The sequence below is a fragment of the Haemaphysalis longicornis genome, unplaced genomic scaffold, assembly GCF_048455015.1.
Source record: "Haemaphysalis longicornis isolate Haplotype H1 unplaced genomic scaffold, Haemaphysalis longicornis Haplotype H1 scaffold_2, whole genome shotgun sequence".
NCBI lineage: Eukaryota > Metazoa > Arthropoda > Arachnida > Ixodida > Ixodidae > Haemaphysalis > Haemaphysalis longicornis.
Window position 1 is genome coordinate 285,148,869 of NW_027526295.1, and position 506,017 is coordinate 285,654,885.

Below are 506,017 nucleotides of genomic sequence, written 5' to 3' on the forward strand. Positions count from 1 at the left end.
TAGGGCGTTATTAGCGAAACCGTTTCTCGTTAAGGGGCTTTAAAGGATGCCCTTTCATTTGGAATAGAGAACATATACTCGACAAAAATCGGTTGTCTGTCCCTTTAAGTGTAATCGCTCCGTTTGTTCGTTCTGCTTCTTCGATTTGCCTATTTTTCGCCATTATAGCAACAAAGATGGAGTAAAGGTCGTTGCGGCAGCGAATAAGAAGCAAATCGGTCGCAATCGTGGACTTAAACCGTCGTGATGGTCGTGAAGGTTGCGTACAGCTCCGCTACCTTCAAGTCTTACGCGTCAGTGCGAGCTCCCTTCATTTTCTTAGCGGGTGCCGGTTTGAGGTGTTAAACCCCAAGATTTGACGTTATGCTGAGCGTCATAAACTTCAAAATGGGAAGTTGTTCCTAACGTATTAAGGCTAACAGTCTTACGGCACGCAGAGCAACGCCATTCTTCCCGAAACGAAATCTTTGGTTGTCGTCATGGAGCAATTGGGATAGACGCCGGCTTCATTACGCAAAGGACCCAGGTTCGATTCTGGCCATTGGAAGCGTTTTTTACTTTCACTTCACCCACGATCCTTCGTCGCCATCGTCAGAGAAAGTTCGCTTTCCTTCAGGGCGTATTTGCATACAACGGCATACAAAGGACACTTAAGCTTCGCTTTAAAAAGTCAACTTTAAAATTTGTGCAATTAGGAGAAGTTATTTCACCATGCTTTGTGGCAAAGCCACTTTTTTGAGTTGGCGACAAGGTTTGGAACTTGGGAGTGTAACGGAGGGATCCACGGACACTGCGAAGTGCCCTCACGCATCCCTTTCGGCTTACAAAAGACAAAAGGTTGAGATTGGGAGAGAACATTTCACTGCGAGAACTGCTCTTTGTGTTAAAACGTTACATTTAGCACTAAGCCCTCCTTCAGGTCGAGGGAACAATTGCAGTCACAGTTAAATTACGTGCCATAATTTCGAAGGTCCCGCTTCGCGTCCTTCGTTGGTGTATTTAATTTTTTAAAAGCAGGACGATTTAATTTTCTTAAAGCAGGAATTTATGCCGCAATACTCGGTTGTAAAATTCTTCTCACTTGTACAGAAAGTTCAGCCACACTACTAGTATCGTACGAAATATTGACAGCAGGTTGATGTCCACTTCAAGTTCACAATGTAAAAAAACACAGGCCAGTTTCGCGACCCAAGAAATCTCGGCACAGCGTACACCCCCTATTGGCATATCTTTAAAGACTTGCACCAATCTCTCAGAGACTGAAATACGTGAAGATTTCCTGTCTTCTAGTTTCTTTTCAGTGACGCATGTTGTTGGGCTAGTTGGTTCATCATGCTACGTAAAACTGCGACAAGGAAAAGAGGAGGTGGGACGTGTTCAGTGGTTTGCTTGAGAATGGTCAACCGGTGAAATAAAGCCTCTTTAAAGTCGTCTTCAGCAAGAAACTTCAAAGCGTTCTTCTGTAAGAATAGATCTAAATTTTACTCTTGGGTAAATATTTTAAAGTACTTGAGGTCGCTTTTGTAATGTATACCTGTAGCGACTCAGCACACTTTTTATTTGATCAACTTGCTTGGCGCCAGTTTTGAAATTATGCAATGTCGCGAAAACGGGACATGATTGTTTATTGAGACCAAAAGAGGGGACGGCAGAAGCGGACCTAAAAAATTAGCAGTGGCTTAGCTCGGCTACGCCAGGATATACGTTGCGTGAGTTATAAGGTTCAGCTGGTTATTCTTAGCTTTCCTGGTTGTCTAGGATTAGCTTGATTATCATGCTTACTGCTGCTTCAGTGACACACACACGGTATACGCATTATGTGACACGTATATTTATCAAGCGGCTCCGGCGCAGCGTCACCAATCGCTCCAGAGCTAAGCTGGTTCCACAGGCGCACGCTGGTGTTGCTGCGACGCACGAGTCATCGGTCCCACACGCGGCCACCCTTTGCATGATCATCAAGTGGACCGAGCCGCCAAGTGCGGGACGGAGGTCGGCAAAGACGCTGGGCGCGTGGGGTGTGTGAGAGACCCCGGGCAGTGAGCAACGTTCTGTGAGCCGTGGGACGTCACTGCTCTTCGCGCATGCGCAGCACGGTTCTCCAGGAGCCACGCGAAACTGCTCAACCTCGGCCAGTGTAGCTCACGCTACAAAAACGGTGCTGTTCCGGTCCAAAAGGGACGTTTGGTCACCCTGAGCTGTGCAGATGTTTTGTCAGCGTGAGCGAAAACCCTCAAGCGTAATTCCCACTGCACCCCCAGCAGAGAGCGGGTCGAGGCGCCACTTTCCCTCAAGAGGCAAAGACACCTGCGCCTTGGGTTTGCACGAAGAAGAGGCGCGACGATCGCGCTCTCAGCCAGGCGAGGAGCGGAGCGTGGAGTTCCCGTGCAGGAACTTTGGCTGAGTGTTTCTTATGGCGCCCGCTCCCCGAACAAACGGAAGAACGTCACCTTCATCCAACTCTCCATCTCAGGCCTCCAGTCAGTGGAAAGTGGGAAGTATGCCACTGCCTCTGGTGTAAGAGGTCATCTCTTTCAGGTTGAACACTCACATAAGTCTGTCTGTCTGTCTGTCTGCCCCTCGATTCAGCCACCGAGCCAGAAGTCAGAAAAAAATTACCCCATCTTCCCGAGGGGAACCCTGAGTAGGATGCGGAGCATCGCGGGGTTCAGCTACATTTCCCCCAAACCCAACTACTAACACAACGGAACGCAACGGAACCCCCAATGGGAATGTAGACGTTGTTGAGGTTTACAAACGGCTTCCCGTTCTCGAAGGTTCGGTTCCGCCGCTCGCTTCGTACGTTTCCGTTCCACTTCACGTTGTCGAAGTTCCGGCACCGCCGCTCGACGTTCTCGAACCGACGCTGCTTGACGTTGCCGAAGCTCAGGATCCGCTGCTCGACGTTGACGCTTCGAAGCTGCTTCGCGCTGACGAAGTTCAGGGTCCGCCGCTCGCTTCAAGCGTTTGCGTTCAGCGTCGCGTGCCCTTCGCTTCGCAGCTTTGTCTTGAGTGGACGTAACGTTGCTCTTAGTGTTTCGGCTGATGCTGACGCGTGCTTGCGTCAGACCACTTACTGAAGGGACTGTTGCTTCCATCACACTTCATCGGAAGCATCAACGGAGTCAACCGAAGCAAGCGCTGCACTGAACGCGCGCAGCGCTCTACCCGCTTTATATTCACACTTGAAGGAGAGGAGACTAGAGGAGGAGAGTAGCGCAAGCGCCGCGAGAGCAGAAGCGAGAACGCAGGAGAAGCGCAAGCAGGTGGTAGGAGAGAGGTGGAGAGAGTAACGTGCAGCTGTTGGAGAGCGGGAAGGAGGAGAGTTGTGCATGCATTGTGAGTGCGGACGCCGACGCCGCGGGACATACCCCCGAGCAAGAGATTCTCCGCATCTAAAAAATCTTGAACGAGACGTTTATGTGGGCAAAACATTGCCGTACTACTAAATCTGGTAAAATTCTTGATACTTGACAGCATCGTTCAGCAAGAAGAAAATATTAGGCCCATTTGGGGCAAAACTTCAAAACATGACGGTACTACGCAGGGTTCTTTTTATTGAGTATAGACGTGAGCGTCAATTTTACGATTGCACACATAAAAAGGCACATTAAAAACAATATTTTAAGAATAAAAATATAAACAAAAAGTTCTTGCGCAGGAGCCTTGAGCTCGTGGCTCGAGGGTTAGGCCCAAAAGTAACAAGATGTATTTACAGAAGGCCACCAGCAGTGCGAACGCGGGGAAATTAAATTGAATTCAGCAGTCCTCCATTGTGTTTATCATGGCAAAGCCGAAACAGGAGGATAACAGCGCGAGAGGTGGGCGGAGGAGAGAGGAGAGGCAGTCACGTGGCAGCGGTGACATTTGCAGCAAAGCGAGCAGACACGCGACCGATGTTTTTGTCCGCCCATTCCTTTTAAAGCTAATTCGTATTCAGGGTTTTATTTCCCCCTTGCGAGGTTTCATTCGTGTCAGCAGTCAGTATAAAAAGCTTCGCGGCAAAACCAACTTTACAGTTTGAGCTCTGCAAGTCTTGTTTTGCTGCACACGTCCCAGAAAAATATTACCGCTAAGAGGAGCCTGTAACTGGGCCGAGTGTCGCTTCTCGTAGTTATTCGGTTCACAGCTGATCTGTAAATAACGTTCGGGAATCCGTATCCGCCGTCCATACGTCGCCTTTTAAGGGAAGAGTGTATTTCCGAAAACGGCTGTAACTGGTATTCTGCAACGGGCGCTCTGAGTCGATCTAGACCAAGCTAACTGCTAAGAGGAATTCATAACTGTCGGAAGCGTTATTTCAGGCTGAACTACAGACAACATCTGCGGTTTTAATACGACCACGCGACGCTGCTTCAGAAGCCCTTCCAGTGGCTTTGTCGGGCTCGGCGAACTGAAGCTGGTTGTAACAGCCTCATGTTTGTGCTCCAACATAAAACTATAATTCTGCCGAGTTCGCTAAACTGTTTCACTGAGATAAGTCCGCTAAATCATCGTAATTTAGTTTCCTGCGCTCTCTTGGTCGGATGATGACGGGCCAGCGCCCCAGGCATTTTGCCCGTAAACTATTTGTTTGGAAAACATTAAAGACCAATAATTTCGCTCGACGCGCCGTGATAAAATAAACATAGACGCGAGCTATTCAGGTTCGATGCTCACTGATAGCTTCGTGACAATAGTATCTCTGCAAATTTTGCGGCTACACGCAATATGAGGTGGAGTCACCACGAGTACGCTGGTTGATTCGGGTTCGCCAGAATTTCACCGAAAGCTCTGACGGCTGCTTACTACGGAGGAAGCCATAAAAACTGTTTATGCTTTAAAACAATGCTACGAGCACGAGACAGCCTGATCGGATAAGGTAAAGCGCCCGCATACCGGGAGTGCGACCGATGGCAAAAACATTTCGCTGGCAAGTGTTCCACCAAAAATGAGTACAGAAAGATTCGACTAAGAATAAGAACAGGACTGAGTCGCGTAGCTGATAATTCAAAAAACACCCTAAAAGTTGGAAATACGAAACACTAGCGACAGAAACCAGTGCAAGATTACTTTGTCACTGAGCACGCAATTGCTGCCGTGGTGCCGACCTCACGGTGCTAGTATTTTGCAGTGTGTATAAGGTGACATGAAGGACTTGAAAAATTACAGGCCGATCAGCTTACTGCCAGTCGTCTACATGGTACTTACCAAGGTAATCACTAGCAGAATTTCTGTCACCTTAGATTTCAGTCAACCTAAAGAACAAGCAGGGTTTCGTAAAGGTTCAACAAGGTCGAGAACTGGGCCAGTTGGTATACATTCATTCTGAGGGAGCAGCGCAAACAAGACAGGACAAAGCGTAGGACACAACACGAGCGCTTACTAACAAGTGAAGTTTTTATTAGAAAATGGAAGAACATATAAAGAAGCCTGCGTACTAACACACCGTGACATAGGCCATGCGCACAACACTCTTGCTCACACTGAAAGTTGTAGCTCATGCGCGGTCAAGGTAATCAACTTCACAATCCGGCAAGCACACCGAGGGGGAACTAATGCAGTCATCACCACTCTTTTTGATAAAGAAGGCTTCGGATATCTCCCTTGTGCGCGCGTCTTTGTGTGGAAACAAAATACTTGTCCCGTTAAATTTCGGATAACATCCATGCTTAGAACAATGTGACGAGAGCTGGGAAGAAGGCTTGCACTTTACATCGGAAGGCTTGCCCTTTACTTCGGAAGGCTTGCCCTTTACAGCGTTGCGATGTTCCCGCAGACGTTCATTCATGCATCTCCCCGTCTGTCCAATGTATATCTTATCGCACGTCAAGGGAATGCAGTACGCAACGTTACTTCTGCACTCAACAAACTGTGATCGGTGATTTACGCCGACCCCTTCTGCACAGCCTTACTTTTTCTTTCCGCCTTCTTGTCAATTGCGGGACAAAGATTTTCTAGCTTATTTTTGGCGGAGAAAACAACGTCAACATTAAATCTCCCGGCTATCTTTTTAACCCTGTGCGAAAGAGCGTGAATGTACGGAATAACCGCAAACCGCTGGGGCTTTTCCTTTGCCTGAGTGCACCTTCCAGAATTCTTCAGTTTTGAAAGCACCTTCCTAGCAGCACAATCAATAAAATGATCCGGGAAACCAGCCTGCCTTAGTCTATTAACCTGGGACGCAAAACTGGCACCCATACTGTGCACACATGACTTCGTTATGGACGAGTTCAAGCTGTTTACAGCTATTCCCAATTTTACCACCTTGGAGTGGCAAGAAGAAAAACATAATAGAGGTTTTTTTGACCTAGGCAGGTAAGTCCAACCCACGTGCTTATCCTGGAACAAGAGTGACAAGTCTAAAAACTGAATAACGCCTTCTTTGGAACACTCAGTGGTGAAGGCCAACAAATGACCGTTATCCTCAAACGCACACATGATACGAGACATTTTTTGCTTAAAGTTACTGTCCCGGACAACCAAAAGGTAATCACCAACATACCGAAAGGCCTTCACAATCAAGGTCTCCAATTCTTTCTCAAGAACGACATTCATGGCACTTAGAAAAATGTTACTCAACACAGGAGCCACGCAAGAACCAATGCACACCCCCGATTTCTGAATAAAAACACTATTGCCCCAGGCGACGAGGGTAGACTTCAAGTAAAAGTTTAAAAGCTCCAGGAAACTCGAGAGGGGAATGCCACACCTGTTAACAAACTGCAACTCGTCGTTTTGTTCTGTAATGCAATTATAGACACAGGACATAAGTTTTTCATGGGGAATAGAGTAGAACAAATCGGTAACATCGATACTAAACGCTGAACAATGTGTAGGTTTCTCTGTAGACAAATATTCTATCACCTTGTCAGAGCCAGAGACAAGAAATGGGTCTACACATATTAGCGTGCACAACTGGTTCTGGAGGTACGTAGAAACCCTTCCCTGCCATGACTCCCTTTCTGTGATGATAACCCGAAACGGGATGCTCGTTTTATGTGTCTTCGCAGAGAAGAAAGGCTCCAACGTGTCCTTTTTCGACTTACTGACAAGAGTGGCTAGCCGGTCCAACTTCATATCATTAAGCAGCGCTACGGCTTGCTCCTTTACCTCGCGTGGTTTTAACAGGGTTTTTTTCTGAAATTTTTATTAACAGCAGCAAGGGCCTTATCACCAAACTGGTCTCCGGGAAGGACAACAAAAAACCCTTCTTTATCTGCCGTTAATAACCTAAGGTCATTTGCCACAAAGTGGTTAACCAGCGAGCTAGTAGAAACCCCGTTTTCAGGTTTTGCATTTTGTCTAGACAACGCCGCCACACACTCCTTCAAACACACTGTACTCTCCTCCTGTGAAACCCTGTGTGCTACAGACCGTGACATGGCGAGCTTCTCAACAGGCTTTAGGCCAGGATCCAAGCAGTACTTTGGCCCCAAGCGTAGAAGACGTAGACTGGACTCCGGAACCTCACAGTTGCCAAGAACCAACACTTCACGGTCATGGTAGCTGCGTTTCTTTCTTGTAGGCAAAGTTGGTCTCAAACATTTCCACAGCCACTCGGTTGTCGTGTCCGCAGTTCTGCTCCAGAACATGAAGTTCTCGCCACATTCGCCCCTCAACCCACACTGTACCTTGAGGTAGAATCTGAACACGCTTGCCTGGTGATACCACTCGGAACGAAGAAGGCGACAGAACCGTCGCGAGTGGCCTGCCGAAGGTTGTAGCCATCCACACAGCAGCTGAAGTTCCTTGGGGCACACCGACTGCCTGGCATGCCACGACGCCGACCGTGCACGGCAGATGCACACAGCGATGAGGGACGTTGTTGAGTGCAGAAGTAACGTTGTCTACTGCATTCCCTTGTCGTGCGATAAGATATACATTGCACAGACGGGGAGATGCATAAATGAACGTCTGCGGGAACATCGCAACGCTGTAAAGGGCAAGCCTTCCGAAGTAAAGGGCAAGCCTTCCGATGTAAAGTGCAAGCCTTCTTCCCAGCTCTCGTCACATTGTTCTAAGCATGGATGTTATCCGAAATTTAACGGGACAAGTATTTTGTTTCCACACAAAGACGCGCGCACAAGGGAGATATCCGAAGCCTTCTTTATCAAAAAGAGTGGTGATGACTGCATTAGTTCCCCCTCGGTGTGCTTGCCGGATTGTGAAGTTGATTACCTTGACCGCGCATGAGCTACAACTTTCAGTGTGAGCAAGAGTGTTGTGCGCATGGCCTATGTCACGGTGTGTTAGTACGCAGGCTTCTTTATATGTTCTTCCATTTTCTAATAAAAACTTCACTTGTTAGTAAGCGCTCGTGTTGTGTCCTACGCTTTGTCCTGTCTTGTTTGCGCTGCTCCCTCAGAATGTTCGTAAAGGTTATTCAGTATGTATGTATGTATGTATGTATGTATGTATGTATGTATGTATGTATGTATGTTGTATGTTGTATGTATGTATGTATGTATGTATGTTGTATGTATGTATGTATGTATGTATGTATGTATGTATGTATGTATGCATGTATGTATGTATGTATGCATGTATGCATGTATGCATGTATGTATGTATGTATGTATGTATGTATGTATGTATGTATGCATGTATGTATGTATGTATGTATGTATGCATGCATGCATGCATGCATGCATGCATGTATGTATGTATGTATGCATGCATGCATGTATGTATGTATGTATGTATGTGTGTATGCATGTATGTATGTATGTATGTATGTATGTATGTATGTATGTATGTATGTATGTATGTATGTATGCATGTATGCATGTATGCATGCATGCATGTATGTATGTATGTATGTATGTATGTATGTATGTATGTATGTATGTATGTATGTATGCATGCATGCATGCATGCATGTATGTATGTATGTATGTATGTATGCATGCATGCATGCATGCATGTATGTATGTATGTATGTATGTATGTATGTATGTATGTATGTATGTATGTATGTATGTTTGAACTATAGACGGAAACGAAGATCCGCCAACAGGCGTAAATTGTCTCGCCTAGGGGCGGACACCGGAACGCCTGCTGGTGTAGGGGAGGTGGGATAGGGAGGAAAGAGTACATAGGAACAGGGGGATAGGGTAGAGGGCTTACATAAATCGTATATAACACATGGGCAAGATTAATAAGGAACATATATGCAACGAATAGGTGAAACAAAAGAAAGAGGAGTTAAACAAGCGAAAAAAAACGAGGAGTCACACAAGAGCAAATGACAAATACATATAAACACTAGACATATAAATAAACATCAAGGTATAGGACACAATGTTGTAGCAGAAAAGACACCTGCACACATACACACGCATACACACATATATACACACACAGGAAAGCTACGCCTGCAGTAGCACTCCACTACAACCTGGGCGGTTACATGATGTTGCAGCGGAGTGCGCTGTAGACCCCCGAGGCACCCAGGTATGCAACCAGGGCCTGGAGCACTTTGTCCCGCTCCCTGGTACTGCCATCGGAGCCAAAGCAGTTCGTCGAGCGGCCGCACTCCTCGTAGCACGGCCAGAAACTCCACCCGCCCTGCCGCAAACTTGGGACACTCGTACAGTACATGCGGCAGGGACTGCACGGGCGCTCGGCAGTGAATGCAGGCGGGGCTGACCACCCGCCCAAGTCGGTGTTTCCCCTCTGCCGCCCACGCGTACCCCACGCGGAGGCACAGGACGGCCGAGTGCAGTCGACGAGGCAGGCGTGATGCCCGCACAGGTCGCAGGCCCCCTCCGATTCACAGTCGCGGGTCTGGATGCTTGGTCCGGAGGTGTCGTTGGATGAGTAGGCGGGCGTCGTCCGCTGCCTCCTGGGCCACCGTGTCCGAGGGAGGCAGCGCGTGTGCCCTGGAGGCCAGCTCGTCCGCCCGCTCGTTGCCATCCAGTCCGATGTGGGCAGGAACCCACTGCAGGCACAGTTGAGTGCCCCGGTCCGCCAGCTGCGCTGCTTTCTCCCTGATGCCCCACACCAACAGTGAGTGAGAGTCGCCATCCCGGAAACGCGCCAGGGCCACCCGGGAGTCGCACAGCAGGGCACAGCGCTCGGGCAAGAGCTCCATCTCCAGCAGCAGGTCCAGGCCCAGTCCGACACCCACCAGCTCAGCTGTGGTCGAAAATGAGGCATAGGGCAGCCGCGCCTGCCGGGTGGCCTCCCCCAGGACGGCGGCCGCTGCGGCCGACACCTGCTGCTGCCGCATCGAGCCGTCCGTGTAAACAAGGGCGTGGCTGTCTAGGTCGCCCCAGACGATGCCCCGTACCAGCTGCAGTTGTCCGCAGTGGGGTGTCCGCCTCTTGCTGCGCAGACCTGGGATGTCCATCCTCACGTCAGCTGCCAGAGAAGGAGCCGGGCCACCCGGTCCCGCATCCACGGGAGCCACCACCTCTTCGTAGAGCGCGAGCATGCGCCCCATGCGTGAGCGGTGGTGGCACCTCAGACGCTGCAGCACCGGGCCGCCCCCCTCGGCGCGCCGCAGCCGGTCAATTTGGCCAAGCTCCCGAGGGTCCACGCTCGCGCTTCGGACAGTGTCTTCTCGCACGGCGAGATCTGGGCAGGCCGAGGCAAGCGCGGACCCCCTTGCGGTGATCTCTTTCCAGCTGCCGCCAGGCTGGTTTCCGCAGGCTCACCAGCAGCAGCGCATACATGAGGAGACCCACAGAGCAGGCACTGTACAGCCGGAGAGCCGTTCGCTGTGAGCAGCCACTGTCCCGGGCCACCATCTTGTGCCCTGCCGTGTTGGTCAGCTGCGCCCTGGCTCGCAGCTCCTTGGCTGCCTGCCGGAAGTTCAGCCGGTGGTCCAGGAAGAGACGGAGGAGTACTACAACTTTTATTGCTTCGAAAAGCCTTGTGGGTGGAGCCCTCAGTCCAGGGCACCATTGGAGCAACCCGCCGTCTTCGCCCGTTCGATCAGCTGCAGCTGTCTGCTGGGGCAAGAGCTAGCGAGTTCTCTCCCCCACTGCTCTCAGGAGGGGTTTGGGATTGGGTCAATGTGAGGGTTAACTTGGCATTCCCATACCATGTGATAAAGCGTGGCAGGGACGCCGCGGTGTCTGCACAGGGGATCATAGAGGGTGGGGTGTATAGCGTGCGGCCTCGTATAGTGTGGGTACGTGTTCGTCTGGAGTTGACGAAGAGCAGTCTGTTGGGGCCTGGCAGTGGCGGTCCCAAGGGGGGGGGGGCGAAGGGGGCGATCGCCCCCCCCAAAGAGGTCCTCAGCTTCTTTTTTTTTGTTGTTTTTTTCGAAGCTTCCACTTTCGCGAGGTTAAATCCCACTTGTGCGAGGTCGCAAACGTGTTGCGACCGTCAGAAATACGGGCTCGAGTCAGCCGTTGCACCGCCTACGGGGAGTCAAAAACCACTGTGTCGCTAAGTGATTTGTGCGCAAGCGGGTTACACCACATACGCGCACACGCCGGCATTGTTGTCACCTCCTCCGCAGAACTGGCGCAAGGAGAAAAGCGGTTCTTATTCGCCCCCCCCCACAAAAAAAAAAAATTCGCCCCCCCCCTAAAACCAATCTCTGGGACCGCTACTGGGGCCTGGTTAGTTGCTCAGAAACTGGAGGGTATCGCATTCGGCCAAGCCGGTAATGCTGTGTGATGTCCTTGTACGTGAGAAGGGGGTATATTGTCCTTTCCTCTTCTTCTAACGGTGCTCGGCTGACCAAATCTCGAGCGAAGACGTGCGCCGCCTGGTTTCCGCAGAGAGAAGAGTGGGCTGGGGTCCAGATTATTCTAAAGTTTTTCCGAGGTGGGTGTTGAAGGATGATGCCGAGAGCGATTGTGGAAATTCTTCCTGCCGCATAATTTCTGTATGCGGCTTGGCAGTCCGTGATGATGGTGGATGCTCGGGTTTGGGCGATTGCGAGGGCGATTGCCGTCTCTTCTGCTTGCAGCGTTGTTGCCTTCCGTAATGTTAAGCTACTGAGGAAGGAGTGGGGTGTGGCGGTTACCGCAGCTTTTACTTTATACCGGGCATAGTCCGCGGCATCAGTGTATACCACCTCCTCGGATTTTCCGTATTAGCGTTGAAGAGCTTTTGCCGTAGCCGCTCTTCGTGCTTGATGGTGTTCGGATATTCCTCGGCAACGGGGTGAAGTTTCAGTCTTGTCCTAATTTCTAGAGGGACTATGTCCGCATCTTCCGTCTCGGTGAGGGCGTTAAGCTTTAAAGAAGTCAGAACTGATCGACCGGTGCTCGTGAGGCCGAGCCGGACTTGCTGCGCCGTGAGATGGGCTTCCACGATTTCTTCTGTGGTATTGTGTATCCCTAGTGCTGCAAGACGTTCGGTGGACGTTGTCGGTGGGAGGGCCAAGACTTGCTTGTAAGCTTTCCTAATAAGGGTGTTGAGCTTTTGTTTGTCTGCTGCTTGGATGATCGTGTAGGGAGTTACGTATGCGAGGCGTGAAATTATAAATGCTTGAACGAGCTTTATCGTATCTTGTTCAGGGTGAGCCCCAGGTAGCGCACTCTGGTCCTCCACTGGAGCTCCTCGCCATCGATGATCAAGTGCCGAGTCTATCCACGGGCGGCGTCCTCCGGATGGACCAGCATGGTGTCTGTCTTTGTCGCCGACAGCTGTAGGCCGACGCCCGCTAGCTTGGCCAGGACTGCATCCATGACCGCCTGCAGTTGCCGCACAATGGCTCGGCCCTGACCCTTGGGCCCCAGCACCCACAGGGCGATGTCGACAGAGTACACCGAAATGTACGCTCGGTGGCCGCCTCCTCTGGGTAGGCAGCCTGGCAGGGCTGCCATCACCAGGTTGAAGAGGAAGGGGCTGATAATGGAGCCCTCTGGGGTGCCCACGTCCACCGGCCGGAGGTCGAACGGCGTCCCCCACCTGCACCTGCACCGTGCGGCCCGTCAGGAACGCCTCAACGAAGCCCCGCAGCTTGCCGCAATGCCAGCCTCCTTCATGGCCAGAGAGATGGCATGACGCTGAAGGTTGTCGGAGGCGCCCTTCACGTCCAGCAGCACCAGGGCCACCACCTGCTTGGAGGCCCTGGCGTGTTCAAGGGCCGCCACGACGTCGGCGATGGGATCGGTGGCTGCTCGGTGCCTCGGGAAGCCCGTTAGCTGCTCGGGGATAGCCTCTTCCTCCGCTGCGATGGTCTCCATCCTCCGCAGCGCCACCCGTTCGAGCAGCTTGCAGCCGCAGGATATGAGAGCCACGGGCTGGTACGCCGTGACTGCCACAAGGCCCTTGCCTGGCTAGCAGCCACTCAGATGGCTAGCAGCCACTCAGGTGGCAGCCGGCCCGTGTCCCATATGACGTTATAGGCGGCCAGAAGCCGGCCGAACCCCACCTCGTCCAGATTGCGCATCATCTGGTAGGTGAGGCCGTCCGCTACTGGCGCCGACTTACGCTTGCAGCTGCGGAGGGCACTGCAGAACTCAGCCTCCATGATGGGGGCGTTGTTGAGGGGGTGATGCACCTCCCCCGTCGTAGCAACAGCAGCAGCGGGCCCTGGTTCCGCCCGGTGTGGCGGCAGGAAGTGCGCAGCGAAGAGGTCGGCCAACTCCGCAAAGCTGGCCTGCTTGCGGATGGCCATGGCAGCCAGAGGGTTGCGGTTTCTCTGGGGCTCCAGGATGGCGTTGGAAACGTGGGTCGGCCTTCGAGCTGACGCATAGCTCAGCCCAGCGTTGCCGGCTCAGGCAGTTGGCGTGACGGCGGCAAGCCGCGTCCACTCGCCGGTACGCCGACCAGTCCTCCCGCTCCCCCGAGCGCTGGGCCTTCCTCTCCGCACGGTTGCGCACCGCCCGCCGCTGCAGCAGCTTCAGGTCCGGCGTGGTGGCCCCATCGGCTACTGTGCAGCTCTGCGTGGCTTGCCTGGCGCAGCGATCCAGGCCCCGGAACAGTTTGGTTCCTTCCCCCAGGTCCTGCTCAGCAATGCAGTGCCGGAACCGGTCCCAGTGGGTGACGTGGTGCAGTGCGATGTGCAGCGGGTAGTGGTCGGAACCCCACGTGCTGGACTCCCTCCTCCAGGTGGCCTCAACCCCGGCTGACACTAGGGTGAGATCAGTGGCTGCGGCTGTGCAATTGCCACGCCCGAAGGTGCTCTCGCCAGTGTTCAGCGCAGACAGTTTGAGGCGCAGCATCGCGTCCCACAGATGCTCTCCGCGAGCGTCCATCCAGCCAGCTCCCCACGCAGTGTGGTGTGCGTTGAAGACACCACAGAGGAGATGGCAGGCTGCGCACAGGGACACCAGCCGATCCAGGAGGCACGCGTCCCAGGCAGTGGCGGTCCCAAGTGGGGGGGAAGGAGGGCGAAGAAGGCGACCGCCCCCCCCCCCACCCCCCAAAGAGGTCCTCAGCTTCTTATTTGTTTTTTTTAAGGCTTCCAGTTGCGCGAGGTTAAATTCCACTTGTGCGAGGCCGCAAGCGTGTTTGAACGTCAGAAATGCGGGCTTGAGCCAGCCGTTGCACCGCCAAAGGGGCGCCAAAAACCACTGTGTCGCTAACACAAATCACGGTGATTTGTGCGCAAGCGGGTTACACCACATTAGGCGCACACGCCTGCATGGTTATCACCTCCTCCGCAGAATTGGCGCAAGGAGAGGAGCGGTTTTTATTCGCCCCCCCCCCCCCCCAAAAAAAAAAAAAACAATCTCTGGGACCAGTAGCTGTCCAGGGCGCACGTAATGTCTGCACCACCCGCACTGAGCCGCAACGTCACTGCCGCGCACTCAAGCACCACTTTCGTCACCGCACTGGTAACGGTGGATCATAGCCACACGATCAATCAGGTGATAGAGAAGTGCGGGAAGTATACTGAACCCCTACATACAGCCTTCATAGATTATGAGAATGCATTTGACTCGGTCGAAACCTCAGCAGTCATTCAGGCATTACGGAACCAGGCTGTAGACGAGCATTATGTAAGAATACTAGAGGATATTTACAATGGCCCCACAGCTACCATCATCCTCCATAAGGAGAGCAGTAAAATACCTATAAGGAAGGGCGTCAGACAAGGAGACACAACCTCTCCAATGTTACTCCCAGCATGTTTACAAGAAGTATTCAGAACGTTGGATTGGGAACGGGTGGGAGTAAGGGTTAATGGAGAATACCTCAGTAACCCCAGATTTGCTGATGACGTTGCATTGTTAAGTAACTCGGGGGACGAATTGCAAAGCATACCTACCGCACTGGACAAACAGAGTAGAACCATGGGCCTGAAAATTAATATGCAGAAAACTAAAGTAATGATAAATAACCTCGGGAGAGCACACCGGTTTGAGATAGGTGGCGAGGCAGGGGAAGTGGTAAACGAATATATCTACTTAAGCCAAGTTAATTGTGACCCCGGATCCGCACCACGAGGCAGAGATAATTAGAAGGATAAGAATGGGGTGGAGTGCATTCGGCAGGTATTCTCAGATAATGAATGGCAGCCTACCATTGTTTCTGAAGAAGAAAGTGTATGACAGCTGCATCTTACCGGTATACCCACCTACGGGGAAGAAACTTGGAGGCTCACTAAAAGTGATCAACTTAAATTGAGGACGACTTAGCGAGCAATGCAACGGAAGACGACAGGTGTAACGTTAAGGGACAAGAAGAGAGCAGAGTGGGTCAGGGAAAAAACGCGTGTTAAGGACATATTAGTAGACATTAAGAAGAAGAAATGGACCTGGGCAGGGCATGTAATGCGAAGGCAAGATAACCGTTGGTCATTAAGGGTAACACAGTGGATCCCTAGAGAAGGCAAGCGTGGCACGGGGCGGCGTAAAGTTAGATGGGCAGATGAGATGAAGAAGTTTGCAGGTACAAATTGTTCGCAGGTAGCACAGGACCTAGATAATTGGAGATTAATGGGACAGGCCTTTGCCCTGCAGTGAACGTAGATAGGCTGGTGATGATGATGATGATAATTATGATGTTAAGGGATCCAACTTTGCTACCATTTAGGCCAATTCTTAGGAGGAAGTCCTCTTTAAAATTACCAATAATGCATAAACAAAATCACGGCAGTCTCTATCATCAACGCACCATGAGCTTGAAGCATGACGTGAAATTTGCCGTTTGAGAGCCTTATCCAGGAACTCATTGTAAACTAGTTAGAGGTTTGCCTCAATGCAAGGCGAGCTGACTATCGATACGGCAGTTTCTTTCTAACGGAAAGGGGGATGACGGCTCAGGGTGAAGAGCCCGACCACGTACGGGCTGGCATCAGCTCGTATTATAAATGCTCTCTCTCTCTCTCTCTCTCTCTCTCTCTCTCTCTCTCTCTCTCTCTCTGTCTAAGTCTCCGGACAGGGTAAAGGCCCAAGTTCTCTTCATGTTGTTCTCTGGCCTGCTGTCTGAAAATTCCAAGTTATCGTTTTGCGCGCCACTCTGACGGCTTTTAACCGTGCAAGGAAATGTTCATAAGTTCTGCTCATAATTGCACTAACTTGAGTGTTGTTTACTATAGCCGTCTTTCACCACAGTTAACAGTACGCGCGATGTAGGTCAGGTGGCCTGCAGATAAAATTAGTCAGTCAGTCATGACTTGTTAGCCGCAAAGTTGCTCTCCTCCGAAGCATGGGACAATAGACGAGCTCTGATTGGAGTTAAGAGCTGGGTCAACCAGCAGGCATTAGTGCCGCCTTCACACGTCCTAATCGCTCTGTTAGAGCTAATTAACGATAACAAAACAAATACTTCAATTCCACACGCAAAGGCCAGTAGACAGAGTATATCCTTTGGGGCAAATGCTAGGCCCAACTCCCAATAGGTAGATATAAAGCGATGGAAGACAAAATACACCTCCAAACACCGAACAGTGGAACAGAAGGAAGAAGTCAGCGGAAAGTTAAGGAGCGACTAAAAACCGCGCACAGAAATCGATTACTGCAGGAAAACAAGAAGCGCACCAGCGTCACCAAAGCGCGCGCGGTGCAGCGCGCGTCGCAGATGGTCTCGCGGCGCAAATTCTCGGCTTAAGCCGGCCGGCTCAGTCGGTGGCCCGACTCATCTCGAGAGAAGTTAACGCCGTCGCTGGACCCCGCATCCCGGGCGCTTTAACCGCGCTGAGCCAGCGGCGACACCGCGCCGTTCCCTGGCCCAGAGGAGCTCCTCCGACTCGCGCGCGGTGGTCGCCCAGCACTCTCGCCGATGAAGCCGCTCGGAGCCGCGGCCCGAGGCTCGTCCCGGACGCATAATCCCCGGCGCGCCCCGAACCCCCCTGCCTAATCCGCACTATTTGCATCCCATTCAAAAACCCGGAGAGGTCGCCACCAACCTAACCCCGCTCCCTCGTTCAGTCCCGCTCCGATTCCAGGCTCGGGTGGTGGAGGGCTTGTCGCGTGACCCAAGCTGGCGGGTGCAACCACGCTAATTGATTGACCCCTCGGCCGCCGCCACCACCGCTCCTCCCGTCCGCTCGTCGCCAGGCGCGCTGGAGCACAGCGAGGGCTGCGTGTGCTCGGCGCAGTCGGAGGGGACGCGTTGGCGCAGTTACGTAACACCGGCGTTAAAGGATACGTTGCTGACGGAGTCACCATGTTCAGCGCAAAATATTTGCTGTGCGAAAGCATCACTACGCTGCAAACCCCATACCATCCCAATTTCGACTGCGTCGTGCGGTAAGGATAAAAAAAAGCTTAAGAAAAATCTTAACATGGGCGATGTAGCTTGGTGGTCATTATATCAAATAAAGTGCCCAACAACCATACAACCGAAACAAACATTGCTTGTTTTATTTTTTAATTAGGTGTTTCACGGCACGAACTTATGCTAAGAAAGGAGGAAGGTATTAAATAAAGCTAGTGCATTTTTCTGGAGTCCCTAATAATGCTGTAATTGGAGATGTGCGTTTTTATATAGTTTCAACTCAAATGCATCATCTTTGCAGCTTATAACATGCGCCTGGCAGCCTAGAGCATAGAGCATGTCTACGTATTTGTCACGAGTCATGACGAAGACGTGACCCATGACCCTTAATCCGTAGTATATTCCGGCTTCCCCCTATGAGAATCATGTAGACCATCTTGTGGCACACGATGCATGGTGAATCTGCAGTAAGATAGCCTTAATGACCACATTTATCCGCCGTCGATACGACCCCCATATTTTCCGCCTTCCGTTGCCCTAACTGCTTCAGAATTAACGACACCGCTCACGCGCTGAATCCCCGTTTCTGCAAAATGAAATTGCAGTTTGATTTTCACCTAGGATAACACCTGTCCGCGGTAACACACGCATCGCATATACTTGACTGTCTCTCCGCAGACACAGTCCCCCCCTCTCGAATAACGCCTTATTGTTGTAGTAAGAGCCCATTCAAGCATATCCTAAAAGAGCACTGGAGCGGATTTTCAGGACAGGAGACATGCGTCTCCCTCCGCTACGAAATCGGGCTCGAGCAGCGGTCGTAGCCCGCGGCTTTCTGAAATGAAAACATGCCATTCATGTTTCCTTTTTTATTATTTGTACCGGGCCCAATAAACGTCTTCCTATGACAAGCTCTTGGATTCGAGTTCCGTGTCGCATTATGTTGACTTTTTTATTATGTCGCAACCGTGACGACTACTCTGCGTATGCATTCTTATATTTTTTTCAGTGAATTTTTGCCCATTTGCATTTACTCTTTTGACCAGTACTGTAATCCGCCCACTTGTGATATGTGGGGGCACCGCCAAGTGGCTGCTGCATGTACGTGTAACTGCAGGGGCGCCCTAGTTACCCTTAGCGAAAAGATGCCATATTTTTAATGAATTTGGAATGCATTTAATACATATATTAACTTTGTATTTATTCTGCATTATTTTGTCCGCATTCCAACTGCATTTCGAATACATTTACAATGTATTTAAAATGTACCTCAAAAATACTTAAGCAGTGCATGAAAAATATATATTTAATGCATTTTAAATGCATTAAAAATGCTCAGAAAATGTAATTTTAAATACGTGCAAAATGTATTAGAAATGCATTTTAAGTGCACAGAAAATACTGCTTTAAATATACTCAAATTGTGTTACTAGTGTATACTAAATAAAACCTAAATACATTGAGAGATACCGTGGCAATGTGTCTTAGGTGGAATTGTTAACGTTCAACTAGAAACTATCATATTGTGGTTTCAAAAAGTTTAATAGGCACTAGGCTAAAAATATGCTCCATTGTGAAAATGTAAACCCACCATGCTCGGAATGCGGGCCAGCAAATGACTGAAAAGAACAGCATGTATGCGCTCAAATTGGCAGTTTGAAAGTTGTTTATTGTACACCTCAGCAAAGTGGCCAATTTCACCATTACTAAGTAGCAGGAAAGAATGCCTTTCAGCCACCTCGGTACCCAGCGCAGATGAAGCGTTGTGCATCAGAGTCTTCGTACTTCGGATTCTCCACGCGGAAAATTTCACCAGCACCTGCAGTGAAAAGAAAATAGGAAAATATTAGTGAAACACTTTTTTTAGAGGCAAATAAATGTCAAATCAATCAGACCTTTTCTCTAGCCGTGCCAACGTCCCTCGCGAGCAAGGATTTTTTAGTTTCCCCTTCACGGAAAAAAAAAAAAAAACCCGCCGTGAAAACAATGCCCCTTTGTAGGACGTGAGACAATTTATGTAATGGTAAGCATAGTTTATATTGTCATGCGGCATCGGATCTTCAATACCATTTTTAAGAAAGCATGGTGGCGGAAGGGGGGGGGGGGGGTGAGGGGCGGGAGAATTATGTTTGGAAATTGTCTAGGGATATAGATTAGCGAAAATTAGGAAAAAAAAGACAGAGCTAAGATAACAACGTTACCAAACATGCAACAGAGTTCTTAGAGTTATGCTACTTCTCTTTCTTAGGCGCTTTAGTTAACTTGAAATGGTGGCAATTCTAGTTTTCCAACTACTTGGACAAAACTGGTCTGTGACCTCACAGGACGCTAATAAAATAAGATAGGCAGTAATCTTAATAACTAGAATTATTGTTATGTGTTCCATATTTCGGCGTCACCTTCTTCGGAGATTACGTTCTAAAAAAATAGTGTGCAGCGAAACAATTTAAAAATGCATGGGCAGGATTGCAGTAGAAAGCTTACATAAATGTCATTAGATTGGCGTGTGCACTCAACAATGCTTTCAAAGGAACGGCAAAGTAAGGTTATTTCGAAAAACAAGAAAAATTTCACGCTGTCCTTAAAATAACAAGCTCTTATATCGTAGGCACCTAACCGAAGCAATTAAAACAAGCAACGCCAGAAAAAGTGTATTTGTGCTTGCACACACATGTAATTTTTTTGCTCTCCGCCGCACATCAACGGCAGGTAATTTTATACTTTTTGCTGTACACAGACAACGTCATCATTTAATTAGGGAGCAACACGGAAAATAATTGTAAATGCTCGCGTCTTTAACATACAAAAGAAGATAAACACCTGTTAGCTTCAGGGACCATCAAGTAAAAATAGTTGCTTCATAAATACTCGTGACACCTACAAGAAACTCGTTTAAGTACACCCTTTAGACGCAAATGGGAAATTGCGGCTTCTAAACACACACAACCGCCAAGCTGCCCATGCTGTTTTCGGTGCCTTTGGCCACATTTCTGAAATTCTCGGGTGGCGTGGTCCAGCGTTAGCGCGTCGGGTTCCGCGTGTCTGTCACTCGACCACGAGCGGCCGAAGGGCCTCTCGGAACGCGCACAAAAAGTTGCAAGGAAACACAAAAGAGGAAGGGGCCAACGTCCTGAAGTTTCGCGAAGTTTTGGGGGAGCAATCCAAGGAACAAAAAGAGACGTACCCGCCCGGGGGACCCGTTCCGGGAACCGAGGGGTCTCGCGGGGGGAACTGGTTGCCTCCCTTGAAGTCACCCTCCCCACCCGCATTCCTTCTCCTTCCTTCCTTTGCTGGTTCTTGGTTCTGGGTGGGGATAGGAACAGAAACTGATTGTAACTTAGCGGCTACTCTCATACAGTTTGTCTTAGATGGACAAATAATTTGTAGTCCCTGGGCATGAAGCACCTTCGCTACTGCCACATGCACCAAAGATTACGTGGGTCGCTTTTAACACTTTTGGTCACTTCGAAACAGACGGCATAAACTCTTTCATGGCTTTAGTTGACAGAATGACGACATGCGACCGACAAAAATCGCGAAGGCTGCTCGGATTCCCGCCGTATGGCCCGGCCACGCGCATTAGTCGGATGAATGTATGCCACAAACTCGGTTCCTTCCCCGTACGGCGGCTGCTGTGAACATGCGCAGCTGTGAGCGACTGCTGCGAACAGAAAACAAAAGAAAGCTGCGTCCCTGGATACACTTCGCAAATTTCTCAAGCGCGTAAACATGGACGGCGGACTTTCTGTGAACAGGATGTGCTAAAAACATTCCTGGCTGTTATGTGTTTAATGCAAGTGTTAGTCCTCAATGAGTACTCGATCTACAAGGAAACTCGTAGCAACAGTCCCCCGTCCACTCAGCAGGGCCCGAGCTAAAAATTAGGCGCAAAAAGGAAAGCACTAAAATCCTTTTTTTCTTACGTCTTCTTGCTGTCGTTGATTTGTGAGTACATTCCCTTGCACGGCGTAGTTACGGCAGGAAATCTTGCTCGCAGGTGGAGGTAAGCTTAACAACCACGTGCGGATTTTATAAAGGGCATTAGCACTCTTCGATTGCAAGGACACCGTACGCGCAAATAGCCGGTATATCGTGCTTACCTTGGCTAGACGGCCAACGCCGCTGCAACGCGCCGTCCAAACAGAGCCTGCGTCCACCCGACGACCGCGCGTTGAGGAGTCTGAAACAGGACAGGCAAAAGAAACGCAGCGAAGACAGACAAAACGTAAAGTAGGGGTGCGCCGCTCAACTCGCGCCGCAGGTGCCGGGCACAGAGGAGGAGGTCGTGAGCGGCAGTGAGAGGCGCCGAGCTGCTCGCCCTCGCAAGCATAGCCACGGTTGTCCATCTAAGGCCAATATTTTTCAGAAAAAGAAAATTTTCCAAGCCTCCACAGCGATACCGCCGGAACAACCCTGGCAAAGTGCAAGTGTTTTCGTGCATATATATACTCGTTGAATTCGATGTTTTTTCTGTGCCGATTGCGTTGGAACACCGCCGCTTACATATTTGTACGCCGAGTTTCTCTCTAATACGCAGAGATATGTCTGCTTTAGACAGCGCAGTAAGTGAAAGTATCTCCCTCAGTTTCTGTTATTATAAGTAAACATCGAGGAGAAATTCTCAGTACGTTTATTCATTTGAGATGTATTTTATCCGGCACTTCAGATATGCTTTACGTGAATCTTACAATTCAGCAACTGAAGCAGCGCCTGTATTGTACACGAAATGTATTTCGGCAAAGCTTTACGAATACATTTAAAATGTATTTTCTATAAGTATTTTTCATGCATTGAGAGTGTATTTCTACCGTGTTCGTTCGACAAACGTAAAAGGCATTTGAAATGTATTTCGAATATATTCGGAGTATATTTCCATGCTTCAGCACACTTTTAAAGTATACTCAGAGTGCTGCTCTAAATGTAGTAAGGTAAGTGTATTTTTATAATATTTACAGTGCATTTACACCATGATCGTTTGGCGGGAAGAAATACATTTCAATATATTCTGAATACCTTAAGCACACATTCGTGAGGTTCAGTGCATTTTTAATCTATTTGGAGGGTACTTAAAAGCACTGTATTTTTACCGTATTTTTAATAATGTATTTTCAATATTTAGTAAAAATTGAGAAAATGCAATTTTTAATGCACTTAAAATACATTTACAAATACAAAGCATATTTCAAGTGCACTTCAAGCGTACTCGTACGTATTTCAAACGTATTACTTTTCGCTAAGGGTATTAGGGCGTGAAAATGCGAGGGCAATACATCTCTCTGAGAGCTGAGTGAAATGTCGCAGCGCGGTGGATGGGCGTTGTTCCGGTGCAGAGGAGGCGGTCGCTTCGCACGTTTTGCTGCATTGCGATGAAGGCAAATGCGGTCTCACGTGATTGGCTGCGTGAACAAAAACGTCACGAAAAACGGGCCGGGCAGCCAATCCCGCGAGACCGCATTAAAAATCAACCCCACCGGAAGTTTTCTGCAACAAAACTTGCCCCATGGTCTCGTACTTCATTGGATGTGAACTGGCGCAGCGGAACAGCTTCCGCTGCCACTGCCGCCCCCTCCGCTGTACCACGTGGCTCCTCTGCGCTTGCCCAGAACTCTTAACAAAAATGCTAGCAAAAAGGTAGTAACGGGTTGTATTTACTAACTCCCTGCGAACTTTACTAGCCCCAGAACGCTAGGTAGGCCCTGCCACTAAGTATGGAACTTAAATGCTGTACTGTAGATCGTGCACTTAGTAACCGCTGTTTGTTTGATACTAACATTCACTGATACATAGTGACAAAATTCTATGAATTATTGAACATAATAACTACAGCACTTTTCCCACCCCAAATCACGATCAAAAGGTTTTTGCAAATCCACGTGCTCACTTGTATATGCTGACGCTAGAATGAATAAGTCTAAAATTACCGCTAAAACATTTTATTCTTGCGACAAGCCCACTGACTCTATCAGAGGACTTTTCGCTGCTGGCTATAAAAGCAAGAAGAGCGGAAGTATTTCTGAGGTAACTAAGTTATACTCGCGCTCCTCGTGGATCCTGCTAGTTTTCTTGCTCAATTTATGTGTTGTCTAAGTGTGATGTGCGTGTTGAATGTGTCTACGTCGAACTGCACGCTCAACCGATCCACATTGTCACGCGTAGATTACGCATGGCCAGTTAGTAAAATTAATAAGTACCGAGTGGATACTATGACAAGAAACTCGTTGGTGTTCTGTATGCCACGACCTCCTTTTTTTTTTTTTTAGAGTGAGGCGTCGCCTGGCAGCGGGTGCTTCTTTTCTGTTTCTTGTTTCTGAGGTACGCGCTCTGGAACGCGTGCCAGCCAGTGAGAATGTGGTGTGCTATACTCTTGGGTGCGAATTCGCCTTCTCTGATCGCAGGAAGAAATGCCTTTACTATAGCAACGCGGCCGCTTCCATCTTTGAGAAAGGTCGGTCCCGGGCAAAGTGCCAGAATTAATATTGTGCTTTTTTTTCATGTGAATTTATAATCGCATATATAAATTTACTGCACAAGTAGTCGAAAGTCCGCCCACAGCCCTCTTCCCCTCTCGCTCGCTAACAAAATTTCTGTCTACGCTTCTGCTACATGCATACGTGCGCGCACACGTACTCGGTACGGGGTCTTTTACGTATCACCTCAAGGCGCATGCATTAAAATTGCTATCCCATTAAAAGCGCACAACTGCCGCGCGTTTAAACCGCAACGTGCCGCTGGTGCAAGCGACACGATCTGCGTGTGTGAAATCACCGGCCCGTCAAAAGATATCCCCTATTATAATCGGCCGTTGTGTTTTCTGTCAGTAGTGACTTACACGTCGAGCTGAAAAGGGGGATTAATTTGGCCGTCCAAGTAAACAACCACGTCGGCAACACTGCCTCTACAAACTATGACCTCACCATTCCACTAAAAAACCAAAAATCAAATTGTTCTTTTCAGGGAGTCGGTTGTAACAGAATGTCGTTAAACATTGCAGGCATGTGCATTTCGACACACCAGGATGCGTGGATGAGAAAAGGCCTGGTGAACCGCTCCGGTAGCGAAACAAAATAGGCACCACAAATCCTCCACAGCCCCTCCCCGCAACCCCGAGGGACGTACTCACCGATGGCTTTCCGCTTCAGCATCGAGCACGCCTCGTAGCATTCACTCTCACGGCGAGGTATACAGCCCACACACGCAGCAGCACTGCACTTCTATTCGTGCCGCTCACGCGGGGGAGGCGAATGCACAGGGGCGGAAGGCAGGGGCGCGTCGGTGGGGATTTCTAACTCGATCGGGATTACTGGGTTGCACAGTTTGGCCTTTTAATCGGCCCCGCGTGGCCGGAATCAATTGGTAGGCGCGTTTTTGACGCGAGTTCGCCGGTCTGCGACCCTGCTTCATTTCGCAACTAAGCTCACCGCTTCCCCGCGCGGTCTTTCGGCGGGGTGGACTGGCACACCGCTTAAAGAGGACAGCCTTGTTCGGCAACTGTGGCACACGCACGCACACGGCTACAAAAGCATACACGAGATTGAGATGGGCAGCAAAGTTGTCCGGGTGGATTGCAGACTTAATTTCATTGTTTGTCCCTCCAAGGCCCGAAGGCGTTACAGAAAGGAGTGGAATCAAATACAGAACATGTGCACGAACGGGTATTAAAATAGGAAAAAAAAATGGCGAAGCTTGCTCTAAGCCGCGCACGGCTTGAACCATAGCGAAGATGGAGGGTTCCTTTCTATGTAAGCACTGAAGGACACACCACCACGGATCGCATTAGGCTTGAAATTGTTAATTTGCATGTTCCGTCGTCTCTTTTAATTGTGGTAGTAGTAGCAATCGCCATATCATCTATATCGTTGTCTTCCTCATGCATGACTGGCGGGCCCGGATCGTTTTCACCGCAGGCTGTCACATTTATCCCAAAGTGGAACACGTCAGCACGCGCTAGAACTGGCGACAACCGGCTCGCGAACTAAGCGTCTGTAGCGAGCACTGTCTTGTGCCCCACCCCCACCCCCCCCCCCCCACACCCCCTTGAGGCGCGGACGCATTTTTTTGGTATTTTTTGCGAGCGCCACACGCAAGCCTGGACGACGCCGGGCGCTCTTCGTAAGGCGCGTACTCACGTGTGCGGTAAGCGGTGGGAGTAACTATTAGCCGGGGTTTTTTGATGACTCCACACACATTACGGCCAGCAACAACAGCTTAGATGTTAAAAGATGCGGATTAACAAAAGTATTTCTAAAGCAGTTCTAAAAGTAGACGGATCGGTTGTTAGCAACTGACATGAAAAAATCCCATTAAGTTCCATTACGGCAATTTATTTGCCACCCTTAAAGTGCTTTCTTTTAGCGCTGGAAGTATTACTCTGTTATGCGTCGCATATTTGTTATTTGGGTTCCTGCACATATCACGTTCCCCAGCCCCAGTTGCTGCCAACATCACATTATGTGTGTTTAGAGCTGGTGGCCTCTTCACCAGAGAGATTGCGACGTTGAGTTGACGTTGAGACCATTCTGAAGAAAAAAAAAATGAGTGCCCTTCCACTCTGTGAACAAGGATGACCAGTGAAGCTGTGGGGCGTAATGTTAGAGTCGTCCTAGCGGCTATTTGTCATATAATTTTTTCCGGGTAGTTAAGGTTAAACAACAGTGACAGCCGTGTTCAGTAAAAATAATCCCTCTATAGATGATAATGTATTGGCAGCAGACAGTAATTCTGTAACGTTTACAACTTCACAGTGAACTAACTAATTGTGAAGATTAAATGAAACTCAGCGTAATGGCAGACTCGTCTTTAGCGGCTGACTGTCACATAATTTGTTTCAGGATACTTTGAAAAACACTGGAGTCAGAGCCGTTTCCTGCAATCATGCTCCCTCCACTGATGGCTATGCTTCACTGTGCAACACACAATATGTAAAAGCCAGCTTACAAAAACCAAGCTTACACGGATCCCCTCAAGTCGGCTTCACCTATAAACACAAATGAATTGCTGGGAGACATTCTTGGGAGCCAGTATAAGCCGCCTAGCATCAAAATATGAAGGCTCTCGGACATTCACCTATTTTTATTATTTTTTAACACGAAAGTGTGTTATTTCTGGATACACAAAGATATCGATTGATTGATTGATTGTGGGGTTTAACGCGCCGACGCAACGCAGGCGATGAGGCGCGCCGTAGTGGAGGGCTCCGGATTAATTTTGACCACCTGGGGATCTTTATCGTGCGCCGAAATCTCGTACACACGGGCGTTTTTGCTTTTCGCCTCCATCAGAAAAGCGGCCGCCGCGGCCGGGAATCGAACCCGCGACCTCGTGCTCAGCTGCGCAACGCCTTAGCCACTGAGCCACCGCGGCGGGTATACACAAAGATATCGCTGACGTCATATCCGTCACGGAAGTGACGCCAGTACAACGAAGCAAGCGGCCTGTAAAGGGTTCACCCCTGCACACAATGTCTTCTTCCGGGGAAGCAACCTTTAGTGCTAAAGAGTACGTTATACTTAGGGTTATTCGTGTTCGGGTTTTATATTTTAACACGAAAGTGTTTTTTGCCGGGATACAACAATATTTCACTGACGTCATATCCGTCCCGGAAATGACGCCAGTACACCTTTGCCGAAGCGACCCGCCAGCAGGACGTCGCTCGCCAAGCACACCCTCAAGACAGCCGCCTACCCGCAAATAATGCTCACCTGCAGATTTCGCTGCCGATTTCACTTTCGTGTTTTACTGATTCCTACGAGAGAGCAATCAACCACAGTCTTTTTATCATACGCTGAAAGTGTGGTGTACAGTTTTACGATCCCAGGGATTTGAGTCGGCGCCGCAAGGTGATGCTAAGCTCGCTTGCGAGCTATATGAGGGCTTGGCTATAATGGGCTTGGCAACACCACAGCTATGGCCACGGCCTCTTACCTGCAACGCCTTTTTGTCCTGCAGACTTTGGTGTCGCTCTGCCGCTCGCGGTCCGACGGCGCGGGCTCCGGCGGCTTTGGTGACTATAGGTCTTAATCTGACCAGAAATAAAGTTTTTTCTCTCTCTCTCTCCCGGAGGCGTCATGGACCCCGGCATGGCTGAACCTCGAACGTAACCCGGACCCACCCCTTCGGCATGTGCACCTACGTCTGCAACAATCCACTTCTCCGCCCCCGCGCCGAAAGTGCGTACCAGTGCATCGACCACCGCTACCGGACCACGTGATTCCAAGGATTGCTAATCTTCGGATAACATCCTCCTTGCCCCTGGACTACATAAGCTCGAACTCGCTCAACGCAGCCTTCAATGGGCCTGGCAACACCACACCTATGGCCACGGCCTCTTACCTGCAACGCCTTTTTGTCCTGCAGGTAAATAATCGATACTCACTGTATGCACGCCGTACTCGTTACGCGGCCCTTCTGCTGTTGCCAAGCGCACAGTGTTGTTTCAATGTTGCGCTTGATTGCGCGCATGTCATTAAGCAATTGCTAGCTTTGTCAGGCGACATTGAATTAAACCCCGGTCCTACCACTCGCTCTAGCGTACACGACTATAGCGAATCGCTAGAGTCGAGTGACTTAATGACAGTACTTAAAGACATCCAGTCTGGTCAAGCTTCCATGCTAAAAGGCCTTAAGGCAATCCAGCAGAAAATGTCGCAAAACGACGACGCTATCAAGGAGATGAACAATAGACTAACTAAAATAGAAAAAGACTGCGAATAAGTAGGGTGTATAAAAATGCAATTAGACAATATCAGTAAGCTTTCTGACCAAAACGCGCAAGATGTCACTGCAATCATGACCAAACTGGATGACTTTGAAGACCGAGCACGTCGATCGAACCTTGTTCTTTTTGGTTCACAAGATCGCGAGCGTGAGACTTGGGCCGAATCGGAAGCCTCAGTGCTACAGTTTTGTAGCAAAGAATTAAACATCACAATTGATGCAATGGATATCGAAAGGGCTCATCGCTTAGGTAAATATAAAGCTAACAAAAACTGATCCGTCATCATTAAATTTGCACACTTTAAAATTAAAGAGAACGTTCTTTCGTGTGGGCGCAAGCTAAGAGGTTCGGACTACTGTATATCGGAGGACTACTCACCTAGCACTCATAAAGTGAGAAAACTTCTCGGTGAATTTGGAAGGGCACAGCAACAACAATATAAACTCCGGCATGACAAGCTTATCATTGTCAACAAAACTTTCGTTTACGATCATAAGACTAATAAAGTCGTTCTGCGCCCTTTAAACACATAGGCCCCAGCAGTATTAATCCAATCAGGAAATCATTCTCCTTTCTTTATAAACTAACACCAGAAGCATTATTCCGAAGGTTGATGACTTACAAAACCTAATTAGCTCATCAAAGTCAGATTTATTCATAATAACCGAAACTTGGCTTAACCCTTCAATAGCAGACTCGGAGTTGCTACTTCAACATTTTTCGGCGAGACCGTACTAACAAACGTGGAGGTGGAGTGCTGATGGGCAGTCATAAAAGCCTTCAATGTACAGAAATTAGTGTATTCTCGTGCTTCGAAATTGCGTTCATTCTCTGCAATGCTTCCTATCCCCCCCCCGATAATCAGAGTTTGTTAGCGCCCTCCCGGTCTTGACCCTCTTTTTGTACCCCATTTCCACGAGGCTATTCACTCCGTAACTGAACCTTTCCGTCATTATCCGATACTTCTCTTCGGTGACTCTAATTTTCTAGCAATATCGTGGAACAATCTGGCAAGCACAGCCGCCAAACATGGTCCTGAAAGCGATTTCGTCAACTCATGCTCAACATTTGGATTAACGCAACTCGTCACTGAACCCACACGTCAAAACACTACCTCCTCCAATACTCTTGATCTTATCCCCACTTCAGTGCCTGACAAGGTTCCCAAGATGACGTTCTTGCCTAGTTTAAGTGACCATTCAGTGATCCATGGTACCTCTGTCAACTAACACCCTCGTCAAAAATAACAAAAACGATGACATTGTATAACAAAGGAAACTATTCTGCCCTAAACAATGAATTCGCAAAATTCGCTAGTTGCCTACTAGCCGATTTTTCGCAGCGCTCTGTCGAGACTAATTGGTTGCTCTTCAAAAATAGAATCTATGACCTGTTCATAAAATACGCGCCCACCATTACCGTGACAGAAAAAGACATCCCCATGGTTCACGGCCACGTTAAAACGACTCAACAATAAAAAAAAACTTTTTTGATCAGCAAAAAGATCTAATAACACTTGTGCATGGAACAACTGCTACGCTGCGGAAAAAGCATTTAGTGCGCAAGCTATGAAAGAAAAACGTTCTTTTTATTCACAGACTTTGCCGGCTATGCTGACAAATAACCCGAAAAAAATTTGGAGCGTTATCAACCCTCACAATTCACAACCACTAGCATTGTTTGATAATCATAACCGCCCGAGCCACGACAATGAAGTCGCCGAACAACTTAATCATTTTTTTCTCTTCAATGTTCACTATTGAACCTAACAGCAACTTACCTTCATTACATCATCGCGATTACGAAAGATGACGGACATCCCGTTTTCTCAACAGGGCATTGCTAAATTAATCGACTCATTAAAGCTTACATCTTCTTGTTGCGCCGATGGAATCAACGCTAAAATGTTAAAAACACAAAACCCATTCTTAGTGTGATATTATGCCATATTTTTCAGCAATCACTATTATCAGGAGTGGTGCCGGAAGACTGGAAACTGGGTAAGATTGTTCCAATCCCTAAAAAGGGCCCTCCGTCCCAGCCTAGCAGCTATCGTCCCGTCTCGCTCACTAGCATTTGCTCTAAACTAATGGAACATGGGATTTACTCTGGCGTCGTCATGTTCTTAAACCGCCACAACTTCTCTCATCATAGTCAGCATGGCTTTCGCTCAGGATTATCCTGAGACACGTGACTTGCTTCATTCTACAATGATATCAGTTCCAGCGTTGACCTAAATATACTCACCGATGCCCTCTTTTTAGACTTCGAAAAAGCATTTGACAAAGTTCCGCATCAACGGCTCCTCAAATTTTCTTGCTTACACAGTAATACATCGACTTTCAATTGGATTCGTAGTTTTATAACCAATCGGCAGCAATTTGTGTACGCTAACAACCATTCATCTAACCACCCTCCCGTAATCTCTGGTGTCCCACAGGGCACAGTGCTCGGACCCCTACTTTTCCTCATTTATATAAATGACCTTCCAGCTAACATTTAATCAACTATTCACCTGTATGCAGATGACTCCGTCGTGCACCGTCCAATAAAAAAACCCCACTGATATCGTTATACGTACTTCAAAACGACCTTAAAGGAGCACTGACACCAATTTTCGGCGTTAATATTATAGCGTGCGCTTCCTTCACTCAACAGAATACCCTGGCTGAAATTTGAGCGGCCTGCGACGCGAAGAACATAGTTCAATTGCATCTCATTTATCGCGCCGACGGAGCAGCGCGCGGAGCGGCACTCAGCAAATGGACATCAGCGTGACATCACCTCGTGAAGCCAAAAGAAGTGATGCGACAGCGCTCGTCAAAAACTCGTGACGTCACTTCACGCGCGCGGCCCCACGAGCGGCGAGCGGGCGCAACACCCTCTCAAGCGGGCGCCGGTGACGTCCGCACAAAGCGGTGAGGTCAGGCAGGGAGTATGTCATATGCGCCGTTCGGGATGAAAGCGCGGGAATTTGAAACAAACAACTTTCAGGCCGTTCAATGTAATTAACTATCGCGCGCTGAAGTATTTGAAGTGCTGTTTCAGGTTGGCCAGACCATTAAGCATGATAAAAGCAATAAAAGTGTAACATAAAATTTTCGTGTCAGTGCTCCTTTAACCTCATTTAATACTGGTGTATAACGATTGGCTAATGTCTTTAAACGTAAATAAACATCGCTAATATCATTCCACCGTAGGAAACATTATCAGCAAGCGACTTACACCATTTCCGGCTCCATAATTTTAACAGAAGAATCCTATAAATACGTCGGCGTAACATTCTCAAGCAACCTCACCTGGTCCACTCACGTTAACAACGTAGCATCCCCCGCCAATCGTGAGCTGGGTTTACTTCGTAGAAATTTAAAACTTGCTCCCTCATCAGTGAAGTCGTTAGCTTACACCACATTTGTTCGCCCTAAATTAGAGTACGCATGCTCGGTTTGGGAACCTCACCAACCTAATCTATCTAACTTACCCGAATCTGTACAAAATCGCGCAGCCCGGTTTATCTGCTCTGAGTACTCTTACCATTCCAGCGTTTGCAGCTCGTCGCCACCTAAACAACCTAGAATCACGTCATCATATATCTAGACTCTGTATTTTTCACAAACTTTATCACGTTCTTTTTAACATTCCAGCTATCTTGCCTGCTCATCGATTGTCCAGCCGTACAAACCATCACCGAGCGTTTTATTCACCGCCAGCACAAACTACTGCTCATCTTCGCCCCTTTTTGTTGCAACCGCCCGGGACTGGAACAACTTGCCTGCATTCGCCGTTTAGCACTCCGACCCACATCTATTCAAGACTGTTGTTGAATCGCTAATCTGTTGCTAGTTATGCCCATCCTTCATGTACCCATCCCCGACTGGGGCCTTCGAGGTACAATTAAAAAGTAATAATAATAATAAATATATATATATATATATATTCGGCTTCCCGAAGCCCTAGGATTTAAGGGTAGCACAGAGGGAGTAAACAAGATTACAATGCTGGGGGCAGAAGAGCAGAGAGGGGAATATTGCCGAGGACAGCTGCCACCTGCAACGGGCAAAATTTATTTTGAGGCTGCCCTAGGAGCAGTGCTAGAATTAAACCAGCAGTACAACATTAGATTCTTTGGTGAGATGACACGTCATCATGCCGCTACAGAGGAGATACCATGAACAGGCATGGTCATCGTCATCATCATCATCATCATTCTTGCCTACATCGCTCCGCTGTCGGAGGTAATCTGCTGGATCCCAGCCATGGACAGCTTCGCCAGGCGCAATACTCCAAGCACAATGACGTTTAAAAATGACACACGTCAGTTCATTTCATCAATTGAAGCTTCGCGTTACGTCGACTCCCACCTGCGTGAGATCCGCCTTTTTTTCCTCAGCCTTACACGTGGACTCCTCCTAAACAAGTGGTACTTTCTGCTAATGGCTGATGGGGGCACGTCACTTCAGATAAAGGGACAGAGACACAAGTCTCGTCATAGCCCAAAGGTCAAACAGCAACCCTCCCTTTGGCGGTGGTACAAGAGCGCAGACGCCACTGCTAAGTTGCAGCTGGCTCGAGCAGATTAATATTGACTGGCAAACAGTATTCAGCATGCAGACTACAGGCGATAAAGTGAAGGCCCCGATTTCAAGGTCGTTTTGTTTGTTCTTGAAGCGATGGCGGCAGTTTAAAGTACGCCATTAACCATTTTATCGTCGAATTCGCTCCGTTGCACATTGGGCCTGGCCCAGCCGAGCCAGTCTTCCCAAAGTAACATATACATAACGCGTACTTTCGCTCAATGCGGCTATGGGTGTATGCAGAAGACAGGAATAACACTGACTTCGCCCCAAGGAAAAAATCGCCAACCGTGTATTTGGCTATACCCTCGACCAGCAAACGAATTACGGCCGCCGAAGCCCAACGGTGTCGCCGTGCGACCAAGTGCCGCAGCACAGACTCGTCAAATGCGTTACGGAATCAAACGCAAACTTGCCCCGTTGAGATTCGAAAACACCAACACCTTCCAAATCCTACAAAGCACAGGACCATCCCTAGCAGGCAATGTTCCAATCAGGCTTTTACCGCAGCGTAAAAATACGACCGGGGAAGGCGTTGCGTGCCTTATGTTGACCGACCGCGGCACAAAACGTAAGGACTCGGGCTTGCGTCACACAACGCGTCAAAAACGCGTTGCGCTCAACCCCGGCCGTTGCACAAGAGTGCCATAATAGACGCGCAGAGTGACGGTGGAGTCTAGAAACCTTGCGAACTCGCGCTACTGCCGTCGTTATGGCACACACCGCTGCTTGCTCCTCGTTGCGCGCAACTGCACAACGTTACACAACGGCTAACTGGAAAGGGCGGAAGTACAAAAGAAATAGCCACGAAAAGCCGTTATCTCGCTCTCCGATCCCTCTTGATGACGTCACTCTTATTGTATGGCTGCCTTGGGTAACGTCAGAAAGCTCTAGGCTTCGGCTAAATAGTCAAATAACGTATTACATGAGAAACAGTGCAGAATACCGCCACAAATCAGACCTCAAAAAATTCCCTTCACCATCTTCTAATGTTAAAAAAATGGGAGAGAAACAGAAGCCAGAAAAGCCAGCTTTGTTTATTTCGAGCGTATAATTTGCGGCAATGTAAATCAAAGGTGCTATGAAATGCCTTAATCTTGGGAGTGGCCGAATCATGAAGTATTAATCTTTAAGCTCAGAGCTATAGTACTTGCAATATTTTATAGTTTAAAGACACTTCAGAGTGCCATGTGACGGTAGTTAGATTGATTAACTTCGACCAACCTCTATGGCATCGCAAGCCTAGTTCAATTATTTTGTTCGCATGCCCTAAGGAGCGTAGTACTATAGCGAGGGGACAGATATGACTACTGTACTGCCGCTTGCATCACTCCCACATTCGTTACGAGGAGTTCCGCGCGAACAGTGACTTCAAGATTCAGAATCAGTCAGTCGCGGTTCAGTGTCAGAGCAGACGGAAGAACGGATAGGCAGGATTTGGGGACTACATTTACAATGAACGTTCTTGCATTGCCAGTTGTTTCAGTTTGTCATTGATATATGCACCTTTGCTCAGGATTGCTCTCCATGTGAAGCCAGCAAACTGCAGCGGCAAGTGTTGAAAACAAATAACGTTTCGCCAAAAAGCGTGAGCCGAATTTCTGATGCCACTTGTTTGGCGAGTTGGTGTATCCAAAAAGTGAAAACTGCGCGAAAAAGGCTGACACCCCCAGAGAGCATGCAGGACGCGACGACAGCACCTGTCCTCGTATCCTGCTCTAATGCGCGCGGTTTTACACTTTTTGTTCTGGTACTAGCATTCATGCCGCAGCAGCTACCCCTCGAAACAACTCAGCAAGCGATACTAAACACTACCCTGAAATTCGTAACGTATCGTTTTCAGACTTGAAGGCCCCTAGAATGCGAGTTTAATGAAGTAGTGATGTGGCGTAGAAGTACGAAGAAGGCAGGTAACTCCCCAGCCCCTGTTTTTTTCTCTCTTTTTGAGCCAGCTTGAAGGGAATCTAGCGTGTCAGGGCCAGAACACGCTGGTCACCTCCGAAACGGAGCCGAGCGTTGAGCAATTTGCAGTTCCCCGGCGGCCGTGTCGTTTAAGTTTGGCGACAGCTGCGGGTGATGAGCCGTCAACCAGGGCTGCACAACGTTCCGGGCCGACTGCGGTGGGGAAACCGTTATGTCACGCGCGCACGAGGGACCATCTCGCTTCGATGAAAGGGACAGAAAGGAAGGCGGCAAGAAAGGATGCGTAATGCGCATCACCTTTGCCTCGGCCGATGAATTACGTCAATTCTTGCTGCGTTTGCAACGCATCCGATATCGCTGTCCTTACCACCTTTTCGTTGCGCGTGCGCGCCAGATGTGTGCTGGCCTGCGCCGCACGCTTCTGCAGATTGTTCAATGGGCTCACAACAGTTTTACACTACATCAGCGTGCCGAGCATTTCGCCGGCGAAACCCAAGCAGCTTAGGTTGCCTCGGCGGCCTGTATACGTGCAGCTCCTCACGCCGGCTATTACACCACCTCGGCGGAACCATCCCCGCGAACGGAGCAGTGTTAACGGTTAGGCCGTGGCATCAGATCACACTTGCATCCTTTCTTTTCTGTTCTGATCCTATTTTTTTCTGTAACAGAAAACATGTTACGCGATGTCGTCTCTTGCACAATGACGTGTTCGAATCACAAAGCCTGTGACATGCGCGCACAACGGGTCGTCTCTATGGCCACCAGTCGCTGCTCATGCGGGGGAGAAAAGGTCAAAGAGGGAATGATGTCACTGGATACGGATCCCGAGGCCAGGTCACGTGTGCCAGGCCTCCTACCTTCTTCGTACGCAGGATCCTAGATTTCTATTTGTGATCGGCGCACCCGGTTCGCAGCTTTCGTGCATACCAGCCACCAAGCCGGACACTTACGCATACTGACGTCACTGTCAGCGGGTCGTATACGTGGAGGGGCAAAAAGCAACGTAACTTCCGCCACGCTTTACCTAACGCGCAGGTGACTCGCGGACCTTTTCTAACCTTTGTCTCCCTTCACGTGGCTGTTTGTTGCAGGCAGTTATGTGGCGACCCCACTGTGTAACAAAGACTCGCTGCTGGACAGTGGCATGACGTAGAACGCCCATGGCATGACGTAGAACGGCGTCGTTTTAATCCGCGCGTACGTAATCACGTGCTCCGCCGGCAGACAGGTTTACCAGTCTGACCGGCTATGTAATGTATACGTAATTAGCTAGGCTTCTGTGTTTTCAAAGAAACCTGGAAAACAACCAAAATCGCTCATGGACGCGGATCTACACAAAAGGGCCCATCTCCCCGCGAGGGGGACTCGAGTAAATGCGTCGCATAGGGGGTGGGTGTATTGCGTTAACGTTTAGTGTTTGGGGAGTTGGTGGTAGTGAATGCGTTGTATCAGCAGCTTCTTGACGTAGTTTGAATGAGCCAAGGATATAAGGCGCGTTCGTAGCCTTTCATTCTGTGTCGGTTTTGTGGCGCAGTGGGAAGAGCACCATGTACCTCGCGTTCCGCCCACAGGTAGTGAATGCGTTGTATCAGCAGCTTCTTGACGTAGTTTGAATGAGTCAAGGATATAAGGCGCGTTCGTAGCCTTTCATTCTGTGTCGGCTTTGTGGCGCAGTGGGTAGAGCACCATGTACCTTGCGTTCCGCCTGCAGGGTCGTGGGATCGAAACCAGGCGCCGGTAAGTATTATTTTTTTTATATAGTGTAGGGGGAGGGGTACGGACCTGTTGTTGAGAGCGAGGAGGGTAGAGTGATGCGGGAGAGGAGGAGTGGGGGAGAGGGCGCACCTGAAACGGCTGTTGCGGACGCCGAGGCACGCCGACAACGCCGGGTGACATCGTGAGTTAAAGAAATGCTCTGCATTAAAAAAAAAAAAAAAAAAAACTCGTCTTCAGTGCTTTTACAGAAATCAGAAATAAGATTCTATCGCATTTTTTTTTTATTTTATAGCTTTAAATTTTTGTCCCAGCAGTACCATGCGAAGCTCCTGTCAACGAGCCTGGCACCAAAGCGGCAAAAATTGCGATTACACCTAAGCACCCTTTATGAGGCAGTGAATGCAAAAATATTGATGTCCAGTTTCCGAACGTTTCTTATCCGAACATCATCATCACTTGCCCTTACAGAGTTACTGGATATATTGAAGAACTCTGCTGCCATTCGTATCGTTTTCTTCACTATGTATACCACGACTGAGAGTCTAGGCCAATCGCCCTTGTTAGGCCTGTGTGCAGGCTTAACGTTAGGTAGCCGTAACGCCGAGACTTACGACGTGACAAAGAGCGTTTTGTGACTACGTTTCTTTATTTTTTTATTATTCTTAAAATTTATGAATACGTTCTAATCGATGTTGCAGTATGTATCGTGTACGAGACGCGAAACTCGATGTTTCTCAGGGGCAACTGCTGCCCACTATGGAGAGAAATAAAAGTTGCTCATACCCTTCGCCTGAACTCTGTGTCACCACTACTTCGTGTGCCAAATAGCTTTGCTGGTTATCCACCTTCATGGAGTAGAATGGCGCTTGATTTTTTGGACTGGTCGTCGTCTCTTTTAGAGGCAAAGCCCCCTAGGGGCTCAGGCTGTCATCGTATCATGTCGTCGTCGTCTCATGTTGTCGCAGTATCATGTAGTCATGGAACTAAAACACCGGGACAGTCGTTTCCCAACGCCTCGTGCTAGAACGTTTCATCTCACGCGTGGGAAAAACGCGTACTAAGGGAACACAGCGGGACACTCGTTTTCCAACATCTCGCTTAAGAACGCTTCGTGCGTCAAAGGCACGAGAATTACAGCGAAACTTTTATACGTCTACCCCCCCCCCCCCAACGGTTTTATCTCCGTGGGTAAAAACGCCACGGCGCCAAGAACTCACTCTTTACACTGCATGCTTCACCTCTCCTCAGCGGCACAAGCCCGCAGCAGCTGAGGAGAGGTCTGCTTCGACTCCAACTCCCGCTCCCGCGACACCTGCCCTGCGGAGCTCTTTGCCACAAGCCAGGTACAAAGTTGCCATCAAGCCTCGGCAGCATTTCAACATCCTGAGTCTACCGACCAAGACTTTGCAAAAATTGCTTGATGACTGCTTCGGGACAACTGGATTTACTGGATACGCTTATCACCGAGCTACGAACACTGTGTCAGTGTGGGTGACATCTCTAAATGCAGTGGCTAAGTTGTGCTCTCTAACGCACATAGCTCTTTCTGCTGACACCATTCTCAAAGTGCAAGCGTACCTGGTATCTGGAACTGACATCCGCCGTTATGTTGTCACGGGTGTCGATCCCGGGGAGGATCCGGACTACCTTCGCGACAACATCAGATGTGACACGCACGAAGTGCTTCTCGTGCGGTATATGGGATCCGGCCGCACATGCCTCGTGACGCTAAGGGGCCCGTTGGAGCCCCCAAACCGGCTTTTTTTCAACGGTTGTGTCCTCAGGCCCCGTCCCTTCCAGGCAGGGGTAGTGCACTGCTACCGTTGCTTTCGCCGTGGCCACATGAGCTCTTCATGCCCGTGCCCAACACCGGATCCCAATCAGGTCGAAACTACTCCACCTCAACAGCCAAAGTTTAAGTGTGGTCTTTGTCGCTCTGACGACCATGAGATCACAGATAAAAGCTGCCCCACCAAGAGCAAGGCCACGCGTGCGAAGCGCCGTGCATGGCGTGCTCGTTCCCAGCCAGACCCAACCTCAACGTTCAACCGTTTCGACTGTTTGGCGGAAGAGGATGAGGATGCAGTGGAGGAGGAGGAAGCTACGGAGCCTCCCTCGCAGCCAACATATCGAGACGCTGTTCGTGGTTTGCGCCGTCGCCTGAAAGCTGTTTCTGAGACGCCCTTGTCTCCTGCGGAGGATGAGCTTGTGGCCGTAGACCAACAGCTGGCTTTGCTGCAAGTTGAAATGAAGAAACTCAACACGCGAAGGTCTCAATTAGCACGCCGGCGGCCGAACTTGCATCAATCCGCTGGAGATCCACCACGTCCACCTCGTGCATTCTCCAAGGCTCATCAGCACGCCCCGTCTACGACTGACCTTCCCTCACAGCCTGCCCCCTCTACTCTGACCCACAAGGAGCTCCTCCAGTTTGTGGTGCACCAGCTACAGACACTGGTTTCCGTGCTCGCCGCCCAACTTCGCTAACCAGTCCGCTACCATGCCTGAATCACATCAATATGTCGTTCAGTGGAACTGTCGGGGTCTCTCTACAAAAATTGGAGAAATCCGTGAAAGGCTACGTCTGGGGAAACTTCATGCCTGGGCTTTCTTGCTTCAGGAGACGAACTCCCTCCCCCGCTTGCCTCAATTTACGGCGTATGCTGAGCCGTCCATTCCTGATCGGCGGTGCAGCTCAAGTTCTACTCCTCCGGGCAAGGCGGCCGTTTATGTCCTATCTCGGTTTCCTCAAAACCCCATCCCTCTAAACTCGTGGTGTACAGACTGGCAGGAAGTGGTGGCGGTAAAAGTGCAGCTCCCGCGTTGTGCGGTAATACTGGTGTCGTGCTACGTGCGCCCTTATAGTGGTCGTGCTCCCCGCTTGCGGCTAGGTTGGCTTACCCAACTACGGCGAGCTAACCCTGGGTGTCCCATTCTTGTGGCGGGGGACTTCAATGCTCCGCACTGCGACTGGGGTTATCCGTCTTCAAGTGAGCGTGGTCGAGTGGTTTTGGAGCACTTCACCGATGCCAGCTTTACACTTTTGAATGACATTACTAGCCCAACACGCAGGTGTACCCACGTACGGATGCCCCCCTATTCACCTGACTTGTCGTGGTGGCTGGGTGCACAAACGGTATCCTGGCAACGTGAAGCTGACTGCTGGGGCAGCGACCATCACCCCATTCGCCTGGGCCTTATTCCAGAGTCGACGGGTCGCCTTCGTCGCCGTTGCACAGTGGTGAACTGGGACACCTTCCGTTCCACACTGAATGCATCCTTCTCGGAGCCCATCCCGGATCCCACCGCTCTTTTTCGGCGTGTCCTCATGGACTCCTCTCAACATACGTGGGTGGAGGAGTCCCGCCCAAAGCCTGATCTTCGGCTCCTGCAGCTTTGGGCTCAGCGCAAGCAAGCTGAATTAATTTCCGCACGGGATCCTTCGTCCCTACCAGCCAGGCTTCAGTATCAGCGCCTTACCGCTGCTGCCAGGCGGCACGAAAAAAGACTGTCGAGGCAGCGCTGGCTTGAGTGGTGCGCCTCTCTAGGCCCATCTTCCTCAACGGCGTCTGTCTGGCGCACGTTTCGCGCATTGGAATCGGGCAGTCGGCCTCCAGATGCAGTTGCCAGCGCTTGTATTGCGTCAAACAAGGACCCGGCACAATTCGCCCCCGACGTTGCTCGGGCCTTGTTTCCTGCATTTGACGTTGTGCCAGTTGCCATGCCGTCTCCGTTCCCCCTGCCTAACGGTGTTGGATTACGGCCTACTCATGAAGCCGTTTTGGGAATCCAGGCACCGTTCACAGTTGCTGAATTCCTGGCAGCGATCGATCACGCTAAACAGCGGACTGCTCCGGGTCCCGACGGCATAACTTACGAGGTGTACAAGAACATCGACGACCCAGCCCTCGTGCCGCTTTTGGACTCGGTTAATCAGGTGTGGCTCTCCGGTCAACTACCTGACTCTTGGCTTCGGGCGGATATTGTTCCCATTCCAAAGCCCGGGAAACCACCACATGTACTTCGGAACTTGCGCCCCATCGCCCTGACATCGACGCTGTGCAAGTTGTTAGAGCGAATGCTTGCAACACGGCTTCAGTGGTGGCTTGATACCTTTCAATGGTATCACCCGGCGCAAATTGGATTCAGGCCCTATCTCGGTACTGAGGATGGGTTGGAATACCTCTCATCTATGGTTTTAGTTGGAGGCCGATCCCGCCGTGTGAGATCTGTGCTCGCCATGGACATATGCAAGGCGTATGACAATGTTAGTCACGCTGCCATCCTACAAGTTCTACATGGCCTTCACCTTCCAGACAAAGTCTGCGATTTCGTCCGATACTTCCTTCAACACCGTTCTTTTTCCATCCGCATCAACGGAGCAAGTTTCGGTCTCTTTACACCAGTCCGAGGCGTACCACAAGGGTCTGTTTTGTCTCCGCTTCTTTTCAACATCGTCATGTTGCTGCTAGCTTGGCACCTTGCTTCAATCCGAGATCTATATTTCCTCATGTACGCGGATGACATTACGGTGTGGTCAGTGCATCCAGACCTGTCACGACAAGCTGAGTGTCTCCAGCAAGCACTAACAGACTGCCAGAGATGGTGCGAGTATGCGGGCCTCTCTCTCTCGCAAGAGAAAACTGCTTTACTTCCCGTGGCCAACGCTTGGGGCCGCCGCCTCCTTGCAGTGTCTCCCGTTTCACTGCAACTGAATGGGAACGACATACCCGTGGTTGACCGTCTTCGGGTCCTAGGACTAGAAATATCGGCATCAGGGTCAGCAGCTCAGTGGCTCCGATCTGCTCGGCAGAAAGCCGGACAGATGCTCCACCTCGTTCGCCGCATCGCTCAGAAGTCTGGCGGGGCCTGCTGGACTGTTGCCCGTCTCCTAGTGCGCGCCGTACTACAGCCACGGCTTGTGTATCAGGCCCAGTTCCAGCACATGACGCAAGCGGACTGGGCTCGGCTTGAGGCCATCAACAGGGCCGCCATGCGCACCATTACTGGCCTCCCTCGCATAACACCAATCCCGCCGCTACAAGCCGAAGCCCAGCTAAACACCCTAGATGAGATCATCCATCAGCGTCGTTCCGCTCGCCTGCTAAAGCGTGGATATGTACCGGAGGCAGCGGCTCTCGCTGCGTATATGGGCCACGTTCCTGATACGATGCCAGCCTTTTCTGCGGCTAGACCGCCCTGGCTCTACCATCAGGTGACGGACAACAAGCCTCTGGCAAGGCTACATGTCCGAACCTCTGGCCTTCATCAACCTCCGGATGCAGCCCTCCTTCATGTCCGTCACTGGGCGCCTGCGACGCGGACACGAGTCATACAGGCTTTCGTGGACGCCGGGGCACATGACTGCCTCGTAACCACAGCCTTGGCTTGTCCCTCTCACCCAACCTTAAACCAGTGCTGCGCCTACGAGACCCTCCGACCTCTCCCAAGCCTGTTGGCAGAACTTACTGCAATTCGGGATGGTCTCCAAGCGCTCTCATCGACTGTAACTACCGGTGTGAAACTGGAAATTTACACGGACTCAACGACGGCGATACGTGATCTACGTCGCGTTGCGCGTAGCACCAGCATGTCGGCACGTATTCACGCGATCCTGGACACATACCCATGCCCTGTGCGTGTATTGTGGGTTCGCCGGGACATGCTTCCTGCCTACATAGCGGCGGATCGCGCCTGTCGCCGTATAGACATACAAAGGCCGCTGCCACTTCTTCCGGTGTCCACCCGAGAAGAACTGCTGGTGGAAAAGGAGAACCTCCGCCGCGCCACGCGTGCTTTACTTCCACCGCGTGGAACCGACCTCCCCAGTGGGCTCGCTCGCTGGGAGGAGGTCCTGCTGCGGAGGCTTCGAGTTGGGGTGGCATTATCCCCAGCAGTGACCCACGCTTGGCCTGCCCGCTATCACGCACCGTTTGCGGACACCTGTCCCTTTTGTACGGTCCCTGCGTCTGAAGCCGACACGAGCCACCTTCTATGGACCTGCCCTGCCCTTCAAACCTCTCGCCTGCAACACCTCCGGGGCACAGGGCTCCATCCTGGGAGACCCCCTGATCTACAGCGGTGGATATGGGGGCCTCAGTACCGGTCTCTGTTGACGTTTCTGCGTGAAACCAATGTAATGTTGTATATATGACTGTTATGCCGTAAGGCAAACTCTCGCAAAAAAAAAAAAAAAAAAAAAAACCTCTCCTCAGGTTTCACGTTAGTGGAGATGACCCGGGATGTTTTTCACTTCGAATGGGCATTTTGTCGTATGCAAGCGGTATCTGGTCATCACCATCACCAGCCTATCTACGCCCACTGCAGGGCAAAGGCCTCTCCCATTATTCTCCAATTACCTCGGTCCTGTGCCAACTGTGACCAATTTATCCCCGCAAACTTCTTGATCTCATCTGCCCATCTAACTTTCTGCCGTCCCCTGCAACGCTTGCCTTCTCTAGGGATCCACTCTGTTACCCTTAATGACCAGCGGTTATCTTGCCTTCGCATTACATGCCCTGCCCACGTCCATTTCTTTTTCTTAATCTCTACTAATATGTCTTTAACACCAGTTTGCTCCCTGACCCACTCCGCTCTCTTCTTGTCCCTTAATGTTACACCTATCATTTTCCGTTCCATTGCCCGCTGAGTCGTTCTCAATTTAAGTTGAACCCCCTTAGTGAGCCTCCAAGTTTCTGCCCCGTAGGTGAGTACCGGTAAGATGCAGCTGTCATACACTTTCTTCTTCAGCGACAATGGTAGGCTGCTAGTCATTATCTGAGAATGTCTGCCATATGCACCCCACCCCATTCTGATCCTTCTAATTATCTCTGCCTCATGGTTTCAGATCTGGGGTCACAACTTGGCCTAAGTAGATATATTCGCTTACCACTTCCACTGCCTCGCCACCTATCTCAAACTGCTGTGCTGTCCCGAGGTTATTCATCATTACTTTAGTTTTCTGCATATTAATTTTCAGGCCCACGGTTCTACTCTGTTCGCCCAGTGCGGAAAGCATGCTTTGCAATTCGTCCCCCGAGTTACTTAGCAAGGCAACGTCATCAGCAAATCTGAGGTTACTGAGGTATTCTCCATTAACCCTTACTCCCACCTGTTCCCAGTCCAACGTTCTGAATACTTCTTGTAAGCATGCTGTGAATAACATTGGAGAGATTGTGTCTCCTTGTCTGACACCCTTCCTTATAGGTATTTTACTGCTCTCCCTATGGAGGATGATGGTAGCTGTAGACTCATTGTAGATATCCTCTAGTATTTTTACGTAATGCTCATCTACCCCCTGGTTCCGTAATGCCTGAATGACTGCTAGGGTATCCACCGAGTCAAATGCTTTCTCATAATCTATGAAGGCTATATATAGGGGTTCAGTATACTCAGCGCACTTCTCTATCACCTGATTGATCGTGTGAATATGGTCCATTGTTGAATAACCTTTACGGAACCCTGCTTGTTCTTTAGGTTGACTGAAATCTAAGGTTGCAGAGACTCGGTTAGCGATTACCTTGGTAAATACCTTGTAGACGACTGACAGTAAGCTGATCGGCCTGTAATTTTTCAAGTCCTTCATGTCGCCTTTCTTATGGATTAGGATTAGGACAATGCTGGTAGACAATGCTAACTTTACATCTCCCTTATTTTGTTTTTATTTATTGATACTGTAACCCTCACTTTAGGGTCATTGCAGGGAGCAATGACCCTAAAGTGAGCAATACACAATGACAAGACAGACATTAGGTTTCGTGTTGCCGGTAGTACAACGCGAGCGAACACTTAAACGCTTTGACATTTGAACTATAGTAACAGCATACTCTGGTAGTCTATTCCACACTTCTATGCTATATAGAAAAAAAGAATTCTTAAACCCATCTAGACGCGCCCAAAAAGGCCTTATTTGGTGACTATGGTTCAACCGAGCTCCTCGTTTGAGTGCAGGTTGTATGTATGTGTCTTTATTTATTTTCATTTCGCCTCTTATAATTTGAAACAGGAGTTTTAACCTTTGCTTTTCGCGGCGCACTTGCAGGTGTTCTAGGTTACATGGTTTTAACAAATTTGTGACGGATTCTGTCCTCCGGTACCGCGAGCAATTGAAGCGCACTGCTAGCCTTTGAATTTTATCTAGTTTATCACTCAGTGACTGCTGATGAGGACTCCATACAGAAGACGCATACTAGGGCGAACAAATGTCTTATATGAAAGTATGAACACCCCTTCCTGCATAATAGCAAAGAGCTCCATTGCGCAGGCGCGTGGGCGAGCCTGGTCAGCATCCACCTGATAGGCTTCATAAGACCGATTGAAAGAACTGGTTGAAAGAATTTGCTTTCTGCAGTTTTTGCCTCACTGTTTCGGGTTCAATTTTTATTTGTTCAATTTCTTCGTTTTTATTCCTCAAGTGAAGCCAAAATTTTTGCGGGGAACACTTAATGAAGTCAGCAAGGGTTTCGGTATAAAACTTTTGTTTGGATTCTTTTACTGCTGTCTTTAACTGACCACGCAAATGTACTATTGCTATTGAGTTGGTTTTGTTTTTCCGATTGCGTTTTATTTTTCGTTTGATATGGATGATGTCCCGGGTTATGCACGGACTACACCATTTCGTTTTCTTTTTACGAGTTGGAAAAAATTTATCCGTGCAAATTTTATGGCGTGCGGCTCCTGGAATAGATTAGGTTCATGTTTCCTGCTGATGCGGTTGTACAGACCACGTAACTACAGACCAGCTAACTTGCACGGCGGCGGAATAAAACCTTGATCGGCCTTCTATATTTTGCAGGATATTTTTTTAGATTAGGAACCACTCTAGGCAAGTATGGTATGCCACTTCACACATCGTTTTCCTTTCGGTTGTCCCCTCACATGGGCCGTCCTCTAACCGCCTTACCAGCCCACCCTGTAACTAGGCCGCCCTGGCTGTACCATCAAACGACCGACAACCGGCCGCTAACTAGACTGCATAGTCGGTCGACCGGAAACGCAGACGCGCAGTCCGCGGGCGCACCATTACTAGCGGCAGTGAACCGGCCCCAGGTTGTAGAGGCATTTGTGGACGCTGGGGCCCAAGACGGAGTTTTAACTACGGCGATCGAATGTCCCTCTCATTCAGAAGCGAACCAAAACTGCGCTTATGAAACTCCGCACCTGGCCTTCTATGCTCGCGGAGCTTAGAGCCATCCGGAACGGACTGCTAGCGCTACTGCCGGTACTTCAAGCCCCTGGAAGTTTTACTGTACAAATGTACACAAACTCAACGGCGGCCGTAAGGGATTTGCGCCGTGTAGCCTCCAACTCGTCTGTCTCAAGAGACATTCATAAGCTACTGGATACGTACCCCTGCCCTCTCCGACTGTCGTGGATCCGGCGTAATACTATCACCGCTAATATTTCGGCGGACAGTTCCTCTCACCTTCCGTCGGTTCCACGACCACTGCCCTTGCTCTCAACTGACCAACAGGAACAATTAGTCCAACTCAAGGAATATCTGCGTCGCGCCACACGCGCTCTCATCCCACCGTGTGGAACAGACCTTCCCAGTGGGCTCGCTCGCTGGGAGGAGGTCCTGCTCCGTAGACTTCGAGTTGGGGTGGCCCTCTCTCCTGCGGTAACCCGGGCGTGGCCCCCGCGATACTATGCCCCGTTTACCACGACCTGCCCCTTCAGTACGGCTCCTGCCGAAGGCGCCGACACCAACCACCTGCTATGGACGTGCCCTTCCCTGAGTGATGCGAAGATCCCGACACCTTCGCGTCACAGGCCTGCATCCTGGGAGACCCTCCGATCTCCAACGATGGCTGTGGGGGCCCCACCACCGCTGTCTTCTGGACTTCCTCCGGGAAACGGGTGTCAACTTGTACCTGTAGGACCTTATGCCAAAGGGCATACTATCGCAATTAAAAAAAAAAGAGATTGTCCCGCTTGCGCCTCAGCTTCCGATAGGAGGAAACTGTGCACACTGCGCTTCCAACAGTCGTGATACCTGGGCATCGATTGTAGCTCTCATGGGATGACGACATGAGTTTGAAATGGCAGACCCTGGGCACATCTAGGCAATCGCACGTTGTACTCTCTTGAATGGCAGATTCGAATGGAAGGAGCAATTTTGTCACGCGAGGACGGAAGGTACAATGCACGCGGAAGCAGCCATGCACCAACCAGCCCAACAGCACATTCTATCATCTCCTTTTAGCCACCTCATAACTAGGGGTTCGATTCAGGCCGAGACCGTCCGCCAGTGCCCCTCCTTTATTCCCTTTAGGATTCGGTGTGAAGGCGCCAAACCGCGTCCAGCACTTTCCCTTCCGCGGCCGGCCAGTGCAGCGGACGCGTGCCGGGGCTTCGCTGCGGCGGCGGCGGCGGCGGCCCATCCATCAGGGTGGCCGACGGCTCGATTAATTTCCCGGCTCCGACGTCTGGGAACCCTTGACGTGCGCGGCTCAGATGGGAGCAGGCGTCTCCTTCTCTGCGGCGCCTTCTCGAGATGTAATCACTGGCCGCGCACCCGCCCTTCCAGCGCTCATCTGTCATGGCGCGCCCCGAGGAGATGTCGCAGGAGAGCGTCACGCTCTCGGGCCGCCTGAGTAGGCCTGGTTTTCTTGTCTTGCGATTGGTGCCTGTTGTACGGCTAGCCATATAGAATCGGCATCTGCAGCATAGCGGCAATTTTTCTCTGTTCCCGCTCGCACTTCTCGTCCTTTGAGAGGGCGGTTTCGGGACAATGGTGACACTTGTTCACAGAACTTCCCAACGGCGTGCAGAGAAGGACTTACGAACCTGAAAAACGGTTCGAGGGGTGGCCTGTGTCCATCCTCTTTTGCGTGCTCAATCGCCATTCCTCCAAGCTGCCATGTAAACATATTTTCCAGCTGTATAGCGCCTATAATACGCGGCACGTCACGGAATTTACTCAGTGAATACCTGTATTGTCGGGAGCAGCTATTTCAAGGTGTTTGGGTCTTCGTCCGTCTTTCCAAACGAGAACTCTCGTTTCACTGCTCCCTCTATCACACCCGCTCCCGTGAGTGCCGGCTACACGGCCACCCCCAGCCCAGGCCCGCAACGGCATCCACAACTGCCTTCCCTCTCCCGCAACTTATACTCCCGCTCCACAGCACCCGCAACCACTGACTCCCTCCTCTCTCTTCCCCTTACTGATTAAAAAGGCGTTCGCGCTTCTTTAAATGGGCAAGGGACGTCTTCTCCGTGCGCTGTGCGGCTCATAAGCCGAATTCATCTGGCATAGGAGCAAAGTACTGCTGCAGTGTTAGCAGTGAACGTGAACTCCCTTTATGAGCGCGTCTCGCATGAAACGCACACATTGTAGTTCACACTCCTGCTTTCTGCGTTTGCCCGTGCAATGGTCTAAGCTTGTAAAAAAGAACAAGGTTCTGTACAGTGATTTTGAGAGGCCTTCACTATACTTTTTTACCCGGAAACCCACCGCTTTCGTACAGTTATCCGCGTCGGTGTTTTTACCTCGCCTTTGATCCAGCTGCCCCTCACATCTCTTCTTCACCGACCATGCATGTTGTCCTCTTCGACGCGGTCTCGTTCTCTGTTCGAAAAATTTTCTAGCATGTGATCAAGCTTTCTTTATCCTCCTATAATGTCAAGCAGAAAGGCGGGGCAATTATAGCTGAGTGCCGTCAATGTATCCCTTTTAGTGCGCATCAGCACTGATGCCACTCCGGAAGGCTCCCGCTGCTTATGATGGTGCTCGGAATTTTTAGCCGTGTAAACATTTCGCCCACATCTCCGATTCTGCGTCCCAAGAGATTTCCCCACAGTTGTGAGTCCAACAGTCTAGAGCTAGCTTCCTGCACTACAGCACCATTGATATGTGACACCGATGAGGCGTGGAATTAGTGTATGGAATAGAGAATATCGAGAGAGAGAGAGAGAGAGAGAGTAATTTTGCTGAAGTCGGCCTGACGTTATAACCTCTGGCCAGCGTCTCTGAGTGCGGAAAGGGGAAAATCCCGAGCCATTCCACTCTGAAGGTGGATTACAAGCTGAGATGAGGTGGCAGAACTTTGGGCAAAAGTATACGAGCTTTGACGGAAGTCGTGCTACACCTAGCCACTCCCCTACGTCATTGAACCTCGATAGGTGGCCGGTAATCGGTGGTTAGTATTCGCTTGTGGTGGATAATCGGGCCACGACACCTCTAAGCACAGAACCTTTACAAGCCTCGCACACCTGGAAATTTTTGACGTCTCCACGGTGTCCGGAAAGGAGTCCGAATACCCTTGCAGTGCACGAGTCCGCTTTGCCCTGTCTAGCTCATTGCAGATCTTGATCAAGCCGCTGTCCAACTACAGCGGATCACACACCGTACAAGTACGCCCAAACTGTCTGCCCATAAAGTCCCTTTTGAACTTTGTGTATGCTCCATCAACCTTTTCTAGTTCAGCAGCCTGTCTCTTTGTGATGCGTTCTCCACCACACGACGTCAAGGTCGTCTGCCGGACTTGCCGCATGCGTTTGGCGTTTTTGTGCACGGGCTTAATTTGGTGCTTGCTGTCCGCCGGCGAGGAGTTCATTCTCGTTTCTATTCCTGCCATCTGCGCGCGCTACTCATCGGCAGTGCGAACTACAGGCGGATCGATGGCAGAAGAGAAGTGAAATTCGGAATGAACAAAGGCAATTAGTCAAAGTAAAGCAAGTTCGGAGACAAATAAAAGCAAACGAACAAGCAAGCGAACAAAAAGACGCATACACAGGAACACCTTGCGCTTAAAAGACACGTATAGCATCGAGTTATTGCTAGCGCACGTAAAAAAAATGCACGCAACCCCAGCCATGAAGAGCTTCGCTGTAAAAAAGCCTTATTAAAAGATGACGGCAATGGCGAAGAATAGTCAAAGATAATCGTATGACTGGATGAATTTGGCAAGCATCACTCCTCAGTAGTGGTCAGCATACGCCACGTCTGGCACTAATCTGGCCAATGCATTCCCCCTGTAATGAAATACGGAGCAGATAGCTTGGAACTTATTAAGCATCTTGAAAGTTGGTTAAGTTAAATCCTTTCCCTCCGCACTCGCATGCGGAGAGAAGAGACAGCCACTGCATTGAAAGATTTGCATTTCAAATATTGTTATCCGGCGATCAAATAATGCAGAAGGATCAACATTTGGGCGAGTTGGTACTGGTTATGTATCATCTTGACGAAACAGCGTAAAAAACGGGGACACTAAGAGAGAAAGACGACAGGACGACGCTGTAACAGCACGTGCAACAGGACGTGCACAGCGTCGTCCTGTCGTCTTTCTCTCTTAGTGTCCCCGTTTTTTACGCTGTTTCGTCAAGATGATACATGATCAAATGATGCTTGGCGCCTTTTGATCATTATCCATGTGGTATCAGACATCGATGGGCACCGTACTTTGTACACACTCTGTGTCTACATCGGCGACAACGGACTCCAAAGGTTCCGGCGGAGGCGTCAACAACTTCGCTGTACAAACGAAAAACACAAAAGGAAACTGTCCGAGGTTGTAACAACAACTCGGCGCTGCGTAGCTGTGAAATGGCGCTGGACGTTACACAGTAGAACCCGTCTGGAGCTGCCGAAAGCCTCTCACGTGGATAACCCGTGCTCGGGCGGTACGCGTTGAACGGAGGCAAGGAGGGAGAAGACCAAAATGTGATACAGTGACCTCGCTTGGAGCACTCATCTGTTTTTGAACCTTATGGTGAGTCGCGATGCGCACAGAACCAGAACTGTCTCCCCGATGGCTCTTCTTTCCGGCCGTCTCGCCACTATAGATGGGAATTGGCGTCTGGAAAAGACGGCACCTCGAACCGTCTAGTCGGACTTCGAACGTTTGAGATTCTTTTTTGCCCGGAACGCTTCGCGGGCGTTGTTTCACAAAACGGTCAGCAGTTCATAGCACCACATCGTACGCGGTCGTCGCAGAGGAAGAGAACGAACCTGAAGAGTATTGCATGTTTCGGGTGGTATCGCGTTAGAAGGGGAAGGGGGGCATGGAATTGTAATTGGATAAAGTTGGATTGGCTTTGCCGCAAGACGTCTCGGCGTACGCTACCACCGACCGTGCAAGACAGCCAGTACAAACTTCACTTGAATAACCTGTCACTACGTATACATATACAATAGACTCACGATAATTCAAACTCGTATAATTCAAACTTTCGGTAAACTCAAGCAAAATTAATATTTTGGTTGGGCCGCTATGTTTTCAATCTGTTTTAAAGCCGCTTAATTCAAACTGCTCCATTTGGTAAATTCGGCTAGTTCGTACTTTTTGCTTGTCTTTGGTGGAAAATATCAGTTGCATTTACCGCTGCTATGGCTGCACATTTGCATCCTTGTAGCACTAATAGCCACAAATAAAGCCTATTACGTGCACACGCGTGTCAAAGTGAAACTGCGCGCGCCAAAAACCGCGCTAGGATTGAGGAAGAAAGAAAAAAAAACTTTGTTTTGGACTCTCATGAAAAGACAAAGCAGTCATCCATTCGTGATTCTTTTTTTTTTTTCAAAGTGTGAATAGCACTTGACTATTGAGTGTTAATGTTGTATTACTAAATATATGCCAATATTTTTTTGCAAAACAAGTTGGTATGTTGCCCCGACTCATTTTTATGAAAACTTCCGATAATCGTAACAAAATCCTGCAGGGCCCCTTCGAGTTTGAACTATCGCCAGTGTATACTGTACACAGTTAAACCTGGGTGCAACGAGCTTTTATGCAGCGATTTCTGGATTTAACGTAGTTTTTCAATTCCCCATTGCCAACCTCATTGAAGCCCACGTGTTTGCTACCTCTTTGTAACGAAGCCGTTGCGACGGTTAACCTTGATGTAACGAATTCGATAGGTTTTTTGGTACTTTTTTGAAGAAATCGTCTGGATAAATGCACTCATGTAGCGAATTTCGCTAGCACAGCAAACTACCGAGCATTTCCACGTGCGAGTGTGGTGTCGGTTAGGTGCTATATACCTGCCTTTCAGCGTGTAGTCGCGCGCACTGCTATCTCTGGTGTCGGTTCGTTGGTGATGAGTTCTGTTGCATTCCAGAAAACAAAAAGTTCTGTTTTTTTTTTTTTTTTTCAAGACAAGCTCGCAATTTTAAATGCGATTCAGGAAAAGGCGACCTTTCAGCTTAAGTTTGGTCCTTAAAACACGTTAAGGCTCCGAAAAGTGTCAAAAGGCAAAAGCAATGCTTAAGTTACCTTTGCGAACACGGGGGTAAGTGTCCTTGCTTCGTTGTAGTGCCGTGTAGCGGCTAAGGTCGTGGAAAAGCAGCTGGCGCAAAACACGCAGTTATCACTGCGAAATAAATCCTTGGAGGGTGACACTGATGTCTAGCACCTTGGTTTCGTTTCTGCTTAACTCACGCGAGGCTCAACTCGAAACCTGCATGTAACGAAAACCTGCATGTTACAAAAAATTGGGAATTTTCGTCAAATTCGCTATATCCAGGTTTAACTGTATTGTATAATGAACGCGGCACTCTACGAAGTGGTGTGTTGGAGGTGACCGGATTAACTTTCAGCAAGGCCTGTACCATTTGGCAATGGACAGAAATAACCCACGTATGAACACGTAGGACAGCGTATGGCCGCTCATAAGCCTATAGGTGGTATTCGTTGAAAAGTTTAACTGTCAATTTCTTCATTTGGCAACACTGGAAGCGGCCACAGACGTGGCCGATGCACCACGGACATGGCGCGGCTTCGGCCACTGCGCCCGCACGCCGAAGAAAAAAACGCCGCTCTGCGTCATCTGCTCCGTTTCAACCCGATTCTCAACGGTGGTGTGAACAGAGGTGTTATTAATCGCACTCACATTGGGCTCGAGGCAATATCTTGCGTTCGATGAGGTAGAGTTTGTTAACGTGCAACATAGCCGTGTGCTTAGCACGGACAAGTACCGCCATCCCGCGGAGCCCGACGTAACGAGTGACGACGCGCTCACACGGTTGCCTGCATGCACGCCTCGCCAGTGAATACAAGCAATAGTTTCGACCGTAGATCATGCTGTCACGGTTTCATTTTGTTACATATCTGGTGTACGACTTCGTTCTCCTCGAGACACTTCCTCACAATAAAGCTTCTCTCTCTCTCTCTCTCTCTCTCTCTCTCTCTCTCTCTCTCTCTCTCTCTCTCTCTCTCTCTCCGTCAACGCAACGAGCATCAGTGTCGTGGCCTGCTGCTCAAACCGGGGAGCACGTCAGCGAACTCTGGGGTGTTTCCGAGGCCAACAACTATGGCCTGCATGTTCTGCTTCAAGCTCTTCGCTTCAGCATGCGACGCGCTCGTTCCGTGCATGGTCTGTCTTTCCTTCATGGTTTGTTACCTGTATGATTAGGAAATTAAAGAAGCAAACAGAACCAAAGTTCAATTGTAACTTTCTCAACGTATCATTGAAGCATGAAAAGACCAAGAAAAGGAAGATTAGTCCTGTCAATCGTTCAACTGTAAGCCCGCAAGAGAAATCATGTGAACAAAGGTGAGTCGGCGCATTCCCCGCCGAAACCATAAATTACGCGTAATCTTTTCCTACTCTGGAAAGCGCGGAACCGTAAGGATGTCGCAATCTCCGTAGGAGACTTGCCCGTTTTCTTAGATGGCGCCTCGTTTATTTGTGCGAGCTTGTTGCTCCTGCTTGGGCCAGAAAATCTGGCTTGCAGTATTCGCAATAAATAAATAAATAAATAAATAAATAAATAAATAAATAAATAAATCATGTGTTGGTTATGTATACTGCACAAACCCGTTCCGAAAAGCTGAAGCCAGAGTCCGTCAATGCTTTTCATTGACGGACTCTGCTGAAGCTGTCGGGGATCCTTATGCCGAAGCATGCAAGCGCAATACAGGTTTGCCTCACGCAAAGCTGCTTCACATCGGCGAGCGCTATAGGCCAGAATACGCGGTAGCCAGTATGGCCAAACCATCCGGCGAGCGCCGCCGTGCGATGCCGGCTCCATAAAACCTGCCACCGCCGCCGACTCCATCGGCCGCGCGTGCGACCCCGGGTCGACGGGCAGGCAGTGCCTCTGGGACTCCGGGGGCCCCAATCTGGCCGGCCCCGCTTTTTTACGACCGCGCATGGCTCCTCTTCTTCCCCCCGCGCCGTCCCAAACGGAGCGTGGGCAGCCATTGTTTCAGCCTTTATCCAAATCCCCTTGCGCCGTTCCAGGAGGACCATTGTACCTAATTGAAGCGAAACGCGTCGCCTGCCTGGCCTCTTCTCCTGCCTCCTCTGTAGATCCCGCAGAAGAAGCAGCGTGCACATCGCACAGCGCGGCCGAAAGCCCGCAGCGCCCGCGAGGCCCTCGAGGAGGCAGCGGAATCCGTTCGACGGTATAAAACGTCGGGAATGGCGCGCTCTCATCCTGCAGCCGGCTTCACGTGGCAGTTACCGTCGTGCGTGCTGAGCCTGCAAGCTGCATCCCCGTATACGCACGTATGAGCTCCCGAAAGGCAGGGTGCACTGCACTGGGCGGCACTCTGGGAAGGATCGAGGGAACTGCGGGAGAGCGAGGCGAGTTGCCGCTGCCCCAAACGATGACTGGGGGATTTCTCGAACGGAGGCCCGGGCCGGGGCACTTGGGGAGCGGACAGCTTTCGTAACCGGTAACCAAAGAGGAGGCGCGTGACTCGCCGCTGCGGGCAATGCGAGCCGTACTACTCGCATACGCCGGCCGATTTTGAGGGCATGCACCTTTCCCCGGGCTTCCGGAGGATGCCGGCCGCGTGTACGAGGGGTGCGCCTCCGTCGCTTGCCACCCCACCGACAGAAAAAATCCTGCCCGCAGCCGCAGCTTTTGGTTTACGCATACGGTAACAACACAATGACAATTATAGTTCGCTAGCCATTGTGGTTTATCGAACGGCTAGCTAACATTAGGTCAAACTGGAGCAGAAAACTTCCACTTCTTCTGATTCAAAGAAGTCGCAGCAGGTCATATCCGTTCTATCGTATATATTTATGAAAAAGAAAGGGGACACACGTCGAAAAAGGAATGGTTTTTAACGTTTCGGCCGGGGGACCGGCCCTCGTCAGAATAACAGCGGTGGCTGTCGTCAAATAGCATATAAGGGTGTTCAATGAAGGACCACATTAGGGCGGAAATGATAACATCCAAGTAACACAATGCAAATACAATGTATAAAGGCCCTGTGCGACAATCTGTTGGCTTAAGCACACATCATTATAAGTGCGACGCGTGCAGTATTGGGAGTCAGCTATAGCCCGCGTGCGCACGTGCAAGAGAAAGGGGGAGGGTAAACAGCAGTAATATTGAATATGGCCACTGATGCAAGCAACTCAGTTTTCCAGCGCTTTCATTCAAACCACGTGCGACTGTATTGAATTCAAATATAAGAAAAGATTCTCCGACTTCCCTGTCATGATGCGTTCGGAAACCGGATTCAAGAATCGTGGCTTTGATATGGTCGAATGAGTGGCCCGTGACGTTCGCATGTTTTGATATTGGAACGTGAGGAAGTACGAAGATATGAGCTCTATGATTGTTGAACCGTTGCCCGAAGGGTATTTTTGTCTCGCCAATGTACTGCAGTTTACAAATGTCACACTCAAGGAGATAAACCACGTTGCGCGTGTCGCAGGTATAGTTTCCATTTATGTTGAAATTAGATGCGGTGCTGCTTGCGCTTAGTGAAGTGATCATATGATTGCAGACTTTGCAACGCGGTTTGTTGCAAGGGCGACAGCCAGTTGTCATTTTAGGTTTGTTTTTGGACGATGTGAGCAGGTCACGTAAATTTCGGTATCTTCTGTAGGTTACACGCGGTGGTTCCCGGAAAATTGATTTTAATCGTTCGCTCTGTAGGAGTATGTTGTGATGCTTTTTTAATCTGGCATTTACATTTTGCGCAGGCGCGGAGAAGGTAAGAATCAGGTTCGTATTGGAGTACCCCGGCTGCTTTGTTTAGTTGCCTAAAAGTGTTTGGCGGTCATGGCTGTCAGCACGTTTAATGGCGTCGTCAATTATCTGAGGTGGATACTTCTGCTTAACTAAAGCACTTCGAAGCTGAGCACAATTGGTATTAAAATCAGCTTGCTCGGAACATATTCTTTTAAATCGAAGCGCCTGACTATAAGGAATGCTAGTCTTACAATGTTGTACATGATATCTATTGAAATGGAGGTTTTGCTGCTTGTCAGTTGGCTTCCTATAAACTTTTGTAGTGAGTTGGCCATCACACATCGTCAAAGCTAAGTCCAAAAAATTGATGGTTTGCTCCGAGTATGTGTGAGAAAAACAAATGGACGGATGAGCGTTATTAAAATCATGAATAAATGATAAAAGCTGAGCCTCGAAATATGAAATGTTTTTTTAACACGAAAGTGTTTTATTCCCCGATACTCCAAGATTCCCCTGACGTCATATCCGTCACGAAAGTGACGCCAGCACAACGAAGCAAGCGGCCTGTAAAAGGTGCACCCCTGCACACAGGGTCTTCTTGCGGGGAAGCAACCTTTAGTACTAAAGAGTACGTTATACCAGAGTCCTTCAATGGACTCTGGTTATACTTAGGGGTTGTTCGTTTTCTGGTTTTATATTTTAACACAAAAGTGTTTTATGCCGCGATACCCCAAGATTTCACTGACGTCATATTCGTCACGGAAATGACGCCAGTACACCTTCGCCGAAGCGACCCGCCAGCAGGACGTCGCTCGCCAAGCACTAGACAGCCGCCGACCCGCAAATCATGCTCAGATGCAGAGTTCGCTGCAAATTTGACTTTCGTGTTTTACTGATTCCTATGACAGATGAATCAACCACAGTTTTATACGTGTCTTGTGTTTTTTCGGTTACAAAAGAACGCATCTCGAGGCTATAGCTGAGCGAGTTACCAAAGGCTGGTTCTTTCGAACTGAAGAAGTTTTTATCTTCATGGCCCTTCTAAACGTATTACTAGAGTCCTTCAGAGGATTGAAGGACTATGGTATTCTGTGGGTTCATCTGAGGTGCGTGAATTCGGGGGCATGCGGAATGACGAAGCGACTTCACTGAGGTTCGCGTTCCGTTGGCGGTTTGGTTCGGTTTGTGCTGCCATGCTGAGCTGTGAGATTGCCCATTCCTTCTTCAAACGGCTATAAAGATGACATACCACGGCAAGCAAAAAAATCCGTCGAAGTGACGTGCAGGAGGGCTTCGCGCTTATAACCTATGCATACAAAGTCGGCAAGGTATCCGAATGCCACCCTGCGAGCCGCGAGTTCGCCTTGGTTTACTCACTCAAGATGTTATAAAATTATTTATTTGGATCGGAGATGAACACGCAGAAGTGCTTGGTGTACAGCCGACTGAAGCAAAGAATCAAATTTCCGTAGCAACAGAACGAAACAGCAGAAGATCGTGTGAGCTTCAGCCGCTGCTTTGGCAACCTTCGTATCGTACATCACAGGGCCGCAGATGTGAATATGCTATGCGCGGTAGCAGCAGTGGTTTGCTAACGAAACAAAGATGTTGGGGAAGCTTCGCACTACTGGCGCAAAGACTGGACAAACAGCGAAGCTGGCGGCCTCATCTAGCTTGTTCTTAGTTCGGCTAAGTTTACGCGTGCACATGGTTATGCTTGGAGACTCGGTCAATCCTTCTGCGTGGTTTCGTCGTTAGCCCCCCACCACCACAGAGCATGAATTACCTCCCGGTCATTAAAGTATGTACAATGTACGCGAGCTCGTTACTCCGGATCTTCTGCAACTCGCGGACGTTTCGCCGTCGCTTCCAGCGCGATATTCGGGTTCTTGAAAAGCAGCGCTGCGGCTTTCGCGCCGGGCTTCGCCTTTTTCGGGAGTGACGCTCTTCTTCTGTAGCCCCCTCTCCCCCTTCGTCGGAGACCCGCCTATTGCACCTCGCACGAATTTAGGAACTTGCCGCTGAACGTTTTCCATAACTGCCAGGCCTGGTTCTATCGCTTCGTCCGCAGCCTTTCACATCTCTCCCAAAGTGAACCGCGTTAGCACGCGCTAGAGCCGGCGGCAACCGGCTTCACGAACTCAGTGTCTGTTGCGCGCGCTTTTCTGTGCTTTCCACTTCAAACGCACGTGAACTGACGAGAAGAAGAGCACGCGAGAGATCACGCCACGAACGCTGCAGCATGGGCAGAGTGTTCTCGAAGGTCGCGTGGTGTCGGCTTGCACGACTACGTCATCGCTCTGCGAGATTTTCCTGGGCACGTTCGCCGGCCCAACACCATCGCTGTTAAAAATTCCGAAGGTGTGAAAGCCGGTAATGGAATCCTTGTCCCGTTGTCTTTATTACAGCAATCGGCATAGTGTAATTTATTAAAGCAAAGCTTTCTTCCTCTATCAGTGAACGGTTTCGTCGCGTGCGCCACAAGAAACTCTCAACCAGGCTAAATAAAACTACGGACACCGCCAGGGATCGAGCCTGAGCCCGAAGAGAAGCGGAGCGAGTGCCGGTCATCTCAGCGACTCAGCTACACCCATGGCACGCCTGGAGACGGGGACTCAGACGATGTTTTGGATTCAGCGGCTGGGCTGGGAGAGGGCGCTTTGGAGGCGACACATGAAAAAAGAGTGATGGGGAGGCAGTGAGAGATATGGAGCAGTAGCCGCGCGTGCTGCCAATCTCCTCGCCCTTCGAAAGACGCTCCTCTCCGTCATCTTTCCGCCGTCGACGCACGGCCGGGATACAGCGGCGGCGTCCGCCGCTCTAGCCCAGCCGCGGATGACGCTGCTGCGTTCGGGACGCCGCCCCCGTAAATCCCAAGTAACGGATAAAGCGGAACTCCTCTAGCGACGGCTTCAGTCCATCGCGGGCTGCCATGGGGAGACCACGAAAAGTGAAAACTGCAGAAGAAGAACGGGAATACAAAGCTTGACAAAAAGGACAGTACCGTCTCTCGAGAGAGCGCCGTACGCAGGGTCCGACACATGCTGCTCGAGCCACGTGTGTGAATTCAAGTGACGTTGCATGGGCAATTGTTGTGGGTGTCGTGTACAGCTTTGCTTTTCAACCACCTTCACAGCGTGGATTGGAGCCAATTTTTCTTTTTTTAATATCTGCGCTTAAAATCTTCACAAACGGGCGTCCACAAAAATTATCGAAAAACGGTTTTTGTGCTGCAAGAAGCACTTCATGCCTAAAGAACAGGACATGCAGAGTCGCCAAGGGGCGCCGTTACAAACGTTGCGATACGCGAGCGACGATGACAGCTCTGTCAAACTCGGTGCACATGCAGCAATTATGGCGTACGCCCTCCCGCAGTGCACGCGTACGTACCCGCACGTAAACGCGTTGTTTCTCCTCAAGCAGCCTGGCTCACGTAAACGCAGGAAAGCGGCGAAGCGCTTGCGTGCGACAAAAGAGAGCACAGACGTCGGCACGTGCACACGTGGGGTTTCGTCCGATGGACGCCTCCAAACGCCACCGACGGCCAAGAAGGCCAGCGCTGAGCGCCAGCATCGGTGACCTCAACGCGCACAACTGCAGGGCTGCTCAGTACCCTCCACCACAGAACTCCATAAATACGCAGCTGAGAGATAATGAGCGGCGGAAGAAAGCAAGGGCGCGAACAGGCCGTCGGGAAATGTTATTCTGCGAGTTGTCGCTTGCACTGCACGCCTTTTGCGCGCCTCCCTATCCTCCGCACACAGAGCCAACAGCAGGAGGCCGCGGCAAAAGCAGCGGCCGTCGGACTGCTGCCGATACGTGACACATTCAATAAAAGAGCGCCGCCACGCACACCGGGACCCGCCTAATGCGCTAATGGCCACCGCCGCCGAATTCGGCTGCTGCCGTGCCCACGGCTTTGACCCGCGCACAAACGAAAACTGCGCTGCGCCGTTTGCGGGAGACGACGTCGGCGGCGCGAACACGGCCCAACTTCGTTAGGAGTAATTGCCGCCGTTTCCAGTTGGTTAGGTCCCGGGGGCGAGCGCCGCTGCCGTCTTCTGCCCGGTAGCTGTCAGAGATTCGGTCGTGGCCCCGCGATTGCTAATGAAGCTGCTGCGCTTTTCATTCGATTGTGTTCCCCCGCCAACGGCGCCGAAGAATCGCATTGTCGCCCACATCTCTCGCCCTCGGCCTCCTGTTTCGGAGTAGTGCCAGTAGTGCCGTTATAGCGGAGGCAACGGCGGCCCCACCGTGGGGAACGGTAGAGGAGCAGAGTCCCGTCGCGTGTGCGCGGGCCCGAACTCCTGTCTTCTAGAGAGCACTGCGCGCGGGGGACCGCCGCAGTTGCCCCGGCAACCACGCTGCGCCGTCAAAGCACTCGGCCGCCGCTTCCTTCTTCCTCCCTCCTTGCCTTCTTGACGAATCGCTCCTCGGAACGTCATTACACGGCGTGCACTTGTACCTTGCCACATGTGTAGTATACGCGCCGCGGCAATTGGCTTACCAGGCGGCCGGGCTATTCGTAAAGAAGTGCTGTAGAGCAAGCTCGTTGTTCCCAGTTCGCTTTTCTTTAGGAAAAAACCTGCGCAAGGAACATCGTTATACAGCGAGCATAGGAATTATCCTGATTTCGAATAAGCTCCGCTGATTGCACACACACGCACGATTTCCTTTTCTATCGCTGCGAGCCCTGGCATTAACTTTGCTCTCTCTCTCTCTCTCTATTATATATATATATATATATATATATATATATATATATATATATATATATATATATATATATATATATATATATATATATATATGTGTGTGTGTGTGTGTGTGTGTGTGTGTGTGTGTGTGTGTGTGTGTGTGTGTGTAACGGTTGGCAGTCAAGAAAACCTCGGAAAGCAAAGGGGAGGTTGTGGTGGGTCATAGAAACAGATGAAGAATTTTTTGAGTCAGAAAGAAATTGGTGAAAAAACGCCCGCCGGGTTGGATCCGAACCCACGACCTCCAGAAACCGGTCTGGTGTGATAACCACTACGCTACCGGCGGGGCTGTTTCCCCACCAGTTTCTCGGGTATTTATGTTAAGGTATTTTTTGTTTCCTGTACTTGGGGGTGGTAGCCAGCGCCACTCGGACTAGACGGGGTGAAGGGGACCTTCTCTTATACCCCCGGGCCGTGACTCGAGTGCCTACGACATGTCGAGAGTGGTCAAAAAGCGTTGAACCCTCTTAAGCTCCCCTTGGCACCAAGACTGCCAGAACAGAGGCCCTCGCTAAGCATGTAGCGAATCAGAAATGGGAAATGAGGAGCTCAGTGAATTAAGACAGAATAAGGGTTGGCAGTCAACAAAACATATATATATATATATATATATATATATATATATATATATATATATATATATATATATATATATATATATATACCTATCTCTCTCTCTCTCACTCACTACATCACTACATAGCAGAAAAAAAGCCAAATCCCGAATAGCAACTGATGGACGGTTCGGATGCTCCAAGCATGGAATATCGTGCGAAAGCAGCATAGTGAGAGTGAGAGTAAATGTTAGTAAATAGGCGGACTAAGCCTTTTAGGGAGTGCCGGCGATTGTTCCGCTCTAGCGGCACCTTTTTCAAACTTTCTGCGGGGAATCACCACAAGTCGCAGAGGTCTGCGTCCTTCAAAAACTGGAAGATCAGGCACAAGGGGCCTTGCCTAGTGATCCATTGTCCGTTTGGTAAAAAAACATCTTCTTAACAGGCATGCAGGGCGACCTCCCCTCGAAGTTGTTTAAACAAGACTGGCCGCCTCGTCACATGTTCCAGTCAGTCCATGTAAAAAATTGTGGTCGATCCCTCTTTCATAGGAATAGGTAAAACACGAAAGTGAACGGTGCCTTCGTAGGAGCATGAACCTCCTTCATGTGTGAAGGGTTCGTGAGCCTGACCCCGCCAGACGAAGTGACGCCGACACGCAAGAAACAAAAAATAACCGGTTTATTCCGGGACAACGAAACCAAAAATGACATGCATGAAACACACAATGGTCATGGGAACAACGCGACAGCAGAGGGTGCCTCAACTCACGCGCGTCCCCTGTACACGAAGGTGCTGGCTTCGAGATGCCAACTGTCGGCGCTCATTAGCTTCATGATGCGCTACTTGCTTCGCCTCTCCTAGACGGCAGCGCCATCTGAATGAGTCATAGGGGAGGACATAAGGCGCGTCACGGCGCGCCACCGGTAGCCGATCGCGGAGGCCACGGGCGCGTTCGTAGAGCTTCTCTCGTCTGTGTTCATAGTGCAGTAGGCAGAGCAGAGCACCACATACCTCCCATTGTGGCGCAAAGCTCGTGGGCTCAAATCCTGGCGCCGCCGCGTCAATTGCACTTTTCTGGCGACGTCACTTCCGTGAAGGATATGACGTCAGTGAGATCTTTGTGTACCCGGGCATAAAACACTTTCGTGTTAAAATGTCTGGTGACACATGGTACGCCACACGTTGGACGCAGGGGTGGTGAGTGAGCGTTCCTGTGTAGATCTTCGACATCCGTAACATCAACTATAAATAGGACCTCAGTATGAATGTAAGAAGAAAATTTCGGGTGCTTCCTCCTTCTAGAAAGATGGACCCTAACCTCCAAAAGGAGGACTGTCAATGGGGCTAGTTGGTACTTGTTCATGATGGAAAAAACAGAGCCAAGGCAACGAACTAGGAAAAGAAGGGAGTCAGGACACGCGCTGACTAGCAACTGAATTTTTTAATCCACAGGAAAAGTCATATATACATTTACGAAGATATACATATAGCGCATTCATTTGCGCATACTGATAGCAAAAAAAAAAAAAAGAAAGAAACACAAGCCGAACGTGTGCGTGCACAATCCCACTGCCCTGGCTAGAAAGTCAACTTCCCTATCAGAAAGTCCGATAGAGGGTTTGATAATGCATCTGCTGTTTTTCATAATATGAAACGCCTCCACAACCTCGCGGGTGAGCCGATCTTTGTGTTGATACCACACCTCAGTATCTTCAAAGCATGGGTTGCATTTGCACTTGCCACAGTGAGCGGATAGACGTGCACCTTTATCCGTCTTTAGTTTTTTCCTGTGCTCGCGCAGGCGCGTGTTGAGGCATCTGCCAGTCTGGCCCACATGCATCGAACCACACGATAAGGGTAGGCAATAGACAACCCCCAGTCGGCACTGTACAAGCGACACGTCGTGGTTCACCTGGCACCCGCCCCGCCTACGGTTCTGCGCCTTAGCTTAGACACGAGAAAGTTTATTCGGGGCTCTCGTAGCTCAATTCGGGGCTCTCGTAGCTTGTCAACCGGTTTTTGTTTTTACGAGACTCGCAAGATCCCTTTCTACGAACTTTCATGCAATCATCACTAGCCAGTTCATTGCCCACGTTTATTGTTTGCTCTGCGACTGAAAGATGTGGAACAATCAAAGGCTAAGTGGACTCTTTCAAGTTTCTTACTGTGCGGTTTTCCCTCGAGTACCTAAAAACCGTATCGAGGAGGACCCTCACCAAGAATTTGAAGGAAATGCTATTCCCGGTACCCCTGTATTGATTTTTATACAGCTCTGTTCTTGATCAGGATGTTTTATCTCGTGTAAAGAAAATGGCAGTCCCAGCGCCCGTGAAAACATTTTTCTTTAAGTTATACACCAACACCTTCCCTGTTAAAACTTGGATGGAAGAAAAAGGTTTGTTTGTTGCCTGGTCAACAAATTGCATATTATGTGGAAAGCCAGAAACAGTTGAGCATGCTCTCACGGAGTGCTGGGGCGCCATTTTTTTTTATGGGATGTCTTTCAAGGGACTTTAAAAGACCTGCCCGTTTCAGCAGATGATATGCGGTTTCTGTCTGTACAAAGTGATAGCAGTGTGCCGTACGATCTTATCATGGCCCTAGGCCTGCATGCCATTTGGAGGTCGAGGATGGCCGTACGCCATGCTGATCCTGAAGCGCTCACTGTGAGCAAATACATTGCACAAAGTATAACCATGCTGTACCAAATCCACAAGCTACAAGACCCTGACCACGAATGGCTGCCAGTTTTGGAAGCGCTGTGTACTTTTGATGTTTATTTTAAGTTTTTCCGTCAGCCAAAGCATGGCAGACGGTTTTTAATCTATCCTTGACTTGACGTGTGTTTCGAAAAACGGTAATAAAAAAAAAAAGCTCTGGTAGCTCAATCGGTAAGACAACGGGCTCTCGCTCCGTTTCTCTATTCAGTCCGGGTTCGATTCCTGGTAGTTTCAGTAATTTTTTTTTGTTTTGTTCGGGGGAGTTTTCTGCTGACACCGACGGTCGCGACAGAACCCGTGGTTGGCAGAGGTACAAAGCTTTGCTTTAAATGGAACTTGTTTCCCACATGGGCGATTGTCCATGTTCAGCCATCCCATCACAGAGGTAAAAGGACTGGTATGGAACCTGATGTACCAAAGAAAACGTTGGATAGCTACCCGGAGAAAAAAAATTATGGTTCATTCACCTGTCATAGGAATCGGTAAAACACGAAAGTGAAATGTGTAGCGAAATCTGCAGCTGAGCGTGATTTGCGGGTCGGCGGCTGTCTTGTGGGTGTGCTTGGCGAGCGACGTCCTGCTGGCGGGTCGCTTCGGCAAAGGTGTACTGGCGTCATTTTTGTGACGGATATGACGTCAGTGAAATATTGGTGTAACCCGGCATAAAACACTTTGGTGTTAAAATATAAAACCCGAAAACGAACAACCCTAAGTATAACGTACTCTTTGGTTCTAAAGGTTGCTTCCCCGTACGAAGACCCTGTGTGCAGGGGTGCACCCTTTACAGGCCGCTTGCTTCGTTGTACTGGCGACATTTCTGACGTCACTCAAATGTTTGCGTATCCCGAAATAAAACACTGTAGTGTTAAAATTGGAAGTTCAGAAAATGGTGAAAGCAAAGATCATGCAAAAAACCGACCAATGGATGGCAGAAATGCGGAAGAAGGACAAAAGCGCACCAGGAAGTTTTGGAACCATGTAAAAGCACTAGGCTCAAAAAACGATAGCCATAAAAAAAATTTGATCGATGGTGAGGGGAAACATTTGAAGGAGAGCAGGCATTGGAGCATATTCATCGAGTGATTAGTGCGAAGTTTAGGGAAACAGAGGAAGTGAAGCCTACAGCGATGGCAACAGCGCCGCAGAAGACTCCGGAATGGGAAATACGTTTGAGAAACCTTGACTGGAAAAAAGCAGAGCAAAAGGTTTCCCCTCAAACAGCAGCTGACTCGGAGGGAATACCAATGCAGCTGAAAAACCTACTTATACCAAAAAATAAGGACTTATTAATCAGGCCACTGGATAAGGTGATACAAACCAAGCAAATACTGGAGGATTGGCTACAGAGTAGGACGAGTTTTATATATAAATGCAGTAGGTACGTTTTCGCAATAACATATTTACAACCCCAACAAAACTGATCAAGTGAGCCGATTGGAAACCAAGTGCTGAAGTGCGCGCTCATGTGCACGCGCTCACGTTCCCGCGCTCAGCAAATTCTTGGTATTTTAACTGCGGACACGAAAAATTACGATTTGTTAAACAGCTTCGCTGTTAACTAAGAAAATTGAACCAATTATTAAACCAATGTTTTTTTAGTTCTCTGACGGGTATAAATGTGGTTTCTTAAAAAGAAATAAACGTTTTTTCTCGGATGAGAATGTTTGTCGTACTGCTATTCTTTTTTGTTGGTTCGTAAATCTGATGGACTATCTGTTAGGGTCACAGAAACTTTCATTTATCTTCTTCTAGTCCTGATATGCCAATTTTTTAAAGCTTTAAGCCTTCATTTATCTTCTTCTAGCCCTGATATGCCAATTTTTTAAAGCGTTAGCCTTCATTTATCTTCTTGTAGCCCAGATATGCCGATTTTTTAAAGCGTTTAGCCTGGTAGTTTTTCCGCTGAGCCATCGCTTATGCTGACTTCTGCGTTGATTTTTCCTGCTCGTTTCTTTTTGCAATCTACAGATAGGCAACACTTCTCAGTTTTGACTAGTCAGATTGATTTATAAGAGGTTTAACGCGCCGACGCTTCACAGGCGATGAGGCGTGCCGTAGTGGAGGGCTCCGGATTAATTTTGACCACGTAGGGGATCTTTGACATATGCTGAAATCTCGAACACACGGGTGTTTTCGCTTTCCGCCTCTATCAGAATAGCGGCCGCCGTGGCCGGGAATCGAACCCGAGTCCTTGCGCCCAGCAGCACGGCGCCTTGGCCACCGCGCCGGGTATGGATCTGATCTGACAGCACCGGGAATATGTTGTGCCACACACGTACACTTCATGCCCTTTCAGGGCAGTTGTTGCGGATGAAACGTCTGGAAACAGGTAACATTTGTTCCAAGGGGTGAGCTTTAAAGGGACCCTGCAACACTTGCCATCGACTACTAGTAATGCGTTCTGGGATAAAGTCTATTGTCCCAGAAATCTCCTCCCGCAAGAATTATGAAAATCCGTTCACAATTAACGAAACTACGCGCGATGAGAAATCGCGCATAATCGTTCCCTCTCAACTCGACCGCGGAACGCGACGAAAGCTGCGCGCTCTCTCCCGGAGAGGGGGGCGGCTCGCGGCGTTCTCTCGGCGGCCTTCGACATATCACATGCCGGGTAGTTTTCTCTTTTTCTCCGCAACGCGGAGGGGCCTATTTCCGGTCTGGTGCCACAAAAAAGCAGGCATGGGTGCCTGCTCGCAAGTGCGCGCTCGGGCTGGTAGGGCGTTTTTGAAGCAATAAACGTTTGTAGTCGAGTGGTCCCGTTGAAAAGGAAGTATTGAGCTCATCACTCAAACTCCGCGCGCACTCAAAACACAAAAGAAACAGCAAAACTGTGCCTACAGGTTCAGGCATAGAAGAGGTTCGTACACAGCGATGACGACGACGGAAATGGGAGAATCTAGCCGCGAAGTTGACCAGTGACAGCCGTTCGGGCAGCCATGGCCTATGTGACGTCCCTTAGGCCATGCATAATGAGGACAACTGAAGAGAGAGCGGTTGGTTTTTCCGCGTCTTTCACATCGATTTGCGCGCTCACCGCTTCACGTGCACGTGCAATTGGCTCAGGTATTCCTGGTAGTCTAATCTAAACGTCGCGCAAATTTACTTGCACTGCTCAAAGAGTGTTGCAGGGTCCCTTTAAGGCAACAATGTAGCGAATAAATGTTGCTACATTCTTCTGCCTTGTAAGTTGAGGGTGAATATTCCCATTTTTATCGCTGTAGCTACACGGCGGGACAAGCAAACCTCTTGAATTAACTTCAACCGACAAGTTTTGCCCCACTACTGTGCCCTTCTCAATCAGCACAATTGCACCCAGAATCTTCGAGCTTGCAGAAGATAACCTAGGCGAAGCCTTCACATTCCACGATTGAAATGTCGGACATTTCCTGAATGCCTGCATAACTGCGAACCACAGCTCAGTTCCCAACGTACGTGCTGACATCGGCGCTTTCTACACCACTCGCGCCATTTACGCCAGTTTCCTCGCGCAAAGGCCCATCATTTTGGCAGGACGCAACATAGGTGGGAACCACTGTCACCCATTTGTGTGGTTTTCGGCATGGCTTTGACGTCTTTGGTGGCGACAGATGCTCAGGTATGTCAGGGAAAATACGGGGCGCCGCGCCGTCCCTCAGAGTCCGCCTGCCTTACGGTATCCTTACAGTCTGACCGTTCACGGCGTGTTCGTAACAGTTGACGATGTCTGAAGACTCACAATGAATGTCACAAACGTATGTTTATGGCGTAACCTTGAAGTTTTTCCGCGGAATCGCGCTTTCCCACTCCTTCAATCCGTCAGGACCCTTCGGCGCTTTGAAGAAATGCCGCTGCACGGACTTGGCCGCTTCCGAAGCATACCCCGAACGGCAGCCCGGCGCGCAGCACGTCAACAAACCGCACCGACACTTCAGAGATCCACTAAAAAAATTGGGCCCATCTCCCCGCGAGGGGGACTCCAGTAAATGCGTCGCATAGGGGGTGGGTGTATTGCGTTAACGTTTAGTGTTTGGGGAGTTGGTGGTAGTGAATGCGTTGCATCAGCAGCTTCTTGACGTAGTTTGAATGAGTCAAGGATATAAGGCGCGTTCGTAGCCTCCCATTCTGTGTCGGATTTGTGGCGCAGTGGGTAGAGCACCATGTACATTGCGTTCCGCCCGCAGGGTCGAGGGATCGAATCCAGGCGCCGGATAGTATTTTTTTTATATAGTGTAGGGGGAGGGGTGCGGACTACGACTACGGACGTCAACGCGGGTGACATCGTGAGTTACTGAAATGCTCTGCATTTAATATGTATGCACGATGACAACACAGAGCTAATACGTTAATACAAACGTGACGAACAGGCGAGCGTCAACAGCACAGCGAAAACACATGGCCGGGGTGAGCTTCCGGGGTGAGCTTCGTTCCCCAAACTAGATCTCAACGCAACGCCAGCGCCACCTCTCGGAATGGCGACAAAATGGTGCCGCCTCTCGAGGCGCAGTTTGCATAGAGTTAATACTACGCAGTTTGCAAACTGACCTAATCTAAAAACGTTGGCTTTCATGTCGTCTTCGTGCTGGTGGCAGCACCTTCTCTGAGTAAACTAGACTTAAGCTTCTAGCGCACTGCATCTCTAGTATGAAAAAAGCATAGCGCCATTATAGTGGAAGTTATCATGCCATGACGTTTTGCGTTTTGCGTAACCACGCACATTCTGTTTAAAGGTGGTGGTAAAAAAAAAGGAGGTGCATTTATAGCATTTATTATGGTTGATCCCAATGCGACAGCATTCGCGAGTTGGTGGGGTAGTTGCAGTTCTGGTCCATTTTGCTCATTTCCAGGCAGAGTGCGAGCCATTGAAGAAAGAAAGGTTGGGAGTGGCCCCGCCGGCCATCCGCGGCTCGTTGCGAAAGTGTGGTGGAAGTCAACGTGTTTTTCCGCGCCTAAGAAGCTAGAAACGAAGGCAGAAGAGAAGGTACAGTGAGCTAGAAGCTTTTGTTCACAGTAGAGAAGGCGCTGCCGTCTGCGGGAACATTACGCGAAAGCTGCCGGCAAAATGCATGATTAGCGGGGCAGACGAGCAATCTGGGGCAGTTAAAAAGAAAACAAGGAAACGCTTTTAAACACAAAGTAACAGCCAGCTCGAAGTTGGGAAAGTCCGCCTACATTTGAGGCACTGGGTCCGGACTGGGTATCGTAAAGAGCCTCCATCTCGCAAGCCGATGAAGGAACTTTAGGTTATACGCCTCGAGATTCGCGATCGCTGCGCCGCCTGCCGCCGCTTGTCCGCGGCGTTTGCGGGATTAGCGCTGCGTGGCTGATAGGTGGTCATGCAGTGTTTTGGTTCTCTTTCGCTTCTCTTTGCCTTTCCGCGCACTAAACAACTTGTTATGGGGACGTATGTAAGCTAACTGCACGTTTAGGGCACTTAAAAAAAACAGCTGCGTCTTGGTATCGCTCTAACGCCACCAAAAGCTGCCCGGGGAGGCGGTTCTGCGCGCTTCTTGGCTGCTCTTGCGGGCGTCGGCGACGGCAGCAGCATATCACCGCGGTCACCTTCGAACACGTCAGCACAAGTGAATTCTATTTATTGTCGCCTCGTTTAGACCTGATATTGGCACTGTAAGAGCTTGGTTCGTTTTGCAGCGCAGATAGCGGCTTTGCTTCGAATATGCACGTCGTAGAAAAATATGTTTCGGGGATGTGATAACCCAATAGCTGACAAAAACTTGGGCCTTTTATGGGAGTATAAGCCACGCGAAAATGTTAAGTACACTCAAAGGCTGTGCATTGTCAGATATGTGCCCACTCATGCCTTATAGTAAGAACCAAGGTATATGTTAATGAAACACGGGAAAATGAATGGTCTGCAAGTCAGGAATGAATAGAATAGTCGTACGGGAATGAAAAAAAAAAAAAAAAAACAAGTGCAGCCTCTGAAATCCTAAAGACGTTTGTTTGAGCAAGGTAGTATTCACCAGACCAACTACATGCGAAATGCACTATTTCGCTAGAAATGGGGGGGGGGGGGGGGGGGTGAGGAGGAGGACGCTCAACTATCGTTGTTTACAAATGCGGAGCGAAATCAACGAATTAACGTTTTACTAATCACACGAACACACTACAGGGTAGGCAGTTCACAAGCGATACGAGGTGTCGTTGGAAGAGTTGATTGATTGATTTCAGGGTTCAACGCGCGACGAAACGGAGACGATGAGGCACGCCGTAGTAGAGGGCTCCGGATTAATTTTGACCACCTGGAGATCCTTAACGTGCGCCGAAATCTCGTACACACGGCCTCGTTGGAAGAGTGTCGTATCTGATAAGAGTCTCTGATTTCGGTTTATGCTAGATGCTGCAGTCTCCCTGTGTCATATGACGATGTTTCGAAGAAGAGTTTGGACACGGACGCGGATTACTCTATAAGCCCATCTTCGCGCTTCTGTGGAGGATAAATGTAACAGATGAATCTTTGCGAGCCCTCACCTCGGGACAAGACGACACAGCATTAAATTTGTCGTCGTGTGCTGACTCCGGAGTGTAATGTTGCATTATCCATCGTACTTCTTTGGTACAATGTTTGTGAAATTTATGCCGCATTGGCTTGTTCATTGTACTGATCAATATCTGATATGTGATATTGGCAGGCGTAACTTGCGTGCTGTCAGCTGCAGGTATGAGTGCTCCGCTGGATTTTGTAAGTGCACAAAGTCGATTTACATCATAGTGTGTATGGCCGCTACATGACCATCGGAGGAAACACTGCTTACGGAGACACTGCCACTAAATTTCAGGGCAGCGGAATTGAAATCAGCTGCATGCAAACGCTGGCTTCGGGACGCCGGCCTGTGACACACGCCCGGCGCTCATATACGTCTCACTAAGATCGCGTCATAAACGTTTATACTGTCGTGAACACACCACGCTTGCAAACAGAGTGCCTGCTCCACGTTATTCGGTATTTCGAACGCGGACAAACGGTAAATCGCTGTCTTGAAGGAGCCCCAAAAGCAACGGCGACAGAGGGGAGCGGGCCGGGGACTCCCGCGCTCGCTTTCGAAACGGGCCGCTAGGGGGATTTCAGTGGCGCCCCTACAGGCCGCGCTCGAGGCGTATAGCTTTAGGAAATAACAGGAAAGAAGATTATCAAGGGTCATTACAATAATAGGTAGCAATAATAGGTAGCGACGTTGCTAAAACAAAAACAAGAGATATAAACTTCAAAGTTAAAAGAGATATAAGATTCAAAGGTGGGAACCTTTAGTCATCATCATCAGTAACTAAGATTTCTAGTTGCACAACGTAAACAGCTGCTGCAAATGCCGCGGCGCAGTGCCGCAGAATTGTATGTTGTGCCATCTGAGACTAGCAATAATCCGGCGGATATATTTCATGAAATTGCCGATGCACGAACTCTTCGCGCTGACATGAAACAGTGTGACGACAGCTGGCCCAAAGTTCAACGACACCGTTGCTATGCCTGCCCGCAACAGTGTGTTTCGAGGTTGTGCGATGAGCGCGTGCCAAATGTTTAGCACCGGAGCACCTCGCTTCTCGGGACTTCTGCTAACAACACGGCTGCAATGACACTGACTTGAACTTATCCTTGGTCAGTGTCGAAAAAAAGAAAACAACTACGGTAAGTGAATAACGCGCCCATGGCGCCACGTAATGCATGGGTGCTTTTCAAGCTAACCATAGAGATCGGGCCTGGTGACCTTACAGCTAATGACTGTTTAGACAAGTCTCTATCGGCATTAGGTAGCCGTCTTGCGTGAGACCAATTATTTTATGCCGCTGTCGCATCGCATGTTAGTTTGCAATGCATCGCTTGGCGAGAGGCAGTGATTAGATTCTGGAAAACGTGTGTTTTGTGCCGTGCGCTTCGCCAGCGTTTTTCCCAATTACATCCGGCGTTGCGTGTGCATAAACTTCCCATGTTGGTCACGCGCCCGAGTCGCTCGAAGCAGCCGCTGTCCAGCGCAGGTGGAGGAACCGCCGCCGAGGTGAAGCTCACGCCGCGTTCGGGTCTCGGCGCTTGGCCATGGAGCTTCTACCGCTCAAATACCTCCTGGTGTTCGTGTTCTTCGCGTTTTCGGCGGTGATGGTGTTTCTGCCTCTGGTGCTGTACGGCCACATTCGGAACATGCGGGATCCACGGCGCAGGTGAGTAAGCGACGAGTGGCGCACGTCACGTTTCACGTGAGACCCCTCAGCTGCGCGAGGTAGCTGTAGCGGAGAGTGCGTTTCCGGAGTCGCGTTCCACTTTCACCGGTTGTGTAAGCACTTTGGAGATTTTTTTTTTTTTTTGTTGCTGCGGGTGGCGCAGTATCGCTGCTCAAACAGCACGCACAGGTGCAGTTGCGTTGTTGAGTGTTTCCTTGCCGCGATTTCTCACAAACCTGTACACCTCCACAACGCCCCCCTCCCCCGAAAACAAGCAGCTAGGTTAGTTCAAGTTTTCTTTTTCTTTCAGTAGAATGGTATAATGCCAACCTGAAGTTGAAACAGTCACGTGCAAGCCATCTGCATGTATGTCCAGGCACTTTTTTATTCCTCCGGCGGGGCTGCATGCAAAGCGTATCCATGCAGCAAGGCAACTTGGAGGCAGCCAAATATGTATTGTCAAAAAATGAGTAACTATTTCAACAAATAAGCAAACGCACAGGACAGACTACTTGAAAATAATGTCCTCGTTGATGTTCAAGGGGGGCGGGGTGAGCCCAATATTCTGTGGCATGAAAGCACGTAGCAGATTAAGGGCTCTGGCTTTGTAGTTGAACGTTTGACCTGAGCCAGCCATTCCCCACCAGGCATGCGTACCAGACGGCCATCTCCTTGGTGAGCTGCTTTGGTGGGGGCGTCTTCCTGGCCACGTGCCTGCTGCACCTGCTGCCCGAGGCCCGCAGCCAGCTCTCCAAGGGGGTCCTCGTGCAGTGGGGCAGTGTGCTGAGCTTCCCGCTCACCGAGTTCCTCTGCATCCTCGGGCTGCTGCTTGTCCTCGTCATCGAACAGGTGAGCCCCCTCTTCACGGAATCAGGGCAGTGGCGGATCCAGAGGGGGGGCGGTAGGGGCGATCGCCCCCCCCCCCCAAAGCCTGTGTCAACATCGCCCCCTCTCCCCCCTCCCTTCAGTGCCTGTGGCCACCTCCTTGGTCAGGTTGCCCCGACACGACTGCCCTAACCGCAGAGGAAGCCGAATGGCTAGAACGGCTGTTATGGTCGGCCTTCACGGCTTGAGAGGTAGCTACACGGCAGGCATAACCGAAGTTAGTCTCCTAACCGTGGTTATCGCAAACCGAGCTAGGCAAGCACGGTTTACCCTCACAAACCGAGGAGCTGCAGGTGCACCAGCCGTGAACCGGCGCAAGTTAATCGACAGCTTCGCGGAGCGGCGGGGGGAGCAGCCGTGCTTGGGCTTTCTCTCTGCCCCCACTTTCTTCGCGCATGCTGTCGTTCAGGAGATTGAAACAAAAAGAGCAGCGGCCGCCGCTGCGTAGCCGGGATTGCTACAGCCGCTCTGACCGCTGTGTTTTTTTCCATCAAAATAAACAGAAGTGTAGTGGACGCGCACTTCACGGCTCACTGAAGGTGCCTTTCTCACGGTTGCTCAGGCGGTTCGCGTTACCTGACCCGCCGGATGTATGACACGTGAGATATTGTGTTCCACGCCTGCGCTGCCGCGGCATCGCGGACCAGGGAAGGGGGGGGGGTCACCATTCCTCTTCGCTTAATAAAGACACTTGAGTTCCAGCAACCGATCGGTGTGTACGCTTTTATCGTCATTCTTTAGCCGACGAGGCAAGAAGGTTCGGTGGTTCAGTTGGTTCAGTACTGCGGCACAAGTTGAAGGAGATGTGACATGTAGTCGAAGGTGACGAAACACTCACGTGCTCACTACATGACCAGCACGTGATTTCGTCGGCCGAGTCGCATGAATCTGACGACTGGTACTGTAGTAGCCACTTGACCCATCCTGACGACTCGAGGTAAGCGTTGGCCACGCGCAAATATATAGCTTGCGTTTAGAACTTTAGATTTGATACCCGCACCTCTTAATTGTTTCGTTTTTGAGTACAAGAAGACTTGAAACGTGCCTATCATTGCTAGCTGCAGTATTCAAGATGCCAGTCATGCCAGTATTCAGCCAAGCATACCCTGGATGTTGTAGTTACTATACTGACCCTTCTAACGCAGTTACGAGGAATGTACCAAAATCCTATAGAACCCGCTACGACGATATGCATCAGTGATTGAATTAAGTACTTTTTGCAGCAGTATAGGTTATTCATATGATAAAACTTCAAGGTACGTTTTTCTAAGCATGCGTTTACAAAGAATACGAGCATGTGTTGTTTCATATTGATGAAATGAACACTGCCCACGATTTTATGCTGGGGAGTTTCAAAGGCAGTGAAGCAACGTCACATAGACTGAAATAATTTTGCTAAAGTACAAGCGATTTGATTATCGCAAGCCGATACAGCATCTCTTGCTCAAGCTTAGCACGACATCATGTCGCTACGCGCTTTGTGATTCATTCTTTCGATTACATGATGAACAGTTCTTTTTAAAGTATTCCGCTGAAAGTCCCCTGTAAGGTTTACGTAAATATACCTAAGCACTGCGCCGTTTGCTAATTTTCGTCGTCTGTGATGCTTCTGCACGTTGAAGTTGCTCTCGCTCTGTTTTACTTGTTAAAACGATGCCACGCCCAATTGAAGATGAGTAAGTGGAGCAGTGCTTGCGCAATCTCCTGTGTGTATCCATTTATTGTTCGAAGAATTTTCTTTTCATGGGTAAGCTCCCCTGTTAGTAATTTAAATGCTCATATACTCTTGTACAGATTCTAGGATGTGGCTTTAAGTCATGAGTTCTTGTTCTATCGTCAGGTCAGCAAATATTACTTTTTGTATTCTGCATATTGATACATGAAGCATCTTAAAACATGAAGCTCGCAATTGCGGCTTCTCATGTACACCGACAGCATTGGACTATCACATTTTCTTTCATCTGTTTTCAACCCCAAAGCTCTCTCTGAAGAATGAAGAGGGCAAGTTCGCAGAAGATCGACAAGTTCTTCCTTCCTGCTGCTAAGAAACCCCTACATGTTGCAGTCGAAGGCACGGAACAGGCCACCTCATCAGCAGTTGTACCAACGCTACGACTGGACGAGAAATACGCTAACACCTGTATTCTTCCCCGGTCGGCAGCATGTAGCGCATCGCTACCTCTGCAAGGCGAATGTTCACCCCTTTCTTCTCCATGCGACCAGACTACCGAATTTGAAAGCGAAAGATTGGACGTGGTATCTACGAGCATCTCCGCGGAATTCTCGAGTGACATAGGAAAGTTCATCGGTAGGAAAGTCGATGACTACACTAAACGGCGTTTGTTGGAAACGCATTGGTGCCCTCCGGATAACTACAGTTTTCCATTCTCACTTCACCGGAAAAACGGCAAAAATGAGATGCGATACGTAAGTCGGTCGCATTTAAACAAGTTCAAGTGGCTTGTCCTGCCCGATTATAGCAGGGGCCTGCACTGCAAGTACTGCGTTTTGTTCGTAACAGGTGCGATGGGAGGCTACCAGAAAAATGTCCCCCTCCAAAAACTGGTCACCAAGCCACTCACATCCTTTGCGAAACTTCTGGGAAAGGACGGCGATCTTTCTGTACATGAAGCAAGCAAGTACCACAATGAAGCAATCCAGGCTGGGGAGAAATTTCTCGCACGTCTGAAGGCACCCGAAAAAGACGTAGCCAACCAAATCAGCAATCAGTGTCTACATCAAGTGAACGAGAACCGAAACAGCCTGGTCCCAATTATAACGTCTATCATCTTTCTAGGGCGCCAAAACATACCATTTCGTGGGCATCGAGACGACGGAAGACTACTTGAGCGGTCAAATGAGGCCTCAATGACTTTGAATGAGGGCAATTTCCGCGAGCTTCTGCGCTTTCGAGTATCAAGCGGGGACACTGAACTTCAGAAGCACCTTGCCAGCACATCATCTCGAGCCACGTACAAGACGACTCAGAACGAATTGATCAAGTGCTGTGGAGAAGAGGTTCTTGCTACCCTTATTCAGTGGGTGCACGAGTCGGGCGTCTACAGCATTATGTTCGACGAAACAACCGATGTATCTCACACGTCGCAGCTAAGTCTTGCTCTGCGCTATGTACACGAGAACGCTGCACGAGAGGACTTTTTCCAATTTGTTGACCCTCGCAATGACAGCCATGCTGTCGACGCCAACATAACTGAGCCTATCCTGACAGGAAGAGTACTTGGTGAGCGGGTTCTGAAGATGCTGAAGGACCTACAATTCGACTTCGGCAGGTGCGTCGGCATAGCTACAGATGGATGCAGCCTCATGGTGTCAGAGCTGCGTGGCGCCGTGTCAGAAATTAAGCGGTGTGTCACAAAAGCAGGTCACTCTCCGTGTTTTAACCACGCACTCAACTTGTCGATCTCGAAGTCATCGCGCGTTCAAGCCGTTAGGGATGCGGTGGGGGTTATGAAGGAGGTAATTTCCTTCTTCACCGCCTCACCAAAACGAAACAGTGTATTAAAGAACACACTTGGCTACCAGCTGAAAAGCCTTTGCAAGACGAGATGGGTGGAGCGACATTCGTGGCGAAAGCTCTTGACGCCGTCGCCAACTGGAAGGAGCTTCAAAGCGCTGCAAATGGAAGGACGCTCCGCGTCGCCGTTGGCGATGGTGAGTTCATAATGGCGATAGTTTGCCTCTCGGACCTTTTGGCTCACACGCTTCTGTTGAGTTGTCTCTACCAGAAGGAGTGCGTTGATGTGCATACAGCAAGGAATACGCTGACAGACACTGTAGCTGCCCTCACTGCTCAAAGGCGTGACAGTGAAGAGGCGTTCACACCTCTCTACGAGAAAGCCGTCGCGCTAGCGGACGAACTTGAAACAGAGCTGCGGCTCCCTCGCATCACGAAAAGACAGTCATACAGGTCTAACACTCCAGCGTTTGATCCAGAGAGCTTCTTCAGGACATCAGTGTATATTCCTCTACTGGATAATGTGTTGGCAGACCTGAAATGGAGATTCAATGATGATACTTTTGGAGTTTGTGAGCTCTTCCTATTTTTGCCGTCCCAGCTGCTGAGTACCATAGCATCAGAATACGAAGCAAAAGTAGTCAAGCAGATTGCCCAGCGGTAAGGATCGCTCATAAGGCACGGCCCAGTAAGTGCTAGTGTTATTGCAGCAGAACTGCGGCTATGGCGGGAAAAGTGGAAGCGTGAAAGAGAACAAGGAGCCGACATCTCTGCAACTGCTGTTGACGCATTCTGCATGTGTGACGTCGACATCTTTCCTTCGATCAAAGCACTACTACAAATACTGGCCACTCTCCCTGTCAGCGTCGCCAGCGTCGAAAGATCCTTCTCTACGCTCTGCTGCTTAAAGACATGGCTGCGATCATAGATGAGTGAGACACGCCTGACCGGCCTCGCCTTGCTACATACGCACAGAGACATCCCTGTTGACTGTGAAAAAGTTATTGATCGCTTCGCTAACGGAAATCGTGGACGACGGAGGTTGGAATTTGTGTTGTAGCATTGGATTGCTCACATTAGAACTTTCAGTAGAAGTTCCCAAATCTACCAACCAGACGTCGTGGTGCTCTAGCTGCACATATTTCTGTGGCATTGTTTCTGCAGTCTCGTACATGAACTCCCACTGTATCTGCAGTAATGCTTGGTTATAAATGGGACATTCACTTTTGAAGTGCAGGTATGTGCTCATCATTATGACCCCGGAAATATCCAAGAATTAGTGGAATTCTGGTGACCACGTGGAAAGAGGGAAAATGATTGGACGTCAACCGGCTCATTTAATATGGTGCCGGTGCACCGGAAAGCGCCTTGCCTGTTCACTGTGATCGGGATAATGTAAATACTTGTATAAAGACAGCGTTCTTTCTCACATCAACTTGTCCTGATGACTGCCCGGCACGACACCAACCCGTGTTCGCACCGGCCACGCAACCCAATTCCTAACAAAGGCTTAGCACAGCAAAATGTGCCTACATCTGAAGTATGGTAGCCGGATATTTGTAGTATTTCTTGAAATTCATTAAGATTAGAAAACTGATTACAACAAATGAGTAGAACCACTGTGAGCAAAAATTAACAGTATTTATGCTCTGACGAGGTTCCTTTGATAATAGTAACTACTAAAAACAAGTCACCCTCCCCCTCTTCATTTGTACTTCAAGTGACCGCACCCCCTAAAATGAGTGGCTGGATCCGCCCCTGAATCAGGGCCGTTGGTTCGGCCCATGCCACAAGTGCATCGCTAGCCACAGGCTATAACCAAAGGCCACACCCCGTATGTGGCACTGTGTGTTCCAGCAGATTAACAAAAATAGCTGTTTCAAGGCATGCCAAGTGTGATAAACACAGTGGCTAGGCATCCAATATAATTCTCAAGGAAAAAATTAACGGATAATACGGAAAGTTTACTGCAACCAGCGTTGATGAAAACTTTTTTTGTTACCCTCAACCATCAAAAGCACAGCAGCTCATTTGTTTTCCACATGGGCTGTAATTTTATTGAGTGGTCCCTCTGCTTGGTCCCATCCCTTTTTTATGTTATGTAAACAATTTTGTTAAAATATACTCCATTGTTACTGTTCAGCTATTTGCAGATGAGTGCTGTTCAAAAGTGATATATGTCAGAATACCCGCCACGGTGGCTCAGTGGCTAGGATGTTGTGCGGCTCAGCCCCAAGATATGGGTTGGATTTTCGGCCGCTTTTCTGATGGAGGTGAAAAGCGAAAATGCTCGTGTGATCAAGATATCGGCGCACGCTAAAGATCCCCAGGTGGTCAAAATTAATCTGGAGCCCTCCACTACAGCACGCCTCATCGCCTATGTAGCGTCGGCACGTTAAACCCCATAATCAAATCAATCATAATCAGTCAAGCAATGTCATAATGATCAAGTAATCTTAATTTCAGTTTTGAGATCTGAGTGACTGGTGTGAGACATGAAAATTTTTTGTGATAGAACAGTGTTTGGTAGAATAACTTAAAGAGCCAGAAATGTGCCTTCTTTGGACTACAAGTTAGTTGAGAAGCCTATACAATGCAGTGCAATACAATATAAGAACATTTTAAACACTTAGGTATTGCCGTGTCCTAAGGTGGATAAAAGCACATAAATAACTGGTTTATGTACCGAACATAAGTTGTGTCTGCAAAAAAAAAAAAACTCTTACCTTTCTTACCCTTACCTAAAACCCTTACCTCTCAGTGGTAATACTGCAGCCTATTATTGTTAGCATATCTTTAGTACAGTGGAACCCCAGTTATATGTCCCCGCATTTTACGACAACCCATTACGCTGGACCAGTTGAGTCCCGGTGAAATTAGTGCATTAAAAACCTCGGTTATCCAACGCGATTTCATGCCTGACCTGCGTTATCCGACGACCAATGCTAAGTGTGCGACCGACCGGCGGACAAAACGAAATTGTCGCGAGCCTGTTCCGCGTTCCTTGAGCCCGCTCAGTGGGTTCTCTCCGGAATAGCTTCCCTCTCCGTCTCGCCTCTCGCTTCCCTCCCCTCGAGCAGGCGCCCGCTCCCCTGCACAGTTGTTCCTTTCCCCTCTCCTCGCTGGCATCTCCTCTTGTCTTGTTGCGCAGCGGTCGCAGGGGCGGTGTGCAGGTGTTCACTTCTCCCACTGAGAAGTGAATTGCCACCGAGGTTACACTGGCAGGCTTAGGCTTCCACGTGTGTTTGTCGTAAGCGCATGCTGGCGGGAATCGCAGTGGCGGACTGCGGTACAAGGTTCACTTTAATATAATGGATTGGTACCTGCACTCCATTATTCTTTTTGCGTTTACTTTTTTAGTGATTCGGCTCCCCGAGCCCTGCAAAGCATTAGTTGGTAGTTTATGTTGAAGTTTCTTGCAAATATGTCGCGCGAAACTGTATTTATAGGCATAACTAATGTTGTCCGGATTGTACAACGCCTGCGTTTTATGACGCTTTTTCGTGTTGAGAAAGTCGTGTAATTGGGGTTCTACTGTATATGCATATGCTGTGTGTGACCCTTTCAAGAAGTACTAGACGGATGAATTCGGAAACATTCAACACTGGATGGCTACATTTGTTTTCACCAGATATAAATTCAGATTGTGTAACTCATCTTTTAAATCAACCACACCTACCAAACCATTCAGAGCAATGCGAACTAGCCAGACTAGAATGCATTTACCTGCTGAAGAATCATTTGCAAGGAGTCAACCCCCAGTGATACCTGTAGCAACAATATTCCCGTAAACTGAGAAGCAGCAATCCAGACAGACCAATTTGTGTGACCCTCAAGTATTGCTTTCTTCCGAGGACCACTGAGGAATAGAATTCCCTGCCTCACGAGATAATACAGGTCGAATCTCCTGATCAGTTTAAAAAAAAAGGTTAAATATTTAAAATATTTTTTAAAATCATGCCCTGGGTAAGAACAACTAATCAACAACTACCTAACCCTAGAATGTTCCCTGACGTCACCACTGGTTGCGCTGCCCACCGACGATATCACATGGTTAATTGAGGTGTGCCTAAACAATCACTTCAGAGAGATCTCAAAAATTCCAGAAGCTATGAGTTGCAAAAGCATTTTGGATGTATGTTTTTAAGAGGTTGTTCAAGCAGATAAAACAGGGCGAAAGCAGATACATTCTCCCTTCACGAGATCTTTAATAGAAGGGAAGGTTGCCATGGCTAGACGCAAGTGTAATGCACAGAGTGAGAACAATACAGGAGCGGAAACTGCAGTGGCGAGGTAACATCACAAGTACTTGGTGCAGGTTAAGCGAGTAGCATCTGTTGTGGGAGAAGAAATTCCGCACCAATCGAGATTGGCATTTCGCTGTGCAGCCACGGAATGAATTGTGGCCACTATCATTTTTTCCCTCAAGTGCTGCTGTCATCTCTTTGCTGTCGCAGTGGCAGAGCTTCATAATCCGTGTCGGTTTTCATTGTGGCATTGTGTGTCTGTCGCAACGGGTGTTTCGCCTCCTGTATTGATTGTTACATGGTGGCGGGCGGCAGGGCAGATGACACAAAGAATGGAAGATATGAGCAACGTATTTACACTATCTACAAGTCGGCCATGGGAGAGCCCTACACAGCTTCTTCCTCTTCACTGGAGGTTGGGGCCACAGCTTACTTCTTGTTCTTCCCTCAGTGCAAGGGCAGAGCATGGGCATCATCAGCTTCTTCGCCATGGCAGTGCATGTCAATGCAGGGCAGGACACCGCACCCTCACTAGTGCGTGTGATAAGACTCCGAGGGAGACTGGAGGGCAGACACCTCCGTGGGTGGGTCACGGTGCCACGAAGGAGCAGCTGGTTGTTCACGCAGTCCCCCAATGTCCCCGTGTGCGAAATAAATGCGCTGGAGGTACCAGTCCTTCTTTGTGTAACAGTGCACCTCCAACTCAAAGGCAGTGCACGAAGTGAGCTAAACTTCTCCCAAATAAGAAAATGGAAAAGAAGTTGTAGGGTTAACCATACACGAGTGAATGTAGGCGATACAATAATACAGAACCTGATGGTCACGTGACGTTCACGTGACAGAACCTGATGGTCACGTGAACCAGAGCATATTATCAGTGTAGTGCTGTTGCCCTAACGCTGCCTTTATTCGTGATAAGCTAGCACTTGTTTGCATAATGGGCACGTGGAAGTGTTGGAAGCGGATCCTATAGCGTACTTTTTGGTGGCCGTTAAGACTTAACAAGGGTGAGAAGGCCCACGAAATATGTGTGGAATCTTTGTGCAGCCAGGCTTTACTCTTAAGGCGCTCCCACGAACCCCACAGGTGGCCCTTTCCTGGAAGGAAACCCACGGGAGGTCTAGCACGCCCGTGTCCGTGGCGTCGTCCTCGCTGGGTGCGAGCGTGCCCCGACCCAACTACGGCAGTGTCCAGCAGGCGGCCTCGCGCGTGGACGGCCACGTGCACCATGGGCTGCACGACGGCAGCGGCACGGAGGACGAGGACGACGAGGGGGAGGGGCACGTGGCACAGTCGGTGCACGGGGACCCTAACTCGCACTCGAGCCTGCGCTCAGTGGTGCTTGTGGTGTCCCTGTCCATGCACTCGGTGTTCGAGGGCATCGCCCTGGGCCTGCAGCCCTCGGTGACGCTGCTGCTGCAGCTGCTGGCAGCCGTGAGCATCCACAAGGGCATCCTGGCCTTCACCCTGGGCCTGAACCTGGTGCACAGCCGGCTGGGCCGCGTGGGCGTGGCCGTCAGCGGCCTGGCCTTCTCGCTGATGGCGCCCCTGGGCATGGTGCTGGCCCTGCTGCTGGTGCAGGAGGAGGCCTCCCACATGGCCTTCCTCGACGGCTGCCTGCAGAGCCTGGCCTGCGGCACCTTCCTCTACGTCACCTTCTTCGAGGTGCTGCCCCACGAGATGAGCCACGGACGCAACCGCCTGCCCAAGCTGCTCTCCATCATCCTCGGCGTGGGCGCCATCACCGGCCTGCTCTTCACCCCCCACTGACGGGACTCGGGGCCACATGGTGCTCGCTCCTCGCAGCGGACGAGCCCGCCAGTTTTCGGCAGAACAAGTGTCAGTCATTGCTCCCACCTGGTGCAGGACGGCTCGCCTATTATGTCAGCAGAATAATTTAATGTTAGTTAAGCTATTGCTGCAATGGTGTAATTGGCTGCAGCTTAATGGTTTTTTTGATAAACTTAATTGTTTGAATATTGCTCATAGGCATACTATCTCAGTATAATGTATTTACAAGTTAGGCTGCGAATGCATATTTGGCGTGCAGTGTCACGACTGCTCAGTTTTGTCTAGATTTCGTTTGCTTTCCAACTGGAAACCACCAGTAGCAATTTTGATGAGATAAATGAAAAGAGAACAACCAACCATGCAGACAACAATTGCACCTTTGTCCACGCAGTGTGTTTACGGTGATGACTGATGCAGGCCTTATGTTTTACTCACAACGTTCATCGTGAATTTCCCTATCACTGTATATAGTCCCCCCCCCCCCCTTTTGTGTATCCTCTGCAGCAGTAATGCGGAACAGGGTGCTTATTTATTGCTGCAATGATCAATTTGGCATATGGGTGGAGCTGTGCTGATGCCAAACCAGTTCAGTGGCAGTCCTGCCCTCCTGGCTGCCTCTGCAGCTGCCCAGTGAGCCCAGCAGGTGGTCCCACCAAGGTCGATGCGGAGTGGAAACATGCAGTCTGCACGTGCCTCGTGTAAATAGGGATTGAAGCATCTGTTGCCTGCTGTACTGTGATAACAATGCGGTCTTGTGTCAGCTGTGCCCAGTGCTGCAGCATTGCACCAGGAGTCATTGTAGCCAGTCCACGAGTGTGGATTGTTTGTACATTTACCTATACCAGCTGTGGCTGGTGCACAGTCAGATCATGAATTCAGCTTTTGATTCTTCGCTAGAAAAAAAAAAAAAAAAGGCCTCTGTGCGTTGGTTGCAGCTGGGGAATTGGGTTTACGCAACTCACTACAGATGCCGGTGGCTGGAAGTTGTCGTGAAGATGGTGTGGTGCTGAGAAAGCCGAAGTCTGTGCAGGCTGCAAATAGAGGAGCTGTAAGCGGGTGACTGCCTGCCATGTGGAGGTCGATGTGTATGGACACTCGAAAGCACGGCTCCTATAACATGGCTTTTAATTTTAAGAGTCAGCCTGTTCAAGTTTGCTTGCAACTTTGCCTTTGTTATAATTTATTTCGTTTGTGGTGGGTAGCCAAATGCTCATGCCGCAATGTTTTGTGAACTTCTGAGGTCGGTAGCACAGCAAGGAGCAACCTATTATGCGTAGCATTTGTTTTAGTTTTGGTTTACACACATTTGGGCTTCTATAAGTGTTAAGAGAACCATTCTGAACCACTTTTTATAGATATTTTTTTTCTGCCATAAGTGGGCGTGAGCGTGTTTTGAAAGGCAAATCGTCAAAGTAGGTAGAATAAGTGAACCAGCCGGCCATTTGCCCTTGTCACCCAAGACAGTCAATTCTGATCCAGCACAAGTGATGTTCCGCTGTGCACCCGTTGCTTTGCCGGTCATTCAGAGCCCAAATTATGCTTGCTTGCTGCAATGTGCGAGATCTCGACACTGGCTCACGCTGACACCTAGCACACATGAGACATTCAAATAATGCCTCCACAATGGCTTCTGCAAAAGCCAAGGCTTGTTGCATATAGTGATTACACTGTTGATATGGCGCAGTGTCTACACTTTAAGTTGCACTCGTGACATTATTTTTACATGCTTGGCATTGCCTTTTCTTTGCCAGGTAGAGGTGTTTATGACATTTAGCGTATATTTTCATTGTGTCAATGTATATTTACTGTGCACACATCACCCTTTCACCATTGTGCAGGGTAACCGGGAATAAAGCGTTATATTTTTGCTGCCTTGAAATTTGCCTGCTCATGCTGAGTGATATCACCGAACTGCACGTCTGGCAACAACCATGCTGCATGCAGGCAACGTGCTCAGTTGGTGGAAGCACGGCCCGAGGCATACTGAAACAGCAGTTGCATCAACAGCAAAAGGCAGCCATTCGGACAAAGTGTTAAAGTGGAACACATCCTCTGCACCTAGTCGTCAAGCTGCATTTGTGATTGCAGCCAGCTGAATCTTTGGCAATGCCTGCCGAATGGCACTACACCCTTATCACACCATCTCCCAGAGCAATAACCAAACTAGATTAGCACCAGCATTGGCCATTTAGTTACGTTCAATGCAGTACAAAGGCCATTCCCTAACACTTCCATCCACCTTAGCCCAGCGCATCAGCTAAACGCGTCACTCTATACGTACAGTTGTGACTGCTACAACAAAATTGACTGGACGTGTGGAAAATTTCGTTGAAGTGGAAATTCCTTGATGCGAAATCTACCCCAACATACCACGGAAAGGCAAGAAAAATAGCCCCGTACATTATCCGCTTCATTGACCACATAATGCAATGTTTAGAAAAAAAGAGACTTGAATTTATGCCATGTTTATTTGATTACAAATGTACCAACGGTTGTTTTTTTTTACCTGCTAGCAAAAATCGTGTTACGGAAGAAGGGTTGGGGGGGGGGGGGGGGATAGAAATGCAGTCGCAAAACATATTGCTGTCCAACAAGGCATATCTATTACTTGCAGATAGCTGCTAGGTTGTTGGAAGCCTCCCTCCGAGAGCGCTTGTGGCGGGAGCTGCATCCATCATCTTATTTCCTGTCGGGGCACGACGGCAACTGAACTTGGCAGGCGAACCGTGTGCACTGAAATTTATCATGACCGCATGCTCGCAATTATGATAGGATGATGCGGGCTCAAGACTAAATACAAAAATATTTTTGCTTTTGAGTTTAACAATGGTAGAAGAAAAACTGCAATGACAGCTGCTCACAACACGTACATGACGGCACCACGCCATCAGGGCACATTCGCGTGGCACTAGATACGGATTGGCTGTAGGTCCGGCATAGCAAACCGGGCCTGCACCTCACGTAAAGATGGCCAGGTGCGTCGTTATCACAAGCAAACAATGGCGAACATTTGCAAGTTTGTTTTTGTTTATGGGTAGTGCTGTGGGCGCACGGCACCCTTTTTCAGTGAAACTAATCTCCCGGAACATATAAAAAGCTACAGATGGCTGTCGTTATGCTTATTTTATCGTAAAATGAACGTTCTAACCCAGCCCCACAGAGCGAAAATTTCGTTGAACCGAACACAAGCCAGACAAATGTGTGGCGTTGTGTGTTCATTGTGGCGAGGATTTTGTTGCATTTAATTCTGTGACTAACTGACGGGGAATTGGAAATATTTCGTTAAAGCGGAAGCTTCATACAAGTGGAGTTCGTTGAAGTGGGCTTCAACTGTATTAAATATGGGAATGATAAACCCACAAAATGTGAGGATTTTCTGCGAGGCGGTTTCGCAAGTAATTATACAGCCATAAGCGTCTTGCAGTTCTTGCACAGTGAAGATAAACCTGGGTCACGAAGTGTGTGCCGTGGTGCCACCTAGTGATTCTTTCTTTCTTTTGTTGTCGGGGTCATGCATCAAAACTTGCACCTCTTGCTCAGTAGCACTGCCTTAGCCGCTGGTGCGCTCTAATGCTTGCAGAGGTAAGGGAAGCACCAGCACATCCAGGGGGATAAATTTGATGGTGCGCACAGGCTGCAGAAACAAGGCGGTGCTTTCCTTACTTTGCCACTTGGCTCTGCGATGAGGCACCGCGTCGTCCTGTGTATTTCTTTTTTTTGGTCAACGTCCTTTCCGCGCCTGTTTTCAAAATGAGGCACCGACATACCCTAAGCTTTTGCAATGCCATTAAAGGGACCATGAAGACAACATAAAAGTTTGTTTTATACAAAAGATTAGGTGTTTTATTGTGCCCGCACCACTTGTCCAGCAGCAAATGATGCTTTATTAACTGAGGAAATGTCTATTCACTGAGAAATTACACAATTGAAGCCAAAATTTCGATGCTCCCGCTAAATCGTGTTTTGTGACAACAGCAATGATGTATCCAGGGCAGGTATTTGAAACAAATGTTACGTATGTTGACTAGGGCTGCAGCGGACAACAAAAAGTCTTTCGTTGCTTCAATTACCGTCCGTCCTCTAGATGGCGCCGCAATACCGCTCACGCCCACTGTTCTTGCTTTGTTTTTGACCGGATTTACACCTGGCTTATTTTTGTTACTACTGATAGTAATCGTTTCGTGAAGCGTTGGGTATGCTCGACAAACAGGGTCACATGAGACCAGTGTCGTGTGAGACAACCCCAAAGTGCCGGACTCGCTAACAAGTGATTCTGTTGGAGGGTCGGTGAGCTGTGCAGCAGTGCAGTCAAGCCAAACCATCTTGTTTGGGCATCATACGAAACTTCATAAGAAATTGGCAAGGAGGATGCAGAGAGGAGTACAGGACTTTCGAATTGATTTTTCTATTGAATAAAGTCGCACAAACGCAGCGAGTGGACGAAACATGGCCTAGAGAATCCAGACTACAATTTGTGCAGGTAATTCCGCAGTGTTGTTCTAATGAGGCAACCTTCTGAATGAACCAAACTCGCATTTTGTCGTCATGGCCCCTATAAACATTTGGTCGACTGCACGAGTAAGCAGTGCAGAGGTGGAAGTGCTGCGCCATTTGCGCCACGTTGTGCCAATCCGCTTTTACTGCTCCATTCTGCTCTAAAAGGTAGTATTGCACTGAAACTGCTCCTAAGGGGTGCTGCAAAATGTGAGGCAGCTGTGACATGGCATTCCATGCCAGTCGCATTGCGCAGGAAGCAGAAGGAACTCATTTGTTAGCTGCCATTCACGTGGCGCACTCCGGTGGACTCCCTAAAGGACTAGTGCTCCGAGTCACTCGTCACAATTTCCGGATCTCCAAGTGGTGGCGCAATTTCACAAACCCCGATTTTAATGTGGGCACCGTATGACTAAAATAAGCTCAAAAGAACACTACAGCATGTTGCAAAAGGTTTATTCTAGTTTATGTTTTGCCACCACAATTTACGAAATAGTTCTGAATATTTGTCTGCTTCATGACTGTATTTATGCTGTTTTTTACATCTTCTTCTACAAGCTTTCTCTTCACTGTTTGCAGAAGATGAATCGTAGATGTCGAGTTCACAAGCCTGATGAATAGCCAGAGTGCACAGCTTCTTCCACTGTGTGCTCTGGCTATTTATGACGCTTGCAGGGGACTCAACATGAGCGATGCTTCTTTATTAGGAGCTGCAAGATTGGGAGAGCCAACTGCACACTCCTGATATTCCTGGCTTGCGCAGAAGCCAGCTTGCGTGGTCGCGCTCGTACGCAATGCAAATAAGCTTTAACCACTTGTGTGCATTGCATATCCATTGGCAGTGTTTCTCATCATTGTTTTATTTCATAGCTGACATTACATTTGAACCACTGTGTATTTGCTGAAGTAATAATAAATAGAGACTGCGGGCTTCTTTGATTCCACAACGGACGAAACTGCAGTTAGTGACTGGTGGAACCACATCTAGAGTTAAAATGCCTGCTACAAGCGAGATTGTAGACCAAAATTCAAGGGTAACTTGTTCTTTATAACCAACTATCTTCTACATCTGATGTCTGCTATAAAAGAGGTCAATCAAATAAAAGAGGAAAGATAAGGCGGCCATCCGTGTACCCGACCACTGCCTCTCGGATCCATGCCTCTTATAATGGGGTTCAACTGTACTTTGGGACTACCTAAAGCAACTGATCAGTGACCATGCTAGGAACAGCCAACCGAGAACAACCAAGTGGCGCTCCTCTTGCTAGAGCATTACTGCTTGTATTCACCTTTGCAAAACGCCTTTCAGTTTTTTTTCTCACGACCAAGTTTTGCCCCAGACAATACCTTTTCATGTTTATAGATGCATCAGAACTTCTCCCACAGATGAACATGAGGGAAATTTATTTGTGCAGCTGGCGTGTAGGGTTCAGAAACTGACCACCTTTGCCTTCTTCCCTTGCGAAAGCGGCTGCAAGGCTGGAACGTTCTCAGCATCGGCACTCTGATCGATGCTTGCAATGTCACCCGCGAACTCTTCCCCCTCCGCGGCGTTCTTCTTCTTGTTTTTCTCCATTTCGGGGCACTCCCTCTTGAAGTGGTCAATGCCCCCACAGAAGCTGCAGTGGCCTCCTGTGTGTGAGAAGATTGGCTTTTGTGACGGGCAGCCAAGGGCTGGACAATTCGTTCCACTACACGAGCAGAAAGTTTTTAATGCACTATAATTTCGTTACAACAGACCATGATAGTGGTCATCCAAATGGTCTGTTGTAACGAAATTATAGTGGCCATCCAAATAGTGGCCATCCAAATGGTCTGTTGTAACGAAAGAAGTGTGAACAATCCAAATACTGTTACTACAGACTTTTATGAAATCATGAAGTCTGTTATAACAAGAGTTCGGACTTTTCAACTGTTAAAAACAAATCAAACAATAAAAGTATGCCAGTCATTTCTCAAGATTCAGTTACATGTGAAACAGGTTGGTATTCAAGGCCAACAATCCTTTAGGATGACTTGGGTTTTTCAGCGGTTTCATTCTCTTGCAACACCATGAAGCACGTCACAAAATCACATGCGTGACTGTTCTTACATTTGCTGAGCTATGGCACCCCTCAATCTTTTGATTCACTCATACTAGTATTACTCTCGTTCACTTCCTCAACCTATACCTTATTTTCCATTGTCTCCACATGAATACTATAAATGAAGTGCAAGGAAAGGTTTTATTGCTAAGCTTGGAGATTTGCATGGGAGAATACATTTCTTGTTTCAATGATGTTAACCTTCATATTATAAGCGTCCGTATATTGAACTATAACATCGTTAAATTTTAAATCCTATCACTTGACTGCCAGGACATTGAACTTACGCATACTGCAAGTGGATCCAAAAAGTTTCACTTGTACTAATTCACAATTATTTTTAGTTGTTTCAAATTGTTTTTGTTTGATCACTACTGTAAAGTAGAAACACAAACACTGCAAAGATATGAAATGAAAGGTTGCCAAAGATGTGCAAAGATGGACTTGCTAACCTTTTATATCAAATGTATGTTGTAACAGAATCTCCAGCAAAGGAAGCTTAATCAATGGCACAGATAGGAAGACCAATTGAGCATCGCAAATCGGTATGTTGTATCCAAATATCTGTTGTAAGCAGATCTGTTGGGTGCTTCAAATCGTGTACTTGTAGCCCCTGGTGTGCGAGCCCATGTTGAAGGTAATGCGTGCCTGTGCTAAAAGTAATCGCAGCAAGACTCAAAACTGTGCAGGAAACTTGGTGCAGCTTTCGCAGCTGTGCCTGTATATCCTTGCCCACAGGGAATACCCCTGAGAACAGTGGAAGCCACCCAGACAGAGAGAAAAAAAAAGGGGGGATCTTTGTAAAGTGTACCTTTGGGGTAGACGCCCTTGTCGTTGCGGGGGCACTTGCGGCTGATGTGCCCCTGCTGCTTGCAGATGAAGCACTTGGCGTACGGGAACTCTGTTGGAGAAACGGAACCACCACACTACAGCGGCAGGCAACACCGTACAATGCTTGCACAACGCTAACCGTGCAGGGCTGTACTGCAGAGCCAGCAGCAGGCACTTCCAGCAAACGTTTACGGCTCACAAAAGTAGCTACTCAGGACACTTCTCTACGTGGCAGTCTGGCACGCACTTTGCATGCCTTTGCATGCATCTTTACTTTCTGAATAACCCTGGGGCATATTGCTAAACATGATGCATCCAGGCTTACCATTGGAAATCACGTGTTCTGAATTACTTACTCAAACTGTATCCAATCGGGGCATTATTTACTATAAAAGACTGGATTAGCCTCGAAGAACAGCACTATCTAGTAAATGTTTCTCAAAGGGCATTCTTGACTAGAGCTACATACAAGAGCAAATGCATTTTAAATTTTCGCATTATTTTTTTTCATCTACTTTATGTGGCCTCTATGCACCGCACTACATTAGGTTAAAAGTTTCCTGTCATCAATAGGGAAGCATTTGTTACCTGAAACGGATGACAAGAGACCACACAGCTACGTAGTTGATGGTGTCACGTTGGAATGTCAACACTGTTTTAAACCGTTCAAATGAACTAAAACATTTTCGCCACCTATAGCAAGCCTCAAGTGTCATCACTGAAGAAAGTAAAGGCTACCATCCACCAACTAAATTCACCTTCACACCTACAAAGCAAATGCACAAAAAAGCAAAAAGACAGACCAACAGAAACAGCAACCATTCTGTCCTAGTGTTAGCTCAATGTGCATGAGAATGTTAAAGCTGCTTATGTGCCTACAGTTGGCATTCTGAAGGTGTTCTGAAGCGCCCTTCACTAATGCAAGGAACCCACAATCTCCCACATGGCACAGTATCAGTAACTGAGTCATGCGAGTATATTGCAAATACGATCAGTACTGACGGTTACTGCACATCAAAACAGCGAATATCTGCATGCTCTGCTGTCCTTCGCTCCCTAGTTGCTAAAAAAGAAGATGCGGTCAGTGACCGCATCTTCTTCCTCATCATGATACCTGACCAGACAAACTTTCATCGAACTCTCGACTCCCTAGTTGCCAGTAGCACAGTGCTGGCAAGGTTGGTGACAACATTGGTTGTGTAGTGGTCTTTGGGTTCACTCACCCTCCATTGAGTACAGTGCCTCCATGCATGCACCCCTCCTGAAGCCCCCGACTAAGTGGTCGTCAGTAAGGCAGCAACGCAGGCAACAAAGTTCTCAGCTGGGTGCTCGCAGCAGCTAAAGCAAGCCACTGCATTGTGTGGATCGCCGTTATCGCACTGGCCTTCAGCGACAGGCTGCACTACATCCACATTTCTTCTGTAGGCGTCCGCAGCAATGCATGCACACTTTCACTTGTACAAAGCTGGGAGCCCGAGGTGCAGTAACCATGCTGCCACAGCTCACTGCAGCTGTACATGATGGTCAATTGCTGTGCAGACGTTGACAATGCCGCGATGTTTTTGTGCACATATCGGAAGGAAAAGTTGAAAAGCAGGGGACAATGTGTGCGCACAAAACAAATCACTTTGACTGTCCTTTCAGCATCGACAGGGGTCCTCCACAAGGTGGCACAGAGCCAATAATTGTCGTATTCAGTCCACGCAGGGTGCGTGTGTATTCTGACAAGTGCGGTACATGTGTATTTTGTTTTGCAAAGTGGAGTTGGACAAGGCAGTTAAAAAAAAACAGGATACATTGATTTGATTGATTGATTGATTCTGGGGTTTAACGCGCCGACGCAACGCAGGCGATGAGGCGCGCCGTAGTGGAGGGCTCCGGATTAATTTTGACCACCTGGGGATCTTTATCGTGCGCCGAAATCTCGTACACACGGGCGTTTTTGTTTTCGCCTCCATCAGAAAAGCGGCCGCCAAACAGGATAAACCTAATGATTACAGTAACCCCATTAATTTGGATTTTACGGGACTGGGAAGAATGTGCAAATTAACTGAGGGTTGGAATTATCGCGAGTACGATCAAAACATTTGAAAAACGCTTGAAATCACTTCTTTTTGAGATGCTCCTGCTTGCAACGCCTTCAGTACTCGCGTCTTTGCAACCAAATCCTTTGCTCTGTACTTCGCCCTCTTTACTGCTGGGGCGGCAGCAGGAGACGCAGGAAAAGCCATTCCGGCGTCGCTTGCACTGTGGTTACGCGCAGATAAGCAACAGTACACTACAGGAGAACAATCCGACTCAATTGTGTTGGACCCACAAGAAAAACGAAATGGCAAATCCGTTGGTTGCCCATTGCTGGTGACAGTAGCGATGCACTCTCTTCAGCACCATGTATGTGTGTGTGTGCTTGTGTTTTTGTGCCTCCGAGATGCAAAGCTCACTCGTACCTCGTTTTAATCTCAGAGGCCACGACTCGATCGACACGAGTTGTAGAGGCACGCCGTCGATTTTGGCTGCGAATCTGAATTTATATCCAAAGCTTGGCCGTGGCGGAATCTGCTGCTGCTCCCTTGTCGCGACTCGACTTAGGGTGGGAGTTCAAATTAACCGAAGCGCAGGAAGTGCAGGCAAATCTATCTAAATTAATGAGAGTTGTCAGTCATAGAACAATGCACATTTTGTACGGGACCAGACGCCGTGTATGAATTAAACGATTAACGGGGGTCAAATTAACAAGATATTGCTGTACGATAGTGCGGAAGTGTGCTGCATGCAATGCAAATTAAATAAACGTGCCAGTGTCAACAGAACCTACCAAAGGTGCTTCCCTTCACTGTCCAATAGCAGGAATCTCAACTGTGTTATGTGTAGGTGTGCAGAATGATGGCAGAAACTTGAGAGCAAAGGAAAGTGGCTACAAACTTCGCATACAAACTGTGAGCTTTTCGCTGAACATAAAAACTGGCAGCGTACTTGCATGCCAATGTTGTCGAAAGACACAGTTCTCTCCCCTCCCTGTCCCGCAACTCCTTCTTCGCTCCCACAAGTCACGCTTTCCCCGCCCCTCTTGGTCCTCTCGTGATGAGCTGGATGGGGCTTTGTTCACTGCACTCAAATTTCCCCACTTTCGCACTGCTCGCACACCGTCTTCTTGGGACAGTGCACGTTTTTTTCTGTATCATTTGTTACTTGTACTGCCAGGCTTGTGTACTTAACTACCTAAAATAATGTGGGTATTCCCAGTTATGTACTTACATTTTCTCAAATGTGCCTCACGTTTCCTTTGTGCTAAATAATGGTGACATATATGTCTCCATTATTATCTTCACATAACAGTGGTTCTGTCTACGTCTTTTGACAAATTGTTTTATCTTTTGACCGGAAAGCTGAATCGAGGGAAAGAAAGACAGGTATAGACCAAAACTGTTGCATTTAGTAGTCCAAAAAAGACTATCGTCCTCAAAAATTATGCTTAGCACATACAGCGTTGATCACGTAGCTTGATGGCAGAGGCTATTTTTTTGCTCGTGTTCAAGGCATGTCTCGGGGTCAGGGGGGTACAGACCGTTGCCCTTGCTTGTCTGCACGCTGCACGCAGAGGAGAAGTGCTCGGTGGATCCACATTTGAAGCAGATGCCCATGGCCTCATCGGGGTCCTGGAGCACCTGGGGGCAGTCGGACACCTTGTGGCCGGGCTGCCGGCACTTGAAGCACAGCTGCAGCCAGGGGGATGTCGCAACATAGTCGCACAGCACCCAGGCACAGCCACATAGCTGCTTGCCTTTCACGCAAGAACAGCTAAAAGTGAGCAGCACCAGTGAACAATCAAGGACAAATCAGAGGACACAAGCAGCACTGTGCATATGTGTCTTTAGGTTTGTCTTCTGTACTTTTTCTCACGCCAGCTTGTATTCGCAAAAGCTTAAATGCTCATTCCACATTCCTGTTGCTGCTTCCTGTAGCATGTTAGGTAGTGGCATCTCACCACACTAACAAGCTAACCAATGGGCGAGAAACTGGCCATTACGGCGTTGAAGTACCTAGAAGCAAACACAGCACACTTCTTTACCACTGTGACAGGACAAGACTCAGCAACAAAGCAAAAAAATGCAGCATTACTAATTTAATCAATATTGCTAGATTACTGATATGATGACTGTACCACCACGCTGATCGTACCATCACAATTATAGGCTACACTTAAAATACCTAGCGATATAACGAGCTGTTAGCTGCTTTTTTCCCAGCTTTAGTTCAGTTGAAGCACGTTTCAAAGGTAATTAGTTTGAGGTCAGGCTCAGTTCTGGTAAAACTTGCAACCTTGTGTGTGGTGTGACAATTCAGCCCGCCGGTACCTTGTGCATGCGTGCTACAAGGCAGCTTCGTGTGCTGCAGGAAAGTCCGCCCTCCTCAAACAAGTTAAGACAAGCGGGGCGTGTTGAGACTGGACTCTACGAACACACTCCGCTCGTCGAGATCTCCTCTCCCCCTCTTTCAGAGTCAACATGCAGCGGCTATCACGAGACCGGGAAAGAGTGTTCTTGTGTTGTGTCTGTACTTTGTTCGGGCCGTGTGCAAAGTGCTGGAAGGTGGCAGAACCGCTGCTGCTTCTGTGTATAAATTCCACCCTGTCATTGGCTCGAGTCAGCATACATTGGGGGCTGAACTAAGAGTGCCGCTCTGCCCGTCAACTCCATGCTGTTCCTGTGTCGTCGCTGTTCATCTTGCCATGCAGTAAACCTTTGAAGTTTTGCTCTCGGCTCTTAGACATCAACACTGAGGCCGCCCTTCTGCTCGCTGCTCGTCCACACGCTCACAGTACTTGACGGAGCTCGGAACGAGGCCTTCGCCAATGTAACAGTGGCTTCAGCTTTGGCTCAGCACACTGATTTATGTCAAGATCCATGTATGCGACACGTTCTTTGAGAGCAAGCTTGAGGGCACTTCACTCAGCTCGTTACCTACTTCTCGCACTCTAGTATAACAAAGTACACGTTGACTGCCGTGCGCAGAAATGTGTAGGGTTTCTATAGCTGTCCATTGTCACCAGAAGCAGACAGCACCATGTAAACATTACTTAGGGTTTTCAATTTCAATTTGGCTTTTGTCATTACAGTGGAGCCCCGCTGATACGTCCCCCGGATTTACGACAACCCGCTTATTCCGACGGATCACCGCGGTCCCGGCAAACTCCCCATAGAAACAATACATTAAAAACCCTGATGATAGACGCTCGGGTGCATGCAGTCCGCTTCATATGACAGACCCTCGCACGAATAAACTGGCGTTTTTCTCGTGTTTTACACCGCTTTGCCTCCTCGACCCGACCTTTTTTATTCGTAACCCCCGTTTGAAGCTGCTTGGTGTGCAAAGGTCCGCAGGCGGGCTAGACCACTTGCTGAAGAGACGCAAGGAAGCAGGCGGGTACTCATTACCGGGAGTTAACGGCCCACGCAGCAGCAGTACGCCAACGCAACTGCGAGAAGTCAAAGTTCAGGTGGCAGGTAAACCGTGAATTTGAAGCCCCCGTTGAGCCGCCAACGAACGCGAAAACACATACGACCAAACCCCACGGCAGTGACCGGAGAGCCGCTTTCCCCGCCCACTCGATCCGTTTCTTACTTTCACGACGCTTTCTCTCCCTATATCTCTGCTCTCTGTTATCAGTGTCTTTCAAAGCCGCGTTGTCACTTCGCTCCTTTCTTTGCTACAATACTTCAATTCACACGCGTCCACCCAAGGGTGGAGACACGTATATGTTGGCACCGCCATTTTGGGTCACTCGCTGGCCGCCGCAGCAAGTCACAGTAGCAAGACTGCGCTATAATTTTCAGCGCAACACGGTTTACTTGTGCACTTTGAATCATCTCATCTATTTTGCGTGGCTGGGCCTTGTGGGAAACGAAAGAAGCTGTGTTGAGCACTTTGACAAATAGTGACAGTACGGGACCGTTGAAAGGGTATCTCTATCATGTACGGCAATTTTTTTTTTTTCATCTCCACCTTGTACTATCGTTCGTTTTGCTTGGCCTTGGCCCTTTCACACTCCCCTTTCCCTCTCTCAATTTGATCGACCACGTCAGCCTTATCTAGTGCACACAAGGCGCTGGGCTGATGGGCTATAAATAGTGCCGACAGCACGGGGTTCGCACTGCGCTTATCTGGCAGGCTAGCTCAGATGCCATGGAGGGGAGGTGTTTTTTGTTTTTAACTTGGGATTTTAGCGCGCAAATCACACGAGAACACGCTAAATGTAGTGGTTTAAATAAGTTAGCCCACCTGTCGCGTGAGACCATCTACTAGGCCGGCATTTACCCGCACCCCGGTCGTACGACGCTTTCTTGCGGTCCCTTGAAAGTCGTATTATCGGGGTTCCACTGTACTCGCCTAAAACCAACACCATGCAACGCTAGCACGGCTACAGCTGATGTAGCTAATATGGCAAGCGTGTGTGCCAACACACCATGTCCCTACAGTGCGCTGGCGTCGTGTGCAGTGTTCCTTCTGTTCCTTTCTTCTGCTTACTGCTAACGCCTCCGTATGCTCTGCATTTTTAACAGCGCTTTGTAGAACTAAATAAACAGGGCGTAGAAAATGCACTTGTCTTCTTTCTCTCAAAAGAAGAGGCACACTCACCTTGGCTAGCTGCCGGCGGAAGAGCAGCTCCTCTTTGCGGCGCATCTTGCGCACAACCTGCTTGATCTCCTCGCCGGGCACACCCTTCTTGCGCATGGCCTTCTTGACCTGGTAGATGCGCCGCTCGACCTTCTCAGGCAGCAGCAGCAGCCCCTTGGACTCGCGCTCCTGTCGCAGACGCTGCAGCCGCTCACCTGCCTTGCTCCCACCGCCACCAACAGGACCGGCCCTCGGTCGCTTGTGGGCAGGTGTTCCATCCTCCTTGCCTTCCGCGGAGGGCTCCTCTCCGCACACTGCCTCGGCCACTCTCTTCGTTGCTGTCTTCGCTCCTGCTAAAGCCGGTCGCTCTCCGTCAACCTTTGTTTCGCATGTCTCTCCAGACACGGAAAGACCCTGTTTCTTGGTTGTTTGGCCAGTCTTGATGCTTGCCGCAGGCCCCTTAACCTTCCTTGCAGGCTGGATGCCTCTTGTGTGGCTGGCGACAGCTTTGTTACTGCCAAGACCAGAGGCAACATCAGCAGTGGCAGGCGTAACATGTTTGACAGAGAAACTGTCTTTCCTGCTGCCAGGATCTAATATCTGCTCCGGCGCACTTGGAGGTCCTTTCTTGGCACTGTTTTGGGGAAATGGGCTAGACTTGACATGTGTCCCATTGGCGAGACTCGGCCTGGATGTCTCAACAGGCTTCGTTGGTGTGGCCACAGTGCCCTTCCCAGCTGCTCCCTTTGTATCCAGCATGCCCATGAGCCAGTCTACGTCCTCTTTAATCGAAATGCTGCCTGTGGCCTGCATGAAAGGTTTTTCAAAAAAAAAAAAAAAAAGGGGGATTTAGCATGCTCCATTCTACATGCCCCCACAAGCGTTGCTCATATCATCAATCTTGCTGATATATAATCTCTTTTTTTTGTTTTGCTTTCATTGCTCTCATTCAAAAGTGACCCTTCTTTTCTTATTAAGGGAACCATGAATACAAAGCCCAAAATTGTTTTATTTGAAAGAACTAGCCTTTGGTGATCCACTAAAAACCATCCTTGCCCTGAAGAACATTCTTTTCACAGGAGAAAGACAGGACACATTTAGTTTCAAATTTAAAGGCACACCTTAGCAGTGACATAATTGAAGTAATGCCAAAAACAGCATATTTGGCGTGTTAACTACATGTTAGCATTCAAGTCATGCAATTGAATAAAACCAGAGGCACCTTTACAATGACAGTCACATCTTTTGATTGTGGCTGAGCAAGTGGCTGATGAGTCGCCATTACTACATCTGTTTTCCTTATTATCCCGCTAAATTATTTGAAGTTTGTGTTGAAATGGTGTCCTTGTTATTAGGACAAAGCAGCCTTATGAAAAAAACCAAACTTGCATTTTCCCTTCATGGTTCCTTCGAAAACTACACAGCAATTGATATTTACATTGAACGCCAAAAAAGCATGCTGACTCACAATTGGTAGCGTTAATACTTACACCCCCTAATGCTGACAAGCCACTAAGTAAACACCATGAATAACACATTCGCACGATGACTGCTTAAAGACATGCACCATTTCCCAGCTACCCTGTACCCGTCTGTCTGCCCTGCTTCGTTTAGCGTTGATTATACGCAAAAGTAGCAGTGCCAGTAGTAGTGGTAACACACTTGTTGACGCTAAACGAACCGCCATCACCTGAGCGCCTCCCTTTGTCCCTCGTGTGGCGTCTGCATGTGCTCCTCCTTTGGAGGAAGCCCCGTCGTGAAAAGGCACACCCTTCCGACCCCCCGGCTTCTTCTTGGCCCCTGCGAGGCCTTGGCGCTCCCGGGCAGCATTCGCCAGCTGCACGCCGTCCTTTGCCGCCTGCTGCTGCCGCTGCGCCACAAACTCGGACCACGTGGTGGCCTCGCCCGGCTGCCGTTCGTGCTGGAGCACGCTCTTGCTCCGCGCCCAGCGTGTCATCTCACTGAGGCACTCGCACCAAGCTGGGGAGGGCCGACCTGCACGCATTGTGCAGCAAAGCATCAGCTGCTGCCCAAGGAACAAAATTTTCTATCTCTTTGCCCTTCCCTGCAAGCGGTGATGAATCGGCTCGAGACAGCAAGTGACCCGCAGGAAAATTTCGGCTTTGCAACCAGCCAGGCAAGCTGAAAACATAGCTGTAGTCAGGTCTACAGAGCTTTTACAATTGTCAGCGGAAAAATTTTGAATTCTGCTTTGATGTAGCACAGTCCATCACAAACTTGTAAGAGCGCAACTATTTGTAGAATTATTTTACTCCAGGCTTGCAGTAAAGTTAGTATGGGCCGCATCTGCATTCCTCCAAGTTTCAGCAGGCCCTTTCAGTCTCTATTATTCGTTTGAACAGCTCACCTGAGCATTTTTTACATACGTCCTCCTGAAATGGGTTTAGCTGCTATAGGTAAGTGAGTGGACGACTGTACATTTAATGTAAGCTTGGGATTTCACAGGGATCTATATAAAGCAAGCCTGACTAGGCATCCTTTACAGGATGACGAACCGAACCACACAAACTTTTCACAAGCAAGCTTCATAATTGAGTGCCTGTGCTGAGCAGAATGTTCAGAAACACCATCGGTATTCACAACTTTGTGTAAGAATGCACTCTGACATCAGTGAGCCCTCCAGAATCCAGGACCACATTCTTAAAGTATACCATCTCAACGCCAAACCTCCCTAACAAGAGATTGTCAGTATAGCAAAAAAACCTTCAGCACTACTGCCTGCTAATCAAATTCCATATGATGATTGACTTGGCCTAAAATACTACCATTTCTCAGTCCAGGGGCGACCTGCGCACTAAAGCACACACCTCATTTTTGCACATACACTTGCTCGTCAAAATCCCAAAGGTACTGCTGAGGCAGAAACTCAGCGACTCCGAAAGGCGTTCAGCCATTCTGCAACCGTCCAAAGTCAAACCGCCATTCTAATCCGAAATGTAGTTCTTGACATTACACAACAGTACGTCATGTGGTAGAAAGTAGATGAGGTCTTCTATGTCTACGCTGATCACAATGCTGATCAAGAGGTCACCTAAGGAACTGTTTGCAGAAACACAGGGGGTCTAAAAATGGGTAAGTGGGGTTCAGCATTTCTGTTTTTGCTTTCTTTAACATCGGGGAACTTCTATCGATTTTTCCGTCAAAAGCACATTTTTGGTTTTTATCGGTAATATGCATACAACAAAACATTTTTTTTTTAAAGGTGGAAATGAACTTTTGTCTTACCATTGCAGTCAATGTACAATGACGTACTAGAGCAAAAAAGAAAATGATGCATTTACTCTACAAACTGGAATGGGAACAAGAACAAAGAAACACGCACACACAAGTACAAGTGAGTTAGGTATTCTGTCAACATAGCAACTATGCATTTTACTGATAACGAAGTAATGGTTACTTTATCTGACTAAACACATGCATACATGAGAGTGAGGTGGTCATCTTTGCCACTGTTGTTGGAGGGCCGTCACACACTGAAATTTCGGAAATCACATCCGCAATTCTCTCAGCGCGCTTCTTTTGGCCCACCTTGACAATCAACAGAGTGGTGGTTAAAAAAAGCAGCAAAGCTCAATGCAGTCTTCAAACAGGAGGAAGATCAAGAGAGGGCTCTAAACAAAGGAGTAAGTACTTTTCTGGGTGCTTTCTGCAGCACACAGTGTGGCATGGAGCCAGTGCGTACTGTGCATTGTGTGGTGCTGGCATACGATCCCCTCCCCTTGTGCATACAGCTGGTGATAGGAGTCACCTTTTTTGGGTCATACCGAATCAGGCCAAATGAATTTCGCAGACTTCTGTCGGTATTTCTTTTTGTTGCTGTTAATTAAAAACACAGCCCCACCTACACATAAGTAAGTAACTTCTGTGTAAAAAATAATGTGATAGTTGCGTTCCCATCATTCAAATTTGGTTTAAACAAACAAACAAACAAACAAACAAAAACTAGTGCTGGTTTACACATCTTGCCGCCAAACGCAAGCAAAGCACATTACTAATGAGACCCACCCCCAGAGCAGGACAATGGCAGCAGAAAAATGTAAGAAGGCAAGGAGCTGGCATACATAAAATGGAGCACTCAGAAAAACATGTGGGAAGAGTGGGGATATAAGCAGGTGGCGAACAAAATTGCCATTACAAGTTGGAATGCCCTTATCACAGCTGGTACTTGCAGCAGTTATCTTCAGCTATCCTCACCCCAGCAAGTTATCTTCACCCCGCTTGTCTTCTTTGCACTCATACTCTATGAAAAGAAGGTTTCTTCCCGTTTTTCACTTGTGCAAGCGATGTTTCGAGTCCACCCAGGGTCTGCCGCAACAATGTTATGTGAAAAGCAGGTAAACATACATGCAGCATTTGTGATTCAGCAAGCCTTGAAGTTAACCAGTTGGTATATGAAAAGGGACTGGCTTTGCAATTTCTGTGTAATGAGGTCAGACAAGGATAGCAGGGCCACTGCTGTCGAGAGTCCACCCTTCCCGCTCTTTGACCACAGCTCTTCTTTTTTCCAAGCCGAGAACAGCACTCTGCAAAAGGCTGCTTGTAGCACAAACTGGGGCAGTAGCAGCCTGGCAGTGCAGTTCTGCCTATACCGGGTGCCCAAGGTACTTGAGGAGGACGCTATTCCTTATCGCCATAGGCACCAGCAGGCTCATCATATATATTTAGGCGTACGGCTTCTTATTCGTCAACCCCTTATGCTTCATACTGCGCAGTTCCTTCAGAGATGGAAGTGTACAAGTTGAAGCAGGAAATAAAACACCATGCAGTCCACGTCGCCCTGGCCGCGCACCACAGCAACTTGGAAATTGCTACCTTTCTGAAAGGAGCGGAGTCTTTCGTTTACAAAGTGCAGACGGAGGTGGCGTGTTGTGGCGGTGATGTGGCATGTGTAGCGAAAAGGAAAAAGCACAGACAGCAGTCAGACATCGTCAGAACCCTTTAATTTCTCCGGCGGTGGTGTTATCCGTTGTCCGCAATGAGGGTGACGGCATGCTGGCACACTTTTTTGCAGGACTCTGCGTTAATGCTGCCGATTACGTGGATGTGCTTGCTACTGTTGTAAAGCTATGGATAGAGAGTGTTTCGAAAGAAAGATCATATGTCTTTCAGCAAGACTTGGCTTCTGCCCACACCACCAGCATCACCCAATAGTGCCCGGCTGACAATGTCTGCGACCTTGCACTCCCAGCTTGTGGCCTCCTAGCTCTCCAGATTTAAATCCTCTTCCCTACTATGGCTGGGGCGTCGTTGAGAGAGAGGCCAACAAAAGACCACATAATACAAAATACTCGCTGAGGGCCGCCATTTCTAACTCAATGGCCAACATCTCTAAGGAGCACCAGATCCGTGCATGCAGCTGTTTGCGAAGCCAAATTGAATCACTTATTGCTGCCAATGGTGGATTCATTCAGTAGTTACGGAATTAAACCATAACAGAAGTACTTCACAAAGTTTGGTGAAAATATGTCTGATTTTGCTGGAGATATTCTGTTGTGCCTGGCGCCAACGTTCTGTTCTCAAATACCTCGCGCACCCGGTAGTATAGCTGCTCTACACAGCAGGAGGGGTCAGTGAGCAATGAATGGATATTTTCACATTTCTCATTTCTCTCATGTACAAAATGCCGCCAGTGGAGAACTGCATAACAAAGCTCCCCCCACTGGTAATCAGCTACAAATGAGTGCCGTGGAACAAGGCAAAAAATGAAAAATTCTAACGAGGCCTTGTGGCTACTATTGAAAATAGCAGTTCATGAATTAATTTACGGGACACCAAAAGATTTGAGTTCAGCAGCTCAGTCAGGCTAAATTCAGTAACTCTAAAATCCAGTTACATCATAAAAGTTCCAAGCATTTCTATCATGCCAAATTATGTCTGCAGCCAGTAAAGATCGCCTCGATTTGTTTGATCCACTAAAGACAAGACAGAGTGCCATTTCAAGGCAAAAAGACAAGATACCCAAAAAAAGGTGGTCCAGGTTTGCGAGGACACTGCAGCATACTCTGAAGTAGGTAGTGTGTGTGTCGTCAAGGGCTTGTACAGTGACCTTGCTCAGCCGCCAAACAACATTGATGTCATGTTTGATGGCACGTGGATGACCAGGGAATCGTCGTCAAACATTGGAGTGGTACAGCAAGCCTTCTGCAACTTGTGAGAACCCCTCCCACTTAAAACTTCAGAGTTGCAAAATCAAAGCTCAGTGTTTTGTCACAGGATCGCCCGAACGTTTCCTGCCATACTGCCATAGGCCAACAAAGCTTGCCTTTCGGCTACTTTTTTTTTTTTTTTCGCCAAAAGGCTCTTTTCAGGGCCAACGACGTGATGCATTTGCAGAGAACGCACTGCGCAGTGTCCCACCCCTGTATCCTCTCAAACTTCCTGCGCAAAAACCACGACTAAAATAGCCTCACCAAAGAACAAAAAAAAAAATTACACCATCTTCCCGTGGGGAACCCTGATGAGGATGCGAAGCATCATGGGGGTTCCGTGTGGTTCATTGTGTTGCCGTTATGTTGAGTGATCTGGTGTTTAGTAGCGCCAGAGTGAATTCCGCATCCGGGTCCACACCGGTGGCAAAGGCACGCAAGTACTGTTGTGTGACAGTGAGTAGGCGGTGGTTCTCGAGGCGCGGAAACTCGTCCATCATGTTTTTGTCGATGTTGTCATCTCTGTGGTAGAATCGGTAGTCTCCATCAGCGTTGATGAGGTAAAGGTTGTTGACATTGGTGCACCGGCTGAGAGCAATGTACACGCCCTCCTCTTCGCAGCTTTGTCTTCTTCTTCTTCGTCTTCGGCGGTTCCCCTACGGGAAGATGACGACGATGGTTGAACGTGATCCTATCTCGTGATGGATTCTTTGGTTGGCCAATCCCTAGGGGCATCCTGCCACAATCATCATCAGCGGTGCCTGGTTGTTGACGTTGGTGCACTGGCTGAGAGCAACGTACACGCCCTCCTCTTTGCAGCTTTGTCTTCTCCTCCTCCTTCTTCAGCGGTTCCCCTACGGGAAGATGACGACGGTGGTTGAATGCGAAGCTATCTCGTGATGGATTCTTTGGTTGGCCAATCCCTAGGGGCATCCTGCCAATATCATCATCAGCGGTGCCTGGCCAGGCATGCGCAGTGGGGGTGCGGATGGCGGACAACAACGACAAGGGAGGGAGGGACACAGCCGCGAGCATGAGATGCTCCGCATTTAAAAGGGGGCATCTGAAGCAAGTTTCACCCCTCCCTTCTCCACCGTACCCAATATTCTGGGTACCAAAGTGCACTGTAATGAATGATGCCAGTTTGCAAAGCACTGTTGCAGTTTTCACAACGCCAGCGAGACAACACCAGCAAGACGCCAACCGATTTGAAGTCGATAAATTTTGCTGAATTCCTGATGGTGTACGTTACTTGGCCTCTGGTATCTACAGTTGTAGTAGACCTTTTTGGAATCCAAAGACAGATTTGGGAATGGGAAGGCCATGTCTTTGTTACAGGGAAATACTGCAGTTACACTACTGACCGTTCATTTCATAACACAAGGCGAAACTTCAAATGCAGTTTTCTGTTTCATATTTTTGGTAGTTTACCTCAGCCTTACGCAGCTTTTTGGGAACTTCTTTTTGCTTCATAAGGTCAATCTTGGTACCGTTTTTTTCAGTACAACCTGAGGTACCCAATGGCATTCTTAGTTTTCCTATTTAGGCCATGCATAAATAATGACTTCCAGTTATTTTGATGAGCCAAAATATCGAACACTGCCATCTTTTATACTTGACATATTTTTTTGGGATGCCATTACTTTAGAGAAAAACGAAGAATGTCATCGGGTATGGGAACTCTCTGGCTATCAATTCGTGTAATAAAAAGCTACAAAATGCAATGCGAAAGTTCATTAAAGCTGCGTAAGAAATTACCTAATTACGGTTTAGACTTTGCATGATAACTTTCAATCCAACAGCAGCAGCTCAAATATAATTGCATATTTGAAATCTACAGACAAAAATACATTTGTGTGCAAATTTTCATAAGTTTCTACTTATAAATAACAAAGTTAGTTTCAGACCCTTGTACCCCATGACCAACTTGTACAAGGAAACACCAGTGTAAGGCACGTTCTGCCTGCTTTTTTTTTTTTTTTAAATTCAATGCTTATACCCAAAATGTGACTGTTTAATGAAATTGCATGAGGTGTTCCATTACACTAGAAGAAGGGGAAGGCCGTTAACTCGATGAAGGGATGAAATTAGGGAATTCGGAGGCAAAGAATGGACTCACAGCTTGTGGAGGTCGATGGGAGAGGCCTTCGTTCTGCAGTGGGCCCAAATAGGCTGCTGATGATCTCTCTTGGGCTTCAAGGCCCACTGGCTCCGCTCCAATAATATCATGGGTCACTGCATAACCAGGAACAAAATTACCCCTAGTAACAATACGAATCCTGTCTACTACATCTGCCTCTTCGGCCACGACGAACACATCTTGAGCCAGAGACCTTGAAGAATCCCTGCAGTGCCCACATCTATGCATCCACATGGGGTCGTGCAATGAACAGCATCATGTCGGCTACAGGGGGCACACGTGGGTTACTTTTCTTGAATCAGCAGGCACCCCTCGGATGGCTTTATTAAAACCAGCTTTCACTGCCAAGCTGGGCAGGCCAGAAAGCACTTCTTATGCGCTCCTACGGCAAATATTTTTGTGTGTTCGTATTAGTAATGCTGCCGTCCTTCCCCCTCCAGCATAGATAATAATAACAATTAAGACAGTGCACGTTTCAGGCCCAACCATTTTTGTCACACACCACATACAGGCCTATCTTGCATTGAAGACAACTATTTGACGACTGAACCGAGAATAAATTCCTTCAATTTGCTGTGAAACCAGTGCAGCAGAGCATGCCTGACAAAAAAAGGGGACTGCCATGGGGAGTGGTTTAAAAGGGCCTTGAGGACAACATAAAACTTTGTTTTATTCGAAAGATTTGGTGTCCTACAATACCTTCAGTGCCTGTCTGGCAGCAAATGATGCTTCATTCACCGAGAAATTTGACTACAGAAATTCTTCTGCCACACTGCATGTTTCATGACATCAGCAGTGATGCAATTGGGAGGTACCGAAAATGATATGTTGATCCCATACACCACCTAAAGCGGGATTCATACGACGGAGGAGGAGGCGCGCGGAGGCGCACGGATATGTGAAGTCAACAGCACGTGACCGGATTATCCAGCCTGGCGGCGCATCCACACGCGCGGAGCTACGCGGAGTGACTAGCAGATGACAGCGCCAAGGAACAGGTTCCATTCCCCGCCGAGGGCCACCGCCGTCGAGCGAAAACATGCGGAGGCATTTTCTTCCCCGGAGCCTCCGCGGGCCAGAAAGAGAAGGTTTCTCTGTCATGTGAATCCTGCTTAACCGCTGCCACCCCCAAAACATGCTCGTTGGTTACCACCAGCTTTCCCACATGGTGCAGTGATGCCGCTCTGCCACTGCTCTTGCTTACTCCACTTCTGATCGGCCCTATACATGCCGTATTTTGTTACTGTTCATAGTAATTGTTCCTTGAAAGTGGGTGTGACTTGACAGAGAGGGTCACATGGCAGTGTAACCTATGCCAGTAGGCCGGTATACTGCTGGAAAACCATCTGCACAATTGGAAGTTTTCGTTTCCCGGCCGTGGTTCCCTACACAGTGCACATATGTTTGTGTTCATTTAGAAACTATTGTTTACCCCACCACTCTTGCTGCTATAAAAGAGCATTAATTGAATTTTAAGCGCACAGTCCATTTTGAAAGCTTATAATACCTGTTCAATTTTCTTTTCATTTTGTCGGCCTCCGCCAATCGCACGACTGCCACATTGTGTCATAATTCATGTGAAAAAGTATCTGATGAGTCACATGCTTATTCTGTTTCCCTCATACATAAGCTCACTTGAGTAGTTTTTGTTAACTGTTGTAGGAGTGTTATTTCAACTAGGCAATCTTTCAAGTGAACCAAACTTGTATTTTTGTCTTTATGACCCTTTTGATAGACTTGAAACTCGCAGTAGGGGTGACTCACAGAAAAAAAAATGCATCCACACAGATTGCTTTAGATAAAGGCCAAGGTCAGCCAATTTATTTGCTGCCAGGGGCCACCGCAACTGCACTGTGGGTGTTCTCCCATTTTAATGACTGGCTCTTACTGCCTTCAACCGGTAGAAACTGCTGGCTACCATCAACAACAAGCTACACATGACAGCATGAAAACTTATTTCAAAGGGCAAGAAACGAATGCACTTAACAATGACCAAAGCCCTTTACAGATGAAAAAGCAAACTTTCAATAGTTCGCCACTCGAAGAGTGTGGCACTCCCAGAAACAAATGTCATGTTTGCATTTTCAAGTAACATTGTGAGCCAGAAACGTACAAAGCAAGCAGTGCATCTAAACAACAGAAAACAGGAGAAAAAAAATCTTTTATACATATGAACAGCCACAACATTGTGCCACTTACACATAAACGTGCACTTAAACAATTTGTACAATAAGTTACCGGTACATTTTTATTTTTTCCTTCTAGGGCCAACAATCTTGTATGCCAAGCACAGGTTCAGAATGTCTGGCTCCACTAGAAACTATACTTGAAGAAAAAAAAATAATGCTGGACATACCACATGGCATCACAGATATAGGCTGCTTAGGAAAGCGCAACAGAAACGAAAATCCCTGCCTGATACACAACGCACCATAACTCCACTGCTTAAAAGTTGGGCTGTAGAACTGTCCACTGGCACTGCTAGTGGAATGCAAAACACGAGAATTGTAAAATCCATCGTAGCGTGAAATCAAGGCTTCGATGGATGCCCGTCCATCACGACGTATAAGAATTTTATAGTTGTACGAACGAATACCTGTACTACACAACGCCAAGCGCCTCGCGCTTCTATGATATCCTTTGAGTATAAACTTCTACTCGTAACCAGGAAAGCAATGCAGCATAACAAGGGATGAAGCCTCCCACATTCTGCAGTGGCCCATCAACTTAAAAACGCCTTCTACGAATTTTTCTTAAAATCGCTACTGATCAGTCATCCAAATCTCCATAATCATCGTCTGGAAGCGGTGCTATCGAAGGTACGTGGCAACTTCCCCAGTCTACAGGGCCAGGCGGTGCAAACGGGAACGAAGAAGTCACTAGGTGCTGACTGTCTATGGCTGCCCCAGTGCCGACACGAGCGGAACTGCGTTGGATGGCAAAGAAGTACTCGTCCGAGGGCAGCCGCCGATGCCTCAGCTGCACGACCTCTCCGCAGTCCCGCTGCTCTTTGAGCGTGCGAATCTGCGCTGCCAGGAAGTGGATGTCCCTGGCCACACGGACGTTGTGCAGGAAGAGCGTTGCAGGGTCCCCGTTGACCACCTCTGCCTTGGGGATCCAGCGGAAGTAGCACTGGGTCCACACCGACAGCGCTTTAACGGTGGGGTCGAGCAGCAGGAGGAGGTCCTCGCTGAACGAGGGGATGCCCCGGTCGCCAGAACCTTCCTGCGAGCCCACGCTGAGCAGCTCCTTGGAGCGCTGCAGCAGCTGCAGGGGGTTCTTGAACAGCTCGAGGTCTTGTGGCGAGAGGCGGGACTGCGGGCCCGTCCAGTCCCACACGTTACGGTAGGGCTGCTGCTTCAGCGCCTCCCACCGCTGGCGGTTGTTGGCGAAGAGAAACGCGTCGTAGATGCCCACGTGAGCACAGTCCCACAGATTGGTCAGGTACGTCTCGGAAAACTCGAACGCCAGCGGGAACTGCGCCTGTAGCTGCCACACGCAGTCGAGGAAGAAGAGAAACACCGGTGCTGCTTCTGGCGAGGCGCGCCCCTGCCCGAGGATGTCCAGCCGCTCGGGGAACGGGTGGCCCGCAGCCAGCCACTCCTTGTCGACCAGCGTCTGGAAGCCCGCCTGCGTCCGGTAGTGGGGGTCCAGCAGGATCTGCACCAGGCTGACCACCACGCAGGTCATGTCGGCGCCCGTCTGTTCCCGCACCAGCACGTGCTTCCGTCGCTCCGCAATGACCTTGGCCGCGGCCAGCGTCACCTTGAGGCACCCGGACACGCACTCCAGCCAGCGGGTGGACTCGAGCGCGGCGTAGAAGCGCGCCTCCTGCTCGAGGAACTCTGCTTCGTCGGCAGGCATGCAGAGCCCCTGCAGCTTGTGGTAGCTGGAGCCCACCTCGCGGACAATGGGGCACTCGAGGTCCAGGTTGGTCACGTGCACGTCGGAGCCCAGGCACTGGGCCAGCAGCTGCAGCCGCTCGTTCTCGGCCGACTCGGAGCCCGTGTCCGAGGCGGCGCCGCGCACCAGCGCCGCGCCACTCGGGTGGCTCCAGCACCAGGCGACGGCGCGCTTGTCGCAGAAGTGCTGCGCCAGGTGCTCCAGCTTGCAGTCGACCAGGCGGCGCGGCACGGCGAAGCGGCCGGGCAGCGCGCCCGAGAAGCGGTGCCGATCGTTCAGCTCCGTCACCCGCCACAGCTTGGAGGCTCCGCAGCGTCGCAGCTCGGCGTCCCACTCGCGGGCGCACTCGAAGGGCGGCTCGCGCGGGCCCGCCAGCGACGAGCGCGGGCAGAAGAGCTTGTCCACGCTGGAGACGAACGCGTGGCGCGACAGGAACTGCAGCACCCGGGCGCTGCACTGGTCGCTCTGGCAGAACTTGAAGGAGAAGGTGAAGATGCGCATGTCCTTGCAGTGAACCTGCAGCACCTCGACGGACTGCGCAGCGGCCGCCTGGGGCGACAGCCGCTTGCGGCGGCCCCCCGAGAGCTGGAACAGGGCCTCAACGTTGACGAGACCGATGTCGTTCTCGCCGAACACTCGGTTCGCGCAGAGCGCCCGCGGCTTGCGCTCGCCGCTCGCGTCCATCGTGACGAAGCTGAGCTTGAAGTTCGTGCAGAACAGCGCGCCCGACACCCCGTTGCGCAGGTCGCTGAACGTGTTGAACTTGAGCACGTTGTCCACCTCGGTTATCACCACCTCGCCGTCGCAGAGCACGGGCTTGAGCGAAACCAGCGGGATCAGGTCTGGCGGAGGCGTTGCCGCCGCGGGAGGGCGTGCGGACGTGCGCTCGCCGACGCCGAGGTCCACGTACGAGACGAACGAGCTGCCGGCGCGCTTCAGCCGAAACTCGGAACCCATGGCCTCGGCCTCCGGCGGGTCATCGCTCACTTGGAGCACGTTTCGCCGGGCACCCAGCTTGAATGGGAACGAGTCCGTGGATATCTGCATCCCGCTCTTGTCAACGTTGCCGGAGGCGTGCTGGTGCTGTTCAACACACTACGCCGGGGCCTCATCTAGGCCTATTCGTCCGCGCACTTTTAACGCCGTTTTCCGATGCGACGAGGGACTACTCGGGCCTACAGAGCGCTCGGACCCATGATCCGGCCTGAAAGCCGCGGCACCCGTGGTCGCAACAACGCACCTGGCCGGGACCGCCAAACTTGCGCCACCATAAAAAAAGGCTCGCAAACGCGCGTGACCCACCAGCCAAGGCGCGGCTGGAGCACCGCAGCCAGAGACACCTATTTCTTGAATAGTTCGCATCCCTTCCGCATGGTGGAAACGTCGAAACGTACCGCTATCATCAGCGGCGGCGTTGCTGCACGCTTGTTTACGTTTTACAAAGGTGTCTTCGATTTTACTGCACTCGCTGCACTCATTCAGGTAGTGCAGCACTCGTCTCTTCGATTTTCGAGTGCAGCGCGCGGCGCCTGCACTTTTCTCTTCGATTTACCGACGGTGCAGAGAGTGCAGGATGAGTTCACGCTTTCCCTGCACCTCCCAGGGAGGAGGTGCAGAAGCAGACGACAAAAGTGCAGGACCGGTTCTGCAGAGGCGGCGCCTGCGCTGAACTGGCTGAACTCATCCTGAACTCATGCAGAAAGTGCAGGCCAAATCGAAGAGACCTAAAATGCTACTGCGCGCTGACAGCTGATGAAACGATGTGGCGATGCCCGCACTACTACAGCGTGAAGCTTGTTAAACCAGCAGAATTGGGTCATGAGGATTTCGCAAAAAATGTGTGAAGCGGTTAGAAATGAATACGGCAGCGTTTTGTAGCCAAGTGGCTGTCCATTGCTCGCTGTGCGCTTATGCAACTTATCGCACGTGACAGCCTAGTCCCAACTAATCGATCACGACAGAACTCATTTGCCTCTTTTCATTAACGCTACGTTGTGTACTGAAGTACTTAAGTAACGATTTCTTTTTTTTTTTCAGCGTCTTAATCGAATGACAATTGTGCATGACACGCTTGGTAGGATACACTAAGGTACCAGTGCTACACCGCTAACTAAGGACTCAGCGCAAAAAATACAGGCGAGAAACGTTACCTGAACGGCTTTTCAGTTGCGCCGCTGACACCGCAAGGTTTTATGCAGGAAGAACTCACGGCAAATGTTCGAATTTCTATGTACCCGTCATACCCGCCACGGCACACCGTACACCTCTGTGTTGCCGGCTCGTTTATCCTTGAAACGTGCTATTGGTGCTATGCAGCATCGTGGCATCGTCATTGTCACCATCTAATTTATTTTTAAAATTTGAATAAAATCTGCTTAAACTATCTGTTGCGTATATTAGTACAGTAAATATTAATAATATTGTACGGCATAACTGGATACAACGAACATTTCTGGTTTTGTGTTTTATGTTTCGCCCAATAAAAGCTTTAAATTGGATAGTTTGAAAATTATGTTAAACACCGTAGTGTCTTTGATGTGCATGTCGATTTGTGATTGCGCAGGCAGTCGAAAAATGCAGCAGAGTATTGAAATGCTGAAGTGAGAACTGTTCCTATATATTATAGCGGATGTAATGGAGCTTTTGCAACCGCTTTCGTTCGCAAATAAAAAGCACAAGCCAGGAAAGTAGTCCGCGAGCTGCTCTTTTCTGCTGGAGTGTGTCATTCCGCGAATATGGCGCTGCCCTTATAGAGGGTAGGGTTTTGCAGTCGGCTGGATGACTCCAGTCCAAGGATACCGCGCATAGGATGGACTCAAATAAAGGGGCGCCATCGAGGATATTCGCACTTTCTCCGATAGAAGCAAAAGAAGAGATAGACGAGGTAACGGGGCTGGACTAGGCTCGATTTAATAAAGCATGCCTCCCACTTCCCCTGCATACGTGCACAAAGGCGCCAATTTTCGGTTCCATTCGCACGGGGTCGCCACTATCGTATTTGGGTTTCACTTTTTTTACGTTGTACGCTAGCCAGCGATTTATTTAAGCAAACTTTTCTCCCGATTGTTTTTAACGCTAGTTGCACGCATGCTTCGGAAGCGGGCCCGAGTCCGAGCGAGTTTGCATGATCGCTGGTCTCGGCACGCTCACGCTTGTCCCGCTCGCCAACTTTCACTCGCGCGCAGTGTGCACGCGCGTGCGTTGCTTTCTGCGCGACTTCCTCGCGCGACACCTTTCTCTCTGAGATTTGTTTCACGCTCCACCATCGACAGGTCGACACCTTTGCAATAAAGCTGCTGGGAGCTGTCGCTGTTTAAATGGCTCGAGCAATCAATGCGTCGCTACGGATGTGCCGGCGGTTGCATGGCTGTAGTGTGTAGAGACATGCTCATTTCGGGCGTTTGCTTGAAGGCTTTCTTAAGGACGAGATGTTGTGGCTCTTAACTTTGGGGTTCGGCTTATTGTTCTTGCCTCAAGCTTGCCGCGGATGCTCATCGCAGAAGCTCGGGCCCACCTAAAGCCACATACTAATCTACCATGCCGCAGTGAACGTTCTCCAATCTTTGACCGTTGGTCACTCACGTATAAACTGAATGTGCGGCCAGCGCCTGTTTGCGGAGCCTTAAGACGCACCGATCTCTCTCCCCCGCAGAAACTGGAGCGGAGCTACACGTTCTTACAATCACTCATCAATGGCGTGTCCGAGAAGGAAGCACACGACGCCCTCAACGCCGCTGTAAGCCGTGCTACTACACTTCCAGCGCTCTTGTCATCGTTGCGTGTTGTCCCTAAATGAGCCCCTCCTCTGTTGAAGGTATGCAAGGGAGCGCAGGCCCATGAAGACATCAGCTGCGGATTCCTGTATGGCATTTTCATTGACACAACTAATGCAGCAAGAGTGAGTGAAATCTCCAAGTCGGCGGATTTTGGCCGGGAAATGTCGCAGGGGCGGTTGTGCCCTCGGTGCTTCACACTCCTGTGATGACATATTTAAACTTTGTATTTGAAAACATACTTTTTCTCGTCTGGTTTCCCAATTCGTACAACAGATCTGAACAAAAGTCAAGTAAAAAATAGGTTCAGGGTGATCCTATGATTTTCTGTAGACATCAGCTTGATTACCCCTCTGTTAAAGAATACATAGTAGTGCATGACTTTAGCTGGCATGTAGCCACACAGAAAGGAGGAGCCTGTGCCTCAAAAATTCACTCTTCATCATGGCCATCATAGGCACCAACACAACACCTTCACTTCTTAGTGCCATAGGAAATATTCCGAGATTGTAGGGTGCAGCTGTGTGCCCTTGTGAACAGTGGATAGCTCGGCACACAAGCTGGTGCGGCTTTTCATATTAGCAGGATTTGTCATGTTTGTAAGTTTACTGAATTTGTGTTCTTGCGGAAAATTTTAATTGCAGCAAATTTTTTAAGCATTTGTTTTTTATCCACCAGCTTTCATGCTTTTCTTGAGAGCTAATTAGGTAGTTTCATAGGCCCCTCCGTTCATATCCTTTCACAGCAAGCCAGTTATCATCGCTGTTAAAACAAGTTTGATTCTGTAATTTTACGTAAATTGCAGAAATAATCTTTAGGTCTGCGTCTTAGCTTAAAAAGTTGAGGGAAAGTTTGCCTTGTAGTTGATTATAAATGCTTGGGGCACAAAATGTTCAAATGGCTACGTTTTGGCAGATTTCTCGTGCTTCTACTTTGTTCTGTTTTATTAATTTCTATATGTAATTTTGTTTTTGACCATCATTATTTACCAGAGGCAGATTTTTCTTTTTATGTGCTGATTGAGCTCTGCTCCATCTACTTCATGTCGGCCGTCTGTTTCTGTTACAGTAAATACCGGCGCAACTCATTTTGGTGCCTAAAGTTGACCTGCCCTGTCTAAATTTTCTGCAGCAGTGCTACTTTCAGGGTTTGGTTGTGGTCTCTTTTAGTGAAGCACTGTCAGCTTGGAGCTTTGAGAAAGCACCAGTGGTGTTGTCCGGGCTGTTCTCTGTTGCAGTACTATCGCGACGTGACCTTCACTGCCCGTGACGGCCTCCAGCATTTCATTAGCACCTTGAGCCTCCTCATCCTGGAGAAGTACCCCAAGCTTCTGGACTCCTGCCGATCTCAGGTGAGCCCCATGTGCTTGTGAGGACCGAGTGGCCCGCATCTGTGCCACTTTGTTGCTGGACCAAAGCGCAACCAAATATGCTGCACTTTTTTATCCCCGTTCAACCTAAACAGCAGAAACAGAAAGGGCTGGTCAGTGCAAGCCAAAGGCTGAATCCGAAGTTCCTTTGACAGGCTTAAATAAATATCCATCTGTCATTGCTTGAAGGAAAATTTTTTTTTGGTGCACCCAATGGCTTTTGATTGCATTGGCAGTGGCTCATCCTGATTAGAATGAGTGGCCAAAAGTTTTACTTACAATGCTGCTAACAAGGCAAAATTCCAGGATGCTTTCAATCTTTTCTCAGGGCTGCTGTAAGTCGTGTAACTTATAAACATACCTGACCGCAGCCCAGCTTTTTAGAAACCTTTTACGTGTATATTTGTTTGTAAGGCTAAGGCTATTCCGCCTGCATGTCCCTCAACTCAGACGCAATCTTTTCTCCATCCTTCCGCATTCCCTCTCTCTCTCTCACCAGTTAATATGGCTAATAAAGGAGCTCATCAAAAATTCAGTGCCTGGCGTCGACAGTCTCTGCCAAGGTCTCCTCAGGCAGATTGCAGGTATGAATAATTCCCTGTTTCCTTTACGCATTTTGATCACCTCAATCTCCTTTGCACAAGTACCTAGATGCATACCAGATTTAGAGAAAATTCCCAAGGTGGAGTAAGTTTCTGCGGAGAATTTTTCTTCATCTGCGAAGTTTCTGATGAAGCTGTATAGCTTTCCTTTGTAGCCGTATGGCTGCATTCAGGTGGATGTCAAACTTTCCTTCGCATGTACTTTTTTTGTAGCAGCTTTTCATTACCACTGAATAGGCCTTATAATTTTACTGTTCAGGTGATGGTAATGTTGCCAAGCGCCAGCTTTTAATTGAACTACTGGTAACGTGTTCATGTCCCTTGCTTATTTTATTCAATTTTTTTGAACCAGGAAACAGTGAAGAAAACCTATTTTTTTAATGTTTGTCCTACGAAACTGGAAAACACTTGTGCTTTGTGCTTAAATTGAGTACAGATGAATAGCATTCAGTGTCAGTAGCAGGTGATTGTAGCTATGAGTGCGCACACACACACAAGCATTCACGTTGCAAAAAAATTTTGTGTCCAGTCTGGTAAAGTACGCAGAACCTTCCATTTTCTACTCTGTTATTCAGCTAATCGGTGGGAGTTGATCGGTCAGTGCTGCCAGTCATGCAGCACAGTTCCCCACAAGAAGCATGGGGGCTAGCAAGGCTGTTGCATTCATAACAAGTTGACAAAATCTTGCACTAGCCAGTAGTTACGTCACATAACACTTGCTGCTATTGTTTGTTGCTTTAACCGCTTCCGGGCAACGTAGGGCCAGATCAAAGTGGCACGACGAAAGTCAGTAAAAGAGGGCCTCGGTGATAGGCCGATCTTGTCGCTGTCGCCCATTGTGCCCTTCTTGAAAATCGCTTCATGCGATTTTACTTTAAATCAACAAGCATAATACACCAGTAAGAAACTGTGTGAAATACCATTTTATTTCTTTCTTCTTTGGCATCATTTTGCACTCCAAATGGTGATGACACATATCTTTTGGGAATGCTCTTAAAGCGTGTCACATTTACAGTGGTACCTCTCTTGCAACTCTTTCTGTAGGTGGCGATGTCTCACCGAAAAACATTTGGCTGGCAGAGGCAATGCTGGACATTTTTGTCGAAAGCAGGTAGGCCCACAAACCTCTTGTTCATTTTGGCAAGGACTGTTGGGCAGGAGAGGTCGAAGGTGTGCTCGCCTCCTGCACTATCATATTCACCTGGGAGGAGCAGGTTTAAAAGCAGCCCTAACTTGTGAACTCTAAACATTCACTGTTGTTCTGAGCCTTGTGTGGTGGTATTTTATGCAACTGCCTTTTACAGCGCCCTCACTTAATGCAAACATTCATTTAAGTAGCACCGCTGATTGGGATGCTTGTCCAAAGAAAGCATTTGTGGGACTGAATTTTTGTCTGTTGCAGTGGGTGTTCCAGTAAAGTGTTGAGGGTGTGGTAGATTTTCTTTGGCTGCGAATGCTTGCGGTTTTGTTGGAACACTGCAGTACTTCTAAGAAAAGCGAAGCTGCTGGAAAATGCAGGTTGGCCGGCCGGTGTGATGTCTTTTTATGAAGCCACAGGTCTTAGAAACGTTTTCTTTTTGCTTTCCAACCATTTTTAGTGAAATTTAATGAGTTTGTACAGTTATTTTAACTGATTTCAAATATCCGATTAGTTTTGATTTAAGGTAATTAGTTTCCAAGGTAATTAAAAAATCTTGTTTGACTGTTTTTGCGAACAATAAAAACAAAGCTGTTAAAAAAAAAATTACCAGCAAGGCATGAATAGATACTAGGAGTTGTGGAGAATGCAATGTTGGAAGCAGTTTTCCTGTCTGCCAATCACATGCAAGTTTATAACAATTCTAAATTCTAGGTTTAAAGTACTCCTGCTAATCAATTATAAATAATGCTCATTAAACAGTGTTTGAAACATGAAATGCAAGATCGGTTGCCCTTATTGCAAGGTATAAATATTTATCTTCATGTTGCATAACGAATGATCTTTCTAGCTGCACTACATGCTGGGATGTACTTCTCAAGGATTTCCTATCGCTGCGATACTGCTCATGGAATTATAGTAATATTGTTATCTTGGCCTGTACAGCTTTTACAAATACCTGGCTCTGTTCAAGTGACGACTTTTCAGAGTGAACACTGCAAACCAAGAGAAAAATGATACCTGAAAAACTGCTTTTTTGTAGAATTTTTGGGTCCCAGAGATTCATATTGGCCACTTAAGGGGAAAGGGGACACTGAAGGGATTTGTAACCATTGCGGGATTACTAGTGCAAATGGTAGTCTGGAGTCTCTAGGCCATGCTTCGACCACTCGCTGCGTTTATGCGACTTTGTTTAGTAGAGAAATCAATTCGAAAATGCTGTCCTCCTTTCTGCATCCTCCTTGCCAATTTCTGTGACATTTCGTATGACGTCAAAACAAGATGGCTTAGCCTGATTGCGCTACTGCACAGCTCGCCGACCGTCCGACAGAATTAGTTGGCCGGCAGGTCGTCGCAATTCGTTCGGCAAGTTGAAACTAAGCCACGGCACGTTTGTGCCAGGAAGAATGTGCCTTTAGTTTGTTAGTTTGTAGTCTGTATCTAGCTCTAAGTCCAAGTAGCTCCACACAAACGCACATGCGACACTTCGCTGACTGGCCGGCTAGTAGAAAAATCTAAGGCCAACTGAAGGTATAAGAAGAGTCATCAGTGAAGGTAATTAAGATCAACCGAAACTTTTATTGTGCAGCGTAAAACCAGGGTGTGGGAAGCACTTTTTTGCGCTGGGTGAACTACAACAGCAGTCAGCAGCACAACCACACATCTGCAAACGCTTTTTTGTCCAAGGCATGCAGTCGCCAGGCGAGGTATCGTGAGAATTTTGGGTACTTTTACTGCACAAGCACTACACAAGAAATAGTCATCTAAGCTGCTTGAAATGCTGTAACTAAATAAAAATGTAAACTGGCTGTATATTTCCGGCCCTGGCATCGCTGGGTTATGGCCGGGTGGTCTGGAGCCCTAGGTATTTTCTTTTGCAAGTCGCAAGTTCGAATCCCCAATAGTGCATTCTTTTTAAAGTTGATTTATTTGTTTTAAACGCGGAGCGTTTCTTAGTCGCACGATGTCCCTCGACCGTCAGCGGCGGCGTCCACACGCTCACTGCGCATGCGCGTCGCGGCGAGGCGCAGGTGCGCGTCTCTCCCCCGCACCCTCCTCGCTCTCAACAACAGGTGCAGCGTTGTTGTCCGTCCGCACCCCTCCCCCTACACTATAAAAAAAAATAATAGTTATCGGCGCCTGGTTTCGATCCCACGACCCTGTGGGCGGAACGCGATGTACATGGTGCTGTTCCCACTGCGCCACAAAAGCGACACAGAATCAAAGGCTACGAACGCGCCTTATATCCTTGACTCATTCAAACTACGTCAAGAAGCTGCTGATACAATGCATTCACTACCACCAACTCCCCAAACACTAAACATTAACGCAATACTAAACGTTAACGCAATAATAATTAATAGTAATAAGCAATAATAGTTAACACATTCACTACCACCCCACCACCACCCCCCAAACACTAACGTTAACGCAATACACCCACCCCCTACGCGACGCATTTACTCGAGTCCCCCCTCGTGGGGAGATGGGCCCAATTTTTTGGGGTAATGTTTCCCATACTGAATTCAAAATTTTTGTGCTGTAACGTTCATTGCTCCGTGAGAGAGTTCGCAGAACGCGTGTAGACTGACACTGATGTGCTGGCGAGTTCTCGTCAGCTTGGTGTTGCAACACCAACTGGTTGCGGGCACAGTGCCGAATAAGCTGACCCTTTGGCCCGGTGTGAACACGCCTCTTATGATACAGGCACGAACCAGGCAAGCTCTAAAGGGGGGGGGGAAAGTGCATCGCATTTGAGCATCTCCGGTGATGCAGAGGGCATTCATCCACTGCGTACGCCTCGGCTAGTGATTGTTACGATTACAAGCCGTGCTGGTAGGTTTATCTGGCGCATTTTACAGCTGACAACATGGCAGAAGCACGGTATGCTGATTACTGAGATATTGAGGATGCCCATCCAATAATAACGTTGGATGCCAAGCACGTTGTTTCACAGAACCGAAACCGAAACTGGTTTCATTTCTAATCTTGGACATCGTCCATTCACGTTGCACCTTGTATTGACATCACTGCAGTTACATGTGGATGGTGCAGCCACCGCAAACTGCGCATGGTAGTCTTTCTTCTTTCAGACTTTATAAAATAAATACCGCCTTGTCGTCCGGATAAACGATGAAGAGCGTGTTCATTTGAGCCAGTCTACGCAGTGCCGGCAAAAACAGCAGCTTGACCCATTCACTTGAGTGTCCCCGTAAACGTGCTGCGCTTCTGCCCGTTCCAGTGCGTGGTTGTCCGCCCTGCCCGTGCTGATTGCCACGGCTGTGTACACTTACCTGCGGCTCATTGTGGACCACGGAAGTGCCCCCTTCCTGACGCTTCGGCAACGAGAGGTGGATTTTTGCATCTCCATGCTGCGAGATAAGGTGAGCTAAGGCCATCGATACCCTGATATCACGCACAGACATCATGCTTTCATGCTGCCACAATGCTGCTTTCTCGTACAGTCTGGCAGCAGATGCCCCTCGCATCATATCTGTTTGTTTTCATTATAAGATAGCTCGTGGAATCTCAGTGGGTCCAGCGTATTCATTTTAGTTTGCTCATTTGTTCATTCAAAGTTCTGGTTCAGTTGCGGAATCAAGTTTTGTGCCTGCAGGTGTTCACAGTAGGCACACAGCTCTGCACTGGTCTCTGCACAAAGGGAAGAAACCGTCTGCAGTTGAAGCAACTACATTAAAGTCAGGATACCTGTGAGTCATTAGTTGTAAAAAAATTGAAAACTGTGCATAATGAGGCAGGGTGTGGTTACTAATCAGCAATGCAGTTGTGCTGCATTTACATCACGTTTAGTGGGTTCTGATGTGACAACAGTTTTAGTGGTTTTTGATGGGAGTTGTGCAGATTTGTGCAAGCGCTGCTCTGTCATATTTTACTTGGTGGCAGGGTACCAGCAAAACCTGTTTGTGGTTCGAAATATTATTGTAGAAACTTTGTAGATCATCATCATCGGTGCCCATCATCAAGATGGCAGCTCTTGTTCCAGTTGCTTTGTCTTCCTCGCGTCACCATCTTGTTAATAGAATCACCACCGGATCACTGGGATTTCGTGGCCTTTGGGCTCTCTGCTTATTTTGCAATTATTGTTGGTTTTTTCTGGATATGTTCAGTAAAGTTCATGTAGATGATACCAGTGACAATGATTGTGAAAAGAAGACAAGTTTGACATGGCATGTACTTATGATTGCGTTCCAGGAAATGAAGAAATCAGTTTCGCTTCAGTTGTATGAGGAAAAGAATTCATATTCAGGGTTGCTATGTTTGTGTCAAAAGTGCAAACATCCCTCCTCCCTCCCTTTTGCAGGGGTAGAGTAAAAAAGGGAGGGGGGTGGGAGGAGATACCGCAAAGCTGCTTCTGCTGCTGCAGCGGTTTTTGCCTTCTTGTGCATCGGAATGTTGTTCTCAGTGCATGAGGCCTCCGTTGTGGGTGTGTCTGTGGTGGTGCAGTTCACAGAGTGCGCCATGATCGGGCGGGACCTGATCCGGCTGCTCCAGAACGTGGCTCGGATTCCGGAGTTTGAGAAGCTGTGGCGGGACCTCCTCTTCAACCCGACCTCCCTCGCACCTGCATTCACAGGTGGGCACTCTTTGTCTCTGCGCCCTGCGGCATCCAACATCAGGGTAGGGGAGCGTGAGAAGGGGATGCCAGAGTGAGCTGGTCTGTCGAAACCTTATACCCGTGCTACACGAGCGTTTGGAAGGACATTTGAGTCAAAGGGCCTTTGAAATTTCAAATGTCCTTCGAACTTGAAGGAGTTCCGCCGATCTACACGACGATTTTCAAAGGCAGTTGAAAGTTTCCGCGTTCGCCCGCCATGTTTTGGTGTCGCCACTGCTGCCATGTTTCGTTCTTGACGAAAATGTAATTTTAGAGTTAAAATGGGCAAAAAATCAATTATTAGAGATCAAATTGATAACTATCTACAAGCGCGCACAAAAGATGCACAAGGCAGCCAGTTTCTTTTTGTCTTTTTTGGCACCGCCGGTGTTGAGAGTACCAAGTTACCTCGTAATCGTAGAGCGAGCGACAGAGAACGAAAACAAGTGAACAAGTAAAAAATTATGAAGATCTTGCACTTGAAACACAGTTTTACTTGTAAATAATTGTTTTTGTTATTACGGCTTGCAGAAACTGAGCACGAGGGTACAACCGTCGTGTTTCAAAGGCCTTTGAGACTCTCAAAGGTCAGTTGTCGTGCTCCTTTGACTCAAATGTCATTTCAGTCAAAGGCCTTTGAAAAACATCGTGTAGCAGCTCAAAGGTGTCATTTGAGTCAAAGGACATTCGACTCAAAGGCCTTCGAAACGCTCGTGTAGCACGGGTATTAGTCAGTGCTTTGTGCAGTTAGAAGGGCCGTGAAGACGAAATGTAACTTTGCGCACTTTGAAAGAACTAGCCTACGGTAACTCTTCTAGCTCCATTCCAGTCACGGAAGACATTTCTTAACTGAAAAAACTTGGGAAATATTGCGAGAATTTTAAATTTACATCAGACTACCTCGCTCCAACACGTTTCACACTCCTCCCAAAGGAACACCACAAGGCTCAGTTATCTCACCCCTCCAGCTCCCACCTACTTCAAACCGTACCTGGTCTCTACCATGCCCTATACGTTGAAGATTTAGCTCTTTGGACCACCACCGGCTCTCCTGGCACACGACAAGATACAGTTAAACCTCGTTATGATTAAATTGAAGGGGTGCCGCGATTTGCTCGTTATAATCAATAGTTCATTATAGCCGTAGCGGGCATTTACGCAAACACGGGGTGCTGTACTTGCCCAAAACAAATAGTGGGCGAAATTTCATTGCGCCGCATGGTGGTGCACAACAAAGTAACCTCATTCCAGAGATAAGGAGGAACACTAGCGCACCTACTTTATTGCAGTTCAAAATATGGAACTCGTATGTCAAACAGGCTTAGCTGCAAAGAAGTTCGTAATTATACGTCGATGCATCTTTCTGATGCGAATGACGACTCGCTTAGCTTCGTGCTTGATGTGGCGGCTTTTATCATAGCCGCCTTCACGTCTAGCGTCTTTCACTTTCGCTTCCCGCCTGGCACATTCATGCTGATCGAATCACGCGCACAGCCATGATAAAAGATAAGGCTGAAACAATTAAAAAAAAACAAGAGGCACAAAACTTCAACAATGTGGCTCCCATGGCTTGCGTTGGCAAATGACTACAGTTGCAGGCGAACGCACTGCGCCTGTGCGTGCCGTGCATTGGCTGCATGCCGTGCACAGTGAGAAGAATGTGGGAATGGCTTTGTGGGCGCAGCAGGCGCATGGCGTGCCGTCTGTCTTTTTGCGCGTTGCGGGAGGGTGCATGGTGGGAGTTTCAAACTGCGAAAAATACAGGGCATCCTCGATTTACCAGTCCTGGACGGTCCGCGGCAGTCCGAGGACTGCGTTCGGACCGGGAGCCCCATAGGAATACATGGGAAAATCGAGCGCCGGATCGCGTCTCGGGCAGTCCGCGGACGATCCGGGACTGATAATCGAGGAGGCCCACAGTTGTCTTCTTGCGCACCGCACCGCCTCAAATCCACGTTGTGCACTGCCGTAAAATTGTCTCAAAGTTTTATTTTCGAACGAAATTTATTCTTTATATCCCGCAATGGGCAACTTTTCTTGTTAAAACGAGGCTTTAACGACTTTGGTTTCTATGGGAACTTTCAAGGGGAACTATGATTTGCTCGTTATAGCATCGTTAATTCATTATAGTCATGTTTGCGGCAGTCTCTGAGGTCGGCGTCCGCCAGTCATACATACAAAATTCTGTGACGTCATAGAGGAATTACCACGGTTTTATCTATTTTTCCTAATGTATTGTTTATTTGTTTGAAGTGTGTGATGAAATTGGTATTGTTACCGGGATAAGGCAGTCCTTTTAATGAATTCAACTTCTATTCTATTTTGTCTTCAAGGCCCCTCTAAATGCATGTAATCCATAAATATGACTGTTTAGTGGAACCTTGAGGCTTAGTTCATCATTAATCATGCTCCATTCGTGGCCACCCCACTAACTATGGCAGTGATGTCGCACTAGTTTGCAACACTGGAATGTGGCACAAAAGGTCAACCAGTGTGTCGGTTTTCGAGTTGGTGTACACTGAGAAAAACATGATGCGAAAGCTCAAACAGTGCCCGAGTTAAAGTTTGAGGCCTAAGCTTTGTGCATGTGTCTGTCAAAGGGAATGACTGACTGTTTTGGCACCGTGTACCTATGTGTCACTGCTGCTGAAGCAGCTGAAGTGCCGTGCTCAGTGATGGAGTAGCGTGCAGGGGATTGGAAGGGTCTGCCACTGCAGTCGGTGCTAATAACATCTGCAGATGGCAGGGCAGTGGGGCCTGAAGAAGTGGCCATCCTTCGTTTTCAGGCGTCCAGCAGCTGCTCACACAGCGGACATCGCGGCGGTTTCTCCAGTGCCGGCTAACACCGGACATGGAGCGCAAAATTACGTTCCTGACGTCTCAGGTCAAGTTTGGCAACCAGAAGCGGTACCAGGAGTGGTTTCAGAAGCAGGTGAGCTGTTCTTCGCGGGAGCGGGCCTCACATCCACCGCGGGGGCCAAGCGGGGGGCACCTGGTGCAGCGGGGTGTGCTTGTGTTGATGTGCGCAGTACCTGAGCACGCCGGAGAGCCAGTCGCTGCGGTGCGACCTGATCCGCTTCATCTGCGGCGTGATCCACCCGTCCAACGAGCTGCTCTGCTCAGACATCATCCCCCGGTGGGCCGTCATTGGCTGGCTGCTGACCACGTGCACCTCCAACGTGGCCGCCTCCAATGCCAAGCTGGCCCTGTTCTACGACTGGCTCTTCTTCGCCCCCGACCGGGACAACATCATGAACATCGGTACTGCCGCAGTGCCCTGGTGGCGCAGCAGGGCCCTTTCTTTGACCGTTGCCGTGTCTGTTACTCGCAGAGCCTGCCATTCTGGTCATGTACCACTCCATGCGCCCCCACCCGGCCATCACGGCCACACTGCTCGATTTCCTCTGCAGGGTGAGTTCTTCGTGCAGCCTTTTGTGGGGATGTTGGGTGCACGGGGCTTCGCAGCAATTTTCTGAACCAGCGTATTGATCGCACCACCAGTTTTGATGTCGTGCGCACTGTGTCTCACTAGCTTGAAGCTGGGCGTTGCATTGGAGTTATGTGCCCTTGTCACATATCTTACATTTGTCTTCTTTGCCAGATAATGTCAAACTTCTGCAAAAGTTTAGCTGCCCAAGTGAAGCAGGGAATTTACACGTCACTGCGGCAAATCCTGGAGAAGCGAGTGCTTGCGTAAGTTGTCGGCCTTTTGAACGTTGATGTTGTTGTGCACGTAGCCCAGATTGGTGGCTGACGTAATGCGGGCTCGTGCATTGTTGCTTTGCAGGTCTCTGTCTCCCCTGTTCGACAACCCAAAGCTTGACAGGGAACTTCGCACCATGATCAGGGAACAATTCACGGAATTCTGCTCCCCCGTAGAAGGTGAGGGCTCGGGCGGCTGGGCCGGGGTGTTCGGGTGCCTGACGCACGGCCTCCTGTGTGCAGGAAAAGTGGAGGAAGCGGTGCCCATGCCTCCTGGATCGATGATACTGGACGGCAACCACAACTCGGTGATGAACTGCGAGAATGAAGCCCAGTTCAGCGAAGACGAAGACGACATTCCGCTTGGTGAGGAACACCCACTTTCCTCCGTTCCTTTGTGCTGTTCCTGACATGGAGGAACATCGTATTAAAAAATGCTTATTCTCTTTCACAAGCAACCCTGCAGCCTTGCATGTTCTAGAAGGCTAAACAGTGGTATGAAATTCCGGGCCCATTTTTCATTGCATGGTCATCAGTGCAGGCTTTGACTCCTGCGTCCATGTCTCATTACTGCACTAGGTCGCGAAGGGCTGGGGTGACCAACTTTGTATTTGGAGCCAGCCGCTTGCTGCAGCGGTCACCTATTGTTAGTCTGATGTCACACTTTTAAAGACAGTTGTTTTTCTCTTTGTCCAGAAAACTTTGGTCTGTCCGTCTGTCTCTTCGTTGATTCAGCCACCCGGCCAACACTTAAAAGAATTTTGAAATGAAAAGTTTACATTGGCAAAGCCTTCCAAATGACTAGACCTGGTATCATACTTCATGCTTCTTAACATTGTTGAGCAAAAAGGAAACATTACGCATATTTGAGGCAGAATATCCTACAACCTGGTACTAGGCAGTTTACTTTTAATTGCAAATAGATGTGTGCTTGATATTGGCGGGAGAAAATAAAAAAAAAAGCATCGAAAACAACGTTTCGACCCAACAATACAGAAAGTGCTCGCGCCCAACCCTAGCCCTCGTGGCAGCATTCCAAGAAGTCCAACAGTAATGAAAGGCTCCAATAGATGGCATGCGACCAGTAGAATGCAGGAAAATTGAATTGACTTGAGCAAACCTGCACAGTGCTTATTGTGGGAGGAGCGTGACAAGAGGGGTGGGCGGGGGTGGGAGAGACGACGTCGTCTTTCAAAGACATTTGCGATGGAGGCGAAAAGCAAAAACGCCCGTATGTACGAGATTTCGGCGCACGTTAAAGCCCAAGTGGTCAAAATTAATCCGGAGCCCTCCACTACGGCGCGCCTCATCGCCTGCGTTGCGTCGGCGCGTTAAACTCTACAATCAATCAAAATCAAATCAAAGACATTTGCAGCAAAACAAACAGATGAGTAGCCATTTTTTTGCACAGCAAAGGAGAAATTGGGATCTTGGCTTGCTGTCGTGGTGCAGGTATGATTGGTTCTAATGTTACACAATTTTTAAAGCTGCTTTCAACTGCAGCCAAGAAAAAGATGGTTGGAATGCTAGAACATTTTTTTTTCTTTTCTTTTTTCTACTCCATTTCCGTATCTAAAAGAGTAGATGTTTTTGCTTATGGAATGACGTCACTGAAGGTATTTGCTGCTTGTGCAGGCAAGTTGCGCTCCAAGGACATCAAGTTCCAGCCTGTTCGGGAGCCTAGCAAAGCGGAGCAGATGGACATCTCGGAGCACCTCAACCAGCTCAGCGGAGAGATCCGCAAGAAAATCCTGGACCTGCAAAAGGAGAAGTGAGCCTCGTTCCTTAGCACTGTCTCATGGGCCGTCTATCTTTCTCGAGATCTGGGCCCTGAAGATAAGGACACACGATCAAGAAGAGAGGAAAGAGGGGAAGGGAAAGAGGGGACTTGTGACACAGAAGCATGATTGCACACTTTTTGGGTTCTGGAACTCGGGTATTCAAACGTTTTCCATGAACCACCCAGTTACTGGTCAAACTCGTTTGGACCCGATTACTGGGGACAGCCCCCTTCCCCCCCTCCCCTTTCTTCTTGAGAATTTACTTTCTTGTTACCTCGCATAAAAAATGCAGCGGGAATAGAAAAGATACTGCTCAATATGTTTTTATCTTGCATGGTTGCTGATGCCGTCAACCATCACCGTAACTTTATATCACATCGCAGTTTGTGCATAAATGCTAAAAAGGCATTCCAACAAAAACAAAAAACTTTTAAGAGTTGCCGGACATGTGAGTGCGATTGCCATGGCTCACAATTTTAAAATTGCGTGCTTGCAGAACGCCACCTGCTGAACATGTAACAAACCTTGCGTATGCGCCATGAAAGTGCTACGGCGTGCAAACAAAGCACGGAACGTACTCTGCACTCCTTCCATGCTTTGTGCTGTTCTGCGACGGCGCCCTTATTCTATGGTTTTCTTGTTCAGCTGTGTTCGGGCCTTTTTTGTGCTCCTCATGCGCAGTGTACAATGGGCCAATATACAAGCTACACAGCTGGTTTTAAACTGCAGGTGGTGGAGCATCCATTGAAGCTTGTGGAAGCCGTGCAGCTGTGCGGCACTTCACTGTTGACCCAGTGTGTGTATGCTACTGTTGAAAACAAGAGGTTTGGGCAATGAGCAGGGATCACCGTGTGTTTTGTGGGCCCAGATAAGGAAAGTTTCCTGGTGTGGAAAAAGAAGTTTTGCAGTGCCTTGATGGCACGGTAGACGATGCGCTTTGGGCCGACGATGAACATGAAGACTTCAGTGAGGAGGACTGCTCCATGGCAATTAAGGGGATGTTGGCGAATAGGAGGCCGCTAGCCCATTGCAAATAAAGAAGAAATTTGACATATTTTGAGATTTTGACAGCGTTAAGATTTTGATAAGATAAGATTTTGACAGCGCTTCTCTTAGCATCTTCATTGTATGAAATTTCAACTTCTAAAAATCTGTTGCCGAATTTTCTGAAAAGAAAAGTGGGTTCATTACGGGAGTAAATACGGTATGCCCTGCATACGCCTTTATTCAAAGGAGAAAACCAAAGAAATAAAGAGAGAAAACTGTAATGCGTATGCAACTTCTGAGCCAGACAGCATAGGTGAACACACACACCTTCGAGGCGTGCATACAACACACTTCTTTCAAAGCGTGCGCAGCAATCGCCATGCTAACTTCCTTCCTTTGGGATGTTTTTTTCTACAGGAACAGCGAGGTGCAGTGCGAAATAGTGGAAGGCCTTCTCCAGGACATCCTTCGGGAGGTGAGCCCTTTTAACAGCGCAGCTGTTTCTTGGTCGAGGCTTTCATGGGACGAGGCGTGGTAACGCAGTCGCAGTGATGTGGAGGAGAGGGTGTGGCCTAGCGAGGTGGAGAGCAAGCGCCAAGCACACGTGCTGCAAGTTCATGCTTGAACGAGACGCTTGCATGCATAAAGCTTTTCTAAACTACTAGATCTGGTGGCAGTGTTCATGCTTGTCGACATTGCTGAGCAAAAAGAAGACGCATAGAATAGAAAAACCATATTTGAAGCAATACAGCAATACTTAAGTGATATTTGCATTTTTTTTATAAATTAAAAATACATGACTGCTTGATTTTTGCTATAGCAAATAAATATGCTATGAAAAAACAAAAAGTGCTCGTGGCGCCCCCTGGTGGCAGTGTTCCAAGTTCAAAAGTTACAAAAGGCTCCAGTAGATGGCGCGGGCAGCGGAACACAGCAAAAATGAACTGGCATGATCAGGAATCAATCTGCTGGCTTCGAGAAGTTCTATGGAGCTTATACACCTGCCAAATGAGCCTATTGAAAGGAGCCATGAAGAGAAAATAAAACTTCACTTAATTTGAAAAAAAACTAGGATTCAGTATGTCACTCAGCTCCATTACAGCCACAAAAGATGTTTTTTTAACGAAAAAAAAAGCAAGAAGTATTTAAAAACTTTCAAATTTTGCGCCACAGTGACATGTTATGAGCAAGAATGACGTCATACGGGCCAACAATAAAACACAATTTTCAGTGCGTTAACTGCACGTTAGCATTCAAGTGATGCGGTCAAATGGAACTAAAGGCCCCATTACAGACGTCCAGTCATGTGTCGTCGCGACAGGTCAGTTAGCCGGCCGCCAATCGCACAAACAAGGTCCCGTGACGTCATAGAAAAGTTGCGGGAAATTGGCTAGGGGGTCGCGACTGCTTCACACGTTTCTTTCATATCTCCGTTATTTGTTCGAAGATTGCGATAATATTGGTATCATTGTTATCGGGACTAAGCAGTCTTTCTAATAAACTCAACTTGTACTTTGTCTTCATGGCTCTGCTGCTGAGCTTGCGCTGCTGAGCACGAGGTCGCGGGTTCGATTCCCGGCCGCAGCGGCCGCTTTTCTGATGGAGGCGAAAAGCAAAAACGCCCGTGTGTACGAGATTTCGGCGCACGTTAAAGATCCCCAGGTGGTCAAAATTACCGTATTTATTCGAAAATAGGTCGAGCACGAATATAGGTCGACCCCCTAAAAATTGAAGTCGCCGAAAAAAAAAATAATATATTCGATTATAGGTCGACCCATACTTTTAAGAAAAAAAACTTGAGGAAACTTTTTAAAACTCCCATTTATTTACAACGCGGTCACCTCACTGGTCGGAGCCACATACTGCGTCGTCGTCGGAACTTGCGCCGCATGCGCCGCAGTTCATTACCCACCCCCCGCCCCCGACTGGCTTTGAAGGCTGAACGGCCAATCCCGCCTCGCAGCGCAAACTGATGAGGTTTGGTCTGAATATCTTCGCAGGACACTCGGTGTCCTTTCGCACGTTCCTCTTCCACGTGCAGCCGGAGTTTTTTCTCGAGAGCATCGTGCCTCCCACCACGAAACGCACGACGCAGTCCCCTACAAGCAAAAAGTTCGTCCCGCTGTTTCCGCCATCCCCTGATCACCTTTCCATTAACGACTAACTCTCGCTGAGCGGCGCAGTTGTTCAAGTTCTCAGCAAACAGGATCACCCGGCGCTTAAAGTCCGACGTGACATCGCGAAATGCGCACGAGAAAAACGTTGTGTGCGGAAATCACAACGAAGCAAACACAAAGAAAGCACATGAAATGGAGAACGGGAGATAGTAGAGACAGCGAGCGAAGCAGGCAACGCCGTTCCGTTCACGAGGTGGCTACGCTAGGTGGCGAAAGTCACCTTTACCCCCACCTCGCGCTAGCCGCTACCGCGGCTCCGAAGTCACCAAGCCAAGCCAATCTGGCTCTCTAGCCAGTACCCCAGTACGTAAGCTCGCTCGTGCGGTTCGGCCGCAGGTAATGCGCGATAGCCGGCAGTGACTGTGGGTGGTTTTCTTACGCTGATTGTTTTGTTATTTTTTCCTTTATTTTCTTGCCTGTCTTTGTTCTAGATGCTCCGCGCTGCCGCCTCAAATTGAGGAGCGCCGGGCGCGACTGAGAAACGGATCGCTCGGTGCGCTCGCCATTTTTGATCACGACTATAGGTCGAGGTTCTTCGGTCACGATTATAGGTCGACCCTCAATTTTTAAGCACATTTTCGGAAAAAAAAGGTCGACCTATATTCGAATAAATACGGTAATCCGGAGCCCTCCACTACAGCGCACCTCATCGCCTGCGTTGCGTCGGCGCGTTAAAACGCTACGATCAATCAATCTTCATGGCTCCTTTAAGTGCCCTTACGGTGAGTGCACTTGGCTCCCCGAATGACATTCCGCCTGTGCACTGCGAAATGACCAATTAACGTGCTCTTGGCCGTGATGTCAGTTGTGATAACTGTCATAAATATTCTGGAAATTTACTTGAAATTACCCCTTTTTGTCACGCAAGAAACAATGTCAACACTTCGTTGTGTTTGCATTGTTCAATATGGCAGTCGCGTCTCTCATAAGTTCACAAAAAACATTACCATGTCATCGGTGACTGAATGTTGGTGGTCATATCTTCACGGTTATTTGCTGCGCAGTGAATCCCAGCAGCATTATCATCGAGAGGAAATTATCAGAGAGTGTAGATTATAACATAAAATGCTGAAACGGGAACACAAGCACCTACACGAATGACGCAGAGAACAGCCACCATGGAACAAGACCCCACCACGCATTGCTGGCACGTCATTGGGCGCTTTGCTTGTTTTTCGTCGCTGCTTCTCTTTCTGTAAAAATAGGTAAACAATGTATCTATAAATAACTTTTAACATAAGTTATAGTCATCAAAACGCTCATTGTTTTATGTTATTTTTATCAATTTTCGGACCCCTGCTGACGAGATCACTGACTCTGCGAGCTAACCCGGGTAAAGTGTGTTTCGGGAACACGCTCAGCTTAAATTAAATTGTATTCTTGGAAAATGTCACTCATGTTTGCCATTAGGTGCTCCCAAATGACCTTTTAGCCGTGTACACTCCATTTAAGTGCACGTTGGACAGGGGTATTAGCCTTGCGATTAGGGAATGTCAGGCAGCTGCGCTGTTAACATCAGCATTTGCGATGTTAAATCAGTAAAGCTGGGCTGATGTTTTGATCTTTCTAGAACCTGGTCTGGAAGTGCATGTTGCTTGTGGGGCTGATCTGTATCAATACGCTATTTCTACCTCAGTGCATAGAACTGTCATTTGAGCACAGTGTTGTCAGCTGGGGGGTGCCAACACGCTGTACATTTCTACCATAACAGTTTCGTGCAATAGCATTGAGCTTTAACCGAACCCTGCCTGCTTCCTTTCTCTGCCACCTTGTTGAGCCTGCCGTAAAACTGAGCGCACTGCCTTGTAGAGTGCTGCAGCGTCTCTTTCTTTCCCAGGAGGACTTTGACCAGGACGCTGCCACCTCCCTTGGGACCTGCCTTGCACAGATCTTGGACAGCGAATTCACCAGGAAGCTCTTCCCACAGGAACTGGACGACGAGTGAGTTGTGCTACTGTGATCGGGCGTGTGCTCGTTCTGTGGCCTTTTGGGGCATGTTGAAGCGCATCTTGGGCTGAAATGTACTTGTGTTCACAGTAATGGTACATGTGAAGTGGTTACGTAATCAGTGGCTTTTCTTTTTTTTTTTGTCATAACACTGTGTTTAGCAGCTGGAAAAACTGAAATACCGTGCTCGCCCAGGTACTTGGCAAAGGTCACCAAGCTGTGAGCAATGGTCTTGAAGTGCATTAAAGGAGTACTGACGTGAAATTTCAAAGCTGGGATAATCATGTAAAAAGCGTCCTTTGTATATGGAGATATCTTCCAGGGTGTTTCGACAGTAACCGTTAAGTGTAACGCATTTTAAGTCAGTTGTAATCTTTGCACACCCGAGGAAGCTCATATTGGATACCTTTTTGACATCGGCATCAGTATGCCGTGTTGAGCACCTCGCCCCAAACTGCGGTCATCAGGGCTCCTGTCATATATCCAAGGTGCTGGATGGTGTTGGCACTCGCTGCTTTGCCTCGTGTTTGTTTTGCTTTTAACCACAGCATCCCTACCGCATTATACACATGCACCGGCATTACACTCCACCACAAACTGAATTGTCAGGTTCTCCCGCCCCCTTGCCACATCCTGTCACCAGAGGAGGCACATCATCCAAGCGCATACCTTGCCCCCGCGCACAATCCTACAGCAGCCCCACCTGTTTCCCCCTCCCCACTTCCCGCACTGCGGTGCACAGAACATGCACTTCCGTGCCCTCAGCGAGTGCCCCGAGGATCCCCTCCCAAAACCCCAGGCCTCAGGCCTGGGAGCAGGCCATGCGGAGCTCCGTGGTCTCAGACCAGGTGCTGGTCACCATAGAGTTTCTTACAATATAACTAGAGGGGAAACTGGCGCTGCGATCGTACGCCTCAATGGGCATGATGGGTAGTTGTGGATTCGGATTGGCGCTTGATGGCTCAGGGAACTTACTATGGATTACAGGCAGTTTCGTTTTCCTTTTGGATTTGCATGAACGCATTTGCCTAGGCGGGGTGTTGGGAGGAGTGATCAAAAATACGTTTCTCCTTGAATTGCATGCCTCGCGTGCACTGACGCCGCCCTGAGCGGAATGGTTTGCAACCAGAGTTGCGAATTGGGTGGGTTATCAATGCATTGCCGCACAGCGAGCATGAAAACATAAATGACGGCGCTCTGTGCGGCGAAGTTGTCTGCTAATTAGGAGTTGCGGCGCTGCTCATTCGGCAGAGCAATGTATTGTCAAAGCTGGCGACGGTTGCGAATCGCTTGGAACAGCCACACCTTTCGTGCGAACGCCGGCTCCTACGGTGTAGAACAGCAGCACCGGCGGCTGATAGGAACGCAGCTTGATGGATGTCACTAATTCACGCAAGAATAACTTCTCCAAAGGTAATCGGTTTCTTTTTTCTTATGAGCACAAAATTTCTCTTACTATTACAAACCACCAGCGCCGAAACTTTTACAAGTAGTTTTTAAAGAAGTCCGCGTCCTGCTGTAGTTGGCGGAAAATGGCAAACCTGCTCCACAAACCTCCTCGACTCCGCGTCTGCTTTTTATTTAAACGCGCCGTTTTATTTTGTACAAAACCGGTTTTTCGTCACTAACTTTTTTGTTTGCCATGTAATTTGTAAACGGAGAACCGGGCAATGAGAGCTTTTTTGTCAAAAAGCACAATTTGCGCAGCCATAAGCCCGTTTTGATCCTACGCAATCCGGTTCCAAAACTACCCATCATTCCCATTGAAGCGTAAGCGCCGCTGCCATGTTCGCGTTGACACTAGCGCCAGTTTCCCCGCTAGTTATTTGTATGAAACTCTATGCTGGTCACCTCCCGAGGCTTCCAGGTCGCGGAGGCCCGGTGGGCAGCCACCGCCGTCCCATAAGGGGGAGCTTTTCGTGTAAACGTTATCTCTCTCTCTCTCTCTCTCTGGACACCTTGTGTGACAGGTTACAGTTTTGGACCTGACGCGCGCGTCCAGACTGGCCATTGGGCAACAAGAACAGTGACGTCAAGAGCGCTGGCCTGCCATAGCGGCCGCCTCAATGTTCCTTTCATCTGAACCAAAACTGACACAAATAATTGAGGCTGTGAATAACTATCTATGCTGCAGTCGACCATCTAATGTGCCATTCCACGATTGCTGGGCTGGTAGGCACCCATAGCAGCGAAAAAACATAACGTGAAAATTTCTCCTAATAACTTCTTTAAATAACAGGAACACCACTGGAGCGGACAATAACAGCACTGGAGCGGAGAGCTGGCGGCAGCTCACATTTTGGGCGCACACTGGAACCGGATTCAATCGTTATATCCGCTATCGCAGCACTGGAGCATAGTAATAAAAGGTTTATTTTGCCATAGAAAGCATAGAAAAGTGGACGGTGCCATAGTTGTTTTTCGTTATATCCAATATATTGTTATACATGGTAACGTTGACTGTACATGCACACCGTCTGCCCTTGACACATGGCACAAGCTTGTGTGTTGGCTTTTCTGCATAACATCGAAGCTATGCGAAAAAGCCTTGAGTGTTTGTGGCAAAATTGAAAAATTTTTTGCACTGATGCAGTGGACATAAAAATCGATTGATTGTGGGGTTTAACGCGCTGACGCAATGCAGGTGATGAGGCGCGCCGTAGTGGAGGGCTCCGAATTAATTTTGACCACCTGGAGATCTTTAACGTGCACATAAATCTCGTACACATGGGCGTTTTTGCTTTTCGCCTGGACATAAAAATCAATAAGCCCCGTAAACTTGACTTGAGTATAAAGTGATTTTATTTTTTGCACCCACTAGTGCCAATGTGAAAGAAAAGATAACATACAAAACATTGGTGTCTCCCCGAGCTTCAGTAGTTCAAGTTGCTTTTCCCATCAGTATTTTACTCAGTTTCGATAACCTGCCATATTTGAACGATTCTAATGCACCCCCAAATGTAACGCGCAGGTAAGTTTACCCAGGAAAGTTCAAAAAATAACTTGAAGCTGATGCTACTGTGCAGATGTAAAAGCTGTGACACCGCGTACTTGGCGGAAGATAATTTATTTGGTGCACGCAGCTGTGGCGGCAGAACCTCTTGTGCTTCAGAAACTTGCTTATCCACCTCTTTCTGCCATTAAAGATGGAGCGGGGAACATTTAAAGCGTTTGCAATTTTAAGCACTTGACCCATTCGAGGAATGGGCAGAATGGGTATGCTAAAATTTACTCGTGATGTTGACAGATTGTTTTCAGTTGGATTGAGTTGGATTTCTGGAGGAATTAGTGTCCATTTGGAAGCTGCTGGGCACTTTGAGGCTGGTTTCAGTTTTGAGCCCGATTGTAATGTGCACAAAAATTTGAAGGCTAGTCTTAGCGAAAAAAGTTGTGTGTTAGAATTGTGCAAATACAGTAATTTGTCATGAGCAGTATTCACAAGAAATCTGCTCCAGGTTTCAAGGAAAGAGGTTTCGATGCATGATATTCCGAATACAGGCATACGTATGTGCACACATACACCATGTTTAGTTAAAGGACACTGGCAAAGGTGTTTTAGACAAACTTTGCAGCTTAGCCATTCTTGTCTATTTTTTGCAGATCCATCGAGGAGTCTTTAGGGACACCACTGTTTGTCATCTTCAGGTGAGACTCCCTTTTATGTTCACCTGTATTGCAAAAGAAGGCTGAATTAGAATCCAGCAATTGTGCTGCAGTCAGTTTAGTTTAAAACAGGCGATGAAGAATGCGTCGGCCTGGGGTGTCGAAGGACAGCAGGAATAAAGCGCCATCTGGCAGCACACCACAAGTGGGGCACCTCGTGACTGTTTAAACATTGCTGCTACCTCCTTGCTGTTCATCGTTTTGCTGGCTGGCAAGTGGCCCTGTGCTGCAAACATTGGGGGAAGGGTAGATAGCGGTGGCTTTGCCTTCTGGGGGCAGATTGAGCCAAGTCTCGTTGCAGCTAAAACAAAAGGGAGCTAAATGAACACATTTCATGTAGAAGCCTCTTCCAGGATACAAGAATGTTGCTGCTGCTGGTCACAAAAATGTTTTGTTACGTTGTTTTGTTTTGACGTCGTTTGATTTTGTCTGTGCAGTGTCCTGTGTTGACGTCGTTTGTTGTTGTCTTGACTCCTCATGCAAGGTTGGAAAAGATTCTTTTCTCCAACAGGCATCAGAGGTGGTACTTCAGTGTGCGCGAGTTTGTCACGTTGAAATCAAGCTTTATGTGCACAATGCCATTGCGTGTATTGACGCAAGCCTGGGGCCACTGTTCTGAAGCACAGCCATCCACGTGTTTTACTGCACTAGGGGTAATAGTGCCATCTCTCAAAAACCTGTCAATTGTTAGCAGTTTGAAGCTTCAGCAAAAGTGGACAGGATAAAGGAGGGGAGAGGAGGGTGAGGTGATTTCACTTCAAAGCAAAAATGTCACACAACTGGAATCACACTGTTAAGGCCGACCTCTATGCAGCAAAATGTCGGCAAAAAAGCGGCAAACGACGCGCAGCGGCAGCCGCTCCACCGGCGGCGTCGTAAATACGGCTGTTCGCTCGCGACCTACGCGAGCTAGATGTCGAACGCGTGGCGGCAAACGCGTGGCGGCTAATGCACGGCGGCAAACGCGCGGCAGCAAACGCGCGGCAGCAAACTCGCGGCAGCAAATGTGTGGCAGCAAACGCGCAGCGGCGAACGCGACCGGAAGCGGCAAACTGTATTTTGAAGCCGCAGCTAATCGCAGCTTTGTACTTCCTGTCTGCACAGAGCGCCTGCGCACTCGGCAGCCAAAGAGCAGGCGCTCCTTTCGCGCCTTTTCCAGGTAGTTGTATCTCTTGCACAGTAAGCATGGAGACGAGACTCCATAAGAGAAGAACACAGCGGCGGCGGGTAGTTGCCATTTATAGTATACTACGGTGTGCAAAAGTGTAGTCGAAATGGAGAAGTTGAGCGCGTGAAACTGCAAGTATCTGCAAAGCAAAACAAGAGCAAAGCAAAACCACTGAGCAGCTTCACCCATTGTTGCCATTTGGAAATGTTTGTGCGCTGACTATGAAGCCACTCTCGAAAAAAAGCTTGTAGAATAAACAAATAGGTAAATAAACATTATTTCAGGTGTTTATATCAAGTCTGATTACATCCTAGTTAGGTTTTGTTGAAGACAAATTGTGAGCAAAGTTATATTTACGCACATGTTGTTTTGGATTTTACATCTGGCAACCTTGATGCAAGCAGCTCGCTCGGCGGCGACGTTCGCCACATCATGTTGCATGGAGGTTGGGGTGGGTGAAAACTGAGCGGCGCGTCAAACTGTGGCAGCCGCCGCGCGAACTTCGCCGAGAAATTTCGCTGCAGGGAGGTCGGCCTTTATGTAGATCCCACCACACCAATCTGAATATTGTCTTTCTCTTTCTTTCTTTCTTTTGTTAGGGCAGATAAAAACAGAAATGCCTTGTGCCCCACCCTGGATGCACTTATGAAAGGACACCAGGCAGTGCAGTAATCCACGGCTGCCATGGAGTGTGCTTTATGTCCCGGGCATGTGCTGTGTGTAACTCTGGATTTTCCTCACTCGTTTCTTTCTTCTTTCTCTTGGGCCCCGCAGAAACCTGTGCCAGACGCCCGAGGAGGACCCCAGCCGGCAAGCGCAGCTTATGCTGCTCTGGGAGCTGGGGCAGCACCAGCCTCGGCTCGGCTACCGGCTACTGTACTTTTTGCGGGCCTCGGGCAGCGCCAACGTCGGCAGTGTGCCTGGCTACACGTCGTACCGGGACTACGCCCGAAGTCATCACGCCCTCTCGTCGTGCCTCCTTCAGGACCTCAAGGTTTGGCTCACCTCGTGCGGGGAGCATTTTCTCGTGCTTTTTCGTGGGAATGCCACAATGTCTGGCTTCCAAGCCTGGCTTCAATGTGTGGGTGCCTATAACGTGAAGGTGATATTTAGGAGGGCTGTGCACCAAGAAATCTGCTTCCAAATAGGCTAGCTGGCCAGCCAGCGTGTACGGTGCCAGCACCACAGGTTGTGAAGAACAGCTTACTTCATCCATTTACTTTCTGGATGCTGCCATAAGCGGTGCAGGGAAATGGAGTTCAGGCAACTACGTGTCATGGTAATGCGCCTGTGCATCCTGCAAAAAGGAGCAGAGTGTTGCAGCTTCGCATCTGTCCCAAGTGGCAGGTCTTGAATAATTTCTTATAATGCAGACAGCCAGAAGTGTGCCGTCTTTAGGTGAAGTGAAGACCCTTGTGTGCTTTCTCTTTCCCTCTTTAAATTGCTCTCGCTACTTTTTTTTTTTTTCTAATTGTCGTTTTCATTGCAATGGATTACCCAGTATCTGTACTTTCCCTTGGCTTGACTCTTTGCAGCTCTGCCAAGACGACGACGTTCGGCTCTTTTGCTACTTGATTCCCGAAATCTACACCCAGGTATGCTGCACCCCATCACAGTGATTGTTACGGCGGTAACAGCAGCAAACAAATTCCTTGTAGTTTTTGCACTCGTGCATGCAAGGTTTGGTCAGGAGGAACAGTATCCAGAACTTTTCACCCATTGGAAGCCTTGGTCCAAGCTTGAATGCTGGCCTAACCTCCTTCTGCCTTCTTTTTTCTCTTTTTCAGTTCCCAAACGTAGCCATTGGCAATGCCGACATCCTCAACCTTATTGTGTCTTGCATCGACGCATTACAGGTGAACTGCTTTCTTTTTTGAGTTGACAAGAGCACAAGTTTTCAGCGTGTCTGTCACTCACACTAGGTTTTTTTTTTTTTTGCTTTTGTCAAAAATTAAAAGCAACAATGAACGTAGCATGGCATCTGCCATTGTTTCGACAGAGTTCTCGACAGCTTGGCAGTGGGCCCAGCTTTGACGGCATCAGCCCAAATTTTAATCGTAGTGAAGGTTCTTTGTGTGTCTCTGCTAAATGTGACACCTGTCTGTCCAGATCTTGGTGTGAATCACAGAGATCTGCTTGTGGGGAAGTACATATGCTGCAGCTGTATCACAGGCATCTGTTTCTGAAATTGGTGTGGTCTCTGTCGTGCTAGCTGGGATCAGTATGGCATTTCAGTTCTTTCACGGCACATGATGTGCAGTGATTTTCCCACACAAGGATGGAAAGAGGCTCGGGGGAAGATGCGTGATGATTAGGACAATGCTAATCATGGTGTATGTTGTGCGTGGATGCAGCTCCAGGACCTCGTGTGCCACATCCTCCAAGGCAACATGGTCATGTTCCGGAAAGACTCGTTCATCTCCATACTGAGTAAGGGAGGGCTTTCACATTGGCTGCTCACTAACACTGCTGCTGGCAGCGCATTCAGCTAAACGGCCTGTCTTCCTGCGTGTAGAAGTGTAGAAGCTTGCAAAAAAGAATGCAGGTGCCCAGTTCTTGCCATGTGGCTTCATCTTTTGCCACTGTTTCAGTCTGGTGTCACAGTGGGTGTGCATTCCAACTGCACTTTGAAGATTTGTAAATTGCAGCTTTGCAAGTATGTAAAAAATATATGAATGAGGGAGGAGTCTGGTGGGGAGATTGATAGCCTTCCAGCAAGCATTTGATTTTAAGAGAACATGCAGCTTAACCTGCAAAGAATCACTTCTTATGGGAAAAGGTGTGGAAAAAGATGACGACACTGAATAGAAAATACACACAGGATGCCACGCTCAGTATTTTCTATTCTTTGTGAGTCACCGTATTTTTCCGCACCTTTTCCCATAATGTATAAACACCAACTCGCCCAACTTTCCATCGTGCTGGATCAATTTGTATCATGGCATTGTTAACATCACTGCCACTAATTAGATTACCGATTACTTGTGAGCAAATTAAGAAATCCTTCAAAGAAATCTAAAGACAGGTGTTAGAGAACCATTTGGACGACAATAGTGTGCAGTGAGGAAGTTACCTTGAAGTTTTACTGACGAAATTTTGTAGCTGTGTTATTACCGAAAATTGCTGTATTATTTCAAAGAAAATAATATTTCAGGCAAGCTACACAGTTTGCCACCACATCAAAGTGTAATGATAAAGTAAACGGTGAAAAGCTCGGGCTTCATTTGTGCGCTATGTCTCGGTCAACCTAAGCATGTTGAGTGACTGCTGCTTTATTTTAATCCAACGATGGAGTCAGACCGAGTGCTTTGTTCCGAATGGATCATACTTTAAAGTGCAAACTTTTTAAAAGATTCAGAGAACAAGGTGCCTAGGTACTCACCAAAACTGTTTGGTTGCAAACACTGTTCAAAATTGGCGGATGCCGTCATGAAGGCACTCTTTTTTTTTTTCTTGCACTATTTTGAGATGTTTTGTATATCCTGAGAGCATTTCTGTTTTGGTGAAACCAGAAATCTTTGATTTCACCCGAACAGAGTTTACTGTGGTGTAAGCAGTGGCACTGGTGGGAAATTTGCTCAGCCGTGTTGGCTGCATGGTGCTGTCGAGTGTTGTGCTGACTGTCCCTACATGCACCCAGATGCGAGCTTGGAGTGGGAGACCTTTGAGCAGTTCTGCCTGTGGCAGCTGATAGCAGCGCACAACATCCCGGTCGACTATGTCCTCCCCATTCTGCCCAAGCTGGAATTCCAAGGTGAGCTCAGCAGGGTGGAGCTTCTGGCCACGGGAATGTGGGCCTGAGTTTTTGTTCCGTGAGAGCGAGGAGAACAGCGTGCCTTGCTTATAGAAACAAGGTGCTGTCATTGTGCTTTGCAAATGCGTACACTCAAAAAAGGTGCTTGCTTACTTCCACAATCCAAATTCTTCAAATCTTCACCTTTAAGGCTAATTTCTCTTTACTCTGGCTTATTTTATGGTCGAAGCTTGTTATAACCAACATAAAGTGGTGTATTTTGAAGTGAAGTGAAGTGGAAGCTTATTTCACGTGTTTAAAAAGTGCGTACAAATACGTAATACAGAAGGAGGCCCCATTGTCAAAAAACTGTCGGGGGGACCTCCTATGAGAGAGTGCGTCAAAAAACAGCATTAGAGGAGGTAGCGAGTAAACTATGTATCAACAGGGAAGGGGCAGGAACAGACAGGGAACAATATACAGTCAAACCTCGCAATAACGAAATCCCGCGGGTACGAAATTCCCGCACCAACGAAATATTTTCGCATCCCCGGCGAACGTCCATAGACGCCCATGTATTTTATATCTCACGGCAACGAAACGTTTTTGGAAACTGATCCCGCGTTAACGAAATTCGCTGCAAGTTTGGTCGGCATTTTACCTACCCATTGGAGGTTAACTGTGTCCAAAAAGTGCTCAAATGCTTTTTTTTTTTTTTTTTTTTTACTCAAAGCGTGTAAACTTCTGCCACAGCACGCTTGCATGGCCGCCGCCATGTTTGTTTACAAAAGACCGCGCAGCCGGCGGCCGTGGAGGCAGCCTCGCAGCGGCACCACCAGGGGGCGACACATGACGACTCAAGTCACGGCTTTGGCTTGGGCTACACTAGCCCACTACCACTGAACAGTGCGCGTGCATTTGTTGTTTGTATTCGGTGATTGGCATGTTTGCTGTCGGTAAGATGCCTTCGCCAGCCCAGAAGTGGAGGTTTTTATCGCTACGAGATAAGGCAGCCATTGTCACCCAAGTCGGTGGCGCAAGTGGAGGAAGGGAGTATAAAGGGAGGATAGCGCCGACGAGTTTGGAAACGCCTGCAGCCCTCTAAACCATTTTGAAAAGCAAGGATCCCACCAGTTCTCAATGGCGCACATGCACAAAGCAAAACAGTGACGGCTGTGGCCTTTCTGGACGTCAACAAAGCGGTGCTCACTTACTTTTCTAAACAGTATTCGTGCAACGAGGTGCCACTCTGTCTGGCAAAGTTCGTAAACAAAAGAAGCTGGGCTTCGCTTGCATGATCGGACATACTCAGTGCCGAGGGCCAGGGCGAAAAACGTGCAGAGAAGGTGAACCCACGGAATGTTTTGGATGTGTTTGACACGATCTCGTCGTTCTTTATCGCGTACGACGACTAGCATTGATTCACTTGTACAGTGAGAGCTGAACTGTGACGTTGGCTGCAAGGTAATGCTCACGAAGTTATATAACCGACTTTAGGGAATAAATGTTTGGTTTGTGGCCGATTTTCCGGTCATTTATGTTTCATTCTCGCGCCAGCGAAATTCCCGCAAAAGCGAATTTTCTGGCTTTCTCTGGCGGTTTTATTATTGCGGGGTTTGGCTGTATATAAATTCAATGATTGCAATAGAAACAAATTCATATCAAAGACTAAAGCAAATGACAACAGAAACACTGCAAAAAGTACAATTACATGGCAGACAGTTTTCTATGTTACGCCAAAGTCGATAATAGAAAACATTTCACTTTGTTTCGAAATAAATTGGCAGAGCGAATCGATTTAAGAGGGGTGAGTAGTTCATTCCGTATTGAAATGGCTGCGAATACGGTAGTTTGTTTGCCGTAGTTATATTAAAACTTCGATAGAATTAGGTTATTCTGTTCTGAGAAACAGGTGCTGTTGGCGTTAAAAAACATCAACTGGTCCATCCAGTTGTGGATAAACTCATTATTTCTGCCGTGAAAGAGCAGAGTCCACATTTTTATTGTATATTTAAAAAGAAGGGGTAGGATTTGAAGCTTGAAATATAAATGTTGTGCAGAGTCTCTCGGATGACTGAAATTAATTGTCAAATATTGTCATATATAACAAACTAGGTGGCAAGTTTTTAGTCATGCGTAATTTCTGTATAAGCTATGCATCCATAATGAAGCCAGAAACTTGCGATGCTATGGTATCGAGGCAAAACAGTGCAAAAAAAAAAAAAAAAGACAGGGACAGAGAGAGATACACGACAGGGACTGTGCTGACCAACATGCACCAAGATTATGTATCAACACGCCCAGTTTTCCACATTAACTGTTGTGTCAGTTACAGCGAGATAATTTTTATCACCACATGGTTGAAAATAACATTGAAAGAATTTTCAAAGACAATCATCTGAATGCTCAAAAAGTAAAACCTGCGAGTGTTTTTTTCTCCCTCCCCTTCCCCATTTTACCTGTTTTCGAATACTATACCTTTGGCTGTCGCGAGTATCGGCTCTTGTTGGTTAAAGGTCTAGCACCACAACACGTCAAAGTGGGAAGTGTCGAAGGAAAACAACAAATAACAGGCAAGGGGGTTATTGTGACAAGACAGCAGCTGGCTCCAAGTGAGTGGCATGGCAGATGTTGCGCAAAAACCCCTTGCACCTGCATTTCTCCACGTCGAAAACAGGCAGTGATTTAATATACGACATTCAAATGAAATCGCAACATTTTTAGTGCGGGTGTTTTTATGCAAGTGTATTAGAAATGTGCCTCAAATGTCGTTGTTGCTGCTTACCGTGAAAGGCGTGGAACTAAAAACATAATGCTTCTAGGTCACTGAAGCCTTGCAGTAGCTGCCATTGTGCATATTCAGGCTCCTGTTGCACTGCATGCTCATTTCCTATTGAATGCGCAACAACCTTCACGTGTACTTTGATAACAAATACCAAAGTACTATTACAAATAAATTCTTTCTTCAGGTGCTGTGTTGTCACAATGAGGTTTGGCTGTGCAAGTATCACAGGTCGAAGAAATGTTTCATTTATTGTGGTGACCACCCACCCTGTTTACCGTTCTTTTTGCATGATTTAATACCTGCAAAATTGCATCTCAAATGTTATGATGTCTGCCTGACATGTGAAGTAACAGGCCAAATGTTTACTTATAGCTTTCTTAGCTGAGAGCTCCTGTTCACAGAACTGCACTGTTGTAAAGGTTGCTTCATTTTAGGCATGAATTCTGTTCAACTCATTTCTGCATAAAAAGGTTATCGACATGTTTATTAAGTACCAGTTATTTTTGTTGTTGCACATGTTTTGCGGTGTAATGGGGGGTTTAATGTCATGCTCATAGCTGCGCCAATTCTGGTGCTGGGGGCTTAAGGTTACTGGGTCAGCCCTTACTTTTAGTTATAACAAATTTCAATTTTTTCAGGTTCATTTTCTGATTTCAGGTTTCAGTTACAAATGGCACACTTTGGCTACTCATCTTTCTTCATCCAGCGATTACTGTGCATGCAAATGTGCGTTAATCTTCTCTTCTGCCAATTTTATGCAGCCCATGCGGAGGCCCTGACAAGTATCCTGTTGCTTCTGAAACAAGAAAGGTGAATAACGTCACAACACGCTACATTACTTTTTCAGCAACAACAAAAAAAGGTTTTCGCATGATGAGCTTTATATTTCAGTTGCACTTCTCAGGCCTTTAGTTCTTGTTGTTTGCAGTCAATTTCCCTTGAACTGCCAGTCACTGCCAGAGTTCAGGCAAGTGCTATTGATTAGGGAAAAGTGCTTGACTCCGTACAACTTAGGCCACTGAAAACATTTCCTGTTCCCTCCCGGGGCCACAAACGAGATTGATGTTCGATGGCCATTCACGGTTTGTCGTAGAAGTGTCTTGCCACATTTGACATTATTGCCATTAGACAGCAGGCTCCTCCCTTTTTTCCCTTGAGCCCCACCTCATCTGTTTCCTGGGGAATCGTGAACCGAGGGGGTTGAGCCTGTTGTTACCTCAGTTCACTGTACAAAGACTCCTCTGGGCGGGTCGTAGCGGTGGAAGTGAAAGCGGGGCGCGTGCCCGTGCCCAGGCCCTCGATGGAGCTGCTGAAGCACATCCTGTGCCGGGACGTGAAGAGCAATGACCTCTTTGTGGTCTCCATCCTCAAGTACTGGACCCAGGAGCACGAGGTGCAGCTCTCCGAGCTGGTCGGCTCCCTCTTCACCAAGGCGGGGGGAGGCTCGGCCGCCAAGCGCAAACGGTGAGGGAGGAGGCCTCTACCGGTCTGGCTGGGCACAGCTGCGTCAGGGCATGTGCGAGCGGATAACCTGGTTGCCATGCTGCCTGGGTACCATGGAGAGCTGCATGTTTGTTCGTGTGTTGGGATAGCATATGCAAGCAGATATGGCATGTGTGTGTTTTATGTGTGAGCACATAATAACGTGGTTACCGTGGTTACCGTTCTAGCTCACATAATGAACACATCCCCTACATCAGCTGCAAGAAGTTTTGATCTTTTTAACCCTCACGTCATGAATGCACCCCTATTTCCAATCATAAGAATGCATGCAAAAGCAGCAGTTTGCGGAACGCTGCTACTATGTTTGCTGAAACACAGCTACCTCCCTGTGATCACCTCTCCTGCCATGAGCACAGCGCCTGTTGTCAGATCCCTTTGGGACCATGCTGCACCGCACCGCATTCCTGTGATGGGCAAACGCTCTGTGTGAGAAGTCTTCATTTTTTAAAGAAAGCTGCTTTTAATGCACACTAGAAGCTGGTTAGGTTAAGGGAGTCACTTGTGTAACAATTTGGTAATGAACACTGGCCATAAGTATGCAAGACTTTATTTCATGGTGCTGTGAAATTGGTGAACTAATTTTGAAAAGTTGCTCTTGCCATTTGCAAGGAACTAAAAAGTTGAAATTTCAAACGGGGGGAAAAAAAAGTGAAAATACTTACCTCACATCATGAACACACCCTGAATATAAATCAATTTGAAAGGGTACAAAAGGGCATTTGCTACGCGAGAAAATATTGTAGGCAATGTTTTACACTGTACATTGTTTATAATGATTGTCTCTGAACAGTACTCATGGTATGCGCACTTGACTTAATTCAGACTATGTTTAGCAACCAAGTCCAATTGTTTGAACAAGATGCAAAGCACGAGTCTAACTGTTTGAAAAAGACACAAGGCAGATATCATGAAATAAAAAAAAAACAACAGTGTTTTGCATCTTGCACCAGGCAAAACTGAACATTCGCATATGCCTGGTCCTGACTGGGGTCCCATTGCATCTTGTGGTGGTTTTACAAAGGATGAATCCTTGCTTTCTCTCTGGCGATGGCATCCCACACGGATTGCCCCTTCCATGCAGGCAACCCCTTGCTGGCAAGAACCAGGGTCCCGCCCCCGAGCAGACACTAGCCCACCTCGACCAGCTGCGGCAGCACTGCAAGCAGACCTCATGTGAGCCACCGGTCCTTCCTTGAAAACCCCCTTCTGCTCTAATGGACCTTTGTCCAGTAGCGGTCTGCACATGGGCGACTCTCGCACCCAGCATCCCCTCACTGCCGGTCCACCACTCTCTCCAGGCAGCGTAGAAAATGCGCCCATCCTCAGCGTGCTTTTTGTGTCGAACTGCTACTGTCTTCTAGTGGCATGCCTTTTCTTTCTTTTTTTTTAATACCTACTGTTTTGACAACCTACAGTGAGTGTGTTAGTGTGCACACACAAAAAAGGGCTTTGAAACAAAAGAGGCAGGGACGCTTGAAACTGAACACTGTGTGAGCATGAAGCTGCCAGTGAGGCTGTCAAAAAAGATTGTGAAAAAACCATTGTGGGAAAAGGCCATTGTGGAGTGTGCACCTGGCCTTCACATGAAAGAAAAGGGTTGGGGAAGCACAGGAAGGAGTGGCAGGTGCACCGACTTCTTGCGTGCGGGATGTCTTGGCGGCGTTCCCGCCTGGAGCTTTAGGGCGCCGTGCCAGCTGCTTGGAAAAGGTTCACTGCTGACACAGAGTGAAGGCTGGCTGTTGGGGCACATGCATCTGCTGCCATGGTGACTCGTAGGGTGGGCACAGTTGCGTAATGCAAGCACCTACCACAATAATCATCAAAATTCTTTTTTTTTTCTTTTTTTTTTTCCCCTGTGCACGTAGAGTGCAACCCGACTCTGCCAAAAACGAAATTGTGCAGAACACCTGCCAAAGGCACACCAGCAAGGACATATAAGTGAGCTTGCAGGGGCCACTTAACTCTTTCGCTACCGCCGGAAAATTGACTAATTTTAGGGGTCCAAGAAAACATTTTTTTTCCTGCTAAAAAATTGGTTAGGCACTAATTGCAGGAGCACAAAATGCAGATTATTTAACTGCATTTCCAATAATACCAGTTTTTTAAAGGTTTTTATATATCATAGTTGTTAAAAAAAATATCAAAACCAACATTTTTGTCAAGTTGTCGAAAAAATTGATAATAAAGGAGTTGTGTATATCAAACCACCGGTAGTAGAAAAAAATTAGAATATACATTTTGTAGGAAAACATTTCAAAAACACACCCTAGAAAAAATGTCGACTTGCGCGGAACAGTTTGTCAGATATAAAAAAAAATGTTAGCATGCACGGTGCTCGTGTCATGCGGTGAAGCCCAACCTCCAATTCAAAATGTGCAATTTCGGGTGGTTTCCTGGAATAAATCTGGCGGTTTGTCATTATCAGAGGCACCAATTTACCCCCACACAACGCAAAACATCTTTTCAATGGCTGACTTTGCATTTACAGCGAGCACAATATTTAGGACAGGCACGCGATGCGGAAAAAAACATGCATGAAGTTGAAAACGGAACGCCGTGGCTGATGCTTGTTGTCGTTCACGGTCAGTTATCTCTGAAAACATAAAGCTGAGCTTTATTATCATCTTCTTACTCGCAATTGTAGCCTTGCTCGCAAAAATGAGGTACGATGAGCTAGAATTGTGCCCTGCGGTCTTTGGCCGAGTAGCAGTTGCGCGCTGAAAAAGATCAGCACAACGAGCCTCCTCTATTGCAGCGCCACCTAACATTTTTCAAATAAAACAGTACAAAAACATATCAGAGACTCCGTCCGAATAGACAGTTCAACTAAGCAGCAACATTAGACACCCGGATATACCCTCACATGGAAACGAAACTGGAAGGCGAACAGCTGGCAGTGTAAGGCCGGTTTGAAGCGCTGCCCTCGGCGGAACAGATATCTGGCGACTGGGTCTGAAGTTCTTATGTTGGGGTGGGGGAAATCAGGAGCGACGTGCTTTGTTCAAGGGTCAGTCGCGGACGCTTCAGGCGCCATGGCAGGTAGCCTTGAAGTTGGGTGACCGCGTATTAGTGCTAAATATGAATTTCGCGATGCAGAAACGAAACCGAAACTATTGTAAACTGTTTGCGAATGGTCCTGGGGTAAGTAGAACTACCACAGTACTTAGAACAACGTGCGCAAAGGCAATAAAACTGCCTAAAATCATAAAGTAGCTTTGCAACCAGGCACTGCTTGACATTTTCAGCCGATTTCTGGGATTATTACTGCCAGAGCGTGAACCTGACGATTGAAAATCGTTTGCTAGTTCCCCATTCACGCCCTGATAGCAAAAAGCAAGCGCTGGTGCAGAGCAATTACGAGTTGCACGCATTCTTCGTTGGTAGCCATGACGCGCGATGACCACGCCCCTTTTCCACACCCAGGTGATTCAAAAGCGTGTCAAAAATCACGTTTCCGTTGCAAAAATGAAAACAAAACTGATTTTGAAAGGCATTTTCTGATCTAACTCCGAACAGCTTTACTTGTTCGATAAACGCCTGGAGCGTTATGAAAAGGCGCTCCCAAAAGTATCGATCAAATTGATCGATTTTGATAGGCGCGGTAGCGAAAGAGTTAAAGGGACCACAGAGACGGAATACAGCCTTGTTTTATTTGAAAGTACTAGCCTTGGATCACTTGCTCAGCTTTGTCCCGGTCCCAAGGGACGTGGTGTTTAACCAAAAATAGATGAGAAATATCAACAAGCAGCATCGTGTGATGCCGCAAGGGAAGTTTCCCAAACAGTTATCGGTGCGCTAACCCTGTGTTAGCATTCAAATAGTGCAGTCAAATTGAGCCACAGGCACCACTACAATCACGCATTCACGTTCCTTGGTGGTGGCCTCCAATCACGCAAAGAAATCGTTTGACGTCATAGGAGCAGGAGTGGCTGCCGAGTTGCCACTACTTTACCTGTTTTCCTTGGTGTCTCTATTAATTGCTTGAAGTTTGCATTAAAATTGGCACCATTATGACTGGGGCATAGGGGCCTTTTCAATGAACCAGACTCCTATTGGCCTGTGTTTGCTGTGTGCAGCATAGGTGTCGTGTGTGCAGTTGTTCAGGGGCACTGAAGACAACCAGCAAGTTGGTTTCAAATGGAAGTGTGACCTTCCCATAGCCATTTTAGCGTTGATTCAGTGCCAAAAGATGCCTTAATTGCTGAGAAATCGCAAATCAAACAATGCACTTCTCTTCCTCATTTCCCTCACAGCGATCCATTCGATGACGCAAATTGCATCACGACAAACCGGAAGCAAGTGAGGTAGCAGTGATGTATAGCGGTACAGAAGCAACCAAGTACAATGCAGCCACATGTGAAGTGGTTTCATTAGTTTCGGTCAAATCAGTTGTGCGTTGCAGCACTCCCACGTCCTTTGCTGCTCCGGACCACTGAGCAAAAAGTTTCTTCGTGGGACTTATGATCAGTATTGATGCTATGTTGAAGGAAAGCTCATCGTCCTTTTTAGGCCTGGTGAAGGTTAGCGTCAAATCGGCCATTCATGCACAGCCCCCGCACACCTCCTTGCATAGCATTACTGCTGCTTGCTTGGACAAGTAGCGCCATCCAGGTGCAGCCAGGAAAGATGTTACGTGTGCCAGACGTTCTTGAAAATACTTAGTTTAACCAAAATAAGCGTTTCTGTGCTTTTTTTCTAGCGCAGTAAAAACACGCAGAGGGTCATAATAAAATTGGCCGTGTAAACAGTATTGTACAAAGATTGCACAATTATCTGGCCGAGCATTGCACCAGGGATTATATAGAGAAACCGAAACGAACTTATTGGCGTTTGGGGTTGCTGCGTGATCTATCGTCTGGACTCCAATCATATTGGTTCTAGCCTTCCTCTTATTCTTCGACGTTCAAACATGACTCTACTAAAACTTTCAGTCAAGTTTTTATAAACTTGTCAAGGCGTATTTTTAAAATATTTAACACTGTTTTCACCACTTCCGGTGTAAGCTGCGCTGTATGAGCCAGTGGGGGCGATACCTGTCTTCACGTTTTCACTATTTTCTACCTTACTTTACAAAAGCTATGCATAAGAGGGGTAGGGTGTTCTCGGTGGGCTAATCTATCGATGTAGAGCAACTTGTATTTTGTCGTCAGTGTCCCTCTAATCCCCTTGGCTTCTTGCTGCAAGCCTGTGTCGTGAACTTTGCAGTGTGTCTCTTTGCTCAGCCAAGTGCATGTTTGCTGGCTTTGGGGTTAACACTGTGCTTGCTCTTGCTTCTCTTTGTGCAGTTTTTGGCCAGGGAGCCATCCAGGCAGCGCTTTCTCAGGTGCAGTCCTCGTCCACAGAGGCACAAAAGACCAAGTGAGTGGGCCTTAATGGAAGTTCTTTTGTCTCTTCCTCTTCTCTTCTGCCCTCTGTCGGTTTTTTTTTTTATTATATATAATAGGGATTGAGCTCGAGTGAAAGGCCGAGCTTAACCCTTTGGGGGTCGAATTTTTTTGAAAAAAACTTTGCCAGATGGTCAAATTACTTTACGGTGATAAACAAGCTAAGGGCAGTGCAATATAGATATAAATCAACTTCCACCGCCCCTGCAAGGGAGTGCTATTAAAGATAAAAATCAAGTTTCGCACACCTCTGTTGTGATCACGTGGCAAAACTCAAACCACGAAAGGGCGTTGACACAGACCGCATGACGCACTGAAGCTAGACAGTTCTGTTTACATCCGCAAGAAGGTAGCACAATCAAATTTCAAACTCTTCTTGTAAGTCCTTAAGAGGTGGCAGCACCTCCCAGTGAGCATGTATCTTCATTACGGCACGAAATTTCAAACGGAGGGTCGAAACCATAACTGTACGGCAAAGACCTTGCAGGATGGAACACCGCTGCCGTACGTATATGGCAAAAATCCTCAAAGGGTTAAAGACAAAGCTGCAGTAAAATGCGTGTCTTCTACTGTAAGCAGATGTGCTAGTGCATCGTCCCACACAAGTTTCATCTCATAAAGTGTTTAAAAAATCAGCTTTGAGATGACTGTTGCTCTTGGTCAATTTCACTTAATGGAAAAGAAAAAAGAATCGAGTAGCACAATGTAATCGGTGTTCTGTGTGGCTTGTCATATTTTCTATGTGTTCATTTGTGGCCGATTCTTGTTCTGGCCTGCAAAGAAAACAAAGGATCATATCCAGTGTGTATAATGTGAATGGTGCATGTCAGGGTGTCTAATGTGAATAATGCATGTCACAGGTAGCCGTGTGGCTACCAATGGAGGCAGGGTACTAGATGGAGCGATGGCATCAGAAAATTGGGAAGAGAGTGCAAGAGATGGATTTTGCTGACGGAGACCAGGGACCGGTGAAAAGAAAGAAAGGAGGGCCTTCGTCCGATGGTGCAGGTCTAATGGCCGATGATGGTTATAAGATCATTGCCATTGGGACTCGTGTGTCCACAGGCAAAATCAATCGCTTTCGTAGGGGGGGGAAAAAAGTGTTTGCTTGTGTTACTGGTGTCCAAAGCCACTCGAGAAAGGGGCCTTGCCGACTTCACCATCATGGCTGTGCAGATACAGCGACCTGTTTGCCCTGGCGGACGATGCGGAGGAGATCAAGGCTCCGCCGTCGACGCCTCCCAAGGGGGCGCCATCGCGGGGGGCTCGGGGGGGCAAGGCGGGCAATGCGTCTTCCGCCTCCTCCCAGAAAGCAGCCACATCCAGGGGGGTCAAGGCCGTGCTCGCCGACTCCGATTCCAGCACCGAGAGCAGCGAGGTAGGTCCGCCTCCCACAACTGCAGCAGCTAAGGGAGCAAAGCAGCAGCCGCACTGAGAACGGCTCCACAGGTGGCGGCACACTGTCCAGCTCTGTTTGTGTGGTATACCTGCAACTCTCCCGAATTGCGTGGGAGACTCCCGTGTCTTGGCCACATCTCTTGATTGTACGAATGCTATCTCGAACTTCCCTAAAAGTGGCCGCCACGGCAGAGAGGCCGGTTTCGTTTACTTACGAGCATGCGTTAGTCTTCCCTGCTGCTACAGTTGTGGTGCTGTGGAAGAGCACTTGCCACCGTACTTCTAGTTCCTTGTAACCATACCGTAGGGCACCGCTAAGTATATTCTAGGCACTATAGTACTGTGTGCACAGCACATCTGGCCACTGCAGGAATGTTGTTTAAAAGGACACTGAAGTGAATTTATCAAGCTCCCGTTTTTGCTTGCACTGCGTAGACTGGCTCAAATTAACACACTTGTCATCGTTTATCCGGCTGATAAGGCGGTAATTATTTTATAAAGCACGAAAGAAGAAAAACTACCATACACTGTCTGTGGCATCCGCACCAACTAAAGGCTGTGACGTCGGGAGGAGGTGCACCGTGATTGGACGATGTCCAAGATTAGCATTCAAACAAGTTTTGGTTTCGGTTCTGTAAAACAGCATGCTTGACATTTGACGTTATCGTTGGATGGGCATTCTCGATACCTCAAAAATCGCCATACCGCACTTCTGCCATGTTGTCGGCTGTAAAATGCACAAGATAAGCCTCCCAGGACGGCTAGGAATCGTAGCAATCACTAGCCGAGGCTTACGCAGTGGATGAACGCCCTTCGCGTCCCCGCAGACACTCAAATGCCATGTGCTTTTTCCCCATATTAGGTGCTTACCTCACTCACGCCTGTATCGTAAAAAGCGTGTTCGCACCAGGCCAAGGGTCTGTTGATTCTGGCCTATGCCCACTGCCCGCAAGCAGTTGGTGCTTATGGCAACAGCACGCCGACGAGAACTCGCTAGCCTGTCAGTGTCAGTCTGCGCGCATTCTGCGAACTCGCTCGTGGAGCAGTGCACGTTACGGCCCGAAAATGGGGAACCCAGTACAGAAACCATTGACCGAAAACAGGAGGCAGGGGAAGAAGAATGTACCCCCGGGGATTCGAACTTGCGACTTGCAAAATAACATACCTAGGCGCTCCAGACAACTTGGCCACGAGCCGGCACTGCCGACATTGGAAATATAAGGTATACAATGTATGTTCAGTTTACACCTTTATTTAGTTTTAGCATTTCAAGCAGCTTAGGTGACTATTTGTTGTATAGCGCTCGTGCAGTAAGCGTCCCCCAAAGTTCCACAATATCTCATGTCTAGCAATTGCACTTCTTAGGCGGAAAAGCGTTCGCAGATGCGTGGTCGTGCTGCTGACCACTGTGCTTGTTCACCCAGCGCAAAAAAGTGCTTCCTGCTCCCTAGTTTTACGCTGTACGGTAAAAGTTTCAGTTGATTTTATTTCCTTAGTACCTATATTGACTTCGCTGACTCTTCTCCCGCCTTCAAGTCACCTTAGATTTTCCCACTAGCATACCGGTCAGCGAAGTGTCACATGTGCATTTGTGCACCACTTGTGTAGAGCGACTTGGGCTTACAGATTGATGCAGTGTACAAACTAACAAACTAAAGAAAGGCACATTCTTCCATTCACAAACGTATCGTGGCTTAGTTTCAACTGAGTGAACGCATTGCGACAACCTGTCGGCGGTCGACGGACTAAACGCTGGGCCGACTGACTCTGTCTGAAGGTCGGCGAGCCGTGCAGTAGCGCAGTCAAGCCAAGTCATTTCCTCCTGACGTCACATGACAACGCCACAGGAAATGGGTGAGGACGCAGAGAGGAGGACAGCATTTTCGAATTGATTTTTCTACTAAATAAATTTGCGTAAACGCACTCAGAGTGATCAAAACATAGCCTATGGACACCAGACTACAATTTGCGCTAGTAATCCCGCAATGTTTACAAATCACTTCAGTGTCCCTTAGAGGGCGCCTGCAGTGATAGTTAGAAGTGACCACATGCAGTGATGGTTAGAAGCGACGTGAAAAATGTAACTCAATGGGTACAGCAAACAGGTAGTGTCGCTGCCACCCACGCTATCTGTTTGCTGTACCCATTGAGTTACGTTTTTCACGTCGCTCGTCGCCGTCGCTGCATGTGGTTACCCTTTATAGCCTACAAAGGCTGGCCACGAGACGCGCTCGCTGCCGTACCGAAAGATGGTGAGGGAAGATGTCCCTTCCCAAGTAAAGAAGTTTGGCGCTTTACACTACAAGAATCAGGAGTAGAGTTTCTCATGATGCAAGAACAAAGCAGCTCAAAATAGACACCCTTACCCCTCTCTGATGTCAGTCTCCAGCCTCAGTAATTTCTGAAATGCTGATCTGACACCCCCCCCACTTGTTGCGGTCTTCTCCCGGGTGTTCATGTTGCTAGGCTGACAGGTTTGGTGTGGGCCCTCAATGTTGGGGCGCTGCCAGGGCACATGTGCAAAAGATCTTTTGATGGTATTTGCATGAAAAGCAAGGTCGTGGTCCTGCCTGTCACGCTACTCCCCGTGCGAGTGCACCGAGCTGTCCCCATGTGGAGTGCAGGGTTAAGGCTTTTTGCATTACCTTCTGTCACGTTAGCGAGAAGCAGGTAGAAAAAAAAAAGGTCGCTCTTCATACGAAACAAGGTCCCCTTTGTCAAGCCGGTATGTGTTGGGATGAAACACAGCAAACCCTGCCTGGCACCCATGCCACTGGAGAAAGGTGCCCCTGCCGACTTCGCCGTCGTGGCTTTGCAGATAGAGCGACCTGTTTGCCCTGGTGGACGATGCTCAGCTCATTTTGATTTTCCTTGATACTTTAATAATTGTCTGCACTGCTTGACCTTGCTTAATAGAATTTAAAATGAAGCACAGCACCAATAATCTGCTTTACTGCACGAGGCCCTGGGCATCACTCAAAAGCATTCAGCCGAAAATATTGCAAAGGCAGTGGGCATTGTGACTACCGTAGCACCTTTGCCAGGAGCCACGTTGACAAAAATTCTTCATGAGGAGGCTTAGTTAAAACAGTGCCTTTCTCTGGGTAGTAACAGTGGCAAACAAATGAGTTGGAGTGCATCCATGGGCACCTGTGTTCTTCCTGCTTTTTCTTTCTCTTCTGCATTGTAGTGTTCGCAGTTACAGATGGGAAAAATGCATGCAACTTAGTGTAATTGAGAAAACAAATCATTATGGGCTGAAATTTTAGTTGCAAGCTTTAGAGCCACGTTTCAATTTTCTTTTTTTCTTTTTTTTTTTTTCCTTCAACGTTATTTCTGTGCTTCCTTTTGAAAAGAAGCGTATGCTCTCTTTTTTTCATTTTTCCCTTTTTTTGTATTGTTTATGCGTGTACACTGCTGTGTCTAATTGTAATTTATTTATTTATTTATTTATTTATTTAGTACATACTGCAGGCCCGGTTTGGGCCCAAGCAGGAGGGGCAATACAGCACATACAATACACGGAAATACACAGCACAAAAATGGATTTGTAATGGATTTGTAGGGCCCGTCAAGTTGCATGATTGCAACTTTTTCCCTATTTATTCTGGCCATAAACTTGCTTGTGAAATAAAATAAGCATTCATTCATTAAACATTCATAGTACCGAAACCTGTCATTAGCTAGCCACTTACGAAAATTTTGAGACATGCTCACGATACCATTGCAGAAGCTTGGTAGAAGGTGTCATGGGTGTCCAAGTCTTCCAAACAAAGGTTACATGCATATTCTGAAAAAACTGTTTCCCTGAGTACAATGGCACCTTCTGTTTTCCAACCTATGATGGCCAAAGTAAGGAGAAGGGTGTTTTTTAAAGCTGTTGCACGACATTGTTGAAGGGGTATGATGAGATGATGATGATGACAAGAGGTGATCAGATGAACATGAAAAGGCTCGTTTCACAACAGAAGCCAAAAAAGGAATGATGATTGGGTACCTGTGTCCATGCACTGTATGTGACGCATACCTGTGCTTAAAATTGGGCAAATGTGGTACTGTACTTGATTTTGTGCCACCACATTCAACACAGTTGTCTTAGCTGTGCTCGGAGAAGTGCTTGTGCGGCTCTTACACGAGTTTTTTCGCCCTTGTTGCCAGGATGAAGAGGCTGCCAAGCCCAAGCCGCCACGCAAAAAGAAGCGAACAACCCTTGTGACATCAGACAGCGACTGATGTCCTGGAAGAGCCTTTCACGTCTCTTCTGCTTTTTATAAATATGTACACATCGGAGGCACCTCACGGCCGAACGGGAAGACGCGAAGAACGCTACGCCGCAGTGCCAGGCAGAAAGCGAGTGCCTGGGAAGACGACTTCACCACAGTGTGGACAACGTGTACAGTGTGACGTGACTCGATTGATTTGATCAACAGAACCGATGGACTAGTGCGCTCAACGACGTTCGGTGCCGCTGCACTGTCTCTGGGTGATATTGTGAGGCTGTGAACTTCCATCACCGTGCTATCAAGTGTTTTTGGACCTGTTGTGTCTGGTGCATCTCCATCTCTTGTTTCTCCTTTTTTTTTTCTTTTGTAAAGAAAGATGGTGAAGCACAGAGCATTCGATGTAAATAGCACAGTGTACAGCAACGTGACCAGTCCGTCGTTAGCTGTTTTAAAAGAAATAAATCTTACAAGCTATTTATAACATAAGCTGGCTTGCAAAATTTGTGTTGTCGTTTCTGTTTCACAGTAGCAGCTTTCAGGGCTCTGTTTCTGCTCTTGGCCAACATTGTAGGCGTGTTTGTGTGAAGATAACCATTGTCATTGTAGTCGACACGGGACTGGCCAAGACACTAAACGCAAACCTAATCTATTGTCTTTGTTGACACGGGCACAGTCAGTAGCGTTGAGCAATTGTCAGCGGTGCAGTTGAAAGTTCCAAGTAAATGCTTGCACGTCACCTGGAGCCGCTAAAGGAAATTCTCCTAAAGTATACATTGTCTGCCACAGTCAGTGCCAGCACACTTCCACCCCTCCTTTTTTTTTCTTTTCTTTTTCAGGAGTTTGCTAATCAGCATAAAATCTGTATATCATTGCATTACACAGCTGAACCCAGCAACGCCCCCTTTGATTAGGTCAGGTCATATAAACCTTATTGGCCATTGCAGACTGAAAACGGTCGATTCCTGGAGGGTGGTGTCAGCCCCTCCCTGTCAGACGGCCGTACATGGGTCCTGAGCATATGCCTGGAAAGTTACGGTGGTGCAAGGTGGGGTGTGAGAAAGCGTGACGTTGAAGTCTGCGCCGTGCTACAGATTGTCGCTGATGGGTGTGCTGCTGGACGAAGGTGACGGCGTATAGTTTGTAACATCTGGTAGGTGACCAGCCTGTCCCTCTCCCCTATCCTGATTGGGTGGAGATCTTCAGAGGTCAGACCAGTTGCCAAAATCTCCGTCTGCCCCGTGAGCCGGTTTTCTTCCTGGGAGTGTTTGGGTCCAAGTCTCGCCACTGAAGGCTTGGGGAATATTGTTACATGCTTCGTTTGAAACCTGCCCTTTTGTGTGAATAGCAATCTTGCTATAGCAATAGCAATCTTGGAGGCGGACACAATTTGAAAAGGCCAATGGCCACGTAAGTGTGCCACCCAAATTTTTAATTTGATGCTTTTGGTACGGCAACACAAGCCTACTATGTCTTTATCTGGAAGAACGTCCTAGCTGACTGTCATGAACACAGACTTCTGTCCCACCCTGGACAGTATGATGAAACAGAATTTCTAGATAATTTTTGGCTTACTGTCAGCTTATTGCTGCTGCTGCCCAGACGCAATATCATGCACGAATGCCAATTAGGAGATACTTTCCCTTGGAAAGTGTCTCCTGCGTGTAAAAAATAAAGGAAAAAAAATGTCATTTTGCGGCGTAGGTCAATGCTCTGGAGTCTATAATGCATCTGTCCACGCCACCACCTCTACTACCGTGACCATAGAGTTTCATACAATAATATTGCATGAAACTCTATGACCGTGACATCGCAATCGAAGCAGGCGTATTTTCTGCCGCGCTAGTAGGTGGCGCCGCAGCAGCAGCAGCAGGTCTGTTTTGTTTTGCCGCAAGCCGGCTCGCAATGAGCGAGCGCAGCGCCAGCGCCGCCGCAGTCGGAATCTCGGACGCGAGACATGGCGGACCCCAAGGAGCCCCCTCAGTATGTCGGCGAAGACTTCGTCAATTCAAAAGATGATGATGACAAGTTCGGTTTCACGTCTACCGTCGAGGTAAGTCGACCGCGAGCCCTCGACTCTTTCTCCGCTGTTGCTGTCCCGCCGGCCTGTGCTTTCCGGCCGCGCACGTAACGACGCGGCACCAAGGGAGGGGTGGTGGCGACTGCTTGTGGCACGCAACCCACCAGTTTTCTTTCCTTACCGGCGTTGTCTTCGCTGCTAGAGCGCCTTCAATGTGCTGTAAGCAGCACACATATGGTGCTGTTTGCGTAACCGGTGCTGTGAGGGTGCATTTAAAGTGTAAGAAAAGTCGCTGTATGCCCTTCGACTCGCCAAAGCTCGCGGCATGCATGGGCCGAAAGGCGTGTTTTCTGGGGGGACTGCAGGCATGTGACATCATGAGCACTGAAGCCCAATGATCTCCGGCGTTTTTGAGCTTGCCTACCACGTATCTCTGCGTGTTTACAAGTTTGATAGCGTATTATCTTCGGCAGGGTGCTGATCGGAGGGTGGGAGTTGCTTAGAGATCCGCCCCTTCGCGACCTGCGCTGTTTGCCACGGGGCTTGGCGTTTCCTTGCATTGGCATATCCTGTGTGCGCTTTGAGGCTGTAGAATGTTCATGACTCATTAGCGGGGCGAACAGCGACTCCTTTTTAACAATATTTCTTGTTTGTTTGCAGCATCACAAGAATCTGAGGGAGGGTGAGTGACCCCGCTGTGTACTATTTTTTTCGTGTTTTGCAATTACTAAAGCTGCCCAAAGTCGAAGCAGAACTGCGCAGCATCGGACGCGGCGTTGATTGATATTGGCTGGCTTTTAACCTTCTCGCTAGTTGTGCACGACTTGCCCGCAGCCACTGTCGACGCTACGTCTGCTTCCTCATTCCGCGGTGTTCTGGCTACATTTTTTTTTTTTTCAACGAAGTGAATTTTCATGAAGGCGCAAGCACAAGTGCTATCGCGTTGTCTGTGCCATCACCTCTGCATTATTTTCTTCTTAACGTTTTCATATAATTTGCACTGCCCTCCAGCATTGCATTCATTTTAGTTCGAAAGTTTTTCATTGCGTTCGTTTTGGCATTCTCATGGCACTACTGTATCAAAAATCACTCGCTTGAGGGCTTCGAAGTACATTTGAAAGTAATCACTTATTATAAAAATAACTGCCCATCCAAAGGAAATGGCAGAGTGGGAGGGCAGCCAGTTGTTGGAGCAGAAAAGACTTGGGCATAATATCGAAAAGAAACATATCTACAGGTGCCGCGTGGAGCAATTGAGCATGGGAGCAGTGTGGCTGAGCAGCGATGGGGCCTTCTGTAGCTGCACTGATAGAGCCTCTGCACCTCTCAGGCCATTTATTTCTTTTATCGTAGCTTCAAGCATGGTGCAATGCATCAGACACACTGCACTGGCTCAGATGTGTTGAAATGAGTATGTGTGAGCTCAATTTTATTCTAACCAACCATTTAAAGTGACCGAGCCACGGCCCTTTGGATGTATGTCATCTGAGGCTGGCTAATGGGAATAACATTTCTCAATAAATAAGTGTGCACAATGAGAGCTACTTAACTCTGCAAGGAAAAAGTGTCGCTGTTTGTTCCTTGCCCTCTTCAAGCAAGGTATCTAGACATGTTCGCACTCGTTTCCGGGAGGGCTTACTGTGTAATCCAAACAGATGCATGCCATGTGATTCTGTAGAATTGCTTGGGTCTGGGCGAGTTGGTTCATATCGACTTGAAACTTGAGCTTGAACGAAAAACTACAGGACGGAAGAAGGAACAGCACGGACAGCATTGTGTCCATGTTTCTTTATTATGTCCTGTGGTTTTTCGTTCAAGTTGAAGTTTCAAGTCGATGTGATTTTGTTGTTTGTGCGGGCGGCGCGGCTGTTCACACCAGGTCTCATGGAGGGTGCCGAAGAGGTGGAGGTGAACCTGGACGACGACGAGCCACCGACACAGGCGCCGCTGCTGGGGTCGGGCAAGTTGGAGTTCCGAGGCTCCGAGGACGAAGTGCAGCGAAGCAATCCCGAGCCGAACCCGCCGAAGCAGGCCACGACGCTTTTTTCCCCAGACGTGAGCACACTCAAGCTGGCCAAAGACAAAGAGGTGAGTTTCCACCCATGGTGCAGCATTTCGGCTTGCAACATGAGCCTTCAATCTGTAATTGTAGCATTAAGTGCGTTGCCCCCATTATTCTTTATCGTGGTGTGGTACAGCCAGCCAGTCAGGCATGGAAGGGTATGGCTAGGCTGTCATTTCTGTGAATGAAAACGGATTTTGCGTGACCTTGATTTTGGTATTCTTGAAAACACTGCCTTAGTGCACTGCGCTTAAAGAATGTCAGAGTACCAACTGGCCAGTCAATTCACACTCGTGATTTTGGTAGTTTGTCAAATGGTTTTATGGACAAATGTGAACTGTTTATGTCCAGAAATATTTTTTTAAGCATTGCTTGTGCAACACACTAGTGAAAATCAAGTGAAAGCCACAAATTTAGATTTTTTTTTCCCCCCATTTCTTGTACGAACTAGACATCCCCCATTTCTTATACGAACTAGCCAGCATTAATTTTGGGGCGATTGCAACTCATTTTTATTCCAGAGGCCCAAATGCTGTGATTCAAGGTAGCCAAGCCCAGAAACGAAAAGGACTGAAGGCGAACTCGACAGCTTAACTTGATCTGTGAAGCCTTACAAGGCATTAGCAGTACAGCGCTAAGGGAAATGCATGTAGTTTTTGCAAAACAAGCTGTAACACTTGCCTATAACGTGTGAATCAGCTTTATTCGAGGATGTAGCTAGGTAATCGACTTTGCTTTGTAGCGGAGCAGTTCTCTGTTATTGACGCTCTTCTCTTGTGTGCCTACGAGCAATTGTGAAATTGACTTGCGAGCCATATCCTTCAGGACACCAAGGCTTGTCACTTGTGTGCCCCTGTTTGCATCATGATTTCCAATTTGTGGAGGAGTTGTATTGTTCTCAAATGACTGCATCCGGCCCGTTCAAGCAACGGATGTAGGGATGGTGCGGAGGGGGATGTCTGTGTTGTGATGGCCCTCTGCTGTGCCTTCGTGCAGGTGCTGCCCCCGAAGGCCTCTGAAGGGGAAGAGTTTGTGGAGATCAGCGTGCGGGAACCACAGAAAGTGGGCGAGGGCATGGGTGCCTATGTCACTTATCGCGTGGTGACACGGACGAACGCGCCGTACTTTCGCAAGACGCAATTTTCGGTGAACCGACGCTTCAGTGACTTCCTTGGCCTGCACGAGAAACTGATGGAGAAGCACCTGCACATGGGCCGCATTGTGCCACCTGCACCTGAGAAGAGCGTTCTGGGTGAGTCTCTAATTGAAGGGTGCAGATGCAAGGGTGTTAATTCATAGTCAGAATAGTGGTGGGCCTTGAATGTGGCCAAGAAACAGAAGTGCGGTGGAACCTGAATATTGTGAAGCTGCTCAGACCGTGCAAATAGTCCTCTATACCAGTGTGCTTGCTCCTCACATCTGCTCTGTTTGGGATGCCTTGTAGGTAAGGGTAATTGGTTTTAAGCTTCATTAAAGGAGCACTGTTTAGAATCTTGTTAGGAGTGTTGCGAAGAGAAGTGCTAATTTACGGACTGCATATTATGACAAGAAACGTGATGGCAGGTGTCAAGCAAAACGGGCTTATTTACATGCACACACACGCCTGCAATGTCTCCCTAAAGTACATGGCTGTTATCACAGACTCATGTAGCACCTGAGCATTGATTACGAGACCCTGCAACACTTTTTCAACTTTTTCCAAGTCTGAAATGCTTCAGAACAAAGTGAACAAGCACGCTCAGTATTTAGAAGAGGGAGTCACAAAGAACCTCGGACAGATATTACTGCTATGTGTCTGTCCTACCATAACGAATAAACTTGCTTGAAAGGTTTCTCTTTCTCGGTCTGAAAGCTGTTTGCCTGCTTGAGTGACGTCACTCAGGCTATATCATGCTGATTGGCTGGCTTCCTTTCAACCGTAACAATGAGTGCAGTCGGTAGCCTCTAAAGGAATTTCTGCTCAGGAGCAAATCACGCAGTGCCACTCTGGTGGTGCTCGGTGCTGGAGCCCTAGCAAGGGCTCCTGGTCGTAGCAGTGGAGAGAAGGCAGAAGGGAGGAGAAGGGGTGGCTGTCTGAAGCTGCACAACGAGCACGGATGTCACCCCCCTCTCCCTGGCCCCAGGCATGACGAAAATCAAGATGTCCAAGGACGAGCAGGTGACATCGGAGGACTTTGTGGAGCGGCGGCGGGCAGCACTGGAGCGCTTCCTGCAGCGGACAGCGGCGCACCCGTCGCTGCGGGTGGATCCCGACTTCCGAGAGTTCCTGGAGCAGGAGGTGGAGCTGCCACGGGCCACCAACACGTCGTCGCTCAGCGGCGCTGGCATGTTCCGGCTCATCTCGCGCGTGGGCGACTCCGTCTCCAAGATCACCACCAAGATGGATGAGGCAGACCCGGTGAGGGGCTTTTCTCTCTGCTCTTTGCACATCTCTACATGTGGTGTTGCATTAGAGATCACCGGGCAAGGGGCTGTGCTTTGCCCCCTGTATTTTACAATGCCAAACGCATCGCCCGCTTCCCAATGGGAGTGAGTGGTACGCCTCCAGTGCCCATATGTCGCAAGGTGGGGCCCCGAGCTGAGCTGGGATCACCAAACCGTAACTGAATTCGGGAGCGGCTTGTGCCTGGTTGCTAAGGCAACCAATGATTAAGATTGCTGAAGTAACTCCGCTCTCGCCAGCGTCAGAAAACTCAGACCCGCGGCAGAGCACGTTTTGCCAACGTTGCCGCTTTCCACCACGCGTCGCCCCAAGATGAACCGGTCACGTGACCAAAGCATTGGGAAGGCTAGCAATTGGGGAAGTGGCTGGAGTAGGAGGAGAGGGCTTGGTTGGCCGGTACGGACTGATGCGTTCGGCATTGTGAAAATACAGGAGGCGATGGGCTGTGTTAGCTGTGGCTCTTGTAAATGCATCATCTGTTGCCAGAGGATTGGTTTGGTCTTCTTGAGCCGAACAAGGCAACAGGGGAGCGTTCTTTAAGATACTGCAGCTTATGCCCTCTGTACTAAAGGGGGGCCTGTAGGCCTTAACAGACCATCAGCAGCACAGGCTCTGAGTGCTTTCTTTTTCTCCCCAAAATCCCAGGGTGCACAAACACAGGAAACTTGTGCAGTTGGTAAATGTCTCGGCTGTATTGTTGGCTTGTCATATAAGCATTGAGCTGCTGCATTTAACTCTTTCGCTTCTATGACCACTGATCCAGCAACGGCGTTGGGAAATTCAGACAGCCTGCTCCACACTTCGGCAACACCGGCGGGGGCTTCGTTGCACTCACGACCTCAGTCATCACTGCCCCACACAAGCCGGCAGATTTGAAGCATTTTCGGGCAGTTTCTTTAGTAACACCTGCCCAGAACCCACTTTGGCAAAGAGCTCTCGGAAATCTCGTGCCTGGCGGGGACATCACCAAGTTCGACTCCGATTTACGATTGCCAGCTTCAAGGCGAAAGGGAAATTTGGCATCTTTGTGCTAGCTAGAGCCTCTATTACTTTAGCGCTATCCACCACAGCTACACTTCTGAAAAAGGCCACAAAGCGCGAATGACGCAAACACAGTGAATGTAAGAAAAGCATGGCGGGCGGACCAGGCTCATTTTTTTGCACGGAGGGTAGTCGATGGCTCGCCCGACACGGCGCGATGGCGCAGCCACGATAGGGAGAGCGAGGTGATGAAGGGTAAAGAGCCATCTGCTGCCTGCGAGCGGATGGGCTAGACCACTTTGAGGGGTGTGCCGGCAGAATTTCTCCTCCGGCCTGAGGGAAAGCCAACTTATGGGGAGCACTTCTGCGGCATTTCTCATTCGATATATCAGCTCCATTAGATTCAGACACGATTCGCTGCAACGCCTGCACCGTTGCACGGTGCGCTGCACCAAAGCGCTCGATTCGCCGCTGCAGGAATGGTGCCGTGCACCGCGTCGCTTGATTGCTCATGGTGCAGCAGCGGTGCCGCCGCAGTGCAGAGAACCGCAGCACCTGCTACGGAGGAGGTGCAGCGATTCGGTGCCGTGAGTGTTGGGGCATTGCGGGTTGACAGGCGGCTACCGGCAATTGCGGCGAACGCGTGAAAATGTCCGTCGAGCTCAAAGATACGTGGGACAAACTTAGCGTCGCCGCTGATGCGTACGACGCAACCCAGATGGCCGTTAACATCCAGTTGTAAAGGACGACAGGCGAGGATGATTAGCAGACGATTATGCCTGCACCTTGCTCGATTGTAAACACTCAGGGGTGCTACTGACGGTGCAGCCGTGATGCACGGCACCGCGGAACCACGCTGCTGCACTGCACCGCACCACAGAACTTTCTCTGCAACGTTGTCGTGCAGCCCTTCTGAATCAAATGCAGCTATGGGTTGTCACTTGGATTTTTGTTCGATATAAGCATAGTTTTTGCTATATATTCTCATTGTGAATGTACAGTGCCCATAAATAGTTCGATATAAAGGATATTCTGATTTAAGCAGGTTCGATATAATCGGGTTTGACTAACTGCAGCACCAAGCACGAATTCCTCACTGCAAAAACAAAACTGGAACCACTGTCAACACCCTGAAAGTGATCCTGATATTGGGGTATAATGGGACCTCCAGTGATATGCACAACAGTAAAACTGTTCTAAGTAAAAAACAGACTTCATCAGTGGACTGCTGACAATATTTTGGCCGAACTGGAGGCGTAACTGCTGTCGAAGAGTAAATGTATGATTTGATGTCTTCCAGTACAATGTTGTGTCCTGATCACAACAATCAAATTCTGATGCACTGTATCAAGTGGTACTGAGTACTAGTACTTTAAAGCGGTGAATAGTTTTGGCCACGTCATAAGCTCACACTTCACGAGACTCAAATTGGCATCAAAAAAACACATTTTCCCCCGTCAAAATTGAAAATGAATCTGATTGTGAAGGACCTTATCAAGCTAACCACTAAGTGGCTTCACTTGTCTTATAGATGTCGCAAACAGTGAAATTTAGGACTGCAATACCCATCAAAATGGTAGACTTCGAATAGTAGTGAAAGAGTTAAAATTATGCTGCAGTGTGCTATGCATCTCTTGACGTGCATGCCATGGCAGCCTTCTGTTTTGGTTTACTGTGGATCGTACTTCTTTGCGCATGGCAGCCAGCTTTGGCCAGGTGCATTGGAAAAAAAAGGTGTGGTGTTTTGCTGCGTGTCTTCCCTGGTCTTTCCCAGATCATGCATTCACTCCCATTGCCTCCTCTGCCCCTTAACCCGTCATTCCTCCCACTGCTATCCCGAGCTCCCACCTTGTTCAAGCTTCTGGGGCAAAGTGATGGCTGAAGCATTCTGCTGATTAGAAGGCACTTGCTGGCCTTGGTACCTGCAGCATTGCACCTGAAATGCCCAATAGCACAGCTGACTAGGCCATTCATAAATACGGAGTTTGGCAGTGGAAGGAAACGAATGGGCCCTCTGATGGGGGCCCAAATGAGGGCCGTGCGTTTGGGGGGAAGGGGGGAGGGGGGAGGGTGCATTCCTTGACTGGCATTCCAGCAAGGCTTCCTCCAGTGTTGGCACCATCCTTGCCTCTTAGAGGGCCAGAATTAGTTTTCCCTCGAGTGCACCGTAAGAGTGTACAGGCTGCTGCTGCTGACTTATTTATACTTCCACACATGTGGTGGTCCTGCAGACGGCTGTTCACATGCTGAAACTCTCCAGCAGCTCTTTCTGAGACTGCTGCAGCTTAGTGTAAAGAGTAGTGGGGTGCACTCCGTCAGCAACACAGCTCTGAGCAACCACTTGCTCTTTCATTCTAAAACTTCCCCCTGAGCCTGAGTGGAACAGCAGGGGGGGTGTTGTACTGGCAAGCCCCAAAAATCTAACTTTGCTACTGTCTTTTCTCTGCTATTCGATGCTGAAAACCATCTAGCATCCAAGGTGGGGTTGTGAAGCCAGTGAGCAGCCTTGCCTCGGAAGTCAATGTCAGTGGTTAAGAGAATGAACCAGGCACAAAGAGACATGTGCAGCCCCCTTCCTTTTACGCTGTGCACTCTCCTGTCCAGCAGGGATAATGGGGCTGCCTTGGGCACTGGAGGCCTCCTCTTCTGGTGTGGGGCTGGCATAGCCTGCTTCTGCCAGTTTCAGTGCCTGTCTCTTGTTGCCTCTTTCAATGCTGTCAGGTCTTGCTGGCCGAGCCTTCGTTTGCTGTTCAGGTAAACACAACCTCCTATGATGCCGTAGAGGTGCGGGCATGCTGCTTGCTATCTATTCCCTCCCCCCGGTTCCTTTTTTTTTTTAACACTGTCGACTGATGCTTGTTTTAATCTGTTTCTATTTTTGTTGTGCCTTTTTTTATGGCTATTCTGTTGTCGCATTGTAACATTGTGTCAAGGTGTCACATTGAAGTGCAGACTTAAAATGCTATCCTTCAACTGACAGTCAGGCATTGGTGTGCACCAAGCTAATGTGGCTAAAGTGAGCAGGCACTGTACTTTGCTTTGATCATGTGTTTGTAAGATAATTGCTGCTTGCAGTTTAGTTGTGGGACTGTTAAACATTGTGGGAACTTCTTTGTAGTCTTGACTAATCTGGAGGACAGCTGGTTGTAATGAAGCCTAATGGAGGGCAACTGCATGCTCTGTCACATCACGTCGCCTGTAAGGTTTCAGATATGTACTACTTCTGTGGTTCAGTAGGTGAGCAGAGTTGAGCACGGGTGGGTAACACAGTTCGAGTGGTATTGGTTTGCTTGTTGCTCTTCGATGTCAAGACAGTGGAGACTGGCCAGATTGCGCATTGTAGGTTCTTTATGCATAAGTGTCTCTGTGGGTCCTCTGAGTGCAGGTGTTGAACGCAATTTAAATTGGTGTGGCAAACAAACGGTGGGGCGCTACCTTGCACTGAAATGCCACTTGGTGCTTGCAGTCGAGTTGGCTTTGGCTGCCTACAGGTGGTTGGCAGTGGGTAATAAATGTGCACCGCAGAACATGTGCATGCCACCCACCTGTCCTATTTGGTTACCCGTTTTCCCTGCATCTGTTTCTTTTTTCTTGCACTGTGAGAGAGTGTTGCTCCCAGTGGTTGTGGCAGGGAGCGGTGTGTGAGCGACTGCGCCCTCTGCCCCCTTGCGGTGCGTGCAGTGGTTCGAGGAGAAGCAGCAGCAGATCGACAACCTGGACGTCCAGCTGAGGCGGCTGCACGCCAGCGTGGAGAACATGGTCCAGCAACGGAGGGGTAGCGTGCACTCTCTCTGCTTGCTCGCTGCTTTGTTTCGGTACTGTGGCACCATTTTTGACGTCGGAGGCTAGCTGTGTGTACTATGCTGTGAAGACTGCCGGAGTAGACCCTCCTCCCACTGGTAACCCAAAAACCGCCAGAAATTTGTGAACCACAAATCACTAGTGATGCACGGCAACATCGGGGTCATCACTGGTGGGTGATCGCCATTTGTTGAGAGGTTGATGGGTGGGAAAGCAAGTGGTACTGCATAGGTTTTATGAGTAGTGCCCAGTGATTTGTCACACATTTCAGGTCCATGCAGATGGGCTCGTTTGTTGCGTGGACGAAATCGGAGGATTATGCCCTGGTGGAGAGGTTAATGCTTAATTAAGCAGTTCTTGTGTACATTTTTTAGTTGTCAGCACCGTCAAATTGCTTTAATAAGGCATGTTCAATTCGAGCTGTAGTTGTCATGCATGAAGTTAATGTACTCTAAATCTGTCCTTGTATTAATCACTGAGGGTTTAATTTAAAGGTGGCCACAACGTCTTCATGTCTCAGCACCTTTGACAGGTGTTCTCATCCTATAACGGTTGTAGTGTCACCTGCTGTCATCCTCAGAATGGGGATGCTGGGATCAAGCAGCGGGAATGGTGTAAAAGATTGATGGCTGTGTCGGGAGTGCTCAAGGAATGATTTGGCCAATGTGCATGGGAGAACAAATACTAGTCTCACGACCTAGTGGTATATATACTAGGTGGCCACGTGGAATAGTATGACCCTGCTTGGCGGTCGGGGTGGCAGAGCTGTCGCAGAGCACGGGGGCGTTCGCCAAGAGCGCGGCCATGCTGGGCAACTGCGAGGAGCACACGGGGCTGTCGCGGGCGCTGTCCAAGCTGGCCGAGGTGGGCGAGCGGGTGGAGCAGCTGCAGGGGCGGCAGGCCAACCACGACTTTTACTGCCTGGCCGAGCTGCTCAAGGACTACCTGGCCCTGGTCGGGGCGGTCCGCGAGGCCTTCCACCAGAGGGTAAAGGTGTACCACACGTGGCAGCACGCCCAGCAGACGCTGGCCCGCAAGCGCGAGGCCAAGGCCAAGCTCGAGCTGGCCGCCAAGGCGGACCGGCTGCCCCAGGCGCGCCAGGAGGTGCTCGAGTGGGAGGCCAAGGTGGAGCGCGGCCAGGAGGAGTTCGACAACGTCTCGCGCGTCATCCGCACCGAGATGGACCGCTTCGAGCTGGCCCGCATCGCCGACTTCAAGAGCTCCGTGGTGCGCTACTTCGAGTTCCTCCTCGACACCCAGCAGCAGGTGATGAGTCCTCTTCCCCCCTTGGCAGATGCTCGCGCTTTTGGCCTAGGCCTCACCTGCAGAAAGCTGTCAGGCAACAGTTCACGGTGACCAGGCTTTGGTAGCCATTGGTGGATCCAGGGGTGGGGTTCAGATGTCTTTGAATATACCCTATTTACACGATTGTAGGTCGACCCTTTTTTGTCAAATTTGACAATCCAATGTTGGGAGGTCGACTTGGAATCGAAATCGAATTGTCTACCGTTAGTAACGGCAACAGAAATGAGAAATCGGGGGTGCTGCAAGGTGGGGACACCTTTGCACCCTTGTTCTCATCGTTATGGTCTTAAGTGTGAACCACATGGGGCATTTTCTGCTCACGAAAATGCGCCGCGCTGACGCTGCCGCGAACACCACCCGCATGCTACGCGATCAGCAGCAGCAACATGGCAGCGTCACCAGCCGCAAAGAGGTGCGCGTAGCTCCAGCGACCGCTTCTTACCGCTCTTTAAGATATCACTGAAGACACAAACGAAGACGTTTCTGCAGGAAAGGAGCTGTTAATGTGGTCGAAAATGATACTATAAAGCATCATCCGCGCCGCTAGGGAAAGCGCCAATCAAATATCCGCCACCGTGGTAAGCCTAAACATCTCCGGCGGTGCCAGCCGGCTGTCCCGAGCGCTTTCAAACTGCCGCCATGAAGAGCGTGCCTCCCCATTGGGGCAAGTCGTCAGGCTCCTCCCACTGCCGCGCTTGTCACACATCATACCGAGGTAGAACAGGAGGTGATGGTAGAACTTAAAATGCTTAAAAGCAGTAGGAGCAAAAGTCGCCCGCGCAACGCCGCCGCGCCTGAATCGCGTGCAAAAATGCGTCAAGAAGCATTTTATTCGTCTCTAATAAACAAAATGAGTATTTAGTACTAGCAGATCCCTTGATTCAATGCTGCCGTAGCCCAAATCATATCACATTGTTCAGTACACTTCCGAACACAATGGTGGGAGGTTAGTCGCTCAAATGCGTGCAGCCGCTTCCGTCAGCCGCCATGTTTTTATTGGTATCGCGCGTCAGTGGCCGCTGCCGGTTGCTTCGATGGTTGTCATCTCGCAGCGAATGTGTTCTTCCCGCTCAACCCACGGCGCATGGTTATTCCGTATGCTTATACAAAAGCTTTTCTTTTTTAACATCTACTGCGCATACCGCGAGCGTGTGGCTCTTGTGGGAGCATCGATCATTGATGGTAGAGCCGCAATGTGGGTTGACGGAAGCGCTTCTCTTTGTGATATAATTTTCTAGCCGTTTCTCTCTCTCTCTCTCTTTAGATGCAATTTTTTGTGGTCGACCTACATTCGAGTGGACTTACAGTCGTGTAAATACGGTATACCACCCCCAAGGTGATTACCCCTCGGGTCGTAGAAAAAGTCTGGTGATTTTTATATTGATTTTTTTGTTTTTCCGAAATATCGATGAATAAAAAAGGCTTTTCTTCCTCCTCCATCTCTTCATCATCATCATAATCATTCCTGATAGAAGCTGACCCCCCCTCTCAGAAAAAACCTGGATCCACCCCTGTTGGTAGTAAGCCGACACTGCTTTGGTACACCCCCTTGTATTGTGGACGGGCTTTGGTCTTTTTAGGCTGCCCATCAGGGGCTGCTTTGTGCCACTCTTGTTGTTACTGAACATGATGCATGACTAACTGCAAACAAAATGAAAATTGTTCATTTGTGTGCACGTACATTAGAGCATCACGATCACTGTCATCACTGCCATGAGGAGGCAGGGTCATGACTGGTACGACGATCGCACTGCTCACAAGGGGTGGCAATAGGTTTACGCTGCTGCTCTCGCTTTGCGAGTAGTGAATAAGGAGGCATGGGCAGAGGGGTTGCGCTGCTTTAGGGAAGCTGTCGTGGTCCTCATCCATGCAATGAGCCTCTCGACAAAGTGTCCTCAGGATTCAGGAGGTGCTTGTGGATGAGTGCTCCAATCATGTTGCAGTGATGCTCGTGCTCTGTTTTTGCCACTTTGTTTGAAGGAAGAGTTGACCCTGAGTTTTTCTCTCTTTCTCTAGTTGATCAAGTACTGGGAGACCTTCTTTCCAGAAGCGAAGGCCATTGCGTGATCGCCAGGGGACTGCCTGACCTCACATTCCAATGCGTGGTTTTCACCGTGCTCAAAGCACACAGTCCACTTGGTGGAACTGTACATGTCCGTTTGCTTTTTTTGTTCTTGAGAGAAACGGGGGTAAGACCGCTGGGGAGAGAGTTTATTTGCACGCACTTTGTTCTGCTTGCACACGGTGCACCTCTTTACACGGACGCCGAGAAGGGCTGTGGGAGACAAGTTGGAAGAGAAGGAGATAAAAACGGCCCCTCACTGGCAGGGTGCAGGAGCTTGTACTTTTTCACCAAACAGTGTATGCTTGGGGCCTGCCAGCGCTTTGCTACTCTTAATGTAAAGAGAAGAAAGAAATGTGGACTATTAAAGAGTATATCAGCCTTCAATCAAATGATTTGTTTGTTGCTGAAGGTTTTGTAATTTATTACTCCTGAAATAAAAATTCGCATTTAATATGTTCAAGTACCCGCATTGCCTTTCTTGTATAGGTTACAGCGATGGCAGTGTATTATCATTGCTCTTGAAAATAGTGCTCCAGATGGCTTGTCCTGCAGCACTGTGGCAGCATTTTTTGTTGGCACTTTTGGTTTGCATGTTGTGGTGCTGTGAGGAGTAACATTACAGCGTAATACCGCAACTCCCCAAAAGGACTGTTTTTGTTTGTCAGAATTTTGTGATCTAACAATGCCAACCAGTTCAACTTTTCCATTCCAGTCAACAATCGCAATGCACTCAATGTTACTTCCATCTGAGAACTGGCGGCGTTGCCAAACACTAACAAATGGGAGGAATAGTCATTATGCAGAGCAAGTGTGCTTAGAGCACATTGCGTTCATTCTGCCTCACTCTTCAGTAGCAGTGCCCCAGTGTACCAGCGAGCGTCGGAACTAGGGCTGGAAATAATCGGTCAATTCAAATGTCCAATCAGAAACTTTGGTATCCAAATATTTACCTCGACCTTAATACTGTTTTTCAACATTGTCTGCATTCAACATTCCCAAATTGGCTATTCGAGAGTTATTGAATATCCAGTATTTTTGAATAGCAGACTTGAATTTCTGAAACTGGGGCTGCTGAGAGTAAATGTGTTGTTTTTGTAAGTGGAGCATGCATTTGAATTCATGCAACCTGTTATGCCCTGCCATTCTGCTCAAATTTTTAATTAGCTGTAAACTAATACTGCCTTAATTTTTACTCCATTGTGGTCTATTATACCACTGAACCACGCACTATAATAAAAAAACACATGTGCGACGCTTTTTCTTTTGTCCTTTTGCTTCACTTTTTTTTTTCTTTTTGTCAAAATATCTTAGGTGTGGAGTGCTGCCTGGTTGCGACATAAACGTCATCCTGGACACTGCGGAGGCTAAACTAGATAGGTGAAACCATGCTAGCTTGGGGACAGTCGGCACTCCCTCACCAGAGAAAGATCTGGCCACCCTGGTGTAGTGATTGGCCTAAACCCCTCATGATTGACCAACCCAATGCTCAGCCCTCAGTCCTCAGCAGCTGTAGAACTGCGGTCCGCAACGGCTGTCAGAACAGCAATACAGAAGAGTGCTAAGAATCTCTGGGTCCGGACAGGCCACCTCTGGAACTTGAACTTCGCAACACTCAACGTATGAACTCTCTTTAGCGAGGGAAGCTTAGCTGTACTATTGGAGGAGCCCTTGGACATTAAATAGGATGTTATTGGGCTAAGCGAGGTCAGAACAACAGGAGAAGGCTTCAAGAACTGACTAGTGGGCTTATTTGCACTATCGGGGACCTCGCAAAAAGAAAGCACAGGGTGGGATGTTTGATCCACAGGGAGATAGCAGGGAACGTGGAAAAATTCTTCAGTATTGACGAAAGGGTCGGAGTGGTTGTGATCAAACTTCACAAGCCTATGCACCAACAGCTACCTTCGAGCATCAGGCCGTAGATAATTTCTACGAAGGTGTTGAGTCAGCAATGAATAACAGAACAGCACAGTTCACAATTGTTATGGGAGACTTTAACACAAAAGTAGGAGCAAACAGAATGGGAGAAAAATCTGGGAAATTTTTTTATAGGCACTCTCAACATTCGTGGAGACACTGGTTGGATTTAGTGAGAGAAATAACCTGAAAATAATGAGCACATCCTTCCGCAAACGCAAGAGTAGAAAATGGACATGGCAAAGTCCTGACGGGATGACAAAAAATTAAATTGACTTCATTTTGAGTGGCGACCCAGGTACTGTGCAGGACGTGGAGGCTATAGGCAAGATTCGGTGCAGTGACCATAGGATGGTTAGTGCAAAGTAAGGCTAAACCTCGAAAAGGAAAGAAGGAAACTCTTAAATAAGAAACCCAGCATCTTGTCAGAGATGGAGACAGCACCCCAGAGTTTAAAAAAGCCCTTCAGGACAAATTTGCACTTTTATAGACTCTTAAGAGCTAGGACATTGTTGACACCCTGAATAGAGAAGCAGCAAGTAGGAAACAAACTGAAAAACTAACTTGGCAACCAAAGCAGCTTATCGCGAAGCGTCAAAACATGCAACTGCAGTGATGGACGCCTTAAAGGTCTAAAGAATAGAAGAGACCTACGTAAGACTCCTAGACGTCATATATAAGGAATACACTGGCAGGATTACCCTTCACCCGCCGCGGTGGCTCGGTGGCTAAGGCGTTGCGCTGCTGAGCACGAGGTCGCGGGTTCGATTCCCGGCCGCGGCGGCCGCTTTTCTGATGGAGGCGAAAAGCAAAAATACCGGTGTGTACGAGATTTCGGCGCACGTTAAAGATCCCCAGGTGGTCAAAATTAATCCGGAGCCCTCCACTACGGCGCGCCTCATCGCCTGCGTTGCGTCGGCGCGTTAAACCCTACAATCAATCAGGATTACCCTTCACAAGGTGAAAGATTCTCAATCGAAAGGGAATGTGACAAGGAGGTACCATCTCACCAAGCTTGTTAACAGCATGTATGGAGAGTGTATTCAAGAGGCTTGACTGGGAAAACATAGGCTTACGGATAAACAGGGAATATTTGAGTCATTTAAGGTTTGCACACGACATAGTCTTGCTCAGTGAACCTGCAGAACTCTAAAAAATGATTGATTGTGGGGCTAAACATAAGTATGAATAAAACTGAAGTAGTGGTAAATAAACATGCTGAATGCGCCTTTTTCAGCATAGGTGAAGAAATACTGGAACAAATCGAAGAATATAACTGCTTGTCCAGATGGCCAATGCCGATCCCAACCACGAAAAAGAAATCTGGCATGGAATAGGAACGGGTTGCGGTGCATTCGGCAAGCACTCGCAAATTATGATAAGTAAGCTACCTCTATCCCTAAAAAGAAAGGTATTCAACCAATGCATCCTGCCGGTAATGACATACGGAGCAGAAACCTGGTGCCTTACTAAACTCTAACGCAAGCTTGGGTCTGCCCAACGTGCCATGGAGCGAATAATGTTAGGAGTAATGCTTAGGGACAGAAAACGAGCAACCTGGATTAGGGAGCAAATTCGAATAGAATATATCATAGTTCAAGTTAAGAAGAAGGAATGGACTTGGGCTGGCCACATAGTGCGACGAACTGACCGCAAGTGGACCACAAAGGCAACAGAAGGGACGGGTCTAGAAAATGAGGGAGGCCGATTTACTCGATGGAGGGACAAAATAAGAAAATTCGGAGGCAAAGAATGGACCCGAGCAGCGCAGGACAGATGCGGGTGGAGGTCAGTGGGGGAGGCCTTCGTCCTGCAGTGGAACCAAATAGGTTGTTGATGATGATGATGGTGTGGTCTATAAAGACCACAGGTTGCAGATATACCACAGCTGCAATTTTCTAAATGCAAAAATTGGCCCTATGGAATTTTGTATTACACGATTTTAATATCTTGGTCGAATAAAGTGTATAGTATTTTATACTAGCATCAACGTTGTCTTTTCATATTTTTATTGCGTTATCAAATAAATTCGCAAGCTTTCAAATGCAGCAAGAACTGTGCAACTCCAACTAGTACATCCGAGGATACTGTGGACAACAATTGGCCCTATGGCGAAAAAGTTTTGGGAAACTAAGTTTTTTTTAATAAAACAATAAGCAAAAATGGTGTTTGAGATCATGTTGAAGGGTGGAAGTGTGACTGGTGGGTATACAAGATGGGACTGATTGATTCATTGATTGATTGTAAGGTTCGATGCGCCGACGCAAAGCAGGCGATGAGATGCGCCGTAGTGGAAGGCTCCGTATTAATTTTGACCGCCTGGGGATCTCCAACGTGTGCCGAAATCTCGTTCACACGGATTTTTTGCTTGTCGCCTTTATCAGAAAAGCGGCCGTTGCGGCCGGGAATCGAACCCACGTTTTCGTGCTCAGCAGCACAATGCCTTAGCCAGTGAGCCACCACGTGGCGGGTGTAAGGCGGGACTGAAATTGTGCGGGTGCCTTTATTAGAACTCGTAGGTTATCCAAAAAATTCAACTGTATGTGCCATATTCAATACTTTAACAGCAGAGTTGTTTAAGCTTTTATCCGGCATTGTGCGTTAACAAAAAAAAAAATTGTAACACCGCATTCTGACCACGTTTTAGTGAGCACTTTGCATATCTAGCACTACAACAAAACCAGTTCTATCTCAGAAGCCAACCCAACCTGATCAAACCAATTTAACCAAAGGAGTTAGCGAAGGCAGGTGATGCCACCCCCGTTGCCACCCTCTCCTCCTCCACATTGCTCTGCGCGTGCCCTAACTGTTGCCAAGCAATTGAAGCAATGCTCTTTGCATTCCATTTCTCAGGTGCAGCGCATGCCACCAGATCAATGTTTATTGATTGATTGATTGATTGTAGGGTTTAATGCGCCGACGCAGCGCAGGCGATGAGGTGCGCCGTAGTGGAGGGTTCCGGATTAATTTTTGACCACCTGGGAATCTTTAACGTGCGCCGAAATCTCGTACACACGGACGTTTTTGCTTTTCGCCTCCATCAGAAAAGCGGCCGCCGCGGCCGGGAATCGAACCTGCGACCTCGTGCTCAGCAGTGCAACGCCTTAGCCACTGAGCCACCGAGGCGGGTACCCGGTCAATGTTACCAACAATTCTTTTTCTCACAGTGCGACATGTGGGGAAGTCATCTCATTCCAAGGTCAAAAATGCTCTTAAATGGCACTGCCACATGTCCCCTGGTGGTGGGAACAGAGGGGCCATACGTAGCCTCCCAGCCTTGGGTACAGAGAGAACGCATTAACACCAAAAGCAGCAGAGAGCCACGTGCACATAGTCAACTTTTATTGAGCGACTAAAAAGGCTAACTTCATATGACACACACTGGTGACTATTACAAAAGAACTTTGTAGACAAAAAAAGAAGCACATAGGTGCACCTTCTTGACAGTGCAGCCAGAAAATGTGCAAAAGGAAAGATGCTGGAAAAGAAAAGTAATAGTCCATTCTTCCCTCTGGAAACCAAGTGAATGATGCAGCACGTATGATGAAACCAAGTGTGCAAGAGAGAAAGCGACAAGAAGAGGAAGAAAAAAAAAAGCTCGTGCTTCATCATTTCCTCCCAAGATATGCATAGTTTGTCATTGCAAATCTCGCACTCTGCATGGCTTACAAGGAAACTTCTGGCCTTGGCATAACCTGGGATCTCGCACACAAGGAAAGCATATCCCAAGAACCAGGCTTGGGACGCTGTAAGCCTGTGTGCCAAAGCTGGAGGGCAGCTTCCTCCACCCAACGCATATATGCCAAAGCACGACGACGTCCCCTCTCTACCTCATTTGGCAACACAACATGAAGTGACAGCCACTCCTACACGCTTATGTACAGCACAAATGGAGCTACACTTTTGGTGGCTGCATGCAACTGCAAGCACACCTACCGCCCGCGATGCCTCGCCCTTCCACAGCCAGCTTGAATTGCATGGCATCGAGTGCACCTGTCGCGACAGATTTGGTGCTCCACTCCACTAGAAAATGGCTGCAAGAAAGGCATTTTTCCAATTAACTCCAGGATCCATTCATGCTGAGGTCGCTTTTTCCAAAAAAATGCAGTAGTACAGTTGTTTGCGAAGCTCCAGCTTTTTTCAACTTCAAAGCAGCATAATCTTCACAAGTTGGCATTAGGCAGTTATACTTTTGGCTGCATGACAGTAATATGTACTTGTTGGGCTACTCGAAAAGTTTCTGGAGTGTTCAGACAGCAATTGTTGAGTAGCTTGCTAAGTGAGGTGCCCTGATCAATCTCCCAATTCCAAGCAGCAACGTGACATGCTCACTTGACCGAGCCATGTGAACTGCTCCTCCTCCTCGCAACGTGAGAAATGGTGCAAGGAATGTCTGTCGCTCCTCAGCCAAGCAAAGCAACAACAGTGTTGCAGGTGTGGACGCACATAATGCAAAGGCATTAGCTATTTATGCTTAACTCTCGTATTCTGTCCAGCAGACACGACTGGAAACCGTGACCCGATCACACTTGGGTGTTCTATGAAAGGCGTACCGACACCAATGTACGATTCCTAAAAACTGATAGGGTTCACTTCACAAGCTGCCAGGATACCTGCCTGCAATTGTGGGTGTCAAACGTTGCTTGGAATCAATTTTGAATTGACATTATTGCCGCAATTTTGACATGCTAAGAAACGGTTGTTCAGCCGCTCCGTGGCATTATTAAACCAGCCTCGGAAATATCGCAGAGAAGCTTGGTCAGTCTCTTGCCTCTCGGTTACATGCATGTTAGTTTGAAATTAAATCAACAATCTTGTGGACAGCAAAATGATGCAAAGTGACTCGTGGAACTTCTGGTGTCCTTTGTCCTTTTTAAGCCCCCTTACATCCCCCTCTGGGCAGTTTCAGACCTGCTGAATGTGGCAGGACTAATCTATTAAAGGCCAACTGCAATCAAAATTTCAACCTCTTGAAAACCTTATTTCCATATGGTCTGCCGAAAAATAATGCAAGGTACAAAATATGACAGCTGAAAAACGTGTATGAACGACGCAAACGACCGTCAAAAATTGGCAATTTTTTAACCGAAATTGAAGAGCACGGCCATTACGGCCTGGCTAAAGTGACGTTGCAGCCAGCAAGCCAGTGGCCGGAGCAAACCTGCGTGCAATGGCTTTGCTCTTGCAGCAGCTCTAGAAGATGCACACCCAGCAGAGCTCGGCCGCTTCTCCTGGCTGGTCAAAGGACCAAGCACCCAGCCAGCTGCAATGTCACTTCCGCTTCATCGCTGTTTGCACGACCTGCCGGCAGGTGCAGCATTGTCTGCGACGGAGCTATTCTAAATGTTTTCAACTAATTAAAGAAGCATTCCATGGGGCTACCAGTCATGCCCCAGCTGGCTTGGTGGTACACACTGTAGAGACAAAATAAATTTGAGCGCAGTTGGCCTCTAATTGAGCTTGGGGGGGATGGTATTTGTGGTTGTGAAAGGTGGCCTCGGGTGTTTTTAAAGCCAACATCAAGGCTGGCTGGCATCATGCTGGGGCAGAAAAAAAGTCCCTCAAGCCCTCCAAATCTGCCCCCTGAACTCAGTGGTCAAAACCAAAACTTATGCCATGAATGATCAGTCTCAATTCGTGTTGGAGGCACATTGGACAGTCTTATTTCATGCATTACAGTTTATGGGCGAGCAGGGACTCATACGAGCAGAAAAAGGGGAAAAAGAAAACAAAGATGCCGAAATTTGGTGTCCTTCAAGAAACTATCTGCAAGGCAGGAAAATAAGTGAGCTGTTTCCTCTGCTGGTAATCTGGGACCTCAACACAGGGTGCTGTTCATCGGCTACAAGTGCAATATGATCAGCCATTTTAAGGAAAGCATCCGTTTGAGAAGGAGCTAGTAATTAGGGCACCCATATTTTTATGCAATACAGCACCTGTCACTGCCATCGAAACAAACAATGTAATGCAAAGCAATAGATAACACGAACAAACAGCTTCCTTTTCTGCTACTCAAAAGAAGAGTTTAAATTTATTCACCAGAACAAATGCAAATCTGCAGCATTTCCAAAAACACTTTTTCTAACCAAATCAATGCGCAAGAAAAATTTACGCACGAATCTTCTGGCAACACTTCTACCATACAAACCAGGTTCGGCAGGGATACTTGAAGCAAAATATCAAATGAACACTGCAGTACACTTGCAAACCAACTGACATTTGTCACTACTTTTTAGGAAGCTTGACGAAATTGGTCCTCTGTGACACTAATTTTAACTGAAGCAATCTGTGAAGGTCTCTCCCATGGTGCACGCTGGCCACTAACTGTTGTCACTAAAAACGAGCCTAATGTTAGAGCATACGTTTCCATTAACATTGCAATAGTATTTACTGGTTAAAAATTTCTCCACACATACTTCGAAATAAGCTGTTCGTACTGGCACATATACAACAAAAGCAGACCTGACCACGGCAAGATTACATATGTCAGGCTTCACTGTACTGCTGATTTCGCACCGTTAACCAGCCCACTTGTTCTAGCCAGGTTTTTCCAAGTGCAGCGAAGAGAAAAATTTGTGCAAAGGAAAGGCGACATGGGATTATTATGCTTTGTATTGTTAGCAGTGGCCAGATGAGAGAAAAAAAAAAAAAAAAAAAGACAGTGGCGCAATTCGACTGGGTAGATAAGTGCCAGCGATATGACGACTACAACAGTCACTTGCCGTAAGTAATGAGCGCTCGCGCATCACTTGCCCACATCCATGCGATGCGTGTCATTACTGCCACAAGCAAGTGTACAACTCGTAGTATGCAAACGCGCGCGCACACACACACACACAGGCCATCATACAGCAGAGGGAAACAAATCTGAAATGCAACCAAACTGCCCCAAACAGACAGGCTGTATCCTCACATGGTTTTTGTGTGGACATTCTCCGTGGGAAGTGTCGCAACAGCTGAAATGCTTCTCGGGTGTGTCAACACTTCCGAGAGAATGCCTCTGAGGGAACCAAGTGGAAGTACAGTGCAAACTAAACCACACGACACCTGGCAAAAGAAGAAACGATAAGGCCAACAAGGGAGCCGGGAGAGGCGAGCAACTAGACGGGATGATGTCCCCACCACTCGTGTTCCCTCTGTAATGCGAAGACCACGGAGCGGGGCAGACGGCGACCCGCTCGCCTTCCGCCTGGCTGCTGTGGGCAGCAGTGCTGGGCAGTCTCATGGCGAGTCGGCGTCGGTGTTGGAAGTATCGGTGCGCGCCTTTTTCCTGGGCGTCGTGTCGTCATCCAGGGGGAGACCGCTACGTCCGGCATCGCGCTTCTTTGAGCTGCTCTGCTGCAAGGGCAAGCATGGAGAAAAGCTCTCAGCACCTGGCCCATGTGATAACTGGAGGTTAGCGCAGGCTGCTGGGCCGCCGCACGCATGGAAATGTGCTCAGCTTCACTCTACTGAAACTTTATATACCCCCGCCACCTCCCCCCCCCACACACACACGTCATTCACAGTGAATTCCACTGGTCAATCTAGAGTGGCAACCAAATCCACCAAAGATTAACAAAATGCATCACTGAGCAGCCCATCCCTGAGCAGCCCACATCGTTACCCCCAAGCTTAGTGGGGGCAGGAGTCCAAATCAGCTCAACTTGGGTAGTAGGTGGGTTTTGGAGTAGAAGTTTTAGGGCCTGGGGTGAGATGGTACCCACAGCATAATTTCTAATGGCCGGTTTCGAATCAGAAAGTATGATTGAGGGTGGTGGCCGACTTGCAAGGGCTACTGCGATTGCCGCCTCTTCCGACGTGACCGGTTCTGCCGTGCGGATCGTGAGAGGAGTGAGTGGCGGATTGTTTTGGGCGTTGACTGCTATAGCGAATGCATTGCGGTGCCGATATTCAGCTGCATCGACATACACTGTGTCTGGGCGTATCGGGTACTTTTCAGCAAGCTTTTTGGCCCTGTGCATCCTGCGGCCCCCGTGTGCATCAGGGTGCATATTTCAACGGAGGGGGCGGACTTTGATGTCAGCGTGAATTTCCAGTGGGATAGAAGACTTGGAAGCTGTGATGAAGGGCGCGTTGAGTTGGAGGCGTTGAAGCAGATGCTGTCCGGAAAATGTTTTGGTTAGTCTATTCAGTTGTTTAACACGGTGCGCTTCTATGAGCTCCTGTGCCATGTTGTAGGTACCGGTGGCCTCAAGCCTGACAGTGGAAGTGCCGGGTGGAAGTTGTAAGGCAACCTTATAGATTTTCCGTATCAGACAATTTATTTTCGCTAGGTCCGCGTCAGTTGGGAGGAGGTACAGGAGGGAGTAAGTAATACGGCTGATAACAAAGGCTTGGATTAAACGTAGTCGATCAGCTTCTTTAACGCTGTTATTTCGGGTAGCAATGCGTTTAATTAACCCGATGGTTTGGGTGACGCGAGAAAAAAGTAGTTTTATAAAGTCTGTAGTAGTTCTGGAGCGATTTCTAGCGAGTCCGAGAATTTTGATTTTTGAGACAATCGGTATAGGGGTTGACGCAATGTAAACATGGATATTTGGATTCCAATGTTGTCTTTTCCTTGGGGGTAGAAGCAATAGCTCAGATTTCGTGGTGGAGCATTGGAGACCAGCGAGGGCAGCGTCCTCTACTACAGCTGTCGCACCAGATTGGAGAATTTCTTCTATTTCGGCGTCACTGCCCCCCTTGGTCCAGAGTGTAATATCGTCTGCATAGAGACTATGGTGAAGATTTGGTATTTTGTTCAGTGCTTCCGGGATTTGAATTTGGGTAAGTTAAAGAGTAGTGGTGAAAGCACTGCTCCTTGCGGTGTTCCTATTGATGGTAAGCTAAATTCTTCCGTTTCTAAAGGGCCAAGGCGGAGCGTCACTGTTCGTGAGGTGAGGAAGGCTTTAATGTAAATGTATGTTTTTATGCCGGGGGTAGTAGAAAGGCCCTGTAATATTGCCTGATGCGTGACTCTATCAAAGGCCTTTGCAAGGTCTAAGGCTAGAATTGCAGCTGTGTCAAGGCAAGTACTGAAACTCCAAATCCTTGCTTGCCAGTGAAGTAAACAATAGATAGTAACTTACGGCCACCAGTAGGTCACGAAGGGAATAGCCATTCTTTACAAATTTTCTACCCCTATCCAACAGTACGTGGTTAATAATTAGGCTTGTGCACAAAGAGGCACCAAAAAGGGTCTCTTCAAGTATAGGAGCTCACTAATAGCAGATAACTTTGGCTTGATTAACAGTGTAAATTACACACTTTAAACAAAATTTGCGGCACAGAGAAGTCCGAATAATTGTGGGGCAGCTGTTAGGGCAAAGCAGGATAGCTGCGCATTCCTTCCATCCCGATTTTCGCAAGGATCCCCCAACTTTACCTTTTTATCCCACTGCTGATGCAGGTACCGCAGCAGGATGTTGGTCTTCTCAGTCGTGATCACTGGAAAGACATTGTTGCACGAGTGAAAATCCACCTGTGAGGAGGTGCTCCTCAAGGAGCAGTAGAAGTGAATGGGATGAAGTGTGCATGCCGTTGTAGGCAGAGAGCACGTGGCAAAACAAAAGAAAGGAAGAGAACAAAGAAGACATTCATACTGCATGCCTCACTGCCCTGACTAGAATCTATTTCAGAAACACTCTATGTTAAAAGTTGAGTGAAAACATACCGAGTGATCACATACCAGCAAGGATCTGAGACTGCAGACTGGTACAAACTGAGAAATGATTCTGCTATGTGTAGACATAACTGCATCTAAAATGTAAATAAAACTAGCTCTTTCATGAGAGGCACAATACCTCTCCTCCACAGAGGTTAACGACTGGTGCAGCAGGGTCTTTTCAGGCTCATGTTCAGGCTGATAGCGAACAGGTTGCCTTGCTTTTTTAAAAGCCAACTGCATTCAACATTTTCCTTGCCCAAATTTGATCCAGATAAGTAGTTTACGCTCGTGAAATCACCATAGCGAAATCCTAAGCCTCCTAAGGTCAGAGCACACTAAGTACGCTGTTCAAAGTAGCTCTGAGCAGACAACATCTGCAACTGGTGGAGAGTCATCAAAACAACTTCCAAGTGGCCTCTGACGGAGAAGAACCCGTCCCGTAGAGCTCGTGCTTCTACGGCGACTGGCACAACTAACTGCTGGGCGCAAGGACGCGCTAGCCAGGGGCTTCTGTGCTACACCGCCGTCGGTAAAACGTGTTTAAAACTAACCGCAGAGATAGCAATATCCGCCACTTTTTCAATGCAACCAGCTATCTTTTTAATGCAACAAGCCTACAAACTATCCGCATCCTTGCAATGCTTCAGAAGTTAGCAGACTGCTTTTATTTAACTTTCGCTACCGCTGGAAAATTGACCAATTTTTAGGGGTCTAAGAAAACATTTTTTTCCTGCTAAAAAATTGGTTAGGCACTAATTACAGGAACAAAAAATGCAGATTATTTAATGGCCTTTCCAATAACACCAGTTTTTTAAATGTTTTTATATATCATAGTTGTGAAAAAAAATATCAAAATCAAAATTTTTGTCCCGTTGTCGAAAAAAATGATAAAATAGTAGAAAAAAATTACAATATACTTTTTGTAGGGAAACATTTCAAAAACATGCCCTAGAAAAAATGTCGACTTGCGCGAAACAGTTTGTCAGATATAAATAAAATATTTTAGCCCGCACAGTGCTCGTGTCATGCGGTGAAGCCCAATCTCCAATTCAAAATGTGCAATTTCGGGTGATTCCCTGGAATAAATCTGGCGGTTTGACATTATCAGAGGCACCAATTTGCCCCCACATAACGTAAAAACATCTTTTCAATGACTGACTTTGCATTTACAGCGAGCACAATATTTGGGACAAGCACGTGATGCGGAAAAAAACGCTTGAAGTTGAAAACGGAACGCCATGGTTGATGCTTGTTGACGTTCACGGTCAGTTATCTCTCAAAACATAAAGCTGAGCTTCATTATCATCTTCTTACTCGCAATTGTAGCCTTGCTTGCAAAAATGAGGTATGATGCACTAGAATCGTGCCCTGCGATCTTTGGCCGAGTAGCAGTTGCGCGATGAAAAAGATCAGTACAACGAGCCTCCTCTATTGCAGCGCCACCTAACAGTTTTCAAATGAAACAGTACAAAAACTTATCGGAGACTCTGTCCGAATAGACAGTTCAACTAAGCAGCAACATTAGACACCCGGATATACCCTTGCATGGAAACGAAACTGGAAGGCGAACAGCTGGCAGTGTAAGGCCGGTTTGAAGCGCTGTCCTCAGCGGAACAGATATCTGGCGACTAGGTGTGATCTTTTGACTTGCATCTGAAGTTCTTATCGCAGAAATCGGGTTAGGGTGGGGGGAAATCAGGAGTGGCGTGCTTTGTTTGAGGATCAGTTGCGGACGCTCCAGGCGCCATGGCAGGTAGCCTTGAAGTTGGGTAACTGCGTAGTAACGCTAAATATGAATTTCGCGATGCAGAAACGAAACCGAAACTGTTGTAAACTGTTCGCGAATGGTCCTGGGATAAGTAGAACTACCACAGAACTTAGAACAACGTGCGCAAAGGCGATAAAACTGCCTAAAATCATAAAGTAGCTTTGCAACCAGGCACTGCTTGACATGTTCAGCCGATTTCTGGGATTATTACTGTCAGAGCGCGAACCTGATGATTGAAACTCGTTTGCTGGTTCACAATTCACGCCCTGATAGCAAAAAACAAACGCTGGTGCAGAGTAATTACGAGTGGCACGCATTCTTCATAGGTAGCAGTGACGCTCGATGACCACGCCTCTTTTCCACACCCAGGTGATTCAAAAGTGTGTCAAAAATCACGTTTCCATTGCAAAAATGAAAACAAAACTGATTTTGAAAGGCCATTTTCTGATCTAACTCTGAACAGCTTTACATGTTCGAGCAATGCCTGGAACGCTATGAAAAGGCACTCCCAAAGTATCGATCAAATTGATCAATTTAAATAGGCGTGGTAGCGAAAGAGTTAAAAATAATTTTTTTTTACTCAAGATATCGCAAGACGCGCATTTTCCAGTACATTTTATCACTCCTTACATCTGTCACAGCAAAAAAGATACCATGAAGTCTTGACCACTTGCACTTGTACGTCCAATATTTGCTGTATTAAGTCTGGCCCAATGCCACCTCCACGCCCTAAACCTCTCCAAAAGTTTAATGACCTAACTACAGTTGTTCTATGCACGGGTATGCACATTTGTGCAACTTTTTCTTCACTCGCTAAGTGAACCAAAACCAGCCTTGACTATGGTAGCAAATGCTCCCGCACAAAGATCGGCCGTTGTCTTCACAAAGTGCAAAAGGTAACAAAACTGCTCTCCTCTCCTAAACAATAAACCATATCATTTTTTTTAATCCCGATACAAAATATTTTATTTTGTAGGGTGTTAGACTCAGTTTACTTTTTGAAAGTAAAGTGTTTTCAACTGAACATGTTTCTGGTGAAAGTAGAAAACAGCGGTAGATGGTAACTTTTCTCATTTTAGTGTGTCATCTAGCTGTGGAAGCCGACATACTGTTTCAGATTAATTTCACAGTTTGATCCTTGATGTGCAGTGAGGTGAAAGTTACTGGGTGGATATTCATAAAGCTATTTGCACGTAATGATATAGAAATAGTTTGTGATTTATTTCCGCCCACGCGTGATTTGTTCCCTTAAAAAAAAAAAGGCGAAATAATAGAGGCGCTGGCTATCCAAAACTGCGTTTCGATATCATACGAGCAAGTAGCTTTGTAAATCTGGGCCAAATTTTCTACTTATAATGCCAAGGATTGCTATTCTGGCGACTATTCTAGTGCAAAAATAACTGTCAGACAGTACATTTCATCTTGGTTGATAGCAACGCGATGAGAGAATTGCACCTAACTCCATTAGCCTGTGCAAACGCTTGTGGAAGTTCTGTGGATTAAAGATGGGAAATGCGACGCTACCGCATGCCTTTGAAGGCTGCTGTGAGTGGCCACCGGTACTGGCGTCCCATCACCCGTGTCACATGCGGCTGCCGGTACCGGTGGCCTTATTTTTCAGTTTTGGTTCCGGAAATGCCACTATTCATGAGCCATTTGCATCACGTGCAGTCCTGTTTGAAAAGCAGTGTTTTGAATTTCGCACTCCTTTTATGTGTATTACTAGAAGACATTATTTTTACATTGTCAAAATTTTGAATGCAGTTGGCCTTTAAGTTGCAGCTTTGCATAAACTTTCAAGAAACACATAAAGGGTACCGAAATTTAAGGAGTACTAAGGTACATTGAAAAGTGCTTTTGCTTAGCCCTAGGTACTATGGAAATCCAGCTGTAAAAACCCCAATACAATGCCACTTAACGGGCAATTTAGTGCTATGGAAACCACATTAAAAAAAAATACTGCCAGAATTGGTTAAAAGCAGGAGTGACAGTGCACAAGAAAGGTCTCTGCATAACTTTAGACACAGTGCTACTACATTTTGCGCCTTCAGCTAGCGACAGTGCAAAATGCCTGCTCAGCAGATGGAAGGACGCTTGCAGCTGCTTACCCTGGTCAGAGGGGTGGTCACGTGTGGGAAGGTACACCGATGGTCTGCGTACCTGCAGTGGACGGATGCAACACAGCACTCGTGAGACGTACAAACAAGGTCAGTGCTCACCAAGCACAAAAATAAAACCACACTTCATGAGCTGCAGTGCAAATAGTAGCACAGATAATAGTGCAAAGCTGGTAATTTTGCACAGCTACTGTTTCTAGCAGCATTTTTTTAGTGGGCAGCTAAGCCTTTGTTCTACTTCAATTCAACATTCATTGCTAATGGTAAAAGTAGTGCACTAAGGTAGCTACATGCCACTGTGGGCTAATTATAAACGCAGGAACTGAGCAGTTTCACTGCAAACCAAACTGAAAGGGAGAGCTCCTGACTTGCAGGGTTTCAAGGCCCTGGGGGCAGTCAAGCCCAAGTATGCTAATGTTTGTCATCTCCCCAGCTGAAAGCAGTAAATGATATGGATACTAAACAAAGAAAGTGCGTGAAAAAGTACGAGGGTGTTGCACATAATTTTCAGGAACATGTCCTTTGCGCACCTGAAAATAGCTAGAGGCTGGGAAATAAAAAAAAACAAACACATTTTTATTCAAGTACCGTATTTCACCAGCACAGACAAGATCCAGGTTCAAGAAACCTTCTAAAGCACCAACAAATTTTTTTTAGTTTTAACTTTCATGTACAAAGCCATCATACTGTAAAGCTGTGCCATCAAGGTAACCAAGTGACACCCCCATCTTCTTTTGCCCTCTACTCTGTTGAGATATCCTGTTCACCTTTAAGGGACCCTACAACACTTTCGATAAGCGCTTTCGATTGATTGTAGGGTTTAACGTGTCGACGCAGGCGATGAGGCGCTTCGTAGTGGAGGACTCTGGATTAATTTTGACCACCTGGGGATATTTAACGTGCGCCGAAATCTCGTACACACGGGCGTTTTTGCTTTTCGCCTCCATCAGAAAAAGGGCCACTGTGGCCGGGAATCGAACCCGCGACCTCGTGCTCAGCAGCGCAACACCTTGGCCACTGAGCCACCGCAGCGGGTTCAATAAGTGCTTTCACTCTTTCCTTTGCGTCTGGAACCACTGTGAAAGCTATAGTTATCGCCAACACGGAGTGGCACTGCGCGATTTGCTCGTCGCACCAGATACGCCTTCCAATTCTGCTTTGTTTTTGTGGCTCTTTTCTAAGTTGCTACCGAAAAGCGTTCATTGCTGCAACCGTGAAGGAAAACTGGCCAACAGCCGCTAAATGGCCTTAGTGACGTAATTCGAGCCGTCGAAGAACGTCAAGACCAGGAAAGAGAGACAAATCTTTCGAGCAAGTTTACAAGTTATCTGATGGGCATAGAGCAGTAATTTTTGGCTGAGGTACTTTGCGACCCCTAATCTAAGTACTGAGTGTGTTGGGTAACTCGTTCTGCAAGCATTTAAGATTTCAAAAAAAAAAAAAATGTTGGAAAATTGTTGCAGGGTCCCTTTAAGGATTACAGCCATATCATCTGCATCAAACGCATAAGCGCACATCAGGAAATCTTCCCTCAAACATTCGATCCACTTACAGTTGTCCTGCAGGATGAGTCCGCTTGGAATCGTGTGAAGTTGTTCTCGTTGTAAGAAGGCAGGCCCTTCAGGAACTCTGCTGTAGACTGGAGCGAGAAATGGCCATATTTGCATTGGGTGTAGGGTGGGATGGGGGAACAAGCAAGCAAGCAAGCAAGCAAGCGAGCGAGCGAGCGAGCGAGAGCGAGAGCGAGAGAGAGAGAGAGAGAGAGAGAGAGAGAGAGAGAGAGAGAGAGAGAGAGAGAGAGAGAGAGAGAGAGAGAGAGAGAGAGAGAGAGAGAGAGAGAGGAAATGGCAGATGATGATTTCAGTATGTACAGTGTGCACAGTTTGGAAACCTGCTCGAAACGCACAGCACTCTGGCAGCACCATGCTCGCCAGAGTGCTCAGTTTTAGGACCTCTCTTATTTCTAATATATATATATAAATGATCTACCGACTAATATCACATCTGAAATATGTTTATTTGCAGACGACTGCGTAATTTATCGTAAAATAACGAACGACACTGACGTTATGCAGCTTCAAACTGATTTGGATAATCTCTCCGCTTGGTGTCAAACGTGGCAGATGCAGTTAAATATCTCAAAATGCAGGTCAATGCGAATTTCCCGTAATAACCAGACACCACCCGCTTACACTCTTAACAATTCCCCTTTACAGACCACGCTCTCTTACAAGTATCTTGGCATTATTATTACTAACAACCTTTCCTGGAACCTACATATAGAGAACATAACATCCAAGGCTAACCAAGCTCTAGGCTACCTCCGTAGAAATTTCTCTCTCGCACCTTTGTCGTTAAAGTTACTTTTATACACTACCTACGTTCGCCCAAAATTAGAGTATGCTTCTTCTATTTGGGATCCGGCTCACATGACATTAATACATTCAGTCGAGATGGTACAAATCGCGCAGCCCGTTTTATTTTATCTAATTATCACAGAACAGCCAGCGTTACCCAAATGAAAAAAACTTTAGGCCTTCCGAACCTCTCGACTCGCTGAAAACACTCACGAATTTGCCTCTTTCACAAAATTTACCACCATAACTTTACGTTGCACAATTCATGGATTCGTCCTGCGCCTTACGTTTCAGCTCGCCGAGATCACTCACATAAAGTCGATGTACCTCATTCAAATACTGTCACACATTCCGCATCATTCTTTCCGAAAACGTGCAAGGATTGGAACAATCTACCGCACTCACTAACAAGTATTAAAAACCCTGATCTATTTAAGGATGCTTTAAATAACTCTGAATAATTTCCCTCTCAGTATCCAAGTTGTAGACCTTACAGTGCCTAGCATGATGGTTATGTTATTGATTACGACCATATTTATTTTATATATGCTTGAAATATTGCCAAATGAATTCACCACTGTGCACCTGGATTGTATTTTTCTTTACTCCTTTGTGAGACTGTTCTACTGTTGCTGTTTAGTTACGAACAGTGCATCTGTCATCACTTTGTTATTGTTGTAACCCCTCCCCTCTATAATGTATCCGTACCCTGAGGGTAAAATAAATGAAAAGTGTTAGCAGCTTTTATTGCAGGCAATGGACGCGACTGAAGTGCACCATTGGGTGTGGTCCCAGAACTCCGGGTACCATACCAACAGGCCCCGAGTAGCCACAGAAGAAAATACCCAGTGTCCATCCCCTAGAGCCAGAATTTCCAGTGCCATGAGAACTACAGAAACACTTCGGATAAGTAGTATCGTACAAGGTGCGGCAGAAAAGCAATGAGAAGGCTGAACAGGCGGGATAGGTGGTGATCATACAGGGTAGCAAAACAGTGCAGTCAAAACCTAGACAGCCTCCTCCTCCTCCCATGCACATTTGAACGGCGCTGTTTCGTTACAATGTAGCGAGACTTTTCTACTTGCATTCTTACTTGCACCCATTTTTATTGCCAGTAACAGGGCTTCCACTGGAATGCTTTTTGGTTACGCTCTTTTGCACATTTATCTCGCTAATGTATCTTGACAATACAGCTACAAGTGTAGAGTGCAACTATCATTACTGCACAGCAATAGTGGTAATTGGTCACTGCAAAATTATTTTAAAAATTCTCAATGCACAAAAACATTCACAGAATAATAGCATTTTCAAATGCCTACCAGTTGAAAACTACTGTTGATGTCAAGGGCAACATTACGTGACTATTTTGGGTACTACTTAATAAGCAGGAGAGCTTTTTCAAAGCAACTGTCAAGTTTGCACACTTTCTGTACTTCACAAGGTGTCTGGTAGAGCTGAAAATGTGAAAGTTGCGACCATTCAATACGTAGGCGCGGATTGTCAAGGATGAGGTTCACGGTGCCACATGCCCTGACATCTTCTAACTGGGTCTAAAGATCATAATCTCCTCGAAATGCTGAGACATCTAACGATTTTATTAAAACCTGTTTTTATATACGCATGAGATGAAGAGTAAATCAAACGAATAAAAACTCCGCTTAATGCGAAAACAGCAAAAAAAAAAAAAAGGAGCATGAATGAGCGGGAAAAAAAAGCGCAGTCAATGTCGCGCTTCACAGGTCTGCGAAAGAAGAGTAATAACGAGTTTCGCCTCTTCCGTAGGCGGATTCTTGACTAGGGAAAAGCACGTCACCACTGGCGTCAACGGCAGCGTCGAAAGTCGCTTGGGTGGGATACTTCCCCTACACCTACTCCGCGTGTATTCAGTGGAATTAGTCGGTTTCAGCAATCGCAAAAAGTTTTCTCGGGGAGCGGAGACGCAACGCGCGAGCCATCGCGCGATGAATGAGCCCACCGTATCTTATCGCTGACGGCAGCGGCCGCGCTGAACCACACTGTTGACTGGTGGTCGAAGTAAGCGGTTACGTGAAAAACCAACGAACGTAATAAAAATGCTGCCGTAATTAATCTTGCCGTCTGGGACAGTCTAGCGTTACAACTGATATCTGCAACGAAACGTACGAAAAAGAAAATGGCAAAGGTGCAAGTAAACGCCGTTTTGGTAGGTGGCCATGCAGAAACACTTTATTAAGGCAGAAACAACAGAAGGAGCGGTCACTGAAAAAAGCTACCACTTCAGAACGCGCGTCCGTATTGAGCATCAGGGATTCCGGTCACACGACCGCCGGCCTAGATCACTACGACAAGGCCACGCACTGCGCCACGCTCGTTTTAGCTCGTATGGGCATCTGAATCCTCGAGTCGAAACATGGTTCCAGTGCGCCCAAACGAAATCAACCTGCAGTCTGTTAAATTCGAACAATCCTTCACAAATGACCCACCATGAGAGCACGATAATTATGCGACATGCTGGGCACGACAGCGAGTGATGTGGATAGGGTTAATGTTCGCCTTCTATGGCATACTACTTGAAGAAACCAAACTGAAAAGCGTAATAACTCACCATTTTCTATTAGTTGGTGACACAAGCCACGGAGCCAACTGGTGTTCGCGAATTGTCGCCGTCAGCGATTCGGCGCAGTTAATTTCGCCCCGCAAGTCGACACTACCCAAGCGGTCAACACTCCAGTCTGTCCGACAAACGGGGAAAAACCGACACAGGCCTTCTTCCCCAGCTACTTTCTCAATAAACTGCGTGATATTTGTCGCAACCAGATACGGCCACCAACGAAAAACGATGTATCAATACATCGATATGCATTAAGATTTTTCTAGCGGAATCCGACAGCTGCAAAGGACAGCAACAAGATTTTCTAAACACTACTCGGATTGGCGTGGATTAGAGCTTGCAAATCAAGTTGACTTTGTGGCCAGTACCCTAGCGCGACTTTATTAAAAAAAATAACAGGTGAGCAAGAAAATTCTTTTGTAATGTGCGATTTGCTTTAATAGCGTTATAAGCAAAGCAGCTGGCTTTCAGTTTAGTTCATCATGGCAAGAATTTACACTGTGCCATGGAGTAAAGAAACAATGAAAAGAAAAGCACAGCACTGTGCACTGGGCGCCGCCATTTTTTAACGACCGGTGCGCCATCTGGCGGGCATTTCTTGGGGACTGCGTTGCGAGCAGACGACGCCGCAGTCACACGCTGTTGTTCCGTGCCGTGCGTGGATATCAGACGTCCCAGCGGCATCAAGAATCGGTAAGTGCCATTTATTCGACATGTCAGCAGCGCGAAGTTTAACAGTGCTTTAAGGATAACATTCAAAGCGTCCGAGAGCTGTCAGGTTTGCCCATAAATTCCGTTCTCAACCCGCTAAGGCGACGTGCCACCTGTCTTCACGGAGGTTGCCTGTGAGGCTACGTTTCGCCGCGCCAGAAGGACGCCCGATTTTTTATCACCAACTGATATTTGTTTGCTTAATTCTGGGCAGGTTGCCGTTATTGCCTTCACTTTCGATGTAAAGAATCTACTCGTCCGGGTGTCACTACGCCGTTGTTGCCTGCAACAACAATCAGCGTAAGCGCAAAGTGCTCATACAAGAAAAGTGCATAGTGCACCACGACAAAAGAAGTGTCTGCATGTGCGGAGTCTATATATTCGCTGCAAAAAACAGCACACGCCTAGGTTCAGTACTGGGCACCTAACTAACCCGTGGGTTTCGAAGCGGGGATCACCACCACCATGAGCCAGAACCTTGTTACTTATAAAAATGACCTTTCTGCAGCTTTGTTCTCAAGGTTTATGTCATTATGGAGTCCAGGAGGCAAAAGAGTAATTCATCGCAGTTTCGAACCAGAAATGGCAAATATACAGGCCGCTGCCATGCATAGATCTGGTGGTTCTGCTGCTTAGGGATGAAATAAAAAATATTGGAGTTCAATTGTTTGACTTGCTCTCCCCCATTTGCCAGCCTTCCAAGTTGGCACACAACAGGGTCGACTGAAGGCACTCTGTTGTGGGCTTTTTTTTGTCAAAACGCAACGCTCCCCCAAAGAGGATGCGGTGTTTTTGACAGAGGTGTGACTGCGGTGGCACAACTTGGAATTGCTGACTGGAAGCGGCATTTTGGGGCAAACGAGAGAGCCCTTTGGAAATCAGACAACCTGTCTGCCACTGAAAGAAAAAATGAGGGAGGGGGAAGGGGGGGGGGGGAAATGCCGTGCAGGCCGTGCTAGCTGGAAGCATGAGACACAGAGTAAGCTGGGGTTGTTCGCTGTGTGCACTTTAATAGCTAGCTGCCATGAAAAACAAAAAAACAAGAGAAGTGATGGAGTGAACAGAGGCAGTGAGGAAGGCGTCGTCAGTCTTCCTTGTCCTTGGGACCCAGGATCTGCTTGCGTTGCCGGTACATGTGGGTCATCATGAACGCCAGAGCTGCAAGCCAAGCGGGGAAAGAAGTCACTGGGCACGACACCACACCCCCAGGGATTGAAAGCCATTTAATTAAAAAGCAGCCGGTGTGAACCCCTTCGAATCCTGCACTGACCCCTCCACAGAGCATGTGGCCGCGCTCCATGCAAAACGAGTTCACTCTGACATCAACATGCACTTTTGCAAGAACCACTCCACAGCAGCAAAACTGTGGCTGGGCATGAAGCACTGCGAAATGATTTAGAACGCTGGTTAAATATGGTGATCCAGTTAGGTTTACAACAGGCTTCTTAATCTGGCATTTCGCATCTTCACTTTTCGCTGTGGTCACTCCACCCCCAGAAGCAATGGTTTTGCATAATAATTACCAAGCAGTGCCTAAAAAGAAGGCTCCGAGAGGAACACTAAGGGTCAATTTCTTACTAGTAGATTTGGAGGGCTACCTTGGTTGGTGGAACACATCAACCCAGATAGCCTTGAGTGCCGACTAGATGGGTGCAGCCATACCAGGAAGGCTTCATGAGACACAGAACAGAACCTGGCCGCCTTGCTGCAGTATTCAGCTGTAGCTTTCCTATGAATTAAAAACTGAGCTCATGGCACCTGAGCAACGTGGCAGCCAGGTCAGCGATACAGCAGAGGGTGCTAAGAACCTCTGGGTCTGGATGGGCCACCACTGGATCGTGAACCTGGCAATGCTTAACACCAGGACTCGGTCGAGCAAGGGTAGCCTAGCTGTACTGCTGGTAGAGCTCCCAGGTGTTAAATGGGATGTCACAAGATTAGGCGAGGCTGAAAGGACAGGCGAAGGAATTGAACAGGGAGCCTATTCTACCCAGGACCTCAAGAAAAGAGGGAGCATGAGGTAGGTTTCTTGTTCTATAAAGAGACAGCAGGGAATGTGGAAGAACTTTACAGCATCACCGATAGGCTCGCAGCCAATGTGAATCAATCGAAATAGAACTTAGAAGTTAATGTTTGTGCAGGCCTATGCACCAAGGTCAGAGGTGAGGCTGTTGACAGTTTCTACAAGGTAGAAGAATCGGCAAGGAATAATGGGTAGACTCAGTACACAACAGTAATGGGAGACTCGAATGGAAAAGTAGGAAAGAACTAAAAAGACAATTGTGCAGTTGAAAAATCTGGAATAAGTACTCAGAAAACCCAGATTCACTCTTTGAAATTACACAGAAATAACCTGAAGGCAATGCGAGAGTCCTTCAAAGCTTCTCTGGTCATGAAACTCCCAGTCAAGTTTCGTACGGGAACAAAGGCTACCGCAAGTGGCGCAACCGCAGATCGGAGGGCATCGGGTGGCCGCCGCTGCTCTGTAGCCAGACCGGCAGGCAGGAACGCAGTAGCAGCATGCCCGTTCGAACCAAAATTTTTCGCCACTCACAAAATGACAAGTCCATTTGAGCGGCCCACGACACGTAAAGCGAAAGCGCACTGCTGATAAGGCGGCGAGCATCTGTTTTATCTTCCTCCGTGATCAGTTCCCTGCCAAACGCGCTCTGACCACACCCCCGGTTGCCCTCCGATCAACACCAGCGCCGCGCCGCGGCAGCGTACAAAGCTCTCCCATAGCGTGATGGCAAAGTTTCATGAACAGAAAGGCATTGAAGGACTCTGGCAATGCACAGACCTTCCTGCAAATGGGAGAATAGGAAATGGACATGGAAAAGTCCCACTTGTGAAACTAAAAATGAAATCGACTTTGTTCTAAATACTAGTCCAGGTATTTTTCAGGATATCAGAAGTGCAAGGCAAGTCGAGAGCTGTGATCACATGACGGTGAGGAGTGGAATAAAGCTAGATCTGTATAGGGAATGGACAAAACTAGTGAAAAAAAAATAGGACTCAACCAGCACTCAGTGCAATCAGTGAGCGCAATGAAAACAAAACTTATTGCGAAATGCAGGCAAGGATATGACAGTGCCAAGAACCGAGGAGCAAACCCAATCCGAGGAGGTGTCAAAATTAACAGATTTAGGTTAGTGACATTCGTACCTACAACATGCTAAGATTGAGGAAACTTTAGAAAAAAGAGGAAGCTCAAAGGCAACTAAGAAGCATGCTACTGGCAAAGATAGAATGTCTGCACTCAGAGACGAAAGAGCTAAGTAACACCACACACAAGATGGATGAGACAATGAAAGTAGTCGAAAGATTTAATGCAGAATTGTATGCTAGCACTTTTAGGTCAGGAGAAAGTACCGAAAGCAATAACTTAGCGTTTTGGTACTGCAAAAGATCGCAAAATTGCTCCCAGAATGCCTCAGAGCATTACAGGTACCTCTAGCCTTGAAAGACACCAACACAATACTGACACACAAGAAGAATGATGTGAAGAGCTTAAAAAAAATTACAGACCCATGGGCCTACTCTCTGCGGTATACAAATTGTATGCAAAAGCAATAATGAACAACATATGCAACAGCCTAGACCTGCAACAACCAAGAGAATAGGCTGGGTTTAGGAAAGGCTATTCAACCACTGATCACATTCATGTTGTCATAATAAATCCTTCTACTTAGATTACAAAAAAACACAGAAAGTGGGCAACGACAGAATTGTGCTTAATTGCATTTCCACCACTTTTGCAGAGGTTAATTAAATGGCACTGACTCTTTCTAGACAAGGTCAAGGATTTGGTTAGGGTTCAACTAGAGCAGAAAGTTAGGGTTGGGTCAGCTGGCACTGGGATAACTGAGGCATGTTTCCTAGCGCACACAGGAGAAGAATGCAGACGGGACCGAGGCGAGCCTGTCCCGTCAGGACTCTTGGGGTCAGGGCTCAAGAGTCCAGCAGCCGTCTTACTTGGGAAAATGCCCAGAAGCAGGTACAGCCGCAGGAATGTTGGCAGGTAGAAGGAGAAGTTGAGGAAGTTGGGCAGGGCCACGCTGAAGCGGGCAGTCTCCTCAAAGTAAGGAATGTTCCGGAGAATGATCACCCCTGCAACAAGGCAGCGGCACACTGCTCTGCAAGAGGAATGCCATGGCACTGCACAGTGCACCCAACCCAATGCCTGCACCCAATGGGTTTTCTTGATGGTAAAACTAAGTTTCAACCTGCAGGAATGCACTGCCACAGTGCTGCACTTTTATCCCCATCCCCCAAATTTAGAAATGTGTTTCTTGTCTCTATTGGACAGGGTAATTCAGGATTCTGGGTGCACTAAAGTTCAAAGAAATCAAAGGTTAACTGAGGTCGTGTGTAACAAGAAATTGTGTACACTGAATATACGTGCCGAGACAAGTTTTCCTTTTTTGTTTCTTTGTTTCCTAGCCAAGTTTTAAGGTATGTGTGCAGTGCAAGTGCAGCTGTTAGCAGCCTAGCAATTACGATATGCATTACAAGTGATGACGAAAGGCAAGAGTAAGTGCCAACAAACAACAGTGCATCAACCGCCTGCTTTGGCCTCCCGCAGGTCCCCAGCACCCCTGCCCCCCGGGGGGCACAGCACCTTCGCACAGGAACCCCAGCGGGAACAGGGGGATCCACACGGTGTACCGGAGCCAGGTGATGAGTGCAATGCTCTTGTCGTACGTGCGCAGCATGTAGTACGGGTACCTGCACACAGCGCCAGGGGCACCGCTCAGGGCCTGCACCGTGCAACTGGCCAAGCACTGACCCTGCCACCGTTGAGGTAGCAGCGTGCCAATGCAATGGACATCCCAACCGCTTGGCCTCCCGAGGTGCCTGATACAGGTCGCAATGCTCACGGGCCTGAGGGAAAACTTCGGGGATGGGTACTATCTCTATGAACACCAGCCACATTTTAGATTTTGAAAAACTGGGCAGACTTCATCACTGCCTTCCAGTTTCACAATATGAGCATGTGCCGTTAATAAGTAGTTATAAAAAGTAGGTAATCATTTTTACTAGCAGAGGAAGTGTTAGCTAAATAATTACTTGCAAGTACTGTAGTGACCATTTGGCCCTATGCATTAACCGCAAAACAGTGCTCGTGTTGCTGTCATACCTAGTCATGTAAAGTTAATTAAATTATTCATATACTGTAAACGACTGAATTTTTGCAAGGACCTAATGTCCACCTTTGTGAAAATTAGGTACCCTTTTTTACAAATGTGAAATTCGGGCACAATATCAATGCCTTAAGAACAAAACTGGTCAGCTATTTGCTCTCCATAGAATCAGTAAATGATGGGCTTTCAAAGCTATTCATGTTTATCGCATGACATTTGGGAGAGTGCCATGCTGGGAGTGAAAAAGCACTGTATGTAGAAAATGGCCAATTGTAGAATGAACGTTAATTCTCACCATCAGGTTGCAACTTCACTTTGTGTCTCTACGTTTCACGAGCCACATGTGGATGCATCGGACACAGGAGCTCATTCGGCTTCCTCGATAACGGCTCCCTGCCAATTCTCGTGCACATGCAGGAACATTAAAAAGTCATACAGGTACTCACAGCCTATAAGAAAACATCTCAAGTGCAGGAACAACAAGACAGCAACAAAAGGAGCTTCTTGTTCTTGCAAGAATTTAGTGACAAAATATTAAGAAACTTCATTTGGGGTTGAACTCGCAAAATATTCAGCTTGCAAAGAAGGAAGTCGTTTACAGTATATATTATTTTAATTTCATAGCGCATTCATCCTGAGCTTGCTTCTGGAGACTTATTAACAAAAAAGTGCGCACAAGAAAAGAAGGCCGACACAACTAAGAGTAAAATTTAATAATGGGGTAGGCAGAGCGTCGAAGCACATGTATCCTTCCTACAAAAATAAAATTTTGTCTTGCATATGCTCCCACAAACACGACACAAGAAAGATGCTTGCCACAGCAATCCAGGGAAAGGCGACATTAACTGGGAAGTAGGAATCAAAAGGCTGCTTCATTAAAAAAGCACTAAACATGATGTTTTTGTTTCATTTGCGCACCAGTTTGTAAAATCCTTTCTGCTTTCACTGTAAACATTTTGGAATATTGTAGCAGTAAGATGGCTAGCGGATATCTTTAGAGAGACAGGCAGTGCTACCTCTCTTTTTTTCTCACTTTCCCCCAGAGCACAGAAATGGTGATGATGTCTGCCAGTGACTGCCGTAAGGCTGTGGCAGTAGAAGCAGCCAAAGCACAGCTGGTATCATGTGCTGCTGCACGCCAGTGGTTTTCGCCACACACCGTGGTGCACCCATGCGCGTCGGCCTGCTCGCAGCGCTCATGCGTGCTTCCTACGCTCCCAATGCCTCCCAAACACTGCACGCAATAAGCACTGCGGTCCATATTGGTGCTGGAACAAGACCAGAAAGGAAAAAACTCGTGCACCACAAGTTCAATACCCTGACGGAGCCAGCAACGTCCGCAGCTGTACTGTCCATGGTTCCTTCCTCCAATGATGCCTCAAAATCTAGCTGATATGGAAGTTTCTAGGAGTATGAGCACGACACAAAGATTGGGGAAGCAAGAAAATGGTGGAGGATGCAGTGCAAGGGGGTTCCAGTGCTAAAACAAAAGCTCCTAACTTTCCTATTAGCATACGTATAGCCGACAGCTCTGCCCCTGTGGTCAGAAAAGGTGCTCTTGGCTGGACTACTGCTAAAGAACTAGCGATACTGAAGGCGCCAGCAGAGCAAGCAATTGATGTAAGCAGGAGACAGTGCACTCACAAGAGGCCACACCCAAGCAGGCTTCTTGAGAAATCCCAACATTAATGATCGATTGATTTATTGATTGTGGGGTTTAACGCGCTGACGCAACGCAGGCGATGAGGCGCGCCGTAGTGGAGGGCTCCGGATTCATTTTGACCACCTGGGGATCTTTAACGTGCACTGAAATCTCGTACACACGGGCGTTTTTGCTTTTCGCCTCCATCAGAAAAGTGGCCGCCACGGCTGGGAATCGAACCCGCGACCTTGTGCTCAGTAGCGCAACGCCTTAGCCACCGAGCCATCGTGGCAGGTCCCCAACAATGATGAGCATGCTTAATCCATCTTGGTGACAAACAATCTGCTGTGGTTACACAACACCCAGCATGCCTTTACTGGGCTTATTGATTTTGCTCAAAATCTCAGTGACGTTTTTAAACTTTTACTGCTTGAACATGGCGCACATGTTCCTGTACACAAAAATGTTCTCTAAATGAAAATTCGTTGAAGGATTTTGAATGTGCACTATTTCTTAGAATGCTGCTCTGATGACTAAAAAAAAAGAAGAAAAAAGTCGGCTATTTTTAGCTCCCCCTTTGCAAAGGCCAAAGGAGAAGAGCACATGCCTGCACAACTCCACCAGGGTGTAGACGACAAAGAGGTAGAAGACAGCGGGCTTGGTCTGCATCCTTGGCTCAGCATTGATCATGGCAAACACCATGAACATGCGACCGCCCACCTGCACAAGGGGCAAGGCACTGACTGGCTGGCTCGAGGGGCCCCTCACCAGGTGGGGTGGGAGGCCACTCACCAGCACCAGCGGGTGCAGGAAGCTGCCCCTGGTGTAGCCCAGCAGCGGGTGCAGCACTTCCAGGCCCTGCAGGCAAATGACTAGACGCATGGCCTTGCCCACAGCCTCCCACGTGCCCTCCATGGAGTCTGCAACAACAGGCAGCACAGAGAGCACAGCTGCCCCCACTGCGCCAGGCGCCCAATGCTGGCTGCCTCATGGCGGCTTCTCGCAGCCACACTGATTTTCCTTGCCTCACCTACACGCTGTGCCAAGCAGTTTCTGTGCACATTGTTGCTGGACACTTGCTGCCTGTCTGCATCTGTTGATCTTGCTTGGCCACTCTGTTCAAAACTGTATTTGTGCCTAAATACTCTGTAGCTTCGTTTTTGCTTATACATAATCATACGACAATGTCCTCTGCACAGGGCTAAGAAGCTTTGTTTGCACCATTTCTCTTGTTGTTTTGAGCAAGAAACAGCCTGACTAGGGCTAACAGTATAAACAAAAAGGGCGGGCCCAAACCAAGAACAGGTGGCAAGGGTCTTTCGCTCCGTTTTTAATTTCGACTACATACAGCATACTGCTACCGCAGTCACCAGCTTCCGTCTCCCTACAAAGATCCGCACACAACCTTTTCTTAATTTAGTAATAAAATAAACTCCACTGTTGCTACCCAGCCTTCACAGCAACAGTATTACCGGCAAAAAACATTCTATTGGAAAAAAAAAAAGAAATCAGACAGCACTCAGATTTGGAACAATCCAACAATTCAATGGCATCTGAAACTCGTAATTCACTTTTCTGTGAATGGCAACACAAAGCAGTGGCTCACAAGACATCAAAATAACATATTTCAGGTGACAGCAACTTTGTGAAACTAAAACTTTGGCACACTAACCCTAACAGACCCACCTGAGACCTGTTATAATTTAAATTTAATGAGACAGGAATGAAGGTGAAAATGTTGAAACCACAGCTCAAACAAAGCCAGTTTTTTCCAGCTCCACTCTCATGGTGGCTACAGCTAAGCAAAAGTGCCCTCGTGGGTGCTGGCCAAGCACACTGCCCATGCTTATGTTGCACCCTAAAGCAGAAAGAGCCAAGAAGTAATGTGCAACAGCTGCACTGGCATGTATCAGCCAAGCTACACGTAGTACGTTTCTACAATTCAGTACCATTTGGGTGGTGGAAAAATTACAGTAGTACTATTTGCTTACTAAAGAAAATGATGGCACTCCCCAACAGATGCACAAGAACACAACTCACATTTGCTGAATGATTAACTGATTATGGGTTTAACATTCTGACAATACACCTGTGCACGGGTAGTGAAGGGCTCCGGATTACTTTTGACCACATGGGGATCTTTAACGCGTGCCGATACCTCAACACGTGCGCATTTTCGCTCCATCAAGACTCACATTCGCCATCGCGACTGTAGCGGATCAGCATGACGAGAGAGATGTAGAGGAAGCCGACAAACTGGAACAGGTTGTACAGGAACAGGTAGACCTTGCGCAGCTCTTCCGTTCTCCGCTGCTTGCCTCTCCGCTTCCGGTTCCACGACGGGGGAGAGCTGGTGCGCGAGGTCGGGGAGTGCTGCCGCTGCGACTCCTGCACCCGCAAGGAGACGAAGCCGCCCGCCATTTGAGAGGACATACGGGCAACAGTGAGGCTTCATGACAACCGCCTTACAAGTGGCTGCAGAATCCAGAGGGGCGTCAACGCAGATGTTTACAGCACGAGTCAGGGCTGGAATCGTTAGGAAGTTAACTGAAGCCACGATTTGGTGGCAGGTCATTGGGTAGGCGTGAAGCGGACACTCATTTACTATTTTTGTTTTATATCACTGCAGGCCGGTTTACAACCGGAGCCACAGCGGCACGTAGATTTATCAAAGAGAGAGAGAGTGCAATTAATATACAGGATCGACATGGCGAAACATAAGCTAAGAAAAGCAAGAATGAGAAACATGACCATGTTTATGAATTGGAAGGATAACTAGAACCAACATTTATATATAAAAAAAGAGGAATGATAAACAATATCGTTAACACAAGTGCTATTTCCAAAGTGCCAAATAACATTAGAGGCTTCAAAAATCAAATGAAAAATGCATTCTGAAATAGACCACTGGTTCTGAAATATGTCTGGTTGGCCTGGGCTGCAGAGAATGATCATGGATGTGAGAACTGTAGGTGCCTTCAAAGGTGCAAGATACCCCACTAACAATTTTGCTAAACCTTACTCAGTGCCTCCCAATTAGTTCTGGCGGTAAATTCCCAACATAAACAGTGTGACACGGCCATGACGGTAAAAAAATGTGACTTGCATAGAAGTTGCGGAGGTGGTTATCATCTTCGGACAAATCATCATCGTCGTCATCCTCCGTCTGCAGCTTGTCAAAGTCAACCTTCAGCCATGCAGGCTTTAGGGAGTCTGCCGACAGCAGCTGGGGCCAGGCATCGGCTTTCTCCTTGGGAATCTGGATGTCCACTTGTCTGTCGTTTACCCTGTACTCACAGCCCTGGGGGAGAAAAAAAGCAAAAAAAGAAAAGAAAAAAAAAAACTAGGCAACCAACTGCTAGGCAATTGTGCACAGTACAAGAAACATACGCAACACAGACCAAATCACAGATAGCACACGTCCCTTCGCCCGTCGGTGACATCCAGTTTCTCTGCGACGGTATACCACCTGCTACCCCAATCCAGTGACGTGCTGCCCGGATGCTTATCCCTCCCGAACTTTACCCAAAGTTTGACAACATCAATTTATTGTACACATGGCTATAGACATCTGTGCAACTTTTTGATCTTTTACCAAATGAACAAAGCTCAGCTTGGCTAGTGGTGATAAATGTACCTGCACAAAGACAGACCGTCATCTTCAGAAACTGCAAATACCAACGAAACTGCTCCTCTTCTCAATGACTAAAGATTATTTTTTTTCACTGGCACAGTGAAGCATTCACTTCCGTAGAAAGTTCAAGTCAGTTCTCACATTAAAAAAAAAAAATAAAAGAGGTCTATCAAAAGCAAGCACAATATTGGAGTAAAGCATTTACTTTCGCAGAGAGTTGGCATTGGTTGTCACACACAGAAAATGTTGCCTCAAAAGCAAGCATATAGTGAACATGCTTTAGGTGTTCAATGCTGTCAGCAAACAGTGGTTGATGGGTTAATTTATTCACATTTTATCCCATGATCTCAGCTTTGTGCACTGCTATACGGTTTAAATCAGATTTTACAATATGATCCTCAACATGCACAGAGGCAAAAGTAACTGGGTCTAAATCCACAAAGGCTGCTTACATGTGCAGACATAGTGAGAGCAGTTCATGCACCTGCGTGTGGCTAGTTTCCTGCCAAATGCAAAATAAAAGAAAAGACACCAACCAATCCCATACACCTTTGCAAGCAAACAGCTTTGTGAATCTCTAACAGATGCAAATACGCAACTCTTTGCTGCATGCATTCTATTGCAATGTAATCTCGCATTTTTCGGGGCACTACACATAACTCGAGTTAAACCATATTGCGAAGTGCGTCCCCTACAACGTGCATCCTGATGCTGCAGTGATTGTCTGCATATACCAGCTCCCTCCCTTGCATTTCCTTTATGTCATGCCCGGTCACCAGCAATGGCCAGCTTTTTTCCAGTTTTGGTTCCAAATTGTCAATTTTCACGAGCAATTTGCATCACACATTCCTATTCTGAATGCAGTGTTTTGCAGTTACCGCTATATGAAGCATATTATCCGATTACAGTATTTGTATGCTATCCAAAAGTTTGAGCATAGCTAAATGCATATGGCCTGTTCTCTACATCTGTATGTATTTTGTGATCGGAATACTGGCTTTTCTAGCACGAACAATCATACAGATCGGCCGGGCTTCTGCTCCACACTCGTAACACCCCAATCTGACCCGTTTTTGCTCCCATCAGCACACACAGTGTAGCACTTGTAAAGCAGCTCCGTTGCAGCACCACGACCTATTGGTTGCAAAAGCCAACGACCTTCTGGCTTGGTGAGAAAACAAGGAGTCAAAAAATTCTGCTTTTAACAGGCTGCCGATATGGGTATGGCACGTCTCCTCAAAGCGGTACAGGCGGTTCCTTCACGAGTGGAAACTATAGCCCTTGTGGTACATGCAAGTGAAAAAGATTTCTGGCGAATAAATTCAAACATGCAGCATTCCACCTTTGGTGGAACGCGGTCGACCTACGACTGCTCACAAAGGCGGCGAGTAGCAGTGTCTGCAGCCGGCAAGGGCGCCCTTCGTATCGCTCAAATAAAGCGCTTCATCAGACGAGCATTTAGTCGAATTGATACCATATGTAATCAGCCTGTGAAACTATTTAACAACCATCAGATCGATTGTTGTGATTTGGCTGTTTGCATATAAAAGCCTTATCACCATCGGCTCACTGAAACTAAAACCACCGTCTCGTCGAGGAAACGATCGGAGAGCAAGCCACTATGGCGCGCGGCACTAGTGTTCTGGAACCTTCCGAAAGAGTTCTTAAACTAAAATCTCTGAATACAAAAAGGTGAATGGGAGTTCAAAACGTACGTCCGGGTCTACAGGGGCGTAAAAATCAAGAGCGAAAGTGTATTTTTCTTCGCCCCTCGCACCCACACCGTAAGCGCAGAAGGACAGCTTGTGGTTGGTAGCCTCGATGTCAGGAACCTGGAAGCATCAAGAGCAAAGTTCAACGTTGCGCCGCAAATAAAAACGATTGCATGAGAAGACGATCGAACGGCGTCACTTGTACAGCATGCCGCGCTAGAGAAAAATGCCGGCCGCTACGGCGATTTCCTAGGTTTCAGCAAGATCGGCGAGGTTATCTCCCAAAATTACTATTCCAACTCTCAGAGTATTGCTGTTTTTAGCAATGCGCGCCGTCGCTACTCACCTTAACGTTCCGCAAGTCAACACGCAGGAAGAGTTTCGAGTCATTTTGTGCCCAGTAAACAAACGGGCTCAGCGTTCCAGCAGCCATGACTGCGCTGATGCATTGACGATCGGCCGTGATGTCGAACGCAGCGGGCACGAACCTTGCTTGACCTCAATGTATAAATTCAGCGGCGTTTATAAAACGAAGTAATCAAAATAACTTGTTGTAGTTTTGAAACAATATTTATCTGTGGGGCTTGATAATTTATCGTGCGCTTTATTCTCAACGCGCAGTCGACATTCGTGTCCTGAGAGTTTCGGTTCTCGCTTCGTGCGGATGAGCCAAGGAATTACGTGTGGCAATTGCTAGGGCTATCTATCTACGGAGCGCCGAATCTTTATGAAAAAAAATTATGTTCAGAACTATTCGGGGGTCCGATTCATGTGCCAAGGTGTAAAAGCACGGACGGAAAGGCCGCAGAAGAGGCGTGTCCGGTGTGTTGGTTGTGTACGCATCTCGGGATACGTCATGGTGTTCGTCCTCCGTCAGTGCCGTGTACGCGGAAACCTCGGTGGGCTGAAATGACCGCAGTCCTAGCCAAGTGTGGAGTTTCGTCTGTTTCATTTAGAGTGGCCAGCACGTGAAAGAAGATCTCCTTGTCAGCAGGCTGTCGAGGGCTGAAGGAAAAAAGGGCCGAACTGCAGCACGGAACGCGTCTGTTCGTATGGCATGGCGGACGGCAGTACGCCTGCGGAGAACTCTTCGGCCGAGGTGAGGAATTCACGGACAGCTCGCGATGTCGTTACCTATAGGCTTTAATTTTGAACGAACTCAAGGGCAGCATTTCATGCATTGAGGGAAATCCTAAAATAATGGACGTGGTGACTAGGGTGGGGCGCAGTTTAGCAAGGACGTTGCTAACGCGTTCGTCGTATCAGCGTCAAGATTCGCTTGTCAACAACCTTCAAAAAGCCTCCAAACATGCCACACGTTAGCGTGAAACCTGCCGAAACAGTTGTGCCTCGAGACGTGCGAGTCGAAATGCGCCATTATTGCCCGCGTTGACTGTAAGGTGTTGCGCTGTATGTATATGCAGTTCAATACCCGCGTCCCCACTCAGCTGATCACGACACCGATGACGGGCGTTGACTCCCCTGCTGCAAGCTCTTTGTTTTATTGCGATTGTTCTGTCTGGACGGACGGAGCTCAGCGGCTTTGAACGATTTCGAGCGAAAAACGCGACTTTTGTGGCAGTTTGTCGGATCGTGGCTTGTAAACATGACGACTCTACTCGCTTGTTGTTGTTTGACCACGGCGCCGTCAACAGCGTACACGCGTAGTGGAACGTATTGCGCGGCCCTATAATTCACTGGTGCGACTCGGAAGGCTTACGCAGTCGAGTCGACAACATCCGGAGGATAATCTGAAGGCGACATTTTATGAGCTAGCGCGCACACGGGATCGAGGCAAGGCCACTTTGCTCGCGCGCTATCTATTTTCCTGAAAAAGAAAGAAAAATAGCGGGGGTTGAGTGGGAGGAGGGGAGACCAAAGACCACTGAGTAGCGCCCTGCCTTCGGGTTTTCACGCAAACTGCCGCGTGCTTGTCATTCATCTGCGATTGGCGGGTACTTTAAAGTGTTACCGCTGTTTGCCAGTGTTTGCACGGGCGCGTTGCCATCATCCTGGTCTTGTGTTTACAGGAGGGAACAAGTCAGGGTGGCCCCACAAAGCTGCTTCGACTACGGATTGTGGCCGGCCACAGCTTGGCAAAGAAAGACATATTTGGCGCCAGGCAAGGAGCATCTCTTCCTAATCACTCGCAAGCGTTATACGTTCAGTTGACACTGAGCCGGGCCTGAAAAGAAACTAGAGTGGAGGTCGTTTAGAATGAGCCCACTTACTTGCTTGCCGGTATTTGGTACAAAGTTAATATGGTCCGTGCGGTTGTGCTATGCTTGGTCAGATACAGCACAAGTTTTGTAACTTGGAATGACTGTCGTGCAGTGTGCATTATGCCCTCAAAAGTACGATCCAATGTATCCTATCAGTGTATTCTTTATTTTGTAATAATTAATCGAGGGTCCTGTTGCAGTCTGTTGACTATGAGACCTTTTTCTGTACACTAACTTGAATGTATTTTAACACCGTTGGAAATAATAAAGAATTCAAATTCAATTCAATATGAACTTCGGTTTTCGTAGGACCGTCAAGTTTGTTGTTGTGAACAGGGGAACTCTACTAGAGATTCTAATTCTTGTTTAAAGCCATTCTTTCTGTTCTTTGAGCGTACATTCCTGTAGTCCATATTTAATTGATCACGATATGGGTGCAACTACTTTTTAACATGTGAGGACCTGAAGCGTGTTGAATGCGTTTACAGCTGAGCCCTGCAACCATGATAATGTTGTAAAAGGCTGGAAGTTCTGTTTCAGCAGGAATATTGGTATTGTCAAGTAGGGACATTCGAAACCAAAGCTATCCCTTTGGAACTAGCTTGGTATTCAGCGGCCAAATGACTATCGTGTATATGTACAGAATGGCTGAATAAGGCTAAATGCATTAACCTTATTGTGTCGGCAGCTTTCCTGCCTTCTCGTTGGGTGTTTCTTGCTAGTTTTATTGGAACAACGTTTAATTATAGCTCACAGGACAGGAAAAAGTACCATATCTGAAGGCATGTATCTTGAAGCCAGGCTGTGTTGACTGCATTTATTATGGCTGAGGCACAAAAGAAAACAGAAGGGCCCACAGGCGTGAAAAGAGGGGCATAATACAAAGTTAGGAAGCCTCACGTGTAGCTCCGGGTCGTTTACTCCAGGAATCGTACTGGAATTTGCATACCAATAGCAGGCGTGGGCAAGAAAAATAACTTGTCTTTTTATTGTCAAAAACACTGCGCATGCCAGAGTTGCGCTTAAATTTTGGTGGTGAGTAATTTTAGGCTATGCCTGTCAATCATTTTTACGTGAGCATAGTTGTTAAAGTAGTCATTCGAATGGTTCTTTGTTTATCATTGTGGAATATTGTGAAATGTGGGAAAGGCTGCTATTAAATTGGCAGTGGCAGGCTGAGATTGGCAGATGTCTGAAATTCTTTATTTTTTGAGCTAACTATTCATTCTGATTGCAGTTGACGGTAAATTTTGCAGCTTGTGAACTTGTTCATTGAGTAACTTTGTTGCAGCTTAATCTTACAGGTGAATATTTTGAGTTGGTTTAATGTTGTATGTACCTCTGTTGTGCCAGTTTTTTACATGAGATAAACGAGTTTCATGGATGGCACTGTGGGAGTGTTTAGTGACATCTCAAAGGGGCCCTGAAGTTTGTTGTGAACATGCCAAATTACCTAGGATGCGTTGGGGATGTTTTCCCGGCCAATTCACATGCATTTTTAACTAGTGAAGTGCATTCAAAAGTGCTGTACTCCTTGCACTATCTTCGCTGCCGATTTGCTGACGTCTGCTGCTACATTCGACGACACACTGGCATGGCCAATTTAGTGGATATCGAGCATGCGCAGCCTGTACAACCTGTGCGTGACCAGGGGCAGGTGGGACTGAAAATTTCTCTTCAGTGTCCCTTTAATGCCACACGTACCAATTTGTGCTGCTTGCTCGTGTGTTCAGGGTGGTAGTTCAAGAATATGTGAACAAAAATTTTATTTGCAAGGTTAAATGTTTGTTTGCTGGAGTATCTTTTGTGTCTAATTGTAAGGCATGTTCGTAATTGGTTAGTGTTGGGATAGTTCAGTCACATCGTATGACCATTGGGAGGCATCGCCTTCAAGACTTTTTGACATTCATTTGTATCTAGACAAACCTGGCAATGCTAAAGGGTGTGCGGCCATTGGCGGGTCCCAGGGGCGGAGCCACCCCCTCTCTCTTTTTGCTGGGGTCTTGTGTAGACCAGCGGCAGCCATTGCTGCTTCCCCCGCCTTCTCTCTTTTTCCCTCCGAGGGTCTCCTCCTGGGAATTTTCCCCTGCGTAAAAAGGGGTCATTGCGAGTTGGCTGCCAGGCTGATGTTGTGAGTCGGGTCAAAGACACCTCAGGGGGCCACGTCGCATGTCTTCTTTCTAACCTTGGTGTAGCCATTCTCCTGGCAGATCAGCAGTGGCAGGGCAGTTCTTGCTCGTGCTCAGCCAGGTGTGAGCTGCAAATTAAATGAGCACCTTGGGCGATCAACAGCTCTCACGTGCAAAGCGGCACGTGTCACTTTTATTAGTATATTTCTTTAGGTATGTGTGTGTGTGTGCGTGCGTGCGTGCGTGCGGTCAGGTTTATTGGCCTGCAAAAGATTTACTAGTGGTTGGCGAGGAGTGCGACCTCAGGAAGGGCTGCAAAATGCGCTCACGTGACATTGGCCAAACTACTGTCGCATTTGTCATCTGCTTTGCCCATCTTCGCTCTCACTGTTGCTTCTTTGCATTCAGTAGATGTCTGATGCTTGCCTTTACTATAATATAAGGTTTGAAATCGCATGAACAGGCTCAAGGCCTGCTTTGCTGTTGCCTCTCTGGGGGAAGCACTGCCTGCTTTGAAGATCTCATGCGAAGCTCAAAAAGTCAGCGCTGTTTAGTGTTACGAATATGCAGGGTATCAGCCTTTGTATCCAACAATCTTACAAATAAAGAGAATGAGAAAGTGCAAGACCAGGAAGAAATTCAGGCATTCGTTTTGTAGAAGGTTGTGGGCTTTGCCAGAAGGCGTCATGTGATTCTAGTTGACCTCTTGCGAGCATTACGTAAAATAATTTTTTGTAACATTGTAGAATTCTTGTAAACATTGTATCGCATGCTTCTACATTGTCACATCATGTTTGCAGCTAGCATGTGCTGGGCAGTGGTTCTTAAAAGCGAGAGCATTTGAGGGGTCCGCAAAGCCTCCCTCAAAACTTTTTCCCCCCCGCCATTCTTTTCTCAAGTTCGCCAGCACTTGCTTGCAAAGCAAAAAGGTGGCTTTGCCGCATTACATGTACATTTAGTTTCTCCACGTAGCACATATTTTAACATCTGCTTTTTGCACAACACGCTAGCTATGAGAACGAAAAAAAAAAACACACACACACACAGAAAAGCAGCATATATGTGTTAAAAAGTCTCTTGGATTCAAGTGCAAATTGTTTAACATTATTACGCGCCGACATATTACGCGCCGCAGTCTGTGGCCGACATAAGCTGCAAGTGCAAATTGTTTGGCATTATGACACCGATCAACTTATTCTCCATCACGGTGTCCCCCATCACTTGAGGAACCTCAAAAGGGGTCTCCGGGGCAGTAATGGCCAAGAGCCACTGCAAGGGTCCAAAAAATGTTAGTTGGGTTCAAGATAGCCTTCTGTTTTTAAGTGCCTGATGGTCTCGTACCAGGTTTCTATGCAGTACTTGTGTTTATTATTAACCTCGTGCCTCGAGTATGATAAAACAACATAGCTTGTTGGAACTTGGAGGCTGTGCGCTTGTAGAGGGCATGGCAACCATAACCACCTCGTTCACAAAACAATTGTGGTATCAACCTCTCCTGAAACTTCTAGGTGTACAACACCAAAGCAAAGATACTTAAGATTGGTGCACCCCTTTTTTAGTACCAGATTTTGTGTCCTTAAGCAAATTAATGGGGAATACTTAATATGTAGCATCTACTTAATGTTCACCATTTTTGCCGGTGCTCCATCATAATTTGTTCACAAAACGTGCTCGTGTTGTTTTGTTTTGTTTTTGTTCTTTAAATTGCATAAATTTTTAATTTGAAAGCAATCTTGTTTGACAAAAATAAATGTATTTTAATAAATTGAAATTTAAAAAATACTTCAAATGCTGTATTTCTTTAGATCTGGAGGGAATTTTCACAGTACATTTTCAACAGCCCGAATTTAGGTCTACCACATATTTGCAGATTAAATACAGTGATCTGTTGCTCTGTACCTAAAGATACCTAAAATGTGCATTTCTTTGCTGGCCTGCATTGAAGAGGAATGCGCAATAGTGTTGTCCCTTTGAATGAAAATTGTTCATGCAGAAATTTTTTTTGCTGCCATGGAGCAAAAAGAAAACTTCCTGCGCAGCTAAACGAAAACAGTGTAAGGATATGGAACACAAGCGAGAACGCACAAGCAGGGCTTTTCCGTGTTTCCCTGGTTTCTCTATTTTTGTGCTGTTTTGCGTTTGACTCACCAGCTCCCCGCAGCTTGTGTCCTAACGGCACAGCTGCTGTAACGAACTCAGGTCCCTGGCTGAAGTGATATCTTACTTGACCCATGTTTAAATGACGTGCTTGGTGATTCAGGCTCAGGGAAGGTTGTTCTCATTAGCTCCTCCCTCCCCTCTGTGCGAGTAAGGGAGGACTCTGTCATCTCACTTCTGCTGTTTATACGAAACGTTAAAGTGGTAAATGAGCTTGCATAGTAACCGCAGAGCCCCTGGGGCCTGCTAATATAAACACTATTGCACTAAAGAGAAAATGACTGCCACACGTGTACAGCGCGACAGCAAGGTTATCGTCCTTTGAGTAGGGTATGTATAGTGGCAAAAATAGTGCACGTTTCTTTCTGCAGTGTCCATGAGATAACGCAAGTCTTGCCAAGAAGAAAAAAGAAAATTGTCGCTGTAATCACTTGCTTTAAGCCAGCCATTCCTCCTGAAAACCAGAATGCTAAACCATGCACTCCAGCAGGCAAAACAAACAGAAATGGGAGATAAAAGTGGACTGCACCATTTCTTTTTGTTATTTCTGCCAGCATTGTAGGTCAGAAACTGCATTTGGAGGCACTTCTCAACCCCTGATAAAGTAGCAACTGGAGGAGAGAGGCAAAAGAAAAAAAAAAGCACTTGGCGCGACAGCTGCTGGGTCAGCATTAGTTGTAAGAGGCAGTCTCAGGCTGCTAAAAATGCCTGGCTATTTCCAGGGTGTGTATATTACGCTTCGTGATGGTTCTCGCTTGCACTTTTTCAGTGACCCTTATGTACGGATTGACCTTGTCAAAGCAAATGGCGATGGATACACTGTCTTGGATTCGCTTTATACAAAAACCAAGAAGAAAGTAAGTCATCGTTGGAATGTAATGCATGCCTGTTTGTCCCCTGTGCATTAGTGGCATGATTCTTCCCAGAAGGCCTGCATGTGAAGTACCCTTGACTCACTTGCAAAAGGCAAAAGAGAGAAACAGGTTGTCAGTCATATCTGTTGCCAAGTGCCAAGCACAGACACACTAGCAGGTGTGCTCAGGACACAAAAAGACATGAATGCTCTGCTTAAATGCTTGAAGTGTTCAATTGTTCAAGGGAGATAGCCTGCAAACATGCTGCCAATTTTTAAAGGGACACTGAAGTGATTTGTAAACATTGCGGGATTACTAGCGCAAATTGTAGTCTGGAGTCTAGGCCATGTTTCGACTCTTGCTGCATTTCCTTTATTCTGTAACAAAATCAATTCAAATCAAATTTGCGCATGGTAGTTTTTCTTCTTTCGGGCTTTATAAAATAAATACTGCCTTATCGACCGGATTAATGATGAAAGGTTGTTTATTTGAGCCAGTCTACGAAGTGCAAGCAAAAACAGGAGCTTGACAAATTCACCTCAGTGTCACTCACAAGTAATGCATAGTTACCTACATTTTTACACCAGAGGCTGCACTGGAGGAGGGGAGCTAGCAATTGCATTGAAAACATGCTAGGTGCGAGAACGTGCCATAGTGCCTATTGAGTATATTTCATTAGTGCCAGTTGTGTGTGGCTGTGGTTTGTAAGGCTTGAGCAGGCATCATCAGTCTCAGCATTGACACTGCCTTCTTTGTGTGCATTCGTAGACGCTGCACCCCAAATGGGACGAGGAGTTTGTGATCAAGGTAATTCTCTGGTGTTTTCCAATGCCTGTGCATGGTTTTTGCTCTGCAACTGCTACGAGCACAATGTGGTAGCAAGCACTTTGAGCTTCAGTCCTGCTCTTCTTCTAGGTTGACCCTCAGGAGCACAAGATAGTCATGGAAGTCTTTGATGAGAACAGGCTGGTAAGCTGGACACCCAGTTGGTGTTGTGACTGCTCGCTCTGTGGTGGTGATGTGATGCTTGCGTGTCTCGTGGGTACAGGGGGGGTTTGGGGGGTCCCGCTAGCCCCCCCGCCCCCTTTTCAAGAGCAGTGCTTGGACGGTGGTGCAGCGAGTGCGTTTTGGATCCTCCACAGTCTTTGTGGCGAGGGGTGCGCTCTCCCCCTCCGAGTGCCGCTGTGACAGTGTCTGGCGTGCGTACGATGCCACAGACTCGAGACGACTTCCTGGGTCTGGTGGAGCTGCCCCTGGCTGCCATCCCAGTCGAGCGACCGGGCCGACACATCCCCCACAAATACTACCTGCTCAGGCCGCGCAGGTGAGAAGGACACTCCCCGTGACCCCGGGGGCTTCACCTGGTGGCCGCGTAGCCTGCTAAAGGCTGCCACACTAGAAAGCGGAAACGGGAGACGCGAATGCCAGAAACGCAGCCACAACTTCCAGCTTATCTTACTCCGTGCACGTAGGTTTGAGCTGCACATGCCTCGTGAAGCCACCTGGCTTGTCCACCCGACTTTTATGTTCAGTTGGGTGTTGTTAAAACAGAGACCAGTCGAAGGTGGGCACCGTATTCTTTTGCGGTTTCTTTATCGCGTCTGCATTCCCCCACACTCTTTCTCTGAAGCAACCTTGTCTTTTACAAAATGTGCTGAAGTAGACGAGCAGTGGTTCAAGAGGGCCGACAACTGAGAGCTCTCAACCGTATGTTTGCTAGTTTATAGGGAAGTTGGCATTCTGTATAGTCTGGAACTTGTAAAGAGCTTGCAATTGAACTACATCAAATTTTTGGCACTGAAAGCACAAGCAATTGAAAGCTGGCGATACTCAGCGCCTAAACTTGTTAATACAACTGTAGGCACGTAGTGTGACCTAAAAACATCTTAGTGGTTCAAATTCAAGTACAACTTTTTTTACTGATTCTTATGGTTTTTCTTCTTTTCATTTCAAATGTTTTCCAACCAAAAATCTTTTAATTTCTGGTGTATTTGCATTGAGGCACAGACAGCACTAGCTACACCTACACCTACAGGTGTTCAATGTTTTTCTGAACACACTGCTTTAGCAGGTATGTTTTTCACAGAAAGATTGCGTTGTGTGGCATATTTATTTAACACAGCCATCGGTGATGGCACTTACCGCGTAATTTACGAGAGGAACGCAGGCTGGCACGGCTCAGTACCACTGTGAAATTTGTGAGTGTTATGGGGACAGGCTCAAGAGTAAAGCGTTGCATGCTAAAACGTCGCAAGTGTGCTACAGTCGACTCCCGTTAATACGGAGTCTCCATTGGGACGGCAAAACACTTGGAATTAGCTGAATTTCCAATTAAACAGAAAGTGCGAGAACAGCAGTGTTATTAGTCCGTAGCATGGCTCCCTTTTTGATCCCGTTCAGTATCTCGACTTTTGTCGCCAGGCCGAGCGTACGACACGGGTTGCCATGACACTTGAGACTTATCGCTATTATCACTAGAATCGAAGCCTGAAGCGTCCACCACACACAAACTGCTCACATGGCACTGTGCACAACAAAGAAGGTTGAGGGCCTCAAAACAGAGCACTAGGTTGAGACTTGACATGTCTGCCACTTATCCACTCCTGAGTAGTGATGGCGTCGACATCAGTACAGAACACGGTAGAACATGGCGCTGCTTTTGCACTGGAGAATTTTGAATTTTATCTAGGAATGACGGTAGCCTCAAGGTTTTTATTCGAAACACCTTCCACTTAACCGATATAATTTCCTTTAGTTTAGTTTTAAATTGTTAAGCAATTTGTTCCCTTGAATTAATTGCATGTAAAATTTTCAGGACCTGCACATCGCTTCGCTTGAACCGAAAATTCCAATTAAGGGGATTTCAGATTATTGAGAGCTGACTACTGGTCAGTGTATTAGTTGAGATCATGTTCCAAAATAGCATGTCTTCGTGTTCATGTGCGGACAAGCACGTTTTGTTGGGGTTCAGTGCCATGGTTTTCAAAGCGTTTACTCTGGTGGCTATGCAGCTTACATGACATATTTGGGGATAAAAGAATGCATATATAAATGTTCAAGATGTCAGCAAAACCATTTCGGCATATGGTGTTTGAGGTGATATTCTTTCATTTTCACACTGGACATTTTTCAGTTGTTTGGTCCCTGTCGAGAAAACCTGAGCCGCTCAGGCAGTTGCTATTGTAAATCAACAGTAAAAAGTTAGGCGCAGCAAGAAAAAAAAAAGCAGCCCTTCTTGCTATCCCATAATTCTATTTTTTTTCCATATGGCAATGCAAGAAAACCTTATCATTCCCTCGTAACACTCCACTCTCACAAGCTTAGTGACTAATGTGTTTTAAATATGCAGCAGATTCTCATTACGGTGAACTCGAAGGGACCACGCAAGTTTGTTCGTCTTGTCAGAAGTATGATCTAACAGAAGTGGGATAGGCTTTTGCTAAGTGCCTGGCTTGCTAGACAAGCTCTCCATGCGAGGCAAACACAGAGGGTTGACTCGCTGACTCTGCTGTCGATAGCTGTGGTGGTGGTGGCATTGTAGGCAGTGGTGTGAAGCTGACATGCATGCTCCACTGAAGGATGGCATTGGTCGGGAGTTTCTCTGTTCGCAAATGGGAGGGTCTCTGCCGTCTCATTCCTTTTACATTTTATTTCCTCTTTTTACTTTTTAACTCTTTCGCTACCGCAGAAAATTGACCAATTTTTAGGGGTCCAAGAAAACATTTTTTTTTCTGCTACAAAATTGGTTAGGCACTAATTGCAGGAGCACAAAATGCAGAATATTTAACGGCCTTTCCAATAACACCAGTTTTTTAAAGATTTTCATATATCATAGTTGTGAAAAAAAAATATCAAAATCAAAATTTTTGTGAAGTTGTCGAAAAAAATGATAAAAAAGGAGTTGTGTATATCAAACCACCGGTAGTAGAAAAAAATTACAATATACATTTTGTAGGGAAACATTTCAAAAACACGCCCTAAAAAAAATGTCGACTTGTGCGGAACAGTTTTTCAGATATAAAAAAAAAATGTTAGCACACACGGTGCTCGTGTCATGCGGTGAAGCCCAACCTAATTCAAAATGTGCAATTTCGGGTGGTTCCCTGGAATAAAAATCTGGCGGTTTGACGTTATCAGAGGCACCAATTTGCCCCCACATAACGTAAAAACATCTTGTCAATGGCTGACTTTGCATTTACAGCGAGCACAATATTTGGGACAAACACTTGATGCGGAAAAAAACATGCATGAAGTTGAAAACGGAACGCCGTGGCTGATGCTTGTTGTCGTTCACGGTCAGTTATCTCTCAAAACATAAAGCTGAGCTTTATTATCATCTTCTTACTCGCAATTGTAGCCTTGCTTGCAAAAATGAGGTACGATGACCTAGAATCGTGCCCTGCGATCTTTGGCCGAGTAGCAGTTGTGCGCTGAAAAATATCAGCACAACGAGCCTCCTCTGTTGCAGCGCCACCTAACATTTTTCAAATGAAACAGTACAAAAAAAACAAAAAATGTCGTTTCAAATCGCGCGCCATCAGCCGCAAAGGGTTCGCACAACATCCGACAGATGGCGACGAGTGTACTGGCCAGTAGGAAGACGCAGTGAAACAACCCCCTCGCGAGGGGCACGATCAAATGCAGAGCATTTCCAGGGGCGCATGTAGGGTTGCAACCTTCCCGGTTTTGGACCGGCCCGACCGGTTTTTTAAACAGCGGGCCGGTTGCCGGTCCATATCTAAAACCGGCCGTCATCAGCCGGTTTTTTGGCTTTTGTGCCGTGATTATGTCCATTTTGGCATTTTATAAGCGTCAATTCAACAACTAAGACGATAAATACGTGTCGACAAGCTGCGCAAAGACACGCGAGCAGAGAAAATACGCGGGCGAGCGCGCTGCCTCAGATGGAGGGGGACCTAAGGGAAGAACAAAATAACGAAATTCTACCGCCGCGGTCAGCAATTGCGGTTACTTTTCACTGAAGCACATGCAGAGTGATTAACCAAGCTCTCAATCACTTTCAGTACAAACATTATGTTGATTTCTCTCTAAGAAAACACTACAATAAATGGCACTGCATGTTAAAAAACATGGCGTCTTTTTTCAACACATATCCCCCCCCCCCCCCCCCCCCGGAAGGCCCGTTTTTTTTTTTTTTCGGGGAAAGGTGGTAACCCTAGGCGCATGACGTTAAGCAGTTTGCGTTACGTTAATGTTGTTGCACTTGTGGCAACTGCTGACGAGAGAGCGCTCGTCAGCAGTAATTTGAATGAGTCAACGATATAAGGCGCGTTCGTAGTGTCCCGTTCTGTGTCGGCTTTGTGGCGCAGTGGGTAGAGCACCATGTACATTGTGTTCTGCCCGCAGGGTCGAGGGATCGAAACCTGGCGCCGGATAGTATTTTCTTTTATATAGTGTAGGGGGAGGGGTGCGGACAACGACGGTGCGGACTAGGACGGGACAACGCGGGTGACATCGAGAGTTACTGAAATGCTCTGCATTTAAAACTTATCAGAGACTCCGTCCAAATAGACAGTTCAACTAAGCAGCAACATTAGACACCTGGATATACCCTTGCATGGAAACGAAACTGGAAGGCGAACAGCTGGCAGTGTAAGGCCGGTTTGAAGCGCTGTCCTCAGCTGAACAGATATCTGGCGACTAGGTGTGATCTTTTGACTTGCATCTGAAGTTCTTATCGCAGAAATCGGGTTAGGGTGGGGGGAAATCAGGAGTGGCGTGCTTTGTTTGAGGATCAGTTGCGGACGCTCCAGGCGCCATGGCAGGTAGCCTTGAAGTTGGGTAACTGCGTAGTAACGCTAAATATGAATTTCGCGATGCAGAAACAAGACCGAAACTGTTGTAAACTGTTTGCGAATGGTCCTGGGGTAAGTAGAACTACCACAGTTCTTAGAACAACGTGCGCAAAGGCAATAAAACTGCCTAAAATCATAAAGTAGCTTTGCAACCAGGCACTGCTTGACATGTTCAGCCGATTTCCGGGATTATTACTGTCAGAGCGCGAACCTGACGATTGAAAATCGTTTGCTAGTTCCCCATTCACGCCTTGATAGCAAAAAACAAGCGCTGGTGCAGAGTAATTACGAGTTGCACGCATTCTTCGTTAGTAGCCGTGACGCGTGATAACCATGCCCCTTTTTTACACCCAGGTGATTCAAAAGCGTGTCAAAAATCACGTTTCCGTTGCAAAAATGAAAACAAAACTGATTTTGAAAGGCCATTTTCGGATCCAACTCCGAAAAGCTTTACTTGTTCGAGAAACGCCTGGAACGCTATGAAAAGGCGCTCCCAAAAGTATCGATCAAAGTGGTCGATTTTGATAGGCGCGGTAGCGAAATTAAAGGCGAAGCTTGCTATGCCTCACTGGTGCGTTCATCGTTACACCCAGAATGCCCTGCAGGAAGGCCAGCTTACTTACACAAGTGCCTCACGAAAACAGTGCTTCCGGTGGTCGATATTGAACCTAGGTCCCTCATGTAATGAAGCTGTCGTCTATATAATTGCTCTGTTCCAACACTGCCGAAGAATTTTGGATCTGGGACTTTGACTTTGACTCAGGTTGCATGGGAGAAAGGTTTGCATTTTAACCATCTTTCTCTTTGCCCTCGTGCGGGAATACTCGCCTGAATGCATTCCAGGCCCACCAGAAGCCCATTTTAGTTAAATAAAGTTTGATCTCTCTCTCTCTCTCTCTCTCTCTCTCTCTCTCTCTCTCTCTCTCTCTCTCTCTCTCTCTCTCTCTCTCTCTCTTTTAAGGAATAGGCTTCGATTTTTTTTTATGAGGCCAATGTGTGCGTGACCAACCAGGGCAGTCCTCGCATTTTTATCTTTTTTTCTTTTACTTTGCTACCTGCTCTGCAGGTGAGAGGTGGGGGTGGCGAGGTGGAGGCTTTATTCGCGGATCTTTCTTTCTTGCTTTTCTTGCTCTCTCAATCTGTGCAACAGAGACGCAGATTCAGTCTGTGCTATTGCCACATTTTCTTTTTCTTTTCTTTTTCTTTTCTTTCCCTTTCTCTCTTTCTTACCCTGCCAAGCGTCAGTAATGGTCACTAGTCACTGTGAAAAGTTCGTCTTAACAGGAGAGTACGTGTGGGGTAGTTCGTCTTACATTAAGCCGATTCTTTTTGATGTCTAGAGAACTAAACAAACGTGCGTATGTTGTTCAGAATATCTGAGAATTCAGCTTAACTGAATTTGTCTTAATGGGAGTCTACTGTAAATACTTTCATGTGCAGAGGAAATGAGTGCGAAGATTGGCACATAATGACATGCAAGTTGTACCAATAACCCCTTTTTAAAGTTTGCGTACTGAATAGTTCAGATTAAGGTTTTTGTAACGCAATGAATGAAAATTGATAATCAGTTTATGCTGCAAAAGTGGTGTTATGAAACTTTTTGTCTATTTTGTGTTAATCGAGCACCAAATTGGATAGACAGACCTACTTAATTGGATATTTCATTTACTTGATGTGTTGAGCCAGGCTTGCTCTGTGTATGCTGCAAGCTAGTTTTTATTGGGTACAAAAGAAAACATTGAAGATAAATTTGTGCTTAGCTATGTCGCATGTGCTGAACGTGTAACGATTCTGCTCATGACGCAAAAATTTTGTTTTTTTGTTTGACGTTACTTGACGGCATTTCTGGCCCATTGGTTCAAAATTTGTCTTCCCTTTGTCGGGACAATTGTTTCCTTATAATTGCAGTTAGGCGTCGGTTTTGTTTGTTAAACTGTGTGGACTTAGCTGGTTGGATTAAATTGGCTTACAGTAGGATTTAAGTAGTTACTCTGAATGCTTGAGTCGTTTAACAGCACTTCTTTTTTTCTTTTCTTTTATGTGCGTCCTGTCTTATGTTTTTGTCTTGTGGCGTGCAAGTACCGAGTATGTATAGGTTACCGGCATTGGCTTTCTGATAAAACTGCGAGTACAACAATGCCTAGCAGTGGGCTAACCCACGTGATTCAGGAACGCCTCCTTTTGTGAAGACGAAGATGTGAAAGCAGGAAAGTACGAAAAATACACAATCAGGCAAGAAAGTATGAATGTAGGTTTCAATTGGAAGTGAAAACATTGGCCGTAACCTGTAAGTATATGGTGCTAAGTTAGCCTTGAACGGTAAAAATGAAATTCTTCATGGTGCTCTTTTTTTTATACGATGGTTAACTTGAATGCCATATTTGTGCTGCTCTTCTTCAAAACGTAGCTGTGGGCACAAATTTCTCAGGTGAGAATGAGGTTATTGAAATGCCTTGAAGTACAGCTTATCCCATTTAAGAGCAGTCGTATCGCGTGGAGAGATGCTTGCACAGGCTTCAGAAACACCACCTTGGCTTTTCCCCTTGTGCCTGCTTACTTGTGCCAACACCCTCGGGCAGCTTATAGTTCAATTCTAGGCAACAGCCACAGCTTTTTTTTTAGATTTTAAAAGTTTTCAGGAGTTGGTTTTGGTATTTAAAATCTAAAAATGAAGCTGAAAATATGATGGCGAGCCTATTAAGATGTTTTGTCATACGTATTTAGATTGCTAGGCGAAAGCAAGGTCAAATTGTGAATGTTTTTAACGTAATGCACAAATTCTGCGGGGAATATTTTTCTGCCTGGTTGCTTACTCCTTGCAAACATGCCAATTAGAGAGCTAAGCACCATAGAAAACTGGTTGATTCCTCTGTCGTAGGAATCTGTAAAACATGAAAGTGAAATGTGCAGTGAAATGTGCAGCGAAATCAGCACGATTTGCGGGTCGGTGGCTGTCTGGTGGGCGTGCTTGGTGAGCGACGTCCTGCTGGCAGGTCGCTTCGGAAAAGGTGTAATGGCGTCATTTCCGTGGCGGATATGACTTCAGTGAAATCTTGGTGTATCCGGGCATTAAACACTTTCGTGTTAACATATAAGACCGAAAACGAACAACCCTAAGTATAACGTATTCTTTGGTACTAAAGGCTGCTTTCCTGCAAGAAGACCCTGTGTGCAGGGGTGCACCCTTTACAGGCCGCTTGCTTCGTTGTACTGGTGTTATTTCCGCGATGGATATGACATCAGTGAAATCTTGGTGTATCCAGGCATAAAACAATTTCGTGTTAAAAGATGTTTGAGTTGCAAAATAAAAAAAGAAGAGATGGTTTAGGGGGATTAACAACGGTTAGCACAGCGGAGGTAAACAGCGTTTGTAGTGTTACATGTAAGGAAGTGCACGGAAATATTTGTCATGTATTTACTTGTTAGTGCTGATTGACCATTGCTGGTAGCAGCATTGATGTCGGGTCTCACAGCTTCACGCTGTTTATGAGTGATGTCGTTCCTCAGGTGCCTGCCTGGTGCCGTTGCATTTGGCTCTACTTTTATTGCAGTAACAGTGCACACTTTTTTCCCTTCCTTGCGTATCAGAATTTATCTCCGAAAATAGTCACTTAGCTGGCATCTCATGCTTTTTGAATGGAACTACACCTGTGAGACGTACCGTGCAAGATATGTTTTGAAATATACAAGCAGGATTTTATGGTAGTGTCACAGTTGCCTTACTCGGGTGTGCTGTTAGATGTGGGGGTCGACTCAAGCGAGCAAACAACCCCACTGAATCTACAGGGCACAGGTGATGAAGGGGGTGGCTGTCTGATGTGCGGCTTTCGCCGACCAGAGCGGCAAGAATGAGTCAGAGCCTTGAACGAAAACAGCATGAAGACTTATATTTAGACAGGCAAAACACTGTACAAGCACGAGTACAAGCAACGTAAACGAGAGGAAACTTAGAATGGATACAAATGCAAGAAACAGTTCAAAATTAGACAAATTGATACAATCAGGAGCGTTAACAAATAGATATTACGAAGTAGAGCAGTTAACTAAAAAGAAAACGAACAGTTCAATGCATATGAGATACAGAGTCCCACAATATTCACCGACCGGCTGCACCGCTGTCGGAGGCGATTCAGCTTCCTGTGAAGCATGGCTCGTTGTAGGCCAGGCCGTCCGAGACGATCACGGTGATTTGAGACCCGGGAGTACGTTGGAGTCCTCCAGGGCGCGGGTCGCTGATGGTGTGGTGCACAAACTGGCAGGTGCCGTTGTCACATCACGACGTCCAAGCGTAGCTGGTTTGCTTAGGCGCGGCTTCTCTTTTTATAACTGTGCCGGTGTGGAGAGAGGGCGCAACACACAACTTGCCCGCCGCCGTCAACCGAACAGCTTCCCTCTTTCTCCCTTCTGGATGATTCCAAAAGGGAGAAAGAGGGAAGCTGTTCCCTCGCTTTAGCGCGCTCCCTCGCATCGGCGCGCTTTAGCACTGGCAAGGCCATGCGTGCCCCCTCGAAAGAACTCGAAGCTTCGGTGAAAGTTGAGCAGCGGAGCTTTTATTTTGGTATTTCCTTGCTGGTGAGCCGGCGAGTGGTCGCGTTACCGCCTCTTCGTTCGAGAGAGTTCCAGCATTTTGTCGGGGCGAATAGAACCGAACTGAATGAATCGGACGACTTTAACACGAATTAAGCGCTGTACAATAAAATTAAAAAATTATATGGTACTTTTAGGCGTCGTACGCCCGAGTTTGTGACAGGTAGGCACCATGCCAAATCGAAATAAATTAGTCTCATTGTAATACTGAGTAAAAATTGGAGGGCCAAATCATGCATCAAGCTCTCGATATTTTATAATAAATATGAAAATTTGAGGAAAGTGAAAAATGAGAAATAGTTATTTTGTCATGTTGCATGTCGCTAAATGCAGTGAGTGTCAAGTTACCTTGAATTTCACAAATTAGAGCATATGCATTTGGCAATGTGTCTGCCTGGAAAAGTTTCTTGAAAGTCAGATATTTATGTTTTGCAGGTATCGTGCAGTCGCAACTTCTGAACCTTTGTTCACTTGAAACATTTCAAACGATCAAATTATTGTAGCAGCTGTTGAGGTTTTGTAAAGTTTACGTTGCAGATCTTTTTTTTTTTTCAGTTTATTTTTTAAGCTTTTAAACATTTATACAATTAGGAGAAAAAAAATGGGGGCCCAACTCTTTTAAGCCCCGCCACCACCAATAACAAAATTGTGCACCTTTCTTTGACGTGCGGCTGATTGCATTCATATTGTTTCACATGTATCTTTAGTTCCTATGTTTTATGCACTCCCTGCGGAGAAGTGTTGAGCTGGCTGAGCACGAGGTCGCGGGTTCGATTCCCGGCCGCGGCGGCCGCTTTTCTGATGGAGGCGAAAAGCAAAAACGCCCGTGTGTACGAGATTTCGGCGCACGATAAAGATCCCCAGGTGGTCAAAATTAATCCGGAGCCCTCCACTACGGCGCGCCTCATCGCCTGCGTTGCGTCGGCGCGTCAAACCCCACAATCAATCAATCAGTGTTGAGCTGGCCTAGCTGGTAAAGATCCATGGTGATTACACCACAAAACAATGCTCAAGAGAAGCAAGGGGACGGACGAGTGCTCTTGTCTTGTTTTCTCGCTGTGATCACCACGCCCCACTCCCCCTTGGTGAGATGGGCGGTTCTCTCCAGCAGCGCCAAGTCCCGGGTCAAGGGCCACCTGCAGGTGTACCACGCCTTCCTGCCGGACGGGGAGCTGCAGGACAACATCGGCCAGAGCTCGGCCGACGAGGTGTGCCCAGCTCTCTTTTCTGGGCGAGTAGGGGTGGTGAGAACCAGGGCTACTCAATGTGTACACCACTTGCGAAGCTCTCCATAGCCCCCCATGCATCACAAACCTAGCTGTGGTTGGCCTCCTGATTGGGGGCAGGCATGGGGCAAGTTGACCAGCCTGCCTTCTGGTGACAAAATGTTGGAGTAGTACTCAAGTGCTTGCAGCTGCTGCCGTAAGTCATGGAGGAAAAACCGTGGAAACATCAGTGCACATCACCTAATGTAATGCTTCCTAAATTCAAAAGCATGCTTTGTTTGATTTATTTGAAAGGTTCAGTTCTTGGCCCTCAGCTGTTGTGCCGGCACACTTGGCCCTCAGTTGCAACAAAGCAGGGGCGCTTGCGTGGCCCGGAATCTGGGACAGTTCCACAACTGGTGTGTGTTGATGCACTCTGGGTGGGCTCAAGGTCTGCTTCCTCCTCGTGGAAGGAGGGGCTGCAGCAGCCGTAGAGGAATATTGCGGCCGTAGCAGAGGCTGTGGTAATTGGCTGGTGCCACTGTGTTCACTCTCTCAGTTGGCTGACAATGCCTGCTGTGGCTTTCTCTGCTGCGTAAAGTTTGTGAGGCGGGATACTAGCTGCTGCCCTTGCGCACAGCCATGACATTGTCTGCTATGGGACAGCACAGTCAAAGCATCTGAGAGCAGTGTGGAAATGCTGAGAAAACGTCTCCATTCTGGCCAGTTGTTGATGCTGCTTAGTTATGTACTAGCATGTGGGATAGGCTTGGAGGTGTTTGGTGGGTTGCAGCAGTTACTGCTTCGTTGCAAAAAAGTCTCTACTCTGCAAGTTTTAGTTTGTTTCACACCAAGCCAACTTGGCTCACTCTGAAGTCCATCCGTTTCTGTATTGAATGAGCAGCCCTAGTCCCTCTTTTCTTGTGGTCAGAGCCTTTATTGGCCATTTCATTGTTATCTTCACACTAGCTAAGAGCAGTGTGTGCCTGAGCCAAAGAAGCATTGCCCATGGCCCACCTCAATAACTGGGAAAGACAGGTTGGTGCATCTTACATGGGAATATCTTGTACCTTTTGGCAAGAAAGACCGGGTGGCACAAATGCTAGTCACCTCTGCCCTTTGTTTTCTCATGCCACTGTGTACTTGAAGGCAAGCTCACAGTGCAGATGCAAGACAAAGCCAGCATGTGCTTTGTTTGCTTTGATGGGTTTTTGTGTGTGTGTGTGTGTCTGTCCCAAATAAGGGCGTAAGCCTGGATGCATGACAAAGAGCAGCCCTACGTGCTGAGGAAAAAAAATTTAGTCATAAAGTGCCTGTAGCAGTACCCAACCCATCTTGAAAATTTTTTGCCTGAGTGTGTAGCGTCCACAGGCACCTTTATTTAGCTCAGGTTTCAAAAATGAGAACTGCCCTTGCAACTATGCAGGCTTGCGTAGTTGGAAGGCTCGTTTTCACATTCCATGCATGTGAGCACTCTTTGCAAGGGCATTAGAAAAATGTGGGGCTTTGTGCTCCACGTGTTCGCCTGGTGTTTTGAGCATTTATTACCTCTTGCTGCCTTCGTGGGAAAGAAAAATCCTGCCCCCCGAGGCACAGTGCAGCTCCTGCTGTCGAGCGTGTGTGGGCACCTGCAGGAGAGTGGGCCTCCTCCTCCTCGTGTGCAGGGCTGGGAGGTGGTGGATGCGGAGGAGCCCCCGCCGTCCTCCCAGGGCGGTGGCGGCAGCAGCCCCCCCGAGTTTGCGGGTGGAGAGGCACCCCCGTCCCCGCTGCCTCCAGGCTGGGAGGAGCGGGAGGACGCCTGCGGGCGCATCTACTACGTCAACCACGTGGCACGCACCACCCAGTGGGAGCGGCCGGTCCAGGGGTGAGTAGGGCCTCCTCCGGGCAGGCTCTGCTTGGTAGTAGACGTCGACCAGGACACACCGAACGGTGGACTTGGTTGACCTTATCTCGTGCTCTGTCACCGTTCTTTGCCATGCGGTTTGACTGTGCTGAAAGACAGCTACAGTGGAACCCTGGTTGTCTGTCTGTCCCCAGGTTTTATGACAACCCGGGTTTTACAACGGACCAGTCGAGTCCCGTCGAAGTCCCCGTAAAAACAATGAATGGAAAACCTCGGTTGTGCGATGCAATTTTATGCCTGGCCCGCGTTTATCCGAGGACCCAGGCTAAACGCGCAACTGACCGGCAGACGAAATGAAAGTGCTGCGGGCCTATTCCGCACTCAGTCGGTTCTCTTCGCCATAGCTTTCTTTTCTCTCCCCTCCAGCAGCCGCCTGCACCTTCGCAGAAATGCTTTCCCCCTCTCCTCGTTGGCGTCTCTTGTTGCACAGCAGTCGGTGGGGCAGCGTGCAGGTGTTCATTTCTCCCACTCCGCAGTGAATTGCGAGCGAGATTACGCCAAAAGGCTTAGGCTTCCACATGTGTCTGTTGTGATTGTGTGCGCCATGAGTTGCACCCGCTGGCAAGAATTGCTTTAGTGGACTGTGGTACAAGGTTTTTTTTTTAGTATAGTGTGATTGGCACCTGCACTTCATTATTATTTTCGCATTTACTTTTTTTAGTGGTTTGGGGTTCCTAGCCCTGCAAGGTGCAAGGAACTAGGTTGTAGTTCACACTCAGTTTCTTGCTCGCGAAGCTGTATTTATAGGCGTAATTGTTGTTTCAATTTTACGACACCCGCATTTTATGATGCTTTTTCACGGTCCCGAGAAAGTTGCATAATCGGAGCTCTACTGTAGTGACATAATAAATGTCCAGTTTGTCGCATCACGCACGCTGCTTTTGCTTCTCCGCATTACGCATGTCCATACATTTTTCTGCCACTGCTTGTAAACGCCTATCATCGATAATGTTTGCATAAAACGGGTGTATGACAATTCTGATGCCTAAGTGAGTTTGAGTAGAGAAGAATATTTGTCGCCCATATGCAAGTGGAGCCGAAATAAATTAACCCACAAATTCCTTTGCGAGCAGCTTAAAATTTCATTGTTTATCCACACACCCGTACCTAAAAGGTGTCACAAAAATTATTTTGGGCATGAGCACTATATGCCCCTCCTACCAGTGTGGGGCTAAACTTCAACACACTCATTCACCATCTCTGGTGTAGCAGTGCTCCGGGCTCGAGGTGAAGTGGCAATCTAGGCGATTGCAAATATTGCAGAATGGAAGGAGAGCTTTATCAGGGTTGGGACAAATGAGGAGCAAACGCGAGTCTCGTAACCTGTGGGACGCTGCCTGAAATGAATGTGCTAGGGAGATCCAACCAGCCATATCCCTATCGTGCACTTGCATCCCTGTCAACAGCGTTGGGCATCAACAGTGCTTTGCAGGCTGGTTAACTTCTTTGTCTCCTTCTAATCTCTCACCGTATGCTACTGTTATTCAGAGCGTTAACTAACTGCACAAACGTGGATCCTTGCACTGCTCTTGTCACGTGGAATCTGGGAGCACGCACAAGCCACGCGCCTGCTCTCTCTTAGTTCCAATAGGGAGAAAAAGACAGCCGGGTGTAACTGTGGCCCTTCTCCCCGTGGCTGCAGCAGTGATGGCCGTGAGGAGGGTGAGGCAGCGCACCAGCGGAACTTGGACCTGGCGCAAGAGTTCCGGCGGAGGGTCCACATCAGTGTCGACGATGCTGCCGACCAGTCGGCTGCTCCGCCCCCCGCTCACTCAGAGGAGCCGCCGGTCTGTGTGCCCCTCTCACCATCTTTCTTCCTTTCGGGAGGATGGAATGGGGCCGGGCTCTTACTTACTTCAGTCACGTGCAGCTCGGTTTGTGACGAGATGATTTCCCCTAACCTCCTTTTCACAAACAGTGGAAGCTGATCAGTACAAATGACTGCCGAGAACCTGCGCGAAATTTTGTGTGGGAGTCATATTGCACTTGTGGTATGTAATAGAACATGCCCACGAGCAGCTTTGTGCCTTTGGTTCAATGCATTAAGGAGCAAATAAGCAAGAGAGGCTAGTAAACGATGCAGGAGTGAAGAAAGTTTTAGGATGTGGCACAAAAATCATTGCAGTAGTTGACAGCAAGCATTTACTAATGAAGAGCAGAAACATAAGGCAGGGACAAGAAGCCCAGATGTGAGTAAACGGATTGAGGAGGATAGCTGGCAGTTCATAGCCTGAGTGAGCCACACCGGGCATGTGTAAGGAGCAAGGAGATGCATAGATGTTTAGGTCGTGCCAATCATCCATATTGGCGGTGAGATGTTTGAGTGGCACCCCCTGGCCCTGACGTCGGCTTAGGGACTCGCGCCACTGTCGTCTGCTACACGCCGCTTGTGAGGGGCAGCAGTGCCTGCGCTATAAGTTGCCCACTTTGATGCTTTAGTCCATTAAAAAGCGTATTTCTAGTAATTCAGTCAATTTTGCCAATTTCTGACACATCTGAATAATTTCAAGCTGTATCCCCCACAAGAGAACTACTTGCTTCAAGGCATCGCTCAGAAGATCGTGTGTAACTCGTCCTTTCTAGCTTATTCGCGTGGTTCAGCGCTCGGAGCACCTCAATAAGTATTCAGAATGCGTAGGCGTTCATACAGCATTTTCGATATGCTTTTATGGAGACTCAACAGTCGAATGGTACGTACCATTCAGCGGGCCCCGGTACGTACCAATCAGCGGGCCCCTACACGCGCATCGCGCAGCAGGAAATAAAGCGGCTGTCTTCTATTTCTTTAGTTGTTGTTGACTTATATCAGATGAATGTTTTTTTTTTTTTTCTGTGCCAAACGCATAAAGGTTTCTGCACCATCACAAACGTCTTATTAGTAGGTTTGTGAATGCTTGGGAGGCTCACAATGATCGTGCGGATATTTTCTTCAGGCTGTATGGCATACATTCCCCTTTTCACAAATTGGTTTGCGTTATGGCTGCGTGCAAAAAGGTGCATATTCCCAGCATGCGTTTTTTATTCACATGCCAATACAATGACGAGGTGTGTGTTGAGCCACCACGATCGCGCCCCAGGCAACACTGTACAGAGTACTCGAAGGCGGCTTTTCTGCTCCAGATTTCTATCCTAACCATCGTTATCACAACGAAGTGACTCTCAACACAAACAATTATGACATGATTACGGTGTTGCAGGCTTGATATACTCTCTAACAAACGCAATAAATGGTAAACGTGCATATATTACAAGAATCGAAACCTATGCATTATTCCAAGCAGCTTTTTATTGTTTTCCAACCCTTTCATGCGTAAAGAACAAATCCTGGTCTACTCGGGATGGCGTTTTATGAATTGAAGAAAATTACTCTGACTCTCCAAGGACCTGGCGTACTAATCAGCTCCATTTTACTGTTACCGTATTTTCCGGTGTATAAGTCATGTTTTTTTTTTTTTCGGAAATTTTCGTTGGTGCGTCTTATCCACTGGTGCGACTTATGTATGGAATAAATCCGGTTCGCGGCAGCCGCGCGTGGCCAGCGCACTTTGAGACACAGCTCTATGGTCTAAATGAATCCGAAGCCCACTGCTACGGCGTTTCTCGTAGCCCATAAGTCGCTTCGGGACGTTAAACCAAAGAATTTGGGGCTTTTTCTAGTCAAAAACAACGATAATGGCCTGCGACAGCCGCGCGCCACTTTGGCCACGTGCAAAAACTACAGTTCAGAATAAATTCAGAGTAACATCAAACCGGCTTGCAAAAACAAAATGCAGCTTATAAATTATTACAGAGAGTTACTCTGAACGAAGTAAACATGCTGCTAATTTTTAAAATGAGGGCTTGCTGATAAGTTTTGATTTTCGGACCGCTTACGTTCGCGTCACTTCCGTCCGTCATGACACCTTTGTCGCGCTGATTTACAACAGCACGCAAGAGACGTGCGATGTTCGGAGAGGTGGCCAAATGGGTCTCCGACTCTTGGGACTCCATTTCTACAAAAACAATTGTAGCCGGGTTGATAAAGGCCGGAGTAATTCGGTTCGCGAGTGGTGACAATGTTGGTGAAGAAGGCATCAGTGAGTCGGAGGACGACAGCAATGCGCCGGCAGAACACCCACTTGAAGTTGCTGAACATTATATATCTACTGTTGCTGAACATTATATATTATATATCTACATACACACATATACACACACATGCACGTACGCACACAGACATACACACACACATATATATGTATACATATACTGCAGATGCCACAACTCACACGCCATACAAAGAAGCAATATTGGAGAATGACACAGGGCGTAAAACTCACAGTGCTGCATTAAATAAGCAATAACCAACCAGACAACAAACGTAAAAAGGGCAATAAGTGAGTACCGTGACAAAGTCAGGCTGCTTGCGGTACAGCAAAGTCTAAACATCGTCTGTAAGTACATGCCATCTGTGTGTATTAATAAACCATTTTTGAGAAGCTCTGTCTAGACTTTGGACGGTATATGCACGTGTCTAGCCATCCTTACCGGGGGATGCGTTCATAGGCGGCGGCTGCCGCAACCATGTACTTTCGCCGCACTTTCTAACGATATGATTCACTATGAGTTTACCTAATTAACAAGTGCGTCTTGTATACTGGTGCGTCTTATACACCGGTGCGACTTATATACATTTTTTTTTCCGGAAAAACTCATTTTGAGGGGGGATCGACTTATACAAAGGTGCGACGACTTATAGACCGGAAAATACGGTAAATAAAGTTTTCTCCTCCTCATCCTCCTCCTCCTGAGTGGTAACGCATATCTGGATATTGGGAAGATATGGTTGTGGGAAATGTACCGAAATATCTCTCCAGGCCTGAACAAACATAGTGTTACTGCATCTTTACCGTGGACGTGACTCGTTTTGCTTAATAAACCTCCATACTGGTTAGATGCCTGATATAAAAGCAACACGTGCCTATACACACTGTGGGTTACCGTATTTACTCGCGTAATCCTCGCACTTTTTTTTCGGAAAAGTCAATGCAAAGTTAGGGGTGCGAGAATTACGCGGAAAAAAAAAAAAAATCCGGTGCACAGTGTTGCCAATTTGCCTTATGCCAGTCCCGCTAAATGTAGCGGTCGTTTTTTGTATAGGTAAGCTCAGTGTTGCCAACAGCAGCTATTTCTTTTTATTTTATTATTTACATCGTAAACAGTCTCCAGTCGATCAGCGATCATGAAATTGCCGCCTTTGCTTTCTGGCGCGCGCCCTATCTCGTCGTCGTATGTGCGTGCCCTACTCCAGTAACGCACGTTGAAGTCGGTGACGCCGAAGTGCCTGCCTGCGGCACGGTTGCCGTGTTCGATCGCGTACTCTTTCGCTTTCAATTTGAAAGCGGCAGTGTAGCTGGCGTTCCTCCCCATGGCGAAGCGGCACCAAGCACAAAACAATTAGATCAAAAAGTTCTCAAATCGGCAGCGAGCTATCCACCACTGACACGAGCGACTCACTAACTGCTGCCGCTCAACGGCGGGACCACGACGACGACACGACGACACGACAGCGGGCTGCGCGAACACCGTCTAGTTGCGCGCATGCGAAACATGTGCGAAACCGGCTCAAGGACAGTGTGAGTAGCGTGTTAGGGCGCCTGTTAGGGAGTACCCATGCAGGTTGTTAGGGCGCCTGGATGGCCTTGGATACACACCGCTCTCCGCCGAACGGAGAGGCGGCGGGGGAGGGCGCGCGTTGGAGAGCGCGTGCGCCATGCGGGTTTCGCGAGCTGCAAAGTTGGGGGTGCGAGGATTATGCGAGGAACCAAAAAATTCAAGTTTTGGTGGCTCACATTAGGGGTGCGAGGATTACGCGAGTAAATACGGTATTCGGAACTCAACCTACAGTTTTGCAGCCCATAGTGCCTGTCGGCATAATTTCATGCCATTTCAACGTGAAGTGATGTGATACAATACTTTCGAGCGTTCAGGAAGGCTGAAAAACTTTTACCTTACGTACGATTACCGGGAACCGTAATGCCTTCTGCCATAGATGACAGCCCTGAAGGCCTGGAATTTGATTTGGTCTTGTATTTTCGCTGTTGGCCGTTACTGGCAGCTGGCTTTCCTGTTTGTTCGAAAGATTGCTTAATACGGAAGCTGACGCCCAGCTCCGACTCTTCGCACTCCGCACAGGACCGGCTCCGCAAGGAATGGGGCGACGCCGGCAATGTTTGTTCCGCAGCGGTATCCAAAACTATATTTTAACTCGTACCTTGAGCTAATGTATGTGATTTTAAGTCTATCATTATGATAAAAAGTTATGCACATGCAAAATCTGGTGCGAGTAAACATCAGACGACAAATGCGAGAATCGCTGAGGCGACGTCACGGAGGCGCGCTTCGCAGCGCCGCCCGTGGTCGCGCTCACCGCCAATAGGAGGCCCTGGTTGAAATGGCAGCAGCTTTCAGCATCAGGTTGTGGTGTGGAAACTGGCAGTTGTACTGAATTATGTGGTAGTACTCACTTTTCGTGTACAGAGGCGTGTGAAAGCAGAAGAGATGAGATACTTGCCCTTTGTAAGGTGGGCTTTATTATATCCACTGGGGGAAGAAACAAAGAAGACAAGCTGAAAAAGAAAAAAAACGACAGGCTCTGCATTTGCATTAACTCTTTCGCTACCGCGCCTATCAAAATCGATCAATTTGATCGATACTTTTGGGAGCGCCTCTTCATAGCGTTCCAGGCGTTTCTCGAGCAACTAAAGCTGTTCGGAGTTAGATCAGAAAATGGCCTTTCAAAATCAGTTTTGTTTTCATTTTTGCTACGGAGACGGGTTTTTTGACACGCTTTTGAATCACCTGGGTGTGGAAAAGGGGCGTGGTCATCGCGCGTCACTGTTACCAACGAAGAATGCGTGCAACTCGTAATTACTCTGCACCAGCGCTTGTTTTTTGCTATCAGGGTGTGAATGGGGAACTAGCAAACGATTTTCAATCGTCAGGCTCGCGCTCTGACAGTAATAATCCCAGAAATCAGATGAAAATGTCAAGCAGTGCCTGGTTGCAAAGCTACTTTATGATTTTAGGCAGTTTTATTGCCTTTGCGCACGTTGTTCTAAGTACTGTGGTAGTTCTGCTTACCCCAGGACCATTTGCAAACAGTTTACAACAGTTTCGGTTTCGTTTCTGCATCGCGAAATTCATATTTAGCGTTACTACGCAGTTACCCAACTTCAAGGCTACCTGCCATGGCGCCTGAAGCGTCCGCGACTGATCCTCGAACAAAGCACGGCGCTCCTGATTTCCCCCACCCTAATCCGATTTCTGCGATAAGAACTTCAGATGCAAGTCAAAAGATCACACCCAGTCGCCAGATATCTGTTTCGCCGAGGACAGCGCTTCAAACCGGCCTTACACTGCCAGCTGTTCGCCTTACAGTTTCATTTCCATGCGAGGGTATATCCGGGTGTCTAATGTTGCTGCTTAGTTGAACTGTCTATTCGGACGGAGTCTCCGCTAAGTTTCTGTACTGTTTCATTTGAAAACTGTTAGGTGGCGCTGCAATAGAGGAGGCTTGTTGTGCTGATCTTTTTCATCGCACAACTTCTACTCGGCCAAAGATCGCAGGGCACGATTCTAGCTCATCGTACCTCATTTTTGCGAGCAAGGCTACAATTGCGAGTAAGAAGATGATAATAAAGCTCAGCTTTATGTTTTGAGAGATAACTGACCGTGAACGTCAACAAGCATCAACCACGGCGTTCCGTTTTCAACTTCAAGCGTTTTTTTTCCGCATCACGTGCTTGTCCCAAATATTGTGCTCGCTGTAAATGCAAAGTCAGTCATTGAAAAGATGTTTTTACGTTATGTGGGGGCAAATTGGTGCCTCTGATAATGTCAAACCGCCAGATTTATTCCAGGGAATCACCCGAAATTGCACATTTTTAATTGGAGGTTGGGCTTCACCGCATGACACAAGCACTGTGCATGCTAACATTTTTTTTTTATATTTGACAAACTGTTCCGCGCAAGTCGACATTTTTTCTGGCGCGTGTTATTGAAATGTTTCCCTACAAAATGTATATTTTAATTTTTTTCTACTACCGGTGGTTTGATAAACACAACTTCTTTTCTATCATTTTTTTCGACAACTTGACAAAAATTTTGATTTTGATATTTTTTTTTACAACTATGATATATAAAAACCTTTAAAAAACTGGTGTTATTGGAAAGGCCGTTAAATAATCTGCATTTGGTGTTCCTGCAATTAGTGCCTAACCAATTTTTTAGCAGGAAAAAAATGTTTTCTTGGACCCCTAAAATTAGTCAATTTTCCGGCGGTAGCGAAAAAGTTAATTCCAAGTGCCGGTATTTCAATGTGTGTAGCTTCTTGGCCACCTGGCACAGATCAAAAGAGGTAAAGCTTGGAAGTTACTAGACAAGAAGTAGGAATGAACGAGTTGGACGCTGTCTCTCAACCGGAACTTTGTGCTTGAGGCGAGTATATATAAACAAACTACCAACAACCTGGAGAAATGGTGACAAAGCAAACCTTTGTAAGAAGGCAGTGCTTCTTGTTTGCTATTCATTAGTACTGCGGTGTTTCTTTTTCTTTCTTTTTGACTTGCATTGACAGGGTGGCAGTTGACACGTCCTTGTCTGACCTTGCAGGCGGCCCCAGCAGTGCAGAGGGGCAGTGTAGTGGAGGTGATCGCGCAGCAGAATGGATCTCTACCCCAGCCTCTTCCCGCTAATGCGCAACGCCGATTCACCCTGGTGCGTGGGGGACTCTCCTCTTTCACTTCACTGCTGCTGTCCCCCAGTTCTGTTTGCTGCTTGTGAAGGGAACCGCTCTGGTTGCAGCCGATGTTTGCCCAAAAGCTGCGTTACCAAGCACTGGCCTGTTGTTTGCAGGCCCACAGATTTGTAATCGCTGTGGTTGCAGTCGTGTGCCGTGGTAAACAGTTCAGCTCTAGTGAGCTGTAATGGCTCTTACAAGCCAGGATACCAATGCCCCGAGCAAGGGCACGTATTATTTCAAGCTGCCGTGCCTATGGTTGGCACTCAGGGTGCTTCATCTGTATCCTGTGTTGATTGTAGTGACAAGTGGCAGGTCTGTGCACTGTGACGGTTCCTGCCTGCTTAGTGCTCTCCGGTGCAATGTGAAGGCAGCAGCAGCGTGTGCGTGCATGCGCGCAGCCCATGGAAGCGAGCCTGCGGCCCCAGCTGGCAGCCGTGCCCCAGCCCAGCCCCGAGGGCCTGCCAGCTGGCTGGTCCTTGCAGGTTGCGCCCAATGGACGCCTGTTTTTCATCGACCACAACACCAAGACCACCACCTGGGTGCGTAGTACCCCACTGGGGGGCCCACTCCCCCCCCCCTTCAAAGTGATACGGAGGGTCCGACTGGTGACCCATCCAGTGTGCACGCTGTGTCTGGGCCTGCCGGGTTTGCTGAGGAGCTGTGCTTGCTCTTCTGTTCAGGTGGATCCGAGAACGGGGAAGCCCAGTGACTTGCCCCGCCACGGCAGTGTTTCCGGAGGCCAGCAGAACGCCATGGATGACCTGGGACCGCTGCCTGTAAGTAAGCTCCGACGGTGCGGCAGGGCAGGGAGGCTGGGCAGGCCTCCTCCATTGGAGTAGTGCTGCGCCAGTGAAGGGCCTGAGGAGTGGGCTGCATGCGCCTGCTTCATCTGTTCAGCTCCTGCGCTCCCTGCAGGCTGTAGTACGTTTTGCAGTTGTGGGTGGGGGGGGGCGATTGGGGACATGATTATAAAGTAAAACGTGCGGAACACCTAGGCACAGTGATCGATTGGACAACAGGAGTGCTGGCCTGAATGAATGCAACAAACGCACCGAAGGAGCTAGAGCACCCTGAAAACACAAACCAAAAATTTCAACAGATGACAACCACACAGGTATTGTGCCTTGCTTTTAATGGCAAATCCAGAAAGGGAGAAAGGGAGGGGGAGAGGGAGCTTTTCTTCCTTCCTAACACAGTGCCCCCTCCCCCCTTTTTTGCGCTGTGAGGCTGCTGAGCTGAAGAGTTAAGTGCGCACTCCTAACTGGGAGACCTGGCTATGTTCTTTGTTAGACAGGTCTGTGCTGTTGAATCAAGACCATGTTTCGCCACAAGAGAACGTGGTTTCCTTTGTGACATGTGGTGGGCCCTGTGAAATAGTACAATCAAACTGAGGCAGTGTTGCTTTCCAGGATGGCTGGGAGGAACGTGTGCACACGGATGGCCGTATTTTCTTCATTGACCACAGTAAGTGTCCACGGTGGCTTCATTTTTTCCTAGTAGTACAAGCTAGTTTCTCTGCCTGTAGTTGATAACGCCTGCTGCATTGTGAACTGATTATGTAGGCACGTAAAACAAACAACTTTGCAAGAGTTGTTTATTCAGATCCAAATCCATAGCACGGCAACCTATGTGCAGGTATTGAAAATAAGTCATTTTTGGCCTTTGGGCTGAGTAAGGCCTTTCAAAGTTGCACTGTAATTTCTGTTCGCTCGCGTGATTCTTTCTTCTTTTTTTGTGCAGCTGCGAGAATAACGCAGTGGGAAGACCCTCGCTTCAACAATCCCAACGTTGCTGGTCCGGTAAGTAGTATTGTGCATCAGAGCCCACTGCCGGCTCTTCTCCCTAAAGACAAAAGTGTAATTTTCGTTTCTCATTTGCATATGTGCCAACCATCTAAGATTATCTGCAAACCGTGCAAATTTGGTCTTATGATATTACTAATCATACCTGAAATTTTGTGGGAAACAACTTCTCACTGACATAAGAAACTAATCACTGCAAGTGCTTAGTGCTTGGGCTGCCTCAAAGGGGCAAAAAGTTCTGTCCTCTGCAGTGTTGTAGTGCCTTTCATTTTTTATCTGCCAGCAACAAATCAATATCAAAACAATCCTATTCGTTGCCTTTAGTCGAGTGTTTAGCTAGTGCCATATTGTATGTACCGTAAAATCCCGAGAGATGCCCCACCCCCGAAAGATAACCCACCCCTGTTTTTGGCACGATTTTCCATTTTTTTCAAAAATACCTAAAGATAACCCACCCCTGACAATGGCATCATCCCAGCCGGGGATGACGCCTGCGGAAACGAGGTTAGCTAGCGTGGGTAGGGTGCAATAACAGGTCACAGGTCACAGGAACCTGAAAAGGTGCGGTATATCAACAGCCCTCGATGGATCAGAAGACTGAGAGCTTCATGAGCGGCTCGTTTCGGCGATCCCTCCTTTTGCTTCCCTGCCAACCACGTCGAACTCTGTGCGTGAGGAGGTGGTCGACCTTTTGTTTGACAGTGAGAGCGACTGTTCGTTCGACGGTTTTGACGACGAATGAATACAGTGCTAATAAACGCATGTTTGTTCTTTGGCTGCGATACATTTCTCAACTTTTTTTTTACTGCACACTGAAAGTTAGCCCACGTCATATTTTCACTCGATTTGCTCTCGATCTAGGTGGGCTATCTCTCAGGATTTTACGGTACCTTGCACAGGCTTTCTTTTTCTTGTGATGTGTTGGGTGAGGTTTCAGATGTGTTGGGTGAGATTTGCAGAGTAAAGGCCTGCTTCAAGCCTCGAGTTTCAGATGTCTTTGAAGTTGTGCACTTTGAGATTCTCGTATGTTGTGCTGTCCAAATGAATCTGCAGGTGATGTATATAGTAGCTAGGAGCACCAGTTCAACTGGCACACGCGCACTCGAAGAATTGCAGCAGCCATGCTGGTAATTCAGTTTTGTGGAGTGCACAGTGCTGATTGCCAAGTGATTTTTGGCACCCAGAGAGAGAGACCAGACGAGATTGGTTTGCTGGTGTCTGGGCCCTGTCAGTCTGCTCCATGGGTAAGGGATGGTTTGCTAGTGTCTGGGCCCTGTTAGTCTGCTCCATGGGTAAGGGACACCAGAGGGCTTCAAGCGAGCATCCTGAGGGCTCTGAAGCAGGGAAGGTTGCCGACGGGAATCACCACAAAAATAACTTACCACTGTGGTGCAACACTGTTCCATTTGGCACTGCCTCTTGGAAAACCTTGCATGGAAGTTTTTCACTGAGCAGAGGTTGTGATAGTACATGCAAATGGATCAGCCAGCTAGGCCTACTTGGGGGTGGGGCAGTGAATGCGCCTTCATCCCGTGTGAGAAAATAGTGGCCCCTCCCTGTTTTTTCTCTCTGCGCATCTTCCGAGTTGGGACTTTAGGGCAAACTTCGAGAGGAAATGAGCACAATTCCACAAAGCTGCTATCAGTAGAGGTGTGAGGATAACACGGGCTCTGGAAGGAGGGTGGGGGGACTGTCAGATGGGGCTCGAGAACCCCCGATTTTCAAAACGAAGAAGATCAACCCCCCTTGTCTTGGCACGATTAGACAAATCATGGCTCTGAAACAAAACAATAATCTGTCTGGAGTGGCCCAAAGCACTGGGCTAATATGACCAAGTCATTTAGCCAGAACGTCCGACCTGTCTACCAGGGATAATTGTTAATTAATTTCCAATTTGCCTTGTTTGTTTTCTTCTTGTAGCTTGTAACTGGTGCATTAATGCCACAAGAGTTTTGCTGCTTTGTAAAGGAGAAGTAAATGATTTTTTTCCGTAATTTTATTCACCATGTTGGTTTCGACTGTATCTTGTGTGAAGGCGTACAGTGCACTTCGAGTGCCACACAGAGGATATGATCGCTCTTCCCTAACCAAAGAAGTAGTACTTTAACTGTTAAAAATGCGTAAGATGTTTGAGGTAGGTAAACAGCTGTTACATAAAATATTTGGTGCTTGTGCAAGATTCAGTTCAAAAATCCAGGGCAGGTCTCAATGAAGAAAAAAAAAACAATACATTTCTGATCGGGGAAAAAGAAAGAAAGAAAACGCGCTCTAGTTTTTGGGATCACAAAATCATGATCATGATCATCATCATAATCTATTGATTTGAGCACCCCCATCTCTAAAACACTTCTGGAGCGTCTAAAGGATAATGAACTATTGTGCTGTACAGTTTTGCAGTCGTTGTTACTACACATTGTGAGGGGCAACCCATCAAAAATAGATAATTTTTCCGTCCATTCATGACCTATCTCAACTCATTCAAATCGAGGAAGATAGAGTGGGGGGGACCTTTGCACCTTCTATAGTAAAAAAAAAGCAAAGCTCTGCATTTTTGTTATCCTTGGCATAGACAGTGCAAGTATGAGGGCACATTTTTACGTTCGTATTTTTTTTCTCGCGAACCTTCTTTGCATTTGATGTCAATACCCAGCCAGTTGGTTTAAAGTTTGATATTTGAATTTTGTTGCGTATATTCAAATCTCCTTGATTTGGATTCATTTTGAGCTGAAATTTTACTATTCGTACACGTCTAGTTGAAACATGGTAAGAATGAGTAATACTTTCATCGTATACAACATGTGCTCCCTACAGGTGCCTGTTTATTTTATTTTAATGTTCTGACATTGCTTTACTCTGATGACAAATGCTCCTGCAAGCTGTGACATCCTTGAAGCAGGGAAGAAGCTTAACGTCACCCCTTGTTTGTATTGAATTTCAGTGTTAATCAGACTAGCTTCATTCCCGATCCTAAGGCAGGATTTTATCGTCTTTGTTTGTGCTTCTTCGAATGTAAAGTAAAAGAAAGCCAGAGAATGCCAGTTTTCTCACTCTCTTTCTAGGCTGTGCCATACTCTAGGGACTACAAGCGGAAGTACGAGTACCTCAAATCCAAGCTTCCAAAGCCACCTGTAAGCAAAGCGCTATTCGTATTTTGCAGCCACATCTGTTTTCAGTGCAAATTGTCTGTGCAGCTGGAGCCCACAAAGTTTGCAAGCAAATGTATCCAGTTGCTACTGAGTGAGTGGGGGTAGGAGTTAGCATCCAGGTCGAGTAGGTGGCAATCCTTGGCCCCAGTGTTGTAACCAGGAGCCTAAGACCCTAACTCTGAGGCATAGAACTCGTGAAGGGCCTACAGCGTGTCATGAAGAGTTCAGTTTGTAGTTTTACAAGTGGGTAAGGGAGGAGCTGTTGACAGTTTTATTTGTGCCCAGAGGTCTCTGCAGATACGAGATGTTGTGGTGTGTTGTGCCTGTTTCCTTTTAAGGGGGCTCTCTCCTTTTTGTGGAATAAAAACAGGTGCTCTTGCTGACGCAAAGGCCAGTTGTTCCGTGCACGTAGGATGTGGCCTGCATGGTGGCGCTGTTTCAGGGAAACATTCCGAACAAGTTTGAGCTGAAGATATCGCGAGCTCGGATCCTGGAGGACTCGTACCGCATCCTGAGCAACGTGACCTGTGTGGACCGGCTGAGGTCCAAGCTGTGGGTGGAGTTTGATGGGGAAGAGGTGCTGGACTACGGGGGTGCATCCAGGGAGTTCTTCTACCTCCTCTCCCGGGAGATGTTCAACCCGTACTACGGACTGTTCGAGTACTCCGCCGCGTGAGTGCCTCCGGGGAAACCCAGTGTTCTCCCCTGCACTGCGCACCATTTTTATTTGCTTTGCCAGGAAGAGCTGTGCAAGCAAAAAGTTCGCTGGTTTCGAACAAGATTGCCCATTCCAGCCTGTGTTATAACAACTGTGGAGGTGATAGTAAAATTGGCAATGCCATCATCCTTGTTGTCAACCGTTGTTGGTGCCACTGAAATCGCTTGATGCCATGGGGGACAAGCTGACCTCATCACCCCATTTGTGGCAACCTACTTGCCCATCTTATGAGTGAGTGCCACGTGTGCCTGTCACAGCTGTGGCCAAGTTGAGCAACTTGCTCGACTCGTTTAAACATTAGGAATAGACGGCAGCATTTATTTTATTTTGTTGCTTTCATTACTTTTGTAATGGTGCGAGGCCTCAAAACGCAAAGATTATAGAAGGTTGAACCAATTGAGTCTTAGTGAAAAAAAATAATCACCCACGGTTACATTATGCCCTGCTAGTACAGTTTGGCATTTAGTGGGAATAAGAAGTAATAGCTGTAAATTAAGTTACCCTAAAATATCAAGCAGAACTTGAAACTGTAATGAACGAAGAGGTGCGTGGCACAAATGTAAACCATACCTTTTGTGCTGTTTGGTTTTCGCTTTTAAACGTCCTGGTTGCGCTAATTCTTGTGTTCTATATAAGCACTCGATGTAATTGTGTTCATACTTGAAAATAAAGCCAGCCAGGTTTTTATGAGCACTTCTGTACTGCCCGTAACATTGGTGTTTCCTTTTCAGAGACAACTACACACTTCAGATCAACCCATGCTCAGGAATGTGCAATGAGGACCATTTGTCCTACTTCAAATTCATTGGTAGAGTGGCCGGTATGGCTGTGTATCATGGAAAGCTCCTCGACGGTAAGCTTTATAAGGAAAGGATAAAAAATCTTGTGCACTGATGCAGAATGCATGGTACAACCTTGTTTTGCCCCTTTCAGCATTTTTCATTCGCCCTTTCTACAAGATGATGCTTGGGAAGCCCATCACAATCAAAGACATGGAGGCTGTGGTAAGTGCTTGTCCCCAAAGTTGCTTGCGCCATTTTTTTAGGATAACCTCTTTTGTTTGTGATTAGAGTCCGATGAGGTTGAAAGCTTGAAGCTGTAATTCAGACCATCTTAATTGCATCGAAATTTGTTCATGATCACCTATACATAATCAAAAACACTCTTCTGAATTTTGTTCGGGCTTGCAGTGCATTGGGGGCAAGCATGCATCTTTGGAACCAAATGCCAATTTATGATTATTCGTCAACAGCTGCACACTGCTGTAGTCCACTGCATAAGGGCACGTTGCCAAGTGCTTAAAGGAGCCGTGAAGACAAAACACAAGTTTGGTTCATTCAAAAGATTGCCTCGTTAGAATCATACTGACACCACTATTAATGTAAACTCCACTCAAATAAGCTGTATAATTGGGAAAAAAGGGAAAGGTCATGCGACCCACTAGCTCATTTCCTGCAACAGAAGCTATGATGTCATACCAGCCAGCTGTACGATTGGCAGAAGCCAGCAAAAGCAAACGCAAATTAGGCAGGGTTTATAAGCTTGCCGCACGAGCTATTTGCGCTTAAATTTAGGCCACATTTTTTAGCAGTAGGAATGGTGGGACCGACAGTGGAAGTTACGAAAGCACACTTAAACACAGAAGTACCGATGCGTACTGCTGTTGGTACTGCGCGAGCTATGCCTGGTTTGGCTGCACAGGACTGCGGGGCTTTGGGGTAGTTTTAGATGACACTGGCTGATTGACACAGGCAACGGTGTCTTACATGACCATATTTCTCGAGTGAGCACTCTGTTTCATGAAATGATCATTTTCATCCTGAACAAAAACAAGCCAGGTTCAAACATGGTCAAAAACAAACCAGAGGCAGAAAACAGCTTGCCACGGTATGGTGGCGCCATTTAGGTTAAAGGAGCCATGAAGAGAAAACACAAGTTTGGTTCATTCAAAAGATTGCCTCGTTAGAATCATACTGACACCACTTTTAACGTAAACTTCGGTCGAATAAGCCACATAATTAGGAAAAAAGGGAATGGCCATGCGACCCACTAGCTCATTTCCCGCAACAGAACCTATGATGTCACACGAGACAGATCTGCGATTGGCGAAGGGCGGCAAAAGCAAACGAAAATTAGGCACAGTATAAGCCTGCCGAACGAGCTATTTGCCTTAAATTTTGGGCACATTCTTTTTTAACCGGTAAGAATGGTGGTAAGTGTAAGTTACGAAAGCATATGTAAACATACAAGTACCGCTGCGTACTGCTGCTGTTGGTACTGTGCGCAGTATTCTTGTTTAGCTGCACAGGACTGCGGGACTTTGGGGTTGGCTCAGACGACACTGGCCGATTGATTGACGCGACGGTGTCTTACGTGAACATATTTGTCAAGCGAGCAGTATGTTTCACGAAACGATTTTCTCCGAGAACGAATAAAAAGGCAGAAAACGACACGCCATGGTATGGTAGCGCCATCTAGGCTGAGTAACGTAAACAAACGTGCGAATACCTCAATACCAACTCTGCCGTACAGGGTGGAGACACCCTTTGAACGGTCCCGTGCCGCTGCGATTGGGTCAACGTGCTCAGCGCGTTGTTCGTTTCGTTTCCCACGCGACCCAGCAACGCGAAACAGATAAGTTGATTCAAACTTTGCCAGTTAACCGCGTTGCGGAGATACTTTTAGCGCGATTTTGATACAATGACTTGCTTCGGCGGCGAGTGAGCGATCCAAAATGGCGGCCCCAGCGTGTACGTGTCTCTACCCTGCACAGTGGACGCGCGAATCAAGGGATCCTAGGCGGCAGAGCGGTTTGTGATGTCATTGCAGCTACAAAAACACACGATTTAGCGGGAAAATCAAAATTTTAACGTAAATTGATTAATTTCTCGGGGAATAAAACATAATTTGTATCCGGACAATCACTGGGGGCACTATAAAACACGAAATCTTTCAAATGAAACAAACTTGTATTTTGTCTTCATGGCTCCTATAATGGTAGTATGCCTTGGTGCAGAAAGAAACGCGACGGTGCCGCTCTTTCCTCTCTCCCTGTGTTCACCACAGGACACGGAGTACTACAACTCCCTTCGCTGGATCATGGACAACGACCCTGCGGAGCTGGACCTGCGCTTCTCGGTGGATGAGGACCTCTTTGGGCAGATGCAGCAGCGGGAGCTGACGCCGGGGGGCGCCGAGCTGCCCGTGACGCAGGAGAACAAGGCGCGCTACGTGGACCTGGTGATCCAGTGGCGCTTTGCGTCGCGCGTGCGGCCCCAGATGAACGCCTTCCTCGAGGGCCTCAACGAGCTGGTGCCCCTGGCGCTGCTGCGCGTGTTCGACGAGCACGAGCTCGAGCTGCTCATGTGCGGCATCGGCCAGATCGACGTGCGCGACTGGCGGCGCCACACGGTCTACAAGGGCGGCTACCACGCCAACCATGTGGTCGTCCAGTGGTTTTGGCGCCTGGTGCTTTCCTTCTCTAACGAGATGCGCTCCCGCCTGCTCCAGTTCGTCACGGGCACTTCCCGCGTGCCCATGAACGGCTTCGCCGAGCTGCACGGCAGCAACGGGCCCCAGCCCTTCACGCTCGAGCGCTGGGGCTCCCCCACCAACCTGCCCCGCTCGCACACCTGGTGAGTAGGGCAGGAGAAAACTGTGGCCCACTATCGGCCCGTGGTTTGGGCTGAAAACCAAACCTGAGCCGTCAACCTCTACAAATTGTTGCAACTTCTGTGAGGGGAAGACATGTTGTGTCGTCCATTTCAACCAGTGTCACGAGGGTGGAACAGTCATATTTCGTCTTCCCCTGTCGAGAATGTGATCCTTGTACTCATTGAAACTAATTTTGTACTGTTTAACTGTATTGTAACATTTCTGAAATCCTCGCGTGGTAGCCCTGTAGCTTGATAAGCAAGCCAAGCAGTCAGACCAAAGTACTAGTTGGCAATGCTAAGCACTAATGTCCTCACAGGTAGGAAACACCGTTGCTGTCTTTGTTGCGGAGGACAAAGTTTGTGACGGATGAGTTTATTTCCCTCGGTGTGGCCTGAAGATTGCGCATCGACTGGGTTTTGTAAGCTGCACTGTACATTGGGGCAACGTACTGTTCCTTCCAAGCTCGAGGTACCGTGCAAGTCACTAACTTTGTGCTTGCTGTCGAATTGGGAGCCGTCTGGTAATTCACGTCCAATAAGGCCATTTGTGGCCCTGGCATTACGGAAGGACGTGACCATCTCCCAATCGGCTGAGGAATTTGCAGACGCGTACACTTCAACAATGCCTGGGAAACTCTCTTTCCCTTTGCCTTCTGTGTCGTCCTCAGCATTGTATGCCCCATTCAGGCTTCGGGAGCTTGAGACCACGCTAAGTACCTTACGCTGTTTACCTGGTCCTGACTGAATCAGCAATCAAATGCTGTATAACTTGCTGGCAGGACGCAAGACATACCGGTACTTCAACCACATTTGAGAGACGGGTGCCATTCTTTCCTCGTGGAAATCCACCTGGGTGGTGCCGATTCTTAAGCCTGGAAAGCACCAAATGGCAGTGTCTTCACACCGGCCAGTTTCCCTCGCATCCTGTGTGGTGAGGCTGATGGAAAAGCTTGTTTGTGCGAGGCTAACCTGGTGGCTAGAGCACTATAAACAACCACCGGCCTGCGTGACTGGTTTCTGGCAATGCCTAAGTGCCCAGGATAGCGTCCTGGACCTTATCAGCCATGTCAAACAGAACAAAGCGCATGGACTGTCAACTATTGCTGTGCTTTTCGACACGTCCTGAGACAGGATAACACGTCCTGAGACAACCAGGATAACAGGATAACACGTCCAGGATAACAGGATAACATGTCCTGAGACAACTGATAGTAGAACGACTACATGCAATGGGGGCATTTGGAAACCTACTTCGCTTCCTTTACGGCTTTCTTACACACCAGTACATGCAAGTAAGGTTGGGAAGTGTGCTAAGCGAAGAAAAAAGCATCTCAAGGGGTGTACTCCAGGGTAGTGTTTTGTCCCCTATTCTTCTCATTGTGGCCATGGCTGAGTTATCTGTCTGGAGCACTAAAAGAAGATGGACAACCAGCTCACGTATCTATGTGTGCTGACGATGTATGCATCTAGTTGTCTGAATACCAACCAGCACAAGTGACGGCAGTGATGGCTAAACGGAGTTCACAGCGTGCAGAAATATGTCCTCAGGCGGCCTGATGCTCTCAGCTGAGAAGTCCTGTTTTTTCACCCGTCTTAATTTAACATTGGTAAGCCTGCCTATCTGTCAAGCCACTCACGTGCGGTTCCTTGGGGCCACCCTGGACAACAGACTGTATTGGTGACGAGCAGTGGACACGACTGTTTCGGCTCGAATTCCCCGTGTGAACATTTGTAGGAGGATTGCAGGAGCTAAGTGGGGGAATCACCCGGCGTCCATGAATAGGCTGCACTCAGCACTGCTTTGAGTCGTATTCTTTATCAGCTGCCTCTGATCTCCCCTTCAGACTCCCAGTAGGAGCGCCTCGAAACACGCTCAGGAAAAGGCTGAGGACAGCAACTGAAGTTTCTCAGAAAGCAGCAAACGAGAAGGTCATATGGGAGAGCCAGTCCTCTACACTCCACTTGCTGGTGCTGCAGAGGTTAGTCGTGCAGATAACGCGTCTAGGGGACACCATTGCTGGAAGAGCAATAATGAGGTGGCTTCGCACAGGAACGGCCTCTCATGCGCACACTGCTCTGAACACTCTCAAAATTTTGTGCTATCAGTGGCCAGGAAAAAATCAGACCTCAATGCCGCCATGGTCTTATGAGAGCTTCCAGTGTCAGGTACACATTCCTCCTCGCATGAGAGTCAAGAGAAACACCCCAGTGGAAACGACCAGATCCTTGGTACCTTCAGAGCACTTACCTCAACGACCTTGAAATGTTTACGGATGGCCGAGTCAATCAGCAGCACGGGGGGCTAGCACAGCAGCGAATGTCATTGCAGATGTGCAGGTTTCCTGGGCTGCACGACTAGATCCCGCAGTGTCCTCCACCAAAACTGACTGGATACTAGCCTTCGCGGCTGCTTTGAGGAAAATCAGGGCATATAAACCGCAGCATGTTGTAATTCTGACAGATTGGACAGCAGCACTACAACTTTCGCAGTGTGGGATCCCCACAAAAGGGGTCTGTCCAACGTTCCTTACGGCTGGTGCAAGAGCTCAGCAGCAAGGGTTGCCATGCGCGGTTTTCAATGGACGTCAAGGGCAGCGAGGCCGCTGATCAGATGGCTCGGAATGCGCTGTCATGTGCTCAGGGTTTCCAGCGACCACCGGATCGACTTCAGGCAGGCAGTAGTTGACCATCTCAAGTCCTTGGGAGATTCCCATGATCAGTCTTGCTTCTCAAAAGGGCCTGCGAGATGGGAGGCAGCTTTGCTGTGCAGCATCCAAACGAACTCGGCGAAGGCCACAGCGTTTCAAAGTGGGCCTCGTGTGATCGCCTCTGCACTCGCCATGTGCAATGCTAGGGGGTGTACACCCCTACGTAATGTGCTGCCCCGAGCATGCTGCAGAGTGGACAACATTGCTCTCAGTGATGCGAAAATTGGCAGCCCCCACACACCATTTTGGACCACATCGTCTTCCCAGGGGACTGGTTGGTGGATTCATGGTGAAGTGGCCATCATATAGGCTCACCAGGTGGCGCTCCGGCAAAGCAGTTGCCGGCACACCTTGCCAGGCTAACACTGCCTGATCCCACCACCACCTGCTTGCCGTCCTCCTGTACAGTGTTGGGTGCGGCAAGTTGTAGTGCCCATAAGGGTGAAAGCTGTCGTGTGGTGTGGCTAGGTGGCATTTCAGATGAACAGGTTGAGCATGGCGCAGCAGCCGAGTGAATTTTGGCAGTTGTGTATGGCTGTAGTGGGCAGTTCCAAAGGTGCTGCCTGCTCGATGCAGGGTCGTCTATCTCAAAAGTTCAAGTGAACCCCGGTGACAGGGCTCCGTGGTTCATTGCATGTGCGGCAACTGTTGCAGCTTCAACCGGTTGGACCTGCCAATGTACGAGAGCTACCAGGATCTTCGGGAGAAACTGGTGCAGGCCATCGAGGGATCGGAGTCCTTTGGAGGGGTCGACTAGCATTCCAACCCGCCTCAGCCTCAGGAGCCTGTGCCACGCACCTCACAGGTGGGCTCTGGTGGTCGGGACTGTGCAGCACTCTCTCTCCCTGCCTCCGTTTCAGGGCCACAGGGTGTGGACAGTTCTTGTGCACCACCTGAAGCGGTCACGTGTGACAGCACGGGAACAAGTTTTAGTCACCGACATGCAAGAAGTGCCTTTCTGCTGCTCACCCAGCCAGCGGGGCCACAGCCGCTTGTATTGCTCTCCGTTAGCCCTCTCGCTTTTCTGGCTGGGGAAGGAGCTCGTGCCGTTGGTCTGCTAGGCACTGGCTTGGGGCAAAGAACAGCACGGTTTTGTCCTTTTGGTTGAGGGTCCTCTTCTTAAGGGGGGACGCGGCTTTCAAGTTCGGAAAAATGACCAAAACATCGTTTTTTTGAAACCCACATATTCGGCTTCTATGTTTCCTATTCTGTGCGTCTGCAAAGTTTTTACGCTGAAAAGCGTCGCAAAGTGGCATAAAAAAATACTTTTGTCAGGCGCGGTGACAAACTATCAGCGCAAAAGGGCGAAAAAAAGGCAATTTTCGGAGCGCTCTATCTCCGCAACGGTGCTACCGGGCGCGGCCATTTTGATATGGTTAGATCGGCCGAGCGATCGTCTTTCCGGTTCTGCTCGTCTCTTTTATCTTCGTTCATTCACAAACGCACAAACGGCAGAAAAGAAACGACGCACAAACGAAGCTAGAAATAGATGCTGAAGCGCTATTGGTCCCCGGTCGGGGCGCAGACCGACGACCCTCCTGATTGGATGTTGCGGGCGCAACGCAAAATGGCGGCCGCCTGAGCTGCGTAGCGAGTGGATTGAGTTCATTTTCGCCGCTGCGCTCGGACGAGTTTCTGTTCAATCTGTGGTGTTCAACACGGACGTTATCGCGATGGGAATGCCAGAGATAACGAGCCGGATTACGGGAAGTTGTGTGGCTCGAAAGGCGGAGGTCATCGAACGCTTCGTGGGGCGCGTGACTCTACCGTCGCCAGACCCCGGAGGGTGACGCGGTGTGCGCGCTTGCGATAGCGGTTCGTGAAGTGAACTTTTAGTTGGATTTGCGATGTTTACACGCTTAGTTATTGCTGTGATTTGATTGTGGGCTCGCTAGCCTTGGGAAAGAAACAGTCGACGCGTCAAACGCTGCGGCGCGCACGGCATAGCCGACGCGCATTGGAGCATCACATGACTGGGCAACCGGTTACGATTGAACGCCAGTAGTTGTAATTAATGCCTGCGACGTTAGATTTAATCTTAAAAGCGACCTGACCAGCCATATCAGGTATAATCAAAGTTCGATATGTCGCGGTAAGCGTGCGCTGCGATGCGCGCGAGCCATATCGCTTTTCTTGCGCAACGTTTCCCGTGCACTTGTAATTTTCATGCAAACTGGTTTGAGTTAGTAATATAGGAATAAAAATATGCTCTCTGCGTTAAAAATGTACGTTACTGTGGCAGCATTTAACAGTGATTTTTTTTAGGGAAATTATTGATACCATTGCTCAGGGCATACTGGCTGTGCTGCGAGAAATATTGGATGCCTTGAATGTCAAAAGTAGTAAAAAAAATATGCTCTTGCATTGAAGTTGGGAGTTATGCAGAATACTCTACCAAGCTTCAAAGTAGCTCATTTTCATCCTTGTGGTATGCAAACTTTTGGCAATGAACACCTGCACATTAGTACTAAGTTGCTGTGCCAGGCAAGATAAAACATAAAAAAAGCCAAAAATGGTCAAATTTAAGTAAAAAAAAATGCTTAACTTGTTGCCATGGTGACAACACTGCAAAAGGAGGTTGTCCAGTGCGATACAGCCAACCAACTAACCATACTTTGCATTGAAAGCCCATTGAAACCCATCTCCCCTCCGTTTGGTTTGCAAAGGGGGTATGTACTCTTCACGGAGGAGCTGAAAATGATGTTTTCTGGAAAGAGAAAGGCTGTAAAAGGCACTCCAATTTCAAGGCAAGGCCTTCCAGAAGTCCCATGTTCAAAAGGACATGAAAGGCTACAACCGTGACGACTTCTGATATGTGAAACCTATGTTGCAACTTCGGAAGCCGTTTTCTCAAAACGTTTTTTTTTGCCACCTGTGTCGCTTGTACCAGGGATTTCTTCATGACCGCTGGGTCTATTTTGATTCCGTTTCTTGCATTACATTTCTTGATGAACTGTTCAGGTCGTGACACTTTTGGTTTTCCAGATTTGTTTTTTGTGATTTTTTTATTCAAATAATCGTTCACAGTTGACATGCCTGTTGCACAATAACCTCTAAAAAAATGAAAACTAAAAAACATTGTGTTGTAAAAAAAAAATTCTAAAACTGTCACGACCTCGTCCATTCATTTGGGAATGCAAAGCACTTCGAACAAGTTTTCTATCGTGTTTTATAAGCCGCTCAAGCTCGGTACAAGCGGAACAGAAAGAATATTTCATACATAAAAAAGTTTTCAAAATATTACTTTGAAATTTTTATAGTGTTATCACAGAAGCATTTCCAGTTGCTGTGCCAATTTTCATCAAAATCCACAAAGAAATAAAAAAGTTGATTTTGAAAGCCACGTCCCCCCTTAACTGCTGCTTAGCCCAGTCTGGCGAAGGAAAGAAATTATATGTGCACGGAATGCTGCAAGCACCGGGGAACATCGGCTCGGGTGGAGTGAGATAAAGGTGGACTGCTCACTTGTTGCAGTACTAAAGGCTTCTTTACACTCTGCATAGGATCTACGAAGAAAAATTTTTAGACAAAAAGCCAGGAAAAAAAAAACATCTTTTCTTTGTACATCCTGTCGCGAATGCAAGAAACCTTTGGTTGTAATGATTTTTTTTTTTCTGCTTTGCTTGTCACTGCTGCCACATTGTTCTTGCGTTGAGGAAATTATATAAGCGGTCAGAGAGCGAGGGCCTGCCATTTCTATGCTGGAATTCATCTCAAATGTGCCTGCGGCTTTGCACCTCAGTGGGGAAGGCCCTTGCCCAAGCGTCAGACCAGCACTCATCAACAAGAGACAAAGTTGGCCTTTGCTGCACCTTTTGTTATCACGAGTGCCGTGCTGCACGCTGCAATGTCAGAGAAATGTACAGTAGTCATTGCGCACAGCATGTGGCGAGAATGTTGCAGGGCGGGTGTACTGTCGTACTGTGCACCAGTGTGTTGCAGACAATTTAAATGCTAAAAAACAAAGGGAGAAGAATAAGGGGGAAGGGGGGGGGGTTAGTTATTGTGCTGCAAGCCTCGCTATGCCTAAGTGGACAGAGAAGTGAGCTTGTCAAAATCCTTTAGTGGCTACATTTTGCACTTTAACCCGTGTAACTTATAATGTGACTGTTTAGCGGAAGCCTAGAGCCTTAGTTCCTCTGTAATCGGCGACACGAGAAACACCGTGTGCTGTTTGTGGCCATCACACCAACTACCACGCTGAAATACTGGACTGGTTTGCAGTGTGTTGTCACACCACCCCAGCCTTCTAAATATTAATTTTCACCAATTTTATGATTAATATCAACTGTTTGCTGTTTGTTTGTCCGCACACATGCTGTACAAGATAAGTGCGAGCATTCGCTAAAATGTGTTCCAGCAGACTTGTCAATCTGTTGTTGTAGCCGATGGAAAATGGCACTTCCAAACCCACTTATCTTACTAAAAAGAAGCATGAAATTGGCTGGGAACATTGTAACATGGCCAGTGCATCATAGAGTTTAATCTTACGCAACATTTACAACTCGCTTCAGTGTCCTGTTAGCTGGTGCAGGTCTGCCGTGTGCACCAGGGAAGAACGCAGAGCTCCCCCAATGTGGGCACCATGCCCCACTTGTGAGCGTGTGAGTTATGCCGTGCCATCTCTTCAGTTTGGGTGGGCGTTTTTCTCCCCCCACCCCCCTCTGGCCCTTGTTTTCCTAGAGAGGTATTGCTTTGAAAGGTCCTTGTCACCTGGTGAAATGAGGTTGCTGTTTAAAGTGGCTTCATCTCCGAGCACGCTGGTGATTATGGCTGGCACACGCGCGGAAACAAGTCCAAGGCTTGCACATGAGGCACCCATTTCCTTTTTTCTTTAACGCACAAGTACCTGCCTGAGAGAAGTTGTAAAAAGTGTGCAAGATGGCATTCCAACGCACTGCTCACTCGCTTAGCTACTGCTGTGCTGAGATGGAACAAATTATTGCACAAGAGCTCTTGTTGGCAAAAAAATGTTTACCTAAGTCATTATAGTGCTTGTTTGAATTTTTGAACTTTTATATGTATGAGAGTTGTTGGAAAACTTTTGAAGCATGCAGCTGCATCACTATACATGCAAACAAAAAAAAAAGAAAAAAAGGGGCTTTATATATATACATATAGCAACCCGCTTTTTACTGCGCCGGTGTTGTAGAGAGAGAGAGAGAGAAAGAGAAAGGTAACGCTGACATCATTTACATATTGTCAGGCCATAGTGTTGGCCTTTGGTGGAGCCTTTTCAGGTAGCTTACACAAAAAATGTAAACGTGTGTTTTTCCACGTCATTTCATGCCAGACAACTTGCGTTCGCACAATTTGTGAATTGTTGTAATTGTGCACGAGGCAGAAGGAATTGTGTTATATTGCCTAGGTTGACTTTTGAATTGTGTGCATTGTACAATTGCCTGAGGTAGCAGAAAAATTATTACTTAGATTGTAGCTACGAGATAGTTAATAATTTCTATGTATATGTATATTCCTATTGCACATTCATATACTATTTAGACTTTCAGATGTTAACATTATGCAAGCAAAAGTGATGCAAAAGCAAGGCTACTAAACCCAACTCATACTTCTGGCTTATATCCGCACAATCATTGTTGTTACTGAACCTGTCTAAAGATAGTCTCGTAAAAGCTTGAGGTACTTAACCCATAAAGCCCCAAAAGAAAGCGGCTAAAAATTGTACTTGGAAATATAAGTGACGTTGTTGTTTTTGTGTGGCACTGTTGTAGGCAGCGAGGCACCAGTTACAAAGTATATGTACTTTTCTTCATGTTCTAGGCTTAAGTGAATGAATGTTGCTGAGATACAGCTTAAAAAAAAAAAATGCTGATTCAGACCAATAACCCATTTTTCTTTTTCCTTCCTTCAAAGATTTGCAAGCTTTCCATGCAGCCATTTGACTGGCACAACGTAGACCAGGCCAAATACTTGTCATTAAATAGCTTTTTACTGACGTTGGGTCAATTGCATCAAATATCTTGCAAATTTACGTAGTTACGAAACCTGGAAAACAGATTTGTATTGCAGTGGGAAAAAAAAGTCTCTGTAGCTCCACTTATATTTGCAGGACCATGTGCTGATGCCACCCATGCTCAATTTAGCAAACGAGATTGTCTTGCTTGAGAACTCTTTCTGTTTTATATATGTCGATGGCCCTTGTATTCTCCTCGCTTCGAGCACGTTTTTTCTGGTACCTGTTACATTGGGGTAGATTCTGTTTATCTTTGTGCTAGTTATTTGCTGTCATGGCACGCACACGCATGCGTACATGAAGCATGTGCGAAACACTGTTGCTGTATTTCTTGCTGGCAATGTTTGTTCTGAGGTGTGCTCTCACCAATGGAGTCTTTTTCTTTTTTTCGAAGCAAAAGTTTTGGAGCATGCTTGTGCTTTTGCCCAAGTATGAAGTCATGCACTGAGTCATTCAAGATTGTGTACAATAAATAGTGTCTGGCAGATGCCTTTATTTATAAATAAAACTTAGAACTGACAAACGCATCTCAGTCAATCCGTAAAAGAGGGCCCTAAGAGCGCACACTTTTGCTCAGAGGACTGAAAACATGCTCGACCGCATATCGTTAACAGGGGCACTTCGCTCGCACCAAGGGTGACTGGATCAGACTTCAAAGGTTGTCAGCCAAGTGTATTCCTTGTTTCAACTCGTTGTATGAGTTTGGAGGGAAGCCAGGAGCTCTCCTGGTTCGTCTAATGACGTTTAAATATCTTCACAGGGGCAACAAAGCTCTGTCCAGTAGTACAAAGCAGAGCTACTCGATATATATACCAGTTGCGAAAGGCCCCATGTGTCAACAGGCGGTTCATGGTTGGCCCCCTCTGCGCTGGGGCAAGCACTGGGCAACTTGACAAGCCTGTCGCCTGCTGGAAGAAAGTTGAAGTACTCGGGTTCCTACGGCTGCTGCCGTAAGTCTTACAAATGAAAACCAAAGAAACATATATAAATGTTACCTGAGTTGTGTTTTTTTCTTTAGTTTTAGTTTTAAATGCCAGTTTTATGTTATGAAGTTTTGTTACTCAGTCAGTGTTTAGCAAAGCCCAGTTTTTGTCTCGTAAATGCGGGGCGTGTACACTTGCCACTGAGCTTCAACCGAGCAGGGGGGGCCAGCGCTGCCCGCATTCTGAAGCGGAGTTTCGCAACTGGTGCACATCGAAGGACTCTGGTACAAAGCACCAGGCAAGAGGCAAAACATCCGGGCTGGTTAGGATGGCCAGCAAATGCAAACACATTCGCGAGGGGCGACAGGATACTGTAACGATGCTGTCAGCTGTGCAAGTAGTTGAATAACACACATCCAGCCCTTTCAGGGTAAATATACCTTGCAAAACTCGTGACATTGCACTTCCCATTTCGTTCTTTTCAGTTATTCCACATTCAAAATGTACTTTGAAGTAGCAATTGGGCAGGCTTAAAAGCTCTTGTGTATTTGTTCAGACAGGATGCTAATGTGAAATCGGCGGCAGCATCCGTAGTTACAAAATTTGCAGGCACTGGGAATTACTTGTTAAAGGGACACTAAAGTGCACAAACAAGTTGGCCTATACTAGTTAGCTGTGGCGCTGTGAATACAAATGCGCCATGCTAGATGGCAGCCATCGTTGTTTCATAGCGCAGGAAATCCCAGAAGTGTGGAGACAGGTACTGCCACCCCGTGTCCCTTTCGTCTCTAAAAATTGCGACATCTCGGATCGTCAGAGTCAATTAATGAAGCTTGATAATCATTTTTTCTAAAATTAACCGTAAAATAACGGCCTTGAAATGCAAAACACCCAAATGTGGCAACCACTTCAGTACGTGTTACCTTTTAAAACACATCGCAGCTTGTAAACACTGCCAAGCAGGCTGCACCTCGTGACCGAGGGTGGTTACTGCTGTCCCAGGTTCAACTTTCAACCAGTGGTTTGTCTTGGGTGTTCAAATATGCTCGGCAGAATTATGAATGAACACCCGAGTTCGTTGCTTCTCACTGCCAGAAACATCTACGACAGTGAGTGGGAAAAGTGCAGTATTAGTACCGCAAGTAACTAGGTGACCAAACCCACCCTCAGCATTACCGGCCACCACTCTGACCAGCTCATTTCTACATGTTCTGCAGGCAGCGCTGCCGAGGTCTTCCTCACCCCCGAACTTATAACGAGTGCTCATAGGTCATCGCACACAAACAGGATGGGACAGACAATGGGAACACGCTTTTAAATTACGGTTCTGTAAACAAAGCATGATTTTACGTGCTTACAACATGCTCTAAAAAGGATACGAGAGGTTGAATCTTGCAGTATAAACAAAGTTGTTCAGCTTTTAGTGTCTCTTCAACGCTGCAGTTACAAAAAAAGCTTGTACACACTAAACACACCATCACTTGCACTCAACATATATTTTTTTGCTTGCATGCAGGAAATCATTTGGGCTAGTGCATGCTATGACCCCAATTCTTAGCCTCTTGGCTGCTTTTGAAGGCCTACAGTCGGGCTAAAAAATAATGACAGCATTTCATCGCAAACTAAAAGTCCATTACTGTTGTAGTTCTTGAGGCAAAGTTTTTAGTTTGACAGCTCATGATACCTAACAAATGAGCAATAAAATTGAAAATTACTTGGCTCAGCCACTTCCAGCATTGCTCGTTTTCTAATTAAGAAAAATGCTGTCAGACGAGCTACAATTCCAGAAATACAGTGACACAATCATGGTGGCAAAAGTTCCACCAAGCGGTACCCGTGTGCACTCCTTTAGGGCCATTTGTAGTGTGCACATAAACGAGTTATTCTGTGTAATTGCTCCATAAATATTTCATTTACCCAGGGAACCTTGTGCATTTTGTACAGCCAGGAAGCAAAACAATTGTGCTGAGCTTTTCAAAGGTGCCATCACAAAGTCAAGGCTGTGAAACCAGCACAACCGTGATTAGATTTACCTTTTAAAGGCACCGCAAATTAATTGTCCCTTGGGGGGTAGCAGACCTTGCAACACGTGAACTAAGCACCGCTACATTGATGATTTAGCAAACAGATTGGAAGCCTTGCATTTAGCGCAAGTAGCCTCATGCATGTACAGAGTGCATTCTTGCCCAGTTTGTAACAACATAGTTCAATAGAATTTATCCACTGCATAGAAGTCAAAATGTTTGAACAACATTATGGTACGCTGTTTAAAATAATATTTGCTAAAGTAAGTATTCATTCCACGACAGTACTGCCTGTATTGCATTGGCATCACCGGCATGATTTTCTTCTCCTTTTGGTGCTGCTAGGCTTCCCTGCTTATCAAAGCCATGCCTGCGTATTGCCTGTTATCCTCTAGCACGGCACAGCAAGTGGGGTCTGTAGATTCTCCCTCTAGAGGAAAGTGGGGCTAAAGCATGGCACTTAGGCACCCCCGTCAGTATGCCTGCAGCATACCAGGGCCTCGGTCAGCAGCTCCGATCTGATGAGTTGAACACAATGCAGAAGCTTAAAAACAACACACAGACGGCTGGCCCCGGAGGGCACTGCTTTGGGCTTCACACACGCTTCTTTGACTAGTTATTCTGGTGCGGGGAGCGGCAGCCATCCAGTGCGCCACGGCTCAGGTGCGCTCCCTTGGGGAGACGACGGGCAGCAGCAGGAGGTGCAAAGACTAAGCAGGCACGGGGGCCTCCTTGGTCTTTGCGAGCACCGCTGACGCCTCGTCCAGGACCTGCTGCACAGTCTGCGAGAGAGAGAGGTGAGCCCCCGGGTGAGGGCAGGGCTGCTGCTCTTCCACTGCAGGCTCAGTGCCATGCTTCTTCTCGTACTGTACGTGCCCAATTCTAACGCAAACCCTTTTTTTTCTTTTTTGCTAAAAGTAACCTTCAAATTTGTGTGTGTGTCACAATTGCACTCAAAACCAAAATCTGCCTTAAAGTGGCCAGAAGAATTTCCATGTGCTCGAATGCCTTGAAAAATATAATTCAATCAAATCAAAATAACCTGCTTTCTTGGAATTTGTAAGTTTTTTAAGCAAACTTTTCTGCGCGTTACAATCGTGCAATTACGGTACTCGATGCATTCTGGTGTAAAAGGGGGATCAGCAAGAGCACTCCCACCGGCAAGAGAAAAGCTGTGGTGTCTGCAAGGGCAGTTCTTTTCACCCCGTGCCCTTCTGGAGAGCAGCCAGTAGAGTCATAATTGTTGCCAGCCCACTGCAGGGTGAAGGGCTCCACTGGCTTTCAAGCACTCTTGTCTTGTGCCGCTTTTTTTTATTAATGCGAAGCTTTCTATGCCTCACTAGTGACACATGATGTTGCGCCAAAATGCACTGCAGGAAAGCCAACTTTACTCAGTGCATTCCCCAAAACAATGACGATAAGCAAAGGCGCATCAATGTTTCCCATGGTCGGAATCAAACTTGGGTCCCTGGCATTATGGAGCCGATGTCTATCTGATTGTGCCTTTCTGACATGGGGGAAGCATTTCGATTTGGGACTTGGACTCGGGTTGGGTGGGAGAAAGCTTTGCATTTTCATACTTGATATTTGAGCCTTTATTTTTCAGCCTGCCACTGAGCTTTTCCTGTGCAGGCAGTAGCCGACATAAGAGACAGAGTGCAACTGCTTATGCCTCTCTGTCATTATGCACGTTTTGAGCCCTACACCAAGTCCCAAAACTGTTCCCAGCCCAGCTGGACATGAAGAACGCCACAATGGTTCTCCAGCTGCCTTGCACCCAAACTCCCCCCTCTAAAATAGCTGCATGCAGAGACAAACTTTGCCATTGCTAGCAGACAAACAAATAAACTTTGCCATTGCTAGCTTCTGCGATACACCTAAGTATGACAGACTTGTGCAAACTTGAGTTCTAATATGTCAGGAGTTAACTTGCATCCTCTACTAATTTTAACGCAGGAAGAGTCACTGAAGCCACATCAGGTAATTAAAATGGCTGGTCTTTGTGAACAGACCTTTTTGATCTGTACCACTCGATTTCGCGAAGTACTGGAGTCAGCTTTGCTACTTGATAGGCTGTGACATAGACTGGCTGCAGTGGTTGATAAAGGAAATGGCTAAGCTGCTGCAATCTGCATAAATATTGCACTCATTTTTACAACCACTGGACAGGTGTACGGGTGGTTTTTCCGTTTGACCAGGCATGTCCTTTGATTTTTTTTTTTTTTTGCATGTTTCCCCCTCTGCAAACTTGCAAATTTTTACAAATAGTACTACATGCATCTAACCTTACAAACTTGCACAAAGCTAAGGGGCAATTGGTGCAAATTGTAAACTAAACAACCACCAATTTTTACATATGCAGTCACCAGAAATATTTTGGTGCATTTATGAGATAAACTGCATAGAATTCATTAACTCGCATACATAGGAGAACATGTATTAACAGTATGTTACGGCTAGAAATGGTGGCATAGTGTGTAAACACCTTGACAGTTCCTGCATTCAGGTTCTCAAACAGCTTATCCAAATGTAGAATCCAAAAATGCATGCAAGGAATAGCGGTATTCACCTGGTCAGAGCTAATTGCCTTACGTGAAGCAATTCTGCCAATTTAGTAAGCCACTTTTTAGACAGCACTTTCAGCAAGTGTGTTGCCAGACGTCTAGGGTGTGAGGCAGGAGCATAGCTTTCTTTGGTAGCCACATCGCTACATTTGGGTGTGAGTGTTTTTCTTTTCAGAACTAGTTTTCGCTTGGAAGGCCACCTTGACCAGATGCGGTCACCACTAGAAGCTTCACAGAACGCATGCATTGATTTAAGGAATGCAGAGAAAGGTCAGAGGTGATGTACAACTGTAGCAAACAAAGTGGTGGTGCACTTTCAGGAACACATTTCTTCTTCCAGGAAAAGAGATGTTACATTCTAACTGTCTCCTACTTCGCACGTGCACAGTTCAGTCGATGCAGCTAAACCCAGAGCCCTCACTCAATGCAGCCCCACAGAGTGATAGCGTGCAGACGCAAGGGAAAGGCCCCTCCACGCACCTGCACTGCCACCTGCAGTTCCAGTTCGCAGTAGCTCAGTCGCTCAAGCAGCGACTTCATTGTCACGTCGTCCACGTGACAGGAGAGCTCCTCTCGCAGTTTCCTCAGACGATCCTGCATTGTCTCCGTGCGTGCGTCGGGTCCCGTGCTGCGGGACGGGGACTCGTGCTGCCTCGGCTCTTCCCCACTCTCGCTCGCTGCACAGCCCAGGGCCGGGCTGGGACTCTCCACATCGACCTCCTCCTCACTGGAGCTGTAGTGGTACAGGAGGGCCGACGATGATGCCGGCCTCTGCCTTCCCACCTCGGCCTTGGCCTTGGCAGGCCTGAAATGGACGCCTACGGTCAAGGGTCATTCACCCACGGCTAGATGATGCTGGTTGTGTCGAGGGGAGAGGTGGGCGAGTGCATGAACAAACAGACGTGCTGGAGATGCGTGTCCAAGGCCTAGGTCACCTATGACACCACACAGGCGCCTAAAGCAGAACTGGCGAACAGCACCATTTAGCAAGTGCACTGAAGAGTGAAGATGTGTACAAAAAAAGAAAAAAAGCTGGTCTGATGCAGGGCAGTATGGTGTACTGATGCTCGACTTGAGCAGTTTCCTTCAATCCTAGCAGTCAGCGCAAAGAATCCACCTCTTTCACAACGCTACTGCGCATGCGCATGGCCCTGGTGGAGGAGGCCAGAAACAGTCTGGCAGGGGTCAGCCGGTCTGCTGCGCGGTGACCCCACTGCTGTCTGCGGCTGTAGCTGAGCCCGTGTAATGAAAGCATGCGACTGGGTTCGGCCCCCACCGAGAAAACAAAATGCCATATGTTTTACAAATGCAACTGTCGGGCAAAACTTAACATGAACACGAGAGTGAACAAATCAGGAAATGTCCGCCACGGCACCATGCATGAACGCCCCATTTTGCGTCCCGTCGCAGTCACACCAGGCATTCACACCAACGGTGACGACAACCTGCTGGCACCCCAAATCCAGAGATCGCCTTGTCATATTACTTCGGCGACGATACGAACACACCGGCCGACTGAAAGTTGTATGGTACGACAGGCTCGTTGACCAAGGCGGCCAGTAGACGCAGACAAGATTCGGGCCGCGATAAATGTGCCTCTATTTTGTTAGTTCGTAGAGCATAATAAACTTCGTAAGGTCAACGAAGCGAACGTACCTTCACACTATGTATGCGATCCGTATTTCGTGGCTAGCGACGCTTTGCCGACTGTGTGTACAATGCTGGCACTCTTGTAGAAAATGTAAGGCATGTAAAGTCCAAAAGAAGAGTTACTCAACTTAATCGAGGAAACGAAGAATAAAAATCAACCAACGTTTTTATCGTAAAGCGCGAAAGAAAAGTATGAAGAGCACGTTTTTTTTCGACGGGTGGACTCGCGATCTGCTTGCGAACTAAAATTTGCGATCGTATTTCCTAGCTTAATAAGTAGCGCAGTCTATGGCTCGTGGAGTGGTCAAGAGACTCTTAGTGGACAAGCACTATTCAAAGCATGATCAGTTTCTGTGCCAGCAATACTATAAAAAAAACTTTTTTAGAGAAGTGCAAAAACATAAGCTGAGCCTCAGCTTTGTGTCCGCAGCATTCGACTGTGGTCGCTTGGTGCGCTGTGGCCGAGTGGTCTACAGCGTCAGAAACACCCCACCGCTCGAATGTGGTGGTTCGAATCCTGTTGGTAACTTTTTTTTGTCCTGAAATGCTTGCGGAAAGGGATGCATTTTTTCTCGTAATCTGTGTACAGGCCTCCACTGCTGGAAAATGTATTAATCCAAGTGACAAGGATTCTGATGGAGGCGAAAAGCAAAAACGTGCGCGTGTTCAAGATTTCGGCACACGTTAAAGATCCCCAGGCGGTCAAACTTAATCCGGAGCCCTCCACTACGGCGCGCCTCATCGCCTGCGTTGCGTCGGCGCGTTAAACCCTACAATCAATCAAATCAATCAAATGACAAGGAGCTTGCGATTTCAGTAGAAATGTAGTTCCTGTGCACCACTTTTTTCGCCCGTGATATTGCCGCAGTTTAAAAGCAATGAACCAATACCAACTTTTCAAACTGGCAGCTCTTCTAAAGAAGAAAATGTAATCGTGCGACTAGGATGAACAAGTGCGGTTAGGAATAAAAATTGCACCACAAAAACCAATTTTCTGAGATACGTCAGGACTTCGCTTGCCTCAGTCAAAATGCTCACAAAAGTAATCTGCACATGCATTTATGCTCGTTATGATAAGAAACAAAGAAAAGAAAAAGAACGGCGGAATTGAACAAATCTTCAGCCACGTATAATTATTTTGCATCGCTGCTTCACATACCACATACCAGCTTCAAGCAATGATTTTTATAAAGGCCACATTGAGGGCCTGCGTTTATGCTGCTGTCTGACAGATGCCCATGTCCCTCTCCTCTCCCTTTTTAGTGCTACAAGAAAAAAACTGCCGTGAGCACATCGCTTCCACAGCCTCAGGTAGCCACCCTCCGGTACTGACACTTGCGGAGCTGGTGCAAAAAGAAACAAGCGTCGCACGCTTGTTCAGATGTTTCCCACGTTGAAAATGTACGTCTTCCAGCATAGTTATTCCTTTTGCAGCTTTAGGCTGGCTATACAATTCACGTGAAACAAATAAACACCAGCAACGCAGCCCTGATTCCCCTTCCGCTGCAGTGGCAGCCCTGCCATATCTCTTCTTGGCGGCGCCACCAGAGATCGCCACAGCGCAATGAAAAAGGCGGATTGGCAAAGCACTGTCGTGACCGAGCCCACAAGTATGCACCTGCATCATTCATATTGGTGCAGAGCTAAACCAACAGGAGAGCACTGTGGCTCCAAAATTAATGCTGGTTACTGCGGTATACTGCACAGTCCGTATGACCCAACATCGCAAAAACTCGGCCTGCACTTTTTTCATGAATTGCTAATCATAATGCTCGCGTACAGCATGAACAATGGCACCTGCCGTATTGGTTTCAGGGGAACGGATAGCCTAACTTGCGCAACAGTCAATTACACCAGCATGCAACTTGTTTTACTGCCGCAGCTACCTGAAAAATCATGCACAAATGTCAAACCATGCTACATACTCGGGCTCTTCACTGATGACGTCCCCTTTTCGAGCAGGCTGGATGTGTTGGCTGGCTGTTTCCTGAGACAGGGACTGAAAAATGGGAACAAGTCATCAGTGTAACTGCACAAGAAGAGTGCAGAATTAACTTAGGATGTCATTTTTTCATCATAGCTGTAAATCAGCAGACTGTGCATTCAGCACTGCCACGAGATATAAACTGATGAATAATTAAATCCTGCACATGGTTATATTTGCAATTACCTATTAAGCCATCACCGATCTGCTGCTAGTCGTGCTGCTCATTGCACATTCCAGTTTTCATCGTTACTTAAATAAACCATGCATTATGTGATTGCTCTTGAAAAAATACACGCCTGTGGAGGCACCAGTGTCAGAGAAGCAGTAACAGACAGCTGCAGCTTGCAGTCATGCCAACAAGGAAGCCAAAAAGAGGCTCATGGAAGAGCGTTCCACTGTTACAAGTGCAAGCAAAATGACTGAAGCACCATGCCGTAATCCGCGATTGCAGAAAAGGTGTCTGAAACTGTGGCCTGACATTTGCGCGACAGTGCACCAGGCTGTTGTAGTACTGCTGGGAAGTTACGCTGTGCACCATTTTTTTTCCTTTTTACACCTTTGAATGAAAGAAAACAAAGTGCAGTTGTTACCTCAATGCCCACCGGATTAAAGGAAGAGAACACAGCTTGGCTGATTTTCAGCCTTTTTTTTTTCTTTCCTTTTTCCCCCCCTTACAGTGGAGCAGACTAGGTAGCCTAGCAAACGTGGTACCAATAAAAGTCCACCACTGTTCCTGTGAGCCCGCAAGAATTGTTCAGGTAGAGCTGCTTTTTGCTCGTTTTGTTTTCTAAATTCAGCAGCAATGGGGAGAAACAGGCTGATCGACATAGGTAGACTGATGTGCCTAGCTTACAAATGTACTCCACTCAGTGGCAACAGCTCTTGGATAAATGACAGTGCCAGCAACCATATTTCACATTGCGATTTGAGGCATCATAAATTATGAAAGCACACCGGTTGCGTCTGCTGAGATGCCTGAGGTAAATACCATGACCACGCAAGCTCTTGTGCATGTGAGCAATGCCGCTGGCAACCCTAGTAGAATTATGCAGTACTAGTTGCTCGTTTCAAAATGGAGGAAGCAGCCTTTGTTTACAAAGAGGGAGCTGCGCAAAAGATCCAGCGTCTGCTTAAGGGTGTGGTTTTCCCCCCCCCAGCCCAGCTGAAGAGGAATGTGCAGAGTTGCACCTTGGGCATGTGCGACTTGCGCTGGGGCAGCCTCCTTCCTGCGGGGCCCTTGGCTCGGTTCTTGGTGATGCTCTCCAGGGGCTCCTTGCCCGGGATGTCCAGCGTCGGGTCGGGGGGCACTGGGGACGGCTCGGGCTGGGCCTGAACATGAGCATTCTCGCAGCGCTCAGCCTTCACGCCACACATGCCCGCTGACACGAATGCCACAAGCGACAGTACAAAACATTCCAGCCGTCAGGCACTCCCCGAGTGCATAAAGGCTGTCACACAGTTCGTTGCATTGCCATCGCGGAAACAGCTGGGCCTGTTTTTCTTCTTCCCCTGTCCGTGATGACCACACTAGCTTTCGTAGTGAGCGCATACTCGTACTAACAACAGCTGCAACAGATTTTCCCCCCGGAGAGGTCGCTTCCACATTCCCCATTTGATGTTGTTGGTTACCAGATTCAACTGAGAACTGGGAAGCACAGAGTGGAGCTTTTTGTTTGTTTTCGCTAAAAATGAAGGTTGGTGAAGCTATCGTGCGCACTGAACCATTCATGCCTTATGAAAAGCTTTAACACATTGCCGTATGATAGGCTTTTTTATTATTTTATTTTTAAGGTGGGACATAGGGCGTTGACATTTATTTTTTTGTTTCCCGGCATAATTCAACAACACTTGACCACATTTCCCAGTTGTTTGTCTTGATTTCAAATATCCAATTATTTTTACAGTAGGTCAAAGATCTCAGATTAATTAATTAAAAAAATATATTAAAAATTGCTGATCAGTAAATTAAAATTTGCATGCCTGTAGGTAGCCGCTGCAATGTATTGCAAAAGCGATGCTGTAAGAAGATTTGAAGTTGCCAATTATTGCTGATTTTATGAAGATGAAAATGAAACTTTTAAGAGGTAAATAAAAAATCAGCTTCCAGTGTTGCTTGTCCCACAAATTAAGGTTCAGTCTTTAAAAATAATAACTCTAGCTGTCCTTAGTTGCGAGGTAATTGCACAGAAAGCATGCAAAAGAAAACAAGGAAAGTTTCTGAATATAGACCAAAATGGCCATTTAGAGAACTTTGGCGTGTGACAACTCGGTAAATGTTCATGATAGCACTGACTTTTTGCAAGTGCACTTTCTTTACAATACATAGGTTGTAAATAAAAATAGTGCATAAAACTGATTTCTTCACCAGGGCTGGGCAGTAATATGACATCACGATAGTATATTAGCGATAATTTGAAGTACCTGTATTTCTGCGCTGATACGTTTGAAAAGTATATTTGTAGTGCAGTAGTGAAATACCTTATGGTGTATTGAGTATTCTGTGGTACTCTGGAAGGTATGGGCATTAGCTGTTTTTACTAATTTTTGGCAGAGCAAAAGGCACGTCCTCTTTTTTTTTTTTCCTTTTAAGTGGGAGTCGTACCTCATGCTCTGCTATATCCCCTTTCACTTTTACAGAACCTGGCTCGTTTTGTGTGGATGGCCCAGTACTGAAGAGGCGGCTGCATAGATACCCAAGTGTCGTGAGGCACATGTGTGCCAGTTGGGTTCGACTGGTCACACGGGGGGAAGCGAGGGCATTAACCCACCCACACACAGACAAGACGCATGCCTCTGCTGACCGTCAATGGCTGTGCGCACAGGCCATCATGCATGGTAGGCACGTGAGGGAGTCAGGTGGTGAGGTAGATGGGGTGAGCAGCTGTCACCACTGTTTCTGGTGTTGCTTGCAGGGTCCAGAGGCTCGAGGAGACACAACATGCTTACAATTGAGACAACAATAGCTAAACTACTGCCCTGTACACATGTTGGTTTGTAAAGCACATGGCAACACGAAGATTGCTCTTGATGCACATCATGGTCAAATTGGTATTAATAAAAAGTGTCAGCTTGAGGAGACGATCCTAATGTTTGAAAGACTACTCGAAAGTAACTTTAGCTCATCAATATTGCCGCAAGGTCAAAGAAGATGCAAATTTCTCACGTTTAGAGCAGCCTATTGGAGCAAACTTGTGCTCTGCAATAAACTGTTCAGAAAAGGGAAGCAGTCAAACAAAATGGCATGCACAGTTTAAGAAGCTTTTTTTTTTCATAAAAAGCCATTAATGTCACTTCCTTGTGAGAAAAGGAAGTTGTGTATTTCTCCTAACAGTACACTTGCAACAGCGGTTTATGCTGTGCTATGTATTTTATTTGAAAAACATAACACTGCATAAAAATCTATTTTCAGAACAATAAGTTACTGAAACAAGGATAATACAGTGCATGAAAGGCAGGGAGGTTAACCAGGTTACAATAGTGTTCTAGTATTTCCATCTTGCATCTGTATTCAGGGATACTATGTGTGTGTGCAGATGTCCTGCTGGGATGCTCAGTTATGTCAGAATTGCATGTATCTTAGTATCCGTGTTTTAGTTGTCCAACACATGTATACATACTTTATGCTCTGCCCAGCCCTGCAATTTTAACTATTCCTTAAAAAAAAATTACACACGTACACACGAAGTGGGCTAAGGTGCTAGTCCAAAGTAAAGAGAGAGAGAGAGAGAGAGAACTCTTTAATGTGGGCTGGAGAGGTCAGCTCTGCTAGCGGCAGTGCTTGCTACGGCAGATGGGGATGATTATAATGCAGTGAAGTGAATGTGAGAGATCGGGAAAGCAGCAATAGAGAGAAAACAAAAGTTAAATAAAAACATTGAGTCCAAAGTAAAGCCTTTTGTTATAACAATACAACACAGGCACTCAATAAATCTGATAATCTGATATTATTTGTACGGCTTTGTGCTCACGCAGCATCAACAGCCTTTTCTTTTGTCATTTTTTTTTTAGATTTTTTACGGTCAACCGCTACAGTTCTGTCTGAGCTAAACAGAGTGCTATTTCAGATTGTCATCACTATATTGCTTTCCAGCTTATCTCTCTCTTATTATCGCTTCTGTTTTTGTCTCTTTTTTTAAGCCAGGATGTTTAACATCAATGTCGGACAGGAAGCAAAGCCCATTTGTATTTTCACAGTAAGGCAAATTTGACAGGGCCCCAACTGCCTTGTCAATGTTTATTTCCATTTTTCTCAACTTTGTTTGGACACCCTTGACACTGAAATATATAGGGTTGGCTTTTGTGATTGACCGATTTCAGGGTTTCACGCCCACGTAATGCAGGTGAGACGCGCTGTAGTGGAGGACTCCAGATTAATTTTGACTGCCTGAGGATCTTTAATGTGCGCAGAAATCTCGTACACACGGGAATTTTTGCTTTTCGCCTCCATCAGAAAACGGCCACCGCGGCCAGGAATCAAACCCGCATACTCGTGCTCAACAGCACAACGCCTTAGCCACTGAGCCACCACGGCGGGTCGGCTTTTGTGAACTACAAAAGTAAAGGTGTGCATTACGTACTGACTCAATACAGCTAACACAATTTAAGAGGACATTCATGACACAGTGAGTTAGTTCTATAAATTATTTAATTTTATAAAACTATATTAAATTTACAAATTAGAAAAAAGGTAATAAAGTGTAGGTATCTAGAAATGTGAATGCCATACCTTACGCAGGAGCTAGAAAAATAAGGGGCAGGGAAGAAATTGCAGCATGAAGTTAGAAAGGCCGTCATCAGGTGTGCACACGAGAAAGACGCACGCCTGCAGTGACAGTACCTGAGGTTCGAGGGATTTCCTGGCCTTGCGTTTTGCGAGCGACTTCCTGAAAAAGGATGCCCTCTTCTGCACAATGGATTGATTCAGCTGTGCCCGGATGTGCGCTATCCAGTCGCACACTTCTGATAAGGTTCCCGCAGCAAAGGTGTGGTATTCCTGTGGGCGGAAGTGAAGCACAGAGGGGCGTTACTGGTGCATCGTCCGTGATGCGTCAACGTGCGAGTTGTATTACGTCAAAGAGTCTCCTGTTTGTTGTTGTGATGACAAATCCATTCTGGACGGACTTGCTCTCGTACTCTTCGCATAAATCAAAGAGATCCAGGTTGATCACTCCGCACTGGGAGCTGCTGCCTTTGCTTGTCTGAAACGAATGGACAGCGTCGTGTGGGGATCATTTCCAGACAGCATTCTAGGCCCTTGCTATTTCCACCTATGAAACAGAGGCCGAGGATGCGCTATACAGGGCGCAGAGGACTCTTTGAACACTTTAAAACATTTCCCTCGCCAAACTGGTTTATAGTTGCCGCTCAAATCTAACAGAGATAACGGATTTTATGGCCTGCTTTATTTTGAATTCTATCTTTTAACCCGTTTTCTAACATAGCAAGAAATAAGTATAGAGATGAATTAAAATAGCTGTAGCACTTATCCTGTTTTTGTTTGATCGAATAAAAAGCAATTTTTGCTCATGGGGGCAGACACCATCGAGTGGCCTGGCAACACAGCCCGATCACTGGAAATCCCTTTTCTACTTCACTTTAAAGTAGCCAAATATATATGCTACAGCCAATTTGAGTTGAAATAAATTAGGCTGTAAAAATATATTACTAGCTGTGAAAAAAATGGGCACAACTATTAAGCGGTTTGGTGAGGAAATATTTAAGCATCCAGATTGCAGTGCAATTCCTGCGAAGCGTGCATCTTATTAATGAAGCAGTGGATTATGGCGTTTTGTACTCTCATTGGCATTAAAAAATATAATAATAAATGTGGAAAACATAATGGCAGCAAATATTTTTAATTTATTCTGAATAGTCTGCACCAATGGTACAATTAAGCTGCGAGCATAATAGTCGTTCAGTTGTACAGAACGGCGCGTAATCCCTCGCCCCTTGTTTTCTATTTCTAGTTTTGTGTATTTTTATTTGCTCGGGGGACGCTTACCTCGCTGTCGTAGTAGTATAGTTTGTTGCCGTCTAGTACGCAATAGCGCTCTTTCCACAGTGGTAGGAATATCCACCGGCGGCCGACCATTTTCGTCAGTGTTCCCTTTTTGCATGGCTTTGCGAATGACGTGGCCGGCGGAACATCCTGGAAAGGAAATTGCAACCCTACGCATGACCCGGTGCGCTCCCGATACCTGCGGCCCCCGCACGTACGGGGCCGCACGGCGGTCTGCAACATGCCATTTGCAAACGATCCCGCAGAGCGGCCGGGCGTGTCGCTACCTGAATGCATTTGACGCTTGATTAAGCATAAGCACCCGCGGGAACGACCGCGACCCTGACGCTCGACGCCGATTGCGTACGCTTTTTTTTTTTTTTTTCGATAACGGTGGCACACGAAACTCACGGGCGAAACGCACGCCGGTGCGCACAGTAGGAAGCCACTGAGGCTCGTTTAACCAGTTGCCGGCAAAACATGTGCCTCTCTCTACCTGTTGTGCTACGCACGATCGAATAACCGGGTCGTCTGCTCCGATACATCGTAGCAGACGAACTTTTCGACACAGGGCTGCCCGCACAGCCGGATGACTGATCAGGTCCAAGGTTTGATGCGCTTTCGCGTGCCTCAGAAGAAAGCTTCAGCCATCGCAGTCGACAAATGACTTTGCGCCGTCAGAAATACCTCCGCGCACGCGTGCGCGCAAAAGGAAACAACTCACCGCTCCCGAAGACGGGGCACCCATACCGGTGCTACGGGGCGAATGGTGTCACGAATCGCGTCGGCCCGGAGAAGCCGCAGTGCGGTTTGCGCGCTCAACGGCGCCTTGGCGTAGATGCACGGCTGCCTCTGCGATGTCCCCTTCCGTGTCCCCGCAACGGGCACAACGCGAAGAACGGTAACAAGCTGCTGCAGACGGTGCGTGCGTCGCGCTCCGGAGCTCGGGGTGCGGCAGCCTGGGAGCGCGGGGGAGGGAAAAGCGGTCGGGAGAAAGAGACGTCACGTGCCTTGCACACGTGGGCGGATGCCTGAAGGACGTCGTCTGTTCTCCGGGGGAAGATGACTCCTCCGCACAGTGCGAGGTTTGTTTCTGTTCCACTTTGGAGCTTTGTATTTTGCTTTTTCCGCGCGTTTTCCGCCTTACTTCCGCCACTTTCTTCTCTCTGTTTTTCTCGCTGATTTCGTTGCTTTTGAGGTTTCCTGGCGTCGCCTGTTTTCTCTTAATGCTACACTCATGATTGTTGCTCAGAGCGCAGTCAGCCAGGAATTGTGTTGCTGAGGCATTCCTGGAATCTTGTGCGTCATGAACATCTCAATCGACCGAACACGTCAAAGCGGCGCATGTTCGGGGCTACAAGAGTTCGTCAGATGTTTTTAAGAGAATTCCTGGTCTGGTGCACCCCTGTATTTGTATCAAATATGAATTACCTCCTAAATCGTTATTGTTAGAAGCGTAGTTACAGCCATAGTTAGCGCTGATGATGCACGAAGATTTGTTGCGAAGTAACAAAATAAACGTGAAGCTAAATAGCAAACATACTGGACCAGCTGAAATGGCTGAATCATTACAAGCTGAACGTCCCACTGGAAGACAGTCAAACAAGTGCTCGTTATATATATGTGTGCTACTCACATCTAGTAAAGCCTTGTGATCGCGTAGAAATTGGCACATACTAATTTTTTTAATGCTAAACTATCGCACAATTTATGCTAGCAACTTAACTTAACACTAGCGCCACAAAAACACCTGGTGGATGTTCAGCGCAGCGTTACCGGCGTTACTGCTGGCTGAAGCAGCTGAAGTCGGTCCTGTCGGCGCACCATGTTTTTGTGCGTGCAGCAGCATTTGGCTGCGGGTCGCAGGTGTAGCGTTTTGATATGCGTAATATAGCGTTAATATGAGAGTAACGAGCACGCCAAAGTCAACCCCATGGTCCTTCTGGGCGTGTCAACTACCTTCAACTTGATCGCGCATCTCGTAGTTGCTGATATATGGAAAAAATTGCGCGTATCGTAAACCGTCAGAAGACCCGGTCTCTCAGCGACATAAGGTAAAGAACAATTCATATCACCTTACATCAATTGTGGCCTGCGTATAACTTAGCCGATTGTCTTGCGCTATCTGAAACACAGCGGACACGTATGGCATGTCATAATACGTCTTCTATAGAAGGAGTTATCTCGGGGAAACGCTCAGGAGAGTTGAATGACATCGACACAATCCTCACAATATGCTGATCTGTGATACCTTTTTCGTGCGGACGGTTCCGCGTGGAAGCGCCTTCCCTTCGTGGATATGTCACTAGATTGCTAGCGCAATGTTAGGCCGTCAAACGCGGAGTCTACGGACCCCCAAACCATGTTGTTTTTCCCCCCACAACTGTAACACCACTAGCAAAGAGGCAGCGTCTGCTTGATCACTCGGCGACGTTTGCGGGCTTTAACTTATGTCACCACCCCTTTTCCTGGGCGTAAGCTGTGCACAGTGCCTGGATGTTGAATGAATCCAACTTTGTTTCGTTTCCTTGCGCGCGCATTGCCGAATTATATGCCGTTTGATAGCACCATTTCTTAGAGTGAAAGGTAAAATCTGGACTAAACCGTGCGAATTCGGGCCCAAGGAAAAGACGCGCTGTGCTAGTTTGCACGCATTCGCGCTGTTCCATATCGACGTATTAGTACCGCCTTTCGCAGCTTCAAACTTGATGACTGCAGGTGATCTCTGTGGTACTGAATCGCAATTTACTTGTTTTGGCTCACTGTGCCCTCGCCTCCCCGCCAGATGATCGAAGTGCAGGCGAAGCTGCTGCGCGATGTCGTCTATGTCGCTGGAGACAGTGTTGAATGCCTCGTCACCTTCGTCAACAAGCAGCCCGATGGCAACCACAGTGGTCCGGACGAAAACAGGTACCTGCACAGCACAGTGCCGTGTGCTTTCCCAAAAGCAGTGGTGCGGATGAGTCGCTCCATTCTGTTACACAATTCTGCTGTTCACTTGAGATTTGGTCATGTGTAACGGTCCCTGCGCTTCTTCAGCCCTGGTGCTGAACCTTGCTTTGCCATATCGCATACTCAGTGGCATCCATCAAGAGGCAAGTAAAGGAGTGTATTGCAAAGTCATGCGTGGCCTGTTTCCTGATTGACCCAATCAGTCCAAAAGAAGGCGCACTTCTGGCACTGAACAGCGACAAATTTCTGAAGAGATGTTTGCGAGGTTGTTGCACACAATAGCACACATTCCCTTTCCTGGTGGGGTAATTTAAATGCGTGTTTTCAAAGTGTTGCAAATTTTAACTGTTGTTTCTGGGTGAAAGAGAAGTAATGTCACGGCCACTTATATTTTCTAATGGAGGCGAAAAGCGAAAACGCCCGTGTGTTTGAGATTTCAGAGCACGTTCAAGATCCCCAGGTGGTCAAAAATTGATCCAGAGCCCTCCACTACAGCGCATCTCATCGCCTGTGTAGCGTCAACGTGTGAAACATCATAATCAATCAATAAGTAACGCCAGAAAAACAGTTTTACTCTGGATCAAAATTATTCACATTTTCTCCATGCGCCTTATGCATTCGCATAATTCATTTGCAATGTATCCCTACCATTAGCAAAAGCAAACATTAAGCAATTTTGTCATGTGGAGTGGACATTCTTTGCCAGTCTTAAGGCTGACCTCCATGCAGCGAAGTTCCTCGGCGAACTTGGCGCGGCGGACGCTGCGGTTTGACGCGCCGCTCAGTTTTCGTCCACCCCAACCTCCATGCAACGTGATGCGGCGAACGCCGCCGATGCAAGACAGGACAGGAAGTATAAATAAGTACAAGGCTGTGATTGGCTGCGGCCTCAAAATGCAGTTTGCCGCTTCCGGTCGCGTTCGCCGCTGCGCGTTCGACATCTAGCTCGCGTAGATCGCCGGCGAAGAGCCGTATTTTCGACGCCGGCGGCGGAGTGGCCGCCGCCTTTTCGCCTACATTTCGCTGCATGGAGGTCTGCCTTTAGTCTTTCATTTGGCCCTTTGGAACCAACAATGGCCTGCTCCTGCTCTTAGAAGTTGTTTACCAGGTAAATCTACCCAGAAATCTGATGCGAACTGTGAAATCTGCAAAGGCATCAACAGAATTCTGCATAGGATGAGCCGTTTCATACTGACCAGCAAAGTGTAACAAGCTCCAAACGATGCAGAAAACCCAGCATTGATGCAAGGCTTCTTGCAAGATGGCATGTCCTGTTGTGGAGCAAAGTGAATTGATCAATTACCCACCATGGTGCAAAGAAAGTCTTCACTAACAGAGTTCACTAGGGTGCCGTTATGAAGGCACTTAGAATTATGTGTTCACATAAAAAAATTAGTGAATCTCTGGCTTTGTCTGGCAGCCGTAGATGAAAAGACCAATTTCCTTTTACTTGCTTATTGTATTTGCTGGGTGCAGCGGTTTAGTAAGAATGACCTAAATCAAGTGGTCCATGTGTGGGGTTGGTCAACTTTTTTCCCCTCCTCTTCCCCTGCACAAGGCATTCAACCGTTACGCCACGGCATCACAAAAATGTGCTGCTTTTGGCATCAGTGGCAGCTATAGTCAAAATGGCATAAGCAGTCGTGCAGACCATTAGAAGAAAACGGGGCAAATGTCAGAGCAACAAAATGGCGCATGTTATTTAGGCCTCGGCCTCGGAACTTTTTTGCCTTGTTGGGAGCGGCGGACCTTTAGAGCGGATTGTTTTTGTCCCTTGGCGTTGCCACGTGTGCAGTGTCAGCAGGCGGCTGCCCGAGAACCTTGCCTGGGCCAGCGCGCAGATCCACTGCCACTGCTCGGTGGACGAGTCCAAGGTGCGCTTCCCCAAGTCCCCCTCCCAGGAGCAGATGGCCACGGGCTCCACAGACACCTCGTTCATTCCGTGCCGAGGTGAAGGTCTGCCGTCTCCCGTGGCTGCTTTGGCGGGGGCGCTTGGGGCAGCAGACCCTCACGCTGGCCTTCTCCTCTCTTTCTGCTGCAGGGGAAAAGGGCTACGTGGTGTTCTCCTCCAAGCCCAAGATTTTGTTCTGCGACCTCTGCCTGCTGCCTGGCGAAAGTAAATCATGTGCGTGCCGAGCTTGCGCTCTCCAGAGGAGTGCCTGTCGCGTGGAGGCGACACCTGTGATGAGCAGACTGTGCACGATGTGGTGTCATTGCCGTGACGGTTGTGCCATTAGGCCCGGATCATTTGTTTGTGATGGTGTCATTTGTGTCATCAAAGATGTGATTCCTTTTCTGCACCCCGGAACAACCTCCTGGCACTGACAGTTGTGCGACAGCTGTCACATACAACTGGCAACAATATTATCGACAGTTTCAACCTTGGCTAGGAATCAAATACCTACAATAAGGGCTGAATGAACATTGGTCTGGCCATTGTTGAGCACGATTGATCAAAATTTGCTGCGAATCAAATTGAATGCGTCTGAATGCAGACATTTTCAGCTTAACACATATGATGCTTTGGTACACCCGTTTTCGAAATTCTCTAGGCCAATCTTAAGCCTTTTCAACGACAAAGAATTCAAAGAATAAGCTTTACCTTTTAAATGGGACAAAAATATTTTGTGACGGTAAGAGAGAAAGGTGTTTTTTCTAGCTCCCAGGCATAGAACATTTCAGCCTTGCTAGGGACGTACGCTTGTACATTGAATTTGTTGCAGCCTGCGCACTTTGAGCTTGACCTACAAAATTTTGACAAAAACTGTACATCAATAAAAAAAAAACATTTTATTTTAAAGTAGAGGAAATTTTGGTCAGACACAAAAAAATTTTCACATACTTGTGCCAGGTAAATATTTTGGAGTGGGACATGGCATCTGATGTTGAATAATAGTCTTTGTGAATATTGTCATTGGTAAATGCGAGTGCTTCTTTTGAAGCATTGCAAGCAAGTAGTAATTCTTAAGATTTTGTGCCTACTCGACTTTAACGTTTGAAAAAAGGAATTTTTGGCAATAAATGTGAAATTTTTATCTGCTGCTTCACTTTCAGTGAAGCTCACAAGACTTTTTTGCACAAGTATAATGTTTTTTGCACTATAATTTTAAGAATTCTAGGGCATCAAAGTTTCTGCTGCTTCTTTGTGCGCTTTTGGCTTTCCTCCATGCTTCGGTGTCGTGCTGACAAGCCAACTCAAGGGTGCTTGTTGTGTAGCGGTGACAAAATTATGCTCTTGCATCGCCGCGAAACCAGTGTTTTAGGAGTTTAGGAATATATTATAACGCCATTATGATGAAATTTCAGTAGGGTCGTAATTACTTCGTTATAGCCAATGTCCATTTCTGGTGACAATTTACATCCAACAGGGGATGTACTCACCACCAGAACTCACAGCAGCCTGCGAAAACAGCAACAACAAGAAAACAGAAAAGAATCGTTACTTTATTCACGCGAAACGGCTCATCTGTGATCTACAAGTAGAAATTTGAGCGCAAAAATTCGACAAAGACACAGAAAGACCAGACGGGACAAGCGCTCTTGTCTTTCCCGTCTGAGCGCTAGTCCCGTCTGGTCTTTCTGTGTCTTTGTCGAATTTTTGTGCTCAAATTTCTACTTGTAAACATGAACCAACTAGCCCAACAACAAGTTCTATTAAGTCATCTGTGATCATTCCACAGCACACAAACTGGCGGCTGACTTTACAGAGAAAAAGTCCTTGATAGGCAAATAATGGCTTTTTCAGCTGCAGCTGTGATTTCGAGTCCGTTTTCGCCATCATCGTGAGCGCCAAAGAAGCAGTGCAGTGGATCTTCCGCATCCCGGTGGAGTGCCTGGAGCAACATCCAGGCACCCTACCAGGAGCCCATGAGACGCGCACCCTCGGGCATGTTTGTTGTCAGGCACTTGCAGCCGTTTTACCGGGCTGGAGTTGGCGGCCCCTAGCTAGCACGGGATTTGAATTACCCTATCTGTGATGCGATGTAAACCACCGCGCGCTATAAGACATTGACTGACGGGCACCAAGATGGTCCATAAGTGCTCGTTATGGAAAAAAGGGTTCGTTGTACCCATTGCAAGGAATATTTGGCTTCATTAAAACAAGGTCTTGAACACATGGATGTCTATGGGAATTTCAAGGGGAATTGCAATTGCTTCGTTATATCCTGTTTTCTTGTAACGAGGTTTTACTGTATTCTAAAAATCTCAAATATTGGCATTGAATCGAACCGCAAACGCAATTGTGAAGTGATCCAAGCCATAACACGCCGGTGGTTTCGTGCCTGTGAACTAATGTCGCACACGTGATGTGTGCTCCCCTCGCAGTCATGTACCGGGAGACCATCCCTTCGTCTGTGCCCCCGTCGTACAAGGGCCAGGCGGTGCGGTACGCCTACAAGGTGACCATTGGCACGCAAAGGGTTAACGCTCTCACACGGCTGCTGCGGATCCCCATCAAGGTCTTTGTGGTCGAAGGTGCGTGCTTCCCTGCCCACGCGGTGTGCACTGCCTGGCGCTTTCACGGAGCGTCCTCACGCCTGCTCCCTGCACGGGCCAATGGGAAGCTGGTGGCATTGTGACACATTAGCATTGCAGTTAACTGTAGGGGCCAGTATAGTCGTATCGAAACTACCTACTCGGGGGCATTGCAGGTGTTTTTTTTTTGGCAGGGCATACTGCTGGTGAGGGTAAAAATACTGTTACTAGACCAAACTAATGGTTCCAGGGCATACTAAGCACTGGTTTTGCAGATTTGGCTTTTTTGCATCTGATCGATATTGTTGGATAATGCTGGCAGTGGAGAAGGGTGATGTGTACAGTCGTCAAAAGTGTTGGCAAGGACAAAGAAGCGGGTGCCTGAGCCTATGCACAGAGCGGCAGCTTACGATAGTTCCCGGGGCTAGTCAGCAAGGTTATGCGCATATGCTGTAGTGGCCGGGTGCAGAAAGTCAGCTTGGTGAGTGCTCATTATCAGCCACCAAAGATGGCTAGCAAATGCCGCTGTTCTGTGCATGAGCTGGCACCCACTTCCTCGTTGTCTTTAACGCCTGTAACACTGTGTACTGTCTTTAACAATGCTCTGACATTTCAGCAGAGCGTCACTCCTAGCAAAGGTTACATTAACAAGGGGGTGCTCTGGAGGCTGCTCCACTGAAGAACTTGCACCTTGGAAAGCCCCATTTGTGAATTGTTGCTTACCAGCTGTAAAGAGAGACTTTAAAAGAGTATTTCTAAAGATGCTAAATCTTTTACCCAGGCCTGATGGAAGCGCTGAAGGAGCGGTTGGCCAAGGCAGCGCCCAGCAACCCATTCCTGCCCACAGCAAGTCGCCAGTCAGTGCTCGAAGTGGCTGTGGACTTCTTGGAGGACCTCACATCTCGCAGAAGGCCCAGTATGTGTTGCGCTCGTCAGAGTGGGTTGGCTTTACCAAGCTGCCTGCCCACTTCTGTGGTACTGCACTGTTTTCACCTAATTCATTTCCCACAATAGTGGAGTTGTGGGTGTTATGCATCAAAGGTGCGTGCAGTGGAGGGGCTTGCGCTGAACGAGGGCCGTGCCTCGCCCAGGCTACTACAACGTGACGCACCAGAGCGGCCGCGTGGTGCGCTTCTGCCTGCTCAAGTCGTGCTTCCGCCTGGGCGAGGACATCGTGGGCCTGCTGGACTTCTCGGGGGCCACGGTGCCCTGCGTGCAGTACTCGGTGACCCTGCAGAGCGAGGAGCTCGTCTCGGCGGCCGCATCGGCCTCGGGCGAGCGCCTGCTCTCGACGCTGGGCCACTGCCGCCAGCACGCCTTCTGCCTGCACCTGCGCACCACCCACCTGCACCTGCCCGTGCCGCTGCACGTCACGCCCAGCTTCGGCTCCGACATCGGTGCGTCCGCACCACAATCGCCAGGGGTCACCCGTTGCACTTGCGCAGCTGCTAGCCGGCTTTTTGTGTGTGACTACCGTGCAGCTCAGGAGTGCAGTAATGTTCCGTGCGGAGAATTTTCCCTTTTTTCAGGAATTTTCAGCTGTAATTTTGGCCAAAAGGGAATCTTTAATATATTCAGGGAATTTTAGGAGTCCTAGAAAAAAAAAATTATTTCAGTAAACCTGACCTCGCATCCTTTATTACTCCGTTTAAAAAGTTCCCTTGCGCTTCTTCGGATTTACATTCAAATATCCAGAGTCGTGGTCACGCAAGCCACGAGCATCCCAGATCGTTTCCAATCCAGTTCATAAAACAGGAGAGAGCATAGAGGAAAGAATACTCAACGAGAGAGATGTAGCAAAGGGTGAAGTGGCGGCAGCTTGTTTGCATGTATTCCTGCGCATTATAGAAGAAAAAAACGTTTCGGTTGCGCGTGCTGTCAACAAGAGAAGGCGTCCTGAATTCCGGCGCTGAGCCAAAATTACCTCAATTACCCAACAATGTCGCATTCTTTTCCATACGGGCAGTTTTAACTTAGAGCTCTGGCATGCAAAGTAAGCATGCTGCTTGGTACAAAACGTGAAATGCATAGTCAAATGCTACTTAACAGCAGATGCAAAGGTATTTAGTTCGCGCTGAAGCTCTGATTTTCTGAACGGCATCCGCATGAGGAAGGCTAGTAAAGTAGACATAGGTGGTGCTAACTAACACCCCCAAACCTAGTAGGAATCCCGTACAAATCTATCAGCTACAAAATGAGAATGCAGGGACACTTGCAGAGAGAAATGCTACACAATAGGGAACCCAGAAATTGGAATTTTCCTTCCCAGTGTGGAACATCACTGACTGAGCGTGCTCTGCGTGGCCCCTTTGCAGCGGAGCTGCGCTGGAAGCTGCACTTTGAGTTTGTCATGACCACCTCGCCGGTGGCGCAGCCGGGCAGCCAGCAGTCGCCCGGCCCCGGGGGCCAGGACGAGTGGCGGCCGCCGGCCGTGCTGGACGTCCAGACCATGGTGTGGGACCTGCCCATCTGCCTCTACCCGACACATCCGGGACACGTGAGCAGCGCCCTCAAGGCGCCCTCCCAGCTCTCCCTGCAGATCTGCTGACCTCCGCTGTGGCTGCTGCAGATCCGACTGGTTCACACCACTCGTGACCACGAAGCCAGCCAGGCACCTGCGCTGCTGGTGGTGGCTCGTTCAAAGCAAGTTTTGCGAGCGGCTTTTTTCATTATGCCATATGTGCGCTCGCCAGCTCTTTATGTGCAAAGCTTGGAGGGTGGCGGTAGCCTTGGGGTCTGCGCTGGCGCACGCTTGATTGTCATGTTACGATTGGAGGCTTTGTTGTCAGTCCGAGCTCAACAGTGCCCATCATTTTCACCTACTTGGAGAGCCCAATCCACTCTATTCTGCTCTAACCCAAGGAACTCCTGTACGCGAAGTAAGGTGCGGTCAGCCTCTTTGCAGCACTTGCTTGCTGACCACTAACCACTCATTTGTTGCCTCAAGTTGGACATTTGTTTCGAGATCACCTCCTCGTTCTGTTCGTTCAAGGCTCAAAGTACAAAGGAGTGTCATGCAAAAAGAGAGAAAAGGCATTATGAACTGAAGACGAGTTCCACTGCCCGGCGCCTTCTTCATTGCTCACGCCTGTGCAAAACCGAGGTGCAATTTCCACTGTGGCCACGAGCTTGGCTGGCTGTACAGCGTCAGTTGTTCCATGCTTTTTTTGTTGTTAGTGTACATAAGTGAGCTCAATGCCTCTGTGGCGTAATTTTTGTGTATGACTGGAAAATACTGCTCACGATAATATCCAGGATGGACAGTGCTTGAATGGAAACTGCCTGCCAGTTTCAGATAGCTTTTTTAACTGTCGTTTGTGCCTAATTATATGTTTATTGTTCTTGATACTAGAATTTCACTTAGCGAAATTACAGTGTTAAAGGGCCGACCCACTGTACAGATGTGTTGGCAGCTCGATAATGCCAAACTGTGCACACGCCGATGTTGTGTTGCAACAGTTATTGTTAGCGTTCTATGTTGATGAATTTTTACCTGTGCAGGTGTTGTGGTGTATAAAAACGCCTTGTGGTTATATTTTACATCCTTTCTTACTGTAGCCATTTTTCTTTCACTGTGGCGTTCCTGCAAAGTTGTTGCTGTGAGAAGACCTGCTTACACTCTGAAAAACTTGATCACCTTGAGGTCTCAGATGCTTACTTGGAGCATTTTTGTACGTTTTTGCTACCTTACAATTCTGACCAATCAATGAGAAAAAAATAAAGTGACATTGCAAGCTGCCCTACTACGGTGTTGTGTGTAACAATTTTCAGTTATGTTTGAAAAGCCATGAGCACTGCGCAAAAAGGACGATGCACAGAAAGAAGACAACAGTCTTCCTTCTTTGTGTCGTCCTTTTTGTGCAATGCTCACGGCTTTTCAAGTACCACACCAACTAGTCCGTCAACAAATCTTGCTGAATTTTCAGTTACGAGCTGAAGGCACCAGCAAGACTAGGCAAAAGTATGTTTTCTATACACGAGAAGTGTAAAAGTGAGAGAAAAACATTTCCAAGAACTTCCTTCATTTTGTATTGTGCATTGGTGAGGTGAAGTGAAAAACATTTTTTTCTGGTATGCCAGTGTTCACCAGTACAGTCCAACTCAGATACACTGACGAAATGGATATCAAAAAGTCCTATGTAGTCTACAGGGTCCGTTATGAAAGTAATGCGCATGATTTTATGATGCGACTATCAGGGGTGAGACAGCTGCGCATATTGCGCAGTTTTGATACAAATTTGTTTTCCTGCGTCAGGCTGCTCCAAAATCTTGAAAATTGCAAAAATTGCTCCAAACTGCTCCAAAACAGTCCGAGAGCCAGGGATTTTAACGCTCCCGCGGCAGTCTTCAGTAAGGAAAAATGCTTACTGGCGGCATAATTTTCCAGCACCCTCAAGACGATGCTTTTTGTAAAGGTTTGACTGATCGATCGATCATTCAATACAAAACCCGCATAAAATTGTCCCCAAAATAGTTTTTCCAAAAGTCACAATGTCTGGTTTCACTGTGCGTTTTTAAAGTTTTTCCATCGAAAACCATTGCGAAGTCCTGTAGAAAAAATACTAATGTTTACTGAGGCATCCAACAAGTTAATGAAAAAACGGCAAGTTTTGGAGCGCTGTATCTTCGGAACGGCATTACTGGGCGCCGCCATGTTGGTGTAGTGAACATATGAAAAAGTGGCCACTGGGCGAAGCAGTTGCTCGTGGGTCAGGATAGTTCACTCTAGTTCAGGGAGAGCGCTCTTCGCAGATTTCTACCGGAGTTTGTGGTTATAGGGGAGGCTATGTTTACATTTATTTGTCTGATTTGTTGTGGCGGGAAGTTGCGCAACTCGAAAGACAGGGTTCGTCAAAAACAACACGGTGAATGCGAATTCGCCGTATTACGGCATTAGTGCGAGGTGCAGTGCATGCTTAAAGTGAAATTTTGGACTCATTGCTGCTTTTGACAGCGACCTTGCGAGCGGGGGGGAATGGGACAGTTGACACTGCAGAAGGGGCGGCGCAGCTACATCGCCGCAAAATGTTCAGGCAGTGTCCGATAGCGGGATGGGCTATTATTGCACACTAGTACTAATGGGTCATCTGTCTGAAGTGAAACTGAACGCCAGAAGAGAGGTGGCTGAACATACCACTGTTACTTAAATTACAATCGTAGCGAGCGTGCACCTTGGGGTTTGAAATGGGAAAACTGGTGGGGTGCGATGTCTGTCACCCCGCTTTGCGCATCTTTTGCCATTGCTCTACATTTGTGCATAAAGCGGAGTCTTGGATTACAAAAATAACAATTTCGGCATTCACATGAGAATAAAAATGCCTTACGATTGCTTAGTTTTTAAATTCGATATTTTCAATGGCGCTCCACACTATCTAAGCTTAAGAATTTAAAAATGGTTTGTAAAAAGGTAGTGCAGCTAGTACGTTGTGGTACTCTGGTAGACAGATAGACAGAACAACTTTATTTGGCCACAGCTGAGGCGATTAGGCCGGCGACGTCTTCTCCGTCTTCTTCCCCTTTTGGGCAGGGGTCCGGTGCCTTCGGCCAAGCGGGCCAGGTCTTCTTCAACTTGGGGGTTTGGGTCACGCAGGGCGGCCTCCCACCGCGCCTCACTGGTGATGGTAGGGAGAATGGGATAAGATCGGTGCCTGGATGGTGGGATGCTATCACAGGCCCATATATGGGATAACGATGCGTGAGGGACAGAACAATATGGACATGCGTCTTACGTAGGTGTCGGGAAAGATTGCAGACATGATGGCAGGGTAGAAAAAAACTTTTTTCGAAGGATGTTTCAGGGTTATTTACGTTCAAAACCAATTAAAAAGTGCTCTTTACCCTCCCCCCGAGTTGCCCAAAATGTGATTTTTGGGCTCCTAAGACGACGTATTTAATGTTGTTAACTGCTATAAATCAAGGTTCTTCTGCTCCAAAATAGAGATTTCGCTGCTCCAAAAACTGCTCCCAAATCTGATTCATCTGTCTCAGCCCTGGACTATCCATGGCAGCGCGGTAAAAACGGCCTGGAAATTCGGTGGGAGGTCTGCCCTTTCTACACGGCCGGTCGCAAGTTTACTCCGAGCAGCATGATGAGCAGATTACACCACGGCACGATAGAGCTTGTGCCGAAGGTGTTCCGGGTTTTGCACTTCCGGGTTTTGCACTGTCAAAAATTGTTGCATTTGATTCAAAATGAGCCAGACTCTAACTGTGTCACAGCCGAAGATGAATCGCGGGTGTTCAAGTACGACCCAGAATCGAAAAGGCAGAGCAGCGAGTGGCACACAAAGTAGTCGTCCCCACGTCAAGAAAGTGCAAATGTCTTGCACCAAAACAATGCTCATTGTCTTCTTTGATGCCCAAGGAATCATCCATTTTGAGTTTGTACCACCAGGGAAACTGTCAACACGGCCTTTTGCCTGGAGGTGCTCAAGAGATTGACACACCGGGTTGCAAGTGTGAGGACTCCACCATAACAATGCCCCCAGCCACACGTCCTGCATCGTTACTAACTTCCTGGCCCGGAGCAACACCCCGGTCACAGTGTACTAAAAGACAGGTGCGTCGTTTGGGGCCGATGAATGGGGGGTCCCTTTTGCGATGAAAATTTCTGCTGAGGAACTAAGCACTGCCCCTGGCGGCCGCTGCTTACCAGTTGGTTTCAGAAGTTCTGTTTGTTAATTAATCCTTCTTTATTGCCTTAAATAGTCTTATTTCTTCATTTTATGGCATAAAGTTTTATAAGATCCATCAAATAACTGTTTAGTTTGATTTAAAAACTTGTAGGTGGTGCCGGCTGCAACAGGAGTTCTCTGGGGAACGCCTGCGCTCCATACAATTTTTCCATCGCAAAAGGGACCTGCGCTGTCCACTGGTTCTTCCCCCGAACGACACACCTCTACCTTCTAGTACACTGTATCCCGTGGTCCCCGATCCCCCTTACAGTCCTGACTTGGCTCCGTACGACGTTTGTTTCCCCGACTGAAGAGAGCGCTGAAAGGAAAGCGTTGGGAGATCTTGGAAAACACCCAAAAGCATGTTGCAACATTCCTGAGAGACGTTCCTGTTGAAGACGACTTCCAGGGTGCCTTCCAGGCGTGGCAGACACATCTCCGCTAGTGTATTGGTGCAGGGGGAGAGTATTTTGAAGAATTTCACCATTTGTACAGGTCCAGTCAATAAATCTACTTTCCCCAGAAAACGTGCATTACTTTCGTAATGGACCCTGTATACAAGAAATGCACAAAAAAAATTTGGGGTGATCAGACTGTTGAACATACAGGCAATAATTATATCTGGAGACAGAAAAGTAACCTTGGGAACTGTTTGAAAAGCAGTTTAACTGTTACTGATCATTTTTAACACGCTGGACATTGACAATTCCTGTATGCTTGGAAAAAGGCTTGTGCGAAGCACTATCCTCTTTTACACGACATCTTTTTGCACTCCAATAGAGCACTTAACTGGTCGGAAGTATCGCTTGCACTGCCCTCTGAAAAGTCAGCAGAACACGGTTGACTCAAAAATGCCTGGGAACCAGCAGCAGCACGCTGACCGAGTCAAGGCACGACAAGAACAGCCAACAAATTTAATTGCGTGGTGCCGCAGTGGGCACGGTACACTCGGCACAGCGTGCATTCACCAAATAAATAGTTGCACTTGTGTGTCCACGTCTGCCATGGTCCCCTCCTGGTGGCTCCATCTACTAGTGCAGGTTGCTTGACTTTGAGCATTTCTTATTTACAGCAGCTATCCATGGCTATTCCGGTCCTCCTCTCTGTGGGGGCAAAGAAAAAAGTGAGACTGAGGTCAAGTTTATTTGCACTCGCAATGTTGTGCCCCTTGTTTTTTTAAACCACAATGGCTTAGATATTAATGGGGCCAAGAAGACAAAATACAAGCTTGGTTCATTAAGAAAGCCTACTTCATCCTGATAACGATACCACGTTTATCGCAAACTTTGAACAAATAATCAAGATATTACAGAAAACTTGCAGAAGTGGCGACCTTACACCAACTTTCCGGTGACTTCTCTTTCATGTCACAGAATCTTGTCTGTGCGCCTAGCAGCCTAGGGGCCATATTCTGAGTCCCTCCTCCACTCGGCTGTGGGGAGGATTCCGCAATGCTTATGCGCGGAGAAATCAATTTCAAGGACCTCCTCCACTGCAGGCTCGAGCGGAGGAAGGTCTCTGAATGCCAGGGTAAGTCAAACTTGGCTGGGCAATTGCAGAGGGGCCCGTAGCTGTTTGATCGCACCACTTGAATGCTAGCGTGCAGTTAACACCCTGAACACTGTTTTTAGTGCTGGCTCATATTATGTCACTCCTGCCGATGTTACATCACTGTATTGCAAAAGCGTTTTAATATGTCTTCTATTCATTTGGTTAAAAAAAAAGCAAAATTCAAAGACAGCTTGCACAATGGTGCAAGCCTGACGTCAGCAGAGCTGTGTTTGTCTCACTAGGCTAAACTCGACGAGCGCCATACAAATCCCCGAGAACCATTTACCCTGTGTGGTTGTCAGCAGAAGACCAAACCAAACGCAAAGAGTGAAATAAGGAGAGACCAACGTCCGGGGCGTCCCTGCGATACGGTGGTGGTCTATTTACATATGGCGAGGTGAGGAAGACTAATCAGCTCAAGCTAGAGCTGTTCATGCAAATACGGGCACCAATCAGAATGATCTCATCGGTGCAGCGATGATAACTATCTAAAGCTTCTACGTCTTCCCCAGCCACACATAAGCCGAGTTCAGTCCATGTCCAGTAGGTATATCGAGCTCCTCCTTGTCAGATCCGCGGAGGCAATTGAAGGGCACAACTGCCACAGGGGCCATTTTTCGAACACACGACAACAATGTCGGTGCAGTCAGTGCAGACAGGTTGAAATTCGTAAACCATTTTCAATGCTCTTGTAATCATATGCAAGTTCTTCAAATGCGGATTCTCCGGTCTGAAAACAGTTTCCCAAAGACTCTGCTTCTTTCTGGACCTATGGTAAAAAACTTATTGAAGCTTGTCGATGAATGCAATGTCTCGATCATTTGGTGCTGTTTGATGGTTTCACACCCTCTGTCTTTCAATCGGATCATAACATGCACAATTTCGTCTTCATATTCAATGTCAGTAGCACATTCCTGGTCTAAGTGTTCTACGTCGATAAATGTTCCATCTCCTCATTCAACAATCTCACTTTAACTTCAGTTTTCCATAGCTGGCGCAGAAAACTCAATACATCGCAAACACCAGTGAACATTATGGACAAGACTAATGTCGCTTTCATGTTTCGGCAGTTCTTCAGTGATTAACCTCATTTCTTCTCTTGGCATATTCAGTTCGTGCAGGCGAATTGCATACAGACGAATACTTTGTTTGGGTTGCGCATCTTGCATTGAGCGATGAGCTTAGCATGCACCTCAGCATTCACAAAATCGGGGCCTGGACCCATTGGGCAATCGTCGGAGGTGAGGGTGCATTGCCGTCTCATCTGGCCATCACATCAGTCACCTTTTGGTAACACCGCCATGGCTCTTTCCATCACAACTGTCTGTTGTCGGCATCGAGGGGTCTTCCTCCTCCTAATAGGCCAAAGTTCAGATAACTCTGAATAGGAGGGCCTTCATCCCAGGTTTCGGTACCAAAGTGTAAAATACGGAGAGATTAAGGGCCGTGACATCCCTGTGATACAGTGGTGTTCTATTTACATATGGTGAGGTGAGGAAGATGAATCAGCTCGAGCTAGAGCTGTTTACACAAAAACAGGCACTGATGATGATGATTTCATTGGTGCATATAAAGTTTTTACACAAAGTAAATAAAGTATACAAGTGCTTTATTTGTACACCACCCTCTTCTCTTCATCAACTTCACCGTTCGCCGCCGCAGTCTTCAAGTGCTCCGTCCCTCGCCATTGAGGACCTGCACCACCACTGCTACTTCTGGGTGATTGCCTTCTCGCCTGGCAGTGCGGCGCGCTTGCTGATAAGCTGCCTCTTCTTAGGGCATAAGGATCTCCTTTGGTCGCCCCATCCTCTTATGTGCATGGCACAGAGCCGTAGAGGCCTGCTGCTGCTGCCACGGTTCTGTGTTTTATGAGCGCAGGCGGTTGCCCCTAGCAATGCGGAGCGAGTGACGTCAGGAGCAGACGACCGTAGTATTGTCGGCGATGCTGTTTGCTCAATCACTTGTGATTATATGCTCTTTCTTCATTCAAATGCTTAAGTTTGTAACTTACAGTTCTGTGTAGCGGGCACATTAGCCCTCCTTATGCCCAATTCCTGGCCAATCACCCACGTGGGTACGTGCCACCGGCACTCCCATGAGACAGACGCACTCTCACAGGTGAGCGGGAGGTGAAGGGCAGGCAGTTTTAATATCCTCGACTGGTAGCTTCCAGCACGAGTGCTGCAACGCGAAGCAAAACATGCCCCTTGTACAGCTATAGGAGTCAGCTTACAGGTCATTAGCGCTGCCTGTGGTGATTATGCTGATTGTGGCTAGAAACCCTTTGTAATGGGTGGACACCCAAGCGTCCAAACCAGTTAAAAAGCAAACATACTGAAGGCTGAATGCCTCAAGTCACTGCATTTTCGCCACCGATGAAAAGACTGAAGGAAACAGTTGTCCTGCAGTCTTGTGGATGTACATAGACTATACTGTCACTATTCACTGCAGTTCCCTCGTAAGTTCACTGCAATGTCGCCACAGCTAAACCGATCGCTGCCGGAGCTGAAGAGGCCATTTCGTCGTATGCACATGTGTGGCGCTATTGATGTTGTCATCGAACCGTAGTGCTTCTCGTAGAGAGGTGTTCACTCTGACGGGTGGCAGAAGCTGATGGCAGTGTGGCACTAGTTGCTCGATGATTTCTGCATGCGTGCCGCATGACAGCGCACCCTCCTCCTCCACTGCGAGAGGCCTCTGGCAGCACATTTAAAAAGCAGCCGTGGGTCGCACCGGCCAGCTTTCCACCCTCACTGCTGCCCTCGGCCACGTTCACGTCTGTGACTTCACGTTAGTCAGCTTCTGAGATCAATGCTTTTTTTTGGCAGTGACAGTGTTTGTGAAGAATGCGCTATTTACGAGTGCAGAGATTTATGATATGTGACTGCAACGATGTACAACCGTGATAAATTGAAAAAACAACAACGGAGCGCGTGACGGGCCACGTATGTGCAGTGCAAACAGGTTACGAGATTTTGTGTCCAACGTTGTTATGGAAAGACCGTCGTTCAGCATGTCAGCGTTTTGTTAGATCTTCTCACCGAGTTCAGCGCCCGCTCACGCAAGCTTTATCTAACTTTGTTGCTGGGAGGAGGAAAAACGGTGCACGCTGCTATAGTCCTTTATCTTTTTTTATTTCGTGCTGAGGGCCTAACAGACGAGGGAAATACGATGGTCTTTCCATATCAAGGTTGGTCACGAACTCTCGTGACTTGTTCGCATTGCGCATACGCGGCTTGTCGCCAGGATGCGCGGCATATACTGAAAGCCACACGCTCTGCTCCGTTGTTCGTATTTCAAATTGTCACGATAGTACAGTTTGCCTTTATACACAAACTGATGAGGCATGTGTGGTCAGCAGAGAGTAAACAAATGGTTCGGCACATTTTGTTGAAATGTGAGAGCATCCTTCCAAATCTATCCAAGGAAAATGTCCGCCTTCCGAGGGCTGCCGGGTTTGAAGGTAATGCTATGTACACGGGTCTAGAGGTGGATTAGAATGCTGTAGGAGGAAAAGCAGGGGGGAAATGTAGCGCAGAAAAGTTACCACCTGATGCAAACAAAACAGAATTTGAGCATGCATCTAACAGCGGCGCTAAAATTAAAAAAAAAGAAAGAAGACAACAGCCTAACACAAATACATTCGCTTCTTTGGTGAGATGATAAGCGTCATCATCCTGTGCAAAAACGATGCAATGCTCAATCTATGACAGCTACAAGAATAAAACGAGGAAAATAATTGCCTAATAAATGCTTGGTTAACAAAAAAACTAAAGCAGGGTGCGTCGATTGAATGCGCCGCTTTCATGTAGGCGAATTTCATCCAGCGCGGCATCTCAGTTGCGAGGTGGTTTACCTGTATGTATTCCCCTTCGTATTGGGACAGCGGTTTCCTGGCGTACCGGGCGGGCAGCTGAGATTCATCGATGCCGGAACCACGCGGCGCGGACCCCACAGGCTTGGATATCGCAGGCGCTGCGCTGCTGGTCGCTTTCATGGCCGTGGATGCAGCCGTGGTTTGCGTCGGCCCTGTTAGAACTTCGCGACGTTGTAAACCGCGTCAAAGGGTGCTGTCCTCCTGGGCGAAACCTCGGCCTCGCCGGAGCCCCCTCTTACCTCTGTCCGGTCTTGCGCTGCCCGCGCGAAATTTTATCAGCGGGTTATGCGGCTTGATGGCCTGTGAGGACGAGAGATGCACCCAATGAATGAACCACGCGATCTACGAATGAAACCAAGCGCCCAAATTGCGCCGCGCGCCAGCTCTGGTATCTAGCGTCACAATTGAGTTAGCATGAGAGATCGAAGTCTGCTGTCATTCATAAATTGACGCGGTCATTGAGGAGCGCGCTCAAGGGCGTCCTTCAACACGAGTTCTGTTCCTACACATCGACAACGGCGTAGTTTCTCGCCATAAAAGCACCGGTTCTAAGCGTTACATGCTACAGCTTCACGCCTCCACTGTTTATTGCTGTCCTCAAAGTGGGTATTAAAAAAAAAGCAATGTTTACTGACCTGAATAACTCTCCCAGACGATGAAGCCATCTGTGGCACTGTCACCGACCGCCCGACCTACCACAGAGCAGGGACCTACCACCCCGCATCAACCCCAACCGAACACCGCACGAACCCAAATGTTTAACCGCTGCCGCGGCTGGCGCTGTGCTCAGCTGCGCAGTTGCGGCTTACTTGCGAATTTTTTCCTAGGCTTGACAAGCGTTGTAAAATTTCATTACATCTAGCTGCTGTTATTATAATATTTTGCTTTTTGCTACAATTTGTTTTCATGCGCTGGTACCAAGCGTTGCCGTTGGTTCATTCCTCGCGTGGCCAAAAGAACTCACGTGACTAAACCAATATTATGATTACGTCATAGTGATGGCGGCCTCCACGGAAAAGGTGTCGGGAAAGTGATTCAATCGCAAAGTCTTATTTGTCGTGTGCATCATGAGTACACAGCCTGGAAATGTGAGCAGAAGTAGGCCTCAGAAGCACCAGAATTCCACAGCTTTTAAAAATACCCTTCATGACACGAGTGTGCAAACGAAAAAAATTCTCAATTTGAAGATCGCCAATGTGTGTACCAGGTGTAAGGACATTATAGAGTGGAAAATTAAATATAAAAAGTATAAACCTCTGACTGTACCCAAGAAATGGTGAGATATTGTCTTCTCTTTATTTTTCCTAAATAACTGCTGGGTGGTAACTAGAGTACCAACTCCTAACTGTAAACTTTTAGTTGCGATTTGCGTCTTGCATGTCGGTCGGTAAGTGGTCCTAGTCGCATTTCAGGTAACTCCTTACAACTGCTCTCAAGCGCAGACTAGAAGCATATTTTGAGAGCATTAACAAAAGTTGCTCATGCTTTGCTGCTTCAACGAAGGCAGCTGTTGGGAGTTTGGTATTTTTCGCAGCTGCTTGCGGCGAATCTGTGTTTCACTGCGATGTCCTCGCCTTGTTTCGTTCCCTAGCGTCAAGTGCGAAGGTAAAACGGTCAAGTCGGCCTACCACATAATGTGCAGCGGCTGTGCGGAGAGGTTAAAACTTTGTGCAAAGTGTGGTACCTCCAACGCCAGTGAATCCAGGTCAGTAACCAAGCAGTCACATCGAACTAATTTGGCTCTCTCATTTTTTCTTTTTTTTCTTTCCGCGAGCCATTCAGTTTCCTAGTTTCGACGACCATCAAATCTGAAGGCCAAAACTGAACAAACCTGCATATAATAATCGGAAGCAGTTACAGGCAGAGCAAGGAAGGCACATTCAGCGTATTATACAATATGTAAAACGCTTGTACTTACTGTGCTTCCTGTTTAGTTTGTTTTGTTGCCGGCTCCCTCACTGACTCAATATTTGAGCCGAATTTTTCTGCTGCTTCCTTTTTATGCTTAAAAAGAGTACATTTTTTGTGTTGGTTCTTGCAGCACTGGTGGTTGCTGGTTTAATTTATTGCTCAGCCCAACAAACATGTCGTCCCGCGCATTCGCATTAGGGCAATCCTTTGTCTCTTTTCTTAACTGTCAACAACGCTACCCACCTGCTTGCTTCCGTTCTTTTCTTTTCTTTTTTTAAAATTTGGTTCCTGTAATAGGGGGGAGTGATTTTATAATGAGCATACAGGCATAGTTTCCAAAACAGGGGCTGCCTCTTTTCATAGCCGCTGTTCAAGGCGTTCACCATCATTCTTATTATCTTGAATGCAGGCCTGAAGCGGATGAAGGTGACGAAGAGGGCTAGCTTTCCCGGAAGCTGTGCTGTTGAAATCCAGCACATCCAACCTGTCTATATCAAATGTCACAAGCTATCCACATCTAATGCTGCCAGGTTGCAATGTAAATTGATCGAAACATAAAGATGCGATTAAGTCAGACAACTGGTCCTGCAGTTCCCATCTGTGCACCGTTGTTAGCTGCAGCCAAGTTACTCTACATTTGGGGATTGTGGGGGTAATTAACAGAACTTAAGGCATTGAGGAGATTTGAACTCTGGCCATCAGAAGATTGGTCTTTCAAAACTTCACACACCAGATTCTATTCCAGCTTGCAGCTCATTTGGCTGTGGGTATAATTGTAACGTGGCAACTTAATTCAGCTTACCAAAAGACCTACAGTATCTTTCGTCTTTCTTTTGAGAGCAATTGAGGTGGAACAAGGTAAATGGGTTTGGGAGCAGGAAAAATTAATTGCCTTTTGCAGCAGGCTTGGAGCAGCCAGAAAGGCATTTTGGAGCAGGTTTGGAGCAGCCTCTAGAGAGTCCATTTGTCTGGGGGCTCGCGCAGGCTGCCGTGTCAGCCCCCTGCCAATTAGGTTTATTCTACTTATCTGTTATATCCGGCGTTCTGCCGTGCACTAGAACCTACTCCGAACCAGGAATGCAGTTGTTTTACTATATTTGTAAATTTACAACATGCCTCCGGCCCCAGTGCGTTATCACCGTTCAAAGGGTGATAACGCGCAGAGTCGAAGGGGATCAGATCCTCGCTTCGTGTCCGGTAGACGGAAGAGCGAACTCACCCTTCGAACGGTCCCGTGCCGCCTTAATTAAATCAAAGTGCTCAACACGTAGTTGTTTTTGTTTCCCACAAGACCCAGCAAAGCGAAACAGACGATTCAAACTTCGCGAGTAAACCGCGTTGCAGCGAGAAATATAGCGCGGTCTTACCACAGTGACTTGCTGTGGCGACGAACGAGTGACCCAAAATGGCGACGTCAATGCATGCGTGTCTCCACCTTGTACGGCGGTCGAGCGTAAATCGAAGCACCCTAAACTCACGACGCACTCCGTGAAACAAGGCGAATTTTCTTGCATTGTTTCTTTCGAACAAAGATTTCAGTGCTTGCGAAGCAGAACATAGCTTTGTCTTCGCCCGTCACGCGGTTGCGAGAGTCGGTGAACGTACCCCATAGACTACGTAACGAGAGCGTGCCAGAATACAATTAATGCTGGACCATCCTCCACATAAGCAAAGCTAACCCCAAGGTTTACTGGCGAAAATGAATAATTACCTCACAACAAAGGCGAACCGAATTAACAAGCGAGGGCAAAGCGTCCAAGTCCCTGTTTGTTCAATCATAGCCTAACGTATAACGCCTCGTTCAATACATGCAGCTACACTCGTCAAAAATGATAGACTAAATTGAAGTTCACCTCCAATAAACTACAACCTTTCATGCGAATATTGCTGCTTTCTATCTGTTTGCGATGCGACACAAAATAATTTCACTTGTGGTCATTTTCAATTATTTGTGGCGCAGCGTCCGGCACCGACAAAAAAAAAAACAAAAAAAAAACGTGCAAATGCGACAAATGAATCCAAAGTGAAGGCGGAGAAGACACGTAGTGCCTGCGGCCTTGCAGCTAAGCGAAAGTCAATTGAAACCGGAACACGAAGTTTTCGGGCACGGGGCATCATAACGGTCGTAACTTGTGGCTCAATTCGGGCTCTGCGGCGCCGTCCTGATAAGCGATTTTGGGGCAATAGGGGCGGTTCCGCGCAGGATGGCGCAGGCAAACAAGTTTGGTGCTCAATGGCGCAGCTGTTCTACCCCCGCAATTTCTGGGCTGACAAACCTATTTCAGTGTTTTATGTCTCGGGGGTTGTGTTTTTGTGGCTGCAGTTACGCAGTGTCACCATCTTCCATTCGCTTTGAGCAGTCAGACACAACTGAATTTTGACCGAAATTGCTGTGGAGAAACAACGAAGAGAAATACGGTAGCCAATGCGAAAGTCGTAGGAAATGAGGGGAAAAAAAAGGAAATTGGTACTAAATAGCTCAGTGATTCGTGCAGAGAACCCCCCTTTCATTGTATAAAGCATTTTTGCAAACTCGTCTATTTTACCTTGCCAATTTAGCCATGCCGAATTTCACAGTTCTTAGAAGCTGGTCCAGCGTGGCTGTAAGGATTGACTGTTGATTAAATTAGCCCTAGAAGTAGTGAGTACATGTTTTATGCATCCCGGACTAGGGACGCCAACCATATATGGTACAATCACCTCAAGACCAACGCAGGAGGTCATCCTCCGCTCCTTTACCATTTGTGGAAAATAAACGTTTAACTACCACTACTACTTATGCATAGTAGTATTGGTAAAGACCAACTTCAGTGAACAATTTGACCTGGAAACCCTGTTTCCATTAAGCGTGGCTAAAATATGACAAGAAACAAAATATGGCAGCTGAAATTCGTGCATGCACGGCGCAAACTATCAGCAAAACTCGGCGATTTTGAAACAGAAATTGAGAAGCGCATGGCCGTTACGGCCGGGCTTAAGTGACGTTTCGGCCGGCTAGCGAGCGCTGTGACGGCAGCAGCAAGCCTGCAAGCTACCATTCCATGCCCATGGAAGCCCTGGAAGTGCGCCCAGCACCACGCACCTGGCCGGCCTCAATGTCGCTCCCGCTTCATGGCTGTTTGTGCGATCTGCTTGCAGGTGCAGTGCCATCTGCTGCGTATATATTTTGAACATTTCTAACTGAATAACAATAAATTTTATGTGGCTACTGTTGAGGAACTGGGCCCCAGGCCATGGCACCGCTCAGAACGCCTTTATTCCACCCTTCTTCTTCCACCACTGATGGTGATAGTCCCAAGCTCGTCTTCTTCTTTCCTCAACACACTCCCGCCCGCGACAATGATTGGTGACCCCACACATGCACAGGTCCCACGCAGGAAATATCACAAATATAAATAACAGCCAGTTCAGCATCCTGGTTGTGATTCGTTGAGCCGGTCGGTCTCAGGTCGTGAGTGGCTTCCTTTTCCACCGGTGCTTTGAGGAGTGATGTAGCTTCCTTGTACCGGTTTTGTTTAGCGCTGGAAAGGAAAATCCAACAACACTCGGTTCCGGGGTAGGAGTTAGATAGCGGGCGATCTTGGGTCGATGTTCTTTGCAACACCAGGTTGATTGAGATTCCTCGTGATTCAGAGGCCGTTTTCGTCGGTAAGAGTGCATAGTACTTTTGGACACTTGGTCTAGCTTGCTCCTGCAAGCTTCCTTTGCGGCTGCGGGCTCCTCTTCGCCATCCTCAGTGAACATTGTGGAGTGGCTGATGGCGAGGAAGCGCTGATGAGCAAGCAGGTCATTGCTGGCATTAAGTTGACACCCGGTGCGTCGGTAGCCGTCCTGTTCTCCCGGTTCGCCGTAGCCGCCAGGATCGTAGGGGAACTCACCCTGCTCGGGCTGTAGCCTCAGACTGACGAACCCAGTCCTGTGCCCGCGGCAGGCACGCACGTAGCCAGTGCCGGGCGGCAGGGATGGTAGCTGCTCACATGTGACCACTCGTCGTGTGCGCACACCATGATCACGAACTGCTCCCCCATGCCTCAGGAACGATGATAGTGACAGCTGATGGGGTGGAATCCAGGAGCTTCCCAGGGGGCCGCCAAGCGCGGTAGTTGAAGCTGCCCGGTTGCCGTCCACGAGCCCTCCGCAACCAGGGTCACCTGACGGTTCGTACGATCCAAAATGAAAGGACGGTGCGCTAATCCGAGTCGGGGATACCATGTATCGCTGACCCCAGCGGAGACGGCAACGGAGAAGCCAGCGCCGGGAGCAACACGGCCATCGTCGTACTAGTGGGAACGGCGCCCGCTCGCGACACTTAACGACCACGTGTTCTCTCAGCAAGGAACCCCCACGAGCGGCAGCGATGTCCGAAGCGTCGGAGAACATCACGCTGGACGGGTCCGCATCACCGTGCATCGTGGTCATGGGGTCCTCGGAGAGGTCAGTTCCGTGGCCGTCCTGGACGATGACGCAGTCACTGCTGGGCGGACGGCCGGGTGCACCCAGTTGTGCCTCAATAGAATCGGTCGTGCTCTCCGCTGGTTTCTCTGGAGGATCAGACTCGTCGGCAGCTGTGAGGACGTTCCGACGGTCAGAAACGCACGGCTCACACGCCGCGGGAACGTTCGCCACCTTGTCAGCCTCCGCGGTCATCCCGCTGTCACCGGAGGGCGCCGCGGTCTTGCCGTGCCTAGAGTTCCTGTATATAGCTCCCGCAGGGAGCTAAGAGTTGCGCGACCCTTTTCCACGCGCCGCCGTGATTGCGACACTCCGGTTATCCATGCCGCGCAGAGAAGCCCCCACTACGGCTGCGCCGCAGCCGCCGACGCGGGCGGCACCACGCCCCGCCCAGGAACAGCAGCAGCAGAAGCGTGAGGCGCCGCCGACCGAAGCGCCCCCACCGCGCGTCGGCCGCCGTCGGAAGCGTGGCGGCGAGGCTCCTTCACTCGCGACGGCGGCTTTCCCGCAGCAATCCGGATAACAAAGATGGCGGTCGGTCGCGCAACTCTTAGCTCCCTGCGGGAGCTATATACAGGAACTCTAGCCGTGCCTGATGACGGCGGAGTAATCGCTGGGCGCTCCGGTGCTCCGAGCAGCAATTGGCGGAGGAACAGCGAAGGGTCTGGCGAAGCACACCAGTGTATACGGATCGGGACGACCTTTTCGTCGTACTCGTAGCTATCGAATAAATCGGCCTCAAGGTCGTCCAAATCAATGGTCTCCTCATATATGCGCTTATCGAGGCACTTCAACTCCTCGTACCTGCTGTCGACGGCGTGCAGGTGCGAGCGGATCTGGCCGGTCGATGAGAGGGTATCCTGAAGTAGCAATTGAATGGCAGCTACGCCCCTTGTGACGGCTTCCCTCACAGTGTCACGGTGGCGGCGAAGCTCCTCCATGGCAGACGGCGCGAACGCAGGCGACTGCGTGTCTTAGGCACGAGCACGAGTGGCAGACAGGGTTCGATGACGAGGCTTGCAGAATTGCGTAGCTTCCAGGGGACCCCAGGCCTAGCGTCCTCGAAGACTGCTCCGCATCAGGTCAGGTCTGCTCATGGGTTGTCTCCGGGTTCAGTGTGGGTGGTGTGGAGCGTCGAGCAGCCGGCCATGGCGGGCGCCTCCCAAGGGCAAGGCCTCCGAGATGAGGGGATCACGAAGTATCCCAACCAGGAGTTTCCCAGGCCTCGCGAGCCTCGGAGACGCGCTGCGCCGTCAGGCAGTCCACTGGGTCGTTCCTCCCGGGTTTCACGGCACCAAATGTTGAGGAACTGGGCCCCGGGCCATGACACCGCTCAGAACGCCTTTTATTCCACTTCCTCCTCTCTAACCGATGATGGTGATAGTCCTAAGCTCGTCTTCTTCTTTCCTCAACAGCTACAAGGATTACAATTGCATTACTAGCTGAGGGTTCCTTGGCCCACTTGCTATCCCACCTGTTTGGAGAGCACTCCCTAAAACCAGGGGTGTGGAGGCTGTTCCCCTCTTCTGGCCAGCCTCGCGCGTCCATGGTCGTGCGGCTATGGGGTGGTAGTGTCGTCTCCGTCCTGCCAACTTACCGTTTGCCATCTTTTGCTCCCACCTTTCCTCAGGTCTCAATGGTTTCCTGCTCTTGCGCAGTTATTAGGTTTTTGCTTCCATGCGCAATTTTTTCTTGGGCATGGAATGGTCTCTGTTTTTTGTATGTTCAATGTAATCGCAATGATTAACAAAATCTCTGAAATTATATCGAGGAAAACATGCTAAAATTTTTCTAGTCAAAATGGAGGCACTATTCCAACTAAGTTGTAGAAAAGCATATGAAATTGAGTCTTCGTAGCTTCAGAAACCACAAGGTTTTGCGATTAATGGCCGCGTTTGAATGCCTTCGACGTCGCAAGCGCTGGCCACCATGGCACAACCATGATGCATAGGGAATAGGGATAGCTTGTTCTTGTGGCAGGAACCGTCGTCCATTTAATCTATACCTATAAAATGAAGTGCCCGACCGACTGACTCTGCTGACTGATTCATCAACGCCCAGCCAAAGCTGCTGGACCTAGAGGCGTGAAACTTCCGGAGTACATATCTATCGGCGTAGGAACTCACTAAGGCGGTATACTGAGAAATAGTGCCCGTAACGGAGGGGAAAAAAGAGATATTGTGTTTGCTCTAATTCGTGATTGCCTACCCAGCCGTTCAGATATCGAATCACTTTGTGTGGACATATATATTGTAGGCCTTAAGAATCTCTAGAAAGTAGTTTTACGGTTTCGCTCTAACCACGAGTTTATCCAGAATACGGCTTCTGGGGCTGTTACCAGAACGCCGGTGTGTGCGGATACTATTTCAGTAGTTAGTTAAACCTCCCTGTAGCAAAATTAAAGGGGCGTCGCGATTGGCTCCTTATAACCAATATTTCATTATAGCCGTTGCGGGAATATACCGCAAACATTGTGCGCTGTACTTATAACCAAAACAACTAGCGGGCGAAATAGGATCTCACCGCATGGTGGTACACAACAAAATAACCGGATTCCGGAGATAAAGAGGATAAGTGGCGCACGTACTTTATTGCAGTTCAAAGTACGTAACTCGTATTTCAGAAGTCCGTAATTGAGCGTTGATGCTTCTTATGCGAACTACGGCTAGCTCAGCTTCGTGCCGGATGTGACTGCTTTTATCATATACAACTCTATGCCGCCTTCTCTGCAAGAAAAAAAAAAAAAAAAACCGCGAACGCGGCTTCCGCGGCGCACGTCGGCGGGTGACAACAGTTTCCGGCGAGCGCACCGCGCCCGTGCGGGCCGTGTGCAGCGAGAGGAAGGTAGTAATCGTAGAGTTTATTATTTTCTTCGAGTTTCTTAGTAAGAAACTCAATGGTGGGAATGGCTTCCTGGGCGCAGCGGACGCATGGCGCGCCGTCCGGCTTTGCGTGCGTTGCTGGAGGATGCATGGCGCGAGTTTTGAACTTCTAAAGTTGTCGCCTTGCGCACCGCCTGAAATCCGCGTTGCGCACCGTCGTGAAATTGGCTGAAAATTTTATTTCTCTATAAAATTTGTTCGTTATATCCCGCAACGGGCTAATGTACCTAGTTAAAACGAGGTTTTAAATACACTCGTTTCTATGGGGACTTTCAAGGGGAATTATAACGTGCTTGTCTTACTCATTATTTCGTTTAGCCCGTCTCCTGACAACGAGGTTGAACTATCTATATATATATATATATATATATATATATATATATATATATATATACTGAGAGGGCCTGAAGAGACAGGTGCAGGAGGACGTTTATTGGGAAGCGTCGCAACCGCCGCGGACTCGGAACCAGCCTCCGATGACGATGATCTTCGCTACAGGAGGGTTGGTAGGATGGTGATGAGGATGATTATGAAAGGAAGAAGATGAAGCACAGGATGGTGCCCACAATATACGAGCCAGTCACTGTAAATACGACGTGATGCTCAGAACGTGCTCACAATATATATATATATATATATATATATATATATATATATATATATATATATATATATACATTGTCATAGCATAGTGAAGCAGTTCCAAATAATAGAGCTCGGTTTATTGGCGAAGCTGCGCACAGAATACCGGGACCAACTACGGAATCACCTCTTCTTCCCCGGACAGTTTGGGCCGCTCGGCTCTGGTAACGGGCTTTCCTGCTGTTCGCGCATACCCCTGCGTGGTAATTGGTGTTTGTAGTGTGTCACTGCCCCCCTCTTCGATATGCATCGTCCTGATGCAGAAAAAGAGTAAGCATGAAGAAAACAAAATCAAACGTGGGAAGCCAACAAAGTTCCCATACTGTCCCGAAGCAGAGCAGAGAGCACTCGTCGCCGTTCGGCGGAGTGGTACATTCCCTTGCACCCTGTTACGAATCGGCCAACGCCACGTGTTTTCCCGCATCAGCCGCCACGTGTTTTCCCGCATCAGCCACCACGTGGGAATACACCACGTGCGCCCGCGTGTCGGTGAATCGTCCTTTCGTGTCTCGCCATGCCGGGTCAAACACCTCGCTTTGCAACGCGCCTCCGGCGGTAGCCAGTGGCACACCCGATTCTTCACGGACGTGCGCCCCACAGACATCAGGTGCCAGCGCGTCGGTGAGTCACGCCTTGACATCCCCGGCTCAGACGTTTCGCTATCGGCGCGATCAACATTCGATAGCGCGGCCCCGGCACCTTTCAAGGACACTCTCTCCCCTCTCTCGGACGCCACGTGGGGCGAAGCCATGAATGACTCACGAACTATGGAAAGAGCGTTGTGTGTGTCTGTGATGTTCGTGGCATGTTACTCTTGGGGGCGTTTGACCTTTGTTGCTTTTGGGTATAAATAGAAGCAGCACAAACGCTGAAATTCATTCCTGTCTGAGCAGCGAATCCATGCGGTCGCTCTGCTCGAGTCCTGTATTGTAACCTCGCCCGTCAGGGCATTGTACGTTTTTTTGGCTTCGGCTCACCTCTCGCTATGAAGTAAACAGTTACGTTATTCTACTGCTCTGGACTTCTTCACGGCTGCAACAGCGGCTGGCCGCTCGCTTCATACACGCTACCCATCGTATGTTGGAGGCCACGGAGAACGGATCGGGTGCCCCCGCCCGGTCGCAACAACTGGTGTCAGCGCTGGGATGACACGGTTGCAACACTGGTTGGCAGCGGTCGGATGACAACTTCGTGACACCTGGAGCCAGCGGTGCGAGACCCAACACCACGGACGTCAAGGCGGCTTCGGACTTCGCAGAATTCACGGCGGTCAAGGGTGGGTGCGGGACTTTTCTTCACTGAGTTTTACCAGGCTTCTGAGGATAGCTGGTAGGGCGTGTGTTTTTGTCGCGTGGGTTATTTGCGCAAAACATTTTTTTTGGCAGTGGGAAAGCAGTACTCTAGATCGGCCATGAATTTGAAGGCGTTGAAAAAACCGCAGTTGTTGGAGCTTGCAAAAGAGTTGCGCTTGGATGTTACGGACGCGCTGAGAAAGCCAGAGCTGATACAGGCTATACTCGCTGTTGGGGCTGACGATGACGAGCTGTCAGAGTGCATTGAGCTGATCAATGACAGGGAGGCCGCTAAGCGTCAGGCTGCAGAGGCTGAGCGCCAGCGTGAGGAACGCGAGGATAAAAGGCGAGAACAGGAGCGACAGCATGAGCTAGAAATGAAACGTCTTGACATCGAGGCATCTCGATCTAGGCGTGAGAGTGACAGCAGCGTGCAGTCTGCGGCGACTGAGTGACCTACGTTGCGAATGTGTGACCTAATGCGACCCTACAAGGTAGGAGAAGACATCGGTCTTTTTTTGGTCAACTTCGAGCGTACGTGTGAGAGGGCCCAGTTTAGCCGAGACTCATGGCCGCAAAAGCTGCTTACGCTTTTGCCAGGTGAGGCATCCGACGTGATGGCCCGCTTGCCAAAATAGGAGGCGGAGGACTACCAGAAAGTCAAGTCGAGCCTCCTGCGTAAGTACAGGCTGTCAGCAGAGGCGTTTCGCCAGAAGTTCCGTGAAGCCGAGAAAGCTAGGGGCGAGTCGTACTCAGAGTTCGCCTACAAGCTGAGGGCAAATATGGAAGAGTGGCTCAAAGGGGCAGAGGCTTTCGGAGAGCACGACAAAGTAGTTGAGTGCTTCGGTCTTGAGCAGTTTTACCGCCGTCTACCAGAGAACCTGAGACTCTGGGTGCAAGATAGGCCAGGGGTAAGTACTGTGGATCAGGCAGCTCAGCTAGCCGACGAGTTCGTCGCACGTCGAGGTGCGCAGGGGCCGAAAGACGGCCACAAAGAGTTCAGGCCGAGGCCTGATAAGTCAGGGCCGAAAGGCAGAGCTCCCCGGAAAGACGGTGGAGCAAGGGAAGTCGTTCTCATGGATAGAGAAACTGGCCACGATAACGAAGAGAGAGCAGCAGACGCTGAGGAGCAGCGCAGAAAGAAAGCTTTCGAAGCGCGCAGACAGGATGCGTGTTACAACTGCGGCGAGACGGGACATTTCGCTGCCAGTTGTAAGAAGGGAAAACTAGTATTTCACGTACTAGATCAGAGTGAGGACAGCAGGCAGTTTCTAGAGCCGTACGTACGGGAGCTAGTCGTCAATGGTAAACCGTGCCGAGTTCTTCGCGACTACGAGGTGACGGTAGACATGGTCCACCCTTCGTACGTTGAACCGGATCAGCTAACGGGGCAGTGTGTTTGGGTGAAGCCAGCCGTAGAAGCACGAAACGTGCGTCTGCCGATTGCTAAGGTCAGCATCGGAGGTCCGTTTGGTGAACTTGTGACACAGGCAGCAGTATCCCCACAACTACTTCCGGAGTACAGGTACCTATTCTCGAACAGGTCGGATCAGCTGTTAAGCGAGCAGGGGTACAATTTTGAGAAACTACCGAGGAAAGAACCAGCTGAGCTCGCTGCGAAGAGCTCGAGTAACGTTAGGGTCGCCACCTCTGTGAGGAATGGCGAAACTCAGACAGAAAGCGATGATTGGGCATTTCCAGAGGCTCGCGACGGAGGGCAGCGTAAGTACACTGTGTGTAAGGCCCCTACGCTGAGTGGAGATGTTTCGTCGCCATGTTCAAAGTGCTAGATCACGGGAGGCCTTGAAAACGGCTGTCGCCCCGAATGCGCGCAGTTCGTGAGATAGTGAGGTTTCGCTGGAATGCGGAAACCATGAGGCTACCGAAAGGCGACACAAGTCCGCTGAAACGGGGGTTGTTCCTTCGGACGGTAGTGCAGAATCGAGCGACGTGGTGGGAAAGCCTGCCGTCGAGGCAGCAAACGGTTTGCAGGGTTAAGTTGGGAGTAATTACGATCTCCCCACTGGGCAAGCCGATTCCGTCCTGCCGCCAGCTCAGGTAGCTGACCTCGAGCAACGGCCAGCCGAGCTCGTAGAGATTGAGGAGTAGCGGGCGGTAGAGCCGTATTTTGAGACAGGGCAGCCTGGTTGTAGTGTAGTTCCGGCAGTGAGGCAGGAGAACGGGAACACGCTTCGGTCTTCGCGTGCCGAGGCTGTCGCTGAAAGCGTGAGGGACGACGAGGTAGTGACTGTGGAACTACAAGGTGTCTAAAGAGCTCGTCGTGCCCGTTTCACTCCCAGCTGATGCTCCCGATGATAGGTCAACATCGGCTGTGTTAGTTGAGGTTCCGGTGTCGCCTGTGGCTGAACCGAAGTCGGAAACTGACCAGCCTAGAGAAGTAAACGTAAACACGTTCCGATGTTCGCTTGCCGAGCGCGTTCGCGAAAAGGTGAGCAACGAGGAGAGAGGGAAAACTTCTGCGCGTACTTGCGGCGCGTGTTTCAGTGCAGGCACGCCGAGGGGCAAAGCCGTGAGCTCGCATCGCGCTGAGGGAACGCCACCTAGAAGCAGTGCGCGCCTAACGTATGAACGGTGGAAAATCCCGCTCGCTCCTCCTCGCGCTCAACCTTTGTCGAACAAGACGACCGGTGTCATTTCACGCGGTCACAGCAGCGTTGAGAGAACGGCTGCAACTAAAGTGCGGTGCAGAAAGGGAAAAGCTCGGAGCAGTAACGAGAGCTCAAATCGCAGCTCTCAGCGCGAGAAGTGCCCTGTAGACGCCCGACTTTCTCAATTTCATTGTTTTTCCTGAAGCAGGTTTCGCCCTTTACGATTACGTTTTTTGTGTGTGTGTGGGACATTTCCAATCACGCGAAATGTCACCTTTCGGGTTTGTGCACTTGTCTAAAGTACTGCTGGGCTAAAAATATCACTAGAGTAGATAGTTATGAGCGTATTTTATCGCAACTAAAAGCCTGGTAGATCTTCATTGTGGATTTGTCTTCGCGCTTGCCGGCGAGGTGGTTGTGTCTTCCTGTGTTGTTCTGTTGCTTGCCTGACCAAGCCATAGATGTTCTTGGGGAGCCACTTCTCGTCCAGTGTTCGGCCCTGTGAAGCTCCAGCACGGTGTCGTACAGCCCAGGCCTGGAGTCGAGCGTCTGCTGAGCACTTCACTTCGAAAGCATCCCTCCGGACAACGGTTGAAGACCCTTATCCATCGGGATCTCGGACCCCCGGTGGAGAAGCTGTTACGAATCGGCCAACGCCACGTGTTTTCCCGCATCAGCCGCCACGTGTTTTCCCGCATCAGCCACCACGTGGGAATACACCACGTGCGCCCACGTGTCGGTGAATCGTCCTTTCGTGTCTCGCCATGCCGGGTCAAACACCTCGCTTTGCAACGCGCCTCCGGCGGTAGCCAGTGGCACACCCGATTCTTCACGGACGTGCGCCCCACAGACATCAGGTGCCAGCGCGTCGGTGAGTCACGCCTTGACATCCCCGGCTCAGACGTTTCGCTATCGGCGCGATCAACATTCGATAGCGCGGCCCCGGCACCTTTCAAGGACACTCTCTCCCCTCTCTCGGACGCCACGTGGGGCGAAGCTATGAATGACTCACGAACTATGGAAAGAGCGTTGTGTGTGTCTGTGATGTTCGTGGCATGTTACTCTTGGGGGCGTTTGACCTTTGTTGCTTTTGGGTATAAATAGAAGCAGCACAAACGCTGAAATTTATTCCTGTCTGAGCAGCGAATCCATGCGGTCGCTCTGCTCGAGTCCTGTATTGTAACCTCGCCCGTCAGGGCACAGTACGTTTTTTTGGCTTCGGCTCACCTCTCGCTATGAAGTAAACAGTTACGTTATCCTACTGCTCTGGACTTCTTCACGGCTGCAACAGCGGCTGGCCGCTCGCTTCATACACGCTACCCATCGTATGTTGGAGGCCACGGAGAACGGATCGGGTGCCCCCGCCCGGTCACAACAACTGGTGTCAGCGCTGGGATGACACGGTTGCAACAACCCGGAGAGTTTGCGTGAAACGTCTGCAGACAAAATACGCTCAATGACGGGCGCAACCAGAGTTGCTACCACGGAGCAAGATAACACAGGAGCACCGACTCAGCCATCTCAGACTGACCCCTGATGTCCAGGTTTTACGGATGCAAAACATGAACACTGAAATTTGGAATTTTGCCCTTCAGGTACACAGGACGAACGCCTATCAAATATGATACGGTGCTGCCCCTCGACTTCGTATTGCATAACTGTGCGTCGGCTGAGGGAGGCTGTTCGCCGCGGGGAGTTGAGAATTTTGAATGATTTCATCGAGCACGGCTCCATGTAAAGCGTCCGTGAACGGGCTCATAGCTGGGCCACCACTTTCCGAGGACGAAGGACGGTGCCTGCCTGTACCATCACTCACCCTGGGAAGTCTCAGCTCGTCCTCTACTTCACCCAAAGAATTTTCAGCTTGTTGACGTTTACAATTTTCTCGTCTTTCATTCGAATCCCTCTGATTCGGCACGTGACGTCGGACAGCTTTTCGACAACCCGGAAAGGACCTGTCCATTTCGGCGCGAGCTTTTTAGCCAGGCCGCGGACCTGGCTTTCGACTTTGACGTAGACCCTGTCGCCTATCTGGAAGCCGGCGTCCTGGCTCCTTTTATCAAGACGCGACTTTCTCTTCTCCGCTGCTTTGTTCAGTGCTTCATACGCCAGCTTATGCGAGATTGAGAGGCGTTGAGACAGCTAAACGCGGTAGTCCTCCATGGTGTTATAGTGCATTCTGGGAGTCTCACCGACAATGCCCGGGAGTGCCGCATCGCGGCCGTGAAGGAGGAAAAACGGGGTTTCATTTGTGCCCCCGTGGACTGCGGTGTTGTAGGCATGCACAGCGAAAGGTAGCCACTTATCCCAATCTCGTTGGTCGTGTGCTACGTAATGAGATAACATGGTCACCAGGGTTTGATTCAGTCTTTCTACTGTACCGTTACACTCCGGGTGATACGCGGTCGTTTGCAATTTCCTTATCCCCAAGAGTTCGTACACCTCTTTCATCACCCGAGAGACGAAGTTGGTGCCCTGATCGGTTAGAAGTTGCTCCGGTACGCCGTGTCTCAGTACCACCCCTTCGACGAAAACGCGTGCTACGGTTTCCGCCTTCTGGTCAGCAAGCGAGAAGGCTTCGGTGTAACGGCTCAGATGGTCTACAAAAACAAGTATGTACTTGCTTCCGGCAGTCGTAGTTGGTAGGGGCCCCACTATATCCATCGCGGTGCGCTGGAAAGGTGCTTTAAGTTCCTCGAACACCTGCAAAGGAGCACGCTTTCGGTTCTTAGGCGTTTTATGGAGAGCGCAAGAGGGGAACTTCCGACAATAATCCAGCACGTCTTTCCGCATTCCCGGCCAGAAGTACGTCATGCCTATCCTCTGGCGGGTTTTACGTGCCCCGGGTGGCCAGCGTACAGACCATCGTGATGTACACGTAGGAGCTCGCCTTTCATTGAGGCGCATGTTCCGCGCGCGCGTGGTCTTTCCTCGTGGCAGCACGTGTTTGTCCGCGCACGTTGTCTCGCCACGTGGGAGCACGTTTTTGTGTGAGCACGTGTTGTCCGCGGCAGTCAGTGGCGACGTCCGACCGTCACAGTAGCCACGGGCCCACGGGCGCTCGGGTAGGAAATCTCAGGTGTCTATAGGAGTCGCTTTAGGGAATCTCTAAAAACGCAGTGGCATAATGGTTAAAAATCAACGCCGAAGCAACTCTGGACAATAAAGACAAATAAAGGGAAGATTACACGCCCGCTTAATTCGGAACTTCGCCCACAAAACGAGGACACAGCGTAGGGGCGGCGCACGCCGCTGGCCATCTTCCAAATATGACGCTACTTCCGGTCGCTGCCTCTTGATTTCTCGATCTTCCGGCCATACGGGAGGGAGCAGTGGGTGAGGGGTAGGGTCTACTTTGCCGACGAATACCTCTGTCCCCAAGCTAAAAATGACGAAAAAAACTTTACAGGCATTAACTAATCAATCTATTGATTGTAAAAAATATATTTTAGCCCCATTCTAAAAGCACTTCAGTAGCCCGTTAAGCTGCAGCGGAGCGGCGGGCGTTTTTCTCGTTTTAGTTACGCGTAATGCGCAGCGGAACGGACCTTTCTAGAGTTCCTAGGGGAGCAGAATTGCGCGTCCATCCGCCATCTTGAGTTCCAGGTCGTGCGGGAAAGCCGCCCGTTTCGCATGTAAGAGCTGCCGCCGGGCCGCCGCGCCAGCGGCAGCGGCGAGGAGGAGTGGCTTGAAATCTTCGCGCAACGATAGTCGGCTGCTTATCAGCTGAGCGGCCGCCGATGCCGCCGCTTCCATAACCGCCGATGCTCAGTTGAGCAGAACTGACTGAATATGGGGTCTTGTGCGCAGCACTGAAAGCGGGCTTTCCTGTCGAACTGGAACCCACGGCATGTGGCAATCAGACGCGCAACCCTTCCGCTACGCGATATGGAGGAACTGTAGAACTTTCTAGAGTTCCTGTATATTGCTTAGCGGGTACGTTTGATTTGTGTTCTGCAAAAATACGACTTGGTTGCGCATTATTTTTGTACGTAGATAAAATCCAGCAATGAGTGGTCAATAGTGCGGGTATGTGTTTCAACACGTCTTTCTTGCTGCATTTTGTTGGCGTGAGCATATGGTTTCTCGGAAGTGTATGCCAGTTAATGGTCGTATCAATGCTTTCTTTCAGAGTTTCCGTAAACTGGCCCAAAGGCAGGCCTTGAAGCATTCCTGTCCATGCTTTTCTTTTAAGTATGGGTTCCCGATTATTGTGTCTCTGAACTGAAGCGATTTTTTTGAACGTCCAAGGAACATTCCTCTCGAGGCGTGCTCAAGAAATAAGTATATGTTGAGTGGAACTTTCAAGTTTTCTTCTTCCGTAGAGGCGTGCGCGAGAAAAATCTGTAGTAACTAGAACTTTCGAAGTTCATCTTTCGTAATCAATTATTGTGTACCTAAGCGTGTATGTCGCGCGGTTTTTCCTGTTGTGCAATATGCCTAAATTTGCATATGTCATATTTTTGCTTAAAGGGCAATAGTGTCTACATACAATGTATATGCAATATATGAGTGTATAGGACGTGTTTTCATGCCTTCGAATTAAAAATCTCTTCTTATGAATTTTGAATAAAAGGAAACAAAAAATGTGACATTTTTTGTTTCCGTTTCAGACAAGTTGTGTAACGCTCCAAATATTACCGCAACAAGGACAACAATTCGACCCCAGAAAACACACTATTACTTGCATGTTATCTTCGTTAAATTATTACACGTTACTGCACACACTTTCGCGCCTGCCGCCGGTCGCTGCCTCATGGGCCGCTCGGGAATATTTATTTATTTATTTATTTATTTATTTATTTATTTATTTATTTATTTATTTATTTATTTATTACAATACTCTCAAAGCCCAAAGGCGTTACAGAGAGGAGTGGTTACATTTCATACAATATTAGTTACAGCCGTTTTGAATGATGTAGGATGCGGAATGCTGGCGATGGAGGCGGGGAGGTGGTTCCAGTCGTCGCAGGTCTTGGGAATGAACGAGTGAAAGTAGGGGTTTGCGCGACACTGAGGAACCCCTACCTTGAACCTGTGATCGTTTCGTGCGGAGTTGTAGAATGGAGCAGAAATGAGAGCCTGTTTTAGAATGGGGTTAGTAAAGTAAATCTTATGAAAGAGGCACAAGCGCGCAATTTTCCTTCTGGCAGCAAGGTCACTAAGTTTAAGAGAAGATTTAATTGACGTGATGCTAGCGGTTCGTGAGTAGTTTGTGACAATGAATCGAGCAGCCCGGTTCTGAACGGCTTCCAAGGATGAAGACAACACCACCATATGAGGGTCCCAAATTAATGATGCATACTCTAATTTAGATCTAACAAGGGCTTTATATAGTAAGAGTTTTAAAGACACTGGAGCAAGAGCAAAATTACGGCGCAAGAAGCCAAGCATGCGGTTAGCATTATTGGCAACATAATTAATATGTTCATGCCATTGCAGATTAGTGGTAATGTGGACGTCAAGGTACTTATAAGAAGAGACAGAAGATAAATGTACATTGTTAAGTTCGTACGGAAATAGCTCAGAAGGGTTATACTGCTTAGCGCCAGAAGAAACTCTCATTATTTTACATTTGTTAACGTTAAGTTGCATCAGCCATTTATTGCACCAAGAAGATACGGTATTAATGTCACGTTGGATAGAGACGGAATCTTCCGGGTTAGTTATTTCACGATAAATCACGCAATCATCATCAAAAAGTCTAATTGTAGAAGAAATAATGTTAGGAAGGTCATTAATATAAATTAGGAAGAGTAAGGGACCTAACACAGAACCTTGCGGCACCCCAGATGTTACGTGTTGCAACGGTGAGTTACAATTGTTAGCACTTACATATTGTGTTCGGTTAGACAAAAAACACTATCCACTTGAGTAAGCTGCTTTCTATGTTAAGAGCACTAAGTTTTAACCAAAGAAGTTGATGGGAAACTGAATCGAAGGCTTTTTGAAAATCTAGAAAAATGCAATCGACAATGGCACCCCGGTCTGTTATGGAAAATAAATAATTAGTGAAAACTAAAAGTTGCGTTTCACATGAAAAATACTTTTTAAAACCATGCTGGCGGTTATCAAAAAAATTACCCCGCATTTCCCCGAGGGGGAGAATGTGAAAGTGCGAATGCACGGTTGTCGGCCCGCTTGCGGCGCTTGCGCTCGGCCCCCGCAGCCCACCGCCTCGCCGCCTTCTCTTCCATCTCTTCCATCGGGTTTGTAGTATCACGTGTACACCACGCAGTTATCAAGCCGCTATAACGCCGCTGAGTCGCCAACGCACGCCGCTGACGACGTAGTTTGAATGCGTTCAAGATATAAGGCGCGTCTAACACTGATATCACCGTCGCGTCCGTAGCTTGGTCGGTAGAGCGTCGCGCTGCGGCCGCAAAGTCCTCGGATCGAAACCTGGCGCCGGATGCTGTTTCTTTTTCAAATATAGAGGAGCACTGCGGACGCCAACGCCGCCGCCGGCGGTGGATGGTTTGGGGTCGCTTATAAAGTGTATTCACACTTAAAATGTGTTGTCCTCGAGGAAAGTTATCAAATTGGAATGGATGACGTGCTCAAGCAGTTTGCAGGGGATACTTGCGAGTGTAATGGGCCTATAGTTGAAAGGGTTAGAGGCATCACCTTGCTTCGGAACTGGCACCACCCTTCCCGCCTTCCAGTCGCTCGGCAGCACGGAAAACTGCAAAGATTGCGAAAACAGCTTTGACAATATTAGTGACGAGTATGTTTCGGTTAGCTTCAAAACTGTGCAGTGATACCATCAGCACCGGGGGAGGATACCTTTAGGTTCTGAATTAATTTACTAATGCCAACCCAATCAACAACAAGTGTGTCCATAGGCGGGAAATGCACATTATCAACTTTGGGTAACACAGTAGAAACACGATTACAAAAAGAAAGAACAAAGGCATTTTGCAAGGCAACGCAACACTCATCCGGTGGTATCATACTACCGTCATGATCACACAACTGGATCGTGTCCTTTTTAGAACCATTCACTGTTGACCAAAATTTACGAGGGTTAGTATGCAGCAAATTAAGAGGGCAACGTTTTAGTAAAAAAGTCACGTTTTGCTGTAAGAAGCGCATGTTTATATTCAAGGTTTACATTCCGATAGGCTGACCACCTTTCCCTACTATCAGATAATACTGCGCTATGGTACAACCGTTTCTTTTTGTTGCGCAACCGGTTAAGAGAGGAGGTAAACCACGGAGAGCGGAAAGACGATCGGATTGTGCGCAGGGGAATAAATTTATTAATGAGGGATTCAACAGCATTCTGAAATACTCTCCAGTTTTCTTCCACAGTGCGCAAAGAAAAGCTACGCAGACAGGACTCGGTAAAACTTTCCGTTTCCGCATTGATTGCGGCCACGTTTGCGCATTTATAATCTCTTATGGTTTTAGCGGAAGCTGCTTGTTTTGAAGCAGAGACATCGTAAGTAAAATGAAGAATGCTGTGATCGCTTAACCCAAGAAGATAATGAAGAGAAGAAATATTATCAGGGGTTGTGGTAATAAGTATCAGGTCCAGCAAACTCGAGGAAGTAAGAGTGACACGTGTAGGTTGGGTGAAGTGAAAGTCATTACAAAGATTAAAAAAACAAATTTCCTTCACGGGTGCAAGAGGTAGTATGGTTACCACTACCAATCCAAGATATATCAGGAAAATTAAAATCCCCTAATAAAAAAATAGGGGCAGCAGGGTAGCGAACAACTATATTGTTTAAAGCATTATACAACGTATCACAAAAATCAGAAGACGAGTTCGGTGGACGGTAACATGCACACAAAGTAACGTCATTATGACCGAAGCGTACGCACGCGCAAACAAATTCTAAAGAGGACCTTATGGGAACAAGGTGCGAGTGTAAATCAACAGAAACACCAATCAGAACACCTCCTCCACTTCTGGTATTACGGCCAGACCTGTAAAGCTTATATTCGCCGCAGGTGTGGAACACTTCACTATCACGAATCTTGCTGGACAACCACGTTTCCGTGAGCACAGTTATTCTAGCATCACAGTCGTCGATTATTGAAGACAGTTCATCACGTTTGTTTTTTACGCTGCGTATGTTAGTAAGAAGGAAAGAAACCTTACATTCTACTGGACTGTGGTTGGCACTGCGGGATTGCTATGACGTACTTGTGCTGGAGTTGGGTTGATTAGCATGGGTATTGACCGGCGACACAGAGTTGGGTGGATTAGCATGGGTATTGATCGGCGACACAGATTCGGTTCCGGGGCTGATTTCACAGACACTGTCAGTTTGAGTACAATAAACAAAACATTTCTTACCGATTAGCAACTTGTTATAACGTAAGGAGTACTGTTGCCCACTGGCTTTCCCAAAGTCGAGAAGCTTTTTCCTCGTGTTTCTAGTTGCCTTACAGAAGTCCTCACTGATAGAAATTCCCGCCGATTTCAGTTTCCCTTTCATCGCAAAAATGGCGTCCTTTACTTTGAACGACGAGAACATTACTATTATTGGTCTTGATTTATCGAGCACAAAAGTTCCAAGCCGATATGCCCTTTTGATTCCGTCATGCTTAATTTGAACTTTTATATGAGAGGAAACAAGCGTCCGTACTACTCCTCCGACTGCGACCATGTTTCTTTTGGATTGTCAGCCACACCATAAAATATTAAGTTGTCACGGCGAGCTCTATCTTCAAAACCGTCAAGGCGGCAACGAAGCTCTGCATTTTCTGAGCGAACTGCATTAGTTGCTGCTTCTAACCGTGGGTCACTACCGTGATCAAGGGCGTTAACACGGGATTCAACAGCAACTAGCCTTGTGTTGATGTTGGACACCGTGTGCTCGAGCGCTTCTTGACTCAACTTAACTTAAGCGCTTCTTAACTCAAGAAACCCGCCGCGGTGGCTCAGTGGCTAAGGCGTTGCGCTGCTGAGCACGAGGTCGCGGGTTCGATTCCCGGCCGCGGCGGCCGCTTTTCTGATGGAGGCGAAAAGCAAAAACGCCCGTGTGTACGAGATTTCGGCGCACGTTAAAGATCCCCAGATGGTCAAAATTAATCCGGAGCCCTCCACTACGGCGCGCCTCATCGCCAGCGTTGCGTCGGCGCGTTAAACCCTACAATCAATCAATCAATCAATCAATCAACTTCATCAAGAATTTTCATAAGTCCGTCATGGCGCGAGTCTACATGAGCAGTAATTGCTTTAACAACGTTCAATAGCTCACGAGATAGATTGTTAGTAACATCATCAGGGCCAGGATTAAGCTCGACATCGCCGCAAAGCAACAACGTTTTCACAAGATACAAGCATTCGAAAGTCATGGTAAAAATAACACTGGGGCACGGGAAGAGCAGCAGGAAAGCATTGTTCGACTTTTTGCAATGGCAGTAGGAGTATCTACTAACCTGAACGAGAAAAGAAAACGGATTATGAGGCGGCTGCATTGCTGCCGCTCTCCCGTGCCCACTGGAGGCGGTGATGTCAAACCAGGCGGTTAAGTACTCTGGTGGCAATGATGGCATTGTCGATGGGTAGGACACGATGAATGCAGGCGCCACAGCTGGCGTGCTCAGCGAAGGTGGCGCTTCAGCAGGGCATTGCGTGTGTGATCCGATTGTGTCTCGTGTCGACGAGCCAGGTATCGCCTCCGAAGTATTCAGCCTGGACAGGAACTGCGCAGAAGCGGGTGCCGTTCTACTGAAAGGGCCCACGGCGAAGCACGCTCCCTGAGGTATGACCACGCACGTTGCAAGGGCATCCAGCAGCTGAACGAGAAAAGAAAACGGATTGTGAGGCGACTGCATTGCTGCCGCTCTCCCGTGCCCACTGGAGGCGGTGATGTCAAACCAGGCGGTTAAGTACTCCAGTGGCAATGATGGCATTGTCGATGGGTAGGACACGATGAATGCAGGCGCCACAGCTGGCGTGCTCAGCGAAGGTGGCGCTTAAGCAGGGCATTGCGTGTGTGATCCGATTGTGTCTCGTGTCGACGAGCCAGGTATCGCCTCCGAAGTATTCAGCCTGGACAGGAACTGCGCAGAAGCGGGTGCCGTTCTACCGAAAGGGCCCACGGCGAAGCACGCTCCCTGAGGTATGACCACGCACGTTGCAAGGGCATCCAGCAGCTGAACGAGAAAAGAAAACGGATTGTGAGGCGACTGCATTGCTGCCGCTCTCCCGTGCCCACTGGAGGCGGTGATGTCAAACCAGGCGGTTAAGTACTCTGGTGGCAATGATGGCATTGTCGATGGGTAGGACACGATGAATGCAGGCGCCACAGCTGGCGTGCTCAGCGAAAGTGGCGCTTCAGCAGGGCATTGCGTGTGTGATCCGATTGTGTCTCGTGTCGACGAGCCAGGTATCGCCTCCGAAGTATTCAGCCTGGACAGGAACTGCGCAGAAGCGGGTGCCGTTCTACTGAAAGGGCCCACGGCGAAGCACGCTCCCTGAGGTATGACCACGCACGTTGCAAGGGCATCCAGCAGCTGAACGAGAAAAGAAAACGGATTGTGAGGCGACTGCATTGCTGCCGCTCTCCCGTGCCCACTGGAGGCGGTGATGTCAAACCAGGCGGTTAAGTACTCTGGTGGCAATGATGGCATTGTCGATAGGTAGGACACGATTAATGCAGGCGCCACAGCTGGCGTGCTCAGCGAAGGTGGCGCTTCAGCAGGGCATTGCGTGTGTGATCCGATTGTGTCTCGTGTCGACGAGCCAGGTATCGCCTCCGAAGTATTCAGCCTGGACAGGAACTGCGCAGAAGCGGGTGCCGTTCTACAGAAAGGGCCCACGGCGAAGCACGCTCCCTGAGGTATGACCACGCACGTTGCAAGGGCATCCAGCAGCTGAACGAGAAAAGAAAACGGATTGTGAGGCGACTGCATTGCTGCCGCTCTCCCGTGCCCACTGGAGGCGGTGATGTCAAACCAGGCGGTTAAGTACTCTGGTGGCAATGATGGCATTGTCGATGGGTAGGACACGATGAATGCAGGCGCCACAGCTGGCGTGCTCAGCGAAGGTGGCGCTTCAGCAGGGCATTGCGTGTGTGATCCGATTGTGTCTCGTGTCGACGAGCCAGGTATCGCCTCCAAAGTATTCAGCCTGGACAGGAACTGCGCAGAAGCGGGTGCCGTTCTACTGAAAGGGCCCACGGCGAAGCACGCTCCCTGAGGTATGACCACGCACGTTGCAAGGGCATCCAGCAGCTGAACGAGAAAAGAAAACGGATTGTGAGGCGACTGCATTGCTGCCGCTCTCCCGTGCCCACTGGAGGCGGTGATGTCAAACCAGGCGGTTAAGTACTCTGGTGGCAATGATGGCATTGTCGATGGGTAGGACACGATGAATGCAGGCGCCACAGCTGGCGTGCTCAGCGAAGGTGGCGCTTCAGCAGGGCATTGCGTGTGTGATCCGATTGTGTCTCGTGTCGACGAGCCAGGTATCGCCTCCGAAGTATTCAGCCTGGACAGGAACTGCGCAGAAGCGGGTGCCGTTCTACCGAAAGGGCCCACGGCGAAGCACGCTCCCTGAGGTATGACCACGCACGTTGCAAGGGCATCCAGCAGCTGAACGAGAAAAGAAAACGGATTGTGAGGCGACTGCATTGCTGCCGCTCTCCCGTGCCCACTGGAGGCGGTGATGTCAAACCAGGCGGTTAAGTACTCTGGTGGCAATGATGGCATTGTCGATGGGTAGGACACGATGAATGCAGGCGCCACAGCTGGCGTGCTCAGCGAAGGTGGCGCTTAAGCAGGGCATTGCGTGTGTGATCCGATTGTCTCGTGTCGACGAGCCAGGTATCGCCTCCGAAGTATTCAGCCTGGACAGGAACTGCGCAGAAGCGGGTGCCGTTCTACCGAAAGGGCCCACGGCGAAGCACGCTCCCTGAGGTATGACCACGCACGTTGCAAGGGCATCCAGCAGCTGAACGAGAAAAGAAAACGGATTGTGAGGCGACTGCATTGCTGCCGCTCTCCCGTGCCCACTGGAGGCGGTGATGTCAAACCAGGCGGTTAAGTACTCCAGTGGCAATGATGGCATTGTCGATGGGTAGGACACGATGAATGCAGGCGCCACAGCTGGCGTGCTCAGCGAAGGTGGCGCTTAAGCAGGGCATTGCGTGTGTGATCCGATTGTGTCTCGTGTCGACGAGCCAGGTATCGCCTCCGAAGTATTCAGCCTGGACAGGAACTGCGCAGAGGCGGGTGCCGTTCTACCGAAAGGGCCCACGGCGAAGCACGCTCCCTGAGGTATGACCACGCACCTGCAAGGGCATCCAGCAGCTGAACGAGAAAAGAAAACGGATTGTGAGGCGACTGCATTGCTGCCGCTCTCCCGTGCCCACTGGAGGCGGTGATGTCAAACCAGGCGGTTAAGTACTCCAGTGGCAATGATGGCATTGTCGATGGGTAGGACACGATGAATGCAGGCGCCACAGCTGGCGTGCTCAGCGAAGGTGGCGCTTCAGCAGGGCATTGCGTGTGTGATCCGATTGTGTCTCGTGTCGACGAGCCAGGTATCGCCTCCGAAGTATTCAGCCTGGACAGGAACTGCGCAGAAGCGGGTGCCGTTCTACAGAAAGGGCCCACGGCGAAGCACGCTCCCTGAGGAATGACCACGCACGTTGCAAGGGCAGCCAGCAGCTGAACGAGAAAAGGAAACGGATTGTGAGGCGACTGTATTGCTGCCGCTCTCCCGTGCCCACTGGAGGCGGTGATGTCAAACCAGGCAGTTAAGTACTCCGGTGGCAATGATGGCATTGTTGATGGGTAGGACACGATGAATGCAGGCGCCACAGCTGGCGTGCTCAACGAAGGTGGCGCTTCAGCAGGGCATTGCGTGTGTGATCCGATTGTGTCTCGTGTCGACTAGCCAGGTATCGCCTCCGAAGTATTCAGCCTGGACAGGAACTGCGCAGAAGCGGGTGCCGTTCTACAGAAAGGGCCCACGGCGAAGCACGCTCCCTGAGGTATGACCACGCGCGTTGCAAGGGCAGCCAGCAACTGAACGAGAAAAGAAAACGAATTGTGAGGCGACTGTATTGCTGCCGCTCTCCCGTGCCCACTGGAGGCGGTGATGTCAAACCAGGCAGTTAAGTACTCCGGTGGCAATGATGGCATTGTCGATGGGTAGGACACGATGAATGCAGGCGCCACAGCTGGCGTGCTCAACGAAGGTGGCGCTTCAGCAGGGCATTGCGTGTGTGATCCGATTGTGTCTCGTGTCGACGAGCCAGGTATCGCCTCCGAAGTATTCAGCCTGGACAGGAACTGCGCAGAAGCGGGTGCCGTTCTACAGAAAGGGCCCACGGCGAAGCACGCTCCCTGAGGAATGACCACGCACGTTGCAAGGGCAGCCAGCAGCTGAACGAGAGAAGAAAACGGATTGTGAGGCGACTGTATTGCTGCCGCTCTCCCGTGCCCACTGGAGGCGGTGATGTCAAACCAGGCAGTTAAGTACTCCGGTGGCAATGATGGCATTGTCGATGGGTAGGACACGATGAATGCAGGCGCCACAGCTGGCGTGCTCAACGAAGGTGGCGCTTCAGCAGGGCATTGCGTGTGTGATCCGATTGTGTCTCGTGTCGACGAGCCAGGTACCGCCTCCGAAGTATTCAGCCTGGACAGGAACTGCGCAGAAGCGGGTGCCGTTCTAGCGAAAGGGCCCACGGCGAAGCACGCTCCCTGAGGTATGACCACGCGCGTTGCAAGGGCAGCCAGCAACTGAACGAGAAAAGAAAACGAATTGTGAGGCGACTGTATTGCTGCCGCTCTCCCGTGCCCACTGGAGGCGGTGATGTCAAACCAGGCAGTTAAGTACTCCGGTGGCAATGATGGCATTGTCGATGGGTAGGACACGATGAATGCAGGCGCCACAGCTGGCGTGCTCAACGAAGGTGGCGCTTCAGCAGGGCATTGCGTGTGTGATCCGATTGTGTCTCGTGTCGACGAGCCAGGTACCGCCTCCGAAGTATTCAGCCTGGACAGGAACTGCGCAGAAGCGGGTGCCGTTCTAGCGAAAGGGCCCACGGCGAAGCACGCTCCCTGAGGTATGACCACGCGCGTTGCAAGGGCAGCCAGCAACTGAACGAGAAAAGAAAACGAATTGTGAGGCGGCTGCATTGCTGCCGCTCTCCCGTGCCCACTGATGCGGCTCGCCCAACTTTCGCGCCTGGTGCCATTCCCGAGCGGCCCATAAGGCAGCGGCATTGCGGCCCTGCTGCAGCGGAAAAATGACGGCACAGCGCCTGTGACGCGACCAATGGCCTTTTCCCCCTCGCCACTCGTTGCCATGACGTTTAATACAACGTTTTTCAGGCGCCACGTGCTACTAGGGGAGGATTTGGCGCTCTTGGCGCGAATTACGCGGGACCATGGCGAATGCTACAGAGGCCGCCCCGTGCTACGACCTCCGATCGGAGCGGTGCGCCGGTGAAAAACTGTGACGTCGGGGTCACGTGGCGCACACTCCTAGGAGCCAAACGGCGGATTTCTCCGTCGTATGAATACCCCTTTAGCTGCAAAATGTTCCTCGGTGCGCCAAACTGCATGCAGGCAACAAAATGGCATAAAAAAAACTTGCTTTGTGTATTACAACTGCTACACGAAAGAATGAACGTGCACTTCCGGCTCCGCGTTGCAGCTTGGTTTATTCAGCGTTATCGGTAGTTCAGTTTATGAAAAAAGGCCTCGCGGTTATTTACGCCTCGCAGGCTTCACCGCAGAAAGACGAATGGAGCTATGTGCAAGCACGCCGCGCAGACCTCCGCTGGAATGTCACTGACGAGCGTTTGGCCACGGGCGGCGCTGTTCGCTGAAGCGACAGTAGTGCCATACGACGGCCGCCCGGTCCTCTCGAGTAACGAGCTCACTCTGGAGCTGGGTCCGAATGGTCAAACGCGTCCATCCTGTTGGGAGTCAGCCATCCCGACGCTGTCACCTCTGTTGGGACTGGGCCCTCTCACCACAGCCACCACTGTTGCGACTGGCCATCCGAGTGCGGTCACAGGTGTAGCGACGTTTCCTTGCTCCGTTCGCTATCGATGCGGCGCAGAGCAGAGCGATGAAGTTCTCGAGCCGAAGAAAAGTTGAAGCAACATTTATATACCGTATGTAGAAGGGTAACAACAGTGGTGCATGGCTCGCACAAAGGCGACAGCACGTCTGAACTCGGTGCCTCCGAAAAGTGCCGCGCTCGCTGTGGTTCCGGGCGGGTTTTATACCCCCAGGAATCCGTTGCAGCCACGAACGGTTTGAATCGCTCCAATCAGGACTCTCGCTGGCTGAAGTTTGAATCCGACGAATGGAGGCAAAGCGGTTGCGTCAGCCGAGCCGCCACGACGGGGAAAGGGAAGGCGACACAGCGGTACCCTCTCCAGGCATGTCTCTGCGCATCTGCCGCCGGCCGTTCGTCCGAGGCATGATTCGGCCCAGCCGTTGAGAAGGGAAAAGGAGAGACCATTCTGCGGCGCCGTCAAGTTGGGACGTGTCTGCCGCGGGCGGTTTGGTGAAGACGCGTGAATCCGCCCCGCCGTCGTGCTTCGCCAGATGAAGCGAATTTGGGCTGGGCGCTCTGGCATAGCAATCCACTGGTTAGGGAAGTTAATGGGTCTTCTGCGCAAGCCCACATTTGGTGGTAAACCGTGGCCCTTTCACAGCAGCAGCATGTGTAGGCAGTCGTTTGAGCACACTGTCTTGGTACAATATGTTTCAGGATAGTGCCAATAAAACACGAGTTCCAGTCGTGTCCCATAACCACAGGCCTCGCGTACGAGCCCATGTATTGACAGCAGGCGAGTGTTTCCAGTTGTGTACAACTCCACGGTGAATTATACTTTTGAAATATGAAATGACTCACCACGCGTTATACCAATTAGTGACATTTGTATAGTGGCCTGGGCGCCGCCGGGTAATACCGCTAGTAATTTCTAAAAAAAAATCACATATAAATGTTTCTTTTTTGGATGGCTTGCTTGCATTGTGGCTTTCGTACTTCAAACTTTTATTTGATAATTTCAACTCAATAGTCAGTGAACAAGTATTTGCACTTTAATGTGATCGGTTCTCATTCTTTGCAAAAATTCTTTGCAGACATGCGAAATTTGGATAAGTGTAAATATTTAGCTGCTGTTTTGATGTGTGGCAAACTTCAGAAACATTCATCAGTGTTTCAAAACTATTTCATGGAAGGGTATAGGTACAAGTGGTCTCATTTTTATTCTTGTTTGTTCTCTTTGCTTTGTAAAAGGTAGCATAGGACAGGTTAGGACACTCTCTCTGGCTTGTTGCCCTTCTGAGCGTTTATGTAAGCGAATATACTTTTTTCACTTGTGTGGATTGCATGAAATATTGTCAAAGTAAAACGGATGCATGTATGGAGATGAGGTTCGACCCTACAGGGACGCAAAATTTGATTCAGGTATCTATAATATTGTAGCGTTTCACGTGCTTGGGCATGCACATGACGGATGGGCAATCCCTGGGATAGAGGAAGAAGGGGAAGGATTGTCAGCGGTGTGCTTGGTCATGCGTTATCTCCTCAATGCCCTTTTTGCAAGGCCCCCGAAACTATAGAACGCTTTGTTTTAAATTGCCGCAGCTTTTCCTCGATGCGACGCACGCACCTTGAATACACGTTTAATAGGCTGAATCTCCCTTTATCTTTAACCGTTATTCTTTCCCTGGGTGCTTCCGTCATAGGATATTGCCACAGAGATGTTGTGATCGCCTTTCATTCCTTTGTTGCGGCGACAAGCCAGATGCCCTGCTAGATAGCTATGTCTTCAATCGCATTTTTTTACCTGACAATCCTGTTCTATCCAAAGATTTCTTTTTCTACTCTCAATATTTTTCTCGTACTTTTTTCTCTCTAAAATAAACCGTATCACAGCCTAATTATTACAGGCAGCTTCTTTGACAATCCCCCGCGTGGGTACGCGATATGACTTAAGGGACCGACCGACCGACCAACCGACCGACCGACCGACCGACCGACTGTTCCTGTGAAGCTTCTCCGTCCTGTCCAGTCATCCGTACAACTCCAAAGTTTGGCCGCTTATCGAACGTAACTACTGTCGCAAGCGTTGACAGCACGACTACCATTGATCTCGCGGCTACCATGCGGCAAATAGTCCGTGAAGAGTTGGGGCTACATGAAGACGTGACAGGCTGGTCAGCAAGTTTCTCTGAAGGCGATCTGACGAAAGAATCTGCGTGCCGAAGCTTCTGTGTCCACAATGAATGCATGCATTCGTCCATCAACGCTGCAAGCATTGAGTCCCACCGAGCCCTGGGAAATCTTAATGGTCCCTATAACGGGGACGCAGATTTTCGGCGGCCAGGCGGCTTCCTCATAACCATGATGCTGGCTATCTACAAATGTATCGCCCAAACACAGGAAACTACGTGGTTGGTCAGTGTGTCTACCAACCAGATATGCGGAATGCATCTTTTGAAAGGTCAGATACGGGGCGTCTGCCGCCTGTTTGCTCTCGATGGGGCGTGACGGGGCACATCCAGCGATTCGGCCGTCGTCGACGCCAGCCGCCAAAATACAGGGCCCCGGACACGTGTCCTCAACGTACTTCCTACAGGCTTGACTCATCTTGGACTCCGGGAGTACTTCCGACCCCCTCCGAAAAAAGTGCGCAGCGAAGTGGTTCTGCTTCATCGGATCACAGCCTGACACCACCCACAAAGCACCAGAGGCGGTCGCGTACGCCTCACCGCCGCCCGATGTTACTACCCCCGGGAAACTAATCGGTGCGGCCGATGGGGGTGAGGTCGCTGGACGGTCTATAATCGATAAACCTCGGCCTGTTTCCATGAAAAAAAAAAGTTCAAGTTTTTATCGATGGTGTTTCAACAATGGCTTTAGTGGACACTGCAGCCACCGTTTCTATAATGAGTTTTGCGTTCAAGGAAAGACTTGGTCGTAAAGTAATGTTCAGCTTGGATCAGCCTCTTTCAATTCTGGAACTTTCCTTCGCCAATTCGTCGCCAATTCGTCGCAGTCGGCATTGAAAAGCTTCTCCGTCTTTGTTTTCTTTCCGTTACTCAACACCTTACCATCCTCAGACAAACGGCTTGACCGAACGCACTAACAGAACTCTATAATATGCTCGCTATGTATGATTCGGAAGAAATGAATTGGGACGAGCTGTTGCCTTTAATTACGTGCGCATACAACACGGGGACGCATGAAACCACAGTCTATAGTCCGTTCTTCTTGTTCTACGCTCGTATTTTTCGTAATACTCTGTACTCCATCTTGCCGTTTTCGCTCCGTTGCGAGCCCTCGGTTGCGAAGACGCTGTGCCTTTCCGAGGAGGCTCGCCGCCTTGCACGATTCCGAACTGTGGCATCGCAGACGCGTTCTAAGCAGCGCTACGAAAGTCGGCACCAGTTCGTCTCTTATGCAAAATGTGCCTTGGTCTTGCTGTGGACCCCACTACGAAAGCGCGGCCTGTGCACTAAGTTTCTGTCGCGCTATATACACAGGCCCATTCGTTATCGTTGAGACGTCACGTACGTTCTGTCACGGCTCACTACGACTGGATGCCGGAGCAACAAGACGCAACTGGCTCACATCGCCCGCTTAAGGCCATTCGTTCCACGTTGTAAACAGTGACTCGTCCTCTGGGCATCGTCTATGAAGGGGGCATTGTAACACTTTGCATGCTTGGACGTGCGCATGACGGTTGGGCAATCCCTGGGCTAGAGGAAGAACGGGAAGGATCCTCTTTCTTTCTTTCTTTATTTGGTACCCACTGCGCCTTTTTGGCGCAGGGGGGGGGGGGGATAACAAAAAAAAAGAAATACATAAACTAGTCACATTGATAACCAAAAATAAAAATAAAAATGTTCCAGAGGCCGCGAGCCCCTTTTAAGACACATTCGTACACACAAGGAGGAAAAGAAAAATAAAAAGAAAGGATGTGCCATGCTCTTCAAATTTCTGAACTAACGGTTGTCAGTAACAGCACAAATCCTCAGCGGTGTGCTTTCGGGGCTCCGTCTGTTCCTGTGAAGCTTCTCCGTCCTGTCCAGAAAATAAACCCCATTTTACCGGAACAATATAAAAAAAAGGGTTTTCTGAGGAGCATCATTTTTGTTTGGCTGTAGCAACCATGTTTGATTCTTGACAAGCTTGAAGTATTACATGTTCTTGCCTTCGTTTAAAATAGTTTGTACTTAAGTGTTCGCATGCATTTGAAGTGCCCTTCTTTTTCATTATTACCATATGTAGAGAGAGAGATTATTACCATATGTAGAGAGAGAGAGAGAGCGAGGGGAATATTTTTATTTGTCGAGCAGAGGGTGATGCACGGGCCTCGCCCCGTGAAAGGCATACGTAGGCCGGGATTCCTTGGGTTCCACTGGCTGTCCTTGCTCGGGTCACCAGGTTGACCTGGGTATATATTCGGATCTGGGCTGGCCAGGGAAGCCATCCACTGCTAAAATGTGGGTAGAATTGATCAGATACGATGCGTTCATTTTTTGTTAAAATGACTCACAGAAGGTGTTTTTTCAGCATCAATGTCGGTCAGCAGCTGAACTTTGTTCAGTTAAGACATATTGTTCTACATTTTCATCACTGTCTTCATGCCATAATAACTGTATTACTTTTCCCCCTGTGCATTGTGATTTTTTTCACAATTTATTTCCCTCCCTCTCTCCCTTTTCTAGGAATGTGAACTGTTTTATCTGTCTCGAAATATTATGAACAGTTGTCAAACATCCACTAACACAGACTACAGGAACAGAGTAGTTTAAATCGTGTAGTGTGCTTCACACATGAAAAAGATAATATTTTTCCAGCGTACTTATGTTATAGGTTGTTATATGTTACTTATGTTATATGTTCTTATATGTTACTTGTGTTAGATGTTGTTATTAGGTTGGTATATGCGGTATTAAGGTGCACATGAAAGTGCAGATCACCAGATAGTTGTACCTTTCATTGCCTAAATGCTGTTCTGATTGCAAAGGCCAGTGTTTCTCCAACTTGTCTAACCCTCTTTTTCTTTCTACAGTACCAGAAACCTTTTACAGAGTGCCAAACATACCTATTACTGGTTTTTAACGTATGATTATAGGACTAGATGTTCTTACTTTTTCTCCATCAACGCTAAAGGCTCTAGCTCTCCCTTCTATGCTGTGCATTATTTTCAGCACACGTTTGAGGCCTGGATTTTCTAGGCTGTTCTGTTGTTGTGGGTCTCAACCAACGGATGCCAGGAGTGGGCTGACCCCACTCCCCAGTCAGAGCGGGGCATGCGCGCTTGTGGTGGTTTCATTACTTTAATAATGGTGGCATGGCTTGAAATGCTAGGGCTGCTCTTTTCCCTTTCCAGGGCAGCTGCAGGGTTAGGACGAGAATGAGGGATGGTTCCGAGCCCAACGTCGGCTCTTCCTTATTCCGTGACGGTGACATGGACGCGAAGTCGGAATGCTCTGTTGTGGTGCTGAGACTCCTGCTCGGTTGGGCGTCGGCTTCCGATGTTGACTTTGTACACGCCCGGCTCCCCGACGGCTTCTGACAGCTGCAGCGTGACGCCGCCCTCGCTGCAAGGAAATCGGTGGCGTCAGCAATGCAGATACGTGTCGCCGCTTCTAAGGCACGCGGACACTTTGAGACTACGAATGAAATTTCATTGTCTTACAACAAGCATTGTGCGCCACAATGTGTGCTGTCATTGGCATTTCTTGTAGCAGAGGGCAAATGGGCTGACAGCAAGCTATTCTCAAAGTTGTGTCTAGCGACACATATTTGTTGTGTTCGAAGCGAGGTTAGCACATGGTTTCCAAACTTAAACCGCATTTTGCTCATCAATATATTAGCACGGCATCAGTCTCGCATGTTTTAGCTGTTACTGCATGTTGTAGTGTACAGAGGAAAGCTTTATGCAAGTTTAGAACTTGCTTCCGTTAGCGTGCCGATCACAGGAAGTGTCGAATTTTCCAGTCTGTAAGACGCTGCTGTGCACATTGCCATTTTCCTCGAACATTTCACAGAAAAGCGACATATTTTAAATGGTCAATGTTACATTTGCACGCATCTGTTAGCCAATTCAAATACGAGGGAATAGAAACTAGTTTTATTATTTTTTCGGAAGCTAGCCATCGCGGCAATCTCGGCTTGTTTGGGCCGTTGTTGCACTGCTTGGCCAAAATAGCGATGATAAAGAATTGCTTCCACACATAAAAACCTTACGTCTAAAATTGACTCTGAAGTTTGAAAATGTCCTCAGATACGCGCAGGAATGCTGGTATACTTTTTACTTGAGAATTGCTACTGGGTAACCTCGTGCTCATTGCATTCTGCTCCATGTCCTGTTCCTTTATAAGCGTGACAGTACTAATCCTTGAGTAAGAGAGAGGGACACAAATGTGGTTCCATTTGTTTCTTTCGACTGAAAATTTCGTTAGTGGTAAACGCCGCACTGAAATTGCTCTGATGGGCAACTTGCAGCACTGGAAATTTCAGCAAAATGTTGTTCTTTCTACACTGGAAAATACAATAAAATAATCCCTCGTTAACTCGAAGTCGTAAAATCCGCTGGAAATGTCGAGATAAGCGGAGTTTCGAGTTAAGCGAATGCCGAAAATTTGTGGCCAGGTTACTGAACTAAGAGCTAGCGCTGGTAACAAAAGGTTCCGCTGCACCGAGGAGTTTTCGTAATAAAGGCAAAAAAATTCGAAGGAAAAACAAATTTTTATTATCGCGGAACAAAGAACTGCGTGACGCTGGCCTGTTTCGCGTTCGCATCTATCCCCAGAAAAGCGTTCTAGAGGTGCTCAAGGCATCGCATCAATTGTTACTTGTTGCGAGGCAGGCGCAGCATGCTTCTTGCTTCTGCCGTTGTAGGTAATTCTCGAGGCTCCTCGTCGTCAGCATGGTTAGGTGCGTCGTTCGCAGCTATCTGAACGATGTAGGCGTCCGACAGCATTTCAGTAACGGGGATATCGGCCTCGTACAGCGCGTACTCCGCCCGATTTTCCCGTTCCCGACCGCGTTCGGCGGGCAGCGGGACCTAGGTGTTCGAACGAAGACCTTATCAGCTGCCTGTTGCAGAATTTGCCTCGTGTTCTCTGTAAACATTTCGAGATATCCGTAATTCCTCGGAAACACGTTTCGAGATAAAGGGGGTAAATACATATCGCCTATGGGACGTAAATTGACCGCGAGGAAAAGTTTAGACTTAACCGATATTTCGACATATCCGAGTTCGCATTAACGAAGGATTACTGTAGTTGTATATCTGATATCTGTGCTTACTTCGGTCAGACCCCTCCAATGACAGTGCAACTATAGATTTTTGTCTGTCATACCTTCATGTAAAGTTGGGTCAATCACAGGTTGGAATTCGGAGAAGACGAAAGAAGTTCAAATCCCCTCCGTCTAACGACGACGATGGTTGAAACGCAAAGCTTTCTTGTGTTGAAAATCAAGTGGCGATATTCCAAGGTCAAAGATGCTGCAATCAAAGTGCAAGCTTCAACGATCAATGTGCACACTGCCTGCTAGTCAATTTCCAAACTTAGACGACAGAAAACGAATCCCTCGTGAGAAAGCTGGGCGTCCCACGCCCATAGTCTTCGTTAGACAGAGGGGATTTGAACTTTGTTTGAAGAGAAAATTCGCTAAGGGTGGAGGGTGTGGTGTTTGAATGATGAGGCGGCACGTAATAAAGGAGATGTAACTGTTGCATTAGAACTGGGTGCCATAGCGGCACTGATACTAGCGATGTGTGCCCTTGTAACCCATTGTCTGCAACTCCTTGTCCACTTCAACTCAGCCAAAGTCCAAAGCCAACAGCCACGTAACGAACCGAAAGGAAAGGCTGAGCGACCCGAATGTGGTCTCTCTCCAGCCCTCCTCGGGGAAGGTCATGTCCAGCGAGGGCTCCCCACAGGCGACCGGCGCAGCCGCGCTGGACCGGTTTTCCCGTGACCCGCCGTCACCGTCCGGCCCGTCCGCCTACCGCACCCTTCTGCCCACGCTCCCCATCGGCAAGCTCAACGAGAACGCATTGTTCCTGCACGAAGATCCTTCGGGGTCGACGCCTTCGCATCTGCCCTCGAGAACATCACGGACTTGAGGGCAGTCGAGTGTCTCTGCCCCTTTCAGTACAATCGGATGGTCACCTTCAGATCAGAGAACGAGATGGAAGCTTTGGCAGCACGCACCGAGATTATGGTGAAAGGAAGGCGATGCTTGGTCATCAACCCGAACCAACGTGAAGTTGCCGCTAAGGTGCATTGGCTTCCACCAAGGGTTCCTGACGAACTGATCTTGCGGCAGCTGGAGCGCTTCGGCCGTGTGCAGCGAGTTGTGCGTGATGGCTGGAGAAAATCTGGGCTCGCGCACATGACCGGCACGAGCAGGGTTTATCACATCATCCCGTCCAGCCCCACGTCGCTGGAGAACATGCCGCACCAGGCCACCGTGCAGGGGTGCCCCGTACTAATAGAGGTAGCTGGTAGGCCAGCACTGTGCCTGCGATGCTACCCCACCGGACACTATCGTAGGAGCTGCAAGACGCCGTGGTGCCGTTCGTGTCGCTCCTTCGGCCATGACCACACCAACTGAATGGTCTCGTACGCCGCCAGAGCCAAGCAGCGAGCGTCCACACGGCCTCAACTGGAGGAATATATGGACGCGGACGACATGGCGGCCATGATGAGCAGCGCAGATTAAGAAGCAGCAGATTCCAATGTAACGCCAACCGACGTTCCAAGCCCGCCCCTCTCTACATGTCCCCCGTCGGCATCCGCAGCCCCCGCAGCCCCCGCAGCAGAGGAAAGCAGCAACCCCGAGGAGGTGAAGGAGGCCACGGGAGAGGAGCGAGAGGGAAAGGAGGAGCAGCCACCGCTGGAAGACCCCTCGGCGTGCGTGGACACAATCCAACCAACGCTCCCTCTACCGGAGGGTCCCGGCGCCATAGACTCCCAGGAAGGCACGTTGTTTTGTTAAGCGCTGTTTAGGATGGATGGATACCAACTAGCCCAGCTGTCGATTCTGTCAGCCTTGTCTCCGCAAAACGGTGACTTTGGCTTATAGAACTTCTGAATCGGGAAAAAATTGATGTAGCCTTTCTTCAGGAAACAAAAATTGGGAACCCAGACGATGCAAAAAATTTTGTACGCCTGTTCGGCAATCAGTTCTGGTGCTTTCACACCCTGACAGATCCGAGCAGGCGGCGCAGCCATTCTCGTTAGAAAAAATGATTCGGTCAAAATTCTCGACTGCGAATTGGACAAATATTGCCGTTTCAGCCTAGTGGATGCATTTGTGGGAAGGGAACTCACCCTTTTCCTTTGCATGTACGCTCCCAATGACTCAGCGTCACGAAGTGAGCTCTTCACCTCCACCCGCCCTCTTTTGATTGTTCCATGCACCGTGATATTCGGCGGCGACTTTATTGTGTGACCGAAAAAAGTGACAGAGCGGGTGGGTGCACCAGAACCGATGCCTCGTCGCGAATTATTCAGTCGTTCGTGACCGCGACCTGACCGATGCGGCCTTGGGACGGAAGTGGGCCACCCCACGGTAGTGGTGCGTCTCAAGCCCGGCTGGACCGTTTCTATGTCTCGGGAAACGTACCTTCACGAGTACAAGACTACGCCGTGACACCCGTCCCACTGTCTGACCACGGCTTGGTGACACGTAAAATTAGGTGCGATGTAAACCAAAAACATGGCAAACTAAATCCCCGTTGGATAATGAACGCATCGATCATGCAAAACCAAGAATTCGTAGAACGCGTGCGGGAAGAAATGAAATGCTTGGGATCCCGCACGATAGGGTCGAGCGAGTGGGAATGCTTCAAAGCCAAAATCAAAGAAGTTGCAACCACCATAGGCAGGCGAGAGGCCGCGCGAGGTAGGGCTACCCAAAACCGCCTCATGTCAACGCTTCGAGACCTCATCGAGGCGGATGAAGAGAGGCCTGGGGAATTTCGTGAGGACATCCGCGTAACAACAAAAAAAGAGCTTTTCAATGAACTGGCACATCGCTACCGGGGTGCCTTGGTCCGCAGCAGGGAGCAGAGAGTTGAGCAGGAGGCACAGCCCTCGAAAATCTTCCGCACGCTCGAGAGAGAGAACGCGACGCGGAAAAACATCACCGAGGTTCGACACCACGGGCAGCTCGCACGGGAACCGCGGGAAGTGGCAAGCGCCTTCCAGGACTTCTACTCCCGCCTGTTCTATTTACAGATCAGATTAGACCCAGTCCCCGAGGACGTTCTCGCCGAGCTCCCAAAAATATCGGAGGATTCGAGAGAATTAACTCTCCAATGTCAGCAGCGGAGGTAGAATCCGTAATTAAACAGCTATCCAGCAATAAGTCCCCAGGAACAGACGGGATTGTCTCAGAATTTCGCCAGGCTTTTCAGAAAGAATTAAGTCCGGTTCCCGCTTCAGTTTTCGAGGACACAATGCAAAAAAAGCTACTTCCTCCTTCCATGCGAAACAGCCACCTGGTCCTTCTGCCGAAAACACCACAAACCGGTTCAATCCCAAGCATATCCGATTTCCCTTTTGTCGTCGGACTACAAAATCCTGGCTCGGATACTGGTTCATCGACTCGAAATGGCCCTTAGTACGGTGGTGAGCCCACACCAGACTTGCGGTTTTAAATAACGAACAGTAAATTCCAACCTGCACTGGATGAGGACCGCTTGTGAGGCGGGAGAGCTAGGGTTAGCATCACTGGCAGTGATACAGCTCGACCTCAGCAAGGCATTCGACAGGGTAGAACGGCCTTTCCTGTTCGCACTCCTAAGGCACTGCGGAGTAGGAGACACCATGATGGAGTGGATCCAGATATGCTACACTCAAATCACGACGAGCATAATTGTAAATGGGCAAGTAGGAACCCCCATCATGGTACAAAACTCTGTGCACCAAGGCTGCCCCATGTCTCCACTACTTTTTGCTCTTTATTTGCTCTTTATCTCGAACCACTGTGCCGCATGGTTGCTGCGTCCAGCAAAATCGAAGGACTCATTGTGGGCGGACGGGAACTCCGAGTGCTGGTATATGCCGACGACGTTGCCATTGTCTGCACAACAGCTGCCGAAGCCGCAGAAGTACTCCGACTAGCACACCAGTTCTGCCGTTTTTCCGGTGCAGAGCTGAACCTTGAAAAATCCGAGGGAGCCTGGTTGGGGTGCTGGGAAAGAAAACCGCGCGAGTGCTTCAACATGCGGTGGTCGGACCACGTTGAGGCACATCTAGGGGTAAAGATCGGAGTGGGCCAGGCGGTGGCGCCTCGGTGGAAACCAAAAGTTGACGCGGCCGAATGGAAGCTTCCCCCCTGGAGGAACCGGAGCATATCCATTTACGCAAGGTCCCTTTTGTGCAACATGGTGGCTTACCCCGCGATTCTGTACGCAGCGCGTATTAGTACCACCATAGATGCCGGCTCGATACAGAGGCCATACCGGTCGTGGGCGGTGTTTGTTTGGCGGTCACAATACGAGCCCATGCGCCGCACGAATCTCTTCTGGAGGGGGGAGGCATTGGACTGATAAACGCAGAACTCAAGCTCGTAGTCCAGCACTTCCTTTTTTTCCGCGACCAGGTTGACCCGCTCCTTCAAGCGGCCATCCAATGCCTTGCGGCCGTGGCTGGCCACATCAGCGTCTGTCGACCACGGCTCTCATATCACCGTGTTCTATGGGGAGATAGCGAACGCGGTGGCTTCACTGCAGACGTGTTTTTCTTGGGAATACCTGCTCGCTGTGAAACCGCGAAAGTTATACTGGTACTTAGTAGCGCAGACATTGCCAACACCTCTGTACCGTCAGCCTCCGGTTCCTCAGGGTGGAGGCGATGTGCTCAAGCGAGTCAGGCAATCGCCCATCCCAGTCGGCACAAAAGATTTTTTTTTTTCCGTTTCCACGCGGCAGTGTCGCCAGTCATGGCGCGTCAGCAGTAGCGGGGCTTCTTCCTTCCCTGGGCCGCCGGACGCCTCCTGTGTGGCAAACCGGAAGCTGCAGAACACGCATTCCTTGACTGCAACACGGCGATGTATTTCTGGCACGAAATACAACCGTGCTTCAGAACATCGTGGAACGTTACTTGGCCGGGCCTTGCAAGTTCCTGTGCGTGGGCACAGACCACCCCGCTTTCTGTGACTGTGTCCTAGCCGTCGGACTTCACTCCCTCTGGAAAGCGAGGGTAGATGCAGTGGAGTGCTCCCTCCACCCACAACCCGCATGGCGACACTTTCTGCGGGAGGTCCAATGGACGGTTAGCGCATTGGGCACATCTGACTGTGACCTAGAACTGCGAAGGAAGCTCGCCCGAGGCAGGCATGCGCTAAAGCGCTACAAAACAAATGAGGAAAGGCGCAGGCAGGGAAACGTCTAAGCCGTTAATAAAATAAAAAAAAAAGGTGATTGGACCGTTTAACTGGCCAGCGCATCTACGTTGACCAGCCCTTCCTTTGAGGTACAAGAGAGATTAGCGCTAGCTAATAGGACGCACGCAATTCCTTCAGCCCTTGTTTTTGTATAGCCTGTGTTGCTGTTCGCATTGTCCTTTTTTGTTTCGTTTCTCTTTGCCTTTTTTTCTTCTCCTGGATTTATGTTTGTTGTCATCTTACCGCTCAGAATGTGTAACCGACACATCCGCTGTCAGAGCTGCTCCTGAATCATGTGTAACACTCGGCATAACGTGTATAGTTATGTGTAAATAAAGTTATTGTTTCACGCACACACACACAAAAATGTGGTGATGGTGCAATCGGACAGACGTCGGCTTCATAACGCGAGGGACCGAGGTTCGATTCCGACAACGGGAAGCGTTTTATTTTCTTGTTCATCATCATCACCACCATCATCCTGTTGTGTAAAGCTGGATTTTCGGCAATGCATTTTGGTTGCGACAACGCCATCAGTAAGACCAACACAGCTTTGCTTAACGGAAACTTGGAAGACACATTTTATGTGAAGCTGTCCGTGCAAGTTAGTGCAAGCAGATCCAATGGAGGGCTGAACAATTGCAGCTCCGGATAATATTTAAGTGGGTTGTTTTGTTACCAAATCAGTCCGAAGAAAGGCAAAAAAAGGCATTCACTCACGTAAACGGTACCGCCCGTATTTGTATGACCTACATGAGCGAAAACACTCGAGTGTCGAGATTTCGGCGCACATTAAAGATCCCCAGGTAGTGAAAATTAACCCGCAGCTGTCTACTATGGCGTGCTTCAAAGCCGACTTGTAGCTTCGGTACGTTAAACCTCCCAATTTGACATGCGAGGCGGCTGTTTCGAGACCAGAAAACCAGGCCAACACTGCTGAGGTTATCTCCGGAACGTGGTCCTATTGTAAGCCTCACCGCAGTAATGCCCTGTGCGCAGTGGTGCACTCTTTACAGAGTGCATGTAAAGGGTGCGAGGTCGAAAGAAAGCGAGGTCCAAACCAGTGAGGCCATATGAAGAATGCTCCCCAATTGGAACTTTCAGCACGTATTGAGGTTTTCATCCGTGACTTAGGCGCACAACTCCCGTGCTACGGGGTCCGACTGCAGGTTTAGTTTAGCGGAGTATCTTGTGACGCCAGGGCATCCGAATGACACCCGCACCCACCCGGTTGCTGTGCTTTGCATTTCCTGCGGTTCAAAACAAGCTGTGAAGGCATCGCTGAGAATCGGCGTCGGTGTCGTGTAATCGCATAAAGGCTAACTGCACTCAAATTTCCCCACGGCCAAATTTATTTTGCATGAACAGTTGATACCACCAAACAAAGCGGGACATGACTGTAGCCCCGTGAAATGCATTTTCGATCAGTTGGGAGCGTTTTAAACAGCTCCGTGGCAGACGACGCTGCACCTGCCGGCGGATCGCGCAAACAGCCATGAAGCGGAAGTGACTTTGCGGCCGTCCGGGTACCTGTTCCTTAGACCAGCCAGGAGAGGCGGTCGGCCTCCGCTAGGTGCGCCTCTTCTAGGGCTGTTGCGAACGCGAAGCATTTGCGGGCAAGTTTGCTGAGGCCGGCCCGCCTCTTGCTCGCCGGCTGCAACGTCACTTCAGCCTGGCCGTAACGGCCGCGCTCTTCTCAATTTCGTTTTCAATATCGCGGATTTTAACACGAAAGCGCTTTATTCCCGGATACACGAAGATTTCGCTGCCATCATACCCGTCAAGGAATTGACGCCAGTGCAAAGAAGCATGATGATGATGATGATGATTTCTATTGGTTTCCCCTTTGTATCGGGGTGATGACATGTCATCTTACCAAAAAAGACTAATATACCTATGTTTTACACTTTTGGTTCAATACTAGCGCTGCTTAGGGCAGGCACAAAAAGCTTATTAGGCACAAAATACTTTTTTTTTCTGTTACAAGTGGTAACTCTCCTAGGCAATATTCCCCTCTCTGCTTTTCGTCCACCAGCATCCTAATCTTCTTTTCGTCCCCTCGACAGCCTTGAAGTTAACTTCCTCTGTGATACCTTTAAATCCTAGGGCTTCTGACAGCCCAATATTCCCTTCATGTAGATTTGGATGGATACCCTCACATTCTAGCACGATGTGCCGCATAGTTTCTGTTTCTTTTCCGCAGACCACGCATACCCCATCATTTTTGTGAATACTTCCCCACAAAACTCTTAGTTCGCAGGCAACCTGCTCTAGCAAGCGGCCTGTAAAGGGTGCACCCCTGCACTCATGGTCTTCTTGCAAGGAAACAACCTTTAGTTCGTGTTTTATATTTTAACACGAAAGTATTTTATGCCGCGATACCCCAAGATTTCATTGACGTCATATCCGTCACGGAAATGACGCCACTACACCACTGCCCAAGCGATCCGCCAGCAGGAGGTCGCTCGCCAAGCACACCCACAAGACAGCCGCCGGCCCGCAAATCATGCTCAGCTGCAGATTTCGCTGCACATTTCACTGTCGTGTTTTACCGATTCCTATGACAGAGGAATCAACCACAGTTTTTTTTATGGTCGTTTGCGCCGTGCAGGCGCGTCTTTCAGCTGTCGTATTTTGTATGTTGGAGCCTTTTTAGGCAGACTTAAGGGAAAATGGTTTTTAAGTGGTTGAAATTTTCAGTGCAGTTGGCCTATAATGATCCATTTACCTATGCCATTGAGGAGGAGAGGTGGTGTTTGTGCAGACTGGACGTTCAAGACGCTGTGCTAAAGTCTACCCAAGTGCACTCACGCAGCACGTGGCCGCGTGACTACAGAGAGCGGCATCCTTACCTGGACAGAACCCTGAAGTGGTCTTTGTCGACGCCGTGCAGCACATGGTAGTTGGTATCATTGCGGAGGTGCTTGTAGGCCGGCCGGATGTCCAGGATGCTGCGGCCTGGCTGGGCCTCGTCCAGGGAGAGCGCCACCTTCACCAGGTCCCAGTCGGAGTGGTCGTGGCGCCGTCTGTGATGCTCAGGCGCTGTCGTGGGGGCGGAGTCTGCGCGCTGCGGGGACCCCACGTGTGCGTAGAGATTACGAGGACATTTAAGCATTCCTCATTTCGTAATGCATGCGGAAGCATTGCTTTCCGATTGGCAGACATGTCCTCTCATTAGCATCATACCTAATCATTTTCCATTGTGTCCTCTCTGTGAAAGCCTTAGACAATCGCATTTAGGCCTATACCAAGGCTTATTTTTACATAGCCGTAATCGGTGGCGTAGCCAAACAATATTTTGGGAGGGGTGCTATACCCCGCCGGCAATATAATAAATAAAAGAGATAGTCTACGGCTAAACAATATGTTATTTTCAATTTGTTATCTTATTCTCGTTTTTAAAATTAAATCTATAGATGAAGTGCGAAAAGCATGGGCGAAAAAAGAAAAGGCTGGAAGGAGGGTGGAATACGCCACTGAGAAAATTTCGGGGAATGTTCTGACAACAAAACTGTATACGCTGTATACGCCCGTGCTGTATACGCCCGTGTACACAGCCGGGCGCTGTATACAGCCGGGCGTATACGCCCGCTGTATACGCCCGGCTGTATACGCCCGTGGCAGTAATGCTAAGCCTCACGACGTGCCAACCAACGTAAAAATAGTACGGCAAGCTGCGGGTATCGGCTGACCACGACAGAGCCCAAAGCGTGACGGTAGGCCTAACGTCAGGCCGGAACATACCCGCGTTCGCACCGCCCGCGCACCATCTCTTGGGGAAGCGCCGTGCGATTGCAGGTTTCAGTGGATGTCGCATGGTGGCGCTACTAACGTAAGGCCGGCGCGTACCCGCGTTCGCTCGCCAAGCAAAGAGGACATTTGGCGGAACGTGCCTTCTGTACTCACCTGGTTGCTACTTCTGTAGTTGCCTTGTTCAAATTACTCGTGTAGGCCTCAGTGCATGGTTCGAACAGTTTTTTAGTTTAAGGCGCCACAACGCTCGATTTGTAGGTTTTTTCTTTCACACATTGCTGATAATTATGCAGACGGAATTATGCAGTTTAGCCAAAGGTTGTTTCTTGGATTCAGGCTTCGCCGTGGATGGGAGCCAAGTTAGCGCGTGATCGTCGCTCAGTCATTTACCTCTCCCTGTAGTAGTGCGCCCCCCTCTTTTTTCAGGAATGGCAATGACAGCGCCGCTGCTCTGCTGCACATGCAGTGTCCTGGATGCGTCTCTCCTTCGCGCATAAAGAGCGCGGAGTTGGGCGTTGTTTGGCTCATAGCACGTCGACACTCGCCTCTGGTTGCTCTCCTTCGACAGCAAGCACTTCTCCTGCTATCCTAGTCATGCGACGCCTATCTCGTGTCTGATTTGTTTAGACTCAGGCGACCCCCCCCCCCCAGAAACCTGCTAAGTCAAAGGATCACCTTCACGACATAAAAGAAGTGTTCTGCCCAAACTTCCAAATAGACTCGCTCACATGCCTGTGATCTATGTGCATGCTATGAATAAACAACGTCTGAAGAAGCCGAAACCGAAGCCGTATAACCGAAAAACTTCGATGCTATACAGCATCAGTGTGCGAATAATTTTTCAAAGGACACATGCGGGTGCGCATGCCTAAGGGAAATCGGAAAAAGAGCGCTGAAATACTCAGAAGTTTTTATAAACCGATAACTTGGTCAATACTAAAAGGAATTAGACCAAGTGCTTTAGGTAATCCGTTCTGAGTTCCTAGGGGTGACGAAGTGTCTACCGAGGTTGCAGAGTGGGTGGAGAGACTGCCTTCGGACTGCAAGTCCCGTAAGGAATGCACGGGGAAATCGAGCGCACGATTGCGCCCCGGGAAGTCCGCGGATGATGCGGGACTGTTAAAAAAAGAGGACCAAAATTAGCCTGCCAGAATGCGTGGCTGACGCGCGTGTACACATTGTACCTTTCGGTGCGTAGACTTCCGGAAACGGCGCGTGACCCGGTGGCTCGTGGCGTTGGCCGTGGAGCGGTCACCGAGGTGCCTGGTCCTCCGGTGTTTTGCGGGAGAGAGGGAGCCGCCGTTGAGTTGGCACGAGTAGCAGCCCTCGGTCGAGATGATCTTGTCGTCGTCAGAGGACTCGGGCTCAGCCAGCGAGTACACCGGTATGTCCACGCCCAGATTGCCCAGGGCGTCTGGCAGCGACTGGCCGCGGCTGTCTCGCGCCGACATGCAGTGCCTGCGCGGTTGGGACATGCACACCTCGTGCGCCTTCAAAATGAATGGGGCTTAGGTGGCAGCTTTGAGATGAAGTGCGTTTTTAAAAATGGAGCACAGCGATAGGCCGATCCAAGGTGCCCACCACTTTTCAGTTTGATCGCGCGGTCTCAGTTGAGGTAATGACTGCGGGATATATGCCTAATAGCAAATGCTACTGCTCCGGGAGGCCGCCGTCCCGTTTTCTAGGACCAATGGAGATATTAAGAAGATTACCCTCCTAGCCTGCGACAATATTCCTGTGAGGGTCATGAAAAGCGGTCTTTGGTAGCTCTCCCACATGCCACTTACCCGACTCGATATCCCTCCCTTGAAACTGCTGTCCCAGCGTCTGGCACCGTGTACCATCAGGTATGGGAGTGCCAACAATCCCCTTACCTACCACTTACCCCCTTCTCCTCCTATGGGCAGTGGATAGCTTGTCTGCGCGACCCCCAGTATTCCTTGGTGAAACGGGCCAGGGCGACACACACACGCACACGCACGCACGCACGACGCACGCACGACGCACGCACGCACGCACGCACGCACGCACGCACACATCGGAGTAACCGAACAGGCGGGGAAGGTGATCTTCTGGGCTCCCGGTACACATCAATAACGCTTGCTAAATAAGCGTAGACTTCAGATCCCATTAGTCCTGTCGGGACAACTGAAAGCAAATTGAAGTGGCAACTCTAAAACTCACCTCAAACTTCATTTCAAACATTTTTGCCTTATTTGCAACGTTGTTTGTATACTCTTTGCATTGGCTAATCTTTGAGGGGTTGTTATTATTACCTAAACTTCTTTTGAAGGGGCCATGCAGACAAAATACAAGTTTGTTTTATTCGAAAGATTTCGTGTTTTGTAGTGCTCCCAGCTCTTGTCCGGCAGCAAATGATGCCGTATTCACTAAGAAATGAATAAATTTAGGTACAAATTTTGATTCTCCCGCCAAATTGAGGCTTTTCGTAACGGCAGCAATGAAGTCATAAGTGCGCGTATTCAAACGAACTTCCATTGCTTCATTCGGCTCTTCAGCCTTGCTTGTCGTCAGACATCCCAGATGGCGCTACCATACTTAGCCACAGACCGTTGTCCGCCGTTGCTTGTTTCTGACCGCATTTGCGCCTGGCTTGTTTTTTTTTTTTTTTTTTTTTACTGCATAAAGTAATCGTTTTGTGAAACATGAGGTATTCTCGGCAAACGGGGTCATATAAGACAACGTCGCGTGCGTCAATCGGCCAGTGTCGTGTAAGACAACTCCAAAGCGGCGGACTGCTGTGCAGCTTAAACAAGCATAGTGTGCCCAGTACCAACAGCAGTGCGTATCGGTACTTCTATGCTTACGTGTATTTTCGTAACTTTCATTGTTTACCGCACAATCCGTACTGCTGTAAAATAAATATGCATTACATTTAAGCGCAAATAGCTCTTTCGGCAAGCTTATAAGCCGTGTATAATTTGCGTTTGCTTCTGCCGGCCTCAGCCAATCGCACAGCTGGGCACAATGACGTCATATGTTTTGTTGCGGGAAATGGGCTAGTGGGTCGCATGGCCATTCAAAATTTTTTAACACGAAAGTGTTTTATGCCGGGGTACACAAACCTCACCGACGTCATATCCGTCACGGAAACGACATCACCAAAAAAAGTTCCATTGGCGCGGCGGCGCTAGATTCCGAGCCCACGATCACTTAGGCCGCAACAGGAGGTGTGAAACGCTGTCATATGCCCGGGTAGCTGTACGAACGCGCATTATGTCCTTCTCTCTAACTTGACCATTCAGATGGTGCTGCCGTCTAGCGGTCTAGGAGAGATGAAGCGAAGTAGTGCGTCATGACGCTAATGAGCGCTGATAGTTTGCGCCTCGATAGGGCAGCGTGCCACGTTGTTGTCATGCGTTATGTTTGTCATGCATTTCTCTCGCTGGTCGTCGACTACTGGCTAGTGTGTGCGGTGTACACCCACCCGATTCAAAGGGTACAGCCCAAATATCATCATCATCATCATCATCATGTAGCAGCGGAAGCTGATGTGTTTACCCGCCCGCCGCCTATGTGGAACGCCGCTCAGCTTGTGGAACGCCGCTCAGCTTGTGAAACGCGGCGGCGGCGTTCCACAAGCTGAGCCCGTCGCAACGCAAGCGTCTGGCGTACACGCCACGGAGCAGGACCAATGTGGTCGCACTTTTGCCAAAGCGACCCGCCAGCAGGACGTCGCTCGCCAAGCACACCCACAAGACTGCTGCCGACCCGCAAATCATGCTCCTTTGGCTGTAGCGTACGGTGACTTCACCAAACCATTCGCTGACAACACGTCCGGTTTCGTTCGCACGGTTTGCGAGCGTCTGCGGTTTCAATCGGATTTACGCAATGCTCCGGCGCGTGTAATCGAGTGTCTAATGTTGATACGTCTAACGGTGCCATACGGACGAAATATAAATAGCGATGTGCAAGTTTATATCGATGCACAATAAACATTCAAATGCTCCTGTGAAGGAAAATTTCACTTTCGTGTTTTATTGATTCACGTGAAAGAAAGATCAACCACATTTTTTTTCCTTAATTATGTAGCTTATTTGAGCGAAGTGTGCGTTACAAGTGGTGTCAGTAAGATTCTAACGAGGCAGTCTTTCGATTGAACCAAACTTGTGTTTTGTCTGCATGGCCCCTTTAAGGCACTTCAAAAGACTTCGAACTTGAGCCCCGCACACGTGGCACCGATGATCTTTTCCCTTTAAGTTCCCTTTTCCCTTTAAGCGCAGTTTCCCTTCAAGTGACGGCGCTGAGCACCTCCGCACTGCTTTGGAATGCTTATAGAGATGAATGTAGGCACTGGTGAAGGGTGTAGGCATGGTTCGCCCCTTCCTCTCGCTGCAGCTCCGTGGCTCACCCTTGTCCGATGCGTTGGAAGCCCTCGGGACAGCCGCAAATGAAGCCGCTGGTGCCGGTGGGCGTGCAGTCGTACAGGCACGGGCTGTTCTCGCATCCTTCGCCACCTGCATTGACAGCGGGTAGCAGCAACGCTATCTTTGAAGAAAAAGACAAAAGAAGCACCGTAGCAGCATAGCGCCATATATATACGCGAAGAAATTTGACCCGAGGAAAAAGAAACCGTGCGTTAAGAACGAAGGTTCGGCGCAAGCTCATATGTGAACCATGATAATACTCTCGTCGTATGGCATCGCCTAATCTTATTGATACTTGCTCTTCGGACAGCAGGTGCTTCTATGTAAGTACAGTCATGGACAAATGAGACGCGATCACGAAAATATGAACCGGAACACACAAATAGCGCGATGTCTTCCCATGCAGGTCAAATTGACGCGTATAATAATTAGAGTAACAAAGTCGGTAAATATGGCTTTGCAAATACACCAATAGCGCGCCATTATTTCGCCCACGCGGACAGTATTTTTCAATTTTGCCTGTTCTGGTTTATATCTTTGTGTTAGCATTTCATTTGTCCATGACTGCCCGCTATGAACCCGCCGTGACATCGCTCAGGCAGCCATTGCAGCAAGAAAAGAAGGGCGCGTTTACGGTGTGTTTTCTTACGACACAAATGATATTAGTGAAAACTTTCAACGATGCTACAATTTGTCCGTACATATAGCGGCCATGCCCGTAACGAACATCAGTACAGTTGCCGTTTATGGATCACATTAAAAGCTATAGCCTTTTGTTGTCGGAATCACTTACGGTACTAAACAAGAATCTGGGGTCTGCACGTTCGTCGCCTTCTCTGTCTTGGCGGATTTTATCCTGCTTTTACGTATGCTCGAGAAATACTAAATTAGGTGGAGCGATCTCTCATCAGCCATGCCCGTGACTCTATATAACCTGTTCAGTCACGGGATGATATTCTGAAAAATAAATTCATATTCGATCACCTCCAACGATCGTGAATTCCGCCAACTCAAAAATTTGCGCATTTCGCGTGATGAGGCAACTCGCCAGCTGAGTTAAACAGTCCACCTGACGGGAGGTTATTTGAGATCTCAGCTCTGCACGCCGCAACAACATTGCAAATGCCCGATGTAGACGATATCCGCCTGCTGTGACAGGCACACTCGTATACGTATGCGCGCTACGAATCACAGGCAGTCCACGAACGCTCCCGAAATAGCTTAACAAGACTAGCGCCTCGTCTTACCGATGCAGCTGGTCATAATCTGGTCGAAGCGGTAGCCGGAGGGACACGTGCACGAATAGCTGCCGTCGCTGTTTATGCACGAACCAGAACCGCACGGCTTGGAGAGGCATTCGTTGTCATCTACGTGGGTGTAACAAAACACACGTGATGGTTATACGTGCAGGGACATTTTTTACTGTGATTAAGAGTATTGTTTGCGATATATAGTAAAAAAATATTCAACAGGGTGGACTCTGTCAGAGAAAAAAAAGCGACAGTGTGTCCATTTTACAAATGTGCAGACCTTGTCAAAAGTTCTGATACCAGGGTGCTGCGCTCTTAAAACAATTCTGATTGGGCTGTTAAATGTAAAATGTTCGAAGATATTGCTTCGAAATGCTGGGGTCACCCCGTGAAGCGTCGACAAGACATGTAACGAGAGAGGACGCAGGGCGGCGCACACAGGCGCACACATCCGCGCGCACTCACGATGCATGCGCGAACACACTAAAGCACGCATCACCTCAACGTGAAGTTAATGCACCCAGATAGCAGGTATTGCAGCGCGACACAGGCATACCAGGTGACGTCGGACATTTTTTTAGATGGGACGCATCTCTTGCTCTCGGGCTTGTCCCTCCTGCGTCGTCGTCGCGGCGTCCATCCGCCATCCTCCTCCGTTCTTCTCTCCCACAGTGTGCAACACTCTCACTCCGGCTCATTAGCATGCCACAACTGGCGCGCTTGTTTGGCGCGCGCTTCGCTGCGTTAACTGCTCCGGTGCGCGCAAGTGCGCGCATGCGCGACTCTCCTCCGTTGTCTCCTCTCCTTCAATCGCTGTGAATATAAAGCGGGTATCGCGCCGCGGAGGTTCAGCCAAGCGCTCGCTCTCGCACTGACGTGACCTTGCTTTGACTACTTCGTGCTTGACTACTTCGTGCGTGACTTGATTCTTCCAATGAAGACGTGATGGAAGCGACGGTCCCTTTAGTGAGTGGTGTGACACAACAATTACGCCCATCGTCCCGCGTATAGGAACACCCGCATGTGATGGAAATGCATCATACGCGTTCACAACACGTTTCACGCGATTTAGCGAATCAACCCAACGGAAACACCAATTGAACCCCCCGATGCGTCGCATCGCACCAGGGTTCCCTCGCGGGAAGATGGGCGTAATTTCACAGACTGCCGAGAGCATGCGACGCAGAGGTCAGCTTTATTTACTTCGAAAGAGAGGCGCGCGCATGCCTCTTTGGAAGACGTCATTTTCTCTAACGGACATGACATCACAAGGAAAAGCATTTTGCGCCTGGTCCTCGAGATTTGGGACACGAGCCTATGTGATTCTTGGGGATTTCCCGTGTGCAGTGTTAAAAACGTGCTGAGCGGGCGGAGAAATCGCCGTTACATGTGCACCTTGGAAGGCTATAGGTCACCCGTTAGTAAACAAGGACAGGAAGCGTGCACCGACGTACCGACACACTGGTTCCAGTAGAGGTCCTGCTTGTATCCCTTGGGGCAGGTGCAGCGGTAAGAGCCCTCGAGGTTCTCGCAGCCGTGGGGACACTTGGCCGTGTTGGCGCACTCATCCGCGTCTGCGACGAGCGTGAAAGGACGGGTCAGCCCGAAGTCGATTATCGCCGCGGGCCCGGGCCGGGCTCGGACTTGAATTCAGGGGCCCGGACGTTAATAGTTCCGACGGAAGTTTAGAAAAGAGCATTAAAACGCCTCTTCCCGCTTTATTTTTACCAGCTTCTTGATGTTAGATGTACGCATTGTTTTAAAAACGTGTTTTGCTAGGTATACTAAACTGTAATGTTCAGGACATTTCATTTACTGCATCAAGATGGGGTACAACGTACCAAAGATACAATTACAAGGAATGCCCCTACCAGGGAAGGAATTCAGACAACCTGGGGCTCTGCACCTTCGTCGATGTACACGTATGTTAATTAGATGGCGCACATATCAAAATGCGGCTTCTGTGGCCGGGAATCAAACTATCGTGCTCTCTTAGAGAAACAGCGCTGAGCAACCACTGCAGTTAAAATATTTCAATCCACGTACATACTCGTGGATTCAAACACGGAGCAAACAAAATTCAGCAATACCAACTTGTGGCTGAGACAACCATGTGAAGTTGCCAAGAATGTGGTCATCAAAGGTGATGGTGTCTCTTGTGTAAGAATACGAGCTATTATTACGCCGATGTGACGTGAACTGCAGACGGTGTAATACTCGTGCCACAAGAGCGTTTTGAAGGCATTTGAACGGAATGCCATTCGACTCAAATGCCACTTTTGAGCTGCTACACGAAGTTTTTCAAAGGCATTTGGTTGGAATACCGTTTGAGTCAAAGCAGCACGAGAACCGACCTCTGGGAATCTCAAAGGCCTTCGAAACGTGAACACTTGTACTCTTGCACGCAGTTTCTGCATGCCGTATCCGGTACTCGCATTATTGCTAAGGGCCCAGGTGATCTCTTCAGTCCTCTGTAAACCCATGTTTTGAAGAAATAAAAATGAAATAAAAAAGAAATAATTATTTACGAGTAATACTTGTTTTTTAAGGAGCTGGCTCTCAATCACTTTTCTTTTGTTTTTGTTTAATGTCACTTGGTCTACAATTACAAGCCGCTTGACTCTCTCAACACCGGCGGTGCAAAAAAGAAAAAGAAACTGCCTACGTTGTGCATGTTTTACACGCGTATGTAGGTTATAATCAATTTTATAACTAATCGCTGTGTTTTTTTGGAGGGGGGTCCGTTTTAACTCTAAAATTAATTTGTGATTTTAGGGAAACGAAACTGGGCAGCAGTGGCGACACCAAAACATGGCGGGTGAACGCGGAAACTTTCAACTGCCTCCGAGAATTGCCGTGTAAACCGGTTCGAATGGCATTTGAAATTTCGAAGGCCATTTTACTAAAACGTCCTTTCAAACACTCGTGTAGCACGTGTAAGGGTAAAGTACGTGCACTTCTTAACACTAATTTTTTTTTTTTGCATTTCAGTTCATGACGTGCTTGTAGCCTTGTACAGAGTAGAAGCTCTGTCTGATTGCCCGATACGAAGACACTCAAGCAAATATAATAAGCAAATTTCCTTCAGCGTCTAAGCCCGGACATGGTCACGCGCACGCGGGCCCTCCCTAGGCAAAAAAAAAAAAAAAAAGACCGGGCCATGGCCAGTCCCTGGCTGGGTGTTATCGGCCTGGGTCAGGCTTGGGCCTCAAAATCAGGCCCGGGCAGTGCGCTAACACGAGCTGCTGTGCTGACTGGTATGCAGCTGCCAATGACTAGCATAAATGGTTAGACAAAGCCATGCTTCGCAAACACGAACTTGTAACCCTAAAATGCTAGAACGTGTTATGCGTTACTCAAGCATTTCTGAAATGCAATTAATTTTCTATTAAGCGCGGAAAATTTTAGCGGAACCTATATTTAAATTTTGGGGTCTGCGAGCGTGCAAGGAAATTGAATGCCATTCCACTTTCTGAAGGCTGATGTAAGGCACTCTTGGCGTATGACCAGCGGGGCGCCACCGCATCGGGGAAGCGTTGAACGGGACTGTAGCTACGCCAACGTCTTCCGCTTTTCGCCTCGCCGTATTCGGGGGTCCCGACGGGCATTGCTCTGAAAGGCCGTTCACACTTGCGACTGGACCGAATAAAAGCGACAGAAGCAACGCGATTTCTGACGCGAATAATGTCGCGATATCTGTCGCGACTGTCGCCAGTGATCTCATACCGCCTCGTTCCTTTTTTTTTTTAGTAGGCTTCACTGTGCAACATCAATGTGGGAAAGCCAACTTATTAAATCAAGCTTAGAGGGATCTTTTTAAAGTCGGCTTTCCTTACAAATGCAAGCGCAGTGCTGGGAATGCACTTTTTGAGGGGCAATATAAGGCATTTTATATCAAAATATGAAGTGCTTAGGCGAACAGGTAGCCGTAGAGACCGGGGATGCCAAGTTGAGGAGGGAGCGACTTTTTCTCGTCCTACAGACGCAAGAAAAACGGGCAGGAAGTGGGAAGGGGGGGGGGGGGGGGGGGTTAGCTGACAGCTAAAAGTGTGCACTAAACGTTATAACTAAATAGGATTTCTTCAGCGTACTTCTTCGTCCAAACCCTGCTTCTGAGCCGAACTATGGGCTTATGTGGGGCTTATAATGCGCAAGAAAATGGAAACCTACGCGTGCCGTCAAACATTTGTTTGACCTTGGATGCCGGGTACAAAGAGGAAGGAAAACAGGTAAAGGCAGGGTGCACGCTCGGGAACAGCCAGGGTGGCGGCGCCATGTAAAAGTACGCTTACTCAGCCCTCAAAGCTGCGGTTTGCTTCGTACCATTTCTTTCTTTTCTTCTAAGATTTCTTCGTTGAAATGTCTTTTTTCGGCTATGTGTGGACATTTCAAATCACGCACGTCTTGCCTGTTATACAGACTCCGCCCTGGTCTAGAGTACGAACTCTCCGTCCCTCACTGTGCTTCTTGGAAATGAGTGGGCCCCCTCTTCGTTCCCTGCCCCAGCCCCGTAGCGAAGCGGAGGGCAGACCTTTGCACGCCTGTCCGGAGCTGTCGGTGATGTATCCGCGCAGGCAGTTGCAGCGGTACGAGCCCAGCACGTTGCTGCACGCTCCGCCCGGGGCGCACAGGTGCGGCTGCTCCCGGCACTCGTCCACGTCTGGGAACCCAGGAGGAGGGACGGGGGTGAGAACACGCGACCGGGCACGAGCCGGAAACGAATAGCTGGCTGGCGGCTTTTAAGACAAAATAAACAGAAAATGGTTTCTCTGGCTTCAGCAAATATATTACGCGCACACATGCGACGTCTACCGTTTTAAAAAGGGACCCATAAGCATCCTCAGCCAGTTTTTTTTCCAGCCAGACGTCTTTAACCTCGTGTGTGTTGGGATCCCCGTTATGATCCCAGCGTAGTCGAAATTAATTTGTAGCCCACCACTATATGGCGCGCCTCATAGTCTAGGTGTAATTTTGGGGCGTACGACCCCTAAAACTCAAACTCTTTGCTCTCGTATTTGTTTTTTCCGGTGAAAAGAGGAAAAATGAGACAGAACTAAGGCGTTGTTTCCAAGGCCAAGGTAACACGATCATGACGCTAGGTATTACTTTGCTATTTCTGAAGAAAACGTGGGTACTTTTTCTAGGTGTCTAATCAAATGGGAGCCACTGCTCGTGAGTTACTTTTGTATGCCACTACACGACTGAGTAATACGAGGCTCACTAGCCAAGTGGACAGCACGTGATCGGGTGACCAATAAGCGTTTGAAAGAGGCAAATATGAGCACAATCGAGAATGCATCGTGAGCGACGTGTCGCGGAGCTGAGGTGGCCGTACCGATGCACTGGCTCTCGTGCGACTTGTAGCCGTTCTTGCATCCGCAGTAGAAGCTCCCCGGAGTGTTGACGCAGCTGTGATCGCATCTGTGCCTGCCACTCGCGCACTCGTCGATATCTGCAACAAGGGGAGAACGCGAACATCTAGCGTGCCATTTCTCTCTCCCGCCAAAGCGAATATCATTGTGACCGAAGCGAGGATTCGTTTTCGAATACACAGGCACGCCTCTAAATGCAACTGCCTCCAACTTCATTGGTTTTCTGAATAGTGCCTTGCAGTTTTTCCCATAAAGGTTGTCCCTTCGTAAGCGGCCTGACCTAATGAGTGCTGAGATTTTACGCATTCGTTTGGTTGCGATATCACGACATCCTGCTGCGTGGTACGAAAAACAAATACAAGGACGCGGGTGTTCACTGCGGGTAAAATGTTAGGCTGAATGGTGCCCAGTGTATGGTGAAACGGCGGAGCTGTTTAGAGGCTGGCAACGTCCGTTAATACCCGTCACGCCAGGCGACGGCACCCCGCTGGGCCGACAGGTGGCGCCAACACTTCGACGGCCGTCCAGTGCGCGATCTCGGCTTGTGCGCTGGGGCACGCTGCGCACGTCCGCCCACCTATTTATGCACCGATAAACTATACCAGACCTCCGTTGGTGAGCTTCCAGCACGTACGTATCCCCCGCCTTTGCGGAAGGTGGTCGCCGGCGTGCCGAAGTCGCCAAATACCACTGCCGTAATCAAACGAAAGGTAGCCGTACACGATCGTGAGGGGCCGAACTCCTTCAGCCATATACGCGTCTACCACCGGCCATTACCGCGGGCGAAGAAGTGCTCCCGAGACGATGCGATGGCCCTCGAGTGCGTCATCTCAGCTCGTGTGCCGGGGCACGTGGGGAACTACCACCGCACACATCACCGATAAACCGCCAAACCTCAGTGGGTCAGTTTCGAGCACGTACAGTCATGCACAAATGAAACACGACCCCGAAAATGTGAATCGGAACCCACAAATAGCACGATTTTTTTTTTCACGCAAGCCTTATTGATGCGTGGCTTAATTACAGAACAAAGTTGGGAAATGTGGCTTTCGAAATAGACCAATAGCGCGCAATTATTGAACCTACACGAAAAGCATTTTTCAATTTTGCGTGTTTTGGTTCATATTTTTATGCCCGCGCTTCATTTGTCCTCGACCGGCGTTGGGAGCGAGCCCGGCCTCTGCTGGAGGTGGCCGCCAGCGTGCCAAGCTCAGTTCCGCTGTTCGAGCAGATTTCACAGGCGTGGAACTGACGTTAATTTAATACGAAAGTGTTTTATTCCCGGATACACGAAGATTTCGCTGACGTCATATCCGTCATGCGAGTTACGCCAATACAACGAAGCAAGCTGCCTGCAAAGGGTGCACCCCTGCACACAGGGTCTTCTGGCGGTGAAGCAACATTTGGTACTAAAGAGTACGTAATACTTATGGTTGTTGAGTTTTCGGGTTGCGTATTTTAACACGAAAGTGTTTTATGCCGGGATACACCAAGATTTCACTGACGTCATATTCGTCACCTTTGCCGAAGCGACCCGCCAGCAGGACGTCGCGCGCCAAGCACACCCACAAGACAGCCGCCGACCCGCAAACCATGCTCAGCTGCAGATTTCACTGAAAATTTCACTTTCATGTTTTACCGATTCCTATCCCAGAGGAATTAACCGCAGTTTTCTTCTCTGTCCGAGAGAGAGAATTCGACCAGAGGATCTCTGCGGCAAAATGGCGCATCTTTCATACGGTTGGTGCTTGCGGCCAACATTTCGGTCTTATATAGCTAAATCATTCTTAGTGGGACTGATGGTGTCCTGTGAAAAAAAACTAGTGGGTCTTTCCCTTAATCCGGTTGGTCAACCGAAACGCCCTGATAAGATCTCTGGACACACGGCGCGTGCGTGAAACCGGGCTTGCATTGTGTCGAAACGGCTACTTGAAAATTGCGAAAGAGGAACTGTTCCAGATAAGAGAATACGCGCATAGATCGTGAGGGAACAATAGTATACGTTTATCTCATAATCGCATGTAAAGCGAAGGCGAGAGAAAGAGAGAGAGAGAGAGAGAGAGAGAGAGAGAGAGAGAGAGAGAGAGAGAGAGAGAGAGAGAGAGAGAGAGAGAGAGAGAGAGAGAGGCTCCTTAATGTAAACTGGTGAGGTCAGCCCTGCTAGGGACAAGGCTTGCTACACCAGATGGTGGGTGACTACGTTGATTAGTGGTGAATATTATACATTAGGGTTACAGCAGGAAGAAGACAAACAAGAAGCGTTGAAAAAAAAGGAAAGTAAAAACAAGAGAAATCTGCCAGCAGAGTCCGGACATAAAAATACAATTGAAAAGAGAATAGTTAATGTAAACACTGAAACAAAACGAAAAGTAAACGACGCGAAAAAAAGAGTAACAACAACCAAACAAAAATAAATAGATGAACGCCAGAGACACCAACACAAGCAAAGTAAAGAGATGAACGTCACAGTGCGAAAGAGTAGATATCACGACACACTTGCTCTGTCTGCTACCTAGAGAAATTTGTCTAGTTCAGTGTCTTGTAGGAACTGGAGTAGAACTTATGTACCTAAGGTACTGTCAGCAGTATTGGCCCAGGGCCCAAGAAAATGACGAAGTTCCAGACTGCCTCCATGACGTACACAAGAGAGGGAGGTCGCTGTAGTTTTCCGCGCAGCAGCGAATCGAGGGCAGACACACAGCAAGTGATCGACAGTCTCACGCACAGCGCAAGTCCGGCACAGAGGGGAATCGTCCCAACCTATCTTGAACTTAAAACTCCGAGTAAATGCTACATTCAGGCGTAGTCAGTGCAACACTCCTTCACACCGCTTGTTGATGCCGCGTGGAAAGCGGAACTTGCAGTGCGGGTCAATAGCCTGCAGTGGTAGATACCTGCGGTGAGGGTCCTGCCACTCTGACATTTGTGCAGTCCATCCATTTTCGAGGATAAGGGCGTTGCTGTCCTCTCGGGAGAAAGGAAGCTGGGTCGTACTGCTCATAAAGTGGCCTGCGCTGGCGGCTGCATCAGATCTAATATTTCCTTGTATGCCCGAGTGACCAGGCAGCCACTGAAGATAGATGTCATGACCCTCGCGCACTGCCATTGTGTGAATTTCGCCAATTTCACATACAAGCTGATTGTGGTTGTTGTGAAGATTTCGGAGGGCTTGTAAGGCGCTGCGAGAGTCGAGGAATATTACCCATTGCTGGGTATGATGTCCGCTGACGTAGTGAAGAGCAGCTCTTACAGCTGCCAGTTCTGTAGCAGTCGAGGATGTTTCGTGGCCAAGTTTTGTTTGGATAGTGCACCGGACAGATGGGATCCACACGCCGATGGCGGATGAGCCCGGGCGAACCGAGCCATCCGCATAAACGTGTGTAGCCTTTGTAGGTACTGTAGATATACTCGAGTGTGAAGAACTTGAGCGCGGCCGCGGGCATGGCGGACTTTTTGCTGATTCCGGGTATTGTTGTGCAAATTTCCATGGCGCCAGTATCCACGGTGCTACTATCGACTTTTGAGGTCTTTGAAAATTCGCTGGAAGCAGGTGTCTAACATGCTGTGCTGAGGTGTCTGCCAAAGGATGCGTGTGACATCGAGTCAAATGGCGCAAGACGTTCGAAGGACCTCTTGGCGTTGTAGCACTGCGGCGGAAAAGCACCGAGCTTCGCGCAGAGTTCTAACCGTCGATGTGCATTTAGGCAGACCCAGGCAGGTGCGCATAGCTTTTGCCAGCACTGAGTCTATGACCTTCAGGCTTCTGGCGATAGCTGATGTAGGGCCGGCAGGCTGTAACGCAGGAGGCCGACAAAAAGGGCTTTATATAGGCAAAAAAGGGAGGATACAGGGCAGCCCCACGAATTTCCACCGAGCATACGCAGAATGCGCACAAAACACAGAAGCCGCTCCTTCAGTCACTGAATATGTGGGGCCCATGACATTGAGCGGTCAAACGTCACTCCGAGAAACTTGTGGGACTTGACATAAGGTATTGGAGTACCTTCTACGGTGAGTGTATAACGAGAAACATCGCGCCGCGTGAATGCCATAGCAGCACACTTCTCAGGGGAAAAAATGAGCCCACAGCATATGAGATATTTTCTCATCTTCACAATTACCTTCTGGAGCGCGGCGCGAATGTTTCGACGGTTCCTGCCTGAAGCCTAGATGCAGATGTCGTCTGCGTAGAGTGAAATGTTAACGTCTTTGGGCAGGACTGTGAGATAACCGTTGGTCTTAAGGGTAACGGAGTGGATCCCTAGAGAAGGCAAACGTGGCAGGGGGCGGCAGAAAGTTAGATGGGCAGATGGGATCAAGAAGTTTACAAGGATAAATTGGTCGCAGTTAGCACAGGTCCGGAGTAATTGGAGAATAATGGGAGAGGCCTTTGCCCTGCAGTGGGCGTAGATAGGCTGGTGATGATGATGACGATCTCATAAACCACGTATCGGTATAAATTTATATCGTCCGTAGATGCTTAGTGCGCGAACAATAGTCGCATGGGTTCGTTCTTCGTTTGTGATTGGGAACCGAAGGTTTGGCGATCGACTGGACGCACTTTTAGCTTCCGGGCTTCTCTCGCCTTTCTTTGGGAAGGGATGGTAAGTTGACTGAAGTCGGTGGGGGGGGGGGGTCAGCCGCCGCCACTGTTTCTAAGATGTTTCTTTTATTTGTGCGAGAATTTTGTTTTGGATTTCAAGAAGACGAAAGGCTAGTTTTAATTCAGCGAAGTAGTTCGTATTGTAGAAGGAGAAGGAGAAGGGCAGTAAAAGGACCGCTATGTCAACGGGCCGGTTTATAAGCAGCGTGTGTCACCGCCCGAATTCGCGAAGTTGGTTTCACCGAAAGTTATCCGCTGCCACTGTAGATATTAGTGGTGGGAAAAAATGGCCGCCATCCCGTCCTGCGGTAGTGGATGTCCAGCCCAGCCGTTATAAACCACTGCACATGCTGATGGGGGAGGGTATGAAATGTTCTGTAACAAGGTAGCAAACTGGGCGAGTTGGATAGCATTCATCGTCTATTTTCTTCTTTGTGTGTTGTTTCCGTTCGCGCTGACCACCATGTATGAAATATTCCTCGTCGTCTCAGCTGGCTTGTCGCTTGCGTTCGGCTTCTCTGGCGGCAAATTCTGCAGTCCTGCCTAGCTTGCGCTCGCCCTCGAATGACGTCTATCCCCCTTTTCGAGAGCAGCTCCAAGCCTAATCTTTACAGGGAAAACACGGAGGGTTCCCATTGTTCACAGGCGCCTTATCATCAATTATGCGACTTCGATGGTTTTGTGTTTTTTTACACGAATACTTCGCTTTATGCTGTATGCCTGATTATCCTGATGCACGCGTCTTGGGCGGGAACTGCAGGGTCCTGCCTTGGTTTCTTGCTTACCGGCAACGACACGAAATTTTCTCACCAACGAGAGGCTAGCAGCTTCGCTGTAAAAAGTATGCGGTACCAAAGCGGCTCTCTGCGCACCGCGGGCTGCCGTGAAAAGCGCGCAAAGTGCGCAACGCGTACATAACGGCGAGTTCCGCTCCAACTGGCTGTTTCGGAAAAGGACTGACGCAAACTGTTGGTTACTGGAGAGGTCGGATTAGGTCGGTGGAGTGGAACACTTCTCTTTAAACTACGTTACACCAATGAAGCCCAAGGCGGGAAAAGGTGCGAAAAGTTGCGCGCATAACTCCAGCGATAGGGCGCCGTGCCGACGTGCGGGCCGACCTTTGCAGGAGACCTTGTCCTCGGCCAGCTTGTAGCCCGGTTCGCAGGAGCAGAAGTAGCTGCCGTCCGTGTTGGTGCACTTGGACTCGCAGGGGGCCACGCTCTGCTCGCACTCGTTCACGTCTGCAGGTCCACAAGGAGAGCGCGGCAGGGGCGTTTTTTTATCTTCTGCTGCTCTGGAATGCCATCGAAGGACGACGTCAAATGAACCCGGTCCACTGTGACTGCAATGCTACCCGCACTGAATCGACCCAACCGTTAAAAGGAAAAACCGCAAACGAGTTGCCTTCTTCTGTAACTTTTTAAAGTCATGTCGATGGGCCAAATCAATTGACGCCTGAGAGATTTCTCTCCAAGAACACCACTTTTTTTTATTCGTGAACTACCATCACCTCCTTTAGCCTCTGATTTTCCTTTTCTTTTAATTTTTCTTTTTCTTTTGCCATTTCCATTGCACTTCCACAGGTCGATTTTTTGTGGAATAAAAGCTTATAAATCAGTTAGTCAGTCATTCATTCAATCAAATTTTTCCCATGGCGTTAAGCGTGACCCGGGCTTATCACAACTTGGTGAGGTCAGCGAAGCGACAAACAGCAGCGAAAAAAATGTAATCGGATGTTCTTACCTTACGTCGCCAATGCAAGTCTCCGCTTGTCTTCACTTCTCGTCCCGTCCTTCTGTAGTGCCCCCTTTTTGTTAACCTGCCCGCTGGACAGTCTTGCTCGACTTAGTTCCTCTCATTTAGGTTCGGCAAGGACGCAGTACGCACGAGTTCATCTTTTAACACACGACGCAGATAGTCTTTCATCGCTGGGTGGATATATCGGCTGCCCGTTTTTTTGCACGTTTAAGGGGCCCTAAAGCGGCTTCCAAAGGTCGCCATTTTACGCGTGTAATCGCTAGAAGTAGATTATACATCTTCACTACAACATGCCAATTATTACACCTCTGCGGAGTGCGGGGGCCATACAAGCAAGCGAGAAAGATCGTTATTTCTTTCCTTATTCACGTATGAATTCTCGTCACCGTTCAAGAGAGCATTGCCGTAGCTTTTCGCGTGACTATGGCACCGCTATTGGCGGGTCCCCTCAAATGATACAGCCAATCTGCGTTTCCGGATCTCGGGGTAGCCGCCGGAGGTTTCAGCGGTTGGGGCGGCCGTCTCTGCGAGCGACACTACGTCACTGCGTATCGTTGTAGGGATGAATGTCGATCGTCACCATTTGTACCACGAGCTTAGCTGGGTATTGCTGAATACCAGCTTCCATGCGTGAAAGCGGGTGACAGGGCGGTGAAAAATTGCGCTGTGGTCGTCGTCGGCGCGGCTTAGTAAAGCGGCGGCCGAATAACTGCGGTGATGCAAAGCCTTTTTTGCGTGAACAGGCCACGGAGGAACCTGTTCGCTGCGACAACGGCGCACGCAAGCAACGCAAGCATGCCGCTAGTCGTTGGTTGAAACCGCCGAAACCTTTAAAAATTGTCGTGAGCGAGCGGGTTGTCTGCCCCACAAACGCTCGTTTCCCCTATTCTAAAACTGACGTGACGACGCTAGCACGGCCGACGCGATAAGCAGTGCGACGGGTCCCGTGTGCAGGCATCAATATGGGGAGCATGAGCATCGGCTGCTAAGAAAAGCGTGACGTACCGCCGACTGTAGCCAATGACTGCGCGTATTCCGGAGCGCAAGGGCCTGGACAGATGCCACTAGGTTGTTTTGCTTCGAGCTGGCCAGCTCGTAGCATCCACAAAGAGCATCCACAGCTCGCTATAGCACGCACAAAGAGCAAAAGTCCCAGGACTTATAGGTGGCACTTTTCAAAGAATGATAACTTGACTAATACTTAACACCTTATAAAAAAATCTCCGGGAAGATGTCTCTTGGCTATTAATCCAACGATTTCACGCGTGAAATCGCAGCATTCGGTACCGTATTTAGGACTCCTTTAGGATATTTGGCGACTCAAATGCTCCGAGTGACTCTACACACGGTATGATACATACACACGCACGTAAACTCACCGATGCACTGCGTGCCCGTTGCGTCAGCTTTGTAGCCATGGTTGCAAATACACCGGTAGGAACCCTCAGTGTTGACGCAGCGGCCATTCTTGCACAAGCCGCTCATGGTGTCGCATTCGTTGATGTCTGCACAGGGAACGAAATGGCTACAATATCCAGCCAAAGTGATTTACCTTCCGAACCGCTCACCTGACCTTTCTCGCTAATGACTTTGGTATCACTCGCAAACAAGTGTTGGCGCAACAAAAGTGAGGCCTAACTGATAGGGTGGCACGCGTGCCAGTTTGGTAGAACTTGTTGCTGTTTTTTTTTTCGTTTCAGACGCTGTGAATCGCAGTGTGTTTCACAAGCTGTCATTCTACCTCAGTACTCAACGTGTTCATGTCGTTGGCGTACCTTTTCCTTGTTTGTCGAAGCCAGTTTCGAATGGACACAGCTGGCGGTATTCTCCTGCACCAATGAAGGAAATAGCCGTCAAATTTCGCAGAAAGCAGTAACGATATTCCGCAGAACAAAGACGAAGCAAGTGTCATTTCTTGTCTCGCTCTCTTTGACAAAGCAGCGCGTTTGAGAAAGGGGCACCAACTGGAGTTCCACAGCGGGCAGGGCTCGCAGTGCGGGCCCCACGCCCGGCCCACGCCGCAGCAGCAGTCCTCGCGCGTTGCGTCGCCCACGGCTGCGCCCGACGAACACGAGGAGAGACTGGTGTAGCAGCTGCCCTGCCGGGTGTCTGCGAGCACGAGCGCACGCCGAGAATAAACTGTGAAGTGAAATTAAGAACTGAAACTGCTCCGGCTCTGTATTCTCCTGACCTCGCAACCCCAACTTCCCCTTTACTGGCTTAGGCCGTCCTGTCTAATAACAGCTGCCACTATATAACTAACGTCTCGCCTCAGCTCCGCTTGAGGGCACAACCACGCTATGTTATATTTCAATGCGTTGCAGACACATGCGAGTGTTCTCCACCTCTGACCTCCGAAAAAGAAGCGAAGGATGAACACGCGCATTTTGCGTAGCGGGATTTTGGTCCGAACGCTGAAGGCAGTTAAACAGTACTTGTTGTCCATTGGTTCACGACCTTACGTCTCGTATGCGGGCTTTCACGGACACTTTCTTTACCTAGTACTTATGTATGGTATCGAGATGACAGTCGGGAGGAAGTGATCTGAAACAGCATTCTTTTGGCCAAGTTATACTCAGTCAGGAGAAAATGCTTGCAGCGCATGAGCTCGCCGGTCGTAAGCTTACAAATTTCTGATCACAATGGCGAAACATGGAAACCGAAATTTCGGCTTCTTTCAGACCTTCAATCTTCAGATGTATGTGCTCTCCCACGTGTCTGCCTAACGAAAATAACTGGAAGTCAGCAAAAAAAAAAAAAAAAGATAGAAAACATAAAACAACACTGCATGTGGCGATGTGTTCCTTTAATCCCACCAAGGAAACGTAAGGTTGGTGAAACTAAAAAAAAAAAAAAACACCGTAGTGCTGTTTATGCATTGGTAGACAATCGTGGAAGTTTTGTTAGATTTTTGTTTTTAAAATAATTTGTTATGCCGGGCTGGATACGCAAGCCTCAAGACTCAGAGAGAGCACGTCACAGCAGTGATATGACCCGCTGAATTGAAAGGTTACATATTAACTTTGCGAACATTATCTGCTCGGAAATGCGCCAAACTTTTTTTTTCTGTAAGTGTACCAAAAGGCCACAGGCCAATCAAATAATTGTGGCCGCTGGCCTATGAACCACAACACCGAACATCGTGGTCAATCTAGCGAACGCCAGTCACTGCCAATTGTCTGGGTATTATCTCTTATTCTCTGCGGGTCCAAAAAACAGTGGCCCTGCCTGTGGTTGACTCTCATTATAGTAATACGGTAACACATGATTTAAACTCTTCGCGAATCTCTTTTATCAGTTGGCTAGACGAGCAATGCTGTCAAGTGGTAATCCCAGGTGGCAGCAATGTTTGAGATCCCACATAGCGATGCTCTCACCCAGGCACTGCTTGCCATCTCGGCTGGTGTCGAAGCCCGCGTAGCATCTGCACCGGTAGCCGCCGTGCGTGTTCACGCAGTCGCCGTTCTCGCACACGTCAGCCTCCTCGCGGCACTCGTCGATGTCTTGGGATGCGGGCACGGCGTAAGAAAATCGAATACAAACGACAATCAGTTCAGAGAAAAGCTTGTCCGGGACTGACAATCAAGGCGCATGGGTCTCCTTTACGCAATAATGTCAGTGGCGCGAGGGCAGAGCTGTTTTGCCGCCAGAGCACTAGGTGTCCCACCGCGTAAAATCGCGATGGTCTGTGTGAGGTCACAGAGCGAAGGAATCCCGCTCCGAGCGCGTCGTCTGCTATACCGTTCATCACTCAGCCATTGCTCATACCCTGCACTGCGTCCACTTCGGAGCTACAAGCGGGTAGATCAGTGACCACGCTAGGCACAGCGGCTGCTGTATGTGCCAATGAAAAGCACAGCAGTGGCATATGATGCGGAGAGGGCGACAGTATGGAGAGGGGATTACCGTGTAGCCGAGTTCCGGCTTCTGTGGCCTCACAACAGCGCGTTTGTGCCGCCTATCGCCCTATCTCGTTTATACCTTTGCAATAGCTTCAGAAAGTAGACGGGTCAAGTATTTCGACCGAAGGCCATCTCAGCTTCGGGCTCGTCGAGCTGAAAAACAACGTAAACGACGCCAACGAGCTCAACATAAACGAGCTCAACGTGCGTCCTTCGAGCGGCTATAGAATAACTAAGACAGCATAACCAAGAACAACCAAGCGGTGCTACCCGCGCTTTGGTGACAGCACTCACGTTGACCTCAGGGTAAAAGACGACTTTCAATTTCTTTTTACGGTGTAAGCGAAGCACGGCACGAACGTGTGCGCGAAATCTTGGCGCGAGTTTCAGATGCTTATGTAGACTAAGCAATCTGTACCCTTCCACTACGGCACATCGCGACCCGGGCGCATAGCGTGCGGTGCGCAAACTTCATTTTTAAATGCTGTAAGTGTGATTCGTTGCTGAAATTCGCTCAGCAACAAGTCTCTCCGTTGTTCTCACCCTCTCTTCCTTTCGCGTCTCAAATGAAGACCGCACAGCGTGTTCAGGAGGAAAATATGCCCTCATTACGGCGACCACACAACCGACCCTTTAGGGCACTCACCTTCGCAGTCGTCTCCTCCGCGGTTCGAAGGACGCAGTCCTTCGGGGCAAACGCACTGGAAGGTCCCCACCAGGTTCTTGCACGCGTAGCGGCAGCCGTGGTCTCCCGCCGCGCACTCATCCAGGTCTACGCAATCGTGCCAATCGCCACGTCACAGTGAATGCAACGATCGCGTTATCAAAAAATGCGCCATGCACTCATGATAATGGCCTCAGGGGTACACCGGGTTAACTCCAGTGCGTGAGAAACAGAGCCGCACATTGCGTCTGTAATTCATTGCGTCTGTAATTCCTAGCACTGCTCAGCTGCGGCTATAAGGACGAGACTGTGGAGTTCTGCATCCGGATGACGCCGTTAAAAGGCAGTCATGATCTTTGCTCGCATAATTGTTTCACTCTGCATCAGTTCTTACCATTTTAAATATCCATTACGTATTTGCTTGCGGTCTAACTACGGGATGACGATTCTCAGGCTGCGCTAGACCGCAAGAGATGCTTGACGAAGAGAAATGCGCAAGTGAACAAACTTGGAGTGAATTCACGTCGCGGGAGCGAGCACTCCACCATTGATGGGCGAGTGCTGCGAATACCTTGGCAGTGCTTCCCGTCCGGTGCCAGGGCGTAGCCGTAGGGACAGGTGCAGCGAAACGAGCCGGGCGTGTTGAGGCAGCGGAAGGCGCAGCCGTCCGTGCCCAGCTGACACTCGTTGACGTCTGCGCTCCCCGACCCGCGAGGAAAAGAAACAGGGCCAACACAGTTGCAAGCATGCCCTTCTTCAACGGCTCTGTGATCAACACCTTTAGGAGCGAAAAACCTTAGACGTAGGACGTGAAGGACAACGACAGGATATATCGTTTTAACAGCCCAAAGCGACTAAGCGGTGGCAGTTCAATGCTATCGGAATAAAATAGACCGTGAGGTACTTCTGGCCGTGCACTTAAAAGCCACTGCCGCAGCATGGTGCTGTGCACACGCTACGGCTAGGGTGACTCGAGGTTCCTTCTCGCCCGCCCCTCCGTGGGGGGCAGGCTAGGAGGAGCATCCAGGCACCCTAGCTATGGCCAGCACGAAGCCGCAGTGCAGGGATAGCGAAACGCTGAAAATTTTCGGCGCGTTCTACGGCAGCCATTTACCCCTGCAGCGTTCCACTACAGCAGTTGCCGCTGTTGTATGTTCGCATGGCGGGGTCAGCGGCTGTTGCTCAACATTTTTTTCAATTCCTCCCAGCAAAGCATCAGCCCCTAAATACAAACCATGTTTCTAAAGGTGCTCTGTAACAGTGGGAAAGGGAGCAGAACCGGAAGTCGTACCTTCGCAGACCTGGTGCAGTCCTGGTGCGTAGCCGTCCTGGCAGCTGCACTCGAAGCCCCCCACGGTGTTAGTACAGCCGCCCTGGCCACAAGCGCGCGGCTGTTCCAAGCACTCGTCCACGTCTGTCGCCGAACAACGAGGGAGCGGGAAGGAAGGGCTGAATGTAGAATCGAATCAAAAGACTGGTCACCACTATGCATTTCGTGCTTCGATAAGCGCCCTTGGTTGGTGCATCTGCCTCTTCCTCAAGTGTATTCATGAATTGTTTCCAACCAGGCCGGCTCGCCGTGAAGCTCAGGCTTGCAATTTGGTCTCAAATTCCGGGGCAGTAGAGGATTGCTATTAGGACTAGAGGGAAAAGTTTGAAGAAAAGGGGGCGGGTTTCGGGGAGGGATAAGGCGCAGACGAAAGGGGGGATGAAGTGAGTCCAGCTCGACACACTTCTGTCGCTTTAGTAGCTAAATTGCCTGCCCATATGCCCCGCCAGAAGAACCTGCTGATCCAAACCGAGTTGAGGAACGCCACGCCTGAGGAACGCGAGACACCATACGAGACTGAAGAGCCCCGAAACACCGCATGAATGAGACTCTGTTCTGAAGCAGCTTGGAGGGGTTGGCGAGCGGCCGCGGCAGACGGCTGCTGTGAGAAGGCCTCTGTCAAAGACCCGTTTGGAAGCGAGTGGGACGGGCACATGGTTTTCTTCACACGCCTTCCCGGGCCATGATTCATGGTGTAGTCCTAGTATCAAACAAAGGATTCCTCGAGTTGCGTCGCACTCAGCGGGGGTTGTGCTTGTCTTAATTTTCTTAGTGTTATGGTAAGATATCGACAAAATCAAACGAATAAAAATTTGCACGAAGAAACTGCTTGCGTAGAGTGTCACAAGTTGAGGAGGCAAGAGAAGACGTATCCTAAGTTTAGACCGAGATGGAAAGCCGGCTTGTTACTTACGTTTAATGCTCAAACTAGATTCATCTCGCTGAAGCCATTTTAGACGTGGATGCGATAGAAAATGCAAGTCCAGTCCTAGCTCTTGCTGGCACAGAAAATGCAAACTCACCGATGCAGCCTTGGCCAGTAGAGTCCAACTTGAATCCTGTCTCACACTCACAGCGGTAGGAGCCGTCAGTGTTGATACACTTGCCATTCTTGCAGATCCCCGGGTTCATCATGCATTCGTTGATGTCTTCAGCCGAAGGAGATGGAAGGGGTAGGCAAGCGGCACATTTCACTTACACGCCGACCTTTGGCGGAGTAACTGTACTGTGAAGCTAGCCGATTTAAGTAAAATAAAGGACAAAAAGGGGTTACTTACCCAGAGTGGTGTCCTCGACTTGCACGAAGCCGACGCCAAGAGGACATAGAGCCCTGAAACTGCCTTGTAAGGCATCGAGAACAAGCGGCATCAGTACACGGCCTGCTGCCACTTACACTGCTGTTAATTAGTTCCGAAATACGCGAAAGTACAAGGAAAAAAAAAAAAAAGAACCAAGGCAGTGTGTCGCGGCTAAAACCGAAAATGTGGCCTAGATATTATTTCATTCTTGCACGGGAAAATGGGCACAGAGCGCTACGAGCCTTTCTCCAGATAAAAAGGGGATTTCCAGTGCGATGAGCATCGTGAGGAAAAAAAGGCAGATTTTAAGAAGGGGGTACCTGCACATTTCTATTTTCGTTACGGGCAACGAAGAATAAAAGACTGCAGAATTGCTCATTCCTATGTCACATGAGAAGATGTGTGCTAGGGGACTATTCAACATGATCTCGTTTCCCTCCGAATTCGGAGGTGCAGTTGCTTGGAAGGGGTGGGGACGAGAACGCGCCTGTAGCCTGCGCTAAATTTGAATCCGGCGCTGCGTGTGCAAATCCCCCGCCGCAGCGGACTTCTCCGCGAGGATGCACTCTAAGGAATCGCAGCGGCTCGGCTTAATTACCGCAATCCCCTAGAGCGACCAATCAGCGTGCCCAAAAAAGCGGATTTGGCGAACGATGACAGCCAGCAAGCGGTTATCGTAAAATAATGTAATCTGCGCTGGTACAAGGCGTGCCTTTACGTTGTTGTCTCTGCACAGTCTGTATTTTTTACTTTAATCGCATGCTTCGCCTTGTCATCCGCCAACGACGCACAGTTGGTCACGATGATTGGTCGCCCCGGGCATTGTGGTAAAGCCCAGCCGCGGAGATTCCTCAGAGTGTACAGGCACGATCGTACAGAGGCGTGATGGCAAAATGGCCAATTTGGAGCGCCTTCGTACTCATGAGCACTTACAGGGCCGGTAACGAAAAAAAAAAAAAAAAAAACGCCATGAGCCACTTTTTTTTTTTTTTTTTGTCCCCGCCCTTGTAAGCGCTGATGGCGCTATTGCAGAAGTCGCGAGTTGAGCAAAGCTCGAAAGAAACGGAGCTCTGGCAACGCGAGGCGGAAGTAAACTGCTTAAAATTTCGATTCATGTCATTTGCTTATTATTGAGGTGACGTAGCCGGCCATTAGCAGCACGCGCCAAGCAGGCGTGGCTCGGGCGTGGCGGCATTTTTTAGCGCGTTCTCTCGATTGACTGAGGCTCCACTGTTGCTACGGTGACTACTTGTGCCAGCAGGTATACCCAACTGCTACGCTTTCACTCTGTTAATGTGTATATCATTAGGAAGTTATTTCTGTTCTTTCAGATCATTCGTCCCTCATGCTCGGGAAGTTACATGTATATCGTTGTGATTTGAAATCTGCTCAACAGCGAGATGCACACTTAGTATAGGGCGCTATATGAAAGAGGGCCCCGATGCAGCACTCACTCTCGGCAGGCGACGGGCAGCGCGTGCACTGCGAGCTGTCCCCCCAAGCGGCCGAGCCCTGCATGCAGCAGCACTCCTGCCGGCTCATGTTGCTGCCCGGACGGGGCTCCGAGCAGCGGTCGCGGTGGTAGCGCAGGAAGCACTGCTTCTGGCGAGTGTCTGCGAAGGAAAGCGGCCACGCGGTGCACGCAACTAATTAGAGGTGCACACACCGTCGTTCCCCCAACCACGGCGCCAGACCACCTAGGAACCGGATGGCCACGCACACTGAAATCAGCGCCTCTCTTGACGCGTCTACCTCCCTGGCACACACCCAACCGACCATCCAACAGGTTCCCACATGGCGTCCTTTACAGACCAACACATTTCCCCACCCCGCCAATTTACACCTGATTCGCCAAGCCGTATACTCTCCAACAGGTGATGTGGGGATGCCCGAGAGGCCCGTAACCTGCAATAATCGCGTCTGAGCACTCGCAGGAGGCGTTCCGCTGCCCAAACAAGGGAGCGGGCGGCCGCTGTCGCCGCCAACACGGCGGCCTTTACCGTTAACTACCTGCTCTCTGCCAATGAATGCATTTTTTTTTCGACGACGGAATTAAAGGCAGGCACCTGCTGCTATGGTTTCTGGGACGAATAAACTCACATCTCGTACAGGAAAGGACCCGTGGCGCCCGTCTGAAGTATTTTATGGTCTGGCATATTCCGCTGTTGATGTGGAGAAATGCAGCACCGAGCCCGAGTTTTGGTTGCTGCTGCGGCTGCATTGTCCAATGGTCGTTTGCCTCTCACTTGCTACCAGTACATTACACACACTCTGAAGGAGTCCACCGCACGTACAGGTTAGGTCCACGGACGGAGTAAGTTTCTCAGTGGGGAACCCCACCTCAATGCACGTACTTTTTCAAAAATGCGCATTTGTAATAAGGCAATGAAAGTAGTTTTTCGTTATGCATCACTATAAACCTGGCCCACCACCACCAGATCAGGGTAGGCATTCTACTTGGGCTACCCAGGAGGCCCTCAGAACTAGAACGAACCGATCTACAGACTACAACTCAGGTGCGCGTTCCGCTTTTAAGCGTGGTAGAATTAATTGCTGTCACAGCCCAGGGGCAACCTTTTTTATGCCGTTCGAACTTCGCAGAGCTCTTGTTGGTGCAAGGTGAGGATTTCTTTTTTTGTTGTTTTGGAAAACAGGCCCCATGACAAGCCCCCTTTTCAGGTACCTATTGGGTGTAAAACTCTGCGGGTCTCACCAATTGGAAGTTCGTACGCTGCAGCACCACTGGCAAGCCTTAAGCTCGAATCTCTCAGCAGCGTGGTCGGAGTGAAGGAAACTTTGAACTGGTTTGTCATAACGGATGCCCAGTACCCAAGGCGGGCGAGGTACGCAACCAGAGTTTCACCGAATGCACGCAATTTGCCTGTTTCGCGCATGCAGTTAAACGAGAACTGCGAGGATGCAGGAAAAGCCCCGGACGAACCAATGCAGTTCCTTCCGTCGGCGGACAGCCTGAATCCCGGCGGGCAGCTGCAGGTGAATCCCCCGCGGGTGTTGGCGCACACTCCGCCCAGGCACAGCTGCGGGATGGACATGCACTCGTCCACGTCTGCGCACACGAACACACCGCGGCGTCAGGTGAGCACTCGCGCGTGCATCTCAGCGAGGTTTTTACGTTCCGTTCAAATAGCAATTAAATGCACTTGACGGTAGAACGGAGAGCATAGCTAGTTGAAGCGGATTCACCAATTGAAGCGTAGAAAGACGTATCACACACAAAAAGACAGCACCAGCGCTCGTGTTGGATACTTCTTGTGTTACATCTTTTGCCGCTTTAAATGATGAATGCACTTGATGGATCATTCCATGCAGCCTACAGCGGAATTTCGGCTAGCGGCGATGTCGAGTATACGATTGGGCTCAAACATTCGGTCTGTGGCATCACGCACGGCGTTCCGCATTGCGCAGTGCCATAGCAGGGGTCATATCTCTCAGTCATTCGCCGTCATTCGCGGAATTTGCTTTGTCGGCAACAAGGGTTGGTCCCTTAAGTGCATTGTGGTGAAGCTAAACTAAGGCGTTGCATTACCGTAAAAGCTCGTTAATTCGAACTCGAGGGAGACCATAAATCTGTTCGAATTAAACGGAGTTCGAATTAGCGGGCGGCCGCTAGAATGAATGGACATCGCGCCACACTGCGCGGGCAGAACACAAAGAAGCCACCTCTGCCCTCGTTTTCGTGAGTTAGGCGCTACTAGACGTTTGTTGCGCACGCCTCATGACCGCAGGCCCAGAACAGCGACCGCGGTATAAAGAAAATTTCCAACGGCATGCACCAGAGCACTGTCGCAGCAGCGTAGCGCGCGAGCTAAACTGTTGCTTTTTGTTTTGTTGTTTTGAATCTCTAGTATATTTGATTTCGTTTGGATTTGCTACACTTTGTACTCGCTCTGGGCCGACTTCTTTGGCGAGGAGCGATGAAAACCAGGGGATCCCACTTCCAATTGACCGTTATGGATACCGACACATTCGAATTATCGGGATTTTTGCCCCATTAAAATATACAGGGCTGTGGCGGGACCAGGGCCTAAGTTCGAATTAACCGCAAGTTCGAATTAACGAGTATTTACTGTATAGAGTGTTGAGTGGCATTTACTGCGCACTCACGCACTCAAGTAGTCCCAGTGCGACCCGCTGGATTTTGCAGCGGGGATACTAGAAGCTAACCCCCTTCCCCCCCCCCCTCCCCCCGTTTATTTTTTGCGTCCGTAAGACGTGAAAAGCCGCCCCCTTCTCACTTGGGCACACCCTCTCCCCTAGGCCACCTGCTCGGCGGACGTCAGTTTTTTTTTAATATAAGACGGCGCGTATCGTTCCCGAAGAAATGTCTTTCCAGCAATGAATTTGTGTTTAAATGTGAGGCCGACTTTCGTTAGATCGGTGTAAGCATGGCCTCTGTAAGCTGGCTTTCCCGCGTGATGGGTTGCACAGTGAAGCCTGCTCACAATTCCCCTGAACGCTTCCCCGGTGTGACGGCGCGGTTTGAACGGGAGCTCGTGGCCATTCAGTAACCCACAAGCAGCTCCGCAAGTCAACCCCCTCCACAGAGTGGAATGGCGCTGAATTTCCTGTCACGGAGAGAACAGGTAGGATAAGGGCCGTACGGTATGCGCCGCGGACAAACGTGGTCACTGGCACTTCGGCTCGCATCACTGAAACGATCTTAACAGTAGCCTCTTGACAACTGCACTGGGCGGCGGCAGAGGGACATAGAGGGTACGTTTCAATGCGTAGCATTCTTTGCTGAGTACCCCCACAGCCAGGACCATGTAACGCCCTGCATTTCTACAATATTGCAGATTTGGCAGAAGTAACGCCTTAAGTCGTTATAACAGCGTAAATGGAGATAATTGGTCGACGAGAATTTTGAAAAACTGAAAGATGAGAAAAATAGAAAGAAAATTTGACAAACATCAGCTGACAAAATCAAAGCTATGAAACTTATACCCGTCCCACAAACACAGAAGGTCAAACAAAAGGAGTTCGGAAAAGAACGTTCGAGAAAAAAAATATATATAGCGAAGATGAGCGAACCGTGCCACGCCCTGCATTTCCACAAAAAGTGCATAACTGGCGGAAATAACACATATAATAATCTCTACAATAGCGTAAATATAGATAACTGGTGGAACAAAATTTTGAAAAACCAAAACATAAGAAAAACAGAAAAAAAAACTTTTTACGGGAATTATCTGACAAAATAAAAAATGCATCTTATACACGTCCTCCAAATTGCGAAGTCTAAAGTAAAGAAGCGTGGAAAAGAACGTTGAAAATACGAACAAAAAATAGCGAAAGCGGGCGAACCCTGTACTAAGCCTGAAATCGTCGAAAAAAATTCGAAAAACATCCAAAAAACATAATTGTATAAAGGCAATGTATAAAGGCACTTCATCGCTATAATGATATAAATTTACATCATTGCTGAAATGAACGAAAAGAAAACTGAAAAACAATAACATAATCCAACATCGTTTGCTACTCATAGCCATATCTCGCTGTAAAAAACTCACACTACACAAGCGGCATAAGGATGCTACTTATTCGTACACAATTAACTGAATTTCAGCAGGATATTATGTCCAAGAATCGTAGTAGGACGCAATGGCTCAGGGACGGTGATTGTATTCCAGCGCTCAATGCTAATCGCCATAACTTCTTTAAGTTTTAGACTAAATCACCACATGACGGGTCGCATTTTCAAAAATGTCCTGTTACAAAAACAAACACTGTATTCGCGCCACTGGCGACTGGCACGACGCACCTACGCAGTGGCGGCCGTTGTGCGCCAGCTCGTAGCCCTTGGGGCAAGTGCACTCGAAGGAGCCTTCGGAATTGCGGCACGTCCCCTCCTGGCACATGTCATTGTCGCACTCGTTGATGTCTGGGGGAGAATAAAAGAAGACGAGGTAAGTGTGAGTGTGGTGCAAGTGAACGAGTACTCGTCCCTAGCTCAACCCGAGCTCTGTTCGCGTGCGCATGCACCCGCGCATCCATCTTACCCACGCAGCTGCGTCCGTCGGGGCTGAGCTCGTAGCCTTTCTGGCACTCGCACTGGAAGCTGCCGATGGTGTTGCGGCAGCGGCCGTTGTGGCAGATGCGATACTGGGTGCGGCACTCGTCCACGTCTGCGGGGGCAGGAAGGGGGGCGCAACAGCGATGTTCCAAATTAGCTGGAGATCCTTTTGTTGGCATTAAAAGCTATCACTTCCATCGCCGCGAGCATCGCGCCCGGGGATAAAAAAAAGGGATGAAGTGGTAGGAGCGAAGTGGAGGTCAGTACGCAACTGTGGATTATTGTGTCTGAAACGAAGACCCACCAATAAACGCATATGCGTAGACACGATAATTACCTGCTTTGGTGTCAGAAAATAAAACAGCCTTCAGGAGTGAGCTAAAGACGCTTTTACGATGCGTTTCCGCGAGAACTCGATCACCTAAACCAACCACTTTCTCTACAGCATTTCGTCTTGCTCGACAGACCTGTGCATGTCGCCGCGATTGGCCGCAATTAGGAACACAGTTGTTTAGGACGCCACCAATCCTTCCGGCGGAGAAAGAAAACAAAAGCGCACTTGAGCCCTTGCCTCGCGGTGACAGCTCGGGGTCCTCGGCGCTCGCGCAGTGGTTTTAGCAAAAAAAAAAAAATACCGAGCGCGTGTGAGCGCGTGCCTTGCGGCGACCGCCCGGAGTCGTTCAGGCTTGCGCGTGGGCTTCGGCCAAATGAGCTCCCGCCTTGGCTCCGTCGCGCAGAAGACGATGTCAACGTATCTGTCAAGCCATCCCTTCACAAGTGACACGTGGAGACGGCCACCGCACCAGCTGACGAAGAAGTAGAAGTCTACGGAGGCGAGGATGCGCTACAAGAGGATTAGCCCTACGCGGCTGTGCCGTCGGAAGACGACGACGAAAGGGATGACGACGATTGGTACTGAATAAAGCACTGTACATACTTGAACGGTCTTGGTTTTACAGTGCCGTCCAAAATGGCTTTGCACTGCTCGGGTCCGGCTGTTTTCTCTCTCCTTGGAGCCGCTGTCATAGTGGGGGAAACTAGGTCGACCCTCAGCTCTTCTGTTTCTTAGCCTTGTACCACTAGTTCAAGCTGCGCCAATTTCTTTTGGTGGAACCGTTTTATACGGCTGCTATAAAAACTGGTAAATCGCTTCTGCCACACATTTTCAGTTGAATGATATCCACAAATTAGCTGCAGGACGTATTATTGCAGGACGTATTATACACGATGAGATAAGCAGCGTTACTTTAGCGCGCCGCTATGCTGCAAGCTTCGTGCAGCGCTCTTGTGCTTTGCGGCAGAGCCCACCACTACGGGCGCCTTCCGCGTGGGCGTCTCTCTGTCGGTGAGTCAAGCTTGCAGCGACAGCCAACAGATCCCAACATGCCGCGATCGGCCAGCACAAGGGCGCCTCACTGTCGGCGTTATTCAAACTTCGGCGGCGGCAGATGCGACACGCTGAGACGCGCCCGAAGGACGCGGACGCCACTCCGGAAAACTCTCTTCCTCTCTCATACTCAGCGTGCGCCGCTACTACCGACCCCTCAGGAACTCTAGAAAGAGCGTTGTGTGTGTATGTACCATGTTCGCGCCGTGTGCAAAGAGCAGGCGGAAAACTTGTTTGACCGTTAGCGCTTTGGGTATAAATACGGGGAACCCCAAGCGCAGAATTTAGTTCGTTTTGACCAGGGAATCAATGCTGTCACTCTGTTCAAGTCCTGTACTGTAATCTCGCCCGTCAGGGCATTGTTTCTGTCTTGTTTCGGCTCATCTCTGGCCATGCAGTGAACCAGCTAGGTTTGCCTTCGGATTCTTGTTTTCATCTCCAAGGCAGCAACATTTGCCGGCCGCTCACCACCACTCTACCACACGCATGGCGGAGGCGACGGAGATCGGTGCTGGGACGCCTTCCCGATAGACTTGCCCCATCATACCATTCCTCCGGCCGGGAATGATTCTGGCTACCTTGGCGAGGAATTGATGGGTGTATGGTATGCTTAAAGTGCGCAGACATCGAAGGGTTAAACGGTTTGCAGAAAAGCACCGACCTGTGCAGTCGTTGTTTGGCGAGAGCTGGAAGCCGGGACTGCAGACGCACCGGTAGGAACCCGGCACATTCTCGCAGTCACCATTGGCGCAGATGCCTGGTCCTCGCTTGCACTCATCGTAATCTGCAACAGTATACATATGGGACGTTATGGCGTGCGAGATATGCAGGGCGGTCATTTTCACATTGAAGGCTCTGTCTTGAAAGGGTGTAATGCGTGACTGTGCACTCTCACAACGTGTGGATGAGGGTGACTCTCTTAATCATTGGTTGTGGCAAACTCAGCCACCTTTAGAGTAAGTCACAATACTACAGGTTTATTTATTTATTTATTTATTTATTTATTTATTTATTTATTTATTTATTTATTTATTTATTTATTTATTTATTTATTTATTTATTTATTTATCTGTTTGTTTGTTTGTTTGTTTGTTTACTCATTGAAGCACGCTTACTAGCTGGGTAAGAAAATCTGAGACCACCGATTTCTGTCATCGTCGCAGTTTTACCTAGTTAGGCATGTGCAGATTGCTTCTAGATTGTTGCTCTCTCTCTCTCTCTCTCTCTCTCTCTCTCTCTCTCTCTCTCTCTCTCTCTCTCTCTCTCTCTCTATGTTGCTCAGCGAATGCTTAATTACACCAAGAAATCACGAATTTCCGAGTGGTCACAAACATTACAGATACTCATTAGTCATTCATCATTGGCACCACACAGTACTAGCAACGCGGCGATCATAGCAACTGACAAAACGCAAGAACAGCAGCAATGGAACCCGAAAATAAGCTTTTCAGTGTTTAAAGAGCGGACCTACTAGAAACTGCATTTGTCTCTAGACCTATAAACTTATGCACAAGCCTCCTGTAGGGCGCACTTCCGCACATCCCGCACGCAAGCGGGTAGAAAATTCTCGCACCGATGCAGGTGTCCCGGCGAGACGTCGCGTAGTAGCCGGGGTTGCAGGTGCACTGGAAGCTGCCATCCAAGTTGTTGCACACCCCGTTCTCGCAGATGTCATCCTTCTCCAAGCACTCGTTCACATCTGGAAGGAAGAAAGAATGCACCTGCAACGACCCGCCATCACTTGGACCTGCCCTGTGAGCTATCGGCCGCCCAAATCTTGACTCAATAGACGCCCCTCAGCCCGCTACACCACACTGTCCCCAAGCACGTGCATCCCACCGATAACAAGGGCCGCGGGGAATCCCGGCTTCGTCATCTGAACAGACGTTACTCCACTGACCAGCAAGTCTGCTACACGGCCATTGCCCGGCATCTCGACTTATCTCGCACCACTGTCATCGCCCTCAACTCACAAGATGAGGTGACCACGGCGTCCTCCTTTTTTCAACTCTCGCACCACATGGCTGAGGCGCTCCCCATCGCTTACGCGGCAGCCACACATGAAACCCAACGCTATCTGAACACTATCACGGACTACCGATATGCGTGCCGTCTCTCCCAAGCGGCCCTGGCACTGGAGCACGCCATCAAGGTCCTTCAAGCACGTCCTGGAGACTCGCAGATCAACCCGCGGCCGAACTGGCTTTGCAGGGAACGAAGCAGCACAAACTGCCGCCCACGGCCTTCATTTCCAGGCTTTTCCACCAGAGCGGACAAAAGCAGCACCTCACTCGGGCCCATCTCCCTGTATAGCCACAGCACTCTCCTTTACCCCCGACGCACACACCAGACGATGGTACAATGCCCCTCACCTTTTCCTTCCCGCCCTCGAAGCTTACGCCTAGGGTCGACTCCCAACCGGCACTTTGCTTACAGATCGCCCTCCCTCTATACCCCTTATATTACCTCCCTCTCACCACCTACCATACATGTTGTCCATGCATGCCCTCACAACACCTATCGTCGCCCAAGCCGCACCTTTGAGCAGTGGGACGCCACTTCCATCGGCTCGTCAGTGGGGCAACCATAAAGCCCGCTGTCGAGAGACCTAGACCCAGGGCAGTTTCGCGGAGTGCTTGCCCGACGAGGCTGACCGCACCCCATGATAGCCAAATAAATCTTTGCTACTACTTCTGTCACTACCGCTAGTACAGCCGCTTAAATTCAAACTCGCCACAAACGTCCATGAATACGTCGAGCCATACAACAAGCATCACGGCAGTGCTAGGGACTATTCATTTCCTTCATAAAATGTGCCTATAGTTCGCTGTTCCTGCGTATAGTCATGACAGGTTCACCAGTAAAACGTCAATTTAAGGAGTTAAAATCACCTACTATAGGTAGCCCATAGCACTACAGAGCTTATTAATTCGTCTTGTATTTGTTCAAACGATAGCGCTTCGAAACAAACAATCTGAAATTAGCTGTGCGAAGAATTCCCAGGAAGCAATATGCGTGCAAACAGACACAGGGTACTGGATATACTACCATCTGCAATGAAAGCGAAAAGAGCACTTGGGCGCTGCTAGTCACCTTGACAGTCGTGTCCACTGGCCGACAGCTTGTACCCGTCGGGGCACTGGCACTTGTAGCTGCCAGCAGTGTTGACGCAGCTGGACGTACCGCGACACAGCCCGGGCGTTGTCTGGCATTCGTTGACGTCTGCATCGTCAGTGAATGCGTATGCAATCTTGTGCAGGGTGAATGAAATAAGGCTTGCAGATAATTAGAATGAGAATCTGGGCCAGCAGGAGTGCTAGAGTTATAGAGCAACAGACGAAGAGTAACAGTGCACTCGAGAAAGCGGTCTTGGAATGGCGCCGCGCACGCGCTTGGAACTCCTGCATGCGGATGCGCACAACCGGTGGCCGCGTTTCGGCGCAGGCATGGCCGACCAGTATGTACCGTACCAGGACCACTTCTACGCTCTGGTATAACTCTCGAATGAAACGATTGTCGGGCATCGCGCCCCTGGCGGAGCGATCGGCATAATTGAGCCCGCTCCGCGCGGAATGCGTGGAAGTAGCTACAGTGCGAAGCCCAGCTCACCTTCACACATGAGCAGTTGTTCGTTGTACTGGTACCCTCCGTAGCACTGGCAGTGGAAGCTTCCCACGGTGTTGGTGCAATGGCCGTTTTGGCACACCATTCCTTGGCACTCGTCAACATCTGCGCACAACGTGAGAAATTACGAGAGGGTAATCACGCCAACATTCTCGAGAGTTTCGCATTGGCTACCGGCCATCGACAACCTAGGAGGACGTGCGCACTCACCGTCTACTTCCAAGGTAATTGGATTCATCATGGTGCCCACTGTGGTGACGGTGCATAGCTGAAGGTATTCCGCTGCGTTACGAGAAACAAAGTATTGACCGCTATCAGCATAAGCTGCGAAACAATCTATAGTTTGCAAGGCAAGGAATGGGGTAGTAGGTTTTGCATTGTATTTCGACTGTGCTTTAGGTTACGGTGAACGCTAAGGGCCGTATTCCTAGTTCCTCCTCCACTCCGACTGCTCCCTCCAGTCGGCTGAGGGGAAAATTCCGCAATGCTTATGGATGGGGGAACCGATTTCAAGGGTCTCCTCGACCGGAGGCTCGAGTGGAGAAATGACTCAGACTACCAGCGTAAGTTATGGACGGCACAGCAACGAAGTGGACAGCATGAGTGCAGCGTTCAACTGATTTATTGCAACAACTGCATTACTTGCATGAAAATCAAAACATGTGGAAAGGAAGACAAGGCACAAATGGAAAGGAGGAAAGCTGTGGTATGATCTTCTGTGAACAGTGAATGTCGTAGACTGGTGAAAGGTATTTTTCCTTGTATTTTTATTAGAAGCAAATTTTTATTCATGTGAAAATCCTTACTTTCATTTATAGACTTGCGATAGGCTGCTATTTATAAAGTCAATTATACGCGAAGCACAATTTGATAGTAAAGATGAAATAAAGAAAAAATACCTCTCGCCAGTCTAAGACGTTAACTGTGCTGCTTGTGTGTATCAAAGTCTGCCGTTGCGTTATTCCTTTCCATTTGTATCTTGTCTTCCTTTCCACGCGTTTTGGCTGCCATGCAAGTAGTGTTCAATAAATGAGTTGATAGTTGCGCTCGTGCTGTCCACTTCGTTCGTGTGTCCTCCCTAAGTGGTGCACCGCATCGCAAAGTTTACCGGCACCACTGTGGTCGTGTGCTAGGTACCCGGTCACGCAGTACGCCCAGGCATAGAACTCGCGATCGAGGCTTCCTTAAAATTTCGCCCCCAGCTTGACGGTTAATCCAGGCACTCGTGTACGACCCCATGACGAACGCCGCCGCAATCAACGCTTCGGCCAAAATGTTCAAGTGACTGTACAGCCCAGCCCGAATCCCTTGCCTCCCGACCTCTCCCGCGCAGCGTAAGATTTTGTCAATCGGCTGCGCTCTCAGAATGCGCCTTTACTGATGACGTCGTTGCCAGTGGGGAGCAAGGCTACAACGGCCTCGGTGGCGTAGCGATTCCACCTTGGGAGACTACCAGGGCCCAGAAGCGGGCGCGTTCGCATCGCCGTGTCCACCTCCTCCTGGACGCTGCTATGCATGCGGACAGACGAAATTGCAAATATTCACCATCTGGTGTGGGGCTTCCCTGCTCTCATAGTACCTCGAATGAAACACCAGCTTGCCGGGGATCTTTCCTGCGGGGACTGAATACGTTCCAAGGGCACTTTGACATCGTTATGGAACTTTATCCGTGACTTCTCCATGATAAAAAAATTAAAGTCGTTCCACTCAATGTGAAAGCTGTCGGCAGTGCAGAGCAGTGATTCGCCATAATGGGCTGTAGCGCCGTTATCCGCTCACTGCTACCGCCGAATGAAAGTCAAAGTTCCCGCCTTCGGAGTGCTCGCGCGCCCCCTGCCTTAAACTGCGCCAGCGGGAGTTCTGTTCTCTTTGGGCTTGCTTTTCCTCCCGCATGTGCCGGCGTTGCAATACCACTTTTTTTTCGCTTACTATCGTAAAAACCCACCGAACGAGCGTTCCTAACTAAATGAACGCGGGCGCTGCCGGTTAATTACGTATATTTTGGCTCAAATGTACCTACAATTTTCTTTGCGCCAGCGGTTCACGAGTTTCGAACGCTTATGGCTGTATAAACTGCTTGGCTTTCGAAGCCTCTGGGTTACGCCGCTACGACTGAACGCCGTGTGGCTCTACTTGGCTCCAGCGAGCGAGCTACGACGACAAGGCGAGCCCCTAAAGCGAGCCCCGTTAGTAACCCTATAATTCTTCCATCCTTCCTTAAGTATATATGCGTCCTGAGCTACTCCTACTGATCCACCACGGCAGGTAGCTCCGGCCTGAGGGCTAAGCGCACGGCGTGTGGTCCAAGCGTGTCCGCGTCTCGACTCACGCGAGCCGCGCTGGGGACAGAGCTGGCAGTCCCGGCCCCAGGCTTTGCCGACCGAGCAGCAGCAGGTCATCTTGGTCTGGTTGGTCATCATCGGGTGGCTGCAGACGGGCGCCTGCCGAACCTCCGGCACGTGGAAGTGCTTGTAGCACAGGTCCTTGCGCATGTCTGCGAAATAAGACGCAGCCCCTCGAGATACCTGCCCACAGAGCACACCTGACGACTCGGAGAACGGGTACGGTATGCGAAGGCGAACTGGGAGACAACAAAGCCACTGCTCGCCTTTTTATTTCAGAAATATGTAGACAGCTCTCTTTTGCCGATACAAAATGAGCTGCTTACGCAAACAAATTTGCAGAATGTGCAGGCGCACTGAAGCGCGCGAACTCCTGCGCACTTACGATAAAATGTCAATGTTAGCGCAAGTAAACAGCACGTTCACGCAAAATACAAACCTTAACTTCCCATCTGACGTCGTCGTTAACTTCGTTCTTGAGCAAGGTGGAATGATTAATGGCATTTGTTGTATGATAGTGCGAAGTGCCTTGATATATCCTTGTGAATAACTGCAACCACAATATTTGTTAGTTCCACGATATTAGAAAAGAAAAAAAACGTTTCTTGCTTCAAAAAAAAAAAAATTGTACGATTCATTCGACTGCCTAGAAGCCCTGTGTTACTGCTGTTTTTTTTTTAATTTAACAGGCATGCAATGGCTTTTCTGCACTGACCTCGACTGCGAAATCAGAGCGGACAGGAGCGACCGAATCTTACCTACACAGGATTTGCGTCCTGGAACGACCACATATCCAGGCGGACAGTAGCAGACGTAGCTTCCATCGCTGTTGTGACAGGTGCCCGGCCCGCAAGCGTCAGGGTAGACCTTGCATTCGTCTACATCTGAGGCAAAACAAAGCCGTCCGCGCATCGGGAAATACGTGTTAAAAAACTGAGCGTCACAACACAGCGGTGCTCCCTCAAGCCACAGACAACCGGGAAAACAACCAGCGAGCCCTTTTGCATCCAAAGAGAAGTGGTTTAACCAAGAGCATAATGCGGGCAGTGCAAAATGCGAGTGATTGAAAAGAGTGAAATAACTACCACTTTGTGCCGTCGAAGCGTTTTGGCAGGAGGACCGCTCCTACCTATACCTAATGCGCACAAACTCGCTTTACTTTTCAAGTTGGCTGGGGAGCTTGACCCGCCACCTGTCGAGCTTGGTGCGTGGGTGAGCGTGGAAAGCGGCAGCCAGCTCAGGACTCGGCTTTTTTTGTAGTGCCTCTTGGCGCAGCAGGGTTGCTTTATCCCTCCGCTACCATTCTCCCACATAGCGTCAAATGCGGCAGATCTGTGTCCTGGCCCCCCCAAAAAGCACAGAAACCATCCTTAGGATCGGCACGATTAGTATGTGGCATTTCACACCTATTCCTCCATTGTGAAGCTAAGGGCACATGGCATGCGTGATTTGTTTCTCGTTTATGAACCGGATTCGGGCATTTGTAATGATTTGAAAACTGACGGTTGAGCCTTTAAGAAAATCTTTGGTTAACCTGATGCCATAAAATACACTCTTAACAAAAAATTAGGCATGCTTGGTCCTTCTGCTAATTAATGTTAAGCAATGCGTGCCGATGCGTTCATATGTACAGGCGATGCACGGAGGTTCTCCTCACCCTTTTCGGCTTGAGAGGTTTTAACTACGCGGAAACACTTGCGTGCGGCTATTCTAGCATTATAATTCTGCTGAAGCATGTATGTGTGTGCGGCGACCGTTATTTATTTTTTCTCTTATTGCTTTTGGTGATGGAGAAAATGCCACCCATGTAGCTAGATCCCATGTTGATTTATTGTATTTTTGTTTGTCTGTTTGTTTTCCTCTTTTCTGTTTGTCTATTTCTTGCCTTCCTTTTTTTCTCCCTTTTATTTTTTTGTGTTTGCTTGTCTTTTTTTAACCCCCCTATTCAGTTATCGGCGTCAATGAGTGCTTTTACAGAAGTGAAGGTCGTTGCTGCCGGGCGACACCGCACAAGCCCGCCTGTTGGTTTTGGCGGGCCAATTTTACCGGTGTATGTACTTCTTAATAATAAACAATTTGATTCATGTGGTCCGAGTCCTTTTAGCAAAATCAAACCCACTTTAATTTATACTTTACCGTGTGGGGTCTATGTGTGTATCTAATAAGATATGTAACTGTCTTACAAGTTTCACGAGCCTCACTGACTCGTAGGGTCCGTGGCTATGACGCAAATAATTGAGCTGAGTTCGTCAGCATTCCAAGTCCCGTGACAAAGTTAGAACCCGACAGGGTTGTATTCTAACATTCATTGGATTCCAGAAGGCTGTTATAAGGAAAAGGAGGTGCCTTGGTTATTACTCAACTGTCTTATCTATTCGATAACCAAGGGCTCCGCGTATCTGAAGCGCGTGTCGAGTGCGTTTGTCGCTGCCATTTTTATTACGAAAACGCTCGTATAAACACTCCGAGGTAAAAATGCTCATAAACAACTCTACGCTGTTCGCTGACAACATTTTTCGCTGGGAGAAACAGTGAAGTTTCTTAGGCACGCAACACTCGAATTCATCACTGCAATTTATGGAGTGGACGTCAATGAAGAAGGTGAGGAAATAGTTAAATTTAAAAAAAAGATCGTTGCTTTGGTTTATGCTACGAGGTTTACTGTGTCAAAGCAGACATGCGGCAGTATTGTAGGGCTGATAAGTGACACAAGAAAAGCAGGTCTCCGCGACTGACTATCCGATCAAGTAGAACTTGTGCGATGCTTCTTTTTGGCAAGTGTTTTGCGAAAATACGTAATCTGATAGAAAACAGTGAGATAGCGCATTTGATAAGAAACTTGTATGCCTGACACATGTGCAGGTCCGCGCAGAAGTAAACGGAGAACGGGAGCGGTGGCTGAGCTGCATCGCTGCGCCGTGTAGGAGCGCCGGTGGAAACCAAGGAGCGGCGTTCTGCGGGTGCGCTGGCACTGCCCGCGCCAACCGTGGCCTCCGCGATCTGCTGCCACGGCGCGCCGCCGGCAGCTGATCGCGGAGGTCACGCGCCGCCCTACCTGTTAATATGCTTCATCTCCGCTGTGCTGGCGTGTCAGGCCTGGCGTAACAGTTTCCAAAGGGCAGCGTTGGACTATACGGTGGCGCTGATTACTTTGCCGCTCGCAGCCGGCAGCAGTAACTGAATCCGCCCCTTCAGGGTTCGAAAAAACTACGGGCACTCGGAAATGTGGCTTGTTGCGCTCCGTAAAGTGCAAATATGAAAGTCTTGTTCACAAGCGGCATATATTGCCTGCCAATCCGGTTTCTTGCGGCGTGCCTATGCAGTGAAAGACATTATCCCTGGTATTCTGAGTCCTCTCTCCACTCGAGCCTCATGTGGAGGCAATCCTGGACATCGATTTCCTCATGCATAAGCATTGCGGAATCCTCTCCTCAGCCGAGTGGAGGGAGGAAAACTAGCGCCACCGCACAGTCCAACGCTGCCCTTTGGAGATTGTTACGGCCGGCCTGCAACGCCAGTAGAGCGGTGATGAAACATACCAGATAGTGTGGCGGGGGCACTTCCAACCCACCCACGGAACGCCGCTCCTTGGTTTCCATCGGCGCTCCTACGCGACGCAGCGATGCAGTTCGGCCACCGCTCCCGTGCTCCGTGTACTTCTGCGCGGACCTGTACGCACAGTATTCTTCTGCTTAGCTCCAATACAAGAACATTGGTCTGCAGATGACGACGGATAAAAGCGGTATTTAGGTACGCGGTTTTGCGCTGGATACCGGAGCCGTTGAGGGTGCACAACTTACCGACGCAGTTCCTCTGCGTGTCGTCGAGCGCGTAGCCATCGGGACAGACACAATGGAAGCTTCCGAACGTATTGGAGCAGCGTCCATCGTGGCACACGTCGTCCAGTTCCAGGCACTCGTCCACGTCTGCGCACACCGGGAGGTTGCAGGTCAAAACGGAGACGATAACAAACGCTGGGCTCTTAACAGACGACGAAAATCAAGTACCTTCCATTGAGACGCTAATCTGGTTCGGTCGGAATCCGGGACCGCTGGGGCACAGTTCTTTGTACGCGGCTACGAGGAAAAATAACGTATTAGTAGTGAAGAACGCCCATGCAAGAGTAGAATACGCTACGAATAATACGTATAAAAGTTTACTGTGAAAGGGCCAGCCAGAGAGTTCAGACAGTTCTGCAGGAATACGTCCTAATTTGAACGTAGAGGTGGCGTTTTTTAATCCGCACCCCAGACTGAAATCTTCATTTGTGCAAACAAGCGTCGGGAGGGACAACGCAAGTAGACGGAGCACTGCACTTTTTCCTTCGTCCCTTCCAGCGCTTGTTTGGATGAGTGACCAACTAGCTCAAGAAACCACACTCCTGAAATCTCTCGTTTGCTTCTTTCGCCCTACTCACTTGAAAAAAAAAAAAAATTTGCGGTCGTTTTGCTCAGTGGGCTAATCGACCTGGTGCTGCCTGTTAAAGTAAAGCAAAATTGAAACCTCGTTGCTGTAAAATTGAGCTTCCGGTTTTCGGTATCTGTTTCGGTACAGTTTCGGAGCAAGTGGCAAACGATTAGGCCGGCGAAACCGCACGAGTTGTAGCCACACGAAATAGCGAAGTCTCCCGAACGTGTACACGAGCGGCCACAGTAGGGTGGCCACCCTAGCCACAGGGAAAGAGAGGGGCAGGCGCACCCGAGTCTGTCGGCGGGCAGATGTCGCAGGCGCGCCCCCAGGCCGCCCCGACGGTGCAGCAGCAGGTGGCGCGCGACGTGGGCTGCTCCATGGGCGAGCCGCAGATGCCGCGGCCGTGGAAGTTGCCGCGCACCTCCCGGTAGCACAGCTCCTGCCTCGTGTCTGGGCACAAGGTCAGCGGGAGGGGGAAAAAGAAGGCGCGCAAAGTGGGCGCCCACTCTCCGGGCACGCCGCGAAAACGGACGGGAACCACTCGCGAGAGGAATGTTCGCTGCCTGGGTAGATGGAGTTTATTTACCTGGTGGCTATTTTTTTTTTTCACAAAAATCAATATTCTAGGACACCTAAGCACTCCTTATGATGCCGTGAATGCGAAAGTATTATTGTTGAATTGTTGAACAGACATGCCGGCAGTGTGTGCGCCGCCGTGTTTCGCAGCTGTTATTGATAGAAACGGTTCAGGGTCCATAGGCGCAAACACCACACCGATGAAATTCGTAGAACAGGTGTCGCGCACAAATGTGTGGAGACCAAGTGGCAGCGTGTTCATTCTATGCGCGGTAATGACGTGGTGCCTACAGTGGCACGTGTCCAGTGGTACGCCCGTGTCTTCTCATTATCAGCATAATATTTTTCCCTCTGCGACGTTTACTTCCTCTGTCAGTCACTATGACTGACAGGCTGGGCCAATCGCCCTTTTGTGCCCTACGTGCACGTCATTAGCGGGAACACGCTTTCTTTTTGCCCAATTGCTGCTTATGTAATTACCGCGCTCAACATTTCTCCTGTAGTACTGAGTACATGTTTACACGTCACATTTATACGTCGAAGGCCACAACCCGTTCACTAGGTTCCCTGTTAGTCAGCTAGAATCATCGAGTTGTGGTGGCCCAGGAGTTCCGCGTTATTCTCGCGTTGCAGAGGACCCTGGCGCGGATGTCACCCTTTCCGCCATTTATGCAATTTTAACTGGACTGGTAACTTTTTTGTTGAGCCTCCATCAGGAATGTGGCGCCATTGCGACCATTCACTGACCCGTTGTTTATCCCTTGAGCAGTTGTCCAATTGGTGTGTCATTAATTAGCCTTATTTTGTGTGCCATGGACGCCGGACTTTGGGCCAACATAGTTCACTGATGCTTGCGTATTAAAAAAAAAAATTAGTGCCCTTCCACTCTGTGAAGAACCATGACCAGCGAAGCTTTGGTGCGTAATCTTAGACTAGTCTAAGTGGCTAATTGCCATATGATTTGTTCCGGGATACCTTCGATGACGCAAGAATTAGAAGCGTCTTCTGTAACTATACTCCCTGCGTAGATGGCCAGGCTTCACTGCGCAACACTAAATGTCAAAAAGCCTGTTTACACAAACAAAGCTTGCAACAATCCCCTAAAGTCGGCTTCACCTCTAAACACAATTGCATTTCTGGGAATACACTTCTCCGGAAGCAATATGAGCCGTTTTATATCGAAGTATGAAGGCCCTAGGATTATTCTTATTTTTTATGAGTTTTTTTTTACTGAAAACCACTTTTTGCGCGCCGGAGAAACCAGCTCCAGAGAGAATGTGACACGATACCAGCAGGGACTGTTGTCAGAGCGAGCCCTAGAGCAGCTCCGCTGTTAATATTCGTGCAAACATTTTGCAGCCTGCGCTGTTTACAATTCCAACGTGTTAGTTTGTTTTATAAAGGGTGCTTCACCACATTATGAGTTAGTGTGAGGCAGAGCCGACCCTTGGCAGTATGCTAAGCGCTGTCTAAAAAGTGTCGCCTGTTTTTGTAGCGTGAGCTACACTGGCCGAGGTTGGAGAGCCGTGTTGCGCATGCGCGAGGACCACTGACGTCACACGGCGCACAGAACGTTGCTAGATGTCCGGCGCCTCTCACACAGCCCACGCGCCCAACGTTTTCACTGACCAACGTTCCGCACGTGGTGGCCCGGTCCACTTGATGTTCATGCGAGGGGTGGCGGGGTGTGCAACCGATGGCTCGTGCGTCACAGCAACACACGAGTCCAAACTTCCTGAGGACGAAATAGACGAACCATTGGCGCGCACACGGCCGCTATAAGTGTCGTGGGCGGAGCGCGCAGTGGCGTTAGAGATCGAGTGACGCTATCACGTGGCATTCAGCGAGAACGCAGGGGGTAAACCCTCCGATGTGCTCGGTGAGTACACCGTCTGTCTCCCCCGTCTCCGCATGCGCTCGTAACTCAATTGGTTAAACAACGATCTCTCCCCGTTTCTCTATTCGGTCCAGGTTCGATTCCTGGTGGTGCCAGTAATTTCTTTTATTTGTTCGCGGAAGTTTTCTGTTGGCGCCGACGGTCGCGATAGAACCTTAGGCTGGTACAAAGCTTCGCATAAAAAATTTGGCTTCAATTCACACTGTGAACGTGGTTGGAATGCGAAGCTGTAAACGACACCCACAACTATTACCCATGCGACGTCGCTTGAATTCACACACGTGGCTCTACAAAGAGTAAAACCTGGCGTCTTTACTTTTCGTGGTCTACCCGTGGTAGCCTGGAATGAACTAAATGAGTTGCTATACCGGTCTCCCTTTTTATATATGGAAGCGTGGTGACGTCACTACTTGATTTCTATGCTGTTGGGTATTTTTTGCACTCGGAGTAGCATACGCAACCGTAATCCTTACCGGGAAACACACGCGAGAAGGAAAGTGTTTCGCATAATTCGCAGACGCCGTTATCACACATTATTCGGTTTGCACTTCACATGAGGGCTTTGAATAAGCGAAGGCGGCACACCCGCCGCTGTGCTCGTTGAGTACACCGTCTGTCTCCCCGTTTCCTCGTGTTGGCGTGGCTTAGTCGGTAAGACGACGGGCTGTCGCTGCGTTTCTTTATTCGGGCCCAGGTTCGATTCCTGGCGGTGCCAGTAATTTCATTTAGCCTGCGTTTTCTGCTGACGCGGACATGAAAATTTCCTTGGCTGGTAAAGGCATCCAGCTGACCAGTAAAAATAACGGTTCGAGTTCGGCTTCAGCTTTTGCAAAATTACCAGTTTGGTTCCGGTTTTCGGTTCGGTTTGGTCCCGGTTCGACAACCTGCTTCGCTTTACCCCATCGGTTGTTTGTCGAAACGACATTGTCATTTCGACAGAGTTGATTTTTCTCTTGTCCGTCTTGGAATCCGTGACAAATGGAACTTTTAGGAGATAAGTTTTTGCATTGATATCACGGCTTTAAGTAGTCTTCTGAAGGAAAAAATTGTGATTTGCTCATGAGCCATGCCAACTTACATATAAAACACGTCTCCGCTGTACGTGGTGGCATACTCATTGAAGGAACGCTCGGGTAGACACTATACTCGGGTACAAGTTAAGAACGAAATAGCTCATGTAGCACCTCAAAGCGTAATTTAGCTGCAGTCTGAACACATCCCTTGAAGTGCCTAATTCAAGAATGTGTTAAATGCATTTTACTTAATTTCCCAGCTGGTAGTATATTTTTTATCTCTATGCATGTACATGTTAATTTAATTAGGCTTTAAGAAGGCAGCAATCCCACTCGCTGGGACACGAGATTGTTAGCCCTTGTCGGAGCACTAAGTTGCCGACATTCAAGTTTAAAAAGTGTGCTTGCGATGAAATTTTCTTCTGCTCGAAGGACTCACGTGCAAATAGTCTTAAAAGAACGGAGGTTGTGCATGCTTGCTTGCTTGCTTGCAGGCCCTTTGTCGCTTGTACTCTTTTCAGACTAAATCTTTTTTAAGACAGCCATTGCGCGTTGCGTGACGGGAAAAATATTTCTCTACAATTGTTTGTTGCCGCGGCATTTTTTTCTTGCCATTATATTCTTTATTAACGGCAATAACATCGATACCAAGGATGATCCGGGCAGTTCGTTGCTACAGCCGTCCGCACACTGTAGATACGGGACTGTCATTCTGTCTAAAGGCCCGGAGAGTGATAGCGTGAACACATATAAAATTAGGAGCCCTGTCTTCACACCCGTTGTAGGAAAAACGTTTGTGCGCTCCTGCAGTCGCGAGTCGAGCCATCGGGAATAAGCGAGCGAGGCGGGAATAACAGGTACGCAGCACTTTGCTTTCACGGGCAGCGGCGGCAAAGCGCAGCAGCACTGACCGACGCAGCCTGTCTTGCTCGGTGTGAGGCTGAAGTTGGGCGGGCACTGGCAGACATACGAGCCCGGGGTGTTGACGCAGTGGCCGTGCTGACACGTCTCCGGGCTGCTGCACTCGTCAATATCTGAACGAGAAACAAAAAATAGGGAAAGGTCCATTTATGGATGTTAAAGAAAGCGTGAGCATTTCATCTCCCCCCGTTCGAGTTCGAACTTGAGGGTCAGAAGCCCGCAATACGGCCGTTTCTCGCGCGCCTCTCGCACACCTAGCCAACCGTGCTTGTCGTTCAAACCTTCTCAGTGGTCACGTTCGCTCGCCTTACTAGCGGCACTGGCTTCCCGTCACTCCTCTTGTTGTTCGTCGGTGTCAGTATTCTGTTGCCACCATTACCATTACATACTTCTTTGTCGCCTACTCGGCCTTTCTTGCATTCGCTGAAACTTTCATTTTACCATTTTACGGCGCGTGAGAGCGGCGACAAGATCTGCGGAGATGCCATACGACGGGAGTGTTGGGTGGCGAAAGGAGCGAGCCGCCCTTCGAACTAGGATCTCGCCATCAACTAGGTCAGTACAGGTGCTAAGGCGGCGCCACCGCAGCCAGTGTCGCTCTCTCTGTTCTTTACCTGTCGTTACCTGACCGTGGATCGACGGCGAAAATTTTTGCCAAAATGCCCAATCTATTGCTCATGCAATGAAAACGGCCGCATTCTTTGGAAGTCCTCGATTTATTCCTCCGAAGAGCTATGAAAGAATATTTACTCCCCAATGCAACATTCCAAACAAGTGCCGACACAATCAAAAACACTCCCGCAGAGTCGGAGACGCCTGAGACAGACGCTGCGAACAGCCTCTGCGGCAATCCCGCGCATGCCCAAGAGGGTTTTGGCCGCTCCGCATTCTCGACGTCACACGAACGTCGTAGCAGGTACCGAGTTCCACGGTTCACTTTTGGAAGTGGTCTCCGCCTCACATCACTGATGCTATGCGAAAAAGTACTACGGTGCGTCGTCGCGTTGTTGCGGATTGACGCAACAGTCGATCCGCAAAAGAGGCCACATGCTGCAATAACAAAATCCCCTCATAAAATATACAGTCGCTGTATTAGAGGAGAGGCTCCGGTGCATAAGCATTTTGTCCGCCGGAATGAGCGGACGAGAAGCGCCAGTACACGCTGCTCTTGGAACTCAGGTCTATTCATGTTAACAGCGCGTTTGCATTTGCCCTCTTCAGCTAAACTCGCCGCTAAAAGTCAATCTTGCATATACGTCTAGCGAAGCACGCCTGCCGACGCAGGCAAGCCTATTTTTGAAGTTAACGACGATGTCCTTATTGCCAGCCCTTCTCGGATTTCGGCTTTCATGGAACAAAATAACGCAGCTTTATTCTTACCCGTGCAGTTGCCGCCAGTCGCGTCCACTTGGTAGCCAGGATGACAGATGCAGCGGAACATGCCGAAGACGTTCTCGCAATCACCGAAAACGCAGATGTTGTCGAACACTGTGCATTCGTCGATGTCTGAAAGCGAAGAGAAACGGGACGTGAGTGGCGAATTTGTCGTGTCACGCCGCAACGGCAATACTTCTGGCCTGACGATCTCTGTTAGGCTTCCCCTTGTTCCCACTGCTGCGCTGTGGCTGAAATGCATGTGTTTGGTCGAAGTAGCCGATTAGAATTCCGTCAGTGGTTTTAGCCTCTCGGTTGTTAAGGGTGAATCGGTCAGCATTTACGCTGTGCCGCTTCTTGGCTGCTGGTTAACAAAGACTGATCAGGATGACCCTGACGGATTACGTCTCTAAACTTTTCTAAACACTCATCACAGGGTGTAGTTTCACAGCACAGTGTTTAACACACACCACAGGATGGAAAGGGCTACGGGCCATTATAAACAGTCTATAAGGACCTGTCTGATAGCCTCAGGCAGGTTGTCGCCGTCCTAATCTTGAATTCGTTTCCCTCAGACAGCCGGATTACATTTCCCCGCTGCGTACAAAATAGGTGAACGTACACTGCTAAAATATCTACAAGATCACGAGGAAAAGCTGCCCTGATTTTGTTTGCAGTTATATCTTTGAATAAGCTTCGTCCGCGCGTTCAAAACAACGGGGCGTTAGAACAATTCTCTGCGCTCCGCTGCAAAAGAATTTCTTTTTTGGGGAGGACGCCATCGTACCTGTGTTGGCGCTTTCGACTACAAAAGTGGCGGAATCGGGGAATACAAGGCGCTATTTCAGTGGTTCTGACCGCTATACGCACCCGTGTTATGATAGATCGCTTCCGCACGCAATGATTGCATTACAATAAACTGTCAGCTTAAAGCCGCCGTACAGGGGAGATTACGTTTCTATCTTTTTCTGGAGGACGCGTCTTATGTGTGTGCATGTGTCTGTGCAGGCATGGTGTCAATGAGAGTGACAGCACACGAAGGGGTCAGGAATCCCTGCAGTGTACAATATTTTTGGGGACATGGCGGTGTTGAGTATTAAAGCAACTATGGGCTCCTTAAAAGTCTCTTGAACGAAGTTTGCCTCATTATTTTTTCCCTGTCCTCTTGTTTTCCTTATTTTTCCTTGTTTCTTCTTTTTTGACCCCTCACAGGGTGGGTTCCTCGCCCACCAGCATCCATCAGACCTCGCTCAGTAAGCGCTCATTTATTCGATCAATTGTAGTCATCATCATCATCATCATCACCATCATAATCATAATCATCAGCCTATCTACGCCCACTGCAGGGCAAAGGCCTCTCCCATTAATCTCCAGTTACCCCGGTCCTGCGCTAACTGCGACCAATTTATCCCCGTAAACTTCTTGATCTCATCTGCCCATCTAACTTTCTGCCACCCCCTGCCACGCTTGCCTTCTCTAGGGATTCACTCTGTTATCCTGAATGATCAACGGTCATCTTGCCTTCGCATTACATGCCCTATATACCCATGCCCATTTCTTCTTCTTAATTTCTACTAATATGTCCTCAACACGCGTTTGTTCCCTACCCACTCCGCTCTCTTTTTGTCCCTTAATGTTACAGCTATCCTCTTCCGTTCCATTGCTCGCTGAGTCGTTATCAATTGTAGTACATTGTAGTAACCTGAAGCATCGAGTCCGGCATCGTTCAGGGTTGACACGCCTGGTGTCACGAACGAATCCGACACGGAAGGAGGAGAGCTCTCATGCAGTACGAAGGCGAACTCACCGACGCACGCCCTCTCGTTGTCTTGTGGTGCGAAGCCCATGCGGCACTCACAGCGATAGCTGCCTGGGTGGTTGATGCACTGGCCATTCTCGCACAGGTTCGGAGTGCTGCTGCACTCGTCGATGTCTGGGATAGAGTAAACGAAGGGGAAACAAAGGCGGGCCAACCTTCTTCGTCTGACAGCTTCACACGGAATGCAAGCGGAATCCCAAGCTGCCCGGAACATTGGACCTGCTCACCCTGGCAGTCGAATCCGTTGCCCGTGAAGCCGCTGTCACAGTGGCACTTGAAGGAGCCGTCCGTGTTGATGCACGTGGCGTCCGTGTCGCAGCCGCCGTTGTTCCGTAGGCACTCGTTCACGTCTATGGGGTGAGAGGGGGCTCGATGGCTTCATGCGTAACGGGGCTTGGCTTGTTCCTGATTTGCTGACTATAGAAGAAGCGACTACACGCGGACGGGCAAGGAACAGTCGCTCAGTTGGGAAGTTAAGGTAAGAACACATTTACCCTGTCCCGCGGATGTCTTGTAGGTGAAAGAACGTGACTAAGCTACAACTGTACTGTGCAGTGTTCTTAATCAGAATGCTTCCTAACAACGACACCCTTTAAGCAAGAGAAATTTATTCTGAATGTTGGCATGTGTCTCGAGTGCCGTTCAGATTCCGCTCTAGCCATTGCTACTAGGGCTTAACAAGCGGGAAGCACCTTCGTCGAGATATACAGGCACTCTTGAACGAACCAGCGCTTACTCTGTACGTTGTACTTTAATAACGGTTATCACTACAATAGCATGCCCGGAAAAGTCGGCTACAGGCCGCGAAATGCCAAACAGGGTGTAAAATAATTACATAAAAACAAGGTTTTACATGCGCACACACTTACAACTTTGGGCCAGTGGTCCCTGTGCAGGGCGGCATCAGAAGACCGGACCAAAGGTTGGCACTCACTCGATGCATTCCGTGGAAAGAACTTTCGTAATCCCTCCCGTTCTCCTCACCTCCCCTTTCCCAAATAAATTTATCGAGTCATTCATTATTTTTTTCGTATATGAACTCGGTGCAGAGGCTCGGCATAGTTCTATTTCAGGAACGCAAATGACCTGATTTCACCGTGAGGGCCGGTACCTTGCCCATACCTAAACAATGTCACGATGTAACGAAAGAAGGTTGTCACCCGGTTATTTTAATTGCAATAAAATAGCAAATATTCCTACACTGTCACGCCACAACGCAAAAAAGAATAATTGGAAAAGGTGGATACCGATTTTTAGGTGGGTTCGCTACGCTCATGGATTGCGACTGTCTTACTTCACTTTGTTTACCGTACACGTGGTGTACAATGTGTTAGTATACGCCTCGAGCGCGGCCTGTAGGGGCGCCACTGAAATCCCCCTAGCGGCCCGTTTCGAAAGCAGGCGCGGGAGTCCCTGGCCCGCTCCCCCCTGTCGCCGTTGCTTTTGGGGCTCGTTCAAGACAGCGATTTACCATTTGTCCGCGTTCGAAATACCGAATAACGTGGAGCAGGCACTCTGTTTGCAAGTCTGGTGTGTTCACGAGAGTATAAACGTTTATGACGCGATCTTAGAAAGATCTATATGAGCGCCGGGCGTGTGTCACAGGCCGGCGTCCCAAAGCCAGCATTAGCATGCAGCTGATTGCAATTCCGCTGCCCTGAAATTTAGTGGCAGTGTCTCCGTAAGCAGTGTTTCCTCCGATGGTCATGTTGCGGCCATACACACTATGATGTAAATCGACTTTGTGCACTATAAAATCCAGCGGAGCACTCATACCTGACAGCACGCAAGTTACGCCTGCCAATATCACAGTATCACATATCAGATATTGGTGAGTACCCTGAACAAGCCAATGCGGCATAAATTTCGCAAACATTGTACCAAAGAAATACGATGGATAATGCAAAATTACACTCCGGAGTCAGCACACGGCGACAAATTTAATGCCGGGTCGTCTTGTCCCGAGGTGAGCGCTCGCTATAAGATTCATCTCTTACATTTGTCCTCCACGAGAAGCGCGAAGATGGGCTTATAGAGTAACCTAGCTCTTACAGTGCCAATATCAAGTCTAAACGAGGTGACAATAAATAGAATTCACTTGTGCTGACGTGTTCGAAGGTGACAGCGGTGATATGCTGCTGCCGTCGTCGACGCCCGCAAGAGCGGCCAAGAAGCGCGCAGAACCGCCTCCCCGGGTAGCTCTTACTGGCGTTCGAGCGCTCTACCAAGACGCAGCTGTTTTTTTAAGCGCCCTAAACGTGCAGTTAGCTTACAGACGTCACCTTAACAAGTTGTTTAGTGCGCGGAAAGGCAAAGAGAACCAAAACACTGCATGACCGCCTATCAGTCGCGCAGCGCTAATCCCGCAAACGCCGCGGAGAAGCGGCGGCAGGCGGCGCAGCGATCGCGAATCTCGAGGCGTATACCTTTGCACGTGACTCCGTCCCCTTGGAAGCCGTCGCGACACGCGCACTGGAATGATCCGTCCGTGTTGATGCAGTCGGCGAATTCGCTGCAGTCGTTGGCACCGTTCGCGCACTCATCATCGTCTGCAAAGATTCAGCCAGATGACGGTCTACAGCATGCACAAATTCCGTGCCTCAAAAATGTATCTGGGACATCGTTGAGACGCATATGTTTAGGGGATAGAAAGGTACGTTACACACATTTGCGGCTGTCTGTGGTATGCCAGAACCGACGCGAATGTTGAAAGCATGGTCGGTGTTTTGGCAATATGTCTCATGCAACACTTGAGATTTCAATAACTTATTTCTGTCTGCTGAAAAGCAAAGCTTAAAACAGCCTCTCTTGAGTTTATTCTTACTTTATTTCGTTCAAATTGGCACTACGCTCGGTACTTCGGTCCTCCTCCTCCGACGTACCCAATGGGCTGCATCCTGTCCCGACTTGTATTTTGAATGAAAGCAATGTTTCGTTATATGTCCAAATGAAGACGGCGGCTGCCTCCAGAATTGACAATACGCGCAGCATAGGGATACTTTTCAGTAAGCTTCACTGTTGCGTTAAAGAGTTTCTTGCGGACATATATTTCTGGACGGCTTCATTGCCAGGATGTTGCCGCAGCCGGATTTCAGCTTATCTTTAGCCGCGAACGCGGCGCCTCGTTGAAGTCGAGTCGCATGTGCTGATTCCTACCAATGGTTCTACAAAGAACGCGGCCTGTGTTACCAGTGGATTGAAATGATTGTGTAGCTTAACCTACAACTTCAGCGTCGAACACAGCACTAACTACATTCGACTCGTATTCATTGTGATATTACTTTTTCCTCTAGCTGGCCAAGACAAATAGAGAGTGAAGAGAGAATATCTCTGTGAAATGTGGCTGTTTAGCCTGAAAACAACGTCCACTAGGGAGCAAGTCAGACTCACCTGTGCAGTGCGTCTGGCCTTCCTTGACGGAGTAGCCAGGCTGGCAGCGGCATATGTAGGAGCCGACCGTGTTTTCGCACCTTCCGTACTTGCACAGGTTCGGGTTTCTCTCGCACTCGTCGTAGTCTTTGGAGGAAGGAAAAACGTGCGGGTGAGTTTTAGCGGCTCTACTGCCGCCAGCATAAAAGACAGCGCATTCACATTATCTTTTACATATAGGCCTAAACATGCATGCTTATATGCACGTTAAGGCAGACAAAAAGTTTCTAAACGGGTTCCGTTCTTGCTTAGAAGTAGTCTTAGAGTGAACTAGAGCTACAAACCATTGCATCTTTGCGCTTCGCTTGTTTTTAGCTTTTAGCTGTCGCTCGACAAAGGAAGTGTCGTGCACCCAAAACGATGTGAAATAGGAGTGCGCTAGTTCTCGCTGGTTGTTGAAGTAATTAAATGATTGCTACTTCAAGGTATAACCAGATCTAAGCAGCTTACTGCTTCAGTATATTGAAATTTGCGCTTGTTTCACAAAGTCGTATGCGTTTGCGCGAGTGTGGGATTGTGCATGCGCCGTCAAAAGTAATGAGAACACTGGCTCAAATTTTGCCGCTCTATGTGTCCTTGCATATTGGCGCGTGCGTATAAGGCTGGCTCAAAATTTAAGCACCACTTGGGATGCAATGACTACTGTAAAGAGACACTGCGGAAGCATTCTCCGGAACAATTGCTGTAAATATGTATGTATGTATTTATTGCACAAAAGAAAGAAAGAAAGGTCCACCAACAGGCGCAAATTGCCTCGCCTAGGGGCGGCCACCGGAACGCCTGCTGGTGTAGGGGAGGTGGGATAGGGAGGAAAGAGTACATAGGAATAGGGGGATAGGGTAGAGGGCTTACATAAATATGTAACACATTCTTTTGAAGGTAGTTGTACACACATGCGTCTGTGAGCGTATTTTGAAACTTTTTGCGCCAGGGAGAGTGGGAGCGTGTGGGGAGCAAAAAAGGCTCACGGGTGCTGGATTACGTAAACCCAAACAGAAGGGATTCCTTCTTTTCTCACCGACGCATCCCAGGCCGTCCCGCGCGGGCAGCAGTCCGTCCGTGCATGTGCAGGTGTAACCGCCCGGCGTGTTGCGGCACTTGCCGCCGTTACACGAGTCCAGACCACGAGAGCATTCGTCAATGTCTGGAAAATAAATGAATGCAGTCGGACCGTATGCACACGATACTCAAATCGATACTGATGCTTTTGTCATTATTTACCAGCGTACATAACACTGTCCTTAAGTATTTAGAGTCAAGAGCAACGCGAATATGGCCAAAGGGGCAAATAAACTAGCACAAAGCGTATGACCTTTTGTTTGTTTTACTTTACCGTCTAAAAATGTGTAGATTCACCAACAACGTTTTCGCAACCTTTAATAAACAAATAGTTAGGGAGACACAAGACGGGTGCAAATGAGGTTTTATGTGTAGCTGCACAAAAAGAACAAGAACAGAGAGCGCAAATGGCTCCGTTCACTAGGTTTATTGCCCGTTAATTGCACTTAACGGCGGAAAATAAAAATATAGTATTGACCACACGCTCCCTCCCCTTGATTCCACCTTGTGTTCCATACTGTGCCACTACAGACACACACGAAGAATATACCCCCCGCCCCACCGCTCCCTCCCAACACACCACGCCACCCTAAACGGCCACCTGCAAACTGAAACCTTCTATAATCACCCCATCCTACACCACATCTAGCCGTCCCTTTTCCCCTACAACTTCCCGCACTGTCACATACCTCTCACCACTTACCACCTTGTTTTCTCTTGTCCTCGCCACCCTAACCCCATCCCATCCCCCAACCCTGAGCAGTGGGAGGCCGAGCTGACCAGCTCGGCACCAGAGCGACGGCAAGCCCTGTTGCGACGGGCTCTGGACGCAGCTCGGATTGGCGGCCTCCTGGACTTGGGAGGCTGAGCACATCGTGGTGTCCACAATAAAAGTTTTGTTACTCCTCCCCCGTAGAAGGAAATCGCCGTAAAAGAAACGAAATGAAAAAAGGAGAGGCGCCCGAAGGCGGCCACCACAAGGTGCAAACGTCAGGATTGTCAATGACAAGCGTTCTTGTTCATGTTGAATCAATCGTGCTGTGCTTTTCCTCTTACCCCACTAATTTTCTCAGTAAAGGGAATAGTTATGTACACCCCTTCACGGAAATGAAGGGCCACACGGCATCAGGCCACTTACGCGGTCTGCCGAAGTCTATCGTCTCTCGGGTCTCTGCGTGACGTTTCCATACACGCTGCGCGAGAGGTGCAAGTGGAAGGAACTTGGTATACCGACCCGTGCAGCTGACGCCGTCCGGCAGAAGCTCGTATCCCGGCTCGCAGGCGCAGTGGAAGCTGCCCGGCGTGTTGGCGCAGAGGGACCTGCAGTTGCCCCGGTCGATGGCGCACTCGTCCACGTCTGCGTCGGCGGGCGCAAGAAAGGTGCTCGTCAGCGCCCTGCCGCCGCCGCCCCGCTGCGCGCAGTGCGGGCCGTTACCTTCGCAGCTGGACTGGAGCGTGTTCTGCTTGTAGCCGTGGTTGCAGATGCACTGGTACGCGCCCATCATGTTCTCGCAGATCCCGTTGGAGCAGATTCCACTGGTCCGGCTGCACTCGTCGATGTCTTGGGGCATGAAAGGCCGTCACGAGTTAATTGGTAACAGTGTGCACGTAGCGAAGCGTTTAAAATGCACCCTATGCTGTGTTTCACACAGGGAATGATCTTACCCTACCTCGGAAAGAACGGAAGAGTTGTGGTAAAAAAAAAGTTAGAGGGTCCTACGTAAAAAACCCACAGAAGAGTCTTTACGTCGTAACCTGCGTCGCAGGTTGTTAAAAACATTGCATGACGCTCTAGTAAAGTTCTCTATATTAGCTAAAACAATTGTTATCTTCTTTAGCGTTGACCAGGCACAAGATAGTTGCTGTAAGATATATTTTCAAGTTCGGTAACTGATGCTATCAAGCCAAATGTCCAGCACGAGCTTCATACAAGTATCTGAAAATGACCTGACACGACGATTCGATTTAAGAAGCTCATTACCACAGAAAATACGCACACTCACGCACACTAAAACATTTCAGCCTAATCTAATGTCTACTCAAAGGAAATTATCGTCTTCATAATAGTCGTCTTCGTTAGTGACTTAGAGGGGAGGCGTGTTGGTGCGACACTTGTGGGGTGACATGGTAATGATATCTCACATCAATCCTGGGCTTAACGCTGGCATTTGCTTTTTATTTTGCAGAGGGTGCGTTGAGCGCGCGCTGTTCTCGTGCAATGCGGAACAAGGTCCGCATGTGCGTGCATACCTTTGCACGCCTTTCCGTTGGGCGTGAGTTCGTGGCCAGGCGGGCAGACACAGTGGAACGAGCCCGGCGTGTTCACGCACGTTCCCCCTCTGCAGAGCCCCCTGTTCTGCGAACACTCGTCCACGTCTGCGAGGAATGACAGCGACGGCTTGAACGACCTTGCTCCCGAAATGGGTGGACTGGGTCGAAGCTTTCTCGTGGCAAAAGGGCAGCCAGGGACATGGTCACAGTGAAAAGGAACCACCACAAGACACGGATATGGACGAACTCGATGCCAAGTTTTTATGGAGATGATGTCGAAGTTAGTCTAAACTACAAATATTTGGGGATGTGTTGTCTCTCATTTTTCTATTGAGCCTTGAATTCCGTGTGGCTATTATTGTTTCGCTATCATTGCTTCCAGAGACGCCGTGAGCGTCTACGGGTGAGACGAAACAAGATGGTTAATCGGTAATAACGAAGGACTGTATAGCAAACAACGACCCATTTGGCCGGCCAATAACAGGCACGTATTTGCGTAAAAACACTTACCGCGACAGGCTTGCATGTTCATGAAGCTCTCGAAGCCATCTTGGCACTCGCAGAGGAACGAGCCGGCGGTGTTCTTGCAAGTGCCATTACCGCACACCCCGTGCGCAATGCTGCACTCGTCGATGTCTTGTGCCGGAAGAAAACAAAATGGGAAACAATACGCGACGCAGCAAATTAGTTTGAGACACTGCCGACTATAGAAAGGTTTTGTACCCTTGACCGCCAAAACACCGGCACAAGGCTTGCGGTTTTAGAACCACTGAGAATTTTCCTTGTTAATTTGTTTTAAGTCACTCCAATCATCAGCTGCAAATGCAGTGCCTTGCTGCAAAAAAGAAATTAGAATGTATGATTTTATGATTGATTGCTCGATTAAGGCATGAGAACATGTCCAACTTAAATTTCCGCAATGCTGATGAGATAAACCGAGTGGCGTAATCGTGCACATAGAGCATCCTCTCACAGAACACTGACACATACAGCATCGGCTTAGTGAATATATATTTATTTACATGGGGCAGTTTAGTATTCCAGGGGCGGAAAAGCGCAGTCTCCCACTCTGACCGCTACGCCTTTCTACGCGACGAGGGTACAGGGCTGAAGACCGTTCGCTGTGGCGGCTTATTGATCAATAGGTGGCTATGAGCTGTCTGTGCGATCCCTCCCTTCTGCAGATGGGGAGAAAGGGATGACGGGGTTTTATAAAGCCGAACTTGGGCCAAAGGGAGTGTGTCTGAGCGTTCGAGCTATGAAGATGCCGGAGAGACGAGGGGTCTTGTCCATGATTTCTAGGAAGATCTATATGCCCCCGTAGCTATAGGTATACTTGCAGTTTGAAAACTCTCCACTTCTCCAGCTTCTATGGCATTTCTGACGCCCGAGTGCCTCGGTTATACGCCTAGAGCACGCTCATCCTGTGCCTACGGGATACACTTTTGTGATGCATGTTTCACCTAACGCAAGCACTTAACCTTAAGCTTCTACAGTGAATAACCGGTACTCGCGATAAAAAACCGTAACACGCCCTGTGAGCTATAAGTTGACCACGTGGCCCCTTCCAGAGCAATAATTTTTCGTATATCGGAGCTGCTGTTAGTTTTGTCACTCGTTCGAAACTGCGAAAAACTGCCCCGGCCAGGGGCGTTTCAGACAGCGCGCGGATGTGCCGGTGGATGTGCCAACGCACCTGTGCAGTTGATGCCCTCCTGGTCAAGCGCGAACCCCTGGTTGCAGACGCACGTGAAACCGCCGATGGTGTTTTGGCAGCGGCCGCTCTGGCAGAGTTCGGGAAAGTAGGCGCACTCGTTCACGTCTGCGTGAACAGAAACGGCGTTATGCCCCAGCACCGCAGTGAACAGTGTCGTTCGGACGTGCTACGAGCCTACCGGCGATTGCGACGTCCACGACTCCAATGTCTCTGCCCGTGGGGCCGTAGCCGGGTCCCTTGGGGCACAGTTGACGGTGAGCCTCTGCGAGAGGAAACAGACGCACGCTGCTTACTATAACCGGCCATAACCGATGGTTGCTGAGACACAACTGCAGCCGTTTTCTGTAGAAAGCCCAACATTGCGCTGGGCTGACCTCTTATGTCCCTCTACCTCCTCTGTTAGAACCCCTCATAGAATGTACGTTAACCTCTCGATTTTATGCAGGGGGGGGGAAGGGGGGGTATAATAGCCATTTTTTAAAACTATGTGAAATTTTGGAGGTTGTTCTCTGGATCCTGCTCAGTATAGGTTCATTAGTAACACATGCTGCCACACAATAAAAATTTGTTTCTTAAGGCGTTGCTATTTCTTCTGCGCAGTTGTCTTTTTAAAATTCGATCTCGTTAAGAGTGCTGGCCCGAACTGCTATACAACACGTCACTAACTGAAGCAGTATTAACAGGGCTCAGTTTTATTTACCTGTGGAAGCAGAATCGCGAAATAACCAGCTTCCAAAACTCACTTAAGCGGGCGTCAGTTTTATGCTTCGAGCAGTGCAGGGGTTCTTATTTTTTCCGGAATAAAACAAAATTATATAGACGGGCTAGCATTGGCGTGACAAGGTGGAATGGTCCTCCCAACTGACCGTTATTTTCTGTGTGCGTCATGGGGAAAACCAAGCAGACATTGAGGATCAAAGGAGAGAAGACAGCAAAGGGGAAAAAAGTCCTTTCTCGTAATATCCAGCTACGATGCGACACCGGACACTCTCGCCGCATAGGTGGTGTGATTAGCGGAATGAGAGAGCTGTCAATGTGAGTCGGTAGCACGTGAAATAGATTTGACAATCAGAACTGCAAAAGGCCAGTAACCTATACCTACAGTCAGAGAGGACCTAGAAGATAGGGCTTAATCTGAGTTATGAACGCGTGAACATTTGAACTTGCAGACGAATGCACGCAGTTAAGAACAAGGTTTTGTGTTGAAGGTCTGATCTATATTCAGCTAAGGTACTGGACTTTTCTCTATAAACGTGGAATTACACATCCATAAACAAAATGAAGGGAAGTTGAAGTGGCGTCTTTTCCCCCCACACGATTCCTCACCTGTTCCGGGTCTGGGGCAGCTTTCACATGCGTGTCCCCAGGCCTTGCCTAGGGTGCAGCAACACACGGCCTTCGAGAAGAGTCCGTAAAGGCCACGGGTGCACCGACCATCTTTGAACGACACGTAGCACGTCTCTTCGCGCAAGTCTGCGTGGGTCGGAGTGGAGGACAGTGAATTAGTGCGCGCGAACTTCTAAGAAGCTTGTAATCAAAGCAGCGGTCAAGTGGTTTGCCTTCTAAGCTCTTATTTCTTTTTTTTTTTGCAAAGTTGTTTTTATGATACTAATGTTTTATGATGCTTTATGATTTTTGATATTATCCTTGATATGAAATTAACCATGGCGCATGCGGGACTGGTGCAGTCGTTGGCTCACGACCCTATACCCGAATAAATGCAACACTGTTTTCTCCGCCGCCCCGTCCCCCTCATCTCCTCTTATAAAATCGGTAACGTTTTGGTGGAAAATGTCAACTTTTATAAATACTTTAGAGTCACTCTAAGCAACCATTTAACAAGGCGCGCGCATATTACCGACATTACACCATCGGCAAACAAATAACGGATCACACGGTTTCTTAAAACGGCCATGAGCCCCCGTATGTAAAACTGCTAGCCTGCAAATCTTTAATTCGTACCCAACTTGAATACGCATCGTCTGTCTGGACTCCTCACCAAGCATGTTTAACCAACGCGCTTGAATCCGTCCAGAATCCAGCAGCTAGATTTATTCATTCCTCATGTTTGTACAACGTGAGCGTTTCATCCCCTTAAAGATGAATCCGATCTTTTAAACCTTCTTATTCATCGCCGAATCGCCAGCCTCAGTTTGTTCCATAAATTCTATGACAGTTCGCTCGACCACCCACCATATAGTTTGCCTCCTGCCCGCATATATCGCCGCACCGCTCCTTCTTTTAGGGGCGAAGCTCCTTAGGGCGTGGGTCTGTCCATCCTCGACGTATGTATGTAGCCACCTCTAGTTTAGTTCTTGGATTGTTTACTAGATGGCGTGGCTACCTCTAGTTTAGTTCTTGGATTGTTTACTAGATGGCGGTACTTGTATATGATGAAAAGATGCGCTTGGATTGTTTACTAGATGGCGTGGCTACCTCTAGTTTAGTTCTTGGATTGTTTACTAGATGGCGGGGAGCGTTGTAATAAAATCCGTTCGCTGTTGGCGCGCGCTCGGAGTCACCCGATGGATAAGGCTGCAGATATGCGAGCCCGCGAGGCAGATGCGCTCCGTGAAGCTGCGCGACGCCGCCGCCAAGATCCTGCCGTACGAGAGCGGGAGGCCGAAGCGTGTCGTCTGGCTGCGCGACGACGCCGCCAAGATCACAGCGTTCGAGAACGAGAGGCCCAAGCGTCACGGCAATGGCGCGAGGACCCTGCCGTACGCGAAGCGGCACGGCTGCGGCGCGAAGAGGATCTCCAAAACGTCAGAGAACGGGAAGCGGCGAGAAAGCGCGCGTATCGGCAGGCAGACCCCGATGCAGTGAGAGCTCGTGAGGCGTCTGCAAAACGCATCAGGCGAGCTTAGCCCCAAGGTGCCGACGCGCGGTTTAAGCGAGACTTTCTAGACGCTACGTTCGGACACAGATGTAGTGGGCGAACTTTCACTGAAGAGTCACGGTTTTACCGATGATTTCCCCTCAGGAGCTTCGCCCACTCATCATCATTCACCCCGTGGATATGCTGTGAATTTTTTTATTGCGTCCGGCAAAGTGCCCACTCCACGACATTTGCCGTCTCATTCTTTCATCGCGTAGCCCCCGACTGGAACGGCATTTCCGCTCTTCTTTATGTACAGCTTTGAGTTTAGGCAAGGAAAGGGGGCACCAAAGGACGCTATATTTCAATAGCCTCGAGCCTCCTGAATCAACGCTCAGAAACCGCTTGAAAGAAGAAAATACCGTTAAGAAATTGAGATCCCACGTCTGGTGTTTTGTAAACAGGAGCGCGTAACTAAATCGTTTCTTTTTCATAGACCAGGAAAGGAAATAGCAGAATATATGAGGACGTACGGAATGCAAATGGGAGCCCTGTTTGGACGCACCTATGCATCGTGTTCCAGCGGCGTCCAAGGACAGGCCAGTGGGGCAGTTGCACTGGTACGAACCCAGGGTGTTGACACAGAGCCCTCCTCCGCGGCAGATGCCAGGGTAGAGCTCGCACTCGTTGATGTCTGCGGGCGCCGGGGTTGGGATAAGATTAAAAGGAAAAACGGACACTGTGGCGGTCATTTGCTGTAGCATGTCGATCTTTTCTAATGGGTGGCATTTCCGTAACAGCCTGTTACAAAAGATGGCCACCAAACGATGACAAGTGCAAGCAAAGGAAAGCAAAGCAGGACGCGAAAGTGAAACACAATAACATAGATTAGGCATAAGAACACGGAAGATCGAAATATGTTGTACGAATGAAAACGTACCTGCGTATTGATGTTAAGTTGGTGTTTTGAGGCGTTCAGTCACACTCCTAGGACCTACATCAAGACCAGCTATGACTTCATCTCATTTAGATGACGAGCAGAAAAAGTTGCGTACCGGAATTCGTACATGCAATGACATGTTCTTTGTTAGGTGGCTGACCATCCTCTCTCGAAAGCGAACCAGACAGCACAAATCTTGCCTGCTTACGTGCGCAAAGTGATATCCTCACTCACTCACTCACTCACTCACTCACTCACTCACTCACTCACTCACTCACTCACTCACTCACTCACTCACTCACTCACTCACTCAATAAATAAATAAATAAATAAATAAATAAATAAATAAATAAATAAATAAATAAATAAATAAATAAATAAATAAATAAATAAATAAATAAATAAATAAAATCAACCAATCAATGCCTTTCCCGGCACAGCCACTTACCCGTGCATGTGATCCCGTCGACAGATGCTTGTCCCCGGGGACATTTGTGCCCTCCTGAACGGTCGAGACATTAGAGGCAATTACATAGACGAATGCACTTAACACTCCGGGCCGTGAAGAAGTGAGCTAGAAGCGTTAGAGCGTATGTGCGTCGTCTTTCGTCTTAAATACTACGCTAATCTGCCGTAAATAAAGCACTTGCCAAAACTTGAAGCTGTTAGTGAACATTTTTGCAACTTTTTACTTGAAAGAGTTAGTTGGCGCAAACCGTATTATTTAAAGGTGGCTGTATAGATAATAGCCATTACAGCTTCTAGCCGATGATGTGCGTTTGCAAAGTACAGAATTCTAAAAGAGCAATAGCTACGCTACGGGTATCGCGAAGAGTAGCAGGGAATTTTAAAACTTATTCCACCTTTCTTTTTATTAGAGGGTGGCGTGGCCTCCATCAGGCAACTGGTTTGCCTCTAGCCATGTCCCCCAAGGCAATGTTTTTACAATATTGTCTTGAATAAACTTGAACTTGAACTTCGTTAGTGTTTACTTTGACTAACATGTTCGCGCACACAGAGAGTTCAGACAAACTTCCAGCTTGTACTCCAGGAAATAAAAGACCTTTTATTCCGGCTTTAAGGCAAGAAAAGTGAAGTTGTTGTGCAGACATAAATCAGCTGTGGTGAAACGGACAAGACTCACCCCTGTCGGCCGTGCAGAGCTGGCAGGGGCTTCCCCAGGCCTTGCCCACCGAGTTGCAGCACTCGGAGCGCAGCATGCTCCTCTTCACGTCGTTCTCGCACTGGCCGTCCCTCACCGTCAGCCAGCACAAACCCTTGCGGTTGTCTGTAAGGGACAGAACAACGGACCGAGTGAGGGGAGGAATAGCAAAGCGCAGGAGCGCCGAGGAAGGACTGACGAGGGAAAGCTCTCCAGCTGCCAATTGAATCTAGGCGCGTTGCTCCTTGAGTGATTTGCATGCAGCCCTAATTCAGGGAGCAAAGGTTCCGCCTACCTTGAGCGCCCTGCTCAGCCCGAGGGCCTTAAAGCAATGCGGGCGGTGTCAGGGTTAGTGCTAATATTGGATGCACACGCGAATGATAGCACGACCCGTTACTCGACAAGTTATGGGGGGCTGCGAGGGAGAAACTTCTGGCAACAACTTCAAGGCCAATACAGAGGGAAGCTACTGCGCAATAACAATGACAACAACCCCGAAGAGACTTCCTGTCGGTGTTTACTGTTCCAAACTAAAAATAAAAATGAGTTTCGCTACCATGTCAAGCCACGAGGGATAGCTCTGGTAATGTTATTTCTGATCTGATGGTGCGAATCAGGCCATTACAACAGAATAACCAGTGTAAGTGTTCGTAGGTAACCAGACAGCTCATTTTGTGCACTGAGGGACTTTATTACAACCTTAAGGTAAATTACCAGGCCAGGTATCGCAACACGTAGGATGTGTGAGCATGCATGCCCTGATGCGGACACACGGCGATAATGAAGAATTCAAACAGCGTCGTGACATCACCTCAATGTGCGTCCATGTAAGAACCACGATGCCGTAGTGGCCATAGCTTGCTCACTTCCCGACTTCTCCGTGAGGTGCTGACTTCAAGAGATTGCAAGGCCAAGCCAACGAGATGACACGTATGCCATTCTTATAACTCGTCACATGGCCCCACAAGAAATGGTTATCCTAGAGAAAAGCCATTTAAAGTGCCTAGTAGCGATACTTGCTTTTGAAGACGCTATATCACAGCGGAGTGGCTACTGTCGGTTGTTGTAATTTGTTTATGAAAATAAATGCATTACAGCAGTGACAACGATTCCGTACTTAGTTGCCATAGGACGTATTTGCGACCATGCGGGGCACAAGTGTATGATAGCATTTCTGGAACTTTATCTGTATCAATTTTAACCTGCTTTCTGAAGCATGAAAATGCATATTCCGCGTCTATCGTTCACCACTTGTGCTTCTTTAGCTTAATATGTGACTCTTTCAGATCTGAGGGCATGTTGGAAGCAGCGCGTCTACTAGACCACAGCACAACTTTGTTTTCAGCGCACCAGCGGAGCCATTCAATGGCCGTTTGGGCGATATATGACTTATTTGGCACGTTTTACTTATTGACACAGGAGACAAAGGGTTTATTTATCCTTCCTCCCTACGCTAACGAATTCAGAACCAAGGGACACACAACAGCCACAGAAAGGAAGGCGTAGCGCTTTACCTGTACACCACGAAGCGTTTTCTCTGCGCTGTTATAACAGTAACAATTTTAAATGTATGTATATTGAAGTCCTTTTATTTCGTCTCTTCAGCTAAGCCAATTCAGGTAGGTACTCGTCCTGTTAATTTTTCTGGTTTTTGTACATTTTGTTGGGTCCACAGCTTTGTTTCGCCTGCCGGGATAGAAACTGTCCTTGCCCACGACGGGTTAAAATAGGCAACAACTAACGGGAACACGCGAGGTGAGTCAAGGGTAAGGCGCGTGGCCGTCCTGGGCGATTGAGTCTCACCGATGCAGACATGCCTCGAGGCGTCCAGCGTGGTACCGGGAGGACAGTCGCAGTGGTAGCTGCCAGGGGTGTTGACGCACGTGCCGCCTACGCACACGTCCTTGCCAGAGTTCAGGCACTCGTCCACATCTGCAAAGCACGTGCCAAGGCACCAGGCAGGGTAAACCGCCCTGACGTAGCAGCAGCAGGCAATCTGCTGTGCTATCATCTTCTCCAAACGATGAAAGAGGCGACGTATTTCCTGCCCTGGGAAACCCCGCTCCTGGGGAAACCCCACGTCCTGCTTGCATCACGTTATCTGCACTTGGAGCTGATGGCGTCTTTTCCAGGGATATTGAAACTTTGAACGTTTTTTTCTCATGTCTCGTATTTCTCGACGCACTCGCCACGGCTCACCGTTGTGAATAATCAGCAACTACGCCAAGCACAGTAACGCTAAAAAATGTTACACGCCAGTCGATTTTAAGTCACGTATGCCATGATTAAAGCTTCGCGTTACATCGATTCCCGCCTCTGCGTGGGATACGCCAGTTATTTAAGTGGATCCTGTATGCTGTCTTGGCGGCGCAGATGGTTCACACTCTTCGTGAGTAAAAAATATTGTTCTCGTTTGACTCACAGATGCTTTGGATGGTGATTTAGAACGCAAAATTGTGTTCAATATGAACTATGGCCCCACTTTGTTAGCTGGGTGGTGAAAAAGTGTTGCCACAGTTGATATTACTCGCAATTCCAGGCGTCCAAAAGCCTCCCTGGACAGAAAAGTTCTTGGTTAGTTCCCGTCGATATGCCACCATTAGGCATTGGAACGAAAAACGACAGCTTGTAAAAGTTAGGCGTTTTTAAACCGCAAGCAGAACTCAAGTAAACCGCAAAACACGGGTAAAAATTGTGCCCGTAGTTTGGGACCGAAAAGAGCGCGGTGTAGCTATGCAGAGCAGAAGACCCATCTCCTGCTTCTGTTCACAGCTATAATTGGCATCGGATAGTAGGTGTGCCACCACCTTCGCAGGCGCTGGTGTGAGTGTTGTGCCTGTAGCCGGTCGGGCACGTGCACTGGTGGCTCCCCGGGGTGTTGCGGCACAGGCCGTTCTCGCACAGCAGCAGGTTGACCTTGCACTCGTTGATGTCTGCAATGAACAAAGCCGGGCAAGCGGAACATCAGGTACAACCTGTGAAGACAGCCCCACTGAACAGTGGGCAGACAAGCGCACGCGCACGAAAATATCATGTTTAATCTATGAACGTACATTTACCATCGCATCCTCATAAATAACCATACAGCTTTCAATAAACCAGTTGGTAGTTTTGTTTTTTCACTGTCCTCATCCCTCGTCCAAATATGCAGCGCACGTTAACATTCAATTCAAGGCACTGCTCGTCGACGAAATTCGGTGAACCAGAAAAGTCTAGCGGATAGGGCGATAGCAGCACCCAGCGCCGCGGAGGTTTTCTGGACCGAGGAGACCTACCGCCTCGGACCTGCGAGGACCAAGTCCAGCTAGTTTTTTTTTAGGAAATAAACATTTATTTCATTCATTCACTGTTGGACTTCCGTAACTTCTGGGTGGTGATTTTTTTGGCAGACAACTTGCGAATACGCTGTTTACTGATGTCGTGGTCGTGTAATAGCTTCACAGTTGCCAAGAGGTGTCATGTACGCAAGCGAACGCTGAATTTCCGCTCTATTGTGCAGTCGACTACATCTAATACACCCCATGCTCAATTTATTATTCAGGCAATTTTGTTACGATATGAATAAAAAGAGCACGCACATTCTTACAGAACATTTCCCAGTCGAAGCTGTCAATAAGGCTCGGTTCCCAGATGTCAGTCACGGAGTTTGAAAGGAAACAACTTTTTTCGGCGCTGTCATAATTATGGAGGAATTTGTCGGGCTCAAGAATTCATTAGGTGCCTATTTGATTATTGTTATGGTTATGGTTATTTTTATTTTTATTTAATAGCTATTTCTGAAACTTGGTTGTGCCCTGATATCCTGTCCACTGATTATTTCCCTCAAAATTACCATGTATATCATAGTGATCGTGCCTTAACGGGAACTAGCAAAAAGGGGGTGGGGTCCTTCTTGCCGTCGACAAATCTCTCCTGTGTGTGCTACGTAGTGATATTGAGACCACAGATGTGTATTTATGGATTGAAATTCATCTCTCTAAAACTGAAAAATTTCTAGTTGGTGTTTGTAAGGTTTGACCAGGGAGGTCGTCGCACTGCGGGCGCCCCCCCCAGCGACGGACACGCGGAGGCGGCCGTCACCCTTCGGAGTGCCGCTGACAATTAGGCCGTCTCGACGCATGGCGCCTACGGAAACGAGCAGGGTCGTGTCCGGCGCGGGACAAAAAGGGCGCCGCTCCCTTTGACAAGTTTGGCGGCGACGACTACGTGTGGAGGTTCTCCGAACGCACCTTGCTCGGTCGGGGAGTATTGTACCCGGCCTTGCCGTTTCTTGTTTTTTTTTACCTTTCCCCTTCCCTCACCGAGGGTATTTATGTCGAGCCCGGCGAGAGGATGGGGGTCTTTTTGCTCTGAACTTCCCGCAGGTCAAGGGGACAGTCCCGCCTGCGCCGGCTAGACACCGGCAAACTTCTAAGCCCCACTGCGGGCTACATCTGCTCCCGTTGTATATGCCTTGTAAATATTTCCTGTACATAAACTGTACATAGCTTGGACATCGGAGTCTGCCTCGTCCCTCACGGCGACACGAGACACCGCGGTGCATTCCTGGGTACGGAGAAGACCTGAAAATTACTGGCGCAGTCGACAAAACAGGAATCACCAAACGCTCGAGTCCACTTGCGAGGACAACGAGAACGAGAGGAGCAGCGCTCAACGAGAGAGTCCCGGCCGTTCCTTCCGGGGGAGCACACGTACGGCTCGAATCTACAGCCCCCCAGCCTCACCAGGAGACAGCGCAGGGAGTCGGCGCGAGCATTTCACCTCCGGGGGCGAGTAGCAAGATCGTCGGTGGGTCGTCATCCACAGCAGTTCGAGTCCATCAAAAGAACTCCCGGGCTCCACCGAAGGGGCAAGGAAGAGAGACGGCACGAGCGTCACACCCTCGGCGGCGGAGCGGCAAGATCTTCTGCAGAACGACGCCCACCCAGCGACAACGCGGAGCGATCAACCACCACCGATTCAACTAGGCACCACCGGCTCCGGGTGAGTCCCCTGGTTGGCACTTCTGCCGCACTCTTTGTTGCCTGAGCCGGCCCAATTGGATGGAAACACGCTTTGCGCACCTAAATCCTGACAAACGTCCTAGAAAGATGGGGAACGAGAACGGGGAGAACGGTGACGACCAGAACAAGGAAGCGTCCGCTTCTTCCACTGAAGCGGTCATTCCTCTTACCGATAAGCAGATGGATTTTCAACTCAAAATGGCCGAGATGAAGCTGAAAACCGTAGAGGCGCAAGTATTGCTCGCCCAAACTAAGAGCGACGCCGCGTCACGAGTGCGAGACGATGTGAGCGAGGCGGAATCTCAGAGCAGTCCCATGAGTCTGAGGCATTATGCTAAACTGCTAGCTGGTACCTTTCCCAAGTTTCCAACCGACAGCGAAGTGCCTATCTGGTTCGAATCAGCGGAGAGCGCACTGGAGGCTTATGAGGTTCCAAAGGAGTTGTGGGGGCAGATTGTTTTCCCTATGATTTCTGAGCGGGTGGCATATTTGTCAACACGTCTGACTCCGTCCCAACACCGAGATTATGACGCGTTAAAGAAGATCGTACTTGACGAGTTGAAGTTGTCAGCGGCAGAGTATCAAAGGCGCTTCCTTGCGGCCACTAGGCGACGGACTGAGACATGGAGGTCATTCGCAACGCGACTGCAAAGCTACCTCAACTTTTATGTGGAGGCGCGAAAAATCTCATCCTTCGAGCAGCTTCTTGATCTACTCGTAGCGGACCAGATAAAAACTGTCCTAACGGATGAGGCAGCCAAGTACGTTAAACTGCGTGAAGGCGAAAATTGGTTTAAGGCCAGTGAGCTAGCCCCTCTGCTTCAAACGTTCGAGGAAGCAGCAGGTGAAGGCAGCGCGTGTAGAAGGTCCGGCAGTTCCGACAAAGCCGATCTGGAGGGGGGCAGACAAAAGGCTGGAAGGGACACAAAGCAGGGAAAAGGCAAGCCCCCCACGCATGGTAAAACACCCCCATACCGACAGGGCGGTTGCTGGCGCTGCGGAAATTGGCGTCACTCCGTCGACCGTTGCCCTTACGCCAATGGAGAGGGCCCAGACAATGTGGACAAAGGGAGGGACCCACCCGCAGGCGAAAGATTAGCAGCGCGAGTGTCTGCGAACGCTTTCGTCCCCGCGCGCTCAAAACTACACACGGTCAAGGTGAGCTGTAAAGACAAGGTGTTTGACGCGATCGTCGACACTGGCGCCGAGATAACAGTTCTTCGGGAGGGCAGCGTTCCGTACGATCTGGTAACCCCCCACGGCACCATTGACCTCGTGTCGGCATTCGGTGAAAAGGTCAAAGCGAAACTCGTTGTCGTACCGCTGGCAGTGTTCGGAGGGCAGTCGCTCATTCAGGAGATTGACGACGCGACGCCGGTGATGTGCGCGCTTACCGACAAGCTGACGCACACCGACTGTTTGATCTCAGCGGACACCTGGGGGAAGCTGAAGACGCCACTGGGCGAGCCAGACAGCGCTGCGCGCGTAGAGGCCGTACAAACACGAGCCCAGCGAATCGCGTCCGAGAGCGAGAGCCCCCGTTCGCCAGAATCGCAGCCTTCCCAACCCACGCTCGACGTTGAGCCCCCATTAGGAGAGACGAGCGGAAGCGAGAACCGTAGTATAGAAGACGGCGAGCATTCGGCACCGGGCACAAACAGCGACGTCCAGAAGTTCCGTGTCGAACAACTGCACGACGAGTCGCTACGCAAGGCTTGGGTAGACGCCGAGAGAAGCAAGGCGGGTATGCACATCGTAGACGGGATGCTCTACCACAGAGACAAGGTGCTCGGGCGGAGTGTACAGCAGTTAGTACTACCAGAATCGCGCCGCAGCGCCGTGCTTCGTCTCGCGCATGAATCGTACTGGGGCGGTCATCTAGGCTTCCGCAAGACCAAGGCGCGTATCAGGCATAGCTTCTTCTGGCCGAACATGGAGACAGACATTCGGGACTACTGCAGTCGGTGCCACGGTTGTCAGGTGCGATCGGACAGGCGGCAGGCTGAACGGGTGCCCATAGCGCCATTGACGCGACCTAGGTTGCCTTTTCAAAAAGTCAACATCGACGTGATCGGCCCTATTGACCCCCCGTCTGCGCGAGGGCATCGGTATGCGCTTTGCATAATAGACCTGTGCACCCGATGGCCGGAGGTGGTTTGCCTGAGGTCGCTAACGGCCAAAGCCACTTGCGAGGCACTGCTTTCCGTGTTTAGCCGCACGGGAATACCCGAAGTGGTGTGCTCGGACTGCGGCACCAACTTTACAGCCGCGCTGACGAGCGAATTCCTCGCGAAGCTAGGTTGCTCTCCGCGTTTCTCGACTCCCGACCACCCGGAAAGCAACGGCTCGGTCGAAAGGTGGAACAGAGTCTTTAAGAACATGCTTTTCCATGTGATCGTGAAAGACGCCAGAAATTGGGACAGGTTCGTCCCCTTTTTACTCTGGGCCTACCGGGAAGTACCCCACGACACCACCGGCGTGTCCCCGTTCCGGATGCTGTACGGCCGCGACCCGGTGGGACCGCTTGCGATACTCAAGGGTAGTTGGGCAGGGGAGACCGAAATGCCAGCTGAGTTAGCGGAAGCCCCTGCTGATTACCTCAGACAGCTCAAAGAACAACTTGAACTTGCGGCTGACGTCGCTGAGCTAACCGCAAGCAAAAAACAAGAGTTGTAGCACGCGACAGTCAAAACTTTCAGCGAAGGGGATACAGTGCTAGTCTTTGACGATAAACGGCCGGGAAAAATGTTCCCCAAGTGGCTAGGGCCTTACACCGTCAAGGGAAGGTACCGCGAACACTCGTATTACGTACAAACCCGAGAGGGTCGACGTTTACTCGTGCACGCGAACAGACTGCGTCCGTACCTGCGTGAGGTGGCTGCGTTAAGCGTTATGTTCCACGACGACTCTGACTTTGGGGATGTGGAATATACACCGCGAACCGTAAAACCGGAGCAGGCAAACGTCGGTCTCGCGCTGGAAAAAACCGCGCATCTGGACGACGCGACAGCCGCTCGAGTGCGAGGCGTTTTTGAGATTCACAAAGCCCTGTTCGAGGAGAAACAGGGAATCGCTAACGTGGGGGAGCACGGCATCAAGCTCTTCGAGGGGGCCGCTCCCAAGCGCGGCCACCCATACAGGATCCCCGAGGCTCTCAAAGGCGAAGTGACCAAGCAAATAGAGGAACTTCTCGAGCTAGGTTTGATATACCGTTGTGAGAGCTCGTGTGCCCATCCTATAGTCTGCGTGCCCAAAAAGGATGGCTCAGTGCGCTTATGCATCGATTACCGCGCGCTTAATGCGCTAACGGAAACTGACGCTTTCCCTATTGGCTGCCCGCAGGAGCTCATAATGCGCGTAGGATCGGCCAAATACATCACACTCATCGACCTAAGGCGGGGCTACTGGCAGGTGCCGCTGGCGACCGATTCTCAGCTTGCAACGGCCTTCGTGTCGCATCTAGGTCAGTTTGCGTGGAAGGTCATGCCGTTTGGACTAAAAAACGCAGCTGCAACTTTCCAGAGAAACATGAATGACGTGCTGTCCGGGCACGAGCACTACGCGTGCGCATACCTAGATGACATCGCCGTGTTCAGCGCGACACTCGATGAACACATTGAACACCTTCATCGTGTGTTCTCGACGTTGCAGGCAGCAGGCCTACACGCGAACATAGAAAAATGTCAAGTGGCTCAGCGCTCAATCCGCTACTTGGGGCATGTCGTGGGTTCCGGCACGCACGGGCCGGACCCCGCGAAACTAGAGGCCGTTAACGGCCTGCAGGCCCCAAAGACCAAGAAGGAGTTGAGGAGCGCCCTGGGCCTTTGTGGCTACTACCGCAACTATGTCCCAAGGTACGCTGAGATAGCCCGGCCGCTGACACAATTGACGGGCAAAAGTGTGCCTACTCAAATTCCCTGGAGCAGTGAAGCTGACGAGGCGTTCAGGTCCCTGAAACAAGCCCTTTGTGAGGCTGTCTCTCTTGCCACCCCGGATCTGGCGAAACCTTATGTTCTTTCCACTGATGCGTCCGCTGTTGCAGCAGGCGCCTGTTTGGCGCAAATAGCCGACGACGGCTCTGAGGCTCCGATTGCCTTCGCGAGCCATCGGTTCACGCCAACGCAGACGCGGTGGGCCACCATTGAACGGGAAGCATTTGCAGTCATTTGGGGATTAAAGAAGTTCGAGACGTGGGTTTTTGGTGCCCAAGTGAAGGTCGTCACCGATCATAACCCGCTCTCCTACCTAACCAGCAGCGTGCCCCAGGGGGCGAAACTGACCCGCTGGGCTTTAGCGCTCCAGCGTTACAATGTAACCATCCAGCACCGCCAGGGCATCGCGCATGCAAACGCTGATGCTCTTTCTCGTTTGGCCAATGAATGCTGGGAGGAACAGCCGGCTCAGGTGGCATAGGGCTGGGGCAGAGGTGTGGCCGCGGGGACGACACCAGTGGGCATGCGTGTACCTGCGAACCCTTTCGTGTGTGTGTTGCGCAGTGCCATGAACAATCGCGTCCCGATGGCTATGACTGCCGTTGAATGTTTTTTTTTGTTTTCGCGGGTTGACGTATCAGCGTCTGACCGATCAGCGGAGGTGAACATTCCTTGAGCGGACCCTTGCGTCGCACGACAATTTTAATTTATCTTCTACCTTGGTGCCCGCGGCTTGTTTTGTTGGTGTGTGCATGTGCCTCTGTTCTATGGACGTGTTTTGGTGCAGGGTGCGTGCACCGGCCTGATCCGCGGCTTGCGAAGTTTTGCGTGTCTCTGACTTGTCGGCCGCGCGGCTCAAACCCTTTTTTTTTTGCTAATCCATTTAATCTAGTGGGATTAAATGTATCTTGTGTGGGAGGTGTAAGGTTTGACCAGGGAGGTCGTCGCACTGCGGGCGCCCCCCCCAGCGACGGACACGCGGAGGCGGCCGTCACCCTTCGGAGTGCCGCTGACAATTAGGCCGTCTCGACGCATGGCGCCTACGGAAACGAGCAGGGTCGTGTCCGGCGCGGGACAAAAAGGGCGCCGCTCCCTTTGACAAGTTTGGCGGCGACGACTACGTGTGGAGGTTCTCCGAACGCACCTTGCTCGGTCGGGGAGTATTGTACCCGGCCTTGCCGTTTCTTGTTTTTTTTTACCTTTCCCCTTCCCTCACCGAGGGTATTTATGTCGAGCCCGGCGAGAGGATGGGGGTCTTTTTGCTCTGAACTTCCCGCAGGTCAAGGGGACAGTCCCGCCTGCGCCGGCTAGACACCGGCAAACTTCTAAGCCCCACTGCGGGCTACATCTGCTCCCGTTGTATATGCCTTGTAAATATTTCCTGTACATAAACTGTACATAGCTTGGACATCGGAGTCTGCCTCGTCCCTCACGGCGACACGAGACACCGCGGTGCATTCCTGGGTACGGAGAAGACCTGAAAATTACTGTGTTTTTTACATTCCCTTGATGTAGCTCTTGACGCGTTCAATCAGTTAATGTCCTCCATTGAACAGGAGCTTATCACTCATTGTAACAGCAAGGTCCTCCTCCTTGGAGACTTTAACGCTCCTGGCGTTCAGTGGTGCCAGCTAACCTGTTCCCACTATAACCACCACACTGAACAGAAGGGTAATAGATTACTAGATTTTTCTTCTTTCACTTCCATGACACAGCGTAATCACATACAAAACAGCAGTGGAAACATTCTGGACCTGTGTTTTTAGAACTTTAATGGTGTTAGTGTGTTGCACTCCGATTGTTTTTTAGTAATACCCGACAAATTTCATCCTCCTCTTTCTATTTCCTGCTGCCTTCCTACAATGCTCCACCATTCCGTAAGTTCCAGCAACACGCAACCTCGCTTCGCTTTCGCCCCGGGAGATTACTTTGGGCTATATGGCTACTTTTCTGCTGCCCCTTGGTCGACAGTCATTGACCATGTGATGTCAATTAACAAGTTGACTGTTTTACTGAGATTGTGCTTTTGGGTATGACGAAATACATCCCGCAATATTTACCAAATAAGTTCAAGTTCACACACTGGTTTTTTTTCTGAATTGCGGGATGCCCATAAACAAAAAACGTGCGCACAGAAAGATGAAGCACTATGGTACCAACCAGTTTGCTCAGAAATTCGGGCGCATACGGGCCCTATGTAAAATATTGCACAAACGTGATCATACTTTATACCTAGCGTCGGTAGAAGCTAAAGAAACTCATCAACCGGGAGCCTTCTGGAAGTACATTCATTCCAGATCTAGTACAACGAAAGAATCTATTCGTCTACTAAATTCCAGTGGCGATGAGATTGCAGAGGTGGCCGAATGCTTTGCTCGTCAGTTTTCTTTTTTTTTTGGGCCTAGCGGTAGTAGTGATGGCGGCCGCGTCCCTTGCCACAAGGGCGGTAACTCCGGTTGTTTCCAACTGGATGAGAACATCGTGAGAACCAGCATCAAGTGGCTAAAGCCCTCGCTTTCTTGTGGGCCAGATGGTATTCCTGCTGCCATTCTAAAAACACGTGAAAATATATTCGTTCCTGTGTTCACTTCAATATGTAATAACTGTCTCCTGTCTGGCACGTTCCCTCGCTCATGGAAAATCTCTCGTGTATTCCCTGCTTTCAAGTCAGGCCCAAAAACTGACGCCATAAACTATAGGCCAGTCTCGCTCCTTCGTTCTGCCTCTAAAATATTCGAGTTATCTCTTCATACGTTATTGCCTTTCTCACTTAAACACATCCTCATTCCTAATCAACATGGCTTTATGCGTGGTCGTTCAACTTCTACAAACCTCGCGTGCTTCATGAAGCAGGCTGTACCAGAAATCGTTAATTAAGCCAGCTTGATTTTGTCTATTGTGACATGAGCAAGGCGTTTGACGTAGTAAACCACTCGTTATTGCTTGCCAAGCTCATTCTGTTAGATGTCCACGCTTCGTTGGTGGGTCTTATACGTTGCTACCTCCAGGAGCGATATTGCTATGTAAGTGTTAACGGTCAAACACCATTTAGGTACAAAGCAACCAGTGGCGTACCCCAGAGCTCCGTTCTGGGTCCCCTTATTTTTTCCATTTACATTAACGATGTTGCTTCTGCCATTCAAAATTCTTTTTTTTGTTTTATGCTGATATGAAAATCTTTAGAGAAGTGCGTAATGTTCAGGACTGTAATTCTCTTCAGGCTAATATGGTGTCATTCCATCGTTGGTGAACCAAAACCGACCTAATTTTGAACCCCTCAATAACGAAAGTTGTCTCCTATAGTAGAAAAACTCAAGAGCTTCAATACTCTTATAAAATTGCAAGCACTTCACTGCCGAGGGTGACCGAAATTTGGGACTTGGGAGTACTCTTTGATTCTTCTCTGACTTTCTCTTCCCACATTACACAAATTACCCGACGCTCTCTTCGATGTCTGGGTGCTGCTTGCAGGTATTCTAGAGAGTTTAAAGGTCGTCTTCCTTTCTTAAAGTTGTGTTCGGCTCTCTGCTTACCTCTTCTCGAATACGGGCCTGTTGTTTGGAATGGAACTTCCAAGTCCAATAGTGGCCGTATCGAAAGGGTTCAAAATAAGTTCCTAGCACCGTTTCCGTCATGTGCAAAAAGACGCAAACGGCATTATGTCTTTTCTGAAAAGTATTTCTTCCCTTTGGTGTCGACGAATGCGAGCCGATATTATCTTTCTTTATAAACTTCTTCGTGGTAATATTTTGTGTGATGACTTGGTTACACGTATCAATGTCAACTTGCCGAATAAACTTTTCCGAACATTTCGAGCTTTCAGAACAGATGCTTTAAGTAGACGACGCTCGTCCATCTGCAGAATACAATGTGCATATAATGAATATTCCGATCGTCTTGATGTATTCCAGAGCTCTTTTTCTTTGTTCTCTACTGACTTGAAAATTGTTGTAGCTTAAGTTCCTTTATGTCATTCCAAATTTATGCGCCGTATTTATTTTATGCAAATCATGTTCTTGCTTGTTTGTTTTTCACTTTTCCTGGTTTTGTGTTGCTTGAATTTCTGTACGTTTGAGTGTCAGAGCTTGTAACGCTGAACTTTCCTTCCATTTTGAAACATCCCAACATTTTGTGACAAAACCTTCGTTTTTTGTGCGTATTATCTATCTCTGTCATGTTCATTGTGTATTTGCTTGTATATTTCCTATTTCTCACGTGCCTTGAACTTTTCTTTTTTTTTGCTGCTTTGTTTTCTGAGATTTCTGTAACTATTTTTACTTTATTGTTTCCGTAATACATATGGTTTTGTGTGTTGTGTCGTCTCGATTTTAGTTTGTTTTTATGAATGTTTTGTATATGGTGTACCAATACCAAGACCCTAGGTTGTTCCTGGGCACTGAAAATAAAGGTTGATTATTATTACTATTATTATTATTATTTGTTCTGCCTCTAAAATTTTCGAGCTATCTCTTCATACGGTCTTGTCTTTCTCATTTAAACACGTCCTCATTCCTAATCAACATGGATTTATGCGTGGTCGTTCAACCTCCACGAACCTTGTATGCTTCATGGAGCAGGCTGTTCCAGCAATCGTTGGTAGAAGCCAGCTGGATGTGGTTTACTGTGACATGAGCAAAGCCTTTGATGTTGTCAACCACTCGTTATTGCTTGCCAAGCTCACTCTGTTAGATGTACACGCTTCCTTGGTGGGTCTTATACGTTGCTATCTTAAGGAGCGATATTGCTATGTAAGTGTTAACGGTCAAACATCATTTAGGTACAAAGCAACCAGTGGTGTACCACAAGGCTCCGTTCTGGGCCCCCTTCTTTTTTCCATTTTCATTAACGATGTTGCTTCTGCCATTCAAAACTCTTCTTTTTTGTTGTATGCACATGATATAAAAATCTTTAGAGAAGTGCGTAGTGTTCAGGACTGTGATTCCCTTCAGGCTGATATTGTGTCATTCCATCGTTGGTGCACCAACAACGACCTTATTTTGAACCCTTCAAAAACTAAAGCGGTTTCCTATAGTAGAAAAACTCAACAGCTGCAATACTCTTACAGAATTGCAGGCACTGCACTGCCGAGGGTGACCGAAATTCGGGACTTGGGAGTACTTTTTCATTCTTCTCTGACTTTCTCTTCCCACATTACACAAATTACCTGGCGCTCTCTTCGATGTCTGGGTGCTGTTTGCAGGTATTCTAGAGAGTTTAAAGGTCCGCTTCCTTTCTTAAAGTTGTATTCGGCTCTCTGCTTACCTCTTCTCGAATATGGGTCTGTTGTTTGGAATGGAACTTGCAAGTCCAATAGTGACCGTATCGAAAGGGTTCAAAATAAGTTCCTTTCTATCTTTAAGCACCGCTTCCGTCATGTGCAAGAAGACTCAAACGGCATCATGTCTTTTTTGAAAAGCATTCCTTCCCTTTGGTGTCGACGAATGCGAGCTGATATTATCTTTCTCTATAAACTTCTCCATGGTAATATTTCGTGTGACGATTTGGTTACACTAATCAATGTCAATTTACCAAATAAACTTTTCAGGAAATTTCCAGCTTTCAGACCAGCTGCTTTAAATAGCCGACGCTCGTCCATCAGCCGAATACAATGTTCATATAATGAATATTCAGTTCGTCTTGATATATTCCAAAGCTCTTTTACTATGTTCTCTAATGAGTTGAAAACTGTTGTAGCTTAAGTCCTTTATGTCATTCCAAATTTATGTACCGTATTTGTTATATGCAAACTGTATTCTTGCTTTTTTTTTCAGTTTTCCTTGTTTTGTGTTGCTTGAATATCTGTACGTTTTAGTGTCAGTATTGGTAACGCTGAAGCTTTTTCTGTCTTTTTTTTTGTGGAACTTCCTAACATGTTGTTAGAAAACCTTGGATTTATACGTATACTCTATGTCATGTTCATCCAATATTTGCTTGTATAGTTCCTATTTTTCAACTCTATTGAACGTTTCGCTAGCCGAGTGTCATGGCTTGCAACGCCAAGCCTGTCTTTTCCTTTTTGACTTTCTGTTTTTTTTTTCTCTTTTTCCTTTTTTCTGCTTTTTAAGATTTCTGTAACTATTTTTACTTTATTGTTTGTCATACAGGTTGTTTTTGTGTGCTGTCTCGTCTTAATTTTAATGTGTGTTTTTTTTTTCGTTTTGTATGGTGTGCCAGCACCAAGACTCTAGAGTTGTTCCTGGGCACCGAAAATAAAGGTTGATTGATTGATTATTATTATTGTTATTATTATTATTACTATTATTATTATTATTATTATTATTATTATTATTACTCCCAAGTTTGTGAAAGCGGCCAGTTGGACGTTATTTATTTTGACCTCAGTAAGGCGTTTGATGTGGTGAACCATCAGTTATTAATTAACAAGCTTGCTAAGTCCGGTGTAGACGCAAGCCTTGTTGCCTTGTTGTCCAACTATCTCCTTGACCGGTCCTTTTATGTAGATGTTAACTACAAAAAGTCTAGTGTTTACCCTGCAACAAGTGGTGTACCCCAGGGTTCCGTGCTGGGTCCATTATTATTTTCTGTCTTTATCAATGATGTGTCAACAGTGTTAACAAACTCTTCTTTTCCTCTCTATGCTGATGATGTCAAACTATTTAGGCACATTAGCGGTGTTCAGGACTGCTGTGCCTTGCAGAGGGATGTGTCGGAATTATCGGTCTGGTGCAGGAAAAACTGCCTAATTTTAAACCCCACTAAAACAAAGGTTGTCACCTACAGCCGGAAAACCCACCGTCTGCTGTTTTCCTACAGTATTGAGTGAGCTCCTCTGCAAAGGGTTGAGGAGATTAGGGACCTAGGGGTGCTTTTCGACAGTACCCTCTCTTTTTCTCCTCATATTAGGCTCATCACCCGGCGAGCACTCCGAAGTCTTAGAAATGTGTGTCGGATTACAAAGGAATTCTCTTCTCCAGATCCATTCCTAATGCTATACAATGCAATATGTATACCACAGTTAGAATATGCTTCTGTTGCCTGGAACGGCATCTTCAAATCTAGTAGTGAATTAATAGAACGTGTGCAGAAGACGTTTTTATCCATATTTAAGCACCGTCATCACAATCACAGTTTTCATCCTGATTCTGACTTACCCATAGTCCCTTCCATCCCTTCCTTGAACTGCAGACGTATGCGTGCAGACCTTACATTTCTTCACAAAATTGTTCATGGTGACCTTTCTTGCGCAGACCTGCTTAACTGTTTAGAGTTTAGTGTACCACAAAGGCCCACCAGGTCGCATCGCCCGTTCTTGACCGCTGCGCGCAACTCCAATCATTCTCCTGTGCGCAGAATACAGAATTGTTACAACCGCTTCTTTGAACGCCTTGACATCTTTCAGAAATCCTTTACAATTTACCGTACAGCGCTGTTGAATACAGTATGTTAAACACCTATGATTTGTCTGTCGTTCTTTTTTTCTGGAATTTGGTTTCTCAGCGGTTGTGTCTATCCAACTGATAGTTGCCTATTTTTGAAACTGTTTACTGTCATTTGTTCGTCTTATCATTTGTCTCTACACTCTTGCCGTTGTTTTTGTTGTATTGACTTACGCCATGTTGACTTACGCCATGTGTACTTCCAGGTCACTTTGCTGCTCGCCGGACTAACCCCTTCCAAGGATGCCTCACTTCACCGTGGGTGTCAAGCGGACAAGCCCGAATTTTGGACGCAACCGCCAATCTTGGTCACGGAACGATTTCACGGCTGGCAACAGCCGTACTCGTCGATCACTGACGTCACAATCAGCGCGGGAGGCGGCCGTCATAAACTGCTGCCCGCCAATGTTTCCTCGGGGCACGACACGGCTTCAAGAATGGAGCACTTACGCCATGTGTACTTCCAGGTTAGTCGTTTTGACCACTGCTATTGCCTGAAAACGTCGAACCGTTGTTTGTTCGCAGTGTCGTGCCCCGACAAATTGGTGTTTGCTCTAGAAGTGTGTAAACAAAAAGCGGATTCTTGTGTGAGCTGTCTTCTTTTGCTACTGTCCGGAGATGTTGAGTCTAATCCGGGACCTAATGTAGATGAGGTACTGGCAGCTGTTCTGGCCACCGTACAGAGGATCGAGGCAGGGCAGGCTAGCATTCAAGCTGACCTTCAAGCTCTTAAACAGTGGCAAGCGTCAGTGGACGTTGAGCTAAAGCAGCTGTCTGCCCGCATTCGAGAAGTGGAAGTTGACATAGCATCAACAAAGAAAGGCCAGAATACCGCTGTGGCAGTAGAGGCATCACAAACGGTACCGGAAAGCATCAGTCATCACCTAAAGAAAATTGATTCGCGGTTTGAAGACACTGAAAACAGAATGCGGCGCTCCAACCTGCTTTTCTTTGGCATTCCTGACGTTTCATTAGAATCATGGGCTGACTCGGAAAAAAAGGTAATAGACCTGTGCTCACAACATCTGAAATTGTCGGTTGCACCATCCCAAATTGAGCGGGCTCACCGCCTGGGAAAATATCAGTCTGATAAATGCAGGCCCGTTATTGTTAAGTTAGCATTTTTTAAGGACAAACAGCGAATAATGGAAAAAGGCAAACTGTTCAAGGACACTGATTTCGCGGTTCGAGAAGATTTTTCACGGCAAACGCGGACCGCAAGAAATAAGCTACGCGCCTTTGCAAAAGAGAAGAATGTGTCATTCAAGCTTAACGTCGACAGGTTGCGTATAGATGACATCACTTATGTGTATGATGCTGAAGCTGACAGTATAACCCAGGTACCCAGATAGCTAGACCGCAATACTGAGAAGCCCATTATCAATAACCCACGTTCTAACAACACCAAACCAGCCCATCAACCATTAGCATTTCAGGTCTCGTTCACTAATATTCGCAGCTTGATGCCGAAGCGAGATGAGGTTGCTTCGTTTCTTAACGACAGCAACTCTGATATCATAGCGATAACAGAAACTTGGCTTACCCCTGACATTACAGATAACGAAATAATTCTTGGCAACAGTACTTACAACATCTATCCGAAGGACCGGACAGAAAGAGGTGGCGGTGTACTTCTCGGTATCAAACAAACACTCTCGTCATTTCTTATTGATACCAACAGTCCCCTTGAAATAGTCTGGGTGGCTTGTGCAACGCTGTCTACTAAGGCTTTGATCGGGGTGTGCTATCGTCCACCAGACAACCATGGGTCCTTTGTCGATGACCTCCGCAAAAGTTTAGCTAAGGCCACTCAGAACTACCCATGCGATAACATTTACCTTTTCGGTGATTTTAATTACCCACATATCGATTGGACACATTTATCATCTTCATGCCATGAGTCGAATGATTTCCTCAATTTGTTATTAGACTTTAATTTATTTCAGGTCGTTAACCAACCTACCCGTGGTGCAAATGTATTAGATTTGATACTTACCTCCGCTCCTAACACTGTCAATAGCATTTTATACCTTGAAGGGTTCAGTGACCATAACCTACTTCAGTTACTCCTTGACATTCCTCTAGCACATACAGGCTCTACGTCTAAAATGATCAGAGACTATAACAAGGCAAACTACGATGCTATGAACATTGAACTTGAAGATTTCTTCGATCTGACATTCCTTCCTTCCTTTTCATCCCGATCGGTTAATGAGAATTGGCTCCTTTACAAAGATAAGATGCTAGCGCTGATTGACAAATTCGTTCCTTTGATTACAATATCTAACGACCAGACGAACCGGTGGTTTAACAAGTCACTTAACAAATTACGTAACAAAAAAAAGCGCTTATACAAGAATGCAATGCGAACAAATCATCCTTCAGCCTGGCTTAAATACCGTACCTGTCTCAAAGATTACTGCTCCGCCCTTTCTTCCGCTAAAGATAAATACTGCAACAAGGACCTGCCCTCACTACTTAAAACCAATCCGCAGAAATTTTGGCAAGCCATATCCCCCGACTATGGCAACAATATTTCCCTGCATGACGCAAACCAGGAACTTCTCTCTGATCATGAATGTTCACTAGAATTTAACAATTTTTTCTCATCTGTATTCACGTCGGAAGATCTTTCCACAGTGCCATTCGTACCTGACTTTGATTTCACCTACATGGAACCCATTGATATCACTGTCGAAGGCATATGTAATCTCATTGACAACCTCAAGACATCAACATCAGCTGGCGTTGACAACATTAATTCCAAAATACTTAAGAACACATCACGTATATCAAGCCTTTTTTTGTTGCACATATTTCGTCAATCATTGTCGTCGGGTATCCTTCCCGAAGATTGGAAGATCGGAAAGATAGTTCCCATATTTAAGACCGGCAGCAGAAATTCCCCTGATAACTACCGGCCAATATCACTGACATGCATATGTGGCAAACTACTTGAACACATTATCGTTTCGCATATTTTCGGTCACCTGGAATCAAATCACTTTTTCTTCCCTAATCAACATGGCTTCAGAAAAAAACGTTTCATGTGACACACAGCTATTCGAATTTACAACTGACCTGCACTCAGGCATGAATAACAACAAACAAATAGACTGCATTTTCCTTGACTTCTCGAAAGCCTTTGACCGTGTAGCCCATAGCCGTTTAATCTCCAAATTATCTGCTTTACGCTTGGATTCTCTAACCTTATCATGGCTGCGTAACTTTCTAACACTCCGCAAACAGTACACAGTCATCAATAATGCTTCATCTTCGTACTGTTACGTAACGTCCGGTGTCCCGCAGGGCAGTGTACTTGGGCCCTTATTGTTTCTTATTTACATTAATGACTTGCCCACGAGCATATTATCTTCCATACGTCTATTTGCCGATGACTGCATCCTTTACCGCACCATTAACAGCGCTGATGATCACCTCATGTTACAAAATGATCTTAACCTTATTTACAGTTGGTGTAACAAGTGGCAAATGACCCTTAATATATCCAAGTGCAAAATAATGTCTTTTAGCCGCAAAAAAAAACAAATTCTAACTTTTCCTACGTACTAAACAATGAACAGATTTCGCGACCATCATCGTACAAATATCTTGGCGTACATCTATCACCCAATCTATCCTGGTCGTTGTATATCACTTTCATTAGGGCGAAAGCATCTCAAACCCTAAAATATCTACGGAGAAATTTGCGAAAAGCTCCCTCTGACGTTCGCAAGTTAGCCTATTTGACCTTTGTTCGCCCACAGCTTGAGTTTGCGTCCCCGATATGGTCCCCATTTCAAAACTACCTAACCACGATGTTGGAGTCGGTGCAAAACAGAGCCGCCCGTTTTATTTCAGGAACTTTTGATCGTCATGCAAGTGTAACAAAAATAAAATTAGATACTTCACTTCCGCCTCTGGAAAAACGCCGGTCCATTGCTCTCCTCTGCTTATTTCACAAATATGTTCATAATAGTAGGCTTTCACCATTACCACTAGTAACACCGGTGCGCATGTCGAGACGACTTCATAATCAGTTTAGTTTTTCACGCATTTATGGCAACACGCGTGCATTTAATTCATCAGCACTGCCTCGGGCTATTTCCATGTGGAATGACCTTCCAGATACCATTGCTTCCATAACTGACAGTACTAGATTTCGGGAACATGTGTCTCGACATTTTTCATGTTAATGACGTACAACAGTACATTTACAATCTTGTTCATTTTGTGCCTTGTTTTTGTTATTTTGTTTGCTTTTTACTTGGTTGTTCAATTTTCTGGTTGGGCGCCATTGTCATATTTTGAAATTGTTGAAATCTTTGTTTTCTTTCTGTGCGTATTACCACGTGTTTGTATGCTTGCATCACCTGTATTAATGCACATAGCGATTTATGTACTATGTTGCTTTAATGCTCTTGCACATAGTTTTGTATTTACCCCCCCTTACTCAATGCTCCTGGGAGCCTGTAAGGAATTGTGAATAAATAAATAAATAAATACCGTCAAACTTTGTTGCTCTGCCTGTCGTGTGGCCTTTACGACAGGCAGAGCAACATAGGCACCTTCTTTTTTTATTTTTTACCTGTACCCAGGCTCCGCCTGTGCTTTATTTCTGTCATTTTCACTACTTCAATTTGTGTGTGTCTTGTCGCTTGTTAGTTTCTTGCTATATATTTCTTGTGTTTTGTTTTCATGTAACTACCCGTGCGCCAGCACTCAGGCCTCTGGCTGTTCCTGGGCACGTAAATAAACATGATTGATTGATTGATTGATTGATTGATTGATTGATTGATTGATTGATTGATTGATTGATTGATTGATTATTATTGGCTTAAGCAGATGGCTTAAGCAGATTTGTACCCAAAAAAACTAAAAAAAGTAGCAATTATCCGTACTGGTTTTCATCTGAACTAAGAAAGGCCCTTGGTAGAAAGAATCGAGCTCACAAACAAGCAAAAAAAAACTGGCCAAGAGAGGTGGCACGGCGAGTTTCGTCAACTCAGGTCGCATTGTAAAAATCTACTTAAGCGCGATAGGTCCAGTTATATTGCCGCGGTTGAAGCTGATGCGCCGCGCAATGCTAAAGCTTTCTGGGGTCATGTCTGTGCACAAACTTCCAAAAACAACCCTGGAGATATTAACCTCATTGACAAGAGGGGTGGCAGCATTCCTGACGTTCCTAATGCTTTTGCTCAACAATTCAGTTCAGTATTCGGCAAGAAAAGTGCAGCCTGCCCCCCTCAAGTGTTTCCGGGGTATGATAAAAGCTCAGAATGTTTTATTTCGGAAAGTCTTGTATCAAGAGCTCTAAAGCGAGTTAAGCCTCATTTTCGTGCGGCCCTGATGGCATTCCTTCGGCAGTACTGAAGGCGTTTGGGGATCTTCTTGTTTCGGTATTGGCGTGAATATTTCGAACGGCACTCAATACCGGCAAGTTCCCCAGTCGTTGGAAGACTGCGCGGGTTGTTCCTATATTTAAGTCAGGGTCAAAGTTAGACCCCACAAACTACCGCCCGATTTCTATTCTCTGCGCTGCTTCAAGACTCTTTGAGACCGTACTACATACACTACTCACTATCAGTGTAAAAAATATATAATTACCTCAGCAACACGGCTTTCTTGCTGGGCGAGCGACCACCACTAATCCTGTAAATTTTATGCTGCATGCTTCGGAAGCTGTGCAGGGAAAAGGACAACTCGATGTCGTCTACTTCGATTTGAGCAAGGCTTTTCATGTCGTCTGCCATGATATATTATTTAGAAAGCTGTGTCAACTCGATTTACAACCATCCACCACATCCATTTTATGTAATCATTTATCGGATAGGTCATGCTTTGTGCATGCAAACGGTCAGTCTTCCCTCTCTTACGAGGCCACAAGTGGTGTCCCTCCGGGATCTGTTTTGGGGCCACTTCTTTTTTCAATTTTTATAAATGATGTTTCCTCAGTAATTCATGATTGTCACTTTCTCCTATATGATGATGATGTCAAAATATTTAAGGCTGTTTCAAACACCGCAAGCTGTTCCGCTCTCCAGCGAGCGATCACGTCTTTTTCAGATTGGTGCTCACGCAACAAACTCCTTATCAATACATCAAAAACTAAGGTAATGACCTACACTAGAAAAACTGACAGTATATTGTTCTCCTATAACATTAACGGTGAAGCACTACCACGTGTTGGGGAGGTTAAGGATCTTGGTGTTAATTTCGACAGTAAATTGAGCTTATCCCCGCACATCCGGGAGGTCACTCTGCGGGCCCTCCGATCTCTTGGCGTTATATGTCGCTTATCAAAGGAGTTCAAGGAGCCGGGCTCTTTTCTCAAGCTGTACACGACTATTTGTCGTCCGCAGCTCGAGTATGCTTCGGTGGTATGGAATAGCACATGCAAAACACTCTGTATGCATATTGAAAGTGCCCAGAAAAAGTTTATCTCTATCTTCAATCATCGCTTTGCTAGCCATAACAATTTTGGGTCATTCTCTGTATCGATACTAGAGTGCTTATACTCCAGACGTATTAAGGCTGATCTTTTTTCCCTGTTCAAACTCATACACGGCACAGTGTCTTGTGGTGAAATGCTGCAACATGTTGCACTCCATGTGCCGCAAAAATCCACGAGAAGACACGACACATTCTTTAATCCGAGCTGTCTGCGTGGCTTGTGCCCCTTGTTTCGCCTCCAGTGTACGTAAAATCAGTACAACGAATATTTAGATATATTTAATAATTCCTCGACACAGTTCCGCAAACACGACTGTGAGCTTGTCATGTAAGTGAACTTTTTTATCCTCTGTTCACACGCGGTCTTTTGAGCATGAAGTGATGACAACACAAGACTTTCTTTTTTATATATTCCCCTTATTCCATGTCTGGTTTTCTTTACATGTACATTCCTTCCATGCTCCTTTTCTTACATATAAGCTATCTTGATTCACTCCATTTCCGTGCAACTAAACTTTAACATTTATGTATATTTTTCAAATTATCTGTGTATGACGACCACTGGCGTGATGTCACATGCCTTACTGCAAGGCACTGTACTCGCTTTTGTGTTTATGTGTGTGTTTGTGTTTTCTGTGGGTGCATGTATATTCTGGTGCACGACTGTGTGTAATTTTTGTGTGCGTGTGTCAGTATCGCTGTCCTTTAATTGCATTACCTGTGAGGTGTGGGCATCTTACATTGTCTTTTTTTCTTTCTTTTTTCTTCGCGCGCCAGCACAAAGGCCCTCCGGCTGTTCCTGGGCACGTTAATAAGCGATTGATTGATTGATTGATTGATTGATTGATTGATTGATTGATTGATTGATTGATTGATTGATTGATTGATTATAGCTGCTTGTTAATGGAGCAATGCCTAGAAAGTGCGAAACCAGCCAAAAGGTGTCGATTTGGGAGTATATATCAGGATCGCAAGAGACAAGGAGTAGTGTTCTGCCAGGCACTTACCTTCGCAAACCTTTCCCGTGCTGTCGACTTTATATCCGGGGTTGCATATGCACCGATAGCTGCCCTTTAGGTTCTCACACGCTCCGTTGGGGCAGATGTTGGGATACACCGAGCATTCGTTAATATCTGGGCATTGAGAGAGAGGTTGGTAAGGATCGTAAGCACGCAGAAACACAGTGGGATCCCAAACTTAGCACGAAATCAGCCTCCGGATGCATGCGCCGGAGCTACACGTGGGCTATGAGGCACGCCACAGTGGAGGGATACAAATAAATGTGGACCACATAAGATCCTGAACGTGTGACCAGGACACCGAAGTATGTAAAGCACCTGAAGCATTCACAAAGGTAGTGGTGACGCTGGTATTTCTTCACAGGACTTCAACAGTAGCGGGCTCTGTTCTTTTAAACGATGCTGGGGGTTTGTCCAAATAGCGCATACTTTAGCGTTCGTTTATCGTTAACACTAATGTTAGCTGAGAGCAGATATGGCTTTTTATAAAAATAGCTCCACATGACACATTCTTATTTATAGGTCACCTCATTCGTCAGGAAGGGTGCTTATCCTGGTGATAAATAAGTTTAATGACTTGAGAAGTTTGTAACAGCATACCAAAAGAAATGTTTTAAGCATAATACGTTTTAGAAAGACACGCGTGATTTAGAAGCCTAAGCGGTCACAGCGAGGTTTAGGAACGCGCCGCCTTGCATATATATGCAACGCATCAAAGTGCCGCGCACCTCTTCACAGATGAGTTTAAGCGGAGTGCACCCACTTGCATCTGTGCCCGTACTTCTCAGGAAAGCGGTTTGGTCACCCGTTATTCTTCAGAAACTTGTGGTTTCTAGAGAGCTTTGTAATCCCCCTGTACACTGGGGCAACTGCGTCTAGCTCGTTTCCGGACCCCAGAAATGAACGTGCGGCTCAACAGGTAACCACCCCCAGCGGGAGGGGACGTCCCCTGCATGCAGCCCCGTCCCCACCTTCCCCGTCGAGTCCCGCGCCGGTGCCGTTGGGGCAGAGCCTGGAGTGCTCGAGGCTGCCCGGAGGAGGGCACGGCGTGCACTGGCTCCCCCAGGCGGCCAGCGCGGAACCCTGGGCCACGCAGCAGCAGGCCGACTTCTTCACCAGCATCGGCGACGGCTGGCCGCAGTCGCCGTTCTTGTACCACGAGTAGCAGTAGTCGCGCCGGGAGTCTGCACGCGCACAGGAGGTGCGACGATGCATTCGCTTCATCACTCGTGCAGTGCTAATATACGTCCGCTTATAACAACGTGAGGCAAGACGCAGGATGCACGCCTGTTGGCGTCAATCTGTCACGAGAAATTCCCTGATAAAAAATAAATTTCCTACGAACCAAGGTTATATCGGTTCAGTTCAAGCTTAACTTTTGACTGAATGGATTCTAGGATGCCTGACTTACAGCCACTTGTGATCTGATCCCAGCTTCTTATTCCCGCATTAAAGTTCTCGCTCGCCTTACCATAGTTACCATGGTCTTTTTATGCGGCAAGGTGGCCGAAATGCTTTACGTGCTTCTTATATCTTATCTTCGGAGAAGTCGAAGCTGGAAAGACTTACGTTCAACTTTAGGGCAGCTAAGAAACTGACCTCAGGGAAGGGGCATAAAAAAAACGAAGATATCTTTATGTGGACGCTCAATAGTTCTGAGGAATTCGTAGCTTCTCACGCACAGATCGCTTGAGGTCACTTAGTAGTTGAGTTCACTGCGAACACGCTGTTGATTAGCCAGATGTAAAACAAAAACGTGTCGCGGCGTTAACGTCGTCTTCGGGGACGATTGTGTGCTCGCTTATATTATGATTCTTGACTGAAAGAGAATTACAGCAATTTTCCGGCAACATATCCTTCCGATAAAGCTCCCTGCATTACAAAGTGAGGTCAAGAATGTTGCTTCAAAAATGAGAGGGGTTAAGGCTGAGTCAATAACATTTGCTTCCATTAAAAATGTAGCAAGCTTTTAGTTGAACAAAAAGCAAAGAACGATCTCGGCGCTAATGGCGAAACCCTATTGCGATCACCATGAACTGGCCCGTGAATTGCAGGTTCCAAGAACTGGCCCAGTTATTAACTCTACTTAGAACGACCAGCATTAATTTGTTTATTTTCTCTTACCCTCCCTCCCCATTCCTTTCCCCCATCGTGACCAGTGGTCATCCTTTTCTATTAAAGGTTGTCTCTCTCTCTCTCGCTATGTATGTATAATAATGCTATAGTAAGATCTGTTTTTCTAGCCGACACTGACTATTAGTTACGAAACAAAAAGGGGTTGTAGTCTGAATTAGCATGGACTATTCTCCCGTTATTTGAAGTTTTTTTTCCGTAGGTAAAGAAATAAATACATATCACTGACTGAATAAATAACAACACACGCATGCACGCACACACGTACACATACGTACACACACACACACACACACACACACACACACACACACACACACACGCACGCACACACAGACACACACGCGCGCACACGCACACACATTTATATATATATATATATATATATATAAGAGAAGAACAACTTTGAACAAGGTAAAAGCACGATTGTGGCCTACGTTTCAGCAAAGAGAACTTGCTTTCCTCCTGAGGAAAGCAAGTTCTCTTTGCTGAAACGTAGGCCACAATCGTGCTTTTACCTTGTTCGAAGTTTTTCTTCTCTTATATATATATATATATATATATATATATATATATATATATATATATATATATATATATATATATATATATATATATATATATATATATCGCCAAGAAATACATAAACTTTGCTCAGGTGTTTGGAAGGTATACGCGTGTCGCCGCTGAGCGCCCAACTCTATATCACTTGCGTGCGAGCGAAGACAAAAGGCACAGCTTACCGACGCAGGACCTGCCGCCAGGGCCGAGGCTGTAGCCATCGTCGCAAATGCAGCGGAAGCTTCCTACCGTGTTCTCGCAGCGTCCATTCCCGCACACGTGGTCCAACTCGAGGCACTCGTCTATGTCTGCACGTTTCCAGTGGACAATTCATTACGGCCACGCACGGTTTACATCCACATGGGACGATGTAACTAAAAATTATTTAACGTTCAGGATAATGTACTGGAGGATTTAAAATAAGGAGGACCGTAAAAATAAATGTGAAACAAGCCACAAATCTTAGATGTGTAGGAGCCTTTCTCTCTCCAATCTCGAGCTTGAGCACTACTCGGGTTTCGCAGTTCCAGGCACAGTTCCGCGCTATTTTGAGGGAGCGATACCTTGCGATGTTCATGGCCCTTTTATAGAGGGACACCAAAGAGGGCTTCCTTCAACGCTATTCCACGTACATTGCGTGGCGTGGCAGGTGCCATGAAGACAAAATATAAATTTGTTCTAGCTGAAAGTAGAAGACTTTGGTAGCTCACTCAGTTCCATCACAGCCACAAAAGACGGTTTTCAACCGAAAAAACGCAAGAAATATTCAGCAACCTTCAAATGTCGCGCCATAGTGACGTCATATGGGCAAGAGTGACGTGTTAGGAACTGGCCCTTAAAACATTTTTATCAATATGTCAACTACGCGTTAGCATTCAAGGGACATGATCAAACGGAACCAAAGGCCCCGTTACAATCTCCCAGTCATGTTTTTGGCGGTGACCGCCAATCGCACAAACAAGATTCTGTGACGTCATAGAAAAATTGCCGGAAAGTTGCTAGGGAGTCGCCATTGTCGAACATGTTTTCTTTAATCTATCTAATATTTGTTTGAAATTGGCGGTAAAATTGGCGCTGTTGTTATGGGGACAAAACAATGATGAACCGAACTCGTATTGTGCCTCCATGGCCCCTGCCTTCATACTGCTTCGCGCTTGGTTTCGGCCGCATAGCACAAATGCAGACGAGGGGGAAAAGTGGAGACGCAAACGAAGCTGATTTCGCATTCTTAGCACCGCGCTCGTTGATTGGCTCGTACTCACCGACGCAGTGGTGGTGGTCCAGCGATTCCTTGAAACCAGTGTTACAGCGGCACTTGACGCCGCCCGGCGTGTTCACGCATATTCCGTTGCTGCACATGTCGCTGTTCTCGCATTCGTTGACATCTGAAATCAGGCAGGTGGACACGCACTGCTGGGCCAACCAACTACGGAAGTAAGCTACGGAAGTAACAGAAACTACGGAAGTAAGCTATGTTAATGATACATCCGACAGCTTTTCCGCCTGTTTAAAATCTTGACTGCTTTTTTGCTAATAGCTGAAATTAGGCACAATACATCTTTGTTAGAATACGCGGTGCCCCAAATTATGCCTTGCTACCTTGGTGAATCATACAGATTGGAACAGCCATATTTCCCTTTGACCATCTTTCAGGTCATAAAATGTTGGCTCGTGAGATTGAACGGAGCAAAAAAAAAAAAAAAAAAAAAAAACCGGTAAACTTCTAAAAATAATGTCATGGCTACAGCAATGACCAGTGAAGGAAAGAAGTGAAAAATGCGTCAGAGATTTTTGTCAAGTGCTCACCCACACAGAATTGCCCGTCCTGCGACCAGGCGTAGCCACTGCTACAAGTGCAGCGGTAGCTCCCGGGTGTGTTCTCGCAGACACCACGTCTCAGGCAGATTTGGCTGTTGTCGGAACATTCGTTGATATCTACGGGGAAAGAATCGTTGAACACAAGACGGGGATTTGACATGAAAGTAAACTATAGCCACTTCTCTCTGCTTGTCCAAATCAATTTCGCCCGTACTCTTTATTTATGCGTCTGATATCTTAGTTGCATTTACACCTACTCTCTTTCTGGCTAAGTTAACCTATTATTTGTGTGCCTTAATGAACCAATTGATCTATTTATGGCCTGATCAGTCTATCAACAAATAAATAAATAATTAGACCGGCTGACTGATCAATCTTCTGATGAATAAATTGATTAACTGATAAGTCAATCACTTGACTGGTTGATCGCTATATCAATCAGGCGTTTAAATCAATTAATGAGTTGTACGTATTGAATATTCTTATTGAAGGTAAACAGTTTCCCACCAGACATTAGGAAACCCTGAAGTTGACTAGGGTCCCATAGTCCTCAATTTCTGCCCTGTGTGCTGCGCCATTGCGGCCTGTTGCACGAACGGCGATACTCACCGACGCATGCGTGGCCACTCGGTGAGAGCGTGAATCCAGGGTTGCACACGCACTTGTACGATCCATCCATGTTCACGCAGCGTCCGTTTGCGCACATGCCGCTCTCCTGGCACTCGTCGTGATCTGCGCGATGGCAAGGATACCCTTTGGTTCGTGGACGAAGCGTTTTTTGGGTGTTAAAATTTCCCAAATGGGACCTACTTCCAGGAAGTTAGAATGCACCTGCCAGGATCTGCACCCCGCAGAATACCTTTTACTGACACTGCAGTTAGTTCAATGAGCCAGCACGCGATTATTAGATTTATTTATTAAATTTTGGCCTTATAATCCAAAGGAAAGAAAGATAACCACTTTTCTCACGCTTGTATGCCTTTTGTTGCGGCCGTAAACGATAATTTTGCTTCGAGTCCTAAATCCAGTGCTTTCGGCTTTCGTAGCTTGACGCAAATGCTTGATAAACCACTTGAAAAGGCGTGAGAACAGGCATCTTTGACGGGCGTTGGTCATCGTCATTGGTGCTGCCTTCTTCGGAGCTTGCTAATTACCGTCAGCGCTTTTTTGCCATCGCAAAGTAATTAAAGCCCGAGACTAATTTCTCATTTCGGGCTCCTGCTTTTACTAGGCTCAGAATAGACGCCTTCTTGCAAAGTTTATTAGAGCCAAGATTGGTATTACAGCCCCAGGATAATAGTATATATTCGGCTTAAAGATAAGAAAAATGCAAAGACGCTGTGCCTCAGTCACACTGGGAACGCAAAAGCAAGAACATCATTGCAGTCCCGATATTCATAGCACATTATCATTTGCTTTAGGATCCCTGTAGTACTTTTTATCGCGTGTTTCCTTAAAGATTATAACTTTAACGTTCATTTTTGAACTTCTTTAATTTAACAGTATGTTTTTATGAAAAATCAAATGTAAGTAAGCATCAAGTAGGAGCAGCTCAAAACTTCGTGAGCGCTAAATTAAAGCAAGAACTAAAGCAGTTTTATTGACGATAGGAACGACTGGCCACCTATAGCTAATGCAACAAACCCTTTTGGTTGCACTTGGCGGTCGAAGGGTTGTTTCTCACCGCTGCAGTCTTTGCCGTCGGGAGTGGGGTCGAATCCGTTCGGACAGAAGCAGCGGAAGCTGCCCACAGAGTTCACGCACCGTCCGCGCGAGCAGTACTGGCTGTCTTTGCACTCGTCAACGTCTGCGGCCAAAGGAAAAGAAGATTTCACTGCACTCGGCGTGCTTTCACTTTTCAGCGGCCGAAAGTAGAAATCTGAGCACGAGTGTTCGTCTCTTTGCATATCTAAATAATATCAAACCTTAGCTTATGCCAATGATTTCAGGGTGGTTTGTTAAACCGTAACGGGCACGATTTAAAGATAAAATACATGTTTGCAAAAGAGGAGACCTGGCTGGGGCTACATTGATTTCTATAATGAACTAACGTTAGCTTAACTTAGTTGGCTTGAGTATCAGCAGGCAGGAAATAATCACACCGAAATAACTAGAATCTATCCCAATTTCGTCAGAGTATTAAAGGCTTGAAGTAAAAATCAGTAGATAAACTGTTGGTTTAAAGCTGTCAGTACGTCAAGTAACGCTGCAATCTGAGGTTATCAGGCAGTCTTCTCGAATGGTTGTTTCTTAAGTTGACTAAGCCGGTGAAGTATTTTTCTAGACAATTTGCCATCCTGAGACTGTTTCTACCTGCCAAATAAATGGCTAATATAACTGATGCATCGGTCGAATCGCACAATTTGACAAAAAAGAAAGCGGTTTGTAAATTTACACTAGAAAGGGTAGCGCGATACCTGTATGCAGTAGACTCTTGTTAATACGAAATCGGTTAAAACGAATTTAATGGTTAAGACGAACAACATTTTTGCTCTCTGGTAACGCGCTCAATGCAAAAAACGTCCGCGTAAGGCAAATTTCTTATAAAGCGAACAAATTTTCAAGCTCTCTTCCAGTCCTTGTTAACAGGAGTTTACTGTAATTCTTAGACCAATAGTTTAATTTAAAACAGGCTTAAACTAGGTGCTGCCACTGAAAGGACAAAAACTAAACAAACTAGTTAGTTTTGAGATACTACCACTGAAAGGACACACAGTAAACAAACTAGTTAGCTTTACGCAGGTAAATGTAAAAAGAGTCAACCTTAAACACACAAATTAAAGCAGTTCCACTCAGCGTGAAAGCTGTCGGAAGTGCAGAGTAGTGAGTCGCCAGAGAGGCTGTGGCGCAGTTATCCGCCAATTGCTATCACCGCTTACGCTCAGTGATGTTCCGTACTGGGAAGGAAAACTCCGATTTCTAGGTTGAGAAATTCCCTATTTTGTAGCATTTCCCCCCGCAGGTTCCTCAAGAATTCCCTCCAAATTTCCCTGCATTCTCGTTTTGTAGTCGATAAATCTTTACGTGGATTCTTGTTCGGTTCTGGGCGTTAGCCAGCGCCACCTATGCCTACTCTATGTAGCCTTCCGGACGCGGATGCTTTTCGGAGAATCAGTGTTTCGGCGTGAACTAAATTCCACTACATCGCCGCTCAGCAGCATTTTACTACGCATTTCACGTTTTGTACCAAAAAGCATGCTTACTTTGCATGCTAAGGCTCTAAGTTAAAACTGCCCGTATGAAAAAGAACCAGACATTGTTGGGTAATTGAGGTAATTTTAGCTCAGCACCGGGACTGTGTTGACAGCTAGCACGCGGACTAAAGCGCACCCGAAGTTTGTTTTTTTTATATATATATTGCGCTGTAATATACATGTGAATTCAGCCCTTCTAAATCTTGCTTATGGAGTATTATTTTCTCTATGCTCCCTCCTGGTTTATAAACTGTATGGGAAGCGGTCTAGGATGCCTTTGGGTTGCGCGAGCATGACTGCCGATATTTGAACACAAATCCGCCGAAGTGTAGCGGAAATTTTAAAAATAAAACAAAATAATAAGTGATGAGAGGACTGGTTTACTGACATTATTTTTCCTTTTTACTCCAAGTCTCTTGAAATCTTCTGCATCTATTAATGATCCCCCTTTTCCCTTTTGGCCGAAATTGCAGCTGAAAATTCCCCGAAAAAGGGAAAATTCCCCTCCCAGAATATCACCGCTCACGCTTTTCCCCCACCTGTCTCACTCCTCCGTTGATGAATTGAATAGAGGTTTGTCCAACGCAATCCAAATTTCCCGCCTTCGAAGGGGTAGCGCGCCCTCTGCCTGGAACAGCACGAGTGGGACTTCCGTTCTTTTTGTGCTTGCTTTCATCTCACACGTGTCGGAGTCTTACTGCGCAGTTTTGAACGTGTGTTTTCCTTGTAAAAATCAACCCAACGAGCGTTTTTAACTAAATGAACGCGGGAAATGCCGGTTAATTACGCAGATTGTGCCTCAAATGTACCTGCAGTTTTCTTTACGCTAAATAATGGGGAGTTGTATGACAAGTGCCAGATGCGCAGGAGTTTCGAACGGTTATAGCTATATAAACCGCTGCTTTTTCGAAGCTTCCGTGTTACGCCGTTACACCGTGGGCTCTGCTTGGGTCCGTTATGTCGCTGTTTGGGCTGGTTGCGGCAGTGGCTAGACGTCGTGACAGCGAACGAGCTACGACGATAGGGCGGGGCCCTAAGTTGCTGTGCACTTAATAGCGAGGAACGCGAGATTAACGGGGCGGTGGCCCTTCGGCAAGGGTTTTTTAAGTGCTTTGTAACTTCGTCTGCTAGAAGCGGCAAATTGTTCAAGATGATAATTGCGAATGTACTTTTTCTAGTTGTCAGTCAACTTCGTTTGTCCACTGCTTATACGTGCAAAAGCGGAGTCGCTGGCACTATGCTTTTACTTTTCTAGCATTACATTTTATTGTATTAGCAGAGCCCCTTAATTCTTCGAAAGACTTTGGTATTAGTCTACTTGTTGGAAAGGGGTTCCTCTCAAACCTAAAAGTTGTGTTGCAATATGACGGCTTACCCGTGACTTCAAGATGCCTAATAGCACGTGATATAGGAATAGCTAAGCCTGGTTATGCTCAACCGCTGCCACCATTCAGACGTCGACTTAGTGAAATGTGCTTATCTTGCCTGCCACATCGGGTGTTCGAGGCCACGCCGTAAAAATAAGTGCAAATGAGGCTTCGAGACTTTTTCTCTTCTAAAAACGTAAGTGGCAGCCTGTATGTATGACCTACATGCGCAGAAGCAAAAAACAAATTGATCCTTTTCAGAAAGAGTTTACGACTAAGGCTACACCGGTATTTTCTTGGAGGTTTTGAAACGGCAAAGGGATGCTACCGGATGCAGCATCAATGCAAATGGCAATTAAAACGAAAACAAGAAAGTTTGGTTCAATAAAATGACTGTTTTGTTCCGGTAACAAAATACCAGTACTAACGCAAACTACGAAGAAACAATTGACATACAGAAGAAAACATATTCGACAGTGGCGACTTCCCAGCCACTTTCAGGCGATTTCCCTATGACTTCACAGAACCTTGTTTGTGCGACTGGCGGCCGCCGAGCTAAGCCACCAGCAAGAAAAATAACCAGGCGATTGTGCTGGGCCCTCGAGTTCCGTTTGATCGTATCGCTTGGATTCTAACGCGCAGCTAACACACGGAAAGAAATGAAGTCGTAAATGACTTTACTCCTGCCCATATTACGTCCCTCTAGAGCGAAATTTTAAAGCTTTTAAACTTACTTGCGTTTTTTTTTCTTTTTGGTTAAAGAACGTCTTTTGTAGCTGGAATAGAGCGGAGCGAGTTACCAAAGTGTGGCTCTTTCGAACCGAACAAAGTGGTTTTTTGCCTTCACGGCCCCTTTAGAAGGCGGGCGGTGGCCGGAACCTGCCAGCGTGCACAGGCATGAGGCCGGCGAACGCAACAGCGCAAGGGACGCGGCGTTCGAGCTGACCTTTGCAGCTCTTGTGATCGGGGGCGAGCCCGAAGCCGCTGTCGCACTCGCACCGGTAGCCCGTGCGCGTGTTCACGCAGCGGCCGTTCTGGCACAGCCCGGGCAGCAGGTCGCATTCGTTGACCGCCATGTTGTCCGTGGATCTGCAGAGATGTTTATATTCAGCTGCGTGCAGAACAGAGAAACGGAAAAACGCAACGTCAGCGGGGTCAGCAAGCCGCACTTCCTCGTCTCAACTTTGCGCACGTCTACGAGGCAGTGGAGTGTACCTATTAAACCTTGGAGTGCGCGGTGCCGTGAAAAAACTGTTGAACCAAGCTCCGTATCTCCCCACATGTTGCTTGACGGATTGTGAAGCCCCAATGTTAAGTAGTAGCTGGCAGATTGCAAGCTCACAGACGTTGCTCCCGTGCTAGTGTTCTCAAAAGAGATTTGCATGCCTTGCGAAATTATACTGTCAGAAGGGTGACGTGCAGAAAACTGAAAGTGCGGTACACCCATGCAATCGAGCGAAAATCTACGCTAATTTTGCTAATTGAATGCGCGTGGCACACACGAAGACAGTGCTTGTTTATTTATTTATTTATTTATTTATTTATTTATTTATTTATTTATTTATTTATTTATTTATTTATTTATTTATTCATTCATTCATTCATTCATTCATTCATTCATTCATTCATTCATTCATTTATTTATTTATTTATTTATTTATTTATTTATTTATTTATTTATTTATTTATTTATTTATTTATTTATTTATTTATTTATTTATTTATTTATCACATACTGCACACCAGGTATGGTTCATGCAGGAGATAGCCAGAAAGTGCAGTCAGGTTTGAATAAAGTGGATCTTTGTGGTCCGGGACAAACCAACTGAAACAAACTGCGCTTACCTGTGCCGTTTCGCGGACAGTGCTTGCATGGTGTGCCCCAGCCTCTGATCCGCGGGGTGTCCTTGCAGCAGCATTCGAACTTGGTCAGCCTCACAGGGAGCGCTTGTCTGCACACCCCCACGCCACCGTATTCCGTGTAGCAGTAGTCCTGGCTCGTGTCTGAAGACAGGAAAATAAAGGTGGCATGAAGAAGGGCATTGAAAGGAACAGTTTCCCTTCCACGAAATGAAGGAAAGAAGTACGAAGTGGCTTGCTCTGGGAAGCGACTCAGCGCGACGAGGACAGGAGTATGGTAGCACTGGATCTCCCCTACGCCTTTAAAGCGTTCAAGTTAATTGCCAAACCTTGCCGAGGCATCGTCGTTGCGGCAGTAGTCGTGACCAAAGTGCTTCAGTGCACTCCAACGACGACAGAATATGAGGGAATACGTGGTAGTGAGTCTTAACGTCGCTTTACACGTACGAAACTTTAAATCAGGGCACTAAAAGGTCAACAACTCATTTTTTGGTCAACAACTCATTGCATCAAGAACAACAAAACAGCTTGCCTACAGCCGACGTCTCAACCCAAGCACAGAACGCGTCCATACCAAACTTAATCCTCAAAGTAAGTACCCAGCTTTTTTTTTTGTTTTTACAGTGGTCTTCGGACAGCGGTCTTGGTCCCCAGTGGAGTTGCTCTCACCGAGGCAGCTCTTCTTGTCGTGGCTGGGGACGGTCCCCGCGCTGCATATGCAGTAGTAGCTGCCGTCCGTGTTGATGCAGTGCCCGCCGTTGCATATGTCCAAGTCACGGGAACACTCGTTGATGTCTGCAATTGCAGTAAATCTCAGTTCAGGGCAACTACGACTGCTTCATCTTGTGTTCGCTCGTGCCATGCGAGTTAAAACAAACGACCGCAAAATAACCAAATATATTGTAAGGATCGCGACTTTACTGCGATCTCCTTTATGCCTAGATTCCCCACACTGGCGGTGTTGCGCAATGCCAGACCATGAGAACGCGCCCCTTCATGGTTAGCTTTGCCATTCTAGTAACGTTGGCTTTGCCTCTCGCTTGTCCCGGCGCAACGATGCTGTGCCGGGAACGCGTCCCGCCCTTCCCGCTCACTCGGCTTTGCTTTGGCGAGCGCAGTGCCGCTCCCCGAGATCAGTTTGCGCGCTAAGACCAGCGCCACGAAAGGCGATGTCTCGCTTCCGTGTGTCGTACGCAGATTTTCATCTCGGGGAGAAGGAAGGATCCGAAGTAAAGGAAGGAAATATGAAAGGAAAAATTGGGCGCAAAAGAACATAAATGTAAAACCAAACAAGGAATAAATTGGAAGAAAAAGGCAAACAACTTTGCGATGCCGTTGGCGTACATGACCTTAGATTGTTTTGTTCATTTGTCGTTTCTTTTTTGGGACACTAAAATAGCTAGTCGTCGTCGTGAGAACAACATTGAAGCCGCGTGAGCTTAGTGCGTAGATTGCGGCAGAAGAACAATTGAGGTAGTTGTTATTTGACTGCAGACGGACACTGTGGCCTCGTCCTTACCCCCGTCCCCTAGTCAAAGAGGGGCGGGGGGGGGGGGGGTGGCGGTTGAACGTTCATGGTACTACTATATTCCCTAGAAATTAGGCTAGTCTTCCATTCTGGCCAGTTTTGCATTACAACGGTGTGTCGCCGAAGTCATAGAGTTTCTCACTAGCTTACTGTAGTGGAATCTGGCGCTAGTGTCAGCACAATTCTGCGAAAGCGCTCTATGACACCATCGGTGCCGCCGTAGTGTGTAGTTCGGCCGGCAGTGCGGCGCGGAGTGGCCGGCAATGGCTTTGTGGCTACGAAAATTGCGTTTTTGTTAAAAAAAAAATTGTCGCAAAAAGTGCCGCCGCTTATAAATTTTACTTTGTATAAAAATACTGTGTTTAGTGCTTAGGCTGGTAAATCAATTTTGCTGTTAAAAAGAAAAAAAAACGCAGTCGTCTCGCATTTGGCTCACGCCGCCAGATACGGCGGGCCGTCCCGATATGTTTAAAAATTATTACATACTTCACACTAAATGCTATTTTCTTTGTTTTTTGGTAATATTCGGCTGAAAATAATTTATCGAGATCGTCCAAAACTGTGTTCTTGCTTCCACTCAATACTGTATTATTATAGTTTGCTACGCGTTTTGCCAGGCGAAGCAGATGCAAGAGCTAGAGATCCAAGAGTGATGTCTTCGGTTTGCATTTATTTGTTTTGTCCCAACAGACATAAATAAATCTGGATGCGAAGCGTACTACCGCAAGTAAGCCTTCAAGCACGCGGGCAAATCATTATAAAATGGCATGAATGCTTTAAATGGCAAATAAATCCCGGCTTGTCGAGTCGCCATGTATGTTGCTTCATTGCGTCTGTCTGAAGCAGTGCATGCTTAAAGGGGTAACCCCATGCAGCGACGGCGACGAGCGACGAGAAAATCGTAACTCAGTAGGTATGGCAAACTAGAGATCCAAGAGTGATGTCTTCGCGTTGCATTTATTTGTTTTGTCCCAACAGACATAAATAAATCTGGATGCGAAGCGTACTACCGCAAGTAAGCCTTCAAGCACGCGGGCAAATCATTATGAAATGGCATGAATGCTTTAAATGGCAAATAAATCCCGGCTTGTCGAGTCGCCATGTATGTTGCTTCATTGCGTCTGTCTGAAGCAGTGCATGCTTAAAGGGGTAACCCCATGCAGCGACGGCGACGAGCGACGAGAAAATCGTAACTCAGTAGGTATGGCAAACGGATATTTGTAGGTGACTGCGACAAGCGAAAAAAATTATACACAGGCCGCTAGGGCCATCGCCGGCGCTCGCTTTTTACGTGCCAGAAGCAGCCCACAAGCGAGCGGCAGCGACGAGCGACGACAATGGAGGGCATAGGAGGGAGTGCATTAATTTTTCAGCTTGCCGCTGTTGCCCACACTATCTGTTTGCTGTATCCGTTTGAGTTACGATTTTCGCGTCGCTTGTCGCCGTCGCTTCATGTGGTTGCCCCGTCATTTTAAGAAACTCTTCAGTATTGCAGGAAATGAACGGGCTGACTTCCTGTCACACAACTGCCCGGCCCCATCATCCCCCGCCCAGCTCCCAAGTGACCCATGGGCCACAAGAATGGCTGCCAAGGAGGACCTTCGACGCCGAACGCGTGCTCTCATACCTCCGTGTTCGGTTCTCCTCCCCCTCAATCTTACCAGGATGGAGGAGGTTGTACTACGAAGGATCCGACTGGGCGTGGCTCTTACTCCTGCCCGCACGAGTGGATGGAAAGGGGACTACCGAGGACATGTGAAATGTCCAACCTGCTGTGAGGAAACGGTTCCGGCAGACCTTCACCACCTACTATGGACATGCCCTGGAACTAAGGACATTAGAAGAAAATGTTTGATGGCAGCAGGCCTAAATTTGCGGCAAGACACGCATTACCATCGGTGGCTCCATGGTCCTGCCTACCGTTCCCTACTGGACTATATCCGGGAGGCCAACCTAGTTTCCTGGATATAGATCGGACCCGCTTGGTGTCTACTAAGCCTTGAGGCTATTAAATAAACGAACAAACAACAACAACAAGAAACTCCCCGCTGGAGCGAGAACAAGCGGTAAGTGCTGATCACGCTGTTGTTTAGACATATCTGTGATAGCCACTGAATTCCAGAAAGCGGCATGCCGAAAACGGAAAAGCATGCCGAAAACAGAACTAAGAAACAGTTCAGAGCCGACAAGTCCAATTCATAGCACTAGCCACTTGCCGCCAGTCCGATTCTCACAGCACCCACAATTCCTACGGCGGCATACGACTGCAGCGACAGTTTCCACTCTGGGTAATATTGATAAACTCTATGGTCGAAGGGATGAAAACGCGCGAAAAACAGCACCGCGGTCGACCGCAGCGCCCTCCCTGCACACTCACCGCATTTGTCATGGAGGAGTTTCTAAGAATTGAATTGCCGTTCTAACAATTTTTATTGTGAAGTTATTTATTGGCTTACTATTTTTCGTGAATTATTTTTTCTAGGAATTAAAAATGAATAATTGGCGTCGTCTGCCTGGAAGCCGGATTTATCCGTGGTCGTCCGCGCACAGAGTTACTTGATATAGTATACCAGTTGCGAAAGTCCCCATAGGCCCAATGTATTAAAAGGCGGCCCGTGGTTGGCCCCCCTGCCCTGGGGCAAACAGGGGCAATATCTAGACAAGTTGACGAGCCTGTCGTCTGTCGGAAGAAACTTGAAATAGTACTCAAGTGCTTGAAGCTGCTGCCGCAAGTCATAAAAAGAAAAACCAGCGTAACAAATATTACCTGCAAAGTTACAAGTACAGCCGGTAAAAGGCTTGTCTATAACACAGCTTTCGTACTCTCAGCCCTATCCTGCCTCGACGAAACGGGATTTGAATAAAACGACTGCGGAATTCTGAAGACTTAGCCCTTCGCTTTTGCCTCCGACATGTTTGGAACGAGTATGTTTCGGCAGTTTTCGGTAGTAGATGGTTGAAGTCGAAATCGCTGTTATAGACAAGCGTTTTACCGACTGTACGTTTTCTGACTTTAAAATCAAGCTTTATTTTCTAATTTAATGGGGTTCTTCGATTTAGTCTCTGAATCACCGTGGACTCCCCGAGAAGCAGTCCGGCATTCGACGTTCCAATGTACCTCTATGGCTTCGGGGAATACTCGGGCCATAGAGTTCCTCAATATTTCCTGAGAAACTCTGTGCCGCGGACTGCGCGGGTAGTCCGAGACTGTAAATCGAAGAGCCCCAGTAAGTGTTCACCGAAGTCCAGTTTGTGTCTTCTAGGTGCCGCGCTCGTACACTAGTCCCTCAGCTTCAACAGAGCAGGCGATCCAGCGCCGCCCGGATTCTTCTGAAGCGGAGTTTCGCAACCGCTGTGTATCGAAGAACTCTGGGGATGTGCTGAAGTTTGGTCCGTTTCGTGCCTGTTTCAAAAGTGTCCGTTTCGAGCGAGCCATTGATTGACTTAGAGCGAACACCCGGATGTGACGCAAGACAAGCATGGTGGAGCTACAGCGTTGGGCCGCGGCTTCTCGCAGCGGACGATTTGGAGCAGACAATTTTGACAGTTATGAATGCATCGGCCATCGGCTTGTTGATGGCTCGCCGCCAGAACAGGAGGGGAAGAAATGTCCCCTAAGAGGTAATGCAGTTCGAAATGCCTGCAGAAGCATTCTGCCTCTCGAAGATGACTTTGCGCTGGTTGTGCGACGAGCCGAACTTGGCCGGCGGTATCTTGGGCTCAGTGTCGAGAAACAAGTGATATGCGCCCTAACTTTTTCCGCTACCGGTGGCTTTGAGTCAGCGATCCGCACCGAAGAAACGATACCGCGCTCGCAGCTCTCCGTGAGCCGGTGCATCTACGCCGTCACCATAACCCAGTGAAATAGACGGTCGTCTTCAAGCTTGATAGCTGCCGTGCAGACGACCAAAATTTCACAAGCACTCGACATAGAATTCATATTATTTTATTGGTACTTGACAAATATACATGCCAGCTTAGCGTTCGTAAACTTGACGCGAAGCATCCGACCAGTCACGCAGGTTTTCACTCCGAAAGTACCGCAGAAATGCCAACGAAAAGCTCGCGGCAGCATGCCGCGTGTCGATGCCAAAATACGTAACTTAGGGTTATCTTGATACACGGTCATCGTCCATGCGCGAAAAAATCAGCAGCCATAACATAGTTTACGCGTTACTGCCACAGTAAATAGCTGTCTGCAGCCACTGCAGCTGCCCTCTTTCGAAGTTCTCTCTCTTGTGGTCAAACATTTCAACTTCGGCATATAAAAACTTACCCAGTTTAGTTTTCAAAATACGTTGAAATAAACGCATAAAAGATAGTTTAAAATAGGCTCAGTGGTTTAAAACGTCTTAGCAAAAACAATTGCGCAAAAGTCAACCCAAAGCCAGCCTACAATGGGGTGTACGTCACAATAAGACGGGGTGAAACGGACGTTTTACACCTTAGGGGCCCGGGCTGTCGGCGTCGCCTGTCGTCGTCGTCTCTTGTCATCACGGTAAATCAAGTTGTCAAACGATGCTCAAAAACAAGTGTAAAATAGATAAAACCAGTTCAAAATAACTCACATGATATAAAATAATTCGGAATACAAGAATAATCAGGATTTAATTGCATTAATGAAATAAATTTGTCACATTTCATCTCGAAATTGATTTCAAACGCCAGGTTTTATCCTGTAAAGCGTACTTCTTAGCATGCTGCGGAGTGTGACACGAAGACAACTTACGGGCAGTAAGTCTGTCATGTAATTGCTTAAATCCGGTTCCACTCAAGAGATGGCGCCGCCGCCTCAGCAAGAGCGCGATTGCTCCTCCCACCGGCGCTTCTCCGGCGCCGAATCAGCGCGCGCCGTGGGACAAGAGAGAGAGTTACAATCTCTGAGTACACGTGTACACCGCATGCTTCACCCCTCCCCAGGTTTCACGTTAATAGAGATGGCCCGGGATTTTTTTTTCAATGCCAAACGCATCGGCCCCGAGCAGCCAACCAAGCCCTTTCCTTCTACTCCTGCTATAATGTACTAGAAGTTTTCGAGTGGCCCGAGTGGCGGCCTCTCCCAATTTTCCGCCGGGTCGACTTTCGCGCAGAAAATAAACCGCTATAGTGGCGGCGCTGCTGTCCTCGACCGCTGAACAGCCGCCGCTTCCCGACCCCAGCTCCTGGCCCGCGCGCGGCAAGATTTGCGCTGCTCGCTGCGCTGTTTGGCGCCTGGGCAGCTGATTTATTGATTGATTATGAGGTTTAACGCGCCGACACTACACAGGCGATTAGGAACTCCATTGTGGAGGGCTCAGGGTTAATTTTGGACACCTAGGAATCTCTAACCTGCGCCAAAATCTTGAACACACGGCCATTTGTAGCTTTTTTTTTCCATCAGAAAAGCGGCCGCCGTGGCAGGAAATCGAATCCACGCCTTTGGGCAGCTGATTTAGAAAGTAAACGCCGAACGTTGTAATTCCGCTTGTGAAAATTTTAAACTAGTACGACCCAACATAAAATTATCAACGCCTCCCCCAACGATACTTTCACGATACTTTCTGAAAACGCTCTTGATATACAGCTCGCGTTAAATAAAAATCATAAAATTATCTGAAAATTTTAAGATAAGTTATGTGGAATGACAAAAATTTGTGGCCAGCTGTCGCTGAAATAACAGCTGGTGCTGCTTATAGCTCCACTGCAAGCGGGTGCTTTCAAAATAAAGAGGAAATAATTCGCAGGAAAAACAATATTTAATATTGCAAAAGAAAGAACTGAGTGATGCTCGCCTTTTTTGGTTTCGCATCTGCATCCCAAAAAGTGTTCTCAAGCTGCTCAATGTATCACATCGGTTGTTGGTCGCCACCGCTACTTTCAATCTTGTGAAGCAGACGCTGCATGTTTGGTGTTTCTTCCGTTGTAAGCACTAGAGGCTCCTGGTCGTCCGCATGATCAGCTGCGTTGTCCACATGTACTAATCTCAAAATGATGTAAGCGACAGACAGCATTCCGGCAACGGGGAGATCGGCCTTGCACAGCGCGTACTTTGCGTAAATTTGCCGTTCACGACCGCGTTTGGCGCGTTGCGAGCTAAGCGTTCGAACAGGGACATTATCAGCTGCCTGTGCGGACTTTGCCTTGTGTCCTCTCTGTCAAGATTTCAAGATATCCATGGTCTAAGGGGAAAAAAAAAAAACGTTCCCAGAGAAAGGGGGGCAAATGCGTACCGCCAATGGGAGGTAGATGCACGGAGAGAAAAGGTTTCCATTTGACAGATATTTCGAGATTCCGAAATCGAGTTAAACTCTGACGGTCGGTATCGGGAAAGTTTTCCCCTTTCCCGGCATTGGTTGCGGCCAGTACAGTGAGACCTGGACTGCAAACTTGGTTGCGTTTTACGTAGTGACACGGATGCATAAAGTATTAACAAGTCCTGTGATTACATGCGAAGTTCTGAAAATGCGTTGCCCAAGAATGTAAGCAAAGTATTTTTGTTCCAGTTAAATCTCTATGTCAGCGTTCTTATACCTTTCTTTGTTGAATAGACTTTGTGTATGATTTTCTGCGTTACATTTCATCTTTGTTGCCATCGAAAATGCAATAGAAATGTGTATTTAGTCTCAGTTCCCTTTATTTGAACTTTGAACTTTCTTGTATAATAGACTATGTATGCTTACCCGCGTTATATTTTATTTTTGTCGTGATCAATATATTTGTTAATGATCTAATACCTGTCTTGCTTTGGTTTTATGTGCGTGTAGTTGTTCTCTCACTATACTTGTGAATAAAATTTGTGTTTCTGTGATTCGACTCCTTTCTTGGTTCAGTTACGCTGTTGAGCTCAAGGACGCGGCTTCGATTCCCGGCCGCGGCAGCCGCTTTTCTGATGGAGGAGAAAAGCGCCGAACCCGCCTTGTGCCCCAGATTTCGGCGCAAGTTAAAGATCCACAGGTGGTCGATAAAAATTAACCTGGAGCCCTCCACTACAGAGCGCCTCATCGCTTGTCTAGCGTCGGCAAGTTAAACCCCACAATCAATCAATCAATCAATCAATCAATCAATCAATCAATCAATCAATCAATCAATCAATCAATCAATCAATCAATCAATCAATCAATCAATCAATCAATCAATCAATCAATCAATCAATCAATCAATCAATCAATCAATCAATCAATCAATCAATCAATCAATCAATCAATCAATCAATCAATCAATCAATCAATCAATCAATCAATCAATCAATCAATCAATCAATCAATCAATCAATCAATCAATCAATCAATCAATCAATCAATCAATCAATCAATCAATCAATCAATCAATCAATCAATCAATCAATCAATCAATCAATCAATCAATCAATCAATCAATCAATCAATCAATCAATCAATCAATCAATCAATCAATCAATCAATCAATCAATCAATCAATCAATCAATCAATCAATCAATCAATCAATCAATCAATCAATCAATCAATCAATCAATCAATCAATCAGTGAACCAGGTTAAAGGTGGTACGAAAAATAGAATGTTGGGGGAATAGTTGCAATAAAACAAGGGTTTGGGGTCAGCTGGGCTAACCGCTAAGATAACCCTTTTTTAGTTAAAACAATTTTTCGCTTGCGTGTGTCATTTTCTGCTGGGCCAGGCTGATCCTTAATTATCACAAGTGGGCCATGGCTCGCAGCTATAATAACAGCTCACGTAAATTACACCACAAGAAAAAAATTCTTCTGAAAAGCCATCATTCCAGGATATTTTTCATTTCATTTGTGTCCATCTAGCAGCATAATAAGGACAGGATCATAAAGCAATCATGAACTCGTTCATATTAGGCCATTTCACGCAAAATATTTTTAGTGGGTAGTTGTAATAGCGAAAATGTCGCCGCACTTACATAATTTACAATCCGCTACGAATACTGCATCAAATAAAAAAACCGTAATTTTTTCGTTGTTGTCGATCGGAAAGGGCAAAATTAACGGAAAATGCACCGCAGCGTTTATTTCTCATTTCGCTACCCACAGTCTGTACCGAAAGTATATTTAAGCAGTCGCACGTCCCTCAGAACAAGCTTCAAGCGCTCCGCGCGGACAGCAGCAGCGTTTCCTGGCCGCCGACAATGCGGCCGGCGCGCGGCCGGGCGCGCGGCCAGCCGCCGCTTTCAGTGGCCGTTGACAACAGCGCCGCCGCTATTTTCTGCGCGAAAGGAGCACCGCTCCGGGCCGCTCCGGGCACTATAAAACTTCTAGTACATTCTACTCCTGCCACTCTTCCCCAATTGCTAGCCTTTCCAGTGTTTTAGTGACATGACCGGTTAATCTTTGGGCGACGCGCTGTGGAAAGCGGCAACGTTATCAAAACATACTTCGCCACGGTGCTGGGTTTTACATCGCTGGCCAGAGCACCGCTACTTCAGAAACCTCGAACATCGGTTGCCTTGGCAATTAGACATAAGCCGCTGTCGAATTCAGTATGGTCTAGGACACGAGCGGGGATCCCGTTTAAGATTGGGGCCCCACCTTATGACATGTGGCGAGACAGGCGCCCCCGTTACTCCCATTGCAAATCGGACGATGCGTTTGGCGTTGAAAAAATACAGGAGGCGATGCTCCAGAATACCGCTCCTGGGACGGTATTCTTTTAATTGTCTGTTTTGAAGACGTCCGTTTTCGTCCGTCTCATCGTGACGTACTTCCGGTTAAGCAGCGTGCCTTTGACAACTCTGTAACTGTTCTTGCTAACGCATTCTAAAGAACTGAAACAACGTCAGACTATGTTTTATGTGTTTATTTGAACGTGTTTTTAAATCTATCCGGGAAGAGATTTTCTTGTGACGACGTTGAAAGTTTTCACCGCAAGGGGACGAACATCCAAAGATGGCAGTTGCAGCCAGCGTTTCCTGTGGCAGTAAAGTGCAAACAGTGCTGCGGCTACTCAGTTTGTTTTTTTTTTTTTTTTTGCACTTGGACTCCGTTTTGGGGCCAGTGACAATGAGCGTGCATCCAGATAAACCTCCCGTTACGTGTTTCGGCAACGACACACTTGCGGCATGCTGACGCCAGCTTTTCCACGAACTTCGAATGATGCGTTGCACTGTTGCCATTTTCGTGATGCTCTACGAGTGAAAAGATGTGTAAGTGGTGAGGATTTTCGTTTTTAATGACGTACCTGTTGCGTGTGAAGTCTACGAATGTTCAGCTACTATGTGTAATTGTCAAGTACCAATAAAGGGTTATAGATTTTATGGCGAGTGTGTAATTTTGGTCGTCTGCTCGACAGCTATCGAGGTCGCAGACGATCGTTTATTTCATTGCTAGACGGCCTTCGTGGCGTCGTGGATGCACCGGCTCACGGAGGGCTCCGGCAGCGATATCGTTTCTTCGCTACCGACTGTTGGCTGACAGCCACCGGTAGTGAAGAAACGAAGGGCTCATAACACTAGGTCCTCGACACTGAGCTTGCGCGGCCGCCGGCCAAGTTCGTCCCGCAGCTCGTCGCACAGCCACCGCACAGTCCTCTTCGAGAGGCGGACATGCTGGCGGAATGCTTCTACGGGCATTTCGAAAGCCTCTACATTATTTCTCGACCGCTTTTTTCCGCTGGCGAGCCAACAACAAGGCGATGACCGGTGAATTCATAGCTAAACCTCCAAAACCATCTGTTTGAAATTTAAATCGCTTGCTCCAAGAAGCCGCGGTTAAGCGCAGTAGGTCCGCTGCACTTGCGTTACCTCAGATCTGGTTGTTTGCTTTTATCCAGTCACAGCTCACTTAAAACGGACACTTTTGAAATGGACACAAAACGCAGAGAACACGAGAATACCACCCCTGGTCTGCGCATTGCGGTGAGCAGACGATCAGAGGCTTGGACATGACAGTCTGAAAAGTGCCAACTAGACTTGGTAAGACACAAAAATGAAGCAAAAAAAATATGTCCGGAAAAGATATAAAAACCAGTTAGTTTTTAGAAAAATATATCAGTATAAAACAGGGCCAGTAAATTGAGGGGGCGCTGCAGTCGACCAGTGAGCTGTCGGCCTGAGGCTTTCATCTTAAAAAGGACCCTGCTGAATGCCTTGGACGGCAGACCAACTCAATTTACCATGACTACATAATGTTATAGTATGGAGAAGGCAGAAAACTTCGGTACTGCTTTTGCAGGGCTTTTTTATTAATTTTTATAACCTATAGCACGTCACAGCAAGGAGTTTTTCTTACCTTTCACGCTTAAATTGGAAATGAAATGAAATGAAATGAAAGAGAATACATTTGGACGAAGTTGTATTCTTTTTGTGCCGTAAATATTGCATCCAGTCGACTTAGTGATGGAGCTGTTTGTTGGTCTAAAACTAACCTGGCATAGGCACAGGGCGGCTGTCATTTATGTATACAAAAACAAAAACAATGCTCACCTTCACATTTTTCTGTGACGACGTTTTTCGTGTATCCTTCGTTGCACTCACATGTGTACGAGCCGGGATTGTTAACACAATTTCCCCCTTCACAGATTCCGGGTATGGCTTCGCACTCGTTCACATCTGCGACAAAGAGATAGATCATTTGTAGTAGTGCACCTTGCTGGCGTTCCATTACAATTAGTGGGTTCGCAGCACTGGTTTTAACTAGAAGGATATTTTATAAATAATGCGGACAATTTGCTTGATTTATCTTACATGGCGTATTTCTGCCATTCTTTTTATCCCCATCCTTCTCATTCTGGGTAAGAGCGTCTCAGCATTTCGATACATTTGTTACTGCTGTAAGGGGGAACGAAGAGGGGGGGGGGGGGGGCTTGTCGTTGTAACCGACGCACATTTTGTCTTAGAAGGGCACATACGTTTTTCTATTCGTGAATGTGGAATATAATAAACTTCGGCAAGTATCCACAATCCTGCGAATTTACAAGTCTAGACTGCACGTCGCCTGCGGCAACACTTCCCACGATTACAAGTAGCTCTGGCAGCCGAGGTGTGCGGTCACGCAAAACAAGTTTCTCATGCGTAGAAGAGCCAGATTGGTTCATGTAAATGTTTCTGCAGAGCTGATGCGTGCGGTAATCATAATTGCCCGCAATAAGCGCAGGGACAAAATATGATTCTCTGCGCGTCAGAATGATGGTCGCAAGCGTGGACCACCACTTTCTAGACCCTCCTGCCCATCATTCCAAGGTTGCCCGTATGTCCGCGACTTGACATGCGATTTAAAGTATCTAACGAACTTTTCTTCGGTTCTGATAGTTCAGGCAACGTTTTTTTTTCCTTCAAGTATGCGTGCTAATTTTATGTGTGCGATTTTATCCATGCAAAGTTCAATGCTAATTCAGGGCCTTCAATCTTAAGGCGTCACAGGAGCAGAGCTGTGCGAGGGTTAAGGGGCGTTTTAACACACGGACTTTTAAGAAGGCGTAAATAAGCAGTGGTCACAAGCTTGAAATTATCCGAAAGTTTGACCAACGAGCTTGCGCTGTACTCGAATCTGACAGAATTGGGCTGCAGAAAACCCGTAGCGGGGCTTAGGTGCACTCTGCCGTATCGAGACGATGGTAACGCGTTTAACGGGGTGATAGAGACAATATACAACTTTTTTCAGTTTAGAATACGGAGCCTTTGTAATTCATTCAGCTCCATCCCAACCGTGAAAGACGCTTTTTTTAACCCTGAAAAATGCTATAAATATTGCCAAACTAGCAAGGGCAGGGGCCACGTAATATGCGCCAGCACTAAAAACGTACTTATCAATGTGTCAGCTCTCTTTGACTGCACGCTAGTATTCCAGCGATGCAATCAGTTAGAACTAGGAGACCAACTACCGCAGTCCGGGGATGTTTCTAGGCGGTGACTGTGGTAGGCAGCCGCCAATCGCACAAACAAGATTCTGTGACGTCATAGAAAGGTCGCTGGAAACTGGCTGGGGAGTGGCCGCTGCTCCATCTGTTTTCCCCAATATATCGATTATTTGTTTGCAGTTTGCGATATCATCGCTATCAGAACAACGCAGTATGCTCATTGAAAAAGAAACTGCCTTCATGGCGGCCCGTTCAAGCTTACCGTGGCATCCCCGCGAGTGGATGTTGGTGATGTATCCCCGGTCGCACTCCAGCTTGGCCGGACAGGCCTGGCAGGGGTGGCCCCAGGCGAGGCCGATGGTGGCGCAGCACAGCTGTCGCGTGCACACCACGCCCGGCAGCTGGTCCGAGCACGACGAGTGCCGGATCTTGCGGAAGCACGGACCCGTCCGGTAATCTGCGCCGCCGCCGTTAGACGCATACGTTGCACCGCCGCCTCTCGGCTCTTCTCAGAGATGGATTTATTGAATAGGCGCGTCCACTGGGTTCGGATCTACAGTAGAGCATCGGCCAGGCTGGACGCGTTTGTTCGCCGTATCCACATAACGGGTGATCTTTTAGAATGATTTGTGCGTGTTATGTGGGATTGTGAGTCGGGGGATGGATGAGAAAACGGGTGTTCGACCATGAGCGAATTATTAGACGTTACTTGAAATAAGAAACTATGGAAGCGAGAAGATAATATAATATTACCGGAGTAGCGGCGTACACGTGTCGGCTGGTCATAAAGGGCGCCCGTAAAGCACTGTTGCCGCCAACAAGGCAGGAAACAAGAGACATCAAGAACAATTCATACAACTACAGTAATTCACAAGCACGTGCGTTTCTTTAGGTTATAGGAGTAAAACAACAAGGGCGACAGCGAGGAGGAGTTGGAGGATTTGAGGAAAGCTACAACGAATATTGGCCGAACTACAGCCTTGTGCAATTAGCTATGCAGGGTCTCACCAAACATTGTGTATGAAATACTCACTGCAGTCACTCGAGTGCACTTTGTGCACATTAGAAAAAGGGACGGGGAAAACCCGCTGAGCAATGCCGCAATGCACACGTTCAGCATTTGACAGAAGTTGCTAGGCCATACCACTCGACACTCCACAAATATCAAGCGCTCTCAGAAGAATAGCAAGTAAAATGCAACCCAAGAAATTCTTAAAACAAACAAAAAAAAATCACAGAAACCTCTTCTATTCGCTGTACGCATTTTTCGATGTTCAGTGTAGACAACAAAAACATTACGATTGGTTTGTTCTCAGTTTGCCCGCTAGAGAGGTGGATAAGGCAAGGACACGTATATTTTTTGAAAGGAGATTGCGTAGCACCAAAACGCGATTGTTATTACCTATCGCAGGGACATTTCCTGTCGTCTGAGGCGGTTTCAATGAAGCCTGGAATTCTCTGAGACGAGCCGTTCGAGCTTACCTCTTTCACACCGCCGTCCAGCGTAGCCGTAGACACACGAGCAACGGTCCCTGCCTATGCAGCGGCCCCCGTTCAAGCACGGCTCCCGACAGTGCACTCCTGCGTCGGGGAATGGTAATTCCCTGCGACACTTGCCGTGGACTTTTGACTCACTTTGCTGGCGGTTTACAAAACAGTCCATAGTTGCTGTTTGCGGGTCTGAACTAGAGATTCGAGTGGTTAAAAAAAAACATAAGAACGTTACAAAAAACAAGTGTTTTGTTTTTTCTCAAGCAGGATAACATTGAAAAATAAACAAAGCTTCTCCGGGGACATTCGTTGTGACGGAACCAATCTACAGCGAGGGAGACGCACCCTGATGTCAATACCAGCACAGACATTGAGAGTGGAAGCTCTGCTGGGACTTTGGTGATGCAGCATGTAACACTTATTCTTTTCAGTGTAAACGGAAAAATTCATCGGGCACTGAAGTCTCTTAAGTGATTTGAAGGGGAAAACCAGCGATTATTGAAGACTTCTTCACTGCCGCATCGTGTTAGCGGTGCCGTCCCGTCCACCTGCCATGCGGCCCGCATCTGGATAATTCTTGTTCCTTCGTGGCACTGTACAGGGTTTTTAGGGCTGTGGTTACCACACTTGGCTGCGGCTCTGGCGAATGGGTTGAAATCCTATTCGAACCCAAATAAAATTCGATGCATACTTTATTAACTTATTTTCTTTTTTGTTCCATTCGTGATGTCGCCAGCAACTGCTGTCACTTTTCCTGTGTTATGAGGTTGTCGCGTTAAGACGTATATCAAGTTTTTATAGATCTGTGCGGGATCATCCTTTTCTCAACTTTTTATACTTTTCTAAAAAGCATGAGAAACCTGTTTTTTACACTCCTCAAAATATTATGAAAACAGCCAGTGGCGTGCGCAGGGTTTCATTTCCGAAGAGTGAGAGGTCTAAAGCAGGGAGAGTATGAAAGGGAAAAACAATGAAAAAAAAGGAAAATAAAAAGTCAAAGTAAGGAATTTAAAGAAATTGCTACGATATGACATCAATATGACGTCGTATGTCACGCCAAAATCGAGTGCATCAAGTCCCACCAAAAACGAGAGGCAAGTTTCATACCCTTCCCTACGCACCAACCCATTTGCGTAATAATTTTTTGCTTGCCCATCCAAATATTAGAACAATTTTCATAATGCTTCCATGCTTTTTTCCTTTTTTGTTCTTTTTCCTTTTCTCTTTGTGTTTTTCATTTCCTTTTTTGCTTTCTCTTTTCTTTTTCTTTTTCTTTTTCTTTTATAGTTCCCGTTCTTCTTGTTTTCATTGTTCTCAGTGCAGACGGAGAACAGTTGTGTTGCTACCCATATTATGTTGGTTTGCTTTCTTCTTCTGCCAAATTTACAGCACTGTTGCTCTTTGCCGTTGTTTGCATATGACTTGTACGTATGTTTGCGCCATTGTATTACTGTGATGCTCGTTTCATTAATCAGTTCCAACACTCATCAGCTCGCAGTGTAAAGCATGTAGCATGTTCTTCCATAAATTGTTTACATGCTTTTTCACTCATTTATTTTTGCACCTGTCTTGTATGTTGTTATGAAGTTGAAACACCCCCCTCCCCCCTCGTTTTTTTTCTCACTAGTTTGCCACTTGTACAACCCGTCATGTAATGTCTCCATCACGGAGGCCCTCGATGAATGAATGAATGAATGAATGAATGAATGAATGAATGAATGAATGAATGAATGAATGAATAAATAAATAAATAAATAAATAAATAAATAAATAAATAAATAAATAAATAAAATACTATGCATAACTTTCCAATTGTTTTGTTTGTTTGCTTTTGTCTACTGCAATTGCAAAGTGGCTGATATTCGTGGTGAGAACATGGCAGCGGCATGTGGTTGGGGCATAGCTTATCCGCTCAAAAACAGTGATTGATATCGCTCATTTCTGGTCAGGCGGAGTTTTTTTCGTCTTTCGGCACTCATTCCTCCCACGCCACGTACGCCAGTGCAAACAGGTGAAAAGTTCACAAAAACTGGCGCTATTTTCAAGCAGTCTGCGCGAAAAGTACGATTCAAATTAATATTCGTCGCCTAAAAGCTGCAAGCGAAATTGAAGCTCAAGGATATAGTTCTGACGTGTTTTATGAGATGGGTGAGTGCATTTTCTTTCTTTTTACTTTGTTTTCAACTTATTCTTTCCTATTTGTGTCCGCACAATCTGGGACCGTTTACTGCTACGTTTTATCTCTGGTTTTATCCACAACGTTATGGCAAAAAATATTCGAACTCGTTTTCGAAATTGTCTCTAGAACGTCGGATTTGGCATTCATAACTCCCTAACAAGCTGGCCGCAGAAGAGTCGAAGATACAAAGCGTGAAGCGGCGGTGCCCCTGTGCAGCGTTACAGACTGCACCCATTGCATGTTCTGTTTCCAGATTGTATCCCTAAATTGGGCATATTTTGTGCATACTGATGTAATTTGGGACCGACCAGGAGGCCTGGGTGAGTGGCGGCGAGCGGTGCTTGATAGGTACAAAAGCTCGGTGCCACCGCCTGGATTATGCTCAAGACGAATAGTTTCTAGATTAGGAACGAAATTCGGACGCTCCACGGACAATTTTACATACTGTTTTAAACAGTGGATAAAAGGTACCAGCAAACAGCCTCTGGTCACAGAAACCTACCACATCAAAATCTTGTTTTTTTTTTCAACTTTGGTACATTGTAACACGACACATGAATGAAGAGATAACCCTCATCTTTCCTCTTGGAGAAGGTAGGGAAGGATATTAGCCACAGCAGGCTCTCGCTCGATAGCTTCTTCACCGAACTTCTGAAGCGAAATCCCTCGTCCGCGATAGATGCTGGTGCGTTCCGTGGTCTGGTTCACTACCGATTTCCCATCCCATTCTTCCGCTCCGTTCGGCGTCCTCGACAGAGAAAGTGGCGAAGCCCGGACACAAGCTGCTCGCAATAGCCTCCTCGGTTGTTTTGCGCCCACGAGACACTCGACCCGCGCCGGTCTGTCAGCATTGATGGAGGACAGCTGACGACATCTGGTCTCGTGCCAACATGGTGGCCGCCTTTCAGCGTCAACGAGTCAGCGGCAGCCGTGCCACGAGACAAGGCCGCCCAGCCTCGAAGGGAAACTCGGAAACAGACGCGCGGGGAAATTAATCTCGAGTGCCAGTCTCACGAAGAAACAAAATAACGGAGTGAAACACGACGTGCCACTCGTTTCTGTTTCGGTGCTTTTGCTTCTTGTTTTGCTTTTTTCTGCTCTGAGTGTATTCTTTAGCGTGATTACATAAGCGCGATGTAAAGCGAGTGGTCGGAGGCTGTTCCCATTAGCATATCATTTTTGCAAACTAGGCGCGAGCTCTTTTCGTTGAAGCTTTCTCAACTGACAGCTCTCGCTGAAGACTTGCCTCATCACTCGATGTTGCCAACGTAATGTTGTTGATGGAAAACGTAAAGTTGCAGCGGGCTTTTCAATGCACCGAGTGAACACGCCGCCTGTGAAACGCTCGCAATGCGAGGTTCTGGTGCAACGGGTACAGCCCTATGCGTACATACGTATTTGTATCTGGCCTCCCCCGCAAACAATACCTGCGCTGAGACTGGGAATCAAACCCGCGACCTTGAGCTTAGCAGCAGAACCCATGGGCACGTGAGCCATCGCAGACGGATGTGCTCTGGAGGGCAACACCTTAAGGATGCGGATGAAAACAGACTGCTTACGCCTACCCCTTTCTCCAAACTATGCGATGGGCCAGACGCGTCCTGTTATATACGTGCGGTGACGCTTTCAAAAGTTTTCTGAACCTGGCCGCTCGGGAAAGTAGAATGGCTACTGATCGCTGACTGTGCATGCAGGTTGGGTGATCTCGGTGTTGTAGTCCCACCCCGCAAAGGTGTAAACAGTTTACAGTAGCCCGCCGTCAATTCGGACTCCGAAAATTCCGACTTGCTGGATATTCCGGACTTTCCCAAGGAACCACCAGTTGTCCGATAGGAGGAATGTATATGAACAAAGAATATTTAGGAAACAATGAAGCCAAAAGTTCGATTTTCCGAACGAAATGTCCCGCGACAGAGTGACGGCGCGACTCCAGGACGAAGCCACTTTGAAATTTAAGCCAGCTGGCTAGCTTCGGATTGGATGGGAATTGGCTTGACTCTCACCGGAGTAAAAAAACTTTTATCTTGGAGGACATAAGTTTTCATGTAGTCTGCGGCGGAAGCACTCTAGAAAGCCGGAAACGGGTCATACATGGCCATACATTGGCAACGTTTTGGCCTTGTCCAATGTTTACAAACAAAGCGTGACGCTAGGAAAGATGCAGGTAGACGTTCTCACGCGGAGGAATTTAAGGCGAGGAACCATTTGCGACTTCTTCAGTCTTATTTAAATGAAATAAAGTTTGCTTTTGCGACTCGGGCGTTTTTCGGACTGCTCTTTTGCTCGGACTATCTTTCGTTACCCACCAGTTCCGAAAAATCGGTCGGCTACTGTAGTGGAGAAAGGAAGGCACCAGGCCCGAGGCGGGTAGTGCGCTTCATTCGAGCGCTTCAGTGGGCAGCGGGCAGCCACACTCGAGGTCTTTTGTATACGGGATCGGCCCCGAGGTAGATCAGCACTACACCGCTCGTGTTAAGCCACTCTTAGCGTGGAATTGTGCTACAAAAAGAATGAAAAAAAAATTGAGATTTTGCTTTTGGCACCAGGAATCTGCCTGTGTGACCTGTGTGACACAGCAGCACAGTTCATTCGAATGACATCCCTGAATTCGCTACAAACTTCTGTCTCAAGATGAACACGGCAAACCGTTTTGTGAGCATACGCTTGATCTAGACCGCATCATGCCTCATCGTGCACGCAGTATACAGAACAAGCCAGTGTCACACTGGTCGGAAAGTCCACTGCATGCTCACGTTGATTGTACTCTGCACCGAAGAATTTGTGCTCATGCGGCCGACGAAAAATGGTGTCGGTACAGCAGCTGCGTGCTTGAGTAGTACGGCGCACACTGCCTCCTTTTTAACACGAAAGTATTTTATTCCGGGATTCACGCAGATTTCGCTTAAGTCATATCCGTCACAGAAGTGACGCCAGTACAACGAAGCAAGCGGCCTGTAAAGGGTGCATTCCTGCACGCAGGGTCTTCTTGCGGGGAAGCAACCTTTAGTACTAAAGAGTATGTTATACTTCGGGTTGCTCGTTTTCGGGTTTTATATTTTAACACGAAAGTGCTTTATGCTGGGGTACACCAAGATTTCACTGACGTCTCATCCGTCGCGGAAATGACGCCAGTACACCTTTGCCGAAGGGACCCACCAGCAGGACGTCGCTCCCCAAACACAAACACAAGACAGCCCCCGACCCGCAAATCATGCTCAGCTACAGATTTCGCTGCACATTTCATTTTCGTGTTTTACAGATTCCTATGACAGAGGAATCAACCGCAGTTTTTTTTTTTTCTCAGTAGGAATAACATTAGTGTTGGCGGCGCTTGACTCACCAAAGCCGTTACGGCCCGGGCCGCTGGTGCCAGCCGACAGGGAGCCGTTGGTTCGCGACGGCGTCGTCGGTGAAGTAAGCGGCGCCACCGAGCAGGAGCTGGCCGTGATGCCGCCGGGGCAGCGGCACGTGTTGGGCCGGACGCAGCGGCCGCGGCCACACGACCTGCGGCACACGGCTGGAGGAGGGGCGCGGAGATTATTCAACGCACACGCGCGGTTCGGTCCAGGGACACGCTAACGCTCACGATTACGAGGCGCAATAAATGCTGCCGTTCTCTTGAGCTATTGAACCGAGTGATGGGAGTAGCACATTTAGGAGTAATTTTAAGAATAAGAATAATTTTGCAGCAAACGACCCCCGACTGGAAATAAATAGACCCTATTAGAACGCTTAACGATTGTTAAAACTAAGAAAACACTGTCGTCGACCCATAATATGGTTACACAATCATTCACTACACGCGCATTTTTATGAAGAAAAAAAAAGCCGCTTTGTTACAACTGTCGTGCTACACAGCACTGCTAATTTAATTATGTAATTATCACTGTTTTCGATTAATTCTTCGTGTAATAATATAACAGTACTGTGCACTGATTCGCCTTTGATATGTGGCAATGAACCGGTCCAGGTCCATTGCCCCTACAGACGCAAAGCTTCCGTAGTTGTAATTAAAACCTGCAGTGCGCCACCTTCTAGCCAACCTAACTGAAACAAAGTGGCTTAACATCAGGGGTTTTAGAGTTTTATAAACGCGTGGATCGCCGTAAGCCCTTCTCAATTAAAATTGGTGACCGAGGCTTCATTTTGCCGTAACATATGGAAGGTTTACTGTAACCGGATTCTGCTGTATGTAACCGCTTTTTCGCTGAAGCTCTGTTCCCAGCCCACTTATGCCCTTCAGGTTTGGGACGACGCACTCACGCACAATACAGGGCCCGCGGTGGCCGCCCCAGGGATTTATCCATCCTTCGCAGCACACCAGCGCCGGACCCCGGCTGCACACGTTCACCCTGCGACGAGGCACCAAGCGGAGAGTGCTGCAGGCAGTGGCCGTCCGAAAGCGTCGGCGTTGCTCTTCACCTGTTTCGTTAACACCTGCCCCACCACAACCAGAAACTTCCACTCATAAACTCCATTGCACCGTTTTCTGCATTCCTTTGCCGCCTGCCAGTTCTCTTAGTGTCCATAATTCTGTAGGAGGGGAAAGGGGTGTTTTCGTTCACTCTTGATTTTACTAAGAGCATTCTTCGGCAATAGCCTAGAATATCAGGAGGCTCGGATAAAATTTTCAGTCGCTGTTGTAGTGCTTCGTGGTTGTACCCGGTCTAAATTCCACTAGAACCATAGATGCGTCTTTCGTAACGGGGATCCTGAAGACGTAGTGTATGTATGCAACACGTGGAGTAAAAACAGCGTGAAGAACGCGAAGGAAGAACGAAGAAGCTCACAAACACGGGCGATGACTTGCAGATGAGTGGCAATAAAGGGAAAGCGCGGAAAGCACACGGAAGGGACAAAAGGTTACTCGCACGATCCCTTTGGAACAAGCGGCACACTCAAAGCCAGAAAAGGAGTTGAGTACGTACTTTACGTGCATACACATATTTCACAGAATGGTGGCCGTATATACATTCAACAATCAATAACATTGAAAGTGCAGGTGAACGTATATACATTCACCATCTCACGGAATGGGGTACGTATGGTATTAGGGCTGCTGACGTTTAGCCCGGTTGTACACCTTAGGGCAGGCCACACTTAACGATTACACTACCACACGTGGCCAGTTTAAATATATTTTCGCATAGTTTAACGCATACACAACCTTACGCATATTTAAGGGAAAACAGGAGTACGTCTGCGAAAATTTGTGTTTGTTTAATTATCACATCATCACATCACTGTAATACCTTAAAGACCCCCATGTAGTGGGTATTACATAAGGGGTGGGTTACAGATAAATGTACACAGGTCTTCAAATGGAAATGTGCGTGGCGACCTTCTCTGTAAACGTTGATGAACACGTGATGGCCGGAACGTCACAGGGAAGGCCATTCCAGTCCACTGCTACACGGGGGAAAAAAGAGGCAGAAAAAGTAGTAGTGCGAGCATGTGGACGGGCAATTTGATACGGGTGGGCAGTGCGGTGAGATATGCGCGTCGGTGGGACGATGTAGGATGCTTGATTAAGAGGGCTGTAGAAAAACTTGTGTAGCAAACAAAGGCTGGTGATGCGGCGGCGCACTGAAAGATTTGAAAGACCAGTTTCGCGTTTAAGGGATGATATGCTTATGTCATATGAATATGAGGAATGAATGAACCTAGTGGCGCCGTTTTGCACCGATTCTAATTCATTGATCAAGTATACCTGGTGCGGACTCCATATGGGAGCCGCATATTCTAGTTTAGTTCGGATTAAAGATTTATAGGCGAGAAGTTTGACGTCCAGTGGGGCATGACGCAAATGGCGCTTTAAGAAACCCAAAGATCGGTTTGCTGATGATATGACGTTCGTGATATGCGTGCGCCATGAAAGATCACTGGTTAAGGTGACGCCTAGGTATTTATAGGATTGAACTTGTTCAAGAGTCGAGTTAGCTATTACGTAAGAAAAATACAAGGGATTACGCTGGCGTTGAAAAGAAACGAGTTTGCATTTAGTGGGATTAAGCTTCATTAACCACAGGTCGCACCATTGCTGTACACGGTTAACTTAAGGTCATTTTGAAGCGCAGTTTGATCAGAAGGGTTAGTAATTTCGCGGTATAGAACACAATCGTCGGCAAACATGCGGATGTGAGAAGATACATGCATGGGTAGATCGTTAATATATTATCGTTAATATATAGTTAATATAATTTATTTACACAATACCCACAGTGCCTGAACTATTACAACGAGGCGACAGTACGAGCAAAAACAGTATAAAAAGGCAAGGCAACATCACCTCTGCGGCCGTTTACATAAGTCAACAGAAAAGCGCGCAAATCACACAAATATACATGCGGATGTAATTTTTACAACGCTACAAAATAGAAAAGAAGGCATCATTATTTTGTACACTAACAATATGGCGAGGTACATGGTTCCAATCAGTACCGGTTTGACGAGAAAAGACATTTTAAGAACTTGAGTTTCACGAGCTAATTCACGGACCTTCAAGGGGCCCTGAAAGAGGTTTTTCCGATACATGGGTGTTCAAATTTTCAGGTACATCAAGGTCCTAGCAATCACCTCATTCAAGAATTTGGTTAAAGCGATGAGTATTACTGGAGTTATTGCAAATCAAATCATCGTATTTTCGTCCGCGCCACTATTATTCCTCGTTTCTTCCATCTACTCGTACCACGCGGGCTAACACGAGCCCCCAGTCTTCATGCCGCATTTTCGCTTAGCCAGGGGGAAAAAGTCTGGCGGCATGTCATGCCGGCGGCATGTCATGCCACAGGCGGTTACAGAGTGGAGCGTCCGCGGTGGCTGTGGAAGTCGCCGGGCACCTACCGATAAAATAGGTACAACTCCCCGGTCTGCCGTTCGGCCCTTGTGTGGGACTGCAATGCTTGGGAAGTTTACCCGGCTTGTTCGGGAAATCGCTCCTATGGAATGGGACGGCTTCAAAAATGCAGGAACTTTTTTCTTGCCACAGGCGGTTACCGAGTTGAGCGTCCACCGTGGCTGTGGAAGTCGCCATGTGCATTCGTGTGCCTTGGTGGCGCCGGGCACCTACCGGTAAAATAGGAACAACTCCCCGATCTGCCGTTCGGCCCTTGTGTGGGACTGCAATGCTTGGGAAGTTCACCCCGCTTCTACTGGAAATCGCTCCTATGGAACGGGATGGCTGCAAAAATGCTGGAACTTTAGGCTGGAGTAACTATGACCTTCTTGTTTCCCGCGCGGAATCAGGGAAAGTGGTATCACCTAATGGCTAGGGGAGGTAACATGTCCCTGTAATCCAGCATGAGAGGAGGCCGGGGTGTCAATGTTGCGCGGCAACTACTGCACCTATGTTGTACCGCTCGCTTCATGGATTCATACATGGGGACAGGAAGTGTTGCGAGCCCCTGTAACCGCGGCCGGGAAGGGGCTCACAGCCTGAACTGATCGGCAGCTGAAGGAAATGATGAGCCCGTGTAACCCAATTACCCGGGAGCTAGGGTAAAGTGTTACGGGGAGTTGTTGCAGAACTGGCTCCCCAGGTGGCCCTTCCCTCCTCAAGGTTCCCGCTGGTAAACGGCGGATCCTCCGAAAGGTGGAGAAGTTAGGCTAATCAGGATCACTCAAGGCTGCGAGGCATGTTGGCCGGCAGTGGTAGCTATAGGGGTGGTAATCACCAGGAACACATATTCTTAAAGGAGCCATGAAGAGAAAATACAACTTCGTTTAATTTGAAAGAAATAGGATTCAGTACCTCACTCAATTCCATTAGAGCCACAAAAGATGTTTTTTAATGAAAAAAAAAGCAAGTAGTATTTAAAATCTTTCGGATTTTGCGCCACAGTGACATGTTATGAGCAAGAATGACATCATACGGGCCAACAATAAAACATAATTTTCAGTGCGTTAACTGCACGTTAGCATTCAAGTGATACGGTAAAATGTAACTAGAGGTCCCATTACAGACGTGCAGTCCTGTGTCGTCGCGACAGATCAGTTAGGCGGCCGCCAATCGCACAAACAAGGTTCCATGACGTCATAGAAAAGTTGCGGGAAATTGGCTAGGGGGTCGCGACTGCTTCACACGTTTTCTTTAATATCTCCGTTATTTGTTCGAAGATTGCGATGATATTGGTATCATTGTTATCGGGACTAAGCAGTCTTTCTAATAAACCCAACTTGTATTTTTCCTCACCCTCCTGCCGTGAGAGATGGTGGTGTTGAGCTACGGCTGTAGGGCACATTCGCCACAGGAAGAGCGGGGTCTGCTTCTAGCGAGTAGGCAAAGAATCCGCAGTTTGCACGAATGTCTCGATGCGGATAGCCTGCGGCTCATGGGAGTGGACCGAGTGCTAGCGGATGCGGCGCACCGAAACCAGGTCATGGTGCGTGATCACACATTGCTCGTGCCCCGTGGATCTGATGAGTGAGCAGAGATGGACCAGCAGGTGCGACTACGTTGCTTTACAAGCTGCTACCCCTTCGGGGATGTGCTCTGGTGGTAACGCGGAAAGTCGCTGTGTCCGTTCATGCCAGTCTCGATGACGAAATGGGCTCTCTGACTATCAATGGTGACGTCACCTCGCTTGTTGGTGACGTCTGTAAGAACGGTTGCGGGCGTCGTCTGCTATTGCGATATGCAGCACCGTAGCATCGCTCTGGGACGGGGCCGTCTGACTTTAGGCGTTCCGTTTGGGCCGTTTTTGAATAATTTGCTTATGAATCCTGCACACATCTCACGGCTGGATGGAAGGAATGGGGCGGGACTTTTACGCTCTCACACAAGGCCGAAAGATCACGCAAAAAGAGAACAACACTGTCACCAAGCGTTTGCGGTGACGACATGTCTTGGAACATATGGAAGTCTAAAATAGGTGAGCGAATGACTAAAGAATCGCCTCCAAATTTGATAGAGTGAGCACGTACATGCTTTCCCAACCGACATTGGTTTATGTATTGCTTAATTGGGTGCCAGTGTCGAGCTTGGTCATGTGGTGACGGCATGCGCGCGCGTACACAGGCAGTTGTAGTATTCAATTCAGCTATTCCGATCGGTTCTAAACATTTGTAACCGTAACAAAAAGCAGCCGAAGGGTTGCACGGTATGACACAGGGACTTTTCTTTGTGGGCGTCGTGCATTCCATTTTCCCCTTCCTCCAACCCCCATTTCTGGGAAACTCCTACGCGACCCTTTGTTTATCAATTACTAGACAAGTACACCGAAACCGATACTACGAGCACTCTCAGAAGGGTAGTGTGAGTTTCGGGACGGTGCGTTCCTCCTCTTTGTTCGACTGTGCATATGATTGCACAAAACAATTATTCCACTCTCGATTTTTCTCTTGATAACCTGGAGCCCATTTTCCCTCTATAGAGGCTGCTCGTTAATCTTCTACGTGCTCAGTGCTGTCAGCTTCAATATGTGGAGGGCTTGGTGGCCGGCCGCAGCTTTATATTGCCCCCCCCCCCCCCCAAGCCCATCATGTGTCTTGTTTAAGTGGGTGGGAGGAAACTATGTTTGCTCTATTAAAGACATACTAATCTTGAAAAATACACACATCAGTCATTCTTACTCTGAAAGTACAATTGAGGTTTTACATACAAAGCACAAGTTTAAAGCTAAACAAATCGTGCCTTTGCCTAAAACGATGCATTGAACCAAAAAGTCTTGTTTTGTATTCGCTAATATGATTCGCAAACCATGCCACTTAGAAGGCAAAAAAAAAAAGAAGGAACTGCTTGCCGGGATTTGAACGCCCGACTTTGAGGCAGCTCGAGGCTTTGGCCCACTGCGCCACGTAATGACTGTTTTTTCCTTATTACATGGGAAATACTCTCAGACGTGCGTCAGTACAAGGACTACATAGTCAGGCAAACAAAAGAATACACGAAGTTAGGAGAAGCAGAAATAGATCAAAATTCAGGCAAACGCACAAAAGCGTTGAAAACAGGGAACCAGTCAGATGGTTGGTCAAACGAATTATACACACTATGTACAAATGCCACAGTTTCTCGGAAATGTGACGTTGTTGATCTTGGTGGCCGAGCATGAATATTACATAAGTGACATCGCCACAGACTGTACAAATCAATCAACACAAACGTGTCCTAGAGTGGCTCACCAGGATAGTCGAATGGCACTCACCAGGATAGTCGAATGGCAAAAATCGAATAGAGAAATGCGTAATATCCATGTCTTTTCTGAGCGTTTTCTGTAAAATGTCCCAGAAAAACACAGCATCTCTGCAATCTACAAAACAGTGATCAATTGTCTCTGGTCGAGAACAGAGCGGACAGTCTGTCGACCAAGCTTTCAACAGACCCCGGTCTTTCATCCAAGTTTTAATAGGAAGTGTGCCAGTGTGTAATTTAAAGAAAAAATGTTTTAACACCTGGCGGAACACACATTTTACACAATCTATTGAGGACATCCTGGTACAGACACTGGAGGTACGGAACACGATATAAACGTATGGGAAAAAGCCCACAAACCAGGGTATCGGAAATAGACTCGCGCGAAGTATTAAATATGTACTCAAGGCTAAACCGAGCCGGTAAGAAGCGAAACGTGTCAACCACTTCTCTGAGGAAACCCCGCAGGCTTCAGACTGCTTTCCACAGATAGCGAAGACACCACAATATCAGGGAGAAAATTTGCAAGGCGTGTTTGTAGCACACCGTCCAAAAAAGATGTTGAACATCCCGAGAGCAGCATAAAGGAGAAAGAAGCTGCCAAACAAAAAAATGAACAAGCCACCAAACCAAATGGAAGTTGCAAAAAATCCGGTGAAAAGCCTGTATCCCGAGTCGAGAGCAACACCTGTAGGACATAAATAAGTCGGGTCTCAAGAAATGTGCTAAACACCCGAGCACGAGGAAAGATGGACAGCTGCCGTCCCCGCCAGTTATTCACTTGGCACTGTACCTTCACCACCTGCTCCGACCAATGCGAGTCAGTATTACGAAACTGCGAGAGGGGTACTCCTAAATAAGTTAGGTCTCTATTCCAATTGATTTCGGCGAAAAAATCGGGTGCGGTTCCCCATTCTCCCAACCAAAATCCGCAGCTTTTCTCGAAATTCAGGGCTGCACCTGAAACCTCGCAAAATTCTTGTGTAATGGCAAGAGCATTCTCCACGCTGGCCTTGTCAGTACAAAATAAAGCGACATCGTCAGCATAGGCTGATCTTCACTTCGAAGGACGATAGCGTAAACTCTCTAACGCTAATGTCCTGTATTATGCGCATACATAATGGTTCCAACTTCCAGGTATACAAGCAAAACAAGAGTGGTGATAAAGGGCACCCTTGACGGACCAATGAAAGTCGGTGAATTGGTTGGGTTGCTCGATTGTTGACTACCCCTCTTGTCGAGCCATTGGCATAACATATTTGAATACCTTCGGTAAGCCGTAGAGCACGAAACAGGAATTGACACGACTGACACGATCGAATGCCTTTGCCGAATCTAGTTATACTAAAGCTATTTGTGCTGAGAGAAAAACAGTTTATTGGTGAGACACCGGGTTTAGGTTGGGGCGGTGGCCTCAGCCCAGATGACCTAAGCGACCTGCAGCGCCCGTTGCGTCAGGGTCCGTTGATCCACGAGGCAAGAGCTACCCAAGGCCTGCTCCCAGTGGGTGGGGGTGGGGAAGGGGGGGTAAGGGTCCGCGGGGCACTCGCACAAAGAGTGGTATAGCGTGTCGAGGCTGCGGCATCTCGGACACTCTGCGGAGAGGAAGAGGTGTGGGTGGTAGTGCTGTAACTGCGTGCGATGTGGGAAGGAATGGGTTTGTAGAGTGCGCCACATCTGTGCTTCCTCTATCGTAAGTTTGGCGTTGGGCGGGGGTAGTGTTCTGCGGGTGAGGCGGTAGTGCTGTGTGATGTCTCGGTATGTGGTGAGGGCGTACCCAGTGAACTCGAGTGCGGATCCATGCGTAGAACCAAGAGAAGTGCTCGCCCGGGGTATTAATGCTCGGGCCTGTTCACTAGCTACCTCGTTGGTTCCCACGCCAGTGTGAGCCCGGGTCCACAGCAGTATCACGGGCTAGTCGGGAGGGCTGAATTACCCGAAACACACCTAAAGACCTCGCTATGTGAATGTTAGTTTGAATAGATCGCCCCCGGATGCCACATGTCTGATGGCCACCAACTGTTAGCGCGGAAATAAACTGTATGGTTCCCACCGTTTGTGTCACATCAATGTTTTCTACCTGATTTCAAGGATTGCTCGCTGTTTATTTGAACCTTTCTTGAATAATAGTTGCGCATTAAGGTTCCATAAAGCCGCCACTGTAGCTGACCTCCAGCAGTAGCACTGTTTCGGCTGCGACTGCGATTTCGCCCTGCGGGAATAGTGCTCGCCGTGCTTTTAGGTGCCGAGTACCTAGGACCGCACAATGTCCGTCCGCGTCCGTGTGCATAGCATTTACAATCGAAAAAATCACACAGCCACCGGCAGGATTCGAGCCTGCGTCTTGTATACCAGAGAGAGCTAGTGTCAGTTGTCTTACCCATTGGGCTACGACCTTGAGTTAGTACCCGAGAGTCAAACGGCTTACTCCCTCGCCTGTAACGGTGCGGAGTATATACCTTAGGACCCCACAATGTCCGTCCGCGTCCATCCGTGCGCAATACCATCAAGCGAAAATCAAGCGAAATTTGATTTGAGCTGTGAATTGCAGTTTCATTTAGGGAATAATCAAGGTGCAACTCACGGCTCAAATCGAATGACGGTCGGGCGCAAATCGGGTGTCACTCAGGACGCAACTTGGATGTCATTTCGAGTCCCCGTACTCCACACCCTCACCATCATCCACGGAGGGGAGATGCTGTCATTATTTTGTTACACGCTTTACGCCAAAAATTCTGGTCGCTATTGATTCCTCATTACCTAATAAATCTTTCGTAACACCTCTTCTGTTCTAAATTGAGCTTATATTTTCTACAAGCATTGCTGGTCGCACACGAATATGCCGCTTGCAACTCCGGGAAACGAATTGTCGCAGAACCCAACGGCCGAAGCGTCGTAAGCCGAAATACGGATCGCATTTGTGCTAGTGTTTAGTTGTATGAACTTCATGGGCCTATTTTTTTACACAATAGGAACTAACAGCACAGAGCCGCATTCATTACGGCACGAATGTCGTCGAGGCGCAGTTCTGGCTTCGCGATAATTGTTCCCGACGACCGTTAGGCCGATCGGCATTTCGAGTATGTACTATTCAGATCGCAGGCCGGTGGTGGTATAGTAAATTGAACGGAAAAATTTGAAGTGAAGTTTTCTGCGGCGTATTTGTAGGATTTTCCATCCTAATGTATCCTTCATCGGTTTTGCACTGAAATTTATCGTATAATTCCCGGAAATGAAACGGGCGGCTTGGTTTTGTAGTCGCACTAGTTTAGAGCTGTTTTTAGCGGTTCATGGGTTCTAAACTGTATACAAATATTACATAATCAATAAGGCGTTTGCTTTGTGTAAAAGCTATTTACAACTTGAGCAAAATTTTAGCTTTACGGCAAAAAGGTCCATAAGTCTGGAGACCTGCGCTGCAGTGTGATCCACATGACGGTTCGAAGTGAGTTAAGGCACAAAAAAGCTCTGAAGGAACCCCGCAACACCTTTTTAATACTTTTTTTCGAAATCTTAAATGCTTGCAGAATGTAGTCATGCAATCAACACATCCAGTACTTAGATTGGACGGTCGCAAAGTACCTCAGCTAAAAACTACTGCTCTATGCCCATCAGAAAACTATGCCCATCAGAAAAAATTGCTCAAAAGATGTTTCTCTCTTTCGCGCTGTTGGCGTTTTTCGATCACTGGAATAACAGCATTACAGCGGTGTAGCGGCTATTGGCCGGTTATCCTTCGGTTGCAGCAATTAACGCATTCGATAGCCACTTTAAAAATAAAGCCACCAGCGGAAATCAGAACCGAAGGGGCATCGGCTGCGACGAGCGAATAGCGCAGTGCCGCTCCGTGCTGTCATTAGCTATAGCTTTCCCAGTGGTTGTAGACGCGAAGGAAAGAGTGAAGGCGTTTAGCGGAAGTGTTGCAGAGTCCCTTTGGGCACTTATACTCGAAAACCTGCGTTAATACTGTGTTAACTATATTGTAAGAAGGAATTCGTGTATTTTTTTTGTCTAAAAACAGCAGAGAGCCTAATACAGACTACCCCTGACGTACACAGATGTAACTTTCACCGTCAAAGACTCAATCCCACTAACCATAACGAACTGTCGTCGCAGCCTTAAATACTCATAAGTCCAAGAGACGACCCGTGCGTTAACGTTGTAACTTATTCATTTGTAACAGCGGAACCATTGAAGTTTGAGTTCCGTTCCTTTCTGGTGTCGCTCGGCGTATCAACGTGGAGCGAAGGAAACTGCTAGGCAAAAAGCGCGAAGGGAAGTGGCGAAGAGGCAAGGAGCCGACGAACGGGTGTGGGGAGTGCGCATCGCGGAGCAGGTGTTCGGGTGGGAGGCGCGCTTCGGGGATTAGCTGCGCCTAGTGACGGCGTAAGCTCTGAAGTGCAAGTGTTCTCCTAGTTGAGAGAGACGGCGTGCGCTCGGTGTCATCACAAAAAGAAAAAAAAGAAAATATAATCCAAATAAGGTTATATAAATAAAAGCAGCGTTGAATATGTACAATAAAATTAAAATTATAATTACAAATAAATAATAAATTTACATTAAAAATGAAAAATATACATAGGGTATATAAGTAGAAGCAACAGTAAATATAGATGTACTTATAAGGTGCGTTAGATGGAACTCAGCCTCAATTGTCATCGTGCACTGTGTGTTCCCCATCAAGCTTCGCATGCTTTACATTTTCGTTTAGGAAAGGGACATTTCAATTTTTTTGTTTACTTTTGACGTCAAAGAAAGTGGAACGACGCAGCAACCCAGGCACTGAGGCAGGATTCTGCAACTAGTCATTCCCTCAACAATAGCCATTGCGCGCGAAGAAATGTTCCGCAGTAGCTTTCCTTTGGCCGTAACGAGGACATCGACACTGCGCTCTCGTAAAGGGTGGTGGCTGGCAGGAATTGTATTTTATCTGCAGCGGCCGCGATTTCCAAAAGAGAGTTCTCTATGGCACGGGCGCAGTGGCCAGATGCGGAATGTTGATTGCCATGCATACGTGGCATTCCGTGTGAAACACGATGCCCCGAACGATAAACGCCAGTGTTCGGCGTGCGAAGGGCGTGAAAATTGCGCGTAGGAAGGGGGGATCCCGGAGAGGTCGGAGGAGTCCTTCGCCTTCGCTCAAGGAGCCTTCGCTCAAGGCGCAAAAGGAGGCCGTGTCCGGTCATGACATGCGCGTCCATAGAGCGCCTGGATCGGTGACGTTAGCTGTTTTGCATATCTCCTGTCGTAGAAAGCGAAACCCGCTGCCGCCTTGGCCGGCGTCCAGGGAGCGCCGCCGGCAGCGCTACCCTCGCTTTCTCCCCGCACTGACCGCGAGGCGCATTCAGCCGCTGCGGAGGCTGAGCGGCTGTAAATACACGGTTCCGCATTCTGCGACTCGCTGCGCCGAAGCTGCCGAGCGCATCGCGCGGCATATGATCTCTCCTCCGTGAAAAAGGAGGTCCGTACACGCGGCATTAGACGCCGCTGATACGGGCGCCGTTGATTCAAAGGCACGCTGGATCGCTCGGCAACGCGTTTGAAGAACTGGCAACCGCAATCGATGGGCGTGGCCTTCGGCAATCCCAAACTGTAGTTCTGAGTGCAATAGCCGCACTCGCAGGCACGCTGCCAGTACACTTCAACAATCCTAAACTGCAAAGGAGAAGTTTATATCTACCCGAGGTGCTCCGAAATGGATACAATGGAAGCCTGAGCTATAGTGATCGTAGCACTCGCAGGTCTTTTGGATTGCTCGGAGCATTTGAAGAGACAAAGCTTATTTAGAAGATAAAGTTTTGAGCGATGAGTTCTGATGAGGAAGCTACTCCGTTTACTCTTCCCTCCCACCTGCCCCCGTTCCTACCTCCGTGTATTCATAACAGACGGCGGATGGATATGGGGAATAAGTGCGTAGAAACCGGAAAAGCACTGGTTCTGTAAATGCTATCGCAACTAATAGAGTTACTGTGCCATTTCTCACAAGACATCGCCGAGCCCTGTCCCGAAAACTACCAACAGCGCTGAAACGAAAATTATGGGGAATTGTAAGAACTTTTTAAGAATGCGGAGGCGAAAGTCTAGTTGGACCTTGTGTTGATCTGTTGAACTTTCGGTTACACTTCGCGGCTGCACTCATCGCCACTTGAGGAAGAGGGGGAAAAACTTTTATTGCACAGCATGTCAGCGCTAAACGATCTGGGTGAGAGTGGATCCCTCTTCGCAGGATTTCATATGCCAGCCTTCGCCACCTGGCCCCTGATAACCAGCCGTAGCTGATCCTACAAGGCGGGGCTGGACAGCAAGATCTCCCATCGCTCGCTAGTGGTAAGGGTGGGGTTCTTAGTGGAGGAAATGCGGAGGAGTGGGGGGGGGGGGGGCGGTGTTTTGGGCTGAAGTCGTACTCTCCTATCCTAATGGGCAGGTCTTGTACTCTCGATAATACCGCATCATCTTTCTATAGGTGACCATATGTTGACTTCTGGCCTTCTCCTCAGCCGTTGCCCGGTATGCCACTTGACCAGCACCTTTCGAAGCTCGTTCCGCTAATTCGCCATCGCCACGAGCCTGTCGGTAGCTTCGCTTCTCCAGGCGGCTCGCATTGCGCGTGTGTCAGCGGCCCTACCCTCCTGCGGAACTGCCACTTCCCTTTCCGGGCGCACGCGCCTTCTTCCTTTTTCAGAATGCTCCTACGGCGCTGCTGTATTCCTTGCCCGGCGCGCGCTCCCCGGCTGTCGCCCCGATGTTATGGACCTCGCGATGTTATGCACCTCGTAGTTCGTTCGATGAAACTTGAGACTCAAGGCTTTAGCCTCGCAAACTGAAAATTTCAACCCGCTCTTACTTTCACATCCAAAAACATCTGGCGGTGATGCACTCCGTTCAACAAACATCCATTCTTCATTGTTACGAAATACTTTTACGCGTCTGCACTTCCACGAGTACCTTCAGGGGCAAGCCGCAGTCAGCCTTCGTGGTGGTGACTTGGGGCGCTTGCCAGTCCCCTTTCCCTTCTCTGCTCTGCGGTGTAGTCCCGCCGCTGTGACTGGGGGGCTTTGGCGTTGAGCTGCTGAGTATTATGTCCTCCTTCTCTTCCGCCTCAGCTGTACTGCTGAAGAAGACGAAGTGTGCAAAGAACTCACGCATGGTGGCTTAATATATTTCAACTCTCGACTGCGTCACTTGTCGTGAAACAGGCCTTTCCCGGATAACTGCAACATCCAATTTGACTTCTATTTGTTTGATTGGAATGCACTCAGGGACGCGAGATTATGTTTCAAGATAGGTACAAGCCCGGCACTGCCGGCAATATGCAGAACTTTAAGCAAATGTGTTGATATACTGCGTCCCACCCCTTACAACGACCTAAAAGATACCAAACTGTCCTTATTTACTAAAAGAAGGCGTATAGTTGAGCCGAGAGAACATTTTAAAAGAAAAAAAAAATCACGAAACTTGGGAAAAAATTAGAATTGCGGGAGCTAGAAGCCAGGCTGTTCGCTCTGGAACCCGCAATTCAACCTCTAGCCTGGTACTCTGGAGGCCGCGACAAGACGCACTAACGAGAGTCAAAAGAAGCTGCATACCATAACTCTTACGGCTAAGACGTGGCGACAGGATAAGGGGTTCGAAGAACTGTGGGGCACTGACTGCACAATATGTGAGCAACCAGAACTCATAGTTTGTTCATGCACTGCTGGTGGGAGGGGGGTGCACTTCTGGGGCGTTACATAGCGAACACTGCATAGGGAATTTCTACGGGACCTTTCAACCGAAAATGAGGAGGATATACCATACGATGTACTCATGCTTCTGGGCCTCCACAGTATTTTGAGGGCACGCATGACCTGGCAGCATGGTGAAATGCATATGCTAGGCCGCCGCGAGAGCGTTTCGCTGTTTCAAAGGGCTGCAAGTTCAAGTGTCAGTGCCTGATTTCAACCATTAACTACGCTGAAGTAATTTATCACGACAACGCTTGCCGGGAGATCCGGTTGGTGGAACCCCAGGTATTTCACGTGGTCCTGCATTGTAGTCTTGATTTTGTGATTATGTCGAAGTCCGGAAATTAAAAAACAAAGGCTACGCAGGCCGTACAGCGGAGTTCTTTTAGCAGCCGTTCGAAAAAAACAAAAGTAGCATTCAAAGCGGGCGGGCCTTGCGGACAAGGGCATCGTCGACCGAGAGTGACGAGCCCTCGGAGACGCGACATCCGCTGGGCTGCTGAGCTGGCGAGAAAGATCGGAACCGCTTACTTAAGCTCGAGCTGCTGCCATATAATCTCTTCATGGCCCTGGCCTTTTCCTCCTATCTATAGTGTCGGTGCCTTATCGGCCGGCAGAACCTTCCGCAGCTCGTTGGCCACACGCCTAACAGACGGCTTGGTGAGGTATCGCTAGTTGGCAGTTGAAACGCGAAGATTGCCGCGCCTTTTCTCAAAGAATGCTATGTACTATACGCCTGGCCACCGCATACAGCCTACATGGCGGAGTACTTCACAGAGTCTACTACCTCAGCTTTATCCCGCTCGATGTATACCCTGATGAATGAAGAAAGTGGCATTCGGTTCCTATGCTTTATATTATGAATCTTGTCTATGCTAATTGCTGCGGAAAGTTTATGATACCTTCTAGCATATGCTACCTTACGCTACCTCTTACGAGATGAAAAGTATATTTTAGAATGTTGGTCGTCATCAGCAGTAGCAGCCTGGTTGTGCCTACTGCGGGATGAAGGCCTCTTCCAAAGATCTTCAGCCACGTCTATCGAGTGCTAGCGGAGTCCACCGTTTTTCCCTAAATTTTTGTGTCTCATCCCTTCGAGTCCTTGGACGAACCCTATTGCGTTTACGGTCTATTGGCAGCCAACTCGTTGAACGAATTGTCCCCCTGTTGTTCCTCGTGCCTATGACGTGACCCGCCCACGCCCCTTTTCTTCGCTTAATTTGAGCTAGAATTCCTCTTACGCCAGCCTGTCCCCTAGTCCACGCAGCTGTTTTCTTATCCCAAAGCGCGATCCCTAGCATTCTTATTTCCAAAGCTCGTTTGGCCGATCTAAGTTTTCTTTCAAGTAGCTTAGTGAGACCCCAGGTTCCTGCCCCGAGCGTCACCACTGGAAAAACGCATTGGTTACATACCACCTTCTTGAGTGACAAAGGAAGATTACTATGCGCAAGATATCCGAATTCCTACCAAAGGCAGCCCGTCCCGCGCTTATTCTGCGGGTAATTTCCTTTTCATGACTGGGATTGGAACTTATGACTGGCCCAAGATAGACGTAATCGCTTGCTGTTTCCAAGATTTCATTGCCTACTTTGAAGTCACGTTCCTTGAGATGCTTATTGAACATAACCTTTGAATATTTTTTCGCGCTTATTTTTAATCCTGCAATAAAACTGTCTAGCATAATTGGTGAAGCAATATCTGCCCTTTGACTGAACAAGACAATGTCGTCTGCAAACCTTAGGTGGCTCAGGTATTCTCCATTTATTCGCACCCGTGTTTTCCTCCCCTTAAGATTTCTGAACACGCCCTCGAGGCAGGCTGTAAATATTTGCGGAAGTATTGTGTCCCCTTGCCACACGCCTTTTTGTATAGGAAACTTATGAGTTCTTTGATGGAGCCGATTAATTCCCGTGCATCCGTGGTATTAATCTCTGAAGAGTGCAATGTGTGGCTTGTCGACAGGCTCTGACCATGCTTTTTGGCGATGCGAATCCATGGGGACGCCGCTTTTTTCTACGAATAGCGCAAGTGATGCTCACGCGTCAAAAAAAATGTTTGCAGCCTGTCGAACACAAACCGAGGCGTAGGGAGCGTGTCGGAAAAAAGCGGCCGCGCGCCGAACTTCTCACATCAGCCACGGAAGGATAACAAGAGCGGAATTAGTCCTCGCTGTCTTGAGCCTCGCAACCTGCGGGCCTGCTCTGGACACTGTCGGGGCGGCCTACGAAATTAGGACAAAGACTAGTACGCGTGATCATTACCGAAGTCGTAAACTGTGTGCGCCCGTGGAAATCGTGCGCGTTGTGCAAATGGCAATGAAAGGGTTTCTAAGGAGGATTAAAACACACACACACACACAAACAGCAGAATGGACGCCCCTCGTGGCTGCGTAGCGTATGAATGATACATAAAATGTTGAGGAAAGGCGCGCGCCTCTAATATAAACGTCAAGTGCAGAGACATGGTGCTGCGCACGTATTCTGGTGCTGCCTCGTTGGCGATTTATGCGATGACGCGCAGAATCAATAGCAAATCAAAACATCGATCGATCGACCGATCGATCGATCAATCAGTCAATTGAATGCAAATAGCACTAACATAAAAAAAGATTCATGTGGGGAAGTTAGTACATGATGCTTGAGCGGGCACTGTGTTGTTGTACGTGTTTTTTTGTTTTTGTTTTATAAACAGCGAAGCTGTTTATCAAATTGTAATTTTTCCTATTCGCAGTAAAATTATAAAGAAAATGTCGAGCGCGCACACGTGAGGACGCGCACGTGAGCGCGTGCCTCGCGGCGACCGCCCGGCAGTTAAAAATTAGGAGTGGCTTAGCAAGGCTATGCCAGGATATACGTAGCGTGAGCTAAGGTTCAGCTGGTTATTCTTAGCTTTCATGGTTGTCCAGGATTAGCTTGATTATCATGCTTATTGCTGCTTCAATGATACACGCACGGTATACGCATTATGTGACACATGTATATTTATCAAGTGGCTCCGGCGCAGAGTCACCAATCGCCCCAGAGCTAAGCTGGTTCCACAGGCGCACGCCGGTGTTGCTGCGACGCACGAGCCATCGGGTCCACACCCGGCCACCCCTCGCATGATCATCAAGTGGACCGGGCCGCCACGTGCGGAACGGCAAGGAGTACTGTTGGGATAGTTGGTAGGACATCATTATAATACTATAGCGCTTCTTCCATATCACTCGGCACACTCAAAGCTGGTGAAGAGGGGAATTGTTAAATTGTGCATTTCGGACGCCTTGACCAAGTCGTGCCCCCATGCGGTGCAAACCGCTTTCAAAAAACAAGTTAGTCGGTTCGACGCGGCTGGATACCCCCATCACCTGATCGTATCAGTGACTGAGGGCATCCTCAGGAAACTGAAATCGTGCCATCGGAAAGATGGGCATGTCGAGCCTCCCCGTGAGAGCGAAAAGAAAAAAGTAGCGGTGGTACCGTACATTCACGGCTTGTCGCACGGATTAAAGAAGATTGCTAACCATGTGAACGTGAGGGTATCCCTTAGTGCTCTCCACAAGCTTGTTAACATCGCTAAGGCGATTACTAAGACAGGTGTGAATAACTTGGCGTGCCATACAAACCACCGTGTGCCGTACGTTCCGTGCACTGAGCGTGTCGTATATCATATGCCACTAACTTGCGGGTCATCGTACGTCGATCAAACCGGCAGGTGTTTGAATGACCGGTTGAGGGAGCACAATAACAATGTTCGAAATGGCAAGGAGGGTTTTCTGGCCCTTTATTGCAAGGATTGCCCACGTAAGTGCAAACCACAGCTTGACAAGTGCACAGTGATAGTAAGAGGAGGAGGAGAAAAGCGAAAGGAAAGGCCGAGACGTTATCCAGGCTTAGAGCCCGGATTGCTACTCTGCACTGGGGAAGGGGTGTTCAGGGGATAAAAGAGATGGCAGGCGAAAAAGGGGGGATAGGAGCGGGGTCGCGCACACACTTTAGTCCCTTCGTGGGCACTAGAGTCTCTCAGCTAAACCTGTGTCCTTCATAAAACGCAGAAGGGCTTTTGTTGCCTTCTGCGAAGCCGATTGTAGCGGTCTTTGCCCTAGAATAGTCTCTAGCTTGAACTGTTGATTGTCCAATCTTCTGAACTCGGCTGTCAAAACGCGTCTTTCCGATGAATACTCGGGGCAACAACAAAGCACATGGTCGATTGTCTCTTCAACCTCGCAGGCGTCGCAGTGGGCACTACTGGCCATCCCGATGAGGAAGGAGTAGGCTTTCGTGAAGGCCACTCCCAACCACAGCCTTCAAAGTAAAGTAGACTGTGATCGAGTCAGCCCACACGGAAGACGACGCTGGAGTAGAGGGTCCTGGTTCTGGAGGCGCGGGTGCACAAAGTCCGGTGTATTCCATTGAGTAATGGAAGTCCTCCGCGCGAACTGACGAAGCAGCCTAGCGGCAGTCCTTGCAAGCGGAAGCAAGATGGTCCTTTCACTGTCATGACCTGTCCGGGCATCTGCATCAGCCGAGACATTGCCGGTGATTCCACAGTGACTTGGCAACCACTGAAATACAATATTATGGCCCTTTATAACCGCCTGGTGAAATAATTCCCGAATTTCTGTCACTAGTTGGTGCAAAGGACAGTAGCGCAGGGCTGCTCGGAAGCTTTGCAGGGTGCCTTTGGAGTCGGTAAAAATGGACCATTTTTGGGCAGAAGCTTCCATGATGTATTGAAGAGCTTCACGGATGGCTGCAAGTTCAGTAGCCGTCGAGTTCGTCACATTGGCGACACGGAATCGAATCTTGGTTGATTCTGATGGTATAACCACCGCACCTGCCGAGCTCGAGGACGTCACAGAACCGTCTGTGTATACATGCTTCCGGTCATTGTGTTGTTCGTACAGTAACTGCATAGAAAACTGTCTGAGAGCCAGTGGTGGTAAGTCGGCCTTTTTTCCAATGCCCGGAACATGCAGACGAATGTCCGGTGTTGCCAGGCCCCACAACGGGGAGGACGGTGTGACCGCAGGCGTGTAGTCTGACGGTACCTCAGCCCTGTGCGCTAATGGCTGCAAAGGAAGAGCGTGGTCGACTCTGAGGAAGCTGCGCAAGGTGGTGACATGGTAGCCTCGTGAGGAGCCTGATGTGTAGGCGTAGCGTCTCAGTGGTCACATAAGTTGCTGTAGGATAGTCTTGGGCAATGTATAATGTGCCCACTGTTGAAGCACATCGCGGCAAACCAAGACACGTGCGGAGAGCCTGCGCTTGGATGCTCTGGATCACCCAAAGGTTAGAGGAGCATGTGCCGGATATCGCTGGCAAGCTGTAGCGCAAAACTCCCAAAAAGAGTGCCTGGTACAGTTGCAGCATTCCTCTGACCGATGTGCCCCACGTCTTTCCAGCGATAAATTTGAAAATGTTGGCGATGGCGGTGAGTTTCTTCTTTAAGAAAGACACATGTGCGCTCCATGACAGGTCCCTGTCGATGATCACGCCAAGAAATGTGGGATTTCTGGAGTAAGGTATCGACTTTCCATTGATGGTTATGGGATATCGGGACATGGTTTTGCGGGTGAACGCAACGACCGCGCACTTTTCACTAGAAATACTGAGTCCTTGCTTTCGGAGGTATGCCCTCATCACATTGGCTGCTTTTTGAAGTTGTGCTCGCAGCTGAGGTCGATTAACAGCCGAAGCCCAGAGGCAGATGTCATCGGCGTAAATGGATATACAGACAGTCTTCGGTAGAGCGTGGACAAGCCCGATTATCGCTAGGTTGAAGAGGGTTGGGCTTAGCACCCCACCTTGAGGAACACCACGTTTGATGATGTGCTGCGATGTTGGGCCGTCTTATGTCATTACAAAAAATGATCTTTCAGAAGAAGTGGCAATGAAACTACGCGGGAGATAATTGAAGCACTTGAAATTGGGCGGTTGGGCAGTAAATGTGTCAGCAAGACTTCAACAACGTTGTCACAAAAAGAAATTAGGTTCCTTTCCAACACGCGTTGTACTTCGGGTGTGACATGAAGAAGTATATGTATAGATTGGGACATGTGTGTGAGGTGGCAGAGTGTTGTAAATTATTTATATTTTTTATCTGAGGTGAATGTTTTTTTTTTTTGGTTTTTGTGGTGGTGCATATAACAGGTGCAAGTTTTCCGGAGTAAAATTTCAGTTGGAAGTTAGCGCTCGTCCCGTCGTCTTAGTCGTCTTCGTTTCCCGTTCTTCGCGCTATAGTATTATAATGGTGCGGAACAGATGTCGGCGAAGACGCTGGGCGCGTGGGGTGTGTGAGAGACGCCGGGCAGCGAGCAATGTTCTGTGCGCTGTGTGACGTCACTGCTCCTCGCGCATGCGCAGCACGGCTCTCCAGGAGCCACGCGAAACTGCTCAACCTCGGCCAGTGTAGCTCACGCTACAAAAACAAAGAGAATACTGAGCGCTCGTGTACGCGTGCCTCGCGGCGACCACCCAGCGTCCTCGGCGCACGATTGTCTACACAAGCTTACCCACTTATAGAGATCGAAAAAAATTAAACACCTAAGAAATTCCGAGCGCTAGGGTGTGCGTACCTCGCGGCGACCGCACAGCGTCCCCGGCGCACGTCTGTCATGCCAAGCATATCCACTTAGAGAGATTGGCGAAGATATATAGGCCAAGATAAAAAAAAAAAACTCCAGCGTTCACCGTAATCGTGGCAAAACTTGCTCGGAACGAGAAAGACAACAGCGTTCAGTGGCTAAGGTGTCGCGCTGCTAAACACGAGTACGCGGGTTCGATTCCTAGCCGCGGCGGCTGCTTTTCTGATGGAGGCGAAAAGCGAAAACGCCCGTGTGTTCGACATTTCAGCGCACGTTAAAGATCCCCAGGTGGTCAAAATTAATCCGGAGCCCTCCACTAAGGAGCACCTCATCGCCTGTAAAGCGTCGGCGCGTGAACCCCACAATAAATAAATGAATCAATCTCCAGGGTTCGCCGTAACCTTGGCAACGCTTGATAAGAACGAGAAAGGCACGTCATAGCGGACGCCCCTCCAAGGTAACGTCCGATGATTATCACTTAAAAAAATGAAGGCAGCTGCCACTTATGGCAACAATGATGGAGTAAAGGTCGTTGCGGCAGCGAAGAAGAAGCAAATCGACTGCAAGCGTGGACTTAAGCCGCCGTGCTAGTCGTGAAGGTTGCTTATAGCTTCGCTACCTTGAAGTCCCACGCGTTAGTGTGAGCTTCCTTGCATTTTCCGTCCTCGCTTTCTTCGCCGCACTTACCTCGAAGAATATGTACTAAGGAGCATAGTTTGAGCCCCAGGTTTAGAAACGCGTCCTATGGTAGGAGTGGCGCCAGTGTCGTCGCTGTGGCGTCTTCATCGAGTTTAATCGGCCACACGCTGCGCCTTCGCAGCTTGTACTTATGGATCGCATGGAACCTTCTTACTGCAAAGCACTATATGTCTAACCAACCCCCTCTCCACCCCCACCCCAGTTTTCATTCCGGTGTCATCGAATTACTCGGTGCCGCTCCGAAGCTCCTCCTCCCCACTGTTGACACCTCTTTCACAACTATTTCCCCCCTCGTCTCCACCGATGCCCGTTTGGCAAGTTGCGCAGTCGGCAGCTAACGTCGGTATGCGGCTATCAGATGATTGCGAAAAATAAACAGAAATACGGATGGGCGTAATAAATGCACTGACCATTACTACACTCCCTAACATGAAACTTGTGCGCAGCGCGAGCTGCAGTCTTCTCGGTCATGGCGCATTTCTGCTGCGTCTCAGAAAGTGTTCGCGGGATCAGGGAACTTACGGTGGCGTGCGCTATCCTGCTGCTACCTCGCAGTGCGCCGCCGCTGCCGGCCAGCATGTTGCAAATCGTGTTTGAACCTCCCGCGCAAACGTCACGTGGTTTGAATTAGCGGAGAATGGCACAGCGTCTGGGGAAAGTGTCAGGGGGAAGGCGCTGCTTGGTGGCGACACATAAAACATGTGTGAGGGAAAGGCGGTGACAGGAATGACACCGTAGCCACACGTGTCGTACTCCACTTCACCCTTCGCTAGACGCTCCTCTCCGTTTTCTTTCTTTAGACGCTGCTGCGTTCGCTCATTCGGTTACGCGGACTCGGTTACGCGAACAGACGCCGCTCCCACGAAGCCCAGTTAACGGCTGCCAAAGGGCTGCCCCCTAAAGCGACTGAAACCCACCGTCGCCGTTTCCACACAAATTCACTTCGCAGAGTAGCTGCGAATCCCTCCCGGTAGAAGAGAAACTTCCCCAGTTGGAACGCCGGCATTAACCCATATTTCTTTTTCAGCTTGGAAGGCCTTCCGAGTGACATTTTCGCCGGTGTCTTTCACGCCTAAGTATGTGCCATCAGCGGTTGCCTGTTTATGCGTGCACGGTTTGAGGGTAGAAAAGGGGGGCGTGCACGCACAGCTAGAATTTACGCCGCTGCCGATGAAACGCCGATTGTGTTGGTATTTAGATGTCGAAATTACATGGTTCAATGCGGTTAGTCGGCTGTCCTCCTCAATCGAGTGGTTCGGGTGTGGATTGATGTGTTACGCAGACATCTTACACACACAGTAAGACGCATACGAAGGGGAAGGAAAAAGGACAGCCACATGTTTGTACGCGAGAATAGAGCTCAAGGGCTTCCAGGTTTTAAATCGTTATGGGACGGATGCATGCTGTTCGTTTTGAGATTGTACGGTTTAACGCGCCGACGCAACGCAGGCAATGAATGAGGCGCGCCGTAGTGGAGGGCCCCGGATTAATTTTGACCACCTGGGGATCTTTAACGTGCGCCTAAATGTCGTACGCACGGCCGTTTTTGCTTTTCGCCTCCATCAGAAAAGCAGCCGCCGCGGCTAGGAATCGAACCCGAGACCTCGTGCGCCGTTCGTTTTGAGGAAGAAGAGCAAGAATCGAAGCGTTGGCCCGAACACAAGCGCGAATGGGTGTAAAAACAACAGGAAGCTGCTGGCACCGCCGTTACCGCCTCAAGTTCAGCTCGTGAAGTAGCGGCGAATCCCTCTCGGAAGAACATCAAATTTCCCGCTTGAAACGCCGGCGTGAGCCAATATCACTTCTTCAGAGGGCTTTCAGGGGATATTTTCGACGGCGTCTGTCAGTTCTAAGCACGCGCACATGACCGGTTGCCGGTTTATGCGTGCGTAGGTTTGTAGTGGAGAATAGTGGGATGGAGGAGGGGAGGCGTGCACGCGCGGATATAGGTTTCATGCCTGTACTGATGGATGGCATGTCCGTTGCGCTGCTGTGAGATTTAAACACGGACGTGAAACGGCCCAATGGGACCGTAACGGAGTCCTTAATGGTAGAGCGGATTGGGTTTGTGTGTTAGGCTATGTTCAGATTACCGACGCAAAACCGTATCGGGATCTATTGACTTTAAAAAATGCCATGTCACGCAGTTCGGTTGGCTGAGACGTGAAATGACGTCATTCTTTAAAGTTATTACGACAGTTGTGGCAACAGTCTGAACCCGGCCTTACACAAACAGTAAGATGCTTACGACGCTGGAGGGTCACAGAAACTTGCATGTTTATCTGCAAGAACAAAGCTTGGATCCGTCAGAGGTTCATTCAGCTAATTGGCTAAGAAGTATGCTCCATCGCAAATTACGATAAACGTGTTTTGTTTCGTGCACTCCGCGGACTGCGTCCAACTTTGCAGGTAATCCTTCTTCGCAGAGTGGAAGGGCACTAATTTTTTGTTTGCGTAACGTGCGTCTCACCTGTTTCGTGTGAAAATATGTTGATGCTGCTGAATGTCATTTTGTGGTTTCACAACACAATTTCTAAAGGTATGTGTCATTAAAAACTTGATTGCTCCGTGGTTCACAGTAACGAAATCTGTGACTTCTTTTTCTGCCAGATTTTAACAGACAGGGGAACCAGGAAATGACGGACTGCATACATATACCCTATCGTATGTGAATCGACATTCGCCACAATTCGGCTACGAGTTTTCGATTGCGTGACGATTTGTGCTGCAAGGCGTTTTCCGATAACCACTGTGTGCTTCCGTTCGCAGTAAAACGCGGGTTTCGTGGGACAAAGTAAACACAGAAAAATCGAAACTAGAGACCCTATAATTTATGCCGCGGCGAGCTACGACTTCGCTATGTTCTTCGTGTTTACATAATTTATGTTGCGGCAGTAAAAACCGCGTCTGCCACTGTGGTTTCCGCGCGGTTGTGGTATCCCGATGGCGTGTCGAAGAACCGATACATTACGACGCATCAGCCGCCTGAAAAAGGCAGTGATTAGAGGCAGGAGGCAAGGTTAGCGTGTCGGTTAACTTTGGCAAATGGCGTCGTCCGTTTTTCTAGCTATATAACCGCATTTATAATACGAACCCGTCCGCCGTCGCACGCAAAGTCCGGATCGACGCCACAGCGAGATGGAGTAGTTCGCTGGAAGGCGCTGCGACCGCCCGTGCGTAAATCAAGCGCTCGTACGTACGGGGGGCGCCTCGGCACGTCGTGTTGCTTTGTAAGGCCGTCCGGCTGGCTGATATACATGCCGCGCGGCATTGGCAGGTTCTCTGTCGTCCTGCGTTCGTACAGCGCACGTGTCAGCGGCGACCCCGCTGACAATGGCAGACGTGTGCAGAATCTGAATTTCCCCGCTTCCTCCAGCCGGGACAGGCCAGCTGCCCTAAATTATCATTTCAACACTACCGGCTTCTATAACCGCGCCGCTAGCTAACGGTGACGGCCGAGCTGCGGCGCGCATTTTCATCTACGAAGTCTGGCACCGCAGTGGCACAGCAGGAACCATACAGTGCCCGACGTCTGACTTGGCAAGAAAGTATACGACTTCGTACTGAATCAAATTGATGCATGCATTTGTGATACGTTGGCTCACGCTTTCCTGACCAAAATGTGCCGCAAAGAAAAAATCATGTCGGTTTAACTCATATTGGTATTTCCGGAGGCACCGTATTGTATGCCATTGCTGTCGCAATTTGACATTACAGCGCGGTGATCATGCAGCCACGGTCGCTCAGAATTGCGGTGAGAGCAGCACTAACAAGCGCGTGATTCCACAAGACTTAATAACAGATTATCGGGTCTTCAATGAATCAGTGAAGCTATTTTGAATGACGAAGATATTCCCGTAGCCCTTTCTCCTTTTGTATTAAACGATTGATTGATTATGCCCTTTAACGCACCGACACTACACAGGCGATGAGGCGCCTGTAGTAGAAGAGGTAGCGGAGGGCTCCGGATTAATTTTGGCCACCTGGGGATCTTTAACGTGCGCCTAAATCTCGAATACACGGTCGTTTTCGCTTTTCGCCTCCATCAGAAAAGCGGCCGCCGCGGCCGCGAATCGAACCCGTGTCCTTGGGCTCAGCCTAGATTTCATGATCTAGACGCCTGCGTTGCGTCGGCGCGCTAAACCCTACAATCAATCAATCAATCAATCAATCAATCAATCAATCAATCAATCAATCAATCAATCAATCAATCAATCAATCAATTTCACTACCAGGACCCTCACTTCTGGGCTACTGCAATAGTAATCAGCAATACAATGAAATGTATGTCCGTGAAGAACGGGACTTAATCAGGAAAATCGACCCGTTCGCTGTAAGGGCTGTCTGCCCAATCTAACCTGTAAAGCCAGCGAGCCAGCGAGATGGGCGTGCTCGCTGGCAGCTCGACTCACTTTTAAGTGCGAATGCACTTCTTAAGCGACCCTGAATCACGCGTCCACCGCCGTCCGTCCGTCCGCACCACATACCCACTTAGGGCGATTGGCCAAGAAGAGTTCCTAATTTCTTTAGCACATACCCACTTAGGGCGATTGGCCAAAAAGAATTCTTTCGAATCACCCGTGCATTCCCACTTCCCCATGCTCCCCTTCAACGGCAGCTACACCATCAACGGCAGCTACATCGACCTGGCCTTTGCGAGGAACTGTCTGATACGCACGGTCTTGCAACAACTCTTGACCGTACATTTCAGTGACCACAAGGCGGTCATAATGACCGTCAACTACAACGACAACACCAACAAGTGCTGAATAAAGAATACTGCCGTTTCACTTTACTTGCGTGTGTGTGTGATCTCCTCGAACATACACTTTAATTCACCAAGATTTCCAGAGAACGACAAACGGGGTGTGTGAATCCCCACTTGATCACGCGGGGGTGTTAAATGCAACTAACGGGCGAATGCCAACACAGTTCAACATAACTCCCCCTCATAGCATCACCCGTGCATTCGCACTTCCCCATGCTCCCCTTCGGGGAAATGCGGGTGTTTTTTTCTTTTCGTGCTTCTTGCGAGCGTGGCAACCTTTGACGCCTTCCTTTTTGGGTGTTGGGCTCGCGTCTTAGATAAACCTCCTTTCCTCGGTATAAACACCTCTGGAAAGACAGCTACAGCGGTGCGGTGTGCGTTGTAAGGCAACGCAAACGTTAGCTGCACTATACCGATCCGTAAGCGCTTTCGCACATAAGCAGGATGAACCACGCCGCTCGGAGGCTTCCACTGCCGCTTCGCTCCCCGTTTCTTGACTGATCGTTCAGCTCTTTCACAGCTACGGCGCGTACAAACTGGAGAAAATAGGCCCATTGTTCGTCGTATCCTAGCAAGAAATGTCTGCTTGGCTAAGCTTGAGTGTTCGGATTGTTGATCTTCCATTAAAGCGTGAACAAATAGCGCGTGCGATTGGGCAAAAACGAGAGGGAAACCAGACACAGCCTTGTGTGACTATCATCATCATCATTATGAGTATGGTCCCTACACAACTCGTCATCGTTTGTCATCGGTTGTCGTCGTTTTAAAAGCAGTAATAGGAAGTGGAAATAAGAACATTTTATTGTTTTAAAACCATAATTCCTGTTTAGCCTGTGCAACCCGGTTTATATCGCAATGGGTATACAAACTTCGCGGACTCGGGTTGGAACCCCCTTCCTCACTAATCATCGATGATTAGGGTAGAAAACAATCGAGAAGATGGGTGGAACTGAAGTTTTTGAAGTCGCCCCTTGTTAATATTAGGGATCCCTACCACCAGCAGGACGCCATGAAAGTATTGCCTTTGAACAAACCTGGTAACGCAGGCTTCGCCAACCAGACGCATATGAACACTACGAAACACGATTCCCGTACTATCTGGGGGCCCCAGCTCCCTTCCGCACGATGTGGCTTAGAAGGATCATTCAGACCACTTGGTTTTCGAATAAGAAGACGAGGTGCCGAGAGATATGATAAACGCCATTTAGTTTTCGATTCGAAAATGGCAAACACCTTCACGGCCGCATCGGAGCACGACTTCGCAACCAGGAACGGAATTAGCGCATCACACGGACCAGCATCGAGCCCTCTTTCGGAAGTTGGAAAAGCGACAAAACACTCCACGGCGGACAATTTTTTGTACCAAAGGAGCCTTGAGTAGCCACGCTGCGTAGGCGTATGAATGCAACACGCGTTCTCAAGCCGGGAGCCGTCATGCATGAGTGGCGTACGTTTTATACGCCTGTATGCACGCGGCACTGGCTGCGCGCCAAACAAATATTTTTTTTAAATTTTATTGCCACACATAAAAGCAAATACTGCACGTCATTTGTATTCTCCGTGATCTCTGACTTGGAAACAGTCAATATTATTATTTCTTTCTGTAAAAAAACATCCTTTAAACCGCCCGTCATGCGAAACAGCGCCTGCTGCAAATTGCCCAACATTTGGTGGCGCCGAAGGTCGGCGAAATTTTTTGCCCTATTTCGCGGCAAAAGCAGCCGCCATGTTCAAGCTGTTACGTAACATTACGTCACTTTTACGCAGGCTGAAGTTGCCAATGTGTGACGTGACCATTCCCGCCAACCGTTTAAATTACGTCACGTCTTCTCAGCCAATCACAGAGAGGGCGTGTATTACAAGCAGTATTGTTGTTTAATAGCAAAGACAGGCTTACGTTGTCATGTCCGCTGCATTTAGTCTAGTTTATCATTGCCGGCCAAGAATTATGCGCGTTCAGTAAAGAGAAATAAGGCAAACTTTAGAACTGTTGACAGTAGACGTCATGAAACGTCAAAATAACGACACCACACACAACCGCTTTGTAAACCGGAAGCACGTGACCAAAATTGAAAGCCAATCAGAAAAGACTTCCGGTTTCTCGGGAATTTGTGCAGTCGAGAATAGGGCCCCAAGTAGCCCAAGAGAGACCATCCTTTTTAAAAAAACATCGGTGGCAGCGTAGGGAAATCTAACCAGCCACTTTTTACATATCTGCAGAATAAATCTGGCGCTATGCAACCCCCGCAGGGGAATACCGCAGTGTTAACCGCTAAGCCCCGGTGACGTCGTTCGATTGTTGTCAGCTCTGCCCGGTTATTTCCCATCGCTGTCGAAGAGGGTCACGTGCCATTCCGAAACGCTTTACGCTGCCCGGCTCAGTTTCGGTGTCGAAGAGCACGCGTGCACGTTGTCGCGGCTCACTCGAGCAAATCTTATCCAGCGGCACCGGTAGTCCTTCGGGCGGAAAGAAACACTGCAGAGTGGCTCGATAAGGCTGGTCTCAAGACGACAAGAGCGGCCAGGTACGCTGGCTTACTCTCGCCGCCGTCCGAGTATGCGCCCTTTCATTGGCCAGTGTCCTTCGGCCACGCAAACCATGACGGAGGGCCAGAGTCAGCCCTCGTCCGTCCAGCGCATTCAGTATCTTTAAAATATGCAGATAATCCGGCTCGCGCACCCACTCAGAGATATGGAGCATCAAGAACTGCTCTGTGACGCAGTGAAAATCTTCTCTTGGAGCGGCCAACATTGCTGACGCACATGGTCCGACAGCGGGTCTCTCGAGTGTCCCTCCAGTATCTCGCTGTTGCGTAAGCTGGTTGCTCGTCTTCGAATTTTGCTCTCCGGAAGGCACCACGGCTTCATTCTCGGCTCATGCCCAGGGGTCCGTATTAGATGGCAAGCTTCGCGTTCCGCTCCCTCGTTCCGAGGGCGCCAGGACGGCCTCGAAAGTAGCACAAGGGAAAGTATACGGGCACGTGATCAAAAGGGTCCGCCGATAAGCCTCTAGGCCATGTAGTGCGGCTATCGGTAGCGATAAGCAGTCTGGACAGTGAATCCCGAATCATCTAGCACCCTCGAAAGGCGGCACACTTTCTACCGGCGAGAATCTCGGGGCCCGGCTCTTCAAGAAGATGAAAACACCAAGCCTTTTCCGACAAAATGACCGCGTTGCAGGAGTTTCCGCCCGTCTCGCGAGCCATGAAAGCGCCTCTTCGTCAGTATTGTCTGATAAACGTAATAAAAAAAATCAAAGGCTCTTTCTTAAGGGAAAGTTGTTTAAAACGCGAAGCTCTCCCCCGCACAACCTGAGTCAAAATCTCAAGTCCAATCTGCTTCGACCATGCACATGTCGAAATGGAGTAATCTGATAGACGTCGCTTTCATAACACGAGGGACGTAAGTTTGATTTTGCCAACGGGAAGCCTTTTTTTTTTTCTTGAGGCGCTTAATGCGCCTTCGCGTATCCTCATCGTCGTTTGGTGAAACCCATTGGGAAAACTTGGCCTTCTTGAAGTGGTTTTACTCCGGCGAACGACGCCATCAGTGAGGCATAGAAAGCTTCGCCCTAAAAAATTACACTGTAGTCCTCCATCACAGGCCAAGCCCCCGCACAGCTCCTTTTAGGGCCCTTTTTTCCTTCCTTACCCATCCCAAATCCTCGGCAGAAAAGCATGCAGGTGATTGTAAACGCCGACAAATCTTTCTGCATTTTCAATAAAGAGACTTCTCTCTCTCTCTCTCTCTATCTCTCTCTCTCTCTCTCTCTCTCTCTCCCTACCTCTCTCTCTCTCCCTACCTCTCTCCCTCCCTCCCTCCCTTCCTTCCTCCCTCCCTACTCTCTCTCTCTCTCTCTCTCTCTCTCTCTCTCTGTCTGTCTCTGTCTCTCTCTCTCTCAATAACGTAAGAACAGCCATTGAATAGAAAAACCGTGAATAGCCAACCCAGGTTTCTAAGGCGGAATCTTTAAGTTTCTCATTGTGCGAAAAACCATCGTTGTAGTACAAAAGATGGCCGCCTCTGTGGAGAGTAATGAATGAATGAATAAATTATTTCACAGGGATGCGGTATGGCCGAGGAGGGAAAGGGGGGGGGGTTGAAAGCAAGGAAAGGTGGTCCACATTTTCAGGTCCTTCTCACGAGGTGTGCCCCTTTGTCTAAGGCCCACATTGTGAGCAGCGCGTCTTCCACTTGGTCCTTTTGGGCAGAGCCATTCGTTGAGGCTTCGTGCTCCCGAAGGCTCGTGTTTGTCTCGGATATCTGTCAGTTCCGGACAAGACCAGAGTATATGGCTAGTGGTCGGTGGTTTCCTGCAACATTGGTGGCGGAGCTTGTCAGGCGGAATTTGAACGTTTCTGTGTTGCCTGTAGCGCGTCCAACGTGCCGCTATATCGTCAGCGAGGGCGCAGTCAGTGCGTGCTTTGCTAAAGAGCACTTGAGCTGCCTTCAGAATGTTGTGCGGTACCACCGCCACCACCACCACCACCACCACCTATCTACGCCCACTGCAGGGCAAAGGCCGCTCCCATTAATCTCCAATTACCCCGGTCCTGCGCTAACTGCGACCAATTTATCGCCGCAAACTTCTTTATCTCATCTGCCCATCTAACTTTCTGCCGCTCCCTGCTATGCTTGCCTTCTCTAGGGATCCACACTGTTACCCTTAATGGCCAGCGGTCATCTCGCCTTCGCATTACATGCCCTGCCCACGTTCATTTCTTCTTAATTTCTCCTAGTATGTCCTTAACACGTGTCTGTTCCCTGACCCACTCCGCTCTCTTCTTGTCCCTTAATGTTACACCTATCATCTTCCGTTCCATTGCGCGCTGAGTCGTCCTCAATTTAAGTTGAACCCTCTTAGTGAGCCTCCAAGTTTCTGCCCCATAGGTGAGTACCGGTAAGATGCAGCTGTACGGTACGGGGTGTTACAATTTGCGAATCGTGGTTTCGAGCTCCCCCTTGCCGATTTGTTTTGTCACTCGTTTTTTCTTCCGGCTGTGAGGCAACGAGCCTCTGACTGCGAGGGGTGGGAGAAAAGGGCCTGCCTCGCGAATCTGTGCGTTTCCTCATTCAATGGCCCATGTCGTCACTGTGGCCGGGAACAATGCGAAAAAGGCGAAGTGTTTTGCTCCACTCCTTTATATGATGAGGTGTGGAGTTCACTTAGGTGGGCCCCTCAGTGTGTTGAGAGCTTCCAAGCTGTCTGTATATATTACCGCCTCCGATGTTCCTAGAGCTGTCGAGTCATGACTGTCTTCATTCCAAGGAGGATGGCTTGTAATTCCAGCTTGATTGCAAAGATAGCCTCGGTCGTGGTGAAGCGTTCAATGCATACAGTTACCTATGTGTCAGCGGCGAACATTGCAATTAACTGTCGGTCTCCCCTCATTAACTGTCGGTCTCCAAGGTGGTTCGCTCTTCTGTGTGCTGCGGGGTAGCTAAAAATGCATTCAATTCTTTGTGGCGACTGAGCACAGGTCTTCGGCGTTGGAGCCCAGGCCTTTACCACTGCGATATCTCCGCACGCTGCCAGCGGAAGAACCAAGGTTAGAGCATTGCGTGCCACGTGACAAGCGGACCTGACGGCACGTGAGTACAAGTGAACCCCAGCCGCGCAGAACACTGATTCTAGGGAAGCTGTGGCGCCTGTTGCCGGTCTGCCTGTTAAATTATTTCGCGCCTTAAGATGAAGAAAGAGACGCGTACATGGTTTAGCGGTAAAGAAGCCTGTCAAGCAAAAAGAAGAACAAACGAAAGCTATGGAAGATACGCAAATACGATGTAGCGGCAAAGAAGGCGTCGTACGTTATAAATAGGCAGCGCCTTTCTAAACTGCTGGCACTGGCGCCACAGCTTAGGGCGCATGTACCTTTCACCAAGACTAAGACGGAAGACAAGTGTACAAGTAAAAATTACAGCGTTCTTCTAATCAAAAATTGCAGCCGTAGATAACATAAAACATGGTTGAAAAGAGGTCAAAGGGGTGAGGGACAAGGAGCAAAACAAGAACAAATGATAAAGAAAATCATTGTGCCTCGCATTGTCGCGAGTGGCGCAAAAAACAACCAAAAGTAATATATACCGCTGCGTTCGACTGGTTTAAACCGTACAGATCCGTTCGGTTCCACCCGGTTGCCTGAACATAAGGCGTGACGAAGAGGATTCAACTATGAATGCTAAGTTATGACTACACAGCGATGCCCCATCACAGAGTTTAGGCCCGAGTATTTGAAAATACTTTAGTCATGCTTATGGGGAGGCCTTTACAGCGGAGGTATATTAAAGACTAAGTCCCCGCATTTTTATGTTATTGATTCGATGATGATGGCGACGCTTAGTGGCCCTCCCTTTAGATCGGGACGTCAGTTGTCAGCAACCAACTTGCCTGTTTTATTCCTTTGATTGCTAGTAGTTTCGCCTATGTTAACAAGGTCATCTTACATGTCATCTTACCAAAGAAATTAATATATCTATTTTTTATACTCTTCGTTTAATTCTAGCCATAGAAGAATAAAGGCTGTTTGTTATCTCAGCTCCCGGGCCATCCCGCGAGGCGACACGAGGGTGCTGGTTAGAGAATACGTGTCCTTTGCATGGTTACATATCAAGAGATAACGGAGTGCTATGAGTGCCAAAGAGTGATCTATCCTCCCGCTCATGAATCTCTAACCAAGGGTCAGGAGCACTGCCTCCGGCTCCTCCAAACAAATACCCTTCACATCCGACCAAACTCCACTTTCTTCATCCAACGCAGTACTTCCCGCTGTGCAGCAAATTTTGCACTGCCCCGGGCACACTGTACCACAAGGTATATGGGAGTGTTCGGCAAACCACAAAATTCAAAGAATCGCGCACCCTTCCCGTGAGCAGTGGGAGAAGGAGCTGTCCAGCTCCGGTCTCGACTCCCAGCTTAGGCTTGTGGAAAGGGCTGTGGAGGCAGGGGTCTCCAATGGAGTCCTGGACTGACGGCCCCGCACCACATTACGATGCTCTTAATGAAGTTTATTCTCCTCCTCCCGGGCCGATGTTCTATGCACGTGCCGTGGCCGACTGCACGTGTTCTCCTTCCGCCCTGCATCCACACTTTCTCGCTTCTGCTACCTGTTCACCTCCGGCGCTTCATATTTTGATATAAGATGACGTATACTGCCTCAAAAAACCCTCCTTCCCAGCAATGCACTTTTGTTCATAAGTAAAGCCGACTTTGGAGAGATCGGTGTAAGCCTGGTCTTTGTGAGCTGGCTTTCTCATATTGAAGACTTCACAGTGAAGCCTACTCACAAAGAAAACATAGCGAACGCTGCGGAAGTAGACAGCCGACGGCGATCGGGCCACCGCGGCCAAGGGTAAGCGCGATGCCCGGTTGGACCCTGAGTAACGACCGCGAGGCGGAAGACGCAAGACGCCGACGTGGCTACAATCACGCTGAACGCTTCCCCATCGCGGCGGGGCAGTTTGATAGGGAGTTAGTGGGAGAAGAGAATTCATTATAATTAGCATATCAGGGCGCAGCGACTAGTGGTAACAGCGCTGCCCTACAAACAGAATTATCCAGTCAATTTTCATGAAACATGGTCATACTACACACTGCACAACAATTGTATGGGATGGGCTACAAGCTAATAGAAAATCAGTTCAACGAGAGTTCACCAGCGTAACAGAAAGATTTCATAAAGTATACTGACCTCAATACGGCACACGTGAAACGCTTAGGATGTTACTCTTGATCACTATAAAGCGCGTAGACCCGTGCAAAAGGAAAGATTCTACTCCTAAAGCTGCCAACTCGTGCTCCAAGGGACTCATGAGAATGGACCAGACACGCCACAGCAGTGGGAATATTGCCCGCTGCGACCGGGCTCGAAGACATGCAGCGCCACGATTTCTTCACAAAACAAAATCACCAGCACACATCAGAAAATTCACCGACACATCACTTGAACGAGTGTTCATTCGAAGTGTGAGTCCAAACATCCTGCTTAATACAGTTGCCGCTACACGACAGTGAAACAAGGCATGTTCTCATGTTTCAGTGTGGCCGCAATTCTGGCACCATGCGGAACGCACAACGCCGAATCTCGCCAGACGGTCACACGTGCGGAGAACTTCCCCGCCACGTAACTATCCGAAATCCCGAACATCAGCCGGAAGTGCCGCCGAAGTCAGCTGATGCTGACGGACACCGCGGGGGGATCTTCCAACCTATTGGTTGTCTGATTTTGTTATTGCCAATTCTTGGCACACTTCGCTTGTCGTACTTTTGCTGAAACTTTGAGCGGGAGCTGGTGGCCAACCGATTCGGCGTCGCGTGGGCAGTGTGTGGCCGTCTGGAGTTTCCCGGGTACCTCAGCTTCGTTCCTACGGTAATCCACAAGCAGCTCCGCTGGTCGTCCACTTTCACAAGGTGGAATGACACTGGATTATTTTAGGCGCGAAGCATTTCTTGAGGGTAATAGAAACTAATTCAATTTAATTAATTAATTAATTAATTAATTGATTGATTGATTGATTGATTGATTGATTATTTATTTTTAAAATTTACGAAGTGTTATAATTGTAACGAAATGTTATAATTACAAAGCACGGAAAATTTAAAAAATGAATGAACAGAAACAGGTCGAACCTTAGTCGACCAACGGAGCCTGAAAAAAAAAAGTACTAGACACCCTCATCTGCTTCTTCCCCACATTCCGTGGCACTAACAATGTTGCACGCTTCTTTGGGGAGAACTCGTTCGACCCAGTTGAGCTAACGGTATTGCGGAGCGGCCGCATGATCCTTTCCAGCATATTTTACTTCTTGCAGGAATACGGTAAGGTAGATGCCTGCCGCTGCTCTAGTTTTGACACTGCGATCACAGTGGACGCCATCAAATTTGTCGAGTTTTTTTTAACTTCTCGCTGCAGGCGCTGCAAGAGCACGAGTCAACCGCAGCAACGGGTTCCATTCACGGCGTTCCGAAAAGCGAGAGCAGTGAAAAAAGAACGTAATTTGTCGTTGTGCTCTGTAAAATTTATCTGTGTGCTTGTATTACAAAACATGATGCGTACTCTTCTCATTAAGTGATCAGTGTGCGGACGCGAATTTGCGTTGCGGGAAATATCACGTAAGCAGACCGCCATCAATGCAAACGCGTGTATGAAAGGGTAGAGTGAAGTTCGAACAGAAGGTAATGGCTGTATAAACAGCGAAATTTAAGCTTGTTGGTTCATCTATGAGCGAAATTCCCCTAATGCCGAGTAGATTTCACATTTCACGCCCCCTCCCGCCCCCCTACTTTGTGACCTCTACCGCCTTGAAATGTAACGTACATTACTAGGGAAGGCACTTGCCGATTTTATTTTATATGTGAGTTTCGTCTGTTTGTGTGGTGACCGCCTCTTTCCATTACATGTAGAATAAAGTTAATTAACACAATGTGACATAAGGGCTTAACCGAAGCATTGATGAAGTCATACGCGGTGTGATCCTTACAACTTACAACGCCGCCGCTGATGGGGGACAAGTTTAGGGGCACGCAGATGAACGAAATAACATTTCACGCCGTTCGACTAGCGCTACCTGATACAAACTCAGCTTGTTGCAAACTGAGAAGCATTGAAACGCCCGCAGCTAGGTTTGTTGGCCGCAGAGGCCGTGTTTAGGGCACATCGCCACAATGAATCTGTTATCGCCCAACAGCGGACGCAAACAAAAACACGGCGTTGCAATCAGCGCAGCGGCTTTGAATGGATGCTCAGCTCTGCACTCGACTTCTATTTACGAGAAAATTACGAGACGGAAACCGTACGTGGCAAGTAAGCAAATCAAATACTGCTGCTTAAAAATGACATTCGGACAGAAAACAAAAACCAGGTGTTTACATGCCAACACACATGAGGCGCGTCATAGTGGAGGGCTAAGAATTAATTTAAACCTCCTGGGGATAGACGCTAACACAAACGAGCGTTTTTCGCTTTCGCGTTCATCAGAAAAGCAGCCACCCCAGCCGAACCCGCGTCCTCATGCTCAGCAGCCCAGCGCCTTCGCCACAGCAGAGGGTCGCTAACGGTCGGAGAATTGTCCGGGCGGCAGAGTTTATAGTGATTCGCCTGTAAAGGCGAAGTTCTTGAAAATTTTAATGGGGTCATATTCAGAGCCCTTGTTTTGTAGTCTCTTCTGCAGTGAACACACCTGAAGAATTGTACATTATTCCGCGAAAGACAGAGCTCTTCACTGATTCTTATCGCGTTGAAAGGCGCTTGCTGTCTCATTTATACATCTCTTCCCCCATGGCTCCCGATACATATAAATAGGAAAGTGTACATTTCCCCGCTAGGCGCCTCGTAGACTGCCTGGTGTGCGCCACATGACCGATCGCACCTATCGCCCTGCAGTAGGAACCTAAGTCGCGTGATGTGCTTTCGCGCAGAAACGGTGGCAGTCAATTCCAGAGAATCTGGTGTGGTATCCGCAGAACGACCGGTGCTGCAGCCTGGCTTGCACCGACGTCGTGAGTGAATAGGAGCACCATGACAAGCGCACCAGAGCGGGAGTGGGCCCCTCTTCCTTGTCCGAGACGGGACACTCACCGGCTCATGCCCTGATGCGTGCCCGCAGCCGCTTCCAGGTCGACGTGTTCCGCGGTCCTGCGCGCGTCCGTGGCCCGGGCCGGCGTCCAGCACAGCAGGAAAAAGAAGAGAACGGCCCGGAAGAAGAGGCACTGCGCCGGGCCCCCCTCTTTGCGAGCCACGTGCTGGGGCTCGGAGCCGCGGCGGGCCGCGCGGGAGTAGATCATCCTCCTCCGGCACCGGCTCGGCGAGTAGCGCACTGCGCGCGGGGTCTCCGTGGCCGTGGTGGGGGCGAGGGCGTCGGGGCTTGTGCCGCTGCCGCGGAGCAAAGGAGGGCGAGGGCGCCTTCGGCAGCTTCCAACTACTCGCCGCTCGCCGATGGGATGGACCACACCGCGTTATCAGTCACTGCTCCGCCGTAGCAACTCCTGCTCACGAAACGCGTCCGAGCCACACCGTTCGGGCAGCCCGGACGAGGTGTCCTAAGGCCGCCGCCTCCTCCCCCTCCCTTTGATGTTCTTTCGTAGCGCCGCGAATTCATCGAATCGCAATACTGCTTGCTCTTGGGTGACAAGCTCAGTGCCCGAATAGAAGTCACTATTGCGTGGACTTCAGAGCGGACGTGGGGATTCGCCGAGTGGCCTAGAAGTGCTGTCTTGAAACGACTTGCCAGGGTGGTGGGTTCAGCCGAAAGTCGTAGCTCATAAACGGGAGAGGACGAGCAGAGCGGATTGTCGTTATTTTTTTGTTTACCTCAGCCACGGTGGATAGCCTGTATTCAATTCGCTGGGGGTAAACTCAACGTAATAATGCTGTTTTCAATCATGAATTTCACATAACTATTTACAGATTCGGAATAGTAGGAATACACAAACCGGCCGAAAATCAAATGCAATTCACCGGCTTAAAGCCACGGCAACCCATGCGTCTCATCTATGCTTAATTTAGCTATGTCGCGTCGTAGTTATCAATCATACTCACGTGGGAACGAAGGAAAAAGCAGCCGAGCATCCTTGCTACTTGATATCCCCATTTGCGTTTTAACCGCCTTCACTAACCTTGGTAGATTCGCATGATTCCCCTAACCCTGCGTTCCGTGCCCCTCACTAGTCCTCGCATGGGCCACGGAAACGGGAGAGCTGACACACGCGGTAAAACCAAGGTGCCTCATTTGCTTACTTAAGCACCCGTTCTGCCGTCTACAACGCCGCTGTAGCAAATTGTGAGGCAACGAACATGGTGATCTATAAGGGGGAGGGATTCTAAAAAGGAGAATCGCCTTGGATTGTGCCACGCACGAAAGAAATCCATGTCGTTCACAAAATGTGCTCCGCTTCTAACTCTTGGTTTCACAGCTAAATTCACGCACGCACGCACGCACGCACGCACACACTAAAGAAAAAAGAAAAGCCCAGAGACCCGTAGAAGCGTGTCGCTGTCTCTCTCGGCTGACACCTTAACCGAAACGGGTAGTTGCAGCCGTAATCGAAATGGGCGTTGCGTACACCGCATGTGTGTCACTCAGCTGCGGAATATTTCTATTAGCGGCAAAAACACAACGAAAACAAACGACAAATGGCGGGGGGCCTGCGTGTGTGCGGGGGCTCGTATACAGCCGAGTGCGGGGAGTACGCACGCGTTTTCCGCGGGCGGCTGACAATTGATCCGTTGACAGATGAGCTTGGCAAGCTGTCAGCGTAGGAGACGCGAGTGTCCCTCAGGCGGCAAGCGCGCCCCGATGCTGGAAACGATCCAAGCGCTGCCCGTCGACCCTACTGAAGTTTGCGTGGTTAAGCGGGGGCCGAAGGGCTCGCGCCGACGTGCCGTTCTTCATTCGCGACGACGCAGGGCCTTGACGGCAGCTCCCGATAGCTGCTGCCAGCACGCACCGAGGCCGCAGCTGTCCCCTCCAAGAGACTGGGCGCGACGAAGAAAGTGCTGTGCTCATCGGTACGACTTTGTGCGTGTGGTTCAAACGGCTAATAACGAAGTTGCCTGGGCTGCAAAAAGAACGGCGGCAATACTACCGCCATTGACAGCTGCGTGAAGTTTAGTTTGAGCGGTCAAACCGAAATGACAGAAAACACATCGGAAAGTTAGGGCTGGCTTTATCGCCCCGAACGGGGTTTTGCAGCCCTGTGATCAGAAGATTGCAGCAGCAGTAGTTCAGAATTTGTAGGGACGACATTTCTGTGAAATTGAGAATAAAGCAATGTCCAGAAAACTGTGCACTTATTACTGACGTAGAGGGCGGGGAAAAACTGATCACAGAAACAGTCTAGCCTGAATTAAGGTGAATCTCATCTTGACTAAGGGACGAAGTACTTCGGTTGACTTGCTAACAGATTTAAGTTTTTTTTTTTTTTTTTTATGGTGAAAGCCTCGGGTGCCATAACGTGCGAAAACCCGGCATTGTTATTGCTGGCCGGTACGCAAAATGACTGCCTCTGTGAACAAAAAAAAACATATTTGAGCCTGTATGGGAATCGAAATTTGGTCTCTAGAGTAAAGTGCGTTACCAGTCCCTTACGCCAGCAGGCTGCCAGGAGAAGAGCAAGGCTAAGCCTAGTGCAACGACGCTGTCGTCATGTTGTGTGACAGGCTAACGTGACGGCAATGTGGGTAGAACACGTGCATCTCAGCCACGGAGAACTCTGATTCTGGGGAGCCTGTGGCGGGAAGTGCCGCCAATATACCTGCCGAGGAATTCACAACGAAAGAGAAGAAACGAACGCCAACGAATACACGCGAACAGGATGGTGTATAGTAAAGAAGCCCTTGACAAGTATGGCCGAGGGAAAGCGTAATGCTTTCACCGTCAAAGCACATAAGGAGTCTTGAGTGCCACGAGTAATTGGGACGCTGAAGGCTGCAGTTGTAAAGACAAGCGCAAAAGGTTCTCATGAAAGGAAGGTGCAAAAATACCAATGTCGTGCAAATAATCACGAAAGTTCTTCCATATGAGGTTCCGAAGCATGTTACTCGCGGTGTATCCAACATGTGGACCTCATGACGTGCAGCGTGTTGCCCGGGAGGTGGGGTTAGAAACAGAAGGAGGAGGATTGACTGATTATGGGGTTTAACGCACCGAAACTGCACCGGGCTATGAGGCGCGCCGTATAGTGGGGGGCTCCGGATTACTTTTGACTACCTGGAGACCTTTAACGAGCTCCGAAATCTAGACGCACGGCCGTTTCCGCTTTGCGCCCCCACCAGAACTATACAACCATCGTCTGTTGTAGGGGCGGTGGGGGGGGGGATGGACAGAAGCAGAGCGGGGTGGGAGCAGTTAGACCTCATTGGCGTGAACTTCGTTCTGCAGCAGGAAATGATGATGATGATTATGATGATGATGATGGTGGTGGTGGCGGCGGCGGTGGTGACATGGTGAGGAACAAAGTTAGAGACCGCCCGGGTGTGAAATGATCCTGTAGCTGGGCCGGTGACGCGTACAGGGCCACTGTCAACGTACCGAGCTCGAGACGGACCCGTGGCCGGAAGCAGTGCCCGGCTGCCAGGGGCGTCCTCGACCAGGAAGGGAAAGCCGTTGCCCTAATTGGGTCTGCGAGCAGTACACGCCAATGCGGGAACGTCTGCGGATCGTCGCCTGAATGGACGCCGTTCATTGCGGCGGCAGGGACTAAGGACGACGCCACTCGGGGCTCATTAATGCCGCTTCTCGGCCACGACACGCGCGCCTACTCTTGCCGCCGTACTTGAAACGGAGCCGCGAGCGACGGTTCTGCGTAACCCCATAAAGCCGCCCGGGGCACGCGAAAAATTTGACCCTTTTCTTTTTCCCCCGCTGCTAGGTCGCGTGCGAGTGCCGTCACGCGTGCTGGTGTCATTTTCGTAATGAAGGACGCCAGCACACAGAGGCCTCACTGCTTTGCCTCTGCTGCGTTTTTGAGATGAACGTCTAAAGCGAGTGGGTTCGAGTGCAGCTCTTCACCTCAATTCGTCGAACCACTACCCCTAAAATACTGAGTGAATAAATATTGTCGTCACAGTGAAGACAAAGGCGACCATTTGCTTCGGCGGCGGTAGGTGTCGTTATGGGGTTCATTCCTTGTTATTTGTGGCAGATGTGTAGGGCGCTAGCAATTGTTCGGTGTGTACGTTCCTATCCATAAAAAGGATCTGGCCATCCTGGTGCTGGGGTTATTTGATCCGCGGTTATTTGCGGGCCACGAGAACATTGGTCAGTGCATGTTTGGCCACCGAGGGTTCTCTAGTAACTCGTGGGTCGTGGTGTGCTGGTAGGTGACCCTCCATGGGTCACGCGAGCCACCAGTGTGACCTACACGTCCCACATGGGTGGGTCTCGGGTGGGCGCACGGTCACCATTTTAGCAACCTCAACTTTGTAGCTCGCAGGGGGGTGACCATGGCACCGTCGGGTCACCTGTTGCAGATAACATGCGGCAACGCAATTTTCGACGAGCCAGTGACCCACTAGCGAGTACTAGCGAGTAGTACCACTGGTGAGACAGACAGACAGACAGACAGACAGACAGACAGACAGACAGACAGACAGACAGACAGACAGACAGACAGACAGACAGACAGACAGACAGACAGACAGACAGACAGACAGACAGACAGACAGACAGACAGACAGACAGACAGACAGACAGACAGACAGACAGACAGACAGACATTTGAATTTGCTGAAACAGCGCGTCGCTGTACAAAGAACAGGCGCTGAACTCCCAACTGAAGTCTATTAAAAGCAACTGTAATACTCATGCGCGCCGCACTGTCAAGTATATACTCTAAACTTTTTTTCCACCCATATACTCCCTAGAGGTTCTTTTTCGCCTGTCCTCTAGTGATCCTCCTTGTAGGAGTTTTTTTACTACATGGAACAGGGAGGTTTTGTTTACCTCCTCAAAACATGGTGTTTTTAGGTGATAGAAAGGAGGTAGTTAGGGAGTGTTAAGAAATGTTAGGGAGAATTTAAGGAGATCAAAATGGAGTATTCTTTACTTCCTCAAGGCGTTTTTAAGTGATGTTTATGGACTTTTTAGGCGGTTGAATAGGAGCCTATTATGGCTCCCTTGGGAAGTACTTATGTTATTTTAGGGGCGTTTTGAGGAGGTTCAAGGGAAGCATTTACTTCTTTTGCATGGAGTTTTACGTTTTGTAGGCCTCGCGAGGGGAGTTTTTAGGAGGTTCAAGGGAAGCATATATTTCTTTTGAATGGAGTTTTGCAAAGTTGGGGCGGTTTTGTAGGCCTTCCGAAAGGAGTTTTTTTCAAGGCCACAAGGGAGAGTTTCGAGTTCCCTGCTGGAGTACTGATCTCACACGGTTTTTCTCGGTTTCAGGTTTATTTCAAACGAACTTTCGCATACAAGTTTACATGGTACATGGTGTACACAAGGAGGCTCCGAAATAAAAACTTAGGGCGACCTCCTATAAGAAAGCAAAAATGGTAAATTGCTAAAAACACGCCAGTTAGGAATGGAAGACAGCAATAGAATGCTAGTTGAACAAACCGTAGAATTAATATTACTACAAGAACTGGAAATACGCGAAAAACAAAGATAGGCGCAAACACAACCACATGGTAAGTGAAATCATTATATAATAATAGCGGATCGAGAACGCGTCAGTACTTATCAGAACTTATCAGAACGCATCAGCACTCAGTACACAAGGTGAAAAAAAATGGTTGCAGTGGTTTACAACAACAAAAAATTTTCAGTTGGTGGTGAAATGAGCGATCTGTGTGCTAGTTGAACAAACTGTAGAAACAATATTACTACAAGAACTGGAAATACGCGATAAACATATAGGCACAAACACAACGGCATGGTAAGTGACATCATTATATAATACTAGAGGATTGAGAACGCGTGAGTACTTATCAGTACGCATCAGTACTCAGTACACAAAGTGAAAAAAATGGTTGCAGTGGTTTAAAACAACAAAATTTTTTTTCAATTGGTGGTGAAATGAGCGAGAGCTGTGTAACGATTTGATATTGAAAGGTAACGAGCATTTTGTAGACGGTAAAGGCACAAGAGATAAATGATGTAGGAGACAGACAGCAATGAGATGGCTATGGATAAATGAGTAATATAAAGAACGAGAAATATGCTGCGGAAAATACCAGTGCGTTTTGATAAAGACACAAATGCGCCAAGAAAAGTGACCTAGTCTGAGGGGTTAATTGCAAGGATATAGAACAGAATGGGTGGTATCGCGACAGCTTCTTCAGAGTGAGAAGGAAAAGCCATGTAATTCGTGTTTTTCCGATAATTTTGAGTTGATTCATTTGGCACCAGTTGCCAACTTTATTTAGATAATTGTTTCAAGTTATATTAGTTGGTTAATATTATTGCTTCACTAAAAGATAGCTGTATTATCAGCATACAGAAGGGCCTATCAAATATCCCCTGTTCAGTAAAAAAAAAGAAAACGTCAGAAACATAATACGAAATTCTTTAAACTACTATCCAATGATTACAGGATTGAAAACAAATAAAATATTGGTGAGGGATATTGATGCGATAAAAGTTAATTAGTTCTAAATCCTTCACACGTGGTTTGGTGCTGGCAAGGTCCAAAAAGGCATGTTCCACAAACGTTAGAGCTCTGTGTGCCTTCTTGGGATATTGAATGTTGAAAACCCAGAACGATGCAAACAGACTACACAGTCCTCCCAGTAAATATGATGCAGTCAAGACACTCTGGCCATCGATGCGGAGGCTAATTTCCCCGTTCGCGGAATGCAGGCAGGGAGTCAAAGGAACATCTACCTGAAAAAGCAAAAAAGAAAAAAAAATGCCCCACATGTAAAATTCAAAACAGACACTATGGTTAAATGAACTTAATAATTCGGTACAGTAATAAAATTGTTATGCCAGGTTCCCTGCGAAGATTCAGTACTTAAATTAGGAATGCAAAGGCTTCATAAAACCAAGTGCCAGTACATTAACCATCGTGGCTTTCGCAGCAATAAAAAAGATATTACTTCCGCACAATATACTCGAGCGCAACTTTAAATGACAGTGAAGTTAAAATGCAAGTCTCTCTAGGTTGATAGATTAGCTCACGGAGAACACTATTATACCCCACTTACACCTGGCATTTTTTTTAAAATAAGGTTGAAACTAGCAAAAACACGTTTTCACCGGAAGGGCTTAAGTGGCCTGACGCGCACAACTTCTTTCTTGGCTGCCGCTGGATGGTGCTACTCGTCCATACTTGGGGTGGCAGTACCGCTTTCCAAGGGAGCATGCGAGCTACGCATGAGAAAATCGTTCGACGCCAAAACTTGCGGGGCCTCAAAAGGCCAATGTTTTTCTTCAGTGAAGCGTAAATACTGATCACAGGTCCAATGGAGAAACATTTTGCTTAGTGGTCTCGAACGGCAAATGGCAGGGGAGTTTGGGGAAGCATGAGCGATTTGACCGGAACTGACCAAACTGCTTGGTACGTGGTAATGTTGTATTCAGTTGCTTGTATACTGCTATTAATCACCGCTGCTTCACTTGCTTCCGGTTTATCCTGATGCAAACAGCGACTGCAGTCGTATTTGCGTCACGTTTGATGAGCAGTTGAACAGCGATTTCTCAGCACTTAAAGGGGTCCTGAAATGCCTTCTGCCGATGCATGGATGTACATGTAACCAAATAAAGCAATGTATTAGCAATCTCCTCCTGCAAGAATTTTGTTAAAGCGATGAGTATTAGCTGAGAAATCGTAAATCAAAAACCGCGCATTATCGTCGCGCCGTATTTCCTCCTCCTTTCAACTGTTTCTTCGCTGTTGGCCTCCCCTCCCATGATGCTCCGGTCCTCAGCGGTGACGAACTTCCGCTATTGCGCTCCCACAGACTGCCGTCTGCTACGGGCCAGCTCTTTCGGCTTTTTCATCTTTGTTGACCCCATGGACACTCCTCTAAAGGCTGGAAAAGTGAACGAAGGACCTGGCCGCATGTGTGCGGCCTGGCCTTGCCCTTTCGCGGTGTACGTAGCTGCCGTTGGTATCGGCGGCGAATTCGCAGCCGCGCGGGGAGAATCGTGCGCTCGTTCCCTTTGGTGCACCGCGCACTGTTTATCCAAAAAGCGCGGTCTCAGATGTGACCCCGCTGGTGCCGGGTGTTATTTTGCGGCGGTTGTAATTCCTACTACCGGCGGCATGTGAAAAAGGACATTTTAAACCGACACAGAACCCGTGCACAAAACGCGCCGGATTGGATCGCTTTATCAGCGGCGATGAACGGGAAGGCGCAGAGCAAACCAACGCCGCACTCGATCAGCGAGAACCCGTGTTCTGACAAGCTGCACCCATGTGTTGCATTCAACACTGACGGGAAAGCGTATGTTTGCACTTGTTTGGATAGTCGTAAAATGTCCAAACACTCCGGCACTCCGATAGCAGATGAGCCGGCGAGACATTTCGGAAAACATTTGACAGATGGCGCCGTATGCATTAGTGTGTCGCTACGCAAAACTGATTAGACGCTCTACCGCTCTACTAAAACTCCCCTCGCAGTGTTTACGTAGCGGGATGCAAAAATTTAGCGTTTAGCGTATGCAAAGGCCACAAACGCTGTACTAAAACTCTATTAGCGGCAAAATAGCGTGCGTATGTGAGGCCGCTTGCGTTTACAAATCTGCACGCCGAGCGCGTACGTTTCAAACCTAGTGACATCGTTTAAATACACTGGCAAGCACAGTGTAACGTAGTCAGATATAAACCGTATGCTCAGGCGATAAGCAAGAGCTTGTTTTATGTGATTGCGCATAAAGGCCCGTTCGCACTTGCGACGAAAGCGAGTGAAAGCGGCAGGAATTCCGTCGCTTTGTCGCGCGACGATCGTTTTTGTCGAATGGTCGGGACAAATTTTCGTCGCGCGACAGAATTTCCGTCGCATTCGCTCGCTTTCGTCGCAAGCGGGAATGGAAAGTTCTGCCGCTGCCGTCTGCGCCGCAGCTCGGAGGTAACCGCGCGATCTGCTCGGGCCGAACGAACGCGCACACTCCCGCACGGCAGCGCCCCAAGCTGCAGCCGGCCGCGTACATCGCTCCCGGCGCCCGCCTGGAGCCCGCCCTCGGCACACTAGCCAGTATATTTCAGGCACTATAATGGAGGACATATTTTTTGCTTCCGATTAACCTAGTTCTTTGCCCCTGTGTTTTTAAATACGTGAAGTGGTTAGCACGTCGTCCTCACGCAGCTCTGTATCGTCGTAGCATCGCTGATTGTCCGAACGAAGCTTGCAGCTAAGCCAATGCAGTGACCGAAGCTGTGTGTGTGTGTGCATCGCCTCCTGTGTGTTGTGGACGCGTTCGTTTCGCGATGAAATGCGACATTGTACTTCTGCGGGTGGATAGTGCTTCCCATGGTCTGGATTATCTTTCTCGAACGACGTACGACTCAACCTCGCATGGGGTATGTGTAGTGTGCCTGGCTAAAAGCATTCTCGCTTGCGCGCCAGAGTTGTGACGCTGTTCGTCTACGCAAACCGGGTGTGAGGTGAGTGCCGAATTTACGACGGGCAGGAGGAGGCAACCCATCGTCTGTCAATCGCGGTTCAGACTTGCAACGCATGTTGTGACGTTGCGTTCGTTCGAAACGCATCTCTGGATTGTTTTGAAGTTGAATAAAATGTACGCGTCAAACCCTGGCATTCGGCTCAGGGCGTTCTCTGCGATTGCACCAAATAAGTGTCACGGGGCTTTCTTTATGATACGTACTCATGTAACATAAAATCCATGTCGTGCTATGGCCGTGTTACATTCAATACAAACGGTTAAGCGTTTGTTTACACTTGTTTCGTTTGTCGTAAAATGTCCAACACTCCGGCACTCCGCTGGCAGATCAGCCGGCGAGCCGATGCTGAGCAGACGACTCATCTCTTTGCCGGAAGTGCGTGAAAAAGGCGCCCAATAGCAGGATGTCTAGCTCATGACGAACATATGGGAATCGATGATGTAGACATGTGAAGATGGCGGCGTCCAAAAACACGAAGGGAAGGGTGAGAAAAAAGCGACAAACTTTGCAACAAAAGTGTGAGCTTTCCGCTGCGCGTAAAAGAGTAATACTTGGCACAGATGATGTTGACGACCCTATCTAACGATTGCGCTAGTTCATTTAGTGTGCTCAAAATGCCTTTCAGGGCCCCTTTAAGGCATCTTGGCACTAAATCAATGCTGAAATGGCTATGCGGAGGTCCGACTTCCGTTTGAAATCAACTTGCTGGTTGTCTTCAATGACCCTTTAACAGCAAGTTACCCTTATGCCTCATCACTGCAACCGATTGTTCCTCCGTGTGGTGCAAAGTGTGTTACTGTGAGTATTTTCAACGTGAAACGAACCGTTTCTGTGATTTGTAGGACTGATTCTGCTATTAATTACTGCAGTGACAACAAGCTATGAAAGAAAATCCCGCCATCTCCACGAAGTGAATGATGATGAGAGGGGCGAATCTAAAATGCTTATCAGCAGACAATGTGACGCATTAAGTGCAAGCTGCTTTCATAGTGTGTGCATTGACGTTAGGATATGGCCCCCTGGCAGAATGATGCGCTGCGCGAGATTTTGCCGTACCTAAAAGGACAGGCAACTCATTTTTACGGAGTATAGGATCTGTAAAAGGGTTGCGAGTTGGGCGAGTTGGTAATTATGCATTGCGAAAAATAAACTGCGCGCAAATTAACGAGGACAAGAACACATGAAGACGGCACAAGCGCACACTCGCAACTATTTATTATTGCACAATTCAAAGCTTTATATGCCCAAGCGCCCAATTGCCGCGCCCCCAATGCGTCACAGTTCTCGGCGCACTCAGCCGAAAATACTAAAAAACCGTAACAACAAAACCACAAAACGAACTTTGAGGCGCACGAAAGGCGAAAAATCAGCAAAGATAACCGCATCATACATGGATTAAGACCCCCCTCCCACCCCCAACACGCATTCCCAGAAGAAGCACCGAAATAGCGCTCAATGTGTGTCTAAATATGCAACTTCTCGATTAAGCAGGGCGATAGAGGGATGACTGACACATTCGGAACCAGCTTTTCTGATGTGGCTGGCTTCTACAATTTCTCGCGTTTGCTGGTTCTTATGTCGCAAAAGGATGGCTGTGCGCTCAAACACAGGGACACAATCAGGTCTGCATGCGCGGTAATGAGAAGATAAGTGGCTCAGGTCACGTTGAAAAATGAAAAAAAATATACGGTACTTTTAGACGTCGTACGCTCGAGTTTGTGACAACGTACCCGTGTGCGGCTCTGTCCTGAAGTTCGGAGAAATGCAGGCGGGTTGTGTTACATTTCTCGTCTTGCATTACGCTTTCTTTTAAGGCACATTCCCACTGGCGATTTGTCTCGTCGCGCGACGGCGCACGTCGCGCGATGAGGCGTTGAGGTGGTGTTCGCACTTGCGATGAGCGATGATGCGACTGCGTTCAGCGCAGCTGCTTCCCGACTTGTACATACGACCTCGTTGGTGCGTCAACCATTCGAAGTCAAAGAATACGCGACAAAAGCAGGTAGAAATCAACTAAAACACATGCTACTAACCTGGAGCAATGCCGAAAGCATTTGCGGGTTGCGGGAGGAGCAGAAAATAACAAACTCACGAAGGCTCTTTTCAACATATTATTGCACGAAGAAATGCACACGCTTGCTTTCACGCCACAACACCCGCATCACGGCCCACAAATGTCGCTTCTTTTCACATGCGCAACGTTCTGACGCCTCCGAACTCTACGTGTGTTTACGAATCGCCGATAGACGAAGAGGCTGCAGGTCAACCTACCGTCTCGCTGTCCACCTAGCTCCATTTACAATCCATACACGCTTCTCCACACTGATGAGTTCCACGATATTCGTTGATTAGTGCACGCGCACGCTGAAGCCACTGACCAAAGAACCGATGCACACGGGAAGTTGCTTGCCGGCCCGACCCGGCGGGTACAGCCAAGGAGGTTTAAATAAATTTGCAATCTTTATATAACCTCCTTGGGTACAGCGATAGCGGGCCAAGCGCCTGGCCGCCTGGCCGAGCCAGCCGAGCGAGCCAGCGGCGGTGGCGGCGGCGGCTCGTCCTCGCCCGCCCGCCGCGTTTGCATACCGGATGTAAAGAAACGTTTCGTTTCCGGCTACGTCAGCCTACTCCGCGGCCATGATTGGCTTACCGGTTTTGCGGGGCCGTCGCGCGACGAGGAAATTCGGACCCAGAGCGATCGGCTCCGCCGTCGCAAAACGCCGAAAAGCGACGGCCGGCTCGTCGCTTTGCGACGTCGCTTTTAGTCGCGCGACGAGGCGCATCGCCAGTGGGAATGTGCCTTTATATATTAGCGCCCTCTTTCCCTATCTCTCTACCTTCCTTCCCGCTTCCGTCTGACTGCGCTGATTTTCGCCACCACGAAGTAACCGTCACGTTGCTTTGAAACGACGCCGCGCGCGACAAACGATTTTATCTCGAATGCCCTGTTACAAACCGGCCTACAAAAGAATGCGAACGCATACCCCAAACCCCACAAACAAGTAAAATAATACGAGTGTGCGCTTTTTTCTTTGCCCGTGCGTGTACGAGCTGTGAGCGGCACGGGTACCCGGGTACTTCGCTGTTAACCCTATCCAAACGTTTGACAAACGCATCGACTGATGAAAGACCACTTACCAGCGAGCTGTCCACACCTGTCGCCGTATCCAAATGCTGTTTGCGGCCGTTCCTCGTGTGATAGGGGCAGATGAAAATCTTTACACCAAATGGCACTACTAGTCCTTCACAAATACGAAAAAACGACGGCCCAAGGCGAGGCTTGAAGCTCCGGCCGCGCCGAGTCACTGGAGTCACCGGCCGCGCTGCGTTGAAAGCACAGAGGTTGTTTACATCCGGGCAGCCAGTCGTGCCGCCAGGGCAAGTTGAGTCGCTGCAGTCGGGTGCGTTGGCGCGCTGGCACGAGAATTTAAATCGTCTATGTATGCGCAAGCAAGCGAAGCAGATGAACATTGCAATTGTTTGCAACGGCGAGAACTGCCGCTTCGTTAGCAGCAGAGTTTGACAACACCTATCGCCAAAATAAACAGATTGAGACAACACGGCCGCGCTCTCTGCCTGTGATCGCGCTGGTTGAAGCATCTATACGGGTATACGTACGGTATTGGTTTTGTAGCGGCGTGCAACCGTCGCGTCCTGCTCACTCGTTCTAATTAGCATTAGGCCACGGTTGAAGTGCTGGTGCACGGAGACAGCAGAAGACTAACATGGCGACCGCCCGCTTGAGATGATTACCTCAGATAGGGCGTTTATTGTGGACGTGGTAGTATACAAGGAACGGAACGCCATCTCACAAATGGTGTTAAGTAGTTCTAAATCCTCCCTTTTGCTACCCGGATGGGCAAAGGTACTACCATGGAGGTTCGTCCACTTCTTTAGATCATGCCTAGGGAGTACATTTTTTGCTATAGGTACTTTTCAGGGCACATTACTTGATTAAAACTCCATTTCCGGCTAGTTTGCGTTTACAGTGAATACAAAATTGAAATAAATGACAACGTCCTTTAACGACCACACAACGATATAAGTTACGCCTGGATAGGCTACTTCCTTATCACACGGTACGTGTGCGGTTGAATAGCGCTATTCTTCTCTATATTTCTAATGCGAAAATCTTCAATTAGCTCGCACGTTGTCTGGTTCTCTTCCAAATTTAGGGTAAAATGGTTCTCGTGCGAAAGGAAAACTTCGGATGAGCGAGGCATGCCGTATACAATGTAACCAGCCCGCCCAATGTACCATCCGGATTCATTGGGATGGTGCGAAAGCAGATCATCTCTCCAAGCCTATCGTGATATGAATACTCGTAAGACTGCCCCGCTCATTTTTCAGTATACTGTCTGCTTGGTGCACCCGTAAAACGCGCTACTGTAGTGCGTGGTTTGTGCGCAATGATGGACGTAAGACTGCTTTTCAACTCACATGTGAACTACCTGACCAACTCCTTTCTCCGAACACTTGGCGTGATTTCCCGGGCCACCAGTGAATTCACCGACCAATCATGCCTTGTTTCACTCTACCGCGCCATAATTTTACCGAAGCTAGATTTTTCCAGTCAACTTTGAAATTGTTTAAAACCTTCGTCGTCCCTTTAACTACAATGGATTCAGACGCCTTCACTAAAACCGTATTTTATCGTTACTCACCAGTGAGCCATTATGGACACGGTGAGCTTCTCAAGCTTCTGAATCTTGATGGGCTCTGTGTATTAGGCGCTCCAGACGTGACCTCGTTTTTCTTTTTAACTGTGTTCATTCCAAGTTTGACTGTCCTTGCCTTGTAAGCTCTGTTCACCTGGGAGTGCCAAGCAGACCACTGCGGCCGCATGACTGCTTTCGTGTTGACAGAACACTGAGACAGGCACCAGCTAGCCGATGTCAACATGCCTTTAACAGTCTGTTTTAGGGAGCTCCTTAGGGGCTCTGAATGCCGGCGTCGCATGTCGTCGTATTCTTATATGGTCACGGTACTAAAACACCGGGACACTCGTTTTCTAACGCCTCGCGCAACAACGTAACGCGTACTAGAAGTGCACAATGGATATAACCGGTTCAAAATAAACTAACATATTAAAAAATTGGTGTGACACTCCCTGTCCGCTTCAGCAATCGTTAAGCACAAGCAAAAGCTGTTTGTAGACGGGCTATAATTTGTGTTACACTCGGATACCCACCGGCTCTTGACGCTAGGCCTTATCGGGGGCGGTAGGTCGCAGCAAAAAAAAAAAAAAAAAGAAAAGGCATACCTACCTGGTGCCGGTGCCTCGTTTATTCGCTTTCTAGGGCAGCGCTGATATGCAGTTTATAATAAATTCTCTTCGTGTGAGCCAGTGCGCATTACGCGCGGCTGGTGGTGTACTTACCGCGGGCAGCCAGAGACGACCGACCACGTTTTCGCCCAGTAAAGAGTCCCCAAAGCCTTCTGGCGACGTCTGTCGTGGATTACGAATCTTCGCCTCCCGCTGAACCCCAAAAACGACCAAGATAGAAATTCAGGAGCACGTGACAAACTGCGGCTCCTGTACACCGCTCTAAGTCTGCAAGAACTGTGTCGGAACCGGTGCTTCGTTGAGAGAGAGAGAGAGAAATGACCTTTATTAATTCGTCCTGCGAGAAAGGTGCGGGTCAGGCCACGCAGGGCTTCGCCCACCTCGTCTAACTACCTGCGCTAGGTAGCGGCCGGAGCCCGAGGCGTCGTGCCCGGCCGGCCGCGACTCGGATCGCCCGCGCCGTCGCCGTCCGCTCGACCCCCGCGGGGGCCGGGAGGCGACGGGCGCTGGCTTTCCTTTCGCCTGACTCGTTCCGCGGTAAGCATGCACCGATCATCCTCATGGTGAGCAATATGTGCGGAAAAGCCAAACTTTTCCTCCAAGGCCAGCTCGACCTAACAAACCAGGAATCCTTTCAAGAGTCGTGGTGCTTCATCGGTGTTGTGTGGTTGTGGGGAACGGATCTTGTGGTGCGCGGCACGCGTGCCGGGGATCAACCGTGAACGACTCATACCGACGAATAGTGCATGTGCTGTGCAAGTGTGAGACACGCGTGTTAGTGAATTGAGAACGAGTCACCCCAACGAAAAGTGTGTGCGTCGTGTATGTGCATGAAACACTAAGAGCGACTGTGCGTGCGAAGCACCCTGGAGGAGATGAGCCACTTTTGTGCCTCCAGGGTGGCGACTGTCGTGTGAAATCCGCCAGGAGTGGATATAATTTTTTAAATAGTCAGTTCTTCTAGCGGGACAGTCCAGACCTCTCGGCGCAACACGGACGCTCAAGGAGGCGCTAACGCGTCCAGTGTCTTTCCATACCCACCCTGTATGCATGTGTCAGGAATAAATATTCCCGCCCAGCCAGTGTGTGCGTTGACCATGTTACATGAAAACTGATTCGATAGTTTTCTGCACTTTGGGCAGCGCTCTTATCACTAGTCGCTGCGCGCTGATATATGGGTTATAATAAATTCTCATGGGTTATAATAAATAAATTCTCACACCAACCAGAGCGACAATTTAGGACTATGTGCGTGTGCGCGCGAAGCACCCCGGAGGAGATGAGACTCTTTTGTGCCTACAGGGTAGCGAATGTCGTGTGAAACGCCCGAAGAGTGGATGTAATTTTGTAAATAGTCATTTTTTTAGCGGGGCAGTCCAGCCATCTCGGCGCGACATAGACGCTCAAGGAGGCGCCAACGCCGCCCCGTGTCTTTCCATACTCATCCTGTATACTTCTTCTTGTCAAACCGCGCTTCTTGTCAAAAGAGACTTCTTGTCAAACCGCGCCACAACAATCACCGCTGGAGACATGCAGCTGCCAAAGAAACAACTCGGAAGCGTTGGAACACCACAAAGGTCGGTGATCTCTCCAACGCTCTTCAACATCGTTATGATTGATGTGGCCAACCAACTCGCTTGTCTTCCCGATGTCAGGCACAACATTTATGCCGACGATATCACCTTATGGGTGACGGGAGGCAGCGATGGACACATTGAATCCTCACTGCAACAAGCAATCGATGTGATCGAAGAACGGCTACAAGACACCGGCCTCTCATGTTCACCCTCCAAATCGGAACTACTGATCCTACCACCCCACCAGCGGCACAAGAAGGAGGACACGGCTAAAATCATCACTCTCAGAACGAAGGGAGGAGCCACCATTCCACATGTCAAAACCTTACGAGTATTGGCATCGATAATAGAAGCGAGTGATTGCAACAGGCCAACCATAAGAAAACTCTTGACAAAGGTCAACACAGCCACCAGGCTCATTCGAACAGTGTCTAGAAGACGATCAGGCATGAAAGAGGCAAGCCTCCTCAGATTGATGCAATCCTTTGCCATCAGTCACATTGCATATGTCGCTGCATATCATAACTGGAAGACAGCGGAGAGGCAGAAGCTAAATGCTATTATACGCAAGGCGTACAGAGAAATCCTGGGTCTCTATCCTCACGCAAGCACGGACAAGCTACTAGAACTAGGGGTACACAACACCCTCGAAGAGATTGAAGAAGTGGTGAGCACGGCTCAGCGAAATAGGATAATGCAAACCCGCACCGGACGATACATCCTCAAACGCCTCGGAATCCACGGACAAGAGTCACCGAAAGAACAGGACAGCACTACAGTACTCCCTGAAGGCATACGGCGCGGCTTGCAGATTAGTCCGCTGCCTCGATATACGCACCCAGAACACAATGCAGAGCGGAGAAAGGCAAGGGCTAGAACCCTCATCGATACTCATGGAACAGACACAGCGCTCTCTACGTGGACGCAGCCCGATAACCGGATCAGACCGACACCTATGTTGCCGTCGTCATAGCCGCCACTACCAGAGAAATCTTCACCGCCGGCAGCATTAGGTCTAAAACAGCACAGCAAGCAGAGGAAGTAGCCATTGCCTTAGCACTCACCAACCCTAAGTGCACCACGATACTTAGTGACTCGCGTTCAGCAATCCTAAGCTACGCCAACAACAACGTGTCTCAGAGTGCTGTGAGGGTGTGCGGTGCCCTACCCCCCAGAACTGTGACCACAACGGTAAAATGGTTCCCAGCGCACATGGGACTTCTCCACTCAACCAAGGGACACAGCAACCGCAATGAGGAGGCGGTCCAGGCGGCGCGTGCGCTAACCGGTCGAGACGCGTCGGGATGTCCGGATTCTCCATCTGCGGAACAGGAGCCCGAGGAAGATTCAACGATCAACACGTACAGTGGGGTCCTCAAATGGTATCGATCCAGCCGTAGGACCATGCCCCCGCCACATCCAAGACTTACAAGACAAGAAGCAGTGACCTACAGACAACTACAAACGAACTCGTTACTTGCTCAAGTGCTCGCTAGACACATGGGTCCGGAAGTGTACGCAAGGGATAAGTGCAAGTGGTGTGCTAGTGAAAGAGCTACTACGGCTCATATCCTATGGGACTGTAGAACGCATCTAACCGAAGCAAAAGAAGAAGGGATCCCACCGGAGTTCATAACTGCTACTCGGAGTTGCGATTACAACACTCAACGCCTGGCCGTCCAGCTGGTGACGGAGGCCCTGGATAACCAAAGGCCTGAAAGTGACCCATCAGATAGGTTACGAGTAAGCCCTGGCTAGGGCCGCTCGGTCACGACGTGAGAGGCCACGTCCCCAAACAGCCGGTGTCTAATAAAGTTGTTTCTCTCTCTCTCGATTTCCCCTTGCCTGCTAACCGTCCACTATCATCCGTGCTCATCAAGCGTCCACGGAAGTAACGTCACCGCTGCCAACTGGAAACTACAACTGGTGCAGCAAGATACGAGTGCTCACCCGATTCTCGAATACGACAGGACGGTAATTGGAATGTGGAAGGGAGGGCAATAATACTACAGCGGAGACGGAAGAAACGATATGGAATTTCAGTGGGGGCCGCGCCTGCGCAGTAAGTTGTGTTATACGTTGTATCGCTAGTCGCATCCTCGGCAGATACGGTGCCCAGCCGCTACTGAACTGACTCCATTACCCCAAAACTGCCAACGGAACTGATGCGGCACCAACACTGTGTCACCTGACTAAGAAAGCGCAAAATCTTGGCGAAATCTTGGCGAAGATTAACGCCAAGCTCTGAAAAAGCAAGGAAGGTTTATATTAAGACCACAAAATAACTAAAATTTCTGTTAATAAGAAATGAAACTGGGCACATGGCGTGTAATAGGCCAATCTTTAGATTACTTTTCAAATTTCTCACGGCCCTGTCACCGGTGAAAGCTCTGCGCGGAAAACGGCGGATGTCACCAAGCAGGCAATTTAGAAATCACCCTAAAAATTGGCAAGGTGTCGTCCGAGAGGACGGTCACGTAAAAATCATCGGCATGGTACTACAGAGAAGGGGCAGATGTGATCTCACAATCACCAATAAATGGAAAATTTTTACCCATTTGGACCATATTGTAATATACCTAACCAAGAAAAGATACAGAAAGAGAGAAAAAGACACGACAACACTTATTCAGACGCTCATCGCGCCTGCGTTCCAGAAATTTACGCGCACTGAATGAACCTAAATTAACACCATCCTGAGGGCAACATTTAAGGCAGCCCTCAACCTCCCACTTCTCGCGATCACCAAATAGGTCGGCGACCCGCTTATCAGAACTACCAAATATCAGCTTAAACATCATTACGCACACTCAAAAGGCCATTAGACTTGTTCCTGCCGGCAGAATAGCCAAACGACTGAAAAACATTCCTCCGTCTACAATGATGACAGTTCATATCACGTTGACACCCGGACGCGAGAGTCTGGAAGGTTACGCCAGTTACGCCGCAGCTGGCAAACACGCATCATCCTTCCCCCTGCCAAATACAATGTCGTCGTCGAAAAATCGCAAGCTCGGCGCAGGATACGAATCAACACATATATCCACAAATCTAGATGGGCAACGATGTTTTGTAGGAAATTCCCGACAATACTATGAAACTGGTATGCGCGGGAAAACTTACAATTTCTTCCACGCAAAATGGTGATAGCTAAATATATATATAATCAAAATAACAAGTGAAACATTAAATGTTCCACTTCCGTCGAAACATGGGAAGCATCGCTGACCTCCTCGTCACCATATCAGCGTGAGAAAAGAGCCTGCGTCTGGGGCCTTGCGATTCGGGCTCAAGCTCTGAGCTCCTTACCATCTGTTTACCTCCTTTTCCGAAACTGAACCACATCTTACACAATAAAGGACTTCTCTGTGCAGCCCCCCGCTTTGAAAGGAAAGCCAAAAATTTCAGGCTGGTCACGAGGCTAGAGAATGAAACATTGAAACATTGGCACTGTCGCCTTCACCAATAACACCCTGCAGACGCAAATTTTCACGCTGGTTTCTTCGGCTACACAAGTGCATGTGGGCTTTGTTTTTCCTGTGCCACGGCAAATAAATATCGTTGCCGCTAGTTTCGCTCTCCTCACTGAACATTAGTGCCTGGAAAGCATGCGTTGTAAACGCAGCAACTCCTATTCCAAACGCTTCATCGGCGTCTAAGCAACGCTATCGCGTCGTACATCTTGAGACCTAAACGTAGATGTCATCTGAAACTTCTTTTTACCCATTTATGATTTATTTCCCTTCCTGTATGTTGTCTTTTTGTATGCATTGTATTCATGTACCCAGTGCGTCACCCGAGAAGGCCCTGCGCTGTTGGTTAGTACTCATAAATAAATAAATAAATAAATAAATAAATAAATAAATAAATAAATAAATAAATAAATAAATAAATAAATAAATAAATAAATAAATAAATAAATAAATAAATAAATAAATAAATAAATAAATAAATAAATAAATAAATTCAACAGTACTTAGCCCAAGGCAGGCTATCGCCTGAAGAAGGCAGCAAGTGCCCCAGTGAACACAATTGTATGTGGTGCCGCTTAGGGCAGGGTCAGATTATTTGCTATGCTTATCGCAAAGCACAATCTCTGGCGCAAGCGAGTCGCCGCTTCAAGTGTACAGAAGACAGACACCAGACGAATCTTTCCATACTTAAACGTATTCAGTCTGCCCTGAATACAAGTTGGAGTGCGAATGCTTTTCTTTTACGGCGCTTGTGTGGGACTCAGTTAAGCTGGTCACCCCATTCGGTTGCTAACTAGCCAACTGCCAAAGACGTAACCCGAAGCTGATGCATTCGCGCGATGCACAATGGAGTGCGCACATGCGCTTCTGCATGCAAAGGGGAAAAAAAAAAAAAGTGTCCGTGCCAGGGCGGATGTTTAGTCTAGCCCACTGAAGCGCGCCGGCTCTGGCGTCGGTGTCGCTGGCTGTCCGATGGGACGCGTCCTTGTGGTCTGACACCGTGCACCAGCGACACAGGCCTCCCATTATTTGTAAAAAGTAGGCCAACATTCCCGGTTGGTTGATAGAAAGCTGAAAAGGTTACGAACGTCGAATCCTCTGAAATTGTGCGAAGTACTTCAGCAATGCCTTGCCTGACCTAGTACAAATAATTATTTCGGGATGTAGTTACAATACTGGCCACTGGTGGTAGTTAGATGAGCTGCCATTAGTACCCCTTCCAAAGTAAGAATTTAAAGTTCGGGTAACTCGGCGGCGTCAGTGGTAATTCTTGGGATAAGTGCCGAAGAAAATAAGTTGTGCACGTTCGGAAAGGCGTTTATTTGTTCTTTTTTTTTGTGAACTCAATTTTGTAACTACACACACACACACCAAATACATCCAGACCAC

At 48.3% G+C, this 506,017-nt stretch overlaps 13 protein-coding genes and 1 pseudogene across 25 annotated transcripts; 6 read left to right on the plus strand and 8 right to left on the minus strand.

The window, feature by feature from the left end:
- The first annotated feature begins 70,652 nt into the window (after positions 1 to 70,652).
- Positions 70,653 to 83,819, plus strand: LOC144170780 (zinc transporter ZIP1-like). The gene is made up of 4 exons (XM_077700776.1): positions 70,653 to 71,015; positions 71,363 to 71,542; positions 72,190 to 72,391; positions 81,236 to 83,819. Exons 2-4 carry the CDS (start codon positions 71,421 to 71,423, stop codon positions 81,917 to 81,919), a joined length of 1,008 nt encoding a protein of 335 aa, XP_077556902.1. The 5' UTR covers positions 70,653 to 71,015; positions 71,363 to 71,420; the 3' UTR covers positions 81,920 to 83,819.
- A 4,002-nt stretch (positions 83,820 to 87,821) lies between these two features.
- Positions 87,822 to 110,475, minus strand: LOC144170779 (uncharacterized). 2 transcript variants are annotated; one of them, XM_077700774.1, is made up of 7 exons: positions 110,325 to 110,465; positions 104,251 to 104,366; positions 97,655 to 97,959; positions 95,986 to 96,771; positions 92,915 to 93,065; positions 89,330 to 89,419; positions 87,822 to 88,066 (listed from the first exon to the last, which is right to left on the minus strand). In XM_077700774.1, exons 3-7 carry the CDS (start codon positions 97,919 to 97,921, stop codon positions 87,864 to 87,866), a joined length of 1,497 nt encoding a protein of 498 aa, XP_077556900.1. In that variant the 5' UTR covers positions 97,922 to 97,959; positions 104,251 to 104,366; positions 110,325 to 110,465; the 3' UTR covers positions 87,822 to 87,863. The 2 variants fall into 2 exon arrangements, with proteins under 2 accessions (XP_077556900.1, XP_077556901.1); XM_077700775.1 differs by lacking the exon at positions 104,251 to 104,366 and having other exon boundaries at positions 110,325 to 110,475.
- LOC144170778 (myotubularin-related protein 10) lies at positions 106,061 to 109,516 on the minus strand. The gene has a single exon (XM_077700773.1). The coding sequence runs from the start codon at positions 109,219 to 109,221 to the stop codon at positions 107,041 to 107,043; it is 2,181 nt and encodes a 726-aa protein (XP_077556899.1). The 5' UTR covers positions 109,222 to 109,516; the 3' UTR covers positions 106,061 to 107,040.
- Positions 110,476 to 110,873: 398 nt separating the features above from the next.
- Positions 110,874 to 154,622, plus strand: Ints3 (integrator complex subunit 3). Its single transcript, XM_077700772.1, has 29 exons — positions 110,874 to 111,058; positions 111,827 to 111,910; positions 111,989 to 112,072; positions 113,185 to 113,298; positions 113,816 to 113,900; positions 114,963 to 115,029; positions 118,298 to 118,439; positions 119,521 to 119,650; positions 122,458 to 122,603; positions 122,701 to 122,932; positions 123,003 to 123,082; positions 123,273 to 123,364; positions 123,459 to 123,553; positions 123,617 to 123,739; positions 125,009 to 125,144; positions 126,559 to 126,616; positions 130,156 to 130,259; positions 133,866 to 133,910; positions 135,871 to 136,090; positions 136,632 to 136,691; positions 136,884 to 136,952; positions 137,451 to 137,526; positions 138,737 to 138,850; positions 142,376 to 142,424; positions 142,908 to 143,078; positions 144,199 to 144,290; positions 148,403 to 148,475; positions 149,678 to 149,879; positions 154,058 to 154,622. The coding sequence occupies exons 1-29, from the start codon at positions 110,984 to 110,986 to the stop codon at positions 154,130 to 154,132; spliced, it is 3,093 nt and encodes a 1,030-aa protein (XP_077556898.1). The 5' UTR covers positions 110,874 to 110,983; the 3' UTR covers positions 154,133 to 154,622.
- A 1,391-nt stretch (positions 154,623 to 156,013) lies between these two features.
- Positions 156,014 to 169,259, plus strand: Snx1 (sorting nexin 1). The gene is made up of 8 exons (XM_077700783.1): positions 156,014 to 156,172; positions 156,800 to 156,821; positions 158,019 to 158,227; positions 159,198 to 159,453; positions 160,325 to 160,599; positions 165,307 to 165,400; positions 166,190 to 166,692; positions 168,748 to 169,259. Exons 1-8 carry the CDS (start codon positions 156,077 to 156,079, stop codon positions 168,796 to 168,798), a joined length of 1,506 nt encoding a protein of 501 aa, XP_077556909.1. The 5' UTR covers positions 156,014 to 156,076; the 3' UTR covers positions 168,799 to 169,259.
- A 4,762-nt stretch (positions 169,260 to 174,021) lies between these two features.
- Positions 174,022 to 189,534, minus strand: LOC144170787 (DET1- and DDB1-associated protein 1). Its single transcript, XM_077700791.1, has 5 exons — positions 189,192 to 189,534; positions 185,803 to 185,889; positions 184,242 to 184,293; positions 180,084 to 180,145; positions 174,022 to 178,051 (listed from the first exon to the last, which is right to left on the minus strand). Exons 1-5 carry the CDS (start codon positions 189,192 to 189,194, stop codon positions 177,935 to 177,937), a joined length of 321 nt encoding a protein of 106 aa, XP_077556917.1. The 5' UTR covers positions 189,195 to 189,534; the 3' UTR covers positions 174,022 to 177,934.
- Positions 189,535 to 190,893: 1,359 nt separating this feature from the next.
- Positions 190,894 to 202,541, minus strand: Hacd2 (3-hydroxyacyl-CoA dehydratase 2). The gene is made up of 9 exons (XM_077700788.1): positions 202,387 to 202,541; positions 202,044 to 202,160; positions 199,801 to 199,995; positions 198,890 to 199,082; positions 197,487 to 197,614; positions 197,302 to 197,414; positions 194,530 to 194,636; positions 193,884 to 194,018; positions 190,894 to 191,066 (listed from the first exon to the last, which is right to left on the minus strand). Exons 1-9 carry the CDS (start codon positions 202,471 to 202,473, stop codon positions 190,993 to 190,995), a joined length of 1,149 nt encoding a protein of 382 aa, XP_077556914.1. The 5' UTR covers positions 202,474 to 202,541; the 3' UTR covers positions 190,894 to 190,992.
- A 127-nt stretch (positions 202,542 to 202,668) lies between these two features.
- On the plus strand, positions 202,669 to 244,842 carry Nedd4 (E3 ubiquitin-protein ligase Nedd4). 6 transcript variants are annotated; one of them, XM_077700777.1, is made up of 21 exons: positions 202,669 to 203,139; positions 204,071 to 204,162; positions 209,318 to 209,405; positions 210,171 to 210,209; positions 210,318 to 210,371; positions 210,545 to 210,726; positions 220,914 to 221,013; positions 222,675 to 222,874; positions 224,556 to 224,700; positions 231,566 to 231,670; positions 232,094 to 232,234; positions 232,376 to 232,471; positions 233,105 to 233,159; positions 233,436 to 233,494; positions 236,557 to 236,625; positions 237,086 to 237,315; positions 238,093 to 238,214; positions 238,295 to 238,365; positions 240,428 to 240,996; positions 244,380 to 244,530; positions 244,586 to 244,842. In XM_077700777.1, the coding sequence occupies exons 1-20, from the start codon at positions 203,098 to 203,100 to the stop codon at positions 244,480 to 244,482; spliced, it is 2,562 nt and encodes an 853-aa protein (XP_077556903.1). In that variant the 5' UTR covers positions 202,669 to 203,097; the 3' UTR covers positions 244,483 to 244,530; positions 244,586 to 244,842. The 6 variants fall into 6 exon arrangements, with proteins under 6 accessions (XP_077556903.1, XP_077556904.1, XP_077556906.1 ...); XM_077700778.1 differs by having other exon boundaries at positions 244,594 to 244,842; XM_077700780.1 differs by having other exon boundaries at positions 224,559 to 224,700.
- Positions 244,843 to 250,075: 5,233 nt separating this feature from the next.
- On the minus strand, positions 250,076 to 265,710 carry LOC144170786 (uncharacterized). Of its 2 annotated transcripts, XM_077700789.1 has the most exons (9): positions 265,570 to 265,710; positions 264,849 to 264,995; positions 263,917 to 264,045; positions 263,685 to 263,840; positions 263,574 to 263,585; positions 260,036 to 260,176; positions 258,786 to 258,859; positions 255,691 to 256,015; positions 250,076 to 253,428 (listed from the first exon to the last, which is right to left on the minus strand). In XM_077700789.1, the coding sequence occupies exons 1-9, from the start codon at positions 265,591 to 265,593 to the stop codon at positions 253,357 to 253,359; spliced, it is 1,080 nt and encodes a 359-aa protein (XP_077556915.1). In that variant the 5' UTR covers positions 265,594 to 265,710; the 3' UTR covers positions 250,076 to 253,356. The 2 variants fall into 2 exon arrangements, with proteins under 2 accessions (XP_077556915.1, XP_077556916.1); XM_077700790.1 differs by lacking the exon at positions 263,574 to 263,585.
- Positions 265,711 to 265,795: 85 nt separating this feature from the next.
- LOC144170784 (RAB6A-GEF complex partner protein 2) lies at positions 265,796 to 276,016 on the plus strand. Of its 3 annotated transcripts, none has more exons than XM_077700786.1 (8): positions 265,796 to 265,930; positions 267,631 to 267,755; positions 269,593 to 269,753; positions 269,839 to 269,922; positions 272,124 to 272,273; positions 273,055 to 273,189; positions 273,365 to 273,670; positions 274,589 to 276,016. In XM_077700786.1, exons 2-8 carry the CDS (start codon positions 267,631 to 267,633, stop codon positions 274,819 to 274,821), a joined length of 1,194 nt encoding a protein of 397 aa, XP_077556912.1. In that variant the 5' UTR covers positions 265,796 to 265,930; the 3' UTR covers positions 274,822 to 276,016. The 3 variants fall into 3 exon arrangements, with proteins under 3 accessions (XP_077556912.1, XP_077556910.1, XP_077556913.1); XM_077700784.1 differs by lacking the exon at positions 265,796 to 265,930 and adding an exon at positions 266,639 to 266,899; XM_077700787.1 differs by lacking the exon at positions 265,796 to 265,930 and adding an exon at positions 266,639 to 266,899 and having other exon boundaries at positions 269,593 to 269,747.
- Positions 276,017 to 279,847: 3,831 nt separating this feature from the next.
- LOC144170788 (alpha-ketoglutarate dehydrogenase component 4) lies at positions 279,848 to 285,163 on the minus strand. Of its 2 annotated transcripts, none has more exons than XM_077700793.1 (4): positions 285,011 to 285,163; positions 284,615 to 284,675; positions 284,355 to 284,527; positions 279,848 to 280,050 (listed from the first exon to the last, which is right to left on the minus strand). In XM_077700793.1, the coding sequence occupies exons 1-4, from the start codon at positions 285,038 to 285,040 to the stop codon at positions 280,033 to 280,035; spliced, it is 282 nt and encodes a 93-aa protein (XP_077556919.1). In that variant the 5' UTR covers positions 285,041 to 285,163; the 3' UTR covers positions 279,848 to 280,032. The 2 variants fall into 2 exon arrangements, with proteins under 2 accessions (XP_077556919.1, XP_077556918.1); XM_077700792.1 differs by having other exon boundaries at positions 284,355 to 284,536; positions 285,011 to 285,162.
- A 186-nt stretch (positions 285,164 to 285,349) lies between these two features.
- LOC144170789 (uncharacterized protein C9orf85 homolog) lies at positions 285,350 to 286,865 on the plus strand. The gene is made up of 3 exons (XM_077700795.1): positions 285,350 to 285,651; positions 285,967 to 286,080; positions 286,696 to 286,865. The coding sequence occupies exons 1-3, from the start codon at positions 285,443 to 285,445 to the stop codon at positions 286,727 to 286,729; spliced, it is 357 nt and encodes a 118-aa protein (XP_077556921.1). The 5' UTR covers positions 285,350 to 285,442; the 3' UTR covers positions 286,730 to 286,865.
- A 19,116-nt stretch (positions 286,866 to 305,981) lies between these two features.
- Positions 305,982 to 307,778, minus strand: LOC144167812 (uncharacterized; annotated as a pseudogene).
- A 9,896-nt stretch (positions 307,779 to 317,674) lies between these two features.
- Positions 317,675 to 485,073, minus strand: LOC144170792 (fibrillin-1-like). 3 transcript variants are annotated; one of them, XM_077700798.1, is made up of 67 exons: positions 484,807 to 485,073; positions 448,611 to 448,699; positions 447,688 to 447,864; positions 442,160 to 442,258; positions 440,940 to 441,134; positions 439,305 to 439,430; positions 428,045 to 428,170; positions 427,361 to 427,519; positions 426,462 to 426,626; positions 422,639 to 422,761; positions 421,564 to 421,686; positions 420,943 to 421,071; positions 420,399 to 420,521; positions 419,319 to 419,444; positions 417,414 to 417,626; positions 416,431 to 416,556; positions 395,446 to 395,571; positions 394,442 to 394,570; positions 392,621 to 392,764; positions 391,925 to 391,978; positions 391,102 to 391,230; positions 389,045 to 389,191; positions 387,897 to 387,980; positions 387,698 to 387,823; positions 386,512 to 386,637; positions 385,981 to 386,106; positions 385,166 to 385,291; positions 384,965 to 385,087; positions 383,690 to 383,815; positions 382,633 to 382,758; positions 381,669 to 381,791; positions 379,470 to 379,592; positions 379,231 to 379,356; positions 377,430 to 377,555; positions 376,040 to 376,162; positions 371,931 to 372,092; positions 371,240 to 371,308; positions 371,033 to 371,158; positions 367,991 to 368,116; positions 367,220 to 367,384; positions 365,101 to 365,172; positions 364,876 to 364,995; positions 364,360 to 364,488; positions 362,840 to 362,965; positions 361,928 to 362,050; positions 359,866 to 359,991; positions 359,628 to 359,747; positions 356,787 to 356,912; positions 355,300 to 355,458; positions 353,825 to 353,887; positions 353,570 to 353,695; positions 352,509 to 352,631; positions 351,789 to 351,911; positions 351,200 to 351,325; positions 350,029 to 350,154; positions 348,617 to 348,760; positions 348,427 to 348,480; positions 348,031 to 348,156; positions 346,012 to 346,134; positions 340,254 to 340,370; positions 339,450 to 339,578; positions 336,373 to 336,492; positions 334,916 to 335,035; positions 333,653 to 333,758; positions 330,465 to 330,738; positions 328,380 to 328,594; positions 317,675 to 318,719 (listed from the first exon to the last, which is right to left on the minus strand). In XM_077700798.1, the coding sequence occupies exons 1-67, from the start codon at positions 485,010 to 485,012 to the stop codon at positions 318,569 to 318,571; spliced, it is 8,733 nt and encodes a 2,910-aa protein (XP_077556924.1). In that variant the 5' UTR covers positions 485,013 to 485,073; the 3' UTR covers positions 317,675 to 318,568. The 3 variants fall into 3 exon arrangements, with proteins under 3 accessions (XP_077556924.1, XP_077556925.1, XP_077556926.1); XM_077700799.1 differs by lacking the exons at positions 428,045 to 428,170; positions 439,305 to 439,430; positions 440,940 to 441,134; ... (2 more) ...; positions 448,611 to 448,699; positions 484,807 to 485,073 and having other exon boundaries at positions 426,462 to 426,604; positions 427,361 to 427,514; XM_077700800.1 differs by lacking the exons at positions 421,564 to 421,686; positions 422,639 to 422,761; positions 426,462 to 426,626; ... (6 more) ...; positions 448,611 to 448,699; positions 484,807 to 485,073 and having other exon boundaries at positions 420,947 to 421,056.
- Positions 485,074 to 506,017: the final 20,944 nt, after the last annotated feature.

Excerpts from the sequence above, each read along its gene's own strand:
- LOC144170780 (XM_077700776.1), top strand. The coding sequence starts at position 71,421 with ATGGAGCTTCTACCGCTCAAATACCTCCTGGTGTTCGTGTTCTTCGCG. Across the intron at positions 71,543-72,189 it reads ATGCGGGATCCACGGCGCAG|GCATGCGTACCAGACGGCCA; the intron begins GTGAGTAAGCGA and ends ATTCCCCACCAG. Across the intron at positions 72,392-81,235 it reads TTGTCCTCGTCATCGAACAG|GTGGCCCTTTCCTGGAAGGA; the intron begins GTGAGCCCCCTC and ends CGAACCCCACAG.
- LOC144170779 (XM_077700775.1), bottom strand. The coding sequence starts at position 97,921 with ATGACACGCTGGGCGCGGAGCAAGAGCGTGCTCCAGCACGAACGGCAG. Across the intron at positions 96,772-97,654 it reads GGACAAAGGGAGGCGCTCAG|GCCACAGGCAGCATTTCGAT; the intron begins GTGATGGCGGTT and ends CCTTTCATGCAG. Across the intron at positions 93,066-95,985 it reads TCCGCCGGCAGCTAGCCAAG|CTGTGCTTCAAGTGCCGGCA; the intron begins GTGAGTGTGCCT and ends CCCTGGCTGCAG.
- LOC144170778 (XM_077700773.1), bottom strand. The coding sequence starts at position 109,221 with ATGCAGATATCCACGGACTCGTTCCCATTCAAGCTGGGTGCCCGGCGA.
- Ints3 (XM_077700772.1), top strand. The coding sequence starts at position 110,984 with ATGGACTCAAATAAAGGGGCGCCATCGAGGATATTCGCACTTTCTCCG. Across the intron at positions 126,617-130,155 it reads TCCAGGACATCCTTCGGGAG|GAGGACTTTGACCAGGACGC; the intron begins GTGAGCCCTTTT and ends TTTCTTTCCCAG. Across the intron at positions 133,911-135,870 it reads CCACTGTTTGTCATCTTCAG|AAACCTGTGCCAGACGCCCG; the intron begins GTGAGACTCCCT and ends TGGGCCCCGCAG.
- Snx1 (XM_077700783.1), top strand. The coding sequence starts at position 156,077 with ATGGCGGACCCCAAGGAGCCCCCTCAGTATGTCGGCGAAGACTTCGTC. Across the intron at positions 160,600-165,306 it reads AGATGGATGAGGCAGACCCG|TGGTTCGAGGAGAAGCAGCA; the intron begins GTGAGGGGCTTT and ends CGGTGCGTGCAG. Across the intron at positions 165,401-166,189 it reads CATGGTCCAGCAACGGAGGG|AGCTGTCGCAGAGCACGGGG; the intron begins GTAGCGTGCACT and ends TCGGGGTGGCAG.
- LOC144170787 (XM_077700791.1), bottom strand. Across the intron at positions 184,294-185,802 it reads ACTCATCCTGCAGGACAACT|GTACGCAGACCATCGGTGTA; the intron begins GTAAGTGGATCG and ends CGTCCACTGCAG. Across the intron at positions 180,146-184,241 it reads TGACCACCCCTCTGACCAGG|TGATCACGACTGAGAAGACC; the intron begins GTAAGCAGCTGC and ends ATGTCTTTCCAG.
- Hacd2 (XM_077700788.1), bottom strand. The coding sequence starts at position 202,473 with ATGGCTGCTGGAACGCTGAGCCCGTTTGTTTACTGGGCACAAAATGAC. Across the intron at positions 197,615-198,889 it reads CTACAGTCGCGATGGCGAAT|ACTCCATGGAGGGCACGTGG; the intron begins GTGAGTCTTGAT and ends CTGTTGTTGCAG. Across the intron at positions 194,019-194,529 it reads GCTGGGGTTCCTGTGCGAAG|GGGTGATCATTCTCCGGAAC; the intron begins GTGCTGTGCCCC and ends GCCTTGTTGCAG.
- Nedd4 (XM_077700777.1), top strand. The coding sequence starts at position 203,098 with ATGGCGGACGGCAGTACGCCTGCGGAGAACTCTTCGGCCGAG. Across the intron at positions 221,014-222,674 it reads GCCAGAGCTCGGCCGACGAG|GGCTGGGAGGTGGTGGATGC; the intron begins GTGTGCCCAGCT and ends CCTCGTGTGCAG. Across the intron at positions 233,495-236,556 it reads ATCCCAACGTTGCTGGTCCG|GCTGTGCCATACTCTAGGGA; the intron begins GTAAGTAGTATT and ends CTCTCTTTCTAG.
- LOC144170786 (XM_077700789.1), bottom strand. The coding sequence starts at position 265,593 with ATGGGTGCCCCGTCTTCGGGAGCG. Across the intron at positions 264,046-264,848 it reads TATACTACTACGACAGCGAG|ACAAGCAAAGGCAGCAGCTC; the intron begins GTAAGCGTCCCC and ends CATTCGTTTCAG. Across the intron at positions 258,860-260,035 it reads GCAAGTCGCACATGCCCAAG|TCCCTGTCTCAGGAAACAGC; the intron begins GTGCAACTCTGC and ends CCCATTTTTCAG.
- LOC144170784 (XM_077700786.1), top strand. The coding sequence starts at position 267,631 with ATGATCGAAGTGCAGGCGAAGCTGCTGCGCGATGTCGTCTATGTCGCT. Across the intron at positions 273,190-273,364 it reads CACATCTCGCAGAAGGCCCA|GCTACTACAACGTGACGCAC; the intron begins GTATGTGTTGCG and ends TGCCTCGCCCAG. Across the intron at positions 273,671-274,588 it reads CAGCTTCGGCTCCGACATCG|CGGAGCTGCGCTGGAAGCTG; the intron begins GTGCGTCCGCAC and ends GCCCCTTTGCAG.
- LOC144170788 (XM_077700792.1), bottom strand. The coding sequence starts at position 285,040 with ATGGCTTCATCGTCTGGGAGAGTTATTCAG. Across the intron at positions 284,676-285,010 it reads CGTCTGGGAGAGTTATTCAG|GCCATCAAGCCGCATAACCC; the intron begins GTCAGTAAACAT and ends TCGTCCTCACAG. Across the intron at positions 284,537-284,614 it reads CAGCGCAAGACCGGACAGAG|TTCTAACAGGGCCGACGCAA; the intron begins GTAAGAGGGGGC and ends AACGTCGCGAAG.
- LOC144170789 (XM_077700795.1), top strand. The coding sequence starts at position 285,443 with ATGAGTACACAGCCTGGAAATGTGAGCAGAAGTAGGCCTCAGAAGCAC. Across the intron at positions 285,652-285,966 it reads CTGACTGTACCCAAGAAATG|CGTCAAGTGCGAAGGTAAAA; the intron begins GTGAGATATTGT and ends TTCGTTCCCTAG. Across the intron at positions 286,081-286,695 it reads TCCAACGCCAGTGAATCCAG|GCCTGAAGCGGATGAAGGTG; the intron begins GTCAGTAACCAA and ends TCTTGAATGCAG.
- LOC144170792 (XM_077700798.1), bottom strand. The coding sequence starts at position 485,012 with ATGATCTACTCCCGCGCGGCCCGCCGCGGCTCCGAGCCCCAGCACGTG. Across the intron at positions 448,700-484,806 it reads ACGCATCAGGGCATGAGCCG|GGTGAACGTGTGCAGCCGGG; the intron begins GTGAGTGTCCCG and ends GCCTCGTCGCAG. Across the intron at positions 336,493-339,449 it reads CTCCGGACAGGCGTGCAAAG|ACGCGGATGAGTGCGCCAAC; the intron begins GTCTGCCCTCCG and ends CGCTCGTCGCAG.